Source organism: Hemitrygon akajei, chromosome 8 (assembly GCF_048418815.1).
Source record: "Hemitrygon akajei chromosome 8, sHemAka1.3, whole genome shotgun sequence".
Classification (NCBI taxonomy): Eukaryota; Metazoa; Chordata; class Chondrichthyes; order Myliobatiformes; family Dasyatidae; genus Hemitrygon; species Hemitrygon akajei.
Window position 1 is genome coordinate 107,583,712 of NC_133131.1, and position 576,716 is coordinate 108,160,427.

General features: G+C 41.0%; 1 protein-coding gene, 1 long non-coding RNA gene and 1 other non-coding gene across 4 annotated transcripts; all 3 read right to left on the reverse strand.

Moving 5' to 3' along the window:
• Positions 1–71,336: 71,336 nt before the first annotated feature.
• LOC140732146 (adenylate cyclase type 1-like) lies at positions 71,337–334,725 on the reverse strand. 2 transcript variants are annotated; one of them, XM_073054366.1, is made up of 22 exons: positions 334,333–334,725; positions 332,948–333,894; positions 331,526–331,675; positions 328,502–328,620; positions 316,351–316,462; positions 239,750–239,877; positions 212,254–212,346; positions 187,377–187,535; positions 174,896–175,037; positions 161,520–161,675; positions 158,037–158,231; positions 146,531–146,628; positions 145,637–145,721; positions 143,103–143,192; positions 139,234–139,490; positions 137,966–138,092; positions 124,153–124,269; positions 110,024–110,170; positions 109,820–109,918; positions 77,965–78,079; positions 75,554–75,678; positions 71,337–73,084 (listed from the first exon to the last, which is right to left on the reverse strand). In XM_073054366.1, the coding sequence occupies exons 2-22, from the start codon at positions 333,539–333,541 to the stop codon at positions 72,761–72,763; spliced, it is 3,432 nt and encodes a 1,143-aa protein (XP_072910467.1). In that variant the 5' UTR covers positions 333,542–333,894; positions 334,333–334,725; the 3' UTR covers positions 71,337–72,760. The 2 variants fall into 2 exon arrangements, with proteins under 2 accessions (XP_072910467.1, XP_072910468.1); XM_073054367.1 differs by lacking the exon at positions 212,254–212,346 and having other exon boundaries at positions 334,333–334,723.
• Positions 334,726–338,411: 3,686 nt separating this feature from the next.
• LOC140732147 (uncharacterized) lies at positions 338,412–384,874 on the reverse strand. Its single transcript, XR_012099999.1, has 5 exons — positions 384,798–384,874; positions 381,434–381,688; positions 379,117–379,226; positions 376,157–376,273; positions 338,412–338,506 (listed from the first exon to the last, which is right to left on the reverse strand). It is a non-coding gene; the product is annotated as an uncharacterized lncRNA (long non-coding RNA).
• Positions 384,875–484,185: 99,311 nt separating this feature from the next.
• LOC140732564 (U6 spliceosomal RNA) lies at positions 484,186–484,292 on the reverse strand. The gene has a single exon (XR_012100091.1). It is a non-coding gene; the product is annotated as a U6 spliceosomal RNA (small nuclear RNA).
• Between the last annotated feature and the right edge of the window lie 92,424 nt (positions 484,293–576,716).

Consider the following 576,716-nt stretch of genomic DNA (forward strand, 5'->3'; position numbering starts at 1 on the left):
CAGTTTGAGAGGGAGAAGCATAAGTCGCATAAATCAGTATCACAATGGAATTAGGGATTTACAGAGGCATGAGAGTGGAGATTGAAGGAGGACACTGGTGAAGGTGATGGCAGAGCAGAAATGGCTGATGTTTCTGGGAATAGTTCAGAAGGCACAGGATAGATACGTCCCATAGAAGAAGTTCACAAATAGCAGGGGTAGACAATGGTGGCTGACAAGGAAAATCCAAGGAAAGGGTAAAAAAGGTAGCAAAAGTGAGTGGAAAGTGAGATAATTAGGAAGCTTTTAAAATCCAACAAAAGGCAACTAAAAACCCATAAGAAAGGAAAAGATGAAACATGAGGGGAAACTAGCCAATAATATAAACCTGGTTACTCAACATATTTTCAGTTATATAAATCGTAAAAGGAGGTGAGAGATGATATGGCACCAGTGCAAAATGATGCTGGTGAGGTAGTAATGGGAGACCAAGAAATGGTGGATGAAGAAAATGGGTAGTTTGTAAACTGTCTTCACTGTGGAGGACACTAGTAGTGTGCCAGAAGTCCATAAGTGTCAGGGAGCAGGAATGAGTGCCATTGCTATTACAAAGGAAAAAGTTGTAGGCAAACTCAAAGGTCTTAAGGTGGCTAAGTCATGTGGACCTGATGGACTACATTCCAGAGTCCTGAGAGAGGTTGCCAAAGAGAGAACAGATGCATTGGTCACAATCTCTCAAGAATCACTTGATTCTGCATCGCCCCAGAGGACTGGAAGATTGCAAATGCAGAAGTCTATTATTAAGGATGAGGTTTTGGGGTACTTGAAGACTAATGATAAAGTAAGTCAAAGTCAGCATGGTTTCTGTAAAGGGAAATCTTGTCTGGCAAATCTATTAGAGTTCTTCAAGGAAGTAATAAGCAGGCTGGACAAGGGAGTGGCTGTGGATGCCACACATGAGGCTGCTTAATAGGGTAAAATCCTATGCATTGCAGGAAATATATTGACATGGATAGCAGAATGGCTGCCAGGCAGGAGGCAGAGAGTGGAAATTAAAGGTACCTTTTCTGGTTGGCTGTAAGTGACTAGTGGCATTCCACAGGGATCAGTATTGGCACTGCTACTTTTCACATTGTTTGTCAATGATTTGGATAATGGAACTGATGGCTTTGTGGTAAAGTTTGTGGATGATATGAAGAGATGGAAGGGTAAGTAGTGCTGAGGAAGCAATGCAATTACAGCAGGACTTGGATAAATTGGATGAATGGGCAAAGAATGGCAGATTGAATACAATATTGGGAAATGTACAATAATTCATTTTGGTAAAAGGAACAATAGTGTGGACTGTTATCTACATGGGGAGAAGGCTCAAAAATCAGAGGTACAGAGGGACTTGGGAGTCCTCGTGCAAGACTCCCAGAAGGTTGATTTGTAGTTTGAGTCTGTGGTAAAGAAGACAAATGCATGTTGGCATTTATTTCAAGGGGAATAGAATATAAAAGCAAGGTAACAATGCTTAGGTTTTATAAGACACTAGTCAGGTCACACTTGCAGGATTGTCAATGGTTTTGGGCCCCATACCTCAGAAAGGATGTGCTGTTGTTGGAGAGGGTCCAGGGGAGGTTCACGAGGATGATTCCAGGAATGAAGTGGTTAACATATGAGGAGTGTTTGGCAGCTTTGGGCCTGTACTCACTGAAATTTAGAAGAATCCATGAGGATCTCATTAAAACCTCCCGAAAGTTGAAAGGACCAGATAAGGTGGATGTGGAGAGGATATTTCCTATGGTTCAGGTATCCAGAACTAGAGGGCACAGCCTCAAAATTGAGGGGCAATATTTTAGAACAGAGATAAGGAGGAATTTTTTTTTCGTCAGAGAGTAGTGAATCTGTGGAATGTTCTGCTACAGACTGCAATGGTGGCCAAGTCCATGGGTATATTTAAGGCAGTATTTGACCATTTCCTGATCAGTCAAGGCATCAAAGGATGTGGAAACAAGGCAGGTGTATGGGATTGAGTGGGAGCCAGGATCAGCCATGATGGAATGGTGGAGCAGACTTGATGGGCTGAAAGGTCTAATTCTGCTCCTATGCCTTTTGGTCTTATGCACAGGCAGGAAGGCAGAGGGGCTGACATTGCTCTGTTAGTAAAAAAAAAAGAAATAAAATCATTAGAAAGGGGTGACATAGGGTTGGAAGATGTTGAATCATTGTGGATAAGAGCTAAGGAACTGCAAGGGTAAAAAGACACTGATCAGAGTGGCATACAGACCCCCAACCTGTAGTAAGAATGTGGCCTACAAATTACAATGGTAAGTAGAAAATGCATGCCAAAAGGGCAATGTAATGAAAGACATGGGGAATTCCAATATGGAAGTAGATTGGGGAAAATAGGGTTGGTGCTGGATTCCAGGAGGGTGAGTTTCTAGAGTGGCTGTGAGATGGCTTTTTAGAACAGCTTGTGGTTGAGTGCATGAGAGGATCAGCTATTGTGGATTAGGTGTTTTGCAATGAACCAGAATTAATTACAGAGCTTAAAGTTAAAGAACCCTTAGGGACAAGTGATCATAATATGATCAAATTCCCCCTGAGATTTGAGAAGGAGAAGCTTAAGTCAGATAGATCAGAATTACAGTGGAACTAAAGGGAACCACAGAGGTATGAGAGAAGAGTTTGCCAAAATTGATTGGAAAAGAACATTGGCAGGGTTGACAACAAAGCAGCAATGGCTGGAATTTTTGGAAGCAATTTGGAATGCAGATCCCAAAGAGGAAGCAGTATTCTAAAGGAAAGATAACACAACTGTGGCTAACAAGAAAAAAACAAAGCCAACATGAAAGCCAAAGAGAGGGTGAATAATAGAGCAAAAATTAGTGGGAAGTTTGAGGTTTGAGATGCTTTTAAAATCCAAAAGAAGACAACTAAAAAAGTCATTAAAAAGGTAAAGATGTAAATCAAAAGTAGGCTATTCAATAACATGAAAAAGGACACCAAAAGTTTCTTCAGATAATTAAAGTGTAAAAGAGAGGCAAGAATAAATATTGGATCACTGGAAAAGATGCTACAGAGGTAGTAATTGGGCATGATGAAATGGTGGATGGACTGAGTAAGTATTTTGCATCAGTCTTCTCAGTGGAAGACACTAGCAGTATGGTGGAATTTCCAGGTGTGAGGGGGCATGGAGTGTGTGAAGTTACCATAACCAGAAACAATATTCTTGGGAAACTGAAAGGTCTGAAGGTAGATAAGTCACCTGGACCAGATGGTGTACACCCCAGCTTTCTGAAAGAGGTGGCTGAAGAGATTGTTGAAGCATTAGTCATGATCTTTGAAGAATCACTAGATTCTGGAATGGTTCCAGGAGACTGGAAAATTGCAAATGTCATTCACTCTTCAAAAAGGCAGAGGCAGAAGAAAAGCAAAAGAAGGCCAGTTAGTCTGACTTCAGCAGCTGGGACGATGTTGGAGTTGATTATTAAGGATGTGGGTTCAGGGTACTTGGAGGCACATGATAAAGCAGGCCATAGTCAGCATGGTTTCCACAAGGGAAAGTCTTGCCTGACAAATCTGTTGGAATTTTTTGAAGAAACAATAAGCAGGATAAACAAAGGAGAATCACCTGATGTTGTGTGCTTGGGTTTTCAGAAAGCCTTTGAAAAGGTGCCACACATGGCTCTGCTTAACAAGCTGTAAGCCCATGGTGTTGGGAATTGTATGTTTATGCACTTTGGTAGAATAAGTGAAAGGGTTGACTGTTTTCTAAATGGAGAGAAAATACAAAAAAATGAGTAGTACAAAAAATGCAAAAAAAGGGACCTGGGAGTGCTTGTGCAGGATTACGTAAAGGTTATGTTGCAGGTTGAAAATGTGGTGAGGAAGGCAAATGCAATGTTAACATTGATTTCAAGAAAACTAGAATATAAAAGCATGGATGTAATGTTGAAACATGTTATAAAACTCTGGTCAGGCCGCACTGAAAGTATTTTGAGCATGCTTGGGCTCTTTATCTTAGAAGGATATGCTGAAAATGGAGAGGGTTCAAAGAAGGATAAAGAAAATGATTCTAGGATTGAATGGCTTGTCATATGACGAGATTTTGATGGCTCTGACCCTGTATACACTGGAATTTATAAGAATGAGGGGTGACATTATTGAAATCTATCAAATGGTGAAAACCCTTGATGGATTGGATGTGGAGAGGATATTTCCTATGGTGGGAGTGTCTAAAACCATAGGGGACAGCCTCGGAGTAGAGGGATATCCTTTTAGAATGGTGAAGAGGAGGAATTTCTTTAGCCTGTGAGTGGTGAATCTGTGGAATTCATTGCCACAGGCAACTGTGGAGGTCAAGTCTTCATGTATATTTAAGGCAGAGGTTGATAGATACTTGATTTGTCAGGACATGAAGGGATATGAGTAGATGGCAGAAGATTGAGGCCGAGAGGAAAGCTGAATCAGGCAAGATGAAATGGCAGTGGAAACCTGATAGGCTAAATGGCCTAATTTTACTCTTGTATTTTAAATTGTTCACTTTACCTGATGAAGAGGAAACATGTAAATGTCATAGTGCAGCAGATATTTATTACATTGGTTCCAAAGACAAGGGGAGAAACTAAATAGACTGGGGCTGAATTCTAATGCTCAGAAGAATGTGAGGACATTGGATTGAAAGTTAAAAAATATTTTTAAAGAGCTTGACAGAAATGCAGGCACGATATCTTCCTTAATGTAGGAGCATTAGAGAAGGAATAGCTTCTTCCCCTCTGCCATCAGATTTCTGAATGGTCCATGAACACAATATTGTGATTTCCCCTTTCTGCACTATTTGTTTATTTTTGTAATTTTATGTCTTTGCACCTCACCATTACAAGAAAACAACACATTTCACATCATTTAAGTCAGTGTAATAAACCAGATACTAATTCTGACATGGGACCATATGGAGCAGTTTGAAAATAAAGGGCAGGCTATTTTATAGTGAGATGAGGAATTTTGTTTTGACTCCAAGGGTGATGAATCTTGAAAATTCTAAGCTGGAGTGCTGTAGGTCACTGAGTTAATTCAAAATGGAGAATTATGAATATTAAAGGAATCAAGGGATACAGGGATAGTGCTGGAAAATAGCATGGAGGCCATTTGAACTTCATAAATGGTGGAGCAGGCACAAGGAGTTGGATTTCATTTCTTCTGCTGTTTCTTTGTTTCTGTCAGAGGCATTGATATGGGATTATCAAAATTTGTTTCTCTTTCAACAGATGCTGCCTGACCTGCCGAGTTTCTCCCTTTTCTCTGTTAGTATTTTAGCTTTCCAGTATCTGCAGTAGGATGCACATGAGTAATGGTGCTTAATGGCAGATGAGGGATTTGTGTGTTGGTAAGTCTAGTTCATAGGTTCTTAATTAGTCCAGGCATGAAGGGATGCAAGGAGAAGGCAGGAGATTGGGGCTGAGAGGGAAATGGATCAGCCATGATAAAATGGTGGATCAGATTCAGTGGGCCAAATGGTCTCATTCTGCTCCTATATCTCATGGTATTATAGCAATGTAGATGTACAGAGATGCTACTTGAAGCTGCAATTGCTGATTTTGGCAATGAGTTTTTTTGTGAGTTGATTTTTTTTGCAACTCTGCAGCTGTTCTCCTCTGACAGCCATTCCTGCGAGTACTTGGATAATTTCTTGCCCTCCTATAAATAGAGGACAACACACCTTCCCTTCACCATTGTTTTTCTTTTCAGAAATTAAGTGTGCCCCCTCTCATTCACATTCCAGGAACTTCCATGACACCTGGAGAGTCCTCAGCCATAATTCCTCTCCCTTGGCCTCATACCTTCCTGTGCAACTAGATCCTGGTTTTCCAAATTTGCAGACCCCAGTCTGTTCAAATTGGCAAAAACATCTCTGCAATCTTCATCAGCATAGGTGCACCACATGGCTGCGTGTTTAGCCCCTTGCTCTACTCACTTTATATTTATCATTTTGAAGCTAAGCAAAGATCCTCGGCCTTATTTAAGTTTGCTGATGCCACCACTGTTGTTGGCTGAATCAAAGGTGGTGATGAATCAGGATATAGGAGCAAGATTGAAAATCTAACTGAGTGGTGCCACTCCAATAATCTCTCACTCAATATCAGCAAGATAAAGGAATCGATTTGACTTCAGGACGAGGAAACGGGAGGTCCATGAACCAGTCTTCATTGGGGATCAGAGAGGGTCAGCAACTTGATGTACCTTGGTGTTACTATTTCAAAGGATCCGTCCTGTATCCAGTACAGAGAAAGCATGGCAGCACTTCTACTTTCTTAGTAGTTTGTGAAGCTTCAGCATGTAGGGGTCGCACAGTAGCATTGTATGTAGCACTACACCTTAGAGTAACAGCAACCTGGGTTCAATTCCTGCCATTGTTTGTAAGGAGTTTGTATGTTCTCCCTATGACCATGCAAGTTTCCTCTGAGTGCTCCATTTTCCTCCCATGGTTCAAAGATGTACCGGTTTGGTAGGTCAATTGCTTATTGTACATTGCCCTATGATTAAAGCTACGGTTAAATCGGAGATTGTTGGCTGGTGCAGCTCGAAGTGCCTGTTCTGCACAATACGTCAATAAATGAATAGATAGATGCCATCTAAAACTTTGACAAACTTCTATAGGTGTGCAGTGGAGACAATTTTGACTGGTGGCATCATGGCCCGGTATAGAAACACCAATGCCTATGAACGGAAATGCCTGCAGAATTGGGGGATACAGCCCAGTCTATCACGGGTAAAGCTCTCTACACCACCGAGCGTATCTACAGGGACGCTGTCATGGGAAAGCAGCATCCATTATCAAGAATCCCTTTCATCCAGGTCATCCTCTCTTTGCTGCTGCCATCTGAAAGAAAGTACGGGAGTTTCAGGCCCCATACCACCAGGTTCAGGAACAGTTCTAACTTCACTCAGTCTCACTCGCCCCATGTCTGAACTGTTCCACAACCTGTGGACTCACCTTCAAGGACTCTTCACCTCATGTTCTCAATAGTTATTGCTTATTTATTATTATTATTATTATTTTTTTTTCTCTGTATTTTAGTATATGCACAGTTTGTTGTCTTTTGCACATGGGTCATTTGCCTGTCCTGTTGGGTGCAGGCTTTCACTGATTCTATTGTGTTTTATGTATTTGACAATAGACAATAGACAATAGGTACAGAAGTAGACCATTCAGCCCTTCGAGCCTGCACCGCCATTCTGAGATCATGGCTGATCATCTACTATCAATACCCGGTTCCTGCCTTGTCCCCATATCCCTTGATTTCCCTATCCATAAGATACCTATCTAGCTCCTTCTTGAAAGCATCCAGAGAATTGGCCTCCACTACCTTCCGAGGCAGTGCATTCCAGACCCCCACAACTCTCTGGGAGAAGAAGTTTTTCCTTAACTCTGTCCTAAATGACCTACCCCTTATTCTCAAACCATGCCCTCTGGTACTGGACTCTCCCAGCATCTGGAACATATTTCCTGCCTCTATCTTGTCCAATCCCTTAATAATCTTATATGTTTCAATCAGATCCCCTCTCAATCTCCTTAATTCCAGCGTGTACAAGCCCAGTCTCTCTAACCTCTCTGCGTAAGACAGTCCGGACATCCCAGGAATTAACCTCGTGAATCTACGCTGCACTTCCGCTACAGCCAGGATGTCCTTCCTTAAACCTGGAGACCAAAACTGTACACAATACTCCAGGTGTTGGTCTCACCAGGGCTCTGTACAAATGCAAGAGGATTTCCTTGCTCTTGTACTCAATTCCCTTTGTAATAAAGGCCAACATTCCATTAGATTTCTTCACTGCCTGCTGCACTTGCTCATTCACCTTCAGTGACTGATGAACAAGGACTCTTAGATCTCTTTGTATTTCTCCCTTACCTAACTCTACACCGTTCAGATAATAATCTGCCTTCCTGTTCTTACTCCCAAAGTGGATAACCTCACACTTATTCACATTAAACGTCATCTGCCAAGTATCTGCCCACTCACCCAGCCTATCCAAGTCACCCTGAATTCTCCTAACATCCTCATCATATGTCACACTGCCACCCAGCTTAGTATCATCAGCAAATTTGCTGATGTTATTCTCAATGCCTTCATCTAAATCGTTGACGTAAATTGTAAACAGCTGTGGTCCCAATACTGAGCCCTGTGGCACCCCACTAGTCACCACCTGCCATTCCTAGAAACACCCATTCACCACTACCCTTTACTTTCTATCTGCCAACCAGTTTTCTATCCATGTCAATGTCATCCCCCCGATGCCCTGAGCTTTGATTTTACCCACCAATCTCCTATGTGGGACCTTATCAAATGCCTTTTGAAAATCAAGGTAGACTACATCCACTGGATCTCCCCCGTCTAACTTCCTGGTTACATCCTCCAAAAACTCCAATAGATTAGTCAAGCATGATTTACCCTTGGTAAATCCATGCTGGCTCAGCCCAATCCTATCACTGCTATCTAAATATGCCACTATTTCATCCTTAATAATGGACTCTAGCATCTTCCCCACCACCGATGTCAGGCAGACAGGTCGATAGTTCTCTGTTTTCTCCCTCCCTCCTTTCTTAAAAAGTGGGATAACATTAGCCATTCTCCAATCCTCAGGAACTGATCCTGAATCTAAGGAACATTGGAAAATGATTACCAATGTATCTGCAATTTCCAGGGCCACCTCCTTTAGTACCCCAGGATGCAGACCATCTGGACCTGGGGATTTGACAGCCTTCAGTCCCATCAGTCTACTCATCAGCGTTTCCTTCCTAATGTCAATCTGTTTCATTTCCTCTGTTACTCTATGTCCTTGGCCCATCCATACATCTGGGAGATTGCTTGTGCCTTCCTTAGTGAAAACAGATCTAAAGTACTCATTAAATTCTTCTGTCATTTCTCTGCTTCCCATAACAATTTCACCCAATTCATTCTTCAAGGGCCCAACATTGTTCTTAACTATCTTCTTTCTCTTCACATACCTAAAAAAGCTTTTGCTATCTTCCTTTATATTCCTGGCTAGCTTGCATTCGTACCTCATTTTTTCTCCCCGTATTGCCTTTTTAGTTAAGTTCTGTTGTTCCTTAAAAACTTCCCTATCATCTGTCCTCCCACTTACCTTAGCTTTGTCATACTTTTTTTTAATGCTATGCAATCGCTGACTTCCTTTGTCAACCACTGTGGCCCCTTTCCCCCCTTTGAATCCTTCCTTCTCCGGGGGATGAACTGATTTTGCACCTTGTGCATTATTCCCAAGAATACCTGCCATTGCTGTTCCACTGTCTTTTCTGCTAGGCTATCCGTCCAGTCAACTTTGGCCAGCTCCTCCCTCATGGCTCCATAGTTTCCCCTGTTCAACTGCAACACTGACACCTCCGAGCTGCCCTTATCCTTCTCAAATTGCAGATAAAAACATCATATTATGATCACTACCTCCTAATGGCTCCTTTACTTCAAGATCACTTATCAAATCCTGTTCATTACATAACACTAAATCCAGAATAGTCTTGTTCCTGGTCGGCTCTCGTTCAAGCTGTTCCAAGAATGCATCCTGTAGGCACTCTGCAAACTCCCTATCCTGTGGTCCAGTACCAACCTGATTCTCCCAGTTCACCTGCATGTTGAAATCCCCCATAACTACTGCGACATTACCTTTGCCACATGCCAATGTTAACTCCCTATTCAACTTGCACCCAATATCCATGCTACTGTTTGGTGGCCTGTAGACAACACCCATTTGGGTCCTTTTGCCCTTACTGTTCCTCAGTTCTATCCACACAGACTCTACTTCTCTTGACCCTATGTCCCCCCTTGCAAAGGACTGATTCTCATTCCTCACCAACAGGGCCACCCCACCCCCTCTGCCCACATTTCTGTCCCTACCATTGCTGTTAATGCTCACAATAAAATGTATCTCTGGATTGTATATGTGACATTAATGTACTTTAATAATAAATTCACTTTGAACTTTTGTACTTTGAGAATGTGCAGACAAGCTTTAACAGTAGAATTAGTTCTCAAGCTAGTTAATTTGAAGCCTATGGCAATGCAGTAAGGCAAGTAACAATGTACACATGATACTGAGCAGGCAGCACAGAATTCAAATCTATCCTGCACTGGGTCAAGTGTATGTGAGTTAATTGTGCAAAGCAATCATGATGCATATTTTTTGGCATTATGCAATTTAGACCCCTTCTCATTCTGAAGTATTAATACTACTCAAAATGATAATCACCTTCAAGGCCTTTTAAAAAAAAATAGTGTTTTTCTTCTGAATTGATTGTTCACTAGATGCGCTTGTCAATTTTTAACCTGTAATAAGCAAATATTATAATGACATTTTTTTCCCCATAGCAACACTCCCTGAAGCCATGATATAGTGAACCTAGTTAACACTTCTTATTCCTGATATCAATATCTACTTTTAAAAACTTCACAAGATGTAGTCTGGCACAGAGTTAATGATCTTGTAAATTGCTTTATATGGCAGTGAAGACTGACTTCAAAGTGAATTTGCCATATCCTTTTAACTACAAGCATAATAGAGGCTGAAATGCAGCCAAAACATGTTGAAGAGGTCTCTGGGAATTGTCGCAAATAGTTAACTCCACAAATGCTTATGTGTCAAAGAGCCAAAGAATTAAAGCTGATGTAAGGACACATGCCTTAAAAATTAGGCAAGTAACTTGCACTTGTACATGAAAACATCACATAAGGGAAAGTGTAGCACAAGAGTTCTGGCACAGACATGCACTACATTCAAGTTCAGAGGAAACCCAGTGACTAATGGAAGCATCTATGAGGTATTGGCCTCCAAGATCATGTGACAAACTCTGCTTCCTCTGCGTCTAGATTTTCATGCAGCAAAAACAAATATAACAACAAGGTAAACATATAAAGTCTGCAATTAAATGGGTGGCTATAAATATCTGTCAATTTATAACTAAATAGTCCAATGGTGCCAGTTTCAATTGTATATCTGGATTGAACTTGTTCTTTATTAGCGCAGGATGATTGCAGACAGTTTATGTTTAACATATGAACTGATTACCCTGAGGGACGCAAGTTATTTTAACTCTTCCTTCAGTGAATCTGAAACAAGCCTTTTAGTTTTATGGTCATCTGCTTGTTTTAATCTGAGCTCCTTTTGAAGTTTGAGAGACAGTTACAGATCACATATCCTACTTTGTTTCAAACCTTGTAGTGATTATGGTCAATTATCCTTTGTGAGCGGGTCATAAGAATATGAAACTTAAATAAAAAAAATCTTGAAATAAATTTGGAATAAAAGATAACTTGACTCAACAAACCAGTTCTTTTGAGAATCTTCTGCCCTTCACTCCCAGAGCTAAATGGAAATTCTAGAACATTCATGTAGCGTTACATCAATGTGATTAATCCCTGACATAAATTCTTTTGATGAGAGGCTCCTTGGTATTGTATGCTAAGGGTGCATTATTGTATATTCTACAGAACGTTGTTTAATCATCTCTGACTATTATTTTGTTACAATTCCAGTCATCTTCACAAACTGGACATTTATCAAGTTTTAGAAATATATTAGCTACCAGTTTGAGATTCCTTGTTCATTTTGCTTCAACAGTGAAGGCACCAAGTTCAAATTTCTGCAAGTTCAAAACACTTGTGGAAACATCAAATTAGTGGTAAACAAAACAGAAGTGAGAATACTAAAAAGATCTCTCTCTCTCTCTCTCCCCCACCCCCCTCTCTCCCCTCTCTCCAAAAGTTTCTTCCAATTAATACACAAACTCAACAAGTCAGCCAGCACCTATGGAAAGGAATAAACTGTCAATATTCTCAGCCCAATACCTGCTGAGTTCCTCCAGCATTTCCAACATCTTCAAATTCTCTTGTGTTTACTAATTCCAATTAAGGTTTTGTGCATTTGTGCTGATATTTGCTTGGCACTGTTTCCTTTGAGTGCCTTTGAATATTTTGCTGTAACGGTGATAGTTTACAAATATAAGGTGAAGTTGCTTTTGGAAAGGCTTCACTCTTAAACTTCAAAGTCCTTTAATGGGTTAGAACAAGAGGTTACTTTGCTCACTGACCTAACCAGAGTCAGTGATCCCAAGCGTTACATGAGCTCCAGATCTGCTCTGGTTCAGTTATTGATTCCCCTAAAGCAATTGCCCTCATTTGTATGCACAAAATGCTGGTGGAACACAGCAGGCCAGGCAGCATCTATAAGGAGAAGCACTGTCGACGTTTCGGGCCGAGACCCTTCGTCAGGACTAACTGAAAGGAAAGATAGTAAAAGATTTGAAAGTGGAGGGGAAATGCAAAATGATAGGAGAAGACCGGAGGGGGTGGAATGAAGCTAAGAGCTGGAAAGGTGATTGGCGAAAGTGATACAGAGCTGGAGAAGGGAAAGGATCATGGGACAGGAGGCCTCGGGAGAAAGAAAGGGGGAGGGGGGGAAGCACCAGAGGGAGATGGAGAACAGGCAAACAACTAAATATGTCAGGACGAGTGGACAAGGGTCCCACTACCAAGCACATCTTTCCCTCCCCCCCTTTCTGCTTTCCGCAGGGATCGCTCCCTACACGACTCCCTTGTCCACTCATCCCCCCCATCCCTTCCCACCGACCTCCCTCCTGGCACTTATCCTTGTAAACGGAACAAGTGCTGCTCCTGCCCTTACACTTCCTCCCTCACCACCACTCAGGGTCCCAGACAGTCCTTCCAGGTGAGGTGACACTTTACCTGTGAGTCGGCTGGTGTGGTATACTGTGTCCGGTGCTCCCGGTGTGGCCTTTTATATATTGGTGAGACTCGACGCAGACTGAGAGACCGTTTTGCTGAACACCTACGCTCGGTCTGCCTGAAAAAGCAGGATCTCCCAGTGGCCACACATTTTAATTCCACGTCCCATTCCCATTCTGATATGTCAGTGCTTCTCCTTATAGATGCTGCCTGGCCTGCTGTGTTCCACCAGCATTTTGTGTGTGTTGTTTGAAATTGAATTTCCAGCATCTGCAGATTTCCTCGTGTTTGCCCTCATTTGTGATAGTTTTTATGTATTCCTGATTCTACAATGGGTGTATGCATACATTTTCTTGCCAACAGTGAGCTTGCAATCTGATGCACTCAAAGTTAATATTAATAAAGCAAGAAGGTAATTTTATTCCAAGTACATTTCTATGAAGAAAACAATAGTGGCCCAAAATTCAGCCAGGGAACACATGTTTATTATGAGCCACGAGGTGAATTGCAGTGTAAAATTAATCACTAAGTATAGATGGTAATTCAGAGTAAGGAAAGAACTTAGTTTAAAAAATATAAGAAGTTTGAATTGTACACGTTCATCTATGTGATGTACAATCCCAGAGCAGCAGGGTGCCATGCAGAAATACGGAGAGCTGGTAATGCTTGGTCTGTCAGGCTGCATCTGTAGAGAAACAGGCTGATGATCCTTTGCACTTGGTGCAGCATTAAAATGCATTTAAGATTGTGACGGACGATCAAAATGCTTGCTGCCATTTTTGGGTATACATTTGACTACTATAATGCATCAGCACAAGGGTCCATTTTGTACAGGATAGCACTTCAGTTTAAGCTATGACTGACTAAGCTCCTAAATAGAGGTGCATGATGGCTTGGGCAAATGATTCAAGCCATTGTGACTTTCTGAAAATGTTTACATTCTTCTCTCATGTTCCACTGAAATCAGTGTGCTAAATGGAGCTTATAATCAAATAGCAATCAGACAGCTTGGAAACAAAGACCAACACTGTAGTTTTGAAGTATTGTAAAATATTTGTTTAGTGGGCAGATCTTTTGCAGAGTGTCTCAGAGTGACAGTGGTCCAGTCAGTTTCTGGGAAGGTGAACACAACCCTATTTGCATCCCTTCTATTAAACAAACACCTTGATCTCTTAAAATTATGAAGCTGTTATGTGCTTCATGGGACACAGCCTTGCATTATGAATGGGCCACCAGTCAAATTTGATCTTCTGACTTTGTTTGCACAGTGGACCACAGCAGTGGTTGGATGGTTAGTGGTTTAAAGGAGATTTCTGAGGTGGTTTTCTAAATCAGTGAGTATGCTGCCACAGGAGGTGGCAGAAACAGATGTGATTGCAATGTCTGAGTTGCATGAGTTGAATCAGAGAGATACAGACCATGTGTTAATAGATTAAACCATCATCAGTGCAGACATCATGGGTCATAAAGCCTATTCCTATGCTGTACTCTTCTATATTCTATGCAAAAAGTGCTCAAAGTATTCAAATGGCCAAGCAGCATCCATGGGGGGAGGAATATAGTTAGTATTCCAGTTTGATTACCTCGCATTGTGGTTCTGATAACTGTCTGTTAACTTAAAATGCTGACTCTGTTTCCCTTACCCAATCATTTTATCTTTTATTGAAGATTTCAAGTTACTTTTGTTATGTACCCCATAACTGGGTGTCTTACCAGCAAAGATAGAAGTATCCGTTGGAGTCTGGTACTATTTTCAAAACAGTGTTTATTAGTAAAGTATACAAATCAATATCAACAATGCAAATATACAGGTAATACACGTTAGCAATACTAAACCTAAAAGTGTGGGTATAATAATAATCAATAATAAGCAAGCTCTATTGTTGTCTAGTGGATAAGGAATTATCATGGGAAAGTATAAAGTTCAGTTCAGTTCATGTAGGCTGAGGTAGTTGTTGGTTCTTTTGTTGTAACGGTTGGAGGGGGAGAGAGAGAGAGAGAGAGAGAGAGAGAGAGAGAGAGAGAGAGAGAGAGAGAGAGAGAGCAAACAGTGACAGCTACAGTCATACAAACCTTCCTTTATTTTCTTGATCCGTTGATATGTTGTTGTGGCCATTCAGGTATGACCCCTCTGTCCTTTAGCTAGACCATTCTTCTATGGTGGACGCATCACCCAGGCAAGGGTGGACACACACACAAGCCCCCACCGGCCTCGCTATAAACACTGTGAGTTAAAATTGACCGATCCTTCGTTCGGTCTCCGATGCCCCACACTTTTCTCGTGGGTTCCAACACTTAAGCAGTGCTCACTAGTGTGTCTCTTGGTGCGACTGAGGGGTGTCTCCCCAGATCTCACTTTTATCCCTACTCACAGGGTCTCAGGTGTCAATCAGTTTTGAATGGCTTGGCCCATCAAACCAGCCCACTCCGGCTGTCCACTGAGGAATTTTAATGAACAGAATTGTACCAAGTAAACAGCCCTCTCCAAAAGACATAACAGTAAATCAATGGCTCCTCTCCTCCCTCTTATCAGCAGCAGATGTTCCAATTTGTTTTCCTCTTATCTGTGTCTCTCTCTCATTCTCTCTCATGAGCAACGTGGTAACAGTAACAGTTTGTGATTCTCCCAGGGGAGGGGGAACATGGGCAACTCTGTACCCTTCTGCCCATCAGAGTTGTTCATCCTTCGTAACACTTTAGACAAATGATTCAGTGATATTGGCTGAGCGATAAACCCCTGCTCCAGAGCACTGGAAAATCACGTCAACTCCTTCACATTAACAGGGAGAGCAGACAGGGCCTCAGCCTAATGTTCATTCCTTAAGCAGAGCAGCATTGAACTATCTCAGCACATGTTCTTGTGTGCATGTGTCTAGAAAGGGATATACTAGCAGCAGCCACAACTGGAGCCCCAAAACTGCCACAGGCTATCAAGGTCACTGGAGCCTATAAATGAACACCCCAGGATTGTCTAATAGATTCTTGTCTTCCGGCCTACTGCTCACTGGCAGTTGGAAGTGGCTGAGTCTCATTACTGCGGAAAGAAAACCTGTATCTCTCTGCTATTTGACTGGAAGAAGCAAAGAGGCACAGCATTCAGCTAAATACTGAGCTTTTCCACATTCTATGAGATCATAGGCTTGTCGTTCAAAGAGAAATGGGGGTTTATATGGGAGGGAAGAGTTAGATGGATCTTGGAGCAGGTTCTATGTATTGCCACAAATGTTTTCTCCCTGCCCCCCAGCAAGATCACAATCTGCAAAGGAACATGCTTTCTTTAATCAAATCCCTTTTGCTAATGAAATACACCCCCCTTACCAAAAATGTGTATATTCCCTTTAAAAAACATTTCCTCAAATAGTTAAGCAATTGAAAAAGTTTATAGTGCTTGTTGTATATTTTCTAATGAGTATTAATTCCCTGATTTTTGACATCTCCCTGGTTAGATCATACTAAACTTATACCTTGCTCTGTTCTATTTTCATAGATCCATACCAAGCCAGATTAGTACAACACTATTTAAAGAACAACATTGTCACTTTTCTCAGAAAATTAAATTATAAGTGCTAAAAATAGGATTTTGATCAGAATATAAATGCATTTTTAAAATTAGTTTTCAATGATATGCTGGATATATCTACGAATTATCCTTCTGCATCTGTTAATTCTTTCATTAAAGATTTTACTTCAAGGCTACATCCACTTTCAAAAGCCACAATCTGATGCAGTAATTTCATCCCAAGATTACTTGGATAGCTTTCAACAACATCTGTGCTTTCTGAGGCTGAGGGTATAAAGTTTACAAAGTTTAACATCGGTGTGTTGAAGTTCACTGAGAGCTGATCCAAAATAGTGTCTTACCTCACTCTTTACAATCTGTAGGGGATGGGGGGTGGTGTAGGGGAAGGGGTGTGTGATAATACTTAAGCAGATTTTGTTATAAATTGAACAGGCTGGATACAAAACAATCATTGTTTTAGGAAAGCTTTATTTTAAAATATAGTAACTTTTTCAAATTATGATCTCATTCCTTGACAATTAAATAAAAGTGTGATTACCATGCCTGCGGTTTCTTTCATCCATGTACCATCGTGCATTTAAAAAAATGTTAAGGCTTTGGGTGGTCTTCCACTTACTAGGCTATCTCAAGTATCCTTTCTGGCTGTGGATAGCTACCAGCATCAATCATTACAGAAAAAACATGAGTTGTCACTGGCAGATCAATGCATAAACACCTTAGTAACAATATAAACACTATAAATGTATATTTTTACAGCTTCATTTTGTTCTACACGTTAGCACAATGACTGCCCTTTCTTTACTCCATCAACAGTATGTAGCTTTACCTCAACAGCAAGTGCTTGTGAGGGTGGTGAATGAGAGCCTGCTGATGGAATCATCTCGGCAGTGCTGTACTGAAGAATGACAAGCCATTCGGAGTCTTGCATCTTTGAAGGATCTGCTTCTAACATACAGTATTTATGCATCAATGAGTACTACATCTTGAGCAGAAACTCTTTCCACCTAGCTTTGAAGATGATTATTGTTATATAGTGTCTGACAGGTGCATCTACACCTTGCGATCAATTAGTTCTGGGCTAACCTTCTGCAGGACAGCATATTAATTTTTGACCATTATGCCATGAATGTCCTGAACTGTGAAAAACTGTTGGGGGCTGGGATTCAGTGTACACAAGGACCTCCTCGTAGTCTCAGCCTGCCTCAGTCACAATAGGATCCAAAACAAAATATTATGCTTCACCTTCGGGATCTTTACTACTCCAATATGCAGATTACTGGGTTTTCTCTGATGGAAGTTGATTCTAATTCTTGCAATCTACCCTTCCAACCCTTCACCTCTTCTTCCACCACAACACTCTAAATTATTATTATAGGAGCATTAGAAACAGAATAGTGCTCAAGAGTACTGGCCAAAGAACAGTGGACTGATTTACTGACTTATTTATGTGCAATGAACAATTTGAATGCAATGCTTATTCAGCTCACATGATATCTAATTACTATAAAGTGTTTCAATAGACAATAGGTGCAGAAGTAGACCATTTGGCCCCTCGAGCCTGCACCGCCATTTTGAGATCATGGCTGATCAACTACTATCAATACCCGGTTCCTGCCTTGTCCCCATCTCCCTTGATTCCCCTATCCATAAGATACCTATCTAGCTCCTGGTTTCTGGATGTCTTAATATCTTGAAAAGCACTCTATAAGAGCAAGGATTTTCTTAACTTTTCTCTTCAACTTATGGGAACCAAACATGTCAACAGGAACCAGGCACAATATTTAAGTAGACCTGAATGGAGAAGTAATTTTGACATACTTTCCAGCTAAAGAAAATGACAGCCACCAAGCTGTTATAAATGTGAAAGAAAGAAATTTTTTTTGAAAAGTATATTTTAGGTTTTCTGATCGGTAAGTTTCAAAAGTAACTTCAGGTTATGCATACTCAGTAAAGCAATCTTTAACAGTAGGTTCTTTCTATGTAAAAAAAAAATGGATGATGGGCTCTGTTTTTACATAAAACTAATATGATGAGCCGAATAACTACTACCAGTATTGGTCACTTCCTCAAACTGACCTATTTTTATCAAACAGTCACACGTATACGTTGTATCTCTCTTTGCCTTTATTCATATTTGAATTGTGCTCTCAGTTTCTTTTACACTCAGTGGCCCCTTTTATTAGGTACACCTGTATTCCTTGTTAATACAAATTGCACCAACCTTAATCACTGGGCATTGCAGTGAGTTGTATGGACGGCCCAGCACATCTGTGGATGTGAACATCTCTCCATTGAGGACATTCACAGCAGTAGGTGCAGAAAGAAGGCCTAGAAGATCATCGGAGACACCAGTCACCCAACCACAAACTATTTCAGCTGCTTCTGTCTAGCAAACCATACCAACAGCATTGTCAGGACCAACTGGCTATGGACAGCTTCTTTCTACAAGCCGTTAGACTTATAAATTTGCATGTTTATACACTGCGACGGAGTCATAAGGCAAAGATTTTTACTCCCTCACGTTGTGGGATGGATGTAAGATTCAAATAAATTCAAATCTCTTATCAGCCAATCATGTGGAAGCAACTCAATGCATGAAAACATGCAGATATGGTTAAGAAGTTCAATTGTTCAAACCAAACACCAGAATGGTAAAGAAATATGATCTAAGGCTACGTCCACACTACACCGGATAAATCTGTAACCGAAGCTTCCTCTCTTCGTTTTTACCCTTCGTCCACACTAAAACGGCGTTTTCATCCCCCGAAACCAAAGCTTTTCGGAAATGCGCTCTAAAGTATGTATTTTTGAAAATGCCGGATTGGCCAGATCAGTGTGGACAGTGTAACTGGAGACTTCTGAAAATGCTGTCAGACGGCAGCGCGCTATTTCATTGTTTTCTTGAACGCAATCTAACAATTTCAGAACAGACGGCAAAGAGACTGACGCCAGAAGAGTTAGAAATGTACTCACCAAATATTTTGACCCATAACTTACTGAATAAATAAGTATACTCACTTTACCTTGTTTTCTGTCCTTGCTCGTATGAAGGTGGTTTACCTATTTATGCAAGTACTTCTCTGACAATAGATGTGTAACAGCCTAATGTAACATTGTATGGAAATACAAGATAACACTGATGCAAAAAAACATCACAAAGTGGAGCCCTCCCCCCACTACATTCAAATCTCTTACTATCTTTCCTTTCGGTTAGTCCTGACGAAGGGTCTCGGTCCAAAACGTTGACAGCGCTTCTCCCTATAGATGCTGCCTGGCCTGCTGTGTTCCACCAGCATTTTGTGTGTGTTGTTTGGATTTCCAGCATCTGCAGATTTCCTCATGTTTGCTCTTAAAATAATATTGATGCAGACATGTTTTATACATTTAACAAGGTGCTTTATTAATGCAACAGAGTTAGTCAGTTTTTCAATGCTTGTCGTCAGCAGGGTCAATCTGTCCGTGAGCTCCCTGCCGGTTGCCTCTGTACACTTCAGTATTTGTTTTCTTTTTACTTTTAAGTTCTCCTGTGTGAAAGCCAACAGCTGTCTGTCATTTTAAGTTTTTCTAGTTTGTAACTACACAAACGCGCACTTTTACAGCGAGATTCGACACCAAACATGTCACTTGTTTTTGGTAGATGTGTCCTGCGCATGCGCAGGAGGAGATTTGCTGAAATCTTCGTTTCAAAGTGGATAGAGATTTTTTAAAAACGCATAGTGTGGACTCCTATCGTTTTTATGCAAAACCGGCGTTTTTAAAATTATCCGGTCTAGTGTGGACGTAGCCTAAGTGACTTTGACTGTGGAATAATTGTTGATGCCAGATGGGGTGATTTGAGTAGACTATCGAGAATGGTATATATATAAAAAAAACACCCAGGGACCTTTGGCAAAAATGCCCTGTTAATGAGAGAGGTGAACGGAAAATGGGCAGACTGGTTCAAGCTGTTAGGAAGGTGACAGTAACTCAAACATCTATGCATTATAACAGTGGTGTGCAGAAGGGCATCTCTGAATGCACAACACATCAAACCTTGAAGTGAATAGGTTGCAGCAGCAGAAGACCGCAAACGTACACCCAGTGGCTACTTAATTAAGCACAAGAGGTATCTAATGAAGTGATCACTACGTGTATTTCCTACCAAAATGTAACAGTTCACAAGTCTTAGTTTCAGGTGGTATTTGCCATATTTGTGCCATTCTTCAGCCATGTAATACTTCCTGGAAGTCTATTGATATTCTTTGCCTCTAGGTTCAGTTGTGCAATTTGGAAATTGTGTACTATATAGCCACATGTAAATCATTACGATATCTTAAGAAAGGCAGTGGTTTTACAGTATATCAGCCCTTTAAGAAACTCAACTTTACATCCCCTCCTCTCCAAAAAAATAGCACTGTTTCCTGTTACTCTGTTAATTTTAAATCGTGCTGTGGCAGACCTTCTTATTCCAGGGATTTCAATTTTAATGACAAGGCCATTATGTGGCACCTTATTGAGTGTGTTTTGTAAGTCCATCCATACCACATCAGTGCACTTTGCTCAGCAATCTGTGTTAATTCATCTAAAATTTATTCAATATAATTGAACATTTAACTTGCCATTAACAAATCTACGCTAGCTTTCTTGAATCAAATCTCTCCCAGGGTGTTGTTTTTTGAACTTTCCCTAATGCTGAGTATAAACTGACTAGCCTCTTGTTCCAGGTTTATCCCTATTGCAAAAGGGATTTACAGTTTCCCAGTAGATACCAGTTATGAATGTATACTATAGGTATTTAGAAGATTATAGTTGACACCAGTGGTTTTCTTTTTTCATTCCTTATGCAAAGTAGGCTGCATCCTACCTGAATCAGGTGATTTGTTTTAAGTTCATCTAACCTCTATTGCCTTCTCTTGATCATTTTTTTAGCTGCATCTTCCTTTGCTAAAACTCTAGCAGCATTTTAATCCTTGAAGACTAACGTACTCATTTAGAGACTTAAATATAACCACTAAATTTGCTTTCTGTTCTTTGATCTCCTGTTAAAGCCCCTTCTCCGTTCATATTTCTACAAATATTTTTTCACCCAGTTTTATGCTGGCTGCCAAATCTTTTCTCAGATTCTTCCTTTCTCTCACTTCTTTAATTCCTCTCTGAAACCTCTGTAATCAGTCCTAAGTGTTTAGGTCTCTGGGTGCTGCAAAACTCTGATATTGTTGTGATATTGATACCATCGCAGCTGCAGCTAACATACAGTGGGGAAAGGAGATCTCTTTTGAGTTACATGAACCATTGGACTTTAAAACAATATTCATATCTTCATATGCTTGCAATAATTCACATCTCCTTGCTTTTATCAGTATGTAATTTGGGAGAATTGTGGGAAGTGTGTGGGATTTATTTGTATTCATTTAATGAAAACTGTAATAATGATTTCTTAAAAGCAGGATAAATCAATTTGGCAATTTTCTTCTGATGCTTCCCAATTTGACATAGGCATTATGTAGTACCTTCTAGAACACCGAAACTGGTTCAGATCCAATTTCAATGCATAACTCCGCTATTCCAATCCCACAATGTAATAATGTGTGTAATTAGCCTGTCCTGGGCTCCAAAAGAAATGGATTTTATGTGAATTTAATTAGAGGATAGTTGCTTGTTACTGGACAGTTTCTGTTCAAATTTGTGAGTGATGTCTGAAGTAAAAGAAAACAAAAAATTAAAGCATCATTAAACATGAGATATAAAATACGTCAGATGCTCCTAAAATTATTTTAGTCTCCTGTTAGAAATCTGATAACTTACCATATGCATGGATTAGGATAATTGTATGGTTTTCTGGGGAATGTACAAATTTAGACCAAAATAGCAGTTATAAATAACAGATGTTTACACATAACAGTTTTAAAAAAACACAAATGAAAACACAGTGACTTGTATTTGGATCGAGTCTTCGACTAAATTTTATTTCTGAATTTCCTGTCTAATCTGATAGGTCAACAGGCTGGCTAGCTGTCGGTGGGAAAGTCCAGAACAATTAACTGGAAAATGGGGGGAGGGGAAAGAGATTGTAAGATTGGGGGAAATGGTAGTTGGGGTTGCAATGATCTCTAGGTATATTGTTTTGGGTTAGCCAATGATTGAGATAATATCAAGGCAGTTTGAATGTGGTTGGGTAGGTGGTGGAGGGGCTAGGAGGTGTAGTGTGCAGATATTGTTGATGGTAGTGGAGAGGAGTGATCATGCACTTGGAGTAAGTAGATCTACGCCACTTTCTCCCAGGCAGTTTTCTAATGACTATTGCCTTATCAATCCAGCCAATCTCACCATATTTGCCTGTTATATTTCTCAAGGCTTGGGAAAGTTTTCTTTCTGGGGTGCTATATAAATACAAGTTGTTCTTATTAATGTGAATTTTCCTTCTGTTTTCTCTAACTTAAAACCAGTACAGGCCCTTCAGCCCACAATGTCATACCAACCTTTTAATCCATTCTAAGATCAACCTAACCCTTCCAACCCACATAGCCTACCATTTTTCAATCATCAATGTGCCTAACTCAGAGTTTCTTAAGTGTGCCTAATGTATCTGCCTCTACCATCACAAATCACAGTGAATTCCACATACCTACACATTCTCTGTGTATCAAAACCTCTGACATCCACTCCCATCCCCCCATAATTTCCTCCATTTATCTTAACATTTTGCCCTCTTGTATTATCCATTTCCATCTGGGGATAAAGTCTCTGGCTATCCTCTTTTCATCCAGTACACCTTTATCAAGTCACCTCTCATTTTCAATTGCTCCAGAGAGAAAAGCCCAATCTCACTTAAGCTATCCTTATAAGATATGCTCTCTAATCTAGAGAGCATCCTGGTCAATCTCCTCTAGACCGTCTCTAATGTTTCCACATTCCTCCTAACATTGGGGTGTTGTTGTAGTGGAGTGGGCTGACTTCCACCAAGCTGAAGCCAGGCCGTAACTCTCACAGCTCCTCTTATCTACCCTTGAAGAAAACCCCAGTCTGGACCATCAGAAAACTGTCTCTAACAAAATCACTGACCTCGTCAACTCCAGAGAATTCCTGTCCACTGCCACCAAACTCACAGTTCCCTTGCCCCACACTGCTTGCTTTTACCTCCAACCCAAGATCTAAAAACCAGACTGTTTGGGTAGGCACATTGTCTCTGTCTGCTCCTGCCTCACTTAACTCATGTCCTCATACACCGATAGCATTTTATTCCCCTTGGTTCAGTCCCTTTCCACCTACATCCTCTTGATCTCCTCACTGACTTTCAATTCCCTGGCCTTGACTGCCTCATTTTTCACCATGGATGTCTGGTCCTAATACACGTCTATCAATCACCTACAAGGCTTTAAAGTTCTTCACTTCTTTTGCAATAAAATAACCAACAAGCTCCCCCCCCCCCCCCCACCATCATCACCTTCCTCCATCTGGCAGAACTGGTCCTCGTCCTCAACAATTTCTCCTTGGACTTTTCCCACTTTCTCCTGCCTTGAGAGGTAGCTGTAGACACATACATGGGCTTCAGCTATGCCTGTCTTTTTGTTGGGTACATAGAATAGTCCATATTCTAAGCCTTCCCTGGTAATGCTCCCCAACTCTTCCTCCGCTACATTGATGTCTGCATTGGAGCTGCTTCATGCACCCACACTGAGCTCATCAATTTCATTAACTTTGCCTCCAACTTCCACCCTGCCTTTAAAATTATTTGATCCATTTCCGACACCTCTATCCACTTTCTCGATCTGTCTGTCTCCATCTTTAAAGATAAACTGTTGACTGACATCTTTTATAAACCTATTGATTCCCACAGCTACCTTCACTACACCTCTTCCCACACTGTCTCCTGTAAAAATGCTATTCCCTTTTTCTTAGTTCCTTCGTCTCCACCACATCTTCCCACTGCCTTAACAGCAACAGAGTTCCACTTACTCTTACCCACCACCCATGAACCTCTGCATCCAAATATCATTCTCTGCAATACTCACCACCTCCAAAGGGATCCTACACCAAACACATCTTTACTTCCCCTCACTCCTCAGTCTCTGCTTTCCACAGGGATCATTTCCTTCATGATTCCCTTCTCCATTCCTACCCTCCCACTAATCTACCTCCCAGCACTTATCCCTGTAAGCTGCCAAAGTGTAACTCCTACCAATTCACCTCCTCCTGCACCTTCATTCAAGGGCCAAAACAGTTTCCAGCTGAGGCAACATTTCACCTGTGAATCTGCTGAGATTGTCTATTGTATCCGGTGTTCCCAATGCAGTCTCTCTACATTGGTGGGACCCAACGTAAACTGGGAGACCACTTGATCGAGCACCTCCCCTCCATCTACCAAAATAGGAACTTCCGATGTCCTAACATTTAAATTCTGATTTCTGTTCCAGCATGTTGGTCCATAGCCTCCTCTTTGTGCCGTGATGCGGCCACCCTCAAAGTGGAGGAGCAGCATCTTGTATTTCATCTGGGTAGCCTCCAACCTGATGGCATGAATATCGATATTTCCTCCCTCTACCTTCCCTTCTTCTTCTATTCCCCACACTGACATCCTACCTCTTCTCACCCGCCTATCACCTCTGCCTGGTGCCCCTCCTCCTTCCGTTTCTCCTATATCCACTTTTCTCTCCTATCAAATTCCTTCACCTCCAACCCTCAACGTTTCCCACCACCTGGCTTCACCTATCACCTTCTAGCAAGTCTCCTCCTCCTCCCCTCCTCACCTTTTAACTCTTCTATTTTCTTCCTTCCTTTCTGGTCCTGAGAAAGGTCTCAGCCCAAAACATTGACTGTTCATTTCCATGGATGCTGCCTGACCTGCTGAATTCCTCCAGCATTCTGTGTATGAGACCTTCTTGATAGCCTATCAACTTGTGCAGCAAGTTTGTGGGAGCTATGGGCGTGAACTTCAAGATCTCTCTCTCTCTCTCTCTCTCTCTCTCTCTCTCTCTCTCTCTCTCTCTCTAGAGATACCAAGGAGAAACATCACAGTGGAGCAGCAAGCCATAAACACAAGAGATTCTGCAGATGCAGGAGATCTGGAGCTGTGTGAAAAAAGGAATGCATAACACTGGCATCTTGTCAGAGATTCCCTAGGTTCCTAAGAGGACTGTGGGGAGGAGGTGAGCCCAGGCAGAGCACTACCAGATCAGAGGGAGGAAGGCAAGGTGAACAATTACCTCTGAGGGTTCAATGCATTCATCCTTCTCTGGATCTTTTCCACCCAGACCTACTAGTTGCAATCTGAAAGCCTCTGAACCCTTGCCCTTGGCTTCTGAGGCATCCTGAAACACTGCTGTAACTCAGATTGTGTGCTCCGCACCTTCACTGGAGTGGATGAATGAAACCCGTAGAGTTATGCTTGAATGTTTAACCTGTTTTGACACCATTGGTGTGGTAAACTATGTATACCTGTCTGGACACGCCCCTCTGCTGACTGCTCCTGTGGCTCCTCCCACAGACCCCTGTATAAAGGCGATTGGGGTACTGCTCCTCCCTCAGTCTTCGAGATGTTGTGCTTTCTTTTTGCTGTTAATAAAAGCCTACTTCCAGTTTCCTAGAGTTGTTGATGGCGCATCAATTGGGCAAACTCAACTAATGCTAATTAAGGCCAATGTTGCATCTAAGATGAGAGTTTCAAATGTGCGCGTCTTATTGACACTGCAGTCACTTAGCACTTGTTTTCACTCTATCAGCAAAACAAACTATAAATGTCTCAAGCATGAATTCAAATCTATCTCCAATCTGCCCACACTTGGATTTTTCGGAAACAGTCCAGGAGGCAGTCAGCCAGCCTGGTGCAAGGAGTTTTGTTTTCAATTATACGTTGTAATGTGGTTGGCATCCTTTGATTTGGCAGATCTAACCTTGGCTATTTAGGTTTCTCAGGAATACTGAAGGGAGGCACAGCGACCTCAGATGGAAGGTTGGTTCTTTTATGATCAGCCTACGATCCATCCACCTACCTGACACCCACATTCATTCAACCTGGCCCCAAACATTATAAGTTCATAGCCCACCCTACCCCATCCTCCATACATACACACACACACACACACACACACACACACACACACACACACACACACACACACACACACACACACACACACACACACACACACACACACACACACACACTCACGTACACACACGCGTACAAATATACAGATACTCATCAGTTTGTGGACAGCACAAGTTCCTCCACTCTAGATTTGGACACCTAGAGGGCTAATCCATTCAGAAAGAAAGCCAATCCTATTGATCAGGTAAGCATTCAAGCAGAGATCCCAGCAACATAAGGTTGTATATGCTGTAAAATGAAAAGGAATTTTGTAATGTTGACGTTGAAAATTTAGTTCCTCTGGTGAAAATCAAGAGCAAGTTTCAAGCTAAATCATTCAGAATGTGTCAGGAAGAAATTTCTCACATACAGGGAAGTGGAAATCCAGAACTCTTTCTCTCAAAAAGCTGGGGATACATGAACTCTTAAGACTTTAATAGTTAGACTTCAATTGAAAACTCGCATCAAAAGTGGAAGGAACACAATCATTTGCACTGTCTCTTGGGTTTTATGTCATATATTAAACAAAAACAAATAAATAATGCTATAGCTATAATCAGAACATTCTTTATTGAGAGTGGCAATAAGTTTTTTGTTATAATTATTATCATACCATGTGAGATTATTGATTCTTGGAAGTATACCACCAAATCCTCATTCAATTAATTAAAGCACACATGTTAAATTGTACAATCAATTAACTACTTACATTAATATATTGTAAGTTCAACCAACAATGAATTGACAGCATCTTTTGAACTCGTTTTTCAATCAATTGTTCCTGAGAAGCTACACTAATCACAGAATGATGGTCATGGAGTAAAACAGTATGAGAGCAGGCCCTTCAGCCCAGTTGCTCCATGCTGACCACAACATCATCCCCGCTAGTCTCAGTCATTTGTGTTCAGCTCATAACCCTCCAAACTCCTCCGCTCCGTGTACTGTACCCATCCAAATGTCGCTTAAATGTTATACATATTACAATCACTTCCTCTGGCAGCTCATTCCAGGTATTCACTGCTCTCTGTGTAAATAAGTAATCTCTCATGTCTCTTTAAAATCACTCCCTGTAACCTTCCATCTGTGCCACCTAATTTTGGATTCTCAAACCCTGGGGAAAAGACTCATGATTTTATAAACTTCGTGTCCCATTCTCCTATACTCCAAGGAATAAAGATCCAGAGCGGGCAATCTATTCCTATTACCGAGCCCCTCTAGACCAGGCAGCATCCTCGTCATTCACTTAGGCACTCTCTCCAGCTTGACAGTCACTTTCCTGTCACCGGGTGTCAGAAACTGTACACAGTAGTCAAAGCACTGTCCTAACAATGATTTATAAAACTGTAATATTATGTCGCTACCCTGAAGCTTAATGAGTGAAGAAGGCCAGCATGCTAAGCACCTTCCACACCACCCTGTCTACATGCATGACTGCTTTCAAAGTTCAAAGCAAATTTATCATCAAAGTATGTAAATGCCACCATGAGATTCATTTTCTTTCAGGCATTCACAGGGAAACAAATAAATACAATAGATACAATGAAATAGGTAGGTCAAATATGATGGCAGATCTTGGCAGAGTGGAGGATAAGAGGGATCTTGTGGTCCAAGTCCATAGGACACTCAAAGCAGCTGTGCAGGTTGACTCTGTGGTTAAGAAGGCATACGGTGTATTGGCCTTCATCAACCATGGGATTGAGTTTAAGAGCCGAGAGATAATGTTACAGCTATATAGGACCCTGGTCAGACCCCACTTGGAGTTCTGTGCTCATTTCTGGTCACCTCACTACAGGAAGGATATGGAAACTTTAGAAAGGGTGCAGAGGAGATTTACAAGGATGTTGCCTGGATTGGGGAGCATGCCTTATGAAAATAGGTCGAGTGAACTTGGCCTTTTCTCCTTAGAGTGACGGAGGATGAGAGGTGACCTGATAGAGGTGTATAAGATGATGAGAGGCATTGATCATGTGGATAGTCAGAGGCTTTTTCCTAGGGCTGAAATGGGTAACATGAGAGGGCACAGATTTAAGGTGCTTGGAAGCAGGTACAGAGGAGATGTCAAGGGTAAGTTTCTTATGCAGAGAGTGGTGAGTGTGTGGAATGGGCTGTTGGCAACTATGGTGGAGGTGGATATGATAGGGTCTTTTAGGAGGCTCCTAGATAGGTACATGGAGCTTAGAAAAATAGAGGGCTATGGGTAACCTGAGGTAATGTCTAAAGTAAGTACATGTTCAGCACAGCATTGTGGACCAAGAGGCCTGTATTGTGCTGTAGGTTTTCCATGTTTCTCTGAAAAACTACACATAAAGACTGGATGATACTTCTACTAGATATGGCATGGAGATCAGTATAAAGGAAACAAAGCTAATAAGAAACAGTGAGGAGCCAATCACGACAAAAATCACAGTCAGTGGACAAGAACTAGAGGCTGTTAAACAGTTTGGATATCTTGGCGCCATCATCAACCAAGGAGGATCAATGCCTGAAGTCTTTGTAAGGACAGCACAAAGAACAGCAACACTGGCTAAACTAAAACCAATCTGGAGAGACAATAAGTTCGCTCTCAGATCCAAGTTGGAACTCCAGCATGCACTTGAGCTCTCCATCTTCTTATATGTATGCGAATCATGGACTTTGACAGCAGAACTGCAAAAGAAGATCCAGGCAGTAGAAATGAGATGTTTCAGGAGGATCCGCAGCATCTCCTATAGAGACTATGTCTCAAATGATGAAGTACGAAGAGCCATCATTCAGCACATGAGACATTAAGAAGATCTACTGTCTACAGTAAAGACGAGGAAACTGAAAAGATATGGCCACATAGCAAGATCAAGTGGACAGTGCAGGGGAAAAGATGCTCATCTGTACATCACCTCTACAACCTAGGTGGGTTGTGGGATCTGTAACCATAACCGTAAAGACTGGCAAGGAACCAATGTGCGAAAGAAGACAAACTATGTAAATACAAATAAAAACAAATAATAACAATAAATAATAAAAAAACAAACAAATAAGTAATAATCAGACACTGAAAACTTGACTTATAGAGTCCTTGAAAGTGAGTCCATAGGTTGTGTACACTGATTTGTTCAGCGTTGTGGTAAATTAAGTTATCCACACTGACTTCAAAGCCTGTTGGTTGTTGGGTAATAACTGTTCCTGAACCTGGTCACCTAAGCTTCCTGTACCTTCTACCTGATGATAGCAGTGAGAATAGAGCGTGCCCTGGATGGTGGGCATCCTTGATCATGGATGCTGCTTCCCTGTGGCAGCGTTCTTTGTAAATGTGTTCAATGGTGGGGAGGTCTTTACCTGTTATGGGCTTGGTTGCACCTACCATTTTTGGTATTTTTTCCATTCTTGGGCATTGGTGTTTCCATACTAGCCAGAGTGCAGATGGTCAGGTTACTCTACACTATGCATCGCTAGAAGTTTGTGAACGTTTGAGATGACATATTGAATCTGTACAAACATCCCAGAAAATACAGACTCTGCCAAGCCTTCTTTGAAATGGTACATTTCTGCTGGTCTGATCCTCTGATATGATAACGCCCTTTGATCCTCCAATGAGCTCTGGTTCATTGACCCCCTGATCTCTTCTTCCTGTAGTCAATAAATAGCTCTTCAGTTTTGCTGATGTTGAGTGAGAAGTTGTTGTTGTGGCACCACTTAAATCGATTTTCAATCTCCATCCAATGTGAGCTGAGGAGAGGCTGCTAATCGGGAAAGATTGCAGTCAACAGGATGAGTTGCAACATAAAAGGTGGATAAAATCGAAAAGGGTGAATACTGGACTGAAGGTGTTTTACTTGAATGCACACAGTATATGGAATAAGATAGACAAACTTACAGCATGGTTACCGATTGGCAGCAATGATATTGTAGGCATCACTGAATTGTGGCTGAAGATTTTAGCTGGGAGCTTAATGTCCAAGGATACAAATTGCGTTGAAAGGATAGGCAGGAATGCAGAGGGGACCTTGTGCTCTGTTGGTAAAAAATGTAATCAAGTCATTAAAAAGAGGAGACACAGGGCTGGAAGGTGTTGATTCATTGTGAACAGAGCTAAGGAACTGCAAGAGAAAAAAGACTCTGATGGGAAATACAGTAGACCATAGTCAGCATTGTTTCCTCAAAGGACAAAGCAGAATCAGTTGAAGTTGTGTACTTGGATATTGAAGTGGTCTTTGATAAGGTGTCACACATGAGGCTGCTTAACAGGCTACAAGCCCATGGTATTGCAAGAAAGATTCAAGCAAGGATAAAGCAGTAGCTGATTGGCAGGAGGCAAAGAGTGGGAATGAAGGGAACATTTTCTGGCTGGCTAATTGTTCCACAAGCGTCTATGTTCAGGGCGATTTTGTTTTACAGTATGTGTCAGTGACTTGGATGATGGAATTAATGGCTTTAATGAAAAGTTTGCAGACTATGTGAATATAGGTAGAGGTTCAGGTAGTTTTGAGGAAGTAGAGAGGCTACAGAAGGACAGACAGATTAGGAGAATGGGCAAAGAAATAGCAGATGGAATACAGTGTTAGGAAGTGCATGGTCATGTGCTTTGGTAGAAGAAATGAAAGGGTTGACTATTTTCCAATTGGAGAAAAAATACAGAAAACTGAGCAAAGGGAGTTGGGAGTCCTTACGCAGGATACCCTTAAGGTTAATTTGCAGTTTGAGTCTTTAGTGAGGAAGGCAAATGCAATGTTAGCGTAGCATTCATTTCAAGAAGACTAGCATATGAAAGCAAGGACATAATATTGAAACTTTATGAATCACTGGTGAGGCCTCACATTGTCATGGTCCGGTCCATGAAGTTTGCGTTCCAGTTCACGGTCCGGTCCATGGACTCCAGACTCCGGGTCTTCTGGCTGTCCCTTGTTTCATTTGGGCTTATTCATAGGTACCTGATTCTCATCTTGGGGCCGGGAATATAAGTGGCCCTGCGTTCGAGTGTAGGTGCTTGTTTATCTTGTTGGTATCATGTCCTTGCCTCTGTGGGGGTAAGTTAGGCTGTCCTTGCTGTTACCCTATGGTGGGATCTGTCCCTTCCTGTCCTTGCCTCTGTGGGGTAAGTCAGGCTGTCTTTGCTGTTACCCTGAGGCTGACCTGTTCCCTTCCTTCCCTCTGAAGCCTGGCCTGAGGCCCTGCCGGCAACCTTACCTGCATCGCTGTCAAGTTCAGCTGCTGGAGTGAGACGGGAGCCTTGCCACACCAACAGAAGGAACTATCTATTGTTGAGCTTGGAACTGTCTCTTTGTGTCCCTGTGTTTAGTGTCTGTGTATGAGTCCAGGCCCTATGTCCTGTCCCCAAGGAGGGGTCCTGACTCTGTGTTCCGTGTTCCTGTGCTCCAGTCCAAGGCTCGGTGTTCCAGTCTCTGAGGAGGTTCCAGTCTGTGTCCAAGGCTCCCAGGAGGTTCAGGTTCATGTCTGTGTCCAAGTCACAGCCTAGGCGTGGAGTCCTGGTCTCATCCAGGGCTAGTGTCCGTGTCCAGCTATGCCTCTCCCTGCTTCTGCTTTGCTCTCCCTCGACATAGGCTCTGCATTCTTGCTCTTCCTTGTCCAAGTCTGAGCTTTATTTCCTCACCCAGCCCTGGAGTCCTGTGTCCTGCCCCCACTTCCAGTCCTGGTCTGGATCCGGAGTCCGAGCCCGAGTCAAGACCCAGGTTCCAGGTCTCTGTCCAGTCTCTGGCTTGGAGTCCAGGTCCCACTTTCCTATTCTAGTCCAAGCCCATGCCCTGTCTCCTAGTCTTGTCCATGTTCAGTGTCATTTCTTCCCCACTTCCCTTGCTTTCTTGATACACCTAGTCCTCTCCCTAGTACTTCAGTGTCTGTGTCTTGCATTTGGGTACGTTCCCAATGCCCACCTTATGACACACTTGGAGTGTTCTGAGCTGGTTTGGGTTCCTTAGCTTGGAAAGGATATGCTGAAGCTGGAGAAGGTTCAAAGGAGGTTCACAAAAATGATTCCAGGATTGAATGGCTTGTCACATGAAGAGTATCTGAGCCTGGATTCACAAAAATTCGGGAAAATTTGGGGTGACATCATTGAAACCTATCGAATGGTGAAAGGCCTTGATAGAGTGAAGATGAGAGGATGTTTCCTATAGTGGGAGCATTTAAGACCAGAGGACACAGCCTCGGAATAGAGGACTGTCCTTTTAAAATGGCGATGAGGGGGAATTTCTTCAGCCAGAGACTGGTGAATCTGTGGAATTTGTTGCCACAGGCAGCTTTGGAGGTCAAGTCTTTAAGTGTATTTAACACAAAGGTAGGTTGATAGATTTTTCATTGGTCAGGACATGAAGGGATATAGGGAGAAGCCAGGAGATTGGGGCTGAGAGGAAAATTGGATCTACCATGATGAAATGGATAAGCAGACTCGATGGGCCAAATGGATCTAATCCTGCTCCTATATCCATAAGATATCAGTTATATCAGTTTTATGCTGATTTGTCACCACTTTTGATTTGGTCTACAACAGCGGTGTCTTCATCAAACTTAAATATGATGTTGGAGCTGTACTTAGCCTTACAGCCATAAGTATAAAGCAACTAGAATGGGGGTAAGCACATAGCCTTATGGTGATAGTGCAGATGATGTTGCTGTCAATCCAAACTGTATTATGCTTCTAGTGGTTATATACTTGTACTCCCAGATCCTTCTGCACCACAAACCTCTTCAGTGCCCTGCTAATCGCTGTATAGGTCCTACCCTGGACTTAATGTCCAAAATGCATCACATCACACTGTTCACCTCCTGCACTATTCAAGATCTCATTATCATTCATGTTAACCTGCTTCATTATTAACAAGGCCCTAACTTAGAATCAGAACCAGATCAGGTTTATTATCACCAGCATGTGACATTAGATTTGCTAACTTAGCAGCAGCAGTTCAATATAATACATAATCTAGCAGAGAGTGAGAAAAAATAATAAATAAAATATAATAATAAATAAACAACGTTTTTTTAGTGTGTTGCACCAGACAGTCAGCCATTCTTGTCTGGCGTTTGGTGGCGGGATTGCTGTCCTTTTGGATTAACCGGGTCACGATATGAATGTTCCTGACTCGACCTTTGTATAATAAACAAGTAAATCAATTACATATATTGAATAGATTTAAAAGAATGTGCAAAAACAGAAATAATGTATATTAAAAAAGTGAGGTGGTATCCTGATGCACCATCAATAACTCTCTCTGAGACGTGGTCGAGATATCGGCTTTTATTGACTGGAAGAAGGAACAAGCAGTGGTTGACCACCAGACTACATACTGGAGAATGAGGGCCGGGCTCAGACCTCAATCGCCTTTATACTGGGGTCTGTGGGAGGAGCCACAGGAGCAGTCAGCAGGGGGCGTGTCCAGACAGGTATATGTAGTTCACCACATTCATCCCCCCTTTGTTTTAAAAAGAGTCCCCATGGGGCGAAGTTCCTGACAAGTATATTTACAGGTTAAGTCTATCAGGTGGTCAAATCTGTCGCTGCGATCTACGTAGCACCGGCTGTGATTGCACAGGTGCCGGTGGTGGTGATTGCACAGGTGCCGGTGGTGATTGCACAGGTGCCGATGGTGGTAATTGCACAGATGCCGGTGGTGATTGCACAGATGCCGGTGGTGATTGCACAGGTGCCGATGGTGGTGATTGCACAGGTGCCGGTGGTGGTGATTGCACAGGTGCCGATGGTGATTGCACCGGTGCCGGTGGTGGTGATTGCACAGGTGCCGATGGTGATTGCACAGGTGCCGGTGGTGGTGATTGCACAGGTGCCGGTGGTGATTGCACAGATGCCGATGGTGATTGCACAGATGCCGGTGGTGGTGATTGCACAGGTGCCGGTGGTGATTCCACAGGTGCCGATGGTGATTGCACAGGTGCCGGTGGTGGTGATTGCACAGGTGCCGATGGTGATTGCACCGGAGACGGTGGTTGTGCTGGTTCCAGCCTAACTGGAGGTGTCAGCCCACTAGGCGTCAGTGATCCCTCACGCGTGTGCGAGGCGCCTGGAATATACGCGTACGAGACTCCCGGTATATGAGTGTCGTGAAGGGTCAGTGTAGGGCTTGGTGTGCGCGGTGTCACCTCGGGTACAGGGTTCTTAGTTACTGTGGAGTGTTCGGGGTAGTGGTCTGCTGCTCCTGTGGGCGCCAGGTCGTGGACGGAGACCGTGTCCTCCCGCCCATTAGGTAAGACCATGTAAGCATACTGGGGGTTTGCATGTAGAAGGTGAACCCTCTTGACCAGCGGGGAGTATTTATTGCTCCTCACATGTTTCCGGAGCAGCACTGGCCCTGGGGACGTCAGCCAAACCGGTAGGGTGGTCCCAGTGGCAGACTTCCTGGGAAAAGAAAAGAGTCGCTCATGAGGGGTGGCATTGGTGGACGTGCATAACAGGGAGCGGATAGAGTGGAGTGCCTCGGGGAGGACCTCCTGCCATCGAGAGACCGGCAACCCTTTTGACTTAAGGGCTAAAAGTGTGGCCTTCCACACTGTGGCATTCTCCCTCTCCACCTGTCCATTTCCCCGGGGATTATAACTCGTGGTCCGACTAGAAGCAACACCCCTACCCAGCAGGTACCAGCACAGCTCGTCACTCAGAAAGGAGGACCCTCTATCACTGTGGATATAGCAGGGATATCCGAACAGAGTGAAGAGCTGGTGCAGGGCTTTTATGACGGACGTGGTAGTGGTGTCGGGGCAGGGGATGGCAAAGGGGAACCGCGAGTACTCGTCAATAATATTGAGAAAGTAAACATTGCGATTGGTGGAGGGAAGGGGGCCCTTAAAGTCAACACTCAGTCGCTCAAAGGGGCGGGTGGCCTTGATAAGTTGCGCCTTTTCAGGACGGTAGAAGTGCGGTTTGCACTCAGCGCAGACTTGGCAGTCCCTGGTCATTGTCCTGATGTCCTCAAGGGAGTACGGCAGGTTCCGGGCTTTCACGAAATGATAAAATCGGGTGACCCCTGGATGGCAAAGATGTGCATGGAGGGCGTATAGCTGGTCGAGCTGTGCGCTGGGACACGCTCCCCGGGATAGGGCATCAGGGGGCTCATTGAGCCTTCCAGGCCGGTACAGGATATCATAGTTGTAGGTGGAGAGTTCTATTCCTCACCGCAAAATTTTATCATTTTTGATTTTGCCCCACTGTTGGTTGCTGAATATGAACGCAACCGAGCGCTGGTCGGTCAGCAAGGTGAACCTTTTGCCAGCGAGATAATGCCTCCAGTGCCTAATAGCTTCCACTATGGCCTGGGCTTCTTTCTCCACCGCGGAGTGCCGAATTTCAGGACCTTGAAGGGTACGAGAAAAGAATGCTACTGGCCTGCCTGCCTGACTGAGGGTAGCAGCCAGCGCAAAGTCAGAGGCGTCACTCTCTACTTGGAAGGGAATGGTCTCGTCCACCGCATGCATCGTTGCTTTGGCAATGTCCCCTTTAATGCAGCTGAAGGCCGTGCGGGCCTCGGCAGAGAGAGGAAAAGTGGTAGACTTGACCAGGGGGCGGGCCTTGTCTGCGTAATGGGGGACCCATTGGGCGTAATAGGAAAAGAAGCCCAGGCACCGTCTGAGGGCTTTGAGGGTGGTGGGAAGAGGGAGTTCTAACAGGGGGCGCATACGGTCGGGATCAGGGCCAATGACCCCGTTCTCCACAACATACCCAAGGATAGCGAGTCGGGTGTTTCCGAACACACATTTGTCCCTGTTATAAGTAAGGTTCAGGGCTTTGGCCACTTGGAAAAATCGTTGGAGGTTGGCGTTGTGATCCGGCCAGTCGTGACCACAGATGGTGATGTTATCCAGATAGGGAAATGTGGCCTTCAGTTGGCACTGGTCCACCATCCAGTCCATTTCCCTCTGGAAGACCGAGACACCATTTGTGACACCGAATGGGATGCGCAGGAAGTGATAGAGCCTGCCGCCTGCCTCGAAGGCGGTGTAGGGGCGGTCCTCCGGGTGGATGGGGAGCTGGTGGTAAGCGGATTTCAGATCTATTGTCGAGTACACCTTGTACTGAGCTATCTGGTTGACCATATCCGCGACGCGGGGTAGGGGGTACGCGTCAAGCTGCGTGAACCTATTGATGGTTTGACTATAGTCCACGACCATCCTATTTTTCTGCCTGGTCTGAACAACAACCACCTGGGCCCTCCAAGGGCTTGTGCTTGGCTCAATGATCCCCTCCCTGAGCAGCCGCTGCACCTCTGACTGAATGAAGGTTCTGTCCCCCGCGCTGTACCTCCTGCTTTTAGTTGCCACAGGTTTACAGTCGGGGGTCAGGTTGACGAACAGCAGTGGGGGAGGGATATTGAGGGTGGAGAGGCTGCAAGTGGTGTCAGTAGCGCAGCTGTCGGCATGGTGTTGGGTGGGATGTGCGGGTCGGTGTGTGTGTGTGGTCAGTAGCGGGGTATATGGCGAAGTCACACAAAACTGAGGATTCCTGACAGTGAGTGGTGGGAGGGGCCCGTCATATGCCATAGTCACACTTTCGAGGTGGCTCTGGAAGTCCAGCCCCAATAGCACAGGTGCTCACAGTTGAGGCATGACCAGTAGCGCAAAGTTCCGATATTCTGTGCCCTGCACCACCAATGTCGCTACAAAACCCACCCGGATGTCTGTGGAATGTGACCCAGAAGCCAATGTGACCCTCTGACTTACCGGCCGTGTCACGAGTCCAGAGCGTTGCACTGTGTCCGGGTCAATAAAACTTTCAGTGCTGCCCATGTCAAACAGGCAGCTAGTCCTGTGCCCCTCCACCAGGATGTCCATCATTGACCTTGCAAGCTGGTGTGGGGCGCTTTGGTCGAGGGTTACGGTGGCCAGAGTTGAACTGCCATCTTGGTGCCCAGTAAGCACCGGTGGGTAGGGGGCGGGGCATGTTGGTGCCGACAAAGATGGTCGCCCCCATCCAGGCATGCAAGATGGCGGCCCCCATGCCTCGCACAAGGCGGGCAGGCAAGTTGGCGGCCCCCATGCCTCGCACGAGGCGGGCAGGCAAGATTGCGGCCCCCATGCCTCGCACGAGGCGGGCAGGCAAGATGGCGGCCCCCATGCCTCACACGCAGCGCTGCCCGACCCCGCTCGTAGTTTAGACTTACAGACCTTGGCAAAATGGCCCTTCTTCCCGCAGCTGGAGGAGGTCGCTTCTCGGGCTGGGCAGCGTTTTCTGGGGTGCTTTTCGAGTCCACAGAAGTAACGCTGCACGGGCTTTCGACTGGCAGCAGCTGTGGTCGGGTTCGGGGAGTTCATGGAATCGTGACTGGCAGCGGCGTTGGCGAATTCGCTGGTGGGAACCGGCGGCGACGTGGTCTGAGGTGTCCACTGAACCAGCGGGGGATCGCGCGGCTGGACAGCATCAGCGTTGTGCAGAGCAGCCTCCAGCGTGTCGGCCGTCTCGATCGCCGAGCGTAAGGTAAGATCGGCATTTTCCAGCAGCCGCTGGCGTACGTACACTGACCTGATTCCTGTAACAAAGGCGTCTCGTACTAGCAGCTCCGCATGCTGTTCTACTGTGAGAGTTTTGCAGTCACAAGTTCGCACGAATGTCTGTAGAGCTCGGAGAAACTGGGTGCACAATTCTGCAGGCCGCTGTCGGCCCGTAGCTAAGCGATGTCTTGCGTAGACGGTGTTCACCGGCCGCAGGTACTGTCTTTTGAGGGCATCCAGTGCCCCTTCGTAGGTCGGCAGGCCTCAGATAAGTGAGTAAACTTTCGGGGTGACCCTCGAGAGGAGAATTCGGTGCATAACAGCGGGTTCAGTTGCACTAACCTCCTCCAAGTATGATTGGAAGCATGCAAGCCAGAGTTCAAAGGCAAGAGCTGCTTCAGGGTCTTGGGGGTCCAAATCCAATCTTTCCGGACGTAAAACACTTTCCATGTTTTAAAACATAAAATTGATGCACCATCAATAACTCTCTCTGAGACGTGAAGTCAAGATATCAGCTTTTATTGACTGGAAGAAAGAACAAGCAGTAGTTGACCACCATACTACATCCTGGAGAATGAGGTTCGGGCTCAGGCCTCAATCGCCTTTATACTGGGGTCTGTGGGAGGAGCCACAGGTGCAATCAGCAGGGGGCGTGTCCAGACAGGTATATGTAGTTCACCCCATATCCAAAGCTTAAACATCCATTTATGAATTGGATGGCAGAGGGGAAGAAGCTGTTCCTGAATCACTGAGTGTGTGTCTTCAGGCTTCTACCTGATGGTAACAGTGAGAAAAGGGCATGCCCTGGGTGCTCTAGGTCCTCAATAATGGACACTGCCTTTCTGAGACACTTCTCCCTATAGATGTCCTGGGTACTTTGTAGGCCACTACCCAAGATGGAGCTGACTGAATTTACGACTCTCTGCAGCTTCTTTCGGTCCTGTGCAGTAGCCCCTTCGTACCAGACAGTGATGCAGCCTGTCAGAATGCTCTCCATGGTACAACTATAGAAGTTTTTTAGTGTATTTGTTGACATGCCAAACCTCTTCAAACTCCTAATAAAGTATAGCCACTGTCTTGCCTTCTTTATGACTACATTGATATGTTGGGACCAGGCTAGATCCTCAGAGATCTTGACACCCAGGAATTTGAAGCAGCTCACTCTCTCCACTTCTGATCCCTCTATTAGGATTGGCATGTGTTCCTTCGTCTTACCTTCCCTGAAGTCTACAATCAGCTCTTAAATCTTACTGATGTTGAGTGCCAGGTTGTTGCTGCGGCATCATTCCACTGCTTGGCATATCTCACTCCTGTACACCCCCTCGTCACCACCTGAGATTCTACCAACAATGGTTGTATCGTCAGCAAATTTATAGATGGTATTTGAGCTATGCCTAGCCACACAGTCATGTGTATACAGAGAGAAGAGCAGTGGGCTAAGCACACACCCCTGAGGTGCACCAGTGTCGATTGTCAATGATGAGGATATGTTATCACCAATCCACACTGACTGTGATCTACCAGTTAGGAAGCTGAGGATCCAATTGCAGAGGGAGGTACAGAGGCCCAGGTTCTGCAACTTCTCAATCAGGATTGTGGGAATGATGGTATTAAATGCTGAGCTACAGTTGATGAACAGCATCCTGACACAAGTGTTTGTATTGTCCAGGTGGTCTAAAGCCATGTGGAGAGCCATTGAGATTGTGTCTGCCATTGACCTATTGTGCCAATAAGCAAATTGCAATGGGTCCAGGTCCTTGTAGAGGCAGGAATTCTGTCTACTCGTAACCAATCTCTCAAAGCATTTCAAACTTGCTAATTGTGCTATGTATATTTACACTTAACTAACCCAACACGGAGCAGATTTTGTTAGATGTGTCCAGGTAGGATTTCTAACACATTATATGAACTGGCCAACTAGGGGACAGACTATACTGGATCAAGTGCTAGGTTGCAAACCTGGTCATGTGACAGATCTCTCAATAAATAAACATTTTGGAAATAATGATCATAATTTCCTGTCCCTTAGCATAGACATGGAACAGGATTAGAGCAGATAGTGTGGGAGGGTATTTATTTGAAGAATGGTAAATGATGATGCCATAAGGCAGGAAATTGAATACAAATTGTGAGCAGATGTTCTCAGGGAAATGGGCAGGGGAGATATAGAGATTGTTTAGGGAGCATTTGCATGGGATTCTGTCCCACTGAGACAGGGAAAAGCTGGTAGGGTGAAGGAATCATGGTTGACAAACTTTTAGTCAAAAGCAAGAAGGATACATAGTTTAATACACAAAGATCAGGCAGTGATCTTGAGAGTTATAAAATAACTAGAAGAAACTTAAGAAGGGACTTAGTAAGGTCAGAGGGGGAGTTGAGAAGGGTGGCGATGAGGATTTGGGAAATTCTCGGTGTTCTACACAGTGAAGAATAGGTGGATAATTAGAGTAAGGATAGGACTGCATCAGTTGAGGGGGGAGCTTAAATACTTTGCTTCAGTGTGCACCTTTGAGAGGAATCTTGATGAATGTGAGGTCAGAGTAGAACAAACTAACATGGTGGAACTTTTGAAAGAACATGAGGATTGGTAAGCCTTTGGGGCTAGATAGGGCTGAGTCTGTATGTTTTGGAATCAGTTCAAGGTCGTGCTGAGTGAAGCTATCCATGCTGGTTCAGGAGCCTAATAATTGATGGCGCTGATTGTTCCTGAATCTGTTGGTGTGGGACTTAAGTGTCTCATGCCTCCTATTCAGTGGCACTTGCGAGAAGGGAGCATGGCCTGGATGGAGACCTTGATGATGTATGCTACTCTCTTATGGCATTGCTCCTTGTAAATGCACTTAATGGTGGAAAGGCCTTTGCTTGTGATGGACTGGGCTGTATCTATCACTTTCTGTAGACATTTTCATACCAGGACATGATGCAACCAATAAGGATACTCTCCATTGTGCATCTATAGAAGTTTGTCAAAATTTGGACCCTGTGTCTCCTATTACTGAACCAATTTTTGATCTAATTTATCAACTTTCCTTGGAACCTTTAGATCCTAATCTTTTGTGTTAGTCTTACATATGGAACCTTGTCAAAGGCTCACTGAAACTAATGCAGACTACATCAGTACATTTTGTTACTTCTCAAAAGATTCAACCAAATTGGTTAGACAGCATCTTGTTTTAAAAAGTCATGATTATCTTTGATCAATCCCTTAATTTCCAAATGTAAATTAATTTAATCCCTCATTATTTTTTATGAATCCCCTATCTGTGATATTAGACCCACTTGCCTGTATTTACCTGTTCTCCTGTGCTGCCTTTCTTGAACAAATGTGCCACATTTGCTGTCCTCCAGTCATCTGGCATCTTGCCTTTGGCCAGGAATGATTGAACAATCTTTGTCAGAACTCTGGCAATCTGCTCTCTTCCTTCCCATAGCAGCCTGGGACACATCTCATCTAACCCTGGGGTCTTACTCACCTTTAAGTCTTTTAAAGCATTGAATCCTTCCTTCTTTATAATGACAACTTGCTCCAGAACTTCCCTTCCTGAATTCTCCTATTACAATATCTTTCTGTTTAGTAAATACAAATGAGAAGCTTTAATTTAACACCTCACCTACATATTTAGGCTTAATGTACACAGAAAACTTTGTTTTTCAATAGGCTCTCCTCTTTCCCTGGCTAACATCGTGCCCTTGCATTATTTGTGGGTTTTGAACTAGAATAATGAGTCATGTTGTTAGTGAGTAATGTTTTAGTTTTGAGGTTGAATCGCCTTCTCTCTAGTTTTCATTTCTAGCTAACAGACAGCTGGAGCAGTGTTCTGCCTATGAATGTGGGATACTGGTCACTGCCTTGCATATTATACTAACCATGGTTGTATTTGCTAGATGCTAAGAGAATGCAATGCCTTTCCATTTCCTTGATTGTCCACGTAGACCAACAATGCAAAATAATTTTGTGCAGGCAGTAGCCTTCTGAAAATGCCTGACACCGAAGCAATCTTTCAGTCCATCTAGCTGCTTCTTTCTGACAAGGTAAGACAGTGATATTGGCTTTTCTTTGAAGAGAAATTCTCAGTGACCTCCTCTATGCAATAATTGATGACATTTATAAAATGTTCATATCTAATCCGGCCGGGAAAATAAATACAGACGAAACATTGTCATGACTTTGGTCCCTTTCACAGGCAATGGTAACATAGTCCTGGCTCATCTCTGAAATAGAGCCAAATCAATGAAGGTCTTCTTAGAAAAGAAGACATTTTAAATGCTGCAAAAATCAAAATAAAGCAGCAAATATCAGAAATCCAAAATGAAAACAGAAAATGTTGGAAAAAGTCAGCAGATCAAGCAAAGCTGTGGACAGAGAAATAGAAAAAGATTTCATGTTGAAGACACTAGTTTTCTGATGCAAGGTCATCAAACAGATATGGTCACATAACTAATTAAGTTTATCTTTGCTCAGATGCTGCTTGAACTGCTGAGTGTTTCTAACATTTACTGCTTTAAGTGAAATATTGTTTCGTGCCAAAAAATTATTCACTGAACAGACAGGATAGATATGACCTATTGAAGATAACATTTTTCTCCCTTACAGTTCACCATTGTTCCATGTCCTTTGTTCATGGTGAGTAATAAGAAAAAGGTGTTTTTTGTCTGTAAGCAAGCGACATGAGCACAAACATTCAGTCAAGAGCAATAACTTCCACATTTCCTGTCACCAAAAATATCTAGGATTGTCAAAGCAACATCTGACCAACTTGTATTTGATAATCTGTTTAAATGGACAGGTAAGAATAGATTTCAAACAACACACACAAAATGCTGGTGGAACACAGCAGGCCAGGCAGCATCTACAGGGAGAAGCGCTGTCGATGTTTCGGGCTGAGACCCTTCATCAGGACTAACTGAAGGGAGAGGTACTAAGAGATTTGAAAGTAGTGGGGGGAGGGGGAAATGCAAAATGATAGGAGAAGATCAGAAGGGGTGGGATAGAGCTAAGAGCTGGAAAAGTGATTGGCGAAAGTGATACAGAGCTGGAGAAGGGAAAGGATCATGGGACGGGAGGCCTCGGGAGAAAGAAAGGGGGAGGGGGGAGCACCAGAGGGAGATGGAGAACAGGCAGGGTGATGGGCAGAGAGAGAGAAAAAAACAAACAACTAAATATGTCAGGGATGGGGTAAGAAAGGGAGGAGGGGCATTAACGGAAGTTAGAGAAGTCAATGTTCATGCCATCAGGTTGGAGGCTACCCAGCCGGTATATAAGGTGTTGTTCCTCCAACCTGAGTTTGGATTCATTTTGACAGTAGAGGAGGCCATGGATAGACATATCAGAATGGGAATGGGATGTGGAATTAAAATGTGCGGCCACTGGGAGATCCTGCTTTCTCTGGCGGACTGAGCGTAGGTGTTCAGCGAAACGGTCGCCCAGACTGTGTTGGGTCTCACCAATATATAAAAGGCCACACCAGGAACACCGGACGCAGTATACCACACCAGCCGACTCACAGGTGAAGTGTCGCCTCACCTGGAAGGACTGTCTGGGGCCCTGAATGGTGGTGAAGGAGGAAGTGTAAGGGCAAGTGTAGCACTTGTTCCGCTTACAAGGATAAGTGCCAGGAGGGAGATCGGTGGGAAGGGATGGATGGGACGAGTAAACAAGGGAGTCGCGTAGGGAGCAATCCCTGCGGAAAGCAGAAAGTGGGGGGAGGGAAAGATGTGCTTGGTAGTGGGATCCCATTGGAAATTATAGGGAGAAGCACTGTCAATGTTTTGGGCCGAGACCCTTCGTCAGAATTGATTTCATGCTATTTTACCCGTATTCACCTGTAGCAAAGTTAAGGCAAGGTGTTAGCTAGAAAGCTAAGCAACCAGTAATAACAAAATGATGGTGTTCAATTTGAAATTTGATAGGGAGAAAGTAAAGCCTGATGTAGCAGTATTTCAGTGGAGTAAAGGAAATTACAGTGGCATGAGAGAGGAGTTGGTCAAAGTAAATTGGAAGGAGCTGTTGGCAGGGATGTCAGCAGAGCAGCGATGGTGTGTGCTTCTGGGAAGAATGAGGAAGGTGCAGGACATATGTGTATCCAAAAATAAAGAAATATTCAAATGGTAAAATAGTACAACTGTGGCTGTCAAGGGAAATCAAAGCTATTGCAAAAACAAAAGAAAGCATACAACAAAACAAAAATTAGTGGGAAGATAGAGGATAGTGGGAAGTAGGTTTTTAAAAACCTACAGAGAGAAACTAAAAAAAATCATTAGAAGGGAAAAGATGAAATATAAAAGCAAGTAGGCAAATAATATCAAAGTGGATAGTAAAAGTTTTTTCGAGTATGTTAAAAATAAAGGAGAAATAAAAGTGGATATAGTACCACTCGAGGCAGGAGAAATAATAACGGGGACAAAGAGACGGCTGTGGAAGACACTAGCAGTATGCTTGATGTTGTAGTGTGTGAAGGAAGAGAAGTGGGTGCAGTTACTGTTACAGGAGAGAAGATGCTCAAAAAGCTGAAAGACCTAAAGTTAGATAAGTCACCCAGACCAGAGGAATTGTACTCTAGGGTTCTGAAAGAGGTAGCATTAGAAATTGTGGTGGCATTAGAAATGATCTTTCAAAAAAAATCATTGGATTCTGGCATGGTGCCAGAAGACTGGAAAATTGCAAATAGAACCATAGAAACATAGAAAAACTACAGCACAATACAGGCCCTTCAGCTCACAATGCTGTGCCAAACATGTACATTTCAGAAATTACCTAGGGTCATGCATAGCCCTCTATTTTTCTAAGCTCCATGTACCTATACAGGAGTCTCTTAAAAGACCCTGTCGTATCTGCCTCCACCACCATTGCTGGCAGCCCATTCCAAGCACTCACCACTCTCTGCGTTAAAAAATTTACCCCTGACATCACCTCTGTACCTATTTCCAAGCACCTTAAAACTATGCCTTCTCATGTTAGCCATTTCAGCCCTGCAGAAAAGTCTCTGACTATCCACACAATCAATGCCTCTCATCATCTTATACACCTCTATCAGGTCACCTCTCATCCTCCGTCACTCCAAGGAAAAAAGGCCAGGTTCACTCAACCTATTCTCATAAGGCATGCTCCCCAATCCAAGCAACATCCTTGTAAATCTCTTTTGCACCCTTTCTGAAGTTTCCACATCCTTCCTGTAGTAAGGTAATCAGAACTGAGCACAGTACTCCAAGTGGGATCTGACCAGGGTCCTATATAGCTGTAACATTACCTCACAGCTCCTAAACTCAATCCCATGACTGATGAAGGCCAATACATCGTATGCCTTCTTAACCACAGAGTCAACCTGCGCAGCAGCTTCGAGTGTCCTATGGACTCAGACTCCAAGATCCCTCTGATCCTCCACTCTGCCAAGGGTCATACCTTTAATACTATATTCTGCCATCATATTTGGCCTACCAAATGAACCACCTCTCACTGATCTATGTTGAAATCTATCTGCCACTTCTCAACCCAGTTTTGCATCCTATCAATGTCCCGCTGTAACCTCTGACAGCCCTCCACACTATCCACAGCACCCCCAACCTTTGTGTCATCAGCATATTTACTAACCCATCCTTCCACTTCCTCATCCAGGTCATTTACAAAAATCACGAAGAGAAGGGGTCCCAGAGCAGATCCCTGAGGCACACCACTGGTCACCAACCTCCATGGAGAATATGACCCGTCTACAACCACTCTTTGCCTTCTGTGGGAAGCCAGTTCTGGATCCACAAAGCAATGTCCCCTTGGACCTATGCCTCTTTACTTTCTCAATAAGTCTTGCATGAGGTACCTTATCAAGTGCCTTGCTGAAATCCATATACACTACATCTGCTGCTCTTCCTTCATCAATGTGTTTAGACACATCCTCAAAAAATTCAATCAGGCTCATAAGGCATGACCTGCCTTTGACAAAGCCATGCTGACTATTCCGAAATGTATTATGCCTCTCCAAATGTTCATAAATCCTGCCTCTCAGGATCTTTTCCATCAGCTTACCAACCACTGAAGTAAGAATCACTAGTCTATAATTTCCTGGGCTATATCCACTCCCTTTCTTGAATAAGGGAACAATATCTGCAAGCCTCCAATCCTTCAGAACCTTTCCCATCCCCATTGATGTTGCAAAGATCATTGCCAGAGGCTTAGCAATCTCCTCCCTCACCTCCCACAGTAGCCTGGGGTACATCTCGTCTGGTCCCGGCGACTTATCCAACTCGATGCTTTCCAAAGGCTCCAGCACATCCTCTTGCTTAACGTCTATATGCTCATGCTTTTCAATCTGTTCTAAGTCATCCCTACAATTGCCAAGATCCCTTTCCATAGTGAATACTGAAGCAAAGTATTCATTAAGTACCTCTTCTATCTCCTCTGGTTCCATGTACACTTTTCCACTGTCACACTTGATTGGTCCTTTTCTCACTCGGCTTATCCACTTGCTTCACAACACCTCCGACCTTTGTGTCATCAGCAAATTTACTAACACATACCTCCACTTCCTCATCCAGATCATTTATAAAAATCACGAAGAGAAGGGGTCACAGAACAGATCCCTGAGGCACACCACTGGTCACCAACCTCCAAATGTTACTCCACTCTTTAAGAAAGGAGGAAGGCAGCAGAAAGGAAATTATAGACCATTTAGCTTGACCTTAGTGGTTGGGAAGGTGTTAGCGTCAATTGTTAAGGATGAGGTTATGGAGTACAGTACTTGGTGACACATGACAAGATAGTACAAAGTCAGCATGGTTTCCTTCAGGGAAAATCCTGCCTGATGAACCTGTTGGAATTCTTTGAAGACATTACAAGTAGGATAGATAGAGGGAATGCACTGGATGTTGTACACTTGGACTTTCAGAAGGCCTTTGACACGTGAGGCTGCTTACCAAGTTAACAGCCCATAGTATTACAGGAAAGTTACTAACATGGTTAGAGCTTTGGCTGATTGGTAGGAGGCAGCGAGCGGGAATAAAAGGATCCTTTTCTGGTTGGCTGCCAGTGACTAGTGGTGTTCCGCAGGGGTCAGTGTTGGGACCACTTCTTATTCTGTATATAAATGATTTAGATGATGGAATAGATGGCTTTGTTGCCATGTTTGCAGGTGATATGAAGGTTGGTGGAGGGGCAAGTAGTGTTGAGGAAACAGGTAGAATGCAGAAAGACTTAGGCAAGAAAGTGGCGAATGAAATACTATGTTGGAAAATGCATGGTCATGCACTTTGGTAGTAGAAATAAATGTGTGGACTATTTTCTAAATGGGGAGAAAATCCAGGAATCCGAGATGCAGAGGGACTTGGGAGTCCTTGTGCAGAACACCCTGAAGGTAAACTTGCAGGTGGAGTCAGTGGTGAGGAAGGCAAATGCTATGTTAGCATTCATTTCAAGAGGTCTAGAATACAAGAGCAGGGAGGTGATGTTGAGGCTTTATAAGGCACTGGTAAGGCTTCACCTTGTGTATTGTGAACAGTTTTGGGCCCCTCATCTTAGAAAAGATATGCTGGCATTGGAGAGGGTCCAGAGGAGATTCACAAGGGTGATTCCAGGAATGAAAGGGATATCATACGAGAAATGTTTGATGGCTCTGGGTCTGTATTCGCTGGAATTCAGAAGGATGAAGGGGGATCTCATTGAAACATTTCAAATATTGAAAGGCCTAAACAGAGTAGATGTGGTAAGGATGTTTCCCATGGTGGGAGACTCTAGGACAAGAGGGCACAGCCTCAGGATAGAGGAGTGCCCCTTCAAAACAGAGTTGCAGAGAAATCTTTTTAGCCAAAGGGTGGTGAATTTGTGGAATTTGTTGTCACATGCAGCTGTGGAGGTCAGGTCATTGAGTGTATTTAATGCAGAGATTTATAGGTTCTTGATTGGACATGGCATCAAAGGTTACGAGGAGAAGGCCGGGAACCAGGTTTAAGGAGGAGAAAAGAAAAGGGATCAGCCATGATTGAATGGCAGAGCAGACTTGATGGGCCAGATAGCCTAAATCTGCTCCTATGTCTTATGGTCTCATGGTCAACTATATGAGTGCTGATTGATATCATGATATGTCTCTGCTGCATGAATTCATTGGTGGATCTCCACTGTACATGTGCTGTTGGTGGCACCAAGATGGTGTTTACATCACTTTGCACATTTACCTCATTTTGTACAACAGTGCATTTATGATGCAGTTGCCACTTCAGGTTATTTGGAATGATAACATGTTTTAGCACAGATACCCATTGAGAGGCCAGAATGGAGGGCGACATGATAGCAGCTATTACAGCGAAAGTATTCACTGATCGGGGTCGAATTTCCACAGCGACCTGAAAGGAGTCCATATGTTCTGCATAACCACATGGGTTTACCCTGGATAGTCCTGTTTCCACTCACATTCCAGAGCTAGTAAGTTGTGGGCTTGCTACGTTAGCATCGGATGTATGGCAGCACCTGTGGGCTGTCCAGCAAAATCTTTGCTGATTTGATTTGACTCAAATATTGCATTTCATTGTATGTTTCAATGTTTTGATGCGTATATGACGAATAAAATGTACATCTGTAGATATGCTCATTCATGTAAATATCTCTTCAACCAATCATGTGGCAGCAACTCAACGCTTAAAAGCAAGTAGATGTTGTCAAGAGGTTCAACTGTTGTTTAGTACTTTCCCATTATTATGTGACATCATAATGGGGAAGAAATGTGATCTAAGTGACTTTGGCCATGGAATGAATGTTGGTGCCAGATGGGGTGGATTGGGTATCTCAGAAGCTGATGATCACCTGGATCGTAAAGAGCACCAAATTTCTTGGTGTTCACCTGATGGAGAATCTCACCTGGTCCCTCAACACCCAGCTCCATAGCAAAGAAAGCCCAGCAGCATCTCTACTTTTTGCAAAGGCTGAGGAAAGTCCATCTCCCACCCCCCATCCTCATCATATTCTACAGGGAATGTATTGAGAGCATCCTGTGCAGCTGCATCACTGCCTGGTTTGGAAATTGAACCATCTCAGATCGCAAGACCCTGCAGCAGATAGTGAGGTCAGCTGAGAAGATCATCGGGGTCTCTCTTCCTGCCATCACGGACATTTACACTACACGCTGCATCCACAAAAGAAACAGCATTATGAAGAACCCCATGCACCCTTTATACAATCTCTTCTCCCTCCTGCCATCTGGGAAAAGACTCCGAAGCATTCGGGGTCTCACGACCAGATTATGTAACAGTTTCTTCCCCAAAGCTATCAGACTCCTCAATACCCGAAGCCTGGACTGACACCTTGCTCTACTGTCCTGTTTATTATTTATTGTAATGCCTGCACTGCATTGGGCACTTTATGCAGTCCAGTGTAGGTCTGTAGTCTAGTGTAGCTTTCTCTGTGTTGTTTTTTTAATTATTACGTAGTTCAGTCTAGTTTTTTGTACTGTGTCATGTAACACCATGGTCATGAAAAACGTTGTCTCATTTTTACTATGCACTGTACACCAGCAGTTATGGTCGAAATGACAATAAAAGTTAAGTTGACTTGACCTGAGTTTCCCCACACAATAGTCTTTAAAGCTTTCAGAAAATGGCGTAAGAATCAAAAAACATGCAGTGAGTGGCAGTTCTGTGGGCAAAGTGCCATGTTAATGAGAGAGGTCAGAAAGGAATGACCAAACTGATTCACACTGGCAGAAAGGCAACAGTAACTCAAGCAACTGTGTTACAAAGGTGGTGTGCAGAAGAACATCTCTGGATGCACAACATATCAAAACTTGAAGTAGATGGTCTACAGTAGCAGAAAACCAGGAATACAAACCCTGTCACGAGGAAATCTGCAGATTCTGGAAATTCAAGCAACACACACAAAATGCTGGTGGAACGCAGCAGGCCAGGCAGCATCTATAGGAAGAATACAAACCCTGTAGCCACATGAGGTACGTAATAAAATGGCCACTGAGCGTATATGTCCCAAGATTTAGACGACTCTAACCTGGGGAAAAGACTGTTACCATCAATCATATCTGTGCCTCTCATAATGTTAAACTCTTCTTTCAGATTACCCCTCACAGAGGGTGTTGGACTGCACCCAAACAGTGAGTCAGAACAGAAGAAGAAGTCATGATTTCATTTAGATCCACAGCTGAAGATTGTGAACACTGAAGACAGCACTTCACGATAGTTCTTGGAGTTAGATTGCACCCAATCAATAAATGGGATTCATTAGAAAAGGAAATAAAAATAAGGCAGGGGCAAACAAAGTGGCCAATGTGTGAGTGGACTAGTATTAGAGTGGCTTTGGCTCATCCGGTTTGGATGAGGTGAGTATCTGGTATGTTACTTCTACCCTTTTATTCTTCATTCCTCATTTGTTAGAGCACAGTTAGTGCAGTGAGAATGGGTCCAGGAGCTCTGTTTTTTATGTATGTGAGATGTGAGAATTCAGGGAGACCTCCAGATTGAATTCACCCTGCAATTTGAGAAGGAGAAGCTAAGGTCAGATATATCAGTATTACAGTGGAGTAAAGGAAATTGCGGAGACATGAGAGAGCAGCTGGCCAAATTTGATTGGAAGGGAACACTAGCAGGGATGGCAGCAGAGCAGCAATGGCTGGAGTTTCTGCGAGCAATTTAGAAAGTGCAGGATAGATACATACCAAAGAAGAATAGTACTCTAAAGGCAGGCTGATGGAACCGTAGTTGACAAGAGAAGTCAAAACTAACACAAAAGCCAATGAGAGAGCATATAATAGAGTAAAAAGTAGTGGGAAGTTAAAGGATTGGGAAGCTTTTGAAAGCCAACAGAAGGCAAATAAAAAATCATAATGAAGGAAAAGATGAAATATGAAGTTAAGCAAGCCAATAATATCAAGGAGGATACCAAAAGTTTCTTCAGATATATAAAGTGTAAAAGAGAGACAAGGTTAGAAATCAGACCACTGGAAAATGATGCTGGAGAGGCAGTAATGGGGGATTAAGAAATGGCAGATGAACTGATTAAGTATTTTGCATCAGTCTTCACTGTGGAAGATACTAGTAGTATGCCGGAAGTTGAAGAGTGTCAGGGGGCTGAAGTGAGCGTAGTTGCTATTACTAGGGAGAAGATGCCTTGGAAACTGATAGGTCTGAAGTTAGGTAAGTCACCTGGACCAGATAGTCTACACTCCAGGATTCTGAAAGAGGTAGCTGAACAGATTGGGGAGACATTAGTAATGATCATTCAAGAATCAACGGATTCTGACATGGTTCTGGAGGACTGAATGTCACTCCATGCTTCAAGAAGGGAAAGAGGCAGAAGAATGGTAATTATAGGCCAGTTACTCTAACCTCAGTGGTAGAGGAGATTATGGAGTCGATTGTTAAGGATGTGATTTTGGGGAATATGGAGGCACATAATAAAATAGCCAAAGTAAATATGGTTTCCTTAAGGAAAAATCTGATGAAATTTGTCTACCTAATCAGAATAGACAAAGAAAAATGGGTGGATGTTGTGTACTTCCATTTTCCGAAGATCTTTGACAAAATACCACACATGAGAATGCTTAACAAGTTAAGTGCCCATGCTATTATAGGAAAAATACATAACATGATAGAGCATTGGCTGAATGGCAGGAGGCAAAGAGTGGGAATAAATGGAGCTATTTCTGGTTGGCTACCAGTGACTAGTGGTGTTCCACAGGGTCTGTGTTGGGACCAATTCTTTTGATATTATATGTTAATAATTTGGATGATGGAATTGATGACTTTGTGGTCAGGTTTGCAGATGATATGAAGATAGGTGAGTTCAGGTAGTTTTGGGGAAGCAGAAATGCTGCAGAAGGACTTACAGTAGAAAGATTAGGAACATGAGCAAAGAAATGGCAGACGGAATACAGTGTTGGGACATGCGCTTTGGTAGAAGAAATAAAGGTGACAACTATTTTTTAAATGGAGAGAAAATTCAATCATCTGAGCTGCAAAGGGACTTGGGAGTCCTCGTGAAGGATTGCCTAAAGGTTAATTTGCCAGCTGAGTCAGTGGTGAAGGAGGCAAATGCAGCATTAGCATTAATTTCATGAGGACTAGAATATAAAAGCAAGGATATAATGAGGCTTTATAAGGCACTGGTGAGACCTCACTTGGAGTATTGTGAACAGTTTTGGGCCCCTTATCTAAATAAGGATTTATTGACATTGGAGAGTGTTCAAAGGCTGCTTCTGAAAGTGATTCTGGGATTGAAAGGTTTATCATATTAGGAATGTTTAATGGCTCTGGGCCTGTATTCACTGGAATTCAGAAAAATGAGGGTGGGATCTCATTGAAACATCAAATGTTAAGAGAACTTAATAGAGCGGATATGGAGTGGATATTTCCTATTATGAATGGAGTCTAAGACCAGGGGACATACCCTCAGTATAGAGGGATATCCATTTAAAATGGAGACGAGGAGGAATTTGTTTAGCCAGAGAGTGGTGAATTGGTGGAATTTGTTTCCACAGGTGTTAAATCATTGGGTATAATTAGGGCAAATACTCATAGATTCTTGATTAGTCAGAGCACGAGGGATGCGGAGAAAAGTCAGAGATTGGGGGTGAGAGGGAAATGGATCTGCCATGATGAAATGGTGGAGTAGACTCAATGGCCAAATGCCCTAATTCTGCTCCCATATCTTATGGTCAAATGGTCATTCTCCTACATTCCAATGAATAAAGATCTAGCCTGGTCAACCTCTCCCTGTAACTCAGGCTCCCTAGCCCTTGCAACATCTTTGTAAAACTTCTCTGGACTCTTTCCAGTTCAGCCACATCTTTACTATAACAAGGTGACCAAAACTGTGCATGGTACTCCAAGTGTGACCTCACCAATAACTTATAGAACTGCAACATAATTTTGCAACTTCTATACTATGTACTTTAAAGATCTAGACCCCCTACAGCAGGCATCTCAAGGCACTGGATCAATATCAAAGAATTAAGCAAAGGACTGCCAGTGTCTGCTCCCATTCAACATCTCCTACACCAGGGCCCAAGTTAATTTGAATTGACTACATTGAGCTGGTCATATAATTCACACGCCTGACATCAGACTCTGATATTCTGTAGATAGTTTATTCCAAGACCTTTTGTGAAAGGGGATTATTAGGTAGAAAAACAAATAACTTGAGGATGTTCTCAAAATTCCCATGATGAAGTTCAACATCCCCCATTATTTCTGGGAATTTCTGACCCATGACTGCTCAAACTGAAAATGAAATATTTGTGATGGTACAGAGCTCGTCAAGGCCATACATCAGGAATACATTAAAGTCTTTCTAAGGAGTAGAAAAGTACAATGTCACTCTCAGCTCCTGCTGTGCCAACTGTTCATACAATAGCCTCATTAGCCATCCCAGAACCTACAAAATCAAAGTAGAAGCAGCTCCTCCTGAACCTCAATGTGTTGTCTCAGAAGAAAAAAAACTGTCAGCTGGATATTTTGGGCAATAACCAGAATTGCAAGTTTTGTCCTGCACGAGAACCATTCAGCTTATATCTCCAGTACCAAATAATTTGCAGAGTTTTCTCTCTTCACCTGAGCTATAAGCAATGATACAGATCCTGGTCAATTTTTTCCTGGTAAAGCTTTGACTTTGAACAAAAATATCATATGTCATAAGCAGCATAAATAATATGAACGACATGTGTATTTGATATGGTGGAACTCTGCTCTTCTTCTCAATAGTTGGTTTTCCTTTGTGAGTGCTCTAACTGGAAAAGTTTGGAGGTCTAGAAACCACTAGACTTCTGAATTGATTCATTAGCTGACAGTGAAAATGTTATTGGGCTGCTGATCTTTAAGCCTAACACTAACTTGGATGGCTTGCTATAGAAAAGTTGATTACACACTCAATAAATTTTAAGACAATAGTAAGTTCTTTTAATTTTTGAGCCAAAAGTAATTGTTGTTGATCAATGGACACTTTGTTGTGCCAGGCCACAAGGAATTGTTGATCACTGGGTGCTTTTGCTGAGCCAGGCCACAAGTAATTGATTCTGCTTTGTTATATGCCAGTATTGTATTTCTTCAGGGCAGAAACAGATAAGGAAACGAGCTGTTTCTGTTTGCGTGTTACATTCACACACTGGCAGTTTTTCAAGAACCTGACCTAAAAATACTAAATCCTTGCTTGTGGACATTTTCTTATAGTTATTCCCCCAATATCCATCTGTTGCTAGCAAACGTTTCATGGCAAGGTTTTGTGTTGCCCTATGTGAATGATGATTTGTCAGGCTGAGTATTAATCTTGATCAGAGTCATATACAAAAGGTTGCAATGAAATTCCATGTTACATAGAACATAGAACATAGAAATCTATAGCACATTACAGGGCCTTTGGCTCACAATGTTGTGCTGACCACGCAACCTACTCTAGAAACTGCCTAGAATTTCCCTACTGCATAGCCCTCTATTTTTCTAAACTCTATGTACCTATCTAAGATTCTCTTAAAATACCCTATTGTATCTGCTTCCACCACCCCTGCCAGCAGTGCATTCCACACACCTAACACTCTTTGTGTGAAAAACTTACCCCTGACATCCCCTCGGTACTTATTTCCAAGCACCTTTAAACTATGCCCCCTCATGTTAGCCATTTCAGCCCTGGGAAAAATGCCTTTGGCTAGCCACATGATCAATTCTTCTCATCATCTTAAATACCTCTATCAGGTCACTTCTCATCCTCTGTCGCTCCAAACAGAAAAGGCCAAGTTCACTCAACCTATTTTCATAAGACCATAAAACCGTAAGACATAGGAGCACAATAGGGCTCATTGGCCCATTGAGTCTGCTTCGCCATTCAATCATGGCCTATCCTTTTTTTACCCTCCTCAACCCCAGTTCCTGGCCTTCTCCCTGTAACCTTTGGTGCCATGTCCAATCAATAACCTATTAATCTCTGCCTTAAATACACCCAATGACCCGGCCTCCACAGCTGCATGTGGCAACAAATTCCACAAATTCACCACCCTCTGGCTAAAGAGATTTCACTGCATCTCTGTTTTGAAAGGGTGCCCCTCCATCCTGAGGCTCTGCCCTCTTGTCCGAGACTCTCCCACCATGGGAAACATCCTTCACCACATCTACTCTGTTTAGGCCTTTCAATATTTGAAATGTTTCAATGAGATCCCCCTTCATCCTTCTGAATTCCAGCGAATACAGACCTACAGCCATCAAATGTTCCTCGTATGATAACCCTTTCATTCCTGGAATCGTTATCCCAGGAATAATTCTGTTATTATTTCTCTTGCCTCATTTTCCAGCAGTCCTACATCCACTTTCATTTCTCTTTTATTTTGAACATACCTGAACAAAATTTTACTATCCACTTTGATATTATTTGCTAGCTTGCTTTCATATGTCATCTTTTCCCTTCTAATGATGTTTTTAGTTACTCTCTGTAGGTTTTTAAATTCTTCACAATCCTCTATCTTCCCATTAATTTTTGTTTTGTTGTATGCCCTTTCTTTTGCTTTTACAATGGCTTTGACTTCCCTTGTCTGCCACGGTTGTACTATTTTACCATTTGAGTATTTCTTCAGTATTGGAATACATACTGTATGTCCTGCACCTTCCTCATTTTTCCCAGAAATGCATGCAATTGCTGCTCTGCTGACATCCCAGCCAACAGCTCCTTCCAATTTACTTTGGCCAACTCCTCTCTTATACCACTGTAATTTCCATTACTCCACTGAAATATTGCAAAATCAGACTTTACTTTCTCCCTATCAAATTTCAAGTTTGTACGCTCTCCAATCCAGGCAACATCCTTGTAAATCTCCTCTGCACTCTCCCCATAGTATCCACTTCCTTCCTGTAGTAAGGTGACCAGAACTGAACACAGTACTCCAAGTGGGGTCTCACTAAGGTCTTATATAGCTGTAACATTACCTCATGGATCTTGAACTCAATCCCACAGTTGATGAATGCCAACACACCATACGCCTTCTTAACAACACTGTCAACCTGTGCAGCAGCTTTGAGGGTCCTGTGGATAAGGACCCCAAGATCTCTCAGAACCTCCACACTGCCAAGAGTCTTACCATTAATACTATATTCTGTCTTCAAATTTGACCTACCAAAATGAATTGCTTCATACTTATCTGGGTTGAAGTCCATCTGCCAATTCTCAGCCCAGTTCTGCATCCTATCCTACTGTAACCTCTGACAACCCCCAGACTATTCACAACACCCCCAACATTTGTGTCATCAGCAAACTTACTAACCCACCCTTCTACTTCTTCAGCCAGGTTATTTATAAAAATCACAAAGAGGAGGGATCCCATTCAGAACCCTGCAGAACACCACTGGTCATCGACCTCCATGCAGAATACAAACCATCTACAATCACCCTTTGCTTTCTGTGGGCAAACCAATTCTGGATCCACAAAGTAAGGTCTCCTTGGATCCAATGCCTCCTTACTTTCTGAATGGGGAATTTTATTAAATGCCTTACTGAAATCTATATACACTACAGCCACTGCTCTACCTTCATCAATGTGTTACATCCTGAAATATATCAATCAGGCTCATGAGGCATAACCTGCACTTGACAATGCCATGCTGACTGTCCTTAATCAGATTAACTCTTTCCAAGTGCTTATAAATCCTGCCTCTCAGGATCTTCTCCAACAACTTGCCCACCACTGAAGTTGGACTCACTGGTCTATAACTTCCTGGGTTATCTCTACTCCCTTACCTGAACAAGGGAACAAATTTGCAACCTTCCAATCCTCCGGTACTTCTCCTGGCATTATTTATGACACCAAGATCATCGCAAGAGGCTCAGCAATTTCCTCCCTTGCTTCCCGCAGTAGCCTGGGATATAGCTCATCCAGTCCTGGTGACTTATCCAACTTAAAGCTTTTCAAAAGCTCCAGCACATCCTCTTTCTTAAAGTCTATATGCTCAAGCATTTCAGTCCACTGTAAGTCATCCCCACAATTGCCAAGGTCTTTCGCCCTGGTGCATACTGAAGCAAAGTATTCATTAAGTTCCTCCGCTACCTCCTCCAACTCCACGTACATGTTTCCACTATCATTCGTGATTGGTCCTGTTCTTACACAGCTCATCCTCTTGCTCTTCACATACCTGCAGAGTGCCTTGGGGTTTTCCTTAATCCTGCTCGCCAAGGCCTTCTCATGGCCCCGTCTGGCTCTCCTAATTCCATTCTTAAGGTGCTTCCAAGCAATCTTGTAATTTTTTTAGAGCTCTAACAGTACCTAGTTTCTTGAGCCTTTCAAAAGCTTTTCTTTTCTTAACTAGCTTTTCTACATCCTTTGTACCCCCTTGGTCCTTAACCCTACCATCCTTTCCTTGCCTCAAAGGAACATACTTCTGCAGAACTCCATGCAAATTTTCCCTGAACGTTTGCCACATTTCTGCCGTGCATTTCCCTGAGAACATCTGCTCCCAATTTAAGCTCCCAAATTCCTGCCAAATAGCATCATATTTCCCTCACCCCAGTTTAATGTTTTCGCAAATTGTCTGTTCCTATTCCTCTCCAGCGCTATGGTGAAGAAGATAGAGTTGTGGTCACTACCTCCAAAATGCTCTCCCACCAAGAGATCTGACACCTGACCAGGTTCATTTCCTAATACCACATCAAGTACTGTCTCTTCTCTAGTTGGTTTATCTACATATTGTGTCAAGAAACCTTCCTGAACACACCTAACAAACTCCACTCCACCCTTGCACTAAGGTGATGCCAATCAATATTAGGAAATTTAAAATCTCTCATCACAACAACACTATTATTATTGCTCCGTTCCAGAATCTGCCTCCCTATCTGCTTCTTGATATCCCTGTTACTATTGGGGGGGGGGGGGGTTAAAAAACACCCAGTAGAGTGACTTACACCCATACTGTCTCAATAGACCTTCCCACCATGACTTCCTCCTATCTGCAGCTATGACACTATCCCGAATTCACAATGCCATGCCCCTACCTCAATTGCCTCTCTCTTTGTTCTTTTTGAAACATCTAAATCCTGGCACAATCAGCAGCCATTCCTGCTCCTGAGACATCCAAGTCTCTGTAATGGCTACAACGTCATAATTCCATGTATTGATCCATGCTCTAAGTTCATCCGCCTTTTTTATGGACTCCCTGCATTAAAATAGACACATCAGACTGAGTGCATCTTTGCACTAACATCTGCCTGTCCTCCCTCACAAACTCCCTACAAGCTGTCTCTACTTGTGCTCCAACCTTCCCATCTTCTGCCTCTTCACTTCAGTCCCCACACCCCTGCAAATCTAGTTTAAACCCTCCCCGACAGCAATCGTAAACCTCCTTGCCAGGATATTGTTCCCCCTCAGATTCAAGAGCAGCTCTTGCTTTTTGCACACACATGCCCCAGAAGAGGACCCAATGATCCACAAATCTGAATCCCCGCCCCTTGCTCCAATCCCTCAGCCACACATTTATCCTCCACCTCACTCCGTCCGTATGCTCACTGTTGTGTGGCACAGGCAGCAATCCTGAGATTACTACCATTGTGGTCCTGCTTCTCAGCTTCCTTCCTCACTCCTTGTATTCTGCTTTCAGGACCTCCTCCCTTTTCCCACCTATATCATTGGGTCAATATGTGCCATGACCTCTGGCTGCTCACCCTCCCATTTTAGGATATTGTGGACGCGCTTAGAAACAACATGAACCCTAGCACCTAGGAGGCAAACTACCATCCTTGTGTCTTTCTCACGCCCACAGAATCACCTACCGGTTCCCCTAATTATAGAGTCCCTATTACTGCTGCCATCCTCTTCTGTTCCCTACCCTTCTAAGCCATAGAGTCAGACTCAGTGCCAGAGGCACAGCCACTGTTTCTTCTCTCAGGTATGTCTCCCAAAAAGGACTCAAAAATGCAGTACAGTACTTTTTTGTTAAGGAGGACAGCCACATAGGTGCTGTCCACTACCTGATGCCTTATCTTCCTTTCTCTCTCCTGACAGTCACCCACTCACTTGTCTCCTGTGGCCCTGGGGTGACTATCTGCATGTAGCTCCTGTCTATCACTTCCTCACTCTCCCTAAAAAGCCGAAGGTCATCGAGCTGCAGCTACAGCTCCCTAACTCAGTCTCAATCTTGTTCTTATGAATTTCACAGGGTAACCAGTACACATAGTAATAATAAATACATTCAGTCCAGTTTTTGAGTGCAAATAACAAAATGACAGGACTGATTATTGGCCTTGCATTCACCTGTCTCTTTGGAATCAGTTGTTGAAGTGCTCCATTTTGCTTCATTACCCCGGCCGATGTAATAAGAAGCAGTTTTATTCTTGGTTTTTACTGAGTGACTTTTCATGGGAAAGATCTTTATATGCTTGTGAGAACTGGTTTGAGTGAGGATGTTTGCTCTGGTAAGAGTCTATTAAGATTTGGACATGAACAATGATAATCTGTGTGAGGTTCCAGAGCCTGCTCCCATAAAATGTTGGGAATAATCAGCAAGTTAGGCAACATCTAAAGAGAGAGAAACAGAATCAACAATCTTTTCTAATTTAGTATTGTCAATCAGAAATTCTAGTTCAATTTCTTTCTCCACAGAAAACAATTATTCTTCTTGTTGACCATGCAGAAGTCTTTTTAATCTGGATGAAACTCTTCTTCATTTTGATATATTCTCATTCTGCTCAAAATGAAAATTGTCACTGTTTATAACCACAGGAATGGTTTGTTCTACTTTGGAGACCATCAATTCTGTAATCTGGAACAAAAAAAATGCTTGAGGAACTCATCAGTTCGAACAGCACCTTGTTGACATTCTTGGTTAAAGGTTGTAATGTATGGATTTATCTCTTTTAGAACAATGACCCCTCCCTTTTAACACTAGGAATTGATCTGTTGTCTGCACATGTGGTATTGTCTATGCATGTGCATCATTCTCCCTCTCTCTCTGCAATGTGAATACACCAGTTAAAGCCATCTCCCACTTGCGTGCTTTTATTTAATCTACATAATTGTGCTCTGACCCAACAAATTGGCAACGAGTATGAACCTGAATTACCATGAACTGCACTGGAAGTTAAGGGACAAAACAGTGAGAGTTAAACAGCACGAGAAAGTCATCACAGACTCTAACAAACGCCTGCATACAGTACATAGTACTGTACAGTGAAAGACACACTGAATTTAAAGTGAAAATAACGTGGCAATGGCTTCAGTCAGGAAAGTTGACAAATTTGATAGTGTCCATTCAGAAATCGGATGGCAGAGAGAAAGAAACTGTCTCTGAATCACTGAGTGTGTGCCTTCAGGCTTCTGTACCTCCTTCCTGATGGTAACAATGAGAAGAGGTCATGTTCTGTGTGATCAGGATCCATAATGACGGACACCATCTTCCTAAGGCACCACTCCTTGACGATGTCTGGGATACCACAGATGCTAGTACCCATGCTGGAGCTGACGAATATTACAACTCTCTGCAGCTTACTTTGATACTGTGTAGTTGTGGCCCTCCTCCTCCCACCATGCCAGACAGTGATGCAGCCAGTTAAGTATGCTCTCACCCAAGGTGGCATATTACTGTTGGGTGAAAGGAAGTTGTAATTTTTTCTTTTAGTTTTTGAAAAGTTGCAGCTACTTCAAAGGCCAGAAAGTTCTCAGCTGGTGAAATGAGAAGCAGTTATAGGAATAAGTGTTTGGCAATAACCCAATGACAACTTCAATCTTTTGTGGCAAAGCAGTTGATAAAGATAAAAAAGGTAGATTGGAAGGGGAAGTGCTGTCTGGCTGCTTCCTTGAGGAGGCTAAAATTAAGAAACTATTTAGAAGATAAGGAATAGGCTATTTATTACAGAGTTGAGGTAAACTTTCTGTACTCAGGAGCACCGTGAATCTCTGGAATTCCCTGCTCATGATACTGAGAATACACCTCATATATTCAAAGCTGGTGAATTGATTTTTGGATACTAAAGGAATAAGAGCAGATGATAATTCATTTGGCAGATGGACAAAGTACAAAATTCAACTGTTATCTCATTAAATGGAAGAGCAGGTTTGAATGGTGCTGTGCACTACTCCCGCTATTATTCAATATGACCTCCTGAGTTAAGTCATATCACTAGTGTTTACATTAATCTCTTAATGACAGGTTTCTGCATCAAGCAGCAGATGACTATGTACCCTGGAATCCAACTTGTCAACTATAGAAGGCTTTCTCCAGAGCTGTCTAAGTTCCTGAAGATCTGTCTTAGCATGCCAGATTCCTGATCTAGCTCGTTTTCTGTGGTCTTACACATCGTTACTGATGTGCATCACTGGCGAATTAAAGTAATCAATCCTGCTCTCCGAGGGAAGCTCATCTTGCTGTTTCACCTTTAGGTATGCCATGGTGGCTCTGTCAGCATGGTGGATTGCTACAGAATAAAGGCCTCTATTCTAGCATGGACATTGAGGGAACCTGAACTGTATCTGATCAATTGTGAGAATGTGGCAAGTTCGGCGAATCGACGGGGCCTCCTGCACGCGCAAGACCCTCTTTTTTTTGCACACGTTTTCGAGTGCACACATTGTTAGCTTGGTGGGCTTGGTTTGGCACTTTGCACCGTCAGTTGCCCAGTGTGTACCATGGCCGACAAGACTCGGTAAAAACGTTTAATCCTACCACTCCACTGTCGTTCTTGCACAACATGCACGTAACAGAGCCTAATTCCTTTTGAGTCTCATACAAGGCAGAGCTATCAGGTGTGCATGCAGTTAATGGAGCAAAATCATGAAAAAAAAAACTACAGCTGCAGAAAGTGTAACACAAAAACTGCAGATACTGGAAATGCTTAGCAGGTCTGACTGAACCTGTGGGAAGAGAAACACAATTAACATGTCGGGTTGAAGATGCTTTGCCAGAACTGGGAAGGAGGCAAACTAAACTTAAGTTGTAGTGAGGGTGTGAGTGTGGAATGTCTATGGCTGGGTAAAACCAGGGTGACTAGGAAGAAAATCTGTAAATATAGCTATTTGGTCAGTGAGTTAGGAATAGACAAAAGAATAAAGTAGATATGAAATGCAGAGCAGAAAGACACACCTGGTAGTAATAAAAAGAGAAAAAGATGGAAATGAAAAATAACAAGTTGAGCTTATATCTAATGGCAAAATGATATAATCAGAGAAATTAAATCACCTGAAGTCAGAGAATTCAATAATGAATCCAGAAGACAGAATATGAGATACTGTTCCTCAGGATTGCTTTAAACCTGGTTGTGACAATACAGGAGGTCGAAGACTGATAAGTCAGAGTGAGAGTGGGATGGAGAAACTCAGGGCTGCCCCTGTGGGCTGGAGACAGCAGCTCTGCAAACCAGCCATCTAATCTGCATTTGGTTTATCCACTGTAGAAGAGCCCACACTTTGACCTGGAAAGATTGTTTGTGTCCTTGGATAGTGGGAAGAGATGAGGGGAAAGGACAAGTGTTGGATCAACTGCATTTGCAAGGGAAAGTACTGCAAGAAGGCAGTTGGTTGCTAGGAATGGTAGAGTGGACCTCTATAATGTCACCACTCAGCCTTCTTTGCTTTTGGGAAAACAGTCTCGAACTATCCGCGCTCTCCTTATATGTCCTATCTGATCCTATCTAGCTTAATCACATCTTCTTATAGCATGGTGGCTAGAACTGCACACAAACACACCAGTTGAGGCCCTCTGTGACCATGGATGTTGCATTCCAGCTGTCTATTTAACAGGCAAGCCAGTAATCAAGCCAGGGCAGTACAAGCTGTTGCCAATGTAGCAGGTTTGCCCTCTCAACATAGCTGACAAATCCAAAGAAACAGTAGAGATCAGTACAATTTGGCACTAGTTGCATCGTAGGAGTTGTCAGTCAGCGTTGAACTTAATATGGAATGCCTTAGGGACACCAGCTCCAGATATTTCCTCAGGGTTTACTCCTGAAGCCTTCCCCATGAGTGGGTGTAGCCACAAAAAGGGAGAGGTTTGAGATTAGTGTTTTCCTTATCCTGGATGAGCTCCAACTGCCTGAAGTGACTGGTTTTCAGGTGCCAGTAACCCACCTTTGGACCTTCTCCTCTCAGTAGAAACAGTTTCGCTGAGCTTAGAGCTAAGCTACACGTGAAAGCCAAGAGCTGGACTTGGTTGTCAGATGCTACTTGAAATGCACACCATTGGGAATATTTAATAGGTAGTGGAAGCTTATCTCCACTACCATCCCCGGATATAACAACCTTACGGAACCCCACAATTCACCAAGTGCAGTCTAACCAATGATTTGCATAACATTATCATGATATACCAACTCTTATATTTAAAGCCTTAGCTAATGATGACATTTATGCCATAAGCTTTCTTCACCACTCTTGTCTATCTGCGGCACCATCAATGGTTAAGTCGAGTCCAACTCTTTGTGACCTCATAGGCCATAGGGTTTTTATGGCAAGATATGAAGTAGATTCCCAGGCCTTTCTTCTGCGCAGATACCGCTGCTACCCAGGTTGGGATCGGGCTGGGTTTGAATTCAGAACCCTCTGCCTTGAAGTCCAGTGCTGATGCCACTACACCACCAGCCAGAAATATCTACTTGTACCTTGATGTCTCACTGTTCAACAGCACTCCCCAGGGACTTGGCATTCACTATGTATGTACTTGCCTCGTTTAAACTACCGAAATTGGGAGAATAAAATGGGTTAAAGTATGATTCAAAGAAAAATGGGAACTTCATGATCAGGGCAGATGGGATGGCCCAAATGACCTCTCTTTGTGTTGTATCCATCTATGATTTGATGGCTGTTTGTCTCTCAGGTGCCTGCTGTCAATGCAAGATGACATAGATGAAAATATTTACCCATGTCCCTGGCACATAAGAACAAACTTTGGAAAAATATGATTAAAAATCAAAACTTTAAACCTGACAGAAAGCTGATGGGATCCAGAGAAGTAATGATCCTTACTGTCGTCTGAAGCATGGATTACCAACAGCAGCCATATGAAAGTCCCAATGTTGTCTGTACACATCCCTTCAAATACTCCAATAAAGCAGAAAATGCTGGAAAAACTGAACAGGTCAATCAGCATCTATGGAATGAGAAAAAAAAAAACATTTCAAGTCAAAAACCTTCACCAGAAAATCTTCAGTAACCTTCAAGTTCAAACGAAGGACCATTAATCCTGTTTCTCTTTCCACAGATGTTGTCTGTCCTATTGAAATTTCTAGAACTTTCTGTTTTTATTTTAAATATTCAGCATTTATAATTTTGGAAGCACAATTAGACTATTGCAGCATGTTTCCCAGGGCAACTTCCCCAGCAGTAAGGAGCTATTGAAACTTGGATAGATCTGTTTGCAGACCTTGTTATTTGCACGTATGACAGCAGAGTCCTGAATTACAGCATCTTCTCATAGCTCTTTCATAGCAGAAAGTTACCACATGATTTGATATGTTCTCAAAGTCTTCCTGATAGTTTACTTTGATATTCCCACTGACTCCTGAGAATACTTGGACTATCACCACACAATACAAAAAGGTATAGTTGGGATGGTATTGAGCATCTTTTATCCTTGCAGAGAGAAACCTTCCATAAATTAGGGAGTGATTGCATTACCTCACAAACTTCCCACCTACATGTCCAATCAAGCACTTCCTGTGGGAAGTGGGAAAGTCTGTTGGTTCCATATTGGCTTCATCAGTCACCTCAGAATTTGCGCGGAATTAGAGAGAAAGCACATCATGCTCAATTCTGAAAAATGCCAAAGAACACATTGTTCCTGTCTGAGATATGGATAGAATTCATCCTTGCATAACTTGGTCAGATGTGGCCCATGCTGTGTGCCAGTTTTCTATCAACACCTGAAGCTTCTCCCTCCTGCCCATTTTCTTAAAGCTTGCCATGCTTTTGTGTGCTCAGTGAGGCAGTACTCCAAGAAGAATGTTTTCTAATGGCAGGAATTGGTTTAGGCAGAGTTTTAAAAGTCAGTTTAAATCCTTCAGCACTTGATTTACCATACCCTGGAATATTCTATAACTTTAAACAATGATATCACTGTTGAAAGGCAAGAGGGATCCACCAGCAAGTGTGCAGTTGATGAACCTTTTGAAAGGTCAGAGTATGCCTCTCTTGAAATATGCTTGACTTATTTGAAATTGACTTGTTATTGCTACAACTACCAATATACTGTAAAAACCTTTGTTTTCCATGCCATCCAGAGACCATTTCAAGATGTCAGCATGTCAAAGCAGTTCAGAGGAAATGGGATGAAACAGCGAGAGGAAAGAGTTAAACAGTACAGGAATGAGCATGGACGCTAACAAAGGGGGCATGAATAAGGCATAGTGCACAGTGACAGATGCACCACTAACAAAGGGGGAATGAATAAGGCATAGTGCACAGTGAAAGATGCACAACTAACAAAGTTAAAGTGAAAATAATGTGGTGATGGCTTCACTTGGGAAAGCTGATGAATTTAATAGTGCAAATGAAGGTGGGAGTTTCATCTCGAGAGAGTTGAACTGTATTGTAAGAAGAGAGATGTGGTTGAGCAAAAGAAAGCCCCCATGCGTCTTAACTTAATCGATGAAAGAACGTACATTCTCTTACGCAACTTATTAACCCCTGAAAATCCAGCAAGCAAGATGTTCGGTGAAATTGTTACAATTTTACAAAATCACTTGAGCTCCAAACTGATGGTGATAGCTGGGAGAGTTAGATTTTACAAAAGGAACCAGTCAAATAATGAATGCATTTCTGAATACATTGCACAACTGCACACGTTCCCAGTACTGTGAATTTAAAAATGGACTTTCTAATGCATCAAGGGACAAACTTGTATGTGGTATGCACAGTCATATGAGAAGATTGAAGCAGTGCTACAGACACCCAAACCAGAAAATGTGTCACAACTCAGGTCATACTTGGGTCTTGTAAACTGCTACCACTGGCTTCTCCCAAACAATGCTACAGTGCTGCATCCATTGAATGCCTGTGGAACCAATTATTCCAAGGATAACATCTCATATTCCACTAGGAAGCAAGCTGAATTTTCCAATTTCAGATAACCTATGTTCAATGGTCCTTTCCTCCATCTACCAGTTCCCTAAGGTTCCCTCTCCTGCTATCCACTTTTTCCATTCTACTCTCCCCCATCCTGGCTCACCTGGTTCCATCTGTGCATTACTCACATACCTATTCACCTGTATTTCTTCTCCCTTGGTTTATCTTTCCTATTCCTCCCTAATCTGGTTTCATCTGGCCATTATCAAACCTGTAACTGGTTCCTCTTATCACCTTCCAGCCTCTATCTCCTCCCCATCAGGCTCAATAATTTTTTCTTATCTCTTTTCTGTCATCATCCATCAGTCTCTGTCTCAAAACTCTCTCTTCACTCACCCCCACCTCCCTATTAACCACCAGCTCATCTGATTTCCCCTAACGCCTACCATTCCCCGTCTCATCCCTCACCTTCACCTCTTTAAATTGGCTAAATTCCCTTTACATTCTAATTCCTGGCGCAGCGTCTTGACCCATAAGGTTGAACATCCCTTTGCCTCTACAGATTTTGCACAAGCACCTGATCTCCTCCAGCAGTTGTTAATTTGTGTCACATTCCACATTTGCAGCTTATTTTGTCACCGATTACTTCAAGTGGCTGTAGTCTATGGTTCAAAAATTTCAAAAATTCAATTATTATCAAAGTAAACAACTCTGAAGTTCTTCTTCTGTGGGTAGCCATGAAACCAAAAAAGAAAAAGGTAGCATGATCATCAACCCCCAAATCCCTCTCCCCACACAAAAAATGAACAAAAACAGAACAGGCACATCAACCCCTAAATCCCTCCTCACGCACAAAACCCCCCAAACAATACTGAACTGGCACATCGACCCACAAATCCACTTCCCCGCAGAAAATAAACAAGAAAGATCAGGTGAAAAGCACAGAATATATTTTTAAAAACTATAAGATTGATGAAAAGTTTATAGTCCAAGTACATATCCAAAATGCAGAGAACCTGGGTAACATTCTCTGGGCAAAGCAGCAGTCTCTCCCCTCTCTAGTAGCATACCAAAGCGATCCTCAATGTTCAAAAGGCAAGCAGCCAGCGTTCATCTTCTGCATTTGCCTTGATGTTTCAGTCTTCCTCGTCATTTTAATTGGTGAACAATAGAAGCTTTAATCAGCGAAATAGAATCAAACATTGGCTCGTGCCCCATCCCACAGCCTGCCCACCATGAGGTTTGCGCATGCTGCCTTTGCCTCCCGGAATTCTGTCAGAGGTTGCTGAGTGCTGGAACACCTAAATGATCTCCAAACAGCAAATCACAGGCTCCAGCAGTTCCAGAATCACATCCAAGAAGAAAAAACAAATGTAAAAGATATAAAAAGAAGTGAAATATATGGTTTTGCGATCAATCCAGCGAATGTCAACTGAAGGAGCATTGCATGCAGGCGCCATCTTGACTGGAAGTCAAGTTTCAGTGGTTTGTGTCAGAATAGTGCATCTGCTAACCAAATAGATTAAAATCTCTATTGACACAGCTGCACCTGGAATTTTAATTGTGTATTTTTCAGAGTTTCACTATAAGAGAAGGCAAAGTCTCTAACACATCAAGAAGTAGAAATACTGTAGATTTACCACTGGTGCTCATCTTTTTATTGTTAATGGAGGTTATCTTCTCTATCTCTCTTGCCTAAAAGATATAAGATGAAGAGAGCCTCATGGAATTATTGATGTTGAATAGAGGAAATTATGGCCTGAATATGTACAAGACTGTAATATGCTGACCCACCCATCTACAAGAAGATATTGTCAGGTTGGCAAATTGCATTTGATAAAGTGAAACAGAATGATACAGAACTATAGAGTTACACAGAGACTCAGCATAATAGCAATAAAGTTCGTATTGTCCACCAAGGATCCATTGGTGCTAATCCTGCATTAATCCCATTTATTATTCTCTCCAAACTCTCAACAACCTTCCCTCTGCCACCTCCACTCACCCACACACTGGAGGCAACTTACAGTAGTGATTTAATCTACCAAATCATGTCTTTTGGGTGTATAAGGAAATGGAAGCACCCCAAGGAAACCTGCATGCTCACAGGGAGAAGGTGCAAACTTCACATGGACAGCACCTGAGATCAGGATTACACCTGGATTTTTGGCACTGTGAAGCAGCAGTTCTACTAGATGCACTCTTGTGTTGCTGTTATGTGGAAGAGTTACTGGAAATGAGGATCGCAGGAGGAGAAAGGAATGTGGCACAGAAGTAATTCACAATGAAGAAGTTAATGGAGATCTTTTAGTATGACCAGAGTGACAACCATCTTCAAAGACATCAATCTCATCATGAGCACAGTATTAGAAGTGGTTGTGTGACGGAAAATGCATTATCCAACGAAGAAGAAAAGTCTTGATCATCTGCCAACCAAGAAAAGAATATCATTCACATTCAATATTACAATCTTAGATTTATCGGTATTACCATCATCTAAACATTACTGAAAGCTCTGCCTTTCATCTTACCCCTCCCCTGTCACTACCTCAACATGCAAAGCAACCACAATTAGAGCAAGTGTAGACAGCTCCAATGGCCTAATACATGAATACATGTTGCGTTGGGCAAATGAACAAATGCAAGAGAACATGAACATTTCAAGTTTATTCTGGGCAGAGTCATCTGATTTATTATGGGGCCAACTCTGATCTCATTACTATTCAGCCTTTTACCTTTCATAATGATTATAGTTATTACTTGCTTTAAGTATGATTGTAAGGAAGAATTAAAGGTACAAAGGATGGAAGAGTCTGACTGCAATGGAACAAAAAAGAAATAGATTCTGTATGCAGAATAAGTTTGAACTGTGCTTTCAAGCATACACAAAAACCTACATAGTGTAGTAAAGAATACATTGCACAACTGCACAAATGTTCCCAGTTCTGTGAATTTAAAGATGGATTTTCTAATGCATTAAGGGACAGACATGTATATGGCATGCACAGCCATAAGAGAAGATTGAAGCAGTGCTACAGGCACCCGAACTGGAAAATGTGTCACAACTCAGGTCATACTTGGGCCTTGTAAACTGCTACCACTTGTTTTTCCCAAACATTGCGATAGTGCTGCATCCATTGAATGCACTGTTGCAGACAGGGACCAAGTGGAAATGGTCAGAAAGGTGTGAAAGAGCATTCAAGGAAACAAAGACACCTATAACATCCGATGGTAACATCTGATGGACTGCTCGCCCATTACGACCCATCGCTGCCCATCAGATTGGCATGTGTTGCGTGCCCTTATGGCATTGGAGACATTTTGTCACACTTTATGAAAGATGGATCTGAACGTTCGATTACATTTGCTTCGAGATTACTGACGAACGCAGAACACAACTATGCACAGATTGACCAGGAAGCATTTAGTGTCGTACGGGGAATAAAGAAGTTCCACCACTACCTCCACGAACAAAGGTTTATGCTAGTGACAGATCACCAGCCCGTTGTGTTCATTTTCAATCCCAGGAAGGAAATTCCAGTGATGACTGCTACCAACTTACAATGTTAGGCAGTATTCCCAAGAGCCCACACTTATGACATAGAGTTCAAGGGTACCAAACTACACAGCAATGCTGATGGCTTGTCACATTTTCCACTATTGGCAACTGAAGAAGCAAAGTCTTCATACTGTGGCCCAGCAGAAGTGTTCCACACTGCACTGGTGGACCGGTTGCCAGTAACAAATTCTGAAATACAAAGGGAAACAAGGAATAACCTGACATTGTCAAAGGTCCAAGAAATCATGATGGCCAGTTCATGGTAACTCTATGTTTCCAGAGTTCTCAGAAAGCTGATGTGTGGATCTTGTGTTGGACATGAAGGACACCTGGGTACAGTTAAGATGAAGAATCTTGCCCAAAGCTACGTGTGGTGGCTGGGAATAGATTAGCAGATTGAAGACTTGGCCAAAAGCTATTCGGGATGCAAAAAGTTCAGAATGCACCTCCATAGGCACTGTTACACCTGTGAAAGTGGCCGTCTTCAGCATGGCTAAGAGTGTATATTGACTTTGCTGGGCCATTCATAGTCTCCATGTTTCTGATTGCTGTGGACGCTCATTCGAAGCAGCCGGAAGTTATAGAATGAAGTCAACCACATCAGAAAAGTCCGTTTCCGCTCTGAGGATGACCTGGCTTATTCGAACAAATTATGAGTGGCAATGGACTGCAATACATGTCGGAAGAATTCTGAATGTTCATGAAGAAAAATGGCATCAGACATTTCAAGTCAGCTCCTCACCACTCAGCAACGAATAGATAAGCTGAAAGGTCCATTAAAGCGATGGACTAGGAAGATATTTCTCTACAATATACAACTTCCTTTTTGTGTATTGGAACTCTGTTCATGAAACACCTGCAATATTCTTCATCTGTGATCTCTGGTAGACCTCCTGAAACCAGACCTCCGGAGGGAAGTACAGAATAAACAGTTCAGTCAGATGCCAAGTGAATCAGCGAAGTCCTAGTACATGATTACTAAGGAAATAAGTAGATACCTGGTAGGATGACTACAAGAACCGGGTATCTATTGTGAAAGCATGTTTATTTGGAATATGGGTTTATGAAAGGGAAACTGTATATTTTGTACATATACAGTTTTATGTTGCATTAATGTAAAAGGGGATGGTATGGATCTTAGCACTACTATTGATCTGTTGTTTGTGCATATATATTGTTCTCTCTCTTTCACTCTCTCCCTCACTTGCTGCAATATGAATACACTAGTAAAGCCATCTCCCATGTGCGTGCTTTACGTTACTGCACAGGCACAATTTCAACTCATCAATTGGTAGGAGTGCTAGTAAAACTATGAACCTGATGTGGTCCTCTGGGCTGCTGGCATCATTGGTTCAAAGCTGTTACTTGAATGTATTGTATCTGCCTGCCATCAGGTTCCCACAGACCTAGTTGCCCCTGTGGCACAGTGGATAATAATTTCCGGATATAGATAAGCCAAGTAAAAACTGAAAATGATTTCACTTTGCTTTGTAATGCATATTTGATTTAATATCATTTTAATTATACAAGATGGAAGCTGGTCTGTAGGATTGAAATTTAACACAATGACACAGAACCTAAATTTGCCTGCAGTGTGGTTAGTGTTACAACTCACTCATTCAGCATATATGTAGCATTGTTGCGCACATGCATTGCTTCTGCCTCCAATGCGACACCCCATACAACGGATATTTGAACAAAAGGCACCTTTTTGATCTGAAATCAGTTCCCATAGTTTGTGCGGTAACAAGCCAGATTTCTCACTCCAAGATTTTAAATTATAGATTGTCACTTTTAAAACAATTGCTAGACTGGTTTAAAGATATTTGAAGTAATTGCTCAAAATTCTACAATAGTTTAACAAATATAGAAACATTTACAAAAGATATTTTCTCCATCTGCAGTGATGACACTTGCTGGAAATGATATAGCAGAAGATAACTTGTTGATTTTGCAAATATTTCAAATTTTGAACCTAAAATGAGAAATATTCTCTGATAGAGCATTATGCATTGCAAATTTGAAACAAAATACCATAATACATATTTACAAATGCTCTGAGACAAGGACGATTTTTTAAAACATTTTTTACTTTTTCATAAGACCCAAAAGAAATTATAATAGTGCAAACACTTAGTATAAAAAAGTTATAATTAGAAATTTACATTCACATTTAACATTTCCATGAATATTATCCACTTTTAACATTAAAGTTCAGACAAATATTGGATTCTTAAGTTAATTCTTGCAGTTCCAAAAGGGAGTGAAAGATATCTTACAATATTCAATATGCACATAAAAATAGACCCGTATTTAAATGTGGAAAATTAGCAAGCTTGTTGCAGTTCTTTTTTTAAATGGAACTCATAGCAATGTTTTTTTTTGTTGTGTGACACAGCATAAAATTAATGGTTGTAAAATATTGGACTTAAATACAGAGGCCACAATGCTTGAAAATATTTACAGTCCTCAATCTGCCTTTCCCACATGCAAAGTTGTTATCTTCATTATATGATATTCACACTGATTAGGTTTTGAAAATATCAGAATCAATAGTACAGAATGAATTTAATAGCATCCCTTTTCTCTGACAGAATGCACAATACATATTCTTATAGATGATGTTATTGCTACTGAGTAATAGTTATGAGGACAAAATGCAAGAGAAAGGCTTTCACCATTCAATAAATGCTGTAAAATTCTGTATCTTTTGACAAAGGTTATCTATAGTCAATGGGAGTTCTCTATCTTTGATATTTGATAGGTTTTAATACCAGTTGTGGAGGCCAACAAAAGAAGAGTACCAGTTTTTAAAATTGTGTCAACAGTCATGCGTACATAAATAAAACTTTGTTATAAAAATTAATTAAATAGTCACCTGACATGTGCTTTTATAAATATCATACCCAATCCATACTGTATAATCATTAATTATTTACAGAGAATATATACAGTACCATAAATTCTTGCAGAGAATGGTATGAGAAAGGCTGACATGGAAAGTATGAAACAAACAAAACAAAAAATAAATAAGGCAATATTTAATGGATATTTTAATAATGTGTGGACGTCTATTGGCAGCTGAAGTAAAAAGTACTTACTTTATAACTTAAAGTCATATGGTAGTATGTTTTCTGTACATTTAGAAAACAAACAGAAATGGTATAATGTAAAAATTCTAGTTATAAGTTATTCAGGCTTCTAAAATTCATCATTTTACTTAAAAAGATAATTTTCTATGCCAGAAATGTAGTTCTTTGCTGCTTCTAACAAATAGTTAGCCCTTAATGTGCCAATCCAAGCAATGTTTCTCACAAGACCCAAACCTTTAGCCTTTGGTTTCAATCGCAGCAATTCTGGTGGCTGATGGCCTTTATAATCCTGGTGACTGTTCTAGGAAGACGTTCCTCTCTTCTGTGCCGGACTTCCAAACGTCTGAATCTTCTTGAATGATCAGTGCATGCTGTCAATATTAACTGATCTTCTCCCATTGAACAGCTCAAAAGGCAGACTTCATTTTTGTGCCAACATTCATTATGCTTCTTCAACAACAGGTATGGGTGGAATACAATGCACAGGTTGATTTGTTTGCATTGTAGCAGCGTGAAGTGTCCCAAGTCCTGCCTTTACTGTGAAACTGGCCACTGATGACACTGAGGGACAGCTGGTCCCTAGTTTTGCTCTTCCATGTGAGAATGTTTTCCTCCCTAAATTTGTTGAGCTTGCTTGTGGATTAGTATTCACTTTTCCTTCAAGGAAATACGTCAGCATTTCTCCTTTTCCTTTAACACTGACTTTGCCACGACAAACAAACTCAAAGTTACACTTGTTGAGTATGCGATGCACATCTTCTGTTACCTGGAGATTGGTTGTTAAAAAGACTCTTAAGTCATATTCCCCTCTCTTCAAGAACTCAAAACATCTATAAGCAGTTAACATTTCGGATACACACATAGTGGATGCTGGTCAGAGGGTTATACCGGAGCTGAGGCTTGAACTGAAGCTGAATTCATTATCAGCAGTGTGTAAATGATTTAGGTATGAATATACATGGCTCACTTTGCTGATGATAGTAAATAAGAGGGTCTTGTTGATAATGAAGCAGGTTACAATGAATTGCAAAGAGATCTTGATGGTCCGAGAGATAGGCTGAGAAGTAGCAAGTGGATTTCAATTTAGAGAAGTGTGAGATGATGCATTTCAGACTGGGGTAGGACTGGCAGGTCATGGGCAAGTGTTGTGGAAAAGAAGGACGTTGGAGTACAAGTACACAGTTCACTGCAAACAGCTACACAAGTAGAAAGGGAGTTGAATAAGGTGATTTGCATGCTGGCCTTCATCAAACAGGGCATCAGGTTTCAGAGTAGGGGCATTATGTTGCAGACATACAAGTCGCTTGAAGTTTTGTGTATAGTTCTGGTCACCCTGTTATAGGAAAACCATTGTCAAGGTGGAGAGAGGGTGCAGAAGAGATTGACAAGGATGCTGCCTGCACCAGAAAGCCTGAGTTATCGGGAGAGGGTGGCCATGCTAAATTTTTTTTCACTGGAATGCAGGAGAATGACTGCTGGTATCATTGTAGTTCATCAAATTATGAGAATATGGATAAGGTGGGACAGTCATATATTTTTCCCTAGGGTTGGGTAGTTCAAAAGTAGAAGGCACAGATAGATACAAAACCTTACAAAGCACTACAGGCTCTTCAGCCCACAATTCTGTGCTGACCCTTTCACCTACGACAAGAACTATCTAACCCTTCTCTCCTACATAACCCTCCATTTTTCTATCATCCATGTGTCTATCTAAGAGTTTCTCCTAGATATCTGAACAAATACACCACAGTTGTCATTGACTTCATCACGACCTGTGAGGCTGAGTGTGTGCCTTTGAAAATGTTTTGGAGATACCCAAACTAAAAGCCATGGATGAACTAGATTTGTAGTCTGTTGTGTTGGCGCATGCCCCTAGTAGGCAAGGCATCAGACTAGTAACCTGAAGGTCACAGGTTCGAGCCTCAGCTGAGGCAGCGTGTTTGTGTCCTTGAGCAAGGCACTTAACAACACATTGCTCTGCGACGTCACCGGTGCCAAGCTGCATGGGTCCTAGTGCCCTTCCCTTGGACAACATCGGTGGCGTGGAGAGGGGAAGGCTTGCAGCATGGGCAACTGCCGGTCTCCCATACAACCCTGCCCAGGCCTGCGCCCTGGAAACTCCAGGCGCAGATCCATGGTCTCTCAAGACCGGTGGATGCCACCATCTGTCTGATCATTGCTGTATGTTGTTCCTGCACTTACCTTGTAATCCTTGATTCCTTTAACATCCAATAAATGATCAATCTCTGTCTTAAATAAACTCAGCAAATAATCATCTGGAAAGATTCTCTTCTCAGCAGGTTAAAAATAAGTTAATACAGGGAGGTAAAACATATGATGATTTGAATTCAGGGCAGCCAGCCTGCTGTGATGACTTGGTTAAGGAGAGTAATTTAGAACAATATAATGAACATCATTGCATTATGGAGTGAGTAAATAATTAGGAAGAAGAGATGGACTTGCCCTGGATTTTCATTTCTGGTCAGTGGAGGTTAATTTGTAATGTAATTGCAACTATGCCTTCCATGCCACCTCCAAGATTCAGTTCAGTTGAAGTCAATGATCTTGTTGTTTCCTAGCAACCAGCAATTAGCCTGCAGGTATAACTTTATATTCTTATGCTGTATGTACAATAACAAGTTACAGCAACCAAAGATACAAGAGAATATATAATGCAGTTATTTCAATAATTGTAATATACAGATAAGCAAACAAAATAAAAATATATTTCAGGATGAAGGGGTGGTCCTGTGAGGTTGGTTTAATAACCTTGGCTTGCAATTATTACTGTTTAGGTGAGGTGACCTTGTTGTCTGAAAGAAAACAACAGAATGATTCTAAGATTTCCTTATCCCATTCTGGATTCGAGAAGTAATGAGCATATTCTCAGGGAACTTTTCTCATTTATCTTGAGCATTGGACCTTTCTACCCTGGGGGACTACAGATGTTCTTTCATTGCATTTGTCTATGGCTGAGGTTGACAGGGTTTTGTGGTGCTTGAAGAAGTGAACAGGTCTGATGGGAAAGTGAATGAAGCCATAATCCTACTAAATGGCAAAGCAAACTTGAAGTGTCAGAGGGCTTATTTCTGTTACAATTTTTTATGTTTTTAGAGAACAATTAGTCAGATGAATAATAACTTGTTGAGTAAGAAATTAAAAATTGTATATCAATATATTCTAAGTTGTTGAGATCAGTATCTCCTGAAGTATTGTGAAAGAACAAATAACTAACTTGTATTTTGCCTTGAACGCCTGTGCTATCCATTCTGCTGGCAACATTTACAGTGTTTCCCCATATGTCGTACTGTGGTCTTCTTGCTCCAATCACACCCGCCACCACAGGTCCAACATTTATTCCTATATAAAGGAAATAAAATGTGGTGATTTCAAGATTGATCTAGGATCACAGTCTTACAAATAATGAAAAAAAATAAGTCAAAGGAAAGGAGCAAATGAAAATAGCTCATGCAAATTCAGATTACTCAACTAATTTCTTTTGCCATTTTATCCTCGACCAATATATTCACTGAAATGTATAGTAAAAAAAAATCTACAATTAGCAGCAATGCTCAAGAGCATCCTGCCTTGTTTGGGAGAAGATAAGCCCAGAGATCAGCTACTAAATCCCCACTCTAGTTATGACCTCCTGTGAATATCCTACCCTCTTCTCTCAGCTTCTCCTTTCCTATCTTTAATGCTTTTCCAGTAGCAGCAGAAACAAAGGAATGCCACGAAAGAAGAACAAGATAAACTATGATGCCCATTAGTCTCAATGAGTTCAGGGACAAAATCTGCAAGAGGTGGATGAGCACTTTAAAGAGCTTTTACATAAATAATCACTATTTACATACCTTTGGATCACACCATGGGTGGAAAACATAGAAACATATAAAGCATACAACACAATACAGGCCCTTTGGCCCACAATGCTCTGCCAAACATGTACTAACTTTAGAAATTACCTAGGGTTACCCATAGCCCTATATTTTTCTAATCTCCAATGTACCTATCCAGGAGTCTCCTATCATATCTGCCTCCACCACTGCTGCTGGCAGCCGATTCCATGCGCTTACCACTCTCTGAGTAAAAAAAAATTACCCCTGACATCTCCTCTGTAACTACTTCCAAGCAACTTAAAACTGTGCCCTCTTGTGTTAGCCATTTCAGCCCTGAGAAAGAGCCTCTGACTATCCACATGATCAATGCCTCTCATCAGCTTATACACCTCTATCAGCTCACCTCTCATCTTCCGTCACTCCGAGGAGAAAAAGCCGAGTTCACTCAACCTATTCTCATAAGGCACACTCCCCATCACAGGCAGCAATCTTGTAAATCCCCTCTGCACCCTTCCTATAGCATCCACATCCTTCCTGTAGTGAGGTGACCAGAACTGAGCACAGTACTCCAAGTGGGGTCTGACCAGGGTCCTATTTAGCTGTAACATTACCTCTCAACTCTTAAGCTCAATTCCATGGCTGATGAAGGCCAATGCACCATCTGCCTTCTTAACCACAGAGTCAATCTGCGCAGCAGCTTTGAGTGTCCTATGGACTCAGACCCCAAGATCCCTCTGATCCTCCACACTGCCAAGAGTCTTACCATTAATATTATATTCTACCCTCATATTTGACCTACCAAAATGAACCACTTCACACTTATCTGGGTTGAACTCCATCTGCCACTTCTCAGTCCAGTTTTGCATCCTATCAATGTCCCGCTGTAACCTCTGACAGGCCTCCACACTATCCACAACACCCCCAACCTTGGTGTCATCAGCAAATTTACTAACCCATCCCTCCACTTCCTCATCCAGGTCATTTATACAAATCACGAAGAGTAAGGGTCCTAGAACAGATCCCTGAGGCACATCACTGGTCACCGACCTCTATGCAGAATATGACTTGTCTACAACCACTCTTTGCCTTCTATGGGAAAATCAGTTCTGGATCCACAAAGCAATGTCCCCTTGGATCATGAATTTCTCAATAAGCCTTGCATGGGGCACCTTATCAAATACCTTGCTGAAATCCATATACACTACATCTACTGCTCTACCATTATCAATGTTTTGGAAGGATGTTTAAGGAAGACATCTACCGAATGAAGGAATGTTACATATTCAGCACAGGTTGATGCACAGATGATTGATAAGATGCTCCTTTTACACCCACAAAAGTCATCATGCCAGTGTTCCAGCCATTTTAATTGATCATCATGGGCACTGGGTGAACTTAACAGTCTCCACTCAGCATACATACACAGGCACATAGATGAACAGCCACATAAAAAAAAACATATGTTCCTTATGTCATTGCCGAGTAGTCTGTAGTAGGAATCCTGACGAAGCAACAACCCTCCACCACTTAAAGGGATGGATCCACAACTATAGATTCTTTGTGTTATATTTCAAGGGTATAGGTGGGCCACAAAAATTATATGAAATTTAATATTATGTTAAGGAGATGCATTTTCAAAGTGTTTTTGAAAATACTGTGTAATTGACAGCCAACATTTCAGATAAGCACATTTGAGTTTATATAAATATACCTTAGGCACAATGTATTTTAGAACTTAGAATACGTAAAATGATTAGCTTAATTAGAAAGTAAGATTACCAAATGTATTAATAAGTCAACTACTTACCAACTCTCAAGACAAAGTCATTGTATGACTGATAGTTGATTTCATCTAGAACATCAAACATTTCTATTGCAAATTCTGCCAGAGTACTCAAATGGGAATATATTGATCTTTTTGCCTGCAGTTCGAAAAAGAGATGAAGGAATATTATCAAAAATGGTTAACATCTGCTTGTTGGAATTGGAGTTGATGATATTGGATGCAGTACATGTTGAGTGTTTACATTCAAGTACATTCCATGTGGTATGAAGGGTTATCATAATATTTATGTTAATTTGCTTTGTGTGGTTACTGAGATTGGTAAAAGGGGATATTCATGCAACACAATCAGTGTAGTTCATTTTTTTGATTGCCATGTTGACTTATGGTCATAATAAGTTTGAGAGAAAGATTTTCTTAGGATCAGGACCCAGTAAGTACCGTATTAAGGATTCTGACCCAACTATCTTTTTAAATAGCTTGCCGTAGAAAGCCACACAAACATAATGCTGTTTTTGTTAGTCCATTTCAAATGGAAAATCAAATACTTCCCAGGTAGAATAAGATTCAGATGGCTCCTGGGTCAAATTTCATCACTCCAGAGATTTAATTCAATCACAGATTTCTTGCGTGCAAATGCAATGATTTCACTGTAAAATGTATATGGAATGATGTATTTTTGCAGTAAGTGGTCCAAATAAGTGTTGATTAAGATATTAAATTGTATTACTATGAGAGTATGTCTATCACTGGAAACTCACAGAACTACTAGATTTTAAATGTACTGCACTCAGGGGGAAGCCCTAACACAGAGACATGCTCTGACAAAGTTCACTCTTTTTCAGAACACTGCTCCATCACTTCCTCCAACCATTCTACTGAACCATGCCAATTGCTCATGCATATACTGCTCTTATGACCTAATTCTCTGATTTCTCCTCAGATCGCTGATCACCACTGTTTCCTTTATCTAATATCTGAGCTGAGCTGACCTACAGCTCTGATCCAATCCACATTTCCTTCATTAGTGCCATCTCCCTTCTTTGAATCTTGCCCAAAACATTGTTTCAAACCTGACACGCAATCCCAGTTCTGTTTTGAATCCAAACTCCAATCCTCTTTTCCTTTCTTATTCTCCAGGCTCAATCCAAGTCTTAAACATTCCTGGAGGCTTCTTTTAGGCACATCATCATACCTCAAAGAATGAAGGAAAATGTGGAAGTACAACCAGGAAGGCCTGGTATCTTGGTTAAATTAAATTTTCATGTGACCCATCACTAAAACTAATATTGGTGCTTAATGTGACAACCTTCCATTTCACTACACTTGGTGCTATAGGATTTCTAACCCTCCATATTTTAAGGCACAAGGTAAATAACTATTAGTTCTTAGCCATTGCATTAATCATTGACGAAGATGGAAATAATGGTTTGTTCATGTTCACAATTAACTTGTGTTCTGGTCAATTAACATTCTTCTCCTTTGCCTATCAGATAGGACAAAGAGGGCAGAGATTCATCACATCTGTCTGTGCCTCAGTGTAGTTTTTCCAGAAATTGATTGGTGTCAATCCCTGAATTGATTTTGAGTGCCTTTCAATGTGTGTTCCTGTGTTTGAATAAACATAAGACTTCTCACAATGGTCTGAACTTTCAAATATAGGTGGACTTAGGTTGTTCAGGTGTCCATTGCTTAGAATAGCTTTAAAAATGAGAGGAAAGAGGTAGGGTAATATAATTGTGATACTGCCAGATTAGTAGTCCAGAAGCCTGCACTATTTCTTCCACAATGTCTCCTAAACCTGCAGTCCATACCACTTTTAAACACAAGGACATGGGAACAACACCACCTGAAGTTTCCCCAAGGTCACTTATTATCTTCATAGTAGTCACATATTACCTTCATAAACAAGGCAGATGAACTTAGAACATGGATCAGTACATTGAACTATGACATCATGGCCATTACAAAAACCTGGATGTCTCAGGGGTAGGAGGGCTAAGTGTGCCAGGATTTAGATGTTTTAAAAAAGGGAGGGAAGTAGGCAAAAGAGGTGAGGGAGTGGTATTGTTAATCAGGGATAGTCCCATGGCTGCAGAAAAGGAGGAAGTCATGGAGGGATTATCTCCAAGTCATTATGCGTGGAAGTCAGAAACAGGAAGGAGTCAATAACTTTGCTGGGTGTTTTTCATAGTCCCCCAATAGTAACAGAGATATCGAGGAGCAAATAGGGAGGCAGAATCTGGAATGGTGCAATAATAAAAGGGTTGCTGTGATAGGTAATTTCTTCTTAGTGGAAGGGGTTTAGATGGGGTGGAGTTTGTTAGGTGTGTTCAGGAAGGCTTCCTGAAGCAATATGTGGATAAGCCAACTAAAGGAGAGGCTGTACTTGATCTCATACTGGGAAATGAACCTGGTCATGTCTCAGATCTCTCAGTGGGAGAGCATTTTGGAGATAGTGACCACAACTCTTATCTCCTTTACCGTAGCGCTGGAGAGCGATAGGAGATGACAATTTGGGAACACATTTAATTGGGATAGGGGGGAAATATCATACTACTAGGCAGGAATTTGGGAACGTAAATTGTTCTCAGAGAAATGCACGGCAGAAATGTGGTAAATGTTCAGGGAATTCTGCATAGGTATGTTCCATTGAGGCAGGGGAAGGATGGTAGGGTAAAAGAACCATGGTATACAAAAGATGTAGAAAATCTATTTAAGAAGAAAAGAAAACCTTATGAAACTAGGTACTGTTGGAGCTCTAGAAGGGGTGCCGGGAAGGAGCTCATGAATAAAATTAGGAGAGCTAGAAGGGGCCATGAGAAGGCCTTAACAAGTAGGATTAAGGAAAACACCAAGGCTTTGGACCAGTATGTGAAGAGCATATGAGAATAGGACCAATCAAGAGCCATAGTGGAAACATATGCATGGAGCCGGAGGAGGTAGTGGAGGTATTTAATGAACCCTTTGCTTCAGTATTCACCAGTGAAAAAGTCCTTGGCAATTGTGGGAATGACTTAGGGTTAGTCTGAAATGCTTAAGTGTATAGACTTTAAACAAGAGGATGTGCTGGAGCCTTTGAAAGGTACTAAGTTAGATAAGTCACCGGGACCAGATGAGATATACCCCAACCTACTGTGGGAAGTGAGGGAGGAGATTTCTGAGCCCGTGGCAATGACCTTCGCATCATCAATAATGCCAGAAGTACTGGAGGAATGGAAGGTTGCAAATGTTGTTCACTTGTTCAAGAAAGGGAGTAGAGATAACCCAGGAAACTATAGACCAGCGAGAATAACTCCAGTGATGGGCAAGTTGTTGGAGAAGATCCTCAGAGGCAGGATTTATGAGCATTTGGAGAGAAATAATCTGAACAGGGACAGTCAGCATGGCTTTGTCAGGGGCAGGTCATGCCTTAGAGCTTGATAAATTCATTCAGGATGTAACAAAACATATTCATGAAAGTAGAGCAGTGGATGCAGTGTATATGGATTTCAGCAAGGCATTTGATAAGGTCCCCCATGCAAGGCTCATTCAGAAAGTAAGGAGGCATAGGACCTAAGGAGACCTTGCATTGTGGATCCAGAATTGGCTTGACTGCAGAAGGCAAAGGGTAATTGTGGATGGTTCATATTCTGCATGGAGGTTGGTGACCAGTGGTGTTCTGCAGGGATCTATTCTGGAACTCCTCTTCTTTGTGATTTTTATAAATGACCTGAATGAGGAAGTAGAAGGGTGGGTTAGTAAGTCTGCTGATGACACAAAAGTTGGGAGTGTTTTGGATAGGCTGGAGGGTTTTCGGAGATTACAGTGCAAACATCAATAGGATGCAGAACTGGGCTGAGAAGTGGCAGATGGACTTCAACCCAGATAAGTTTGAAGTGGTTCATTATGGTAGGTCAAATTTGAAGACCGAATATAATATTAAAGGTAAGCCTCTTGGCAGTGTGCAGGACCAACAAAATTTTGTGGTCTGTGTTTATATGGCACTCAAAGCTGCTGTCCAGGTTGACAGTGTTGCTAAGAAGGCATATGGTGTGATAACATTCATCATGTGTGGGATTGAGTTCAAGAGCCTTGAGGTGATGTTACAGCTATATAAGACCTTAGTGAGACCCCATTTAGAGTACTGTGTTCAGTTCTGGTCACTTCACTACAGGAAAGATGTGGATACAATAGACGAGATTTACAGGAATGTTGCCTGGATTGGAGAATACGTCTTATGAAAATAGGTTGAGTGAATTTGGCCTTTTCTCCTTGGAGTGACAGAGGATGAGTGGTGACCTGATAGAGGTGTATCAGCTGATGGGAGGCATTGATTTTGTGGATAGCCAGAGGCTTTATCACAAGGTTGAAATGGCTATCACGAGGGGGCATAGTTTTAAGGTGATTGGAAGTAGGTACAAGGGGGATGTCAGAGCTAAGTTTTTTTTTACACAGAGTGGTGTGTGCATGGAATGCACTGCTAGTGATGGCAGTTACAATAGGGTTTTTTTAAGAGACTCTTAGATAGGTAAATGGAGCTTAGCAAAATAGAGGGCTATGTGGTAGGGAAATTCTAAGCAGTTTCTAGAGTGGGTTTAATGGTCTGCATAACATTGTGGGCCAAAGAGCCTGTATTATACTGTAGACTTCTAAAATCTAAAAAAACTATTGTGGCTCTAATAAAATCCTAGAACTTCTTTCAGCATTGAATGAGCACCTTCACCAAAAGATGGCAATGGTTAATGGGAATGGATAATTACTTCACAAAAGAAATTAGAAATGAAGAATAAACATCATCTGCCACAAATGAAAAGAAAACAAAGACTTCGATACATAAAGAGAAGATTGGTATGAAATATTTCTTTTGTTTATTAATAGGGAAGGAAACCTCCATTCCTCAATTTATGCTGTTTATGCATAATTTTGGTTTAGCACCATATGACTGATCCATAACAGCCCTCTGAAGTGGTTTTGAAACCACTCAGTTGAAGGTCAATGATGTGCCCACTCCCAACTTTACTTTCATGTCTTCATCTTGAAACACATCATCTTTCTTTATGACTATGTCAAATTATTGACTGTGTAAATTACTTTACCAGCAATAAAATAACTAGAGACACTGTTCCAAGTCTAGGCATAATTACTTTAACAAAATCCTCATTTCCATTATAGGATTGACCTCCTGTTAAGGTCCTTTTCAAGTGCGGCTATGGACTTAGGCTATAAAGAGAAAAAGATAATTAATGTTAATACATGATGATCTGGGGCTGCTCCTAGTGTCTGGAAGTTCAGGGGCCTTATTGAACCTCAGATACTTTGGCAGGGCTCTCAGCTGAAGAGACAGTTGGACCAAAATTAAATAACCAATCACTTTGAAGCCAAATGTTTCTTATTGCACTTATTTTGCTAGGGTGCTTCTTGTTAGTGTACAGTTCTATATATGTAAAAAAGGAAACATTTATGTAAGCATTGTACTTTATAGTTCAGAAATAGACAATGTTGCCTACAAGGCCCTAGTCTAATCTTATAATCTATACAACCTTCCTCCTAACTTACTTCTTGTCAAAAGTTTCATTTTCCCTCATGTATTTATCTAGGACCCTTCAATGTTTTGGTGATAATTACCTCAATTATTTTTTATGAACAAATTCCACATTCTCACCATCTATTTCTCCTGAATTACTCAGCGAAGTTAGTTTTGCCTCCTTTATTTTTCTGGCTGTTCCTCCAAATGGAAACATTTTCTCTACATTGGTCCTGTTCGACCCTTCGTATTTTTAGAGACTAATAGCAGATATCTTTATATCTTCAAGAAAAAGATGTCACATTTTATAGCACTGTTTGAGCTTTTCCAATAGTTACACACTCATAGTTCTGATAATATCCTAGAAGATAATTTTAAAAAATTTCTCCATTGCTTCCATCTCATTTTGTAATATGCAGATGAGAATAACGCATAAATCCTCTAAAAGTGCAGTCCAACCAACTTCTGTATACTATTTTGTCTTTGTGGGTGTCTCAACCAAAACTGAACCTGTCCTTTCCAAACAAGCATTGCTATTGAGTCAGGAGATCGAACCTTGGACAATGTTCCCTTATTGAACCAAATGGAGATGTATTGTTCTAAATCTACACAGTTCAGTTCCTCTTTTTCTAAACTTCCTAATAAATTTTAGTAGGTTAAGATAACATTCTCAAGGATTATGTTGAATGAACCAGCTTTAAGCAAATAAAGTATATAATGCTAACCAATTGTGCTCTATACCAGCAACATCTATCAGTTAGTTACAATGAACTAGACCCAACACTATGACTCTTATGATCTTTTTTATGCCAGTTTAGCAATCAGTGCATCTGGGTATGCAATCAATGCATGGCATGATCCCTAAAGGTAACACACATAACAGCCCTTCAAAGGGTCAAAACTTTCATCTGATATCCTGTTGTTCTTCAGATTTCCAATTATTTAATGTGCACATGGTTCCAGATTTTCAAATGAGAATCCCTTTTGTTTTGTTTCTTCCCAAACTGATCGCCATCTTTATCACATAGCTAAAGAACAGGCTGGTTGTTAAATATTCTGTATCTTGTTAGCAAATCTCTTTCATGATTCAGCACTCCATAGCTCAGAAATATTTATTGGCTTTATTGCCCTCTGAGAAACTATGCTCCTCAAGTTCTGACCTCTTGATTAACACTGGATTCCATCATTAGTTCTATGTTTTTAGTTGCTAATTCTCTAAATATTGGTATTGCAGCATTAAAGTTCAGCATGCTTACTTGTATAAATTGCTTTTTAAAATCAAACTATTTGATCACGCTTTTGGCAACTGCCTCAATGTCTCCTTATATCATTTATGGTTAATAATTCCCTTATAAAGTAACTACCAATAATTTTGTGCAAATGATGTTATGCATATGAATTGTAATTGCCCATAGCAACACAGAAAAAACTGGTGAGGAAAAGTACAATTGATTAGCCTTCTGCCATCCTAGTCACCAATTTAATCTGTTGTTGACAAATCATAGTAATCAGTCCCAAACAATTGGTATATGGTACATCAGACACATGCGAGGAATATAGGAGGGCTTTAGAAACTATTGTAAAAGCTAATATTTTCCTCATAATCACATTGCATTTGACCAATTCCATGTCTCTATTTACTAATATGCCATGTCCCAAACTATTACTTTCTGAAAGAAAATTGCATTTGAGTCAATTAACCCTATTTACTTCCATTTTCTTGTGAAGGAATCTGTTCACATATTCACTAATATATTGTTTGCATGGATTTATGTTGTATAATGTTCAATGTTCCTTCAAACACTGACTGCCAAGTTTGGCTCCATTGTTTAAACCTATATTGTCATAATTTATATTGCACTGTATGGATGCATGATGAAAAATATTTTCTGACTGGTTCTTGTACTGTAATACCGGTCATCTTCTCACACCTTTGCTGCTAGATCAATCAATTATCCTTGTCATTGTGAATTAGTAGTCCGATTTTACCTTAAATGCAAAGAAATCTCCAAGCTGTGGCCTTAAAATGAAATTCCACTTTGGCTCTTTTTGCTGCTGTCTGTAAGGAGTTTGTACATTCTTCCCATGACCATATGAGTTTCGTCTGGGTGCTCAGGTTTCCTCCCACAGTCCAAATACATACCGGTTGGTAGGTTAATTGGTCATTGTCAATCGTCCCACGATTCGGCTAGGGTTAAACTGAGGGTTGCTGGGTGGCATGGCTCGACGTGCCAGAAGGGTCTGTTCTGCGCTGTATCAATAAATAAATAAATGCATTGCATGTGTTGATAGAGGAATCCAAGATGAACTAGAAGAGGTCATCCAGAGGTTCTGAGTGCCAGTTATATTACCTATAACAGTTTATAAGGATGGGCAACTTTAACACTTGATAAGGTTAGTATGTATAATTTTATGGTTTGAAAGCTGCAATGCAGGTTGTTGTTGGTCATGGCTGAATGCCAGTTAAATTAACCACTGGTACTCATTATTAAGGCTGCAATTCAATGTTTTGCGATCACTTTAGCTAGTACTTTCTTTCAATAAGAAATTGGATCTAGCGTCAAAGCTCCTGGAGGAGGAGGAGGTCCATGAGAATAACAATTAAATAATTATTTGAAGAAAATTCTGAATCCCATTTGAATGCATTTCTTCCTTTGCCCTTCGCTTGCTGCTTTATATAGGAAGAAGACGTTTGAATCCATGAATGCTTCTCACTGCCTTTGTAAACCAGCCAATATAATTAAATTGGGAACAACATCTCTTCATTGCTAATAACCAATACAGCTACACCTCAAGGCTGTGTGAATGCTCCTGCTCTACTCTCTATACATACAGCACATGACTGTGTGGCTAAGCACAGCTCCAAGGCCATTTACAAATTCACCTATGACACCATTGTTATTAGGCAAATCACAGGTGGAGATGAATCAGTATACATACATTAGATAAGACATATGGCTGAGTGGTGCCTCTCAATCAGCTCAGTAAAACTAAAGAGCTGATTATTGACTTCAGGAAGGGAAAGGAGGGCCTATATGTGCTAGTCCACATTGGGAGATCAACATGGACCAGACTGAACAACTTTTAATTCCTGGACATTAACATATTGGACAACCTGTCCTGGGCTGAGAACTTCGATGCGATCACAAGGAAGGCACATCTGGACTTACTTTCTTAGATTAATGAGGTTCAGCATGTCAGTGATTACTCTGACAAACTTCTATAAACGTACTGTTGAAAGTATCCTGACTGATTGCATTATGGTCAGATATAACAAAGCAAATTCACAGGAGTGAAAGAAACTGCAGAGAGTAATAGACTCAGCCCAATACACAGCCACATCCTTCCTTCAGAAACCGGAAGTCACACAGCACCTGGTTCAAACACAGCTACTTCCCTTCAGTCATTTAGCTCTTGAACCAATCTACACAATCTGAATCCCTACCTCAGCATTGCAACGCCATGATCACTTTGAAATGCAATGGACTTTCCTTTTTTGTAAAAATGCTGTTCTTTCTTGTAGTGAATCCAGCAATAATTTTACACAACTTTAACCTGACGGTTCCCAACCTGTTTTATGCCATGGACCCTTACCACTAACCAAGGAGTCCGTGGACCCCAGGTTGGGAACTCTGTCCTAAACCATTCTGTTCTCTCCACAGTTTCATCAACTGGCCTGTCCAGATACTACCACTTATCTACACACTAAAGCAATTTACACTGACAATCAACCTAACAACCTACATATTTTTTAAGGATGTGGGAGGAAACGGGAGCAGCTGAAGGAACCCCACATGGTTATAGGAAGAATATGCAAACTCCATGCAGACGACGCCAAGAGTCAGATTTTTTTTTACCAAGACCACCCAAGCTATGATGCAGTTCTTTTTTTTAAACCAAGGCAACCTTGTTAACTACTCTGCTACTCTGTCAACTGAGAAAAAAAATAGACCAAGGTTATAGTAGCAATATACATACAAATACCTGTCACTTCAGGCAAAATAAAATGTTGAGTAGATGTAATCATGATAGGTGTCGAAATTAAAATTAAAGAAAGCTATTTTAAAGCAAGTGTTTGTTAGGTAACAAGATTAGTAGCAGTAGAACGCAACTGTTCAGCTGAGAATTTAAAATAAGAATCATAAGTTTCTCTTAATTAGATTGAGAGGAGACTCACACAGTAATTCTGAATGCCTTTTTATGATTATTTGCTCCCCTGATTATTTTTATATATTAGAGAATGCATAATGCCTAATCTTTCAGAAAGAATACACTTGAAGCTTGAAGCGACTTCTCTTGATTCACATTCTCTCTTATGCTTTTTGTTAAAAACCACATTTTGTCTTCCAACTGAAGGTGATTTTATTAATATTCAAGATAATATATAAAGAATCAGTTTCCCTTATTAAGCAATTATATATTAAACTGTTATAAAATATTAACAATAAATTTATAACTTATTCAAAAACATTTCTTTCAATTTGGCAGAAATCTAGAGAATTCCAATTTTTTTAATGCTTCAGAACAAAAGAGTATGAAAATGATTCTCAGTTGATCCTTGTAAATTTGGCAAAGTTAAGAAGTAATTTTCTGAAGTCTGAATTGAAGCAACTGGAAAAAAATTTGCTTTTGAGATGGTTTGCAGCCAATAAAAACAATACTGCTTTCCAGAAATAATTAGAACTCATTTCAAGAATTGATGATGAAGTCCCAAAGCAAAAGGTGAGGTAAGGATTTAAAAATTAAATAAAGTGTTGTCAGAATTTGTAGAGTGGGGAAAATCAAATTTAGTGTAAAGCAAATAAGACAATGAATGGGTGGTAATGAAATGAATGGCTCAGCCAGTCAGGAGCAGAGTAAGGTCAAAGAGAAAAACTAAAATTGATGCATTGATTAAAAGCAAACATATAAAGGCACTGAACAAACTACGCTATCAGACCTGTTAATTAAACTATGGCAATTATTGCATTTCCACAAAATAAGCTCTTCTTCCCAGTCAGTACTGTATCCTATTGAAATGTATCACATTCTTTGGTTGACAGAATCTGTGCATCACTCTTTGAATAAGAAACAAGAATGTGAAGATCTTGAGTGCAGATGGCTGTTTACTGTAACTGAACTTCAACTTGTCAAAGTGATAGCCAATATTGCTCAGTCATCTGGGCCCTAAACTAGAGATTAAGTCATGGAAAACAAGATATCACTGCTGAAGTGCTATAGTGTTTGTCATAAAAAAGCAAGTAGAAACAATGTACTGTTTGTTTGTGGATGCTCATTACAAAACAGATGCAATATATTTAGGTGAAATAAACATAGAACAGTACACCATAGGAACAGGCCATTCAACCTACAATGTTGTGTCAACCAATTAATTAAATTATCAAATAGCCCACTAAACTGATCTCTTCTACTTAAACAATATCCATGTCTTTCCATCTTCCTCACATTCATGTGCCTATCTAAATGGCTCTTAAAAGTCTCTAATGTATCTGCCTCTACTATCCCAAGCACTGCTTACCAGACATCGACCATTCCCTGTGTAAAAAAAAATGCCCTTCATGTTTCCTTTGAAACTATTCCTTCTCACCTTAAATGCATGCCTTCTGGTATTAGACATTGCAACCATGGGAATAAGATGCTGTCTGTCTACCTTATCAATGCCTCTTGTAATCCTATAGACCTCTATCAGATCTCCCCTCAGTCTCTGCTGCTCCAGAGAAAACAACCCAAGTTTGTCCAACCTCTCTTTATAGCACATACCCCCTAATCCAGGCAACACCCTGTTAAGTCTCTTCTGCACCCTCTCCAAAGCCACGGCATCCTTTCTATAATGGGGCAAGCAGAACTGTCTGCAATGCAATACTTCAGAAGTGGCCTAAATATAGTTTTATAAAGCTGCAACATAACTTCCTGACTTTGAACTCAATGCCTCAATTAAAAGAATAAACATGCCATATGCCTTCTTAACCACCCTGTCAACCTGTGTAGCAATTTTTAGGGAGCTATGAACTTGAACTTCAAGATAGCTCTGCTGATCAATACTGTTAAGGGTGTACTGTCCATTTGTATTTGACCTACCACAGAGGAACAGTTCGTATTTGCCTGGGTTAAACTCCATCTGACATTTCTCTGCCCATATCTGCAGATCCTTTGTCAGTCTTCTACACTATCCACAACACTACCAATCTTTGTATTATCTGCAAACGAACTAACCTACCCAGCTACATTTTCATCCATGCCATTTATATACATCACAAACAGCAGAGATCCCAGCACAGATTCCTGTGGAACTCGATTAAGCAGAGACCTCCAGCTAAAATAAGTTGCTTCGACCACTATCATACCCACTGCATGGCTAATTCACCTTGGATTCCATACATTTTAATCTTCTGGATGACGCTTTCATAAGGGACCTTGTCAAATGCCTTACTAAAATCCATATAGACAACATCTATAACTCTACCTTCATCAATCACCCTCATCACCTCACCAAAAAACCCAATCTAGTTAGAAAGAAATGGCTCGCCCCAAATAAAGCCAAGCTGGCTCTCCCTAATGTGGCCATAGTTTGTCAAATGATCATAAATCCTACCCCTAAGAAAGCTCAGTATCCAACACCAGGTCCAATACAGCCCTTCCTCTTGTTGGACTATCTACATATTGATTTAAAAAACCCTCCTGGATGCACAAAACAAAATCTGCCCCATCTAAACCTTTTGCACTAATAAGATCCCAGTTTGGTGGGTAACCACCAGGAGAGGTAAGGGGAGTGAGAAGAATTCCCACATGGCCACAAAGTCCCACAATGCAATAGTGGTTCAAGACTTGATTGTAGCAAGGATAGGAGTTTCTGTGGCCTAGAAAGAGACATGAGAATTGCCTGCAACCTCCCATGTGCTAGGGTCCAGGATGTCTCAGAGTGGCTGCAGAATATTCTCAGAGGAGTGGTTAAGTATCCAGAGGTCGTGGTGCACATTAGCTTCAATGACATCGATAGAAAGAGGAAGATGGTTTTGCACACGGTGTATAGAGAGTTAGGAAAGAGGTTGAACAGCAAGACCTCCAAGAAGGTAATCTCTGGATTACTCCTGGTACATGCTAGTCATAGGATGATAGTACAGATGAATGAGTGACAGGTGGCAGGGTTTCAGATTTTTATAACTTTGGAACCGCTTCTGGGGCAGGGGTGGCCTATACAAAATGCACCTAAACTGGAGGGGAACCAATATTCTGGCTAAGAGGTTTGTTAGTGCTCCTTGGGAGGGTTTGAGCTAGTTTGGTATGTAGAAATGTTGGCTGTACCTTTTTCCATAAATGCTGCCTGGCCTGCTGAGTTTCTCTGGAGAGTTACACTCCAGTCAGAAGGAAGAACAAGAATAGCAACGTAAGGGAACATTGGATGTCGAGAGAGGTGATGAGTTTAGTCAAGAAGAAAAAGAAAAAGTAGATAAAGCTTAGGAATCTAGAATCAAACAGAGCCCTTGAGGAGTGTAAAAAGGCCAGAAAATAACTCAAGGAGGAAATTAGGAAAGCTTGGATGGGCGATGAATAGTTCTTGGTAAGTAGGATTGAAGTGAATCCAAAGGCATTCTATACATTCATCAAGAAAAGAGGGTAAGTAGGGAGAGGGTAGGACTACTAAAAGATAAAGGGTGGGACATGTGCTTGGATGCGGATTATGTGGGTGAGGTCCTTCATGAGTACTTTACATCAGTATTTACCAAGGAGAAGGATGTGAAGGATGGGGGCATCAGAACTAATATGCTAAGACATTTCAAGATAAAGGAAGAGGTAGTGTTGGGTCTCCTAAAGAGCATTAAAGTGGTTAAGTCCCTAGGGCTTGATGGGATATACTCCAGGTTGTTGAGAGAGGCAAGAGAAGAGATTGCTAGGACTTTAATTAATATCTTCATGTCCACTCTAGCCACAAGCAAAGTCCCGGAGGACTGACTAGTAGCTAATATTGTTACATTAATCAAGAAGGGAACAATGGATAATCCTGGAAACTATAGATTAGTGAGTTTCATATCAATGGTAGGGAAGTTACTGGACAGAATTCTTGGGAGTAGGGTTTATGAGCATTTGGAAAACCATGCCCTAATTATGGAGAACAATCATGGCTTTTGTCCAGGGCAAGTCAGATCTTACTAACTTGATTGGGTTATTTGAGCAAGTGATGAAGGTAGAGCTCCGAATTTTGCCTATGTAGAGTTTAGGAAGATGTTTGACAAGGTCCCTCATGGGACGGTCATCCAGAAGTTTAAGATGCTTTTTGAAGGATAAGTTTAGTAATCAGTTGGAAAGGCAATAATGAATCAGAGACAGCCAACATGCTTCATGCAGAACAGATCTTGTCTGCCCAATATGCTTAAATTTTTTAAACTTACACAGAATGTATTGATGAAGGCAGGGCAGTAACAATGATTTACTTTGTCTTCGGTAAGGCATATGACAAGGACCTCACGGGACACTGGTTCTAAAACTAGGATGCTTGTGATCCAAGGCAAAATGACAAACTGGACCCAAAATTGGTCCGGCAAAATGGGGCTAAAGGGTTGTTTCTGAATTGGATGTCTGTGAATGGTGGTGTTCCATAAGGATCAGTACTGGGATACTTGCTGTTTATAATCTACAAGAATCAGCTGGATGTGGATGTGGGAGGCATGATTGGTAATTCTGCAGACGACACAGATATTGGTGATGTAATTGAAAGTAAGGAAGATGGTCTTAGGCTGCATGTGTTATCCATATGTTGGAGAAATGGGCTGAACAATGGCAAGACAAGTTTATTCGAGGCAAACGTGTGGTGATATATGTATTTGGGAACACTAGTGAATTTATGACATACAACATGCATGGTAGGGTCTTTAGGAGTATTGAGGAACAGAGAGTACAAGTCCACAGACCTGAATACAGATTGGTAAGATGGTTAGAAAGCATATGGGATATTGGCCTTCATTATTTAGGGCATCAGAGAAAGAAGCATAGACAATATGCTTCTACTTTTCAAACCTTCATTAGGCTTCAGCAGGATACTGTATCCAATTCTGGTTACCGTGAAATGGCAAAGATGTGATATTGCTGGAGATGCACCAGATTTTTGCCTAGAATGGGGAAGCTGAGTAATGAGAGGAGATTGCAGAAACTGTGTCTGTTCTCCATAGAGCAGAAGAGGTTAAAAAGGTATACAATTGATATATATTAAATTGACTGGTATAGGCAGAGCAGACATAGTTACCACAAATCAGTGGAAGACAAACCCAGAAGACACAGATTTAATATAATGGAGAAAAGATGCAGAGGGGAATCGTTGGAGTGCTTTTGTCACCAGGGAGTGCAAAGTAACTGGAAAGCACCAGCTGTGATAATGGTTCAAGCCAAGTTATTGTCACCATGAAGAAGAGTCTAGGTAAGCATTCAAATTGCTTAGGCAGACAGAGCTATGGACTAAGTGGTAATATGGATGGTCCCATGGATGGGCTGGGCCGTATGGCCTGTGGAACCAATTATTCCAAGGATAATGCCTCATATCCCACTAGCGAGCAAACTGAATTTTCCAATTTCAGATAACCTACATTCAATGGTCCTTTCCCACATCTACCAATTCCCTAAGGTTCCCTCTCCTATTATCCACCTTTTCCATTCTACTCTCTCCCACCTTTTAGCTAGATTCATCATCCTGGTTCCATCTGTGCATTACTCACACACCTATCCACCTGTATTTCTTCTCCCTTGGTTTATCTTTCCTATCCCTCCCTAATCTGCTTTCATCTGTCCATTATCAAACCCGTAACTGGTTCCTCCTATCACCTTCCAGCCTCTATCTCCTCCCCATCAGGCTCAATAATTTTTTCTTATCTCTTTTCTGTCATCATCCATCAGTCACTGTCTCAAAACTCTCTCCTCACCCTCTCCCACCTCATCTGGTTTCCCATATCCCACTTCTCATCTCATCCCTCATCTTCACCTCTTTAAATTGGCTAAATTCAAAGTAAACAACTCTGAAATTCTTCTTCTGTGGGTAGCCATGAAACCAAAAAAGAAAAAGGTAGCATGATCATCAACCCCCAAATCCCTCTCCCCACACAAAAAATGAACAAAAACAGAACAGGCACATCAACCCCTAAATCCCTCCTCACGCACAAAAAAAACCCAAACAATACTGAACTGGCACATCGACCCACAAATCCATCTACCTGCAGAAAATAAACAAGAAAGATCAGGTGAAAAGCACAGAATATATTTTTAAAAACTATAAGATTGATGAAAAGTTTATAGTCCAAGTACATATCCAAAATGCAGACAACCTGGGTAACATTCTCTGGGCAAAGCAGCAGTCTCTCCCCTCTCTAGTAGCATACCAAAGCGATCCTCAATGTTCAAAAGGCAAGCAGCCAGCGTTCATCTTCTGCATTTGCCTTGATGTTTCAGTCTTCCTCGTCATTTTAATTGGTGAACAATAGAAGCTTTAATCAGCGAAATAGAGTCAAACATTGGCTCGTGCCCCATCCCACAGCCTGCCCGCTATGAGGTTTGCGCATGCTGCCTTTGCCTCCCGGAATTCTGTCAGAGGTTGCTGAGTGCTGGAACACCTAAATGATCTCCAAACAGCAAATCACAGGCTCCAGCAGTTCCAGAATCACATCCAAGAAGAAAAAACAAACATAAAAGATATAAAAAGAAATGAAATATATGGTTTTGTAATCCATCCAGAAGATGTCAACTGAAGGAGCATTGCATGCAGGCACCATCTTGACTGGAATTCAAGTTTCAGTGGTTTGTGTCAGAATAGTGCATCTGCTAACCAAATAGATTAAAATCTCTATTGACACAGCTGCACCTGGAATTTTAATTGTGTATTTTTCAGAGCTTCACTATAAGAGAAGGCAAAGTCTCTAACACATCAAGAAGTAGAAATACTGTAGGTTTACCACTGGCGCTCATCTTTTTATTGTTAATGGATGTTATCTTCTCTATCCCTCTTGCCTAAAAGATATAAGATGAAGAGAGCCTCATGGAATTATTGATGTTGAATAGAGGACGTTATGGCCTGAATATGTACAAGACTGTAATATGCTGACCCACCCATCTACAAGAAGATATCGTCAGGTTGGCAAATTGCATTTGATAAAGTGAAACAGAATGATACAGAACTATAGAGTTACACAGAGACTCAGCATAATAGCAATAAAGTTCGTATTGTCCACCAAGCATCAATTGGTGCTAATCCTGCATTAATCCCATTTATTATTCACTGCACAACTTCATGCCGCCTCCTACACTCACCCACACACTGGGGGCAACTTACAGTAGTGATTTAATCTACCAAATCATGTCTTTTGGGTTTATAAGGAAATGGAAGCACCCCAAGGAAACCTGCATGCTCACAGGGAGAAGGTGCAAACTTCACATGGACAGCACCTGAGATCAGGATTACACCTGGATTTTTGGCACTGTGAAGCAGCAGTTCTACTAGATGCACTCTTGTGTTGCTGTTTTGTGGAAGAGTTACTGGAAATGGGAATCTGTTAGAACATAAGCAACAGAAGCTACAGGAGGAGAAAGAAATGTGGCACAGAAGTAATTCACAATGAAGAAGTTAATGGAGATCTTTTAGTATGACCAGAGTGACAACCATCTTCAAAGACATCAATCTCATCATGAGCACAGTATTAGAAGTGGTTGTGTGATGGAAAATGCATTATCCAACGAACAAGAAAAGTCTTGATCATCGGCCAACCAAGAAAAGAATATTATTCACATTCAATATTACAATCTCAGATTTATCGGTACTACCATAATCTAAACACTACTGAAAGCTCTGCCTTTCATCTTACCCCTCCCCTGTCACTACCTCAACATGCAAAGCAACCACAATTAGAGCAAGTGTAGACAGCTCCAATGGCCTAATACATGAATACATGTTGCGTTGTGCAAATGAACAAATGCAAGAGAACATGAACATTTCAAGTTTATTCTGGGCAGAGTCATCTGATTTATTATGGGGCCAACTCTGATCTCATTACTATCCAGCCTTTTACCTTTTAGAATGATTATAGTTATTATTTGCTGTAAGTATGATTGTAAGGAAGAATTAAAGGTACAAAGGATGGAAGGGACCGACTGCAATGGAACAAAAAAGAAATAAATTCTGTATGCAGATAAGTTTAAATTGTGCTTTCAAGTATACACAAAAACCTACAAAGTGTAGTCAAGATAGCTGCTGGCACTGTAGGGTATTGTAATTGGTGGGACCAATTACCAGCCATCGACATTGAGATGTGATTCACATTAAGAGGCTGTCTGATTTAATGACATAATTACATAAGGTACTTTTACCACACTTTTTGTTCAGTATTTGCAGTACAATAAATCAGTTGATGTGGCTTTTCTTAAACATAAAACACCTCATGCTATTTTATTCGCAAAAATCTACATTGGTGACCCCGATGCTCTAGGATGATTCCTGTTATTGATCAGGTTGGCCAATGCAGTCACTATGAAACTGCTAGAATTTTGGGAGCAAAATGCAATAACTTGGTTTAGTACTAGCCGAAGCCAAATTTGCACTGTGAGAAATCACCACAACACCAAATTTTACATTGTGGTAATGTCGCTTGGCAACTACATGGCTGCAAGAGTGTTGAGTCTATTAGAAAACCTGCCTGAACATGATAAATACCAATCGCTGACAACTCACCTTTTACAGACTTTTGGACTATCAGAGTCTGATCATGCGAAACAGTTGCTTTCCTTGCTCAGTCTCAGTGATGCAAAACCATTGGAGCTAATGGACCACATGCTCTCTCTCCTGGGAAATCACCATGCTTGTTTTATTTTTAAAGAACTCTTCATTCAGAAAATGCCTGATCAAGTTTGCATAGCCCTCACTAATTCCCATGAAGGACTATAGAGAGCTTGTTAAAATGGCTGACAGTTTGGACTCAGCTAGGCAGCAGTGTATCACTCCTCCTCCTTTCCCTACCTCAGTTAGCCTGGTCAGCAAGACCCCCTATATAACAATGCTGGGCCTATGCTTTTACCACATTTGGTTTGGTTTGAATGCTAGGAAGTGCCCAATCGCCTTGCAGCTTCGACAGTGCCAGCACATTGGGACATCATAGGTCTGTGAACAACGTGGGTTTCAACTGCCAGGGACATCTACTGTTCATTATGGACCCCTTTTAGGGCAACTCTTCCTGTCTGACATGCTGAAGTGAGTGTGCTGCCAGCATTGATGAGAATGCAACGAATGATAAAACTCACTGGAGGCCACCAACGGCAGTGGGATCCAGACTTACGGGACATGACGGGTGATGCTCTGCTTCAGTGGGTGACATCATACATGGGATTTCATTCTGGCTAAAGTGGCTCGACCTCTGCTTGGTGCAGATTTCCTGTGTCCCCAAGGACTATTAGTTGATCATAAGAACTACTGGCCTGTCAATGTCAAGGACCTGGGGTCCTTAACCAGCTCCCCAGTAAATTCCCCACAATGACTCAGTCAAGTGCAAGTACCACCATATGTGGATTTACTTGACTGCCAGCGGAGTTCCCAAACCTCACCAGGTGCACATTCTCCACTGCATTCATAAAACATAGGGTTGAGCCTGACATTTCTACAACTGGTTCGCCAGTGCAGGGGCCTGCGTGTGTAGACTGGATCTGGCAAAGTTGGCAACAGTGAAGGCTGAGTTTGTCAACATGGAAAGACTTGGCATTGTGTGCTGGTCAAATGTCCTCTGGGCTTTGCCCCTCCATATGGTCCCCGAGTTCAATGATGGTAACTGTTGCCTGATCGAGGCTACCAACCCCCAATTTTTAACCAGTCCCACACATCCAGCATGATTAGCTGGAAAGTTCATTTTTTTCCAAAGTCAGTCTAGATAGGGACTATGATTAGGTGCCTGTGTGCTAGGAGGACTTCCCCAAAATGCCTGTGATAACCACATTTGGCTTCTGAAGTATGTATCCTTTTGGGCTGAAAAAATGCAGCACAGACTTTCCAATGGCTGATGGACTCTGTATTGAAAGACTTAGGTCTTTTTTGTTTACCTGGATGCCATGCTTGTCACCAATGCATCCAAATATGAACATGTATCTCATCTCTACACACCTTTCAAGTGCTTAAGCCAAGGGCTGTCAACCATTGACTTCCTCGGCCGTCACACCTCTGCAGAAAGTGCAAAATCCCTCCCATTAGACGTAGCCACTATTTTGCACCGCCCCACACTACTGAAAATCTACAGGAGTTTATCGTCATTGTGAATCTGTATAACAGTTTCATTCCGTGAGCTGCTGAACTTATGGTCCCCCTGTATAGAGTGTTTAAAGGCAATACCCCTAATCATGTGCTCGATTGGTCAGCGGACATGACCAGGACATTTGTTGACACCGAACGAGCTCTTTCCAATGCGACCCTACTGGTGCACCCTCTCCCCAATGTGTTTGTAACCATAATTACTGACACTTCAGACTATGCTGAGGATGCTGTGCATGAACGTTTGGTCAGAGGCGTGTGGCAGCCACTCACCTTCTTCAGCTGGCAGCTCTGTCCCCCTGAAAGGAAGTACATCACATTGGACTGTGAGCTCAGTTTCTATCTGGTTGTCCGCCATTTTTTGCTTTCTTCTAGAGGGTTGCTATTTCACATCTCCATTGACCATAAACCTTTTGTGCATGCCATGGCCAAAATATCAGACCCTTGTTCTGCATGGCAGAAATGCCAACTGGCCTATACATCAGAGTTCACAATAGATATACGACGTATCAAGGTGAAAAATAATGCTGTGTCAATTGCCTCTCATTGCCAGCATTTGAGGGCATACACATAAGGGTTGACTATGCTGGCATGAGAGTTAACCAAGCTAGTCCAGGCTTACTGAACAGCAGTCACGGGCCTGTGATTGACTGACATTAAGTTCGGAAAAACTGGAGGCCCTTGAGCGATGGTTTGATCATGTCAATGTGTACCACGTTGGTCCTCTTCCCCCCTCCAGCGGTTTCAAGCACCTCCTTACCACCAGGTAGCCACAGGTTGTCCCTCTAGCATCGATGATAGCCACAGTCATGGCTCGTGCGTTAATCAGCACCTAGATTGTTTCATTTGGCACCCCATCTGATATTTCTTCTGACCGCAGTCCCCGATTCATTGCATACCACTGGGCTGTGATGGCCCAGAACCTCAGTGTTAGGCTACATCACACCACAGTGTATGACCCACAAACCATTGGCCTTTGTGAGTGGTTTCACCACTCCTTAAAGGCTGCTCTGAGGGCTTCCTGACAGTTGGCGTGATCATCTCTCATGGGTCCTGCTGAGGCTCAGAACAGCTCTAAAAGAGGACTGTAGTCATCCACAGTTGAGCGGGTATACGGGCAGCCATTATGAGTGCCAGGTGATTTTATTCCTGACACCACGACTGCCTGGTTGGCCTCTCAACAGTGTTCCACCCTCCTCAATAAATTCAATTCCTTTACACCTATTCCAACCTCCCATCACAGTGTACAGCACTCTTGGGTTCCTGTTGACCTACATTGTGCCTCATTTGTTTTTGTTTGCCATGATGCATACCAATGTCCCCTTAGACTGCCTTACAATGGCCTGTTCCACATTTTGGAATGGAGGGAAAAGACTTTTGTCATAAATAAGAGGAGTAAACCAGAATGTATTTTGGTAGATCACCCACCAAAATTTGGAAGATTCTGCTATCGTGGTCCTGCCATCACAACATGACCATGAGCGTGTCATCACACCTCTGGGCGAGCCAGAAGCCTTTGCTGTTTTTCCACCCATGGAAACAGGACCTGAGCCAGGTGGCTCACCCGAGCTCTGGACCGTCTCACAACACCAGTTTCAGTGAATTCTGGGGTGGGGTGAAGGGGTGGATAGAGGGTATTGTAATTGGTGGAAATGTACATATTTCACAAACACTGACATTGAGCTGGGGTTCGCTTTAAGAGGCTGTCTGATGTGATGATGTAATAATGTAAAATACTTGGTACTGTACTTTATGTTCAGTGTTTGGAGTACAACAAATGAGTTGTTATGGTTTTTTTCTAAACATAAAATGCCTTATGCTGATTTATTTGCAAAAACCTACAGCACAATTAACCATATAGAATTCCAATGTCACAGCAATAAGTGAGACCTAGATTAAAAAAAAAAGAATGAGAGCTAAGTATATTGCTGGAGATAGGATGGTCAAGAATGTTAGGGAAAAGAAGAAAGCAGGGGTGTATCATTGTTGATTAATTTGAATATCGCTGCTCTGGAGAGTAATGATGTGCTGACCAAATAGATGGATGTGTCTGTTTAGGATTAAAAAGCAATAAAGATGGAATTACGTTACAGGCTGCCAACTACACTGAGAGAGGACATTAAGGAGGAAGTTTTCAGAGAAGCTACAGATATGAAAACAAAAGCCCTACTGGCGTGACAACTGTACAAATATATCCTGGGGCAAAGAGAGGGAGGAGTTTCTACAATGTGTTCAGGAGAACTTCCTTGATCATTTGCTTCTACTTTAGCAAAGAAGAGAGCATTGTTGGACTTGGATCAAGAAAATGTAGCACAAGTGAAGCAAACATTACTTGGAGAAGCTAGAAGCAAACTGATCAAGAAATTTCTCCTGAACACATTGTAGAAACTCCTCCCTCTCTTTGCCCCAGGGTTTATTTGTATAGTTGTAGACATCACAATGATAGGGCTTTTATTTTCATATCTGTAGCTTCTCTGAAAACTTGCTCCTTAATGTCCTCCCTCAGCGCAGTTGGCAGCCTGTAACATAACTCCATCTTTATTGCTTTTTAATCCTAAACAGACACATCCATCTCTTTGGTCAGCACATCATTACTCTCCAGAGCAGCGATATTCAAATTAATCAACAATGATACATCCCTGCTTTCTTCTTTTCCCTAACATTCTTGACCATCCTATCTCCAGCAATATACTTAGATCTCATTCTTTTTTTTAAAGCTAGGTCTCACTTATTGCTGTCACATTGGAATTGTATATGGTTAATTATACTGTAGGTTTATGTAAATAAAGTAGCATGAAGCATCTTATGTTTAAGAACAACTGTAACAACTCATTTATTTTACTTCAACCACTGAATATAAAGCACAGTAAAAGTACTTCACGTAATTACATCATTAGAATAAGATCATTAGACACAGGAGCAGAATTTGTCCATTTGGCAATCAAGTCTGTTTCACCATTTCATAATGGCTGATCCTCTTTCTCTCTCAACCCTATTCTCTTGCCTTCCTCCCATAACCTTTCACCCCCAACTAATCAAGAATTTATCAACTTCCACCTTAAATATACCCAATGACCTGGCCTCCATAGCTGCCTGTGGCAATCCATTTCACAGATTTACCACCTTCCAGCTAAAGAAGTTCCTCCTCATCATGGACATTCCTCTATTCTGAGGTTGTGCCCTCTCGTCCTAGACTCCCCCACTATAGGACACATCCTCTCCACATCCACTCTATCTGGGCTTTTCCTCAACATACGATAAGTTTCAATGAGATTCCTCCCTCATTCTTCTAAATTCCAGTTACTATTTCCCAGAGCCATCAAGCATCCTCATATATTAAACCTTTCATTTCTGGGATCATTCTCATGAGCTCCCCCGAACCCTCTCCAATGCCAGCACACCTTTCTTAGATAAGGGGCCTGAAGTGGAGGAGAGTTTAGTTCCACTTAAATAAACAAGGAGACTGCTGGAAATACTCAGATCAGCTTGTAAAGCTGCCAGGAGGATGAGGGTGGAAGCAGCGGGTTGGTGAACAAAGTCTCTAATATGATAGTGAGGGTGAGCATGGAGATAAGCTGTAAACAAACTTAGCTGATCATTGGGTGAATGGGAACAGTAGGAGCATGAGAAAATTGACAAAGGAACTTGGACTAAAGAACACTGGAGACACATGAGAGTGCGGATGCTGAAATCTGATGCAATGCACAAAAAGCTGGAGGAACTCAGTGGGCACACGGAAATGGACAGTCAAGATTAAGGTCCTTCATCAGGATTGAAAGATAGTGGAGAGATAGCCAATATTAAAAGGTGTAGGGAAGGGGATTTGGGGTGAGAGCTGGCAGGTAACTGGTGGATCCAGGTGGAGGGGTGATTGGCAGGTGAGGGAATGGGGAGTGAGAAGAGCTCCTGAAGCTGGGAGGAGATAGCTGAAAGTGATAAAGGTGAAATGTTGACTGTACGCAGAGATGTTGCCTGACCTACTGAGTTCCTCCCCCAGTTATTTTTATCAGATTCCATCATCTTTAGGCCTTTATCACTTTCATCTAGCTGGGCTTGTCCCTGTGCCTTGCATTTCACAACTCCTACATTCTTTTGTCTATGTTCTTTTTGCCCATGTTCTCACTAACTGCTCCCACTCACAAATCGACCAGCTAATTTTGTTTACAGCTTATTTCCATGATTACTTTGGTTTTAACCTATCAGAGGCATCACTCCCTCCCTCCATCTACTTTATTACCTGCTTCTTTATTCTCCTTTTTAGTAATGATATTATATTATTGACTTGATACATCGACACTGTTTCTTGTCCGACAGATATAAGCTGAGTATGTCCAGTATTTTCTGCTTTATCGTGGTGCAGTGCAGGAACAGGCCTTTCGGTCAACTGCGTTACAGTACACTGATTAAGTGAATGACACCCAATGAAACTGATCAGCTCAGCTTGCATCTGGTATTGCAGCTCTTCTGCCCATGATGGCAAGGAACTGCAGGAAGTTGTGCTGAGCCACGTTCACATAATGAAAACCAGCTCCATGGACTGTGTCTACATTTCTCAATGCCTCACTTAGATAACCAATGTAATCAAAGGCTTCACCTTCCCCAGACATTATCTTTCATTTCTCCTACCATTGGACAGAATATACAAAAGCCCAAAAGCACGCATCACCATGTTTCTATCCCACTGCTAGAAGACCCCCAGGATGATCCCCCAGGATGGACTCTTGAACTCATAACCTACCACGTTATGGCCCTGCCTGCATTGGACTTTCACTGTAACTAACGCTTAATTCTGTATTCTTTTATTGTTTTCCCTGCATTATCTTAATACATGGTAAACTATGCTTTTCACTGTAGCTTGGTGCATGTGACACGAAAAAAATGATAATAATTATACATTCATTCTTTCCAAGTTCATGGGCCCAAGAGGCTCTTCAATGCCTTGATCATATCTGCTTCCACCACGGCCACCCCTGGCAGCACATCCCAGGCACCAAGCATTCTATGTAAAATAAAAACTTCAGATTTCTGGCATGTACTTTATTTTTTGGAAATTTGAGTGTCTCCACCTAAAGTGAATAAATCACTTGATCCAGTGGAAATGCATCCCAGTTTGCAGAAGGGAAGTAAAGAAGAAAATGGCAGAGTTCATAGCTATAAACTCCCAAATGTCTAGGTTCAGGAATGGTGCATGAGGACTGCAGAGCTGCAAATGTTACACCCCTGTTCAAAAAGCAGTACAGGGAAAGTTCTAGAAAAAATAATCAGGGACATAATTAGTAGTTACTTTGGCATAAATAAAGTTATTAAAAAACACCAGCATGGATTTGTTGAAGGCAGATTACATTTAAGAACTTCAGTAGAGTTTTTGATGAAGAAACAAAAAGTGTAATTCAGACATGGTTTTTTTACACACACACTTTTACAAAATGTCTTTGTTAAGATACTACATAACACACTTATGATCAGTAATAGGGACTGAAGAAGCACAGAGAGCAAATTGGCTAAGTATCGAAAACCAGGGTGTTCTAGTGAAAGTTTTTTTTATCAGATTGGCAGGAGCCCACAGCTGAGTTCCTCCGACTTTGGAACTATGTAGCTAGGATACCCAAGACTTTTGTACAGTACTGTGTTCCTCAACGTGGAGGAGAGAATAAGTTTGTAAATCTGACAGGAGCAAAGGATGTTTGAAGAGTGAGGGTGGAGTAGGGATGTGGGACAGGTGGCAGAAAAGAAGTGCCAGGAGTGGGGAGGTGCAGGTGCAGAAACACCCAGCCCTAAGGCAAGGTCATTTGATTCCAAACAATTAGTTTATTGATCATTTCAGAAAGTCTCTCTGGGGCTATCCACTCCCTCCCCTCTTCCATCCACTTTTCCCAACCATGATTCCCCTTTACCTTCCCCCTTCCAAGTCTCAGTCCACAATGTAGATCCATATCAGAATCTGGTTTATCATCATTCACATATAGAACATAGAATAGAACAGCACAGTACAGGCCCTTCAGCCCACAATGTTGTGCTGACCCTTAAACTCTGCCTCCCATATAACCCCACACCTTAAATTCCTCCATATACCTATCTAGTAGTCTCTTAAATTTCACTAGTGTATCTGCCTCCACCACAGACTCAGGCAGTGCATATGACATGAAATTTGTCTTTTTGCGTGGCAACAGTACAGTGCAATACATAAAATTACTATAGTACTGTGCAAAAGTCTCAGGCACCCCAGCTAAATATACAGTGCCTATAAAATGCATTCATCTCCCTTGGAAATTTTCATGTTTTATCATTTTACAACATTGAATCGCAGTGGATTTAATTTGGCTTTTTGACACTGATCAACAGAAAAAGACCCTTTCATGTTAAAGTGAAAGCAGATCTCTACAAAGTGATCTAAATTAATTACAAATATGAAACACAAAATAATTGATTACCCCTTTTAATATGACTCGCCAAATCATTCCTGGTGAAGTCAATTGAAGTCAATTTTAGAAGTCACAAAATTAGTTAAATGGAGATCACCTGTGTGTTGTCAAGGTGCTTCAATAGACTGTAGTAAAATTACACCCGTATCTGGAAGGTCCAACTGCTGGTGAGTCGGTATCCTGACAGAAACTACACCATAAAGACAAAAGAACACTCCAAACAACTCTGCGAAAAAGTTATTGAAAAGCACAAGTCAAGAGATCGATACAAGAAAATTTCCAAGTCACTGAATATCCCTTGGAGTACAGTTAAGTCAATCATCAAGAAATATAAAGAATATGGCACAGCTATAAATCTGCCTGGAGCAGACTGTCCTCAAAAACTGAATGGCCATACAAGAAGGGGACTAGTGAGGGAGGCCACCAAAAGACCGATGACCACTTTGGAGGAGCTACAAGCTTCAGTGTTTGAAATGGGAGAGACTGTGTATACAACAATCGTTCCCCGGGTGCTTCACCAGTCACAGCTTTATGGGAAAGTGGCAAAGAGAAAGCCACTGTTGAAAAAACTCACATGAACTCTTGGCTAGAGTTTGCCAGAAGGCATGTGGGAGACTCTGAAGTTAGCTGGAAGAAGGTTCTATGGTCTGTTGAAATCAAAATTGAGCTTTCTGGCCATCAGACTAAACACTACTGCACATCATCAAAAACACACTATCCCTACTGTACCATGAAGCATGGTGGTGGCTGCATCATCCTGTGGGGATGCTTCACTGCAGCAGGCCCTGGAAAGCTTGTGAAGGTAGAGGGTAAAATGTATGCAGCAAAATACGGAGACATCCTGGAGGAAAACCCGATGCAGTCTGCAATAGAACTGCAACTTGGGAGATTTATTTTCCAGCAAGACAATGACCACAAGCATAAAGCCAAAGCTACACAGGAATGGCTTAAAAACAACAAAGTTAATGTCATGCAGTGGGCAAGTCAGAGTCCAGACCTCAATCCAATTGAGAATTTGTGGCTGGACTTGAAAAGGGATGTTCACTCACGACCCCCATGCAATCTGACAGTGCTTGAGCAGTTTGTAAAGAAGAATGGGGAAAAATTGCCGTTTCCAGATGTGCAGAGCTGGAAGAGACCTATCCACACAGACTCAAGGCTGTAATTGCTGCCAAAGGTGCATCTACTAAATACAGACTTGAAGGGGGTGAAGACATATGCAATCAATTATTTTGTGTTTTATACTTGTAATTAATTTAGATCACTTTGTAGAGATCTGTTTTCCCTTTGACACAAAAGAGTCTTTTATGTAGATGAGTGTCAAAAAAGGCAAATTCAATGTGATTTTACACTGTGATTCAATGTTGTAAACAGTGAAAGATGAAAACTTCTTGAGGGGGTGCAGTGAAGACCTTTTATGGGCACTGTATGTACCTAATTTGCAAAGTACTATAAGACCATTAGCTTTCATGTAGTATATGAATGAATTGGAGCTAGCTTAATCCAAAACATATTCACAGGTGACACAAAGCTTGGATGTGTAATGAATTGTGAAGGATTGTTAAAAAAAAAATTCAAGAAGATACAGATGGGCTGGTGGAATGGATGGATATTTTTATACTGTTATTGGATAGGCTCATGAGTGGTGTGTCAGGTTGTAGCGGAGGTAAATTCATCTGTGGTGTTCAAAAGGAAGCTATGGAAAGGGCAGTGTTGTGGTATCTGCTGGATTTCTCTTACAGAGAGCAGATATAGACTTTGATGCTTTTCAAGCTGCAATCATTCTGTCACTGAGGTTTTATTAAAGCGTCATTTCAAGGTGTTTATCTTGGCATCATTTATACTGCAATACGATAAGTTACTTCTTTTGAGTTAACTAAAGACCCGATTCTATAGTAAGTGGAACAGTAAAATTATATATTGATTGAATAAATAGAATTCATAAACTCATAGAATTATACAGCATGGAAACACAGCATTCACACCAACCAGTGGGAACCCTTCGGTATTGATCTCTTCTCCCAGAACTTCAATACCAGGTGATTCAAGAACTCATCAAAATGATTCACTTGCTCATCCAGACACGTCATGAGTGTTGTCAAGTGACACAGCTTCTTTTACAAAGTGTAAAAGAGAGCCAAGAGTGGACAACAGAACGCTGAAAAATGATGCTGGAGAGGTAGAACAAAGAAATGGTCGACAAACTGAATAATTATTTTGCATCAGTCTTCATTGTGGAAGACACCAGAGAGTGTCAGGGGGAAGAAGCGGGTGTAGTCACTACTACTAAAGAAGAGGTGCTTGCAAAGATGAAAGGTCTGAAGTGAGCAGTTCCAATGGGACGGGTCCCACTTGAAATATGTTGGCACCAAGGTCACGGCCAGTCACATAACTAGGGCTCTGGGTATTGCTCTAAACTACATAGAAGGGGGTCGGTTCAACAGCTTGTAAAAGTATTGATAAATGGGAAGGAGAAAGCAGGAGAGGTTAGAAGACTCCGAACTAAAGAAGAGAAGTTTAGAAAGGGCTAAGAATTTAGCTTCAGGCAACATGGACTGAAGGTGATGTATTCATACACACAGTGATAGATGATTTTATAGCGCAGTAAGAAATTGGCAGTATGATCTTGTGGGCATCACAGAGTCAAGGCTAAAAGAAGATCACAGTCAGAAGTTTAATATCCAAGAATAAACCGTATCAAAAAGACAGACAGGTGGGTGGCTTTGTTGGTAAAAAATGAAACCATATCCTTAGAAAGATGTGATATAGGATCAGAAGTGTTAGTATTCTTGTGGGTAGAGTTGAGAGAGTACAAGGGTAAAAGACCCTCTGTGAAATTTATATGCAGGCCTCCGAACTAGCTAGGATGTGGGATATAAATAGCAAAGGACAATTGAAAAGCCATGTAGAAATGACATTTTTATGATGGTTATGGAGGAATTCAATATGTAGGTAGTTTGGAAAATCAAATTGGTGCTGAATCCCCAGGGAAGGAACTTTGAAATGCCTATGAGAGGTCTTTTAAGAGCAGATTGTGTTTGAGCTGTCTGGGGAAAAGGTAATTCTGGATTGTGTACTGTATAATGAACCAGATTTGATTAGTGAGTTTAACGTAAAGGAACTCTTAGGAGGCAGTGATCATAATTCACCCTGCAGTTTGAGAGGGAGAACCTAAAAATAGATTTATCGGTATTGCCATTGAGCAAAAGTTAAATAGAGTTTGAGAAGGGAGATGGCTAAATTTAATTTGAAGGGTAAACTAGCAAGGATGATGGTGGAGCAGGAAGGTTGGAGTTTCTGGGAGTAATTCATAAGATGCAGAATTGGTTCATCCCAAAGGAGAAGAAACATTCTAAAGGGAGGATGAGGTAACTGTGGCTAACAAGAGAAGTCAGAGACAACAAAAAAGGCAAAAAAGAGGGCATACAATATAGCAAAAATTAGTGGGAAGCTAGAGGATTGGGAATCTTTTAAAAACCAACAGTAGGCAACTAAAATAGAAATGAGAAAAAATGAAATATGAAGGTAAGCTGGCCAATAATATAAAACAGGTTGTTTCAGATATATAAGGAGTGAACGAGAGGTAAGAGAGCTGGAAAAATGACACTGGAGAGGTAAGGATACGGAAACAAGAAATGGTGGACAAACTGAATAAGTATTTTTGTGTAAGTTTTTCCTACGGAAGATTGGACAAGTCACTTGAACCAGATGGACTACACCCCAGGGCTCGGAATGAAGTTGATGAAGAGATTGTAGTAGAGGCATTAGTAATGATCTATCAAGATTCACTAGGTTCTGGAGGACTGAAAAATCACAAAAGTAACTCCACTCTTAAAAAAACAGAAGGAGACAAAAGGCAGGAAATTTCATGGCAATTAGCCTTACTTTAGCAGTTGGCAAGTTGTTAAGAGTCCATTATCAAGAATGAGGTTTTGGGCACTTGGAGGCACGCAATAAAATAGGCATAGATTCCTTCAGGGAAAATGTTGCCTGACAAATCTGTTGGTAATATTTGAGGAAATAACAGGCAGTGGGAATAAAGGGGGCCATTTCTGGCTGGCTGCTGGTGATTAGTGATGTCCCATGGGGCAGGGATCGGTATTGTGCCTGCTACTTTTCACATCATGTGTTAAAGATCTGCATTACAGAATTAACGGCTCTGTAGCCAGGTTTGTGGCTGATACAGATAGGTGGAGGGGTAGTGAGTGTTCAGGAGACAGGGAGTTGGCAGAAGCTGGTATTTTGTTGATTAGTAAAGGCATCAAAGGTTATGGAGAGAAGGCATGGGAGTGCAGTTGAGAGGGAAAATAAATCAGCTATGAATAGAAGGCAGAGTAGACTTGATGTGCTGAATGACCTAATTCTGCTCCTGTGTCCTATGGACTTATTCAAATGCCTGTCTAAGTCTCTTGCCAACGTAGATTCCACCACCTCCCCTGGCATCAAGTACTAAATATAAACCACACTACAAAAAAACTCTAAATCTTCTTCCACTCAGCTTAAACCTATGCCCTCTAGTTTTAAATACCCCCACCGCTGGAAAAAGATTCTGACTATCTACTCTGTCCTTCATATAATATTACATACGTCTTTCAAGCCTCTTTTGTTCCAGGGAAAACAAGTTCAACTTACCCAATCCACTTGCATAACAAATCATCCTTGTGAGTCACCTCTGCAACCTCTTCAGTGCAATCACATCCTTCCTAATGTGTTGACCAGAATAATCCAAGCACAAAATTTGATCTTCATTGTTACCAAGTGATTATGATCGTCTCTGTTCCACTTTTACTGTTCCTTTTTCAAATATTGTCGACTTATCATATTTTCCGGTCTTGAACAATGATTCCAAATGCATAAAGAACAGCTGTGGTTTCCTGATGAATGTCAGCTGAATGTTTCGACAAATTTATTTGTCTTCTTTTACAATTTTGTTCAAACATACTCGAGCAGTAGCTGGACGTGTTTGATGTTTTATGTTTTGAATAATATTCTGAACTTTGCATATTCCTTTTCAATTTGCACTAATAAACAAGGCTTTTTTTTTTGCATTGATGTGTGATTGTGGCCTGATATCTGCGAATCTGGCTGAGAGACTGGAGGCTGGAGGCCTGGAGGTATTGGGTTGGTGGGAGAGAGGAAAGGAGCTTACTTTGTTGTTGTTGGTTTGTTTTATTCTACTGAACATTGTGGACATGCTCTATTGACACCAGAATGTGTGGCGATATTCGCAGGCTGCCGCCAGCACAACTTGGGCGGTGTTGGTTGTTAACGCAAACAACACATTGCTTCGATGTTCAAATGTTAAATAAACAAATTCAAATGCAATCCTAAAAAGGAAACTAATGGTGTGATACTGAAGACTATGAAAACTTCAAGCACATTGTCTATTCTAAATGTCTGGCATTTGAAAGCTGAAACTGAAACTCAATAATAATATTTTATCATTGCAGTGGTTGAACATGGCTCAGTTGTTTCTGCCTGTACACATTCTACTTGGGATTTGCACCAAAGTTGTCCTGTAATTTAAAAGAGTCATCAATGTCATATTATAATATTGAAAAATTAGTTCTCTATTGCGACATATCATTTTTGTGTTTCCATGCTTTTATGGAACAAAAGGTGCAATTGTTTTATTAGTGAATTTTCCAGTGCCTCACAACTCATTCAATAACTTGTAGGCTAATTGCTCACCTTGGTTCCAGTTGTAGGTACAAGCCCAACTGCTCCCATGTAAGTGCTGCCAATTGTTTTGATTTTCTCTATGTCCTTGTAGCAATCTTTGTCCATTAGCTTCAGTAACAAAAGAAAGATGTAAACTAAATTTATGAGCAAATGCAGTGTTCAAACATTTTATAAAATGAATGCATATTATGACTAATAAGGAATTAAATGTACCTCATCGAAGTCAGCTATTATTTCATTCAAAAGGCGTAAACATTCAACTCCCATGTTATTACCGTCTAGTTCAATATAAAAGTCATTAAAATTGGGAATCGAGGCAAACATCACACCCACTTGTGAATATGACTGGTAGTAGAGATCCTGCAATGAACAACATGTAGAGGTTAAGTGTAACATCACAGAAAAATAGCTGAGGAGGGACTAACATATGTATCCCCTACTGATCAGATTAAGAGCACATTAAGATTGTCACAGATCTAATTTTATCTTTGAGTCTTTAATGGTCAATTAAGAACTGAGCTGTGTGCAATTCCTGCCTATTACTCTTTAGTCCTAAGGCAATTGACAACTAAATATATTTTGAACTGTTGATTCTTCCATGATTAATTGAGAAGTACCCTACATTAGCAACAGGATGCTATATTCCTTTGGGCCTGGTCTTATCTATCTACGACCTGCCACCTGCCTTGTGGTTAGGGCTGCAACATTCATCACTGGAGAAGCATCTTGCCAAATGTGGACAAGCTGCTGCAGGCCAACCAGTGGCATACATCATGCCACTCATAATCATTGGAATGTGACTTACCCTCATGTAACCCAAGTTAATTAAACCCAAAGATGTTATGTTAGAAAGCTTCACCTGTGGAGGGAAGCTTTAACCATTTTTTTCAAAAAGAGAACTTGGGGTAAAAAAAATCTATGTGAGAACAAAGTGTGGCAGACAGATGTGGTGAACAAGCGAGAAAAACACATTAAATAGAAAGTAAATATATAAACTGTTTAAAAAAGAGGAATTAGTAGTATCTCTATCCTACTTGAACACTGCAGGGTGACACCCCTGGAGGAGACGCGATATCAATAAAAGATCTATTGAAGTTACAGTTGTAACATGCAGCAGCTGTAATGAGACAATATTGGCAGAGACGAGTGTCCAAGATCTCTACTGTATAACCGGGAATTAGTTCTGTTAAATCATACCAAGGGATTTGGTGAGTTAAAATTTTTACTGTTCCGAGTGTTTAATATGTTCAATAGTGTTGTAGCAGAAATGTTTGGAAATAACAATATAATATTGAGTTATATTGAAATAGACAACATAATGTGTATAAAAACATATGAATTGTAATCCTGTTTTATACAGGTCAGGTTTTTTCTTTGTATAAGTTTGTGAATCAACTTTTCCTAGATGATCAACTATTTCATCCAATGAACCGAGAAGCAAGATAGTGAGCCACCCAAGATCGAAGAACCAGTGTGGGATGGAAATGTTCAATGACGTAGAGGATTTAATACGGTTGAATGTATAAGTTTATTTTCATTCAAAGGATCAAGTTACTGAATGCGATTTACTTTGTTTAAAAGTTGTGATGTTGGAGAATTGTTCTGAAAGGTGTTAAGCTCTATTTTTTTTGAATTTGTAGACATACTGACTGGAACTGAAACTGAAGTTAACCATAATACTTAAGAATAGGAATTCAATTAGTTTCTAACTAATTAGGAATAAATTTAAAGGAAAGGTTAGTCTGTAAAGCTTTAAATAGGGAACAAGACCAGATCTAATTAGTTAGACAAATTAGAGTCATGAAGGTTATGCTAATAAATCTCACTGATTCTAACTGAAAAGAAACACAGTTTTAGTTTGATATCTGCAATTTGGAACCTAAACAGAATGTTGGAATTTTTAACTGTTCTTACTCTTGTAAATATTTTGTATATATTGCTTTTTTATAAGCAAAACCTGCCTCCAGAAGTATGTGTTTTCTATTCACCGTCTCCTTCTGATACCGAGAGTTTCTGATGGCCTACTAGCACCTAGTGTAGTGCTATGTAATTTGATTCTTTTCTTGAAGAGTGCGGCACCCAGTCACCCAAGATAAGACCAGCACTACACAAGTGTTACGTTCAGCATTGCTGAAGATGTTCCATCCTTTGACTCACATGTGATTGACATGGAATCCTCAGGGACTTCTCTCAGCAATGTTTCCTTGGATTGGGACTGCTCTTAAATCCACGTGCACACTCCAAGAAAGGACTCAACAGAGAAACATCACTGGAGTTTCCATGTCAATCAACTGGAAGGAAGTGGATATCAGACAATTTATAAGCATATTTTTAAAAAGTTACTAGGGTTAAACCTTATTTTCATTTAACTGCTTACCAAAAATACCATTGCACTTCTGGTACAACCAACCATCCGAGTCCAGCCTAGCCTTAGCCAGTGACTGTGGAGATTGTCTGAGCATTAGAGGCCAGTGCAGAGGCCAGGAAATCCCAGCTTCTAGCGGTGTAGCAAGGAAGTGGCTTTGCCAGAGAACAGGTGTCTAGGCAGTACCTGGATCAACAGTTAGCAAGCCATTAACCTTTTAACTATAAGTTAAATCTGCTGGGATCCTTTGACACAGCCAAACGGCCAAGGCCTCTAACTGAATGGAATTTAGACCATCTGATTGAAGCCAGGACAAGGGATAAATGACAGGTTGGGCTTGGGTGTGGTTGGCTTGGCTGAAGAAAATGCAATAGCACGTTGAATAAATAGGTGAAAAATAAGACTTGTCTATAAGGTTTTAAGAGTATTCCAGTTGATTGACATAAAAACCCCAGTGACATTTATTTGTAAAGACTTCTACTGGGGTGGATAGGTAAATATGAAAACAGTATTTATGCCAGTAACAGTTGATTGTTGAGTCAGATTATCTGATACCTTGCCTTTAGTTCCCTCACCAGTTCTCCAAATAAGGAAGGTAGTGGGTTGGTGTAGTGCAGTTACAGCAATGATCCACGAGAGGGCCTCAAGGTTACAGCAATGCTTCAGATAACATCCAGAGGCTTTAATTGCTCAGTAGCGTTCCATTTATAAAATAAACTCCAGCAAACAGCTCAACAAGTGCTGCCTATTTTAAGCTCCACTGTTGACAATGTAACTGTACAGTGCTTTCAAAAAAAAAAGAGAAAAGGATAAACCAGGAATTATAGGCTGGTCACTGGTGGAGGTATAACAGCCTTGAAATACAATTCTGCCACACATCTATTCCAGGGCTTGGTGATTAAAAATGCATATTGAATACAGGAAGATGGAATAATAATTATTTCTGGTTGTTTTGGAAATTCAACATGAACACTACCTGATAGTGGCATAGTGGCATCAGCGCCGGACTTTGGAGCAAAGGCTCCTGAGTTCAAATCCAGCCAGCTCCCTTGCACGCTTTCCATCTGTGCTGGGTTGAGTGTCAAGCTAGTAACTCAGCCTTGTAAAACCAAGAAAGCCTGCTGAAAAAATGGCGTCACGACAGCGTCCCGATGACTCCACTCGGAGTTAAGGGCTTTCTTCTTCTTTTTCTTCGACCTGATGGGGAATATATTTTGCATTGTTCCCTATGCAATATTTCCCCACTCCACTCGCCTTACACCTATGACTGTGTAGCTAAGTACAGCACCAGCACCATATACAAGTTTGCTGACAACACCACTGTTATGGGCTGTATCAAAGGTGGTGATGAATCCGCATGCAGGAGGGAGAATGAAAACTTGGCTGAGCAGTGTTATAACAACAACCTCTCACTCAATGTCAATAAGACCAAGGAACTGATTGTAGACTTCAGGAGAGGGAAATCAGAAGTCCATGAGCCAGTATTCATCGGAGAATCAGAGGTGAAGAGAGTGATAATTTTAAATTCCTGGGGTGTCACTACCTCAGGGGACCAGTCCTGGACTCACAGTACAAGTATGATTGCAAAGGAAGCACAACAATGCCTCTCCTTCCTCAGGAGTCTGCAGAGAGTCGGCAAGTTATCAAAAAACTTGGCAAACTTTCATAGATTGGTGGTGGAAAGTGTGCTGACTGGCTGTATTACAGCCTGACATGGGAACACCAATGTCTCTGAGTGGAAAATCCTACAAAAGGTAGTGCATTCGGCCCAATACATCACAGGTAAAACCCTCCCAACCATTCAGCATATCTACATGAAACATTGCCGTAGAAAAGCACCATCCATCATCAAAGTTCCTCACCACCCAGGCCGTGATCTTTTCTTGCTGCTGCTATCTAGTGGGAGGCACCAGTGCCTCAGTACTTGCACCACCAGGTTCAAGAACAGTTACTACCCCTCAACCATCAGGCTCCTGAAAAAAAGGGGATAACTATGCTCATTCTATTTCTGGTGTTCCCACAACCAATGGCCTCACTTTAAGGACTTTTTATCTTGTTATTTATTGCTATTTATTTATCTTTGCATTTGTGCAGTTTATTGTCCACTGATCCTGCTTACAGTTACTGTTCTATAGATTTGTTAAGTATGCCCACAGGAAAAAAAATTTCAGGGTTGTGTGTGGTGACAAGTATGTACTATGATAATAAATGTTACTTTTATATTTCTTCTGGAGTGTAGCAGGAGAAACTAAATCACCTCATCCACAGAATGACCAGTGTTAATTACCAGAGCAACTACGACCTGGAAATTTTCCCCATTTCTACTTGAGAGGTTTAATGAGCAAATTCAAGGAACTGCAATGACTCTATGAGAAATGGCAGCAATTGTGAATATGGCTTGACTATATTCATGCTCCATTTGATTTTGCATGGAGAGAAAATGACAGCAGTGATGTGCACGGTTAATGATATCCTCATGTACCAATGATACAGGATTAACACTATGAATTTGGCTTTTTGGGTTCAAATTTCCACTTTCAAGAAAGTTCATTGTAGTTTAATACTAGTTCAGTGCAGTTTTATTTGTCCCTGAGCAACCACTTTCAGAAATCATGGTGGGCTGCTCACACACCACCTGAACCCTGAAGTACACAATCAGTGACCTTTCCTGTATCTGGTGGGTGAACTGGCTACCTTATCCTTTCCCTGGTGTAGGTGAGTGGCAGGAGAACTAAAGGTAATTGATAGGGATGTGGCTACAGGGAAGAGCCTATTGGGAAATAACTGGGGAAATGGGATGTATGGGATCCATCTGAGACTGGAGTAAAGTTGACAGGTCAAATGGCTTCATACTATGTTATTGACGAATGTAAACTATGTAACAGCACCATAGGTTAAACACCAATGAGAGGTGTACAAGATGTTAAAGGACATTGACATATGTTACGTACCCGTGACACGTGACGGTGGTACCCTTGTCACGTGACTGGGGTTGAAGTTATACTGGACATGAGGTAATGGTGGAGTGATGTCATTTTCCCGCCAGTAGAGGTCATGTGACAGGTTTTTTCTACAGGGTATAAAAGGAAGATCCACCCTATCAGGTGGGGCAGTTCGTGGCTGGATTTGCCAAGATGACTTCATGTCACTGCGTGATTTAAAGGGATGACGCAGTTTAGTTAAAAATGAAGTTTTGTTAATGCCAAAAGTTTAAAAGGTCAGAGCCAACGGTTTCTTTGCTAATGGAGAGTGAAGTTTGGAGATCAAGAAAAATCGATTTTCGATGGATTGACTTCGACCTTGTGTGATCCTCATTCGGAAGGATTTCGTTGACTATTCTCGCTGTTGACCCCTGGGATGACCAGAAAGGGTTTGAGAATAGTGTGGAAGAGAGGTCAGTCACTTTAAGTTGTTATATTTAATAAAATTCGACGTGGGAGTTCGACGCTGGGAATCGAAGGACATCGACGTGGAAGAGAATTTACATCGCTTTAAAAAGTCTCTCCTTTTAAAAGTACCGTGAGCTTTTGAACTGTCGGCATATCATTCTTTGAACTGTTTTCATTCGGAAATTCGCTTTGGAGAACTGTTTTTTTTCAATACTACTTTAAAGACTGTTTGAGACTGCAAAGCTATTAAGAACTGTCTGACCAGCTGCCAGCAGCTGAGCTCGGACCATTGTTTGGGTTTGTTTACATTTGAAGGGGGTTTGTTATCAGTGTTTAATAAACGTGTTATTTGTTATAAAAACCCTTCCTCTAACTCATCTATATTATTGTTGCCCGAATACGTAACACATAATGAATAGCCAGTATCTTAACTCCAGGGTAGAAATGACTATTTAACACTTAGACAAACACATGTCTGAACAAAAAAGTGAGAGCTATATGGAAGGGAAGCATTACATTGATCTTGGAGTAGGTTTAAAAGTCACAGAGCATCATGGGCTAAAGGACCTGAACTGTGCTGTAGTGTTCTATGTTTTAGGAGAGTTATTTATTATTGATGATGCTGATATGATCATGATTGAACTATTCACACAAAATTCTGGAGGAGCTCGGCAAGTCAGGCATTACCTATGGAGGGAAATAATCAGCTGACAAGACCCTATCCGAGTTGCTGCATTCTCCACCATTTTGTTTGTGTTGCTCAAGACTTCCAACATCTGCAAAATCTCCTGTCTATGATGGTAATAGGCTGCGTGATCTGGGTTGGGGATTTTTGTTCTAGGAGGTACTCTTATCTTCAAAGGAGAATCTATTCCAGAATGTCATCAGACCCCTAGGCAGAATGCCCAAAATGTCAATGTCTTCAGAGGCTCAGTTTTTCATCAGTAGTCAAGGTAGAAATGCATGACCCAGTGAGGGAAGACATGGCTATCATGCTCTCGTGCCTGGACAACCCTCCTCTTGAGGTCTCAGTCATCTGGAATATCAGACTCTTTAGTGCAGGATCATTCCAAGGGATCCCAGCAGATCTCTGCTGCATCTCTCAGTTGTTTTCCACCAATGTATCAAGGAATCACGTGGGAAGATTCCTCATAAAGGGATGAATATACCTTTTCAAAGTTCAAAGTAAATTTTATCATCAAAGTACACACATGTCGCCATATACAATCCTGAGATTCATTTTCTCCTGGGCATACTCAACAAATCTATAGAATAATAATACCAGAATCAACAAAATGCCACCCAAATAGGACATTCAACCAGAGTGCAGAAGACAACAAATTGTGCAAATCCAATAATAACAATAATAATAAATATGCAATAAATATCGAGAACATGAGATGAATAGATTTTGAAAGAGAGTCCATTGCTTGTGAGAACATTTCAATGATGGGGCAAGTGAAGGTGAGTGAAGGCATTCCTGAACCTGGTGGTATGAGTCCTGAGTCTCTTGCAGCTTCTTCCTGAAGGTGGCAGTGAGAAGAGTGTCTGTCTTGGACAGACAGACAGACAGACATACTTTATTGATCCCAAGGGAAATTGGGTTTCATTACAGCTGCACCAAGAATAGTGAAGAAATATAGCAATATAAAACCATAAATAATTAAATAATACTAAGTTAATCATGCCAAGTGTAAATAAGTCCAGGATCAGCCTATTGGCTCAGGGTGTCCGACACTCCAAGGAAGGAGTTGTAAAGTTTGATGGGCACAGGTAGGAATGACTTCCTATGACGCTCAGTGTTACATCTCGGTGGAATGAGTCTCTGGCTGAATGAACTCCTGTGCCTAACCAGTACATTATGGAGTGGATGGGAGTCATTGTCCAAGATGGCATGCAACTTGGACAGCATCCTCTTTTCAGACACCACCGTCAGAGAGTCCAGTTCCATCCCCACAACATCACTGGCCTTATGAATGAGTTTGTTGATTCTGTTGGTGTCTGCTACCCTCAGTCTGCTGCCCCAGCACACAACAGCAAACATGATAGCACTGGCCACCACAGACTCATAGAACATCCTCAGCATCGTTCAGCAGATGTTAAAGGACCTCAGTCTCCTCAGGAAATAGAGATGGCTCTGCCCCTTCTTGTAGACAGCCTCAGTGTTCTTTGACCAGTCCAGTTTATCGTGAACTCGTATCCCCAGGTATTTGTAATCCTCCACCATGTCCACACTGACCCCTTGGATGGAAACAGGGGTCACCGGTGCCTTAGCCCTCCTCAGGTCCACCACCAGCTCCTTAGTCTTTTTCACATTAAGCTACAGATGATTCTGCTCACACCATGTGACAAAGTTTCCCGCCGTAGCCCTGTGCTCAGCCTCATCTCCCTTGCTGAGGCATCCAACTATGGCAGAGTCATCAGAAAACTTCTGAAGATGGCAAGACTCTGTGTTGTAGTTGAATTCCGACGTGTAGATGGTGAAGAGAAAGGGAGACAAGATGGTCCCCTGTGGAGCCCCAGTGCTGCTGACTACTCTGTCTGACACACAGTGTTGCAAGCACACGTACTGTGGTCTGCCAGTCAGGTAATCAATAATCCATGACACCAGGGAAGCATCCACCTGCATCACTGTCAGCTTCTCACCCAGCAGAGCAGGGCGGATGGTGTTGAACGCACTGGAAAAGTCAAAAAACATGACCCTCACAGTGCTCGCCGGCTTGTCCAGGTTGGCGTAGACACAGTTCAGCAGGTAGACGATGACATCCTCAACTCCTGGTCGGGGCTGATAGGTGAATGGAAGGGGTCCCTGATGATGGACGCTTCTTTCCTGTGACAACACTCCATGTAGATGTGCTTAATTGTTGGGAGGGCTTTACCCATGATGACTGAGCCTACAACAGTAGTGTCATCAGCAAACCTGAATATGCCATTGGAGCTGTGCTTAGCCACAGAGTCATAAGTGTAAAGCGAGTAGAGCAGGGGGCTAAGCACACAGCCCTGTGGTGCACCTGTGCTAATGGAGATTGTGGAGGAGGTGTTGCTGCCAATCCAAATTGACTGGGGTCTGCAAGTGAGGAAATCCAGGATCCAATTGCACAAGGAGGTACTGAGGCCTAGGTCTTGGAGCTTATTGATTAGTTTTGAAGGGATGTTGGTATTGAACCAGAAGCCATGGATGGCCGCAGAGGTGTGTGCACTGCTGAGAACACGTGACTCCGCCTTCAGAGCAGGCGACAAGGTAGCCCTAACAACAGTGAGGGCCAAACTGTTGTGGGCCATCAGAAAGGCAAAGCGTGCACATGCCCAATGAATCCACAGTCACTTCCAGGACAGTGGCGATACACGGCACATGTAGAAGGGCATCCAGGACATTGCCAGTTACAGGACAACATTACCTGACTGTGCAGGTGATGCCTCCCTCCCAGATACGTTGAATAACTTCTATGCCCGTTTTGAGGCGGAAAATGATGTGGCGGCGAGGAAATCCACCCCCCATACAAATGACCTGATGCTGTGTCTCACCGTGGCCGATGTGAGAAGAACCCTGTGCAGGGTCAACCCACGGAAGGCTGCTGGACCAGACAACATTCCTGGTAGAGTGCTCAGAGGATGTGTAGACCAGCTAGCAGATGGTCTCACTGACATCTTCAACATCTCCCTGAGCAGCGCCATCATTCCAATGTGCTTCAAGGCCGCCACCATTGTCTCTGTGCCAAAGAAGTCTTCAGTGTCCTGCCTAAATGACTACCGTCCCGTTGCACTCACATCATGAAGTGTTTCGAGAGGCTCGTCATGAGGCATATCAAGACCCTGCTGCCCCCCTCACTGGACCCCCTGCCGTTTGTGTACCGTCCCAACCGCTCAACAGATGGCGCCATTGCCATCACCCTCCACCTGGCCCTAACCCACCTGGACAAAAAAGACACATACGTTCGGATGCTGTTCATAGACTTCAGTTCAGCATTCAACACAATCATCCCTCAGAAACTGATTGGAAAGCTGAGCCTACTGGGCCTGAACACCTCCCTCTCCAACTGGATACTGGACTTCCTGTCTGGGAGACCTCAGTCAGTCCGGATCGGAGGCAGCATCTCCAACACCATCACACTGAGCACGGGGGCCCCCCCAGGGCTGTGTGCTCAGTCCACTGCTGTACACTCTGCTAACCCATGACTGTGCTGCAACACACAGCTCGAACCATATCATCAAGTTCGCCGATGACACGACCGTGGTGGGTCTCATCAGCAAGAACGATGAGTCAGCTTACAGAGAGGAGGTGAAGCGGCTAATGGACTGGTGCAGAGCCAACAACCTGTCTCTGAATGTGAACAAAACAAAAGAGATGGTTGTTGACTTCAGGAGGGCACAGAGTGACCACTCCCCACTGAACGTCAACGGCTCCTCAGTAGAGATCGTAAAGAGCACCAAATTTCTTGGTGTTCACCCGGCAGAGAATCTCACCTAGTCCCTCAACACCAGCTCCATAGCAAAGAAAGCCCAGCAGCGTCTCTACTTTCTGCGAAGGCTGAGGAAAGTCCATCTCCCACCCCCCCCCCCCCTCCATCTTCATCACATTGTACAAAGGTTGTATTGAGAGCATCCTGAGCAGCTGCATCACTGCCTGGTTCGGAAATTGCACCATCTCGGATCGCAAGACCCTGCAGCGGATATTGAGGTCAGCTGAGAAGATCATCAGGGTCTCTCTTCCCCGCCATTACGGACATTTACACTACACGCAGCATCCGCAAACAAACAGCATTATGAAGGACCCCACGTACCCCTCATACAAATTCTTCTCCCTCCTGCCATCTGGAAAAAAGCACCAAAGCATTCGGGCTTTCACAACCAGACTATGCAACAGTTTCTTCCCCCAACCCATCAACTCCTCAATACCCAGAGCCTGGACTGACACCTTACTGCCCTATTGTCTGTTTATTATTTATTGTAATGTCTGCACTGTTTTGTGCACTTTATGCAGTCCTGGGTAGGTCTGTAGTCTAGTGTAGTTGTTGCTGTTGTTTTGTTTTTCTCTATGTTGTTTTTACGTAGTTCAGTCTAGTTTTTGTATTGTGTCATGTAACACCATGGTCCTGAAAAACATTGTCTCATTTTTACTATGTACTGTACATAGCAGTTATGGTCGAAATGACAATAAAAGTGACTTGACTTAACTTGACTTGAATGCTGAGCTGTAGTTGATAGAGAGCATCTCTGCTGTTGAGATGTTTTTGGGTTGAGCGAAGAGCCAATGAGATGGCATTTGCTGTGGACCTGTTGCTCCATTAGACAAACTGGAGTGGATCCAAGTCACTTTTCAGGCACAAGTTGACATGTTTCATACCAACTTCTCAAAACACTTCATCACTGTGGATGAAGGTATTACTGGACAATAGTCATTGAGGCAGACCTTGGGCACCGGTGTAATTGAAGCCCGCTTGAAGCAGATGGGTACATCAGACAGCCAAAGTGGGAGGTTGAAGATCTCAGTGAACCATTAGCCAGTTAATCAGCACAGGGCCTTAGTACTTGGCCAGATATCCTATCTGGGCTGGATGCTTTTCGTGGGTTTGCCCTCCTGAAAGCTACTCACACTTCAGCTTTAGAGATTGAGATCATGGAATCATCAGGGGATGTGGGAGCTCGTGATGGTTCCTCCATATTTTGACAGTCAGTGCTAGCATAGAAGGCATTGAGCTCTTCTGAAAGTGAAGCCCTGCCATGTCACTTGATTTAGCTTTGTAAGAGGTGAAAGTATTCAAGCCCTGCCATAACTGTCAAGCATCCTTCATTGATTGAAGTTTGGTCCAGAATTGTTACTTTGCCCATGGGTTGGCTTTAGTGCAGCAAACAGCCAGTTCCTCCTAATTTCTTCTGAATGTAGCCCAGCACACCAACCACCCTTACCCCTCACAGCATGGACATCTCTCCTTGTTTTTATGGCATTAAGTAGCATTCATAATTCAGTCTGGATACAGTCACACAAATATGAAAATCACTGTATTTAAAAAATGCCATTTTGCCCAGTTTCTCATGGAAACGCTATGGTTCTTAGCACTATATGCAGCAACTATTTAGTACACAAAGTCATCTGTTTTCATTTCACAGTAGCAGATAAGATGACCAGGGTAAGTCCCATATTTATGTTTAGTCCAGCCCCAAAAAGTACTGGCCATCCCTCCACCAAAATTTCTCAAACCTTAACTATAGGTTGGCCCAGAACCCAACATCATGAAAGCCTTCTCATTCTGAGATCCTAATTTTCTGATGCCCAAGCTGATCTACCCAGTGGCCTTGACTTCAGACCATTTGAACTCCAGATGTCTTGATGGTCTCAATTTCTTTAATGTTCACAGCTCCCAGTCCCCTTCATTCTGTGGCTCAGTGAGGATCCTGATCTCACCCACAGTCCATTTTCCTCTCCCTCATATTGCTGATTTGTCGAGGCCATTGATTACTCTTCCTCAGACCTGCCTTCCATCATTCAATGGCCAATGACAGTCACAATGACCTAATGACCAGACTCCGAATGAACTACTGCATATTTTCACCCTGCCTCTAATGCACAACCTCCTGGACTCAGACTCAAAGTTCAAAGCAAATTTATTTTTGAAGTACATAAATGTAACCACATTTTATGCTGAGATACATTTTCTTGCTGGCATTCACAATAGAATAAAAAATGCAATAGAATCAACGGAAAACAGCACACAAAGACTGACAAATAACCAATGTGCAACAGAAGACAAACTGTGCAAATACATAAAAAGTAAATAAATAATATTGAGAATATGAGTTGCAGAGTCATTGAAAGTGAGTCTGTAGGTTGTAGAATCATTTCAGGGCAGAGGTGAGTGAGGTTATCCATGCTGGTTCAGGTGCCTGACGGTTGAAAGGTAATAAGTGTTCTCGAATGGGTGGTGTGATACGTCAGGCTCCTGTACCTCCTTCCTGATGGCAAAGCGAGAGGAGAGCATGGCATGGATGGTGTGGGACCTTGATGATGGATGCTACTTTCTTTTGGCAGTACTCCTTGTAGATGTGCACAATGGTGGGGAGGGTTTTCCTTTTGTTGGACTAGGCTGTATCCACCACTTTTTGTAGGGCTTTCTGTTCTTGGGCATTGGTGTTTTCATACCAGCCCATCATTCCTGGATGTTTAATTTTACTTTATAGCCTTAACATGAAGAGTGAAGTCTTAACACTTACTCGGAAGTTCCAGAGACAATGAATGCATCTGAAGTTCACAGGGCAAAATCCTGGTTTGGAAAGGTCAGCAATGCACTGCATCATTACCAAGTTGCCTTCTGCCCATCCTACCCCAATACTCAAAACAAAACTGGGTTAATAAAATGGCAACCCACACAGATTTATTATGGACAAATCCTGCTTGAGTCTTCCCCCTTCCTTTCCAGTCCTGAAGAAGGGTCTCAGCCCAAAATATTAGCTGTTTATTCCTTTCCATAGATGCTGCCTGACCTGCCGAGTTCCTCCAACATTTTGTGAGTTTTGCTTCTGCTGGATTAATTTCACTGAAGTTTTTGATGATGTAGCAGAAAGTGTTGATGAAGGTAATGTGGTGACAGAGAACATGACTTTTCAAAAATAATCTGATAATTTGAATGTACAATCAGTGTGAGCAAAACTGAAAACTCCAAAATAAAAGTGAGGGAGGAGCCATGGATGCAAATTTGGTCAAGGGATAGAAAACAGAGAACATTTGGAATATAGTAGCAAAACAGAAGTGGTCAGGGTAGAGAGCCCGGTATGACAAGTAGACCCATGGAAGGTACACCTCAATCCAAAAGTGAGGGTGTACACTTTGATGGAAAAGTATGGAGAGAGGTAAAAGAATGGCTTGTATTTATATGGCACCTTTCACAACCTCAAATTATCTCAAAGGATCTTGTAACAAATATAAGTACAGTAAAACAGAACATGCCAGAAATATTCACCAGCTTTGATATATGTGGAGGGAGATGGAACTCTCTCTCGTTCTCTTTTCCACATATGCTGCTCAAACTGCTGAATATTTCCAGCATTTCCATTTAGTTTTGGATTTTCATCATCTGCGGTATTTTGCTATTGACATCGCTTTGAAGTCAAATTCATTACTGAAGTACGTATCTATTACCATATACTACCTTGCGATTCATTCTGAGTGCTGAAATAGAGGAAATAGAGTAGCATTTCAACAAGCTCTCCCAGCAATTCATAACACCCAGGTAATCTGCTGGTAATGATGTTGTTTAAGGGCTGAATATTGGCATGGCCACCTCTTTGTCCTTGAAATTGTGACAGGGGGAGCATTACTTTTTGCAATATTTGCTCCAAATTTACGACAGGGTCTCAGATGATACCTTTCTGCATTGCCAATTTATCATGCTTTCTAGTTGCACAGATGTTTGGATCTTATTACTTAAAATAATGTTCAAAATATTGTGATTCAGGTAAAGAGAACACTACGTGCTTGCAGGAAACATTTTATCACAGTTTTGTTCAGGGAAAAGAAATATTGCCTGCATTTTAAGGAACAATCATATTACTGAAGTGCCATTGAATTTATTCTGTAATAAGATTTTTCTCACCATATTCCGAGGATTGGACAACAGAAAATGTTGTGCGACATGTGCTGGCAGTAAATTAAAGAGAATCCGTTTGTTATCAAGCTTTACTCTTTCCATATCATCTCTCTCTTCTTCTGCCTGAAAGAGAAAATGCAGTGAAAAAGCTGGCAGCTCCATTAACTTTTAACAATGAGGTGAACAGTGAGACAATTATTGTGTAAAAGAAAGGAAGCTTTGTCTTTATTAGCTGACTTGTTTAATATTACATGAGCTCAGGGCTTCAGCTGGGTTCCAAAGCTCTTCTCACCTAATTTTGGGAGAAATTTGGAATTTTGTGGTACTGATGCTTGAATTACAGAGGCAGAAGAGGGGCTGGTGGGTGGGGATGGGCGGGGTTGGGGGGGGAACTACAAAAAAATTCTGATGCATTTGTAACTGAGTGGGGCTTTTTAACCTCTTCTTCGACTGGGTTTAATCAAAAAATTGGTGTACCAAGTATTTTCATAGTTCTTGTTTTCTCTATATAACTGTGATAAAAAAATTCTCAAATATCTGTCAAAAATGCACAGTAGCGTAGCAGCTAGCGTAAAGCTACCACAGTGACAGTGACCCAAGTTCAATTCCGTCACTGCCTGTAAGACATTTGTACATTCTCACCGAGATCGTGTGGTCTTCCTCCCAGTGCTCTGGTTTCCTCCCACGTACCAAAGACATGTGGGTTAATTGGCCACATGGGTATAATTGGGTGGCACAGACTCATTGGGCTAGAAGGGCCTGTTACCATGCTGTATTTATCAATCAATAAATCAATAAACAAATAAACAAATGAATAAAGAGTTACAAAATAAACAGAATTTAGAATTTTATGGTTACTATTGGGGAGATCACGAATCATAATTTTGCTAAACAATGTTTAAAATGAACAGTCACAACTTGGTAACATACCGTCATTATGATTCATACACCATAGATAAGAACGATTTGGTTCATGATACTAGCAAATGACCTTTATAGGAGATATTCATTTAGACTAGTCTCATTCTCCTTTCCCTGAACTTGTTAAAATACTTATCCAGTATGCTTCTGTAAATTTGTTGTCCAACTGGACTGAGGTTCAGTTGGTAATTATGCAGAGAACTAGCTGCAGTATTTTGGTCACTGGTTCCTATCTTCCAAGCCTTCTCATCTGCACAGTTGATCTCCTCTTTCACTGCACACAACACTAATTTTGGTAAGAGCACAAGCATACTGTGTTGAGGGAGTGGATATTTTTGTGTCCAGCCCCACAACTTGGCTAAAAAAAGAACTTTGTAAATAAACGGATTGCTTTGCATTCTGTTGCTATATCTTGATGGTTTACACAAGTTTTTAATCATAAGGGTGTTCTTAAGTGAATGTTTTTAAATAATTCTTTAAATAATTAAATCCACTTGAATGGGTTTTGATCGTTAGTGCCTTTTAAAAGCAGGTCAGGAAGCCATTGGCAGCAATGAATTGACCAAAGGTAATTGGCTCAGTCTGGGGCAGGTCATCAGGATCTGCTGTGGATTGACCAGAGTTCATGAATTGTTCCAACTTGCTGGAGGGACATTTGGACAGGTAGGGCGATTATCAATAAATAGAGAAGCTAAGTATTATGCTTGTCTTAAATTTCATTTATACACATATTCATATAAGGTGTCATGACAGAAGCTGGAAGTTAGGAGGTTAAAGGATCCAGTGCATCCAATAAGAGCCCCTGAGATGGCCATTGTAGGTGACCTTTCAATGCTCAGATTGGGCACCTGTGGGCTTCAGCCTTGGCTAGGACTGCCTGATCAGACTGACATTTCTGGCACCAACATTGGCACAGATCAGAGAGCTATCAAGAAGGCATTATGTCTGTGATGCCCTGAGGAATCCAAATGTAAGCCCCTCTGACTCCAACCAATATTGGTGAAAATAAATCCTGATGCAGGATTTCAACCTGAAATACTGACAATTCACTTCATGCCATGGATGCTGTAACTGAGTTATTCCAATCATCCAGCATCTGTGGTCTCTTGTGTTTCCATTGGTTATTTTTATGTGTGAATAAGATTTGGAAAATCATGATACTTTGCTTCCCTGCAGCTGGAATAAACTGGAGGATATATGAAGCCCATGACTACTGTAGCAGTGGCCAGAGGTTCTATTGAACTGACTACCAAGGGCCTGAAAGTGGCTTTGAAGTTGGGATGTGTGGTGGTTAGATACTGCATGGAGCATGCAGTGACTCAATGGCAAGAACAGGTCCTCAGTTTCCAACATTATGCGCTGGCCATAGCAAAACATCTACTCTTCTATAAGCTAGGTCACATAGGCCAGGATGCAATCTCTGGCCTGTCACACTTCCTATGTTGAACCTCCCATTGACCTTCAGTTCTTCAAGGTGGTTCGTGTCAGTGGTCAGCAGCATGTTAATCCTGATATTTAAGCAAAGCCTCGTGGACATTTGCATTGCTGGTGATATAATCATAATGCAGGAAGTTTCATGAGAATCTTTACCTTTGAAATTCAGGATGGTTAGTTTCACTTTACTGCAGCTTTAAACTGCAGAATGGAATATTGAGAGTCAAACATTTCAGTTCAGTACTGTCTTCTCTTTTATCTCCCAGCACCTTGCCTAACCAGTGCTATTTCTACATCTGTCAGCGTATACACTTACTATCTTTCCTGAAAATTATTCCCATAAGGTTCTCTTTAATCCTTACTAATACCACCAAAAGATTTTCCAGATGAGCTTTCTTGCTGAGGGTTACATTTAAGACTACAATCATTTCTCTATCATCTCTGCTGCAGTTTGATAAACCTTGGATCTGTAAGTTTATCTGCAGATCCGATATAAATCAGCCAAAGAATTGCATTATTGAGTAGCCATATTCTGTCTTTTCATAAAACATCAAATATATGTGGGTGTCTGTATCAACTAGTTTTTCCTCCACTGTACCAAATGATAGCCCTAAATTCACTTATAGGAAATGAAAAATGGCATTCATCTGGTACAAAATTGAACAAATCTAACAGTCCTGATTCACTAGTGACTCCTGAATTTAAAGTAGCACCATTGGCTAATAAAACATTTTTTAGTACCGTAGATTCCGGACTACAGAGCGCACCTGATTAAAAGCCGCTGGCTCTAATTTTAGAAATAAAATCAATTTTTTACTTGTAAAGGCCGCACCGGATTTTTGGCCGCAGGTGTCCCACGTTGTAATATGAGATATTTACACAGAAAGATATTACACGTGAGGATTTTTTAACTTTTAATTAAATCCATATGGTAACAAAAACAAATACATATTGCAAATGCTTTTTTTTCGAACCGTGCCCATAACGCGGCTACTTTTAAATATACGTTGCGTATACTTCTTTACTGAACAACATTCCAATATCTCCTAACGACTGGTAAAAAATATATATACTGCAGCCTACCAGGAAAAGTTATTGATCGCCTTTAACTTAAAAGCAGCGTTTTCGCTCCGCCGCTCAACCCCCGCCGTCCCGTTTATCGCAAACGGCATTTAAAAGCAGCGTTTCGCTCGGGTCTAATGCCCCCTCCTTCCCGTTTATCGCAAACCGGTATATTTCCCACAAGACGCGGCGAAACCGGGTGTGACGTCATAGCATCCCGCGATGTAGTACAGAAAACAAATATAGTTAAAACTCTTCTAACTTTAACTAGAAAATGAATTACTAAGCAAAAATATTATAAACTAAATAACTGCCATAAAGGCAACACAATGCTTTTCTTCGAGTGTTTTCCATGTTGATGAGGGTGAGTACAAATGACTGATTTACAATAATTTAATTGTGAAAGTGCGCTTGATTTATCGTACAATTTCATTGGACCTCTGTGAACTACTCATCAATTTTATTGGTCTACTGTTACGAGGCAAAATGTTTACGAGGCGGCATGAAAAAAAACCATGTATTAGCCGCTCTGTATTAAAGGCCGCAGAGTTCAAAGCTGCTCAAAATGTGGGAAAAAAGTAGCGGCTTAAAATCCGGAATCTACGGTATTTACAAATTAGGTATTTTTAAGTATTGATCACTCATGCAAGCAATGGATATGCACAGCTGTCTGATACAGCCCAACTAGCAATGCAGCAGAATTTTAGGAAAACATTTATGGAATTACGCCTTTGTTAAAAATGACTCAATTCAGACACTTTTAGTGGCACTTCTATTTTGTAAGTCACTGCTACAGAACAAAGTTAACTCGAAGTTAATGTGATTCAGCGCTTTTTACAATTAACACAGAGGTAATCTTCATCAGTTTATTATAGGATTTTATTGAATACAGGAATGCAAGGACAGCAATCACATGCATGTCATATTTGAGTTTCTATAAACAAACTATTATCAATACATGGGTATCAAAACAAGATGTTCTTAAATAGCTTGGAGTTTTCTTTATGGTCTTTCCAAATTACAAGCCAAAACAGTGATGAAAGTGCATTTTTTTTTCCCAAGGACTCTGCAGGCATCCCCTTCCACTGTCCCTGAAATTGTGAATTTTATTATCGAGGCAGATAATGAGTCCTTCACAAAAAGGTCAAGTCCATTTTTATTTAACTAACCAAGCTCTGAGGGAGAGGGAGAGGGAGAGGGAGAGGGAGAGGGAGAGGGAGAGGGAGAGGGAGAGGGAGAGGGAGAGGGAGAGGGAGAGGGAGAGGGAGAGGGAGAGGGAGACCTCTCGATTTGGGAGTTAAATGGTTGCTGGCTCACCCCATTTCTGAAATAGCTCTCAAGAGTTGCCACACTTCAGGCATCAACTTAGCATGTCCACAACTCACTAACCCTAACTGTATCTCTTTGGACATGGTTGAAAACCGGAGCACCTCACTGAAAGCCACGTGGACGCGAGCAGAATTGACAAACTCCTTACAGGCAGTGGCAAGAATTGAACCCTGGCTGACGATTACTGCTGCTGTAACAGCGTTCCACTAACTGTTACACTACTGTGCCACTCCAACTCATGCACTCTTTGCCCTGATCAGTGAAGGCACCCTAGCTACGTGTATCATCACTTTTAGGCAAATATATTTGTACCTTTAGCTCTTTATTCTACAAGGTTCTCCAGGTTATTTCCATTTACTCTAAGTCTTTCCCTTAACTTTCCAAAATGCAGCACGTCACACTTGGACCAATGCACATTCTCATCCAGACTATTTTACAGATGGCAAACAAAAGGGAAGCACTGTATCATTGCAGCTAGTATAGCACTATCACAGGGCCAGCAACCTGGGTGGTCACTTGGGTGTAATTGGCCAGTAGACACACTTTGGGTCACCGTGCTGTATCTCTAAATAAAAATACAAAATAAAAAGTGGACCCAGTACCGATCCCATGGCACACTACTAGTCACAGTCTACCAGTTGAAAAATAAATGGCCCTCCTCAATCATCCTTTGACGCTTTCCATCACACCAATTTTGTATCCAAATAACTGGCTCACTCTGGATCCCATGTGACTTGTGTGCAGATATCTAGGTAGGAACACCAATGTAGTATTGAGGGAACTCCACAGCACTGAGAGTGAGCTGCAGGTCCAAAAGCAGTTTGCAGTACTGATATTGTAGAGCATTACTCAGCAAACGTTGCTGTACTGAGGCAGTGACATTCATTGGGGAATGCTACCATACCTTTGTCCAGCTGAGTGAACCTGTCATGACCTACCCTTACTGGTGCACCTTTGCAATTACAAGAACATGTTCTTGCTCCCTTTCCATCCACCCATGTAGTTCCTCGTAACACCATTGAGAAAAGAATGCTGGGTCCCACAATCCTGTCTGACTACCACCACTCTTAGCTTCTTGCTCTGTACGTGATTCACCACAGCACACATCATTCAATCCACAGAAATGCCCTCCCATTAAGTATTGGGAACCTCAGACCCAAGTTATTGGCCCTACTTAAAGTTCCATTCACTAAACACGGTTTGATTTCCCTCACTGGTAGCTCTTTGTAGCTGGGACAGATCATTCACAAGCTTCCTATGGAGTTTGAGCTCAAGATTAACTGTTCCATCACTATGAGTGGTCCTATAAAATGTAGTGAATATGGTCCATTCCATCAGGGGTAAAGCCTTTCGCAGCATTGAGCACATCTACAAGAGTGCTGTTGCAGGAAAACAGCTTCCATCATCAAGGACCCCCACCACCCAGGCTATGCTCTCTTCTCACTGCCACCATCATGGACAAGGTATAGGAGGTTCAGGATCCACACCACCAGGTTCAGGAACAGTTATTACACCTCAACTATCAGGCTCTTGAACCAGGGGTATAACTTCACTCGCCCCATCACTAAACTGTTCCCTCAATCTATGGACTCACTTTCAAGGTCTAACAAATAAATTTGATTCAACATTACACAATGTTTGTAATTTTATGCAATAGGACGTGGAGCTGTGAACTCTTTTATTGATATCATTGAGAATCCCCATTGTTGAATCTTACACTGCAAGCTTATTACTGCCCTAGATTTTTGTTGCTCTTTAAACACTCTGTATTCAGTCGATGCAATTGATTTTTTTTATTCTATTCTTTGTGCTATCAGATGTAACATCTTACTTAAATTAACTCCCGTGAGCACCAGTGTAATTTCCACCACTTCAGCATCCTTCCTTATTCTTTCTCATTGAAACTTTTAAACAGTAATCAACTAGGGGCATTTTCCTTATTGAACTTATGCTTTTGAAACCAATCTAATTTGTCATTTTCACAACAAGCAGATATTGAATACGGTGTCATTGGTGTTGTCTTAATTTGCAGTCAGCTCCCGGCAATAATTTTAGGTAGATCTGAAACCACAGGTTCACACAATTCCATGTTTCCAGGCAATGTAAATTTGCACATGAGCTATACACATTTCATATGCAAATAACTTATTTGGTTAATGTTGGCAAGCCATTAATAACTATATTACAACTTCTGTTACTGAAGCAGTTCAAGCCTGAACATCCATAATTGTATTTACATTATAGCTGGGCCAGTAGGATAGGACTTCCTGTGACGACCCACTTCCCAGCGCACTCGAACCGGCTCACAAAGCGGCGCGCGCCGGCATTGAGGCCGGTCCCAAAGAGGGCGCCAAGCCTGCTTCACCAGCAAGGGGACAAGCCCGCGCGCGGGACGGGACTGTGAATACGCGCCCCCTACAGCATTCCCGCCCGGGGAGGGTGGGATCAAGAAGGCTTTAAAGCGAGGCCGCGAAGTTTGAATAAACCTCTTTTGTAACTGCAGCTCACCAACTCCGTGTTGTTATTGCAGCGCTGCGTGTAGTACTCCACTACAATTGGTGACCCAGATGAATGACGCCGCATCTGTTCATGCAGTTTCGTTAAAACTGCCAAGCTTCTGGACGCTGCGACCTCACCTATGGTTCCAGCAAGCAGAAGCCCAATTTCACATTTGGCAGATAATCTCGGATGCTACACGTTACTACTATGTGGTGAGCTCCCTCGACCAGGAGACAGCCTCCCAGGTTGAGGAGTTCATACAATCGCCCCCAGCGGATGGCAAATACAGAATTCAAAGCCTTGCTCCTAAGGACTTTCGGACTCTCACGGCGCGAGCAAGCTGCCCGCTTACTGCGCCTGGATGGTTTGGGAGACAGGCCACCGTCGGCTTTGATGAACGAGATGCTGTCCCTGGCTGGAGGTCACAAGCCCTGCCTCATGTTTGAGCAGGCATTCCTGGAGCAGCTGCCCGAGGACATACGCCTGCTGCTGTCCGACGCGGATTTCAGCGACCCCCGGAAGGTGGCGGCCCGGGCGGACGTGCTGTGGAAAGCCAAGAAGGAGAGTGGGGCGTCCGTTGCACAGATCACCAGGCCACGCTCCCAGCAGCAAACCAAACCAGGCCCGGCCGCAGAGCCCGCTAACCCCAGAGGCAGGGGTGAGGAGACCAACGAACAATGGTGCTTCTACCACCAGCGGTGGGGCGCAGAAGCCCGCCGTTGTAGCCCGCCCTGCAAGTTCCCGGGAAACGCCAGGGCCAGCCGCCGCTGATGGCTACGGCGGCTGGCCATCGGGATAGCCTCCTGTATATCTGGGACAAGTGGTCGGGACGCCGTTTTTTGGTCGACACCGGAGCCGAGATCAGCGTCTTACCACCGACGAGTTACGACACCCGCAACAGAGAACCGGGTCCCACCCTGACGGCCGCGAACGGCAGCACAGTAAGGACCTACGGCACCGGTACGGTGTGGCTACAGTTTGGCTCTAGCCGGTTCACGTGGGACTTCACACTGGCCTCCGTAGCCCAACCGCTCCTGGGAGCAGATTTTTTGTGAGCTCACAGCCTATTGGTCGACCTGCTCAAGAAGAGACTGGTCCACGCCGAAACCCTTCAAACGTTCTCCCTGGGTAAAGCCCAGTTGCCGGCCCCACACCTAGACTCCATCATGCTGTCCGACAACGACTTCACCAGAGTCCTGGCGGATTTCCCATCGGTTCTGGCACCGCAGTTCACGGCAGCCATGCCCAGACACGGCGTATAGTACCACATCCCGACACAAGGACCACCCCTCCACGCCCGTGCTCGAAGGCTTCCCCTGGACAAGCTCCGGCTGGCGAAGGACGAGTTCAAGAGGATGGAGGAATTGGGGATCATACGGCCATCCGACAGATGGACCTCCCCCCTGCACATGGTGCCCAAAGCAACAGGGGGCTGGAGACCATGTGGCGACTACCGCAGGCTGAACAAGGCTACAACACCGGACCGCTACCCTGTGCTGCACATTCAGGACTTTGCAGCAAACCTGCACGGCGCACGGATCTTCTCCAAGGTAGACCTCGTCCGGGGATACCATCAAATCCCGATGCATCCGGACGACGTCCCCAAAACGGCACTCATCACCCTTTTTGGCCTTTTCGAGTTCCTCCGCATGCCGTTCGGCCTAAAGAATGCCACACAGGCATTTCAGCGGTTAATGGACGCGGTGGGACACGACCTGGACTTCGCTTTCATCTATCATAGCCAGCAGCAGTCGTCAGGAGCATCTGTCCCACCTCCGTCAACTCTACGCCCGACTGAGTGAATACGGCCTGACAAGCAACCCGGCCAAATGCCAGTTCGGGCTCAACACCATCGACTTCCTGGGCCACAGAACTACTAAAGACAGGGCTGCCCCTCTGCCCACCAAGGTAGACGCCGTCCGCCATTTCCCCCGACCCAACACAATCAAAGGCCTTCAGGAATTCGTCGGTATGGTGAATTTCTACCACCGCTTCCTCCCTTCAGCTGCCCAAATCATGCGCCCCCTTTCGCCCTGATGTTGGGTAAGGGCAAGAACATTACCTGGGACGAGGAGTCCGCAAAGAAGCCTTGGCAAATGCCACGATGCTAGTGCACCCCAGAATGGACGTCCCTACCACCCTCACAGTGGACGCATCTAACACGGCAGTCGGTGGAGTGCTGGAACAACTCATCGAGGGTCGCTGGCAACCCCTGGTGTTTTTCAGCAGACACCTACGACCACCCGAATTCAAATACAGTGCTTTTGACCGGGAACTGTTGGTGCTATACCTGGCAATCCGGCATTTCAGGTACTTCTTAGAAGGTAGGCCCTTCACCATGTTCACGGACTAAAAAACCGCTTACCTTTGCGTTCACAAAAGCATCCAACCCCTCGTCGTCCCACCAGCAGCGACATCTGTCCTACATCTCCGAATACACGATGGATGTCCGGCATGTCTCGGGAAAGGACAATGTCGTGATTGACGCCCACTCCCGCCCTAACATCCAAGCCCTGTCCCGGGGGTAGACTATGAAGCACTGGCGGAGGCGCAGCAGGTAGATGAGGAGATCCCTAGTTACAGGACTGCAGTCTCTGGTTTGCAGCTCCAGGACCTCCCCGTAGGCCCAGGTGAGAGGACCCTACTCTGTGACGTCACCACCAGCCAACCTCACCCCGTCGTTCTGGCAACCTGGCAGCGGCGCGTTTTCAACTCCATTCACAACTTAGCACACCCCTCCATCAGGACAACCGTCCGGATGGTAGCCAACAGGTTCGTTTGGCACGGACTCCGCAAGCAGGTCAGTGAACGGGCCAGAATGTGCATGCACTGCCAAACAGCCAAGATGCAGCGGCACACCAAAGCTCTGCCGCAGCAGTTCCACCCCACCCACCGGCGTTTCGACCACATTCATGTGGATGTCGTGGGCCCCCTGCCAGTGTCATGAGGAGCGCAGCACCTCCTGACTATCGTGGACCGGTTCACAAGATGGCCAGAGGCAGTGCCGCTCACCGACACCACCTCCGAATCTTGCGCCCGGGCACTGATCACCACCTGGGTGTCCCGCTTTGGTGTACCGCCCACATTACCTCCGACAGAGGCGCCCAGTTCACCTCCAGCCTGTGGTCAGCTATGGCCAGCCTTTTGGGGACACAGCTGCACCACACAACTTCTTACCACCCACAGTCGAACGGATTGGTGGAGCGTTTCCACCATCACCTGAAGTCGGCTTTCATGGCCCGCCTCAAAGGGCCTAACTGGGTGGACGAGCTCCCCTGGGTCCTGCTTGGAATTTGTACAGTGCCCAAAGAGGATCTGCACACCTCGTCGGCCGAGTTGGTGTACGGCGCACCCCTGGTCGTCCCAGGAGAGTTCATACCAGCCCCAAGGGGGCAAGAGGAAGAACCCGCAGCAGTCCTGGGCAGACTACGCGAGAGGCTCGGTAACCTGGCCCCCAAACCCACTTAACAGCATGGGCAGAACCCGACCTGCGTACCCAAAGACCTGCAAAACTGTAAGTTCGTTTTTGTATGACTGGGCGGACATCGGGCACCACTACAGCGGCCCTACGAGGGGCCGTTTACGGTGATCAGAAACAACGGGTCCACATTCGTGCTGGACGTTGGGGGGAAAGAGGAGGTTTTCATGGTGGACCGACTCAAACCAGCCCATGTGGACTTGGCGCAGCCGGTTGAGATTCTGGCACCGCGGCGCAGAGGCAGACCTCCCAAACAGAGTCCGACCCAGATTGTGGACATTGGGGGGTGTATCGCCGGTTCTGGGGGGGGGGGGGTTATGTGGCGACCCACTTCCCAGCGCACTCGAACCGGCTCACAAAGCGGCGTGCGCCGGCATTGAGGCCGGTCCCAAAGAGGGCGCCAAGCCTGCTTCACCAGCAAGGGGAAAAGCCCGCACGCGGGACGGGACTGCGAATACGGGACTGGGAATACTACAGCATTCCCGCCCGGGGAGGGCGGGATCAGGAAGGCTTTAAAGCGAGGCCGCGAAGTTTGAATAAACCTCTTTTGTAACTGCAGCTCACCGACTCCGTGTCGTTATTGCAGCGCTGCGTGTAGCACACCGCTACATTCCCATCATTTATCATCTGCCATTGTGATATGGGGTCAGCTACTTCAAATGGTCACTGGTGTTAGCACAAGATTACTTTGCTGAAGGTTGATTGGGGCCAGAGGGTTTCTGAGGCTAGAAATATTGTATGTTAGGCAGGTGAGGAAAAATACAAGCAAAGAGGGAGAGCAGTGAAAAGACTGATAGTACATCACACAGCTTTTCGGGAATTTTATGGAAGTCCGTGGATCCAGTTTGCAAGAAGAAGAAATGATAAAGGCTCCCAAACAAGAGAGCGAGGCACGGCAACAAGGCAGAAAATAAACACAATGTTTATATCTGACAGCTAGACAGAGCAAGCATGAGAACAAGAGTGAGAGGGACATGCTCCGAAGATAAAATGATTGGTTATTTGGGGAAAGAAATAAATATATATACTAAAGTTATTATGAACTCCGTGGAGCATGTGGGGATCTTCCGATATCCAGGTATTCTTTCTTTCTTTTTTCTTCTTTTTCTTTTCTTCTATAGGGATGTTAGGGGGGAGGGGTTGAGGGGGGAAGGGAAGATAATTTTTTTTCTTTCTGTAATCATTTGAAAACTCAATAAAAAAAAAATTAAAGAGTGAGAGAGACAGAGAGAAGCATAGAGGCAGACAGAAAGACAGCATGGTATGAGATGGTTTGCAAGAGGAGCAAGAGTGGGAAATAGAAATAATAGTACAATAGCAGAAATCTCAAAGAACTACTTCATGCGTCATGTGCAGAAGTGCTGCTATTAAGATATCTGGAGCTACTCGAGTTAAAGGTGCTGATAGTGAAAAACCAGTGCTGGCAGAGACACGCACCCTAGTTTCCTTACCCGTAATCATTAACCACATGACCACATTGAGGACTTAAAAGTAAGGGTGCGTGTCTGTCTAATATGCCAGTTACTGGATGAAGAAATTGCTGGCAATCTCCATGGGTGGGATTTCGCAATTCCCCAGAAATTGCTTGAAATGAACAAATTACAAAAATGGAGGATTGTTTTTGCAGAGGATGATCCTGAGCAGATAACCCAGCACTGGCTGCCACAGGGTTTCTAGTTTATCATTTTCAAATCTTCAAAAATTATTTCAAAAATATGAAAATTTTGAACCTCTATTCATACAAGTTATGAGAAATATTACAGCAACTGGGGAAATGTTTGGTGCAATTTGTCACTTCTTGATGGAAATTTAGGGAGTGATTTTGCACAATTTGCCTTGCAAAAGAACTAGTGACCCTTTACTTCATTCTTCTTCGTTCTGGACAGTTTCTTCTGCTACACAAAGTAGGGAGGTCATTGTGATTTCAAAATTGCGTGGCTGAGGAAAGAAAGTATTTGAAAAGTACAAGACACCTTATAAAGAGTATTATTCAATCACTGGAAACTTTTTTTCTGTGTTGTAAGCTCTGTGTATTCTATTACACTGTAATGGGAGGGAGGGAGGGAACAAAGAAATGGCTATTTTCATGCTTGATATTCAGAACCTCTTAATAACTGCAGAAGCAAAGATATCGCTGTGATCAAAGAGAATTTCAAACCATCCTACACAAGTGAAGAAGGGACTAATTAGAGAAAAATAAAATGCTGCTAAATGCTGTTATCTACAATAATCAAGGTCAAATTTTCTTCAGTCTCCAGGTCCCAAAATAAAAATTCTGTCAGTCTCAGTCATTAGAAATAAAGATTCATCTCATTGATTCATTGCATTTTACACTAATGCATTATCACAAGTATAGAGAGGTAGCTAAACAAAACAATATTAAAATTACTTAATATGACAAAGTGCTTGAAATGTTTCTATTGTGTAAAACATGCTTCTAATTAATCATCACATTAATTCAGCAAACAACTATTTTCTATTTCAACTTATCAAATATTCATGAACATCATGTTTATATGACACTCTGCATTCCACTGAAAATTTTGAACCCCGTGGATATTTTACAGTGCTTTCAGAGCACTTTTTCAAATGGAAGACTTGAAAAGTATAATTAAAAATTCCAAACGTAAATTTAAATTCCAGATCTTACATCCACTTTATTTTCTAATCATCTCAACACGAAACTGGTTGTGTTTTTGTAATTTATCAATTTCACATATGCCCCAAATCAAAATTATGGTAATGAATGTGTATGGATTATTGCATCATTATGTTCTTAATCCCATTCACTTATCTCCAACAACAGAACACTTGACTGAATGATTATCTGAAAATGACAAAACGTGTATGTGTCTGTCTGTCTTATGAGAAAGCAAGAAAATATTAAGTACAATAAATTAATTACCATTAACTTGATTCACTATAAATCAAAATTATATAACCTACCCTAAAAATAATTGATTAGAGTTATTTATTTGAATCTGCTGTAGATCTTGTCTTCTTTCAACCAGATTTACAGCATTTTTCTCTTTATGATTCAGAAAAACATCTCACTCTCATTCTATGCTTTGAACACAAAGCCAGATCCCATCTTACCTGCATTGCCCAGAGGTAGTCTAATCGCAACTTTAGGTCTAATTGTCTAGAGTGAAGTCCAAGAGCACAAGCGAAAAGCAGGATTGCCAAAATAGATTCATATCCTCGGATGTAAAATGAGCTGCCTCTACAGAAATCATAGAACAAGGAACAACTTCTTGACATTTCAGTGTTAGTTCTTTGGGTGAAAAATATATTAATACAATTTTAATATATGTATGAAATTTTAAATAGAAATAATGAATTTAGAAAATAATTAAGTTTCCTTGATTAAAATAAATCAGAAGACACTGTCATACAGCTGAGTGATTGATGAAAAATAAACTCTTACTTTTGTTTTACAGATTTTCTACACATTACAGTCAATGATGTTATATTGTTATTCTCTTTTTAAATATGTAGCTAATTGGCTTACATTGAACAATTGAGAATTTTATTTAGGTTGTAAAGAAAATAGTACATTTCTTTGATGGTACTTCTAAGGATCGCTAGTTAAACGGTAAAAAATTATGTCCTTTTAACGACTATCCATAAAGAATTCTAATTACCACTGTTGCAAAGTTTGGGCTAGAAATTTCATGTGTAATATAACAATTCCATGCTCTATCTGACTGAATTAATTGAAAACCCAGCCACTAAATAGAACTGGTTACATCATCTCCTCGCAACACACTTCTGGACATTCAATGGCATTATTGCATGTCTTCACACACTGAAACCTTTGAGTGAGACTAATCAGTGTGGAGAGAACGACTGACATTACTCTTGTTGCCTTCTACTGCAAAAATACAGTGAATGAATGAATGTACGAGCAAGGTTTCAGATCTAGAGGCCTACCTCCAGATGGTTCACTTAAGGGACAAGTTCAGCAATGAAGGTGCTTTCAGGAAGGGCAGATCTTCATTAATATTGTGTCTTATTTTCTTCCTGGCATATGGGGCCACAGTTGGGTAGGCCCAGCTATCGTGATTCTCATCCCAGTGGCATTAGTTACAGGGACAAAGATGCACACATCCATACACAGCCAAATTTCCCTAACAGTTGTCTCAGTAGGGGAGTTTCTCTTTTAAGAATGTCCCTAAAGAAAATCACATTGGCAAGGTCATGCTTCATTAGTACAAGCCCCGGATGGCTGACAAGAAGCTTCAAATAAGTGGGTCCAGGGCTCCAAGCAGCATCATATCTAATCCCATGTTGAGGTATTTCTAGACAACTTAGTCAAGTGTTAAATATAATATGCATTTAATTTAAGATATATAATTACTTACCCCATCGCTCTTCTGTATCCACTAATTTCAAAAACTACTATGTATAAAATAGTGACGATGAGCAGGAGGATCATTTTTGGTAATGAAGATACACGAAGGAATATTGCAAGACTCAGTGTTCCGACAACACATGCAAGAAAAGCGTAATGAGCTGCATCACAGGGCAATTCATTCATTGTTTTATTGAATCCATCAGGAGCAACAATAACAATAGAGGTGCTGGAGTTGGTAGTCCATACCCAAGGCATACAGCCAACCTGTGTAAAACATAATAAGGTATCAAAAGCAAAGTAACAAGCATTGGTGTTTCTTCCTGAAACCTCCGGAGACAAATTAAAACTGCAATTCTGAAATAGTTACTGGGTTTCCTCTAATTAAATGCAACACAGTTTTGAGAGACAGCAGATGCTGGAGATCTGGATCAACACACACAAAGTACAAACCTTCAATAAGGCTGGAAGGGAAGGAGACAGAAGCCAGAATAAAAGGGTGGGGGAGGGAGAGGAGTAGGAACTGTCAGACCCAACCATTTCCTCTCTACTGCTCCCTTTGTGCCTTCTTTTCTAATCCTCATGAAGGATGTCAGCCTGAAACTTAATTTTCTTCCATAGATACTGCCTCCAGTATTTTGTGTGTGTAATCCATAATTTTAATACTTTGGACAACACATACAGTACAGTATGTTCTAATGGTGAGATTGCACTTTTGCTGTTAATTCTCAATAAATGATAAAATTAGTATTTAAAAATTCTTCCTGGTAATCAAAATCAAAGTGAAGTTGAATATCCCAGATTAACCTAACAGATCAAGTAATTCAAAAAGTCATATTCTCTTTTCCAAGATCTTCATCAATATATTAAGCAGTTTCATGATTGACATGTGGCTGTCTTAATCCATTGGTGAGGACCACAGCAGAACAAATGCTTCATGACAAGCTTCAATTTAAATGGGATGAATTTGATGAATTCAGCATGTGATGAGTGATCTCTTCTGCTATATTCTGCCCAATGTAAAGATGAAACATATGACCCTGATAACTATACGACTGACCATCAACCTGAAGTCACATTATCCTTCACTGACCATTTGAAGACAAGCATCAGTTTTTGTGCAAGGAGCTGTAGTAATTTTATTTGCACACAAACACTAATGCAGCTGTTAACCCACCCCTTTTCCTAGTTAAGGAAGGAATACTGATCATTTTGTATCTCTTTGAATTTATCTTTTCTTCAAATATTGCCATATAATTGAGTGATGCCTGAATGAATGGCTATCACCAGCAGTTTAAGCAATTTATCCTAAGTACACTGCTATTAAATTAATAATAACTTGTCCCTAATGTTACTCCTGTTTTCTCTGTATATTCTTCCTCACATGGAGAGCTTGACATTTGGACATAAAGAATTTCATGAATTAAATTTCACAGGTAAATAAGCAACAAACGAATTCAGGCTTGGGATGTGCAAACATGGTGAAAGAGGACAATTCTCAGACATGGAAATCAGTGATACATTAGTGCTGCTTTTCTGAGTAATGATGCAGCTTACCAAGTCTTAGTTGGTGAATATCATTCCATTCTATCCGGTGGTTGAACTACATCAACCAATTGGAAGAAAAGTCCTTGTATATTTCATGAATGAATTAGTCCTTTAGTCCTAAAAAAAGTCACTAAAGCAGGTAGACAGGTCATGCACAGAAGTGTACCCCATAGTAGAGTGTGAAATGGAGTTGGCAACTACTGTTTTCACAAAAACAGCTGGTTTGTACTGGTTGAAATTCTTAAGAAATTTTGATGGTGATATTCGTCTATAAGGCTTTGATTTACAAGTACGTTCAAAGATTAAATCTTATGTGTGCTATCTTGTCAAATGCCTTCTGAAAATCCAAGTACACAACATCAACCAATTCTCCTTTGTCTATTCTACTTGTTATTTCTTCAAAGAATTCCAACAGATTTGTTGAGCAAGATTTTCCCTTGAGGAAGCCATGCTGTTTACAGTCTATTTTATCAGGTGTCTCTGAGTGCTCCAAAATCACATCCTTAACAATTGACTCCAACATCTTCCAAACCACTGAGGTCAGACGAACTGGCCTATAATTTTCTTTTTCCTGCATCTCTCCCTTCTTGAAGAGTGGAGTGACATTGCAATTTCTCGGTCTTCCAGAACTATTCCAGATTCTGGAAAAACCATTACAAATGCCTCCTAAATCTCTTCAGCCACTTCTTTCAGAATCCTGGGGTGTACACCATCTGGTCCAGGTGACTTATCTACCTTAGATCTTCTGTTTCTCTAGAACCCTTTCCCTAGTTATGGTAGCTTCACACACTTCATGACCCTGACACCTAGAACTTCAACCATACTACTGGTGTGCTGGTGTCTTCCACTGTGAAGACTGATGAAAAATACTTATTCAGTTTGTCTGCCATTTCCTTGTCCCCCATTACTACCTTTCCAGCATAATGTTCCAGCAGTCCAATATTCACTCTTGCTTCTCTTTTACACTTTATGTATCTGAAGAAACTTTTAGTAACCTCTTTAATATTATTGGTTAGCTTACTTTCATATTCCATCTTTACCTTCTTAATGACTTTTTAGTCACCTTCTGTTGGTATTTAAAAGCTTCCTAATCCTCTAACTTCCCACTAATTTTTGCTTTATTATATGCCCTCTCTTTGGCTTTGACTTCTCTTGTGAGCCACGGTTGTGTCATCCTGCCTTTAGAATACTACTTCTTCTTTGGGATGAATATATCCTGTGCCTTCTGAATTGCTTCCAGAAATTCCAGCCATTGTTGCTCTGCTGTCATCCCTGCCAGCATTCTTTTCCAGTCAATTCTGGCCAACTCCTCTCTCATGCCTCTGTAATTCCCTTTACTCCACTGTAATACTGATACACTCTCAAAATTCAGGGTGAATTCAATCATATCACAATCAATTGCTCCTAAGGGTTCATTTACATTAAGCTCTCCAATCAATTCTGCTTCATTGCAGAACAACCAATTCAGAAAAACTGTCCCCTAGTGGGCTCAACCATGAGTTGCTCTAAAAAGCCATCTTGTAGGCATTCTAGAAATTCTCTCACTTGGAATCCAGCCCCAACCTGATTTTCCCACACTACCTGCATATTGAAATCCCCCATGACTATTGTAACATTGCCCTTTTGACATGCATTTTCTATCTCCCATTGTGTTTTTATAGACCACATCCTTACTACTGTTGGGAAGTCTGTATACAACTCCCATCAAAGTCCTTTTACTCTTGCAATTCCTTAGCTCTATCGACAATGATTCAACATTTTCTGATCCTATGTCACCTCCTTCTAATCATTTTTTCTCATCTTTCAGTGGAAAGATCCTAGTTAAAGTAAAATGCACAAAGTGCAGGCAGAGAAACATGGAGGGCTCTAGAAAGTGGGTCTGGTTTATTCAAGATTATTTTCAGCCTATGTAAACAGACACAATGGTATATTTTGAGTGAAGTGCTGAACAATGGACTTTTGTGGTCTCTATGAAGCATTGAACAACCAGATTCATCTGGATTTCTATGGACTTCTATCTATAGGCAGATAATAACAATTTGAACAATGACAATTGAATGACAATTCAAGTCAGAATAGTAACATAGCTGTCAAATTCAATGAATCTACCCCCCACCCCCCCACTTTTATAGGGCAAATTTCAAAACTCAAAATTATTCATGTGGATCCAAAATGTGAGCTGACCAATACAAAATTAAACATAGAAAGTTAAAATTACTCAGATTGTAGGACTTGTATTCATTGCCAAAAGCTATACTATATTGATGTAATTTCTACTGAATTTATGTATTTGATGTAGTTAAAAGGTTAAATAAAATGACGTTTGCTTACCACACATCCCTGGGCCACAGCATAAGTCAAGACAGCTATGAAGATGCAGATAATAGTTCGAATTTGTATTGTCAGGCATCCTGGAATACACTGAAGAGATAATGAATTAGATTTCTGTAAACTATACTTTGCATATTTTACCTCTCTAATACTGTAATGTATAGCTTATGATTTGGTTGATATCAATGCAAACATTTCAGTAACCATTTAAATAGTAATTCTGTGCTTCTCAACTGCACAATACATTGGTGGGGAACAGCACATAACATAATACTGTTTGTCGAATATCACAGAATCACTCCTGAAGGTAATACAAGCTATTTATTTCAATCCAGAGATCAACTTATACAGATTAAGAAAGTCTCACTGTAATTGGTCTCAGAAATCAAAATTTTCCAAAGAGAAATTAACCACTAATGTATCTTGGGATGCTACAGATGTGAACGAAGAGACTGGTTATGCTAACTGTTGTAACCATGACTGATTAATATATTGCACATCACCTGATGTAATACTTCTAAATTGAAAACAAAATAAACAATATCCCTTGGCTCTTTATAACTGATAGACAGTAGACATATTGTTATTTATTTGAGGGAATTTCATACACAGGCCATTAAATGGGTTGCACTCTTAGGAAAACCCATAGCAGAGCAAACTATTAGTTTCTAAACAATATACTCAAGTCAAATAATTTGATCATGTTTTAGATGATCACCAATTTAGAATCTGAATTGGTTTTAATGTCATTGGCATATGTCATGAAATAGTTGTTTTGAGGCTGCAGTACAGTACAGTACCTAGTAAGATATATATGTAGTTAAATAATTAGTGCAAAAAGAGAGTAAAATAGTGAGGTTGAGTTCATAGGTTGGTCAATTTCCCTCGGGATCAATAAAGTATGTCTGTCTGTCTGTATTTTTCATTCATGAATCTGATGGTGCAGGGGAAGACACTGTTCCTAACTTTGTGTGTGTGTCTTCAGGCTCCTGTACCCCCTCCCTGATGGCAACAAGGGATGGAAGGCATGTGAGGGGTGATGGGGGACCTTGATGATGGTTGCCACCTTTTTGAGGCAGGTGTGGTCGATGCAGGGGAGACGAATGCCTCTGAAGGAGATGGCTGAGTTTTCAAATTTCTGCAACTCATTCTGATCCTGTGCAGTGACCCCTCCATAACAAACATTGATGCAACCAGCTAGAATGCTCTCCATGGTACATCTTTAGAAATTTGCTACAGTCTTTGGTGACATACCAAAATCTCCTCATACTCCTAATGAAATAAAGCCACTGTTGTGCCTGCTTTGCAATTGCATCAATATGTATTCAGAGATGTTGACACCCAGGACTTGACTCTGCTCACCCATTCCACTGCTGATCCCTTGATGAGGACAAGTGTGTATTCTCTTGACTTCTCCTTCCTGAAGTTCATTATCAATTCTTTGGTCTTTCTGATGTTGAGTGCAAGGTTGTTGTGACACCACTCAACCAATGATCTATCTCACTCCTGTGTGCCTCCTTGTCACCATCTGAGATTCTGCCAACAACAGTTGTCTCATCATCAAATTTATAGATGCCATTTGAACTATGCCTAGCTGCATGGTCATTGGTGTAGAGAGAATAGAGCAGTGGGCTAAGCATGCATCCTGAGGTGTGCTGATATCGAATGTCAGCAAGATGTTATTTCCATCCTGCACTAACTATGATCAATCAATGAGGAATTCAATTTCCAACATCATGAAAGGGTTTATCCTCCCTTTCAAAGACCCTTCTATACCTTTCACTTTATGTACATAACCAGGATTCTTTTAATTTACCTGAATCCATCAGCTTTCATATGCATTCTCAATTCTAACAACTAGATTATTGTAACTGTATATTGTGATGCAAAATTTTATTAGAAATTAATTAATTCTTATCAACTGTCTAATTTTGGAGGCATCATCATCCTTAAACTGATTTGGCAAAACATAGGAAAAGCACCTGCACAAGGAGAAAAGTCCGGGAGATAACAAACTTTGCATCAGGCAGCATTTGGGAATTGGAATTGGAATTGCTAAGGTTGTGCTACCAGAAGCACTCTCCGTAATTGTGCTGTGGGTGAGCAGGCACTTACAATAAAATTCCACTTCCAATTAGATTGGAAATATGTAATTGGACCACAAGCTCAATTAACCTATTAGCTGCTGGCAAATGAATAATGAGTGTGCTAAGGAATGTTCCCTTTGCAACGACAATGATTTTTACTTCAGTAAGTGCATAAGCTTATCAAAAATTAAAAAATTGAAAACCAAGTTCTACTTAGGCAAAATTAATGACCTGTAAGTTTACCTGATACTATTAACATAGGATCTTGAGAAACAAAAAGACCTGGTTGTTCAACTGCAAATATCTTAATGTTCTTTCAGGCCAAACGTGGTCTCTACCAAATGCTGCAGGCTAAGGTTATGTATTAATTCTGTCGACTATAACAAAATATTTTACTTGTACTCTGACCAACTTAAATCAAAAAGTGAAAAACAAAATTCATTTCACCTGCACTCGTGTGACATGGAGATACATGATACAAGCAACCAGGAAACAAATGCAGAACACCAGGAGGACAAGGACCACGGTGCTCCTGAAAAAGCAATAATACAAGAGATATATAAGAACATAGAAAACATAAACAGAATTAGACCTGGACCTGCTGCACAATTCAATAAGGTTGTAATGACTGATCCACTCCTCACCCATCACTTTCCTGCTTTCTCCCCCTGGACTCTTTTATAGTTCAAATATATGTCAAGCTCTGCCTTCAATATAGATTAAATTTCACCACATCCACTGCTCTCTGGGGAAGAGAACTACCGGTACAAAGATTCATGTCCATCTGAGACAAGATTCTTGTTTCTTATTTTTTTGTCTGAGGTGAGTGACCTTCATTCTAAATCCAAGCCCCAAAATTCCTGATACCTCCACCAGGAAAAAACATTCTTCCCAATCACTTTATTAACCCTGTTTGTTACATCCTGAAAAGAACTCTAGCAATTTTTTTTTCGACAATTTCCTTTTCATAAAGACATACTGACTCGGCATTATTGTCTCATGATTTAATTATCCTGCTATTACCTCCTTAATATTGGATTCCAGCTATTTTTCCCCAAATGACAAATAAGAGGCTAAGTATTCTACAGTTCCTCCTTTCTTGAAACAAAGTGGTGCATTTATGGTTTTCCGATCTCTGGGACCTCTCCAAAATCTAATCAGATTTTGGTAGATTACTACCAAATGCATCCATTCTACGGAGTTCATGAGGCAAGTCATAAGTTCCAGGGGATCTTACCATTTCTAATACTTTTTCTGTGCCTACATAAGCAGTGTATGGTAACTTACATACAATCATGTTCATTTTAGATTAGCGAGATGAAAAGTATAAACAATACTTACTGTGGTATTATGAGAAGGTACAGAAGGCCAAATAAGGCAGCGAGTACCAACGAGAGGATGACTGCACTCGTAAAATATTCATCATGAAGCTGATGATACTGTGGGTGGAAGAGCTAAAGTGAATCTTTTCTGTGAACATGAGATAAACCACGATGCACTGCCTTAGGATCAAAATTTATTGAACACTGATTTAGAAATTGGCTGCATTTTAGCAAAAATTATTTCAAAGCAAGACACTAGCATAGGACTCCTTTTGATAGGGTTAAAAGTAATGTCAACATTTTGGTCTTGATGTGTTCATTTATTATAACTGTAACATATGCCAGGATTTCGTTCATCGACCTTTGCTCAGAGTTTAACATAATCATCCCTCAAAGGCTGGTAGGTAAACTGTCCTCACTGCAACTCAACACCCTCTCCCCTCTCTGTAATTGGATCTTGACAGAAAGACCCCAGTCAGTCCAATTTGGTAGCAATGTCTCAAGCTCCATCACACTGAGCACTGGTGCCCCTTGGGTAGAGTGCTCAGCCCACTGCAGTTCACACTGTTGACTCATGACCACACTGCCTGATCCAGCTCAGCCACATCATCATGTTCGCTAATTGGTGGCTGGCCTCATCAGCAACAGTGATGAATCGGCATACAGACAGGAGGTAGAAAGGCTCATCAAATGCTGTGAGAACAGCAAACTGAGTCTCAGTGTGGACCAGACAAAGGAGAGGATTGTGGACTTCTGGCAGGCACAGGTCAACCACTCTCTATTGCACATCAATGGCTCTGGCACGGGAAGAGTGAAGAACACAAAGTTCCTTTGTGTGACATGATGGACAATCTAACCTGGACCCACAACACCTCTTCAACAGTCAAGAAGGCACAGCAGTGCCTATACTTTCAGAGGAGACTGAAGCATGCAAGGCTCCCCATCCTCATTCTAATAACTTTTTACAGGAGCATCATTGGAAGTGTCCTGTCTGCCAGCATCATTGTGAGGTACGGGAGCTACAAGATCCTACAGAGGATAGTAAAAACTGCCAAGAGGATTACCAGGGTCTCCCTTCACTCTATTTGTAACATTTACTGGGAACATAGTAGACAAAGGGCCCGAAGCATTGCTGAGGATCCCTACCACCCAAACCATAACTCTTTGACCTACCAACAGGAAGAAGGCACAGGAACATCATGGAAGAGGTACAGGAGCATCAGGTTTAGGAATGCCTATCTGAATAACAGCTTCCTCCCTCCAGCTGTAGGTTAATACCCTGCCACCACTGAGTTCTCGTCACTAGGACAGCGACTGTTACTGTTTATTGTATTGTTTACATGTGCTGTACACCACATGCATTTTAAATTATATATTTTTTATTTATGGCAATATTTTGTTTTATGTGCTGTGTATGATATATATTTTGTGGCTGCACTGTGGTCTGGAGGAATGTTTCATTTGGTTGTATATATGTTGTCAGATGAACTTGATCTATGATAAATGGATTTTATCATGTATTGCCCTCAGTTTTCCTGTAAACATTGAAGTGATTTGCAATAATTAGAGAGCTAAAACAGAATGGTGTCCTCTGTAAGTGATCCGAGACCTAAGTGACACAGCAAGCATTAACATATCACATATTCATACATCAAGACCTCTCTGAGACATGATGCAAAGTTGCGCCCAGAAAGTGCTTAAGTAAGAACGTTAAGTTCAGAGCAAAGCTATGGAAATAAAGCACAAAAGGGGGAAAAAAGATGACATTAGGGAGAGTTAAAAAAATTGAACTAAAGATCTGAAACAACATATAGATATTTTAAACTTTTAAAAAATTCTAATAACTATTGTAATATTGCAGTGTAAAATTAATGGACAAGCAAGGCTCACACTTTGTATAACACCACATGTTTTGCTCTCCTTATTGGGCAACCAATGAGTAAATGTTGCAACTTCATGCTGTTACATGTATGTGAACGCTGTTTACCTCAGTGAAGAACCCATGTGCTGCAGTGGAGCGATTTGGAAACCATGGATAGCAGCTGTTGATTTCTGTGTGTAATTGTGTATGTGCAGATGTCAGAACTTGCAGTTTGATTTACTGCTTAATAATGTTGAGTGCCGGTAGCTTCAACATTATTGCAATTATAACTCGAGGCAATTATACGGAGAACAATGAATTATGTATCTGCAGTCCAACGAAATGCCATGTCAGGCAGCACAATCTGAAATTAACTAGACACCGTTAATGTAATCTAAAATCTATTAAATACCAGATTTCTTTCAATTATACAGAAAACAATACAAAATTCAAACTCAATATGAAATTCAATGCTTTTAGTAGATGGTTATTACACTTAAATAGTAGGAAGATAGACACTAATCTCACATAATTGTCAACAGCTATCAGTAATCAAAGAGCAAACAGCTTCAGCCATGTTAAGATAATATATGACACATATCAATAAGCTCTTCAACATAAAAGAAATAGCACCATTGCACAGCAATAATAGATTTAACTGGTGCAGGGTCATGCAACATGGAGAGGTAAATCACTGGGATAAATTGCCTGCACTTCAACAAGCTGCTTTATTAGTCATTAAGGGAAACATTGTTTATCAAACTGCAGTATTCAAGAAGAAAATTAATTCCATCAATGAGCCATTTGTTGTCTAAATAATGGGAAATCTCTCAGACGAAGAGCAATAGGGAAATCAATAGCACATATAGTGTCTCTTCAATGCCTCTTCTTTCCGACTGAAAGGACTGGACAACAAAGATTTTGCTTCCTGAATGTTGTTGAGTGTGTCTATGGATTTTGGGCTGCTGATCATGATAATCACCATGAAATTTCGATATAACACACCAATTTTTTTGGAATCACCTATAATGATTATTTCAATTAATAATTCAAGTCAGAATAACTGATGCCAAGACTAAGGAAGGTATTTTTGTTGTTCGACAAATCAAGCAGGTCATCAATGAAAGGCAATCCGAAGAAACTTCTAGTGGGACTGGAGAAAAGCACATGCAAGGCATTCAAGGATGTTGTTGAAAATTTTCTTGGCTATAACAAAGCACTAAATTACATGCAGCTCATTGACAACATGTCACTGAAGATTCATTTTCTGCATTCCCATTTAGACTTCTTCCCTGCAAATCTTGGCGCTGTCAATGATGAGCATGGTGAAAGGTTTCACCTGGACATTGCGGTCATAGAGAAATGTTATCAGGGCAATTGACATCCATCAATGCTGGATGATTATTGTTGGACACTTAAATGAGAAGCCTCAGATACTGAGTACAAATGAAAATCATCAACAAAATGTTTTTAGCTTTGAACTATTGCAAAGCATCATCACCATTGTGCGATTAAACACATTATATTCAATAAAAGTTAATTTCTTGTTTCTCCAAACTCCTATATGATATAAGAGGTCTGGAATTATATTTGTGTTTAGCTTCAAGTGGTCTATCATAAACAAAAAAAAAACTGAGGTAGCAGCACTTTCAAAAAAATTTGTTGTCCAGTAATAACTGCCTTGTAACATACTAATATCACTCCATGTCCACAGTTGGCTATCACAGCAGTACACCACTTCATAAATCAGCCTTATGCTACAGCAGGAAGGCATTAATCCAAGACCATTAATTCCAGTCTATATATATATATATATATATATATATATATATATATATAGTTCTTTGTGTGGTTTTACTTTACTGATATTTTATATGTACCTGCTATCTTGTATGGGTGAGGACAAGGCCACAAGCTGTGGTGTAGCTTGTTTACAGCTGCCAGAAGAGAGGTGTTGGAGCCGGTGCGCTGCAGAGGGGCCATTGTAATGTAGTTTGCAGGCTGGAGTTGGTGCTGCTCTCTAATGCTTGCTCGACAGAAGGCCAGCTGCAATGTGGTCGAATGCAGAGTTTTGCAGCATTCATTGCTTGGGTCTGGGCTTTTTTCTTGGCGTTGTGTGTGCGTGTGTCTGCGTGTGTCTGCGTGTGTCTGCGTGTGTCTGCGTGTTTTGCACCTTGGCCCAGGAGTAATGCTGTCTCATTTGGCTGTATTCATGTATGGTTGAATGACAATTAAACTTGAATTGAATTTAATTGGAAGAGGGTTACTGAATAGCACATGGCTTATTGTCCTACATAAAGTTGCTCTTTAAATACACACAAACTGTGATAGACTTTCTGCCGATCTGTAATGATTTTGGTGCAGCAACACTTCCCTCCTCATCTTTCTATCAATTACTAAAAACCTATGTCCTCTGATTTTTGATTGCACTGCAAGGGGAAATTAGGTCATCTATCTTTACTTTAAGCACCTCAAATCTTATAACAGCTCTGGCTCCTTTGTTCCTAAAACAAATCAACTCTGAATTATCCAATCTTTTCAGCTGTAAATCTACTCTGCACCATACCCAGTGGAATGCAATTTCTCTGGTGATATGCCAAATACAGGGTATGCACAATTGGAGCTGTGGACTGACTGACATTTTCACTACCTCAGTGAATGTCACAATGAATGATTCTAGCTTCCTTTCAAGGATCTGTGGACCTGCATTCCAAGGTAACTTCGTTGCTTTGTATTATTTACTTTTAGAAACATAGAAAATAGGTGCAGGAGTAGGCCATTCGACCCTTCGAGCCTGCACCGCCATTCAGTATCATCATGGATGATCATCCAACTCAGAACCCTGTGGATGCTGCATTTAATTCCCTCGTCTAAATCATTAATATATATTGTAAACAACTGGGGTCCCAGCACTGAGCCTTGCGGTACCCCACTAGTCACTGCCTGCCATTCTGAAAAGGTCCCGTTTACTCCCACTCTTTGCTTCCTGTCTGCCAACCAATTCTCTGTCCACATCAATACCATACCCCCAATACTGTGTGCTTTAAGTTTGCACACTAATCTCCTGTGTGGGACCTTGTCAAAAGCCTTTTGAAAATCTAAATATACCACATCCACTGGCTCTCCCCTATCCACTCTACTACTAACATCTTCAAAAAATTCTATAAGATTCGTCAGACATAATTTTCCTTTCACAAATCCATGCTGACTTTGTCCGATGATTTCACCTCTTTCCAAATGTGCTGTTATCAAATCTTTGATAACCGACTCTAGCATTTTCCCCACCACCAATGTCAGACTAACAGGTCTATCATTCCCCGGTTTCTCTCTCTCTCCTTTTTTAAAAAGTGGGGTTACATTAACCACCCTCCAATCCTCAGGAACTAATCCAGAATCTAAAGAGTTTTGAAAAATTATCACTAATGCATCCACTATTTCTTGGGCTACTTCCTTAAGCACTCTGGGATGCAGACCATCTGGCCCTGGGGATTTATCTGCCTTTAATCCCTTCAATTTACCTAACACCACTTCCCTACTAACATGTATTTCCCTCAGTTCCTCCATCTCACTAGACCCTCGGTCCCTTACTATTTCCGAAAGATTATTTATGTCCGCCTTAGTGAAGACAGAACCAAAGTAGTTATTCAATTGGTCTGCCATGTCTATGATCAATTCACCTGTTTCTGACTGTAAAGGACCTACATTTGCCTTGACCAATCTTTTTCTTTTTACGTATCTATAAAAGCTTTTACAGTCAGTTTTTATGTTCCCTGCCAGCTTTCTCTCAATCTTTTTTCCCTTTCCTAATTATGTCCTTTGTCCTCCTCTGCTGGTCTCTGAATTTCTCCCAGTCCTCAGGTGTGCTGCTTTTTTTTTGCTAATTTATATGTTTCTTCTTTGGACTTGATACTATCCCTAATTTCCCTTGTCAGCCACGGGTGCACTACCTTCCCTGGTTTATTCTTTTGCCAAACTGGGATGAACAATTGTTGTAGTTCATCCATGCCATTGCATATCCACCATCAACCCTTTAAGTATCATTTGCCAGTCTATCTTAGCTAATTCACATCTCATACCTTCAAAGTTACCCTTCTTTAAGTTCAGAACCTTTGTTTCTGAATTAACTATGTCACTCTCCATCTTAATGAAGAATTCCACCATATTATGGTCACTCTTACCTAAGGGGCCTCGCATGACAAGATTGCTAACTAACCCTTCCTCATTGCTCAATACCCAATCTAGAATGGCCTGCTCTCTAGTTGGTTCCTCGACATGTTGGTTCAGAAAACCAACCCGCATACATTCCAAGAAATCCTCTTCCTCTATATGTAGATTGAAGTCACCCATTATAACTACTGTTCCTTTATTGCATGCATTTCTAATTTCCTGTTTAATGCCATCCCCAACCTCACTACTACAGTTAGGTGGCCTGTACACAACTCCCACCAGCATTTTCTGCCCTTTAGTGTTATGCAGCTCTACCCATATCGATTCCACATCCTCCAGGCTAATGTCCTTCCTTTTTATTGTGTTAATCTCCTCTCTAACCAGCAGTGCTACCCCACCTCCTTTTCTTTCCTGTCTATCCCTCCTGAATATTGAATATCCCTGGATGTTGAGCTCCCATCCTTGGAGCCATGTCTCTGTGATCCCAACTATATCATATTCATTAATAACTACCTGCACATTCAATTCATCCACCTTGTTACGAATGCTCCTCGCATTAACACACAAAGCCTTCAAGCTTGTTTTTACAACACTCTTGGCCCTTATACAATTATGTTGAAAAGTGGCTCTTTTTGCTTTTTGCCCTGGATTTGCCTGCCTGCCACTTTTACTTTTCACCTTACTACTTTTTGCTTCTACCCTCATTTTACACCCCTCTGTCTCTCTGCACTTGTTCCCATCCCCCTGCCACATTAGTTTAAAGCCTCCTGAACAGCAGTAGCAAAAGCTCCCCCTAGGACATTGGTTCCAATCCAGCCCAGGTGCAGACTGTCCTGTTTGTACTGGTCCCACCTCCCCCAGAACTGGTTCCAATGCCCCAAAAATTTGAATCCCCCCCCCTGCACCATTTTTCAAGCCACGTATTCAACTGAAATATCCTCCTATTTCTACTCTGACTAGCACGTGGCACTGGTAGTAATCCAGAGATTATTACCTTTGTGGTCCTACTTTTTAGTTTATCTCCTAACTCCCTAAATTCACCTTGTAGGACCTCATCCCGTTTTTTACCTATATCGTTGGTACCTATGTGCACCACGACCACTGGCTGTTCACCCTCCCATTCCAGAATGTCCTGCAGCCGCTCAGAGACATCCTTGACCCTTGCACCAGGGAGGCAACATACCATCCTGGAGTCTCGTTTGCAGCCGCAGAAACGCCTATCTATTCCCCTTACAATCGAATCCCCTATCACCATAGCTCTCCGACTCCTTTTCCTTCCCTCCTGTGCCGCAGAGCCACCCATGGTGCAATAAACTCGGCTGCTGCTGCCTTCCCCTGATGAGACATCTCCCCTAACAGTATCCAAAACAGTATATTTCTTTAGGAGGGAGATGACCCCAGGGGACTCCTGCACTACCTGCCTACTGCTACACTGTCTAGTGGCCACCCCTTCCCTTTCTGCCTGTGTAGCCTTTACCTGAGGTGTGGCCAACTCACTGAACATGCGATTCACGACTTTCTCAGCATCGCGGATGCTCCAGTATTAATCCAATCGCAGCTCCAGACGCTCAATGCGGTCTGCCAGAAGCTGCAGTTGGACACACTTCCTGCACACATAGTCGTCAGGGACACTGGAAGTATCCCTGATTTCCCACATGCTGCACGATGAACAAACCACGGAGCCGATCTCAGCTGCCATGACCTACCCAATACTTGCCTCAACTTTTGAAACTTTCTCCTTTGAAAGGAACTTACCTGGCCTTACCTCACTTGGAGTGAAGCTCGTCCTCAGCCTCTTCTCGTCAAAGCCTCAAATCTCCACTCCTTCACTGGCCCACCAACTTGCTGGTCACTTTCCACAGGCTGCTCCACGAGCTACCCCTCTATTTATTTGTTTTAGTTTTTCAAACTGCTTGGTCACCTGACCTCAATTGCCCAATCAGCTACTTTCTGCTGAGTCTGAGCTTTTCAAATCTTGATTGACTTGATTGCACAGTCCAAATGCCAAAACAGCCAGAATCTCTCGAGTCAAAGCCTCAAATCTCCACTCCTTCACTGGCCCACTCACTCACTGGCTGCTTTCCAAGCTTCTGACAAGCTTTATGTCTTCATTACCATGTTGCATCTTCCAGATCAATTGCTGCACATTTCTTGCAATACTTTCAGTTTGATGGACCAGACCCATGTGTAATATTCTTATAAATGACTAATACCTTCATAGGAGTATTACTGTTAATCCTCAATTAAGGAAGCATGCTGAATTGCTGATGAGTCTCGGCCCAAAACATCAACAGTACTCTTTTCCATAGATGCTGCCTGGCCTGCTGAATTCCTCCAGCATTTTGTATGTGTTCATTAGTTTAGTTATGTTATGCTTTTTATGTTAGTTTAGTTATATTTTTTTTAGATCTCAAAGTCCGTTTAACATGCAATGAGGCATTTTTTGATGTACAGTCAAAATTCAAAGTTTAAAGTAAATTTATTATCAAATACACATATACTACCATGAGATTCATTTTCTTGTGGACATACTCAATAAGTCTATAATAGAATAATAACCATAAAGAACTAATGCAAAACCACATGGACCTGAGCGTTCAACCAGTCCGTAAAAGACAACAAACTGTGCAAATAAATAAATAAACAAACAAATAGATAGATAGATAGATAAATAAATCAGCAATGATTATCAAGAATATTGAGATGAAGAGTCCTTGAAAGCGAGTCCATAGGTTGTGAGGACATTTCAATGATGGGGCAAGTGAAGTTGAGTGAAGAGATCTCCTTTGGTCCAAGAGCCTGTTTACTGAGGTGTAATAACTATTTCTGAACAAAGTGGTGCAAGTCCTGAGTCTTCTGTACCTTCTTGGCAGCAGTGAGAAGAAAGCATGTCCAGGTGATGGGGATTCCTGACGATGGAAGCTGCTTTCCTGCGACAACATTTCATGTAGATCTGCTCAATGGTGGGGAAGGTTCAATCCGTGATGGACTGGGCCATATCCACTATTTTCATGTGATTTTCCATTCAAGTGCATTGGTGTTTCCATAACAGGCTGTCGTGCAATCAGACAATATAGTCTCCACCACACATCTATAGAAGCTTGTCAAAGTTTTAGTTTTTATGCCAAATCTTTGCAAACTTCTAAAGAAGTGGTGCTGACATGATTTCTTCATTACCACACTTGCGTGTTGTACTCCACCTCTAATCTTTGATGAGGACTGGCTCAGGGACCTCTGTTTTCCTTCTTATGTCAATAACCAGCTTCTTAATCTCGCTGACATTGAGTAAGAAGTTGCTGTCACAGCACACTCAGCCATTTTTAATCTCCCTCCAAAATGCCGATTCGTCACTGCCTTTGATTGGGCGTACGACAGTGGTGTCATCAGCAAACTTGAATATAGCATTGGAACTGTGCATAGCCAGTCATAAGAGCAAAGTGAGTGGTGCACCTGTATTGATGTCATGTGGGAAATGTGATAGCCAATTTATGGACTCTAAGCTTCTGCAAACCACAATCCAGCCAAAGCAGATAGTTGTTTTTAGGATACTGATTGCCTGAAAATTATTAGCCAGAACATTGGAGATAATTCTTAGAGCATAAGACCATAAGACAACGGAGCAAAATTAGGCCACTCATTCCATCAAGTCCACTCCACCATTTCATCATGGCTAATCCCGGAGCCCACTCAACCCGACACACCTGCCCTCTCACCATATCTCCTGATGCTGCAACCAATCAGGAATCCATCAACTTCTGTTTTAAATATACGCACCGACTTGCCTCCACCACAGTCTGAGAATGAGCATTCCACAGATTCACTATTCCCCAGCTAAAAAAATTCCTCCTTACTTCTGTTCTAAAAGGTCGCCGCTGAATTCTGAGGCTGTGCTCTCTAGTTCTGGATACCCCCACCATAGGAAGCATCCTCTCAACTTTATCTAATCCTTTCAGCAGTCAATAGGTTTCAATGAGACCCCCACGCATTGCAAGTTCCAGTTAGTACAAGGCAAAAGCTGCCAAACGCGCCTCATATGTTAACCCCTTCATTCCCAGAATCATCCCCGTGATGTTCCTCTGAACTCTCCCCAATGATAATACATCAAGTGCAGCCTGACTAGAGTTTTATAAAGCTTCAGCATTATCTCCTGTTTTTATATTCTATTCCCCTTGAAATAAATGCCAACTTTGCATTTCAAGTCAAGTCGTCAAATCAAGTCAAATCACTTTTATTGTCATTTCGACCATAAATGCTGGTACAGTACATAGTAAAAATGAGACAACGTTTTTCAGGACCATGGTGTTACATGACACAGTACAAAAACTAGACTCAACTATGTAAAAAAAAAAACCACAGAGAAAGCTACACTAGACTTCAGACCTACACAGGACTGTGTAAAGTGCACAAAAACAGTGCAGGTATTACAATAAATAATAAACAGGACATTAGGGCAAGGTGTCAGTCCAGGCTCTGGGTATTGAGGAGTCTGATAGCTTAGGGGAAGAAACTGTTACATAGTCTGGTCATGAGAGCCCAAATGCTTCGGAGCCTTTTCCCAGATGGCAGGAGGGAGAAGAGATTGTATGAGGGGTGCATGGGATCCTTCATAATGCTGTTTCCTTTGCGGGTGCAGCGTGTAGTGTAAATGTCCGTGATGACAGGAAGAGAGACCCCAATGATCTTCTCAGCTGACCTCACTATCCGCTGCAGGGTCTTGCGATCCGAGATGGTGCAATTTCCAAACCAGGCAGTGATGCAGCTGCTCAGGATGCCCTCAGTGCAACCCCTGTAGAATGTGATGAGGATGGGGGTTGGGAGATGGACTTTCCTCAGCCTTCGCAGAAAGTAGAGACGCTGCTGGGCTTTCTTTACTATGGAGCTGGTGTTGAGGGACCAGGTGAGATTCTCTGCCAGGTGAACACCAAGAAATTTGGTGCTCTTAATGATCTCTACTGAGGAGCCGTTGATGTTCAGCGGGGAGTGGTCACTCCGTGCCCTCCTGAAGTCAACAACCATCTCTTTTGTTTTGTTCACACTAAGAGACAGGTTGTTGGCTCTGCACCAGTCCGTTAGCCACTGCACCTCCTCTCTGTAAGCTGACTCATCGTTCTTGCTGATGAGACCATTCTTTACCACAGACTATTCCTGTGAATTAATCTTCTGGATTTTCTTTGAAAACTCCATACAAGACCCTAGGCAACGTATATTGGGAACAAGATATATATACACAAAATAAATCTTGTCTCACGCAGGCAAACTAGGGCTGATTCCTGAATGGCAGTCAGCTTTGGGACTGCTGGATGATTATTCCTATTCAGTCCCCGGGAGATATTGAGACAAACTGTAGATCAAAATGGATGTTTATAATGCAATCTTCCTAACTTTACCAAATGTGCAGCACCTAAGCAACTGAATAAAAACACAGAAGACTTTGGGCACTATCCAAACCTTTAAAACAAAATTTAAATGGTTATTTGACTTTATAAACATAACTTACTTTTTTCTCCCTTTCACTTTGTTTGTATGTTAAAGTAACAAAATGTAAATCTGCCATTTCAGACTCTGTTTGCCGAGCTTCAATTAAGCGACTGATGTATCGATTCACTCGAGTTCCTGGAGTGTTATGTATAACATTTGTGGAAAATGATGATCGATTCCTGACTTTTTCAGATGCTGTCCTCAGTGCTCTTCTCTGTGAATAAAACAAGATATTTAAATTAATCATGGGCTGAGAATGAATTGTTCTGCTACAATTCTAACTCGGTTTGTGATTCCTCTGCAGAGTACCAAAGTCATACATTCAGAACATTATTACCACATGAAGATTAATACACCAGGTCCCAAAAGATGCCATTGTTGTACTTCAGGGAAAGTTCGAAGTAAATTTGTTATCAAACTACATTTATATCACCATTTACGGTGTATTAATTTTCTTGCAAATATTCACAGCAAATAGAAAGAAACCCAATAAAATCAATGAAAACTGCACACAATATCAGACAAACAACCAATGTGGAAAAGCAACAAACTGTGCAAATTCAAATAAGAAAAATAATAAATAACTAAATTATATTAAGAATGTGAGTTAAAAAGAGTCCTTGAAAGTGAGTCCATATGATGTGAATCAGTTCAATGTTGGGGTTGATGAAGTTATCCCCACTAGTTCAAGAGCCTGATGGATGAAGGGCAATAACTGTTCCTGAAACTGGTGGTGTGGGACCTGAGGCTCCTGCACCTTCTTCCTGACGACAGCAGTCAGAGAGACCATGGCCTGGATGGTGGGGATCCTCGACGATGGATGCTGCAATGACGATGTGCTCATTGGTGAGGAAGGTTTTACATGTGATGGAATGGGCTATATCCACTACATTTTGTAGGCTTTTCCATTCAAGGGCATTGGTGTTTCCATACCAGGCTGCAATACAACCAGTTAGTATACAGTCCATGCTGATTCTTCACAAATTTCAAAGAAAGTAGAGGCCCTGCTGTGTCCTCCTCATGATGGCACTTATGTGCTGGATGCAGGACAGATCCTCTGAAATGATGATGCTAAGGAATTGCCGACCCTTCCCACTTCTGATGTCCCTGAAGAGGTCAGACTCATGGGCCTCCAATTTCCCCCTCCTGAAGTCAATAATGACATTGAGTGATAGTTTTTAATGGCACCACTCAGCCAGATTTTCAATCTGCTTCCTATATGCTGATTCGTCACCACGTTTGATTCAGCCGACAACAGTGGTATCAATAGCAAACTTAAGTATGACAGTGGAATAGGACAGGCGGAGCTAAGTAGTTATGGCGCCCAACGGCAACTCCTTTGCTTGCATCTTTGAAAACAGTTCTATTTCCATCTTTAATATCTCTATTTTTCCCTTTCAGGGTTCCTTTGAAGAGCCTGACCTGGAGTTACACGCTGACTACGGTTCTTTGTGGGAATGGGACCTGCTCTCGGGGTTCCACAATTGGCCACTATTCGGCATGCCAAAGCCTCGGCCTAAGATTTTGGCATGGATTCAGAAGCCTGGGATCTCGAGGAACTGGAGACGGGTGGATCAAGGGTCGGTGTCGCCACAGGAGACCCATGTGTCGTTGAGGGAGTCGGAACATCTGCTGTGTGCCTGGGGACCCGGGATCTCTGTGATCTTCTGGCACCGAGCTCAAAAAAAGCGACGTAACGGGCTTTTAACATCATAAACCAGTGAGTTGTTTATTGTGTCTCCCTGCTCGTTGGAAAATGGAGTAATCTCTTTCTCCCTTATTAGAAGGGGGAGAAGGGGGGAGAGAGGGGGGGAGAGAGGGGGGGAGAGAGGGGGGGAGAGAGGGGGGAGAGAGGGGGGGAGAGAGGGGGGGAGAGAGGGGGGGAGAGAGGGGGGGAGAGAGGGGGGGAGAGAAGGGGGGGAGAGAAGGGGGGAGAGAAGGGGGGGAGAGAAGGGGGGGAGAGAAGGGGGGGAGAGAAGGGGGGGAGAGAAGGGGGGGAGAGAAGGGGGGGAGGGGGAGAGGGAGAGGGAGAGACTGCAGCATGTCAAATTATTGGGTGAACAATGTAACTGCAAGTCTGTATCTTTGCTATTGCTTTGCACACGCTTGATTGCTGGTAGCGGGTGCCCTTTATTTTTGCTGGTGAGGGAGAGGGATTGTTGCTGACTGCCGCTTATGCGCAGGAGGGAGGGGAGGCTGGGGGGGGGGGGACTTTGGGGTTCCAGCATTTAACAGTCATTCATTCTTGGGGCACTTCTCTGTTTTTGTGGATTTTTGCAAAGAAAAAGCATTTCAGGATGTATGTTGTATACATTTCTCTGACATTAAATTTTACCTTCGAAACCTTTGAGGGGATAAATAAGGGGAGCAATGAAAAGATCAGGAGGCATGGACAGTTTTAGGTGTCTTGAAAAGTAATGCACCTTTAAGAGTATAACATTGGAAAAGAAAGAATATTCATGGTGGAGCACTTGCAAATGCAAGATTTTCTACTGAAGATTATCTTTGAAGAATAATAACAAGAAATATTCTGCATGTGCAATATATAGAAATACCATTTGACAGCGAGGATTCCAAACACAAGCAAATTTACTTCACAAGCACTAAAGATCGAAGATTAGCTTTATTCGTCACATGTACACTCAAACATTGAAACCTACAGTGAAGTGCATTCACTGAGCACGCAGCATTCTGAAGATACCTGGGAGCAGTAAGGTGTTTCCTCTAGAGGGGCATTCCAGAACTAGATGACAATCTCATGAAGAGGGGTCAGCCGCTCATGACTCAATAGATTGTGTATCTTAGGAGTTTTCTTTCAGGTTAATTTTGGATGCAGAGCCATTTATATTCAAAACCAAAACAAGCAGATATTCAGACTACTAGCTAATCAAGGGTTATGGAGATTTGGAAGAAAACAGACAAGATCACCACAGCTACAATGCCTTTGCATGGTAGATTATCTCATCATTTGTTCCTTGTCTACTTCTATTTCTTATGTTTATTTTTTCTTAACACAAATTCTATCACTTATTTAACTTCTTTAATTATTTTATTCTCATATCCTCAGAAAGGATGAGATTGTTGAAACCTTTTCTGTTGCTATGATTTAAATACAAACAAGCCATTTTGATCATGCCAATAGATATTTAAATATCCTAATTTGCTGCACGAGCCTATATTTAGATTCGAATTAGTGTCTTCCTTTTGTTGATGTTCATCCACATCTGTGCAACGGCCATTTAGGAAACATATAACAAAACCTCTTCCACTTCATGCCAGCTGGGTAGGGTGATGAGGGCAAAAATAAATAGCAGCTTTTTAATCAGCACAATGGCATGCTGAGAGACTGCTTCACAAGGACCTATAGAAAGCAATGACTTTCAAAAGGATAAGTATGAAAAGGGGAAATAACATTTCCTTCTCAACACAGGATTTCATTAGCTTAAAGCCATTAAACACATCAACAAAAATTAGAATAAAAGTATTCAGATGCATTGTTTACCTTGTCATCATCTTCACATGTCATCACATTGGAAAAGGGGATTTCGGCTTTGAACATCTTTCGACAGTGCATGAGTTGGACTAGTAAGTAGCACACCGTTTTAAATTTCATCCTCTTTGCTGGCTTTATGTCTGAAAGGATCAAGCCTGGAAAAATCTGCCAGAAAGTAAAACAAAAATCAATACATATTTGCCACAGCTCTAACAGTGCCATTTTAAGTCAAAGTTACGTTTCATAAGGTTTCCTTTCACCTCACACCTGGACTCAAGCACAATTCAATAATATAGCAAGGGATCTGTGAACTTAAATGTAAATGGGATTCAGATCAGGAGACATCAGAATTATCTTCACGTAGGTGTTCTGAATCTACATAATTTGCCAGTAAGTGGCCAAGGTACAAACTTTTTGTATTGATAATAGATGGATTAGGTGAATGAAGTAAACAGATTTGAAGCATGATGGGAACAGAATGAGTTATTGAGATTGAAATGGCTTGTTAGATGGAGATAGTTTCTATCTGTGTTGTACCAACAATTTATTTCCAGGTGTAGTACAGCTTGAGAGGATGGAATTTCACTCTGGCTCACTAATGGAGTAGAAAAGGTTTTTTGGGGATTCTGACCAGCGAGCAATTGGCATTTGCGATTGATTAGCAGGAACAAATTAAAGGAAGTCAGGGGCAAGTGCAGCAGCAGTCATATGAGTGGACAGAATTAGAATGATGAATTTGAGGATTCAGCGAAGAGAAGCTTCGGTTAAAAAAAGCAAACAAGAAAAGCTGTAGGTAGAGCTTTCCCCCTTCCTTCTTTACATTTGCTCAGTTAGAACTGTAGAGATGGCAGGTATGATAATTGAATGCTCCTATTGCAGGATGTGGGAAGGCAGGGAGACCCCCAGTGTCCCTGAGGACTACAACTATGAGAAGTGCATCCCACTGCAGCTTCTAACCAACCATGTTAAGGAATTGGAGCTGAAACTGGATGAACTCAGGATCATTCGGGAGGCTGAAGAGGTGACAGATAGGACATATAGAAAGGTAGTTACATCCAAGGTGCAGGACACAGGAAATTGGATGACAGTCAGGAAGGGGAAAGGGGTTAAAGAGTCAATGCAGAGTCTCCTGTGGCCACCCCCTCAACAACAGGTATATTACTTTGGATATCACTAAGTCATGACCTAATCGGGGAAAGTCACAGTGACTGGGCCTCTGGCACTGAGTCGGCCTCTGTGACTCAGAAGGGAAGGGAGGAGAAGAGGCACGCTGTTGTGATAGAGGATTTATTTGTCAGGGGAATAGAGAGGAGGTTCCCTGACCAACATGGGAGGTTCATGGGCAAGAATGAGATTCCCAGTTAGTATATTGCCTCTCAGGTACCAGTGGCCCAGGATATCTTGGATCGAGTTATCAGCATTCTCAAGTGGAAGGGTGGATAGCCAGAAGTCGTGGTCCATGTACCAATGATATTGGTAGGATGAGTGATGAGGTTCTGCATAGGGAGTTTAGGAGCTGGGTGCTAAGTTGAACGGCAGGACCTCTAAGGTTGTGATCTCAGGATTGTTACCCCTGCCACATGCTAGTGAGGCCAGAACGAGATTATACAGTTTAATACATGGCTAAGGATTTGGTGTTGGAGGGAAGGACTTTTAGATTATTGGGCTCTCTTCAAGGAAAAGTGGGACCTGTACAGAAAGAGCAAACACGAGGAAATCTGCAGATGCTGGAAATTCAAACAACACACACAAAATGCTGGTGGAACACAGCAGGCCAGGCAGCATATATAAGGAGAAGCACTGTTGACATTTCGGGATGAGTCCTGATGAAGGTTCTCGGCCCGAAACATCGACAGTGCTTCTCCTTATAGATGCTGCCTGGCCTGTTGTGTTCCACCAGCATTTTGTGTGTGTTGCCTGTACAGAAAGGACAGTTTGCACCTGAACTGGAAGGGGACTAATATTCTAGTGGGAAGATTTGCTAATGCTGCACGGTGGGGTTTAAACTAGAGCTGCAGGGGATGGGAATCAGAGTGCCAGAACAGTTAATGGAAAGGTTGTGGAGACAGATGTTGGTAAGACCACAGACAAAGTCAAGAATCAAAAGGTTGAGCATGGTGCGACTAATGTTCTGAGCTGCATATATTTCAATGCAAGGAGTATTGTAGGAAAGGCAGATGAGCTCAGGGAATGGACCAACACCTGGAATTATGATATTGTAGCCATTACTGAGACTTGGTTGCAGGAGGGGCAGGACTGGCAGCTTAATGTTCCGGAGTTCTGTTGTTTTAGATGTGACAGAGCAGATGCGATTAAAGGAGGGGGGTACATTAATGGTCAGAGAAAATGTCACACCATTGATCCATCTGGAGAGACTGGGGGATTCGTCTAGTGAGAAAGTGTTATGGATGGATCTGAGAAATAAGAAAGGTACGACCATGTGAATGGGACTGTATTACAGACCACCAACAATCTTAGGGATTTCGAGGAACAAATTTGTAAAGAGTTCACAGACTGTTGCAAGTTTGTTATAGTAGGTGAATTTAGTGTTTCAAATATTGACTGGGATTCCCATGTTGTAAAAGGACTAGATGGGATAGAGTTTGTGAAATGTGTTTAGAAAAATATACTTAATCAGTACATAGAAGTCCCAATGAGAGAGCGTGCAATACTGGATCCGCTGTTAGGGAATGGGCAGGTGACTGAAGTATATATTGGGGAACATTTTGCATCTTGTGACCACAATGCCATTAGTTTCAAAGTAAATATGCAAAAATATAGGTCTGGCACATGGCTTGAGATTCTGAATTGGAGTAAGGCTAATTTTGATGGTATCAGAAAAGATCTGGCAAGTGTGGATTGGGACAGGCTGTTTTCTGGCAAAGGTGTACTTGGTCAGTGGGAAGCCTTCAAAAGTGAAATTTTGAGAGTACAAAGTTTGTTAAAGCCTATCTGAATAAAAGGAAATGATAACAATTGTAGGAAACCTTGGTTTTCAAACGATATTGAGACCCTGGTTAAGAGAAAAAAGGAGGTACATAGCAGGTAGGAACAAATGAGGTGCTTATGGATTATAAGGAATACAACAGAATACTTAAGAAAGAAATCAAGAGGACTAAAAGGCAGCATGAAGTTGCTCTTGCTTTCAAGGTGAAAGAATATCCTAAGGGATTCTGCAGATACAGTAATGTTAAGAGCAAAAGAATTACAAGGGACAAAATTGGTCCTCTGGAAGACCAGCATGATAATCCATGCGTGGAATCAAAACAGATGGGGGAGATCTTAAATAATTTTTTTTGCATCTGTATTTCCATAGACACAGAATCTATAGAAGTGAGGCAAATTGGCATTAATTCATGGACCCTGTACAGATTACAGAGGAGGAGGTGTTTGTGATCCTGAGGCAACTCAGGATGGATAAATCCCCAGGGCCTGACAAGTCCTCAGACCCTACAGAGGCAAGTACAGAAATTGCCGGGTCCCTAGCAGAGATATTTAAATTATCTTTAGCGACAGGAGAAGGACCAGAGGATTAGAGGATAACCAATGTTCCGATGTTTAAAAGAGGCTCTAAACATAAACCAGGAAGTTATAGACAAGAGAAAATCTGCAAATGCTGGAAATCCAAGCAATACACACAAAATGCTGGAGGAACTCAGCAGACCAGGCAGCATCTAGGAAAAGAGTACAGTCATCCTACCAAACGGTTTCTGTCCAAAACGTTGACTGTACTCTTTTCCAAGACGTTACCTAGCCTGCTGAGTTCTTCCAGTATTTTGTGTGTGTTTCCAAGAAATTTTAGGTCGGTGAGCCTGACATCAGTTGTGGAAAAGTTATTGGCAGGTATTCTAAGGGACCAGATAAATATATACTTGAATAGACAGAGACTGATTAAAGATAGTCAGCATGACTTCATGCATGGCAGGTTTTGTCTAACCAGCTTTAGAGAGTTTTTCAAGGATGTTGCCAGGAAAGGGGATGAAGGCGAGGCAGCAGATGTTGCCTACATGGACTTTAGCAAGGCATTTGACAAGGTCCAGTAGGGAGGTTGGTCAAAAAGTTCAGTCACTCAGCATTCAATACGAGGTAGTAAATTGGATTAGACATTGGCTTTGTGGGAGAAGCCAGAGAGTGATAATAGATGGTTGCCTCTCTGACTGGAGGCCTGTGACTAGTGATGTGCTGCACGGATCAGTGCTGGGTCCTTTGTTGACTGTCATTTATATCAATGATCTGAATGATAACGTAGTCAACTGCATCAGCAAATCTGTAGATGATACCAAGATTGGAGGTGTAGTGGACAGCAAGGAAGGCAATAATGGTTTGCAGAGGGACCTGCATCAGCTGAGAAAATGAGCTGAAAAATGGTAGATAGAATTTAATGTTAGACAAGTTCAAGGCTTGCACTTCAGTAGGGCCAACCAAGGTAGGTCTTACACAGTGAAAGGTAGGGCACTGAGCAGTGTGGTAGGACAAAGGGATCTCGGAATCCAGGTCTACAGTTCATTGAAAGTAGTTGCAAAGAAAGCTTTTGGCACATTGGCCTTCATAAATCAAAGTACTGTGTATATGAGATGGGGTATTATGTTGAAGCTGTATAAGACATTAGTGAGACATAATTTGGAGTATCATGTGCAGTTTTGATCACCTACCCACAGGAAGGATGTAAACAAGGTTGAAAGAGTACAGAGAAAATTTACAAGGATGTTTCCGGGTCTGAAGGAATTGAGTTATAAGGAAAGATTGAATAGGTTAGGAATGTATTCTTTAGAACATAAAAGATTGAGAGGAGATTTGATAGAGGTATATAAAATTATGAGGGTATAGATAGTATTAATGTAACCAGACTTTTTCCACTGAGGTTGTGTGGGACCATAACCAGAGGCCATGGGTTAAGGATAAAATGTGAAAAGTTTAATGGCGAGATGAGGGGAAACTTCTTCACGCAGAGGATCGTGAGTGTGTGGAATGAGTTGCCAGTACAAGCTGTGCATGCGAGCACAATTGCAACATTGAAGAGAAGTTTGGATAGATACATGGATGGTAGGAGTATGGAGGGCTAAGGACCCGGTGAAGGTCAATAGAAGTAGGCCGTTTCAATGGTTTCAGCATGGACTCGATGGGCCAAAGTGGATATATTGTCCAGTAGCCTACTCCTGTCCCAAAAATAATGTCACTGGACTCTGTATTTGAGTTTTGGATGTTCACATACTGATTTTTAAGAAAAAGAACTTCCAAAACTCAAATACAGAGTCCAGTGACATTATTTTTGGGACAGGAGTAGGCTACTGGACAATATATCCACTTTTCCAAACTTTTGATTGATTAATTTGGTCCATAAAGAAATGATCTAAAAACTATTCCAAAAATGAATTCAAGCTCTGATTAAAATATATTATGCCCATCAATATTATATTCTACAATTATCTTACTGAAAATAAAAGTAACCTAAGTATTCTAACTTATTTTAAAATTTGTAACTTTGAATTGAATTCTGCAGCTATCAGATAATTCTGAATTCAGGTTTGTCATCTTCTTAAAAATCTAAACACATCGATCCCATTCTCCTCTCCCTTCTCAAGAGAATAAATTATTTTACTGAGTAAGAAGCATGTAAATTTAAAATCAACATTACATTTCTCTCTTTGATACTCCATTAGTTCTATATTACCCAACACTGAGGTGTCAACTGATTTTACAACTTATGGGCTCACTTTCAAGGACTCTACAACACCTGTTCTCAATATTATTTATTACTCATCTATTATTATTATTTTGTTTTTCTTTTTATACTTGCACAATTTATTGTCTTTTGCACCTTGGTTGTTTATTGACCTTTGTTTGTGTGTAGTTTTAGCTTAATTGATTCTACTGTGCTTCTTTGTGTTTATTGTGAATGACTGCAAGAAAATAAATCTCAGGGTTGAACATGGTGACCTATAAGTACTTTGATAATAAATTTACTTTGAACTTATTTCAGCACCAGATACAAGTTCAACATTTTTCCCTATGGTAAAGCCAATTAGTTTTCAGCTATATTGATGAAACGATTTAAAAAGAATTAACTACCCTCAGATCTATTTTGCATAATTCAATAAAATTCAAATACTGCAGGTTTTCCTTATTTTTTTATTGAGAACTGTGAACATATGTGAAACCTTACTCTCTCTGTATACAGGAGTGGAATTTGGAGATCATTTATCAAAGAAGTGTCTGAAGTTTATCAATGATATTCTGTGCAGAGTTATTGAAATAATAAAAAAAACCCACTGCTCTAATTACATCCTTGAACATTTATAAACTCATTGATTTCCAAATTGTTTGTCTTATTGGAAACTTGTCAATTTACTTAACTCTCGATATAGTATCTGAATATTTAAGTGGCAATCAACTTTTCACTTCAGAAAATAATAGCAGTAACAGTAGGTGATGGTGCTCCAATCAGTGGTGTCTTAACATTAAGGAAGCCACATATTTGGGAAAAGAAACAGATGAACAGTTTGCATTTGTACAGTGCCTTTAATTTGGTAAAAATCCCAAGGCACGGATAAAAGCTTTCTAAATCAGAGAATTATACTGAGTCTTGTGAAACAGATCTCTATGACACATTGGTCAAGGGTGTATGCTTGAAGGGGAATTTTATTTTTAAGTGATGCAGAGAGAAAGCCAGAGATGTTTAAGAAAGATTTCCAGAGATTAGAGCCGAGTTGAAGGTGCTTTTCCAATTATTAGCACTACTGAATAGTAGTTCCATTATCTACTGTATGTAATGTATATACATATATACAGAACTATGCAAAAAAACCTTAGGTACTCTAATTTTTTTATAAGGTTTGTTTTAGATGTTTATTTTTTGTCTTCTGTATTAGTGTGTCAGTAGAACACAGAGAATTTTAGATTTCCGAACACTGATTTTCCAAAATATTGAATGTTAGAGAATTTTTTTGTATTTCTTTAAAGAAAGTAACATATTAAGTGATAGACCACTTTTCAAATAAAAAGTTGATTGCTTTGTACTAGGTATCTAGTCAAGTCAAGTCAAATCAATTTTATTGTTATTTAACTATATACATGTAAATAACCATATGATGTATATAGAAATGAGATGTTTCTCCGAGTCAGGGTGTAAAGCACAGTAGTACACATAACGCACACCAGTAGTACACATAACACACATTACACATGATAACTTATGAAGGTAACAATAAAATCTAGAGGTGACTTACAGATAAATAACTAAGTGTGTTAATGTTAAATATTGTAAGGTACAGAACAATCTGCTGGTGATACTTCAAATATGATGCCACAGGGTTTCAAGAAGCCTGATGGATTGAAGGAAGAAACTGTTTCCCATCCTGACCAGTCCTGTTTTTATACGTCGTAGCCTCCTGCTTGATGGTTGGAAGTCAAAGAGGATGCTGGATGGATGGATGGGATCCATAATAATTCCAAGGGCCCTGCGACAACAATGCTCTTGATAATTGTCCCCGATGGATGTTAGGGGGACCCCTATAATCCTGTCAAATGTTCTCACAGTCCTTTGACGGGCCTTCTGGTCTGATGTTTGGTTGCTCCCATAACAGATGGAAATGCAACGTCAGGATGCTCAATTGTGCTCCTGTAAAACACAGTTACAAAGTGAGGGAGGCTTGCTTGTCTCAAATGTCTTGTTCAGGGAGGTGATATTAAGGGACCTGGTGAGGCCATCTGTGACTTGAACTCTCAGGAACTTGGTGCACATAACTCTCTCTACAGAGATGGTGATGGTTTGTCTGCACCTTCCTGAAGTCCAGAATGATTTCCTTTGTCTTCTCCATGTTCAGGCTTAGGTTGTTCATCTCCCACTAATCCACCAGCTGTTCAACTTCTTCTCTACACTCCATCTTGTCATTGTCCTCGATGAGGCCAACCTCTGTTGTGTCATCCACAAACTTGATGACACAGTTTGAGCTGGGTTCTGCAAGACAGCCATATGTCAGCAGTCTAAGCACATAGCCTTGCAGAGTACCAATGCTCAGCGTAACGGGCCGAGAGACATTCCTGTCCACACGAGCTTAGTGTAGCCTTACTGTTAAGGAGACCATATCCAATTGCAGAGGGAGGTGTTGAGACCCAGTGAGGACAGTTTCCCCACCAGGTTCTGGTGTATTATGGTGTTGAATGCTGAACTGAAGTCTATCAGTAGTCTGAGAACCCATTTTTCAGGTAGGGCAGGACAGAGTGGAAAGCAAAGGCTATTGCATGATCTGTTGATTTATCTGAGCAATAAGTGAACTGGAACATACCCAACACAGCCAGGGGTAAGGCTTTAATATGCTCTATGACCAGCCACTCAAATCATTTCATAATGGTTGATGTTAATGCCACTGGACAACAGGCATTTAGGCAGGTTACTGTCACCTTCTTTGGCACTGGAATGGGCTTCACAGTCTTTCAGATTCAGTTTATTGTCATTTAGAAACCACAAATGCGATGCAGTTAAAAAATGAGACAACGTTCCTCCAGAATGATATCATAAAAACACATGACAAAACAGACTTCACCAGAAAATCCACATAACGTTTGGCAATCCCCGATCCAGAGTCCGGAGAGGCTGCTGCGTATTAATATCACGCTACCATCTTAGCGCGTTCCCCGGAAAGGAGCTCCAATCCCACCAGACAAACAAGACCAAAAACTAAAGCTACAAGACCTGCACAAAACCACATAGTTACAACATATAGTTACAAAATGCAAACAATAGCATAATTGATAAAAACAGACCATGGGCACAGTAAAAATAGTCCAAAAATGTTAAAAGACTAAGTTCGAAAGAAACCACCACACAGTTTCCACAAGTCCTCAGGGTCCTGACTGACTCGTCATCCCACGCAGGCGGCAGAAGGGAATCCCCCGCTATGGACTTCCAAGGTGCCGCCCGATTCAGCCTCGCAGACACAGCACACAATGAAAGCGACCTGGCCGCAGCAGACTCCGAGTCCGTCAAACCTCCGAGCCTCCAACCATCCCCTCCGGCACAGCTTCTCCGAGTACAATCCTCTGCTGAGTGTATTAAGACGGCCCCGCCAACAGCAATCGGCAATGCAACCCCGAGGACTGGGGGCCTGTTCTTCCCAGCAGAGACCTGGACTTCACAGCAGCAGCAGCAATGAAGAAGGTCTTCCTGGAGATTTTCAGATGTTCCTCCATGCTCCCACGTTTGTTTTTCATCTGAGTATGATTGTGCACGGCACCCCACTTCACAAACAACAGATAATCAGCTCTGGAGTGACTGCTGCAAGCTGCATCGCGCCGCCATCTTGGATCATTTTTAGAGCTCAACTTGGCATATTATCAGGCCCCACAGCTTTGCTTGGGTTGATTCTGGCCAGGGTCTTTCTCACCTCAGCTTCAGCCAGATGGAGTGTCTACTCCCCGGGGAGGGGTACATTCCTGACCAGCGCTTTGTTCTGAGCATCAAACCAGGTGCAGAAGACATTCAGCCTCTCAGGGAGTGAAGCATCCTGGTCACTGACGCGCAGAGTAGACTTGTCTGTAATCCTCCAAATCTCCTGCCGCGTGTGCCTCTTGTCCCTGGTATCATAGAAGTGGCTGCACATTCTCTGAGAATTCTCCCATTTTGCCTTCCTGATGGAGCGGGGAAGTTCTTGCTTCACTGAGAGCTGTTGCGTCCCCCAATCTAAAGACAGCATCACAATCCCTCAGTCATCACGGGCCTCTGCAGTGAGCCATGGCTTCTGATTTACCTTCACTCAGATGTGTTTCATGATGGTAACATCCTCAGTACACTTCTCCATGTAGCTGGTCACAGAATCCACATATTCCTCAATGGTTCCCATAGGTAGCAGCCTCCCCGAATATTCTCCAGGTCATATTATCAAAGCAGTCCTGCAGTGCAGAGATTGCACCCTCAGGCCAGGATTTCACCATCTGATTTGGCCCATTTGCTCATTGGTTTGTATGCTTGAATTAACATTACAGATAAGTGTTCTGAGAGTCCAATGTGGGGTCAAGGGACTGCATTATAAACACCTAGTATGTTCGTATAACTAGGCCCAGTGTATTTTCATGTCTGAAAGCAAAATTAACATGTTGGTGGAATTTTTTAGGTAGGACTGATTTTAGGTTTGCATTGTTAAAATCGCCTGCAATAATGAAGATACCATGGGGGTGTTTGGCATGAAAGTCACCTATGGCGCTGTAGAGCTCACACATCACGACTGGCATTTGGAGGGTGGGGGGTATATGCAACCCAGTGCATGATAACAAACAAGATGATAATGAGTTGAATGAACTAAACTGATTAACTGAAACAGAAACAGGTGCAGAAGGGATCAAACTGGGTGAAGGACAACCAAACTAAAACTAAAACCAACCAAACTAAAACCTTCAAATCATCAATTCTTACCCCATGGCAAGAGTGAGCATAGCAACAAGACACAAGGTGGTCATCCTACATCAGCAAGGTCTCTCCCAAGCAGAAAGTTTGTGGCAGGCAGAAGTTTCAAAATGTGCTGTCCAAGCTCTTCTGAAGAAGCACTAAGAAATGGGCACGACTGAGGACCAGAAACAGAGTGGTTGGCTACAGAAGCAGAGTGCAGCAGAACGAAAGATACATCAAACAGACGTCCCTTCTAAATCGGAAGTCCAGCACTGCTATAAGCTCGGAACTCACATAAACCATTGAAACACAAGTACATCCCTCTATAGTCCAGAGAGGAGGTTCCCTGCAAGTTTGGGACTGAATTTCTGCAAATGGAGTTGGTGATCTGGTCAGAATTATCAGAATCCTCAATGCTGAGAAGTACAAGCAGATTCTCATCCATCACACAATACCATTGGGGAGGTGTCTGACCGGTCCAAGTTTCTTTCTGCGACAGGACAGTGACCCCAAACACACCATCATGATCACAAAGAACTACCTTCAGTGAAAAGAAGAATAAGGAGTTCTGTAACAGATGCTATGGCCTCCACGGAGCCCTGACCTCAACATCACTGAGGCTGTCTGGGATTACCTGGAGAGACAGAAGCAAGCGAGACAGCCAGAGTCTGCAGAACTATGGCAAGTTCTCCAAGATGTTTGAAACAACATACCAGCTAGTGTACTTAAAGACAAAAAAATGACACACCAAATATTGATTTGATTTAGTTTTTTACTGTTTACTGTTCCTTATAGTAAATTTGTTATTTAGAAACTTTTCATTTCATTAGTTTTGAAAGACTGCTTTACAGAATTTTTTTTACATGTGCCTAAGACTTTTTCACCTTCCTGTATGTACCGTATATATATATATATAATGCATTCTATATGGATTTGGAGTTTATAGGTAAACTGGGAGGAGTGTTGTGTCTTTAATATTTCAGTAACATTTTGAGTAATATTGTAAATATATTGTTTGATTAAGGTTTCCTTGTTGTTTACATAATGCATTATGGGTTATATCTAAAAGTACATGAATGACATATGTCTTCACACCACCATGTTAATTGTATGTATCTCGCTAAACTAGACACGAGTTACCCCGGCATTCTCTGGCATTCCTCTTGATTTAATTCCTGGAGTTACAAAATATAACATAAAGGTGAGCTGTATGCCAGCTTTATGAGCTGCATCTCCAGAATTCAAAGAAAATTATCAAAGTACATACATTTGGAAATTTTACATGTTGCCCGCAGAATGTCACCGGTTACCATGGTTTACCAGCGCCATATTGCATTCAACATATAACAACATATTCGGTCTCAGAAATACATTCCACTATAGTAGTGGCATGAATTTTTAAAACTGAATGCACTGATGAGCAACTTTTGAAAACAATCTATAGCAGGAAAATTGATACCGGTAAGCTGTATGGTTTCTTATGAAAAACCACCAAGATTACATTTTGATTTAGGAGTCCCCACAGATGTTACTTCTTGTGTACAGTAAGGACAACCCTGTGCATTGTTTTCTGAAGTCTAGATGAATGGCATTTCCCACTTACCCAAATCTTACAGGCTTGGGGTGGTTAATTGAAACTATTAAGAAATTTTCATCCAAATTATTCAGCATTAACAAACCTATGCTGCAGATATTTCTAAAAAAGATTCCCCTTTTTACAATATTACCTAAAATTTAGTCAGTGGCATTGAACATTTCACACATTCAGCCTCAAAAATTAATTCCACTATTGTTGTGGCTTGATTTTTTTAAAAACCTGAGTGCAATGCACAGATGTGAAATGTACTCTTCCATATTGTGCAATTAATGAACATTTATTGCTACCCTCCTTTACCTCATTGTCAAATTTTAAATTGGAAACTTAAAAATTTCAGAATAAATTGAATCCTGAGTTATATTAATAAATGATCTATGAGCAGCTGGAAAACAAAAATATAATTGCCGAACGGAGCTATCAAGTAACGATACAGTAAATCCACAAACAATGAATGCTAATATGTGAAATTGCTGCATAGAGTCACATCAATACTAGGTCTGATGCACACACCAAATTTATGTCTCAAGTGAAAAATATTCCAATTGAACACTCTTTCCAAGAACATTAAAAACTGCATAAAAATACATGATGCAAATTTAATACTAATTCTTCCTGAAAGAAGCATTTCACATCTTTACCAATAAATAAAAGCCATTTTAATGTAATCTGAATTGTAAAAATATAACAGCATTGTATTCCTACAACAATAGTCTCTCAGAGGCAGTTTTCTGCATTTTATATTATCTCATTTACTGTGTTTTATATTAATTTAGTTTACAGACCTTAATGTTCTTTCTTTTGCCCTTATATTAAATACATTTCCAACAGGAGGATTAATTAAGTTGAACAGAATCATGTTTTAATCTTGCTTTTAAAACTCACCAAAGAGGGCCTTTAGAGGAAATATATCGCTGTTCAAAAACTGCTCCCGGAAACTTCATATTTTGCTGCACCCTGAATAAGTAGAAGTGTTGTTTCTAGGTCTTCAAAAACAAAACACTAGTTTGCTTCCAGCTCATTCAAATTTCCCACAATGCATCGTTGAGGATTACTTCCCACAGTCCTCTGCTGCACAACTCCCCCATCAACCCAAAACTGGGGATTTGGAGTAGACCACCTGTTCGATGCCTGAAACTTATTGCTAAGCTCTGGTCTCATGAGACCTTGGCTCTCTCCTAGATACCAAGAGGGAAGTGTGTTTGTGCTCTCTGGCTTTGAATCTGTTTTGTGCCAAAAGTCACAGAATGGGCCCATAAAGGAATCAAGCTTTAAAGTTCAGAAACATAATACTTAAATTCTTGTAATTTTGCATAATTCAGAGGCTAGAATCTCAGTTGCATTTTGACATTTCAATGTACTATTTCTGGAGGTAAATATTAATGAAACCAGAGATTTATTTTGACTCACTTTCCTTCGATGAGAGGGCACAATGAAGAAGGTTTCAATGTTATGCTTTTTAAGGAAACTGTTTCTCTCATGCCCATATCCTGCTTCAACTTCATAATCTCCATTCAGGCACTCCAAGGTGGTCTTTGTTATATGAACCTTTCTACAACCAAAGTGAAGACATAAACAAAGGTAACACTGCAGCCAAACTGTTTATGAACACAAATTATGAAGGCCACTATTTATTGCTCTTAAATCATCTGAGACTCACAGACCCTGTTGACATTTAACCCAAGCCAATGCAAATAGCTAAAAATGGCATCAAACCCCTTTTAAGGTTCTCCTTTTTTGCCAGAAATATTGAAAATGTCTTGACGTCAAAATAGCAGTGTTCCAGAAAAGTTATGGTAATGTAGGTATTTATGTGAAATGTTGATAAAAGCAGTTTTGCTAACAGCTAGAAGCTTCATAGTCAGAATGATCAAGGGTGATGAATATCATTCACTTTTGTGTATTACTCATGACTACTTTAGTTCAGGAATATTCTTTGAATTAATATTAAGTAAATATATATCACAGTCATATATATAATCAGTAAATAAATTGCACAGAAAAATAAATGGCTTTTCCAGCTAAGTACCCACTTTGAAGTTGCTTTAAAAATCTTTTGATAGGGGGCAGATTTATCTTACTTTCATTAACAAAACAATAATCCTAATCTGGTATTGTATTAAGTTTCTGATAGTCTGTATCTTGCTTCATGAAGCAGTTGGTAATTATCTGCAGGAGAACACAGGGAAATGGAAGAATCCAACTGCACAACATTAAACAAATTAACTATTGGGATTTACATAAGATGAACTGGTTCAGAAAAGAAATCAAGTAGGACTCTTATTTCAGCACCACCTGATTGAAAATGTACTTACCCCAGACCAAGGCATAATTACCATCATTTCCGGGCCATTTCACATTTTAAAATTCAGCTGGCCATATTCCTGAGTGAGTCATGCTTACATATCTGGCATGATGTGGGTGAAATTAGATTGGGTTATCCCCAGAACAACCATCATTGTGCAGCATCTGATTGGGGAACTTCCCTACAATTCATTCCCTTACCTGCCTTTATTTTGACATACCCATTCTGCACCTCCAGTACCTGATAGGTCCGACTGAAGCCACTGATCCTCTCATTGGTCCAGGTACTGAACTCCCACACTCACCAGGTTGTGTCCCCTACCTCAGTGACTGGCAGGGCATCTGACAAGCTCTCACACACACTGTTTCTAAACCTAATTTCCTAAATCCTGATCCAGTGACTTTCAAGGCATACGATGAATTCACCGTTCCCTGTACTCCATTTCCCTACATTACTTCCCAAACCACTGACCCACAGGCCACCTGTCCATGATTCCTCTTCCTCCATCAAGGCAAGCATCATATTCACTGGCCTGTAGTCCCACCTTGGTTACTGAGTTGGTTGCTGTACACCAATTAGGCAAGTTCCCTAAACCCCATCCCTACCTTGACTGGAGACAGCAGTTTCAACAGGAGAGAGACAGAACTGGATGTGGAGGATGAGATGTGGAAGGCAGGTGAAGGAGACTGGGGCAGGGGAAACAAAGACTGCATAAATGAAGCAACAAATTCAGCAAGTCCAAGAAGTCTAAGATAGTGACTGAAGACACAGACGAACTTTGGGCTGTGATAATGGATCCACGTGTTCTGGACCTACAGCAGCCAGAACTTTTTATTCACTGCCCACAATTACACAGATCTTTCATGACAATTTGTGGAACTACAAGGCTTTTTCACTTCTCTAAGTGATGATCAGAAGTATTCAGAAACAATAAAATACAGTACAAACACAAGAAAGTCTCCAGATACTGGAAATCCAAAGCAACATACACAAAATGTTGGAGGAACTCAGCAGGTCAGGCAGCATCTATGGAGCGAATAAAAAGTCAACATTGTGGGCCAAGACCCTTCTTTAGGACTGATAAGAAAGGGAGAAGATGCCTGAATAGGAAGGTGAGGGGAGGGAAAACAGGATTGCTGGAAGGTTACAGGTGAAGCCAGGTGGGTGGGAAAGGTCAAGGGCTGGAGAAGAAAGAATCTGATAGGAGAGGAGAGTGGACAATTGGAGAAATAGAAGGAGAAGGGGAGTCGGGTGAAGTAATAGGCAGGTGAGAAGACTTGAAAGGTCAGAGTGGGGAATAGAGGAAGGGTGTGGGGGGGGGCATGGTTTTGTTAACCAGAAGGAGAAGTTGATATTCATGCCGTTAGGTTGCAGCATACCCAGACGGAATATAAGGGATTGCTCCTCGACCCTGAGGGTGGCCTCATCTTGGCACAAGAGGAAGCCATGGACCGACAAATCAGAACAGGAGTGGGAATCAGAATTAAAATGTTTGGCCACCGGGAAGTCACACTTTTGGTGGATAATGCAGAGGTGTTCAACAGAACAGTCACCCAAATAACGAAGGGTCTCACCAATGTAGTGGAGGCCACATCGGGAGCACCAGACACAATAGACTACCCAAGTTGGAAGGACCATTTGGGGCCCTGAATGGAGGTGAGGGAGGCAGTGTATGGGCAGGTGTAGCACTTAGGCCACCTGCAGAGATAAGTGCTTGGAGGGAGATTAGTGGGGAGGGACTAATGGACAAGGGGATCACAGAGGGAGTGATCGCTGTTGAGCGGGGAGGGGGGAAGGAAAAGATATGTTTAGTGGTAGAATCCCTTTGGAGATGTGGAAATTGTGGAGGATAATATGTTGGATACAGAGGCTGCTGGGTTGGCAGGTAAGGACAAGGTTGACTTTATCCCTATCAGGCGGCGGGAAGATGGGGCAAGCGTGGGTGTACGGAAAATCGAGGAGATGCTGGTGAGGACAGCATCAATAGTGGAGGGATGGAAACTCTGTTCTTGGAAGAAGGTGGACATCTCTGGTGTTTTGGAATGGAAAGCCACATCCTGTTAACAGATGCAGCAAAAGCAAAGAAACTGAGAAAAAGGAATAGCATTTTTACAGGAGAAAAGGTGGGACGAGGTATAGTCGAGATAGTTATGGGAATCAGTAGATTTATAAAAGATGCTGGTTGACAGTTTCTCTCCAGAGGCAGTGATAAAGAGATTGATAAAGGGGCAGGAGGTTTCAGAGATACAGTATGCTGTAAATAATATGATTTTTTTTTAAAATTAGAAAATACTAAAATATTATTTTAAAACACATTCTACTTAAAAGAATAGTAACATTAATTTTCATTAAATTTATGTTTTAAAATGTTTGCTTTTTAATGATCTTCAGCAACCCCCATGAATAGCTGGTGAAAAACGGATGCACTTTCTATCTGGCCCCTCAGCTCAGCAAGATTAGGAGCTACCCCGTGGATTCTGTGCTGACCTCCAGTGTCCTTCATCTTTCAGTGCTACAGTATAAAGGTGCAGACATCCAGATGTATGGAATGAAGCAATGCACGTTCTGAGCAAATAATGCACAATAAATGGTAAGATACTGAATGTAGAGAAAGGACACAATTGGTAAAGAAATACATGGGTAGTGGACCTTACTGTCTAAAGCACAAAATATAAAATGAGAGGTTAAGCAGAAAATATTTAAACATTAATTCACTGCTAGATTACAATGAGCATTCTGAATACCTTCTACAGGAACTAGAAAAGGCACAGACAAGATTGATAAGGACATTGTCTGAGATGAAAGCTTATGGGGAATTCCATAGGGAACCAATGGCTAAATATCCCTAGCCAAATCATGTGCCTCTGACTTCTGCACCTGCACACAGAAACACACAAATCAGAAATGGGATAGAATTCAGCAAATCCCCTCTCCCTGTTAGCTGTTGGATTGATGCTGGAGCCCAGGGGCAGAGCAGTGACACACAAAAGCGAGGGACCAGATGCACTACATCTAAATTTCATCCAGTCCAAAACAGCACTGTCCTTCTTGAAGGTGAGTGTCAACCTTAAACACAAGTGCAAATGAAGATAGGCAGCTTACTTATTTTCTTCCTTATTTACTTATTCTGCACTGTACCTCTAAATAAATAAAACCACATGGAGATTGATTCAATATTCCATTAGCTTGCTCTGCCATTATTTAGTCAGCTTCTTCTAGTTAGGTTATGTCAAATCGTGTGCAAGTATGTCACAGAGATGACTACATGGAAAGAGGCATATCTAAAGTGGTAGCTATCCGCAGGTGTTGGTCTCTGCATTATACTTTGACATATGGCCATCGTAAAACTTCACATTTAAATTCTTCCCTCCATTTACATTCATCACTTTTCTGCATGCAACCAACACATACACAGTTACAAGCCATTGGCTGTCCCTTCTGTCCAGGTAATCATTAAATGTGCAAAAAAGAGAAATAAAAAAAAAACTGGGAGACAATGGTGGATGAGATCAAATTAACACTTGGGGATAAGGCATCTTTACATAAACCGTCCATAATCATATCCATTTCAGACATAGGAGACTCCATGTTTTTTCTCCCTGAAGGATGTGTGGGTGGACAGATTATATGGTTGTTGTTTTTTCTTGTGATGAAAATTTGTCAAATATTCCACCAATTAGCATAATGTATTCAATCTTGTCGTTATTACTTACTATTTAATAGCATACTCCATAATCAACCATAAAATTCACTTGTAAATCACTCAAATTTTTTTCACATGAATTATTAGTTTGTCTGCTGAAGTAATGAACTCTGGGTTTCGTATAATTGTATAGATGTAAGAAACAGGCTGATCTTTCCTTATCTGTATGTTTGTATTGTAATTCTATGAAGTCGAGCAGGGTTTATAGAGAACCACACATACTCCATATCTGCAGCAGGTCAAAAGCTGCCTTTCAGTTTTTGCCCCATCCATTGCTTAGACCATAACAACAGAAGATATAGGAGCAAAATTAGGCCATTTGGCCCATTAAGTCTACGCCACCATTTCATCATGACTGATCCATTTTTCCTTCACCCCCAATTTCCTGACTTCCCCCCATATCCCTTCATGCTCTGACCAATCAAGAATACATCAACCCCTGCCTTAAATATACATAAACACTTGGCTTAAAAGTTCCACAGAATCACAACACTCTGGCTAAAGAAATTCCTTCTCATCTTCATCCTAAAAGGACATCCCTCTATTCTGAGTTGTGTCTCTTGGTTTTAAACACTAACACCACAGGAAACTTGCTCTCCACATCCACTCTATCAAGGATAGGTTTCAATTAGGTTACCTGTCATTCTTGTGAATTCCAGTGAATACAGGCCCAGAGTTATCAAATGCTCTTCGTATGACAAGCCATTTAATCCTAGAACCATTTTTGCAAGCCTCCTTTAAACTCTCTCCAGTTTCAGTACATCCTTTCGAAGATAAGGTACTTCAGATTTTTGTATTTTCTCTCCATTTAGAAAATAGTCAGCCTTGTCATTTCTTCTGCCAATGCACATGACCTATTGTCTGACAATAGGTCATATAATTGTATGACAATTCCTGATGCTGTATTCCATCAGTCATTTCTTTGCCCATTCTCCTAATGTGTCTGTTCTGCTGTAGCCTCTCTACTTCCTCACAACTACCTGCCCCTCCTCCTCTCTTCATATCATCTGCAAACTTTGCAACAAAGTCACCAATTCCTGATGCACCATCAATAACTCACTCTGAGACGTAAAGGCGAGGTATCAGCTTTTATTGACTGGAAGAAGGAACAAGCAGTGATTGACTACCATACTACATCCTGGAGACTGAGAGGCCGGGCTCAGACCTCCATCACCTTTATACAGGGGTCTGTGGGAGGAGCCACAGGAGCAGTCAGCAGGGGGCGTGTCCAGACAGGTATATGTAGTTCACCACATTTCCATTATCCAAATCGTTGACATATAACATAAAAGGAATCAGTCCCAATACAGATCCTTGTGGAACTCCACTAGTTACTGGCAGCCAACCAGAAAAGGCTCCCTTTATTCCCATTCTTTGCCTTCTGCCAATCAGCTACTGCATTATCCATGCTATAATCTTTCCTATAATACCATCAGCAGCTTCATGGTGGCAACTTGTCAAAGTCCTTCTGAAAATCCAAGTACACAACATAAACCAATTCTCCTTTATCTATTCTGCTTGTTATTTCTTCAAAGAATTCCAAAAGATTTCTCAGGCAAGACTTTCCCTTGAGGAAATTTTTCAGACTACTGCCTAATTTATCAGGTGCCTCCAAGTACCCCAAAACCACATACTTAACAATCGACGCCAGCATCTTCCCAACCACTGAGATCAGACTAACTGGCCTATAATTTCCTTTCTTCGGCCTCTCTCCCTTCTTGATAAGTGGAGTGACAATTCTAATTTTGCAGTCTTCAGAACCATTCCAGAATCTAGTGATTCTTGAAAGATCATTCCTAATGTCACCACAATCTTTTCAGCTACCTGTTTCAGAACTCTGGGGTGTACACTAGCTGGTCCAAATAACATATCCAGATGACCTTTCAGTTTCCCAAGAACCTTCTCCCTAGTAATGCTAACTTCATACACTTTATGACCCCTGACTATTTCCACTATCTGTGAATCTACCTTGTATCAGACTTCACTTTGTTGGTGACAAAATATTTCATATGTATTCTAACCTGGATCTCCAAACATTTATCACATTTATTTAAAATCTGTAATGAATCCCATCCTATGTCTAACTCCCTGCTATGGATGACAGATAGAGACTTTTTCTTTCCCTTTTATATTAACTACATTCCATGTTGAATTTTGAAGGTTCTCTCTTGCATAATTCACCTGACATGTGTCATATAGTATCTTCTCATTTTGAATAAAATCTTCTTGGGCTCCAGCCAGGTACAGATATCGATTATAATTGACACTTTGATGAAAAGATCTGCCATCTTCTTCCCATCGGTTATAACCAATGCTTGTACCAGACTGGAAACCGGAGGAGAGCTTATTTGTCATATATACTGGGAAAGCACTAGATCCTTCTTCATCTTTTTAATTGTTTCATTATATTCTTGATCTCTCTCATCATCCAAGGAATCCTGGCTGTGAGAAGTACATTCCCATGCCTGTGTACAGGAAAAACATTTTCTCCTAAAAGAATATTTATCACTTCATTAAATTTGCCTGAATTAAGACTGAGGATAGAGGAAGGACAACCAGGATGAAAAGTTAAGAGGGAGGGGTGAGGTATGAGCTAGGAGGAGGGAAATGATGGACAGATGGACTCAGGTTGTGGAAGGGAAAAGGCAGAGTTGAGAGATAGTGATTTTGGGTGAGAGGTTCATACCTAAAAGAGGGGAAAAAAGGGATTGATGCAGATGGGTGGAGGAGGGCAGGGTGACAGGAGAGACAGCCTGCAAAGTGATATGTAAAGACACAAAAGAATACAGCTGTTGAAATCTGATATGCAAGGAAGTGGATGTGGGATACATGGTGTGCAGATAGAACCAGGTAGGGGAGGCTTCTTAACACTTCTTAATCAAATACCATCTTTTCTTGCCAATTGCAAACCCCTCCTCCCACACATAGAATGGATGCCCTTTTTTTCCCAATATTGTAATGTCTAACATAATCTGTGTTGCCACCCCAGTTGGAGGAGCAACACCTTATATTCCATCTGGGTAACCTCCAACCTGATGGCATGAACATTGGTTTCTCAGACTTTTAGTAATGGCCCCACTCTCCTTCACCATCTCCCATTTCCTTTTCCCTCTCTCACCTTATCTCCTTGCCTGCCCATCACCTCCCTCTGGTGCTCCTCCCTGTTACCTTTCTTCCATGGCCTTCTGTCCTATCCTATCAGATTTCCCCTTCTACAGCACTTTATCAATTTCATCAATTGACTTCCCAACTCTTTATTTCACCTCCTTCCCCTCACCAGTTTCACCTATCACCTACTACCCTGTATTTCTTTCTCCCCTCCCCCTACCTTCTTACTCTGACTTCTCATCTATCTCTCCAGTCCTGATGAAGGGTCTCGGCCTGAATTGTTGACTGTTTACTCTTTTCCATAGATGCCGCCTGACCTGCTGAGCTCCTCCAGCATTTTGAGTGTGTTGCTTGGATTTCCAGCATCTGCAAATTTTCTCTTGTTTGAAATCTCATTGTTTTCCTATTTTATCTGAATGTTCTGCATCTTTAACTATTAAGTACCCATTCCTCATCATTCTTAAACTCTAATGCCACTGCATTCAAATTCCCACATGGCTCATTGTGTCTGACTGCAAGATGTCACTAATGATATCTGACCTTGTCTTTGTATTCTTGAGGGGACAATTCTGGGTAGTTTCCTATCTAATGTGGCATGACTTCTTTGTCTAGTAATATCAAAACTCTGTGCTTTATTTATCTCTTTTTTTCAATTGTATGGTGGTCCTCATTCTCTGCCAGTTAAGACACCCAACTATCTCAGGGAAACTCTATTGAGGAAAATAAGTTTAATCAAGTCTGTTGTAATGAATTGTTTCTCCATCTAGTGGTAGAACATAGATGCTTCATCCCAATTACATGGTTAAAGCAATTTTGGTGTTGCAATTGAATATACAGGTACATTAAATGGTGGCATTTAATAATACAGCACAGATTTGTTCAGGATTCATCTCAATAAGTTTATCCTTTGAGTCACAAAACTGAGCAGACACTTCCTGTGGACTGTTTGCATGAATTGTACCCAATGCTATATTGGTGACTGTTCATAAATAAATGCCTATGACACATAGACATAATGAAATCAATTAGCATGCAAAAATAACTTGTTACCATTATTTCCATTAAGCTACATAAATGTTTATCATTTTTCATTATTCATTATCTAAATGTGGACAGCCAAACACAGATTATGACTTGGAAGGGTACTTCCTGGTGGCAGTGTTCCTCTGCATGTGCTGGCCTCGTTCTTTTAAACGTTAGAGGATGGTTGATAACTGTGCTTGAAACAATTTGGATGAATAACTCCTGTGCTTTTTGTTGATTGTACATACTGTAACCTCAGTGGTGTAGGAAGTGACTGATGGGTGGGATGCTGATTTGTTGAATTAGAGGAATTGATGGGGAACTTCTTCACTCAATGGGTGGTGCAAGTGAGGAACAAGCTACCAGCAGAAGTTATGGTTTCAATTTCAACATTTAATAGAAAGTATATAGATAGGAGGTGTATGGAGGGCTATAACCTAAGTGCAGGTCAATGGGACTAGGCAGAATAATGATCTGGCATGGTCTAGATGGGACGAAGGGCCAGTTTTGGTTCTGTAGTGCTCTAGGGCTCTAAGTGTGCTGCTGTGTCCTGGAAGGCTGAGCTCTGCTGTGGTAAGTGTCGCTAACTGACAGCAACTGAAAGTCAGTGCTACTCCCCATAGTACACAGAGTCTGATATTTAAGGTTATCAAATGCATACAATCCCTAAGGATTATATTTCTATTACTGATCTCTATGACTAACTTTTATTGTAAGGATATAATTGGAGGATTCATAAACCTCTCTGAATATAGAGGATTCATCCATCTTGTCCCAACACTCTCATATCCCAGGTTACCGTCCCTTATTGAAAGCCTTTGAGCATGTGCGCTCATAACTAGATCTGAGCTATCTAGGTTTAGCAGCACAGGTTAAATTAAACTGAAACTAGCTCTCTTCCAACTGGCATTCAACAATGTTATTCATTGGCTGTCTGCTACAATATTAGCAGACAGCATGAAATTGAACAATTATCTAAATTACACTCAGTGGCCACCTATTTAGTACACTGGTACACCAGCTTGTTAATGCAAATGTATAATCAGCCAAACATGTCACAGCAACTCAATGCATAAAAGCATGTAGACAAGGGCAACATACATTGTCTATATTGCAAGAGGTTGAGTAGTTGTTCAGATGAAATATCAGAATAGGGAAGAGCTGAGATCTAAGTGACTTTGTGTGTGGAATGATTGTTGGTGACAGACGGGATGGTCTGAGTATCTCAGAAACTGCTAATCTCCTCAATTTTCACGCATGACAGTCTGTAGAGTTTATAAAGAATAGTGCAAATATTTTTTAAAAAATGTAATGAGTGGTAGTTCTGTGGGCGAAATGCCTTGTTAATGAGAGGGCTCAAAAGAGAATGGCCCAACTGAAGGTGACAGTAACTCAAATAACCACACATTGCAACAGTGATGTGCATAAGATCATTTCTGAAAACATAACATGTCAAATTTTGCAGTGGTTGGGCTACAGCAGCAGAAGGCCATAGACATACACTCATTGGCCATTTTATTAGGTACAGGAGGTACTTGACAAAGTGGCCACTGAGTGGATACTAAATAAGCAAAGGTTAACCACACATCACTATCCTTACACTACTTTTGGAAATTATTCACCTTCATTAACTCCAAAACTATTTAAATCAATTAATAAGTTTATTGGTAAGCCAAGGGGATGGTACAATTTATTTACATGCACTGCAACTATCAGTGTTTAGTTCAATGATCAGCATGTTTATTTTATATTTACAAGATGTAATAATATGAAAGGTGCATACGGGACATTAACATTATCCCTTTGTTCACACTTATGTTCAGGAATTATGCATCTGGATGGCAAAATTTTATTCAATGCTTCAAGAAAGAAGGGATAAACTAGTTAATCATAGACATCAGATGAACAAAGAAGAGAAAATCTGCAGACGATGGAAATCCAAGAAATACACACAAAATGCTGGAGGAACTCAGCAGGCCAGGCAGCATCTATGGATCAGAGTACAGTCAACGATTCGGGCCGAGGCCCTTCATCAGGACTGGAGAGAAAAGAACCAGGGTAAGAAAGTGAGGGAAGAAGAGGAGGAAATACAAAGAGTAGGTGATAAGTGACACTGGGAGGGGGGAGGGGTGAAGTAAATAGCTGGGAAGTCGATTGGCAAAAGAGATAAAGGACTGGAGAAGAGGGAATCTGATAGGAGAAATCTTCCATGGCTTTCTGTCCTCTTCTATCAGATTCCCCCTTCTCCAGTCCTTTATCTCTTTTGCCAATCGACTTCCCAGCTCTTTACTTCACCCCAAACCCCCTCCCGGTTTCACCTATCACGTCCTACCTTGTACTTCTTCCTTCCCTTCCATCACCTTCTTAGTCTGACTTCTCATCTTTTTTCTCCAGTCCTGATGAACAGACTCGGCCCGAAACATTGAGTGTTTACTCTTTTCCATAGATGCTCCCTGGCCTGTGAAGTTCCTCCAGCATTTTGTGTATGTTGCATCAGCTGAACATCTATTTTAGTGACACTCTTTGAATATTACCAGGAGCCAGCAGGCTGAACATTTTGACAAATATTACAAGTTGATGAAAAAGAGTCAATAGGAATTTGTGAAAACAAGGGCACATTTCAGGCACAATGTAACTTCTAGAGAGGCTCTTAAGCAGACGGATAACAAAGTGTGTATGACTGTTGTCTATATGCAGATCTAGTAGCTACATGGACTTCCAGAAGCAACTTAATATGGTGGGGATTTGTTTTTGGATAAACACAAGTAACTACTTCCTCTTTTGTGCTGGAAACACAATTGTAAAATTAGTTCTCCAAGTTAATTTATTCTCGAAATGGATAAACGACTCTGACTTACTTACCACCATTGATCTAATGGATAATGCAACATGATTTGCTGAATATTCATAAAAATCTCAGAGTTTTTAAAATATTCCATTAATAATAAGAAAATTGGAGTAAAAATCCAAAATATCCTCAAAGAAATCATTTTTAAACCTATTCATATGTTGAATTGTGGTTCTGGAGCACTCCAACACCATAGAAGTCCTACAGTTCAACAATGGAACTTGTATCTGGACTTTACTGGCATCCCTGAGGAGAGGGAAGGGAAAATATGATTTCTTCCTCACACTTTTTATAAAGGGAATTTATTGTTTCAAAAATTCACCTCTGGTCAGAGACAGAGTAAAATTTGCTGGCATTACTCTCCAACATCTTTGCATCTATGTGCTGAGCCCAAACCAAGTCATCCCATATGTTAATACATAGAAATGTAAAGCTGCTGATCCCTTTCACCACTGCTCCACCAATTAAACTTGCAAATGTTACCAGATACAGTGTTAACATATGCAGTGTGGATGAACTTCTATGCATTTAAATCATGCTAGCAACTTTACTGAAAGAAGGAAGCCTCTGCATTCTGATTTTAATTTGCTGTAGCATTAATTAAAAGCAATTAATAAAACAGAAAACTAAGAGTGATGCAAAGGGAATAAGGACAAGGATGCAGAAGGCAGCTGGATGGAATGACAGGAAAGAAACTGCTTTTCCCAATATCATTGGAATGAATAAAAATTGTCTCCTAACAGCCATCACACACTACCTTTATTACTGTAAGCAACAAGAAAACACTTAAAGGATTTCACTAACCATTTATCCTAATGATTTAGCTTTACACCTACCAGCCTGACTTACCCTAAATGGATTTATGACTTTAAGCTGTACGTTTTAAATAAAAAATATCCCTTACCCAGGTAAACCACCGGTTTCCATTACATTAGCCAGGGTTACATCATTGGACCACACATCATACTGCCACTTGCGGAGACCAAGGACCCCACACAACACTCTTCCTGTGTGTAGGCCCACACGCATGTTAAGATCAACTTCGGTGGCTTCAGCCACAGACCTGAAATAGACCCAAGACTGTTAGTCACTTGGTGACAATATGTTATTCACAAATCTGCATATTCAGCACAGATGAAAAATGCATACAATCCTGGTATTAAGCAACGTTTACGAACTCACCAGGTCTAGAACCCAATGGGAGAGAAATTTGTTTTCACTTACTTGTGTTAGCCATGTGTGATCTTATCGACTACCAGCTGTACTCATCTCTGCTCATTGTTCCCAGATGTGCAGAGATTGCATAATTGCTGATCAACAACACTTGCAATAATAGAAAAAAAATCCTCGTCTTCATTACCGTTCACTATATGAGAATATGAATCCATAGGTATGTATCAGCAGAAACCAAAGCAAATGGCTTGTCAAGAGAGGTAACCAAGAAAGGGGCTGAAGGCAAGTGGGTCAAAATTAAATCAGGTAAAGAAAAAGAAGTAGCATGCCAGTGTACAGAGATTTTCATATAGAAACTGACCGTGCATCTGCCAGATTATTTCACTTAGTCTATGTAAGGGAACATGCAGGAGTAATGGGCTGCATGAAATTAGGCTTGGTTTGGTCCTTTCTGGGCCATTTTATATATACCTTCATTGACAAAATAAATGTGCATCTTCACAGAAAAGTACACTCTATATATATTCACATCTAAAGTTTATTTCTGCCATTGATTGTGATATTTTATAACTTCATTTCACTCAGTCATTTCCATCATAAGGGATTCCAGAGCATTACAATAGAAGGAAAAATTTCTTACATTGAATGCAAAACAAACTTGACATTTAAGATGATTTCCTATTTATTTATTAAGACACAGTGTAAAATAGGCCCTTCTGGCCCTTCAAGCTGTGCTGTACAGCAGCTGTCAGTTTAACCCTAGCCTAATCATTGGACAATTTACAATGAACCAGTGTGGATAACTTCACTCACATCACACTAAACTGATTCCACAACCTTTGGACTTACCTTCAAGGACTTGGAACTCATGTTCAAAGTATTATTTATTTATCTATCTATCTATCTATCTCAACTCAGTCTTGGAAAACCCAAGGTATGGGCACAGCCAAGTACTAGGAACTTTCATACTATTCTAGTAGTGTTTAGTATTGTGGCTTTCTAGAGATTGATATAAATATTGCTGTGTAAGATTCATTGTTTAACTCTACTGTGTAGTGACTTTGGGATACCAGTTGTAGATATTACCACTGGAACAACATTTACCCATTTTATGTCCCATAGTCTTTCAATTTCCTCTTTTGGTTCAGCATATTTCTGGTGTTTTTTACTTATTGATTTCTGTATATTAATGTGTGCTTGGAATGACTATGTCTATTAAGTAAGTTCTTCTTGTTTGCTTATCCAGTATTATTATATCTGGATGATTAGTATGGGTCATCATATCGGTATAATGGATTTGTCATAGTATAATTTGTAAGAGTGAGTTTGAATCTAAAAGTGGATCAGGCTCATATTTATAGGAAGGTACGGTGTCTTATATAAGTTTGTATTTTAAATCTAGATTTTGATGAATGATGTTTGATTGTGCCTGTGTAAGTAATCAGATTGAGTTAAACTGCTGCAGGATCCTGTAATGTTTTGGACTGTTTCTGGTTTTTCTAGGCAGTCTGCATCTTAAATTTGATGCTTTTATTATGTATTTTTGATAAATTTTGGTCCTGTATTGCCACACTGAACCCCTCTGTTTCTGAGTTATTTATTATTTTCATTATCATTTGTATTTATATAGATTGTCTTCCTGTGCTCATTAGCTAAATCTTTGTATTTAGCTTTTCATTGATTCCATTGTAATCCTTTGCTCTACTGTGAATGCCCACAAGAAAATGATTCTCAGGGTGGTACGGTATATGGTGACACATAGCATACACACTTTGATAATCAATTTACTCTGAACTTTCAATAATGTAGCTGTATCACCTGTTAGCACAGCCTACACAGTGGCAGAGGTTTAAATGTATTCATGCATTAATGTAGTATTTTCAGTGCCTGTGTTGATAATAAAAGACTTACAATGATGATGAAATTAATAATACTACAATTATATTGGCACTGCTGCAGATTCACTATTATGCAATTGAATGTTATTTTAGGGTTAGCGCTTGATATTAGAGTAAATATTGATAGAATTACTGATCACCACCTGAAATAAGGGGATTAGGTTCAGGGAAGGTTTGCTTTAGTGAGATAAGAGCAAGGTGTTAGAGTTGGGCTGTTAGCCTTTTGAAAAACAGCAATTGACTCAAGACTCTGCTCATTTCTGGGTGGGAAAATGTAATGAATATCCTTTTCCAATAACATTTTACCTTTGTATATAAGAGTAACCGTAGAATTTAGGTAGATGTCTTATTCAGTTTAGGATTACATAGGGATGATTATTAACAGGGCACAGCATGGGCATGTTTCAGACTATACTTCCAATTTATTGAAAACGACCCAGAAGATAAATGAAACGGATAATGAAATTAGTTCATTCTCAAGGATGAAATGAATGTCTATTTTAATGGAATTATAAAATGATACTAATGCACATACTAGTTATTTTGCTGTAAAGTCCCTGTTCTTTTCTTATATAGATTTAATCAGTCAACAATAAAATATTTTATAAATAATGCAATTATAGTCTTGTTGAAATCAGGTGCAGTTATGACTCACACCACAACCTATTTTTGTGCTTAATAACTAGCAAAGTAATAGTCTGAGAAGTCCACTGAGTTTCTGCTTGTTCAATATGGAGGATATATTGTTACTACAATATGACACACAGCAATTCCCAAGCCCAGAATCTCTAAACACAGATTGAAAATTGACAAAGTGTAAGTGATGCTTATTTACTCACTGCCCATTATGCAGCTGGTGCTTAGAGCAGCAATAAAGGTCTTCCATCCCTGTCTGTTCTTGGCCTATACTATCGCACACAGATAGAGAAGGATTCTTCATTGCTGTTTCTGTAACAAGTTTTTTTGACCAGTCAGGGTTGTTAACCCTGAGTTAAACCCCTGAATGTTGGGGGACTGGTGGTCCACTCTTAGTCGTTGATCGTGTGGATAGTCAGAGGCTTTTTCCCAGGGCTGAAATGGCTAACACGAGAGGGCACAGTTTTAAGGTGCTTCGACGTAGGTACAGAGGGGATGTCAGGGTTAAGTTTTTTTTACTCAGAGAGTGGTGAGTGCTTGGAATGGGCTGCCAGCGACTGTGGTGGAGGCAGATACAGTAGGGTTTTTTAAGAGGCTCCTGGATAGGTACATGGAGCTTAGAAAAATAGAGGGCTATGGGTAACCCTAGTTAATTTCTAAAGTAAGTACATGTTCGGCACAGCATCGTGGGCCGAAGGGCCTGTATTGTGCTGTAGGTTTTCTATGTTTCTATGTTTAGTGTGTCCTCTACCCTTTGACCTGCTTGGCATGGGTGAACCTACCAAGAGCCAAAGCACAAGACCCTGACTCCAGGCAATGTAGCTCTCTGGGGCATTGAGTCATGCAAGTCTCCAAACCCTGTGACAAGTTTGTGGTCCTCTTGGAGGTAAGTGCTACTAAAACAGTAAAAATTGTAGGCACTAGGGCTCCCCTTGCTTGTCCAGTTTATTAGGGAATAGATGCAGAGAACAGTGTTATCTGGGATGGAGGGACAAGGAACCAAAATAGATTCATTAACTAATTAGGTGACATTCTGGATTTTTTGGAAAAAAAAAACATTAAGTATTTCTTAGATGAACATTTTATTCCTTTTAAATTTCTATTACTTAGTCCAACTCACTTTCACTTCACACTTCCTGTCATGTATAACTTTTTATACATTTTCTTATATTTTGTAGGTTGTCAACAAACTAACACTATATAGGAAACTGTTTTTTTTTGGAAAGCTGGAATATTGTTTTGCATTAACTGCGACCTCAGTCTTAATATTAACAAGTAGTGAAATAAAACACATCATCTGTGAGTGTTCTATTTGAAGGTAAACAAAATTAACCCTTCACATTTCAATTGGTGGTACTATTTTCTAAGTTTAAGTCTAGGCTTTAAGAAGTGTTTTAATATCTGTTGAGCAGGCCAATCCTAAGTTATAGCCAAAAGCATGAAATATATTCCAAATTAATTGCACAATATACTTTCAGGCCACATTTAGCACAACTTCTGTATTTCACTCTTTTAAAAAAAAAGTCCTGAAGTAACTTATCGAATATCATTCCTCACAAACCTTATTGATTTATTTCAATCTTTTACAGTATGTTCTATTCTAGCTCTGACGACATTCTTATAGAACTATTCAATTTTTTTTCTTGCTCATCGATCTTGATGTTCTTGATCTTTCCTTTCCAAATAATTAATCAATTTTTTTTTCTGACAGCTACAAATGGCATCTGCTTCCTTCAGTATTTCAGATGATTTATTCTAGAATATAACAGCTACATGCATAGAATGATCTTTCTGATTCTTTTGCCAATCATCTTAAATTTTTATCCTCTGGTTGCCAACCTTATGGGGTGGAAATAATTTCTCAGTACTTGCGCTAAAATAAAAAGCATCATAATTGTTATGTTTGTTCTCATGAAGACAAGTTTTCCATGGGTAAATGCTGGAAAATTTTATTTACAGAATGGCTTCAGCTGACACTGAGCGTGTGACTAGCTCACCAACATCATTTCCAGTTCAACCTCCCACATTGCCCTCTGAGAACTGGTTCTTTATTATATACACACATAATAACACATCTTCCACCTTTAAAGAAAAACAAATATGATAATATGTCCTCATAAACCTGCAAGGAACAATAATCCTTCACAACAAAGTTATCTACATTAACTCAATTGTCATGAGCAAACACAGTCCCATATTCACTCAGCAACTTTCAATTAACATCTGAGGTGGTTTGGTGATCCTTTTTGGTCTGCTAGCTGTTTCCATAGATGGATTGCTTTAATTAATATTAGAGTCTTTTTGAGAAGTCTGATCAACATTTTCATTTCTTTCACATTCTTCTGCCAAGATCCAATCTATTTGTCTCTGTTCTTACTCTTGGAGTATGATCACAATATGCTCTATAATGGAGCCCTGGACTGCGTCTGTGTGATTAGTGAGTCTTTTCATGTTTAAACTGATTCTGTCTCATTTCACAGTGCTCCCTCTGATGTCTGTGTAACATAGATAGCAATTCCTCCTGTTGGTTTGTGTTGAACCATTGCTGTTGTTCTGACCGTGGTGTGGTCTCCCCATCTTCCCTTTTTACTTTTTCTCTTCAGCTTCAGACAGGAAGGTGGAAATATATTTGATTTCCAGTCTTTAACTAGAAGTCAATGAGAGGCAGATTTTGAACCAGAACTGGATGGTGTGAAAGCAAGACGAGTGACTTCTTTATCATGATCAGTCTGTCCAGCACTGGCATCCTGATGCTCATGCTGGTGTAGCTGGTACAGATGTCTATGCAAGGGGAGTTCTTGTGCTTCTCTTGCATTAGTATTGGGTGGTCATCTTTGATCTGTGAGGCCACTATGAAACCCTTTCTGCTTTTCACATGCACTCAGGCCTAATATTGGCTGTACTCTCTTATCTATAAAGAGTAGCTGACTCTTTAGCTGCTACCGCTTGTGCTTCAAGGTCACTATACAGCCCCCTTTTACCGGAATGTTCTCTCCGGTATAACTGTCATTTTGAATTTCACTGGGTAAATCTTGCTCCTTACTTCTGAGAATCTTGTACTGTCATCATTCATGGATAACAGATTCACCTGGGCTCCGGTGCCAAGCTTGAATGGGAATCCTGTCTCATTCACAGTCACTGGAACAATCCGTTCTGCTTTGCCAGCACCAGCAGTCTGTAATCCACAAACACTTCCTCCATTTCTTCAGCACCTTTGTCTTAGCCCCAGCTTTGCAGCAGTTTGCAAAATGATTCCTCTTCCCACAATTATTGCAGAACTTTCCATAAGCAGGACACATCTTCCTTCACATTTGCTGCATTTTCTGTTTGAGCCTAACTCTTTACGTTGTTGTAGCTTTGGAAAATGCTTTGTGTGCTGTCCCTCTGCTTTCATTGCATGCACTGTTGTGCTTCCTTGTGCAGCTCCTTAGTTTGTGCTTGTATGCTCTCTGCTGCTCTACACATATTCACAGCTTTTTCCAGCGTCTAATCTTTTCCATGGAGCAATCTTTCTCTGAGCCCATTGTCTGGGATTCCGCAAACTATTTTGTCTCTAACTAGTGAGTCTCTTAAATCTCAAATCTCACTCAGAGTGTGAAGCTCAGCTACGTATTGGTCAGAGCTGTGCAGATGCAACAAGAGCGTACCCGCTCAGGTGCGAAAATGCGCTTGAAAAAGCACCAAGCTTTTTGAAGGGAGTCATTGATTGGAGTGCGGCACAGACGCAACAGGAGCATTCCCATGCAGGTCCACCAAAGAGCTTGAAAAAGCAGCAAGTTTTTGATGGGAGCGGTTAGTTGCAGTATTGTGCAGATACAACAGGTGTGTTCCGCGCAGGTCTGACAAAGTTTTTCACCGGGAAACCCAGTCTGTATGAAAGCGTGGAGCAATTATTGTGGGAGCAGTCACCATCACAGTAGTCTAAAGCAGAGTAGCAAGGCTTTGGCTCAACAGGGCTTTAGCAAGAACAACCAGACGCAAGGTAAGTAGGTAAGTTCATTTTTTATTTCTTACTTAAATCTTGAGGAAATGGGGGGATGTCTACAGAAACAGTGTTCTGGTCTGGGAATCAGATGTGGGATTTCCAGGAGACTCCCAGCCTCCCCGATGGCCACACCTGCACCAGGGGCATTGAGATGTGGCTCCATAGAGACCGTGTTAGGGAACTGGAGCTGCAGCTCAATGACATTTGGCTTGTTAGGGAAAATGCAGTGATAGACAGGAGTTACAAGGAGGTAGACACCCCAAGGCTACAGGAGACAAATAAATGGGTGACTGTTAGGAGAGGGACAGGGACCATCAGATAGTGGAGAGCACCGCTCTGGCTGTTCCCCTCAATAATATGTACTCCATTTGGAGTATTGCTAGGGTGGTGGGGGGTGACTGACCTACCTGGGGGAAGCAACAGTGGCCATGCCTCTGGCACTGAGTCTGGCCCTGTGGCTCATAAGAGAAGGAAATTGAAGAGGATGGCAACAGTAATAGGGGACTCTATAGTCAGGGAACAGATACGCAGATCTGTGAACATGAAAAGGAAACATGGATGGTAGATTGCTTCCCAGGTGCCAGGGTCCAAGATGTTTCTAAACACAGCCACACTTCTTGAAAAGGGAGGGTGAGCAGCCAGAAGTTGTGGTACATATCGGTACCAACGACATAGGAAGAAAAAAGGAGGAGCTCCTGAGAAAAGAATATTGGGAGTTAGGAAGGAAGCTGAGAAGCAGGACCTCGAGGGTAGTAATCTCAGGATTGCTGCCTGTGCCATGCAACAGTGAAGATAGAAATAGAATGAGGTGGCAGATAAATGCATCGCTGAAGAATTGGAGCAAGGGGCAGGGATTCAGATTTCTGGATTTCTGGGACCTCTTCTGGGGAAGGTAGGACCTGTAGAAAAGGTACTGGGTTCACTTGAATCCAAGGAGGACCAATATTCTTGCAGGCAGATTTACTAGAGGTGTTGGGCGTGGTTTAAACTAATACGGCAGGGGGATGGGAACCAGTATGACAGAGCTGAGGATGAGTCAGCAGGTTTACAAGTAAATGATAGATGTAACATGAATGTAAGGAAGGACAAACCAATGACTGGGTAGAAATGCAGGCAGTGCAAAGAGTTAAGGTGTACCACAGAGGCAAAATTCAAAAAGGAGAACAATACAGCACTGAAGCTGCTATAATTAAATCTGCATAGAATTCAGAATAAAGTGGATGAACTTGTGGCTCAATTAGAGATTGGTCGGTATGATGTTGTGGACATCACTGAGTCGTGGCTGAAAGAAGGCAATAGCTGACAGCTTAACATCAAAGAATATACTTTGTATCGAAAGCACAGGCAGGAAGGCAGAGGCTGTGGTATGGCTCTGTTGGAAAGAGATGGAATTACAGCTTTAGAAAGAGGTGACATCGAGTTAGAGAATGTTGTATATTTGTGGGCACAGTTAAGACATTGCAAGGGTAAAAAAACATAACGGGAATCATATATGGGCCTCCAAATAGGAGCCAAGATGTGGGGTTGAGATTGCAAAGGGAGCTGGAAAAGGCATGTAACAAGAGTAATGACACAATTGTAATGGGGGACTTCAATATGCAAGGGGATTGGGAAAATCAGGTTGGTGTTGGATTGTAAGAGACAGAATTTGCTGAATGCTTACAAGATAGTTTTTTTAGAGCAGCTTGTGCTTGAGCCCACTCGAGGAAAGACTTAGATTGGGTGTTGTGTAATAAGCCACATCTTATTAGGGAGCTTAATGTAAAGGCACCCTTGAGAGGCAGGAATCATAACATGATTGAACTTATACTGCAATTGCATGAGTCAGATGTATCAGTATCACAATGGAATAAAGGGAATTACAGAGGCATGAGAGAGTAGTTTGCCCAGGTGGATTGGAGGAGGACACTGGCCGGGATGATGGCAGAGCAGAGATGGCTGAAGTTTCAGGAAGTAGTTCACCAGGTGCAGGATAGATACGTCCCACAGAGGAAGAAGCTCTCAAATGGCAAGCGTAGGCAACTGGGGCTGATAAAGTAAGTTATGGTTTCTGTAAATGAGAATTACGCCTGACAAATCTGTTTGAGTTCTCCAAGGAAGTAACAAGTAAGATGGACAAAAGTGAGGCAGTGGATGCCATTTATTTGGATCTTCAGAAGGTGTTTGCTAACGTGCTACACACGAGGCTGCTTACAAGATATGGTGTTACAGGAAAGATACTGGCATGGATAGACGAATGGCTGACAGGCAGGAGGCAGCAGGTGTGAATAAAGAATGCCTTTTCTGGTTGGCTGGCGGTGACTGGTGCTGTTCCTCACAGATCAGTATTGGGACTGCTATTTTTCACATCGTTTGTCAATGATTTGGATAATGGAATTGATGAGTTTGTGTCAAAGTTTGTGGATGATGAGAAGATAGGTGGAGGGGGACTTGCAGCAGGACTTAGACATATTGGAAGAACGGGCAAAAACTGGCAGATGGCATACAGTGTTGGCAAATGTATGATAATGCATTTTGGTGTAAGGAACATTAGTGCAGATCATTATGTAAATGGCAAGAAGGTTCAAACATCAGAGGTCCAGAGGGTCTTAGGAGTCCTCGTGCAAGACTTTCCAAAGTTTGGTTGACAGGTTGAGTCTGTGGTAAAGAAGGAACATGCAATGTTGGAATTTATTTCAAGGAGAACAGAATACAAAAGCAGGGAGATAATTCTGAGCCTTTATAAGACACTAATCAGGTTGCATTTGGAGCATTGTCAACAGTTTTGGTCCCCATATCTCAGAAAGGACAAGTGGTCATTGGGAAGAGTCCAGAGGAAGCTCACGAGGATAATTCCCCGAACAAAGGGGTTAACATATGAGGAGCGTTTGGCAGCTTTGGCCCTGTACTCACTGGAATTCAGAAGAATGCAGGGGAATCTCATTGAAATCTACTGAATATTGAAAGGACTAGATAGGGTGGATATGGAGAGGATGTTTCCTGTGGTGGGGTATCCAGATTTAGAGGGCACAGCCTCAAAATTAAGGGGTGATCTTGTAGAATAGAGAAAAAGAGGAATTTTTTTAGCCAGTGAGTAGTGAATCTGTGGAATGTCCTGCCACAGACCGCAGTGGAGGTAAAGTCCCTGAGCATATTTAAGGTGTAAGTTGATCATTTCCTGATTAGCCAGGGCATCAAAGGATACTGCAAGAAGGCAGATGTATGGAATTGAGTGGATCCGGTATCAGCTGTGATTGAATGGCGGAGGAGACCCAATGGGCTGAATAGCCTAATTCTGCTCCTATGTCTTACGGTCTTATGATCTACAGCTAACACTTTGTTTCTGGTCACAGGAAAATAACTTACATCTCCCAAGTGTCATGTTTTTACTTGGGACAAAGTATTCCTCAAATTTTGTCATCAGATTGTCCAATTTAAAGTCTGGCTCAACAATTTGAAAAAGCTGTTATAGGTGTCCAAAGCATCTTTACCAATTACATGTAGAAAAACAGGCGTTTTCAATATTTCATCAGCCCTCTCCTGCTCCACTAGCCACTAAATATACATTGAATCACTGTTTGAAGCATTTCCATTTATCAGTTCAATTGCTGGAAAACTGTATAGGTGTTGGAGGATTTAGCTTATCCGTGACAGGAACTCTCACTCTCACCTGAATCTCTCTTGGTGAATTCTGGAACAACGTGGTCTCTTACCTCATTGGCCAGCTTTTCTCCATCACTTGCATCTCTTTCTTAGCCATGTACGGTATTCATTTACCCTCCATGCCTAATCCTCATGCTGACTTCTGACACCATGTTATGTTTGTTCTTAGTAAAGACAAACTTTGCATGGGTAAACGCTAGAACATTTAATTTACAGAATGGCTTCAGCTCAACACTGAGCATGTGGCACCAGCTCACCAATGTCATTTCCAGTTATAGGTGAACCGCCTGCATTGCCCACTGGTAAATTAAGTTCTATATTGTGTACACACATATAATACAATAATTATGACTACCTGCATTAAATCTCTGGTCCAAGATAATTAATGCAAGCTCTTCTCATTTCTCCACATTACTGGTGTTTCATCGTTGTTTGAACTGATAATTTTGCTCTGCATCCTTTTCTTACTTGGACAATTCCAAAATTTGATCCAAAGGCTCCAATAATTCATTATATAAGCTCTGAATTCAGCTCCTCTCTAAATTTACTCCATTTCCACTAGACCCCTCTTCCCCCACAAGCCAAAATATCCCAAGGTCACTCCTATGCTGTCTGCTTCAAAGATAAAACAAGCAGCCTAGTGACTAACAGTAAATATGTATGCAAACACATTTAAAACAGGGTAAGTGAAGATCTTCCAATGTTTCTTTCAGATATTTGTTAATTACAAAAATAAACAACTTTGTTTAAGTATCATGTTTTCATTGTTAGATCTAAAATAATTTTATTAGGCCATGCTTAAAAAGACTACTATTGTATGTAAAATAGAAAGGATAATTACTTTAATAAGGCAAAATGTGCAGAAATGATTATAATTAGCTGCCTGATTCATTCATAACCTCTTGTTTATTTATCATGTGAGAATGCAAAGATAAGCAATTTTTGTAGGAAACGATTCAAGCGTTTCAAAAGAAGTGTATCTGTTTTTGTTTTGTACAAGCTCTGCCAGATCAAGGTTATTAGCTGTTTCACATAATGTATTAAGTTGAAACTTTCCAAATTGGTCTTTGTGTTGTTAATGCTATCAGGCACATGGAAGTTGCTGTTATTAAGTAGAGTTATAGGAGGGGAAAAGGTCAAGACTGAACTATAGAGCTATAATATAAAAGTAGTGAAGTAAGCAATGTTGTTGTCTCTTGAATTATTTTGCTTACAGAAATTTAACTCATTTATAAATAGCTTAAAATAATGGTGAGGAAAATAGCCAATTAAAATTATTAGGTTGAAAATAAAATAATAAAAAATGGTAAAGTAAAATAACACTACTGCAAATGGTAAGCATCTTGGATCAGATCTGACAGGAGTCAAATTATGAAAAAGAAAATTCTAAAGTATTACTGCTGTGTTGGAAGTGAATGTTGGAGCATACAGAGGCACACACACACCAGTTATGAAAGAGCATGATAATCAGATTCATTGATTTTAAAATGGAACTTAGGAGAATGACCGTTAATAGAGAAAATTAACTGGCTCAATAACTCTGTCAGGTATTATGCGAGGCAGCAGGACAAGTAAAGTACAAATCTTGCAGAATAAATCAGATTAGTTTGTGTAAGACACTACACCATCTGGTCAAAAAGGATCAGCAGAACCTACAGATTAATCATAATGCAATTTCAACATGAATGAAGACCACCACTGCCTTCTACTTCTATGCTGCAATGACCATCCATGTTTTCACTGGGACTTCTCAAGGGTTAGCTGCCTTATCATGTTTTCCTCCTTAAGGAAACGACTGAAGTTAATATTTATTATCACATAAATATATTACTTCAATGAGTATCAGGAGTAAAATTATTTCAATTTTTTCTCTCTCTGAGGTATTAAGACAATAAAATATAGGAGCAGTATTAGTCTATTTGGCCCATCAAGTCTGCTCATCTATTCAATCATGGCTGATTTTCTCAAACACATTCCTCTGCCTTCTCCCAATAATGCTTAACTGCCTTAACAATCAAAAACCTATCAATCTCTGCCTTAGTTACTCTCTGGGACAACAAATTCCACACATTCACTACTTTCTGGCTGAAGGAGGTCCTTCTCATCCCTTTATTCTGGGGCTGTAACCTTGGATCCTAGATTCTTCAGTTAATGGAAACATCCTCTCCATTTCTACTCTATACAGACCTTTTATTTTTAGATAATATTGACAGAAACATTTCCATTCTCAAGAAGCTAGGAGCATAAGTAGGCCACCCAGCCACTCAAGCACATCCACAACGAAGTATGATCATAGCTGACGGGCTGCAGGCTTCAACTCTTCCTCTTTACCAGTCCAACATGGTGTTTAATTCTTTTTGTCTTTAACTAAGTACCTAAGGTCATTGATTTATCAATATGTAAATCTGTATTCTTTAATAATAATCTCATGGTTATGGTCCTCTGGAAATCACTGATCATAATATGCTTCAATTTTATATTACATCTGATAGCGATGTGACCAAATGTGAATCTATGTTCTTGAATTTGAACTATGGCAATTACAATGACATGAAGAGTAGCCAGTTTAAATAAATTTGAAACTGTAACAGTATTTAAAGATGGCAAAAAATTTGTTCCTGGACATGAACGAAGTGCAGACATTAAGTAGTAAGGCATAGGGAAAAGATCTTTGGCCCAACTTGTCCAAGCTGACCATGGTGCCCACCAAGCTAGTCCCACTTGCTCACATTTGACCCACATCTTTCTAAACCTCATCTATATATTTATTTAAATGGCTTTTACATGTTGTTCCTGAACCTGCCTCAACAACTTTTTCTGTCAGTTCATTCCATATATGCATCAGCCTCTGAGTGAAGAAGTTCCAAATTCCCCTTTAGATCCTTCACCTCTCATCTTAAACCATGTCCTCTAGTTTTTAAATACCCTTCCTGGGGAATATAAACAAATACATGTGTTCACCCTTTTATATACACCTCATGATTTCATACACTTCAATAAGGTCGCCCCTTAGGACAATAAGGTTACCTCTCATTCTTCTGAATTATAGTGAATACAGGCACAGAGCCATCAAATGCTCTTCATACAAAAAGTTGTTCAATCCTGGACATCATTTTTATGAACCTGCTTTGAGTCCTCTCCAGTTTCAGCATATCTTTTCCAGTTAAGGGTAATAAAAACTGCTGACAATCTTCTATGTGTTGTCTCAACAGTGCTTTATAACTTCTCAACATTACAACTTCGCTTTACATTCTAGTCCTCTTGAATTGAATGCTAATATCACATTTACCTTCCTCACCACAGTACAAACCAGCAAACTACCTTTAGAGAATTTTGCTCAAGGACTCCCAAGTCCCTTTGCACCTCAGTATTTTCTCTCCATTTAGAAAATAGTCAACCCTTTCATTTCTTCTACTTAAGTGCATAACCACACACTTCCTGGCATAGAACGTAGAACATAGAAAACCTACAGCACAATGCAGGCTCTTTGGCCCACAATGCTGTGCTGAACATGTACTTACTTTAGAAATTACCCAGGGTTACCCATAGCCCTCTATTTTGCTAAGCTCCAAGTACCTATCTATGAGTCTCTTAAAAGAAAGTATGTTATTCCATCCGGCATATCTTTGCCCATTCTCCTAATCTGTCTAAGTCCTTGTGAAGCCTCTCTATTTCCTCAAAACCACCTATCTCTCCATCAATCTTCATATTCTCTGCAAATTTTGCAACAAAGCCATCAATTCATCCTAATCATTAACATATAGCATAAAAAGAATTGGTTCCAAAACAGATCCCTGTGGAACACCACTAATCTCCAGCAGCAAACCAGAAAAGGTATCTTTTATTCCCACTCTTTTGCTGTCTGCCAATCAGCCATTGCTTTATCCATACTAGAAAATTTCCTGTAATACCATGAGCTTGTAGTTTGTTACCTGTGTGGTACATTTTTAAAGGCCTTCTGAAAATCCAAGTTCACAACATCAACTGATTCTCCCTTGTCTATCCTGCTTCTTAATTTCTTCAAAGAATTCCAACAGATTTCTCAGGCATGATTTTTGTTTGAGGAAATGATGCAGTCTATGGCCTATTTTATGATGTGCCTCTAAGTACCTTGAGATCTCCTCCTTACTAATTGACGTCAACATCTTCCCAACCACTGAGGTCTGACTAACTGGCCTATAGTTCCCCTTCTTTTGCCTCTCTTCCTTCTTGAAGAGTTGAGTGACATTTGAATTTTCCAGTCTTCCAGATCCTTTCCAGAATCTAGTGAGTTTTGAAAGATGATTACTAAATGATCATGATCTCTTTAACCACCTCTTTCAGAACCCTGGGGACTATACCATCAGGTCCAGGTGACTCATCTACCTTCAGACCTTTCATTTTCCCAAGAACCTTCTCTCTATTAATGGTAACTTCCCACACTTCATGATCCCTGACACCTGGAACTTCCACCATATTGCTAGTGTCTTCCACAGTGAAAACTGATGCAAAATATGTATTGAGTTCATCCTTTTTTCCTTGTCCCCCATTACTACCTTTCCAGCATAATTTTCCAATGGTGCCATATCCACTCTCACTTCTCTTTTACACTTTATGCATCTAAAGAAACTGGTGGCATCCTCTTTATTATTATTGGCTAGCTTACTTTCATATTCCATCTTTACCATCTTAATAAGTTTTTTAGTTCTCTGACTTTAGCTTCTCCTTCTTAAACTTCAGGGTGAATTCCATCATATTATGATCACTTGCCACAAAGGGTTCTTTTACTCTTTCTCTGATCAATTCTGGTTCATTGCATAACACCCAACACAAAATAGTTGACCCTCTAGTGGGGTCAACCATGAGCTGCTCCAGAAAGCCATCTCATCGGCATTCCAGAAATTCTCCTTCCTGGAATCCAGCACCGACCTAATTTTCCCAATCTACTTGTATATTGGGATCCCCCATGACCATTGTAACATTGCCCATTGGCATGCATTTTCTATCTCCTGTTGTAATTTGTAGCCGCATCCTTACTACTGTTTGGGTGTGTGTATACAACTCCCATCAGGGTCTTTTTACCCTTGCATTTCCTTAGATCTATCCACAATGATTCAATATCCTCTGATCCTATGTTACCTCCTTCTAATGATTTGATTTCATTTTTTACCAACAGAGCAATATTGCCCCCTCTGCCTTTCTGCCTGTCCTTTTAATACAATGTGTATCCTTGGACATTAAGCTCCCAGCTATAATCTTCTTTCACCCATGATTCAGTGAATGCCTACAACATTGTATCTGCAAATCTGCAACTGTAGTACAAGTTCATCTATCTTGTTCTACATACTGTATGCTTCAAATACAACACCTTCAGTCCTGTATTCACCCTGATCAATTTTGTCTGCCTTTTATGTTGCAACTCATCCTGTTGACTGCAATTTTTTCCCATCAGCAGTCTTTCCTCACTGCACATTGTCTCTGTTTGTTTTACCAACATCTGCCTCCACAACCTCTCCACTATATTTTCTGGCACTCTGGTTTCCAGCCCCCTGCAACTCTAGTTGAAACCCTACTGTGCAGCATTAACAAACTTTCCCACTAGAATATAGTCCCCCTCCAATTCAGGTGTAAACCTTCCCTTCAGTATAGATCCCACCTTCCCTGAAAGAGAGTACAATGATCCAAGAACCCTATCCCCTCCCTCCTACACCAACTCCTTAGCCACATATTAAACTGTATAATCTTCCTAATTCTGGCCTCACTAGCATGTGGCAGGGGTAACAATCCTGAGATCACAACCCTGGAGGCCCTGCCCTTTAACTTAGCACCTAACTCTCTGAACTCCTTTTGCAGAACCTCGTCACTCATCCTACCAATGTCATTGGTATCTACATGGACCACAGCCACTGGCTGTTCACCTTCTCACTTCAGAATGCTGAGGACTTGATCCAAGATGTCCCCGGTTCTGGCACCCAGGAGGTAACATACCATTTGGAAATCTCATTCTCGCCCCACAGAACCTCCTGTCCATCTCCTAACTAATCAATCCCCTATCATGCAACACACACAAAATGCTGGTGGTATGCAGCAGGCCAGGCAGCATCTATAGGAAGAAGTACAGTCGACGTTTCGGGCCAAGACCCTTCGTCAAGACTAACTGAAAGAAAAGATAGTAAGAGATTTGAAAGTAGGAGGGGGAAGAGGAAATGCGAAATGATAGGAGAAGACAGGAGGGGATGGGGTGAAGCTGAGAGCTGGAAAGGTGATTGGCAAAAGGGATACAGAGCTGGAGAAGGGAAAGGATCATGGGACGGGAGGCCTAGGGAGAAAGAAAGAGGGAGGAGGAGCACCAGAGCGAGATGGAGAACAGGCAAAGAGTGATTGTGAGAGGGGCAGAGAGAGAAAAAAAAGGAGGGGGGGAAAGAAATAAATAAATAAGGGATGGGTAAAAAGGGAAGGAGGGGCATTAACGGAAGTTAGAGAAATCAATGTTCATGCCATCAGGTTGGAGGCTACCCAGGTGGAATATACGATGTTGTTCCTCCAACCTGAGTGTGGCTTCATCTTGATAGTAGTGGAGGCCATGGATAGACATATCAGAATGGGAATGGGACATGGAATTAAAACGTGTGGCCACTGGGAGATCCTGCTTTGTCTGGCAGACAGAGCGTAGGTGTTCAGTGAAATGCTCTCCCAGTCTGCGTCAGGTCTCACTAATATATAAAAGGCTGCACCGGGAGCACTGGACGCAGTATAGCACACCAGCCTACTCACAGGTGAAGTGTCGCCTCACCTGGAAGGACTGTCTGGGGCTCTGAATGGTGGTGTGGGCAGAAGTGTACGGGCAGGTGTAGCACTTGTTCCGCTTACAAGTTACGCTTACAAGGGAGATTGGTGGGAAGGGATGGGGGGATGAATGGACAAGGGAGTCGCGTAGGGAGCGATCCCTGCGGAAAGCAGAAAGTGAGGGGGAGGGAAAGATGTGCTTGGTAGTGGGATCCCGTTGGATGTGGCGGAAGTTACGGAGAATTATATGTTGGACCCAGAGGCTGGTGAGGTGGTAGGTGAGGACAAGGGGAACCCTATCCCAAGTGGGGTGGTGGGCGGATGGGGTGAGAGCAGATGTGTCATCACATCTATCATCACAGTATGCCTCTTCTCTCCCTTCCCTTCTGAGTCACAGAGGCAGACTCAGTGCCGGAGACCCAACCACTGTAACTTTCCTCTGTTAGATCATCCGCCGACTCACCCCGACAGTATCGAAAGTAATATACTTCTGATGGGGGGGGGGGGGGGGGGTGGCCACATGGGGTATTCTGCACTGGCTCCTTAACTCTTTTTCCCTTGTTGACCATCACCCAGTGTCCTGTGTCCTCCTACCTTGTTTATTTTATCCCTTGTATACATTCTTTGTTTTGTGAGAATCTAGCTGCATTTCACACTCGTTTTTGTTGCTTAAAGCATTCACACCTCTTAGAGAAGGTGTATTAAAACTTCAGCAGGTGTGATATGGTTATTGATTATAGCTTGCTAAATATTGCCACATCCAAAATGCAACCTTTTCAACATACAGTTTCTTTTATATACAGTATGAACTTTCTCCCCACCTACTAGTGTTTTCTTATTTTTTACCAGCTTCACCTCTGTGTTTGCAAAAATATTCTATGATATATCCACTATTTACCCCTTTCCTTGTAGTTATGATCAAAACTACATGTCCAGTGCAGGTCAAGCAAAAACTCAACACTTGGATGTACCATCTTTCATATGAAGTAGCTTTTTCCTCAAGTGTATGTAAAGGATTAGCTACTTTGATGAAAAGATAGTGAATCTCTGGTGACCTAACCAACAAGTATCTACACTAGCTAGTCATTGTACAGGGCAACTGATAATTATTACATTGCTGTTTGTGGAAACTAGTTACTGCTTCATCTATATTTCAACACTGAATACAAGTCAAAACATAATTAATTGGATATGAGACACTTTATAATAAACTGAGGCTGAGAAAATGTGACATACAAACAAGTTTCCTTTCTACTAGCTGGCTGTTTCATTTTTTCCACAATGTGTGAACTGTTTGAGTTATGGAGGTTTCTTGAATACAATGGGTAGAAAATCAATGCCAAACACACTGCTAGTGTATCTGCAGTCTTTGTGACTTTCAATTGCTGTTTAATTCACTGCCACTTCTCTTCTAGGAATATTCACACTGAAGAAATTCTGTCCCTTTCTCCAACAGGACTTCTGACTTCCACTCTAATTTTGATACTAACTCTGTTTCTCTTTCCTTACCTGCTGATTGTTGCTGCACCTGTTGTTCCATTTCATACTTCACTTTGCAAAGGAGAAAGTAACTATTAGAAAACCTCATTCTTTCTATTTCTTTCAAGTATTTTCTGAAAATTGTAACTATTTCAAAACATTCATATTTTTACTTAATTTATGAGAGTGGTGCAGTTGGTAGTCATGAATAGAAGCAATGATTACAGAGTCTGTTACTAGTATTAACCCCACCCCCCCCCACCCCGGAAGCTTTCATGTTTTATTGTTTTACAATATTGAATCACTATAGATTTAATCTGGCTTTTTTGACACTGATCAACAGAAAAAGACTCTTTCATGTCAAACTGAAAACAGATCTCTACAAAGTTATCTCATTGAATTACAAATATAGAAAATAAAACAATTGAATGCATAAGTATTCACACCCTTTAATATGACACACCAAATCACCACTGGTGTAGCCAATTGGTTTTAGATGTCACATAATTAGTTAAATAGAGATCTGTTTTTGGAGACCTCTCCAAGACAGTCAAGTTGTTTCAATAGATTGTAGTACAAATATACCTGTATCTGGAAGGGCCAACTGCTGGTGATTCAGTATCCTGGCAAAAATTACACTATGAAGACAAAATAACACTCCAAGCAACTCCACAAAAAGTTTACTGAAAAGCACAAGTCAGGAAGTGCATACAAGAAAATTTCCAAGTCACTGGATATCCCTTGGAGTACAGTTATGTCACTCATCAAGAAATTGAAAGAATATTGAAAGCGTAGAGCAGGCCATCCTCAAAAACTGAGAGACTATTCAAGAAGGGAATTAGTAAGGGAGCACCAAGGGTCCTATGACAACTCTAGAGGAGTTACAAGCTTCAGTGGCTGAGATGGAGAGACTGCACATACAACTGTTGCCAGTCACAGTGAGTGTAGCAAAGAGAAAGCCACTCTTGAAACACATCTCACATGACATATTGGCTAGAGTTTGCCAGAGACATGTGAGAGTCTCCAAATCAGCTGGAAAAAGGTTTTGTCATCTGTTGAAAACAAAATTGAGCTTTTTGGCCATCAGTCTAATTCCTGTGTTTGGCATAAGCCAAACACTGCACATCATCAAAATAAAACCCTGTGACTTGGGAGATTTGTTTTCTAGCAAGACTATGACCGCAAGCATAAAGTCAAAGCTACACAGGAATGGCTTAAAAACAACAAGTTAATGTCTGGAGTGCAAATTAGAGTCCAGACCTCAATCTAATTGATAATTTGTGGCTGGACTTGAAAAAGTGTTGTTTATTCATGATCCTCATGCAATCTGACAGAGCTTGAGCAGCTTTGTAAAGAAGAATGGGGAAAAATGCAGTGTCCAGATGTGCAAACCTGACAGAGACCTATCCACACAGACTCAAGGCTGTAATTGCTGCCAAAGGTGCATCTACTAAATACTGACTCGAAGGGGGTGAATACTTATGCAATCAATTATTTTCTGTTTTATATTTGTAATTAATTTGGATCACTTTGTAGACATCTGTTTTCACTTTGACATGAAAGAGCTTTTTTCTGTTGATCAGTGTCAAAAATCCAAATTAACTCCACTGCGATCCAATGACTTCATAAATACTGTTGTACATGAGTATGTCCCCACAATATCGTTCAAGGTCCTCCCGACCAGAAGCTCCGAATGAACCATTAGATCTAGAATCTGCTGAGGGCCGTCTCAGTGCCATTGAGGTCTGGAACCAAGTAAAACTCAAGAAGCCCAGGTACAATCTCTGGAAAGGCATCTCAAATGTGAAGTAGCAATTCTGACCCAAACTGAAATTACTAAAGGACACTTGACAGCTGCAGCAGGGCTTGAATGCCATCAACTCCTGCAAAGTGAAACCAAGCACCATAGGTGACAACTAAGCTGCCTTCCCAAAATGCTGAATGCTGAAAACATGGAAACACCTCCAGGAACACACTTAGTCCTCAGTGACCCTGTGAATTCAGTCTCTGAGGCAGATATGAGAGCATCCTTCAAGAGAGTGAATGCACAGAAAGCATACAGCCCAGGCAAGGTACCAGGCTGAGTACTAAATACCTGTGCTGAACAACTGGCTGGAGTGTTCACTAACATCTTTAAACTCCCACTTCAGCAGTCTGAGGTACTCACCTGCTTCAGGCAGGCTTCAATTATACCGGTGCCTAAGAAGAATGTGCTAACCTACCTCAATGACTATTGTCCAGTAGCACCTACATCCACTGTGATGAAGTTCTTTAAGAGGGTGGTGATGAAACATATCAAGTCCTGCCTGAGAAGTGACTTGGATCCACTTCAGTTTGCCTACCATCACAACAGGTCAACAGGAGATGCCATTTTCTTGGCTGTTCACTCAACCACAGAACATCTGAACCACAAAGCTGCATACATCAGGATTCTCTTCATTTATTACAGCTCAGAACTCAATACTTGCACCCCCTCAAAACTAATCAATACACTTTAAGACCTTAGCTTCAATACTTTTTTACAACCAGATCCTCAATTTCCTCACTTGCAAAACCCAGCCAGTTTGGCTCGGCAACAACATCTCCTCTACAACCTCCGTCAACACAGGTGCACCGCAAGGCTGTGTACTTAGTACCCTTCTCCATTTACTTTACACTTATAACTGTGAGATTAAGCACAGCTCCAGTGACATCTAAAATTGCTGATGGCACCACTGTTATTGGTCAAATCAAAGGTAGTAACAATATAGCATATAGGAGGGAGATTGAAAATCAGGCTGAGTGCTGCCCCAACAACATCCTCTCACTCAATATCAGCAAATCCAAGGAGCTGATTATTGAGTTCAGAAGGAAGAAACCGGAGGTCCGTGAGCCAGTCCTCATCGGGCCAACAGAGGTGGAAAGGGTGAACAACTTTAACTTTGTTGGTGTTATAACTTCAGAAGCTGAGAAGTGGCAGATGGAGTTCAACTCAGATAAGTGTGAAGTGGTTCATTTTGGTGGGTCAAATATGATGGCAGAATATAGTATTAATGGTAAGACTCTTGGTAGTGTGGAGGGTCAGAGGGATCTTGGAGTCCGAGTCCATAGGACACTCAAAGTAGCTGCACAGGTTGACTCTGTGGTTAAGAAGGCATACAATGTATTGGCCTTCATCAATCGTGGGATTGAATTTAGGAGCCGAGAGGTAATGTTGCAGCTATATCGGACCCTGGTCAGACCCCATCTGGAGTACTGTGCTTAGTTTTGGTCGCCTCACTACAGGAAGGATGTGGAAGCTATAGAAAGGGTGCAAGAGGAGATTTACAAGGATGTTGCCTGGATTGGGGTTTATGCCTTATATGGATAGGTTGAGTGAACTCGTCCTTTTCTCCTTGAAGCGACGGAGGATGAGAGGTGACCTAATAGAGGTGTGCAAGATGATGAGAGGCATTGATTGTGTGGATAAGTCAGAGGCATTTTCCCAAGGCTGAAATGGTTGCCACAAGAGGACACAGGTTTAAGGTGCTGGGGAGTAGGTACAGAGGAGATGTCAGGGGTAGGTTTTTTACTCAGAGAGTGGTGAGTGTGTGGAATGGGCTGCCGGCAACGGTGGTAGAGGCGGATACGTTAGGGTCTTTTAAGTGGCTTTTAGATAGGTACATGGAGTTTAGAAAAATAGTGGGCTAAGGGTAAACCTAGTAATTTCTAGGGTACAGACATGCTCGGCACAACCTTGTGGGCTGAAGGGCCTGTATTGTGCTGTAGGTTTTCTATGTTTCTATTATCTGTCCTGGGTCCAGCACTTAAGTGTGATATGAAGAAAGCACACCAGCTCCACTACTAACTTAGAAGTTTGCCACGATTCAGCCTGTCACATAAAACTTTGACCAACTTGTATAAATTGTGGAGAGTATATTGACTGGTTGCATCATGATCTGGTATAGAAACACCAATAACTTAGAATGGAAAATCCACCAAAAAGTAACCCAGTCCATCCTAGGTAAAGCCAACCCCACCATTCAGCATATCTATATGGAGCACTGTCGCAGGAAAGAAGCATTCATCATCAAGGGCCCTCACCATTGAGGACATGCTCTCTTCTTGCTGCTGCCATCCGGAAGAAAGTAGAGTGACCTTAGGACTCACAGTACGAGGTTCAAGAACAGTCGTTACTCCTCAACCTTCGGGCTCTTCACTTAACTTCACTCGCCCCGTCACTGAACTGTTCCCACAACCTATGGACTCACTTTCGAGGACCCTTCACCTCATGCTTTTGATATTTTTTTTACACCGTTTGTTGACTTTTTCACATTGATGGTTTGTCTGTCCTGTTGGGGGTGGTCTTTCATTTATTCTATTGTATTTCTTATATTTACTGTGAATACCCACAAGAAAATGAATCTCAGAGTTGTTTCTGATGACATACATGTACATTGATAATAAATTTGCTTTGAACTTTGATCTTTGTAAATAAGTTTAGACTAGAAAGAAGGTCTCTTCAATCATTAGGATACTTTATTTTAGAAGAGCAAAATACTTCTGAAAAATGATGACCAAGAACAGAACAGGTGCATGCATAGCCAGATTTATCTTTAAAAAGATTTTAGTTTTTAAAATTAACCATAATTCTAATGAGAGGTTGTCAAGTGATTAAGTTGAAATTTGATATACTTTTAATGATTGATGTCTCCTAGTATTTAACATTTTTCTTCATTAAGAGATATATCTGATTTTTTGTAACAAAGTAGTAGAAGGTAATGAATAACCCAAAAGGAATATAAATTTACGTGAATGATGACTTTGAAATTATAAGGGGCTATAGTTTATGATCATTGAATCTCAGAGAAATCAATTATAATTTGGTAATTCACTAAATACTGCTACTACGATCACCATTATGACAATCATCACAATGGGCTAGACACAATTCCATTTCATCACTACAGTGCTATTCTTGTATCTAACACTTATCCTACATTTTTCCCGCTAGAATACATTGCATTTCTGTCTTATTGTAACAATTACCTAATTGAAAACTGCACATTATAAAATGACTCATTACAGGTGTGACCCACTTTACAAATGTTCGCTTTACGTCACTTCACTTTTACAAAAGACCTACATTAGTAACCTGTTTTTGCATTACTAAGAGGATTTTCACTTCTACGAAAATTTTTCCTATATAAATGAATGGTTCTTCGCTTTACACCATTTCGGCTTAAGAAATGTTTCATAGGAACGCTCTACCTTTGTACAGGCAGGGGGACACCTCTATTACACACAAATTGCAAAAAGGGATGGTTATTCTAACCACCAGCTTTTCTATTCAACATTTACTTTGCTTTCTGCATTCCATGATTTGGTTTTATGTCTTCACTGGTGTCCAATACAGAGAGAGGAAGAAAGAGGGAAACAGAGACAGAGACAGAAACAGAGATATACAGAGACAGAGTGAGACAGAGAGAGTGAGAGTGAGAGCGAAAGAGCGAAAAAGAGAAAGAGAGAAAGAGAAAAATCTGAGGATGAAATGGGAAGTGCTAATATAAATGCTAAAATGCAGGACCAAACTGATGCTGCTGAAGTACAAGAGTTTCTGCTGTGTAATTGACCAAATCAACAATTATTTCCAGGATAAAATCACAAAAAAGAACTTAAAAGGAAGGCAAAAACAATATATATTGTTGAAATTGATGCAGAAGTCCTTCTATAAATTTGCTGCAAAGAGTTGATAAAACAATATTGTAAGACACAATCTGACATGGATAATGACTTTCCCAGAACATGAAACTATTTCAGTTGTTTACAAAATGAAGTTCAAGTTCTTTCAAGATTTTTGCAGGACATTTTTTGAGAGAAAATCTATTGATCAATCCAGTTCCTGGTAATTTAGTCCAAGTTTGTGTAATACTGTCCAAGAGACTGAAGCAGCGTGGATTTTACATTCTGCACTACTCACCATCTATCTCCAGCAAGAGAAATTGAAAAAAAAACATCAGAGCTTGCAGAAGAGCAGAAAGATTGAACAATAAATGCAGTTTTGAAGAGCTTCCTTTTGCAAAGCTATATCTGTCTTCTAAATACTTTTCCCACCACTAAAGGGGAACTACCAAGGATACCTTCAATAGGTCACAACACTGGGAATTGGATTTGAAAAAAATAGCCCACTGGGAAAAGGATTGATGTTTCTAATTGATTGAATGGGACAACAGAAATGATCTTACCGTTGTTCCATGAGGCAATTGGAAGTAGAGAATCGTTGCTTCTGAGGACTCTTCTTAGGACCCACAAACTGCTTAACGGATTGCTCCCTGGATCTGGAGGAGGAGGAGTAAGGAGCTGCTAGCAAGACCAATGACTGACCTGATTCCAAGCTCTTGTGCTCAACTCATATATACTATGGAAGTCAAATGGTTATTATTCCCAAGTAATGAAGATAAGGCAATTCAGAACTATGAGCAGTCTCATGAAAATTATATCTTAGGTAGATCCTTATAAGAGCTAAATCAAGTATGTGTTCATCGAATTTCACGTACCACTCTTCATTAAACTGTCAAAGTAAGAGTGGAGCTCTTCCTGTGATTAGGACAATGTTATGTTTGCTCAAGAGTCATTATGCAACCAGAGTGATCGAAGCTTGTTGAATATTATTCACTACAATAAAATATCCATTAAGCTTCATATCTGTTCATTTTCTGATGGGACTTTGTAATATAAAATTTAAGGTAAAATACTGGTGGGCCATTTTACATTGATAGGACATGGAACCTTGTGTCATCTATAGGGAAGTTGAGCTGAATTTTCAAGAGTCCAAACCCCGAAAATTGCACATATAAATGCAGCATTTTAGCTGCAAATAGCTCCCTCCTGAGAGGCTGGTTGTCAACTTCAGTATGCTAATAGATCAATTACAGCAATATTCACATAGTTGTTGTAAGTTAACCATGGACCCCAGGGTGTTCCAGGCTTCCTGTAATCAAAGCAAGAATACAGCAGTAGTTGAGGGGGATGAAGACATGCCAGGGAACTATTGCCAACAAGTACCGGCACATTATGGCTGCTTCTTGCTTGCATATCTGTGATGGTTGGTTTGCAGCTCTAGCGTTGGACAATTGCTTTTAACAATTTGAGATTATTGTGACATTTCAACAGGAGGTCTGCCTATGGGATGTATATTGGAGATTTTACCTATCAAACACCACTGAAGTGGTACTACAAAACTCTGCAGAGGGGATAAAGGTGGTCAGCACCAGTGAAATCAGCAGGACTGGAGGGCAAGATAGCAGCTCCAGTAACACAAGCACCAGCTGGAACATCAACAGCCTTCCACTCCACTGATGAGAGAGTATTGGTGGAGAGAAGCATCCTATAGCACATGGTTCAGCCTCCTCATATCATCAGGTCATTAGTGTCAAAGGAAGTTCAAGGTGCATTATCAGGTGGAGCCTTCCTGACAGTGATTGGTCCTGGACACTTTACCAGAGGATTTCTGACACTACTTCAATCCATGGCTCTCTTGGAATCATTTACAGGAATTTATAGCCACAAGCACAGAAGTGTAAAAGGTAAGCTCGAATTGTTTTGATTTTTATTCCCAAGCTAGTAATGGTGTTCACTTTGCCCAGAATGTTCCCAATTGCAATGAGTTAATGTATGGCTTGTGCTTCTCTCTAGCTCTCACAAACAGAGAGGGGCAATCCTGGTATGCACAGGATTAATACCTCTTGACTACCCACAACCCCACCCAAAAAGAATTATCAGCTTCTTGGCTCTGCAGCCTATAGTCATTCAACTTCTGCATGAAGACAGAATGTTCTTCCAACAAGTTTGCACAATATTCCTGGGCAGATGCTATGGTATCTGCATGTTGCGCCATTTCAAAAAGCTCCAAGCACTTCAGAGCAGACCTAACAGTTTCTGGCTCAGAATCAAGGGATAGTGACTCGAATGAAACATGGTTGATGAGACTCATGAGAAGTGTAAACACTGACACTCAAAAGCAGTGTGATGTAAACCCTATGAAAAACAGATGTCTCACTGAGCAAGTTGTAAGCATGCCGAAGATGAACTTGCAGTTGACATCAGCCAAGGTTTCCTGGAAGGTATTAGTGTGTTGTGTACCATACAGTACTGTACAACAGTGAAGTGTGGATTTGCAGTGTTGAAAAATTGCAGAAAACAGAGTTTCTTCTGATAATTCAAAAAGGAAGAGAAGCAGGCAGAATGTGATGGAACCAAAGCAACAAGCAGGGGATATCAATGAATGCAGTTGTCGTGGAGCGCATTGCTTACATGGATGCCCAGAATTCTTTACTGGGAGGCTCTCCTAAGTAAAATTAGTACATACGTCTGTCAAACATGTGAAAAAAACTTCTTACTCCCCCACTAAGACAAATAACTAAACAAACATCAAAGCTTAATTGTCAATAGGAATTGTGTTGTATGGAACTGATATGGTCAACTGATCTCTCAGTTGGATGGCCCCCAACATCCTACCTCATCCAGTAAGGCCACACAGATATTTATTATCCCCATGTTTTGAAGTTACCAGACTGGAGGGGGATTTCCGGTGCTCTGCATTTTTTTTGAGGCTCAGTCTTCCAAGGAATTAAAAGAAAGTCAATGAGTGTTAGTGGTTGTAGGGGCTGAGCAGTGGCTGGAGAGTTTTCAGTGATGATGACGAAAACAGAATGGTAGATTCATAGATAGGAACACACATTCATAAACCAGGAGGAATGGATTAGGCCATTAAATCACACTCAGCAAGGATTCATGATCTTGCTATTGACTTTCTGTCTGGTCAAACTCCATCCATGTCTTCTTGGCTTTAGCAAAAGGCTTCCTCCTCCTACAGTGAGGACAGTAGATTCTGAAGGGACCTTTCAGCTCCAGCGGCTGAACTTGGGCCTAGTTGTAGACTTGAATCTTTATATCCCAAGTATGCTCAAGTAGAAGCTGCCCTAAAATGCCATCTTGTTGGCATTCAACAAATTCCCTCTCTTGCGATCCAACGCAAACCTGTTTTTCTGAATCCTCTTACATATTGACGTCCCCCATTGCAATTGTGACATTATCCTTGTTACATGCCTTTTCCAGCTCCCTCTGCAATCTCAACCCCACATCTTGGCTACTATTTGGAGGCCTAAATATGATTTGCATAACAGATTTTTTTTTACACTTGCAGTTTCTTAACTCCACCCACAAAGATTCAACATTCTCTGACCCTAGTCACCTCTTTCTAAAGATGTACTTCCATCTTTTACCAACAGAGCCAAACCACCACCTATGCCTTCCTGCCTGTCCTTTCAATACAAAGTATTGAAACTTTGATATTAAGCTCCCAACTATGGTCTTATATCAGCCACAACTCAGTGATGTCCACAATGTCATACCGAGCAATCTCTGATTGCATCACAAGTTTGTCCACCTTATTCCAAATGCTACATGTATTTAAATACAGCACCATCAGTCCTGCATTTTTTGCCCTTTTGAATTTTGTCTCTGTGGTACAATTTATCTCTTTGCACTGTCTGTATTTGTAGCCAACCATTGGCTTATCCCTCCTTACATTCAATTACACCTATCTTCTACTTGTAAACCCTGCTGAATCATCCTCATCTCTATCATACTGGTTCCCATACCCCTGCCATATTAGCTTTAATCATTTCCAACAGCTCTGGTAAACCTGCCAACAAGAATAATGGTCCCACTCAGAATCAAATGCAACCTGTCCCCCTTGTACAGGCTACACCTGCCCCAGAAGAGGTCCTAATTATCCAGAATCCCTGCCCCCTGCTCCAATTCTACAGCACACATTTATCTGCCACCTCATTCTATTCCTATAATTAATGTTGCATGGCACAGACAGCAATCCTGAGATTACTACCCTTGAAGTCTACTTCTCAGCTTCCTTCCTAATTCCCTGTATTCTGATTCCAGGACCTCCTCCCTTCTTCAATTTATGTCATTGGTACTGATATGTACCACGCCCTCTGGCTGCTCATCCTCCCTTTTCAAGAAATTGTGGACACATTCAGAAGCATCTTGGACCCTGGCACTTACCATCCACGTTTCCTTTTCACATCCACAGAATTGCCTACCTGTCCCCCTAACTACAGAGTCCTCCATTTCTGCTGCCATCCTCCTCTGTTGTGTTTCTAACACCAATATCAATCAAAATACAAATCCAAAATGATCCTTAAGGTACTGGAACCAAAGCCCTCTTGTGGTTTCAATTGACTATAAAACCCATAATTATATGGTAATGCAGTGACTGGGTGAAATATCACTTATGTATATATTGCAATTACTTCTGGAGTTCCATCAATTTGAACAGCTCTCCCCAAACACCTGTTCCTAGTGTGCCAAATATTTAAAATTTACATTTGCCTCCAAAAAACGTCACTGGGATTTCAAAAGAATCATGAGATGCCGATGAGATTACTTGTCAGTATTACTTGTCATGTACTTTTACACATGACTACCAAAGACCATTGGACACCTGACAGCTGATTCAAGGGAAAATATAATGAAAACAGTATAAGATGTTTCCAAGTTAATCAAGCTTGGTGATGTGGGTTTGAAATGAGACATTATATTCATACAATTTGGACAAAATTACTCTTTACTCAGAGCATTCTTTGAGCAAACTCAGGAGTATAACTAATAATGGAGGAACTCAAAGGGACAAACAACATCGGAGGGGAAAGGCAGTGCCAATGTTTCAGGTTAAGCCCTTGCATCAGGATAGAGTGGACAGGGAAAGTAGCCTGTAGAAAGATGAATGGGGAAGGAGTGAGTCAGGCCAATTGGTGTTAAGTGGTTTGACCAGGGGTGAGGGATGATGGACAGAAAAAGCCAGATGCAGGAGAGGGGATAGAGTTGGGAGACTGAGGAAGGTGAAAACAGACAAGGAAAAGTAAAGTCAGATGGAGCCACGTGAGCGGATGGAAGGGAAGGATAAAGGTGGAGACAGATGCTGGATGGTAATAATCAGGGACAAAAAGGTGTCAAGTGCTAGCATCTTAAGTAAAGGAGAATATAATGAGAACCATTAATTGAGAGATGATGGGCAGAAAGAACTAAATGGGGTGTAGAACTGGTGGGTGAAGTAAGTGGGTAGTAGGTGGATAGAACCAGGTGGAGAATCAAAATGGTTGAAGGTTTGCACGAGGGGTATGGGAAAGGGTGCAAAAATGGAAGGACCAGAGATGGATTAGAAGGAGAGAGAGGAAGGAACATGGGAAATGAGAGTTATTTGAAATTGAATATTCAATGTTCATACCATTGGGCTGTATCAAATGGAATATGAGGTGTTGGTCCTCAGGTTTGCATTGGGCCTCAGCCTGGCTGTGGAAAAGGCTAGGGACAAATAGGTCAAGGTAGAAATGGGAATGTGATTTGAAATGCCACGCAGCTGGGGACTTGGGATGGCCGCTACAGATAAAGTGCCAAAGGTTCTGCAAACTGCTTTGAACTGGCCTTGCCATCATAGAAGAAGCCACATTGGGAGCACCAAATGCAGGTGGGTGGACATGTATATGAACTTTTGCCTCACCTGGAAGGGCTACTTATGTCCCTGGAGGATGGTGAAGAAGGTGCTGAAGGGGAAAGTGCAGGGGTATGGGAGGGCTGGGTGGGGAAGGCTGAGTGGGCTAGCAAATCATGGGGAGAGTTGGGAGGGGAACAACTGTCTGGTAGTGGGGTCCCACTGTAGCTGGCCAAAATGGCAAAGGATGATGTGCTGAATGCGACCCACATGGGTAAAAGGTCAGGAGTAGGGGAGTTCTATCTCTGTTCTGTTTGGAGGGAGGAGAGGGCAAAAATAAGTCTGGAAAGCAGAAGAAATGTGAGGGACAGCTTCTTCAATAACAGTAAACAACATTATTGATGGAGTTCCACATTTCATCTCTTTCAAATAACTTGAATAGAAAGACTCATTTTCAGTGTAGTTAAATTGAAGATGGAGAAACTGTGACAAAGGGATAACAGCTTTATAAGAGACAGGGTGGGAAGAAGTATACTTTAGGTTGTCAGTGGGTATTTTTTCTCCTGTGATAGGCACAGAGGGATCCAAATAACATAGAGAAATGTCAGAAATGGTCCGAGTGAATCTGAGTGGGATCAAAGTTAATAGTGGGGGTGATAATATTGATGACATACACACAGGTGCACAGAGGCACACCAATGCAGTTGTCAGTGTTATGGAGAAAGAGTTGGGGAGTGGTACCAGAAAAAGTTTGGAGCAAGGGCTGTTCCACTTTGTCAATGTAAAGATAGATGTATCTGGGGACCACAAGAATGCACAGGGCTGCACCTTTGATTTTTAAGAAATTAGATGAACGAGATGAGAAATTATTCAGAATGAGAACAACTTTTGTCAGGCAGAAGATGTGTTGGTAGAAGGGCACTGATTGGACCTTAGTGGCAGAAAGAAATTTAAGACCTTCTGATGGGGAAGGAAGTGTATTGAAGATGAGGTAGTAGGTTCCAGCGAATAAGAAGCCATCAAAATAGAACAGCACATGCAAGATGTCACTGATGTAGCTGATGTGTTATCAAATTAACAAATTATGTGTTTCCTATGTAATTAACTGTTGTTTTAGCCAAAAATCAGAGTCAATCCTTCATTTCCATCCTCTCATCTATCACAGTGATGTTAATCAATACTCTTTGGAAGATTTCTTGTTACCAGACCATGCTTGAATAATATGTGCAGTAGATAAATCTTCATTGCTGAACATGAGATGATGAATGTCTATGAAAATTAAATTTGTAGATGTACAATCATATAGATTAACGTTCTACTCATTAAGAAAGAAAAAAAAGTCTTTATTGATTTCATTGTATTCTACTGCTGTTTCTGTAAATAAATTCTGGTTTGTTTTGAGATTTGTCCTGACTAAATCATTCTGACTCCCTTGGCTGATCATTCAATAACTGATCTAATGTCCAGAAACAATTGTTAATACAACCATAATCTTAAACAGTGTAACGCACACACAAAAAATAAAATTAAAATTGATTTTCCTCAGATTATAAATTGCAAAAATATTACAAGGTAAACCTACCTGTTTAATGATATAGCTGAAACAAGAAAAGTCAATTAAACCCGCCATATCCTGAACTTTAAGTTAAAACCCTGAATGGGAAATACATTTTTTTCAAACACTTCACCTCAGGCTAATATTTAAAGACCCAGTATCCACACACACCTGAAATAGCTCTTCTTAAATCATGTTTTTATGTAAACCAAACACCTTCATGTGTATTCATCCCTAGTTAATAGCTCAACAGTTCAGCTTTGTTTCCTGTGCCTTTTCTGTCCACTATAAGAAACGGACATGTTATTTAATGAGAATTTTGACTGCAGCTCAATCAAAAACTTGATCTTTCAGGCTGCCTATTGTTTCTCTCACATTACGCTGAATAAAAGATTCTGTTTCTATTTTCTTGTCTGCATCATTAGGCAAATAGGGCACTCAGTTAAAGCCAAAACATGCCATTGAATAAACTACTTCATGCTTCATCAGACAGTTTCAATTACTGTTTTAAAAAGTGCCATATGTATATTTTAACCTAATTCTACAGTTATCCATTAAAATCATATACTTTCTACACTGTGTTTTATAATATTTTACAGAACACTACTTGCTGTTCAGTTAAGCATTTACCAGCAATAAATACACTTTATGATAAGGACAATAAAGTGAGTGGTTCCTTAGTTTTTAGTTTAATTTATTACTACTATCAAGCTACATTCCTAGAATTTTGCTTTATTTCCTAGAATTTAAACTTTTTTTTTGTTCTGAAAACACTCTTCTGACATCAAACATCAACCCTGTCCAATGCCATACCCAGGTTGCTGTACATGTGGAGACTTATGAAGTTATGCTGGAAAGCTTTACCAATCAATGAGTGGTGAAGCCACGGTGTCAACTGGAGTGAAAATGTTCACTTCTCCTTGTTTGCCTTTGCTTCCTCAACTATTCTGACAAACATGTGAGGGAAGATCATGAGCAGAGATGTATATGTTAGGGTAAAGACTGTGGTTTCATCAGACATGCAAGCATTATCCCATAATCATTAAGTAAGTATGTGCACAATACATGATTAATATTTTCTTTCCAAAGTGGTCAAGTTTAAGTACACACACATTACTCACCCTGTCCAGAGCATGAGGTTATACTTCACAGTGATAAACACACAGACTATTTCCTAAATGGGCAGAAAATTTAAAAAAAAAATCAGAGGTACAGAGGTCCTTGTGCAGGATTCCCTAAAGGTTAACTCTCAGGTTGAGTGGTGGTGAAGAAGGCAAATGCAACATTATCATGCATTTAGTGAGAACTAGAGTATAAAAGCAACAATGTAATGCTGAGACACACACGAGGAAATCTGCAGATGCTGGAAATTCAAACAACAACACACACAAAATGCTGGTGGAATACAGCAGGCCAGGCAGCATCTATAGGGAGAAGCGCTGTCGACGTTTCGGGGCGAGACCCTTCGTCCTGATTTAGATTTTTGATCAGTCATGGAGTGAAAGGTTATGGGGAGAATGCAGGAGAATGGGGTAGAGAGGGAAAACGGATCAGCCATAATGAAATAGCCAAGCAGACTCAGTGGGCGAATGGTTTAATTCTGCTCCTATCTTTTATGGTCTTATTATGGTCTTATAAACCATGGCATCTATAAAAATGAATTGTAACTATTTGAAAGGAACACGAGAAAGAAAGATACTAATGACAATGGAATATACAGAAAGCAGCTTAGTCTACACCTAATTTACTTTCCAATTTTTATTTGTGCCATAACATTAAACAATGTAAAGATCTAATTCAGGGCTCTTCAAACTGTAGACGCCAATCCCAAGATGGTCAGAACTTCAGCCAAAAGCACTGTAGTTCATGGGTTATATTTGGCCAGTATTATTGCCTGGGATGCTGGACATCTTCCTCAGAAAACTCTTGTTCTACCCACCACCGCCATTACTCTCACTGTCAACATATACCCCCTGCATTTCTACTGCTTCCGTGGCTCTGTATTGATCTTAAGGCATGGGAGATAGGCTTACCTGCCCATTCTGTCAACATTCAGAAACTGGAGGTCATGATGCTCACCCTGCATTTTCAAGCATTGCCATCTGCTGAGCAGGCACAGTGTCCTGTGATAGGGCCAGTGGGGAGAGAAGGAGCAAGTGAGACGGCGAAGAATAAAGCAGCAAAGGGCTTCCCAAGTGTTCGACTGAGTAACAAGAGTCATTGAAATAATGAGACTAGTGTACTTGCACTCCTTTCACCTCATGCCCACAGCAAGGAGACCAGGTCTTATGGCAAGAAGGAACGTACATTACTGGGAAATATGGGGCTCTGCAAATCTATATGCATGTAGGTAATTAAGTTAGTAACTCAACCATTACAAAGTATCCCATTCCAGAGATTTCAGCTCAGAAGTCTAGACTGAGGAAGTTCTGCACTACCAGAGATCCGGTCCCTCCCTTACACTGATATAAAAGATCTCAAAGCACTACTGTGCAGTTATCTATTAGAGCTATAAAGTTGCGCAGCACAGAAAATAGCCCTTTGACCCATCTACGTCTGAGCCAATCAATAAATATATATTAAAGCTAATCTAACTTCCCAATATTTGGCCCATATCCCGCTAAATTATTGTCATCCATACACCTCTAAACTTAAAACTACTGTGGGAAATCTAATTTTGGACTCCCAAACCCTGGAAAAAATGCCACTGACATTTATGTCCATCATGATTTTATACAGCTTTCTGAAATCACCCCTTGGTCTCTCATGCTCCAAGGAACAAAGGCCCAAACTGTCTAGTCTCACCCTATAACTCAGTCGTTTGAGGCTTGATAATCCTTGTTAGGGGAACAGATAGCAGATTCTGTGGCAGCAGAAGAGACTCCAGGATGGTGTGTTACTTCCCGGGTGCTATGGTCTAGGCCATCTCTGAGTGGTTGCAGAATATTCCTGAAGGGGAGGGTCAGCAGCCAGGATCATGGTACATGTTGGTACCAATGACATAGGCAGGAGAGACGTAGAGGTCCTGCACAGTAAGTTTAGGAAGGTAGGAAGGAGGCTGAAGAGCAGGACCTCCAAGGTGGTAACCCTGGGATTACTCTTAGTGCCACAAGCTAGTGAAGGTCAGAACAGGAGGATAGCACAGATAAATGAGTGGCTGAGTTTCAAGTTCTTGTATCACTGGAACCAATTCTGGGGAAGGGGTTACCTGTACAAGTGGGATGGGTAGCACCTGAACTCGAAGGGAACCAATAACCTGGGAGAGAGGTTTGCTAATTATATTAGGGAGGGTTTAAACTAGATTAGCTAATTAGGGATAGTATCAGGGCTTCAGAAGAGGAAATCATGGAGACGTTGTCTACTGAGTCATTGTGGGTGGAAGTAGGAAACAGGAAGGGGGCAAAAACTCTATTGGCCCTTTTTTATACATCCCCCAATGGTAACAGAGACATCGAGGAGCAGATAGGGAAGCAGATTCTGGAACAGTGCAATAATATTAGGGTTGTTGTGATGGGTGATTTTAACTTTCCTAATATTGACTGGCATCTCCTTAGAGCAAGGGGCTTAGATAGGGTGGAGTTTATTAGGTGTGTTCAGGAAGGTTTTCTGATGCAATATGTAGATCAGCCAACTAGAGGAGAAGCTGCACTTGATCTGGTATTGGGAAATGAACCTGGTCAGGTATCAGATCTCTCAGTGGTAAAACATTTTGGAGTAGTAATAACAACTAAATCTCTTTCCCAATCTCAATTTGCGAAAACATTTAATTGGGATAGGGAGAAATATGATGCTAATAGGCAGGAACTTGGGAACATAAATTGGGAGCAGATGTTCTTAGGGAAATGCATGGCAGAAATGTGGCAAATGTTCAGGGAACATTTGGATGGCGTTCTGCAGAGGTATATTCCATTGAGATAGGGAAAGGATGATAGGGTAAAAGAACCATGGTGCACAAAGAATGTAGAAAATCTAGTTAAGAAGAAAGGAAAAGCTTACGAAAGTTTCAAGAAACTAGATACTGTTGGAGCTCTAGAAGGGGTGCTGGGAAGAAGCTCAAGAATGAAATTAGGAGAGCTAGAAGAGGCCATGAGAAGGCCTTGGTGAGCAGGATTAACTGATTGGAAAGCTGAGCCTACTGGGCCTGAACACCTCCCTCTGCAACTGTATCCTAGACTTCCTGACTGGGAGACCTCAGTCAGTCCGGATTGGGAGCAGCATCTCCATCACCATCACGCTGAGCACAGGGACGCCCCAGGGCTGTGTGCTCAGTCCACTGCTGTTCACTCTGCTGACCCACGACTGAGCTGCAACACCGTCATCAAGTTCACCGATGACACGACTGTGGTGGGTCTCATCAGCAAGAACGACGAGTCAGCTTACAGAGAGGAGGTGCAGCGGCTAACGGACTGGTGCAGAGCCAACAACCTGTCTCTTAATGTGAACAAAACAAAAGAGATGGTTGTTGACTTCAGGAGGGCACAGAACGACCACTCCCCACTGAACGTCAATGGCTCCTCAGTAGAGATCGTAAAGAGCACCAAATTTCTTGGTGTTCACCTGACAGAGAATCTCACCTGGTCCCTCAACACCAACTCCATAGCAAAGAAAGCCCAGCAGTATCTCTACTTTCTGCAAAGGCTGAGGAAAGTCCATCTCCCAACCCCCCATCCTCATCACATTCTACAGGGGTTATATTGAGAGCATCCTGAGCAGCTGCATCACTGCCTGGTTTGGAAATTGCACCATCTCGGATCGCAAGACCCTGCAGCGGATAGTGAGGTCAGCTGAGAAGATCATCGGGGTTTCTCTTCCCGCCATCACGGACATTTACACTACACGCTGCATCAACAAAGGAAACAGCATTATGAAGGACCCCATGCACCCCTCATAAAATCTCTTCTCCCTCCTGCTGTCTGGGAAAAGGCTCTGAAGTATTCGGGCTCTCACAGCCAAACTATGTAACAGTTTCTTCCCCCAAACTATCAGACTTCTCAATACCTGAAGCCTGGACTGACACCTTGCCCTATTGTCCTGTTTATTATTTATTGTAATGCCTGCACTGTTTTTGTGCACTTTATGCAGTCCTGTGTAGGTCTGTAGTCAAGTATAGCTTTCTCTGTGTCGTTTTTTTTTATGTAGTTCAGTCTAGTTTTTGTACTGTGTCATGTAACACCATGATCCTGAAAAACGTTGTCTCATTTTTACTATGCACTGTACCAGCAGTTATGGTCAGAATGACAATAAAAGTGACTTGTCTTGACTTGACTAAGGAAAACCCAGGGCATCCTACAAGTATGTGAAGAGCAAGAGGATGAGCCCTGTGAGAATAGGACCAGTCAGGTGCCATTGTGGAAAAATGTGCATAGAGCCAAAGGAGATAACAGAGGTACTGAATGAATACTCTGCTTTGGTATTCACCAGTGAAAAGGACCTTGTCAATTGTGGGATGACTTACAGTGGACTAAAGTGCTTGAGCGTACAAACATTAAGAAAGAAGATGTGCTGCAGCTTTTGAAAGGTATTAAGTTAGATAAGTCACCGGGACCAGACAAGACATACCCCAGGCTACTGTGGAAAGCGAGCAAAGAGATTGCTGAGCCTCTGGCGATGATCTTTGCATCATCAATATGGATGGGAGAAATACCAGAGGACTGGATGGCTGCAAACATCATTCCCTTGATCAAGAAAAGGAGTAGAGGTAATCCAGGAAATTATAGACCAGGGAGTCTTACTTCAGTGGTGGTTAAGTTGTTGGAGATGATCCTGAGAAGCAGGATTTATGAGCATTTGGAGAGGCATACTCTGATTAGAAATAGTCAACATAGCTTTGTCAAGGGCAGGACATGCCTTATGAGCCTGATTAAATTCTTTGAGGATGTAACAAAACGCATTGATGAAGGTAGAAGAGTGGATGTAGTGTATATAGATTTCAGTAAGGCATTTCATAAGGTTCCCCATGTGAGGCTCCTTCGGAAAGTAATGAGGCAGGAGATCCAAGGAGATATTGCTTTGTTGATCCAGAATTGCCTTGCCCTCAGAAGACAAAGGGTAGCTGTAGATGTTTCATATTCTGCATGGAGGTTGTGACCAGTGATGTTCTGCAGGGATCTGTTCTGGGACCCCTCTTCTTTGTGGTTTTTATAAATGACCTGGATGAAGAAGTTGAAGGGTGGGCTAGTAAGTTTGCTGATGACCCAAAAGTTAGGGATGTTGTGGATAGCTGGAGGGTTGTCAGGGGTTACAGCATGAAATCAATTGGATGCAGATCTGGGCTGGGATGTGGCAGATAGAGTTCAACCCAGATACATGTGAAGTGGTGCATCGGCATTCATCAACCATGGGATTGAGTTCAAGACCAGTGAGGTAATGCAATGTTGTCTGGATTGGAGGGTGTGCCTTAGGAATAGGTTGTGTGAACTTGACCTTTTCTCCTTGGAGCAATGGAGGATGAGAGTCGATTTGATAGAGGTGTATAAGATGATGTGAGGTATTGATCATGTGGATAGCCAGAGCCTTTTTCTCCGGGTTTAAAATAGCTAATATGAGGGGGCATAGTTTTACAGTGCTTGGAAGTAGGTACTGAGGGGATGTCCGAGCTAAGTTATTCACACAGAGAATCGTGGGTGCATGGAATGCACTGCCAGCAAAGTTCTTTTAAAAGACTCTAATAGAATCTTTTAAGTGACTCTTAGATAGGTTAATGGAGCTTAGAAAAATAGAGAACTATGCAGTAGGGAAATTTAGGCAATGTCAAGAGTAGGTTACACGGTCAGCACAACATTGTGGGCCAAAGGACCTGTAATGTGCTGTAGATTTCTATGTTCTATGTAAATCTTTTTTTGAACTCTATCCACTTTCATCACAACAGGGTGACCAACATTGAACACAATACTCCAAATGGGGTCATGCAAGTGCCTTGTATAACTGCAATATAACCTCCTAATATTTACGTTCACTGCCCTGACTAATGAAGGCCAGCACTCCATAAGCCTTCTTCACTGCTCTGTCTATCTGTGACTTCACTTGTACCTCTACTCCAAGGCCCATCTGTTCTACAACAGTAACCCCTATACCAATCTCAGGCTATAGGAAGGGAAAGACTGTCTCAAGGTATTGCTTAATTCATTTTCCTCTGCCTCCTGTGGAAATGTCACTTAACTTTTCTTTTTTTTTTCCTCTCTGTAGCATCATGCACCCTCAAGAATACTGCTCGATATATTCTCTAAAACATCTGTTGATAATTTTGCACTTGGAGCAGTATAAGTTTAAGCCATGTTATTTGATCAATTGATTTTCAGATGTTCCCCAGAAAGTAATTTGTAAGAGAATGGTTGCATTTCATTCAGTACTTACCAACAACATTTCAGATAAAACAAAAGATCTTGTGGGAGGAACCAATGCCTTTGAACTATGGCCTGTTATCTAATGGTCTGAGGAGCCACATAAATAACATTGCTCTTCAGACTGGAGTAGATGTATCATCTCATGTTCCAATGGTCATTAATAATGCTAGGAATACAAACCACTCAATACCACTTCTTTCATTACTTGAGGATCTTATCACACTTGTTCCTGCCCACACAAATATGAACATTTGTGCTTTATAATTTAGATGTCAATATAAATAAAAACATAATCCTTCTGACCAGTCAATGAATATAATTTCAATTTCAAGACTGAAGCTCAAGGTCACCAATGATTTGTAAACATACTGTATCACTTGACTCTGAAAGGAGCACTTTATAATACACCAACATGTTATGTAGATAAAGCCTTTTTGATTCAGATGATGAAATGATAAGTGACAGTTACAACTCGCATATTTCAAAAGAAATCTTACTTGTTAAAAGGCACCCAGGTATTAACATCGTGCTGAGATCTGCTGCTTTCTTTATTGACTATAAATGACCTGGAGGGTTACTATTCTCATTCACTGTCTTTTTTGTAAGACAGATATGTTTTGTCATTTTTTTGTGTTTCATGTATTGTTTGACAAAAAAAAAAGCCTCTTTGGACTTAAACTTTAATAGAATAAAATCAAGTCTGGTAGATTCTGTTACTACATCAAAGGGTGCTTTTTCTTCCAGTGTCAATTCTATAACTGCACATAAATCCTCCAAATGTTCAAACGTCAAACAACAGGGCAAGCATCCAATTCTTAATACCAGTCACACTCACAGTTTCCAAACACTTGTAAGTTGGTGCTGACATGCAGTCATCAGTACTGATAATAAACACAACAAACACAGATATGACCTCTATTTACAAGGTGGTTCCTCAAATGCAACCATTCTCTTACAAATCACTTTCTGGGGAGCATCTGAAAATCAAATAATTATCCAGTTAAATGCTCATTCTGCAGTTAATTATAACATGTGGAAATTGCCTTAATTCTAAGTGGGATCTTAACAACTTACACACACTATGCAGCTCTGGTAAAGATTTGGCCAACCAATTCCATCAGCTTGACATATTCCAACACTCAACTATTAGTGCTACTTTTCAAAAATATTCTGTCCCTTTCACCTAACACCCTTGGGCTTGCTGACTGTTATTGCCTCCCAATTAAACAATATCACTATTCCAAAATTAACAGCCATCATTTCAAATCTCTCCATGAACCGACTCCACTTTGGCTCTCATCTCTCCCAATCTTACAATTCTATCAGAATCAATTCATATTCTTCCAATGGGTATTTTACTCATTAAATACATATAAATGGAACTATTACAGGATTGGCATGGTAGTGTAGTGGTTAGCATAACATTTTACAATGCCAGTGTTTGGGGTTCAACTCTTGCCATTGTCTGTAGTCTGAGGAGTTTGTACGTTCTTCCTCTGATCACATAGGTTTCCTATGGGTGTTTTGGTTTTCTCCTACAATCCTAAGATATATTGTTTAGGGTTATTGCATTGTGGGCTTGCTACATTGGCACCGGAACTGTGGTGAGACTTGCGGGCTGGACCCAGCACATATTTGGACAATGTTAGTCGTTGATGCAAAAGACATATTTCACACTGTCTTTGATGTGCATGTGACATATAAAGCATTTTAAAAAAATTAAAAACACTTTAAAAACATTTTTAAAACATTTTTATAAAGTGCAGAGTAATGCTGTAATAGACTGATTATTGAAATGAGTAGGTTAGCTCAGTTTTCCAAATAAACATAAGAATGCACATGGAGAAAGCGGCTGTAGTTAGGAAGCTACAATACTGGTGTTCAACAAGTATTGGGATGCAATACATATTTCATTTGGTTTGGGGTTCTTTGCTTTGCCTGGTAGTGTACAATAGATAGGAAAGTAGTGCATCTGGAACATCTGGAATGCAAACATTAGAAGTGTTAATCCTCTGCAAACCAATGTCTATCTTGTTTACCTATAGAAGTTATATTTACAAAAATGTAAAACATAATATGATAAAAAATTGCTATATAAACAGCAATAATAATCTCACAAAGACGTTCTGTTTTATTTAAAAAGACGAATACAGAGATACAAAATCAGAGCAAGTCTTGACTTTGTGAAAGAGACTGCAAAAGGAAAAGATGATGTGGGAGCTAGACTTCATACTCTCCTCTCTGTTGCTTCTTTGCTGCTTGGTCTGCCTGACCCTATATCATCTTTTCATTTTATCTATAATACCCTCTACTCTTATCTCCCTAATTACCTCTTCAACTGATTTGTTAAAAGATCTTATGGTAGACATAGATTTGTTGATTCTTCTGAGTGTGATGTCCAGCACCAAGTATTGTAATTCCAAAATAAGGAACTGGCCACTCAGAATAGTAATGTAAAGAAATATCCTCAAAGATCCTTTATCCAGTGAGGGTATGGAAGTACAGTATATTCAAGATGGAAACTGACAGAAGTTCTGACTTAAAGGAAATTTAGGGATTAGGGGTTGAGGAGAGGAAAGTGGTACCAATGCCATTTTTTCATGATCCTCTGTTCTTATTCACAGGATTCAACTGTGTTAATTCAAATAACGTAAGAGCGTAGAATGTAGAATAGTACAGTTCAGGCCCTGCAGCCCACAATGTTATGCTGACCCTTTAGCCTTTTCCAAGATCCACCTAACCCTTCCCTCCTGCATAGTCCTCCATCTTTCTTTCATCCATGTGCCTATCTTAAATATCCCTAATGTATCTATTCTACCACCACACTTATCAACACATTCCACACACTGACCACACTATGTAAAAACCAGCCCCTCTGTGCTTCCCCCCAACACTTTAAATTGATGGCATCTTATTTTTTCCATTTGTATTATTTTTGCACTGTGTAAAAATCTTTAGCTAGGGACTCAATCTATGCCTTTTACCAATCAAGTCATCTCCCATCCTCCTCACCAAAGAGAAAAGCCATAGCACATTCAGCCTTTCTTCATAAGACATGCTTTCCAATCCAAATAGAATCCTGGTAAATTGCCTCTGCACCCTTGCTAAAGCTTCCATATCTTTCCTATAAAGAGGTGACCAGAACTGAACACAATGATCCAGATGTGGTCTAGCTATAGTTTTACAGAGCTGCAAATTACCTCGTGGCTCCTGAACTCAATCAACCAATTAATAAAGGCCAACACACCATATGACTCCTTAACTGCCATATCAATTTGCTCTACAACCTTGAGTGATCAATTGACATGAAACCAAAAATCCCCCTGTTCCTCCATACTGCTCAGAATCCCACACGAACCTCAACTTCTTCCTTCCAGTTTGACCTTCCAAAGTGTATCACTTCACACTTTTCCAGACTAAGCTCTGTCTGCCTCTTCTTGTCCCAGCTCTGCATCCTACCAACGTAATGTAATCTATGTCAACCTTCTACACTATCCACAACTCCACCAACCTTAATGTCATCTGCAAACTTACTAACCAACTCTTCCACTTCCTCATTCAAGTCCTTTATAACAGTAACTAAGAGCATCACAATTGTGAGACTTCACTCTGTCACTCTCCAAGATCTACTGCAGAGTCCGTCAAAAGCATGCAGACTCACAGCAGGTTCCTGATTCTTTGCAAGACTTTCAGTATCTGATATAACTAAACTTATGAAGCATGGCTCCTGATTGTCCAAAACAACAAATTTCATGACAAATTTCAGTGATAATAAACACAATTTGATTCTAAATATTTTTTCTGATTCTTTTAACTGCTAGGACCCTAAGGCTTTCCTTTCTAAAGGTGAGGGAGGACTCGATAGCAAGCTGTCTTCTGGACATAACCTTTATTCTTGTCCACACAACTGGATGTATTACCATATGCTGAAGCCCCTAACTCACTCAACTCTGTGGAGTAATAAGTTGTGTTAGAAAGTGTAACAGTGCTTCCTACAGAACAGCAATTTCCTTAAAGAAAGTTCCTACTGATTCAAAAAGTTCCCTAAAGGAAAAACAAAAAGTCCTTAAGATGACATTAAGATTTGCAGGATCTCTTAATCTTAAGATGACTTGCAAGACTTCATATCACAGAAGATATGCATCATATTCCAAAATGATATTGTAGTCTGTATATTTTTTGCTTTTTTGAATTTATTGAAGATATATTTGTCACTGCCCAATAACCTGTTCAGAGGAGCTCTCAACATTTATATCAAAAGAGAACACAAGTAGTAAAACCAAGAGTAGACCATTTGCCCCTCATTCTTGCTGTCATTCAATATGACTTGGGCTGATCTTTTACCTCAATGCCATTTTCCTGTTTTAACCCAACATTTCTTAATATTTTCCTGCATAAACATTGATTTCTGTATTTAACCCCTTTAACCTTCTTGGGTGGAGAATTCTTATAGATTCACTACCTTGAACAATCACAAAATCTTCTCATCTCAGCTCTGAATGGCCAATTCTTTATTTAGAGTCTGTGACCCGCTATGACAGCCTAGCCAGGAGAAACATTATTCCTGATCTTCTCTGTCAATACTGGCCCAGTTTACTTAATTTCTCCTCAAAGGATGAGATCCAATAACTCCAGGGATCAATCTGATGTACCTTTGTGTAACATTCTTTATCACATGTCTATTATCCATTTGGCAGGGAGATCAGAGCTGAGCATAATACTCAAAGCTTGGTCTTACTGAGGTCATGTATAATTTCATTAGGAATTTATTCTGATTGAACAGCCGCTTCAATCCACTATCTGCTTCCATCATTACCCTTTGAAGTCTATTACAGGCACCTAGCACTCTCTGTGAAAAAAGACACTTGTCCTGCACTTCTCTTTTAAATTCTCGCCCCTCTCACTTTAAATGGACGTTCCTTAGCACTTGACATTTCTACCCGAGCAATATGTTTCTGACTGTTTACCCCATCAATGACTCTCATAATTTTAATTTCACCTCAGCCTTTGACACTTTAAACAAAACAACCTAATTTTGTCCAACCTCCCCCCACGGCTCACATCTTATAACTCAGGCAGCATATTGGGAAATCTCTTCCGCACATTTTTCAAAGCTTCCACACCCTTCCAGTGATATGGTGACGAGATTGCACATAACTGACTCCCCAACGTCCTTATTGCCATCTGCAAATCACAAACCAGGAATGCGATTAGAAATCCTCTACATGTTCATGCTTAGATGAACGTGGGTTCAACAGCACTCATAAAGCTGGCTATCATCCAGTTTAAAATGCCACTGCCTCCACCAGTGCACACTGTAGCTGAAGTATGTACCATTTTCAGAGTTCCCTGCAGCAGTTTGCTAAATCATCTTTCAAAGCTCGTCCCAAGCCTGAAACCATTATTGCCTGGAAAATTAAGAGTAGTAGAAAGATGGACAGAAATGTGGCTTACTGTTTGGAGGCAGTGGGTGGTAGTGGACATTTTTTTTCAGTTAGAAGGCATCTGACCACTGGTGTGCTGCTGGGATTGGTGCTTGGCCTTCCATCATATTAACAAATTGGATAGGAATATCGGCAATATGATTATTAAGTCTAAAGATATTTCCAAAGTTAGGGTGTGGTGGACTGAAGTATGTTGACTGAGGTTACAACAGGATATTGGTCAACTGTGGAACTAGGCAAGAGAATGGAAGATGGAATTTAACTCAGGAGAGTGATGCAATTTTTGAAGTTAAACCATGATAAAACATACTCAGTAAACAGAAAGCCTACAGGGATTGTTGTTGAACAGAGAACTTAGAATACACATATTAGGGCTCCCTGAAAATGGAACACAAGTAGACAGGTGAGACAGACATATGGTATACTTGCTTTCATTGACTGAGGCACTGAACGTAGGAATGTGGACACTGAGCTACAATCGTACAAAAAGTTGGATAGGCTGCATTTAGAGTATTGTGTGCAGTTCAGAAGGAACATGGTTAACCAGAAGGACATGGTTAAGCTAATGAAAATGCAGAAATGATTCACAAGGATGTTACCTGGATTTGGAGGGCTTGGGTTATCAGAGGTTCAATATACTGGATCCATTTTCAAAGAGACTATGAGGTAACATGATAGATGTTAATATTATATAGTGTAGTTAGCCAGTGAAGGTTTTCCACAGTAGGGGTACGGTATCTGAAACTGGAGGGCATGGTGATAGGGAGAAGGTTTAAAGGAGATATGAAGGGTAAATTTTGCATACAAAGGGTAGTTGGTAGCAACACACACAAAATGATGGGGAACTCAGAGGCCAAGCAGCTTCTATAGAAAAGAGTAAACAGCCAATGTTTTCGGCCGAAACCTTTCATGTGTACTTGAGCTACCACGGAATGTAGAAACAGGAATAACATTAAAGAGTCAGCTAGACAGGTACTTGAATGAGCGGGTTTACAGGGAGATGGAATTAATGAAGGCAAATTATTAGAGATGGTCATGATGATAGGCATTATTCTGATGGCCATAGGGCCTGCTTCTATGGCTGTATACTCAAACATGTGTACTCGAACACAGCCACTTGCAAATTCTTGCTGAAGTCACACACCAACTCAACCTAGGAATATATTCATGATACTTTATTGCCACCGATTTTAAATATCAGAACTCACTACCTAATTGCTCTGTGAGAAGTCTTGCACCAGAAGGGCCAAATAAGTTAAGTTGTGAAAAAATGCATGCTTTGTACCCACATTCTGTAATTTAATTTGTGGGATTTTTTTTCCAGTTCATTGCATAAAAGCAATAAATGAACTTGAGAAATAAGAGTGGGACTACAACTACATTGAGCCTTCTATAGCATTCACAAGTGAGCGTTTACATCTCATTTTCCAATTTATCAATATTTTTCTTGGTACCTTGCTACCCGAGAAACCACTTAAATAGGGCAAGATCCTGCTGGGTACAGAATTCCAAAGGTTTACATTACTTGGTTGAAGATTCTTTATCAGTCTTGAAGTGTCAAACCACAAACCACATTGTAGATGATGTGTTGTATTTCTAAAGGGCATATTCAGTGTTTCAGTCCTAGATATTGCTAGTATATGTGTTTAACTCCTAACAAGATCTGACAAACACAGAAAAAACTGTCCACTTTAATAAAGTTCATGAAGAGATAACAATTCCAAGACTGAAAGAAGGAAGGTAACAAAATTAAAAGATGCAGAAACATAAACTGCTGGATTGGAAAATCTAATCTCAATTATTATAATCCATAACTGCCAATGCTGTAATCCATTTAAGCAGAACTAAGGTGAGCACAGACTGACAGATGAATCATATAGGTATAATTTGCTATTTAGTGGCACAGCTTGCCTCCTTTGCAAAACAATTAAAGGCATTTACAAACACTGTATTCATCTGTCAAGAGCAAGCAATATCATAAATCCAGCACATTATTACCTGCTAAAATTCACATTCACCTGGCCATAAAAAGAAGACAACTAAGGCTAAAGATATATTTGTTTTCACACTTAGAGGCAATTTATTTTCTATCATTTTGCTGAAACGTATCTAAATTATTTAGTTGACACAAATTTACCTTTGAATAATTGCACTGAAATGAATGACAATACTTCACAAATATAAAACTCCAGTTCATAAAATAATTCCTTGGATCTTTTTGCCCAGATGGGGTTTTCCCAAGATAACTCAACTCTGAACAGACTTGAATCAAACATCATTCAAAGATAATTTCAAAATCAAGTGAGAATGACCTACCCAAACCAGCATTTCACCATGTGAGCACCATGAAGCCAAGGTAACATTGAACTCCATGGACAGTAAGAGCAAAACTGTCCGCTGAATCAAATAACATCCTCAAATTGTGGACATCCTTCTAGTCGATGTTTTGCTGTCTCCTCCTGCTTCATTATCCATTACAAACTCAAATGCAGAAATGATGGCTGATAATTAAGTCATGTTTACTTTCAGAAGTTTTGAACAATGAAATACCTCATGCATAAATACATGAAAACCTGGGCAACTTCCAGGCATTGATTCTTAGGTAAAAGGTTATATTCAAGCACCACAATTTAGACATGGGAAATAACCTTGGCTTTTCTAATGACACCCACATCTAATACAAGTATTAAAATAATTTTTTTATAATCCTTGTTATCTCAAACAAGGATGAGTCAAAATACAAGATAGAGAGCGTAGTTACATGGTGACATAATAATCTTTCGCTGAATGTCAATGAAACAAAACAATTAGTCATTGACTTCAGGAAGGGGGTCAATGCACATGCTCCTGTTTACATCAGTAGAGCTCATGGCTGTGAGGTTCAAATTCCTAGGAAGCACCACTGTCCTGGTCTAGCCACATTGGCAACAAGGCCAAGGTAGTTCACCTGTGCCTTTACTTCCTTAGGATGCTAAAGAAATTAGGTATTCCCATTTGACATCATCAATTTGTATTGATGCACCTTAGGAAGTATCCTGTGTAGATGCATCACACAGGTTGGTAAGGAAATTGCTCTGCACATAGCTTCAAGGAAATGCAGAGTCGTGGACCCAGCTCAGCACATCATGGACACCAGCCCCTTTAGTAAAGCAGCATAATCAAAGACTCCACCCACACCAGACATTCTGTTTTCTCCACCTCCCATCAGTTAGAAATTAGAAAATAGAAAAGCCTGAAAGCATGTACCATCAGGCTGAAAGACATCTTCTAAATTACTGTTATAGGACTATTGAAAGTTCCCTTTTACAATAAGATGGACTCAACCTCACAATCTTGCACCTTTTTGTTTGCCTGCATTGCGCTTTCTCAATTACTATGACACTTTATTCTGCACTCTGTTATTGTTTTACTTTATACTATCTCAATGCATGCACCGCACAATGATTTGATCTGAATGAATGTTATGCAGTAGTTTTTCACTGTATCCCAGTATGTGTGATGATAATAAACCTATTTACCATTTTACCAGTTTACTGATGCTATCTAGCAAATCTAGTCTCCAGCTCTTTCCTAAATCATTCATTCTATTACTGGACAACAGTATCTTTTAAAAACTATTACTTATTTTACCCTTTGGATTTCTCTCCCAAATTATTCCTGTCATGTTTCCACACCTGTTTGACATTGAAAAGCCTGATCTGCACAGAGCAATATCTTTCAGAGACAAATTCTATCTCATTTTCCAGCTGCCTCTGCATCCCACTCTTGAAAGAAAATAAAAGCCATCATTTCTCCAATAATTGTTGCTAAATAGACATGTATGCAATAGTTTGGCTGAGCCAATCTACTGGCTGAGTATGTGCATGATTAGGAATTGGATACATTCACACAGGCAAAGCATTCTTATTTTTGGAACCATCTCTGTCAAAAGTCAAGTCGCACCTGAATTCTTTTATTTATTTAATTTTTCAATATCTGAAAATGTACTGCCCAGTTAATTGCCTTGAAGGCCATGCGTTGCCTCCTTGAACCAACTGTCATTCTTGTGCAATGCTTTCGGATACAGAGTTTCAGGATTTAGATTAGTGATATAATTCCAAAATCAGGATGATGTGTGACTTGAGGATCTGCTGATAGTGATGTTTTCATACACCCGAAGCCCTTATCCTCCCATATTCTTATTATTGGTGAAGGTCGTGGATTTGAGAGGCATTGACAGAGTAGTGATTAGCTGCAGTGAATTTTGTAAAATTTACACACTGCGTATTAAAGGTGGAAAGACACAATATTTAAAGTGGTGGATGGGTTATCATTCAGATTGGTTCCTTTGTTCTGGACAGTGTCAAGCTTCTTGAATGCTGTTGACATCCTCCTCAATGTCACCTTCCAACAACTGCAGATGAGTGACAGAAGACATTAGGTGGCAATTAGATGGAGTAGATTTGTTTGTCTTTTGCAATTGGATGCACCTAACTAGATGGATGGTAGTGTTATAACTGTACTGCAATAGCTTGACTAAAACCACAGCTCGTACTGGAGTGGAAGTCACCAGTACCATGTCAGGATGTCATCTGATCCCACAGCCTTTTCTGTATCCAGTGCTCTCATATGCTTCCTGATAACATGTGGTGTGAATCGAGTCAATTGATGAATGCTTTCTGTGATGGAGGAGAATGCAGAAGAAAGTTGAAGTGGATCAGGCAGCTGTCAGCTCTGCCTGAACATAGTGTTGGACTTCCACTTTGTCTTTCGTATTCACATTCTGAGCCTCACCATTGCTGAAAACAGGAATATTCCTGGAGCCTCCGCCTCCAGTTAGCTGTTTAATTTTCCACCACAATCCATGACTCAATGTAACATAACTGCAGAAATTTCATCAGGTCCATCGGTTGTAAGATCACTTACCTCTATAAAATGCACATTGTCTCATGGTATTGTGTTACAGCTACAAATCGATACTTCATTATTTAGATATGAAAGTTTAAATAGTTATTATTATCAAAGTACACATACATATTATACAACCTTGAAATTCATCGCCTTACAGGCAGCCACAAAACAAGAAACCCATATTTTTTAAAAAACTGACAAATGTCCAATGTGCAGAGTGAGAAAAAAAAAACAGATCATGCAAACAAAAGTAAGGAAATAGCATTTAGAATGGAAGTGAGTCCTTGGACACAAAATCTGGAGCAGCTTCATGTCTGAAGACTCACTTTCGTTCTAAATGCTATTTGCTATTAGATATGCCTGATGTTGTTCTTTTCTTCATTATTTACTAATCTATGTCTGATTATGTAGTCCTGATTTATATTAGCATGAAGGATATGCCAGACCAAAGTTAGAGACTCCGTTAGTGAACAGTTCTGCTGCACAATGACAATGTGAGGATGGGAACTATGCCCCTTCACCACCCGTATCAATTGTTTAAATAGAAATATCAAGGGAATAATTTTTAAACTAACTCATTATATACATGTAAGACTAAAATAATAGTTGGTAGCCTGAAGTGATTATATTGTGGAAATCACTAGGTGTAATTCAATGAATAAATATTCTGGGAATGCTTGATGCTGTGAAAATTTTAAGCATTAAGTATTAATGTTACCCACTTAATTCCATAGAAGAAGGGGCAGATAATTATTGTTCAGTTAAAGCCAAAAATCAACATCACAGGGGCATTTGGCTATCTCATTTATATATGTGATGAGAAATGTATTCCTTCGGTCACTATCCAGTGACTATAGCGTAGAAAATCAATGTTTTATGACATACTTAACCTCAGTATTATCATGCTACTCCATGGTCATGAGTATATCAGGAATACTACATTCAGTTTTGATTCTATCATATAATGATAGATGATAGAAGGCATGCATCCAGGCTAATATCAAGTTCTGGAGAACTATATTATCATGATTGGGTGAGCAGGTTGATACACTAAGTGTGGATTTCAAAGCAGATTTCCAGTTTATGAATTGAAAAGAGCTGGTTGAAACATCAGCTAAAATTTGAAATAATGGAGCTCAAGTTAAACAGTCCCCATCTGGTAATATTGTAGGCAAAAGAGAGAGCCTCCTTACGTAGTGGAACTCTCTTTAAATTTGGACTATCAGGCCATAATGCCAGATAGGAGCTAGGAGTAGAGGCAGCTTCCCTATAAGGCTAGCTTTGTTTAGATTGTCCTTCTGTTTTCATGTGGGCCACAGAGGAGCAGAGACCGACCTATTTCATCACATTGTTTATCTGATTGCTCGAGAATGTTCTGTTGCTCTCTTAACGGGCACCTGCTTTTCAGACATTCCGTCATAGATCATTCTGCCTTTAATACAGTGCTTGCAAAAGACACTCTCTATACTTGCATCACAACTCCCACAGAGCAGTCGGGAGCTTGATCTAAATTTCACTAATGCCATCTATGGTTGTTTGGAGTTGGAAAATCCTGCAGTAAAAGGCAGGCATATCTTGCCACCCTCAGAGGAAAGATGCTGTAGCCAACAGCTCGCAGGAGCCAAAAATGTTAGACATTCTCTTTGACCCATAACACTCCAGATTACTGAAGAATGCCCATCCATGACTTTTTACTACTGGTTGTTAACAGAAAAAAATACATTAACAAGTTCTGGCTTTTATCAAACTGTGACACTTCAGTTACATGGCAACAAAGAAGAGAAAGTTAATAGAAACGTTCACATGTTCGAAGGGTTTCGACGGAACAAACAGGGACAAATGGTTTCCTCTGCCAATAGAATAAGTAATCAAGTGATAAGTTTAAAAAAAATTGACAGAAAAGAATCAGTGGAGATGAGCAGAACATTTTTAAATAGCAAGTTCTTTAGGTCTGAAATGTTCTGCCTGAAGCTGTATTGGAATTAAATTCAATAATAACCTGTGGAAGGGAATTGTATATCAATTGGTAAAGGAAAAAAAATGCATGTCTTTAGTGAGAATGGGACAAGTAGGAATGCTCTTTTGAAAGGCCAGCAGAGGTATGAGGAATTGAAATACCTTCTTCTGATGATTCTGTTTTCACAGGGAATTATGAATACATAGAAGATATCAGAAGAAAACAGATCAAAGAAAGGCCAGAATAATCCATTTAGGGTGGTGGGACAAGAAGAAATTACACATGGAAGCTTAAACAAGAAAAAAACTCATTGACTTATGAGACTTACAATTACTGCTGTGACTCATAAGCCTATGCCAGTAATCACCTCTCAGTAGATTCAACTAACATCAGTTTTAAATTCCCTATATTTCATCATTGCATGGCCCTCCATCTTCACTCTATGAATTCATCTAATTGAATTCAACCCCTCAACTTCTGAATTTCAGGAGCTGGACAGATTCAACATGGCTGAGCTACTGATGACAACTTGATGATAAAAGGTGTGCTGTAGTGAAGAGTCAGTGATTTCTGCATCAGTATTTTACCTATTTCATATCAAGATAATGCCATAAATTTGAATGGCGCTTCACCTTAACAATAAAATGATAAATTGCATTATAATCTGTTTTCCTTTTTTAAAAAAAATCTCCAATCTGCTACATAAAGTTTGTCCAATTTTCTAACAGTTACACCTTAAAAACCACAAAAAAAACCTGACGTGAAATTAATTCCAGTTTATGCACATGTTCAGAAACACCTTCTTTACATACAGTGGATACCTAAAGGATTGTTTCCATTATAAGGTTAGTGAGTGTTAAGGTTGAGCTTGTCTCCCACAGGGAGCAGTTATATCACAGTCAGCATCTGGGAAATGCTAATAACCATAACTTGTAGTTCTGAGTCAGGGCTAAACTATTTCCGTAGTTTTTAAAATTTGAAAATTGTGAATAAAACTGAGATGAGAAACCATTCTCATTCTCCTTTGAAGAACAATTACTTACGTGATTGTATCAATCATATCTAATCCCATTTCAACACAGCAATGAGCGTGGTCTGTTTTCGGCTGAGTTAGACCTGATACACAATAATAGCAATCTCCAAGGATTTTAATTCTTCGACAGTGATTCTCCTGGCACAAAGAGAAAGAAAAATAAAATTAATTTGAGTAACAAAATAGTTACTTTCTGAGATTCTTTTGTCTAGTGACTTCAGAAAAAAATATTTGCAAAATTTACTGATAAAATTACAGTTAGCAAGAATTAGTGTTTTTGAATCCAACAATAATTAAACTCTTTAACCTGCATGTCACGTAAGATATGACATTAAATTGCATTTTTTAAATAATTCACTGTTCCTTTCTGTAACCCAGGTTAATTAAACCCAAAGATGTAATATTAGAAAGCTCCACCTGTGGAGGGAAGAAAACGAGGTTTACTGGAAAAAAGAGAACTTGAAGAAAAACAGCTGTGCAAGAACAAGGCATGGCTGACGCAGCTGTGGATAACTGAGAAAAATACAGCAAACTATTAGAAACTAAAGATATAACCTGTTAAAAATGGAATTAGTAGTGAGTATGTTGAGGATGATGCTGAGGATGTTCCATGAGTCTGTGGTGGCCAGTGCTATCATGCTTGCTGTTGTGTGCTGGGGCAGCAGGCTGAGGGTAGCAGACACCAACAGAATCAATAAACTCATTCGTAAGGCCAGTGATGTAGTGGGGGCGGAACTGGACTCTCTGACGGTGGTGTCTGAAAACAGGATGCTGTCCAAGTTGCATGCCATCTCGGACAATGTCTCCCATCCACTCCATAATGTACTGGTTAGGCACAGGAGTATGTTCAGCCAGAGACTCATTCCACCGAGATGCAACACTGAGCATCATAGGAAGTCATTCCTGCCTGTGGCCATCAAACTCTACAATTCCTCCCTCGGAGTGTCAGACACCCTAAGCCAATAGGCTGGTCCTGGACTTACTTCCACTTGGCATAATTTACTTATTATTATTTAATTATTTATGGTTTTATATTGCTATATTTCTACACTATTCTTGGTTGGTGCAAGTGTAACAAAACCCACTTTTCCTCGGGATCAATAAAGTATGTCTGTCTGTCTGTATCTCTGCCCTACTTACTTGAAAGGCTCAGGGTGAAACCTCTGTAGGAGAGACGATGTCAATAGAAGGTGTTTTGAAGCTACAGCTTTAACAAGCAGCAGCTATAGAAAGACAATATCAACAGAGGCTGAGATCCAAGATCTGTACCACGTAACTAGGAATTCATCATGTTAAATCATACTAGGCGATTTGGTCAGGTATTTTTTTGTGTAAGGATTTTAAATTGACTTTCTGTAGATGACCCATTATTTCATCCAACAAACCAAAAAGCAAGATGGCGAGCCCCCCCTCCCCACAAGGTAGAAGAACTAGTGCGGAAATGAAATGTTTCAAGGCGTAGAGGATTTAATATGGCTTTATGTATAAACTTATTTCTCATTTGAAGGATCTAAATTTGATTTTCTGGAAGAAAGGATTATTCTTACAAGGACTTTGATAAGGTACTGAATGAGATTGACTTTGTTTAAAAGTTCTGATGTAGGAGAATTATTGTGAAAGGAGTTAAGCTGTATATTATATATAAAAATAAAATGGGTTGAATTTGAATTTGTAGACTACTGACCTGAACTGAATCTGAAGCTAACCATAACACTTATGAAAAGGAATTCAATTAGTTTCCTAACTAACTAGGGATAAATAGAAAGACAATTGTTAGTCTGTAAACCCTTAATAGGGAATAGCACTAGATCTAATTAGTTAGAGAAAGTGGAGTAATAAAAGTTATTCTAATGAATCTCACCAATTCTAACTAAACAGGATTTTGGTTTTCATTTGACATCTGAGATTTGGAACCTAAGACTGAATGCTCGAATTTTGAATTGTTCGTACTCATATAAATATTTTGTATATATTGCTATTTTTTTTATAAACATACTTAATCCAGAAGTGTGTGTTTTCTATTCACTGCCTCCATCCGATACCTAGAGTTTCTGATGGCTTGCTAGCACCTTGTGTAGTACTATGTAATTTGTTTTTCTCATAAAGAAAGCCACAACCAGTCACATGAGACAAGACAAGCATTACACAGGTATTACATTTTTCATATCAACTATTTGGTTATCAAAACCAAGGTGCCCACCTTGGTGACATTGAGAGATTTTCAAATCAGACCATTAGCATTATTTAGTTTGGCAGCCAGGTTGCTAAGGGTCTGAGAAAGAATCTTGTGTGGGATATAGAATGGCCATTGAAGGCCTTGGCCTCTGCTGCAGTGCAGGTTTGTCTGAAGTCAGCAAGGAAATGTTGACAATGTATTGTTAAATACTTTCTTAGCATGTGTAGAACTAATATTAAATCCATTAAGCAATCCTATGCCTTGCAGCTCCAGTGCACAAACATGTTCCAAACTCACATGGTAGTGTTGTGTATTCAATATTTCAGTAATATTTGAATAATATTGAAAATATTTTGTTTGACAAAGCATTCTTGCTCTGCTGAATAAATCACCATGTAGAAGTGTGTGAATGGCACACGTCATCATGCCACCACATCATGCACGCACACCTCACTTAGAGTAAAAACAAAGCTAAAATACACATTCCAGACTCTCCACAATTTTCTTCCAGTTAGTTCAGTGTTTTGGAGTTACGAAACATAACAGGTAGCCCATAGCCCATGAGATGTCTTAGGCATTTACGACTGCAAATATAGTGTGCACTATAGTTTATCCAATTTTGATTCTATTGCAAAGACTCAAAAGTGCAATTGCAAAAGGGTGACAGCAAGACTAATCATGAAGAGCTTCCTGATCTAATCTTCTGGAAATGCGGTGGGAACATTGCAAAAAATGAAAATTTACTACTGCAAAGAGCTAAGGACATCCTTGTGTACAACACATATAATGCTGCAGTTGTGTTTTGAGTATCTTTATGAAAACCATGGTTTGGAGCATCTCCTTTACTAACAACTCAAACACTATATTCAAAAATTGAACCTACTTTCACTAACGTCCAATTACTTTCCAATATACGTAGAATACTTTATGTAGGAATACCCTAAACATGGAGGGACAAGTAAAGTGTAAAGCCTATACTGTTTATTGCAAAAATGTAAGGTGCAACTAATTTAACTTTATTCATGGCCATCTAGCTTGGTGTATTTAGTGTGAATACTACTCAGTTTTTAGCATGATGTGCATAAGCCAGAGCAAGGCATTAGAAGAGAAAGAAAATGGAGAATTCATCATAATGACCCTTAAAGCAGGCTAGCAAATTCTGGATCAGTGATTCTCAGTGGGGCAGTTCAATGTCCTAAGGGGGTGTAGAGGAAATAAACATCATTGGGGGGTGTTCAAAATTCATGGGGTGGGGCAATATGTGGCACCTTAACTTGAAGCAAGAATCCTGACTGACTGTGTCAACCTGTTGTCGTTGTCAACATCCAATAGACATTCCCAGTTTGCATTAATTTTTTATTTTAATTTAACCCCATTAATGATGGATAAATATGTACACCACAATCCCTGTGAGTCTGAAGAGAGTGATGCCTTGAATTCTAATCCTGCTAAGAAATAGAAACTACAGAAAGTACATCAATATAATATTGCATACAGGGAGTATGGTTTTATTCCATTCCCATCAGATCAGCAATGCCCCATGAGTCTTATTTGTAATACTGTACTGTTTAATGAAGCCATGAAACCATCAAGTTTGCAGGAACACTTCAGTAAAAGACATACCGAAAAGGCTATTTATGGTATTACTCAGTCCCAGAAGATGAAAGCAGCACTTGAAAAGCATTGCACACTCAAGTCATTTGCCAAGAAAGTTAAAAATGACCTTGATAGTTGTCTTGTTGCTTCTTATAACATTTCCAAAATGATAGCAAAGGTGGAAAATCTCATACTATTGGTGAAAGTTTAATAATGCCTGCTGTATCAGAAGAGTTCGCCACAGTTCTCAAAATGAATACCAGTATTTTAAAAACAGTTCCTCTGAGTAATAACATGGTAGCTCGTCATATTGATGAAATGAGGGAAGAGATTGCGTATCAACTATGCACAAAGCTACAGAAAAAAAAGAGAATTTGGGATACAACTGGATGAGACAACTGTGAGAGATAATGAGGCATTGTTAATGACACATGTATGGTTTATCAAAAATGGAAAAGCTTATCAAGAGATTCTCTTTTGTAAAAAGAGAAAAACAAATATCAACAGAGAATCCATCTACAAGCTGAAATCTATACTGAGGATAAAAGTATTCCAATTATGAACATGATTTTTGTGCAACAGATGGAGCACCGCATATGACAGATCGCCATAATAATTAAGTGGCAGATATGGAAAAAAAGAAATTCCAAGTCTGTTTGCAATGCATTGTGTAATTCATCAACATCTTGCAGCCAAAAACCTCAGCCAGCGACTCTTGTAATATATGCTATCAACAAAATTAAAGCTCATCCATTAAATAGCTAGAATATTTCACCAGTTATGCCAAGATAATGATGAAGAGTTTGAACACTTGCTCTTCATGTTGAAGTGTATAGGCTGTTAAAATGCTGCTGCTAGACCTTTCTTTGATCGTTTTGACTTTGTGGTTGAATTCTTGCTCAAAGTTAACAACAGCTTGGAGAATAAGACTGAACTCTTACATGGAGATGTGGCACACCTAGCCAATCTGTATGATAAAATGAGCATACTAAACATGAAACTGTAAAGTGAGAATTTCAATTTAATCCAGGCAAAAGTGCAGTGTCTACTTTCATCAGAAAATTGGAAATGTATCAGCAAAACATTGGGCGAAGAATGTTCTCAGTTACTCTGCATGGAAAGTAAGGTACTCTCTTTCACTGCCGGTGATTTTCAAGAGTACTGCATACATCTGCAGTCACTGAAGGAGGATTTTCAGAATTGATTCAAGGATTTGAATGATCTGGAAATTCCGGACTGCGTAATTAACCCATTTCTAGGCAAGGTAGAAGAACAGGAAGAGAGTTTGCAAGAAGAGATCATCAAAATTCAGAACGATGAAGAAGCAAAAGTGTTTTTCAAAATGTTGGCTTTTGTGATATGTGGCTACATTGTCATACAAAGTTTATTGGTCTTTGGAGAAGAGCCAAACTGCTGTTCATTGCATTTCCATCTTCCTTCCTCTTTGAAAGAGGCTTCAGTGTAGTGAACATAAAAAGCAGAAACTTCCTGGACATTGTTACACGGGGGGGGGGGGGGGGGGGGACATAAGGCTTTTGCTTTTACAACTTGAACCAGATATTTCAATTCTTGCTAAAAACCATCAGACTCAAGGATCACATTGATATCGAAGATGTACAGTGCACAGGTACTGTATAAGCTAGGTTTAAAGACAAATAAAAATTTAAAGCAGAATCATTTTTTCTCATGATAGCATAAGGTAGACGTGTTTTTACACTATGGTGGCACCGGAAAGTAAATGATAAACCCTCCTTCCCTGGAGGCACTGCCTGACTAGCTAGTCATGGAAGAGCTACATGCATTGCCATCTATGGAGGAATTCAACAAAGCCATCAACTGTTTCTTCAGTGGGAAAGCCCCTGGGAAAGATGGAATTTCCCCTGAAGTTTTTAAGAGTGGGAAGCCTGCCTTGCTGCATTATCTACATGAGCTTTTGTGTCTTTGCTGAGAGAAAAGCCACATCCCCCAAGACATGTGAGATTCCAACTTTGTCACATTGTCACACTGTACAAAACAAGGACAACTGTAGTGACTGTAACAACTTCTGTGGCTTCTCTCCTTTGTATTGTGGAGAAAATGTTTGCCCGCATTGTCTTGGCCTGGCTTCAGAGTTTGCATCCAGAGTCTACCCAGAGTCCCAGTGCAGGTTCAGAGCAGGTCTACAGTGGACATGATCTTCTCACTGTGCCAGTGGCAGGATAAGTGTCTAAAGCAGCAGAAGTCACTGTGCACAGCCTTCATTGATCTGACCAAGGTGTTTGACCTCGTCAGCAGAAGCAGACTCTTTAAACTCCTGCTAAAGATAGGCTGCCCCCCCCCAAGAATGCACAGCATTATATCCTCCTTCCATTAGGACATGCACAGCACTGTCTGCTTCAATGAAGCAACTTCTGATGCCTTTCCAGTGAGCAGTGTAGTGAAACAAGGTTGTATCCTGGCACTGACTCTCTTTGAAATCTTCTTCTCCATGCTCCTTCAATATGCTGGAGTTGGAGCTGACCACGAAGCATAGCCGTCTTGCCTTGGCCATTGTGGCATCAGCAAGGTGAACGAGAATGGGCAGAGAGGGCTAGAGCTGACTGCACTGAAGGCATCCACCTTTGCACAAGAGCTGGTAGCAAGCTGTTCAACATAGCTTGCTTGTGCTCCAAGGCCAAACGTAGGACAGCTCTCACCCACAAAATGTGGTTTGCAGATGATGCAGCATTCATATCACACACTGAAGGCAGACTCCAACAACTGATTGACTATTTTGCCCTTGTCTGAAGACAAGCGTCATTGTCCATCACTGGCTCCCTGTCCCTCAAAGCAGAGGTGAACAGCAGGATTTCTAAAGCTGCAGCTGTCATGGACAGACTGAACAAGAGAGTGTGGAGCAACACTCCTCTATGCCAGTGAGGCTTGGACACCGGACATCAGCCAAGAGAAGATGCTAAACTCGTTCCACCTACGCTGCCTCAGACTCATCTTGCACATCTCCTGGCAGGATAAAATCACTAACACAGAGGTTCTGCAGTGGGCTGATACCTCCTACATCTACACACTATTCAGCCACAGACACCCCGGATGGTTGGGCCATGTCAAATGGAAGGACCAGGGATGCAATCTCTAGGACACACTGCATGGCGAGCTGAGAGAGGGTTATTGCCCACGAGGAAGATCATGTCTCCGCTACAGGGCCGTCTGCAAGTGTGACATGAAGCTGGCAGACAGACATCGACCTCAACACATGGGAGGAAACAGCTGAAGACCGGACAGTCAAAAGCGGTGTACAATATGGTGAGATAGCAAGGATCAACATGCTTTTCAACAAGAGAACCAGAAGCAAAGCCAGAGCTGCATCACCCAGAGCACCTTCCTCCTTCACCTGCAGCTGCTGTGAAAGAGACTGTCACTTTAGAGTGAGACTGTACAAACACTCAAGAAAGTGCAAATAGTCCCGATTTTACAAGCCTAAAAATTATCAGACTAAAGTGTCACACCATCATCTTGCAAGATGTATGGACAGCGACAATTAAGTGATGGTGTGATCTTGATAAGCCGATGGCCTTTTTCTTGCTCATATGTTCCTATGCTTGTACATTCAATATGTTCAGACGTTGTCTGAGGTCTAACATCTCTTCTGAGTAAGTTGTGCATTTCTTTTTAATGGAATCAGGAATTCTCTCTACATTGAAGGTAGTGTTTTGTTATAATGAAGCTCTTGATATAAGTAAATATAAACACAGTAGAAAATTTAATCTACTCTTGTATAATTGAACAATAATTCAATTTAATCAGAGAATATAAAAACCTATTGAGGTAGTCTGCAGTTTCTTAAGTTCCACTTTATGATTTTTCAATGCAAGCAATCAGGAAAAAAATATTCATTGATTTCTCTTTATATTAAACCCTTGCCTCACAGAGCACACAGGAAATCTTTTCACATGATGATTATTTTAGATTGATTTACAAGGAGCACTATAGCAACAATTACAATCTCTGAAATATTTAATATTTGAAAATCTTGATTCTCTAGTGAACTGTGTTTCATCATGTGGCCAAAGCATCAATGGATGGATCAGATTAGTTTCTTTGCACGTCTGGTCTGAGTCATTGCTTATATCCACTCTACTTGTATTAGCAGAGCTTCGAATCAGTATTGTAGTGTAGAATGAGGATACCAGCCAGGAAATGAGTGCACATCAGAAGTGCACTCCTTTGGAAATACAATGTACACAAGCAGAGAATAGTTAAGTCCTGTGACGGGGAATCACATATTTGCTTATTGAGTTTAAAACACTTCCGAAGATTTACTACATGCTTGATTTAGTATTCAGTCCCTCTAGCATCAGCTGAAGATGCTAAATTCCAAATATGCACTCTTCACCACTGGAAAGGTAAAAGCAATAGGAGAATAAGAAAAATGTCAGCTGCTGGTTCAAGCCACATGCCCTATTGAATGGAAAATAGCCTGTCATCAGTATCATGTCAAAATCTTCACCATTTGGGCTAGAGATGTTCAAGAAGGGGGCTCTCTAATATCTTCTCAAAGTCATCTGGTAGCATTATATAAGTTCATGATGGGAATAAATAGGGTGAATTCACTCAGTCTTTTTTCCAGGAGAATAAAGAATAGAAGGCAAAGATTTAAGGTGAAAATTTTAGGGAAAAGATTTAATAGGAACTTGAGGAAAAACTTTTTTTTCTACACAAAGGTTATTTGGTATGCATTTGGAATGAGCAGCCAGAGGAAGTGGGTGAGGCAGGTACAACACATGTGATAAGTAAAGGCCAGCATGCAGATGAACATGCATTTTATAATGTTATATCAATCTTATGGCCATTCCACCCGTCAGTCTTTCCACTGAAATTACCTTTTGTTCTTTTGAATAATGTCTTTTTTAGTGACACTAAAGCATTTTTAATGTTCAGATTGTATGGAATCACAAGTTGTGAAGTACACACAAAACTGCACAAAATTGGCCTTTACCTATTTTTACCCAACAATGCAAATCTGAGAGACTACAAGCTGGCAAAGGGATAGGAAGAATACAGTAACAGTTTGGTACATGGAAGGTACAGTACATTTCAGAGACACAGATTAGGTGGAACTGTTACACTGTATCAGAGTATTTGAGAATGGCAGCACTCCCTGAAGAAACTTTATTGGAAGGAGTACAATGCAGATTTTCCAGTCTGGTACAAGAATTGATACAGTGATATTGTAAGAACAAATCTAACTAACTTCACTTCGGTTTTAAAACCGATGGCAAGTGAATCAGCTATAATGGTGACCAAGTCTTTATGTATACAAGGTGGAGGATGATTGATTTTTGATAGGTCAGGGCATGAAGGGATATGGGGCAGGGGGAGGCAGGAAATTGGGGCTGAGAGGAAAAGTAGATCAGCCATGATGAAATGGTGGAAAAAACTCGATGGGCCAAATGACCTAATTCTGCTCCCATGTCTTATGGTTTTAAAATTCAAAAAAGCTTCAGTTGCATAAAAGCAGAGAATTCACTTTTTGACGGAGAAGTCAGGAAAGATATCTTCATATTAGGGTTGGAAATCTAATTATGAGAAACCATCCTTTTATACAAAAGTTATTATAGCAGGAGTTTAAAATACTTTCCCCATACAAGTCTGTGGGAGTTAGGACAGTTAGAAACTGCAGCTCATATTAATTTTTATTTTACATGAAACACCCCGATTTCCTCGGCTACATGAGTCTCGGAAAGACAACCTCAGGCCCCGACAAATGTTCGAGATTGAGCCGCACTGGATCCCACCCCAAACCTCGATTTGTCTGAATGCTGTGTCATTTGCTACGCTGTTACAAATTTATACCACAAAATAACAGACAGTACACTGCATATGATTAAAGGAATTACATTTATGAACCTTAATAAAAATATTTATGAGGGTTAATAAAGAATAACAAAATGAGAAGGGCCTATTCTAACTTAACAGTCAAATGTGCACAAGTTGGAGCTCATCCTGAGCTTCTCTGTCACTCACGCACTGGGCCCTCCGTCAACGTGAATGCACAAACCACCTTCCAAATGCCACTCACAATCCTTCAACTTCCGCAGATGCTGCCGAAGACCTTTACTGCTTTCTCTGAACGGGATGTCCTCTTCACCATTTTCTCTATCAATCTCTTCTCCCAACCTCCAGGTATCAGGGAGTCCCCAAAGTTGAATGACTCGGCAGTCATCTTTCCTCTTTTCAGAGAGAGTTTCTCCCTGGCTTGTCTCACAAGGACGCAAGACATCACCATCACCAGGAAGAGGTGCTCCATTGGCATCCCCCGCCTGAGGGTGATCTCTCGCTCCGAAGTGTTCTGACACTCACAGGCATCCTGTTCGCCTGTACAACCGAAGGCTTCTGCAGTTCCAGCCTCACCAGTATCCCAGTAGGTAAGCCTGACTCCTCTTCGTGGTCTTCCGGAGCATCCACTGAGAGGGGCCCGGCCTCGGGCATTCCTGGAAATTTGGGGTTTCCCATCACTCTCGCTACTTCCCCAGGCTGTAACACCACCGGTTTTGACTGGGTAAACCACACAGTCCCTCGTTTATGCTCCTCATCCAGCCCAGTGTGGCTACGTACTTCCTCTAAAGCAGCTCGGAACACAGGATGAATGGACACTGTTCTCAGAAAGCTCTCTCCGACTTTCTCCTTGCAGGTTCCCACTAGCCTCCTCACAATAGGAGCGTTCGTCCCCACGAGAATTGAAACTTCGTCCCTCTCGACCGGGTCCGGACAAACCAGCACTAATGTATCAAGAACCTCTGCTACTCCCACATCGGCCTCTGAAAACTCCAGCTTCAATGACAAGTAACCATAGTATGGATAGTAATCCGTACTAAGGTTACATCCACGCTAGACCGGATAATTTTGAAAACGTCGGTTTCGCATCAAAACGATAGGCGTCCACGCCAAGTGTTTTTGAAAATACCTCTGTCCACATTAAAAATGGGTATTTGGGCAAATCTCCTCCTACTGGGCATGCGCAGGACACATCTACAGAAAACAAGCAACATGTTTGGGGTCAAATCTCACTGTGAAAGTCCGCGTTTGTGCAGTTACAGATGAGAAAAATTTAAAAGGAAATTGCGAAACGACGTACAGCTGTTGGCTCTCGCTCAGGAGGACTTAAAACTAAAAAAATACAAATACTGGAGCGTATGGAGGCAATCGACAGGGAGTTCACAGACAGTGTGACCCGGCTGATGATGAACATTGAAAAACTGACTAACTCTGTTGCATTAATAAAGCACCTTGTTAAATGTATAAAACACGTCTGCATCAGTGTTATCTTGTCTTTCCATACAATGTTGCGTTAGGCTGTTACACATCTATTGTCAGAGAAGTACTTGCATAAATAGCTAAACCACCTTCATATGAGCAAGGACAGAAAACAGGGCAAAGTGAGTATACTTATTTATTCAGTAAGTTATGGATCAAAATATTAGGTGAGTACATTTCTAACTCCTCTGGCTTCAGTCTCGTTGCCGTCTGTTCTGAAATTGTTAGGTTGTGTGGGGGTTGCGTTCAGGAAAACATTGAAATGCCACCATCTGTCCCGGCACGTCATGACAGCATTTTTTAGAAATCTCCGGTTACCCCGTCCACACTACTCTGCCCAATCAGCATTTTCAAATTTACACACTCTGGAGGGCATTTTAGAAAAGCTCCGTTTTCGGGGGAGGAAAATGCCATTTCAGTGTGGACGGGAGGTCAAAACAAAGAGAAAAAGCTTCGGTTACGGATTTATCCGGTCTAGTGTGGACGTAGCCTAAGACCCCAGACCTCTAGTGCACTGAGTGGCTTCAATGGTAAATGCATCAAATACCAGTTGTAAAACAAAAGGTACAGCAGAGTAACCTGAGAGCCGGTGCCAAGTATGGCTCCAGCATAAATACCCTCAATCTGTGGCGATACACTGGAGCTTGGCCCTACTAAGCTTTCAGGAATAGGGTTTTTTGCTTTAGAGGGTTCCTTGATATATTGCTGGGAACATGTTCCCCCCCCCCCCCCCCCGAGATGCCAGGCCATTCCTTCACTGGGTCTCTCCGCTGGGGGCTCACTCTCTGAGGGGTTTCCCATTGTTCACTCTCCCACATGAAGTGTCCCCCTTCACCACAGTTGTAACAGATGTTACGTACCCGTGACACGTGACAGTGGTACCCTTGTCACATGACTGGGGTTGAAGTTATACTGGACATGAGGTGATGGTGGAGTGATGTCATTTTCCCGCCAGTAGAGGTCATGTGACAGGTTTTTTTCTACAGGGTATAAAAGGGAGACCCACCCTGTCAGGTGGGGCAGTTCGTGGCTGGATTTGCCAAGATGACTTCATATCACTGTGTGATTTAATGTGATGACGCAGTTTAGTTAAAAATGAAGTTTTATATAATGCCTAAAGTTTAAAAGGTCAGAGCCAACGGTTTCTTTGCTAAGGGAGAGTGAAGTTTGGAAAATGGAGATCGAGGAAAATCGATTTTCGATGGATTGACTTCGACCTTGTGTGATCCTCATTCGGAAGGATTTCGTTTACTATTCTCATGATAGTCTCTGCTGGAAAAAGCGGGAGATTGAGAATATTGTGGAAGGAAGGTCAGTCACTTTAAGTTGTTATATTTAATAAAATTCGACGTGGGAGTTCGACGCTGGGAATCGAAGGACATCGACGTGGAAGAGAATTTACATCGTTTTAAAAAGTCTCTCCTTTTAAAAGTACCGTGAGCTTTTGAACTGTCGGCATATCGCTTTAAAGAACTGAGTTCTTTTCAATACTGCTTTAAAGACTGTTTGGGACTGCAACGCTATTAAGGACTGTTTGAGCAGCTGAGCTCGAATCATTGTTTGGGTTTGTTTACATTTGAAGGGGGTTTGTTATCAGTGTTTAATAAACGTGTTATTTGTTATAAAACCCTTCGTCTAACTCATCTATAATTATTGTTGCCTGAATACGTAACACAGACAATACGGGCCGCTCCCCTTCTCGCGGGACTCTGGCCACTAGCAGCCCTCTGCATAGACCTACCCTCAGGAGATCTGCCTCCCTATCTGCTCTATCGTATGGGGGGCAGGCGTACCTGCTGATAACAACCATGAAATTTCAGTCCTAAACTCTGCCACAAGCTCCTTCAGCACTCCCCGGGATGGGTTATCTGTGGTCACCTCAGCCAAGGGGACCACTACCGAGGACTGTACCCTGTGGACAGAAGCCTCCCATGCCTCCAATGCATTCTCCTCCTCTCTTACTTCTCTGATCAGCACAACAAATGAGGGAGGGGGATGTGTCTTACGAGACATTCGGAGACCCCAAGCGATCAGGTCCGGCGAATGGGTTCCTTTCGCCACTTGGTCCCTTCTTAACTGATTCACTTCAGCCATTTGAATGGCCCCTCTATGCTGCAAGCAATTTATCTGTCTCTCTAGCCAAAAAAATGTGGGCAGAAAGCTTCTCCCCTTCTCCTGAAACCCTGTCATGAGCTCCAATTGCTTCCCATTGTGCCAAACACCTTTTCTAGAGCTGCATGTAGGCCACAAAGAGGTAGCAAAGGGTTCTGTGTCTTTAAGGATCTCATTACATTGCTGCAAAGTCCTCTTACTCGGTGTACGGTCCAGGTCAGGCTCTAGGTCAACCCACATCTCTTGTCCCAGAGGTAGAAAGTGGTTCTGACAGAGAATCTTGACAGGCCCATTCCCTTTCTCTGGTTTCACACAGAAAGTATGGACAGCCCATGGGCCACCATCTCCCGAAGCCCTAATAGTACCAAACATTTCTATTGCTGTTTCATCAGCACTCATCTGAACTAGAACAAAGTCTTTGCCCGTCATTTTAATCAGACCTCCGCCCCATTCTTGCAGCATCCATAACTACGTACTGTAATCAATTTACCAAACAACAGTTTAACACAGACTTAAACACACAACCCACTGGATCAATGCTCAGGATCCAACTAAATCAATCCCGGACGATACCCCCACAATGAAACATCCCGGTTTCCTTGGCTGCGCAATTCTAGGAAAGGCAGTCCCCAGCCCTGCCAAACATTCGAGACTGAGGCGCACTGGATCCTATCCCAAATCTCGGTTTGTTTGGATGCTGTGTCATTTGCTACCCTGTTACAAATTAATGGCACTAAATAACAGACAGTACACTGCCTATGATTAAAGGAATCACATTTATGAAATCTTAACTGAAGGGCTAATAAAGAATAACAAAAAGAAAAAGGTCCATTCAAATTGAACAGTCAAATGTGCACAAGTTGGAGCTGATCTTGAACCCACTCGCTGGATCTTCAGTCAACGTGAAAGTGTATACCACCTTCTGAACGTCACTTGCAATCAATCTCGAACAAACGAGACTCCCACCGGATCGTATGCTACGACCTGTTCTCCCCAGCATCTTCTCTCTTCATCTTCTCTCGAACAAAAAAGACCCCAAGCCCAACCTTAGTGTCCCTCACCGGGGAAAGCTCCCCTTCAATTCGATGGCAGACATGTCTCCTTATCTCTTATCTTCACAATAACCCAAACAGAAGTGGAAAACAAGCAGCTCGTACAGAACAGCACAAAATGAAATACATACAGCATAACAGTAAAAAAAATATGAACCAGGGCATTACATACAGCACAAGACATAGGAGTGGAATTAGGCCATTTGGCCCATCACACTTTCTCTGCTATTTCATCATGGCTGATCCATTTTCCTCTCAGTCCCAATTTCCTGCCTTCTCCCTGTATCCCTTCAAACAGGTATCTATCAACCTCTGCCTTAAATATACATACAGATTTGGCCTCCAAAGCTGCCAGTGGCAAAGAATTCCATAGATTCACCACTCTCTCACTAAAGAAATTCCTCCTTATCTCTGTTCTAAAAGGGCACCACTGTATTCTGAGGCTGTGTCCTCTGGTCCTCAACTCTCACACCATATGAAACATTCTCTCCATCTCACACTATCAAGGCCTTTCACCATTCAATAGGTTTCCATGAGGTCACCCCTTACTCTTCTGAATTTCAGTGAATACAGACCCAGAGTCAACAAACCTGGAATCATTTTCATGAACCTCCTTTGAACCCTCTCCAGTTTCAACACATCATTTCTAAGATAATGGCTTAAACCTGCTTACAATATTCTAAGTGAGGCCTTATCAGTGCTGTATAAAGTCTCAACATTACATCCTTGCTTTCATATTCTAGTCTTCTCGAAATGAATGCTAGCATTGCATTTGCCTTCCTCACCACAGACTCAACCTGCAACATAACCTTTAAGGAATCCTGCACAAGCACTCCCAAGTCCCTTGACACCTCTGAGTTTTGTATTTTTTCTCCTTTTAGAAAATAGTAAAGCCTTTCAATTCTTCTAACAAAGTGCATGACCATATACTTCCTGATACTATATTCTATCTGCCACTTCATTGTCTATTCACTTCTCTACTTTGTCAAAACTACCAGCTATCTTCTTATCATCTGGAAAGTTTGCAACAAAGCCATCAATTCCATCATCAAAACTATTAACATATAACATAAAAAGAATCAGTCCCAGCACAGACCCCTGTGAAACGTCACTAGTCACTGGCAACCAACCAAAAAAGGCTCCCTTTCTTCCCACTCCTTGCCTCCCTCCAATCAAGAACTACTTTAACCACGCTATAATCTACCCTGTGATTCTATGGGCTCATAGCTTCTTAAGCAGCCTCATGCATGGCACCCTGTCAAAGGCCTTCAGAAAATCCAAATACACAACATTTACTGATTCTCCTTTGCCAAACTTTCTTGTTTATTTCTTCAAATAATTCCAACAGATTTTTCAGGCAAGATTTTCCCTTGAGGAAACCATGCTGACTATGGCCTACTTCATAATGTGCTTCCAAGTAGCCTGTATCCACATTCTTAATGATTGATTCCAACATCTTCACAATCACTGAGGCTAAGTGAGGCTAAGATTAAATGGCTTATAATTTGGGTTCTGGGTTTTAGGTATTTGATCCTCCAGAATATTCCGTGTAGGGATTTAAACTGGAAGTGGCAGTGTTTTTTTTACAAGGTCGAGTTGCGAGCTCGACATCAACCCAGCAAGGATGGGGGGCACGCTCAGGGGCGGTCTGTCACTGGATCGAACTCGGGAATCTCCGTTCTCGAGCCTGGCGCTGATCTCACTGCACCACCAGCCGACCATCTTCTTCTACCTCCTTTCTTGAAGAGTGGCGTGACATTTGCAATTTTCCAGTCTTCCAGAACCATTCCAGAATCTAGTGATTCTTGAACAATCATTCCTAATGCCTCCACAATACCTTCAGCCACCTCTTTCAGAACCCTGGGGTGTACACCATCTGGACCAGGTGACTTATCTACCTTCAGACCTTTCAGTTTCCCAAGTACCTTCCCTCTAGTTATGGTAACTTCACACACTTCATGCCCCGCTGACACCTGGAACTTTGACCTTACAGTTAATGTATTCCAATGTGAAGTCTGATGCACAATACTTACTCAGTTCATCTACTATTTTGTTGTCCCCCATTACTACCTTCGCTGCATCATTTTCCAGCAGTCAATATCCACTCTTGCCCCTCTTATACACTTTATATATCTGAGGAACCATTGGTATTCTCTTTATTATTATTTGCTAACTTACTTTCATATTCCATACTTACCTTCTTAATGATTTTCAGTTGCTTTTTGTTGGTTTTTAAAAGCTTCACAATAATCTTTGCTCTATTATATGCCTACTCTTTGGCTTTTATGTTGGCTTTGACTTCTCTTGTTAGCCATGATTGTGTCATCTTCCCTTTAGAATATTACTTCCTCTTTGAGATGCATTTATCCTGTGCCTTCCAAATTGCTTCCAAAAATTCCAGCCATTGCTGCTTGGCCATCACCCCTGCCAGTCGATTCAGGCCAACTCCCCTCTCATGCTTCTAAAATTCCCTTTACTCCACTGTAATCTTTTCACTCATGTGCGTGTTTCAGAACTCTCAAGCTAATACAGAATGGCCTCACTATGGCTGCAGCCAGGAGAATGGAAAGCCAAGCTATTTCCATGTGGCAAACATCAGCTGACCATGTTGGATACCCACAAGTATCTCTTTCCCTGCAAGGGCTGGCTTTAAACAACTCAGTCTCCCGGAGACTGGGTACAGTCCAGGAATGCTCACTAGGAAATAGATACGTGGACATAAAGTGATACACAGAGCGGTAGATGCCTAGAATGCACTGGCAGGGGAAGTGCTGGAAACAGATATGATCACAACATTCCTCAGACATTTAGCCAGGCAGGGAATGGAAGGAGACCTACCATGTGCAAGCAAAGGGGTTAAGTTAAATTGGTATCATGTTCTCCACATTGGCTAAAGGGCCTGTCTTGTACTCTGCTGTTTTATAGTCTATGTTCTACAATGTAACGAGAATGAGATCTGTGTGAGAGAGGGAACCATTAGAAACAGCATGTCTCATTTCTGGTTATGGTAACTTCATACACTCCATGCCCCCTCACACCTGGAACTTCTATCATAATGTCTTCCACAGTGATACCAAGTGATACAAGTTTAAGATGACAAAACAAAATGAGTTGAAGTTTAATTAAGAAGCAGAGTGAGTTGAGGGACTCAGTAACTTTCTCCTGCTCTTGCAACTCTGGGGTCCTCAGCCAAGTCAACCAACTTTATCATGTCTTATTTAAAAAGATGCCAGCTAATACTCCTTTAATACTGATAAAAACCTTAAGGAATAAACTCTCTTAACTGTTTATGGATGAAAATGGAATGAATGTTTGGCTCCAGAAAGATGCAAGAGGAAATACACAGAGAAGTGTAGTAATTCAGACTCAACTTTATACAGATGCCCCACCTGAAGATGTTATTACCGATTTGCACTGACTGTTGTAATGCAGGAGCTGTATTGTTAAAGCAAGATATGCTCACAGCTGTAGAATTTTAATCAGAGGAATACGTTTATGATAACAGATCTGCCAAACAAATATGTAATGCCTCATCTAAATAAATATCACAGATGGACAACAGATAAAAAACAGAAATGAAGTTACCTAAATCAAATTACTGTCTCTGTCAATCTTCCAGCAGTTATATTGGCTCAGCTCATTATTAATTTAACCCTTTCTCTCTCTAGAAGTGGAAGATATGCCCACACATGATTTCCTGCTCTGCATTTTGCAACTCCTCCGTTTATCCTTTTTATTTTGTCTGCCCACTGTCTTTCCAGCTATTTCCATTCATTTCCTAGCTTATTCTCATATCACCCTGGTTTTACCACATCAGAGATATCCCCATCTCCCACCCCCTTCCCTGCAACTTTACAAACTTCTTTTATCTCCTTACCAGTTATGACAACTACATCAGAGATCTAAAAGCACATTGTACACATTGTATCACATGTACATGGAGTGTGCGAGGCTGCAGCCTCTTTTTGCGTATTTGCGTGGGCTGCTTCTCGCCTTCTGGCTGCATTTTAGCCCCACCCTATTTGTATATGGTCATCCAGTAAAGAAGGAGGCATGGAGGGATGAGGATGTCCTAGTCAACTTGCTCCTGGGGCTGGCGAAATCCGCCATCCGAGGGTCTTGGAAACGGGTGGTGGGAGGATCTCCCCGGGCAGACTGCCTGGCAATGTTTAGGGGGAATGTTCATGCCCGGGTAAATATTGAAAAAGAACACGCGCAGTCCACGGCGACCTTAGAGGAGTTTCAAGACCGTTGGGCTCCGCGGGGTGTAAATGCCATCGTGGATAGAGATGGCAACATTTTGGTGTAATGTCTATTGTCTATTTGTAGTTTAGTAATTGTGTTTGCCACTGTTTTGTATATATTGTATAGCACCGATATTTGTAAAAAAAAGGCACATTGTATCTCCAATATACTTTAAACAGTATGAAAACAGGATAATTTGTTCATTTAAATATTTAACATAAAACCAGTGCATAGCAAAAGTTTCATAGAATATAGAATAGCACAGCACAGGAACAGGCACTTCAGCCCCCAATGTTGCACTGCATCTATTAAATTAGTAAGCAAATGGACAACTAAACTAATCTCCTCTGCTGACACAATGTCCACATCCTTCCATTTTCATCACATTCATGTGCCTATCTAAATATCTCTAATTTAGCTGCCTCTACCGCTACCCCAAACAGTGCATTCCAGCCATCCACCACTCTGTGTAAAAAAATTGCCTCTCCCCCTCTCACCTTGAATGCACACTCTCTGGTACTAGATATTTCAACCCTGAGAAAAAGGTACTGTTTACTCCATCTATGCCTCTCATAATCATCTAAACTTCTATCTGATCTCCCCTCTGCCTGTTTCACTCTAGAGAAAACAAACCACGTTTGTCCAGCCTCTCACTGTAGCTCTCTAATCCAGGCAGTATCTGGGATTAAACCTCTTCTGTACCCTCGGCAAAGCCTCACCATTCTTCCTTTATGGGGTGACCAGAACTGTTTCCAATGCTCCAGATGCAGCCTAACTAGAGTTTTATAAATCTGCAACATATTCTCCTGACATCTGAACTCAATGCCTCGACTAAAAAGGCAAAGTTCAAAGTAAATAGATTATCAAAGTACAGATATGTCACCACATACAACCGTCATTCATTTTTCTATAGGCATACTCAGCAAATCTATAGAATAGTAACTGTAACAGAATCAATGAGAGCTCAGCCAAAGTGCTGAAGACAACAAACTATGTAAATGCAAATACAGGTAGCCCCCGTTTTTCGAACGCTTGCTTTATGACAGCTCGCTGTTACAAAAGACTTGCATTAGTACCTGTTTTCGCTAACCAATGAGGATTTTCGCTTTTACGTAAAAAGACGCTCGGTTTATACGTGTGTTACCCCGAGAAAGACTACCAGCCTTGTGTGGGCAGTTGTGTGCGCATGCGTGTACGTGCGCTTGTATGTACGTGCCGATTTTTTTTCTCCACATCGATTTTGGCTCGCAGTCTTCCCGATTTTGATAAGTGAAACTACACCGTACATACAATATTTCCACTATATATAGGCTGTATATTTATCATATCATTCCTGCTTTTACTATATGTTCATGTTATTTTAGGTTTTATGTGTTACTTTGTTTGATTTGGTAGGTTATTTTTTGGGTCTGGGAACGCTCAAAAATTTTTCCACATATAAATTAGCGGCAATTGCTTCTTCGCTTTACGACATTTCAGCTTACAAATGGTTTTATAGGAATGCTCTACCTACGGGTAGCAGGGGAAACCTGTACAAGTAAATATCAATAAACAAAGAGAACATGATGTAATGTGATAAAGAGTCCTTAAAGTGGGAACATTTTAATGATGGGCTAAGGGAGTGCAGTTAACCCCTTTTTTTACAAGAGCCTGATGGTTGAGGGGCAGAAACCGTTCTTGAACCTGGTGGTGTGAGTTCTGAGGCTCTTGTACCTTCTATCCAATGGCAGCAGTGAGAAGAGATCATGGTCTGAGTGTTGGGGATCTCTGAGGATGTTGCTGTCCTATGATGTTTCATGTAGATGTGCATGATGGTTGGGAGGGCTTTACCTGTGATGTACTGGGCGGAATCCATTACCTTCGGTGGATTTTCCATTCAAAGGGATTGATGTTTCCATACTGGGCTGTAATGCAGCCAATTAGTACACTTTCCACTACACATCTATAGAAGTTTATCGAAGTTTAAGATGTCATGTCGAATCTTTGCAGACTCCTGAAGAAGTAGAAGCCCTGCCATGGTTTCTTTGCAATTGCACTTACGTGCTTGTTCCAGGATAGGTCCTCTGAAATAGTAAAACCCAGGAATTTAAAGTTGCTAACTCTCTCCATCTCCAATGCCCCGATGAGAACTGGCTCATGGACCACTGATCTCCTTTTCCTGAAGTCTACAATCAGTTCCTTGGTCTTGCTGATCAAGTGGGTGGTTGTTGTGCCATTCGCCTTCAAAATCACCCTATCAATCTGTGTAACTACTTTCAGGGAGCTTTGAACTTGGACCACAAGATCCCTCTGCTCATCACTTTTAAGGATCATGCCCTAAACAGTGTACAGTCTCATTACATTTAACTTACCAAGGTGTAACACTTCACATTTAGCCAGGTTAAACTCCATTTACCATTTCTCTGCCTATAGCTGCAACTGATCTATATCCCCCAGTAACCTTTGCCAGTCGACCAACTATCCACAACACCACCAATTTTCATATCAACTGCAAACTTACTAACCAATCAAATTTCCATCCAGATCATTCATATACATCACTGATAGCAGAGGTCCCAGTACAGACCCTGGTGGAACACCACTAATCACAGAACTCCAGTTAGAATAGGTCCCTTCGACCACTACTCTCTGACTTCACTAGGCAAGCCAGCTGTGAATTCAAATGGCCAATTCACCATTGATCCCATGAATCTTAATTTTCTCATGGGAGTCTCAAATGCCTGACAGAAATCCACGTAGACAACATCTACAGCTCTACTTTCATCATTCACCCTTATTACCTCATCAAAAAATTATTTCAAGTTAGTAACACACAACTTGCCCCACACAAAGCCAAGCTGGCTGTCCCTAATTAGACCATGGTTTTCCAAATGCTCATAAATCCTATCTCTAAGAATTATCTCCAGTAACGTCCCTACCACTTGCCAGTCTATAGTTTCCAGGATTATCCCTGGTTCCCTTCTTGAATAATGGAATAACACTAGCCTCTCACCCCTGGCTAAAGAGGACATGAAGATATTGGTCAAGGCCCCAACAATGTCTTCACTTGCCTCTCTCAATAAGTTGGGGTACGTTCCACCAGGCCCTGAGGACTTATCCACCTTAATGCTCTTTAAGAGACCTAACACTACCTCCTCCTTTACCTTGAAATGCCTTAGTATATCAACATGCTCAGCACTGATGTACATATCCTCCACATCCTTCTCCTTGGAAAATATAGATAAAAAGTATTCATTAAGTACTTCACTCACATCCTCTGCATCCAAGCAAATACCTCCCTCCCCTTTATCCCTCCCCCTTATCCGCTCCCTAGTTATCCTCTTGCTCGTCATGTATGTATAGAATGCCTCTTTAATTCTACTTTCCAAGTACTTTTCAGTGCCTCACTTGGTTTTCTTAATTCCTTTCTTGAGTTCTTTTATGGTATCTTTATAATTCTCAGGGGCTAGCTTCCTAAGATTTACATACTTTGCCTTTTTCTAAATTCATCATCTCCCTCACCACCTAAGGTTCTGTTACCTTGCCATTTTTGTCCTTCCTTATGACTGGCATACTTCTATCCTATACTACTCCTATTGCTTTTTATTGGTGGTTGGCAGACCAACTACAAAAAAAGGTGCACTGCCACCACCTACGGAGCAGGAGTTTAAGGAGGATTCAGTAGAGAAATCCTATTACTTATCACCACCACCTCCAACAAGAAATAATATGTAATAATAAGGATAATAAAAATAACTAAATAGGTATATAATTTAAGGCAATAGCATTGAGTGTTTGTATAAAATAACCCATCAATTTTCAAGAATTTAAACAGTTGCTTATGCTTCTCTTGTGCGTCTTGACCATACACCACTAACCTATCCAAAGCAACAGTATTGCTTCCCAGGGTTTGTTTTCTCTCCACTCACATGCCCTACAATCCAATAACACATGTGAAACTGTCTCTGAAGTTGATACATTCACCTGAAGTACAGTATATTTACCAAGTCTAAACAGTGCGGCATTTAACCCAGCCTGACCAAGTCTAAGCCAAGAAATTCTAACTTCCTTCTTTCTGAGCTCTCCCCTCTTCCAAGGTGAAGTAATCTTTTTCTGAATTCCATATAACACCTCCCCTTCAATTGTGTGTCCCAGAATCCCCACCAGATTGAGAAAACATGCTCCTTAATTTAAACTTTTGCCCCACCTTGCTTAGTGGAATATCAATAGCAATAGCACTGACATTCATTGATTAGCTAGCCTATTGAGTAGATAGATAGATAGATAGATAGATACTTTATTCATCCCCATGGGGAAATTCAACTTTTTTCCAATGTCCCATACACTTGTTGTAGCAAAACTAATTACATACAATACTTAACTCAGTAAAAAAAATATGATATGCATCTAAATCACCATCTCAAAAAGCATTAATAATAGCTTTAAAAAGTTCTTAAGTCCTGGCGGTAGAATTGTAAAGCCTAATGGCATTGGGGAGTATTGACCTCTTCATCCTGTCTGAGGAGCATTGCATCGATAGTAACCTGTCGCTGAAACTGCTTCTCTGTCTCTGGATGGTGCTATGTAGAGGATGTTCAGAGTTATCCATAATTGACCGTAGCCTACTCAGCACCCTTCGCTCAGCTACCAATGTTAAACTCTCCAGTACTTTGCCCACGACAGAGCCCGCCTTCCTTACCAGCTTATTAAGACGTGAGGTGTCCCTCTTCTTAATGCTTCCTCCCCAACACGCCACCACAAAGAAGAGGGCGCTCTCCACAACTGACCTATAGAACATCTTCAGCATCTCACTACAGACATTGAATGACGCCAACCTTCTTAGGAAGTACATTCAACTCTGTGCCTTCCTGCACAAGGCATCTGTGTTGGCAGTCCAGTCTAGCTTCTCGTCTAACTGTACTCCCAGATACTTGTAGGTCTTAACCTGCTCCACACATTCTCCATTAATGATCACTGGCTCCATATGAGGCCTAGATCTCCTAAAGTCCACCACCATCTCCTTGGTCTTGGTGATATTGAGACGCAGGTAGTTTGAGTTGCACCATATCATAAAGTCCTGTATCAGTTTCCTATACTCCTCCTCCTGTCCATTCCTGACACACCCCACTATGGCCGTGTCATCAGCGAACTTCTGCACATGGCAGGACTCTGAGTTATATTGGAAGTCTGATGTGTACAGGGTGAACAGGACCGGAGAGAGTACGGTTCCCTGCGGCGCCCCTGTGCTGCTGACCACCGTGTCAGACCTACAGTCTCCCAACCGCACATACTGAGGTCTATCTGTCAAGTAGTCCACTATCCAATCCACCATGTGAGAGTCTACTCCCATCTCCGTTAGTTTGTGCCTTAAGATCTTGGGCTGGATGGTGTTAAAGGCACTAGAGAAGTCAAGGAATGTAATCCTCACAGCACAACTGACCCCCTCTAGGTGAGAGAGGGATTTGTGCAGCAAATACGTGATAGCATCCTCCACTCCCACCTTCTCCTTATACGCAAACTGAAGAGGATCCTGGGCGTGCCTGGTTTGTGGCCTCAGATTCTGTATTATCAGCCGCTACTTCATTTCCTTCTACCCTTGCATGAGCTGGGATCCACAAAATGTAGACATACACTTGTAAATACTGCAGCCATAATAATGTTTGTCTAATTTCCAACAAAGTGTCTGGATGACTACTGGACATGCCCACCTTAAGACAATTCAATACTGAGACGGAATCAGAACAGACAACAAACCAGTTAGGCTGTACATCCTGTATCCACTGTAATACAAGGATTGCTACTATTTCAATAATATTATTTGAAAGTTTATTAGATAACTTTTATCCAATTGTCACCTAGAATTCTGGGATATAGACTGATGCACCAGTGTTATGAGACAATGGATCTTTAGAGCCATCTGTAAACACTGGAACCCTTCCACATTGATGATATAGAGTTATCACTACCTCTTCAGATACACACCAGGCACCTTCTGACAGCCTCTCCTGAAGAGTCAAATCTATCCTAGGCAAATGTTCTGGCAGCCTCTGCTCAAGAATCAAATCTACCCTTGGTAAAGGAAATATCCAGGGAAAAATAATGGATAAAGCCACACAAGGAGCTTAGGTCATATGAGACAGAACCATGTTCTCTGTCTGAACATTTCCTTCTCAACCAAACCTGAAAATCTTGTGATCTTGAAGTTCCCAACAATCATTCAATATATTTTTAGTTGGATGATCATCCTCATGACCACTAAGGTGTATCCAACAATTCACAGCCATCTGCAATATTCACAAACACAATGAAATCTGACCCATTTACACCTGTAGGGCAGAGAGAGGAAGAAGACCTAACAGTGCCACAAGCACTGGGCTTGAACATAAACCCTGGGCTTAAATGGCCTCCAACAATTTCAAAAGTGAGGGCCAGCAGACCTACAGTGCCTATAAAAAGTATTCACCCCAGTTGGAAGTTTTCATGTTTTATTGTTTCACAACATTGAATCACAGTGGACTTAATTTGGCTTTTTTTGAGACTGATCAACAGAAAAAGACTCATTTGTGTCAAAGTGAAAACAGATCTCTACAAAGTCATTTAAATTAATCACAAATACAAAACACAAAATAATTGATTGCATAAATATTCACCTTCTTTAATATGACACACCAAATCATCACTGGTGCAGCCAATTGGTTTTAGAAGTTACTTAACTAGTTAAATGGAGATATGGAGATCATCTTTGTACAGTCAAGGTGTTTCAATTGATTGTAGTAAAAATGTGCAGGTATCTGGAAAGTTCAACCGCTGGTTAGTCTGTATCCTGCAAAAACTACACCACGAAGACAAAAGAACACTCCAGGCAACTCTGCAAAAAGGTTATCGAAAGCACAAGTCAGGAGATGGATACAAGAAAATTTCCAAGTCGCTGAATATCCCTTGGAGTACAGTTAAGTCAATCATCAAGAAATGGAAAGAATATAGCACAGATGTAAATCTTCCTAGAGCAGGCTGTTCTCAAAAACTGAGTAACCAGGCAAGAATGGGACTAGTGAGGCCAACAAGAGACCAATGACAACTCTGGAGAAGTTACAAGCTTCAGTGGCTGAGATGGGAGGAACTGCGCATACAACAACTGTTGCACGGGTGCTTCACCAGTCACAGTTTATGGGAGAGTGGCAAAGAGAAAGCCACTGTGGAAAATAAACTCACATGAAATCTCAGTTTGAGTTTGCCAGAAGGCATGTGGGAGACTCTGAAGTCAGCTGGAAGGTTCTATGGTCTGATGAAACCAAAATTAAGCTTTTTGGCCATCAGACTATACACTATGTTTGGCATAAGCCAAACATCGCACATCATCACAAGCATACCATTCCTACCTTGAAGCATGGTGGTGGCAGCAATATGCTGGGGGGATGCTTCACTGCAGCAGGCCCTGGAAGGCTTGCGAAGGTAAAGGGTAAAATGAATGCAGCAAGATACAGGGAGGAAAATCTGATGCAGTCTGCAAGAGAACTGTGACTTGGGAGATTTGTTTTCCAGCAAGACAATGACCCCAAGCATAAAGCCTAAGCTACACAGTCAATATCCTGGAATGGCCAAGTCAGAGTCCAGACCTCAAACCAACTGAGAATTTGTGACTGGAAAATTTGTGACTGAAAAAAACTGTTCACTCATGATCCCCACAAAATATGACAGAGCTTGAGCAGTTTTGTAAAGAATAATGTTGAAAAATTTCAGTGTCCAGATGTGCAAAGCTGATAGAGACCTATTCACACAGATGCAAGGCTGTAATTGCTGCCAAAGGCGCAATTACTAAATACTAAATACTACTAAATACTGACATGAAGAGGGTAAATACTTATGCTATCAATTATGTTGTGCTTAATAATTGTAATATATTTAGATCAATTCGTAGAAATTTGTTTTCACTTTCACACAAAAGAGTCTTTTCTGTTGATGAGTGTCTAAAAAGCCGAATTAAATCTGCTGTGATTCAAGAGGGGGAAATGCTTTTTATAGACAGTCTATATGCCACACAGCCATAATCTAACATCACTGTAATCAATGCATAATACAAAATAATCATAGATACCCTATTAGCCCCTTAATGATATTCCAAACGTCAAAGCACATTAAGGACAGCTGTATTTATTTTATTGATATAATGCTTCCATGTAAGTTTCACATGCATCCACATACCAAGGAACCTAATCACTGATACCTGTTCCAACATCTGACAATACAGTCTAAGGACAACAATGGGCTGACTGATCTGTTTACTAAAACAAATAATCTGAGTTTTTGCTGCTAAAACTCAAACCCCCACTGCTCATCCCATTTCTCCACTTCCTGTACAGCAGACCGTACCTTATCAATTATCAAATTTAGATTCCTGCCCCTTTTCCATACAGCCCTATCATCAGCATACAAGGACTTAGAAATGTCAGGATCAACTTTAGAAAAAAATATCATTTATCATAATATTGAACAGGACAGGACTACAAATGCTCCCTCCTGGAGCTCCATTATCTACAGGATAAACTTTAGAATTCTCCTTACCAACCTGACCTGCATGGTCCTCTGAAACAAAATATCTTTCACCCAATTATACATTCATAAACCAATCCCAAGACTTTCCAGTTTTATCAAAAGTCGCTTCTTCCAAAGCATATAATCCTTCCCAATATCAAGGAAGGCTGTCACTACAACCTTCTTATTAACCTGTGCCTTTCTAATATCGGATTCAAGACACAACACAGAGTCCAGAGTCATTTAACTTTACAAAAGCCACATTGATATGTTGAAAATAATCTTCTGTTTTCCAAATAAAATACTAACCTATCAGTCACCACCCTCTCCATAAGTTTACAATATTCAAAGTCAAAAAATTAGCTTGTAATTAGCAGGATCTGACTGCTCTTTGCCTGGTTTCACAACTGGAATTACCACTACTAACTTCCACACTGATGAAGGCACCCAGCAGTCCTACAACTAGTTGAGGTTTCCTATCTGACATACGGAAAAACATACAATAACAAAGCCCATCATTTTGTGGTGGCATAGGTTTGATCCTAGAAAGTATTGTTTGAGTTCAGATAATTAAAATTCCACATCAAGCACTGAATCTAAGCTCTGTCCATCCTCAGTAACCCCAGGATTATTGTTAAGAAATCTCTTCCTATTTTGCTTAGCCTCTTCTCTCAGTTTTTCAGAACTGCACACTTTCACAAAAACCTCATCCAAAAATTCTGCCTTTTCCAAATTTGTAACAGCTCTTTTCTCTCCAGAACATAAGACTGGAAGGACTCTGCTCGGCCTCACACCTCCCATCTTCCAAATCATATCCCATACATCACTTACTGGCATCTCCCTACCAATACTGCTATAGCATTTCCTCCAGAACTCTCTTTTCGGACATTTAACAATTTTTCTAACCATTGCTTGTGCCCTTTTATACAAAACCAGATGTTCCATAGAATAAAACATGCCTGAGCGCAGATCTGTATACCAAGGCACGACATTTCTCCAGCTGTTACCAGCTACTTTAGGAATTGTGTCTGTAGCTATTTGATTACAGGACATTACTAAAAAGTTCAAAAATATTTTCATAATTCCCATCTAAAAGACTATACTGCAACTTGTCCTCACACAATTTGTCAAATTTATGCCATTCTGTACACCTAAAGTGTATGCGGTTGAGTGAGATCTGCGATCAGCCATGATGGAATGGTGGAGCAGACTTGTGGGCTGAGTGGCGTAATTCTGCTCCTATGTCTTATGGTCTAAAGTTCCAACTAGGAACAGAAGAGCTCACAGTTCTATACCATTCCACTCCTACCGTACACTTGATCAAGAAATTATCACACCCTAACAAATTCTTCTCATAAATATCCCACTTTGCAATACCTGAAATAGTATCCAATACCAATGGAAGATCAAGAGCAGATACTGAATTTTGCCAAATGTCAAATCTAGTTCTTCTACCATCATTAAGACACACCAAACAATGACAATCAAAGTTTCATTAGTGATAAATGAGTGAGCCAGATAAACAATTTCTTGTCAGACAGGGATTCTGGATACAAACCTCTCACCGTTGACAACTTCCTTGACCTTCTTTAGGGCTTCAGCAATACTACATGCCAGATTTCAGTCTCACCTGGTGAAGCTCAACTGCTTTGTTATGGACTACACATCCTCCATATGCAGCATTATGTTCCCCAGTTCCCCAGCACAATGACAGCATTCCAAATTAACACCATCACAACAGGCTCCATAGTCATGCTCACCAGCACACCTCCTGCAGCAATTCTTCCCATGGCACAAAGCAGCTATGTGTCCTTTCTAATATCACACTGTTCATCACCATCAGTTTGCCCCCCAACCTTGTACAATGTGCGGTTGGTCTTTAAACAGCCTCCACATGATGGATGTGGACTTGCCCAAAAACAGCTGTTCCCAATTAATACTCTTTAGTTCCCACCTAAAAGTCTTGTGATTTGCCCTGCTCCAATTTAGTACCCTCCTACAAGATTCATATTTCTCCTTGTCGATAGCTGCCTTAAAGCTAAGGATATGTGCTCAATGTTCTTTAACTGCTCACTCACTGAAAGGGCAGGCTCGTTACCCAACACCAGATCCAGTGTAGCCCCTCCTTTTGTTGGACTACTTACATATTAAATTTCAAAACCCTCCTGATGTACCTAACAATTTTTCTCTCATCTAAACCTTTTGCATGAGGAAGATCCTGGATTTTATGAGGGAAATTGAAGTACTCCATGACAATGGCCCTATTGTTTCTACCCTTTACCTTAATCTGCCTGTATGTCTGATCCTCAACATCAGGCTCACTCACAATGGTAGTACAACTCCGTCAGTGTGATTGCACCTATCCTGTATTTAACATAGAAACTTAGATAACCTACAGCACAATACAGGCCCTTCGGCCCACAATGCTATGCCGAACATGTCCCTACCTTAGAAATTACCTAGGGTTACCCATAGCCTTCTATTTTTCTAAGCTCCATTACCTATCCAGGTGTGTCTTAATAGACTCTACCATATCTGTCTCCACCACTGTCGTCGGCAGCTCATTCCACGCACTCACAACGCTCTGTGTAAAAAACTTAGCCCTGACATCTCTTCTGTACCTACTTCCAAGCACCTTAGAACTGTGTCCTCTCATGTTCGTCATTTTAGCCCTGGGAAAAAAAAACACACAATCAAAGCCTCTCATGATCTTATACACCTCTATCAGGTCACCTCTCATCCTCCATCAATCCAAGGAAAAAGGCCAAGTTCACATAACCTATTCTCGTAAGGCATGCTCCCCAATCCAGGCAACATCCTTGTAAATCTCTGCACCCTTTCTATAGTTTCCACATCCTTCCTGTAATGAGGTGACCAGAACTGAGCACAGTGTTCCACGTGGGGTTCAACTAGGGTCCTATACAGCTATAACATTACTTCTTGGCTCTTGAACTCAATCCCACGATTGATGAAAGCCAATGCACTGTATACCTTTTTAACCAATCAACCTGCGCAGCAGCTTTGAGTGTTCCACAGACACGGACCCCAAGATCCCTCTGATCCTCCACACTAACAAAAATCTTACCATTAATACTATATTCTGTCATCATATTTGACCTACCAAAATGAACTACCTCACACTTATCTGGGTGGAACTTCATCTGTCACTTCTCAGCCCCGTTTTGCATCCTATCAATGTCCCGCTGTAACCTCTGACAGCCCTCCACACTATCCACAACACCCCCAAACTTTCTGTCATCAGCAAATTTACTAACCCACCCCTCTACTTCCTCATCTAGGTCATTTATAAAAATCGTGAAGTGTCAGGGTCCCAGAACAGATCCCTGAGGCACACCACTGGTCACTGACCTCCATGCGGGATATGACCTGTCTACAACCACTCTTTGCCTTCTGTGGGCAAGCCAGTTCTGGATCCACAAAGCAAGGTGCCCTTGGATCCCATGTCTCCTTACTTTCTCAATAAGCCTTGCTTGGGCTACCTTATCAAATGCCTTGGTGAAATTCATATACACTACATCTACTGCTCTACCATCATCAATATGTTTAGTCATATCCTCATAAAATTCAGTCAGGCATGTAAGGCACAACCTGCCTTTGTCTATTCCTAATCATAGTATGCGTCTCCAAATGTTCATAAATCCTGCCTCTCAGGATCTTTTCCATCAACTTACCAACCACTGAGGTAAGACTCACTGGTCTATAATTTCCTGGGCTATCTCTACTCCCTTTCTTGAACAACATCTGCAACCCTCCAACCCTCCAGAACCTCTCCCATCCCCATTGATGATGCAAAGATCATTGCCAGAGGCTCAACAATCTCCTCCCTCGCCTCCCATAGTAGCCTAGCATATATCTCGTCCTGTCCCGGTGACTTTTCCAAATTAGTGCTTTCCAAAAGCTCCAGCACATCCTCCTTCTTAATGTCAATATGCTCAAGCTTTTCAGTCTGCTGCAAGTCATCACTACAATCGCCAATGTCCTTTTCCATAGTGAATACTGAAGCAAAGTATTCATTAAGTACCTCTGCTATCTCCTCTGGTTCCATTTCTCCACTGTCACATGTAATTGATCCTATTCTCTCACGCCTTATCCTTTTGCTCTTCACATACTTGTAGAACGCCTTGGGGTTTTCCTTAATCCTGCTCGCCAAAGCCTTCTCATGGCCCCTTCTGGCTCTCCTAATTTCATTCATAAGCTCCTTCCTGCTAGCCTGTAATCTTCTAGATCTCTATCATTACCTAGTCTTTTCAACCTTTTTATACATTTTATAATTGACTCTCAACTTCCAAGAGGTAACACAAAACAGATGCCTTATTTTACTGTCTGAACGTGTATTTAAAATCCTTTCCAAATTACCTTCCCATTGACCAGATATTATCAAATAGGATGGTTATTATTGTTTATACAGTAATAGGAATATAATTCAATATAGATTGTTCTGATTTATAAGTATGCTAAATGAGTATTTATTACCAATTTCTTTTCTGACTTCTTCTGCCAAGCATGAATAACATATTTCGAGAAATATTAATGATCATGTTATATCTCAAATGGATGAGGACAGGAAAGTGAACTGTACAAATTAATAGTTGCATTATCCATCAAAGCAGAGGCAGAAAGAACTGCAGAAAGATGGGATGTGACACTCCCTTTCACATGGCAAACCCCACTGTTCACACTCTCTTAGTTACTAGATTGTTTCTGACAGAGTGAGACAGAGAAGATTGGCTGTAACAGTTACTAGGAGTAAATAAAAACATGGCTGAGAAAGGCACCTACCAACTAAGCATTGTTAAATACTTAAATTAAGAAACATTTGAATCTAAAGTAAGATACAAAATGACCAACAAAATAAAGAGAATACAGTGGTTTCCACTACATCTGTGTATGCTAAAATATCAACGGCTTTTTGACTACTTTAGTCACTGCCAGAGAGAATCACGTTCACCACACAATTTGAACAAACAGCATTAGGCTCAAAATCTGACAGATAATCTCAAGTGACATTGGTTTAGGACAAATATACGCCAGCTCTCTGAGAAGGAAATTCCCAATTCTCCTTATTCAGGGCCACTTTTTATATCAAACTGACTGAGCAGACAAAAGTTTATTTTAACAATTTACCATATAAGTAATAGCTTAAAAAGTGTGGATTAAAGATAGGAAAAGTTTAAGAGGATCTCAGATTGACACATGACACACGTGCAGGCAGAAAAGTTTGATTTAAATAGGTGTTACTAGTTTAATTCAGCACAGGCTTGCTCCTGTGCTTGAATTATTCTATGCTCTAGCATTCTGAAGCAACATGTACATATCAATGAAATAAATAAGAACAGCTGGAACCAGAGCTGGAACTGTCCATACTGTATCTAAACCCTGAATATGATCAATGATAAAACTCCCACAGCTTCCTTGGGAAGAAAATCCCAAAGGTTCCACAATGCTGTGAAAAGAAATTCTTCCTCATCTTCACCTTACATCTGTTCAACGTCTAAAACTATTCTTATTGGAATATCTCTGGCTCCCAGAAATCAGCCCACTGAAACATCCCCGAGATAGCTCCAAGTATATCCCTCTGTAAGTAAGCAGACCAAAAGTTTACACAATGCTCTATGTATGACCTCCCAAAGCCCTGCACAGTGCAGTAAGAATTCCTTCCTCTTCTGCTCCATTTCAATGCAATAAAATTATATTCTAGAATAAACCTCTGTAGCAATTATTGGAATGGATATCAAGATTCTTGAAAATCTGCTGTACGTGCTTGACATTGCCACCATAAGGATTTAATCTTTCCTGACCTCCACAGGAATCAGCAAAAGCCAAAGGAGGAGAAGAGGAACAATACCAGACAGGTTCAAAAATACTCATTTGACAGTGATACCAATAAATATAGCTTCAATTCCCCATTCATCAGTCCTCTGGTACTTTAACTCCTGCCAAATACTAATTATCAGGGTGTTCTCTTTGCAAAAATAGAAGCCAACAGAATAAAACATTCCAAAACAGATCTATAAATGTCTGAGTTTATGCCTAAATTCTAGGCAGCCTTTGCTTGTACTCCAACAGGCACCAGGATATCATCTATTAAATACTACATCATAGTAACAACCAATTGGCCATTACTGCATTCAGAAATAATATAACCAAGTTACATGGTGCATGATGCATGACCTATCCTGATGAAGGGTCTTGGCCCAAAACATCAACTATTTACTCTTTTCCATAGATGCTGCCTGGCCTGCGGAGATCCCCCAGTATTTTGTATGTGTTGGTGCATGTATGGAAAAGCCTGGGTTAATTTCACATCCTATTTTGGGAGCAAAACAACCTAATTCCCTTTGGTTCTGCATTTATTCTCAGTCTCAATTTCTCTGGACATTGACATGGGCAATATTTTATTTTCCATGGCCTGAAATTGCTTTATCTTTCAAATACGTAGGAAGTTCATAGTGAGCTCGGAACTCTAGTGAACCAGTCGTGAGTTGGAGAGCTATGAGAGAGGCAGCAGCGCACAGGTCCAGGGGCTAAGTTTAAATGCGGGAACTCGGCTATAACTGGAGCAGCAATCCTGTGTTGGAGATCAGGGAAGGTCAGGCATAAAAGGAAGACACTGCCTAGCGGAGTGGTCATCAAAGGAGCGATTTGCATCAAAGTGGTAGGGCTTTGGTTCATTCAGGCTTCGGCAAGCTAAGTGGGTAAGTGGACTTCATTTTTCCCTTGCATTTTTTGAAAAGTAGAGATCATGTCTATAGGGTTAATACTTAGTTCTGGGTGTCAGATGTGCAAGTCCTGGGAATCTTTCAGTCTCCTGGATGGCTACATCTGTGCCAGGTTCATTAAGATGTAGCTCCTGAGAGACTGTGTTAGGGAACTGGAGTTGTGGCTTGATGACCTACAGCTTATTAGTGAAAGTGAGCAGGAGGTAGGTAGGAGCTACAGGGAAGGGAAGAACTTAGATAGTAGAGAGCGCCCCTGTGGCCATCCCCCTCAGTAATGGTTATCTCGTTTTGGATGCTGTTGAGGGAGGTGACCTGACAGAGGATGGCCATGGTGATCGGGTCTCTGGTGCAGAGACTGGATCCGTGGGGCAGAGGGTGAGAAGAAGATGAGGAATGCGGTAGTCATAGGGGATTCCATAGTGTAGAGAACAGACAGGAGCTTCTATCAGCCTGATAGAGATACCCGCATGGTGTGTTGCCTCCCAGGTGCCAGGGTATGGAATGTGTCAGATTGGGTGCAGAGTATTCTGAAGGGAGAGGGTGTATAGCCAGAAGTCTTGGTACATGTTGGAACCGATGACATAGGTAGAAAAAGAGAGGTGGTCCTGAAGAGAGAATTTGGGGAGTTGGGTAGGAAGCCGAAAAGCAGGACCTCCAGGGTAGTAATCTCAGAATTGCTGCCTGTATAATGTGCTAATGAGTGCAAGAGTAGAATGATCAGACATATTCATGCGTGGTTGAGAAACTGGTGTAGGGGGGAGAGCTTCGGGTTCCTGGATCACTGGGGCCTCTTCTGGGGGAGGGCCAACCTGTACAAAAAGGACGGGTTACACCTGAACCCAAAGGGGTCCAATATCCTAGCAGGCAGGTTTAATAGGGAGGGTTTAAACTAGTTTGGCAGGGGGATGGGAACCAGATGGATAGGGCTGATGAAGGGGTAACAAATAAATCAAAGATAGCGTGCAACAGAGATGATAGAAAGGACAGGCAGGAGATAAGGCATAATCACAGCCAGTGGGATGATTTACAGGGCAACAGTGGTGGGAAACAGTTAAAACAGAAAGCAACAAACACTAGACTGAAAAGAGTTATATTTGAATGCATACAGAATAAGAATTAAAATGGGCAATCTTGATATTCAGCTACATATTGGCAAGTATGATGTGGCCATCTCTGAAACTTGGCTAAAGGATGGCTGCCATTGGGAGCTGAATGTTCAAGGATGTATGGTGTATTGGAAAGATAGGTTAGTAGGCAGTGGGGGTAGTGTGGCCCTGTGTAAAAGAATAATATTAAATAATTAGAAAGGGATGACATAGGATCAGAAGGTATAGAGTCTCTTTGGGCTGAGTTAAGAAATGGCAAGAATAAAAGGACCCTAATGGCAGCTGTAAACAGGCCTCCAAACAGCAGCTGGGATGTGGATTACAAATTATAGCAGGAGATAGAAAAGGCTTGTCAGAAAGGCAATGTCATGATAACCATTGGGGATATTAACATGAAAGTGGATGGGGAAAACCAGGCCAGTAATAGACCTCAGGAGAGAATTTGTATAATGTCTAAGGGATAGCTTTTTAGAACAGCTTGTATTTGAGCCCAGTAGGTGATCAGCTGTGCTGGATTAGGTGTTGTGCAATGACCTGGAGATGATAAAAGAATTTAAGGTGAATTATGAGAGGAAGCTGGCGACTAATCAAAGAAGATACTAAAAGCTTTTTAAGTATATAAAGGGTAAAAAGGAGTTGAGGGTAGCTATAGGACCAATACAAAATGACACTGGAGATATTGTAATGAGAGATGCAGAGATGGCAGAGGAACTGAATGCGTATTTTGTATCAGTCTTCACGGTGGAAGACATCTGCGGTATACCAGACATTCAAGAGTGTCAGGGAAGTGAAGTATGTGCAGTGAAAATTATGACTGAGAAGGTACTCAGGAAGCTTAATGGTCTGAGGGTGGATAAATCTCCTGGGCCTGATGGAATGCACCATTGGGTTCTGAAGGAAGTAGCTGGAGAGATCGTGGAGGCATTAACAATTATCTTTCAAGAATCAATAGATTCTGGCATTGTACCAGATGACTAGAAAATTGCAAATGTTACTCTGCTATTTAAGAAGGGTGGGAGACAGCAGAAAGGAAACTATAGAATTGTTAGCCTGATATCAGTGATTGGAAAGTTGTTGGAATCGATTGTTAAGGATGAGATTACGGGGTACCTGGAGGCACATGACAAGATAGGCCAAAGCCAGCATGGTTTCCTGAAAGGGAAATCCTGCCTGACTAACCTACTGCAATTTTTTGAGGAAATTATAAGTAGGGTAGACAATGGAAATGCAGTATATGTGGTGTACTTGGATTTTCAGAAGGCCTTTGATAAAGTGCCACACATGAGGCTGCTTAGCAAGATAAGAGGCCATGGAATTCCAGGGAAGTTACTAGCATGGGTGGAGCATTGGCTGCTCAGCAGAAAACAGAGAGTGGGAATAAAGGGATCCTACTCTGGCTGGCTGCCGGTTACCAACAGAGTCCCACAGGGATTAGTGTTGGGACCATTGCTTTTTATGATGCATGTCAATAATTTGGACTATGGGATTAATAGACTTGTGGCTAAATTTGCTAATGATACAAAGATAGGTGGAGGAGTGGGTAGTGTTGAGGAAACAGAGAGATTTAGATAGTTTAGGGCAATGGGCAAAGAAGTGGCAAATGAAATATAATGTTGGAAAGTGCATGGTCATGCACTTTGATGGAAGAATTAACCGGGCAGACTATTATTTAGATGGGGAGAGAATACAAAATGCAGAGATGCAAAGGGACTTAGGAGTCCTTGTGCAGGATACCCTAAAGGTTAACCTCCAGGTTGAGTCAGTGGTGAAGAAGGTGAATGCAATGTTGGCATTCATTTCTTGAGGTATAGAATGTGACATTGAGTCTCTGTAAGGCGCTCACGAGACCACACTTAGAGTATGGTGTGCAGTTTTTGGTTCCTTATTTTAGAAAGGATATACTGGCATTGGACAGGGTTCAGAGAAGATTTGCAAGAATGATTCCAGGAATGAAAGGATTACTGTAAGAGGAATGCTTGGCAGCTCTTGGGTTGCATTCCCTGGAGTTTGGGAGAATAATCTCATAGAAACTTCTGAATGTTAAAAGGCCAGAACAGAACAGAATTTATTTCCCATGGTAGAGGAGTCTAGGGCAGGAGGGCATGACTTCAGGATTGAAGGATGTTCACTTAGAACAGAGACGTGGAGAAATTACTTTAGTCAGAGGGTGGTAAATCTGTGGAATTTGTTTCCACGAGCAGCTGTGGAGGCCAAGTCATTGGGTGTATTTAAGGCAGAGATAGATAGGTTCTTGATTAGCCAGAGCATCAAAGGGTATGTGGAGAAGGCAGGGGAGTGGGGATGACTGGAAGAATTGGATCAGCCCATGATTGAATAGCGGAGCAGACTCGATGGGCCTATATCTTATGGTCTTATGTATTTCTGTTTTCTGGCTGCATCACTTGTTCCCGTGTAATCTTCTTTGGCCAGCAGCAAAAAAAAAAAAAAAAAAATCCGTCACCAGATTGATGCTTAAGCTACAAGCTGTCAAACAGATAAGTAAAACAGGAACTGGCCAAGTGCAGATAACAAGGCTGTAGCACAGAATTGTAGCAGTTACAATTATAATGACATCCCTCAAGAGATAATGCATAAAGCATAACCATTCACTCCTTTTATGAACTTCACTTTTAACAGCATCTAACTGGCAGACTGGTATTTTGTTCAACAGATACATGGGCAAAATACCATGAAGACACTCTGGCCTTATTAACTCTAGTTAATGTTGCACCATAATTTGACAAAGGGCACTGGGGATAAACAAGGGAACTACAGGGCAATAAGCCTTACAGCCGTGGTGGGAAATTTATTGGAAAGGATTCTGAGAGACAGAGTACTGTATATGTAAAGCCAAGGCTTATTAAGGAGTGCCAGCATGGATTTGTGTGGGTGAAATCATGTTGCACAAACTTGACTTTTCTGAACAGGCAATGGAAAATATTGATGAAGGCAGAGTGGCTCTGGTCCCTCTATTGTTCAATACATATGGTATGTTAATGATTTAAATGAATATATAGGTGGCATGATTACTTATTTGCAGATGACACCAAAGTTTATGAAAGAATACAGTGAAGAAAGCTCTCTAAAGTTGCAACAAAGACCAAAGTTATTATCAAAGTACATATATATCACCATGTAAAAACAGATACATTTTCTTGTGTTAAATCCAAGAAACACAATATAATTAAGACCACACCCAACAGGATGTCCATACAACCAATTTGCAAAGAACAACTAACTGCAAATACAAAACAGGAAGAAATAACAATAATAATAAATAAATAAGCAGTAGATATCGAGGATATGAGATGAAGAATCCTTGAAATTGAGTCTATAGGTCATGGAAAATGATCAACGATGGGGTGAGTGAAGTTATCCCCTCTGGTTCAAGTGCCTGGCAGTCAGGGAGTAAAACCCTGGTGGTCTTGAGGCTCCTGAATGTTTTCCTGATGGCAGCAGCAAGAAAAAAACATGGCCTGGGTGGGGTGGTGGGGGGGGGGGGGTGGAATCATTGATGCTGCTTTCCTGTGAAAATGTTCCGTGCAGATAGCTTAATGGAGGGGAAGGCTTTACCCATAATGGACTAATCCATCATGGGTAAAACTCTCTGTTGTCATTTGTAGGATTTTTCATTCAAGGGCATTGGTGTTCCCATACCAGCCCATGATGCAGCCAGTCAATTACGCTCCACCACATACCTATGGAAGTTTGTCAATATTTTAGATGCCATGCTGAATCTTCACAAACCCTTAAGGATGTAGAGGCACTGTCATGCTTTCTTCATAATTGCACATGAGTGCTGGCCTCAGGACATATCCTCTGGAATAATAAAACTGACAAATTTAACATTGCTGACCCTCTCTGCCTCTGATCCGCTCCACCTCTGACATTCTGAAGAGGACTGGCTCACAGACCTATGGTTTCTTTCTCCTGGAAGTCAATAATCATCTCCTTGGTCTTGCTGATAGACTTTGTGAGAGACTGTTGATGTGGCACCACATTTTCATCTCCCTCCTATATTCTGATTTGACACCAACTGTGATTTGGCCAACAACAGTGGTGTTGTCAGCAAACTTCAATAAGGCATTGCAACTGTACTTAGCCTCACAGTCAAAAGTACAAACAGAGTAGAGCAGGGGTAAAGCACGCAGCACAGATGCACCTGTGCTGATGGAGATTGTGGAGGAGATGTTGATGCCAATCTGAACTAATTGGGATATGCAAATGAGGAAATCCAGGAACCATTTGCACAAGGAAGAATTGAAGCCTAGGTCTTAAAGCTTATTGAATAGTTTTTAGGGAATGATAGCTGTGTCAATAAAGAACATCCAGTTGAATGCTTCTTTACTGTTCAGATGTTCCAGGGTTGAGTGAAGAGCAAATGAAATGGCTTCTGCTGTGAACCTGTTGTGCCGGTAAGCAAATTGGAGCGGATCAAGTCGTTTCTCAGGCAAGCTTCGATGTCCTTCATCACCAACCTCTCAAAACACTTCATCACTATAGATGTAAGAGCTACTGGATGATAGCCATTGAAACAGGTTACCAGATTCTTCTTAGGCACAGGTAAAATTGAGCCTGCTAGAAGGTTGGTACCTCAGTCTGCCGAAGTGAGCAGTTAAAGATATCGGTGAACACTCCAGTAGTTGTTCAGCTCAAATCTTTAGAACTCAACCAGGTACCCCGCCTGGATGACATGCTTTCTGCTGATTCACCCTCCTGAAGGATGCTCTCACATCACCCTCAGAAACTGAAATCACAAGATCATCAGAGGCTGAGAGAGTTTGTGAAGGTTCCTCCAAAACAAGCATAGAAGAAATGGAGCTTATGTGGGAATGAAGCCTTGGTGTCACCTATGTCGCTTGGTTTCACTTGTAAGAGGTGACAGCATTCAGCCTCAACAGCCATTGAACATCTCCCAGTGGCACATTTGTCCAGAATTACCACTTTGCACATGAGATATTTTCCAGAGATCGGTCCTGGACTCTTGTAACTTACTATGTCAGCAGACCTGAATGTCACTGATCTAGCCCTCAGCAGATTGTCGATCTCATGGTTCATCTGGTTGGGGAAGTGTGATGAGAGACCTAGGCAAAGATGGTTAGAACCCAAGTGCTTATCTACCCAATACTCAAATTGAGACACGACATGAGACTGAAACAAAGAGAAGGTTCTAAACTAGACATTAGATGAGAATCCAAAGTTGAGCTGACAATTGAGCACCAAACCTCAGTTCAGGTGTTCTTTAAATATTAAAATCATGGTGCCAAAACAAAAGTTCAAAGGTTTGTTCATTATCAACTCTAACATTCTTAAATACTGCAGTTAGCCATGAAACCAAGAAAGAAAAGAAAGGCAGCACGATCATCCACCCCTAAATACCCCCTCCCACACAAATAACAAACAAAAATGTAACAATCACAGCGACCCCCATATCCTTCTTCCCGTACAAAAATGATGAACAAATTGGATCAGGCATATTAACCTCCAAATCCCTCCTCCCACATGAAGGAAAAACCAGAATATTGTGCGAGAAAACACAAAATATAAAAATTATAAGACTGTCTATAGTCCAAAGTCCACATCCAAAATTGCAGAAAAAACCTGGGCAACAGTCTTTGGGTGGGGCAGCATCCTCTCCCCCTTTGCATTCACTTTGACACTTTGATCTCCCTCGATGCTTTAATCAGCAATCAATGGAAGCTTCTGTCGGAAAAATTGAGCCAAATATCAGCTCTCGCACCATGCATCAACCCTCTTGCCTTAAGGTTTGTCTCTGCCTCCTGCAATCCTCTGAGAGAATGCAGAGCACTGAAACACCCAAACAATCTCCAAACAGTAAAACACAGGCTTTGACGGTTCCAGAATCACATTCAAGATGAGAAACAAAAGACATCAAAGAAATGAAAAAGATGGCTTCATGAACTATCCAGAAGATGTCAACCAATGGAATGTTGTACACAGGTGCCATCTTGACTAGAAGAAACATGGCTGTCAATTTAAACACTGAAACTTTAAAGGGGCCACACCAGCTATTCATATCCAGAGAGTTAGAGTATCTGAACTTCAGACGCTGCTACGGTTGGGTGCACATCATTAAAGGACCCCTCCCCTACGGCTGACTCCTGATGGCCCTGGCTGCTCGGAGAGGCCGTGATGGTAGTCATGGATAAGAGCCTGACCCAAAATTCCCTTTCAGAAACCCAGCATCATTCCTTGGTTCTAAATCCTTCACAGTCTACAAGGAACTGATAAACACCATGATCAGATCATGAATCCTGAATCACGAATTGACATACCTGGGTGGCGGTGGGAATGATGGTGCTGGGGTTAAAGGGCTGGTGTTTACAGGTTTTAAATTGGAAATGTCTGAGGTGAGGGTCTTGGGGAGATACAAGATGTCAGCCACCAAGATTATTTTGTTGAGAACCTTGCAATATCCAATGAACTTGCGCACCAATTTCCTAGACTCCATCCAGAGAGGCAAATCCTCAGTAGACAAATGAGACAAGTTGCCCAATCTACAAAGCTGGTTCCTGCCTTCTCTTGAGGTTAGCTTTTACTTCAGCCTTCCGGGTAGAGGCCAACAAAATCTCCCTTAACCTGGTCTATTTTCCTTGCAGCATTGGACACCATCTTTGACCGCCTCGATCCCAACCTTGGACACCTGCTCAAGGAAGAGTGGCAGAGAATACCCAAATTGGCATTTGAATGGAGACAATGCATGTACAGAATGCTCCAAAGTGTTGTGGATGACTTCTGCCCACATCAAACAGTCACACCGCTTGTCTGTTTTTTTCTGAGGCCAGGCATCCTAGGGGTCATTCCATATCCTGGTTCACCCACTCCATCTGGCTGTTGGACTGCAGGTGAAACCCAGAGGAAAGACTCGCTCTGGGTATTGAGGAGTCTGATGGCTTGGGGGAAGAAACTGTTACATAGTCTGATCGTGAGAGCCCGAATGCTTCAGTGCCTTTTCCCGGATGGCAGGAGGGAGAAGAGTTTGTGTGAGGGGTGTGTGGAGTCCTTGATAATGCTGTTTGCTTTGTGGATGCAGCATGTAGTGTAAATGTCTGTAATGGCGGGAAGGGAGACCCCGATGATCTTCTCAGCTGACCTCACTATCCGCTGCAGGGTCTTGCGATCTGAGATGGTGCAATTTCTGAACCAGGCAGTGATGCAGCTGCTCAGGATGCTCTCAATACAACCCCTGTAGAATGTGATGAGAGTGGAGGGTGGGAGATGGACCTTCCTCAGCATTCACAGAAAGTAGAGACGGTGCTTGGCTTTCTTTGCTATAGAGCTGGTGTTGAGGGACCAGGTGAGATTCTCCGCCAGGTGAACAACAAGAAATTTGGTGCTCTTAATGATCTCTACCGAGGAGCAGTTGATGTTCAGCGGAGAGTGGTTGCTCCGTGCCCTCCTGAAGTCAACAACCAGCTTTTTTGTTTTGTTCACATTCAGAGACAGGTTGTTGGCTCTGCACCAGTCCATTAGCCACTGCACCTCCTCTCTGTATGCTGACTCGTCGTTCTTGCTGATGAGACCTACCACGGTCGTGTCATCGGCGAACTTGATGATGTGGTTTGAGCTGTGTGTTGCAGCACAGTCATGGGTCAGCAGAGTGAACAGCAGTGGACTGAGCATACAGCCCTGGAGGGCCCCCGTGCTCAGTGTGATGGTGTTGGAGATGCTGCTCCCGATCCGGACTGACTGAGGTCTCCCAGTCAGGAAGTCTAGTATCCAGTTGCAGAGGGAGGTGCAGATAGTAGTTTGTCCAGGGCAATGAAATTGCAGGGGTTCAAAAATGATCTACATTTCCTATGATGATGGTCTTCCCCTTGGAAGGTGAAAGGCCCATGACAATGCCCATTGAGATATATGCCCATGGTCTATTCAGAACAGGTAGAGGGTGAAGGAGCCCATGAGTTTGGGTGTGAGGTTCCTTGTTCCAGCCTTGAATGTCAGCACATATTGACGGACCTCCCTCACCATTCCAGGCTACCATTCTCTTAATGAGAAAGTGCCCCCATTGACATACCTAAGACGTGATGGTACTTGGGACGAACAGACAACCTGGAGGATTGTTCTTGGGAATCTCCCCTTGTACCTGCGTCTTGTGAACAAGTGCATTGATTCCCCAATGAACTGGTATTATCACCTTAGCTTGGGGCAAAATGGTGGTTGGTTGCTCCTTTGTTTTGAGTTCATCGAACTGACGAGACAAGGCATCTGGTTTCTGATTCTTTGATCCCAGTCGATAGGTCAAGATGGAATTGAAGTCGTTAAAGAAAAGAAACCAGCTGGCCTGCTTGTAATTCAGTCTTTTGGCCTCTTGCATATAAGCCATGTTCTTGTGGTCTGTCCACACATTAAAAGGGTTCTTGGTTCCCTCAAGTCAGTGACCCCAGTCCTCCAAAGCGAATTTGACTGTGAGCAGCTCTATTTCCAACGTCGTAGTCCTCTGCCGGGGATAGTCACCTGGAGAAGAATGCACACAGGTGCAGATTATTGTCCAAAGGTGTCCATTTAAAAACCTTGCACCTACCTCCACAATGAAAGGAAGGTTTGGGTTAGGTGAAACTAAAATGGGAGCTGTCATGAACCACTGTTTTAGCTCTAGAAATGCAGCCTCCGTTTCGGTAGTCCAAACAAAAGGGCCAGTGGATCTCCTAGTTGGTGCTGACACTAGAGCCACCACTGACTGAAATTCCTGATGAACTTTCTCAGGAATCTCCAGAATCAATGGACTGGTTTCATATTTGATATTTGTGGCCTACCTCTGACTGCTTGTGTCTTAGTACTGAGATTGAGATTGCCATTAGAGATGATAAAACCCAAAACTTATACAGTGATTCCGTGAGATTCAGATTTCTTCAGCTTGAGATAAAGTTCATGATCTAGAAGCCTCTTTAAGATATCTCTGATGTGAGTGATGTCCCCCTCCTTGGACATTGAGAAGATTAGGATATCATCCAAGTCGACGAAAGAGTGCTAATGGAAGGCATCCTCGATCACTTTGTTTATAAAGGCCTGGAAAACTGCTGGCGCATTTGCGAGGCTGAAGGGCATGACCAGGTATCCATACTGCCCTGTCTGTGTGTTGAATGCCATCTTCCACTTATCACCCTCCCTTATGCAGACCATATCATATGCACTCCTAATGTCTAGCTTTGAGAATACTCTTTCCCCTTGGGGAATCTCTAAGGCAGAGTTCATGAGTGGAAAGGGGTAACAATTTTTGGCCGTTATGCAATTCAGCCATGCATAATCAATGCATTGCCAAAGGCTTCTATCCATTTTCAGTACAAAGAAGAATCCTGTGCCAGCTGGTGGGGTGGAGGGCTGAACGAATCCCATGACAAGAGCTTCCTTTATGTACTCCTCCATGGCACTTCTCTACAGGCCTGAGAGCACATATCATCAACCTTGCAGAGTACAAGTACCAGGCAGATAGATCTATAGCACAGCCATAGAGTCGGTGAGGTGGGAGATTCAAGGCCTTTTACTTGCTAAAGACCACTTCCAAATCCTTGTAGACAGAAGGGGTTTTGGCCAGCTTGGGTGTTGAAACTACCCCTGAACCTCCCTCTGAGGACAGCTCTTGAGGTTACACAGGTAGTGGACGAGATTCGGCAGATCTCAGAGTCTCCTCCATAGGTTCACTGGAGTCTTAAGTAGAAAGAGGGACCAAATCAGAGTCCAAATCCTCATTCCCATCCTCAGACAATGACAACGGAGCGCTACAAATGGTCTTTGTGCTCCTGGGACTAGGCTCCAAGGGTCTATAGTTAGGAGCCTTTCCCATAGATGGGACCTGGCGACTGGATCCCTTGCCTTGGCTGCTAAAGCTCCAGACTGCTTGGGCACCTCTTTGGCTTTCTCTTGTACTAGAGATCCTCTCTCTCTAGTTCCAGTATACTCCGACTAGGCAGAGTTGGGATTCGCACAGTACTGTTTGCCGGAGCTGGCTTGTCTGCCCTTGGAGGCAGTACTGGGTCTCCTGAAGGCTCCAGGTAACCCCGAACAAAAGTCTGCCTCCTCGACGGCCACCGTTCTTGGGAGAGTCTGAGGTTCGGAACATCAAGCCGAAAACATACCCTCTTGCAACTACTGGACAATGCAATGATCCTCCCTTCCTTCCAGTTCATGGAAGGATAATGCTGGGACAGCCAAGGGTCTGCTGCAGGATGTGTTTAAACCCATGAGGACTGTCCACTGTCCAGGGCAGTTGCAGGCAAAGGTTGACTCAACTCCTGCAGAGGTATGTTGAACCAAAGGGCGGTCCCCGAGTCCAGAAATAACCAGCTGCCCCAGGTCCACCAAAGGCATTCACTACTCATTTGTTCTTACTCCAGGAGATCTCCACATTCAGCGTGACACCAGAATCAGTTGGAAGAAGTGGCTGCTACCTTCACAGTCTTCCCAACACTGATGCCTTATCAGTTTCTGATGGCTGCAGCTTCGAGCATTCGGCCCGCAGTTGACCTGCTTCCCTGCTGTAATAGCAGCAACTTCATCTACAATGCCAGGACCTCTCATCAGCAGAGGGTCTTATACAGTTGATTTGCACATGCTTGACAGGATCTTGAGCAGGAGACAAATAGGTCAAGAAGTGGGTCTGTGATGCATTGAGGATAGGCTTGGGTTAGCCCTCTTTGACCTCTTGAGGTAGTCCTACTCTTGTTCTGCCAGGTGATTATTCAGGGAGATGGATGATCGAGCAGAGCCTCCAAGTCCTTTACTGGCTCTCCCAAGGCAAGGTCATCCTTTCACAAATGAGAAAATCTGTAGATGCTGGAAATCCAAGCAACACACACAAAATGCTGGAGGAACTCAGCAGGCAAGGCAGCATCAAAGGAAAAGAGTACAGTCGATGTTTTGGGCCGAGACCCTTCCGCAGGATGTATCCTTTACTTCATTTCACAGTCTGTAGCGGTACAGTGGTTAAGGCCTCCCCGTTCCAGCCACTCCCTTCAGCCAAAATCCAAAACTCAATATATAGTCAACTGCTGACCGACTACCCAGACACACATTCATCAGTCTGATATGACAAGATAATGGAACATCCTCTTCATGGCAGCCATGAATTCCTCTGAGTCCAAGCAAATTCACTCCCAATTGCACAGTGGTCCAGGCCAGGGCTCTCCAGGTCAGGAGAGAGATAATGAGGGCCACCTTTTTATACTCCGTAGGGAACCAGAATGGTTGCAGTTCAAGTACTAATGAACATTGAGTGAATAAGCTGTGGTAAAAGCCCAGATCACTGCTGAATCTCACTGGGGTCAGAAGATGGATTGGCTCTGCAGAACAACGGACAGCCTCACCTGAGCTGTGATAGTTGACACACGGCGACCTGGAGGTCGTGCGTCTCCAGGCTCTGTCTAGAAATCCTCTCACCCAGCTGGCCACAGTTGACAAGAGTCTCTGATACCCCACTGGTCCATGTTAGGCTCTGTAATGAGAGACCTAGGCGAGCATGGTCGGGACCCAAGTGGAAGAGTATCTGAGACTAGAGTCACGATATGAGACTGAAACCAGGACAGAGTTCTAAACTAGATGCCAGACGAGATTTCAAAATTGAGCTGGTGATTGAGCAGCAAACCTCAGTTCAAGTGCTCCTGAAATATTAAAATCCTGGTGCCAAAGCAGGGCTGCAAATTAGCAGGATGGTCCTGAACCCTGAAAGGGGACATACCAGCACTCCATGTTCTGGACAATATCTAAAGCCTGGAGGTGCTTGTTGTAACATGAAGACTCTGAATGACTTTGTGGGTTCACACTCACCTATGACTGTTTTAATAAAGTCCATGATAACCATTGGTACAGGCTCAAGATAAGAGAGAGGAGTTTTAAAGTTCATCTAAGGGGTAAATTTCTCAGTAGCTAGTATCTAGACTGGGTGGCCAGAGGAGGTTATTGAGGTGGGAACAGTAATAACATTTAAAAGACACTTTGGCAGTTACTTGAATGAGTAAGATGTAAATAGATATAGAATTAATGCAGCTACTGCAATTAATATAGCTTGTCAAAATGGTTGGCATAAACATTGTGGGCCAAATAGCTTGTTTCTTTGCTTAAAACTCTTTGTCTCTATATAAATAATAAACACAAGATTCTGCAGATGCTGGAAATCCAGAGCAACGCACACAAAATCCAGGTCAGGCAGTATTTATTGAGGAGAATAAACTATCGTGTTTTTGGCCACGTCTCCTCATCAGTACTGGAAAGGAAGGGGGAAGAAGCCAGAATAAGAAGGTGAGGAGAAAAAAAAGGAGAAAGTTGAAGTGCTGAAATTAATGGAAGTCAGAGAAATTAATGTTAATGCCATCAGGTTGAAGGCTACACAGATGGAATGTGAGGTGTTGAACCTCCAGTCAGAGAATGGCTTAATCGTGACAATAGAGGAGGTCATGGACTGACATGTCAGAATGGGAATGGGAAGTATAGTTAACACAGAAGCCCATCGGGAAATCCCACCTGTTGTGGTGGATGGAATTGCTCGAAGAAGCGATTCCCCTATCTACATATGTTAGGTCATAGCAATGTAGAGGAGGTCACACCGGGAGCACTGGTATTGTAGGCGATGCCGACGGACTCACAGGTGAGGTCTTTCCTCACCTGGAAGAACAGCTTGGAACCCTGAATGATGCTGAAGGAGATGAAGGGACAGGTGTAGCTTTAGTCCCCCTTACAGGGGTAAGTACCAGCAAGGAAATTGGCGAGGAGGGATGAATTTACAAGGGAGTCACGGAGAGAGTCATCCTTGTGGAAAGTGGAGAATGGGGAGGAAGGGAAAGATGTATTTAGTGGTAGCATCCTGTTGAAGATGGCAGAAGTTGCAGAGAGTGACATGCTAGATGTGGAGGCTTGTGGAGTGATAGGTAAGGACAAGGGGAACTCTATCCCTGTTTTGGAAATGGTAAAATGGGGTGAGGACGGATGTCTTGGAATGGAGGAAATGTAAATAAGGGCAGTAGCGTTGGTAGAAAAGGGGAAACCCCATTTTTTAAAAGAAGGACAAAATCTCGGGATGAGACTTTCTATTCCAGAATATCTGAGATGTCTTCCTCCTTAACAGGGTTTCCCTTGCACCACTATTAATGCTGCCTTCACCTGCATCTCCTCTACTTCACCTGTGACTCCATTAGAGCCATCTACTTTATAATATCCGGTGCCTCTACTGACGCCTCCTCTACATTGATGAGATCCATCATCAATTGGGTGACTGCTTTGTCAAAACCCCACCGCTCCATCCACCGAAAGTGGAATTTCCCAGTGGCCAACCACTTTAATTCCTATTCCCATTCCCATCCCAACATGTTGGTCCATGGCCTCCTCTTGTGCCAGAATGAGCCTACCCTCAGGATGGAAGAGCAATACAATATATTCCATCTGTGTAGCCTCCAACCTGATGGCATGAACATCAATGTCTCCTTTCAATAAAAATTTTTCCTTCCTTCTTTCCTCTTCTTTTGTTCCAACTGCGGTGTCTTCCGCTTTCCTTTCCAGCCCTGAAGAAAGGTCCTGGCCCAAAACATTCATTTCCATAGCTGGTAGCTGATCTGCTGAGTTCTTCCAGCATTTTGTATGTGTTGCATTGATAACAGCTTCTGCCTGCATTGACACCAGCGCCATAGACTATGCAGTTTAAATAATCTGCTCCCCAGTTATACATTGCAACTTGTATGATTTTAATTCTACCATTGCAAAATACACCTGATATAATCCTGCATGTGATTTTTCTTTCATGGATTTTCCTCTGGATCCGATACAGGGAAAAATGTTAGTGGAAAATCCTAGTGGAAATGCGACATGTGCTCCTCGTATAGCAGCTGAGGCAGCACAGTTACCATCCCTCCTGTTCTGCTTAAGCGGCTGAATCTTTCTGCCTTGACAAAAGCCTGCATCCTTTCAGCAGCTGCTGCTGTATATAATTACACTGAATCTCATTATGCCTTCGGAGTAGCACATGACAATGGACAATTAAGGATACTACATGGGTTCTGCACCTCTTTGCAACTCCGGTAAAATACAGTGAACTAACTATGAACTGTTTCCTGCTTTTCAATTACTGCAATTGCTTTTATAAAGTATGCAGCTCAGACTAATGGGAAGCATGAAATAAATACGGGGAACAAATGAGCTGACTCCTTTGCTAAGGCAGCAACAGCAGATGTTTATGGCCACGTTGCACTCCAGTGTGATCAGGCTGCCAGTACTTTTCAAATTCTTGAATTAACTAATACGTATAAATACAGTGTGATGCATCAGAGGCTGAAAGGACTTTATGGACTAAAGCATAATACCGAAAAACGATAAAAGATGATGGATAATTGAAAATGAGAGATTCTCAACCATAGCAAGAAAAGAAACATCAACTCTATGATTTGCCAGAGACAATCATGAAAGACACTGCAAGTATTTGCCGTAGATAGGCCCTCCCTCAGGAGTTATTTGTACATCTCCAAATGGAATTTATGAAGTTACCTAAATGTAAGGATTGTGATTACGCACTTGTTATTTCGTTTGTTATTACTATGGATAAAAGCTGAGCAAACTCAAGAGAAAGTATGCCTTAACAGTTAATAGTTTTTATTATGAGAAGTTATTCCTAGGTTTGGGATCCTTGTAAGTGATAACAATCCTCACTTTAGAGGTAAAGTTACATGAGCTGAGAAAAAGCCTTGTAGTGTAAGCATCATTTCACTTGCCCTTACCACCCTCAATCTTACAGTGTAGCTAAAAGACAGACTGGTGATGATAATACCATTGAACAGTCAACTTAACAACATCCTGAATGAGAACAATATTCTAGAAAAGTTTTGGTCATGTTTTAAAGCAAACCACAGCAGAGAGAAATTGTCAGTGATCCTAGGCTGAGCACTAATGCCAACACAGTCTCAGTTCTAATTCTTCTAAATCTAAGTGCTGCTTTCAACACAGTTGACCACACCATTCTCCTAGTTTGCCTTGAGAACTGGGTTGGCCTCTGATAGTTGAACTGACAGTGCCCTTAATTGGTTTTGTTGATTTCATGGAAAGAATATCTTTTGTCTAACCTGGAGACCAATTCTCTAAGAAATACATTGTACCTTTTGGTATTGCTCAGGGAAGCGGTCTTGATCCCCTACTCTTATCCTTATACACGCTCCCCTTAGGAGACATCATTAGAATGCATAAACTTGACAGTTATGCAGATGACCCAACTGCATATCTCGGTTGAGCCTGACGATGATAACACCCTATCTTCTCTGATTTCTGGTATGGCTACAATAAAAAAAATGGATGAGCAATAGTTTCCTGAAGATAAAATTGAATTAATTTGGGTTGATGCCAAAGCCAAGATAGCAAAAAATTTTAGATAAGCTTGGGAACTTGTTATCTTGGGAACTAGGTGTTATCCATGATTCAGGTTTGAATTTTAAATCAGGTAAAGAATGCGACCAGAGCAGCATTTCTACATTAAGAAATATTGCAAAGGTACATCCATTTGTATTACATAATGATGCTGAAAAACTAATTCAGGCCCTTGTATTGAATAGACTACATTACTGCAGTGCACTTTTTACTGGCCTTCCAAATAATCTGTAGACAAACTCCAGCTCACTCAGAATGCTGTCTGTAGACTTTTAACTAAAACCAGGATGAGGGAACACATCACACTCATTCTGCAATGACTTTTAGAAATGTTTCAAAAATTCTTACTTGTTTTTAAAGCTCTCAGTGGTCTGGGATTGGAGAACATCACAGCATCATTTTCATTTTATAATCCTGCTCGAGCTCTCTTGTCTTCTGCCATTCTCTTTAGTTTAAACAAAATTCCTCAAAAGATCATTGGCAGGTCAGTTTCTTTGAACTGATGCAGACTCAGTTGCCACTTTTATACGCTAGCTCAAAATCTATTTATTTAACCTTGCATTTAGCCTGTATCTTTTTATCTTTCATTTTCATGTTGATTTTTATTTTTTTATTTTCATTTTTGTACTTTTATCCCATCATAAAACACTTAGAATTACACCATCTGTATGAAAAGTGCCCTATAAATAAAGTTATTATTATTGTTAGTCTGACCAATCAAAACCTTTATGATTCCAGATTGTAGCTTTAAAATCTGGTACTAATGTAACAATAATGCTTCACTGACACATTGCTAAATGATATGAGGTGAAAAGAAAATTGGGACATAGTTTTCACACTCTTCTCCCACTTGTATAGTGGGAGACAGATCACAACGGCTGATGAAATATGATCAATGTAATGCACATAATTCATCAAGACAGTTCCAAAAGTCCATGGCTTTAATGATATGCAAGCTCTTTCACAGTTAATCTTGGCACACAAACTCCTGCAAAATTTTTTTCATATTGCTGAGATCTTAGATTAGTACCTTAGTGCAAAAGGATAGAAGATTAACAGGCCAAAGGTTAAAGATATCTTACAGTTTCATGCTCCAGTCCCAGGACTGTACCCCTTGAGACAAATAGAAATTGATTCATCTGGGATTGAATGACCTAAAATTCTTCCCAATGGGGCTCACCTACACACATGCACTAGATGTGCACAGGCTCCCAAGGGCGTACACTTTGCCAGACATAAAAGGAACACATCTGGTGAAAGATCCAGTTCTATCCAGGGATCTTATTCCAAAAATGTAGTGAAGTGAAAGATGCTGACAACTTCCATTAAGTGCTTGAGGCATAGAAGCAGAATTCTTAAGCCTGTTTTGCCATTCAGTAGTAGCAGCGGAGGATGAGGAGTATTCGTTTCGGACTTCTGCATTTGTCTAAATTGTGAAGTATTATTAGTTCTTCAAGCTTTTTTTTAAATAAGCTTGCAATGATTGTGAACAATACAGAATTTTCTCCTTTGTTAATAAAATTCATAATGATTCTAAACCATTAATTAGATTATAAATAATGGAGGACCCAGCACTGATGTCAATGGCATCATAATAGTTATTAGTTGCCAACCTGAAAGTAACCCATTTCCCTCAATTTCTATTGTCTTTTAGTTAGCCAATTCTCTGTCCATGTTAACACATTCCTCCCAATTCCAAGATCTCTTACTTCTGCAGTAATTTCTAACAAGGCATGTTATTGAATGTCCCTTGAAATCCTCCAATTTCCTCTTTATGGTTGTTACACTCACAAGGAATTCTAGTAAACTATGAAACACTATTTTCCCCTCAAAGCACCACATTGACTCTGACTGTACTGGCATTTTCCACATTTCTTGCTAAATAACAGATCACGAGAATTTACCAGTGACAGAAGTTAAACCAATCATCATCAACTGAACAAAGCAGTGAATTGATTGAGAGTGTCAAGTAATATTTTATCCCAAGCCCTAATATAATGCCACAGGACAAATAACATATCTTCCCACTTTAAACTGAACCACAATATGTTTAGGAACAGAATAAACAAACTTCCATTAATTTTCAAATAAATTTGTATTTATTTATTTATTGAGATACAATGCAGAGAAGATCCTTCCAGCCCTTTGAGCCCTGCTGCCCTGCAATCTCCCAATTTAATCCCAACCTAATCACAGGATATTTTATTAACCAGTACATCTTTGGACTTGGGGAGGAAACTGGAGCACCCAGAGGAAACCCATGGGGACACTGGGAGAGCATACAAACTCCTGACAAGCAGCTGTGGGAATTGAACCTGGGTTGCAGGTACTGTAAATCACTGTGCTAACTACTACACTACCGTGCCACCCTAAATTGTGAAAGAACAGAACAACATTCATCTGTCCAACAACCTTCATTATTCAGAACACCCAGAGGAACTTCAAAAACAATGCAAAATTATGGAATGCAATAAATTTTAATGTAAAGAGACAGCATGCAAAAATAAAGACAGTATGCATAAAGATTTGTATAAAATGATATAATATTGATGAGAAAATCTATTCAGAAGAAACTACTTTAAAGCAGATTAACCTCAGTTCAGCTTTTGCCATTCTATGTTGGACTTAAATCTTTAAAGGAAAGAAGCTTGAAGCTTTTATTTCACAAAAGATGATTTTAGTACTGCACACATTGATGAATGCTTTTCTAGGTCCCTATGCCACTGCCATTGAAGTTGTTGGCAAATAATACATAATTATCCAATTAAGAAATCTGGTTTTAGATTTATAGTTTTAAGTATTTCAGTCATTCTCCTTTCTTATCTTCATTTTCACATATTATACGAGGTCTAGGCAGTTCTTCAACATTTTGCACTTCAGTGAAGAGCTTGAAGACCATTTAATTCCATCACACGAAACAGCCTTGGTACAACAAACCTTGTTACCATTGGCACCAAAGGCTTTGGAGGAGAAATTGGACCCAGATGGTCAACTGACTTTTGAATGCTGACTGGTCTACACGTTGGTCAATAGAGGAGTCAAAAGTCAGAGGCCTGATGCAAACCTTTGTTGTAGAAGGGTAGAGGGATGAAGATGGTACAGATGGGTGAGTGGACTGGCAATCATGTTTTGATCCTGGCAACACATCTGCATCTCTTGTTTTCTCTTGAATACCAGTGAAAGATATAAAACCTAGATCCTGATCAACTTAGCCTAATAAAATTTCAGGGCACATAGAGGTACACCCACCACCTTCAGCATAAAAAACTTCCCCCTCAAGTCCTCTTTAAAGATTTCTCCTTTCATCTCAAAACTATACCCTCTAGTTGACCACCTTATCTTGGAAAAAATACTCTACCAATCTACCTTCTTTATACCCTGCCTGATATTATGAACAAGGTCACCCCTCAGCCCCCCCCCCATATTCTAGGGAAAACAGTCCTAGCCTATACATCCCTTCTTATACCCAACTCAAACCTTTTAGTCCCAATATCACTTTATGTTCTTTCTAGCATAGTCACATCTTTCTCATAGCCTGTTGAACAAAACTGTACACAATAATTCAAGTGCAGAATCACCAGTGTCTTTTATACCTGTAACTTGAAATTCCAACTCTTTTACTCGATAACCTAACTGACGAAGTCAAGCCTGCCAAACTCCTTCTTCACTGTCCTATCTAACTGTGTCACAACATTCAGGGAAGTATGTACGTACTTGTACCACTAGGTTGCTCCATTGAACAACACTCCCCAGGTCCCTCCCATTCACTGTGAATGTCCGGTACTGATTTACCTTCACAAAATGCAAAACTTCATTCTTGTTTAATTCCATCAGCCAGTCCTTTACTCACTTTATAAGTTGATCTAAAGTCTTTAGCCTTGGACAGCCTTCTTCACTGTCCCTGTCATCTAGACTGCCACCTACATTCTGATCCAAATCATTAACACAGAAAAAGGATCTAGGGCTTTCCCAGCATATATAATGACTAAACACTTCTCAGGCTTCCATCCAGGTAGCAAACAGCAGGGGAACCAGTAATGGTCCATCCAAATACAACATTAGTCACAAGCCTCCAAAAACCTCCACTACTAGCCTCTGACTGCTACTTCCAAGCCAATCTTGTAAGCAACTGGCCAGGTCACCATGGATAACATGTGATCTAACTTCCAGACTAATCTACCTTGAAGAATCTTGTCTAAATCCTTGCTGTATTCCACGTAGAAAATGCCTACCACTTTGCCCAATCCAAAAATTCAATGAAATTTGTGAGACATGATTTCCCACACATAAAGCCATGGTATCTCCAATCATTCCTTTGCAGATAAGTCCAGTGCCTTAGAATTCCCTCATATATCTGTCCCACTATTCAGTTAGCTTGCTATCCAGTAGTTGCCTGCCTGTCCTTGCAGGCCTTTTTAAATAAAAGCACAACATTAGCCATCCACCAATATTCTGGTTCCTGACTGTGCCAAACAATTTTTCTCCCCAGTGTCCCTACCCCTTGTTTCTCACAACATGCTTGGATACATTTGGTCAGACCTTGGAGATTTACACATCTCTATGTGCTTCATGACCACTAACACCATCTCTTTTTTAATGTAGATATGTCACAGGACATCTGTGTTGTCTTCTCTAACGTCCTAAACATTCTCTAAGGTAAATACAGATGAGAAGAATTAATTTAGGATCTTAGCTATCTCCCATGAATTCACACATTGATTACAGTGTCAATCCTTAACGGGATCTGCTCTCACCCTAGTTTATACTCTTACTATCCTTATAGAATCTATTAGGATTCTCCTTTCCTTATCTATCAAGGATGATAATGAACATCTGGAAACAGATATAACATCTATTTTATCCTATGCAAGGGGTCTAATGCTGATTTCAATGCCTGCATGCTCATCCAATCAGCATTGTGCATATTTTAGACACCAGAGAGCAACAGGAAATAGTGAAAAATTAATATTTTTACTGTGCCTATTCTACGCCCATTCAAGAATCAAATTTGTTCTATTATTTCTTTATTTTTCAGAGCATTACGTGAAGGGATTTATTTCAAATATCATTTATTTGTAAGTGCAAGAAAGTAACTTTTAAATAAGCTCTCTATCCATATCTGCAGAATTCCCAACTTTGTGCAAGAGATTAGAATTGAGTTATCAAAAGAAAATATAGATTGAAACTCTCCAGTCTGGCACCCTTGGAACCTGACTGATTCTGGACCACAGAAAATCTGGACCAACAAAGTTGCTCCTGATTTTTGTCTTCTGAGTGGGAGAATTCTTCTTTCTATCTCTAGACTCTCTCAAGTCATGTCAGGATTCGGTGAAACATCAATAACCTAAAACTTTTGTAAGCAAGAAATACTGTTGGCAGAGATTGCTATTGGCTGAGATAGCAAAAGTTGCACTATTGGGTTAATTAGCTACAAATCAGTTAATTGCAGGTATTATTTGGAATTAATTACTTTCTATCATCTGTAATACAGATTCAATCATTGTTGAAACAGAGTAGTTACCAGACTACCAAACATCAAGCTAGAGTTTCAATCTGCAGTACATAAACAGATATTATGTAATACTACCACTCTTCCTGCTAATTCCACATCTGTTCTAAGTGGAAAGCAATCTCTAACCTTACGCAATACATTTTTATTCTCATTGGACGCTGTCCATTTTTCTGAGAGCAATTAAAGCAAATTACCGCTTATTGCAGCTCCTCTCACTGGACTGCTCTTCTTTCATTGACTTTAATCCATCAACATTTAAAAATAATGGAAAACAGCACAAATCACTAAATGTGTTGGCAGAAACACATTTAAAAATTATTAAAATGTTAAAAAAAGATTAAAAACACAGGTAAGCAATCAACAACTTTGCAAATGTTACCAAAACATGAACTTTACTTTCCTATTTCTGCTCAGCCTCCCAAGCCACATTGAAATCAATGTACCTGTATTCATAATTGCTGGGGAAATTCAGTGAGATTGAGATTCCATTGACTTTACACAGACTCCTTGGCGACTCCATGGGGAATACAACATCAAAGCATAAAGAACAGTATGGTACCGGCAAACAAAGTATTAGTCTCATTTGTCTAAGATGGGAAGCCTTATTACTTCTTTGAGATTTTAAAAATAAATTAGTAATTATTGTGAACAATACACAATTTTCTCCTTTGTTAAAAATATTCATAGTATTTTTTGCACATTTAAATTGAAGAAATCACACCCTATGATAAAGGAACAGCACAATTTAATGCAGAATAAAATCTCGCTCTATTCTGCTCTAACACCTACAACTTAATTTTAATAATTCTGTTCTTTAATGTTGTGTCTCTAGGTGGCTTTTTTTTTACTGTATGCAGTTCAAAATCGGATTGCTTAGGATTAAAAATATTTAAAAATAGAAAGTGCAGTCCTATTTGAACCCATTATTCAAGACATTTTTATGCTGAAAATTAACAAGAAATTTGCAGCTCTGAGTGGACAAAAAAAATCTCCCAGGGCTCTGAAGCTTGCATTGTCGGCAGTTAAAAGTGTTTTCTTTCACACCTGGTGGGTTAATTATGCTTCTCAATGCAAACATAAGCTGTGCTTCTTCTGCTTGTAGTCAGAGAGACCAAAGCATATAGCATCATTATATACTCATTATATTACATTCATATAAATATGCAATTTTATTTTTAGAAATGGTAAGTACTATTAGGTTCAGCCAAACCATGCCTCCAGCTAGACGTATCTCATTCACACAGAATGTGATTAAAGGAGCTGATCTTTGAAAAAAGCAAGGCAGCCTTTCTTTCAGGTAAGAAAAAATGTTCTCAATCATGTTTATTCCAGTTAAAAAATCTTCTCTTCATCACTTTTATAAACTACTTGCATGAATGTTGTTCTCTCATATCTAGTCAATAAACCACATTAAAGCATATTGTATGATTTAATGCCTGTAAATTTGAATTCTCCCTGGAATTCAGAGTGTTCACCACTGTGAACAGCTACCTGAATCACTCATGTTAATACCTTTAATCACATTGAAAGTTCATTCAGCCCAACTCTATTTGTCTTCTTTTCAAACAATTGGTTTGGCCCTTTCAATATACGTGAGTAAAATTGGCGCTGAATTTTTATCTTTGCAGCCATGTTTTGTGCCCTAGTAATAAGAGCACAGAGGTCAGAGAGACCGATCTACACAAATCCCATTTGCCTGCATTAAGTCAGTATCTTTCTATGCCTTGCCTACACAAGTGCCCATTTAACTATCTCTTAAATGATATGACTGTATCTGGCTCCATCACCTCTGCTGGCAGCACATTCCAGGTATGAATCACTCTTTGTATTAGAAAACTTGTCCCTCAAATTCCATTCAAAATTTCTTCCTCTCTGATGCACCATCAATAACTCACTCTGAGACGTAAAGGCGAGGTATCGGCTTTTATTGACTGGAAGAAGGAACAAACAGTGAGTGACCACCATACTACATCCTGGAGACAGAGAGGCCGGGCTCAGACCTCAATCACCTTTATACAGGGGTCTGTGGGAGGAGCCACAGGAGCAGTCAGCAGGGGGCATGTCCAGACAGGTATATGTAGTTCACCACACTCTCACCTTAAACTATGCCTTCACACTAATATATTTTTGATACCCCTAACATGGGGAAAAGATTCTGAAACATATATTCCCTTTATAACTGTAAATACATCGATCATGTCAGCCCTCAGTCTCGCTGTGAAACAAGCCGTTTCATATTCCATTCTCTCACCAGAACTGAAGTCCACCAATCCAGACAACATACTTCCACAGGATTTTGTCTCAAAACATGAATTTTTTTCTCCCTCACAGATGCTGATCAACCTGTCAAGTTCCATTGCTATATTTTTTCACTATTCTTGGTTGGTGCGGCTGTAACGAAACCCAATTTCCCTCGGGATCAATAAAGTATGTCTGTTTGTCTGTCTGTCTGTTCCTCCAACAGTCTGTTTGTTATTCAACATCCTGGTGAATCTCCTCTGCACTCCCTCCGGCACAAACACATACTTCATAGAGTGTGGGAACCAGCACTGCACATAATACCCTAAATGCGGTTTAACAAGCGTGTTGTAATGTTGCAGCGTAATTTCCAACTTCTGTATTCTGTGCCCTGACCTAAGGAGGTAAGCATTCTATATGGATTCTTTACCACTCCATTTACCTGTGCAGTCTGTCTTGAATTCGAAGATCCCTCAGTTGACCTTACCACCCATATACTATATGTTCTGCCCCTCTTTGGCTTCCCAAAAGGCAACAGATCACACTTGTCAGGATTAATTTCCATCTGGAGATATTCCATCCAACTTTCCATCTGACCTATTTCCTATTGTAGTCTTAGATAACCACCCTCCCTAGCAAGAACAAAAACTATTTCTGTGTCATTCAAGGCACTACCTAAGCTAGGTGTTGCAAGCTAGCTTGGATATCACAATCTCTCTCATCACTTTGTGTTAAATATGATGGACGTTGCTAGCCCCTTATCTTCGCTCGGCTACACAACTCAGCTCAACCAAGTAACGCGTTTAAGGGCCAGTTTGTTACTAGGGAACAATTTCTGATCTGTGGAGAGCTGTGTGGTTATGTTCTCAGCATAAAGTGCACAACAACAGGGAGGGCAATGGTTTGACTGAGGTTCCCAGCCTAATAGAGTGCCACATGGGCAGATCCAATCTTTAATATTCAGAGGCTGATGTACTTCTGAGTGTTTGGAGTCCATGAACAAGTATGTTATTATGGATCAGGGCAATGTAAGGCCATGCTAAATGAGGTACCAGTGTATTTGGATCCTGTACCCTAATACAGAAGTATAAAAATGGGAAAATTAGAAAAGAAATGGACTGTAACCTTCTGAACTTGTTCCTTCATTCAGTGAGACCATGGCTGCTGACCCAACTCCAGCCCATAGATTTTACTATTTCTGGTTCACTAAAAAAATACAGAATTAAAATAGACAACTAATGTAGTATCAAGAGTTCACCACCTTTTGTGTCTGGAAGTGTCCCTTCAAACGACCACTGAAAGCCCTGGCTCTAGTTTTCAGGCTATGTTCCCTATTCTGAGATCTTCAACTAGCAGAAACAGTTTCAGTATGGTTATACTATCAGTTCCTTTCTGAGGATGTTGAACAAATCAATCCTTAATTGTCTAATTTCCAGGGAATACAGATAGCTCCTGTAAACTGTCTCAAAGAGGTCTTGATACAACTTTATTAAACAGCAGTCAGGCCACAGCTGGAATATTATGTGCACTTCTGTCACCACATTATAGGAAAGGTGTGATAGCATTGGAGAAGATACAGGCGAGAGTCACCAGGATGTTTCCTGGAATGGAATGCTTTAGTTATGAGAGGCTGGACAGGTTGTTTTTTTCTTTCCCTTCTGGCAGGGTTGATTGAGGAGCAGTCTTGATAAAGATATTCAAAATCCATAGCGTTAAGTTACTAGGTTTGATAAGGTAGATAGTTCACTGTTATTTTTTGTATTTTATTTTAAGGTAATGATGCCTAACACACTAACCCCTACACATGGTACACATCTCTCCATACTCTGCACATTTATGTGCTTATCTAAAAACCTCTTAAGGTTTTCTATTTATCTGCATTCACCACCACTCCTGGCCGCACATTGCAGGCATCCACCGCTCACCATGTTAAAAGATTGCACCTCACATCTCCTTTGACCTTCCCCCTGTCTCACCTTAATGCCTGCCTCTAGTATCAGACATTTTGATCCTGAGAAAGATATCAATTGTCATGGTAAGTCTTCTCATAATTTTATAAATATCAGGTCTCCCCTCAGTCTCCATTGAAGCAGAGTAAACAATCATAGGCTATCCAGCCTTGATTTATACCACGTGCCTTCTAATCCAGACAGTATCCTGATAAACTTCTTCTGCACCCCTGTTCAAAGCTCTACATCCTTCCTTTTATGGGACAACCAACACTGAATACAATAGTCCAAATGCACACTGGCCATAGTTTTATAAAGCTGCAGCATAACTTCCTGACTCTTGAACTCAGTAACTCAATGCCTCATCTATTAAAGACAAACATGCCACAAGCTTTCTTTTACATATATATAAAATATATGTATGCTTTATTATTGCTTAACACTCAATGGTAATGTTTCTATTATTTATTTTGATATACAGTATGGGATATGGAATATGTATTTATATGGGAATATTATGCATTTAAATCAAAATCAAAGATTAGGAAAAAAATCAAAGTCAATGATGAAAAGTTGCATAACGTTTGTCATGATACAGATTCAGATTAGCAATACAATCATCCACCTTGTCTTTCCTAATCTTTCACAATGAAGCCATCTATCAGCACTCTTGTTGCAGATAATGCTACAATTATAATTTTGGCAAGCTCTGCTATAGATCTGCCAAGGAGCTCAATAGATACTGTCATACCTCTGACATAGTTCATTGATAATTTCAAAGGAGCAGGATACTTAACCTTTAGTAAAAGCTATATGTTATTCCTTCTCAATCACTACTTTTGGTACAATCATCATACAATCAACATTCAATATAATTGATCTAAAATGAGGTTACAGATTCTTTCTTTTATATAATTATTTTAACTATTCATTTAAATAGTGTATTATAATTGCACCTGTATATAACAAAATGTAATTTGTTTTCTAGATTTGGAGTTGTTCCCTGGATGCATCATATTCTTTTAGCTTAATTCATTAAAGATCAACTGAACAAGTGCAAAACATAAACTCTCTAGAATGATTCTGAATCTTACTTGGGATTTCAGAAGGCTGTTGACAAGATAGGGGCTCATGATATTACAAACAAAAAAACTCTTGAGGGAATTGGGAAAGCAAGAGGAGCCATTAGTCAGGCAACAGTTGGAGTATTGTCAGCAGACTTGGGCCCATATCTAAGAAAGGATGTGCTGGCATTGAGGAGGGTCTAGAAGAGGTTTACAAGAATGATCCTGGGAATGAGAGGGTTAATGTATGAGTGCTTGATGGCACTAGGGCTGTATTTGCTAGAGTTCAGAAGAATTAGTGGGGAGGGGATTTCATTGAAACCTACTGAATATTGAAAGGCCTGGACAGAGTGAACATCTGGAGGATGTTTCCAATAGTGGGAGAGTCTAAGATCTGCAGGCACAGCTTCAACATAGAGAGATGTCTCTTCAGAACAGAGATGAGGAAGAATTTCTTTAACCAGAGGGTGGTGCACCTGTAGATTCATTGCCGCAGACGGCTGTGGCAGCCTAATTATTTGGTATATTTAAAGTGGAGGTGCATAGGTTCTTGATTAGTAAGGGCATCAAAGGTTGTGGGGAGAATGGATTTGAAAGGCAAAATACATCACCCATGCTTGAATAGAAGAGCAGATTTTCAAGTGCCAAATGGTCTAACTCTACTCCTATGTCTTATGACCTTACCATTTCACATTGCATGCTGGGTATACTATCATTTCTAGGTTAGTCATACACAAGGAGACATCAGTCCTCACACAACCGTCTCCTGAAGAATTGCATGACCAGTAGAACAAAATGATCCTAGGAGATCCTATTATTGGTCATGGAATACATGAAGTGTCGTGCCTCAAAATTACGATTATCCATTTCCCTGCATAGATTATGCCTCACCCACTGAGTTCCTCCAGTGCATTTTGTGTATTGTAAGTCACTCCTGGAGTAGATGAAATAGATACTTTATTGACTTCAAAGGAAATCACAGTATTACAGTGGAATAATATGTGTGCAAATACACAAATATTTGAAGAGAAGAAAGAATATAAAGAAGTTACCTCAAATAGTCTAACAGCAGGGGGGTCTTCTCTTCCCCAGTTATAGGTTAACTCATTATAAAGCTTAATGGCCGAGATTAAGAATGGCCATATATTGTGCTCTTTGGAGCAGCACTGTTGTCTTAGTCTTTCACTAAAAGTACTCCTCTGTTCAACCAAGGTGGTATGCAGAGGGTGAGAAACATCGTCCAGAATTACCAGAACTTTCCGTAGGGTCCCTTGTTCTATCACAGCCTCCAGTATGTCCAGTTTGACTCCTATAACAGAGCCAGCCCATCTAATCAATTTATTCAGCCTGTTGGCATCACCCATGTAGGTGACATTGCCCCAGCACACCACCACATAGCAAATTGTACTGGCAACAACAGACTGGTGGAAAATGTGAAGAAGAAGCCTGCATACTCCAAAGGACCTCAGTCTATTTCCTCCAGAAATAGAGGTGACTCTGGCCCTTCTTGTACACAGCCTCTGTGTTGGTGTTCCACTCAAGTCTGTCACCCAGATGCACCTCCAGGTATTTGTAGGTCCACACCACATCCACATCCTCACCATCAATAGTACCAGGGAGCAGTGCAGGCTTAGTCTTCCTAAAGTCCATCACCATCTCCTTTGTCTTACTGATGTTGAGTTGCATATGATATTTTGATAATGAAGCACTGGATTGGAACCCCACCAGTGGGAGGCGATAGGGAGGAGGAGAGGTAAGAAGGGAGCAACAGTGGGAAATGCAAAGATGTAAAGATAAGGTAAAGATGATTGTAGAAAACACATCTTTACCTCCCTGTACTCATACTCTCTACTTTCAGTAGGGATTGTTCCCTCCGTGATTCACTTGTCCATTCATCTCACCCCACAAATCTCCTGCCTGGCACTTATAATGCAAGTGGAAGAAGTGCCCATTCACCACCTCCCTCACCTCCATTCAGAACTACAAGCAGTCCTCCCAAGTGAGGTCACACATCACCTGCAAATTCCTTCGGGCTGCCTACTCTATCTGGTGCTCCCGATGCGGCCTCCTCTACATTGGGGAAACCCAACTTTGAATGGGGGCACTTTATCAAGCACCTTTGCTCTATCTGCAAAAATCATGATTTTCAATATAGAGTTGTATTTTAAGCAGAAACTGACAGGATGAATCAGAAGTGAAGATGTCTAAATATTTGTGTGGGAAATTATAGCATCTAGGACCAAAAGGCTGAAGACATGACAACAATGATGGAGCAGTTTGAATGACAGGAATGATTTTGGGGAGCAGAGGACAATGAGTGATTATAAAGTTATAGGAAAAAATTGTTAGTGCAAAATTTTATAACTGTAAGATTATAGCAGAGAAGGAGATCACGGGATTGCTATTATTATTATTAAATTAATTTCTGCCACACTCTCAAACATTGCCTGAAAATATAAACAACTACTAATGGCCGAAATCTGAAGTGAAAACAAAACAAGCTGGAAGCACTAGCAGGTCAGGCAGTGAAACACAAACCAGGCTAGCCTTTCAAGTGAAAGACCCTTTTACAGAACTGGGAAAAATGAAAAGAAGTTATTTTTTGGTAGTTGAAGGGTCATGCTGATCCCTGCCTAGTGTTTTCAGCATTTTTATTTCAGACATTGTATTCAAGATCCTTGCTACAGAGGATACAGCAACTCATTTAGGTATTAGTGAGATGTTGTTTTAGAATTTAGTTTTCTTTTACGAAGACTATAAAGTGAAGACCCTGCAAAATTTGCGGGCCAGAAACCATTGGGTCAGGTTGTTGTGTAATTGGGGCAGTACTTGGAGCTGAATGTTATTTCTGCAGACATACAGCTTTTCTCCCACCACGCGATAGCAATTGCAGGCTTTGGAGGTGAGTTTTGGTAATTTCCCTCACTATACAATGTTCACTGCAAAGGTAGCATTTTATGTATAATACTTGGGAGGGGGACGGGTGGCATACTGATCGAGAAATGGATAATTGAGACTGGGTGACCTCTGTAATCTCAAGGGTTGAATGAGTTCCATTCAACTGGAATATCGAAATCACCAAAAGGAGGTCCTACAATCATATAGGATTCAAGAAAAGCTTCTTTTCTTCAGCCACTCAGTTCTTGAATCAATCTGCATAACCCTAATTACTACTTCATTACAGCAACACCATGACTACCTTGCAGTAGAATGGATTGCTGTTTTTTGTTCACATTGTGCTCTTTCATGTATTTTTATATATGTTTAATTTAGATTTTTTGTGAGTGTTGTGTATCTGACACTATGTGCCTGTGATTCTCCTGCAAGTAAGTTTTTCATTGCATGCACTAAGACCATAAGATATACAGTATGTGCAGATTTAGGCCATTTGGCCCATTGAGTCTGTTCTACCATTTCATCATGGCTGATCCATTTCTCTCTTAGCCCTAATCTCCTGCCTTCTCCCCATAATCCTTCATGTCCTGGTTAATCAAGAATCTATCAACCTCTGCCATTAAATATACCCAATGTCTTGATCTCTACAACTATCTATGGCAATGAATTTCACAGATAAATTATTCTCTGGCTAAATAAATTCCTCCTCATCTCTGTTCTAAATGGACATCCCTCTATTCTGAGGTTATGCCCTCTAGTACTAGACTCCCCAACATAGAAAACGTCTCTCCATATCCATTCTATTGAGGCTTTCACCATTTGATAGGTTTCAGTGAGATATCCTCTCATTCTTCCGAATTCCAGTAATTAAAGGGCCAGAGCCATCAATTGGTCCTCATATGTTAATCCTTTCATTCCCAGAATCATTCTCATGAACTTCCTCTGAACCATCTCAGATATTAGCACATCCTTTCTTCGAAAATGGGCCCAAAACTGCTTACAATACTCCAAGTGAGGTCTTGCTGGTTCATACACTTGTGCATAAAACAATAAACTTGCCTTTAACTTTGAACAAGCTTTGGGGAGTTATTAGTTATAAATGACTTCAGCTTGCTCAGCAATGATAACCTTCACGTCATTAGTTCTGAAGGATTTGAGGATGGTAATTTCATTGAATGAAGAGGATCAGATTAAACACTCTATTCTTGGAGATTGTCATTACCTGAACATGTGTGCATAACTGATACTTCCTCTTTCAGTCCGTGCCTGCCGTGTTGTCCTGCCTTCTCCTTTCCTGAGAAAACTGCCTTACATTCTTTTTTCTTTCCTTTTGTTCTGGTGTCCTTCCGGTAACATTTTGTACCATATCCATTATTAATCTTTTTTCAAAATATAAGTCACTATGAAATGCTGTTTTGTATTTATCACAGTTTAAACATTTTTTTGTTTAAAAAGGATTATGAACCTACAAAGAATATTTAGAATTGGTATCTCTTCCTTTCAATCACATTACACCCACTCCCCATGCTTCCACACTAATTTCACAGTTGCCATGCTTCCCCTTTCTAAGCCAAAACTATTTTTATAAATGGTGAACAAAATATTCCTGACACTAGTCAAGGCTCAAGAAGGTGTAAGATGAAGGATCAACTTTATTCATCATATACATTCACGTGTATTAGGAATTCGCAGTGGTGTGTTGGTGCGACATGCAACAAAACAGAAGAACATTTAACAATTATAAAGAAGTATATAAACTATAAAATTAGAGATTAAAGTATGGATTTTAAATAAAATGTGCATAAATACCAGCATGTATTTAAAATGTAAACAGAATTATAACAAGTTTTAAAATGTTTTCAGTGCAGGGCAGTGACCCCTGGGGGTAATAGATTGCAGATGGTTCATGTGGAACTCTCTTGAACACTACTCTCTGTTTTCTGCTTTGATAATAACTCCAAAAAAGTATTTAAAGAACATCTTGATTATTTTGACTGACTTTAATCTTGGGTTCATGGTCTGATATTTATTAAATTGATTTTGGAAATTGAAGCATGTTATGACTGCCACGTTATCCTCATCATCCTGTTCTGTGACTTTTCCTATTAAGGTAGGTTGGCATGAGATTCCCATTGAAATCCATGCTGATTATTCTTTATTATATTTTTAATTAAATCTTCAAAGAAGGAAACCATGTCAATTTCTATGCATAGAATTAGCTTATTCTATTGTTTTCTGGATATGTCATTTTTTTCAAGCAAAAATTGATTACCAGCTGTCTGCCAATCTCTTACAGACTTACTTCAACAGATGAAGAAGCAATTCTAGTTCATTACAGCTCCAGCTATCCAAGTCACCATCTCTATTTCCCTGTCGGCCTTCAATATTCTCCCTCACACACCAATCAACTACCCTTTGATTTTATTAGCCTTTTCTCCTAAAGAAAGAGGGAATGCTTTTTCTAGATATAGAATAAAATCAGAGTATCTGGCAGAAACCCACACAATCATGTACAGTTTACACAGACACACCATATTTAAAATCAAGCCTGGGTCTCTGTCACAGGGAGGCAGCAACACTAACTACTGTGCCACTATTGTCACCCTTCTAATTACATAATACATTAACACACATAAATAAGACTTCCACTATTATCTTCTCTAATTTCTTTTGATTTAGTTTGTCAACTATGGAGTTTGTTAACAGTAGCTACATATGCCAGATGGAATAGTAGTTGCATTAAATGCTGGAAGCAGCAGAAAAGCATTGCTAGTCAAACCAATGCAGACTTCCAAGCTAATTGCACCATAAAGCTTCAAAGCCAAAAACTATAAGAAGTATTTATTTTTACAGTGAAAAAGCAATCTAGAAAACACAAATCAAAGCATAAAAACATAAAAGCATCAGCACACATTTTGGATGTACAGTTTAATGGAATTAGTCAAATAAATTGCATAATTAAATGACAGAGTGGGTGGGTGGAGATTCGTCTTTACCAAAGGAGGTGTAAGGTGTTCCTTCCCTCCGCTAACCTGCAGGTCAACCTTGGGAAAGGAGTAGCATTTGCTTAGCTCCCCAATCAGGGTCATTAGAAGTCACAGGAGCAGGTGGCCTTATGAGCAGCTGGTGCATATCACAAGTCCTGGTTATGTGACCAGTGACACCAGGCAGACAATCTCTGAAAAGTATTGATAATGGTTGGGGGTCACCTGTCTTGTAAAGACACTGCCCAGCGAAACACAATGGCAAACCAAGATTTTGCCAAGAACGATCATGGTCATGGGACCATGGTTGCTTATGCCATATGATACGACACATAATGATGATAGTTATGAATTAAATGGCACAAGGGCTTAAGTTCAAATTCAGGTATAATTGCAGGTAAAAAGTGGGCGTAACAGGAAATGCCTGCATCAACTCGGGTGTTTGAGCCACTGTTACATTGGTCAGTTTTTTTTTATTAATGGCTTTGGTTATTGGCTAAAATATTTAATTTCAAAATGAAGCTCTTGTGTGCCTTTGGGGTAGATTTCCAAACTTAACTGAAGCTTCCAACATCCTTTCCAGAGGATACAAGAAGTCTGAAAAGGTTCATAAAAGACAGAGAACATCACTAAATCTTGGTTTGCAAGGGAGTCACTGACATAGACCTGCGAAAATGATCTGCTGTAAGGCCTGCGACCTGTAATTTCACCAGGCATGGCACTAGCAAAAAACATCTCATGTTTTGCGCAATCAACAAGATTTAAAATTGAATAATTACAAATTTGTTGAAAGAGATCCCTGTTCTAAATAGGTAATCTTTTACATACATATTTAAGACGAAAGATACGATTACCTATTTTTGTGGGATCTTACCTAAACGAAAGACAAAACAACTTTAAACAAGTGCCTGCACATTCAAACGACATTACAAGCAATCCACAGACAGCAATCAACTATCCACATGGACAAAGAAGATGGCTATTTGGTGGTCAACAGTTGTGAATATCACAGCATGGTGGAAAGGTGCCAGAGAATCTGAAAATCAGGAAACTTCCCAGCTATATATGGGCATGTGATCAGAGCAAAGACATGATGCATGGATCAGCAAACACGAGGAAATCTGCAAATGCTGGAAATTCAAGCAACACACACAAAATGCTGGTAGAACGCAGCAGGACAGGCAGCATCTATAGGGAGAAGTACTGTCGATGTTTCAGGCCAAGACGTTGACAATACTTCTCTCTATAAATGCTGCCTGGCCTGCTGCATTCCAAAAACTGGATCAGTATTGGTTTCCTGTAATCCATGCCAGCCACTTGAATATTTTCCGCAGCTGCAAAACTCACAATCAATTGCCTTTCATTTGTGATTTTCCAATCTATATTTTGTATTTTCAATAATATTTTCTGCCGTTAAATGTGATGTTGAAATTGAATTGAGCAATCTGCTCAGTTAAGCCTTACATGGGAGTTTTAGTGTAGTCAGATAGATATGAATAACTTGGGCAAAGATTCACTTCATTCCATAAGTATAGAGCGTGGCCCACAGGTACTTCTCCCCTCCTGTTTCACCATAATCACAGCCAATGATCTCGGGTTCATTGTTAGACCTGATTAAATTTAAGGAAGTTAATTCAGATCTGTGACTGCTGTGAAATACTGAAATCATGTCAAGTTTGAGGTTGAACAGTATTAGGTCCCACTCATTTCCCAAAGCTTTTGCTTGTGATTCAAAGGCACTAGCATTTTTTAAAATATTTCTTTTAGAAGTGCTTAGTATCAGCCACAACATATTTGAGAAAAACATAAAACAGTTACTTGAATATTAGTGTACACTACACTAATAGATTTTTTTTTACAAGGCTGAGGATTTCCATCCATCTACTCCTTAGGCGCATGCTGTCCAGCAAATGCACTGATGAATGCTGGATCATTTGCACTATTTGCACTCAATGCGACAACATTTTTGCATGAGTCTTGAAGACAAAATGATTGAAGCAAGCCCTACCCACAAAACCACTCATATTCTTAGGGGAAATAAATCACCATTTTGGCTCTTGGCCAATTGCATTTATTTGTGAGCCTTCGGGAAGCTTAAGCTTTTAGGGATCATCAATTACCTTCAAATTAGGCGTAGAGAAAAACAACAACCATTACATTCACACTGGAAATTCCATCTCACTTTCTTTTCTTTCTTTTTATATCTTTTTATTAATCTTAAACAAACATAAGAGAAACATAGATACAGAGAGTTTGAGAATACATAATTAATAGGTTAAAGTATAAATACAAATAGATGATAATCCATATATAATAACCTCCCAAACTCATAGTGATTACGAAAAAAGGTGTAAATAAGAAAAAAAAACCTCAAAAAAAAACCTAAGCAACATGGGCCATTGCATTATGTCAAATATACACAGCAGCATCAATAACTCCGTACCTCCATCCAAATAATTAAGGATAATAAAAGTAAGGTTTAGGAAAAGTCAGTTTAGCTCATATGAAAATGTTGAATAAATGGTCTCCAAGTTTCTTCAAATTTAATTGAAGGGTCAAAAACAACACTTCTAATTTTTTCTAAACTCAAATAAGAAATAGTTTGAGAAAACCACTGAAATATGGTTGGAGGATTAATTTATTTCCAATTCAATAGGATAGATCTTCTAGCCATTAACGTAACAAATGCAATCATCCGCCGAGCTAAGGGGGATAAACAACTATTATCCACCATTGGTAAACCAAAAATTGCAGTAATAGGATGCGGATGCAATTTAATATTCAGAACTTTTGAAATAATACCGAAAATATCTTTCCAATAATTTTGCAAGCAGGGACAAGACCAAAACATGTGGGTCAATGAAGCAACTTCAGAATGACATCTGTCACAGGTTGGATTAACATAAGAATAAAATCGAGCAAGTTTATCCTTAGACATATGAGCCCTATGTACAACCTTAAATTGTATTAAGGCATGTTTAGCACAAATAGAAGAAGAATTGACTAATTGTAAAATTTTCTCCCACTGGTCAGTGGGTATAAGACAATGAAGTTCTTTTTCCCATTCCTTCTTAATTTTCCCTGATACTTCTGGCTGTATTTTCATGATCATATTATAAATGATGACTACTAAACCCTTCTGGCAAGGATTCAAAGCTAAAATTTTTCCATAATGTCCATTGGACATAATTTCGGAAAAAACTGTAACATGTTATTCAAGAAATTTCTAACTTGCAAGTATCTAAAAAAATTAGTTTTAGGCAAATTATATTTATTAGATAGCTGTTCAAAGGACATAAAACTATTGTCTAAAAAAAATCACGAAAACATGTTATACCTTTTGTTTTCCATAATACAAAGGCGTGATCCATAAAAGAAGGCCGAAAAAAAAAGTTAGATATAATAGGGCTTGATAAGATAAACTTATTCAAGCCAAAAAATTTATGAAATTGAAACCATATTCATAATGTATGTTTAACTATAGGATTGGTTATTTGTTTATTCAATTTAGATAAAGCAAAAGGAAGCGAAGATCCTAAAATAGAAAACAATGAGAAGTCTTGTACAGATTTACATTCCAAATTTACCCATTGTGGGCAAGATACTATAATCGATTCTTGTGTCCAAAATATTAAATATCGAATATTAACTGCCCAATAGTAAAATCTCAGGTTTGGCAAAGCCAAACCACCCTCCTTCTTAGGCTTCTGTAAAAATATTTTACTTAATCTAGGAGTTTTATTCTGCCACACATATGAGGACATTTTGAAGTCAATAATATCAAAAAAAGATTTAGGAATAAAAATTGGTAATGCTTGGAATAAATATAAAAATTTGGGTAATACTATCATCTTAATAGCATTAATTCGACCAACCTATGACAAAGATGATGGGGACCACCTGGTAACAAGTTGCTTGATTTGGTCAATTAAAGGTAAAAAATTAACTTTAAATTAATCCTTATGTTTCTTGGTAATTTTAATACCCAAATAAGTAAAATGATCTGTAACAAGTTTAAATGGTAAGTGTTTATAAATTGGAACTTGCATATTTAATGGAACTAATTCACTCTTATTAAAATTCAGTTTGTAACCAGAAAAGCTACTAAACTGGGTAAGCAAGGATGAAATAGTAGGAATAGATCTCTTAGGGTCAGATATGTTTAGTAACAAATCATCAGCATATAATGATAACTTATAAGTCCCTTCCCCACAAGTAATACCAAAAATATTAGGTGATTCACGAATGGCAATGGCTAAAGGTTCCAAAACAATGTCAAATAATAAAGGACTTAAAGGACAGCCTTGCCTCGTACCACGGGATAACTGAAAAAAAGGAGATCTCTGATTATTGGTAAGAACCGAAGCCAAAGGTTTATAATATATTAATTTAATCCATGATATAAATTTTAAACTAAAATTAAAATTCTGCAACGTATTAAATAAATATGGCCATTCAACTCTCTCGAGCACTTTTTCAGCATCTAAGGGAATAACACATTCTGGTATTTTAGATTAATATAAATTATATTAATTAATTTTCTGATGTTAAAAGATGAATAACGGTTTTTAATAAATCTGCTCTGATCTTCAGAAATAATTTTAGGTAATATATTTTCTAATCTAGTGGCCAAAATTTTGGTAAAAATCTTAGAATCCGTATTCAGCAAGGATATAGGCTGATAGGATGCACATTCAGTGGGGTCTTTATCTTTTTTAAGAATTAGAGAAATGAAGGCATCATAAAAAGATTGTGGTAATTTACCTACAGTTAACGCATCTTTAAAAATTTTACAAAGCCAAGGAGAGAGTATAGAAGAAAAGGATTTTAAAAATTCCGCAGTATAACCATCCGGACCAGGGGCTTTACCTGAATTCATTGAAAAAATAGCCTCTTTTATTTCGGTTTCCGTAATAGGTGTGTCTCGAAATATCCACCTCACTTTCAGTTTTTAGTTAATAGTTCTCTAATATTCATATCAAATAATTGTTGTCAAATTGGTATTGCAAGGGTATACTTTAGTGTACAAGGTATATGTAGGGGAATCCCATCAGAACGAGAAGTTACATTACATTGTGGCTACAATATCCACTTAATATATACCTCCACCAATATCAGAAATCAGCTTAAGGGAAGTCTATGCTACTTCCATTTATACTCATGAGTAAGGCAACTTCAGTGAAAGCAATACTGCAGTCATGTCACTTGCAATGGAATCATAACAGGTCATGCTGCCTTGAGGCACACAGAACCATTTTCAGCCAAACATTCCTCACCACTATTTTCTAACACCATGAATGTATGTAGGCCTCTGTTAGTCTCGATAGACTATGAATTTGCACCTTGGAAAGTTTCCAGGGTGCAAGCCTGGGCAAGGTGTTTTTTTTAATGGAAGACCGGCAGTTGCCCAAGCTGCAAGTCTCCCCTCCCCATGCCACCAATGTTGTCCAAGGGAAGGGCATTAGGACCCATACAGCTTGGCACCGGTGTCATTGCAGAGCAATGTGTGGTTAAGTGCCTTGCTCAAGGACACACACGCAGCCTCAGCCATCATGAATATATATACTTCATTCAACCAATACTATCAAGCTCTGAAATTAATCTTAAATCATTATGAGTGCAAAAAAGAATGTTGGATCAGAACCAGTAAACCTAACCATGATCTATCAATTTGGTGCAGTTATATATGTACGCCAGACAGCAAGAACAGAGTAAACTCAGCAATCGCACGACCTATGGGTCCGATTATAACTTTACAGTCCTGCTATACTGACCTGTGAACAGCTTTACGTAAGCACACAACTAATGGGAGGTGGAGGCACCAAAAACAAACATCCCCCTCTGCAACAATGACACAGTTCACCATTTGAGTGCTCAAGATAAGACTGAAGTATGTTTGAAGCCCAATCCAAACATGTCAAATAGATTATCTTTCCGAGCTTCCTCCTGAGATACCTACAGACTACTAAAGCCAGTCCCCAGTCACTCTAAATGGTACCAAGAGATGGCTGAGAGTAATGGATACCTAAAAGTTATGGAACCTGAAAATATCCAATCTAGAGCACTGAAGATCTGCACTCCATAACTAGTTGCACCTCCAACCAAGCTATTCAAGTAGTTATAACACTATATCTACATATATGACAATGTGCAAAAATTGCCTTGAATAGTTCTTACTTACAAAGAAACAGGACAAATCCAATCTGACTAATCACTATTCAATCAATCTACCCTTACTCCACTCCGGTGATGAGAGAGCTTAAGGTTAAGGAACCCTTAGGGAACAGTGATCATAATATGATCAAGTTCACTTTGAAATCTGAGAGGGAAAAAGTAAGATCCAATGTGTTGGTATTTCAGAGGAATATAGGAAATTTCAATGGCATGAGAGGGGAAATGGCCAAAGATGACTGGAAAGGGACATTTGCAGGAAGGACAGCAGAGAAATAATGGCTGGAATTTCTATGAAAAATAAGGGAAGTTCAAGACAAATGGATTCCAAATAAGAAGAAAATTTCAAGGGGAAGAAGGACACTACCGTAGCTGACAATTGAAGTCAGAGCCAAAGTAAAAGCAAAAGAGAGGGTATACAAGGAAGCCAGATTTAGTGGGAAGATAGAGGATTGCGGAGCTTTTAAAAACTTGCAGAAGGAAACTAAGAAGGTCATTAGAAATGAAAAGGTGAATCATGAGAGGAAGCTGGTGACTAATATCAAAGAAGATACAAAAAGCTTTTTTAAGTTTATAAAGGGTAAAAGGAAGTTGAGGGTAGATATAGGACTAATACAAAATGATGCTGGAGATATTGTAATGAGAGATACAGAGATGGCAGTGGAACTGAATGCATATTTTGCATCAGTCTTCACAATGGAAGACATCTGCAGTATACCGGACATTCAAGAGTGTCAGGGAAGTGAAGTTTGTGCAGTGAAAATTAAAACTGAGAAGGTGCACAGGAATCTTAATGGTCTGAGGGTGGATAAATGTCCTGGTCCTGATGGAAAGCACAATGGGATTCTGAAGGAAGTAGCTGGAGAGATTGTGGAGGCATTAATGGTGATCTTTCAATAATCGATAGATTCTGGTATTGTACCAGGAGACTGGAAAATTGCAAATGTTACTCCATTATTTAAGATGGATGGGAGGCAGCAGAAAGGAAACTATAGACCTGTTAGCCTGACTTCAGTGGTTGGAAAGTTGCTGGAATCGATTGTTAGGGATGAGATTACGGAATACCTGGAGGCACATGACAAGAAAGGCCAAAGCCAGCATGGTTTCCTGAAAGGAAAATCCTGCCTGACAAACCTACTGCAATTTTTTGAGGAAATTACAAGCAGGGTAGACAAAGGAGATGTAGTAGATGTGGTGTACTTGGATTTTCAGAAGGCCTTTGACAAGGTGCCGCACATGCGGCTGCTTAGCAAGATAAGAGCTCACGGAATTACAGGAAAATTACTAGCATAGGTGGAGCATTGGCTGGTCGGCAGAGAACAGAGAGTGGGAATAAAGGGATCCTATTCTGGCTGGCTGCCGGTTACCAGCGGAGTTCTATGGGGGTCGGTGTTGGGACCACTGCTTTTTACAATTTATGTCAATGATTTGGACTATGGTATTAATGGATTTGTGGCTAAATTTGCTGATGATGCAAGGATAGATGGAGGAGCGCATAGTGTTGTGGAAACAGACAGCCTGCAGAGAGACGGCCAGACTATTATTTGAATGGGGAGAGAATTCAAAATGCAGAGATGCAAAGGGACTTGGGAGTCCTTGTGCAAGATACCCTAAAGGTTAACCTCCAGGTTGGGTCGGTTGTGAAGAATTTAGATCAATATACTTGATTTGCCATCTTACGTTGTTGACTTGTCACTGAGCTAAAGGATTATTCAATATTACTAGTTTAGTCATGCTGGTTTTAGATCTCAGCTGTACTTCAATGGACACAGTATAACTAATATGATTTACTGAATTGATGTACTGATGTACTGAATTTCTATCACAAGTGTTGGACCTAACTTTGTAAATAAATCTGTTAATTCCTGTTGATAATCTATGTTGCTGACTGTGTAAGGTTCTATCTGTTTACCGTTTGTGATTCAATTTTTTAAGTTGTGATCTAGTCGGTGAGTGAGAAGTCTCATTTACCCCTTCAAGATTTGGTGACAGTTAGTTCATTCAGCTAAAGTATGGGTACAGCAAATGATTGCTGAAATAAATGGTATTTCATCTGAACACAGTGGTGTAAGGAAATCCGATGAACTGAACCTTCTAGACTTAAAATTGATCCATTTGCATTCTGACCTAAAATTGGACTGTAAAAATCATCTGGTCCCTTGCAATAATGTATTTGGATAACCAAAATCCAGTGCTATTAAACCTGGTAGACAGAAGTAGTGGGATGCATACACTTTCCAAATTTTGCACCAGCTTAAAATCTCAAAACAAAATAGTGAGCCAATACACCTGTTTTCAAGTCTTACTGTGGCTCACAGACAGCTTAAATCCAAGCTTAACATAAACAATGAGTGCACTTTAAAAAATAAATCTTTTCAATCTTGGAGTGTATGTTTAGTCCATTGCAGGTTTTCCCAATGGATTGCACTCAGTTTCACATGTGCCAAGCAGCAGTCAAACTTGATTTTTGTTAATGATTATGATCATACCTCAATAAAAGGAAACACGGAATAAAGTCAGGGATGTAGGTGAACTAAGTAGAACACCCTCAGAGGATTAATGTTTTAATTATCTGCCATTATTAAAAGAAGGCCTTACATTTGCTTTGCACCTTTTATTGCCTTAGAATAAAAGCCAAAAGTGTATTGTCTTTATTGCAACGTAGGACACACAAGCAATTTGTGCAGTGGAAATTCCTCTATATGAAGACTTTATAAGAACTAGTGAGCTTGATGTGTGTTAAATAATGATGAGATCACTGGAATAACTCCATAACTCTTCTTGAAATTACTGCCATAAGATCTTATATGTCAGTCCAAGAGAGATTAGACAGCCTTGTTTAGAATCACCTTCCATGGTATCAACGTAGACATACTACACATGCATAAGTCTTCCACGCCACAATTATTGGACTCAATACTAAGTGTGTTGTCTCATAAATTATGATAGTTCCTAAAATGTCTTTCAGCCTTTCATTTTTCAGAATGTGTACACTATTCAGCTTAGATTGCCATGTCACTCTAACTGTTTCTGAGCAGTGGACAAGGAGAAGGCAAAGCACAATTGCAACCTAAATATTTTAAATTATACGGTGGGCAAAGACACTAAAGCAGCCACAGCAATTCATTACTTTTTCAGTCACTGATCTCCCTCAGCCAGTTGCAAGTTTATTTAACAGCATAAGGAAACTTTCATTGTTCAATTTTCACTGATGAGCTATTGAAATACATTGAAAATTAAAGAATTGCCTTAATATTTATCTTCAAAGCATCACTGATTAGGGTGTTGTTAAAATACACTAACCTTCATTGATTTGCACTAAATTGGGAATCCAGCTGTACCTTTTTTCAAGATGTAATTTTAAATCAAATTGATGGTCTCTTAATGGTCAGTTGAAGTTTAAATTATTGACAATCAATGGGAATCTTTATTAAAAGGATACAACACATGCACACACTTTTTCATTTTACTAGTTTTTAACAATGAGAATCCTTGCCAAGAAGAATTGAAATACAAAACTATTAAGTTTTAACTCTTCATGAATGATCAATCAAGATATAAAGTAAATAGATGCCAAAGATAAATAATAGAAAATATTAATAAAAATACTTACCGTGGCCAGCTCATCAAACTTGCCAAAAAGTTCATTTAAAAGTTTTACTAGTTCCTGTGCGGTGCACTGTGATGCCAAACTGGTGAAGCCTACTATATCAGCAAACAGAATGCTGGGGAAAAGAGAGAGAAAAACATGTAAGTCCCACTTTATCAATTAAATAGCAACTAAATACTAGATATGAAAGTGAAGATATTATGCAGTCTGCCTACGGTATTGGAATCAAATAAATTCTTCATACTATACTATAACGGTCATATTTTATATAATTTGTATCTGTGTTATGATTTATACATATTTATATAATTAATGCTATATAACACCAGGGTCTAAGATAGTGTCCTGTGTACCTGTGGTGAACTACATATACCTGTCTGGACACGCCCCTCTGCTGACTGCTCCTGTGAACAGGAGTTGATGCTCATTACTTCTGTTTTCTCCAGCGGACCACTTGACGGTGGTTTCCTTCATCCATAAGTTACTCACTGACAGAAGTCAACGGCTAACAAGTAAATGGGAGTTGATGAGGTTCCAAAAGGTTGTAAGTGGCAAAGCTATAGGCAAATACAAAGGGATAATACTCATAGGATTTCTTTGCTAGTAGATGGCAACAATTTGATGAGCCACATGAGCTCCCCCGGCACATTAATTAAGTGAAAGATAAGGAAGTGTTGAAATGCACGTTAAATTGGTACTGCACAGGTGTCCTTATAATGTCATGTAAGATTCAAAAGTGTCTATATTCCAATTTGTACAAAACCCAATACACTGTGTACTGTATAATTGCAAATCCTGGACTTCCTGCATGCGTTATGCATAAGCTCTACGCTGGCAGAAATGCTGTGAATTTCTGTTGGAATGGGAGCTTTGTGGGTGACAGTCCCAAAGGAGAGGGCAGTTACAATTTTGCACAGTGGAATGGACACAGTGCATCTCAGCCCTTAGCCTAGGTCATTACAGAATGTTTTTATGTTCAATGGTGAGACCAAGGATAGAGCAGGAGTTTAGTTGTCCGGATCTGGCCTTCCAAGGACTGTATTATACTGATGTATTGTATGTAGGTGTTGAAATCTAAAACATATCAGTATATACATAGTCCTTCTGTATAAATCTACTAGTAAGCTGTCAGTTTTATCCAGCCCAATGCATATTCTGTATAATGTTCACCAGTTCAAGGCTATTACAAGAATTTTGGTAGGTTAACCTCCAGCCATTATAATTTAACTGCTAGACCTATGTATGTTAGTTGAGAGGAGATGACTGTAAGTCTAAACTATCCAATAATCTTATTTTCCATTCTAGGTCAAGGATATTTTGAGTCACAGTTATTACCAATTATAGAACAAGCCTGTATAGTATCAGGACAAACAAAGACATATATTTGATATAGCCTATTGACTCTCTGTAAAGGTACTTGTAAACTGAAGCAAAATGTTGTTCAGTTCCTTTAATTGAGTTTCATCTTTAACAAAGAGAGAATTCAATTTGAGTTAGTTTCTCAACAGTAACTTGAAAGGCTCATTAAGTGCTAATCATTTGCTTAGAAAATGTTGCAAAAAACAATGACTGATCCTGGAACAAGCTGCATGTGCAAGAACATGTTATAATGGGATATAAATTATTTACAAATGGAAACCTGTAAAATGTTACTAATACTCTCCAGTTACATACCATAACTAAGTGGCTAGGAGCCCATCTTAAAGTTGTCCTTGGGTAATAGTAAGTCAGTCATGCTGAGGCATATGGGGTTCACAACAGTCTACAGTTGTTTCCTATAGGTGACTGCAATACTAATGCATCTCCAAACTCCACAAAAAGTGCTTTTCAGAATATTTGGACATTTTATGTGACGGATCTGTTCAAACATGTGGATGGGAATTGGAATGAGGCATGTGCCTATTTCTTGATGACACAGAAAAGAGACTTTGTAATGATTTGTTAGTTGTCTAAATACCATGTGAAGATAATTAAACTTAGACCCAAATGTGTCTATTCACATTATTGATCTCACTCATATATTAAGCATCCAGTCTTCCATTGTGTACATCTGAAATGTTTTGTCACTGAGACAAAAATCAAGAATACAATAACCTGTAAAATGATGTGTGCAACTCCAAGGTTAACAAAAATTCTAAGTCATTAATTTGTATTTTTATTCTGATCAACACGCAGTGAATTTAGTATTAAGCCAAACAGAATAAGATGAATCCACAATACACTTCTGTGCATCAGAAGCCATTGGTTTACCAACAGTTGATTACAAAATTTCATTAATTAAATGAAATCTCAGTTGCTTCTGTTTGTTTAATTGGAACCAACTTCAAAAGCAAATTGAAATTACAGCTATATAACAAGGATATTAACTGCAGGATATGCTGTGTGACACTTCAAGGAGAGTTTTAATATTCCCTTGAACACATTCATGCTGCTTCCACATCTGGATAAATCCGTGAAGCTCAGAACTGAGCTGTCCAGTCCCCCAGATACATTCCTAGCTGAATTACTGCCACATTGTACATCAGAACACCTTGATGAGATGCAAGAAACACACACAAAATGCTGGAGGAACTCAGCAGGCCCGACAGCATCTATGGAGAAAGAGTACAGTCGATGTTTCGGAGCGAGACCCTTCATCAGGACTGGAGAAAAAAACGATGAGGAGTCAACGTAAGAAGGAGGGCGGAGGGGAGGGAGAAACACAAGGTGATGGGGAAACCGGGAGACAGGGAGGGGTAAAGTAACGAGTGATTGGTGAAAGAGATACAGGGCTGGAGAAAGTGGAATCTGATAGGTGAGGACAGAAGGCCATGGAAGAAAGAAAAGGGGAGGAGCATCAGAGGGAGGCAATAGGGTAGTTGAAGAGATAAGGTTAAGAGAGAGAAAAGGGAATGGGGAATGGTGAAGAAGGATGTTCACCATTGCAGTGAGTTCTGCACCCATAACGATGTGGAGCTCTCTTCTTCTGCCACCTCCTTCTTTAGTAAGGACTCTCCACCCCGCACCGATGATCCCTTCTCCTGACTTCCCGGATCTCCTCTTCCCGGACATCCCGCTCTCTCCATTTCCAATTTTGTTCCTTCTGAATGCTCTGCTCTCCACTCTCTCTGCACTAATCCTAACCTCACCATCAAGCCTGCTGATAAGAGAAGTGCTGGAGTAGTCTGGCATACTGACTTCTACCTTGCTGAGGCCCAGCAACAACTGTCAGACACCTCCTTTTGCACACCTTGAACAGGATCCCACTGAGGAGCACCATGCTATTGCCTCCCACACCATCACTGACATTATTAGTTCTGAGGATCTCCCATCCACTGCCACCAACTTCATAGTTCCCTCACCCTGCACCTCCTACCCAAGATCCACAAAGCTGCCGGTTTAGGTAGACCCGTTGTTTCTGCTTGATCCTGCATCACCAAATTTATATCTGCATACCTCGACTCTGTTTTATCCTCCCGGCTCTGTCCCTTCCTTTCCTTCATCCGTGACACTTCACATGCTCTGGATATTTTCAATGGCTTCAAGCTCCCTGGCCCTGATCATCTCATTTTCACCATGGACGTCCAGTCCCTATACACATTCATCCCCCACTAGGATGGCCTTAATGCCCTCTGCTTCTTTCTAGACAACTGACCCAACCTATTCCCCTCCACTATTTCCTCTCTATGGCGGAAATTGTCCTCGCTCTCAATAATTTCTCCTTTGGCTCCTCCCACGTCATTCAAATAAAAGATGCAGCCATGGATCCCAGCTATAACTGCAGTTTTGTCAGCTACGTGGAATAATCTATGTTCCAAGCCTACACTGGTGTCACTTCCCAATTTTTCCTATGCTATGTCGATGACTGCATTGGTGCTGCTTCCTGCACCCATGCTGAGCTTGTCAACGTCATCAACTTTGCCTCCAACTTCCACCCAGCCCTCAAATTTACCTGGTCCTTTTCCAACACCTCCTTCCCCTTTCTCAATCTCTCTGTCTCTGTCTCTGAAGATAGCTTATCTACTGATGTCTACTATAAAACCACTGACTCTCACAGTTACCTGTAAAAATGCCATCCCCTTTTCTCAGTTCCTCCGTCTCCACTGCATCTGCTTTCAGGATGAGGCTTTTCATTCCACAACAAAAGAGATGCCTTCCTTCCCTCCACCATCAACACTGCCCTCAACCGCATCACCTCCATTTCACGTATGTGTGCTCTCACCCGATCTTCTTGTCACCCTACCAAGGAAAGGGTTCCTCTTGTCCTCAGCTACCACCCCACCAGCCTTTGTGACCAGCAGATAAATCTCCAGAACTTCCGCCATCTCCAACCACCAAGCACATCTTTCCCTCCCCTTCATTTCCTGCTTTCCACAGGGGTCACTCCTTACACAATCCCCTTGTCCATTTGTCCCTCCCCACTGACCTCCCTCCTGGCACTTATCCTTGTAAGCAGAACAATTATTACACCTGCCCCTACACCTCCTCCCTCACTACCATTCGGGGTCCCAAACAGTCCTTCCAGCTGAGGCGACACTTCACCTGTGAGCCTGTTGGGGTCATCTACTGTATCCGGTGCTCCCAGTATGGTCTCCTCTATATTGGTGAGACCCGACGTATATTAGGAGACTACTTCGCCGAGCAGCTATGCTCCGTCTGCTAGAAAAAGCAGGATCTCCCAAAGTCCACTCATTTTAATTCCAGTTCCCATTCCCATTGCAAAATGTCAGTCTGTGGCCTCCTCTACTGTCGAGTTGAGGCCACACTCAGGTTGGAGGAGGAACACCTTATATACTGTCTGTGTAGCCTTCACCTGGCGGCATGAACATCGATTTCTCGACACTCCTCTCCTCCACCATTCCCCTTCCCCTTTCCTCTCTCTCTCCCCTTATCCCCTTACCTGCCCATCAGCTCCCTTTGATACTCCTCCCCCTTTTCTTTCTTCCATGGCCTTCTGTGCTTTCCTATCAGGTCCCCCATTCTCCAGTCCCATATCTCTTTCACTAATCAGCTTCACAGCTCTTTACTTCACCCCTCCCATTCCCCCCCCCATTTCACCTGTCAGCTTGTGTTTCTTCCTCCCTTCTCCCCACCTTCTAACTCCAGCTCCTCATCTTTCTTTTCTCTAGTTCTGATAAAGGGTCTCGGCCCAAAATGTCGACTATGTGCTTATCAAGTTGTGAGGGGAGTGCAAAGCAGACTCCAAATGGATTCCAAATGGATATAAATCCATTACAGGAGCAGAAAATATGTTGGGAAAGTGGGAAAGTGCAAGGTTATTCATATTAGAATTAAAAATGTGACATCATTTAAAAGGAGTGAGCTTCAAGCTGTTGCAGTATGAAGGTATACTGCATACTGCATGGCTTAATACATGAAAAGTTAGTATTCAGGTACAACAGGGAATTGGAAAGACCAATTATATATTGCTTTTTGTTGCCATGGGCTGCAGTATAAAAGGAGAAAAGCTTTGCTGCAAATTTACAAACTGCTGGTGAAGCCATGCCTGGAATGTGGTGTCACTTTTGGTTTCCATAATTATGGAAGGATGTGCTTGCATTGAGGCAATACAGAAAAATTTCAGCAGGTTGATTCCTGTGATGAAGTGGTTGATATATAATGGAAAACTGAGTAGTAGGATTGTATTAGACTACAGTAGTCTAAATTTTATGTTCAATAAGTTAGCTCCATTGTTTCCTAGTGGATGATCCTCAAGAGAAAAAGTTGCTCCTCATTTTTGCCTGAAATAAGTCCCCATGTATAGGTATCAAACTTGGGTAAGCATTCTCTCAGCATGCTTCCTATTTATCCTTCTTAGAATTTTATATTTATTCAAAGATGATCACTTGATGATTTTCTTTTACCTTGATGAGATGGTTAGCTTCTGAAATTAACTCAGATTTGTTTCATTTAAACTTTCAGATTAAATCTCTTCTTTGTATGTAGATAATATATTCTGAATAAATATATTTCCAATAAGAACAGAAAATGCTAAAAACACTTGTTACAAATGTGCCACAGCTCTGAGGGGCCGAAGGGTGCGGGGTAGCCCCCTTCTTTTGTGAGAATCGCAAGATCACTATTAAGTCAGTTCAGGGGACACAGGAAATGAGAGAAAGACATGCAGAATCCACAAAAGGGTTGGAATGTGTCCTGGCCTCCGAAAGGCGGACCCATTGATACCGGCTATTGTCTCTTGGAGACGGACTTGTGTATTGCATCCTGCACGATGCATCGAAGCCCCCCCCCCCCACCAGGCAATGAACCAAGGGGGAGGTTGGTGGAGGGATTGCATCATCCCAACCTGATCAACATCTGCGACCCTGTAAGTCAGGATAAAAAGAGGGTCTGGGGGAACAGCCCCTCAGACGCACCAGAAGAAACGCTAGCGATCCCGTAATAGCGAAAGTCGGTGGAAGGCCACGTGCATCCGCTTCCATTTGCCCCGGAATCGGTGGCCTTTGCCACGGAAAAACGTTTTTTTTAGCTAACAACGGGGAACTCAACTCCCAACGACTCTCGCAGGATTGACATCATAAAAGGAATTGGCAAGTTTTTCTCTAAATCTCTCTCTCTCCAACAATTGCCACACAGCGGTCCCCAACGGCTACAGCCTGTATGAACGGAACAAACTATATATTTCCATCGGACAATTCATTATCCCCTAGACAACGATACAGCTTATTTCTTATTGATTATTATTATACCCGCGCTTTTAGATTTAGTATTGATGACGTATATTATCTGTGTGTTTGCATTGATATTGTTTTTGTGTATTTCTATCAATAAATACTGTTAAAAATAGTACCATCAGACTTCAACGGACCTCTCTATCTTTGCTGGTAAGTGACCCAGTTACGGGGTACGTAACACACTCAACAAGTGAAGTAACATCTCTGGAAAGAGCTGGGAAAGGGAAAACATAAATTAGCTTTATGATACAGAGAGGGCATGGGGTGCTGATGTTGGACAGGACAGTATTCTCACAGGGTGAGACCAATGGTGTAGTGGGGATAAGTTATTGACGAGACTGTTAAGAATCCACTAACAATATAAAATGAAGGCTATAGTTTTACAGGAACAGAGAGAGAGCGAGAGAGAGAAATAATGAGAAAACAAATATAAAGGAACATGAATACTGCAAAGTACAGAACAGAAGGAAATGCCCAGTCGGTCATGACAAGTTAGTGGAGAGAACAACTGAGCTTAACACTATAAGTATAGGAGCAGAATTAGACCACTGTGCTCATTGAGACTGCTCCTGTATTTAATCATGGTTGATTTAATTTTGAACTCTATTCTCCTGTCTTCTCCCCACAAACCTTAACCCCCCCCCCACCTGTCAAGAACATATTAATCTCTGCTTTAAATTCACCCAATAACCTGCCCTGCACTGCTCTCTGTGGCAACACATTCCACAGATTCATAAGCTTCTGTTTGAAGAAATTCCTTCTCATCTCAATTTTAAAAAGACGTCTTTTTTATTCTGAAGTCTGTGTTCTCAGGTCCTAAACTCTCTTACTAATGTAAATATCCTCTCCACATCTATTCTATCCAGGTCTTAAAATATCCATTTAATTTCAATGAAATCTCCCTCTGCCCTCACCCTCTGGAGAGTACAGGCCTATAAACAGAAACTGTTCCATATATGCTAAACTGTTATTTCCTGGGATTATTTTTCTCTACATCCTCTGTGTCCTCTCTAAGCCAGAACAACCTTTTATAGATATGGAGCCCCAAAATTGCTCACAATATTCCCAAATGCAGTCTTACCAATGCTTTATAAAACCTCAGAAGTACGTCCCTGCTTTTGTCTAGTCCTCTTGAAATTATTGCTTATGTTGTATTTGTCTTCTTTCCTACTGACTCAATCTGCAAAGTAACCTTAAGGGAATCTTAAACTAGGTTCCCAAGTCCCTTTGTACCACTGATTTCAGAATTCTCTTCCCTTTTGGAAGATAGCCTACACCTTTTTTTCTCCAAGCAAAGTGCATAACTCCACACTTCCCTGTACTGTTTCCCACATGCCACTCCTTTGCCCACTAGCTCAACCTATCCAAGTCTTTCTGCAGACTTTCACTATTTTAAATTATTCCCTCAGTGTCAAAAACACATTTTATTTTGTATATGTTAGAATGATAGTGCTTATTGTGGGCTTACTGAACATCTGACCAACAGTTATCACATTCCCACTCCCCGAATAAATGTTTGCAAACTTATCATTAATTCTGACCTGTGAAGAAATTGTATGCATCACTGTGTTAATCACTTCATTATCTTGCTAATTTATAATAGATACATTGCTGCCTCCTCTACACCAAATTGCTTACTAAAAATGTCTAATACTGATGAATTTTCGAACACAGAATTTACAAATTACATTTCAAATGATTAAAGATATTTTGTGTTTAATTCTAAGTTCTGATGTTTCTAAAAACACTTAACATTGAATAAGTGGTTGCAATTTTTCCCTTAGAAAGTTATATTATCGTTGTTCTCAAAAGGTATGCCTATTAATTAATGATCTCCCTATGTTCCTTTCTCTCTCCCACCAGTCCACCCACTCTCTCTCCTGCTGCTTACCTTCACTATCCCTTCCCCCAGTTACTAAGAATCATTACCCATCTCCACTGCCTGGTTTTTATTTGTCCATGACACCTTTACCTCTCCCATCTGGATCCACCTGCATTGATTTTTTCTTCTTATCCATTTCCAGCTATTACCTACCAGCCTGTGTCTGAACACTCCAACACCTGGGTGAATCTGCCCAGCATCACCATCCCACAATCTGGATCTACCTTTCAGACGTTGCTCTTGCCTCTTTATACTGGTCAACTTTCCTCAACAGTCTTCGGCCTGATGCAGGGTGTCGACCCAAAATGTTGACAGTCTCTTTGCATCCACAGATATTGCTTCACCTGCTGAGTTCTTGTAGTAGATATTTTTGCTCCAGTTTCTTTCTAATTCCCTGTTGTACCTGCATACTAACTTTTTATGTATTAAGCCCCTCATAAACCTTCATACTGCAACAGCTTGTAGAAGAAGAAGAGTGATGCCACATTTTAAATTCCAATATGAATAACCTTGCACTTTCCCGCTTTATGTTTCATCTATCAATGTATCTTTCACGCAATCAACAGATCTACAAACGTATATCCATTTAGAGGCTGTTTTGCACCCCATCACAACTTGATAACCTACTTATCATTATAGCACCAGCAAATTTCACTATTATAGTCCCAGTCCTTTCATCAACATAAAGTATAAATTGATGATGTCCCAGCACTTATCTCTATGACATTCCGCTAGGTACTGATAGCCAATCTGAAACTGAAGAATTTACGCTCACTTTCAATTTTTTTTTGTCAGTTATCTATTCCCGTATTCTTGCTCACATAATACCCCTGACCCCATGCTCTTACTGAATGCCTTCTGGAAGACCAAATACATATCTACTGGTTCCTCTTCAATCACCCTGTTTGTTACATTGCTAAAGGATTCTAGAAAATTTGTCACCTTTGCCATCAAAGTACCACCAACGTCTGTAATATCACCCATCATTATCCCAGCCATAGCAAATCTGCTGCTAATGATCTACACCTTTGTCATTTCCAGATCGAACAATCCAAATGCTCCTCTCCTACCTTCCCTGTCAATCTTATCTAAAGGTCCGCTTCCAATTTGCTATCTGAATCAATCGTTTATCACTTTCTCCACAGTCTTTAACTTAAGACTTTTTGTCTTAGTCTCAAATCCCCATATGGACTTAACTCTTCTCATCCATCGAATCCATTCCAACTACATAACCTTGCAAAGCTTTGTGCTCCTCCATATGCAGCTACCCGTGAATCAATTCATACCTTTGGCCACCTGGGCCCCAGAATTCCCTCCTACTACCTCACCACCTTTTCAAGTCTCTCCTCTTTCAGGACCCCAAACTATTTCATGAAACAATATTTAAGTCATAGCTTAAAGTTTAAAGGCATTAAATGAATGCAAAATATGTTGTACTAATTATGCCAAATTAGAACTTCCCTGACTACAATTGTCAAATAAACAGGAATATTATACAATTTTATTAAAGGTGCACATGTGAAATTGATGCTTCTCTTTCCACAGTTGCTGCCTGACCTGTTGAGTTTTTCCAACATTTTCTGTTTTAGTTTCAGGTATCTAGTATTTGCAGTTTATTTTGATTTTCACAATTATACAATGATATATTTATTGTTTCTATAAAATGATTTTACCCATTATGCAGGCTTAAATATTTCTAAATTTAGCTATGATATTAGAATTAATATCACCAATTCAATATCATTTACTGGAAAGAATCATGGCTAACATATTGCAAGACAGCTTCATTGCCAAGAGTGATCTAGCTGCCTTCTCTCAAACAGAATAGCTTTTAAAAAAGTACTTAGGTCCAAACTTTCAGCTTCTTAAACTTAATTCATGAAAAATACATTGATAGATCATCATCATACACAAATGTGTGTCAACGTGAAGTTTTGCAAGTAATCAATTACACTGTAGTCACTGACTGCACAGTGGAGGGTGGTGGGGGGGGGGGGTAAGATTATAAACCACTTCTCAAGGAACAAGATAACAAGATGCAAAATAAAATTTGCTGTAATAGGCAAAGTAAAATATCCACAAAGCACTCTAAATTTAGCAGATAAAACCTAACAATATTTGTCTTAGTTTCATTTAATCTTGGTATTCATTCGTGGGTCCATTAATATATTTTTATTGTTGGAAATATGCCTTGGACAAACAATGATTCTTTCTTCATACAGGAGAGGTCACTGATATACTGTAATCCCATGTTGTACCTAGATCCTTGAGGAGCTACGTTTGTTGACTAATACCCTAGCATTCTGCATAGACATGAGTTAGGAACTTCTTGCACTAGTATTACTGATGGATATTACCATTAACAATGGAACCAATAATAATACTTAGAAATGGGTTAGTTCTGATTCATTTAGGAAGAATACTTCTTTCCTTCAATAGGTGCTAAATTGCACTTTATAAAATGAATACTTTGAATTTTCTCTGCACGCGTCTTTGCTTTTCTAACTCTCATCCTCATTTCAGCAGCTCTTCAAAACCAAACTCATTTCCTGAAATATTCATCAAGGAGTTTGATAGGACTCCTATTTAAACATAGGATATCTTGCTGTGTTAAAACATAACGTAATTCTGTGTCAGTTCTATGTTGAATCAAATGATCATGACTGTCAAGATGGCTGTGCAGACATGAGATTTGAAAATTGAACTGTTCCATTAAATATTCGCTTGAAGACATCAGTTAGAAATCTATATAATTTTAATTCTACTTTGGACTTTATTTTCCTCAACCTGCATTAATGTCATTATGTTTATTTTTGTTTATTTTGTCAAAGAAACTAGGTACAATTTATGTTTATGTTAATATTGTTTGTTATGTTTAGAATGTATTTTGCTGCAAAAAAAAAGTTTCAATGGTAAGTATGCCTATGAAAATTAACATGCATTTGAACTTGATTGTGGTAGTCTTGAGTAACTTTGATATATACTGTTCATTACAGTAATCATAAACACAAGAAAGTCTGCAGATGTTGGAAATCCAAAGCAACACACACAAAATGCTGGGGGAACACAGCAGATTAGGCAGCACCTATGGAAATGAATAAACAGTTGACGTTTCGGGCCAAGAATTTTCCTCAGGGCCTGAAGGTTTTTGGACTGAAATGTTGACTTTTTTTCATTTCCATAGATACTGCCTGACCTGCAGAGTTGTCCCAGCATGCTGTGTGTGTCACTATGGTAATTGATATTTTTTGAATGAATTGTTAATACTAAACTAATAAAATGATCATGAGCAATATTTAGATTACACATAAATATAGCCCAGGCTGGAATATCAAACTAAGTGAATCTTACGCCACAAAATACAATTAGATACAATAGTTATTATTATTTAGCATGGTAACCCTCTCATTCATTCCAATGTTTTTTGCATTATAGATTTATAGTATGTTGTTCTATCATTATGATAATATGGATTGCTTTAGACATTCTTCTGCAAGATATTTAGACTATTAAAATATCATTCATAACTAATCAATTATAAACATAACCATATATAAAGAATGATTAGCTAGCACATTTGAATAAAAAAAGTCTGGCTTACCTGACATTGTCATGTCTTTGGATGTATATTTTATGAAATATCCTTTCTGGAGGTTTGAGGAAATCTTCTTTCATTTCCATAGCTACATTTCTGGGTAATAGGCTCATTAGAAGTCTTTCCTGAGGAAAATTGCAGAACTATAAATATAGAGACAAAATCCATGTATCTGAGTACTTTGTACAGTTGATAGATTATTAACAAATAATTGGAGCAAGTACATATTGACCCTGTTAATATACAAAGTATAGTAAAATCATTAAAATGTGAAATTTAATAGCAATGATTTATTAAAGTGGATTATTTATCTATTCAACATACAAGCATAATAAGACAAAATGGATGTGCCTCTTAATATATTTAATATATTAATTCCATGGAGTAATTAAGAAATTGAGCTAGTAACTATGTGGACATTTCATGATGAGTATAAATTTCAGATGAAATGCTTACAATGCAGCAAACTTCATTCTTTTATATGTCAAACAATATCAATATGAAGTATTATTCCACATTTAAAGTTGATTGTTCTGTGAAGCACTACTCTACAAAAGCTACTTAACTGGCATTTTGTTGAAAGCAATGAACTCAACACAGGCAGCAAGCAGACTAACTCCAATAAAACGTGTTTAGAAATTACTTCAGTTATTCAATTTACTATTACACACAGAGTTAACTGTTTTTAGAAACCTGACTCTGAGCAAGCCAATTACAGTGATGTTGATGAACTGGGGGATTAAACAGAAATGCTCGATAATGGTTCTTTATTGACTGAAATTAGCAGAAAACCACTACCCTTATCAAGCATCAGTCAACTGGACTACACAAACATACTCATTATATTGAGAAACCATTAAAGGATATGCTGGTTGATACAAAGTAGATCACAAGTACAACTAATTTTGTTTTCAATTTTTGAGACTCCTATATGAGATAACTGAATTTGAAGAGAAAGCTACATCATTCTTGGGTTTGGAGTTCAACACCTTCTTGAGGTTAGGCATTGTTGTGCCAGATTGTTCTGATTAATCGTGTGCATATATTCAGTGATGATGTGGCGCTGCGTTGTCACACCTCAGTGGGAAAAAAAAACGTATGATTGACTGTATTTTAAGCAGCATTTACAGTGAGGACAGTCGAGAGCAGTGGAGCTCCAAAAATCAAAAGCAGATGAAGGGTGTATGTTTGAAGGTACTGTACATATTAACATGCACTTCAAAAAGGATCAAACACCAAGCTCCTGTACATGCTCCCTTTCTCTTATTATGCTACTTATTGAGAACTGGAATACTTTTCAAATGATAACTGTATTAATACACTCATGTACATACCTTGAGATTATTTTATGTGCTAACTATAGCAATTATCCAAAATGGCAAACACCACATAATAATTGCATTTTATCTAACCAAATAACTTTATATTTGCCAAGGTGTTCTAATAAGTAAATATAACACTTAAAAGACATAAGATCAACTACGGACTTGATTATGGTGCCAAAGTGACTACCTAGGAAAGCCTCACATTTGTCACATTATGGACTGATTCTTCAATATTAATACTTTTCATCAATTATTTCTGATTACACAGATGCTTTGGAAGGGAAAATTGAAAAAAAATTACCTGCTTTATTGAATTAACCTTATTTCCTGCTTTAGGACTCTAGTGACTCTATTTATTTGGAAACAAATTACCTTCTTGAAATGTAACATTATATCTTAAAATCAAATGCAGTAATTTTATAATGCTTGATCTAATGGCATAGAGTCACAGAAACTGATAATTTGAGAGTCAGCTACTTGGTTTATTGTGGCTGTACTGGCACACATCTGAAGCAACATGAAAAGTCCCACTGTTCCATATGCCTATTTTCTCACCTGTTTTGGAATATTTAATCTAATTCTATTCAATGGAGAAATGGTCCATTTTATGTGTTGGAAATTACAACTCTTTGCATAAAGATTCATTTTAACTATTCTTCCTTTAGTAGATATTCTCATTGACAAACCTGCATCACTTCCTCATTAAGTGTTTTATTCCCATATTTTCATTAACAATTAATAACATTTCATTCCGTTCAACAGTTCATGAATATCAATTACACCTCCCATGACATTAAAAAGCCCATATTTCAACTCTTCTTAGCTCAGAATAAAACTCAATTGTTGGCTGAGAAAACACGATGAGACCCAGCCATGTAACTTCAAATACATAATAATAAAACAGAATGTGCTGACAACATTTAGATATTAGATGCCAAGAGGAAATCAGATAAATTAATACTTGCCTTGCAGCTTTTATTGAATATGTTTACACCTGTGAAAATTATTATACTTCCTTATAAACAGTGGCATATAGACCACAAAATTCATTGCTTAACTGGCATGTTCTGTACATTGGCGCTTGGTGTATAGTTTATTGAGAGCTCGCATAGTTTCTTCCATTTTAATGTATATCTTTTAATAGTTTTTCTTTAGTGAACATGAAAAACTGTACAGATATTTTGGTATGTTATTATTATTTGTCAAAAAGTATACTTGGCTTGATATCCAAAGCATCCGTGGAAGGGTGATGTGTCTAGGCATCTGGAAAATTGGACGATATGTGTGTTATATTTTATATAACAAGAGGCTTAGATTAAGCTTAATCACGACAATTAAAACAATTGATTTAGTCAGTGGTAGAGTAATGAATTTTAATGAAGGGTACCTGCCACTTCCGAAGTCCAACATTATTGATTCAATCAATCTGGAGCAACTTTAGAGACGTCATGCATTCTTTCTCAATTTTACGCAATTGAATGGCTTTCATTTTTATTTAATACGTTTGATTATTTAATCTAATTTTATAGTTCTACTATACAGAGACATTCAATATTAAGCGGATATATTTTCGTTAAATATATTGAAACCTTCCAATTTTCTTCGTTTTGTTATTCATTTTGTTACAGAACATCTAATTCTCCGTTTTCCCACTGCGCGATCTTTGGCATTTCTTTCCTATGTACCTGGAGCCAAACTTACTGACCTGTTTTTCATTTTCATCCTCCAGGCGGAGGCGCTCCTCGATGCAGTTCCTCGCCTGAAGAAAGGCTTTCCTCTGGGCTCTCTCTGTCAGGATCCTCACAAACACCCCAGACATGTTCACGCTGGCAAACAGAACAGCATTGGCCACAAGCTACAAGAGGGGACACAAAACACCCCATTCAATCCAGTCTCTCGAATCTAGTTACCACTACACGAGAGACACAAGTCAACAAACAGTATTTATTTTTACAATGAGCTGTTGCATTATTGGGTACAACAGGTGTTCTTTTTCTCTTTCTCTGATTTATACACGCCCGCCCAACATTGTAACTGATCAGTAGGCGCGAAGGTTAACATGGACTAATGTCAATTTTATATAACTTACTTAGCCCTCCATTTACGTGAACACACACACATACACACACTGTTTAAGCCATGTTCTCTATTTTCTGGCGAGCCCGATTCAATTACATCGCCGGATTCACCTTATCCTAAACCGCCGCTGGAGTCCAAGTATCTCTGACCTTTAGACCAAACTAGAGTCGCAAGCCTTCCTATCTGCACTCCCTCTTCCCTGACATTATTTTCAGGGTTCATCCTAAGATAAAATGCTGGCAAATATTTTGCAAGTTGATTTTAAGGTCACGGTAAATCATCAATAAGCAATAGATGTGGCCAAACGCTGCCCGGATCATGTGTATTTACAAGACTGGATAGATGGAATGGTTGCCTTAATCAGTGTAATGCCCTTGGTTAACAAAATCCCAACAGCTCGGCCATTTAGTAATATCATAATACCACCGGAATTTTGGAGACAAAAGCTAACACTTAGCCTTTAAACTACATTTTACAATTTAATCTTCTGACTGCGTAAGTGGTTCTAAAAGGGCTGTGGGGTTAATAGATGCTAAACTCTTTGGCCTCTGGTGTGCAGAGTTGGTGCCAGTCCGCACGGACCTAAGAATCAACCAATTGCTTCCCGTCTGTGGACAAAGCCTTTGCCATGCATAATGTGATGGGGTGAATGTGTCAAACGACCGGATGGAATAAATTTGTCGCCTCTATTCAGAATTAGGAACTTTAATCAGAAATAACAGGTATGAAGGTTAAAGTTGATCCGTCTCTCCACGGAGTTTGCAATCTTAAACGTTACTTTCAACAGAACATTTCTCCCCTCTCGCTCTCCATCTCCCTGTCCCACTCGGAGTCTATCTCTGTCTCACTGAAACGGCAGAGCTGGAACAGTTGCCAATATCCTTACAACAGCTTTCAGAACTGGGGAGATCGTTCAACATCCCTCCCCTTCCATCCCTAAACAAAAGTTGGCACTGTCTTTTGGAGTTGATCTAAGGACGCGAGGACTTTGTTCCGAAGTCCCACCTCAAAGCAGTAAATGGAGATTGCTTCTGGAGAGGGGACTTACCGTGCGCCAGAGCCTCTGCCTCCTGGAGGTGACCGAGGTGGCAGTAACGATGATGTGGGAGACGGCCACCATCAGGCCGAAGATGATAGCCAGCAAGGTCCGCACCGGCACCAGCGAGTAGGCGACGAAAGTGACCAGCATGAGCTGCCACATGCCGTGCTCGGGAGAGGTCGGCGGCTCCAAGCCGTAGGATCCCAGCGAAAAGGGGCAGCACAGGAAGGAGAAAGTGAAGGCGAAGAGCAGCGTGAGTTTGACGATCTGCTGTAGCTGGGTGACCTGTAGGTACTTTACGTTGGTCACGATGAAGAGCGACATGAAAATGATGCAGTGAACCGGGTGCGAGCCCTTGGAGATGGTCAGACTGGGGCCGGACATTAACTCCACGATGGCTAGCGTGGCCGTCATGATGATGAGTACGGCCAACGCCTTGAGAGTGGCAGTCTGTTCCAGCTTGAGGTTGTAATTCTGAAAGAGAGACTCCAGCTCCTTGCAGTCGAACTTGTCCTCGCAGCCTCCCGTGTCCAGAGGCAGCCCCGGGACGCACGGGCACTTCTTCCGTCTTGTTTTGACTTTGCGGAGCGGTGCATCCTCCATGGCATTGCCATCCAAGTTGAAGAATGGAACCAAAAGAAGGAAAAGAAAACGAGAACACAACCCTTGCTTCCCCCGCCGCTTGGCACCGGCCCTGCCGATCTGCCCAGTTCCTCGGGCCGTTCAGAATGGCTTCGGCATTTTGTTTTGCACCCACGTCCCCCCACCCAGCCCCCTCCTGGTAACAGCAGAGGAGGCGAAGGCTCCGAGAGAGAGAGGGGACGGAGAGCAGAGAGCAGGATGAGGAAGGGAAGAAGGGCAGATGAGACAGGTCAAAGAAACAAACAAGTTGGCACTTTCAGCAGCAAACGGCAGAGGCTGTGGAAACTGGTGAAGTGGCTCCTCTCTTCCCCCTGCTAACACAACATAGAAAGAAAGAGATGAGAGCAGAGAATGATCCCATCCTAACCCAGAGCCCTGTCACCCAGGACAGATTAATGACGCCTGCGCACTGCCCTCACACCCCCTCCCTCCGCGACAACTCACGTCTTGGCTCTAAAGTAGCTGAGGATCGGCGAACCCCGCGCCGTCCTCTCGGAACAGCAACAATCTGATGTGCAACAGATCCGAAACATCCGCCAGCGTCCAGAATGGACCGCCGCAAATGAAAGAGCCGGGAAAAAGTGTGAAAAAAAACACACGGAATAAAACCAAACACGGGTTTGCAAGGGGACTAAAAATACTCCGCTCAGAACGTGCACGCACGGAGACATCGCTTCAAATTCAAATATTTCAACTCTCGCTTCCCTGCGGTGTGAAGCAAAGGCAGTAAATTCTATTTAAATATAGCAAACCTCCGTCCGCTGCTCTTTCAACTACGTGATGTGTGTTTCAAACAAATCCTAAGTACATCTAATCTGGCAGAGGATGGTGCGCCGTTCCCTTTTGTAGGTCATATCCATAGATGCAGCCGTGTTGAATTCTATCTTTAACTCAAAGCCGCAGGATGGAGCTGTCTTCTCAACACTGTTGCTTCACCGCCACAAGCCAGCCAAGTGTTTGGGATGTTGTCTGTGTCCATTTCTTCCCCTCCGTGTGTGGTGTGTGTATGTGTGTGCCACTCAGTAAATATTTGCATTCCATCTCAAAACCTAGTTCTCGGGAAACAGATCTTTTTCGCATCAGTCGCTCTTAATTGCTACTGGCCGTGTGACCAACGGCAACTAAAAATAAACGTTTTGTTTTCTTAGCAAAGCAGCCCCGTTTATCCTCTGAGTTAAAAACAAACCACTACCTCTTCTTATTACTAATTTCACAGAGAACATTCGAAAGAAAACTATTTAATTATATTACATTTCATGAATGAAATGACAACAGTGAAGGCGCGACCTGGTTCAGATAGCTCGCCGTATGGGGTTACACCATTTAGAATGCGCTCGTACTGCAGGCAAAAGGTAATTAAGTAAACCGATCAAGCACAATCGGCATCTGGACTCGGGGCAGTCTGGTATCCTCCCGGAAAAAAAAGGTTACGGTTTACAGGTAAAAGTGGAGAGAAGGCAGCACTATGATTAGCAGAGGGCAGAGGAAACCTGTTTGGCTCCCCTAATCTCATCCCATGCGATGCCTAATCTGGGTTTGAGAGACAAATCCAGTCATGCGAAGAGACTGTCGGTCACTTGCTCAGTAAGCAACACTATCAAATGGCGTATGCCAAATTAGTTCGGACGTTTTGTTGACTCACGAGAGGAGGTGTTTACAATGACAGTGGCGCACCGCTGGATAATATTAACATTTGAGCCTAATTAATTTCCGGAGTATGAAGACGTTATTTTAGACAGCTAAAATACAAAATACAAAGTATGACACCACCTTGCAAGTTAGCCTAGTTCAATTTAACACTTAGCATCTTAACACAGAGAACTCCGCCACTATTACTACAATGATTAAGAGTACCGCTGCCAGAAATGCACTTCCGCTGAGAAAGGCGTGCACTAGTAGAGCCTGTTCTGATCCCCAGAACATTGCAAAAAGCTGCCCGGCCAGTGGAGCACGTTTGGAGTATCGACGCTGTCGCAGGGAAAGCGGCAGGCAATTTATGCACAGCACTTCGCCGCAAACAGTAAGCTGACAACGACAATGTTTTTTTTTAATTGTATGGGGAAAGATATTGAATTGGATTCGTGTCTTCGGAAATGACTTTAAGTCGTTTTGAAGCAAGTTGCACCAAATGAACCACAACTATCTGACAGCGTTGCAATTTCCATAAAGCAGAGCAGTCTGGAAAGGGAAACTGATGCAGAAAACTTGAGCTGTGTGGAGATGAATCTTGAGTGAGTCAAGAACGGGAGCTAATTTAAACCACTGTTTTATGAGCAGCACACTGCTTCTTGAATACTGGCACTGAATTATTAATCATCTCATTTTCTCCTGTATTCCATGGCACCTCAGTCATGTAGATTAAGTATGATTATAATGCTAGGGTTATGTGATGAAGGTTTTTGCATCTACCTCCCTTTCAAGGCAGCAGAGTTCAAATCTACCAAACTCCTGTTGGAAACATTCTTTACTCAATTCCTGACAAATCTTTCTATCAATTACTTTTACCTTGTGAACCCTGTTATCATTTCATCATTTTGCTAAAGGAAATATGTGCTAAATAATTACTCTGCCAAGGCCTCCTCATAATTTCAAACACCTCAATTAAAGCACCTCTCATCTGTTTGACATGAGCTTGTTCAATTTTTTCTGGTAGTTAGAATTTCTCAGTTCTGGCAATAATCTCATTGGTGCAGGATACCTTAATGCACATGTGATAATGCAGCTGTACTGTGACTGCAGGCTACAGCATCTGAGGTCTGTTTTGGAGGGAACACCAAAGAAACAGGGATTATCATAGAGAGGGACAGTCAGATCAGCATACAATGGGATCATGTCCCTTCTTGCCTCAGTAATGCAGTTTTCAGGCCAGTGCTGAACTAGAGGCTAAACAGATAGTTGGGGAGTAGACCTGATGTTTGTGAAAGTGGTGCTTTCACTTAAGAAGAAAGCTCAAGGGGGGAATGTGACTGAGAGACAGGGGAAAGGGTTAGAGGGGAGATGTGAGAGCTTGGAGTGCAGGAATGGGAATGAAGTGGAAGATGGTAGGGCATCAACAGGGCTAGGAGAAGGAAAGACCTGAACTGAAGTGAGGAAAATTTAGAGTGGAATAGAGTGTAGTCAAGAACATGTGTATTTATGACTCCTCATGAGTGTGGATAGTGTGTATCTGCATGTAGGTTGAATATGTGTAGAGGTGTCAACATGTGTATTTAAGATCTTGCTCCATCAAGACTGAATGTCACCTACTTGTGCAATGACAACTTGGGACACAAGGGATTACCTGGGGGATGAAATGGTTCAGTATTGCAGAAGTCAATAAGTACTCATGCAGAAGCAAAAATGACCCAAATGATCTGTAGGCATGACTCCCTTAAACAGAGTTCCATAAACCAGGAGAAAATTGTTTCGAAGTTGATAAAGTAGATATATGATTAGCTAACAACAACACACACAAAATGCTGGTGGAACACAGCAGGCCAGGCAGCATCTATAGGGAGAAGCGCTGTCAACGTTTTGGGCCGAGCCCCTTCGTCAGGACTAACCGAAAGGTAAGATAGTAAGAGATTTGAAAGTAGTGGGGGGGGGGGGGGGGAATGCGAAATGATAGGAGAAGACCGGAGGGGATGGGGTGAAGCTGAGCTGGAAAGGTGATTGGTGAAAGTAATACAGAGCTGGAGAAGGGAAAGGATCATGGGAGGCCTCAGGAGAAAGAAAGGAGAGGAGGGGGGAGCACCAGAGGGAGATGGAGAACAGGCAAACAACTAAATATGTCAGGGATGGGGTAAGAAGGGGAGGAGGGGCATTAACAGAAGTTAGAGAAGTCAATGTTCATGCCATCAGGTTGGAGGCTACCCAGCTGATTGGTTGGCATATTATGTCATGGGCTCCTGATTTGAATCCAGGATGATGGAAGAAGAATATCTAATTAATTGAAGAGAGGAGGACTGTCTTAGCAAGGTTTATATGCAGCATTAAAGAATAACAAATTGGTGCCAGTAAGCATTGAATTGGCAATGTTAGAAAAGCCATGAAGGTGGTTGTGTGGGAAGTGAAAAGATATCACATCACTGTGGAGTAGGAGGTGTTTCTCCAAATATGTGATGAAGTAGTGAAAGCATGACTGTACACCTGACCAAAGAAAGTTCAATGTTGAAGCTAGAAGGCAACATACATGCCTTTACTATTTCACATTTTACACAAGTGAATTGATGTGGGGCAATGTTGTAGAAAGCTAATATTCTCATGAAATATTTATCTTTTTCTTGTGGTGATTTATGCACATCAGTGCATTTAGAAAGAGTAACTGTGAGAATGGAAATCAGATTATTTCTTCAGATAAATTACCAAAGATAATCAGGGTTTTTCAGTTAGTCAGGTAGTATCTGTGAAGAATGTAACAGGTTTAGTGTTTAGGGTCAATAGCCTTTCATCATGTCTGGTGTCAGCAGCAGCAACAATCACTCTTGAAAATAAGATTCCAGCCTGAAGAAATGTCACTGATGGATTACATAGATGCTAAACAGCAAAAGCATACAATCAACAGAGTTAAGTGTTTCCCCAGTTAGTAGATCAGAGCCAAGCTTTTACAGGATTGTCAGATTCTTTTGCGATGGGTAATCATGATTAAACAGCTGATAGGAGGCAGAGCTTCAAGCATATTCCCATTCTCAGTGATGGTGGAGCCCAGGATTCAAATACATGGACAAAACTGAATTATTTGCAATCTGCATGGATAAAGTCACCTTAACACTGGACTGATTCCTCAAACTATGGACTCATTTTGAAGGACTCTACAACTTAAGTTGTCAACATTATTTGTTTATTGTATTTCCACAGCTTATCTTCTTTTGCACATTAGTTGCTTGCAGGTCTTTGTGTGTGGTTTTTCATTGCTTCTATTGTATTTCTTTGTTCTACTGCAAATGCCTGCAAGGAAATGAATATCAGGGTAGTAAATAGTGACACACAATATATGTACTTGGATAATAAATTTACTTCGAACAGTTGAATTTTGAATTTCGCATGCTATCAATGAAGGACCCGGGACTTTGGGTGCAGCAAGGACAAGGGGAAAATAGGAAAAGTTAATGCAGATGTCTTATGGATAATCTACATTACAGTAGAGAATGTGCTGGAAAACTTAAGATTTATGAAGATAGACAAATTTCCTGAGCGTGGCTAGGTATATCCAAGAACATTGTGTAAGCTAGAGAAGGAATTGTGCAAGATGACTGAGATGTTTGCATCCTTGTTAGCCTTGGGTGAAGTGTGGGATGACTGGAGGATGAATGATTCTATCAGGAAAAGTTAAAGAACAGCAGGACAAAATCACTTCATTGATTGGGTCCTGCCTTGCACTATAGATTACGTTTGCGCTAAAGAATTCCTCAGGTCAGTGTCCAAACATCTTCAACTGCTTCATCAGTACTGTGCCTTTTCTTTTAAGGTCAGAAGCAAGGGTGTTCACTAATTAATGACAGACTGACACAATGGGCAAATCATTGACAAACAAGGTTAATCTGGGAAAAATGACAGGAGGAATGAGGACAGTCTATATCTCATATTGGATACTGTTCTAAAAGAGGTTCAGGAGCAGAAGGACCTCGGGGTATTTTAAGAGGCATTCAGACAAGCACATAAACAGGCTGGAAGGAAATGTGCAGGGAGATAGGATAGTTTAAATTGGCACCATGGTCTGCATAGACATAGCGGGCTGAGGGACTTGCTCCTGTGCTGGACCGTTCCATGTTCTAGGTACTATGTTTTATTTATTATTTTCTGTGCGCTATGATCTATGTATGGGTGCACAAAGAAGAAAGGCAAATTGAGAAAGTAGTGAATAAAACATTCATAATTACAGGCTTTTCCCATAGAGGGACAGGGCATAAAATCCTAGAAGTCATGCTGAGCTTCCACAAACCAGTAATCTAGAATTATCTGAAGTATCTTATTCTATTCTATGTGCTTCATTATAGGAATGATGTGGAGGCAGTGAAGAGGTTCCAGAAGAGATTCACAGGAATAGCTCCTGGGATGATGAACCACAGTTATGTGGTAGATTGGAGAGGGAGGAACTGTTTTTGTTGGAGAGGAGAAGGATGAAAGAAGATTTGATGGAAGTACCTAATGTGTTGAGGCATATAGACAGAGTGGTAGTGGCAGGCTGATCCCACTGCAGGAGTCAAGAACTCAAGGTCACAGGTAAAGAAGTGGAAGAGAAATAAGAGCAACAGGAAGAAATTCTTTGTACAGCAAGTGGTTGGAATCTGGAACAAAATTCCCTTAAGTGCTGGGGTAGAATTTGTTATGTCCTTCAGGGGAAATGAGATAAAAATATGATGACAAAAAATTTGTAAGGATATGCAGAAGGGTCCAGAGGGTGGAATGAGTGAATCGCTGCTATACTAGAGTTTGAGCATGGACATTATGGCCCTTCGCTGTTGTGAGTGATTCTGTGAAAATACAGTCTATTAGGTAGATGTTGTAGTAGGATTAGTGCTGTGAATGAAGGGTAGGTAGCAACCTATACCGTTCTTGATGGAATTTGAAGATGTTTCTTCAGAAGAGGAATATGAAGCTTTGGCTTAAGAAGAAGCTAATCAGATCAACATGCCACCTCCCTGGAAGGAGGTAAACTGCAAATGAAATCAGTAAATGATCAGATCATTTCCAACCAATGGATGTGGTGAAAGCACCTAACCTAGCACAATTAGCAAGCAATATTAACAAAAACATACCTGTTGTGGTGCGAGATGAATATTAAAAGCATTTCACTAGAGTAACAGATTTGCAGTGCTCTCTGTTTGGGAGTCTGCTGGGAAGAGCCCGGCAAGTGTCTATTTCACTGCTGGTTAGCAAGTGAACAAATAATGCATTATGAAAGCTGTGAGAAAGTGTCAATTACGAAGCACCCAGGGAGTCCGCCATGTTTTTGAGAAGCAACCCTGTAAAGCAAAGTAATATGCTGACAAAAATTCAACCAGCACCATCTCTTTCAGAACGGACGGGCAGTCCAGTGTGAATAGCTGAGTCCAAAATATAATTTAGCAGTTTGAGAGCAAAAGGATTTTGCATGAATGTTAACAGCAAGTAATAACAGAGGTTTATTTTAATCTGTTTGGACTTCTGCAGAAAACTGGTTGATTGGAGGGTCAGGACAACATTTGCATTTATAAAAATACATAGATAAGGTGAAGGGCAACGGCTTTGTATGAGATGTTTAAGAAAGTAATTCCGATTTAACCTACCACATGAAAAGGCAATATTGCAAAGTTCTGGGCATCACTAATGAGGGCAGCATATAGTGCCCATCCCTAAATGCCCATGAGAAGCTGGTGGTGAGCTGCAGTTTAGAAAAACAGCTCCTCAAACTATTCCCTAACTGCTGGAGAGGGAGTTCCACAATTTGAACATTGCAATGATGGATTCCCAATGACATTTACAAGCTTGGGTTTTGTGCAACTGGGAGGGTAAGCTAAGGTGCTGGATAGTCTTCTTCTTGGTAGAATTTGAGTAGTTGGGAAGCAGATGTATTGACGTTTATTTTTTTTAGCTGCCTAGGCCTGACAACTAAGAACAATTCCCAGGTTATGTCCATTCAGGATTTGAAAATTTGCCCTAACAGAATTCACAAATCATTATCCAAAAATAGGAGATACGGAATAAAATTCAATCTTATGTTAGAAGAACTACATCGATCAATACAAGATTTGTAATTTGTTTTTCACCTAGCATTAGTTGAAACTTATACAGGTGACATGGCTTTCAAAATCAGAATCTGGTTTAATATCACTGGCATATGTTGTGAAATTCGTTGCTGTGTAGCAGCAGTACATTGCAATACATGATCATAAAAATTGTAAATTACAGTATATATATAATATAATATATATAATAGAAAAGGGAAAAAAAGTAGTGACCATAAGATATAGGATCAGAATTAGGCCATTCGGTCCATTGAGTCTGCTCTGATCCAATTTTACTCTCAGCCCCAATCTTCTGCCTTCTCCCTTTATCCCTTCGTGGCCTGACCAATCAAGAATCTATCAAACTGTATTCTAAAAGGACGCCGCTCTATTCTGAGTCTGTGTCCTCTGGTCTTAGACTCTCTCACCATAGAAAACAATCTTAGGAAAAAGTAGTGACATAGAATTTATGGGCTGAACATCCATTCAGAAATCTGATGGCAGGGGGGAAGAAAATGTTCCTGAATCATTGAGTGTGTGCCTTCAGGCTCCTGTACCTCCTCCCTGATGGTAGCAATGGGAAGAACGCACATCCTGGATGGATGCTGCCTTTTTGAGACATCACTCCTTGAAGATGTCCTGGATATTGGGAAGGCTCATGCCCATGATGGAGCTGACTGAAGTTGACAACTTTCTGCAGCTTATTTCAATCCTGAACAGTGCAACACCAACCCCTCAATAGCAAATGGCGATGCAGCCAGTTAGAATGCTCTTAATGGTACATCTGAAGAAAGTTCCAAGTTTCTTTGGCAACATACCAAATCTCCTCAAACTCCTAAAATATAGCCGCTGTGTAACTACATTAATATGTTGGGCCCGGATAGTTCCTCATAGACGTTGACACCCAGGATCCTTTTTCACTTCTCATCCCTCGATGAGGACTGGTCTGTGAAGACCTCTCTTACTCTTTCTTTTCTCTGACTGACATTGCGTGCAAGGTTCTTGCTGCGACACCACTCAACCAGCAGATCTATATGTCAGGAACGGGGGCCGGATGGACCCAAACGCAGGACGCAGACACTGAAGTACGAGGGGGAGGACAGGATGGGGATGCCATGGCATTTAAGGGTTAATGCAGGCAAGCAGGAGGATCCCAGAGTTCAGACGAGGCAGGCCGGCAGGAGGATCCCAGAGTTCAGACGAGGCAGGCCGGCAGGAGGATCCCAGAGTTCAGACGAGGCAGGCCGGGCAGAAGGATCCCAGAGTTCAGACGAGGCAGGCAGGGCAGAAGGATCCCAGAGTTCCAACGAGGCAGGCCGGCAGGAGGATCCCAGAGTTCCAACGAGGCAGGCCAGGCAGAAGGATCCCAGAGTTCAGACGAGGCAGGCTGGCAGGAGGATCCCAGAGTTCAGACGAGGCAGGCAGGGCAGAAGGATCCCAGAGTTCAGACGAGGCAGGCAGGGCAGAAGGATCCCAGAGTTCAGACGAGGCAGGCAGGGCAGAAGGATCCCAGAGTTCCAACGAGTCAGGGCAGAAGGATCTCAGAGTTCAGACAAGGCAGGCAGGCAGGCAGATCCCACAATTCGGGGCAGGCAGGCAGGCAGATTCCTCATGGTGGGCCCAGGTGGAAAACACGGAGGCCTGGGCCAATTGCGGACACCTGGGCAGGTGCAGGGCACAACCCTTAGGGAGCAATAGATGGAAGGGGCAGAACCCCCACCGGGCAGCGGCAGTCCGGCCGGATCTGCCCGACAGAGGCAACGGGGTAGGAAGCTGGGTCCAGGGTAAGCAGCAAAACTACTGTGATCCACCAGGTACATTGGTAAATTGGGAAAGGCAACCGACAGCATGGCAGCGCAAGCAAGGAGAATAAGACGGAACAGCAGGGCCAGCACACAGGAGAGAAGCAGGGGAACATGACCAACCTGGATAGAGCATATACAGAACAGTCCAGCAACCAGGGCAGAGCAGGATTCCAAGCAGGGTAGGACAGGATACAGAACAAAACGACCACCCGCCGGGTCTCCATCCCACGGCCCCTTATAAACACCTGCCTCCTTGATCCAGGATGATCTTAACAGGCTCAAAGGGGCCGGGAGGGACAGCTGTAAGACCCGGAGTCCGGAGCACTCAGACCGGATCGAGACCCGGAACGCGGATTACGGACCAGACCCTGACACTATATCACTCGTATATGTTTCTCATCACCATCTGAAATTCTGCTAAACATAGTTGTGTCATCAGCAAACTTATAGATGGCATTTGAGCTGTACCTAGCCACATAATCGTGGATGTAGACAGAATAGAGCAGTGGACTAAATATATATCCTTGACGTGTGCCAGTGTCGATTATCAGCAAGGTGGTGATTCTCTTTCTGACCTACACAAACTGAGAAAGTGAAGGATCCAGTTGCAGAGGGAGGCAGAGACCTAGGTTTTGGAGGTTCAGAACTGTACGAATTATTGTGTTAAACGCTAAGATGTAGTCAATAAACAGCAGCCTGACATAAGTATTAATATTGTCTAGGTGATCCAAGGCTGCAAGAAGAACCAATGAAATTGCCTCCACTGTAGACCAATGTGGTGATAGGCAAACTGCAGTGGGTCTAGGTCCTTGCACAGGCAAGAGGTACACAAATGGGCTTGTCGCCTTGCAAGGATTCACCCTCTTCAAAGACATTCTGATGTCAGCCTCTCAGACAGAGAACCCATTGTCACCAGATGCTGCAGGGATTCTCATAGCTGTAGTTTTATTCTTCCTTTCAAAGTGAGTGTAAAATAAATTGAGGTCATCTGGGAGTGAAGCATTACTGCCATTCATGATGTTAGTTTCACTTTGTAGGTAGTAATGGACTGCAAACCCTGGCAGAGTTGATGTGCATCCGATTCTGCCTGTAATCTCAATCAGACTAATTGTTTTGCTCTTGAGATAGTCCTCCATAAACTGTACCTGGCCTTTTTGTATATTCCTGGATCACCAGACTAGAGTGCCACAGATCTAGCCCTCAACGGACTACAGGCCCTCAGCTTTGTCTCACAAGCAATTACAATACAGTCTTCTTTCTAGGTACACAAAGATCCATCCATTCTTGAAATATGAGGGTCATCTGCACCAGTCTGGTAATTATTTTTCATTTTTCAATCTTTTTTATTGAATTCCAAATAAAAAAAATAAAATACAATAAAATAAAATAAAAAATAAAAATACAAATCGGAAGAGGAGTTTTACAAGTAGATAATATAAAAGAAATAAACAGCAACAGTAAAAACAAAAAGTATATAATATCAAAATCAAATAAGTAAAATATTATGCTGTTATATATACAATGGTCAAAAAAAAACTACAACTCCTCATAACAATCATAAAAAAAAGGATTGGAAATTTTTATTGATAAGGAAAAAAACCCACTAACTAAACTGAAACAAAAAACAAAAAAAAGAAAGAGAAAAAAAAGGAAAGAAAAAAAAAGAAAGATTGGGCAGTCCAATTGAGGATAAAATTAGAAGAAACAGAGAGAGAAAAAAACACATCCTTCCAGTCATCTCCGAACCTTCATGGATAAGGATTTTCCCCAAAGAGAATAAAGAAAAATAAATAAATAAAAATAAATTAAATCATGTGAAAATATTGAATAAACGGTCGCCAGATTTGTTCAAAATTAAAGGATGTATCAAATATCCGGCTTCTAATTTTCTCCAAGCTTAGACATGACATAATGGAGGAGAGCCAATAGAAGACAGTAGGTGGGTTAGATTCTTTCCAATGTACCAAAATAGTTCTCCAAGCCAGTAAGATTGATAAATCTATCACATGTTGGGCGGAAGCAGACACTTTGCTTGCTTCCTCTGGAATAATCCCAAGAATTGCTGTAAGTGGATTAGGTTGAACATCTATATCTATAACTTTAGATAATATTCCAAACACATCCCTCCAAAAATTATCTAAACTTACACATGACCAAAACATATGAGTTAGAGTAGCCACTGCTGCACTACATCTTCACAAATAGGGCTTATATTCGGAAAAATATGTGCCAATTTATCTTTGGACGTATGGGCCCTATGTACTATCTTAAACTGAATTAAGATATGGCGTGCGTAGAATGATGAATTATTGACTAAATAATAAATTTTACTCCGTTGATTATCTGAAAGTAAATGTTGAAGTTCTACTTCCCAGGTACATTGAACCCTATCATTAGGTGACATGCAAGCATTCATTAACTGTTTATAAATGATAGCTATTAATCCTTTTTGAAAAGATTTAAACTGAAAAATAACATAAGCCAAATTTGAAGCGCAGGCCAAGGGGTAATTCGGTAAAAAATCACGTAAGAAATTCCTAACCTGTAAATACCTGAAAAAAATGTGTATTAGAGATATCATATTTATCCATTAACTGTGAAAAAGACATTAAACAGTCTTGTAAAAACAAATCTAAGAAAGTTTTTCTTCCCTTAATTTTCCATGTTAAAAAAGCCTTATCCAAAGTTGATGGTTTAAAAAAGAAATTAGAATAAATATTACTAGAAAGTAAAAAATCATTTAATTCAAAAAATCTATGAAATTGAAACCAAATTTTTAAAGTATGTTTAACAATAGGGTTAAGAGCTTGTCTACCTATTCTGGAAAGCGAAAACGGAAGAGGAGCTCCTAATAAAGAAGCTAACGAAAACCCCATTACTGAATTTTCCTCCAACTGTAACCATGAAGGGCGATCTTGGTCATCTATATCATAAATCCAAAAAAGTAATATAACGAATATTAATTGCTCAATAATAAAATCTAAAGTTTGGTAAAGCCAGTCCTCCGGTCTGGTAATTAAATGGCTACACTAAACCATGTGGATCGTTCATGATTTGTATGGGTTTATTAGTATTTTAAAGGAGAAACAGTTTCAAAGAAGTATAAGGGTATCTTTAAGAACTAAGCATGCAATATGGTATGATTTTTGACACTGCTGTTATTTGAAAATTGATTGACTTCAATAAAGGATGTGTTGCTGGACAATTTGCCTCTGTTATTTGTCATGGTAAACAGCAAGCCTAGATCCTTACAAGAGCTCTAAGTCTAGAAGTAGAGAAATAGTGTCATTGGAAACCATCAGAATACCAAAATATTCTCAAGTTTAACTTAAAAACATAGACACACAGAAAACACACAGCACAATACAGGCCCTTCGGCCCACAAAACTGTGCCAAACATGTCCCTACCTTAGAACTATCTAGACTTTACCCATAACCCTCTATTTTTCTAAGCTCCCTGTAGCCATCCAGGAGCCTCTTAAAAGACCCTATCGTCCCCACATCCACTACCAGCGCCGGCAGCCCATTCCACGCACTCACCAATCTCTGCGTAAAAAACTTCCAAGTTATGCTTCCAAGTTCCGCTGACATCAATTAAACATTTCCATAACTTGTCTGTTCCTATCCCTCTCCAATGCAATGCTAAAAGAGATAGAATTGTGATCACTATCTCCAAAATACTCTCCCACTAAGAGACCTGATACATGACCAGGTTCATTTCTTGTAGGCTTATCTACATATTGTGTCAAGAAACCGTCCTGAACACACCTAACAAACTCTTGCCCTATCTAAATGGCTCTAGGGAGATGCGAATCAATATTTGAGAAATTAAAATCTCCCACCACAACAACCCTGTTATTATTACTCCTTTCCAGAATCTCCCTATCTGCTCCTTAATGTCCCTGTTACTATTGGGTGGTCTATAAAAAACACTCAGTAGAGTTATTGACCCCTTCCTATTCATAGCTTCCACCCACAGAGACTCCATAGACAACCCCCTCCATAACTTTCTCCTTTTCTGCAGCCGTGACACTATCTCTGATCAACAGTGCCATGCCCCCACCTCTTTTGCCTCCCTCCTTATCCTTTCTGAAACATCTAAAGCCTGGCACTTGAAGTAGCCATTCCTGCCCCTGCACCATCCAAGTCTGTAATGGCCACAACATCATAGCTCCAAGTGCTGATCTCTAAACTCATCTGCTTTATTCAAGATACTCCTCTCATTAAAATAGACACATCTCAAAACATTGGACTGAGCGTGTCTCTTCTCTATCACCTGCTTATCCTCCCTTTTGCACTGTCTCCAAGCTTTCTCTATTTGTGAGTCAACCTCCCTTTCCTCCATCAATTCTGTTTGGTTCCCACCCCCCCAGCAATTCTAGTTCAAACTCTCCCCAATAGCCTTAGCAAACCTTCCCGCCAGGATATTGGTCCCCCTGGGATTCAAGTGCAACCTGTCCTTTTTGTACAGGTCACACCTGCCCCAGAAGAGGTCCCAATGATCCAGAAATCTGAATCCCTGCTCCAATCCCTCAGCCACACATTTATTCTCCACCTTATTCTATTCCTATACTCACTGTCACATGGCACAGGCAGTAATCCCAAGATTACTACCTTGAGGTCCTGCTTCTCAATTTCTTTCCTAACTCCCTGTAGTCTGTTTTCAAAACCTCCTCCCTTTTCTTACCTATGTCGTTGGTACCAATATGTACCACGACCTCTGGCTGTTCTCCTTCTCACTGCAGGATACATTGGAAATGATCAGAAACATCCCAGACCCTGGCATCTGGGAGGCAAACTAGCATCCGAGTTTCTTTCCTGTGTCCACAGGATCGCCTATCTGACCCCTAACTATAGAGTCCCCTATCACTGCTGCCTTCCTTGTCCTTCTCTACCCTTCTGAGCTACAGGACCAGACTCTGTGCCAGAGGCCGGCCACTGTTGCTTGCCCCAGGTAGGCTGTTCCCCCCGCCCCCCCCCAACAGTACTCAACCAGCAATACTTACTGTTAAGGGGGACAGCCACTGGGGTACTCTCTAGTACCTGCTTCTCACCCTTCCGTCTCCTGACTGTTACCCACTTCTCTGTCTCTTGTAGTCCCAGGGTGACTACCGGCCTGCAGCTCCTCTCTATCATCTCCTCACTCTCCCTGACCAGACGAAGGTCATCGAGCTGTAGCTCCAGTTCCCTATCGTGGTCCCTAAAGAGCTGCAACTCGACCCACCTGATGTAGATGTGGCTGTCTGGGAGGCCAGGAGTCTCTAGGACTTCACACATCTGACAACGAGCACAGAAAACCGGCCTCACACACATACTGTGTCTTCATTTTAAACAGATAACCTACCTGGCCTCGACCCTTTATTGCCGAAGCCCATTGAACAAAGCCTTCCTACTCTGTCTCCCACTACCTCGATGCCCACTGTATAAATATGTCTTCTTTTTAAACTCTTCTCACTAATCTCACTGGCTGACTCCACACACTTGCGCAGTCGTGTCCCGTTCAAACCGCTGAAGAAATAACCATCACCGTCAAAACTCTGCTCGCTTTTAAACTCTTCCCGCTGTTCTCACTGACCGACGTCCACACGCTTGCAGAGTTTATCATCAGGATAAGCTTTTTTCTTTTGTGATAATGCACTGAGGCAAAATAAACCTGATAATTCCACTAAACTATCATTACACTTAAGAAAATATAAACATAGTTACTTAAAAAATAGCAGAAGAAATAAATGCATCACCAGAATTTCTTTTGTCATTGTTGGATGCAGCTTCACCATTCATGTTCTTTTAGGGCTGAGTCAGTTACAGTTCTTTTTCCACACTTTCCTTCATCCATGTACTTGCTGAGCTTTAGCCATTTTAATCATTGTCACTGTATACTGCAAGCTTGTTATAAGCACTGAACTGGTCAGAACAGTCTTTTCATATTAACATCTTCTGAATTTAAACTCTGGAGTAATCATGACAGGGATTTCCATAGATCTTGAAAACTCAACTACATGTTACTCAAATCTGCTTAATATTTTCAAAGGGCATGAAATTTAAATTAAGATGTATTCCTCAAAACTGGCCACCTTCAAATGCATGCCAGACATTAACATTTTACACATCAGACCACATAAAATTTATGTATTCTAGTATAGTCCTTTCATAATAACACAAGGCAGCTTTGTGGCCCATTGGTTAGATGCTGGCTCCCAACAAAGAAATATAATTTATTTACTTTTATATATTAACTTCTTTGAGATCTAGATGTTTAATTGCCTATCTTTAAATTCCTTTAAGAAGGTGCTAAGATCCTGCCACAGTGCTGTTGGGTAGGGAACTCATCAATTTAAGACTCAGAGACAATAAATCAATATCAAAATATTGTGCAGTCATCTGCAAACACGTTCATTTCTAAACTGACGATGAAAGAAAAGTCATTGATGAAACAGCTAAAGGAGATTGGACCTAGGACTAGTAATGACAACTTCTGCCTTAATTTAATTGTAACAATGGATTGTCTGGTGTGAATTTAAATGTGTTTTACAGAGACTATTGAAGAGTGTGCAGCACGCTTCCACAGGCATTTGTTCATAGTTTAAGTCATTCCAAAGTATGGTTTGTCACAAAACGTAGATGAGGCTTGACCCTAAAGCAGAGCAGCAGAGATGATTTAGCAGTAAATGATATTTTACTAAATAAACTGCAAAATACCAAGCCACAAGTGGTCATAAAACAAGAGAGAGAATAAATACTTAACACGAAAGAGGCAACAAGGCAACCAGGGACTAGGAGCAACTGGCAGGTTCAATGGATCAGCAAAGAACTGTGGATGAAAGCTGGGTTTATACAGGTTGCAAGTGATTCCAGTTTGCTGGGTGTTTCTGCCTCCAGCAGCCAGCGCCTGATAGATCCAGTGGAACTCTTTGATGAGCAATGGATCCAAACTGGAAAACTGTGCATCTGTGTTCCGGATCTGAAATGGGCATTTGGAGAAATTACTCACTGGGGACAGTTGAATTGAGAATTTGAAATTAACGAATTTGGAAAGATTGGAATATTTTTGGGTGCAATCTAAAAGTTGCTTTTCTAACAAGACTGCTTTCTTTTAAAGAACATAAAGGCATTTTCTCAAGACTTTTGATATATGCTGATTTAGAATTTGAGATTCCTTGGAAAATAGATTTGAAGCAATCAGCTTTTTGTCATGTAAATTGAAAATAGAAGAAGGTAAGGAGTTTTCCAGGGGCTCTACTCTAATGCAGTACATGGTTGGCCTCCTGTTGACATTACCAAGCAAGGAAGCTTTTGAGCAGGACTCCCTCTACCTTTTTCAATAAACTAGCTAAGAAAGCTTATAACGTATCAAAGCAGAAACTACAAGCAGAAGATACATGTCTAGGAAAAACCTTATCCCAGGATACAAGGTCATTGATTAAGACTCGTATTGAAGCAACATTTAAAGCCCCACAGCCAACAACTCAAAGGGAAATGAAGCATTTCCTGGGGATGATTGGGTATTGTAGACAGTGAGTTTTAGATTATGCAGCTATTCTTACACCCCTCCAGAATATATCTCTTCCCAGTCAACCACATCTGTTATGCCGGACATGAGAAGCTGAGGATGACTCTTAATTGTCTTACTTGTGTCCATGTCCCACACTTAATGGAAACATTACTAACTCACTGTCCTGCACAATACTTTCCACACTGCTGTGAAGCTTTTACACAAGAAGTGATGAAACCCAGTGCGGAACCTATGGATATTCCTATTACTAATGCCAATTTAATTTTTGTTGTTGACTGCTCATAAACAACTGAGCAGGACATGGATGAGGTCTCTCAGGGTAATGAAGCGGCAGAATATACTGAAAAAAGGCAACAATTAGGTCCATCCTTGTTGTGCCAAAAGCAAGCATCCCATGCAGTTGACCCTGATTAAACCTTCCACTTTGAAGGCTGTAAGAGCATACCAGCCCTCTGTTCCGTCAGCCAAAAAGTTAACATCAGAAATGCTGGTGGGTAAGTTGTTGGAGAAGATCCTGAAAGGTAGGATTTATATGCCTTTGGAGAGACATACTCTGATTAGGGATAGTCAGCATGGCCTTATCAAGGGCAGGTTGTGCCATACAAACCTGATTGAATTATTTGTGGATGTAACAGAACACATTGATGAAGGTAGAGCAGTGGATGTAGTGTATATGGATTTTGGTAAGGCATTTGATAAGGTAACCCATGCAAGCCTAATTCAGAAAGTAAAGAAGCATGGGATCCAAGCAGACCTCACTTTGTGGATCAAGAGTTGGCTTGCCACAGAAGGCCAAGGTGGCTGTAGATGGTTTGTATTCTGCATGGAGGTCAGCGACCAGTGGTGTTCCACAGGGAAATGTTCTTGGGGCCCGTCTTCTTTGTGATATTTATAAATGACTTGGATGAAGAAGTAGAAGGGTAGGTTAGTAAGTTTGTTGATGACACAAAGGTTGGGGGTGTTGTGAATAGTGTTGTCAGAGGTTACAGTAGGACATCAATAAGATGAAGAACTGGGCTGAGAAGTGGCAGATGGAGTTCAATGCAGCTAAGTGTGAAGTGTTTCATTTTGGCAGGTCAAATTTGAAGACAGAATATAATATTAATGGTAAGACTCTTGGCAGTGTGGAGGATCAGTGAGATCTTGGGGTCCGTGTCCATAGGACACTCAAAGCTGTTGCTCAGGTTGACAGTACTGTTAAGAAGGTGTATGGAGTGTTGGCATTCATCAACCATGGGATTGAGTTCAAGAGATGTGAGGTAATGTTACAGCTCTATAAGACCTTGAGTCAGACCCCACTTGGAGTACTGTGTTCAGTTCAGGTCACCTCACTACAGGAAGGATGTGGATACTATAGAGAGAGTGCAGAGGAGACTTACAAGGATATTGCCTGGATTGGAGAGTGTGGCTTATGAGAATAGGTTGAGTGAACTTGGCCTTTTCTCCTTGGATTTACAGAGGATGAGAGGTGATCTGATAGAGGTGTATAAGATGATGAGAGGCATTGACAGTGTGGATATCCAGAGGCTTTTCCCCAGGGCTGAAATGGCTAACACGAGGGGGCATTGTTTTAAGGTGCTTGGAAGTAGGTACTGAGGGGATGTCAGGGGTAAGTTTTTCACACAGAGATTGGTGGGTGCTTGGAATGCACTGCCAGCGACAGTGGTGAGACAGACACAATAGGGTCTTTTAAGAGACTCCTGGATGGCTACATGGAGCTTAGTAAAATGAAGGGCTATGCGGTAGGGTAATTTTAGGCAGTTTCTAGAGTAGGTTACATGGTCTACACAACATTGTGGGCCAAAGAGCCTCTAATGTGCTGTAGATTTCTATGTTCTATGTAAGCAGCATGATAGTATGTGATTTCACCCCAATGGACACATTGTGGCCCTCGGTAAACAGGTACTATGGATTGTCCGGTGTGTTCACAAGTTCACACATGCAGGCAAGAGGAGAATGATTGATCAAATAAATGAAAGTTAGTATGCCCCTTGAGCACCTCAAGTTAGAGAATACATCTGTAGTCAATGTATGATGTGTCTTACAGAACCTGTGGAAATTGGTATGAGCAACAGGGCTCTTACCAGCCATTAGATGGGCCCTTTATACATTTACAGATGGACTTTATTGAATTCCCTCCATGTGAAGGATATAAATATGTATTAGTCATTATTGATGTGTTCTCATGATGGGCTGAAGCATTTCCTTGTAGGAAAATATTTGTTAAAGGAAATAATCTTGCGATTTGGGATCCTTTGGAAACTGCCTGGCGACAACGGTACCCATTTTATTGGTAAAACAACTAAAGAAATAGGAAAAGCCTTATAGTTGGATCAAATTTCCATTGTAGCTACCTTCCTCAGTCAGTGAGCCTAGCAGAAAGGATGAATGGAACAATTAAGAATAAACTTAGCAAAATGCATGACAAACTGGATTAAAGTGGAAACAGGTGCTGCCTTTGGTTCAACAAAGGAAACAAATGGGCTTCCCTTCTTCTAACATCAACTCTGCTCTCAAACACATCTCTCCCATTTCCCGCACATCTGCCCTCACCCCATCCACCCGCCACCCCACTTGGGATAGGGTTCCCCTTGTCCTCACCTACCACCCCACCAGCCTTTGGGTCCAACGTATAATTCTCCGTAACTTCCGCCACCTCCAACGGGATCCCACTACCAAGCACATCTTTCTCACAACCCCCCCCCCCCCCCCGTTTTGCTTTCTGCAGGGATCGCTCCCTACGCAACTCCCTTGTCCATTCGTCCCCCCACCCCCCCCATCCCTTCCCACCGATCTCCCTCCTGGCACTTATCCTTGTAAGCAGAACAAGTGCTACACCTTCCCTTACACTTCCTCCCTCACCACCATTCAGGGCCCCAGACAGTCCTTCCAGGTGAGGCGACACTTCACCTGTGAGTTGGCTGGTGTGGTATAGTGCTCCTGGTGTGGCCTTTTATATATTGGTGAGACCCGACGCAGACTGGGAGACCGTTTCGCTGAACACCTACGCTCTGTCCGCCAGAGAAAGCAGGATCTCCCAGTGGCCACACATTTTAATTCCATGTCTCATTCCCATTCTGATATGTCTATCCATGGCCTCCTCTACTGTCAAGATGAAGCCACACTCAGGTTGGAGGAACAACACCTTATATTCCGTCTGGGTAGCCTCCAACCTGATGGCATGAACATTGACTTCTCTAACTTCCGTTAATGCCCCTCCTCCCCTTCTTACCCCATCCGTGATATATTTAGTTTGTCCCCCCTCCCCTTTATTTTCTTTCTCTCTCTGCCCATCACTCTGCCTGTTCTCCATCTCCCTCTGGTGCTCCCCTGCCCCTTTCTTTCTCCCTAGGCCTCCCGTCCCATGATCCTTTCCCTTCTCCAGCTCTGTATCCCTTTTGCCAATCACCTTTCCAGCTCTCAGCTTCACCCCACCCCCTCCGGTCTTCTCCTATCATTTCGCATTTCCCACTCCCCCCACTACTTTCAAATCTCTTACTATCTTTCCTTTCAGTTAGTCCTGACGAAGGGTCTCGGCCCGAAACGTCAACAGTGCTTCTTCCTATAGCAGCTGCCCGGCCTGCTGCATTCCACCAGCATTTTGTGTGTGTTGCTTAAATTTCCAGCATCTGCAGATTTCCTCGTGTCTGCCTTTGGTTCTGATGACTATTCGAGCCACTGCTGATTGAACTATTGGCCTGTCCTCACGTGAAATCATTACAGAACAGCCTCTGTGCCTGCCATCTGATGTGCCACTGGGAATTAAACAAGGGGAAGTACATGACCTGGATGAGAGCATGTTGAATTATTGTACAGCCTTGACAAAAACATTACTAAATATCATCAACAGGGAAAAGAAACCCAGCAACCAGTCGAGCACCTTCAATGCCACAACATTGAACCCAAAGACTATGTGGTGATGCAGACATTTAGAAGAAAGAACTGTTTGGAATTTTGATTTGAAGTACCACTTCTGTTATTGCTGGTCACTAATACAGCCATCAAGGTAAGAGAAAAGCAGTGGCAGATTCATGCCTCCCATTGTAAGAATGTGCATAATAATGCAGAACAAGACAACTGAGAGTCCTAATGAAGGCGGTTGGATTAGCTCATGTCCTTTTCCTGATAGCTGTGACTGCCACAAACACTCAAGCTGCTGGGTCTGAATGGAGATAGGAGTGCCCCTTTTATACATGCCCTTCAATGAAGCAAAAATGAACTGTTACTGTAACTGGTCCAAGCCCTCAGCCCAGCATATGTCTGGTTTCTGGTGCAAAGGTGATGGGACTCAGAAACAAAATCCCTAAAGGCAGAAGGGGGAAGATGAGGATATGCAGTTAGAAACAACAACTTTCAGGGGATGGTATATCCCTATATGACAAGGCTAATCCCAGAGTAAAGGAATTTAATGTTGTTCGCAGGAAAGGTAACACTTGCATAGGGAACTGGTAAAACAACTTGCGAACGGATTAACACACATTAGCATTGCAAAAGTTAGCGAATGAAACTGCGTGTTCTCTTGATCAAACCCGAAAAGCAATATCTAAATTTTCGGCAGATTAGTTGTATTCTTATAGTTGGAAACCCTTTAAGATGACTTGATTGTTTCAAATGATCTATTTATTATTTATACTGAGTTTTGACCAAGTATAGTTGTCACATTAATACATTGAAAGGTATGCTTCTTCCCTATTTAAAGAATCAAAAATTATATTTAGACCATAATACCATTAGAATTAGGAGCAGAATTAGGCCACTCAGCCTGTCGTTACTCTTCCACTACTCCATCATGGCTAATTTATTATCCGTCTCAATCCCATTCTGCTGCTTTCTCCCTGTAACCTTTAACACTCTGACTAACCAAGAACCTATCAACCTCTCTTTAAATGTACTCAATGACCTTGCTTCCACAGACATCCATGACAAAGAAGTCCACCCATTAACACACTGAAATTCCTTCTCATCGCTATTCTAAATAGACGTTCCTCTATTCTGAGGCTGTGCCCTCTGGTCCTAAACTCACCCACTATTGGAGACATCCTCTCCACATCCACTCTATCTAGGCCTTTTGATATTTGTTAGGTTTCAGTGAGATCTCCACTTGTTCATCTAACTCCAGTATGTACAGGCTATGCTCCTCATAAGTTAACCTTCTCATACCCAGAATCATTCTCCTGAAACTCCTCTGTACCCTCTCCAATGCCAGCACACCTTTTCATGGATAAAGGGCCCAAAACTGCAGTCTGACCAATGGCTTATAAAGCCTCAATATCACATCCTTGTTCTTACATTCCAGTCCTCTCAAACTGAAAACTAACATGGCAATTGTCTTCCTTAACACTGACTCAACCTGCAAGTTAACCTTTAGGGAATCCTGCTCAAGGACTCCCAAGTCCCTTTCACCTCTGATTGTTGAATTTTCTCCCCATTTAGAAAATAGTATATGCCTTTATTCCTTCTACTAAAGTGCATGCCCATACACTTCCCTGCACTATATTCCATCTATTACTTCCTCACCCATTCTCCCAATCTGTCCAAATCCTTCTGCAGAATCCTGTCTTCCTCAACAGTACCTGCCCCTCCACCTATCTTCCTATTATCAGCAAACTTGACCACAAAGCCATCAGTTCCGTTGTCCAAATTATTGACATATAACGTGAAAGAAACAGTCCCAATACCAAACCCAACGGAACTCCAGTTGGCAGCCAACCAAAATAGGCTTCCTTTATTCCCACTGTTTGTCTCCAGGTAACCAGCCTCCTTGTATCCATGCTCGTATCTTTCCTGTAGTATCATGGGTTTCTTATCTTGTTAAGCAGCCTCATATACGGCACCTCAACAAAGTCTTTTTGAAAATCTAAGTAAAGAACATCCACTGACTCTTCATTGTCTAACCTACCTGTTATTTCCTCAAAGAATTCCAACAGATTTGTCACACAAGATTTCCTCTTTGTCATGCGCTTCTAAGTACATTAAAACTGCATCCTTAATAATGGGCTCCAGCATCTTCCAACCCACTGAGTCAGAATAACTAGCCTATAATTTCCTTTTTTCTGCCTCCCTCCCTTCTTAAAGAGTGGAGTGATACTTGCAATTTTCTCGTCCTTCAGTACCATTCCAGAATTTAGTGATTCTTGAAAGATTACCACAAATGCTTCCACATACCCTTCAGCTACCACTTTCAGAGCCCTGGGTTGTACTGCATCAGGTGACTTATCTATCTTTAGACCTTTCAGCTCCCAAGCACTTTCTCCTTACTATTAGCAACTACAATCACTTTTGCCCCCGGCACTCTCAAATTTCTGGCATACTGCTCATCTTCCACAATAAAGACAGATGTGAAATATTTGTTAATTTTGTCCACCATTACATTTTCCTCTATTACTACCTTTCTATGTCATTTTTCTGAGATCTGATATCCACTCTTACCTCTCACATCCTCAGCCACTCATTCATCTGTACCATCATCCTATTCCTGCCCTGACTAGCACAAGGCACTAGGAGTAATCCAGGAATTACTATCTTTTAGGTCCTGTACCTAACCTTTCCCCTAACTCCCTGCGCAAGGCTTCATTCCCCTTTCTATCTGTATTTGTGCCAATGTGCACCACGACCTCTGGCTGTTCACCCTCTCTCTTGAGAATCTTCTGCAGCCACTCTGAGACATCTTGGACCCTAGCACCTGGGAGGCAACACGGCATTCTGGCTCCTCTTTCACGGCCACTGAATTTCTTTTTTGTCTCCCTAACCTTCATGCCTCCTATCACTACTGCTCTTCCTGACATTACCCTTCCTTGCTAAGCCTCAGAGCTGGCCATAGTGCTACTGGCTGCTGCTATTGTGCCCTGATAGACCATACCTCCACCCCCAGCAGTATTGAAAGGGGTATACATTTTGTTGAGGGGAATGGCCACAGGGGAACCGTTATCTGTTTGCTTACTCTCCTTACTTCTCTTGGTAGTCACCTATCTACTATGTGAAGCCTGCACCCTGGGTGTGACCACCTCATTAAAGGACTCATCTATGAAGTTCTCAACCTCTTAGTTGGTCTGGAGAGCATCCAGCTCCAGTTCCTTGACATTGTCAGCCAGTAGTTGAAGTTGGGTGCACTTCCAGTGGATATAGTCATCAACGAGATCATTAGATATCCTGGATCCCACATCTCACGGGAGCAGCAATCTTCTGACTATACCTGTGAAGTCAGTAAATTTCTTATGCATTATATCAGTCTCCTTGGAACTGGATTCCTGACGCTGACTGTGTTTGCCAGGTGCTTCTATTGTTGCTGGACAACCCAATGGGAGAAATTTCCATAACCCACAGGAAGAATGATCTGTCTCCTTTCCAACTCCACTCTGTGTTAGGGAGTAGCAAATTCTCATCACTCTTTTTGTAAGGTATCAGGCAATGGCCATCTTCAACTTGAGGCAGTTGAAGTAACTACATGAAAGCCTTGGCTATAAGAGCAGGTAAGAGGTACGACATCCTCCAGCAAGAGACTCCCAGACCCATCTATAATGATGGAACACTCTTCACTCCTCCAGATGAATTCAGTGCCAACAACTCTCAAGAAGCTCAACAGCACTTAGCCACAGCAGTCTGATTGACTGATATCCTTTCAACCACCCTAAACATTAATTCTCTCTTGTCACCAGTACATGGTGGTTGCAGTTTGTGCCTTCTACAAACTATACTGTGGTTCCTTGCATTTGCAGTTACTTTGATACCAACCCTGATCCCATTACTTCTAACAAGGACACACATCAATATCACAATCTTTGTGTTCCTCTCTAAGTCACATGCTATCATACTTGAAAATACATTGCTTATCTGTCATTGTGAATGTGTCTCAGTGCTAGAAATCAATGCCCATAAGTACTGTGGGGGTACCTTCATCAGAAATATTGATGTGATCAAGAACTTGGTCACTCTCACTTTCTCAAGATCAATTAAGGGTTGGTATTAAAGGCATTCCCCATGATGCCCAGATCACCAAAACAAATGAAAAAATCAATCTATAGAATTCACATTAATTTGCTAGTGACATGCTCATAGTATATTGCAAATGTTTTTGAACTTGTTTAATGAAGCGGGCATTTTTTTCAGAAAGATTCAGCTTTTTTTTTACCTAGTGTGCATTGATGTAAGGAACTTATTTGAAAGTAATGTTACAGGTACATAAGAATTAGAAACAAGTGTAAGATATGAGTACTGGTGTCAGTAACACATTCATTAAAATAACAAATAGTGGGTATTGTAGAAGGTATTGCTATAATTGCTATTGTAATGCAGAAAATTTTAGTAAAAATAATATTGCATTGTGTAACTTTAAGATTATACTCATTTCCCTCAGTATAACAGGAACAATGTAAAATCATAATTGTTATTATTTTAGGGTCACTGTATTTTTTGATAAGCTACTATGACACTTCAAGTATGTCAGTTTATTTCACTTTATAAGCAGGAGAAAGTCTGCAGATGCTGGAAATCCAAAGCAAGCACACAAAATGCTGGAGAAACTCAGCAGCTCAGGCAGCATCTAGGGAAATGAGTAAACAGTCAACATTTCAGGCTGAGACCCTTCTGCAAGACTGATAAGGAAGGGGGAAGATGCCAGAGTAAAAATGGTGATGGGGGGGGAGGAAGATAGTTATGAGGTGAAATGTGAAGCCAGGTGGGTTGGAAAGATAAAGGGCTGAAGAAGAAGGAATCTGATAGGAGAGAAGAGTAGACAATAGGAGAAAGGGCAGGCAGAGGGGACCCAGTGGGAGGCACTAGGCAGTTGAGAAGAGGTAAGAGGCCAGAGTGGGGAATAGAGGAAGAGGGGATGGGAGGGATTTTTTTTACTGGAAGGAGAGATCAATATTCATGCCATCAGGTTTGAGGTTACCCTGAAGGAATACAAATTGTTGCTCCTCCACCCTGGGGGCGGTCTCATCTTGGCACGAAAGGAGGCTATAGACTGACAAGTCAGAACGGCAATAGGAATCGAAAATTAAAATGTTTGGTTACTGGGAATTTCAAGTTTAGATGGATGGAACGGAGGTGCTCGACAAAGCAGTTCTCTAATTTAGAATGAGTCTCACCAAGGACGCGGCCTTGTGAGCACAAAGTGACCCCAGCAGATCCTCAGGTGAAGTGTTGCCTCACCTGGAGCCCTGAATGGAGGTGAGGGAGGAGGTGAAGGGGCAGGTGTAGCATTTAGGCTGCTTGCATGGAGAAATACCAGGGGAGAGGCTTGTGGGGAGGGATGAATGGACAAGGGAACCATGGAGGCAGCGATCCATGTGGAAAGCAGAGAGAGGGAGGGTGGTACTGATATCTGTAATGGTAGGATCCCTTTGGAGATGGCAGAAGATGTGTTGGATGTGAAGGCTCATGGGGTGGTAGGTAAGGACAAGAGGAACTCCATCACTGTTCAGGTTGCGAGAAGATGGGGTGAGCGTGGATGTTCAAGAAATGAAGATGACCATGTCCAGGTGATGAGTTGGGAACAATTGGCAGGTGACTAGTTGGAAACCGGGAAGTGCCTCCATGTGCAGGCTTCATCATCTTCCATCAGAATCATAAGTTATTTATTGGTTGGCCAAGGCTACTTTTAAGTACTCCATTAATGATATCTCAGAACTATTTCTAGTCCCAATTCTATGAATAACTATCCCCAAGAATGAATATTACTGAAATAGAAGTTCTATTGTGAACTTGCACCTTTCGCTTGTTCTTTCTTTCCTCTCTTTTCTATAAGTGTATACCTCAGATAAATATTATGTGGAGATTTGTGGCAAATATGACCATATGATATATATGTACATTATCTGAAATACATCTTATGGAAATGTTTGATGATGAAATTCAGTAAAAAATAAATTACAAAAAAAGAAATTTTGAATGAAATATTTATTTAGGCTGTTTTTGATTTGAACAGGGGTAAAATAACGAAAACCTTCTTCAAAAGTCTGAAATAACCAAAATGCACAAATATAAAGCCAGAATATTCAAGATTTTTAAAGAGGTGAAAAGTTCAAAAACCTATTTGAGTGCAATAAAATAAAAGGCTGCACCACCATTCTCCAACCCTGAGTCTCTCAGGCTCCACCATCACCTCTTGGGTCTATGGAGCCTCCATCTTCCTCCCACTCCACCTTCCCTGAACAACCCAACCTTCTTCTCTCCTCTGGCACCACCATCTCTCTCACCCCTCTGATCCCAGATCTAATCCTTGCTGTGTCTTCACCATTCCCTTTGAACTTCCCCTCTCCCAGGCAGAATGTTCTCTCCTCAGCAAGGGTCTTGCCTTTGTCTCCTTTCGCCCGCACCTCAGTGAGTTCTGCACTGACCTCTTCTTTCATCGCCTCTGTCTCCGAGCCCACTTCTTCTGCAAGAGGTCCACACCCTGCACTGAATGCCTGTTCTCCCATCTCCAACGCTCTTCCTTTTCCACCTCTGGAGACAAACTGTCAAACAACATATTTTCTATTTCCAAAGTTAGCTTGACTATGCCTCTTCCACCCTATCTCCTGTAAAAATCCCCTCTTCTCAGTTCTTTAGTCTCCGCCACATCTGTTCCCAGGATGTGGCTTTTCAGGACATCAGAGACATGACCTGCTGAATAGTTCAAACATGTTCTGTTTTATTAACTAACATTTCACTCAAGTAAATATCTGAAAGTTGTTATGGAGTCATATTTATAGAACACAATAGCACAGAAACAGGACCTTCAGCTCATCTGCTCCATGCCAAACTGTTATTCTGCCTTGTCCTATCCAATCACACCTAGACCATAGGCCTCTATATCTCTCCCATTCATGTACTTATCCAAACTTTGCTTAAATGTTGCAATCAAACTCCAATCCACCACTACTGCTGGCAACTCACTCCATGCACACACCACCATCTAAGTGAAGAAGTGCCCTCTTATGTTCTCCTTAAATATGTCATCTTTTTTCCTTAACCACTGGCTTTGAGTTCTAGTCTCATTTAACCTCAGTGGGAAAAAAAACGCCTGCTTGCATGTACCCTATCTATGCCACTCATAATTTTGTATCCCTCTATCAGATCTCAGTTCATTCTCCCATGCTCCAGGGAACAAAGGCCTAACCTATTCAACCTGATTGCATCATCATCTGGTATGGAGGAGCCACTGCACAGGACCGGAAAAAGCTGCAGAAATTCGTAAACTCAGCCAGCTCCATCATGGACAGTAGCCTCCCCAGCATCAAGGACACCTCCAAAAGGCAATGCCTGAAAAAGGCAGCATCCATTACTAAGGACCTCGGTCACCCTGGACATGCCCTCTGCTCATTGTTGCCATCAACGATGAAGTACAGGAGCCTGAAGACACACCCACAGCATCTTCCCCTCTGCTAACATATTTGTGAATGGACAATGAATCTATAATCTCTATCTCCTTATGTTTTCCTCTCTTTTTGCACTACTTATTTAGTGTATATTTATATATATATTTATTATTATAACTTATGATATATTATTATGTATCACAATATATTGCTGCCACAAAGCAACAAATTTCATAGCATATGCCAGTGATATTAAACCTGATTCTGATTCTGAACCTTTCCCAATAACTCAGGTGCTCAAGATCTGGCAACATCCTTGTAAATTTTCTCCATCCTCTTTCAATCTTATTGATATCTTCCCTACAGATAGGCAACTAGAACTGCACGCATTACTCCAGATTTGACCTCACCAACATCTTAAGCAATGTCTTATAACATCCCGGTTCTTGCTCTCAATACTCTGATTAATGAAAGCCAACATACTAAAAAAAATTTTTTTCTTATGCATTGGTAAAATGTACAGCTTCTGTACATGACAGTATTTTATCACCACTGATAAAAACATTGAAATGGAGAAATACAAGTACGTTGTGGTGGCAAGAAAGACCTTCAGTGATGTACAGCAGGTAATATATTCTCTCATGTAGAAAAATTCAACATGAAGTCAGCCACTGAGGATTTATGCATTTCATCTGCAAGAATTGATAGAGTTCAGGAAAGACTGCCAATATAAGAGCTGAGTAAGTTTGAAGGATATTTATTTTGTGAATATAACTGGAATTAGTCAGTGATAGATCAAATTTAGCTTTGATTAGCTTATTGTCATTTACATCAGATTGCAATGAAATTCTTGAAATTAAATGAAACATATGTAAGAGCAATATCAAGATCCTGGAGAAAGGTATGCTGTTATGCAAGTTTTCTAAATTTCATGTGCGAAAGGGAAAATAATGGAAAGTAATTCCAAATCCAAATTTCAATGTAATTACTAGCAGTAATGATATCAAGGCACCATAATCTGGGTGATGATAATGATCATATTTCAGCTGTTTTGGTACACTGTCTAAGCAAGTAACTTATTGTTAGTACTAGATTTCAGGACACTTTAATTATTATATATAAGACACTATATAAGTTTACACAGTATGTTGAGATGCACATTTGATACTGAAGGCAATATGTTATATGGTCACTAAGATAATTAATCAGCAGAAATAAATAATATTGTAGTTAGTAGTAGCTGTTAGTACTAATGTAAAATAGGAGTATCCAGTGAGCATTTTCCTTATAAACATTGCTTATTTTTCCTCAGTGTTGATCCTGCTCTTCTGTCATACCTTTCACTTAAGAAACATTCTAAGCTAAAAATTTCCACCTCTACATTACTTCTCATGAACAGCCACATTTCTTTAGTGCCTGAATAGATCACTTTTTGCCATAATTGTTCACTTTGATCTGATTTTCGAATGTGTCCCCAGAATTAGAATCAGAATCAGATTTAATATCACTGGAATATACTGTGAAATGTGTTGTTTTGCAAGATTAATACATTGCAATGCATAATACTAAAAAACTATTAATTACAATAAGAAATATATTTTTAAAAAGATTAAATTAAGTAAGTGTTGCTAAACTAGAGCAAAAAAAAAGAAAAAAAGTGAGATATTATTGTCTTTGCCCTTTCAGAAATCTGACATTGGTTGGGAAGAAGCTGTTCCTAAAACATTGTGTGTGTGTCTTCATGTCACCTCTTCCTTGATGGTAGCAATAAGAAGAGGATGATGGGAGTTCATAATGATGAATGCTGCCCATTTGAGGCATTGTCTTTTGAAAATGTCTTTGATGCTGGGGAGGCTAGTGCTCATGGAGGCACTGGCTGAGTTTATAACTTACTGCAGCTTTTTTCTGATCCTGTGCATTGGCCCCTCCATACTGGACGGTGATGTATCCAGTTAGATTGGTCTCCATGGCACATCTGTAGAAATTTACAAGGTTCTTTGGTGACAAACCAATTCTCCTCAAACTCCAATTAAATTATAGCTGTTGTCATGTCTTCATTGTGATTGCATCAATATTTTGGGCCCACTTCTGATTCCTCGATGAGGCATGGTGAGTGTTCCTTCGACTTCCCCTTCCTGAAGTCCACAGTCAGTTCCTTGATCTTAAAGATGCTGAGTACAAGGTTGTTGCTGCAACACCACTCAACCAGCTGATCTTTCTCACTCCCTTGTCACCATCTGAAATTCTGCCAACAATTGTTATGTTATCATCAAATTTACAGATGGTGTTTGAGCTGTGCCTAGCCACACAGTCATGGGTGTAGAGGGTAGAGCAGTGGGCACGAGCTGCGCCGATGTTGATTGTTAGTGAGGAGGAGATGCTATTTCTGATCCACACTGGCTGTGGTTTCCTGATGAGGAAGTCCAGGATTTTGTTGCAGAGGGAGGCACAGAGGTCCAGGCTTTGAAGCTTGTTGATTAGTACTAGAGGTATGATTGTGTTGAATGCTGAGCTGTAATCAATAAACAACAGCCTGATGTAGCAATTACTATTGTCCAGGTGATCCAAGGCATAGTGGAGAGTCAGTGAAATTGCATCCACTTTAGACCTATTGTAGCAATAGTCAAATTACAGTGAGCCCAGATTCTTGCTTAGGTAGAAGCTGATTCAGGCCTTGATAAACTCCTCAAATCATTTCATCACAGTAGATATGAGTGCAACTGGGCAATAGTCATTAAAGCAGCTCACCCTGATCTTCTTGGGCACTGGTATGATGGTTACCCTTTTCAAGCAGGTGGGAATGTTCAATTGCAGCAGTGACAGGTTGAAGATGTCCTTGAACACTCCTGCCAGTTGGTTGGCACAGGGTTTTCAGTGCCCTACCAAGGACATCATTAGGGCCTGATGCATTGCGAGGGTTTACCATCTTGAAAGATGTTCTCACGTCTGCCTTTTTGATAGAGATCATGATCACCAGAAGCTGCAGGGATTCACACAGGTGTAGTTTTATTCTCCCTTTCAAAGTGTGCATAAAAAATGTTGAGTGCTTTTTGGAGTGTAGCATCACAGCCATTCATGATGTTAGGTTTCACTTTGTAGGAAGTATAGACCTGTAAACCCTGACAGAGCTGACATGCATCTGTCTCTAGCTTCAAACATAATTGTTTTCTCAGACTTAAAATAGCCTTCCACAGGTCATACCTGGACTTTGTGCACAGTTCTGGAATGCCACAGATCTAGCCCTCAGTGGACTACAAATCTCTTGGTTCATCCAAGGCTTTTGGTTTGGCTATGTCCGCTTCTCCGACTTCCTTTTGATATCTAATAATTTATGATATAACTTTGTATTTAATATCTACTTCATTTAAAGTTCTAGATTTTGTCATTAATGTCTTATATCTTTGTTCTTTGCATTCAATAAAACTTATTTCTTGTATAAAAAACAGCATATTTGTGCAGAATGGTCTTTTCCTTCAATACCTCCAAAATATAGTAATTGAGTTATTAGATTTGCTTAATAATCTACTCCTTAGAAATCTCCCACAATAGTTGTATACTTAACCACCCCCCCAACTTTGTGTAAAAGAAGAAATCAAAACTCATCATGCAATTTTTTTAACAGACTCCTTAATCCTTGGCTTGGTCTCACAGCTAAATACTAAATCAAGATTGGTCACAGTTAGTAGAGCAGTAGAGCTACTAGGACTTGATGTTTCAATCCCAGTGATAAAGTTGGCACTCTCGATGTTGGCAGTGGCTTGGAGTTGTGACAAGGAGGGTAGCTACATCATTGGGGTCATCAGGTGGGCACCTTCCTTCTTTGACGTTTCATTGATAAGCCCACGATGTCTCCAGAGGGCTCAATGGTGCTACCTGGCGTCTAAATACTAAATTTAGAGTCTTACTCCTCTTACTTAAACGATGTTATAAGAATTCATCAATTCACTTTCCCACTGAATTTTCAGACTTCATTTCATTCCATTCAGGGAAATTAATGTTTCCCATTATTTTTTATTCCTTTCTTCCAGTGCTCTCTGGTAGCAGAAATAAATATGTATCTCTAGAAACCATTTTCAGATTGCTATTCTTTTTCTTCCTAGGAGTGAAATTACTTTTACTTGGAAAAAAAACTTGTTATTATTTAGCTTTTTAAAATATGTGCTATAAGAAGTAACTTTTGGAATAATGTAATATGATTAATATTAAAGAAAATGTGTTCTGTTAACGACCAAGTATAAAATAACTTGTGATAATATTGCTGAACCACCGTTAAGCATGATATAGCTATGGATTCTGTAATATACATTTAAAAAACACAGAGGGCATATGAGGATGCAGTAGAGGATGTAATATATTAAGTGATGAAATATCCCTTTATGACACAATATCACTCTCTAAGGATAAGTTAGATACAAAGACCAAATAGAAAGACTGTGCTGTGCATTATTAACCAGAAAGGATAAAACTTAATAGATCATTCCATCATAAATTAATACAGGATACATGGCCATTATGTTTATGCAAGGTAAACAATTATTAAGTTTATGGCATATTGAGAAATTGCAGGAGGCAAATATAAGACCATAAGGCGTAGGAGCAGAATTAGGTCATTCAGTCCATCGAGCTCGCTCCACCGTTTCATCATGGTTGATCCTGGATCCCATTCAACCCCATATACTTGGCCTGTCACCATATCCCTTGATGCCCCGACCAATCAAGCATCTATCAACTTCCACATTGAATATACCCATGTACTTGACCTCCACCACAGTCTGTGACAGGGCGTTTCACAAATTCATCACTCTTTGACTAAAAATAATTCCTCAGTACTTCTGTTCTAAAAGGTTGCCTCTCATTTTTGAGCCTGTGACCTCTAATTCTGGATACCCCCGGCAGAGGAAACATCCTCTCCACATCCACCTTATCTAGTCCTTTCAACATTTGGTAGATTTCAATGAGATCCCATACACTTTTCTAAATTCCACTGAGTACAGGCCCAAAGCTACCAAGTGTTCCTCATATATTAACCTCTTCATTCCCAGAATTATTCTCATGAACCTCCTCTGGACTCTCTCCAATGACAATACACCCTTTCTGAGATAAGGGGCCCAAAACTGTTGACAATACTCTAAGTGCGGCCTGACTAGTGTCTAATAAAGCTTCAGCATTATCTCCATGTTTTTATATTCTATTCCTCTTAAAATAAATCCCAACATTACATTTGCCTTCCTTACCACAGACTCAACCTGTGAATTAACGTTCTGAGAGTCTTGCACAAGGACTCCTAAGACCTTTTGCACCTCTGATGTTTGAATTTTCTTCCCATTTAGATAACAGTTTGCAATATTGTTCTTTTTACCCAAATGCATTATCATACGTTTCCCAACACTGTATTCCATCTGCCACTTTTTGCCCATTCTTCCAATTTGTCTAATTCCTGCTGCAATTGCATTGCTTCCTCAGCACGACCTGCCCAATCCACCTATCTCTGTAACATCCGAAAACTTTGCCACAAGGCCATTAATTCCACTGTCTGAATCATTGACAAACAATGTGAAAAGTGGCAGTCCCAATACTGAGCCCCTTAGAAACACCACTGATTACTGGCAGACAACTAGAAAAGGTGCCTTTTATTCCCAATTGCTGCCTCTTGCCTGTGAGCCATTCCTCTATCCATGCTAGTATATTTCCTGTAACACTATAAGATTTTATCTTGTTAAGCAGCCTCAGGTGAAGCACCTCACCAAGTTCTTTCTGAATATCTAAGTAAATGACATCCACTGCCTCTCCTTTGTCCACCCTAATCTAACAGATTTGTCAGGCAAAATTTCCCTTTACAGAAACCATGCTAACTTTGACTTATTTTATCATTAGTCTCCAAGTACCCCAAAACCTCATGCTTAATAATGGACTTCAACACTTTCCCAACCACTGCGGTTAGGCTAACTGGCTTAAAATTTCCTCTCTTTTGTCATTCTCCCTTCTTGAAAAGTGGAGTGACATTTTCAATTGTCCATTCCTCCGGAACCATGCTAGAATCAAGTGATTCTCGAAAGATCATGACCATTGCATCCGTTATCTCTTCAGCAACCTCTCTCAGGCCTCTGGGTTGTAGTCCATCTGGAGCAGTGACTTATCCACCTTAACACTTTTCAATTTGCCTAGCACTTTTATTCCTTTGTAATATAGAACGTAGAAATCTACAGCATATTACAGGCCTTTCAGCCCACATTGTTGGGCTAGCCTACTCTAGAAACTGCCCAGAATCTCCCCAGCGCATAGCCTTCTATTTTTCTAAGCTCCATGTATCTAAATATCACTCAAGTTGTTAACAGGCTAAAATTTTACAGTATAAATATGACCACTGTCACTTTGAAATGCCATTAGCTGGGCTACGAAAATATACATTTTGCCATCTGTGTTGCAGAACAGTTTGCTTATATTGGTAGTGCAGAGTTATTTCTCAAGGATAGCTAGGGATCGCTTTTGCAGGAGAAAATGGATTGCAGAGTTATCTGACAGGACAGAGACATTTGAGGAAGTAGTTATGGAATTCATTATGAAGGAAACCTTTGAGATCATAAGGGAAAGAATACTGGAGATTATAGAGCTATTAATAATCAACTAGCTTCATGTATCAGTAATAGAGGAAGCATTCTGAAAAGTAATTTCCGATGGTGCAACTTTCCAATGAGAAACCCTCGGCCTAAATTTTTAATGATATTGGAGAGCCATTTTCCTCTTGGCACTAACTAATGGGGAAATTACAAGATAAATTCAAAGATCCAACAGTACAACATTGAACGAATTCTTATGGTTCAAAGATATATGCCTGTAGCTCAATATTCTTTAAATTATGGACCACAGAAACTGCTGTGAGATCAGTAGACATATCACCCAAAGGAATTTACAGAGGAATTTATAAATTTACACTGGTGATTAATACCTGAAAAAGTACAGAGCAATAATGCAGAGGATCACAGTGAAAATACATTTTCTATAGTACAACAAGGACTAAATAAATGAAGTTCATGTTCTTCATTAAATAAGATGAAGCCTTCTGATTACACACAGTCAGGTTTTGTTTGTTTACAGAATCATCATCATCTATCACTCCGCACTCCACCTACTTATTTTTGATTTAGTACTTCCGATCTTACCTGCATCTTGCTTCTCCCCCATGATGTTTATGTCTGCTTTTCTATAAAATCATGGAAAACAGTTTTTTTTTACCATTTTTATCTTTTCCCATTAACTTTCAGTATAGGGCCAGCTTGTTCATACTGTTTCCATTTTCTCTCTAAACAGAGTATATCCATTAAAAAAAAGAAAACTAAATCTGTACAGTGTTCCCTCAGTATTTTAATTTTTTTTTGGCCATGATGATCTTTGGCAAGGCCCACATTTATTAACCTTTCTTAATTCACCTTGAGAAGATGGCAGCAAGCTACCTACTTGTGAATAATTTAGGCCCAGCTCGATGAAGATCAGCCAATGTATTTTAATAGCGTAATAAAACTGAAGCTACTCAGTGCGTCAAGCAGCAGCTCTGGAGGCTAAGGAGTGGTTGGCATTTCAGGTCGAGACTGACGCAGGGACTCCATCTCTTTGACTCCACCAATGCTGCCTGACCTGCTGAGTTCCTCCAGCACTTTGTTTTTTGCAGCAACATGCAAAGAGTTGAAGTTACTTGGAACATCAGGCCACCTCTATGAAGAGTAATGGACAGTCGGCATTTCAGCTCAAGTCTCTTCGAGACTTAGTGTTCTGCTCCTTTTTCCAGCATCTGCAGTCTCTCATGTTATCAATATAATTCCACATCAGGGTGGTTTGAAACTTGAAGGGGAACCTGCATATGATGGTGGTGCTCCCTTGTGCCTCGTGCTCTCATCCTTCTTGATAGTAGAGGATGCAGGTTTGAGAGCTGTTGGGGCACAGGAAAGTAGCTGCAACTATTGTGTGCAAATGGATATTCTGAGTAATGGATGTGATGTGAATAAAGCAAGCTACTCTGCTTGGGACGATTTTGAGTTCATTAGGAATTGTTGACACAGCGTTCATGCTGGTGAAGAGTATTTCACAGTGCTCCTGATTTGTGTTTTATAGGTGGTGGAAATGCTTTGGAAGAAAGGAGGTGAATTATATTCCACAGAATACTTAGCCTTGGAATTGCTCAAGTGATGTTAGATTTCAAGTGATTAGATTTGATTATTGTCGCATACACCTAGGTACAATGAAATTTTTTGTTTGCATGAAGCTCACAGAGTAAGAAATGCATATGGAAATAAGAAATACAACAGCCAGCACAAAGCAGCACAACAATGCCAGGATTATAATGCAAAAGTTGTGCAAAAAGCAAACTAAAGTGACAGTAGCAAAATAACCTGGAGAGGTAACGTTAAGAGTATGAGAATATGGCAGCACATCAGGAAGAGGTTGTGAAAGTCGTAATTAGGTTAGAAATTTGATAACAATGTTGTTCTTAACTCTGGCATCCAAACTTTCAAGCTCATGCCAGGAGACCGAAGAGAGCAAATGGAATGGCCAAGAGATGGGGAGACACTTCTGTTTTGTTTCTGCTCTCTTGTATTTCCCCAAGAGGTTGATGGTGGTTTCTCAATGATGATGATACCAGAGGTAGGTAGTTAGAGTCCCACTTGTTATTCATGGCCAATCACTTCCATGTCATAAATGCGACTTGCCAATTATCAGCCCTTGTATGAATATTGTTTAAGTGCTGAAACATTCAGACAGCAACTATTTCTTTTGTTGAGAAGTTCCAAGTGTAATTCAACACAGTGTGATTATTAGCAAAAGTTTCTACTTCTGATCTTATGCTGCAAGAAAGGTCATTGATGAAGCAGCTGTAAGTGTTTGTGTTTAGCATAAAGCTCTGAGGAAATCAAGGTTTGGATTCCACTGATGTGCCTGGCAGACTGATAACCAAAACCATCTTCCTTTGTTTGAAAAAAGAACGGTGTAAAATAGCAAACAGTGAAGAAAGAGCTGGACAATGATAGCCCTCTGTAACTGAGCTGCCCAGCATTGAGTGAATGGTAATTTCGCTGGTCCAGTAAAAGAGAGTCAGCCTCTCTCCAGCTGCAACAGAGATCCTGTTGTACAGACAGTGGGCGCTAAATTGTGTCATCAGGGCTAAAGTGAATGCCTGTTTGTTTTCCTTTTGTCTGTTTGAGAAAACAAGAATTAGCTTCACAAATTGCTTTTCCAAAAATTGGTTTGGGAATTTAACTAATTTTCCACCACTCCAATAAATGTCATGGCTTTGAGTGGGATGCAAAATGAATAGAATGCATTGGGATTGTATGATATGGACTGGGAAAGCTAGTCCATCATTAAGTGTGTTTGTATGTTCCTTTATTAAATCCAGATGGGAGGAATTTGATAGGCTATAATAACAGGAACATAGTGGGAATTTGTAACATAGCTTAGGCATTCACCAAAATCTACTCTAGTCTGGGAAGTAAGAAGGATACTAGATAGACATAATATTTTTGTGATCACAGAGAATGGTAAAACTCCAGAATTCTCTACACCAGAGGGTTGTAGTGGCAGAATCATTAGCAGTATTTAAAGAGGAATACATTTTTGAACGATCAAGGAATCGAGGTCCATCAGGAGCTGGCACAGAAGAAATAAGTCTAGGGCAGGCTTGATAGATTGAGAGGCCTACTCCTATTCCTATCTTTTAAATGTTTTTATGATTTTATATTATTTTACTTATTCTACCACTCAATACAATCGTAACAAAATTTTCACCATTATACCATTGGGCAGAAGATACAAAAACCTGAAAATGTACCACCTAGCTCAAAGACAGCTTCTATCCCACAGTTATAATATTAAATGGTGCAAGATGGACTCTTAAACTCAGAACCCTCTTCAAAATGACATTGCATCTTACTGCCTACCCACAGAGCACTTTCTCTGTAACTCTTTATTCTACATTTTGTTATTGCTTTACCCTGGTACCAACTTAACACACTGATGTAAGGCAGTGATCTATATGGATGGCATGTAAAACTAAGTTTTTCACATGTGAGAATTACAAATCAATTTACCACTTCCCTGCACCAACCCCCACATATACACTCTCTGTTATGAATCCCTGCTGTAATTTAGGACAAATCAGCAACTCTATTGCCCTCCTGGGATGAGAAATCCAAAGTTTCTTTAAGCTCTGTTTGTACAAAACTTTAAGTCAACTCAGTCCTGAATGACTGACCCTGTACTTTGAGACTGTGCCCCTTACTTCTAGACACACAACCAGAGGCCTATGATCTATTAAACCCCACAAGATTCTTACATATTTCACTAAAATCACCTTTATTCATTTAACTTTTAGATTACATAAGCCCAGTTCACTGAACATAATTAAAGCAGGAATCAACCTGGAGAACATTTGTTGCATTCCTTCAATTGTAAGTACAGTATATCCTTCCAAAACAAGGGAGATCAGACCTGGACATAATATGCCAAGTGTGGTTTCAAATATGCTTGCAGTGATATCTGTACTCTTGTACTTACATATTTTTCAATAAAGGCTACTAATTTTTTGCACTAACTGCATGTTAACATTCAGTGAATTGTGTACAAAAATAGTTGAGTTCCTTTAAATTCTGCACTTTTCAATATCTCTCCATTCAGTGTCTCACCCTACAGCCAGGTAGGGAAACACCAATTCTCTTGAACAAAAAGTCATACAAAAAAAGTAGTGAACACAGCCCAGTACATCATCACCATTGAGCAATTTTACTCAGAGCATTATTGTAGGAAAGCAGCATTCCTCATCAGGGACCCTCACAACCCAGGCCCATGCTCTCTTCTCACTGCTACCGTCAGTAAGAAGGTACAGGACTCACACTAGCAAGTTCAGAAACAGTAATTACTCCTCAACCATCAGGCTCTTGAACCAAAGGGTGTAACTTCACTCAACTTCACTTTCTCCATCACTGAAATGTTCCCAAAACCTATGTAACACACATAAAATGCCGGTGGAACACAGTGGGCCAGGCATAGATGCTGCCTGGCCTGCTGTGTTCCACCAGCATTTTGTATGCGTTGCTTGAATTTCCAGAATCTGCAGATTCCCTCGTGTTTGCTTCCCAAAACCTATGTACTCACTGCTGGTGTCTCTTCATCTCATGTTCTCAATACAGTGTTTATTTATTATTATTATTATTATTATTATTATTAGTATTATTATTATTATTATTATTATTATTATTATCATCATCATCATTATTATTATTTCTTTATTTTTGTATTTGCACAGTTTGTTGTCTTTTGCACACTGGTTGAATTCCCAAGTTGGTGTGGTCCACCATTGATTCTATTATGGTTATAATTCTATTATTGATTTATTGAGTATACCCACAAGAAAATGAATCTGAGTGAAAATGGTGACATATATATACTTTGATAACAAATTTACTTTAAACTTTTAGCCTTAAGAAAGTATTTATTCAAAGTGAATGACTTCACATTGTTCTACATTATAGTTCAATCATTGCCTCATTGCCCATTCAATTAGTATGGTTATATTCCCCTGGAGTCCTTTGTCAGCCTACTCAAAATCTACCCTGTCCTTATATGGCTGCAGTAATATATCTTCAGCTTGATTCATCAGCAAATTTGGTCTCTTGATTTATTCATCTGAAGCATGCCTATTACTATGACACCCATAAGGCACATCTTCCCAATCAAATACCATATGTTTATCCCCACTAATTGTTTTCTATCCATTATTGAATCATCAGTTCTATACCAGTATAACAGTTTTCTGATTTGGTTTGAAAAACTATTGACTAACACCTTATTCAAGGTCTCCACATTGTCTCCATCTTCCTCCTCTTCTCTTCCCCTTCTCTTTCTCCCCCTCCTCTTTCCATTTTTCTTTCACCTACTTTTCCTCAACTTTCTGCTCCTTCTCCTCTTCATCTCTTTCTTCTAAAATATTATGCTGTGATCTCAGGTCACCTGAGGGATTTGCCTTTATGGACATTAAGTCCATCCTCTACATAAGCATCAATCAACAAATCTACTCCAACTTGCATTTGTAAACACATTACTGTCTTCTCTATAATCTGCCATTCCATTGTCCACTTTCCAGGTTGATCGAAATTGTCGAAGGTCTTACTAAATTTCATGTATATAACACCTACTGGCATGCCTCATCAATCATTTAAAAAAAAAATTCAGTCAAATTTATGAGATATGATTTGTCATGCACAAAGCTGTGCTATCAGAATCAGTTTTTACTTTGCCAAATGCAGGTAAATCCTACCTCTCAGAGTACCCACCAGTAACACTCCTACAACTGATGTTAGGCTCACAGGCATATAGTTCCTTGGCTTGTCCCTGCAGCTCTTTTTAAATAAATCCACAACATTAGCCAACCTTCAGTCTTCTGGTATCTCACACCTGACTGGAGCCCTGGCAAATATTTCTGTCAGGGCTCCAGCAATTCTTTCCCCTACTTCCCAGAACGTCCTCGCATACACTTGGTCAGGCCCTTGCGATTTCTTAAATTTATGCACCTCTTTGGTAATGTCCATATGTTTCAGGATATCACTGCTCTCTTCATTGAAATCTGCAGCTTATGAGCTTCTCCACAATGAATAGAGATAGAAAGTGTTTATTTAAGAGCTCACCCATCCCCCTTGGCTCCATACATGGATGACCAAACTGATCATCAAGGAAACCTAGTTTCCCAATTATCCTTTTGTCCTTAATATATTTATAGAATCTCTTAAGATCCTCCTCTACATACCTCATGTCCCTTATTGCCTTGCTAATTTCCTTCTTAAGTGTATTCCTTTATTGCATATACTCCTGATGCGACTCACTTGATTTTAGCTTATAAGATCACCATTCCAAATAGTAATGTATATAACACTTACTGAGCCAACTTTTAATCTTTGGGGACTATTTAATGATCACAGCTGTGGGTTTGGACCATCAAATGGTATGAACACTTCACTGGATGAACCTCTCTTCCCGCATTTCAGTGCCAAAGTGAAGATTTACTTACTAATTAAAGATTTGTTGGACCACTACCGATGCTGAAGATAGTTTACGATCTGACCACTGCTGAACTAATCGCTAGATTATGGGACTGCTTTGTCACCAACTGAGCTTTGCTAACAGCCCTTCTTCTGCTCCAGTTCATCTCTGCAACTTGAAGCAATGGGAGTTGAAGTTTCTGACTGAATGGGCTAATTAAAATTACTATAATTAGATTCTATCCTTGACTTGCATTACCCGACATCTCTTTGTTTTTCATTGTACCTTAGTGCATGTGCCAATAGAATATAGAACAGTACAGGGCCTTCAGACAACAATATTGCACTGACCCTTTAACCTACACTAAGATCTAACACTTACCTCCCACATAGCCCTCCATTTCTCTTTTTATCCATGTGCCTATCTTAGAGTCTCTTAAGTGTCCATAATGTATTTGCCTCTAACACCTGAGCTCACTCACTCAACCCATTTTCAGAATCAGAATCGGAATCAGGTTTATTATCACCGGCATGTGACATGAAATTTGTTAACTTAGCAGCAGCAGTTCAATACAATACATAATCCATCAGAGAGAAAAAATATAATAAATAAAATAAAAATAATAATAATAAATAAACAAGTAAATCAATTATGTATGTTGAACAGATTTTTAAAATGTGCAAAAATAGAAATACTGTATATTAAATAAAAAATGAGGTAGTGTCCAAAGATTCAATGTCCATTTAGGAATCGGATGGCAGAGGGGAAGAAGCTGTTCCTGAATCACTGAGTGTGTGCCTTCAGGCTACTGGATCTCCTACCTGATGGTAACAGTGAGAAAAGGGCAAGCCCTGGGTGCTTAATAATGAACACTGCCTTTCTGAGACACCGCTTCCTAAAGATGTCCTGGGTACTTTGTAGGCTAGTGCCCAAGATGGAGCTGACAAGATTTACAACCTTCCGCAGCTTCTTTTGGTCCTGTGCAGTAGCCCCTCCATACCAGACAGTGCTGCAACCTGTCAGAATGCTCTCCACGGTACAACTATAGAAGTTTTTGAGTGTATCTGTTGGCATGCCAAATCTCTTCAAACTCTTAATAAAGTATAGCCGCTGTCTTGCCTTCTTTATGACTACATTGATATGTTGGGACCAGGTTAGATCCTCAGAGATCTTGACACACAGGAGCTTGAAGCTGCTCACTCTCTCCACTTCTGACCCCTCTATGAGGATTGGTATATGTTCCTACGTCTTACCCGTCCTGAAGTCCACAATCAGCTCATCTGTCCTCCTGAGGTTGAGTGCCAGGTTGTTGCTGCGACACCACTCCACTAGTTGGCATATCTCACTCCTGTATGCCCTCTGGTCACCACCTGAGATTCAACCAACAATGGTTGTATCGTCAGCATGTTTATAGATGGTATTTGAGCTATGCCTAGCCACACAGTCATATGTATATACAGAGTAGAGCAGTGGGCTAAGCACACACCCCTGAGGTGTGCCAGAGTTGATCATCAGCAAGGAGGATATATTATCAGCAACTGGCACAGATTGTGGTCTTAGAACCATAGAACCATAAAACATTACAGCACAGAAGCCTTTTGGCCTTCTTGCCTGTGCCAAACCATTTTTCCTCCTAGTCCCACTGACCTGCACCTAGACCATATCCCCCCCATACACCTCTCATCCATGTACCTGTCCAAGACTTTCTAAAATGTTAAAAGTGACCCTGCATTCACCACTTCAACTGGCATCTCATTCCACACTCCCACTACTCTCTGTGTGAAGAAGCTCCCCTAATGTTCCCTTTAAACTTTTCCCTTTTCACCCTTAACCCATGTCCTCTGTTTTTTTTCTCCCCTAGCCTCAGTGGAAAAAGTCTGCTTGCATTCACTCTATCTATACCCATCATTATTTTATACACCACTATCAAATCTCCCCTCATTTTTCTACGCTCCAGGGAATAAAATCCTAACCTATTCAACCTTTCTCTGTTACTCAGTTTCTCAAGTCCTGACAACATCCTTGTAAACCTTCTCTGCACTTTTTCAATCTTATTAATATCCTTCCTGTAATTAGGTGACCAAAACTGCACACAATACTCCAAATTCGGCCTCACCAATGTCTTATACAACCTCACCATAACATTACAACTCTCATGCTCAATACTTTGACTTGGCCAGTGTGCCAAAAGCTCTCTTTTTACGACCCTATCTACCTGTGACGCCACTCTTAGGGAATTATGTATCTGTATTCCCAGATCCCTCTGTTCTACTGCACTCCTCAGTGTCCTACCATTTACCTCATGTATTCTACCTTGGTTACCTTCTGGTTAGGAAGTCGAGGATCCGATTGCAGAGAGAGGTACAGAGGCCCAAGCTCTGCAACTTCTCAATCAGGAGTGTGGAATGATGGCATTAAATGCTGAGCTATAGTCGACGAACAGCATCCTGACATAGGTGTTTGTGTTGTCCAGGTGGTCTAAAGCTGTGTGGAGAGCCATTGAGATTGCAAATAAGTAAATTGCAATAGGTCTAGATCCTCGCTGAAGCAGGAGTTCAGTCTAGTCATGACCAACCTCTCAAAGCATTTCATCACCATTGATGTGAGTGCTACTGGGCAATAGTCATTAAGGCAGCCCACATCATTCTTCTTAGGCACCGGTATAATTGTTGCCTTTTTGAAGCAAGTGGGAACTTCCACCCGTAGCAGTGAAAAGTTGACAATGTCCTTGAATACTCTTGCCAGTTGATTGGCACAGGTTTTCAGAGCCTTACCAGGTACTCCATCGGGACCTTCCGTCTTGCAAGAGCTCACTCTCTTTAAAGACAGCCTAACATCGGCCTCTGAGACAGAGATCACAGGGTCATCAGGTGCAGCAGGAATCTTCACAGCTGTAGTTGTGTTCTTCCTTTCAAAGCGTGCATAGAAGACATTGAGTTCACCTGGTAGTGAAGTATCGCTGCCATTCATGCTATTGGGTTTCGCTTTGTAGTAAGTAATGTCTTGCAAACCCTGCCAGAGTTGTCGTGCATCTGATAGCGCCTCCAAACTCATTCAAAATTGTCCCTTCGCCCTTGAAATAGCCCTTCACAAATCATACCTGGTTTTCTGGTACAGGCCTGGGTTGGCGGACTTGAATGCCACAGATCTAGCCTTCAGCAGATGACATACCTCCTGGTTCATCCACGGTTTTTGGTTTGGGAATGTACAGTAAGTCTTTGTGGGCACACTCTCATCCACACAGGTTTTAATGAAGTCATTAACAACTGCAGCATACCCATCCAGGTTTGAAGATGAATCCCTGTTCAATTCAAAGCAGTCCTGTGGGTGCTCCTGTGCTTCCCTTGTCCATAACTTATTCGTTTTCACTGCTGGTGCTGCAGTCTTCGTCTCTGCCTGTACTCAAGAAGTAGAAGTACAGCTAGGTGATCAGACTTCCCGAAGTGAGGGTGTGGAATAGCACAGTAGGTATTTTTGATGTTGGTGTTGCAATGGTCCAGTGTGTTGTTTCCTCTGGTATTGTAAGTGATCTGTTGATGGTAGTTGCTTAGTGATTTTTTCAGATTGGCCTGGTTAAAATCTCCCAAAATGATCGTGAAGGCATTAGTGTATGTTTCTTCGTGCATGTTGATCCCATTACTCAGATCATCTAAAGTCTGCTTGACATTGGCCTGAGGTGGAATGTAAACTACTACCAAAATGACCCCAGAGAACTCCTGTGGTAGGTAAAAAGGATGGCATTTTCATAAGACATATTTTCTAATCTAGGCAGCATCCTGGTAAATCTCTTCTGCACTCTCTCTAAAGCTTCCGTATCCTTCATTCAGTATAGTGGGGTGACCAGAACTGAACACAATACTCGAAGTGAGGTTTTACCAGAGTTTTAAAGAGCTGCAACATTACCTAATAGCTCTTGAACTCAATCCCCTGACTAATGAAAGCCAACGCACCATATATCTTCTTAATCACCCTCCACATTGTTAAGAATCCAACAATTAATGCTGAATTCTCCCATTAATAATCCAATGATAATAAACCAATTTAGCAATTTAATTTGCCTACTCATGCTCTCATATGATTCGTATGTTCTATTGTGCATTTGTGCTTAAATGCCAATACTGGTAACTTTTAACATCAGGCCTCGGCATTCTCTTCTTTGAACAGGTTCCACCATTTTATTAGGTTAGGTCTGATCTTAACCTCCGTCACTAACCTGACTTTGTTATTTGCTTGTGTTGTCTTTTAGCAGAGATGGAGGGTGATGAACTGTGACCTGCACTCCTTTTACTAAGGCAGCTTCAGCCTTCTCCTTTGCAGTTGTATCTGTCGATGATAACAGAAAATGGTTACAATGTCTGTTACGTTTTGTTACTCCAAAACATAAAACTACTTGAAAGAAAACTTGGAGCTGGGAATAACGCATCTAGATTCATTTTTACTTTTTAGCGAGGAGTGCTCTTACACATAGTGGCGTGATGACGTATTCAATTCACGTGCTTCTACATATGACTCATAATGAATCAAACAAAAATGCTTAATCAAACAATATATTTACAATATTACTTAAATATTACTGTAATATTAAATACACAACAATGGCTTGGAGGAATTGTACATCAGGATGAAGAAATAACAAAGTCATCAAAATGTGTGCAATGTAGTGAAAATGTATGCAGGCAGTGATTAATGATGTAGAATATTAGATCCTGCGGCTGGTACATCACTGTCAGAACAATTCAGGGACTTCAAATATTTGGAAGTTTCATTTTCCTCGGCAGTGGAAGGGTGGCACAAGAAGAGCAGCATCCATTGATAAATTTCCACTGAACTGTGTGCTCATAGTTACCAACAATGTGTGGCCAAGTGGTTAAGGCATTCGTCTAGTGATCTGAAGGTTGCCAGTTCAAGCCTTAGCCGAGGCAGCGTGTTGTGTCCTTGAGCAAGGCACTTAAACACACATTGCTCTGCGACAACACCGGTGCCAAGCTGTATGGGTCCTAATGCCCTTCCCTTGGACAACATCTGTGGCATGGAGAGGGGAGACTTGCAGCTTGGGCAACTGCCGGTCTTCCATAAAAAAAAACCCTGCCCAAGCTTGCGCCCTGGAAACTTTCCAAGGCGCAAATCCATGGTCTATCGAGAATAATGGAGGCCTACCTACTACAGTTACCAAAAGAACATTGTGGCTAATATAATCCAAAAAAAACATAACATTCTGTGCAACCTGCAACCTAAATATTAATACAGTAAGTTCAGGTATGTCTACCAGCTGATTCGATCTCACTTGGTGGGAAGAGTAGGTAGGAAATTAAGGACCATTTGACTAAAAATATTCTTACTGGAAAAAGCAGCAATGATTAATGTGGTCTGTAATTTGAATCTACTGAAGAGCTGGATGAAAATGTAGATGGGTGAGTTAGTAAATTTGCTGCTGATACAAAGATTGGCGGGGTTGTGGATAATGTAGAAGTTTGGAAAAGAATACAGCACAATATAGATCAGCTGCAGATGTGGGCTGAGAAACGGCAGATGGAGTTTAATGTAGATAAATGTGAAGTGTTGCACTTCGGTAGAGCAAATGCAGGGAGACAGTACGCTGTGATGGGTAAGGTCCGTAACAGAGGTGCTGAGCAGAGAAATCTTGGAATTCAAGTTTATAGCTCCTTGAAAGTGGCAACACAGGTTGATAAGGAGGTTAAGAAGGCTTCTGGAAAGCTTGCCTTTAGTAGTTGAGGCACTGAGTTCAAATATCAGGAGGTTATGTTGCAACTTTATAAAAATCTGCGTAACCCAGGGTAATCAAACCTGAAGATGTAATGTTAGCAAGCTCCACCTGTGGATGGATGAAAATGAGGTTTACCGAATTTTAAAAAAAAAAAGAGAACTTGGGGGGGAGAAAAGCTATGCGAGAACGTGGCGTGGCTGACGCAAGTGGGAAAGTGAGAGAAACGTAGAAAGCTATTAGAAACTAAAGATATAAACTGTTGAAAGTGGAATTAGTAATGTGTATCTCTACCCTACTTATTTGAAAACCTCGGGATGAAACACCAAGAGGAGAGATGATATCGATAAAAGATCTATTGAAGCTGCGGCTGTAACAAGCAGGAGCCTTAGTGAGACAATATTGGCAGAGACATGTGTCTAAGATCTCTACCGTGTAACCGGGAATTAGTTCTGTTAAATCACACCAATAATATTTGAATCTGAATATGTAGACATACTGACTGGAACAGAAACGGAAGTTAACCCTAATACTTCAGAATACAAATTCAATTAGTTTTCTAACCAGCTAGAGATAAATAAAAAGGAAAGGTTAGTCTGTAAACCATTAAATAGGGAATCACACAAGATCTAATTAGAGAAACCAGAGTAGCAAATGTTATTCTAATGAATATCACTGATTCTACCTAAACATGAGATGGGTTTTTGTTGATATCTGTGATTAGGAAGCTGACAGAATGTTGGAATCTTGAATTGTTCTTATTCATATAAATATTTTGTATATTGTAGTTTTTATAAACAAAACTTACCTCTAGTAGCGAGTGTTTTCTATTCACTGCCTCCTTCTGATACCTAGAGCTTCTGATGGCCTACGAGCACCTAGTGCAGCACTGTGTAATTTGATTTTCTCATAAAGAGTGCCATGACCAGTCACACGAGATAAGACCAGCGCTGAACAAGTGTTATCCAGTCAGGCCACATCTGCAGTATCTTGTACAGTTCTGGCCGCCCCACGATATTGCGATTTTGGTGAGGGTGCAGAAGAGGCAATTCCAGGGTGCAGCCTGGTTTAGAGAGAATGTGCTATCATGAGAGACTGGTAAACTTGTTTTTCTCCCCCCCCCCCCCCCCCCCCCCCGGAGCATCAGAGGTTTAGGAGAGATCTGACAGAGATTTGCAAGATTATGAAAAGCATAGTGGACAGAGAGTATCTGTTTCCCAAGGTTGAAATGTCTCATACAAGAGGGCATGCATTGAAAGTAAGAGGGTTGGGTTCCAGGGGGATGTGAGGGGTAAGTTTTTTTACTCAAAGTGGTAGATGCCTGGAATGCACTGCCTGGAATGGTGGTAGAGGGAAATACATTTGAGGCATTTAAGAGACGTCTTGATAGGCACATGGATGCAAGGGAGATGGAGGAATCTGAACATGGTTTAGGTAGGATGGATTGGTGCTAGCTTGGCTTTGATTTGCTTTTTAGCTGGTTTGGCACAACATTGTGGGCCGAATAGCCTGTTCCTAGGCTGTACTCCTCTGTGTTCCGTGTTCTATCAAGATCATATTAACCACATTTAAAAGGTACATGGATAGGAAAGTTTGAGGGAAATTTGGGCCAAATGCAGGTAAATTGGACTAGCTTGGCTGGCATGGATTAGCTGCGCTGAATGCCCCCATGACTTCAGCATTTCACAATGTATATTTGTCAGCATGATCCAGATCAAGATAAATTTTATTTTGTGTTTGAAAACAATTTACTTCTGGAAACAATCAATGACTAGAGTGACATATTCTTGGCAATATATAACTGTGGATTTCCATATTCATTATATGCATCAAATATGGATGACTGGAGGTTTGCCTGCCAATTTTATATCAACCCCACAAGTTTGAAACATTGGCTGAACCATCAGCAGAGTTACCAAGTAAAACAAAGATCCTTCTTCTGATTGTTTCATATCAAAGATTAAATCTGATAGGCTGGAACTAACTGAGGAGCTGCTCTGCCCAATAATAAGTATACCGCTTTGGATACTATTGGGGGAAGATGACCTACTGGGGGAGAGCCACAGCAACTGAGTCTTAGTGAGAGGTTAAAGGATTGGGAAACTTTTAAAAACCAAAAAATTCCAAAAGGAGGGAAAAAATGAAATACAAAGATAACCTAGCTAATAATACCAAAAAGCATACCAAAAGTTTTCTCACATATATGAAGAGTAAAAGATAGGTGAGAATGGATATCGGACCACTGGAAGTTGACGCTGGAGAGGCAGTAATGGGGGATAAGAAAATAGCGGAGAAACTGAATAAGGTATTTTGCATCAGTCTTCATTGAGAAAGACACTAGCAGTATGCTGGAAGTTTGAGACTGTCAGAGGGTAGAAGTGAATGTAGTTGCTATTACTAGGGAGAAGGTGTTTGGGAAGCTGAAAGGCCTGAAGGAAGATAAGTCACCTGGACAAGGTGGACACACTTAAGGATTTGGAAAGAGATAGTTGAAGAAATTGTGGAGGGATTAGTAAATGATCTTTCAAGAATCACTAGATTCTGGCATGATCCTCGAGGACTGGAAAATTGCAAATGTCACTCCATTTTTCTAGAAGTGAAGAAGGCAGAAGAAAGGAAATTACAGGCCAATTAGTCTGGGGTCAGTGGTTGGGAAGATATTGGAGTCGATTGTTAGGGATGTGCCTTCGAGGTACTTGGAGGCACTTGATAAAATTGGCCAAAGTTTCCTTAAGGGAAAATCTTGACTGATAAATCTGTTGGAATTTTTTGTGGAACATCAGGATAGATATAGGAGAATCGGTGGATATTATGTAATTCAATTTCAGAAGGCCTTTGACAAGATGCCACACATAAGGTTGCTTAACAAGATAAGAGCCCATGGTATTCAGGAAAAATACTAGCATGGATAGATACTAGCATTGGCTGATGGCAGGAGACACAGTGATGGAATAAAGAGAGCCTCTTTCTGATTGGATGCTAGTGTTTAGTGGTGTTCCACAGGGGTTGGTGTTCAGACCACTTTTTTTTAAATTGTATATCAATAATTTGGATGATGGAATTGATCAATTTATGGCCAAGTTTTCAGGCAATACAAAGATAGGTGGAGTATCAGGTAATTTTGAGGAAGCAGGGAGGCTGCAGAAGGGGTTAGACAGATTAGGAGAATGGGCAAAGAAATGACAGATGGAATATAGTGTCAGGAAGTGTATGGTCACACATTTTGATAGAAGGAATGAAGGTGTAGACTATTTTCTAAATGGAAAAATATCAAGAATCTGATGTGTAAAGGGTCTTGGGAGTCCTTGTGCAGGATTCCCTAAAGGTTAACTTGTAGGTTGAATCAGTGGTGAGGAAGGCAAATGCAATGTTAGCCTTCGTTTTGCAAGGACTAGTATATGAAAATAAGGATGTTATGCTGAGGCTTTATAAGGCACTGTCAAGGGCCTCACTTGGAGTATTGAGAGTAGTTTTGGACCCCTTATCTAAGAAAGGACATGCTGTCATTGGAAAGGGTTCAAATGAGGTTCATGAAAATCATTCTGCCAATGGAAGGCTTTTCATATATTGAGTGTTTGATGGCTCTGGTCTGTACTCACTGGAATTTAGAAGAATGAGGGGGATCTCATTGAAACCTTACAAATAGTGAAAGGCCTTGATAGAGTAGATGTGAAGAGGATAATTCCTGTTGTGGGGTTGTCTAGGATCAGAGGGCACATCCGTTGAATAGAGGGTTGTCTATTTATAAAGTAAATGAGGAGGAATTTCTTTAGCCAGAGGATGGTGAATCTGAGGAATTCATTGCCACTGGCAGCTGTGGAAGCCAGGTCCTTGGGTATACTTAAGACAGAGGTTGATAGATTATTGATAAGTCAGAGCATGAAAGTTTACAGGCAGAAATCGTGAGAATGGGATTGAGAGGGAAATCGATCAGCCATGGTCAAATTTTGGAGGAGACCCAATTGGCTGAATGGCCTAATCTGCTTCTATGTCTTATGGTCTTATAGAGATAAAAGGAGAATTGAGGGGGCATCATGAGCAGTAAAAGCTATTTTTACCTATTGAAATTGACAACTACATCATTATTTTCTATAATTGACTTGGGAAATGTTCAAGGTTCACCTGAAAGAGTTCACTACAATTCAGTTCTACAAAGCACACCTGTAACTTACAGCATAAATGAAAAGTCTGACAAAAAAAGTTATCATTGAACTAGTTGTATTTTCGGATTGGGCCGCACCAGTCCTTCCTGTAATTAGAAGTGAGGGCACTATTAGGATCAGTATAAATTACTAGATAATAATCTACAATGATGCAAAAGTTTGAGAACACCATTTTTGCAGCCATGTTTTTCCCTTTTTAGTATAGTCTGGCCTACTCATACAGGCTGCATCATAATAGTAATGTATTCCACACTGATCTCTTTGCTGCTTCCTGGTATGCATAGCCTCACAAAGTTTGCCACACAGTATAGATAATGGAGAAGAGTAATTGTTTATATACATATACTTCTGTTCTCCAATGTAATTGAAATTCATTCACAACTAGACAAAGACAGTTTGAATATCATTTATGAAATGAAGAAATCTCATAGGCACCTGTAAGACATGGACCACAAACCCCATGCCAAATATTTTTGGAGAATCTAATGGGCTGTTTTGAGTGATCTCACCCTGATAGTAGAGCTGGGCAATTATATTGGCTGCACATGTGGTTGCCATGCTGGGGTTGAAGTTTTATTTCTTCAGCTAGTGCACTACCAGGAGAGGCTTAGAACCTGGTTGTCCCAAGTGCAACATAGACCAGAGAGAAGAATGGAGCTGAACATATCATCTTTACATGTGAATTGGTTTGTAGAGCACACAGGCTGAGACTCGAATCACTGCACACACACAGAGAGTAGGAGCCTGTAGGACTCCGCAGTCACCAGGTGGTCAGACTGAGGCATGAAGGACCCCCAGCCCACCCACCCCCATGACCGTCTGGCGCCTGATGTCCTAGGGAGATTCATATGGTAACAGTGGAAGTCTCTGATCAGGTCCAGGTCCAGAACGTCATGGGAGGGAACACATGCTGTCTCCCCTACTCTGCAACCCTCCCAATGCACTAAGTACTGGAAATGGCCAAGAACTAGATGGAAGTGCAAAAACTGATGGACCATGTACACCAGCTGACCATCAATGATGTGAAGAGCCCGAGGAGGTGGGGGCAATCTGGGGAGTAGTGCTGGGGGCTGCCCAGAAGGGTCTTTAGTTGGGAGACATGGAAGGTGGGGTTGATTTGCATGGCACGTGGCACCTGGTGATCGTAAGTGCCTGGGTTGATCCAGTGGAGAATGTTGTAGTGTCCAATGTAGCTAGGCAGCAGTTTCTGAGACCCAACCCACAGAGGAAGGTTTCTGATGGAGAGCCAGACACTTTGATAAGGATGGAACAAAGCCCCCAGCCACCTTCAATGGATGGTTTGGTGCTGCTGTTGCAGAAAGGCCTTCAGCAGGGTTGTCTGATCTTTCCTTAATTTCTGTCGGCAACAATGAACCAGCTCTTCAGCAGACAGGACTCCCACCTTGGAAAAAGAGGTGGTGGATAACCAAAGTGACACTCAGAGGGTGGCATACTCTACATGTAGAAGAGTGGCACAGTGTTATGAGCAAACTCTGTCTAGAGAAGTTGATCACTTCAGGTGGTTAAATGCCTGATACAAGGCACCTCAGGGTCTTCTCCAGGTCCTGGTTAGTCCTCTCCATCTGTCCATTGGACCGGGGGTGAAATCCTGATGAGAATTTAACTGCTTCAACTCTTTAATAGGTTCTTGTGCTCAGTCCAGACCACAAATGGATGTTTACACCCATCCAGACAATGCTCTGCAACTCCAGAACTAATTTGACCACCAACACCTCTCTATTCTCTATGTCATAGTTCTTCTCCACAGAAGAGAGCTGCTGGGAGAAGAAAGCACAGGGGTAGAGTTTCTGTTCAGATAGGGTGGGGGAGAAGTGGTCATTGTCTGAGGAACCTACCTCAATCATGAATGGCAGCTTTGGGTCAGGGAGATCAAGGTGGGAGCAGGTAGGAAGCGACACATTAATTCCTGAAAAGCCACCAAAGTCCAGCAAAATGGTCTTTTAGTCAGAGCAGTTAGGAGTGGTGCGATGGACCTGAAGTTGCAGACGAACCTCCAGTAGAAAATTGCAAACTTCAGAAACCCTGGAGCTCCTAAATTGTGGTGGGTTGTGGCTCATCCTTGGTGACCTTGGTCTTGCTAGGGTCCATCTGCAGATTTCCCTTTCAGATAATAACTCCAACGAAGGAGACTGTAGAGATGTGGAACTCTTCCTTCTCCAGCTTGATAAATAGTTGGTGCTGGAGCAAACAGTGAAGGACCTGTCAAATGCGTGGTAGGTCTTGGAGAACATGAGTATATCATCCAGGTGCACAAAGATAAAGTGATGTAGCATCTCTGAGAGAATGTCATCAATAAGGATGTTGCCTGAAATGAACGGTGTCATTAAAAGTGATCTATCATACATCACCCTCCCGGATGCAGACCAGGTCCAGTTTGGAGGTCCAGTTTAAAGGTTTCCCCCTTGCAGCAACTCTAAAACCATGGTCAATGGTCACCATCCTTTATCGCCACAAAGAGGAAACCTGCACCAGCGGGGGATGTGGAGGGGCAGATGAAGCCGATCACTAGGGCATCGTGGATGTACTCCTCCTTAGCCACCCTACCTGGAGCTAAAAGGGAGTACAGTCCTCCTCAGAGTGGAAAGGCTGTAAGTGGCAATTCAACTGTGCAGTCATAGGTTAGATGAGGTGGAAATGTTGTGGCCCTCTACTTACTGAAAACCTCCAGCAAGTCTGCATACTCGGAAGGAACTCAGAAAACAGTCTGGGAGAGGCAGGGAGAAAACCATCCAGGGAGTTTACCAGTGGATCAGTCAATTTGAGGGTTGTGGACGACTAACCAGGACTGTCTAAAGATCAACAAGAACTCAGAAGAATCAGGTGAAACTGAATAGTCTCAATATGCAATTCTATTTGTAGATAGAAGGAAGCAGTGAGGTGAGAGATCCACCCTGGGCTCAGACATCTTCCCTCCGGAGCTGTGGCTGTAGCAGACATGGGAGGAATGGTAGAACCTGTCACAGACCTCCCTTTCTTGGACGTGTCTATTTGTTTTCCTGACAACTCAGGACAGGCGGAACAGAAATGGCCCAGCCCACCACAGTAGGGGCAGCACTTTTCCTTCATTCTCCGGTCTGGTTCAGCAGTCGAAGGTCAGGTTTTGACCAGCTGCATTAACTCCTCTGGAGAAAGTTGAGGGGAGATGGAAGTGTGCTTACTGCACTGAGGATGATAATGCTGGTGAGACTCAGGGACTGGCCACCGTAGAGAATGCACTATTGCACTCTCTTCTCCTTTCCAGGAGATAATTGACAATGCAGATGGAGGTATTGAGGAGAGTCTCAAGATCTTTAACGACATCTCTTGTTGCCAATTCATCTTTAATTTACCTGATAACCCACAATGGAACATGGCTATAAGGACTTCATTGTTCCAACCACTGTCTAACGCAAGGATGGTAAAATCAATTATGTAGTCAGCCATGTTACGGGTACCCTGAGGAATCTGGAAGAGGCAGTTGGCCACCCCTCGTCCATTAACTGGGTGGTCAAACACACTCTTCATCTTCCTGGTGAAGAGGGATACATCTGAACAACTTGGATAATTCTTATCCCAGAGCACCGTAGCCAGGTGAGAGCTTTGACAGAGAGGAGAGAGATTATATAAGCCATTTTGCAGCAGTTGGAGGGGTACGGTGGGTTATTGCTCAAAAGCCAAAGAACACTGAGTAAGAAATGTTCTACTTGTCCCTGAGTTGCTTAAGATCACTCAGTCACCCGCAGGTTCAGAGCACCACCATGGGGAACTGGAACAGTCAGTTTTGATTGGCAGTATCTTCTCCACAACTTCTATCATAACTTGTGTGCTTAGCCCCTGCTATACTCATTTTAAACTCATGAGTGTGTGGTGAAGCACAGCTCCAAGGTCATATAGAAGTTTGCTGATGACACCACTGTTGGGACTGAATCAAAGATGGTGACAAGACAGCATATTGGAGGGAGATGGACTATTTCAATGACAGCAAAGCTGATTATTGACTTCAGGAGGAGGAAACCGGAGCTCCACAAGCCAGCCCTCATTGGTGGATCGGAGGTGGAGAGGGTCAGCAACTTTAAATTCCTTGGTATTATCATTTCAGAGGACCTCTCCTGGGCCAAGCATGTAAGTACAATTATGAAGAAAGCATGGCAGTGCCTCTGCTTCCTTTGGAGTTTGTGAAGATTCAGCATAACATCTAAAACTTTGACAAAGTTCTATAGATGTGTGGCAGAGAGTATACTGACTGGCTGCATCACAGCCTGGTATGGAAACACCAATGCCCTTGAACAGAAAATGCTACAGAAAGTAATGGATATAGCCCAGTCCATCACGGGTAAAGCTATCCTTAGCATTGAGCACATCTACATGGAGCGTTGTCACAGGAAAGCAGCATCCATCATCAGGGACCCTCACAACCCAGGTCATGCTCTCTTCTTGTTGCTACAATCATGAAGTAGAAAGAGGAGCCTCAGGACTCACAGTACCAGGTTCAGGACTCTTGAACTCTTGAACCTGTGGGGATAACTTCACTTGCCCCATCACTAAACTCTTCCCATAAACTATGGACACACATTCAAGGACTCCTCATCTCATGTTCTTGATATTTATTGTTTGTTAGTTTGTTTGTTTATTTATTTATTTATGTATTTTTGTATTTACACAGTTGCATCTCATTGATTGTTTGTCTACCTTGTTGGATGCAGTCTTTCTTTGATTCTACTATGGTATGGTTCTTGGATTTACTGAGTACTCACTCGAGAAAAACAAATCTCAGAGTTGTATATGGTGACATATATGTACTTAGATAATAAATTTACTTTGAACTTTGCATTTTAAACAAGCAAGTGATTCCTCTATGTTGGCTGGAGGTCCAGGATAGGCGTGGTAGCAAGAGTCTGATGGCTCAGCCGCTTGACCTTGGTGAATGTCTGCAGGGTGGTTCAGATCTGTAGGAGCATCTGCTCATGTCCACCCTCCATGACTTCCAGGCTGGCCAGCACTGATCGGAGACACTCATACTCTGCTGGGTCCATGAATAGCAAAGTCTTGCTTTGGGGGAGGGTGGGGGTTGTTGGTTGCCAGGCTGAGTTTGATCCGGGGTTGTTGACCATCTACGGCCCAATAAATCAATAGTTACTCCCATGAAAACAGCAGAAGGTTAAACACTTCTGAAGAATCAGAATACCATTCTGCTGAGGTGGGCCGAGAATTTTAACACACTGCTTAATCAGGATTCTGACGCAGACCCCACCATTCTGGACGAACTGCCTGAACTTCCTCCTATCCATGACCTCAGTTTACCACCAACCTTCCAGGAGGTTCTATCAGCTGTCCCCTGGCACTGACAATATCCCTGCTGAGTTACTGAAGAACAGAGGGTACATGTGTAATTGCTCCCTCTACCAGTACATCACCAAGGCCTGGACTGATGAGAACATTCCACAGCAATGGAGAAATGCAAACATCGTTGTCAATTATAAGAACAAGGGTGACAAGGCCATCTGCGGCAATAGTAGGGGCATATCACTCCTTTCTGTTGCTGGAAAGGTCCTGGCTAAGATGATGCTTCAGAGGCTCATCAGCAACATCACTGAGTCAATGCTGCCTGAATCGCAGCGTGGACTTAGGAAGAACAGGAGCACGATTGACATGATCTTCACAGCCTGGCAGCTTCAGGAAAAGTGCTGGGAGCAACATCAGGACCTGTTTATGGCCTTTGTCAAACCCTCCAAAGCATTCGACACTGTGCAGAGAGAGTTCTTATGGGATGTCCTCCTCAGATTTGGCTGTCCCAATAAATTTGTTAATATCCTCCGCCAGTTCCATGATGGGATGACGGCGCGGGTGACCATAGGAGGACAAGAGTCCGAGCCCTTCCTTGTATGCACAGGGGTGAGGCAGGGGTGTGTGCTAGTGCCAGTTCTCTTTAACATCTTCCTCTTGTGTGTTACCAAGCTTCTCCACAACGAGATTGAGGATAGCAGCAGTGTGGCAGTGGACATCAGATTAGATGGCAACCTCTTTAACATCAGGAGGCTGCATGCAACCACCAAACTCCATAGAGAGTGGGTCCTGGAGCTGCAGTATGCAGATGACTGTGCTCTTGTGGCCCACACTCCGGAGGATCTTCAGACTGTCCTTGCTGTGGCGGTGAGAGCGTACAGCAGGATGGGGCTGACCGTCAATACCACCAAGACAAAGTGGTTTGCCAATGGAGTACCAGTGTCCCACCCACTCTACCTGCCTTCACAGTTGGTGATGAAAAGCTGTCAGTAGTGCCATCTTTCAAATATCTGGGGAGCATTCTCTTGAGGATAGCGGCATTGACAACGACATTCAAAGCTGCATTAAACAGGCATCAGCTGCCTTTGGGAGACTTCAGCATAGAGTCTTTCGGAACAGGAGCCTTCGTCCCTCCACAAAGGTCACCATATACCAAGCGGTCTGTGTTACCACCTTCCTTTATGCCTGTGAAGCTCGAGTAACCTACAGCCGTCACATCAAGTCCTTGGAGCGCTTCCACATCAGCTGCCTTCAGTGCATCCTGGGAATTACCTGGTGTGAGCGGGTGCCTCACACTGAAATACTAGTGAAGACCAACAGCAAAAGTATCGAGGCCATGGTCCCCCAGCAGCAGTTGCAGTGGCTGGGGCACGTGATAAGGATGCCCCCATGTCAGCTACCCCGCAGAGTGTTATACGGCCAGCTACTTAATGGTCGACGCTCAGCTGGAGGGCTGAAGAAGTGCTATAAGGATCAGATGAAGAATGCTTTAAGGAAGTGCAAGATCAGACCCGAGGACCGGGAGGATGTTGCAGCTGACCGTAACTCTTGGCGACAGCTGTGTAGGGACAGGGTTCGTATTCTGGACATGGAAAGAACAACCAGAAGACAGCAGAAGAGAGCCCGGAGAAACGTAGCCATGGCTGCCATCACTACCACCACCACCATCACCACTACCACATATACATGTCCCACCTGCAATAGAACTTGTGGGTCCAGGATAGGACCGTATAGTCATCAAAGATCTCACCGTTAAAGGAGTGGATGTCGTCATCGGATTCTGATGGACAACCAAAGAAGAAGAAGACAGGTGAGTTCCATTTCTTCAACCAGTAGATTACCACAATAGGCTTAGACCAGGTGCCCAAGTGCAGAGGAAACCAGAGATGAGGATGGAGTTGAACAAATAATCATTTCACGTGGATTGGTTTGTAGAGATCACTGACTAGAACTTGAGAATCTCTACACACAGGGTAGGTAAGATCAAGACTGAGCAAACAACAAAACAGGGGGAACTTAAATAGACAAACAAAACAAGGAACAAGTGCACTGATGACTAAAAGAAGACACAAATGAAAATAATCAACGAATAGCCAAAGGAGGCAGAGCATTGGAGCCTGGGGGACTCTGGTGCCTCCAGGTGGTCAGACCAAGACATGGCAATATGACTACATTCTGAAATACTCAAATGGATACTATTAACAGAATGTGATGACTTTAAGTCAATTGTTAATTGATCCACCAGTGGTGGATGAGGTAGTGTCAGGGCTGGAATACATAGTCTATACTCCAGCTACAAATTTACAGCCTGTTACCTTGAGGAGACATGATGCTACCTTCTTGTGGGTATACAAAAACAGCCAAGTAATACAAAGAGAGCTATGATCTAAGCACTCAGAATACAATGTCTCTTTACAGAGTTCCACAACCTGAAAAACTACTTATTTTAAAGCAGTTGCATAGAGGACACCAGCAATATCTTGCATCAAGACATCAAGTCAGTTATCAGAGATTTTGTCTCACGTTTGGTAATAGACAAGATGTTGGAGGGTACTGTGAAGAAACACGAGTAAAAGCAACACAAAATCCTCACAACTCCTGGGTCTGGCTACTCATATTTTGACTGAAGATATCTGTAGATTTTGCAGGACCTTTCACATGGCAGAAAACCATCATGAACAATCAGAAATCCCACCTGCTCCAAAAGGGCAACAATTATATCAGTACCAAAGAAGAGCAGGGTGAGCTGCCTTTACGACAATCTTCCAGTAGTACTTACGTCTAGAGTGATGAAGTGCTTTGAGAGGGTGGTTGTGACTACAATTAACTCCTGTCTCAGCAAAGACCTGGACCCACTTCAGTTTGCCTATTGCAACAATACGTCTACAGCAGATACAAACTCATTGGCCCTCGTGCAGCCTTGGATCACCTGGACAATACAAATATTTATGTCAGGATGCTGTTTATTAACTACAGCTCAGCATTTAATGCAATCATTCCTACAGTTCTGATCGAAAAGCTCCAGTACCTCTGTAGCTCTGGGCCTCTGTACCTCCCTCTGCAACTAGATCTTTGATTCCCAAACTAGAAGAATACAATCTGGACAGATCAGAAATAACATCTCCACCTTGCTGACAATCAACGCTGACGCATCCCAGGGATGTGTGCTTAGCCCACTGCTCTATTCTCTCTACACCCACCACTGTGTGGCTAGGCTCAGCTCAAGCATCATTTATAAATTTGCTGATTTGCTGATGATACAACCATTACAGGCAGAATTTTAGATGGTAATAAGAGGGCGTATAAGAGCAAGATATATCAGCTAGTTGAGTGGTGTCACAGCCACAACCTTGCATTCAATGTCAGTAAGACTAAAGAACTGATTCAGGAAAGGTAAGACAAGGAAAGACACACTAGTCCTCATAGTGGGATCAGAAATGGAAAGAGTGAGCAATTTCATGTTCCTGGGTGTGAACATCTCTGAGGATCTAACCTGGACCCAACAAATCAATACAGCTACAAAGAAGGTACAGCAGTGGCTATATTTCATTAGGAGTTTGTGGAGATTTAGTATGTCACCAATATGCTCGCAAATTCCTACAGATGTACCATGGAGTGCATTCTTACTGGCAGCATCACCATCTAGTATGGGGGGGGGGGGCTACTGCACAGGATTGAAGCAAGCTGCAGAGAGTTATAAACTTAGTCAGCTCCATCATGGGCACTGGTCTCCATAATATCCAGGACATTTTCAAGGAGCAATGCCTCAAAAAGGCAGCGTCCATCATTATGCACCCCCATCACACAGGACATGCCCTCTTCTCATTGCTACCATCAGGGAGGTACAGAAGCCTGAAAGCACACACTCAATGACTCAGGAACAGCTTCTTCCCCTCTGCCATCTGATCCTAAAATGGATATTGGACCCATGAGCACTACCTCACTGCTATTTCTATTTCTATTTTTGCACTACTTATATACTTATGTAACTTATATATACATGTATGCATGTATATATATAGATATATATAGATACATATATATATCTATATATATATATACACACACACAACCGTTTGTATATACAGACTTACTGTAATTCATAGTTTTTTCTATTATTGTAATGCTGGAGCAGATTATGAATTTTACAACATACGTCACTGATATTAAACCTGATTCTGATTGTGGTAGGTGCATAATCAGTGGATGTAAACTGTTCCTGAGAATGTCTCAACACTTCATGCAGTAAATTCAAAATTGATAAAGCTCATTAAAAAAAACAAAATTATCCAGAGCTACTTGTGACAGACAATGCAGCAAATTTAGTAGTGCTGAATTTGTTGAATTAGTAGAAATAGCATATTCTGCACTCCACCCAGCCTTAAGCAGGCTGGCAGATTAGCAAATTCAGACTGTGGAAGGCGGATTGAACAAGATGAAAGAAGGTGAAATCCACATTTCTTATTTAATCATATTCTTATTAAACATACAGCTACAGGACAGGACTATGCAGTATAGCAGACAAAAGTGCATTTTGGACATCAATGAAAGGGATGAGGATTTACTGAAACAAAAAGTTTTATGACCAGCAGCTGAAACTGATGGGATTAAAGAGGGCACACCTATAGAGGAAATGTTGCCATCTGCTGGTAATATTGCAGTGCAAATGTCATCATTTGTAATGAGTGATTGAATGTTTAATCATGGGTTAATTTACAGCTTTATTTCAACCTTATATGATTTTATGCATTTGTATTTTCATCCACATTAAAGAAAAAATGTGGTTTAAAATAAGACTGCTTTAAGAGGAGTGATTGCATTGTTATCTTCCCCTCCTATTGGTTACTGATGATGAAAAAGTGAAAAGGCTTCACACACAAGGGGACAAGATATCTTAACTGCTCAACTGTAAGTGTTTTTCCTTGGTGTTTGCACAGATTGATGATCTTATTATATATTGATGCGGAGCTTGAATTGAATTTGAAGAAATTTATCTGTAATCAACTCAGCAGTAACTGACAACCTCTCACCAGATGTATTCTGTTTGCATTGCTTCAGGGAGGGAAATGGTGCATTACTTTACATAGCAAAAGAGATTCATAAAGAAAGAAGAATTCTAGTCCCAGAAGCAGATGGGCCTAAATCTCATCCTTAATATTAGAAGACAGTGGTGAGGGTAGGTCAGAATGTTACAGAATCTCCAGACATTTAAGAGGGTGGTAAATAGGTGTTAGTAGGGTTTTGTGTTGAATAAATAAGGTTATTCTCAAGATTTATTCAAAGTTAAATATATTTCAGGCTCATAGAATTATAGAATTGTAGGGCACAGAAAAAGCCCTTTCAGATAAGCATGTCCATACCGACTGTAATATCTAGGTATGCTAGTCTTATAGGCCTGCATTATGCCAATATGCCTCTGTGTCTTTCCTATTTAAGCCCAGATGGAGATTCATCTGAATCAGGACTTAAAATTCCTGGGTATGGAGAATGATGAGTATTATTTCCTTCAGAAAGGGGATGGAGCACCTGTTTGGGCAAAAGTTATCTCAAAGGATTTTGCTTTATTTAGACCAAACAAACTATTTAAAAGAGCCAATATTTATTCAGTGATATTAAGGTGATTGACAGCTATATGGAAGCAACACTGAAATATTTTGTAAGCTCTGAACATTCAGTGCAGATTTATTTCCCTGCGAAAAGATGTAGAAATTCAAAGGGTAGACATCAGAAAATGCTCTGAATGAAACACAGAAACAAATAAGATCAGTGATGTTAAAGATCACCCTTGCTACAATATGATAATGATGAGAACGATTTTGATGTTCAAATCACTCAGAAATATAAATGGTCATAACTCTGTGTCAGGAATGCAGCACGTGTTGGAAATCTGCTGGATATTACAGATGTATATCAAAGGGCAGAAAAGCTTTAAGCACTATCGGAAAGTCATAGCTCAGAAACTATGTTTTCAAATAAAACAAAAAATAAAGCAATGTGCTTATTAAAATACTAGCGGAGCTGTCCTTGGATAAATTAATCTAGAAGGAAAGAGATGAATATTAAATGCCAAGATTTTGATGGTCACTTTGTGATGGTTTGATTAACAATGACAACCCAAAGGAAAAGAGAACATATTTTACTGCCAAAAATTAAGTCAATTTTATAAAAGCATAAATAAAAACCATAGTCCTGACGAAGGGTCTCGGCCCAAAACGTCAACAGCGCTTCTCCATATAGATGCTGCCTGGCCTGCTGTGTTCACCAGCATTTTGTGTGTGTTGTTCGAATTTCCAGCATCTGCAGATTTCCTCGTGTTTGCTCTAAAAAACATAGTGTTTCTTTTATATATCTGAAGGTGAAAAATGGAGTTTGCCATTGTAAAGGAAGCCAGTGATGAAACATCATTAAGTGGTGTCATTATAAGGTATTATCAAATTAGGATGGCAAAGCCGTAGGCAAAGCACCTCATACCTTTCCAGCATGGCACCTCAATCTCAAAAAGCTGCAATGATTTCCAAATTTCTTTGGTAATTTTGAAGTCTGGAGTGTAAAACCTTTTTTTTTACTAAGTATTGAACTGCATAGAGCACGAAGTGTCTCTAAGGTGCCAAAAGTGTGTGATTGCCAATTACATAAAAATCTCACTTTCCAACTAGGATTTTTTTTCAATAATTGTTACTATATCACACCAAAGTATCTTTTTCCATATTTCAGCAGCAATCTATTTGGCCACTTTAGAATCAATTTATAATGTAGGTCTACAACCAATTGCAATTGGGCTAGAACTGTTGAAATTAAATGCTCACAGTTCCTTACAGCCCGCAGAAAGAGTGTTGTGTCATGTGTGTTGTTCCTCTCCATATCTTGTGGTGAATCAGGTGGCAACCTTGCCATTTCTTTAGCACTTGTCTGATTTTAATGAGAGCAAGGTGCTGGCTCAACACTCAGATGAAAAGCATGCTGAATTCGAACCTTGGGCCACTTGCCTCGAAGTCCAGTGTGGATGCCATTTTTCCACCGGCTGGCTGTGTCTCATATAAAATAGGTTATATCCTGGTATTTAAGAAATGGCAGTGTGGTAGTTTACTATACCTTGAGCTATAAGCTGTTCCCATAAAAAAGGAAAGGGGACTAATTCACTTGAGTATTCTGTTAGATGTAGTACTACCGAGAATTTCTGCTCACTGGTGATCTATCTGCTCAACACAAAACCCTGTGTAATGGCTGAAGTCCTGCTCAAAAATCCAATACTTACAGTACTCAGGACAAGCCACATCCACAAAACTGCTGATAAACTGGTGATCTTCTGCCATATACAGCTTTGTAAGTCTGTCAAAAAAGATGAATCTTCCTGACATTCAGAAACACTCAAAAATCCATAAATTTAGAAAAATCAAGCTAGTAATCAATTTAAAATATTATAAACATATGAAAAACATTGAAAATATTAAATAAATCCAGACTATTAATATAATCAAAAAGTAATGACACCTCCCTCAGTCCCTTTCTAAACCAGAGGAGTCAATACTTGACTCTTATTACACCACCATCAATAATGCTTAGTGTGCCACCTCACACCCACATTTCGTCAAGTCCTATCCCCTAACTCTACCTCCACTCCCAGTATATCGGCAGAGACGGAGAACCAATAATGAGGTCCATGAAGATATGTTCAAGAGAGATTGGAAGAGTATTTGGAGTACTGTTTTGAAACACTGGATTGCACCATATTCTGGGATTCACCTTTAGACCTGAATGAATATGCTACAGCCATCAAGATCTATGTGGGTGAATATGTACTTCCAACAACATACCAAATTATCTGAAAATCAGAAGCCCTGGATGAACCAGGAGGTTCACACTCTGATGAGGGCTGGATCTGTTGTGTACAAGACTAGCGATTCAGAATACTACAAGAACTCCAGGTACAGTTGTTGTAAGAGCAAGAACCATGTGAGGCTAGAAACAGCAATGTCTGCATGGCAAAATCTAACACCGTAAACGGCAGTGGTGCTTCACTGATGAGCTCAACGCCACTCGCGAAAGGGAGAATAGCACTATCTATCTGAACAAGTCCCCACAGCATCTGGCAACCCTGTGATCTCTGTCTTAGAGGCCAATGTCAGAACATCCTTCAAGAAGGTGAATCCTCACAAAGCAACAGGCCCCGATTGTGTACCCGGTAGAGGACTGAAAACCTGTCCCAACTAACTGGCTGGATTGTCAAGGACACCATCAAACTGTCACTACTGTTTTCAGAGGTTCCCTCCTGTTTCGGAAGGATAGCAGTCATACTGGTGCTCAAGAACAGCAGGGTGAACTGCCTCAATGTCTATTGCCTGGTAGCACTCACACCTACCATAACAAAGTGCTGTGAGGAGTTGTTTGTGGCTGGAATTAACTCCTGAGCAAGGACTGGATCCACTGCAATTCACCTACCATTGAAATGGATGCAGTCACTGGCCCTCTGCTCTGTTTGGGTGCAACTATACAACAGCAAAACATATGTCACACTGCTGTTTATTGATCACAGCTCAGTGTTCAATACATTATCCCAACAGTATTTGTCGTTAAGCTTCTAAGTCTGGGCCTCTGTATCTACTGGATCATTGAGCTCCTTGTCAGGAGTCCACAGTTAGTATCAGTCAGTAATAATACCACCTCCTAACTGACAATCAACCCAAGGGCACCTCAAGGATATATGCTTAACCACTGCTCTGTCGACACTGATAACTGTGTGGCTAAACATAGGCTGACTTTAAAGAGGGTGAACCCTCACAAGGCAGAAGGTCCTGATGGAGTACCTGGTGAGTCTCTGAGAACTTGTGCCAACCAACTGGCAGGAGTATTCAAGGACATTTTCAACCTCTCACTGCTACAGGTGATGTTCCCACTTGCTTCAAAAAGACAACAATTATACCAGTGCCTAAGAAGAATAATGTGAGCTGCCTTAATGACTATCACCCGGTAGCACTCACATCTACAGTGATGAAATGCTTTGAGAGGTTGGTCATGACTAGACTGAATTCCTGCCTCAGCAAGGACCTGGATCCACTGCAATTTGCCTATCGCCACAATAAGTCAACGGCAGATGTAATCTCAATGACTCTTCACGTGGCCTTAGACCACCTGGACAATATAAACACCTCTGTCATCAACTATAGCTCAGCATTTAACACCATCATTCCCACAATCTTGATTGAGAAGTTATAGAACTTGGGCCTCTGTACCTCCCTCTGCAACTGGATCCTTGACTTCCTAACTGCAAGACCACAATCTGTGTGGATTGGTGATAATATCTCCTACTCACTGACAATCAACTCTCATGCACCTCAGGGGTGTGTGCTTAGCCCATTGCCCTACTCTCTCTATACCCATGACTCTGTGTCTAGGCATAGCTCAAATACCATCCATAAATTTGCTGATGATACAACTATTGGTAGAAATTCAGATGGAGAGGAGAGGGCATACAGGAGTGAGATATGCCAGCTAGTGGAGTGGTGTCGCAGGAACAACCTGGCACTCAACGTCAGTAAGACGAAAGAGCTGATTGTGTACTTCAGGAAGGCTAAGACAAAGGAACACATACCAATCCTCATAGAAGGATCATAAGTGGAGAGAGTGAGCAGTTTCAAGTTCCTGGGAGCATTCTGACAGGCTGCATCACTGTCTGGTATGGGGGCAGGTGCTACTGAACAGGACCGAAAGAAGCTGCTGAGGGTTGTGAATTTAGTCGGCTCCATCTTGGATACTAGTCTACAAAGTACCCAGGACATCTTCAAGGAGTGGTGTCTCAGAAAGGCAGCGTCCATTATTAAGGACCTCCAGAACCCAGGGCATGCCCTTTTCTCACTGTTACCATCAGGTAGGAGGTACAGAAGCCTGAAGACACACACTCAGCAATTCAGGAACAGTTGCTTCCACTCTGCCATCAAAATCATAATTGGACATTGATCCTGTGAACACTACCTCACATTTAAATATGTTATTTGTTTTTTAAACAATTTTTAATCTATTAATTATACGTGTACTGTAATTAATTAATTAATTATTATTATTGTTATTTATTTTTTCTTCTATGTTATGTATTGCATTGAATTGCTGCTGCTAAGTTAACAAATTTCATGACACATGCCAGTGAAAATAAACCTGATTCTGATTCTGATTCAAATGCCATTGAAAATTTGCTGATGTTATTGGCAAAACCTCAGACGCCGACAAGAAGGCATACAGGAGTGGGATAGATTGGTTTCTTGATTGGTGTTACAACAAGAAGTTTGCAATCAACGTCAGCAGGCTCACGTAATTGATTGTGATCTTCAGGAAGGGGATATCAGGTAGAACACACACCAGTCCTCATTCAGGGGACAGGAGTGGGAAGACTGCATAGGATATATCCCGAGCGAAGTACATTGACCAATTTGCTACTTTATTAGGACTTTGAGGAGATTTAGTATGTCACCAAAAGTTCTTATATATTTCGAGAGAAGGATAGATAGATAGATAGATAGATAGATACTTTATTCATCCCCATGGGGAAATTCAACTTTTTTTCCAATGTCCCATACACTTGTTGTAGCAAAACTAATAACATACAATACTTAACTCAGTAAAAAAATATGATATGCATCTAAATCACTATCTCAAACAGCATTAATAATAGCTTTTAAAAAGTTCTTAAGTCCTGGCGGTTGAATTGTAAAGCCTAATGGCATTGGGGAGTATTGACCTCTTCATCCTGTCTGAGGAGCATTGCATCGACAGTAACCTGTCGCTGAAACTGCTTCTCTGTCTCTGGATGGTGCTATGTAGAGGATGTTCAGAGTTTTCCATAATTGACCGTAGCCTACTCAGCGCCCTTCGCTCAGCTACCGATGTTAAACTCTCCAGTACTTTGCCCACGACAGAGCCCGCCTTCCTTACCAGCTTATTAAGACGTGAGGCGTCCCTCTTCTTAATGCTTCCTCCCAACACGCCACCACAAAGAAGAGGGCACTCTCCACAACTGACCTATAGAACATCTTCAGCATCTCACTACAGACATTGAATGACGCCAACCTTCTAAGGGAGTACAGTCGACTCTGTGCCTTCCTGCACAAGGCATCTGTGTTGGCAGTCCAGTCTAGCTTCTCGTCTAACTGTACTCCCAGATACTTGTAGGTCTTAACCTGCTCCACACATTCTCCATTAATGATCACTGGCTCCATATGAGGCCTAGATCTCCTAAAGTCCACCACCATCTCCTTGGTCTTGGTGATATTGAGACACAGGTAGTTTGAGTTGCACCATATCACAAAGTCCTGTATCAGTTTCCTATACTCCTCCTCCTGTCCATTCCTGACACACCCCACTATGGCCATGTCATCAGCGAACTTCTGCACATGGCAGGACTCCGAGTTATATTGCAGAGCATTTCTACTGGTTGCCTCACAGCCTGGTGTAGAGTCTCCATTGTGCAGGGTCAAAAGAAGCTGTAGAAGTTTCTAGAATCAGCCAGCTCCTTCATGGACATAATCATCCCCACCACTGCGAAGATCTCAAAGAGACAGCGTTCATGAAGATGACAGAACCCTTACCATCTGGGACATGCCCTTCTTACTACCCACAGGGAAGAGGTATATACTTAATGTGTGGGAAAATCCACACTTAATGATTTAGGAACAGCTTCTTCTCCTCTGCTATCAGATTTATGGATGGTCCATGCACCCATGAAAAATACCTTATCATTCCTAATTTTTACACTATTTATTTATTTTGTAACTTATAATAATTTTATTACTTGCACTATACTGCTGCCACATAACAACAAATTTCACATCACATGAGACAGCAATAATATACATTATTCTGATTCAGATTTGGAGACTAATTCTGCAACTGTTCTTTGTGGAAATTAATGGAGGATGTTAGCCTGTCCAGGTCTAAGCTGGCAAAGGTTATTCAAGTGGCTTCATTAGAGTAAGTACTGAACAATTACCAGCACTTAACAAACCTAGAGCCAGAAGGGAATTTACCTGCAAAAAGCTGTCAAGATGTTTTGAAACAATCCCTGCAAAGCCCGGCTCAATTTCAAGAGTAAGCCGTGATAAACATGAAGGGCGTACTTATTTTATGAAGTGCATAAACCCATATCACCAGTCACCTAAGGATGCAATCACTCATGAAACTATTTGACTTTTATAAGTACATTAGTTTAGAAAAATCATAACTATGGCAGGTTTTAAAGTCTATGCATTTTCCAGCACATGTAATTTTTAGATAAAATAAAAATAATTATGTAAATTGAAACTGTCATGCTTTGGTCTGATCAGCAGGGAGTGTTAGACTCCTCCCGGCTTTGACAATCCACCTCCCCTCATTATTATTTGATTATTTTTACCTGTGTCTTGTTTTAGTTGTCAGTGCATCTGTGCTTTGTTTTGTTTCTGTGTCTAATTTCCCTCTGTTTTGTTTGTCTTTTCTCAGTCTGGAATTTACCCACCTTGTGTGTGGTGATAGTTAAATTCTCTACAGGCCAATCCTCAAAAAAGGATTCTTTGTTCAACTTGATCCTCACCTGTAGTCTCTTCTGCATTTGGGTCCACATGGTTTACATCTCTCCTGGGTTCAAGATACTGAACTTTGCCATAACAACACTGGTTCAACCCGGAAAGTCAGCCACTCCTTGTTATAGCAACACTGAGCCACTGCGTACTGAGATTATCCAGTTCTACATTATTCATTCTCCTGAGATCCCATTGATCTTGGGCATTTCTGGTTAGCCCTCCACAGCTTAAAATTAACTAGTCCACCGATGCACTCTATGGATGTTCTTCTCACTGCCGGGTCGCCTGCCCTGAGTTCCTCCTGAGAATGCAGACCTATTAGAGATCTTCACTAATTGGAGGGCAACAGTCCTGTCTCATCAAACCTATGACTGTGCAATTGAATTGTTGCTTGGAACCTGCCTGCCCTGAGGAAGACAATACTTCCTGTCAGCTCCAGAGAGGCCATGGAGAAATACGTCTATGATGCGCTAGAGACCAGTTTCATCTGCCCCTCCACATTCCCTGCTGGTGCAGGCTTCTTCTTTGTGACAAAAAAGGAGAGTGGATTTTGAGTATATATAGATTATCAAAGCTCCATGAAGATCCCAGAGCAAAAATGACACTGCTTGCCACTAATGACCACAGTTATTGAGTTCTTGAGGTGGGGGGGGGGGGGGCGACACCTTTAAACCTGAACCTGAACCTCCGAAATGCATACAATCTGATCCACATTTTGGAGGGTGATGGATGGAAGACCTTTTTATGACCCCCATTGATCACTATAAATAACTGGTGAAGCTGTTCAGTTTAGTTAACGCCCCAGAGATTTTCCAGGCCTTTATCAACAATGTTCTTTAATTGCTGCAACATCATTTTGTCTTTATGTACCAGTGTATAAGCTTACAAGTCCATCCTACTTCCTCAGAAGGAGAACAATCTCAGACGTAGACCTGAAGAATGTCTTGCTTGACCCTTGCTTTGTCACCTTGAGCTCTACTTTGTGGACCCTTCTGTGGATGTGCATCCTTGATAAACCACCTGTCCATCATTATGGCATATTAGCAATGTGGAGACATGATACTTGTAAAGAATGTGGCAGCTTTTCAGCAATAGGACTGATGCCGCAGGCAGTGTCTTAATAAGCTGAGACAGGCAGATAACAATCTTCCTTTGCAGAAAGCAGCTCCATTAATAGATCCCTAAGTTCTCTTAACTTTAAGTTACCTGTATTTGAAATCTTTGGAAAGCTGTTCAGGTTCTTGAAAGTGTGCTTTCTATTACCTCTGGCATACTGTAATTTTCAGCAAGCCTATCTCAGGTCATTCTTAAAGCTGAGCTGAGTTGCTTATATAAACTGCTCAAAAGCACCTAGGTTCCTTAAAGTTGTTGTAGCTGGGGGTAGTAATGGGGACAAGCTCTCACTACCTCTGACAAAGAAGTCCACCTCCTGTTCTTAGATACGAAGCCTGGCAGAACCGTTTCTACTTACAGAAGAAGGGGCAAAGCTGGGTTATTGGTGCCTTAAAACCAGTTGCTTCGGGCAGTTGTGGCTTGTCAGCCGTGGCTGGTAGCACATCTAGGAGAAAGAAAACTCTAATCTCAAACCTCCACTGCTTTGCGGCTATACTCACTCATGGGGATGGCTTTGGGAGTAAACCCTGAGAAAAACTTTGAAGCTGGAGGCCCTAAGGCAGTCCAATATTGAGTTCAATGCTGACTGGTGAAGTCACTGTGATGTCACTGGTGCTGAACTCTATTGGTCACTGCCATTCCTTTGGATTCACCAGCTGCATAGAGAGGGGAAGCCTACTACATGGGCAACAGCTCGCTCTCAATGTGATATTTCCCTGGCTTCTGTATCATGTCAGCAGCTGTTTGGCAAACACCACGGTCGACCCTGACTTACGAAGGGTCTGGAGATGAAATGGCTGACATAGTCTAAGGATTCCTTTCCAGGACATTTTCATAGCAAGTCAAATTCATCATTGGCAAGGTCCAGCTCTCTGATTGTATTATTAAAAGGTGACTTCCATGTTATCTAATTTAAAGTGTAATAGGCCAGTGTTCACAAGCTCTTTGCATTCCAGATACTTTGCTATGTTCATCATGACTGAAGACTCTGGCTGGCTTACTGGTAAACTACCTTCTGTACTAAGGCATGCTAAACCTTGGTTGTTGATGTGGGTCATTACTGACAAACCTTGGCATTGTCTGCTCCGTTTTAACTGCAGGGGAATTCCTTGTTTGGTGCTGGACAGCTGAGTCAGAGCTGCATAACATATGTGAAAGATGAACTATTCCTGTGTTTTGCTCTAAGCATCATACTGGGGGGTGACCATTGGCTATGGAGTGTTGATTGGTCTCCTTTTCCAAACAGTTAGGTGGAGTGTCTGAGGTAATTAAAACAGAGTGTTGTGATTTTTGATCCTGTGTTGTGTTACAGACAATCTCCGATGTTTGGCTTGGCCCCTGATATAAATGCTCACACCCTCATGTGTGCCCTATGTTATTGCTGGGTGACTTTTCTTAACTGTAAAGCTCCTCACACCCTTGCTCTGCTCCTGTGTCCAACACCTCTGCCTGGGCGATAGCAGCTGCAGCCTCTTTTTCAAGATGCAGGGCTTCCAAATTAGCCTCTAGCTGAGCGTTGTCCCTTTTACTGGCAATCGCCCTCTCTGCAAACACAACACGTGCTCATGCAGACTCTGCCTTTGCTCTGGCTTGTGCTGCTGCAGCACCAACTGACTATCTGCACGATCGCAATGAGAACTATTGCCAGTCATTCTGTCTGGTGAGCTTTGCCTTTCCTGTGGTGTTGTGTGTACCTCTCAACCATAATGCTTGTTATTCAGTGCCATTGCTGTTTGGCCAACTGTGTTCCCATCATTTTACCGTACGGCTCTCCTTGTGTATGAAATAGCAAGTACACCATTCAGCAGTGAGCTAAACTCCATTCAGTTTAACATGGGAGTCAGGATTGGGCATCCAAGCTCTGGTTTCTGTATTTGGGCAGCACATACAAATGAATAAGAGTAAAACTGAGTAGCTAATGCAGCAAGTGTAAGACGATTAAGTCACGCATTCATAAGAAATTACGAACGTATGAAGCTAGACTTCCATGTAAAACTATCCAAAGATTATACACAACATGAGTAAGCAAAGTTTTAAAGTATGTGAGGAAATTAATATCATGTAAGCAACCACTAAATTACCAATCATCAACTCTGCCAGAAACAAAATGGCTGCCCTCCTTACATGATCCAATTGCATTTGAAATTTAAAGTAGGCAGATTATCAGAATTACAGTTGGCAGCAACATCAGAATAAAAGTAAGCAGGGCTATATTTCAGAACAAAAGCTTGAACACCTGCTCCTGGTCCCTGTTCAAAGTAGGTCATTTTCTTCCATAAATATATCGAAAAATATGGAGGTACAACAAAGCAATGGCATTATGGAAGTCATTAATAAATGTGATTTCAATCCCTGTTAGTTCACATTGGAACACTTCTGGATTCACATTGGAAGGCAAAAGTCTGAAATTGCCTCTGTGGGGAATTGTCCTTTCATTGACATTGCAATGACCTGCCTGGCCAACTCTGTCTGTCCAGGCTTTCTTCATTTTGTTGAAGTAACTACATCACAGACCCAAAATAAGGAAAAATAATTCACCACTGCTTCATGGAATTGAAAACTAGACCACATAGTTTTAAGGTAATCAGGAAGGATCAAGGATTAGAAGAATAAATGTTAAGGTTAGGAGAATCGTTTTATGTGTATCACTTTTTGTTAGATCACAGAATAACCCATCAGAAATGAAGAAAAATAGTTTATAAAATGGAATTGAAAGAGCATTTGAACAATAAAAAGAAAATTATCCAGAAGGACAGGAGAGTGAGAATAAGTGGATTGTTTTTTTTAATGCCACATTGAGAAAGAGTATTCTTTACTTCTGTAAGATTTTAAAGTGCTGGCAGTAATTTCATGAGGGTCCTTAAAAGAAGATGTCCACTCAAGCATGTTGGTGGAAGTTGAAATATAAGGAAATCAAACCAGGAACAACTGAAAACAAAACCTCACAGCTTACTAGAAAGAATAAACACAACTGAGAAAAAAGGACAACCCCCTCAGTTTCAAAGCAAGTTAATACACTTAAATAGAAATACACTTTCCAGAAACTGGGAAGTGAATCTGAAATGCTTCTCTAGAGCAACGTTGTGTTTCCCTGAGGAAAACACCATCCAGAGAATGATGGGAAAGCCTCATTTTTACTGAGCCTTCAAAAGTGCCTGTTTGATGTCACATTTTCCAAGCTCCATTGATACTATGTAAATTTTCTATCAGTTACGCTGAACAGGCAGATGAGTAGCACTGGGTAATTTTATTATGCAATTTTATCAAGCATAACTAGCCTGTTCTCAAAGTTCAATGTAAATTTATTATCAAAGTATATATACTGTAAGCAACCTTGAGATTCATTTTCTTGCAGGCAGCCACAGAACAAAGAAACACAATAGAACCCATTAAAAAAAACTCACTCAACAGAGATCGTCAAATACCCAATGTGTGAAAAGCGAACAATTCGTGTGAGCAACAACAAAAGTAAACAAGTTTCACACAGAACAGCAACAGCAGAGTCCCCAAAAGTGTGTCCACGACTATAGAGCCAGTTCAGTACTGAGGCAAGTGCCAATAATTCAAAGGCAGAGTCAGTTCAGCACTGAAGCCAGTAAACTTTACATTCTTGTCCTCGACGATTTTAATCTTGCTCGGCACCTTAACTGATGCAGAGTAATGGAGCCGACCTTGCCTCAGTGCAGCTTCCAGTGCCAGTGGACATGTTTTGATTGCCACTTTTGTGATTGGGTCCTGTCTTATGCAAAATACTGTGAACCATTATTGCATCAACCATTCATTCACTCCATAGCTGCTGCTTGACCTGATGAGTTGTTCCAGCATTTTAAGCCATGAGACAGGAGTGTAATTAGGCCATTTGGCCTGTCGAGTTGTTAGCCAGAAGGAAGTACAGTCTACAAATTGGTGGATTCAGATGAATCAAGGGTAAGGGAAGCAGACAAACCAATTGTTTTTGTTTCCCTCCATTTTGTGAACTCTTGCTCTCGGATAATCTAATTAGAGCAATTGAATGTGAACACAAGGAGCTTCAGGGTAAAGGCCTGCTGACCCTGAGACCATTCTCCGATGAGTGGCTATTTGTTATGCAAAGTGCCAGAGCTACTGCAGAAGCAATCTGTAATATCGTTAGTGTCTGGGTTACCTAGTTTAAATGGTTTGGACCAGTCAGAGTTGGAAGACACAAGGCTAGGGGGCAGAACCTTGAAACAATTGTGGTTGTAGCCCAGGACTAGAACCGGTAAGAATGTGACCCAAGTAGGTCAGGTGACCTTAATCCAATGGAATGATGATCCACCAGATCAACTGACGAGGAACACTATAAGAGTCAGAAGCTCCAAATACATAGCAACGATATCTCACCAAAAACCAGAGACCAACCATTGTTGATTAGGAAGATCCCAAAGACAAGTGGAGATCAGGACCATGAGGAATGCCTGGCCAGCACAGACTCCTTTCCAGGTAATATATTTTCTCTTCATCAACTTTTCATGGAGGTTCTAGGAACTCTAGTGGGTCTGCACACAGGTAATTAGTTTGGGAACCCATGCACTTTTTTAGTTGAGACAATAAAGGTTACTTGTCGGTAAATACAGATTCTCTCTGTGCCTCTCTGATTATTATTACAAGGGGGATTCTTATAACAGACTGTCTCCAGCATTCCACCATGCCTGATTTACTATCCGTCTCAATCTCATTCTCATGCCTTCTCCCCATAACCTTTGATGCCCTGAATAATCAAGAATCCACCAACCTCTGTTTTAAATATACTCAATGACTTGGCCTCTATACCCATCTGTGGCAATGAATTCCATAGATTCACTACCCTCTGGCTAACAAAATCCCTCCTTATCCCTGTATTCTGAGGATGAGTCCTCTGATCCTAGACTCACCTGCTCCTCCACATTCACTTCATCAAGGCCTTTCAATATTCAATAAGTTTCTTTGAGATCCCTTTCATTCTTCTAATATCCAGCGAGTACAGACCCAGAGCCATCAAACACTCCTCTATGTTAGCAGCTTAATTCCCAGAATTATTTTCATGAACATCCTCTGGACCTGCTCCAATGTCAGGGGTCAGCACATCCTTTCTTCGACAAGAGGCCCAAAACTGCTCACAATACTCCAAATGAGGCCTCACCAGTGTTTTATGAAGTTTCAGAATTGCATCATTGCTGTTTTCTTATAGTCCTCTCGAAATTAATGCTAAGGTTACATTTGTCTTCCTTACCACCAACTCAACTAGGAAGTTACCCTTCTGAGAATCATAAATCTTAAGACATTCTGCAGATGATAGAAATCTTGAGCAACACACACACACATACATGATTATTCACAGCTATTTTCTGAAGTTCCCTCTGGGAAGTTTTTTATAAGAAGCTTTAAATTTACTTCTGAATTTGGACCTAGTCATTGTGTTTCTTCAAGACTCCAAATAATGGTGTAACTTAATTAGGAAGAGCTTGGAGTTTGAGATTTATAGATTAGGTGCCTGGATCAGTGAACTTATATAGGGACATAAGGTGTCTCAACCATGAGTGTCTCGTTTACTACTGGCTCCTAATCTTCATCAAGGTTGTCAGAATATTGCTACTCATGTTATAACTTGCAACATATCAATTCATAATCCACCCAACATCCTGTGCTTGCCAACCTGCATCAGATCTGAGCACATCCAATTATCAATTTTAGAATTCTTATGGTGATTTCAAATCATTCCATGACTTTGCCATTCTCTTTCACTGGAAACTCTTTCAAATCCCCAAGATATTCAGTTCTGATATTTTGATCATCCCCAGATCTAATTGTTCACCATTTTGGGCTATGCCCTCATTTGCTACAGCTTGGAACTCTGCAATTCTTTTGCTGAACCTTAACTGATTTACCTCACATTCCTCTAACTTTCATCCTTTGTAACAAAAGTCCTAATCATCTGCTCTAATATGAGAGTGACAAGGATCCAAAGGAGCACCTTGAGAAAATTTGCCACATTAAAGGCAATTTGTAAATTGAATTTGCTGCTGTCAGTGTTTTCCTCTCACTGGCTTCTGGTGTACGGTGTTATTGAGAATTCATGTGGTGAAGCTCTGAACAGCTCTGGGTCACCACAGATTCCATTATAACCGATTGTTTCAACAATCAGATTTAAGTGGCATATTTTCTTTTCTATCTTCTTTATCATTTCAAACTACCTTCACAAAAGACTAGAATATTGGCAAATTTGAGAATCTTAGAGCCATTCATGAGAATATCATTTTCCTAACATATGCCTTAAAATTGAGCTCTTGAACATTAGCATTTGAATGCTTTACACTTTAATGTGTACATTCGCACTTTGCTACTGCAATGGATTGCTGATTAGAAAATATTTTCTGCAAGGACACTAGAAGCATATTAAACATCAACTTTCAAAAGAGAATTGGATATATTCTTGGAAAGATTTCCTGTCCAATAGGAAAGGGCCAGCGAGTAGATTTAATTGATCGCTCTATCAAAGAAGTGGTTGAAATGTTGGATTCCATGTTCTAATATTCTGTGATTCCACAAATTCATTATTGCATCCAATTTAAAACATATGTAAAAGCTTGGTTATAATATCAAAGGAATTTTATACAGTGTACAAATGTCAAAGTGCTTGAAATAATATTTACAAATGTAAATATTATGTTTTAATTATTCAATAAAACTTCATGTCATGAGAAATTTGAATTGAGAGTTTTGAATATTTTTCCATTAAATGAAAATTATTTTAAGTTTGCTATCATGATGAGTTTGATAAATAATGAATATTTTCTGTGCAAGTTAGATTTGGATATTGTATACTACATATAATTTGAAGTGTAGAGCAACTGAGTGTAGTTGCTGTACAAAAAAGATTCGAGATGCAAAATTGTTTAATTGTATTTCCTGTACACAATTGTAGAGTATGAAATAATTGTTACCGCGGATGGAATGCAACACAAAACAACACAGAAGTCAAGAATACAATAACAATAATAGTTATAATAATAAAAACACACACAATAAATATAAATACATAATAGTTTGATATACATATATAAATTGATTGTAAATGTCCATAAAGTGACCCTAAGCTGTACATAAAATGATTGGCAGGAAATAATAAATTAGTAGTGGAGCTAGTAGCTGGAGGTGTTGGTCAGTTTTACTGCTTGGGGAAGTAACTGTTTTGGAGTCTGGTGGTTCTGGCGAGGATGTTATGTAGCCTCTTCCCTGATGAAGTCTGTGAGCAGGATATGTGGGATCCTTCATGATGCTATTGGCCCTTTTCTGGCACTTTTCTGTTTGTATATGTCCTTGATGGCAGGTATGCTGGTGCCAGTGATGTACTGGGCAATTTTGACTACCTGTTATAGGGCCTACCTGCCCATCACAATACTATCTCTATACTAGCTAAGATGCTTCTTACTGAACATTTGTAGAATGATGTGAGTATGGATGTGCAAAGCCCAACTCTCTTCAGCCTCCTCAGAAAGAAGATAAAAACAATATTGAAAACAGATAAAAGCATCAAATGATGAAAATAGGAACTTAAAATAAAATGCTGAATAAATGCTGAGTATCAATCAAGATTTGAAAGCAGCTGCACAATCAAAATGTCATACCTTGTCAGAAGTATTGTAAACTGCTACAAATTTTCACAATGATTGTTTGTATATCAGAAAACAAAATTGGATATATTTTAGGAAGTTAAATCATACGTTTTAGTTTCCACATTTTCCTTTATTCCTAGTAAGCTATTGTACTGAGAATAAACAAATTGAATCCTCTATTGTTGCTTAATGTTTTGACAGAAAAATTTTCAAGCATCATATCTCAAATAGCCAATACTAACAAAGCCCACAAAGAAAAATAGTTCTCTGAGACATAGAGCTCACTGGTGAACTCTAGCTCATTGTTGAAATCTGCCAAAATTAGATTTCAGACAACATATAAGTTGTAAACACCCAACAAACTCCCAGAGCACTCAGTCCCGATGAAGGCCTTGGCTGGGAATATCAACCGTTTATTTTTTCTTCTCCATAAATGCTGCCTGATCTGCTGGGTTCTTCCAACATTTTGTGTGGCACTGGTCCCTTTTCTGGACAGGCTTTAAAAAAATGAAAGAAGTCCCTGGAATGGTAGCCATATAGGCTGCTGAAGAATTCCAACATTTCCTGCCTTATCAAGAAGATATTTACTGAGGGGTTTAATGGGTGTTATGATCCCAAACATATATTCAAGATATGGTAATCTCACCACCATTGCCCTCTTGAACATCTTTGAAGTTTTTTTTACAAAATAGAATATCACTCTCTAGCTCTAAATGCCTCTGTTAACTTATTGAATAGGACCTTTTCACATGGTTCATTTATTGATCTTTTAAATCTCAATTGTGAACTTTTATCTCTTTTATATGCTACTCTGATCTTTTTTAAGGGCTTGTTCAATGTCCCTCCTGTTTTTGTCATTTACATACTGTCTTTCAATACATGATTCAAAGTCTATCAAGTTTTATTTAAATGGTGAGGGAACCAGCTATGCTCACCACTACCTCTCTTTATCTATTCACCAACTCTAAATTGTTAGGTTGAAGGCTTGACATCCATAACTGAGTAAAGAGAAGAGCTATCCCCTAAATATTTTGAAGTGAAATCATTGTTTTTGGCTTCTTCTCTATCAACCAGATCCATGCATCTCCTTGTCAATTGCCTAAAACTAAACCACACTGTGAGCAATCTTACATTAATTTTTGATTCTGTAATATGCTTTAGCACTTATCCATACCATCACTAACACTGTGTATTTTCACTACCATTACAACCCTCTATTCCTTAATTCTTCTGTATTCCTTTGTTAGCTCAAGGCAAGATTATTCCATTTCATCAGCACAGGTGCATTATGAGGCTGTGTGCTTAGCCCCCTGTTCGACTCACCTTATACTATGACTCTGTGGCTAAGCACAGCTTCAGTGCCATGTTCAAGCTTGCTGGTGACTCCAGTGTCATTGGCCAAATCAAGGGTGGTGAGGAATGAGCACATAGGAGGGAGATTGAAAAACTGGCAGAGTGGTGCCATAACACCAATCTCTTACTCGATGTCAGCAAGATCAAGGAGCTGATTATTGACTTTAGGAGGAGCAAATTAGAAGTCCATAAGCCAATTCTCATTGGGGATCAGAGGCGGAGAGAGTTAGCAACCTTAAATGGCTTAATGTTATTACTTTGGAGGACCTGGGCTCAGCACGTAAGTGTAATTATGAAGGAATCATGGCCGTGCCTCTAGTTCCTTAGGAGTTTGTGAAGGTTTGGCATGACATCTAAAAATTTTTAAAATTTCTATAGATGTGTGGTGAAGAGTAGATTGACTGGCTTCATGACAGCCTGGAATGGAATTACTAATCCCTTGAATGGAAAATCCTACCAAAAGTAGTGGATACAGTCTAGTCCATCACAGGTAAAGCCCTCTCCACAGTTGAACACATCTACATGAAGGCTTATTGCAGGAAAGCAATATCCATCATCAGAGACCCCCACCACCAGGACATGCTCTCTTGTTGCTGTTGCCATTGGGAATGAGGTACAGAAGCCTCAGGACTCACACCACCAGGTTCAGACACAGTTATTACCTTTCAGCCATCAGGCCCTGAACCAAAAGGGATAACTTCACTCGCCGCATCATTGAAATGTTTCCATAACCTATGGACTCACATTCAAGGACCTTTCAATAGGTTTCAATAGGTACATTTAATGTCAGAGAAATGTATACAATATACATCCTGAAATTCTTTTTTTTCGCAAACATCCACGAAAGCAGAGAAGTGCCCCAAAGAACGAATGACAGTTAAATGTTATGTCACGCAGGTGGGAAACTGCTAGAAAATTCAGCAGTCTAATGAACAAGGAGGCAATTAAAAGAGAGAGAGGACTCTGACTTGGTTTTGATAACACTTTTAATTGTAACCTTGAGAGAGAGAGTACGGTGCCAGCTGAGACATGAGATGGGAAGTCGCCATGGTAACAGCTCAGAGCGGTTGAGCTAACCGGATGGTTGGAATTTCGAATGGAATATAAAAAGTTGAGGCTGTTGGTCTGATAACGGCAGAGGAGACATGGCAGGGGAGAAGTGCGGAAGCTACCCGAGAAACCACTGGTGGAGTTTAAGACCACCACGAGGGTGGAGGCCATGGACCGATTAATTTCAACCCATGATTACACTGTGGGTAAGAGCTTGCCTGTGGGGGTCTGCTGGTGGTGAACCCGTGCCGTGGGTTAGCAGACCGTTCCCTAGAAGGGGCTCTGCCCATCTGTGTCTGTGTGGGGTTCACACAAAGTGACTCTAAAGACTTCGGAAGCAAGAACAACTAAAGCTGCCAATGTAAACATCAACTCAATTAACTCTCTCTCCATCAATTCAACTCAACGCAACACAAAGTGAACTGAACTGCTTAAACTTACCTGACACCGTAAGACTGATACCCGCCTCCGGGACTATTATCTTTGTATCCACACACACACATTTACAGAGATAAATATATATATATAATAGTTTATAACGTATCGTATTATCCAGTTTTAATGATATTAATTCATCGTAGTACTAAATATAGTCTTAATTTATAGTAAACCTGACTCCAGGTGTGTTCCATTTCTGCTGGTCCTTTTCAACTTGTCACGGGATTCGTGACAGTTAGAATTCCAAAGCCCCCCCCCCCCAGCTCTCCCCTCCCATGCATAAGCAGCAGCAAAGCAATGATCCCCTCCCCCACCAGCAAAAAAAGCATCGGCACCCCCCAGTGAGAACTCAAGTGTGAAGCAAAGCATTAATAAAGACACGGACTTGCAGTACCCCAATGACTACTCGTTCACCCAGTATTCAGCATACCACAGGCTCTCTCTCTCTCTCTCTCTCCCCCCCCAATAAGGGCAAAAAGGGGTGTCCCCACTTCACTGCGAGAGGGAAGACAAAACAACTTGCTGATATATGGTGTTAAAAGTCTGTTGCGTCACTTTATCCAAGCTCTGTGCCCAAAGAACTCGGGTCTCTGGACACACAGCCAGAAGCCATCTCATTGCTTTCAATCTTCTGAGTACTCTCACGACACATCGAGGAGCAGCACTGGCCTGGAATCAGCATGTCTCCAGAGCCAGAAAAAATCTGGCACCCTGAAGGCATGCTAGTCTTCCAGGCCGTGTCCTTGGGATATCGAACAGCAGAGAGTTGTGAGGCCCTGAGAGCGGGTCCCATTTCTGCAAAGAAGCAAAGTCAGTGGGTAACTCCAGGTCAGGGTCTTCAAAAGAATCTTGAAATGGAAAAAAAGAGATACCAAAGATAGAAATAAAGCTGTTTCTGAAGATGCAAGCAAGGTAGTCACTGTTGGGCGCAATCATCCTCCTAAGCTCCCTTTCATGTTCTGGATATTTATTACTTAGCTCTTTATTATTATTATTATTTCTTTCTTTTTGTATTTGCACAGTTTGTTGTCTTTTGCACACTGGTTGAACACCCAAGTTGATGCAGTCTTTCATTGATTCTATTATGGCTATTATTCTTTAATGGATTTATTGAGTATGCCTGAATTTCAGGGTTCTATATGGTGACATACAGTATATGTACTTTGTTAATAAATTTACTTTGAATTTTGAACTTCTTCATTCCTCTTTGTAAACTTGAGGTCATGGAAAAATTTGCTATCTATGTCCTTACACACATCACATTCTGTTTTCTGATATTAACACTGGTCAAGAAGTGCCACATTTTTAAGTTGCTAGCAACAATGCATTAGTCACCAAGACACAAAGCTCTGGAATTCCTTCCTTCTACTCTTCTATGTCTCCACCTTCTTTAATCTGTTGCTTTCCATGTTGTAATAATTCAAGTGCTTATGTCTATACTACCTAAATGAATTGAGACCACTTGTCTCTACCAGCAACACTGGCATACCTTTGCAAAATATCTTGTGACTTAATATATGCACAACTTGTGGTTTATATTTTAGATATTCCTACAGGATATAAGAAAGATTTAAGAGTAAAATCAGTCCCTGTTCTAATTGGACTCATCTATTCCTTTGTTATGTTAGTCTGAACTGCACACCTAGTTAATACATAAATATAGGATTAAATTCATCATCATTCAAATGCTCTAAATTTGCATTATCTGGCTACATTTCCAAATTTTCTACTAAGTGTTCATAGAACTGAAATTTGGAACTGGACAGCAAGATATAGCCAAACTCATGTCTGAGTCAGGCTTAAGTGATTAACAACAAATTTCTTTTGGGTTCTAGAATAAAATTAACAATCTCTTCAAACTCCTGCCCATAGCAAAGTTTTTTTTAAAATTTTCCTCCAATGTTTGATGCTATGCATGTAACTGTACTTAACAGTAATCGGTAAAGTCCATCAGATTTGGAACTAAGTCACGGAAATAGCAGAATAAGTCAGCCAAACCTCATGGAATGTTTTTTTTTTCACTCCACTGACCCCTCTATGCTAACAGCCATCTATGTATATATTCCCTCCCCACTTCTCAAACCAAGGATTTTGTGGATTTATTACCCCTGAATTCTTGGTAGAACAGGTGGCTAGTCTCCCAACAGTAGAAAGATCCTGAGCATATCAATGATGGTGAGTGCTGAAGATGACGCGGCTGCTTATAATGAAGCTGCCTGAATTTTATAACCATATAACTATATAACAATTACAGCACGGAAATGGGCCATCTCAGCCCTTCTAGTCTGTGCCGAACGCTTACACTCACCTAGTCCCACTGGCCCGTACTCAGCCCAGAACCCTCCATTCTTTTCCTGTCCATATACCTATCCAATTTTACTTTAAATGACAATACCAAACCTGCCTCTACCACTTCTACTGGAAGCTCATTCCACACAATTTCTCTGAGTAAAGAAATTCCCCCTTGTGTTACCCATAAGCTTTTGCCTCCTAACTCTCAACTCATGTCCTCTTGTTTGAATCTCCCCTACTCTCAATGGAAAAAGCCTATCCATGTCAACTCTATCTATCCCCCTCATAATTTTAAATACCTCTATCAAGTCCCCCCTCAACCTTCTACCCTCCAAAGATTGAAGACCTAACTTGTTCAACTTTTCACTGTAACCTAGGTGCTGAAACCCAGGTAACATTCTAGTAAATCTCCTCTGTACTCTCTCTATTTTGTTGACATCTTTCCTATAATTCGGTGACCAGAACTGTACACAATACTCCAAATTCAGCCTCACCAATGCCTTGTACAATTTTAACATTACATCCCAACTCCTATACTCAATGCTCTGATTTATAAAGGCCAGCATACCAAAAGCTTTCTTCACCACCCTATCCACATGAGATTCCACCTTCAGGGAACTATGCACCATTATTCCTAGATCACTCCGTTCTACTGCATGCTTCAATGCCCTACCATTTACCATGTATGTCCTAATTTTGGTAGAAATGCTTGGGTTGATGGATGGTGAGCACCTTTGTTCCATTAATTCTAGAAAAAAAAAACAACTTTAAAAGATGGGCAGTTTCCAAAAGTTGTTAGATCAGCTAAATTGTAATCCAACATTTAAATTTTTATTGGGCTCTAATTATTTTAACAGCATGTTAAGACAGTGAATAGAAATGTGGCTATTTAGTGGCATCATCCAAATGTCTTAGATTTTACATCTGTGTCCAAACTTGGTGATGCTGGGAAGTGAGGTGAAGTTGGTTGTAATCAGTGCAAATGATGCTTGTACATTAAGGTAAGAATTCATCTTGCTCATGAAAGTGAAAATTGCATTGATTGAATAATGGCTGAATATTCTGGAGACTTTGACTTCATAGAGTATACTGGCTGGAGTTTACATTAACCCACTTAATTTAAATGGGTTATCTTTGGTGTTACTGCAGAAGAATCTAGGACATGTTGTACAGTCTGCAGAAGAAGCGAGTCTGATGAACTGAAGGTTTTTTTTATATATATTGTGGACTCTCATGCTTTCAGATAGGAAATTGAGTACTTGGTTGCTTCATTTAAACTGAAATTCAGACCTCCCAAAGGGATCATGCCAGTCATAATTCAGGTCAGAACAATAATAGAACCTGTAATAAAGTAAGTGAAAGGAAAGAAGTTAAATCAAGATCGAAGGGCATTTTAACATAAAAAGTCATGGGAGCAGAATTAGGCCTTTTAGTTCACCGTTCCATCATGGCTGATCCCGGATCCCACTCAACCCCAAACACCTGCTGTATGTACCAAAACTCTTTTGCTATCAGTAATATAAATCTATAATATAGAAAAATTATCAGCAAATGTACAGACAGTCATACTCCCAATACAGCATTGAAATACTGGTCAGATAACCTATTTTAAGAAAAATTAATTGATAAGTAAATACTGGCTGTAACACCAATATTACTACACCATTGTTCTATGAAATAATGGTACAAGTTTTTGTGTCTGCAAAAGAGGACATGCTTCTCAAAGATTGGAGCTCTTCTTGAGACTGCACTGCAATGTTAGCTTACACATATATGCTAAATTCTCCAGTGTTAAAGAAGTAAAGCAAAATGACTTGTAATTATATAGGTGCTTTCACAGCCTTATTAATATTGAAGACTAGGTTCTTCAAGTCATTTAAGAAGAGGGGTACAAAGGGATATGAAAACAGAATGAGATTTGTGTGTTGTGGAGGAGACGCATCAACACGTATTGATTAAATGTTTGCTGCAATTTTGTTTTATTTTCTATTCATCCCTTTGCAACTACAGTAACAACTCTCCAAAGGTATTTCATTCAACGATGGCATTTTTCTCATGTTATGGTATGAGAAAGCAATGAAGTAAATGATAGAAATGCATTGTCAAAGGTAACTTCAATGGATCTTGTGGACTGAAACATCTTGTCCTAATTCAAATTGAGATCTTCCTTTATAAGTGTTTAGAATTGAGTAAGAGGGCTCACTATAAGGTTTGCCCTCTTCTTGAGTGGCACTGGGATACATTGTGATGAAGAGAATGTGAGGTTTGAATATCAAGTCTTTAATATGTAATATCAACAGATTTTAAGAACCTACACATTATGTTAGAGAACATCAGGAGATTATTGTTTGAGCTAGGTTTTGGATAGAGAATGACCATAAAATAATTGAAGGCTTTTGTTATGGATAGTTGTTGTGATACTTTGAATTGAAGTGTTTTAACTGCATGCTGAACTAAATCTAATGCAAACTGAAGAATTTTTAAACACCTTTTGGCAAGTGTACTCTTTTCATAAAAATGAATAATCTGAAATTTTTGTAAGAATAATAGTGGAATCAAGTAATTAATGATTTTATAGGAATTAGACTTCTAATTTCTAATAACTAACATATTTTGGCCATAGCTATGTGATAGCTATAATGAATTTTATTATTCATTACTTATGGCTTCAAATTTTTATTGCCCATGGCAGAAGACATTTGGCAAGGGCAAGATATATACAATAATTTATTTTCAGGACAGAAAAGTAAGTGCTTAATTCATGAATGAATATTTTAAAAAATAAATCAGATTAATTAACGGGCTTCAAACTTTTTTTGTAATGTGCTTCTTTATAAAATATTCATAACTTTATATAATTTGTGAAGGGAAGTGTGGAATTGAGGGTGATATTTCTGTTACCAGAAGAATGCATTTTGTTCAGCTTGGAATAATCTGAATAGAATTTAAAAATTCAACTACTAAGATAGTAGTTATTAATACGTAGTTATTTGACTAAGGAAGACAGAGATTGTCACTGATCCTAATGTTCATGTTTATTGATCTTTGGGACAATTTCTCACATAGTGGAGCATAAACTAGATTTGATGGCCGTGTTTGATTTCCACCTAATTTGTATGTGATACACGTCTCCAACAGAGATGGAATCGAATGATGATAGCATAAAATTTTATGTTAATATTTTTATGATCAGGAAGCCATTTTGAACATCTTCCACTTTATGATTTTTCCAGCAAAAGAGCATGTTTAAAAAGAAATAGCTCTTGAGTCTTACTCAACTGTGCCTTCAGTAGAAATGCACAGTACCTACAGGCATTCAGTCTTCAACATGCAAAAACATGCTGATTATTTTTTGTTATTCTGGTCAGTCTTTCAAAAGGTTCCTGCAAGAACAACCGGTGATTAAAACAGCAGTGCTTATAGTGTACTCATCTTGAAAAGAGCATTTCTGTATTGAACATGGTTGTTCCTGGACAAAATTCTTTTTGTCTGTTGCATCGTCAATGATCAATGGAAAAGAGAAAAATATAAGAGAGCCTGCATGTCAATGATAGAGGCAATTGTGCTCTTGTCTATTGACAACATGGGCATGGTTATCTTATAGAAAATTCAGTGAACTGTGCCATACACTCATCAGCATTGAAGCTTCAATGTGGCCAGTCAAATTCCCCTCAGGTGCAATTTCCTTTTCACCTCGTATTCAGCAAATATCAGTTAATCTACCTTCCTTTCGTATATTCAGCATGTGACATGTAAAATATACTAGGGTAAGCTGCTCTTTCAGAGTGGTCCACACTGGTAACACAGTCAAAAATTCATAACTCAAGAAATAATTTGTAGCTTTAACAAATATAATCCTGAGTCCAGAGTGTCAGTACCCATCTCCACATGTCACTGGCAATACTGCCTGCCAGTATTCAGTTCATTTGCTTCTGCATGCAAGCATCATGCCAGTGAGTTCCTGCCTTCCCAAAGTTATTTTAAACTAGAGTTATGTATATGCAATTGCATGCATATCTTAAAAAATATCATGGTATGCATCACTGAATATGGTGGATGAATGAATCTGGTACCTTCATGACACTGAGAATCTCCTACATTACATTTGCTGTATGTTCCATTAACTTTGCTCCACCACAATATGTCTCTAGAATTAGAATGTTATAGCACAGAAAAACATACAATCCAGAGCCCAGAGCATGCTGAAAAAAAGTTATTCAACCCAGCCTCTATTGGATAAGTTTCCATTTTACTTGTTAATGGTGCCTGAATAGCATCCAGCATATGGTACTCAAGGTGGGCCCTTAAAATGCAGGCATTTAACTGAACAATATTTGCTTATTTACTAATATTACAGTTGAATGCCTTTGAACAAGAAATGAATGACAAAACCAATACTATTTTCTCTGTTTGATGCCTTATGGTCCCATGTAGCAGCCAAGAAATAACAGTTTTCTGATTCATTATTGTACAAAGTATTTGTAGCTACCAAGCTGTTGGTGGATATTTTGACCACATCAGTCTATTAACTTAATTGTGTCTTCTGTTTTGCTTTATTTTTCACATGTATATCATTTACTCTGACTGCTATTCCTATTTTATACAAAATGATTCATTCTCACTTCAGTTGTCGTCAACCTTTTCATGCATTCATTCCTTTGAAGATTTCCCCTCAAAAAAGGCAAACATATGTCAAATGCATTCCTTTTATGCTTGCCATACCCTCTCCTAGTTTTGAACAGATTGCAGGATGCATTTTCAAAAGAGAAGTGATACAGTTCAACACATGGGAAGCAATTTGCATTTTAAGGAGACCAAATCGCGTCACAGCATTAGAATCACAGAATAGAAGAGCATAAAATGAAGTCCTTCATTTAAATCTGTGGTAGCTCTTAGCAATAGCAGTGAAGGTAGTCCCTTTCTCTGTCACAATTCTTTTCCTTTCAAATACTGATTGCTTTTGAAAGCCACGATTAAATTTGCCTCCAACAAGCCATCAGACTGTGAATTCAGGATGCAAACTATTCACTAGATAAAAAAAAGATTTTCCTCATGTCCCTTATTCTGTTACAAGAGGCCAAGACAAAATAAACCAGAAAAGGCCAATTTCTCTTCACAGGGAGATCAGTATCAGAAGGACATGGTCTTAAGTTAATTGAAGGAGTGTTGTCAAAAAAGAATTATTTCACTCAATGAGTGGGAAGGGTCAGAAACTCACTACTTGAAAGGTTGATGGATGCAGCAATTATCACCACATTTAAAGTAACTGAATGACCTCTTGAGGAGCCTTAAACTGCAGGGCTGTGGATCAAGAGCTGTAAAGTAGGATTCAACAAGCCCATTTTTGGACCATGAGGACACAAGGCCAGAAGGTCTCCTTCTGTGCCATACACTTCTATGACTATTAAAGTGAGCCTTGTATACCCCAAAGTAGGTCAACTGGCATCTGCATTATTATCATGAATGGCTCAGTCCAACTCCTGCCTCAATCCAGCTGAGAGAGGTGCTAGACTAGAAAGCTGTTAGCCTGGAAAAACATGAGCTAAAAAGATATTGCATGGGAGGCTGTTGTTTGTCCAGGTCTGTAATGTGTGATTTGCATTGTGCATGCTGTGGAAGCACTTGTGCTCTCAGAAAACAACATTCCATTAGTATGGTTTAAAAGCAAGTCATTTCAAGGGTCCTGTCTGTCCATCGTATCTGGTTACCATTGCCCAATTCTGCTGAAAGGAGTCAATCATGGAAACTATAGACAAGGGAGTCTCATGTCACTGGCAGTGAAGCTATTGAAGAAGATTCTTAAGGATAGGATTTACAAGTATTTGAAAACCCAGGCCTTTTTGTGGAGAGTCAGCATGGCTTTATGTGAGGCAAAGTATGTTTCACTAACTTAATTTGGCTTTTTGAGAAGGTGACACAGGTGATTGATGAAAGTAGTGCTATGAGTGCGTCTACTTGGCAAGGTCCCAGACGATGGGCTCGTTCAGAGAATGAATATGCAAAGGATCCATGGTGACTTGCCTGTTTGGATTCAGAATTGTCTTGCTTACAGAAGACAGAGTGAGTGGCTGATGGGACTCATTTTGGTTGAAGGTGCATGCCTTGTAGTGTTTCACAGGGATCCATACTGGGTTCACTGATTTATGATATATATAAAGGATATGGGTGAAGATGTGGATTGGCATGTTAGTAACTTCAAAGCTGAGAGTAAGATTGGTGGTGTTGTGAATCCTGTGAAAGATTACTGAAAGGCACAGTGGGATACAGATCGGTTGTAGATAGGGGGCAGAAGGAGTTTAAACCAGTCACTTGGAGGTGTCACACTATGGGACATCAAGTGTATTGGGACAGTACACTGCTAATCACAAGACCCTTATCAGTGCTGATATACAGAGTGATCTTGGAGTCCAAGCCCATAGCTCTGTGAAAGTAGTAAAGAAGGTATATGGCATGTTTGTCGATGTTAATCAAGACATTGAGTTCAAGAGTGTGGAAGTTATGTCGCAGCTTTATAAAATTTTGGTTAGGCTGCCTATGGAGAATTGCATTGAATTCCAGTCACTCCATCATTAAAGGAAGGTTGTGGAAATTCCAGAGAGGGTGCAGATGACATTTACCAGGATGCTAGCTAGATTATGGGGTATGTACTATAAGTAGAGGTAGGACACATTTTGTTGGTTTTCTCTGAATCAGTAGAGGCTGACAAGAGACCTGATAGGTTTATAGGTTTATGAGAGGCATACAGGAAGTATAGTTGACAGCTGGATTAATTTTCCGAGGTTGAAATGTCTAATACTAAAGGACCTGCATTTAAGGTGAGAGAGAGTAAGTTCGAAGGATATATATGGGCAAGTGTTTTTGTACTGATTAGTGGGTACCTAGAGTGTACTGCCAGGCTAATAGTGGAGGAAAATATGATAGAGATACTTAAGAGGGTCTTAGGTGCAGAAAAGGGAGGGTATGAACATTATGTAAGGGTTTGTTTGGTTAGGCATTTAATTACTAATTTAATTAGATTAGCATAACATTGTGAAGGAGGCGACGTGACAGAACAGTGCCAGATGTGATGTTCTAAGGTCTTATGCCAAGTGTTGCAGGAGGCTTAATGACCGTGCATTTCAACTTCAGTGGAAACAGCAGGATATCTTTTGAACTGTCACAGACACCCATACACAACTTCTGAACACATACATCGCTGAGCTCTTAAACAAGTGAAACTACCCTCTGTCTTCACGCTTGTCCGTAATAACCTCTGCATTACAGCATCTGTGCTGCCTAACCCAAATGATTATGCTTTTCCAGATATGTGGAAGTACCATCTCTAAAAATCATTGCCGATAACTTCCCTAACAGTTACAGTATGTAAGGCTCACTGGCCAATATTTTCCTGGCTTTAGGTGATAGTTCCATAAGAACCTTAACCATTCCCATTGTCTAATGGCTTACTCCTGTCTTTGATGAGCATAGAACCTGCAGGGATGATGTGTAAATCATCTGTAACACCATGACACATGGAGCCATTCATGTGGAGGGGGGTGGGAAGAAATATACTTGTCATAGTGGAAAAAAAATAGTTTTTCTGCAACAAAGGAAGAGAATTCTGATGGCTTTATTGCTGTTTGATTCTACATCTCTTTAGTTAAGGATATGGATAAGTAAGGAGGTTCTGATGAAAGATTATGGGTAGCTTGGGGCAAAAATGTAAAACAGATCCCCAAGAATAATGGTCTACTAGATTATTAGATGAATCATGCGTGAATTGGCAAATGGTAACTAGGATTAGAGAGGTAAATGCATGTCTCAGATCTTAGTGTGGGGTAAACGGGCTCTGATCCTAGCGACACTGGTACCAGTTCTGGGGAGCGTGAGAGCTGTTCCATTGGTATAGGCTCCATACTGGGACAAGGTGTCCTAGGAAATGCAAATTGTTGATCGGTTTACTAAGTCAGGAGGAACTGAAACAATGGTGACAACAGATAGTAAGGGGGAATCCGAAAGTCGTAGTTCGATAGGCCTGTGCAGAAAATGTAAATGAAAACATGCAGAACAGAACAAATCCAGAGTTATACTAAACTGTTAAAAATAAAGCTTTATATTCTTCATTTGAATAGAGTAACCTTGGCAAAAATATAGATGAAGTGATAGCCCAGATAGCAACAAATGAATACAATGTAATAGTTGCGGCAGAACATTGTTACAGGGTACTCAACATAACAGGTTGCGCAGTATTCTAAAATATCAGGGCAAAGAGGGGTGGCTTTGTTAATCAAGGAAGGTACCAGAGTAGTGTTGAGTTGTGATATAAAGGCAGTGGACAGAGATATGGAATTGGCTTGGAGTGCAATCATAAATAGCAGGAGGAGGAAAACGTGTAGAAGTAGTCTAGATCACCAAAGGGTGATCTGTTGTTAGGCCAGAGGATGAATGGGGAAATATCAAGGACGTGTTTGAAGGGAACTACAATTATCATGGGACATTTTAATCTCTATGTTGATTGGATTAGAAAGGGTATTGCAAAAGAAGTATTTAAGGAATGTATTAGTGATTGTTTTTTCAAGCAGTACATTGCCAAGCCTACCCAGAACAGGCTGCTTTAGATTTGGTCATATGTAATGGGGAGGGATTAATAATGGAACTTGAAGGTAAATATCATCTCAGGATAATGACCACATCTGATGGAATTCCAAATGCTGCTCAAAGATGAATACCATGATTCCATAATCAGTAACTTGAATTTAAGTAAGTGCAATTATAATGGTATGAGGGAGGAGTTTTTAAAATAAACTTGGCAATCAAGAAACACAACAAAATGCCGGAGGAAATCAGCAGGCCAGTAATCAAGAGGCAGGTCAGTATTGGAACAGTGGCAAATATTCAAGCAACAGTCTATAATACTCAGTAATATTTTAATCTAATTAAAAAGAGAATTCCCATGAGAAAGAGGCATATCTGTGATTGACAAACAAAGTAAATGAATATGTTAAATTGAGTAGTAGGGTATAAAAAGTTACAAGACTAGTGGTAGATCAGAGGACTGGGAAGTTTACATGATCTAGAAGCAAAAGATTAGGAAGATCATAAAAAGGGAAGAAGGCATTTGGAGAGAAAGTTTGCATGTGGTATGAAAACAAAAAGTAAATGTTTATATGCGTATATAAAAAGGAAGATGGTACCTAAGGTAAATGTTGGGCCTTACTGGATTGAGGTTGATGAATTAATGATAGCAAATAAAGAAATGGCAGATATGTTTTTTTTTGCTTCTTCACTGTTGTTGACATTATTAATATTCCAGGATATCAGATTGGTTTATTTCTTACAACATGGTGAAAGGTATAATATTCCCAATAATTGTAGGTGATAAAGTGCTACAGAAATTCAGTGGGCTAAAGTGAACAAAGTGCCTGGGGTTTTAAAAGAAGTCACCGCAAAGACGATGGACCTATTAGATGAAATTTTTGTCTCGAACTTGCTAAACTCCAAGAGGTTATCAGAATATTGAAAAATAGCAATTCTGACTCCCTTGTTCAGATAAATGAGAAAGGCAGAAGGCAGGGAACTGCAGGTTAGTTGGTTCCATAGCTAAATTTGTAAGATGTTAGAGTCAGTAATGAAAGAGTAAATAGCTAATTATCTAGAAAAGCTGAATAAAACTAAAAATTAAAAGTCAACATAGTTTTATGAAAGGGAAATCATGTTTGACAAATGTTATCAAATTCTTTAAGGATATAGCAGGTAGGGTTGGTAGAGGGGAACTTGGAAATGTAGTGTAGATGAGGTATTTGACAAGGTTCTACAAAAGAAGCTGATGAATAAATTAAATGCTCATGGTGTTGGAGAAAATGTGTTAGAATGTGGTGAAAACTGGCTTCCTTATATGAAGCAGGGAGTTGAAATAAATGTCCATTTTCTGAAAGGAAGATGATAACTATTGAGGCACCGCAGGCATAAGTGCTTGGCCCACAACAGTTCACTATTTACACTAATAACCTGAAGGGAACTACAATTATCATGGGACATTTTAATCTCTATGAGCTCCTATAAGCTGATTCCTCATCACCTTTGATTCAGTTGTTATCAGCAAGCTTAAATTATTAAACTTGGAGCAGTAGTTGGCCACACAGTATAAAGGGGGTAGAGCAGGGGACTAAGCAAACAGTCCTGTAGTGCACCTGTGCTGAAGTTAATTGTGAATGAGGTCTGTAAGTGAGAAAAATCAAGGAGCCAGTTGCACAAGGAAGTATTGAGTCTAGGTGTTGGAACCTAGTGATTGGTTTTGAGGGGATGATAGTGTTGAATGCTGAGCAGTAACCATTGAAGAGCATTTTTGATGTACCGGTATGTATCTTCATTGTCCAGCTAGTCCAGAGCTGAATGAAGAGCCAATGAAATGGCACCTGCTGTTGACCTGTTATGGCAGAAGATAAATGGAAGTGGATCAAAGTATCTTGTGAGAAGGATATTGTAATCATACAACAGGATGTAGAAAGATTGAGTGAGTGGGTAAAAGATGGTGTTTACTGCAGGAAGTGGGAGTTAAAGCTCTTCAATAAGCAAAATCAAAGGGCTGGTTGTTAACTAAATGAAGAGACACTGCAAGTGTGTGAAACACACAGTGATGATACGCAAAAAAAAAATTCTAACTCATCAATCCACCAGTAGTTAAGAAGGCAATGGCTTTTGGGCATTTACTGTAAAGGGATTGGTGTTTAATAATAAGCAGTTTTTGCTGCAATTGTACAGAGCATGTGTGAGACCACACCTGGAATACTGCATTCAGTTTTGGTACTTCTATCTAAAATGATATAAGACCATAATAAATAGGAGCAAAATTAAGCCATTTGGCCCATCGACTCTGCTCTACCATTACATTCTTGGCTGACTTATTATACCTCTCAACCCCATTCTTCTCCCTTCTCCCCATATCCTTTGATACTTTGAATAATTCAGAACCTATCACCCTCTGCTTTAAATATATCCAATGTCTTGGCCTCCACAGTATCTGTGGCTATGAATTCCACAGATTCACCTCCCCCTGGCAAAATAAATTCCTCATCTTTATTCTAAATGGATGTCCTTCTATTTTGAGGCGGTGTTCCCTAGTACTAGACACCTCCAGATAGGAGACATCCTCTCCACATCCACTCCATCTGGGCCTTTCAACATTCAATAAGTTTTATTGAGATTCCCCCTCATTCTTCTATTAACATAAGAAGCGGTACAAAGATGGCTACCTTCTGAAATGAAAGTGTTATTTTATCAAGGAGGGAGAACAAATAGTTTGGGAATGTACTTGAAGTTTAGGAGACTAAGGGTTGCCATTATTCAAACAGGTAATATTCGAAGTGGGTGTGACAGTATGGACATTCTCACTAGTGGGAAAGTTGTGAACAAGATAAGCATTTGATCATTTAAAACTGACCAACATCAAAAATAATTCTTCTCACAGAGCTTGATGAACTCTGCAATTCCCTGCACTGGCAGGTGCTGGAAGCTGGGTTATTATAAGTATTTAAATTGGTGGTGGATAAATCTTTCATAGTTTAATGAATAGAGGGATATAGAAAAAGGGCACCGAAGAGGAAAGGAAATGAAGACAGCATAGATTACACACGGTCATATAAAATGGTGAAGCTGTCTTGAAGGGCCTGATGCCCTTCTCCAACTCATATTTTCTTGTGTTGTGCTCCTTGCTTGCTGATCTTTCAACAATGGATTTCACTTTCCTACATTTATTCCATAAAACCCCACACGATTTTTAGCAGATTTTTAGCATGATTAGAATGCAACGTGATCCATGAAACAACCTACAAGATTTGGTGGTAATATTTTCTCCTTTGTTATTTGCATTTTAAAATTTGGGCACTGAATTTCAATGTCTTGTTTACAGATTCCTTACCATCAAACAGCATGTACTCTAATACATAACGGGAAGAGTGCTGCATTACAGCTTATAGATCTTAATTTAAGATATGAATATCAAGATTTAGTTCCAGTGATAGTATTTTAAAAACTGGAATGTTTTGTAGTATCCTAGGCAACGGACACTATCAAGTTACCAGGTCATTCATGTGACTGCTGTTTGTGGAATTCAGTAGCATACAGAGTAGCTAAATACATTTGCCACATGTCTTTCTCAGTGATTCAGTTGAAGTGAAATGTTTCAGATACCCCTGAGAAATCCGACGAGCCTCAAATTGATGTTTTTCTTCCGCTTTGCTCCTTCGTCAGGCTTTGTCTGACCTCCAAGCACTTACTTAATAACCTTTTCTGAAGGTTCAGAATTGTTTTGAGATTAACAGGCTCTGGTGTGAGAGGGTAAATGATTAGGGGCAGAGTGTGTGGATCTTAACCTCTATTGAGTTCTTGACTTCTGTCAATTCATGGTAGAATGAAGCCATTGTGTTTTTTCCCCATCGGACCTAATCAACAGGGCTATGGGGATCTGGCACAGTGAAGCTGCTCAGGTCTATGTTAGGCTATGGCTTGAAGAAACAAGAAGCCAATGGCTGCTAATACTTTTCTGTGTTCCTGTGGTTTTCTATGTCACAAGCCAATATGACATTAAAAGAAGCAGATAATGTCAGGTGGTCTGTTTGAATTCAGGCACCCACCTAGCTGACCCTCAGGTAAAAGTCAGGAATAGGATTTCTTGTAGAGGTGGTTCACAGCAGGAACCAGCCAGGAGAAGCTGAGGGAATTTTAATACTAGACCGAGGAAAGCCCAAGACAACCATCATGTCAGTCCTCAACCAAATGAGAAAAAAGTTATCATGAGCTAAACTTTCCATATTCCCTTCGTTTAGCTTCTCTTCGTGGGAAAGCTAATATAAATTAACTGCTCAAGCTGGAATTAATCTTGCAGTTGGAGCCTTTATAGAGTAATTGAAATGATACTATTCAACCATATTTGGTGTCTGTGAATGTGGTGAACTATGTATACTGTCTGGACACGCCCCTCTGCTGACTGCTCCTGTGGCTCCTCCCACAGACCCCTGTATAAAGGCGATTGGGGCACTGCTCCTCCCTCAGTCTTCGAGATGTCGTGCTCCCTTTTGCTGTTAATAAAAGCCTATTGTTCACTTCCAGTCTCCGAGAGTTATTGATGGTGCATCAGTGTCATCAGAAACAGAACTTTTTATGCTTATTCCATTCCCGCACGTGCTCTCTCTCTCTATTGATCTATAAGTTACAGCTTTTCAAATGCTCTTTCAAGTACATTATATATGTGTTAAAGGATTTTGCCTTTCAGGAAATGAATTCCTGTTTCACCCCCTCTTTGAGTAAAAATACTTTCCACAATCTTACTATAATTCCTTACCAAATACCTTACAAATATCCCCTAATTACGTTCCACTGTGCTACGAAAACGCATCTTTCCTATTCAACTCATTAGGACACTCTTAATTTTCTATATTTTGATGACATTACCCTTTAATCTTTTTTTAAACACAGCTGTGTTTTAGCTTAATTAAAATCTGGAAATGCTCAACATAGCAAGGAGCAAAGAGAACCAGGGTCTGCAGTCCTGTGTCAGTCAGCACAGAGAATGGGAGAAAACAAGTTAATTTTTAGTAGTAGAGAAAGTGACGGAGGGATGAGAAGAATAAGTGGAACATCTTTGATAAAATGAGACCAAATGTCTTAATGTTAAACACAAGAGATTCTGCAGATGCTGGAAATCCAGAGCAAACGCACACAAAATACTGGAGGAACTCAGCAGGTCAGGCAGCGTCTACGGAAATGAATGAAGAGTCAATGCTTTGGGCTGAGATCCTTCTTTAGGATGGGGGAGGAAAGGAGAAGATGCCAGAAGTAAAAGGTGGAGGGGGAAGAAGAAGGAGGACTAGCTAGAAAGTAATAGGTGAACCCAGGTGGGTGGGAATAGTAAAGGGCTGGAGAAGGAAAAATCTGATAAGAGAGTGGACCATGAGAGATATGGAGAAAGGGAAGAAAGAGGGGTACCAGGTGATGGGTGGCAAGTGAGGAGAAGAAGTAAGAGATCAGAATAGGGAATAGAAGCAGTGGGAAGGGGAGGGAGAAATTGTGCAGAAGTTCGCTGATGACACGGCCATAGTGGGGTGTGTCAGGAATGGACAGGAGGAGGAGTATAGGAAACTGATACAGGACTTTGTGTTATGGTGCAACTCAAACTACCTGCGTCTCAATATCACCAAGACCAAGGAGATGGTGGTGGACTTTAGGAGATCTAGGCCTCATATGGAGCCAGTGATCATTAATGGAGAATGTGTGGAGCAGGTTAAGACCTACAAGTATCTGGGAGTACAGTTAGACGAGAAGCTAGACTGGACTGCCAACACAGATGCCTTGTGCAGGAAGGCACAGAGTCGACTGTACTTCCTAAGAAGGTTGGCGTCATTCAATGTCTGTAGTGAGATGCTGAAGATGTTCTATAGGTCAGTTGTGGAGAGCGCCCTCTTCTTTGTGGTGGCGTGTTGGGGAGGAAGCATTAAGAAGAGGGACGCCTCACGTCTTAATAAGCTGGTAAGGAAGGCGGGCTCTGTCATGGGCAAAGTACTGGAGGGTTTAACATCGGTAGCTAAGCGAAGGGCGCTGAGTAGGCTATGGTCAATTATGGATAACTCTGAACATCCTCTACATAGCACCATCCAGAGACAGAGAAGCAGTTTCAGCGACAGGTTACTATCGATGCAATGCTCCTCAGACAGGATGAAGAGGTCAATACTCCCCAATGCCATTAGGCTTTACAATTCTACCGCCAGGACTTAAGAACTTTTTAAAAGCTATTATTAATGTTTTTTGAGATAGTGATTTAGATGCATATCATATTTTTTTTTTTACTGAGTTAAGTATTGTATGTAATTAGTTTTGCTACAACAAGTGTATGGGACATTGGAAAAAAAGTTGAATTTCCCCATGGGGATGAATAAAGTATCTATCTATCTATATTTATATTATCAGGTTGGGGGCTACCTAGATGGATTGTGAAGTGTTGTTCCTCCAGTCTGAGGGTGGCCTCATCTTGGCAAAAGAGGAAGCTGTGGACCAACATGAAGGAATAGGACTGAGGGTAGTAATTAAGATGGTTGACCACTGGGAAATTCCACTTTTGACAGATGGATCAGAATCAGAATTAATATCACTGGCATATATTATGAAATTGGTTAACTTTGCATCAGAACAATAGAATAGAACATAGAAATTTACAACACTTTACAGGCCCTTCATCCCACAATGTTGTGCTGACTATGTAACCTACTCTAGAGACTGCCTAGAATTTCCCTAGTGCATAGCCCTCTATTTTTCTTAGCTCCATGTACCTGCCTAAGAGACTCTTGAAACACCCACTGTTTCTGTTTCCATCACAACCAGTAGTGCATTCAACACACCCACCACTCTCTGTGTGAAAAACCTATCCCTGACATCCCCTTTGTACCTATTTCCAAGCACCGTAAAACTATGGCCCTTTGTATTAGCTATTCCAGCCCTGGGAAAAAGCCCCTCGGTATCCACACGATCAATGGCCCTCATCAACTCTTATCAGGTTACTTCTCATCCTCTGTCACTCCAAGGAGAAAAGGGCCAAGTACATTCAACCTATTCTCATAAGGTATGCCCTCCAAATCAGACAACATCCTTGTAAATATTTTCTGCACTCTCTCTATAGTATCCACATCCTTCCTGTAGTGAGGTGATCAGAGCTGAACAAGTGGGGTCTGACTAAGGTCTTATACAGCTGTAACTTTACAACACCACTCTTGAACTCAGTCCCATGGTTGATGAATGCCAACACACTATGCACCTTCCTAACAACACTGTCAACCTGTGCAGCAGCTTTGAGTGTCCTATCAACAACGACCCCAAGATCTTTTAGATCCTCCACACTGCCAAGAATCTTACACTTTATATTATATTCTGTCTTCATATTGGACCTACTAAATGAACCACTTCACACTTCTCTGTGTTGAACGCCATCTGCCACTTCTCAGCCCAGTTCTGCATCCTATTGATGTCCTGCTGTAACCTCTGACGACTCTCCAGATTATCCACAACACCACCAACCGTTGTGTCAACAGCAAACTTACTAACCCACTTTTCTACTTCTTCATCTAGGTCATTTATAAAAATCACAAAGAGGAAGGGTCCCAGAACAGATCCCTGCAGAACACAACTGGTCACTGACCTCCATGCAGAATATGAACCATTTACAACCACCCTTTGCATTCCGCTGGTGAGACAATTCTGGATCCACAAAGCAAGGTCTCCTTGGATCCCATGCCTCCTTCCTTCCTTCCTTTCTGAAGGAACCTTGCATGGGGAAGCTTATCAATTGTCTTATTGAAATCTAAATACACTACAATCTCTACACATACCTTCATCAATGTGTTTTGTTACATCCTCAAAGAATTCAATCAGGCTCGTAAGGCACAACCTGGCCTTAAAGCCATGCTGACCATCCCGAATCAGATTATATCTCTCCAAATACTCATAAATCTTGTCTCTCAGGATCTTCTCCAACAACTTGCCGAGCACTGAAGTCAGACTTACTAGTCCATAATTTCCTGGGTTATCTCCACTCCCTTTCTTGAATAAGGGAACAACATTTGCAGCCCCCCAATCCTCTGTTACTTCTCCAATCCCTATTGATGATGCAAAGATCATTACAAGAGGCTCAGCAATCTCCTCCCTCAGTTCTCACAGTAGCCTGGGGTATATCTCATTCAGTCCCAGTGACTTATCTAACTTAGTGCTTTTCAAAAGCTCCAACACATCCTCTTCCTTAAAGTCTGTATGATGAAGCAGTTCAGTCCACTGTAAATCATCCCTACAATTGCCAAGGTCATTTTCCCTGGTGAATACTGAAGCAAAGTATTCGTTAAGTACCTCCGCTACCTCTTCCAACTCCATGCACAAGTTTCCACTCTCATACCTGATTGGTCCTATTCTCACATTCTCTTGCTCTTCACATACCTGTAGAATGCCTTGGTGTTTTCCTTAATCCTGGCCCCTTAGGGCTCTCCTAATTCCATTCTTATGCTCCTTCCTAGCAAACTTGTAATTTTCTAGATCTTTAGCAGTACTTAGTTTCTTGAACCTTTCGTAAGCTTTTCTTTTCTTCTTAACTAGATTTTTACATACTTTATATACCATGGTTCTTTAACTCTACCATCCTTTCCCTGCCTTAATGGAACATACCTACACAGAGCTCCATGCAAATGTTCCCTGAACATTTGCCACATCTCTGCCGTTCATTTCCTTGAGAACATCTGCTCCCAATTTATACTCCCAAGTTCCTGCCTATTAGCATCATATTTCCCCCATCCCAATTAAATGTTTTCCCAAATTGTCTGCTCCTATCCCTCTCCAGTACTATGGTGGTGAAGGAGATAGAGTTGTGGTCACTACCTCCAAAATGCTCTCCCACCAAGAGATCTGACATCTGACCAGGCTCATTTTCCAATACCAGATCAAGTGCAGCCTCTCCTCTAGTTGACTTATCTACATATTGCATCAGGAAACCTTCCTGAACATACCTAACAAACTTCACCCCATCTAAACCCCTGGTGCTATGGAGACACCAATCAATATTAGGAAAGTTAAAATCTCCCATCACAACAACCCTATTATTATTGCACTGTTCCAGAATCTGCCTCCCCTGTTACTATTGGGGGGTCTATAAAAAACACCCAGTAGAGTTACTGCCCCTTTTCCTGTATCTGGCTTCCACCCACACTGACTCAGTAGACTATCCCTCCATGACTTCCGCCTTTTCTGCAGCTGTGACACGATCACTAAATAGCAATGCCACACCCCGACCTCTTTTGCCTCCCTTTCTGTTCTTTTTGAAACATCTAAAGTCTGGCACACTCAGCAGCCATTCCTTCAAATAAATAAACAAAAAACTGAATTACAATAAGTGAATATATATAATATTTAAATTAAGATAAGTAGTGCAAAAAGAGAAATTTTAAAAGATAGTGAGGTAGTGTTCATGGGTCCAATGTTCTTTTAGAAATTGGATGGAAGAGGGGAAGAAACTGTTCCTGAGTCACTGAGTGTGTGCTTTCAGGCTTCTGTAACTCCTTCCTGATGGGAACAATGAGAAGAGGGCATGTCCTGGGTGGTGGGGGTGATGTCTGCTTCTCATTAGTGGTGTTCGACAAAGCAGTCCCCCAATTTATGTTGGGAGAGACCCAGACAGATTTGCAGGTGAAGTGTTACCTCACCTAGAAGGACTGTTTGTGATCCAGAATTAAGGTAAATGAGGAGCTGAATGGGTAGGTGTAGCATTTCTGTTGCTTGTTGCGATATATGCCAGGAGAGGGATGGGGGGGGGGGGAGGAACAAATGGACAAGGGAATTACAGAGTGTGTGATCCCTATGGGAAGTTGAGTCTGAGAGGTGGGGTGGTGGAAGGAGGGAAAGATATGTTTGGTGGTAGGATCCTGTTGAAGATGATGGAAGTTGCAGAGTTAATGTTATAGTTAAAAGAATATTGTGCTTCCTTATTTCTACTCTGTGTTGTTACCTGCAAGGCTGTGAGATGCAAGTAGTAGATGTATGCTATACTAATGGAGAGAAAAAATCTGAGACAAAATTACAGGTGTATAGTTGGTTGGCATGCCTAACTCTGATACAGCTGAAATGGAACAATGCATTATCTAAAGTTCGAGAATTTGATATAGAATATGGAAAGCTACAGAACTCCCAAATGGAAGAGGAGGAGTTGTTTATTAAGCTTGAGTTGGGTCTTTAGTCTGGTAGGGGTGACATCTTACACAAAATGTAATACAACTGTATTTCTATGTTATACTGACTGTCCTGTTGTACAAACTATTTATTACAAATTACTACAAATTGCATATTTAGATGGAGATGTAATGTAAAGATTTTTACTCATGTATGTGAAGGTGGTAAGTAATAAAGTCAATTCAACTCAAAACATTTTAAATGCTGGACAGATGGAAAATTGAGTGGTTTTAATATCAATGAATTAGAGGGAAGAAGAGACGTCTGTGATGGAGGTTGGTGCAAAGTATATTGGAGGTCAAACTCTGGAGATTCATAGCCATCAAAAGTGAACTGAAAGAAAACCATTTAAGTACTGCCACCAATTAGTCTTCTGGAGAACTGAGATAAAGTCTAATGATTAAGATTAAAGATGTTACACTTTGAAGAAGGAAGAAAGAACTTGCATTTAAGGCTACATCCACACTACGCCAGATAAATCCGTAACCGAAGCTTTTTATGACATGAACATTGACTTCTCTAACTTCCGTTAATGCCACTCCTCCTCTTCTTACCCCTCCTCCCCTTCTTACCCCATCCCTGACATATTTAGTTGTTTGTTTTTTTTCTCCCTCTCTGCCCATCTCCCTCTGGTGCTCTCCCCCCCACTTTCCTTCTCCCGAGGCCTCCCGTCCCATGATCCTTTCCCTTCTCCAGCTCTGTATCACTTTCGCCAATCACCTTTCCAGCTCTTAGCTTCATCTCAACCCCTCCGGTCTTCGCCTATCATTTCGCATTTCCCCCTCCCCAACACTACTTTCAAATCTCTTAGTATCTCTCCTTTCGGTTAGTCCTGACGAAGGGTCTCGGCCCAAAACGTCGACAGCGCTTCTTCATGTAGATGCTGCCTGGCCTGCTGTGTTCCACCAACATTTTGTGTTTGTTGTCCGAAGCTTTTTCTCTTCGTTTTTACCCTCCATCCACACTAAAATGGCATTTTTGTCGTCCCCAAAATGGAGCTTTTCAGAAATGCTTTCCAGGGTGAGTTATTTTTGAAAACGCTGCTCGGGCAGATCAGTGTGGACAGTGTAACCGGAGACTTCTGAAAATGCTATCAGATGGCAGAGCACTATTTCATTGTTTTCTTGAACGCAACCAAACAATTTCAGAACAGACGGCAAAGAGACTGAAGCCAGAAGAGTTAGAAATGTACTCACCAAATACTTTGACCCATAACTTACTGAATAAATAAGTATACTGTACTCACTTTGCCCTGTTTTCTGTCCTTGCTCGTATGAAGGTAGTTTACCTATTTATGCAAGTACTTCTCTGACAATAGATGTGTAACAGCCTAATGTAACATTGTATGGAAATACAAGATAACACTGACGCAGACATGTTTTATACATTTAACAAGGTGCTTTATTAATGCAACAGAGTTAGTCAGTTTTTCAATGTTCGTCATCAGCCGGGTCAATCTGTCATTGAACTCTGTCGGTTGCTGCCATACACTCCAGTATTTGTTTTTTTTTAGTTTTAAGTTCTCCTGCGTGAGAGCCAACAGCTGTCCGTTGTTTTAAGTTTTTCTAGTCTGTAACTACACCAACACGCACTTTTACGGCGAGATTCAACACCAAACATGTCGCTTGTTTTCGGTAGATGTGTCCTGCGCATGCCCAGTAGGAGGAGATTCACCGAAATCTCTGTTTCAGTGTGGATAGAGATATTTCCAAAAATGCCTGGTGTGGATGCCTATCGTTTTTACACGAAACTGGCGTTTTCAAAATTATCCGGTCTAGTGTGGATGTAGCCTAAGAATGATCTTCATGAGTTCAGAATGTGTTATGTTTTGGGGAAATAGAGCAGCAATTCTGAGTTCAGAGAAATGCCAGGCCTAGCAGTAAGGTAATGGAGAGACTTTCTGTTTAAATGATGCTGATCAGAGGAGCTATGGACACCCACCTCCCCCCAAATGTCCCTTCAAATAATGTAATGAGATTTAATTTTCAGCCATCTAATTGGACAGACAGCTATTAAATTAACATCTTATTCAGTACAACGTTATCCAGGAAATGTATTTTACGTTTTCTGGAATGCTAAAAAAGGTAGGTGTTAATATCAGTATTAAATCAAATGTCACCAAAGAGTAATCAGAACCTTGGAATTCCATTGCTTCAAGTAATTAAGATGTTAACTTATTTGGCTACCTTTTTTTTAAATCTGTGGAACATTTCCCATTTGCTTTTACATTACTATATAGATTTGACTTATAAACCATTTGTTCCTTCTGGACTTTTTCAAATATTGACACTATAAAATTATTTTCTATCTTGTTTCTAATATATGAGGCATGCAAACTGTGATTTTAATCAATATGTCCAAGACAGAGTCAATCTCAGCAAAAACTGCTATCAGGTAAGTCCATTTTATTGCTCCCAAAGTATTTACAGTCTTTCTTCCTGCAATGTTACAAATCACTTACAATGAACTTCACACAAGAGTGAAGCTAATCTACAGGACAAATTGGAAAGCCATCAATCGTGGTGTCTCTATTCCTCAGTGGACAGAAGAAATAACCTGAGAAATTTTTCAAAGGTTCAATGAAAAGAATATGGGATATCCCAAGCCAATAAACAGTCAAAATGGAGAAGAAGCATTTAGTGTGGTACAGAGAACCTTGAGTCTATTTGTCAAGAGCACACAAAAGATCAGCATAAATGGTAGAAGAAGTGCACTTCCTCCCTAGCTAACAATACACCTGCCCTATCCACTATCTCTCCCCGAACTGCATTTCCCATTTTGTCTTCATCAGTCACTTAGAATCTAAAACAATGAGGTGGAGCACTAACATATATATAGTGCAGCACTCCCTCAGTCCAACATTATACTTGGAAAACACTTATGCAATAAGACATGCCTCAATTGACTTTTTGAATGTCATTGGATTAATTTCATCACAATTCCCTTTCATTAAAATCGATATTTTGTCATATTCCTCATTCTCTTGCACCAACCTTTCCATCCTTTCTTTGTTCTACTTAGTCATAGCAGTTTTCTGTTTACTCAGGGCTCCCCTTGCCCTGTTGATCAAATTTTTAACACAAATCTATTTGTATTTCTCCCAGTGAACCCCTTCTATCATCTAATTACTGGTTTGTGTAAAGTATTCTTCCTCTTTATTTCACTCTCCGTTTGTTAGTTAATTAAGTCAGTCACTCAATTGCTCATGGTATGTACTTATCCCACAGGCTGTTCCTTTAAATACTTTCCACTCTTGGCCCCTGAAGTGTTGTTGAACAACCTTCCTCAAATCAATTGCTTTAGTCACTGTTATAAATATAGCGGTAGTCATGCCCCATGAAGCAATTCCTTTATAGAGTTTAAGTACTACTCATATTAGAAGAAAGGATATATTGTAACAATTTGTAAAATAAAACACTACACAGCTGGCTGGAGTGTGATTTCAAACCACGTCAACTTGGGGATACAAATTTCTTATTAAGAAGTCACAAATAGAAGATTTACACAAAATTACAACAATGATGGTGCAGGATTCACCTTGTGTCACACCTGAGGTGCAAGCAGTTTAAGTGTCAGACAACAGGACTTTAAGGTTACAATTTCCCATGGGGGGTGGTTAGAGGTGTCCAAAATAAGAAGGCACACATTTAAAGTGGAATGGAAGAGATTTAGCAGGAGTCTGATGGGACAGTTTTTCACACACAGAGTGGTTGATTTCAGAGGATGCTGTGAAGTCAGATACAATTGCAACATTTCAGTGACATTAGGGTAGACTCTTGAGCAGGCAATGCTTAGAAATAAAGGGACAAATATTATAACTATAGCTAGGTACAACCATTGTCAGGGACAAGGTGAGCTGAAGCCCATTTCTCTGCTATATGGCTCCATGACTCTAATGCTTTGTAACAACCCTGATTGCCTGAATGTCATTGTAGTTGCAAAGGCAGTTTATTTATTTTACAGGGAAAGATTTGCATGGTAAGTTTGGCATTGAAAATTGCCCATGTGATAAACAAGATTTTGAGAGAGAGGATATGTGCTTTGGAGGAAGCAGTGAAGCTACTTCGCTATCACAACATGAAATTGAAACAGTTCATACAGGCCCTCACATTACCAGATTTCTGAATGTCAAGGATTCAGAGACATCTCAAAGCTTCTTTCTTTTTTGGAGTGTAATTATTCAATATCAATCCAAATTCACACCTAATTAATCCATGATGTTAACACCAAAATTTCAACATAATTAGAACAAGAAATAGAATGGATCTATGCAGAAAGCTTGATTAATGTAAAGGCCAATATGATGATTTATGTGAACATCAGCAATGAGCTGGAGGAAATACAATGTGCCAGCAAGGTAGAGTACTACCATCTAAGAGGTCATTATGACCATCTTCCAATAAGTCAATGTTGATTTTTGTCAAAAAGGGAATGATCATCTTCTGCTGATTAATACATACTGAAGGAAAGAAAAAATATCCCTAATATTAACTGAAATCATCTGACGTGATGGGGAAGCTACTACTGAATTGTTAAGAAAGATTTTTGAAATACCAGCATAATTTTTTTGTCTGATTATGAAATTTGGTCACTTTATATTTACTTGAGAGTTTACATTATGTAACAACATCAAATATCAATTGATTTCTCTGTATTGTCCTATTTCCAATAGCAAAATAGTAAGGACTGTATTTTGCAACTCAAACTACCTGCGTCTCAATATCACCAAGACCAAGGAGATGGTGGTGGACTTTAGGAGATCTAGGCCTCATATGGAGCCTGTGATCATTAATGGAGAATGTGTGGAGCAGGTTAAGACCTACAAGTATCTGGGAGTACAGTTAGACGAGAAGCTAGACTGGACTGCCAACACAGATGCCTTGTGCAGGAAGGCACAGAGTCGACTGTACTTCCTTAGAAGGTTGGCGTCATTCAATGTCTGTAGTGAGATGCTGAAGATGTTCTATAGGTCAGTTGTGGAGAGCGCCCTCTTCTTTGTGGTGGCGTGTTGGGGAGGAAGCATTAAGAAGAGGGACGCCTCACGTCTTAATAAGCTGGTAAGGAAGGCAGGCTCTGACGTGGGCAAAGTACTGGAGAGTTTAACATCGGTAGCTGAGCGAAGGGCGCTGAGTAGGCTACGGTCAATTATGGATAACTCTGAACATCCTCTACATAGCACCATCCAGAGACAGAGAAGCAGTTTCAGCGACAGGTTACTATCGATGCAATGCTCCTCAGACAGGATGAAGAGGTCAATACTCCCCAATGCCATTAGGCTTTACAATTCTACCGCCAGGACTTAAGAACTTTTTAAAAGCTATTATTAATGCTTCTTGAGATAGTGATTTAGATGCATATCATATTTTTTACTGAGTTAAGTATTGTATGTAATTAGTTTTGCTACAACAAGTGTATGGGACATTGGAAAAAAGTTGACTTTCCCCATGGGGATGAATAAAGTATCTATCTATCTATCTATCTATTTGTGTTAAATAAAGCCTTGAAAAGGCAGTATTTTTAACAGTTTTGCTCAAACAAAATTATTGATACATCAGGATATCAGGATCTTCATACATGATTGTGCCAAGAAAAGCCAAACTCAGAGGGGCACAAAGTTGGGCAATGATTAATGCAGAGGACACAAGAAAGGAGTAGAGAAAAACAAAGCTTCCACTGAATGAGAAGAGTCATCAGATCAGTGAGCAAGAGATAAACCTAGAAATGGGACTTGGATGAAATAGTTAAAATCTGTGGTCTAGAAGGAAATTTAAATCATATTGGAATTCATGAGAGAAATGTCCTTATGGAAATAGAAAGCAAAGAAAAGAAATATATTTGACAGAAAATAAAAGTGGGAATAAATAGATCTTTCCTCGATTGGCATTTCAGGGATCAGCAGTTGCCATGGATGTGGTGGGCTAAAGGACAATTTCTCTGCTGCATGACAACACTTGGGCTACAACTGTTTAAACTAGTTATCGAATGATTTGGCTGAAATAACCAAATGTGGTATTCCAGGTCTGTTGATGATACAAATATATTGGGATTAAGAGTATGGCCAAGATCGTAAAGAAGTTTCGAGTGGATATAGACATGCTGAGTGAATGAGTAAGAACATGGCCGATGGAAACTAATGTGGAAGATGTGAAGTCATCACTTTGGTGTACAGAACAGCAAAGCAGAACATTTTTAAAAATTGTAACAGATTGGCAATTTTTGATATTTAAAAGGACTTAGTCATTATATGTCATTGTACACAAGTCATTGTATATTAGCATGCAGGTCTAGAAATAAATTAGGAAGGCAAATAGTAAGTTTAGCTTTATAACAAGGTTTGAGTATAAGAATAAAGATTGGATCCATATTCTCTACAACTTAGCAGAAAGAGAAAACACAGAATACTAGGGTCATAGTTGTAGATGATTTCAACACCCCCAATATCAACAGGGACCACCTTGACTTCAAGAGGATGCAATTTCTAAAGTGTATCTGATGAACCTTTGAAGATATGGCATTAAAATATTTCAATGAATGAGCTGACAATGTCTTGATAAATGGGGAGCTGTTTCTTTAGGTTGTGTTGGGCATCTTTGGAACAGCAGAGAGCCTAAGAAAGAAAAGAGGTCAGAGTAGGAATCTGCTATATAATTAAAGTGATGAATGATTAGAGACCCAGAGGCACACTTCTGGGCTGAGAGGAGGTAACATGCAAAGCTGTTATCTAATCTTACTGGAAGATACACAAGCAAATCACTGGTTCGCCTTGAAAGGATATTGTGTGATGGGAGAAAGTACTTGTATGTATGTCTGGGTATCTGAATGCATGCCCACATATTGACCGTTTCTGTCACAGAGTAGTCCCTCTGCATTTCATGAGTACTGAGAGCTGTTTTTTTTTCCCACTACCATTTAAGTTAAATCTAGAGCTTTTCTTTTATCTTTGCTTCCATATAGTTACTTATGTTGTAGGAGCATTTCAGCCCACCTAGTCTATGCTGTCTCACAGAGGAAAACCATTCCCTCAACAATTTTCCATGTAACTTATTCTTTTCACATTTGCATCAACTCCCTCAATATTCTACCACTCAACTGCATACAAAGAATAATGTACTATACATGGCCAATTAACTAACAGCCCATATCTTTTCAATGCAACAGGAGACATGGGGGAAACCCTGATGTTTACAGGGAGAACACCAACTCCACATGGACAGCACCAGCCGACAGAATGAAACCCAGAACTCTGCAGCTGCAAGGGAGCAAAACTACCTGCTGCACCATTGTGCCACGCATTATTTCTCAGTTAGAACCATATCCCAGACCAATAAGATAGCACCTTGTTTAGTTGTAACATGATTCACAGTTAGGTACACAAGAAAATCTGTAGATGCTGGAAATCCAAAGCAACACATACACAAAATGCTGGAGGAACACCGCAGGCCAGGCAGCATCTATGGAAAAAGTGTCAACAGTAGACATTTTGGGCCGAGACCTTTCATCAAGACTCACAGTTGTTTATGAGTTGTTCATTGATAATTGTTGCATAGTGAAAAGTGGGGCAGAGAGAGCTGGGAATACAGCTCCATAATTTCTTCAAAATTATGGGACAGATTGATAGGTTCATAAAAGAGAGATTTTGCCAAATTGGCACATTTCATAAATCAAAAGTATTTGGTACTGGAGATGGAATATTATGTTGAAGCTGTATAAGATATGGGTGCAGCCTAATTTGGAGTATTGTGCAGTTTTGATCACCTACCTGATAACTTTTGTAAGTCCAGAGACTAATCAAAAGAAAAGCACCTGGGCTAGGATAATGTGTCTACCAGGTTTTTTATTGGGGAGACTCTCACTTATGACATGCTGGTGTAATGACATATGCTATTCACATACTTCTCCATATAGCATACTATGTAATAGAACTATTATATAGACATCCACAGCATAGAAAATTTTAACTTATCCCATCCCATTCATGCTTAAAGATTTAATCACTGTGGCAGATCTCTTACTCTTGTGGGATTACTGTTTCCCTGGGGTCTATCTCCTTGGCAGATGAGACTTGTGGCTGTGAAGCAATCTCAAATTCTGGGGCCTCCTCTGTGGCAATTGTATTTTCTGACAATGGTACTGCAGGAAGTGGTTCTGACAGCTCTGGCCACGCTTGTTTTACTCTCCTCAACTGATTGAAGTGTCATCTCCCGATGACCTATTCGCTGTGTAAGAGAGTGGTCCATTTCTGTCCTGAGTCTTTCCAAGTACGACAAATGTCTTTCTCCAGGACTGCTAATCCAGGAGTGAAATGTCAAACCTCCTTGTTTAAGGAGCACTCAATTTGTCTCAGCTGTTTGTCTTGCATACTCCTCCTGAGATAGGGATTGATGTGATCCAAGTGTGATCACAAGGGGTGACGCAGGAACAGCATAGTAGGTGATTTGTTGGTTGCGGATTGTGCTGCATCGTGATATGCAAGGAGGAAATTGGCGAGCTTCTGATTCAGTGTTAGTGTAGAGAATTCTGCTGACTCTGCTTGCAATATGCTCTTTAGACTCTGGACAAATCAGACGTAATACTTCTTATTCCATTCATTTTCAGGAGTGACTGAGCATCCTGCAATAAACTGTGGTGCATTGTCACTGACAAAGTGTTCTGGGACACCAGTCAATGAGAAGAGGCTTCTTAACACATTAACAATATGGCAAGCTGTAATAGAGGCCACTGGGAACACTTCTAGAGGCTTTGTAACTGCATGAACTACTACTGATAAATTTGTGCCCATGAAAGGTTTGGCAAATTCCACATGAATGCTCTACCAGAGCAATGCTGGCTATTCCCAGGGATAGAGAGGCACTGATCTTGGTACCTTCTGGAGGTGTTAGCATCCTGAACAGTGCATGGCAAGCTGATTGATCTGCTAACCTATCGCAGGCTACCAGACAAAGCTTTGAGCCAATTCTTTCATTGTAACCATGCTTAGATGACAGGCATGTAGCTCCTCCAACACTTTAGCTCTCAGCATAGATGGTACAAGAACCCCACATAAGACAGATCCCATCAAGGTCCAGGTCATCCCAGCACTGGTAAAAAATGGTGGAAATGGAATTTCTGTTGCACATTCAACCATTTTGGGTGGCCCTGTAGGCCAGAGACAGTGTGGGGTCTTTTCTGGTTTCCCTTTTGATCATCTTTGCTGTAATAGTGAGACTTCTGATTTGCATTAGGGAGATTTGTATGAGGCGTGCGTTCTTTTGTAAATGTTTCAGTTATTTCCTTTTCCAAGGGTAAATGGGACAATACACCAGCATTTCTATGATTAGTTGTCCTCTTGAATTTGATATTGATCAAGAAACAGAACCCATCTCTGCACTTGTACGGTTGCTGTTAGTGGAACACCCTTCTGTAGATTGAAAATGGACACTAGTGGCTGATGATCAGTCTCTCTCCAATACAGGTACCAGTTGTAACATTTTACATCCTCTATCCTGGGCCGAGGATATTGATCTACTTGCAGTACTGGATTGATTGTGACATTAAAATCACCACAGATCCTCACAAGCTCATTTTCTCTTGGCTACTGGGACCACAGGCATTGCCCATGGACCCCACTCAACCTTGGAAAGAATTTCTTCAGCCCCCATGTGATCTAGCTCACTAGCTGCTTTATCATGGGCGGTATAAGGAACCATGTGGCCTTGCATGGCATTTTCATTTAACACCATTTTACCTTTGATATATTTTAGTTTTTCAATCCCGTCCTTGAACACTGCTATGGCATTGTCCAGTACCTTTCTTAATTCGGTTTCAGTGTTGACGCAATACCTTCCAAATCACTTCCAAAAATTTCAGCCATTGCTGCTTTGCTGTCATTCCTGCCAGTGTTCTTTTCCAATCAATTCTGGCCAATTCTTCTCTCATGCCATTAAAATTCCCTTTACTCCACTGTAATCCTGATACATCTGACTTTAGCTTCTCCTTCTCATATTTCAGGCTGAATTCTATCAACTTATAGTCACTTGCCCCTACAGATTTTTTTTTTACCTTCAGCTCTGTAATCAATTGTGGTTCATTGCACAACACCCAATCCAGAATAACTGATCCTCTAGCAGTATCAACCAACAGCTGCTCTGAAGAAAAGCCAACTCGTAGGCACTCTAGAAATTCCCCTTCCTTGAATCCAGCACCAACCTGATTTTCCCAATCTACCTGCATATTGATGACCCCATGACTTTGTAATATTACCTTTTTGGCATTTTCTGTCACAAATTGAAATTTTTTGGTCACTTCCTTACTATTATTTGGGGGTCTGTATACAACTCTCACCATGGTCTTTTTACCCTTTCAGTTCCTTAGCTCTATCCATAATGATTCAACACCTTCTGATCCTTTGTCACAACTTTCTAATGATTTGATTTCAGTTTTTACTAACAGAGCAACACCACCCTCGTATTCCTGCCTATCCTTTCAATACAATGTGTATCCTTGGACATTAATCTCCCAGCTATAATCTTCTTTCAGATATGATTCAGTGATGCCGACATCATACCTGCTAATCTGCAACTGTACAACAAGTTCATCTACCTTATTCCATATACTATACTGCGCACAACACCTTCAGTCCTGATCTTTTCGATCTTTTCAATCTTGTCCGCCTTTTACATTGCAAGTCATCCTGTTGAATGCAGTTTTTCCCCTATCTACAGCCTCTCCTCACTACATATTGCCTCTGCCTCTGTGGCAAACCAGTTACCTTATCTTCAGCACTATTACCCACCTTTCCTATGATACATCTTGCATTTATATATGGGCAACTCAGGTCACAAATCATACCATGCTCAGCCTCTGATTCTTAACTTTCTCTGAGGTCTTTCCACCATCTGCCTCCATGACTCTCCTCTAACTGTTCTGGCACTCAGGTTCCCATACCCCTGCAACTCTAGTTTAACCCCCACTGTCTAGCATTAACAAACCTTCCCACTAAGATATTAGTCCCCTTTCAGTTCATGTGCAAACTGTCCCTTCTGTACAGGTCCCACCTTCCCTGGAAAAGAGCCCAATGATCCAACAATCTTATTCCCTCCATCCTACACCAACTCCTTAGCCACATATTAAGCTGTATAACATTCCTAGTTCCGGCCTCACTAGCAGGTGGCATGGGTAACAATCATAAGATCACAAACCTGGAGGTCCTGGCCTTTAACTTAGCACCTAATTCCCTATGCAGAACCTTGTCACTCGTCCTGCCCAAGTCATTGGTACCTACATGGACCATGACTTCTAGCTGTTCACCCTCCCACTTGAGAATGCTGAGGATCTGATATATCCCAGACCCTGGCACCCAGGGGGAAACATACCATCATATTTGCCCACAGAACCTCCTAACTAACAAAACCTCTATCACGATAGCATGCCTCTACATCCCTTCTGAGTCACAGAGGCAGACTCAATGCCAGAGACCCGACCACTGTGACTTGTCATACCACTCGACAGTATCCAAAGTGATATACCTGTTGTTGAGGGGTCTGGTCACAGGAGTACTCTGCACTGGCTCCTTAACCCCTTTTTCCTTCCTGACCATCAGCCAGTTTCCCAGGTCCTGCAGCTTGGGTGTAACTACCTCTCACTCCTTCAGCCTCCTGAATGATGGGAAGTTCATCCACTTCCAGCTCCAACTCCTTAACACAGTTTGTTGGAAACTGCAGCTGGATGCACTTCTCACAATTGTAGTTGTCAGGGACATTGGAGGTCTCCCTGTCTTTGCACATCCCACAAGATGAGCATTTCACTATCCTGCCTGTCATCCCTACTGTCCTAGCTGAGCAGATATTAAAAGAGGAAAAAACTTTAGCTTTTCTTTGCTTTCTCTGAGTGAAGACTCTTCTTGCAGAAATCTTGAAGAGCTAAAGCCTTAAGATCACCACTCTATGTCCACTATGATGATAGTTATTGCACCTGCCCCTGCCTTCCTTTACTTTGCTCTTACTAATCAATCTCAAAAGACAAATGGCCACTGGACAGAGCTCTGTTCTGCTGCTATGACTGCTCCTGCCTCTTATCCTCGGGCAGTGGACCTGATTGAATTCCCCTCCTCTTCAAACTTCCAATTTACAGAATGGCCACTGGTCAAAGCTCCCACTTCTGCCTTTTATCCTCAGGCTGTGGACCTGAATAAAGCCTCTCCTCTCCAAATTTCCAACACCCAGATTGGCCGCTGGTCAAAGCTCTATTTGGCCCATATCTCATTAAAGATATAATTATTAAAGTGGTTCTTAGTGTATATTGTTGTACCTGCTTCAAATAATTCTTCTGGTATCTTGTTCCATATATTCATTACCGCCTGCATGAAATGGTCACCTCTTTTATATCTTTCCCTTCTCACCTTAAATCAATATCCCCTAGTTTTGGGGCTCCCTTAAAACAGCGTCACCCTGCTTATCACAGATTTGATCCAAAGTTAAGGTGAGAGTAACTACCCTTGAAGTGAGGCTTGCTGACGTTTGTACAATATCCCATTCCGTTTTGAAGCTCCATTGTAAATGAAGCAGTACATGCCTCCATACAAAAAGACCCAGACAATTTGAGCTGATATATGTCAAGTAACAGTGGAGCTCTAAAGGTGTCTGGTAATGATAATTTCCAACAAGAAAAGGCTCTAATCACCCATTCCTGATGATCAATACTGTTGCCATCACCAAAGTACTGTATCACCAATGACCAGAAACCTTTTGACCAGTCACAAAAATACTATAGCTACCAGAGCAGGTTGGAAGCTGGTCTTGCTGCAGTGAATGACTGCTCCTGACACCACAAGACTTTTCCAACATCGACCAGGCACAAGTCAGGAACATGATGTTATCACTCCACGTGCCTGGAGTGTATCTTCAAGAGCTCTTCTTAATAAGCAATCTGGGAAAAAGCAGCCTACTTGATGGGCATCTCATTCCCATTCAAGCTATTCTGAAATATCTTCAAAACTTCAAGCTATACCAGAGGCAATACAGAAATATCACTGCCTGCAGATCCCCCTTCATTGTGGGTCCTTTATCAGTGCTGGTTGTAAATCAGCTACCCAACCAGCAGAACTGCAGGTGTATCTTCACCAGAGGAACTGTAGCGGTTTGAAAAGGAAACTTAAGAATTATCTTCTCAATGACATTTAGGTTGGTGATATACATCAAGATCCCAGAAAATAAAAGTGTATGTTGTAGAAGATCAGGGTAATATGAGTTTATCAGTTCTGAAGAGAGTTTGATGAAAAATGTTGATCATTTATTCATTTCCATAGATGCGGCCTGATATGCTGAGTTCCTCCAGCATTTTGTGCATGTTGCTTCAGGTAATATGGGAGTTCAGATTCACAATTTCTTGAACTGAGTACTTCAAATGTAGAATTCAAAATTCAAAATAAATATATTATCAAAGTACATATGTGTTACCCTAATACAACCTTCAGTTTCATTTTCTTGTGGGCATCCACAGTAAATGCAAAAACACAATAGAATCAAAGAAAGGCTGCCCCCTACAGGATGGACAAACAATCAATGTGCAAGAGGCAAAAAACTATATGTACACAGAAAGAAAAAAGTAAAAATATAGTAATAATAAAAAGGGTTCCTTGTGGCAATACATGATCAGGTGGTTAACACAAAAATTATCAAAATATATGAAATAAAAGAACTAAAAATTCAAGATAATAAATGCAGAAACTGCCAAGAGATACCAGAAATAATCCAACAGATTTCAGGATCCTGCAGCAGTTTAACTCAATCTGATTGCTTACACAGGCATGATCAAGTGGAAAACATCAGTCAGCAGAATCTTGCTTTAAAATACAAACTCATAAAAGACACTATACCTCACTATAAATATGAGCCTGATCCAGTTTTAGAGTCAGAGACCCACAGATTATATTATGACTGATCGATTACTACAGATAGGATGATTCATAATAACCATCTGGATATAATAATACAGGGTAAACAAGCAAGAACAACTCACTTAATAGATATAGCCATTCCAAGCATACAAAACTTACAGAAAACGAAGTGGAAAACATCACAAATTTGCTAAATTAAAAGAGGAAATTAAAAGACTGGAACATTAACAGGGTATACATTGTCCCAATAGTAATATCTACAACTGTTATCTTCCCAAAGTCATTATACAATAGCATTAAACAATTAAGCATACACAGCAATATTTATCCAATTCCCAAGAAAGCCATAGTACTAAACACCATTAGATTAGTCTAAAAGTTCCTAGCAGCTGAGAAATGAGTGTGCTTGACTATTCACATACCTCAGGTTTTATCAGCTTGAGCTAAGAGAACATAAAAAATACAACAGTAATAATAAAGCATAAATATTCCATCCTGCTATATTGACTATCAAAAAACATTTGATTCTGTTCCACACTCATGGTTAATAGGTCTTAATATATATAAACTATGCCCAATACCTATGAAACTCCTACAGCAACTGATGAAGCACTGAGGTATTATAATTATTCTATCTATTAACAACCAGAAAAGAACAACCACTCTTATCAAAATAAACCAGGACATCTTCCAGGGCGATTCTCTATGGCCACTATAGTTTTTTCTAGCTTTAAACCCACTCTCTAATTTACTGAGTTGGGTGAAAATAGGGTATCAAATCAGAAATAACCAGAAGAATTATAACTTGATACACCTATATATGGACAATTTGAAATTATATGCTCGCTCATCAGTAAAGCTAAAGCAATTAATTCAAATAGTAGAACTATTTTCTAAAGATATGAACATGAACATTGGATTAAATAAGTGCAGAATATTAAACATAAATGCAGGTGCAATACAGCTAATAGAATATAAAACAGAGCAGTAGAATACAACACAACCAGTGGATGAATTTGAAACATGTAAATATCTATGATATCATCATGCAAAGAGAATAGATCCTTGTGTAATAAAGGGAGAACTTTTGACTGAATTTTCTTAAAGTCTTAACAAAATCTGTCAAGCAGAGCACAATAGTAAAAATACAGTATAACATGGCAATAAAAGTTTTTGGTATAGCTATATTAACATATTCTTTTGGAATAATATCACAGTCCAAAACTGATCTGGGAAATTTACAAAGAAAAATAAGAACTGAAATGACAGTGCTTTGGATTTCCAGCATCTGCAGATTTTCTCATGTGTGTAATTTTAGAAAACACTATGTACACTTGAATGCGCTTAGATTAACACTACCAAATGCAGAAAGGGGAAGAGGAATAATAGATATAAAAAATTTACACAACAGTCAGATAAACTTCAAAGGACATACTTTCATCAACAAAATCAAAATTTAGCACTCCACACAAGCATATGCAATTCTGCTAAGTGCATACCACTAAACCTAAATGTGAAAGCACAACCTAGAAAAATTAAGAATTTATCACCACAGAAGAAAGCATTAACCAATGGAAGACATCCCCACAATCTGAGCAGACTAGATCATGACAAAGAAGCATTGTACGCCTGGCTCAGAGTTGGAGACCTCTTCAACATAACATTTATTATCAGATTAAATACGGTACATGTCACCACTTACAACCCTGAGATTCTTCTTCCTGTGGGCATAATCAGCAAACCTGTAGAATAGTAATTGTAAACAGGATCAATAAAAGAATGAATGTACAGGTATCAACAAACTGTTCAAATGCAAATATAAATTAATAGCAATACATAATGAGAACATGAAATATCCAGATAAAGAGTCCTTAAAGTGAGACAATTGGTTGTGGAAACATCTCAATAGGGGAGTGTAGCTATTCTCTTTTGTTCAAGAGCCTGATGGTTCAGGGGTAGTGACTGCTCTTGAATCTGATGGTGTGAGTCCTGTGGCACTTGTCCCTTCAATTTGATGGCAGCAGCGAGAAAAGAGTGGAACACAGGGGTTCATTGTGGCGATACTGAACCAGATGGTTAACACAAAAAAATTATCAAAAATACATAATAAAAGACCTACAAATTTGAAATGATAAATGCAGAAAATGTCAAGAGATACTAGAAACAATCCAACCCATTACAGGATCCTGCAGCAGTTTAACTCAATCTGACTATTTATACAGGCATAATCATGTGGCAAAGTCATTCACCAGAATCTTGCCTAAAAATACAAACTCATAAAAGACACCATACCTTACTATAAATGTGAGTGTGATCCAATTTTAGAGTCAGAATCCTTCAAATTATATTTTGATCAATCCATTAATACAGATGGGACAATCCATAATAGCTGTCCAGATACAAGATTACAGGATAATCAAACAAGAACAACCTACTTAACAGATGCAGCCATTCCAAATATACATAGCAAATAGAAACCAATAAGAGAAAAACACTAGGAATAAACTGAATTCTTTTGAAGACCCTGACCTGGAGTTACACGCTGACTTCAGTGCTTTGCGGGAATGGGACACGTACTCGGGTTTCAGTACTGGCCGTTGTTTGGCAGAGTATGGCTCGAATTCGGAAGCCTAAGATCTCGGGCTCTGGAGACGAGTGGATCAAGGGTCGGTGTCACGACAGAGAATCGTGTGTCGGCAGGGGAGTCAGGATATCTGCTGTGGGCCCGAAGACCCGGCATCTTTGCGATCTTTGGGCGCAGAGCTTGAAAAAAGTGATATAACAGACTTTTTAACATTGTAAACCAGCAAGTTGTTCGCTGGGAAAGTGGAGACACATTTTTCTCCCCTGTTAGGGAGAGAGAGAGAGAATCTGCGGTATGTCACATGCCAGGTGTAATGCAAAGTCTTTGGGGTAACTGCAAGTCTGTGTCTTTGCTATTGCTTTGCTTATGCTTGAGTGCTTGGTGATGGTGCCAATGCTTGTTTTTTTCTCACTGGTGGTGGCGGGGGTGGGGGGGGGGAAGGATTGTTGCTCGCTGCCGCCTATGCGGGGGGAGGGAGTGGAGTTGGGGGGGGGACTTTAGAGTTCTTACATTTGTTCATTCTTTGGGGCACTTCTCTGTTTTCATGGATAGTTGCAATGAAAAAGCATTTCAGGATGTATATTGTATACATATCTTTGATATTAAATTGGACTTTTAAACCTTTGAATCTTTGAATTAAAAAAGGAAATCGAAAGACTATAGAACATGAACAGGATATCCAATGCCCCAATAGTAATAGCTACACTAGTATCATCCCAAGGTCACTGCACAATAGCATTAAAAAAGTTATGCATACACAACAATATTTATGAAAATCTTCAGAAAACCACAATACTAAACACCATTAGAATAGTCTGAAAGTTCCTAGCAATTGAGAAATTAGTGTGCTTGTCTGTGTACATAACTCAGGTGTTACCAGATTGAGCTGAGAGAAAATAAAAATTCAATAATTGATGCACCATCAATAACTCACTCTGAGACATAAGAAGCGAGGTATCGGCTATTATTGACTGGAAGAATGAACAACACTACATCCTGTAGAATGAGGCCAGGCATCAGGCCTCAATCGCCTTTATACAGGGGTCTGTGGGAGGAGCCACAGGAGCAGTCCAGACAGGTATATGTAGTTCACCACAATAATAATAATATATAAGCAATAAATATCAAGAACATGAGATGAAGAGTCCTGGAAAGTGAGTCTGTAGGTTGCTGGAACAGTTTAGTGATGGGGCAGTTGAAGTTGAGTGAAGTTATACCCCTCTGATTCAAAATCCTGATGGTTGAGGGGTAATAACTGTTCCTGAATCTGGTGGTGGGGGTCCTGAGGCTCCTGTACCTTCTTCCTGATAGCAGCAGCAAAAAGAGTGCATGCCCTAAATGGTGGGGTCCTTGATGATCAATGCTGCTTTCCTACAACAGTGTTCCTTGTAGATTTGCTCATTACCACTACTCATAGGATTTGCTATTCAAAGGCATTGGTGTTTCCATACCTGGCCATGATGCAATCAGTCAATATTTTTTAAAAAAAGCAAATTATGGGTTAATGGCACAAGCTAGAGAATATGAAACAGAATAATGTGATGATTAACCTTTGTGAGGTTGTAGATGAAATACTGTGTGCTGCTTCAAGGACTACAATAAAGAAAAGGCTTGGGAAGGAGAAGGTAGAATTTGACATCTGCAGCGAACTCAGTAACTCCCGAGTGCTTTACAATCACTTATGTACTTTTGAAGTGCAGCCAGTGTTAAAGCATAGGGTCTGTTGTAAAAGACAAGTAAGGTTCAGATTCACAGCATGGAAAGAAATATAAATTTTATGAAAATTGGGACCCTTTAAGTAGATGATTCCATTAATGCATTTAAATTTATGATGGAATAGAAGATAGATTGATATTAGGCCTCCATTTTTGCATACTTGAGCATATTTCTTTTGGGGTGGAATATGATTCAACACTAGGCAAACTGACAGTGTTTAGAAGGTAATTGTAGTTCAAAGGCTTATGGATTTCCTTAAAGTGGATTGGACATCAGGAAGAACTTGGCTGCCAGTGGTAACAGGAAAAACACTCCATTCAATTAAGTTTGACATTGATTTATAGGACTATGTTTCCTGAAACTCACTAGGGATAGCAGAGCAAGAATAGAGCAACAGTGGGCTGAAGGGTCTGTGTGATGCTGCACTGTGGTGCTCTATGTTCTAAAAATGGGTATTCGGTGGGGTTAAGCAGAGGTTTAATCGAGGCCAAAAAGATGTTCAAGGTTCAAGATCGTTTAATGTCATTTCCAGTACACAAGAGTAAAGGAGAACAAAATAATTGTTACTCCAGATCTGATGCAATACAAAATAAAAATTAATAAGATAAAAAGATAATAATAAAACAAAACACAATAAATATAAATACCTAAGATAGTTTACAGACACAGGTTGATTGCATGCCCATAAAGTGATACTAGGCCCAAGAGGATCTGTTCATGGGGAGACTCTGACAGGAAATGATAAAGTAGCGGTGATGGGGTTGGGGGTGTGGAGGGGTTGGGTAGTGGGTGGAGATGTTGAACAGCCTTAATGCTTGGGGAAAGTAATTGTTTTTGAGTCTGGTGGTCCTGGCATGGATGCAAAGTAGCTCCTCTCTGATGGGAATGCAGCAAACAGTCCACAAACAGGGTGGGTGAGATTCTTCATTATGTTACTGCCCCTTTTCCAGCTCCTTTTTATGCACATGTCCTTGATGGTGGGGAGGCTGGTGCTGTTGATGCTTTGAATAATTTTGACAACTCTATGTACATCCTTCCTGTCCACCCCAGTGCTGTTTCCATACTGTTAAGTGATGCAGCATGTTAGGATGCTCTCTACTTCGCATCTGTAGAAGGAAATGAGTAAGGGTGTCACAGTCCAGGTCTTTTCAACCTCTTCAGTAAGTAAAGGCTTTCCTGATTGTGTAAGATGTGTTCTGAAACTATGAATGGATTGTGGACTCCCAAGAGTTTGAAGCTGCTTGCAGTTTCCACTTCTGTGCTGTGATGTAAAAAAAGGGATGTGAATGATGTGAGTTGTGAAGTTAATAACCACCTTCTTTGTCTTGTTCTCATTGAGGATGAGACTATTTGCCTACCACCAGACCTTGAACCCTTCCATCTCCTCTCTGAAGGCCACCTCATCGTTGTTTGTGATTAACTCCACCACTGTTGTGCCATTGGCGAATTTGACAACGTGATTACTCAGGTGTTTGGTCATGCAGTCACAGAGAGTACTGCAATGGGCTCAGCACACAACCCTAGAAGCCACCTGTCTTGTGGATCCTGACTATCTGAGGTCTGTGGGTTAGGAACTCATAGACAGAGGAATAGAAGTTTGTTCACCAAGATCTGTGGGACTCTAGTGTAGAACGCCAAGCTGAAATCCACAAACAGCAATCTGACATGTGTCCTTGTTTTCTAGGTGTGTTAGGGCCAAGTGCATGACAGTGATTCTATTGGTAAGCATATTGGTGAGTGCACAGTGTAGCAGGAATGGAGTCTCTGATATGTGTCATTAGCAGCCCTTCAAAGCACTTAACAATGACTGGCATCAGTGACACCGGGTGGTAGTTGTTTAGTTCTGAAGCTGTAGAGACGATGATGGCTGATTTGGGACAACAGCCTTGATGAGCAGAGGATTCCCTGTTATTTTCTTAACTGCTGGTGGAAAAGGGCTTTGTTCTGATTCTAAACTTCAGGTAACGTTGCAGAGAATTAAAATTTTAGTCAATTTAGTTTTCCTTTAACACTTCATCTTGTTTTTATGTTTTGGTTTTCTATGATGGTACTGGTAAATCCTGCACCCAATAAAAAGCAAGGCTGAAATGTTTTAAGTAATTGTAAATTCCATTAGCAGTCTGTGAGAGATTGCAGTTTCCTGTGTATTTGTGCCAAGAGACATACATAAATAAATGCAACTCAACTGTTCAAGTTAAAAGAACACAACAATTTAGTTTTGAGGATACTCAATTAAACTATATCCACATTCCTTTGATGTTTTAAGTAGCCGCTACTCAAATACATCATAAAGTCACCATTGCAGCTAAAAGTACAAATGATTCAATTTTTCAGGCAAAAAAATGGAGAGGAAATATAATCTGAATAGATTAGTGTTGAAGAGATCTCAGGAACAGAGAAACTGGTAATTTAAAAAAGAAAAAGAATAGTTATTATGGGCTGTATTAATAATGACATGAAGTTAAAATAAAATGCCTCTAATATATGCACAATCTGTATACCGGTTAGACACCAAAAAGGGCACTGTGGCCAAGCAGTACACTTAAGAACTGTGTCAAGAATTTTCTGCAGATACGGAGGATGTCACTGAAATGGCACCCGGTTGAAGATACTCAATTATGTAGAAAAACAATAGAAACTAGAGTAGCAGAGCTGGCAGAGGGAAAAGGGGCCAATAGGCTACTTCCACTATTTCTTATGTACTTACATTCTTAACATAAATCACAATCTGGAGACACAAACTTACGCAGATACTGTAATCAGGATCAAAAAGCAAACTGCTGGAGAAAAGTCAGCTTCTATGGAGGCAGAGGCATGGTCAGTATGCTAGGTTGCAACCCAGCATCAGAACCCCACTTCCACTGTAACAGTAACACTATATTCTGCTATTGCTTTCCCCTTGAGCTACTGTGATGTACTGATGAGGTGAAATTATTTGTATGAATGACATGCAAAACAAAGTTTTTCCATTGTATCTCAGTAAATGACACATTAATAAACAGATTAGTAATCATCTATTGACCTTCCTGCAATAATTAGTGAAAATACTGCGATAATATTGGTTTTGTTGACAGCAAAGTTTTAAACTCAAACAAAGACCTTAAGCCACATCTAAAATACTATGAGTACCCTTCATAAATGTGAGGTGTACTGTAAGTACACAATCTTCTAAGACTAGTGAGCTTAGCAGCCAATACCCACCATTTGGCAGTGGGTCTTGCATCCCTCCCAAGGAGATACTTCCAACTAACGTAGTTGAAGAACATTGTTCATTTATTTTTAGTGATGCATCTTTAACTCCAAACAACTTTCTTAAAAAACGTATTTAAATTTCACAGAGTGTTTCTATCTCATAAGAGACTTCCAAGTTACAAACCATTTTTAAAGCACAAAGAATTTTCAAAACACAGGGACAATTCCTACAAGCTAAAAAGACATAATTATCATCAGTGATTACTAGTAGTTGAGTATGATTCTTCTCCAGGTGGTTGATCTGGTCACTTAAAGGTCTTGAGATGACTGACGAGGCCGATCTGTGATCCACAAGTCCTATTGCAGTGTTGGCAGGTGTAGTTCATTGCAGGGTCAGTGGATGTAGCTGTCTGGGCTTACGCTGAAGCCGCTTAGTCTCAGCGGCATGGTGGAGACACTCTTCGAGCTGTGCAGTACCCTCAGACAGTTCTCCAGCTGTCCTGTGCCAGCTTCTCCCATCCATTCCAGTTGATGTGGTACTTCCTCAGGTGGGACTTGAATTGTCTTTGAATTGCATTTCTGCCATTCGGGAGGGCACTTTGCATCCTTTAGTTGGCTGAACAGGAGTTGCTTACGGAGGCGGGTGTCAGGCATACAGATGATGTGGCTGACCCATCGCAATTGGTGTTGAGTCATGATAGTGGCTGTGGCACAATCATTGTGGTGATGAAGTTAATGTTAGCTTCCTCCAGGATGCTGGAGCTAGTACGCCCGTTCCTCCAACCAACTCTCAGAATCTTTCAGAGGCATCTTTGATGGTAAGTTTCTAAGGATTTTATCTGCCTGCTGTAGGTTGTCCATGACTCCAGTCCATATAGTAAGGACAGAAGGACTATAGCTTTATAAACCAGAAGCTTAGTGTTGGTGTTGATAGACCGATCTTCAAAAACCCCCTTTCTCAGCCTGTCAAAAACTCCACTTGCACAGCCTGTTCTGCGGTGTACTTCCAGGTCAATGAAGTCTCCTGAAAAAAGGAAGCTGCCAAGATATGGGAAATGATCAGTGTTCTCCAGAGGGATGTTGTCAACTTGAACGGTTGGAGGTTGAGGAGCTTGATCTGGAGCAATGGTGTAGGACTTGGGTTTTCTTGACATTTAGATCAAGTCCCAGGAGCTTGTATGCTCTGGGAAAAGCATCCATTATGCACTGCCGATCCACTTCAGAGTGAGCTGCCATGGTGTTGTTGTTTGTATACTGGAGCTCCATGGTGGGAGTAGTTAATACCTACTCTTTGCCTTAAACCTGTAAAGGTTAAAGAGACACCCTCCCCATCTGTCCTATGGAGAATATGGACCCTTTGTGGGAAGTCTTGGCCTGTGAGCTGAAGAATGGTTGCAATGAAAATGGCAAACAGAGTTGGAGTAATGATGCACCCCTGTTTGACCTCATTCTCAACTTTAAAAGTGCTGTTTCAGAGCTGCTGTCGCTGATGACTGTGGATTCATATCATTGTGTAAGAGCTGCAGGGGATCTTAAGGTATTTCTCCGGGCACCCGATTTTGGAAAGTACCTGCCAAAAGGCAGGACGATTTACAGAGGTCAAATGCTTTTGTAAGGTATATGAAGGCCATATAAAGTGGGAGATTTTGTTCCCAGGTTTTCTCCTGCAATTGATGTGTTGTAGAGTGGAGGGAGATGCTTCAATAGTTTCTGCAGTCAACTTTGTTCACCCTTTTGAAGAGTGTGAGAATCAGGGCATCCCTGAGTTCAGCTGGAATCTTCTCCTGGTCCCAGATCCTGACAAACACGTCATGAATATGAGTTAGAAGTTCTGTGCCATCTTCCTTGAGGATTTCCTAACATTGTCTGGTGAGTCTAGGGTTGGAGCGTAGGTACACAGTTGTAGCCATTTAGTTCTTAGTGAGCGCAGGGTGCACGATCATGAGGCATTCATTGATGCTAACTGGCAATTCGGAGATGTGACTGATGATGGCGAATCCAGCTCTGAGGATACTGGGTTTATCTGCTGATTTCCACTTCCAAAAAAAGGTGTATCCACCCTTCTCCTCCTCCAATTGTCCTTCCTCGGCCAATTGCATTTCAGAGAGGGCAGCAAGGTCAATTTGGAGTCTTCTTAGCTTGAGATGATGGCAGTATGTGGTTCAGGATGATCACTGGCTTCGCTGTCCATAAGTGTCCGCACATTCCAGACTCCAAAATTGTCAGGTCTAGGATATCTCTTTCTGGAATGCAACACCATTTGTTGGGTTCAACCCTACCCGTCAATGAGGATCTGCTGAAATCCTCGAACAGTTTGTGAATCCAGAAGTTTATTTACAATGAAGATCTGTTTCCCATCAACAAATATGGGTGGTGGTGGGGCTAAAGGATTGGTAGGATTAATCTTAAGGGTCTTGGGGATCTGGAAAGTATAAGCTATCAGCTTCACTTTAAGGACCTTGAAAGGCCCAATTAACTTGGTCACCAGATTCCTTGACTCTACCCAGAGAGGCAAACCTTGAGTAGAAAGTCAGACTTTTTGCACAGGCTGCAAAGCTTGTCCTTGTCTTTTCTTAACGTTGGCCTTCAGTTTGGCCTTATGTATAGAGGACAACAAAATCTCCCTCATCCTAGTCCATTTTGCTTGCAGTGCCAGCCGAGAACTTTGGCACCTGGAACCCACACATCAGTACAAGAATGCGGTAGTGCAATGTTTGGTGACCTCTGCCCACATCAACTGATTGCAGCTCTTTTTTGGTCTTTCTGAGATGAAGCATCTCAGGATTCGCTCCATATCCCAGTTCAGTCACTCCATCTGACTCCATCTGTGGGTGAAGTCCAGAGGAAAGTTTCACTGTAGCACCAACTGGAGTACAGAAAGCTTTCCAAAAATGTGAAGTGAAATGTAATTCACCAGAATGTCCACCAGACGTCCATGGACCATGAAGAACTAATGAAGGACAGATCTCGGCTGTGTCCATTGCCAATGTATTGTCGTCCAATGCTATGAATCTACAGGCTTTTGAGAAGCGATCCACGATCACCATGGTCTTCACCTTGGACAGCAGAAGACCCATGACAAGGTCCATGGAGATGTGCACCCATGGTTTGTCCAGAAGAGGTAGAGAGTGAAGTAGCCCTTGAGGTTGGGTGTGTGGCTCCTTTTTGTAATGTTGAACCAGGTGTGCAGATCTGGTAAATGAGACACAAAACACTGATCGAATAAGTATATTAATAATTTACTTACAAGTAAAAATTTTAACAAACATTCATGTTTCCCAAGCTACAGAAATCAGTGACTATGAAAGCACTCACAGAGCATACATTCCCAAAGCCTATGTACATCACTTGCCTTAAACAAAGGAAGAGAGAAAGAACCTCACACACGTGCTCTCTATATATCCAGGATATTTGAAACTGGACACCAGGCAGCTAACCAATGGGAAAAACAGCTGCAGTTTCTAAACTAACTAATCACGACGGAAACCAGTTTCAATAATCAGAATGAGCCATACCCTCCCACATGACACTCAAACCCTCAAAAGCTGTGAGTGTGATGATCCAACCCTCAAACTAGTGTGACTCTGGTGCACTCACCAAGTTGCATATAAAACATAAAAGTACAATACCCAATACTGTACACCCAATAGTCACCACTGGATACTTAGAAAACACAAAAACAACAGAAATACCAGAATTGTTCCCCAAATGCTCAATTCCTCTGAAATATGGGCATTTCATATCCAGAATAAAGTTCCCCAAATTCCTACCCTATCAACTCAAATTTCATATGGCCGGTATGAAATGAGTCATCCCCAAAACCAATAACAAAGTAACAGATTAAGACACAATAAACACATAACAGATTTAAAATACAAAAAACAAAGTAACAGATTAGACCACAAAACACAAAGGACAGGCTGTACTCCTCTTCTTAAAAACTTCCTATGGAACTGCAAAAACTTAAAACAGACAGTTAATTTCTTAGAGAAATAGCGCACTTATCAGAGAGCAACTGAGAAGTAAAAAACAACTGGGTAGGGTCCAACATATAAATACAGTGAAGTCTCCATTAACTCATTAAAGGACACACACACACACACACACACACACACACACACACACACACACACACACACACACACACACACACACACACACACACACACACACACACACACACACACACTTTATTTACAGAAACGGGATGCAGGTCAAAAGAACCTCTCCCTACAATGAGGCACAAGTGTGCTAGCCACCACCCCCACCCCAACTTACTCATCATTTCCACTGCTGGCGAACGGTAGCCAATATCCTCTGCAGTGAACCCAAATGGAATATAAGGAATCTGACAAAGGACCCTTATCTGCAGAGGGCTTGAAAAATGACCCTTCCCCCTCAACAGTCTCTATTTCTTGGTTCTCCAGACAGTAATACCTCCACATTGTGTAGATGGTGGGGGTGGGAACCCCATCTACCTGCACCGCTAGGACCCCAGCTTTGAGCAATGCTGAAAACATTTCTTTACAGGACATGCAGGATTTCCTCATTCGCTGTCTGCTCCCAACTTCTTTACCTCGTTGCGCACACCCTCGGCTGCATACTCAAAACCTTGTAATAATTGAATCACTGTACGTATAGGATGACCAACACACTAAAAACAGCACCACACTTTTATCGGAAAAACTGCAGCTATAACCATGTGTCCTATCGTTCCAGAAGTTAATTAATATCCTCTGGTAGGATAAAGGTATTGTGATATAATTCAGTGATAAGCACCCACTGGCAGAAGACTCTCCTCTACTGTGCTCCTTCTACTTGTGGTTTTAAATTCCATTCAGTAAGAGAATTATACTTAAATTTAGCTGCTGCTGTTACCCAAGGGGTAACGTTGCCTCAGGGGATGAAAGCAGTGCCCTCAGTGCGCTATGGGATGATAGGCTCCCTGGAACACCCATCTTTCTGTTAGATAGGATCAATCTGGTTAAACCCCTCCCCCATCCCATATCCTCAATAACCACAATGGTCAAAGACTCCCCAGCCTTTTGCCTTTGCCTACCCCCTAACCTCGCGATTCCTTCATGGAGAATTCTCTGGCTTCTGTTCTCTCAAAGGTGCCCATTGTACCATTCCCCACAAATTACTGATCCTCCTCCCCCTCTTGAAGGGAAGAAGCTGCAAGCTGATGCTCCCAGCATGTGTGTGGGAATGTGTGATCATTATCCTGGCCCATACTGTTTCAGACACGCAAGGGGGAGGGCAATCATCGAGCATTAAACCGAGGGGTTCACTCTACCCTCTCTCGCTCCCTTTTATTATCCAGCCAGAAATCCCCATACCACAGCCTCACAGTAGGATTATCTCTTCACCTCATTATGGCTCGAACCTTAACAGAGTCAGGCTGCAAACCAGCTCGACACGCAGCATCCAAGTGCTGTAGCTTCATTAGCTGACAGGTGATCTCTATACAGTATTTTATCCTCCAACTTTGCAGCTCGAATTTGAGCCATCAATCGTGATTCTCTCAGAATAATTCTTTGCTGACTGAGATCTTCCAATTCATTCTAAAACACTACTGCATTGTACTGATGTCTTAAAATCGCTGCGAACAGCTGGAAAGTATCCCACCAGCTATGCTTTTGATTTAAGTATGGAAAAATGTGGTGTCCCATTTCAAGCCCAGATGATGTGAGCGATGTGCTCCTCCATGGAATTTGAGAAAATTGGAATGTTGTCCAAATTGACGTACTTACGGAAAGCATCCTGGAGCACGTCATATTTGAAGGTCTGGAAAATTGCTGGCACATTAGCAAGGCCGAACGACACAACCAGGTATTCAGTACCCTGATGGTGTGTTGATTGCAATCTTGCATTTGTCACCTTCCTTCATGCAGATCAGATGGTGTGTACTCCACAAGTCTGGCTTGGAGAACACTCCTGCCACGTGGAACATCTCAAAGGCAGCGTTCATGAGTGCAATGGAGTAACGATTCTTAGATAGATAGATAGATACTTTATTCATCCCCATGGGGAAATTCAACTTTTTTCCAATGTCCCATACACTTGTTGTAGCAAAACTAATTACATACAATACTTAACTCAGTAAAAAAAATATGATATGCATCTAAATCACTATCTCAAAAAGCATTAATAATAGCTTTTAAAAAGTTCTTAAGTCCTGGCGGTAGAATTGTAAAGCCTAATGGCATTGGGGAGTATTGACCTCTTCATCCTGTCTTGGCCATTATGCAATTCTATAATCAATGCATTGTGTTGGCGCATTGCCTAATGGATAAGGCATGGGTCTAGCGATCTGAAGGTCACTAGTTCGAGCCTTAGCTGAGGCAACGTGTTTGTGTCCTTGAGCAAGGCACTTAACAACACATTGCTCTGCGACAACACAGGTGCCAAGCTGCTTGGGTCCCAGTGCCCAACCCTTGGACAACATTGGTGGCGTGGAGAGGGGAGATTTGCAGCATGCACAACTGCCAGTCTCGCATACAACCCTGCCCAGGCCTGCACCCTGGAAACTTTCCAAGGTGCAAATCCACGGTGTCACGAGACCAACGGATGCTTATTATTAATAATCAATGCATGGCCACAGGCTTCTGTCCTTTTTCTGTACAAAGAAGCTTGCACTGGCTGGTGAGGTGAGGTGCTGATTGAATCCCATGACATGTATGCCTTCAGTATACTCCTCCATAGTGTGTCTTTCCAGGCCAAAGAGCACATACAATCGAACCCATGGAGGACAAGTACCAGGCAGTAGGTCAATTGCACCATCATAGGGTCGGCGAAGTGGAAGAGTCAAAGTCTTTCCTTTACTGAAGGCCTCTTCAAAATCCTTGTGCATGGAGAAATTTTGACCAGCTCAAGTTCAATTACCTCTGAACATCCCTCTGAGGATGACTCCTGAGACTCCTTAGGTATCAGGAACAATTTTCCAGATATCAGAGTCTCCTCCATAGGTTCACTAGAGTTCTTTGTTGAAACAGTCTCCAAATCAGAGTTCTCATCCAACTGTAGAGACTTGACCAAATCAGAGAGCAAACCTTCACTCTGACAGCAATGAGGTGCTACAAATGGTCTTTGTCCTCCTAGGACTAGGCTTGAGATCTACATTTGGGAACCTTTCTTTTAGATGGGACTTAGTGATTGGTTCCCTTAGGCTTGATTACTAGGGCTCCAAAATTCTTGGGCACCTCCTTGTCTTGTTCCTGAACTAGAGACCCTTTCTTTCCAGTTCCAGCACACCTTTGACTAGACTGGGTCAAGACCGACACGATCCTGTTGACTGCAGCCGACTTGTCCATCCTTAGAGGTATGACTGGGTCACCCGGAGGCTTCAGGTTACAGCGAGCCAAAGATTGCCTTTTTGTTAGCCACTGGTCCGAGAGAGTCTGGGGGTCAGAACGCCAAACCGAAAACATTCCTTCTTGCAAAGAGTTGACCATGCGATGATTCTCTCTTCCTCTCAGTTCACGGATGGGTTATGCTTGAACAGCCAAGGATGCCCAAGGCTCAGAGAATCTATGATTTGTAAACAAATGTCCTCCAAGTTTTCCCCTATCCTCATTTGTAAAACCGATGTCTGCTGCATGATCTGCTTAGACCCAAGGGCTGACCGTCCAGGGCAGTTGTGGTTATATGCTGGCTTAACTCCTGCAGAGATATGTTGAGCCAACCGGCTATTCACAAGTCTAGAATGATCACCAGCTATCCCAGAGCTCACAGAGGTATTCACCTTTCACTAGTAGATCTCAGTCTTCAGCATGACACTGGAATTTGTAGGATTAAGCGTAATGGCTGCTACCATCACAGTCCTCCCAACACTAGATTGTCTTACAGATTCCCAACAGTTGTAGCTTTGGACATTTGGCCTACAGGCGACCTGATTCCCCACAGTAGTAGCAGCAACTTTGGACCTCTCATTGGCGCAGAGTCTAATGCAGACAATTTACATATATTGGCTTGACAGGCATGAGACACTGTCCAAAGTTGTGCAGTGGAACTATGGCTAGGTTTGGGCTAGCCTTCTTTGACCTCTTGAGATGGTCCCACTTACGCTCTTCCAGATGACTACCGAGGCAGATGGACTGATCAATCGGAGCCTCTAAGTCCTCTGTCAGCTCTCCCAAAACAAGGGAATCCTTTAAGTTACCTCGGAGTCCGTGGTGGTACAGAGTGGTCAAGGCCTCCCAGTTCCAGCCACGCTCCTCAGCCGAAGTCTGAAACTTGGTTGCGTAGTTGGCGGCTAACTGACTACCTTGACGCGCCTTCATCAGGTGGTCTGAGGATTTGTTTGCTTTGGCAGGATGGTGGAACACCTCATGGTGTGGATAAACCTTTCCAAGTCAGAGGAGATCTGCAACCTGCATTCTCAATCTGCAGTGACTCAGGCCAGAGCTCACCCAGTCAGAAGAGAAATCATGAAGGCCACCTTTCTGCTCTCCGTAGAAAACTGGGACAGTTGGGAGTTAAAACAACCAATGAGCACTCTGTGAAGAAGCCATGGAAAGAACCCAGGTCACTGCCAAACCTGTCGGATGGACTGATCCTGCAGCGTGAATGACAGCCTCACCCGAGCGTTTCTGCCCTCTTCCTAGCGATAGTCGGCACATGGCGACCTGGACATCGTGCAACTCCAGGCCCAGTCTTGAGGTCTTCTCGCTGTGACTGGTCATAGTGAATGTGAGTCTCCAATACACCACTGGGTCCATGTTGGCTCAATCGTACTGTGATGAGAGTCCTAGGCAAGGATGATAAGGACCCAAGTGCTGGAGTATTCAAGATGAGAATCGAGACATGATTCGAGACTGAAATGAGAACAAAATTCTTAATTTGATGCGGGACAATAACCTGGACTGGACGAGAATCCAAACAAAAGAGAAATCCTAAACGCAATCATAGATGGAACAAAAGTCGAGCTGAAGAATGAGCACTGAACCTCTTTCAATATCCAAATCTTGGTGTCAAAACATGGGTGCCAAATAGCAGAGCGGGCCTGAATTTTTAAAGGGACCATACCAGCAAACCAAAGAATTCAAGTGTCTAAACCCCAGAGCCTGACGAGGTCAGGTACATACTGTAACACGTTGCAACTATTAATAGATCAGCTATTTGATATGCTAAGTGATATTATCAACCTGGACTGCAAGCTTCCTTGAACTAAGCAACTTAGCCTGTGTTGTCCAGTATGATTCAGGCCCAATTATCAAACACCAATGTCTTACACTGCATACTAGGCAATAAGCCTAGGTGCTGTGGGGCCAGCAAGTGTGTTTTATAGACAGGACATGTAAAGCTGGCCAAGAAGCTAAACAAAGAATATTGGCTGCAAGCTTAACTTACTCAGAAACAACACTTTAATCTTTAGTGGTGTCAGCTGCTATGTCTGCAATGCAATACAGATCTAGAAACATCTAGTCTGGTGAGTTTGTGCACTTAAGTTGGTTCCCTTCCTGTCTGGTCAGCTTCCTGCCATTACTGGCAGTTCTGCCTCATTAGAGAAACTAACTAACCCTTCTTATCATACATTTACACACTTGATCTAATTATGGAGGGGGGTGTGTGTGTGTGTGTGTGCGCTTGTATGTGTATTTCCAACATATTTTCCTTCTTCTGTCCATCTTAGTCATAATATGTGTTACTACTGATGAGCTGTTATGGTGAGTGTACCTTTAAGACCTTGTGTGCTTCTCTGTTTGGTGCACTACGAAATGGAAGCATGCAAAATCAGTTGATACAGCCCTAACAGAAGTTTCAATTTTGGACATTTTTAGGTGGACTCCATGCTAACGCTGTTATGCATATATTTGTGGCCAATCTGAAAATTCTAAAATAGGTTAGTACTATAGGCATATATAATGTATTGCACAATGACATATGTACAAGAATAATATTCGAGAAGCCGTTATTCTTTGCTCATGTTTCTCTATCCACAGGTGCTCTCTGACCTATTGATTATTTTTTAACTACTACTTATTTAGTTGGCAATAAACTTTAATTTTGTTATTGAAAGTAATATAAATTGTAAGGACTATGGTTAACTCAAGTCTCATTTCTTTTCATGTTGGCATAATCTCCTGAGATTGGCAGGAAATTTTAGGATTTGACAGGGCATTCAGAAATGTTGTAACTAAGTCCTTCTTCAAGAAAGGATTACAGAGGAGTCATGCTGCTCTTGGCCACAAAGAAAGAGATTGGCAGTGTTCTTCTCAACTGCCTTCCCTCCCAACAAAAGGCTTGTTCTCAGAATCACAGTGCAAGTACTGTCCATCCAGTGGCATGCTGGATTTAATTGTCAGAGTTACTACTCCAAGGAAAATTCTGGCAACCACCCAAGCCACTATACATGGCATTTGGGTTGCTTTCAATGATGTTGGGGAGGCTGCGGAAAATGAAATTATAAATGGCCTTAACAACAGGAACCAAGTTGGATCTAACTCCCTGAGCTGAGGGATCAAAACCCAGTGAGCATAGATTTACAATAATAGCTAGAAGGATTAGAGGAGTAATTGGGATCTGGAAGTCCCCGACTAAACTTGATAGTTGCAGAAATTTTTCTATAAACATGATTATAATGTTTAAAGACACAAGCAGAAAGTGATGCATTTTGGGAAATTAAACCAGACTAGTACAATGCAGTGAACGACAGGACCCTGGGGATTGTTATTGAACAGAGAGACTTAGGGATATAAGTACATAGCTTATTGAAAATTCTGACACGGGTGAAGAAGGGCATTGATATGCTTGCCTTCATCAGCAGTGGATTTGGATACAAGAGATTGATGAGACTACAGTTGGAATATTGATTGTAGTTTTGGTTGCCATGCTACAAGAGAGATGAGGTTAAGCTGAAGAGGATACTGGAAAGATTCTCAATGAAATCTTCCTGTACTGAAAGGCTCAGTTTATAAGGAGAGATTGGAAAGGCTGGAGTGAAGGAAGTTGAGGAATAACTTTATAGAGATTCATAAAATTAAGAGGGATATAGGGAGAGTAGCTATTAACACTCTCTTTTTCCCAGGGTAGGGAAGTCTAAAACTAGAGGATGTACAATAGATTGAAGGATTAAAATGGATCTGATTGGAAAGCTTTTCAGAGGGTGTGGGTGATTGAAATGGCTCCCAATAGAGATGGTAGAAGCATACAAAATTGCATTATTTAAAGGACATTTGGAAAAGGTATATATGGTGCCTATAGAAAGTTTCCATTCCCCCTTGGAAATTTTCATGTTTTATTGTTTTGCAACAGTGTATCACAGTGGATTTATTTCTTCCTTTTCAGACACTGATCAACGGAAAAGACTCTTTCGCATCAAAGTGAAAACAAATTTCTACAGATTGGTCTAAATTTATTACAATTATTAAACACAAAATAATTGATTACATAATTACTCACCACCTTCAAGTCAGTATTAAGTAGCTGCACCTTTGGCAGCAATTACAGCCTTGAGTTTGTGTGGATAGGTCTCTGTCAGATTTCCACATTTGGACACTGCAGTTCTTCCCCATTCTTCTTTATTTGCTCAAGCTCTGTCAGATTGCATGGGGATCATGAGTGAACGGCACTTTTCAAATCGAGCCACAAATTCTCGATAGGATTGAGTTCTGGATTCTGACTTGGACATCGGGGATGTTAACTTTGTTGTTTTTAAGCTGCTCCTGTGCAGCTTTGGCTTTATGCTTGGGGTCATTGTCTTGCTGAAAAACAAATCTTTTCTGAAGTTGCAGTTCTCTTGCAGACTGCATCAGGTTTTCCCTGTATTTTGCTACATTAATTTTACCCTCTACCTTCACAAGCCTTCCAAGGCCTGCTGCAGTGACGCACCCCCACAGCATGATGCAGCCACCACCATGCTTCACAGTAGGGATGATGTGCTTTTGATAATGTATGGGGTTTGGCTTACACCAAACTAGTGTTTAGTCTGATGGCCACAAATCTCAATTTTGGTTTCATCAGACCATAGAACCCTCTTCCAGCTGACTTCAGAGTCTCCCACATGCCTTCTGGCAAACTCTGAGATTTCATGTAATTTTTTTTCCAACAGTCTCCCATAAAGCTGTGACTGGTGAAGCACCTGGGCAATAGTTGTATGTACAGTCTATCCCATTTCAGCCACTGAAGTTTGTAACTCCTCCAAAGTCGTCATAGGTCTCTTAGTGGCCTCCCTCACTAGTCCCTTTCTTGCACTGTACTCAGTTTTTGAAAGTGACCTTCTCTAGGCAGATTTACAGCTGTACCATATTCTTTCTATTTCCTGATGATTGACTTGACTGTACTCCAGGGGATATTCAGTAACTTGAAAATATTTTTGTATCCATCTCCTGACTTGTGCTTTTCAATAACCTTTTTGCAGAGTTGCTTGGAGTGTTTGTCTTTATGGTATAGTTTTTTACCAGCAGTTCAACCTTCCAGATACAGGTGTTATTTTACTACAATCAATTGAAACACCGTGACTGCACACAGGTGATCTCCATTTAACTAATTATGAGACTGCTAAAACTATTTGGCTGCACCAGTGATGATTTGCTGTGTCATATTAAAGGGGGTGAGTACTTATGCTATCAACTATTTTGTGTTTTATATTTGTAATTAATTTAGATCACTTTATAGAGATCTGTTTTCATTTCAAGGTTTTAAAGTTTCAAAGGTACATTGAATGTCAGAGAAACGTATACAATATACATCCTGAAATACTGTTTCTTCACAAACATCCACAAAAACCAAGGAGTGCCCCAAAGAATGAATTACAGTTAAATGCTAGAACCCCAAAGTCCCCCCCAGCTCCCTGCGCGTAAATGGCAGCAAGCAACAATCCCCCCTCCCCAACCGGCATAAAAAAAGCATCAAGTATTCAACTGTGAGCAAAGCAACAGCAAAGACACAGATTTGCAGTTACCCCAAAGACTACTTGTTCACCTGGTATTCGACATACCACAGGCTCTCTCTTTCCCTAATAAGGGAAAAAAAAGTGTCTCCGTTTCACAGCGAGAGGGGAGACATAACAAACAACTCGCTGGTTTACGATGTTACATGTCCATTGAGTCACTTTTTCTGAGCTCTGTGACAAAAATCTCAGGTCTCTGGGCACACACAAGAGATCTTCCATCTCCAACGACACACTGATCTCCTATCCCCTTGTCTCCAGAGCCGAGTAATCTCAGTCCTCTGAAGGTGAGTGAAGATCTTAGGCCGAGCTCTTGGTGTGCCAAACAATGGCCATTCGTGAAACCCCGAGAGCAGGTCCCATTCCCTCAAAGAACTGTAGTCAGCATGTACCTCCATGTCAAAAGAACCCTGAAAGGGAAAAGTTGAGCTGTTTCTAAAGATGCAAGCAAAGGAGTCACTATTAGGTGCCATTAATCCTCCTAAGCTCTTTTGACACAAAAGAGTCTTTTCTATTGATCAAAAAAGCCAAATTAAATCCATTCAGATTCAATGCTGCAATACAATAAAACATGAAAACTTCCAAGAGTGTGGGGGGGGGGGGTGTGAATTCTTTTTATAGGCACTGTAGGTACTTAAAGGGATATGGACCAGACACAAATTAGTGTAGATCGGCATTTTGGTTGGTGTGGATGATTTGGGCCAAAGTGCCTGGTTCCAAGATAAATGTATAGACCTATTACAAAAGGATATGTATATACTTTATGAGATGTGATCTGTAGAACTATTGTCTTGAGTGTTTTTATGATTGCTAACATCATTAGGGGTGTCTGGCTGGAAGAACACTTCACCACTCAACATAACCGAGGAAGCAAAATTACCATCAATAAAGATATGAGTGATTTTTGTGTGGTATTCCTAATTCCTGATGAATGTATCACAATTTGTCTCTACTACTGCCATTCACTATTCCCACACAAATCCAATTTAACCAATCTAACTGCTTATGTAATCTATAGTTCATCTTAATTATGTCTAAGTTGTGACATTGACCCATTGAAGCCAAGTTCTAAGACAGTCTCATCCTTCTTTGTATTTTCTCTTTTCCTTGTCCAACACATTGATAAACTTTTCAAAAGCAAATATGGTGCAGAGAGATTTCCTATATGAACTAGAGTTAGGGGGAAAAGTTATAACCTTTAATTGGAATTAATTATTTTATTGTTTTGGTCAAAAGGAGGAAATCACTCTTCAGAGCCTCAAATCTATTTCACGAGATGTGATTGCAATATCATAATTGATAATCCTTGTGATATCTGCTACAGCTTCATTGGAATTTCTAGTCATTACTTTACTATAAACTCTCAGAATAAATTTTGTTTCTTTCCTTCACTTGCTGCTATGTTGACTGCACCTCCTCAATCCACCCCAAATCTATTATGCAAACACGATGAAATCTGCAGATGCTGGAAATTCAAGCAACACACACAAAATGCTGGTGGAATGCAGCAGGCCAGGCAGCATCTATAGGGAGAAGCACTGTTGACGTTTCGGGCCGAGACCCTTAGTCCTGACGAAGGGTCTCGGCCCGAAACGTTGACAGTGCTTCTCCCTATAGATGCTGTCTGGACTGCTGCGTTCCACCAGCATTTTGTGTGTGTTGCCCAAATCAATTATGCATATTTTTCAAGTTTGCACTTCCAATATGTACTTATGTAACAATTAATTAATTGCATTCTCATTATTTCTTGCTCATTTGTCCATTTTGCCAGATTTCTTTGGTGGCTACCATTTATGTCAAGATTCATCACGTTCCTGTAAAGCTTCCTTTCATAATATTTAGCTCAGAGAAGCTAAATACAATAAGCTTGGAAGAGAAAGGATGCCCTGACTGAATCTTAGGGTCGAACATCATGCCATATTCTAATAAGCAGTCACTTTTCTATGAATATTTCAATTAAATACATTAAAGGAGACATTTCATCATTTGTGTTACGATGAGACTTTTTTTGAGAAATGGAAAATTCACAGGAGCTGCATTTTCTGAGTTTGGGACTGAGGTGTGAACCAATGGCATGCAATAGATGACTTCTATTTACACTGAGTGAAATTGATGCTCTATTCTCATTTACCATTCTCTTGAACCAGAATCAATTATCTGAGTGATTCTAAAACTGGAGAAAAAAAAATCTTTCTTGAAGTAAAGGGCCTCTATGCTATCTTCACAGAATTAGTGTCTGCCAAAGCTTCATTGTTGAGCAATACGACATGCTTGTCATTTTTGTCACAACCAGGTCACGCAGAAGCAACCTGATTCTATATTTCATTATGATTGATACAATGTAATTTTATTTCTGTTCAGAATCAAATGAATTAAGTTTACTAAATGCTGCATTACAAAAGCAGTGGCTCTTTTCAATACGGACTAATAACATTGGAAGACCCTGCCTAATATCTTTCCATTTTTCCTTGTATCAAGGAGAAGGTTATACATCTGTATAAACCAGAATCAGATGAAAAATGGTTTCTGTATTTTTATTGCTTTAACAATGGCAATGCTGAGATTGTTTCTATTCACTCTGGGAACTGGAAAGAGTGCTTCTGGGCACAAGTTACTGCTGTGCCCTTGGCATGACTTCTGTGTCAGGGCTGCACAAAAAGGATCTCCTTTTTCTAATAAGATCTCCTTTTTGAGCATAGAAGGGTATCCTAAAACGTATTGCTGGTCATTCCCAGAGCAACTAGGTTTTAATACTACATCCTTCACTGTGTTGGGACACTTGCTGTGTATTTACTTTGCATTCTTCATCGCTCTACCCTCACAATACACTGAGCACTCTTCCATCCATTCCTGTAATTGCCCGGGTATACTTCTTCAATCTGCTGCTACCCAGCCACCGATCTCCTGATTGTGCAATTTAAAAACAACCTGTAGCTAAGATAAAGTTTGAATCAGTGCCAGTAGTATTTTGCTTATGGCTTCTGAAAATATATATATATTACTGCAGCCAATCAAAAATTATCAAAGAGAATTAAAATCCCAAATTAGACTGTGCAAAATGGTCTGCGCATCTTTGTAATGTTTTCAAATCAGAAAAATAAACCATAAATTTTAAGATTTTCATACCACCATTGTATCTTACTCTACATCAGCATAGGCAGTAAGAATTCAAACCATCTTTGTTCTTTTAACTTCACTAACTCCAATGAATTCAGCCAGAAAACTCATGGTCCATTGAATGGAACTGGTAAAGAGTCATATTTTTTCTTTGTTGCTCAGTTTAACTGCATGGTCAAATGAAGTTGCATGAATTTTATGTCGGGAACTGAGAAGTATTGTTGAAAAGATTTTTTTTTGAATGGTTGGAGTTTTAAGCAATAGAAGATGTCTTCTACAGCAGACAATAATAAAACATTTAAAACAAATAAACCCTTGTGATAATTGGAAAAATTCTTTAAAGTTAATTTGAGCTTTAACTTTAGGACTAATTATAACTAATGTGCAATTTCCTTTATTCTTATGTGTATTTTTTGTTTAATTTGCACATCAATATTGTAATGTCATTGAAACACTGCTGGTTTTGTCTTTGGGAATTAATTTACAAAGTAGAAACTGCAATATCTGAATGTGCAGAGTTTGCCTTGCAGATTGCCCTAACTTTCAGAGCACTGCAGTACAGTGGTGATGTTACTGAATTAATAATTATTATCCCCAGACTTTAATCTGGAGTTATGAATTCAAGTGCCACAGGGTAGATTTGGACTATAAAGTGGAATGAAACCTTTTCTCTTTGACTATGAAATTGCTGAATTGTTACAAAAGCAAAATTTGGCAGATGCTAGAAGTCTAAATTAAAAACAGAGAATAATGGAAATATTCTGCAGCTCATTGCCACTTTGTTGTTTGTATATGCTTCCTGTACCTGATTTGGCAGCCAGAGTTCAGTGTTTATCAGTAACCACACTCACTAAACTCATGACGGTAAAATACTTAGGGCATCACATGGTCCTGTATCAGATTGTGAAAATGCAACCCTTTTTCTTCTTTGGAAACTGTGCTTGTTTAGTATTCCCTGGATAATAAGCAAAAAGGGTGAATAAATAAGCCAAAGAACGCATTCCAATCCTTCAATATCAAATATTTAGCTCTTCATAAGTTACATAAGGAATAGGAGCAGGAGTCGGCCATCTGACCTGTTGAACCTGCTCCACCATTCAATAAGATCATGGCTGGTCTGCCCATGGACTCTTCTCCACCTACCTACCTTTTCCCCATAACCCTTAATTCCTCTACTATGTGAAAATCTATCCAACCTGGTCTTAAATATACTTACTAAGGTAGCCTCCACTGCTTTGTTGGGCAGAGAATTCCACAGATTCACCTCTCTCTGGGAAAAGCAGTTCCTCATCATCTCCGTCCTAAATCTACTCCCCCGAATCTCAGGTTATGTTCCCTAGTTCTAGTCTCACCTACCAGTGGAAACAACTTTCCTGCCTCTTACTTATCAATCCCTTTCATAATTTTATAAGTTTCTGTAAGGTCTCCTCTCATTCTTCTGAATTCCAGCAAGTACAATCCAATCTCTCCTCATAATCTAATACCCTGATCTCTGGAATCAACCTGGTGAACCGCCTCCAAAGCCAGTATACCCTTCCTCAAGTAAGGAGACCAGTACTGTACACAGAAATCCAGGTGCCCCACCAGTACCTCCCTGCTCTTCAATTCAGTCCCTCTAGCAATGAGGGTCAATATTCCATTTACCCTCTTGTTAGCCTGCTGCACCTGCAAACCCACCTTTTGCGATCCATGCACAAACACTCCCAAGTCCCTCTGCACAGCAGCATGCTGCAATTTTTACCATTTAAACAATAATCTGCTCTTTATTTTTTTTCTTCCAAAGTGGATGACCTCACATTTACCAACATTGTATTCCATCTGCCAGACCCTTGCCCACTCACTTAACCTGTCTATGTCTCTTTGCAGACTCTCCGTAACTTCTGTACAATTTGTTTTTCCACTCAGGTTGGCTTCATTTGCTGAATGTAGAAAGCTGGTATCATTAAAAAGTAATCATAAAACTGCTCAACTGCGATAGAGATTGCTCCATCTCAGCAACCTTCTTTCTGAGGGTTAGCATCATTGTTATGCCTGTTGGTGACCAAACTGGCTGACATCCCCCACATTGCCATCTCAAATGTCACCTGAAGCCATTCAGTTGTTTCACCTCATCAACAGATGCAAGAAGAGGGAAACAAATGCCAGCCTGGCTTGAAAAAATGTTGACATCCCTCAGAATAAAACTAAAGATGATCCAGAGATAAATATGGGACTGGAATTTAATCTTATGGCATTGTATTTTATCACATTGTATCACAGGGGTGTAATGTTATGACATTAAAAGTGCAGGTGAGGATTCAATAGTATTGTGAGCAGTTTTGGGCCCTTATCTTAGAAAGGGTTGAAAATGGAGAGGGTTCAAAGGACTTTTACAACAATGAGTCCAGGATTAAATGGCTTGTCATATGAAGAGTGTTTGATAGCACTGGGTCTGAATTCACTAGAATTCAAGAAAACGAGGGATGACCTCATTGAAACCTATCGAATAGTGACAGATCTTGATAGAGTAGATGTGAAGATGATGTTTCCTATGTCAAGTCAACTTTTATTGTCATTTCGACCATAACTGCTGGTACAGTGCATAGTAAAAATGAGACAATGTTTTTCAGGACCATGGTGTTACATGACACAGTACAAAAAACTAGACTGAACTATATAATTAAAAAAAAAACAGGGAAAGCTACACTAGACTACAGACCTGCACTGGACCGCATAAAGTGCACAAAAACAGTACCGGCATTACAATAAATAATAAACAGGACAGTAGGGCAAGGTGTCAGTCCAGGCTTCGGGTATTGAGGAGCCTGATAGCTTGGGGGAAGAAACTGTTATATAGTCTGGTTGTAAGAGCCCGAATGCTTCGGATGGCAGGAGGGAGAAGAGATTGTATGAGGGGTGCATGGGGTCCTTCATAATGCTGTTTCCTTTGTGGATGCAGCGTGTAGTGTAAATGTCCGTGATGGCGGGAAGAGAGACCCTGATGATCTTCTCAGCTGACCTCACTTTCCGCTGCAGGGTCTTGCGATCCGAGATGGTGCAATTTCCGAACCAGGCAGTGATGCAGTTGCTCAGGACGCTCTCAATACAACCCCTGTAGAATGTGATGAGGATGGGGAGTGGGAGATGGACTTTCCTCAGCCTTCGCAAAAAGTAGAGACACTGCTGGACTTTCTTTGCTATGGAGTTGGTGTTGAGGGACCAGGTGAGATTCTCCGTCAGGTGAACACCAAGAAATTTGGTGCTCTTTACAATCTCTACCGAGGAGCCGTCGATGTTCAGTGGGGAGTGGTCGCTCCGTGCCCTCCTGAAGGCAACAACCATCTCTTTTGTTTTGTTCACATTAAGAGATAGGTTGTTGGCTCTGCACCAGTCCGTTAGCTGCTGCACCTCCTCTCTGTAAGCTGACTCGTCGTTTTTGCTGATGAGACCCACCACGGTGGTGTCATTGGTGAACTTGATAATGTGGTTCAAGCTGTGTGTTGCAGCACAGTCGTGGGTCAGCAGAGTGAACAGCAGTGGACTGAGCACACAACCCTGGGGAGCCCCTGTGCTCAGTGTGATGGTGTTGGAGATGCTGCTCCCTATGGTGGGAGAGTTTAAGACCAGAGGACACAGCCTCAGAATAGAGGGACATAGTTTTAGAATGGAGATGAAGGGGAATTTCTTTAGCCAGAGAGTATTGTATCTGTGGAATTTGTTACCAAAGGCAGCTGTGGAGGCCAAGTCTTTATGTATTTTTAAGGAATAGATTGATAGATTTTTGACTGGTCAGGGCATGAAGGAATATGATGTTGGGGGGAGAGGGGGAGGCAGGAGATGTTTGGGGCTGAGAGGAAAAATGGATTAGCCATGATAAAATGGCAGAGCTGACTCAATGGATCAAATGGCCTAATTCTACTCCTGTATCTTATGGTCTTATATAGTTCCAGTTCATTACATTTGAAAATTTGTTTAGCCCAGAGTTAATTGTCTTTACAACATTTTTTCAAGATAAAGCCATCAATCAGAAAACTCAATCAGGCACTTCTAATGATGGGTTAACCTTGCAATTCTGCTGCTAAATTTGCACCAAGACCACATGTGCTCATTTCATTCCTGGTAGAGGATGAAAAGGAATAGCTTGCCCTGGGCCATCCATAGGCATTTCCCAGAGTACAAAATCTTAAACTTGTAATAATGATGTGTGACTCTTATTCCCATGTGAGAAGTTTACCGAAGATTGTTCTCCATTTTGATAACGAATGGTCCCCACACATCTTCAGTCTCCTGCCTGCCTGCTTAGCTGTGACCTCTTGTGGTAGGTACAATAGTGCTGAAATAGGTATGATGGGATCATCTAGGAAGCACTTGGACATGTCCATGGAGAGGTGAGGCTTAGCGGGTTATAGGCCAAATATAGGAAATTGACTGGTTAGGCACCCTGTTTGGCATGGACTATTTGGGATGAAAGTCTGTTTCCATGCTCTATATCTCTAATACTCTTTGTGATGCTTTTCAACCCTGCTGCTGATTGCTCCACCCTGAAACATATGATACCTAAATTTACCATTTTCAATTACGATACCAGCTTCCCTAATTGCTTATCTATATAGTTTGTACACCAACTGATGAATGCTCATAGTCTCTTCAACATCCACAACTGGCAATGCCAGACTCTCCAATCTCCATGACCAATCAACTTCAATGTCTCTGATCTTTAAGGATGTTTTACTTTGGCCCTACAGTCTCCATCGCTCTCCTTCTTTGAAGTAATTTAAAAAAAAATTAATTCTCGTTGATTCTCCAATCTGAGTTATTGACCTTCCTCAAACTATTGATTTTAATCGTTCACCCTTCCTTGAGTGACCCCAGTCATCCTCCAACCTTCTTGGCCAATCTGCCTCCATTCTGTGTCTTTGCCTGGCCTTCTTCAACCAATATCCATGTCAAGTTGCAGTAAACCCTTCAATAATGATATTCAGTTTGGCTTGTCCCTCTTCTCCCATATCCGGTACCCCTCAACCTACTAACTTCTTTATTCTTCTGCATTTAAACTGGGTAACACCATGGCTGTGCTACACTCACCTTCCAGTCTCCATTTCTAACACCATTTGGCCTTGTTCCAAGGTGGTCTCTTTTGGAAGTCCAGTCTCTTAATGGTGATCTCTCTGGGCTTCTGGTCCCCTTGGATATTCTCACGCACACAGGGCCTTTGACCTCCAGTTCTTGGGGTCCATCTCGCTCTGCACTTAGCATGGTATGGTCTACACTCCCCCCCCCCCCCCAACCCTTTAATCTCACAGTTAGTTCCTCTCGACTTACCAGCATTTATGGTAGGTATCAGTGGGCTCCCCCTCCCTACTTGTCCCTTGCTTCTTTTGCCCTTACGATCTATGTATAGTATTTGACCATTGACTATAACATTGCTCTTGACCTTTGCCCTGACTGCAGGACTGTCAAGAGCTTGTGACTAATGTCTTCAAGCATGGCCTTGAGAAGAGAGGAGTGGTGGTGCATTTAAGGTGCACTGGGATTTCTAGGCCAGTGCATTGCTACTTTGGCAACCTGCGGCATTTCATACCAAACTGAATCACATTCAGCTGGATGAATAAGGGAGAGCATCCTTGTATAACAAAACTAATTTTGAGAATGCTAAGCGCACATGTGCATTCTGCAGTCTTAATTGGTATTTCACTGAAATGATTATGATCAATATTAGATTGAAATAAACAACTTTGAAATTTTGAAGTTTATTCTACATCTAGCTCAGACTCTCACACAATAAAGCATAAAAACAAATAAAAACTATGTGTTATATTTGTCAACATGGTATGTGTCATTCTCAGAGTTAGAAGTGCTTTCCCTGCTTTTTGAGTCAAGCCACAATCTTTGTCGAAATAAGATATGTTAAATGTCTCTATATTTATTTGTGCAAGGCCATACAGTCGCCTTCAACACATTTATTGGGAAAAACTTGAATGATAATTTTTTCCACTCATCTAAACACTTGACTGACTGTCAGCACAAATAAGCCAGGGACTCTAACATGTCACACATATCTCAGCTGTAGCAAGTAATATTGATAAGGTGGATGGCTTCAGCCCATACTAGGCATCTACGGTTATTGCTCTGACAGAAGGCTTAAATGACAGGTAAGGAATATATATCTGAATATTATTCACAGACTTAGTTAGACGTAAGGGATTAAAACAAACTATCATTAATTTCAATTTAAGAATTGTGCATTTTAATTGCCATGAGCCGGGGAGAGGAAGATTGAGAAAGGCTATTAAATTTGCAGTGATGGAGTGGGAGAAAGTGATAGAGTTGATGATGGAAGTTGGCCAAGGAATTTGGCGATGGTCAAGTAGACTGAAGTTGACCAGGGATATTGGACATGGCTATAAAAATCGGAGCTGGCCAGAAATATTGAAGGTAGCCAGGAGATTGGAGGCGGCCAAAAGTATTGGAGGGTTAGGGAGGAACACACACCAGACCTCGGTGATACACCAGCAGTGAAAATGGTGACATCAATGTCTCCACTTCATTAGGAGTCTGCGGAGATTTGGTATGTCAGCATAGATTCATGCACATTTCAACAGATGTACTTGGAGAGACTTCTTTCCGGTTGTATCACAGCCTAATACAGAACCTGCAATGCAGAGTAGCAAGAATCTGAAGTTACATCATGTGCACAAACCTCCCTGCTGTCAAGTCATGAATGTGGCATCCACAATTAAGGATACTCACCATCCAGAACATGCCCTCTTCCCATTACAATGATCAGGGAACCTGAAGATCCACACTCAATGGCTTTCAAACCAGCTCTTCGCCTCCAACAATATATATTCGTGATAATAAATCTGATTTTGTTTCTGCTCTCCATGTCAAGGGAGTCCAGGCACTGAGATCAGAGGGATAAAGGAGACTGGCCATGAACCAAGGTGCCATTCTCCTTTTTCATTCTTTAATATGTTGCCAGCAAGTTCAAAACGACCACTGTTATTAATCTTATAAATACGCTCTTTTTCTTCGGCTGTCCATCGGTTTCGATGTTGACTGAGGCCTGGGCAAGGTTGTATGGAAGACCGGCAGTTGCCCATGCTGCAAGTCTACCCTCTCCATGCCACCGATGTTGTCCAAGGGAAGGGCCTAGGCTGATACAGCTTGGCACCGGTGTCATCACAGAGCAATGTGGGGTTAAGTGCCTTGCTCAAGGACGCAACATGCTGCCGCAGCTGAGGTTCAAACGAGTGACCTTCACATCACTAGACCAATGCCTTAGCCACTTGGCCACATGCCAACACGTGTGCAGATGACAGCTGAATGAAGTGCTGTGCAGTCCATCTGAAATCATCTCTAATTCAGGGCAGGCAATACTGATAGACTTTCTTTGGATGTTGGTGAACTAGATGGGATTTGATGATAATCCAGTATTTTCATGGTCACTATTACAAAACTAGTGTTCATCCAGATTTATGAAATTGACTAAAATTAAAATTTCTTGCTGATGTGATGGGATTGGAACTAAGAATTGGATTATTGACACCATGGTTTGCATATCAAGTGAATTAAATCTGAATATATCAATAATCACTTTAATGCAAGGAAAATACTTAAAATTCCATCTAAAATAGGCAGAAATGTTGGCATGGCAAAAACACAAGAGATTCTGCAGATCTTGGAAAGCTTAAGGAACACACACAAAATCCTGGAGGATTTCAACAAGACAGCCATCATCCATGGAGGGGAATAAACCTTCCATGTTTTTGGCTGAGATACTCTATCAGAACTGGAAAGGAAGGGAGTAGAAGCCATATTAACAAGTGGGGGGGAGGGCTAGGACAAGCTGGCAGGAGATATCAAGTGAGGGGGAAGGTGGATGGGTGGGTAGGGGGGCAGTGAAGTAAGAAGCTAGGGAGTGGTAGATGGAAGAGCTAAAGGACTGAACAAGGAGGTATCTAATAGGAAATGACAGGAAACAATGGAAGTAAGGGAAGTAGAAGGAAAACCAAAGGGAGTTGATGGGCAGTTGAGAAAAAGCGAAAGGGTGAGAGGGTAACTAAAATGGTGAATGGAAAAAGAGAGAAGGGGGAGTAATAACCAGAAGTTTGAGAAGCGATCAGTTCGAGGCTACCCAAATGGAATATGAGGTGTTCTTCCTCCAACCTGAGTTTGGCCTCACAAGGGGAATGGACAAGATAGACTAAGGAGCCCAGTTCAGAGCTGTGCAGCTCTATGATTTTATCATAGCTCCGTGAATCAAAACACAAATCACAATATCACATAAGCATTCAAAGTGGAAATTCCAAAGCAATTCCAAAATATCTAGGCAGGTAGAAGTACAGAAGAAATGAGAACTGAAACTTTAAGCACATTCCACATTATCCAATTAAAATGGAATTTTAATCCCCGTTGGAGAGATGATTTCCCTGTATGGCCTCACTATCAAAGTCCCATAATCTTCTTGACATTATATTCAGTATCACTGCATCCTACATTAATTTGCAGCTGAAAGAGCATGGATTAAGCATAATTTTTCATCATATTCTACTTGCCAGCTCCACCTTCTCCAATTATGTGATTGGCTAATAGCACCTGACTTAAACATTCAGACTTCGACACAATATCCACCATTGATGCAGTGTAGCAGGACAAAGCAAAACCACAAGATACAAGAGCGGAATTAGTCCATTTGGCCCACTGAGTCTGCTCCGCCATTTCATCATGACTGATCCAATTTTCCTCTCAGCCCCAATCTCCTGCTTTCTCCCTGTATTCCTTCATGCCCTGACTGAATCTATCACTGTCTGCCTTAAATATGCATCAAGACTTGGCCTCTACAGCTGCCTGTGGCAAAGAATTCCACAGATTCACCACTCTCTCGCTAAAGAAATTACAACACATCTCTATTCTAAAAGGATACCACTCTAGTCTGAAGCTTTGTCCTCTAGTCTTACACTCTTCCACCATAGGAATCATCCTCTCCAAATCCACTCTATCAAGGCCTTTCACCATTCAATAAGTTTAGACCATAAGACACCAGAGCAAAATTAGGCTGTTCAGCCGATCAAGTCTGCTCCACTGTTCCATCATGGCTGATCCCGGACCCCACACTCCTGCCTTGTTGCCATATCCTTTGATGCCCTGTCCAATCAGGAAACAATCAACTTCCACCTTAAACATACACATGGACTTGGCCTCCACTGCAGACTGTGGCAGAGCATTCCACAGATTTAGCACTCTCTGGCTAAAAAACTTCATCCTTACCTCTGTTTTGAAGGGTCCTCCCCCCCAATTTTAAGGCTATGCCCTTTAGTTCTGGATACCCCCACCATAGGAAATATTCTCTCCACTTCCACCCTAACTAGTCCTTTCAGCATTTGGTGGGTTTCAATGAGATCCTGCTTTCTTCTAAATTCCAGTGAGTACAGGCCCAAAGCTGCCAAACTCTCATCATACGTTAACCCCTTCATTACCAAAATAATTCCCGGAGTCATTCAATGAGGTCACCCGTCATTCTTCTGACTTCCAGTCAATGCAGGCTCAAAGCCATCAAATGCTCTTCACGTGACAAGCTATTCAATCCTGGAATCATTTTCGTGATCCTCCTTTCAACCTTCTCCAGTTTCAGCACATACTTTCCGATAAGGGGCCCAAGAATGCTCACAATATTTCAAGTGAGGCCTCAGCAGTGCTTTATAAAATCTCAACATTACATCCTTGCTTTATATTCTCGTCCTCTTGAAATGAATGCTAACATTGCATTTGCCTTCCTCACCACAGATTCAACCCGCAAATTAACCTTCAGGAAATCCTGCACATGGACTCCCAAGTCTCTTTGTACCTCAGTGTTTTGTATTTTCTCTCCATTTAGAAGATAGTCAACCCTTTCATTTCTTCTATCAAAGTGCATGACCATGCACTTCCTAACACTGTATTTCATCTGCCATTTCTTTGCTTGTTCTCCCAAACTGTGTAAGTCTTTCTGCAGCCTCTCTACTTCCTGAAAACCACCTGTCCCTCCATCTATATTCATATCATCTGCAAACTTTGCAATTCCATCATCCAAATCATTGACATATAATGAAAAAAAATCAGTACCAACACAGACCTCTGTGGAATACCACTAGTCACCAGCAGCCAACCAGAAAAGGCTCCCTATATTCTCACTCTTTGTTTCCTGCCAATCAGTCACTGCTTTATCAACGCGAGAATCTTTCCTGTAATACGACGGGCTCATAGCTTGTTAAGCAGCCCCTTGAATGGTATCTTGTAAAAAGCCTTCTGAAAATCCATGTACAGAACATCAACAAATTCTCCTTTGTCTATCCTGCTTGTTATATCTTCAAAAAATTCCAACAGATTAGTCAGCCAAGATTTGACAAGCAAGAAACCATGGTGAGTATGGCCTATTTTAACATGTGCCTCTAGGTACCCTAAGAACTCATCCTTAATAATCAACTCTGACATCTCCTGTCCATTGAGTCCAGTCTAACTGGCTTATAGATTTCTTTCTTCTGCCTCTCCCCCTTCTTGAAGACTGGAGTGACATTTGCTATTTTTCAGTCTTTCAGAACCATTCTAGAATCTAGTAATTCTTGAAAGATCATTACTAATACCTCCACAATCTCTTCAGTCACCTCTTTCAGATCTCTGAGGGGTACAGCTTCTGGTGCAGCTGACGTAACAGGTGATGACTTTTTTTTTGCATGTGTTAGGAACAGTTAATACCTTTTCATGCTTTTGTCTGCTGAATATCATTAATGGTGGACATTCACTATTTTAGTCAATGCAGCTTATGGTTGTCAGGGACAGTGTAAAAGCAAAAGAGAAGGTATAGAATATGCCAGGGCTTAATGAAAGCCAGAGGGTTGAGAGGATTGGGAAGCTTTTAAAACTCAGCAAAGGCCAATTGAAAAATAAATTGGGGGGATGGAATGAAATATGATGATAAACTAGTCAATAATATGAAAAGATTGCAAATATAATTTTTAGATACTTCAAAAGGTAAGAGAAAAGCAGGAGTGGACTTTGGACCACTGAAAAATAAAGCTGGAGAAGTAGTGATAGGAAACAAAAAAAAAGTGGAAGAATTCAATAGGTACATTGCATCGGTCTTCACAGTAGAAGACATAAGTAACATACCAGAAGTTAAGATGGTTAAGGGGCAGATGTGAATATGAAGGTGCTCCAGGATGCTCTTCATTGACTACAGCTCTGCATTCAGCACTATCATCCCTTAAAAACTTATTTATGGACCACTTTTACTACAGACAATACGGTTCAAATGCTACATTTTGTGGAAGAGATGTTGTTACTAATCTGAATTGATGGGTTCGTAAGTGAGGAGATTGAGAACTCAGCTGCAAAATGCCTAGGTCATGGAGTTTATTGATTAGTTTTGAGGGGATTACAGTGTGGAATGCAGAGCTGTAATCAATGAAAAACATTCTTGAGCACCAGTTACTGAAAGTAAACATGCGGGTGCAGCAGCTGGTTAAGAAACCAGATGGTTCACCAGATGTAGGAATAGAGTTTTGGTCAATTAGTTTATATTCACTTGAATTTATATGATTGCCAGGGGATCTCATAGAAACCTACAAAATTCCAACAATGTTTTTTTTTAAAAATATGGAACGCTTCACGAATTTGCGTGTCATCCTTGCGCAGGGGCCATGCTAATCTTCTCTGTATCGTTCCAATTTTAGTATATGTGCTGCCGAAGCGAGCACAAAAATTCCAACAATGTTGACAGATTCGCTGCAGGAAGGACCAAGAAGTTCAGGATCCTATAATAAGGAGGCTTGTTGAAATATCTAAGTGACCTGCTTCTGCTCTGAAAAAATCTGATTTCAATGTTACTTTGTCAGGAATTATAGCCCCTCCAGAACTATATCCCAGTAATGAGCACTTCAATTGCCCTTTTAGAATACCTGAGTGCCATCTCTCTCTCCTTCCCTCTGTGACACCACCATGGTATATTTTGTTGCCATGGGGACTGCACCTTTAAGTGCTACCAGTCTTCATTGACTGCTGCAAGGTAAAGTGTCAGCCACTGCACTAACATTAACCTCACAGATCCCACTTCAACCATTCTTTCAGGGCATCAAATATCTTAAAGCTGTTGTAGAAATTTCTGAACAATTCCATGATTTCTTGACGATCTGAGTTGATGCCAAAACTGCACAAAGATATGTAATCCAATTTCTGTTGTAACATTTTAATAAATAGGGCAGAAGCATTTAGGCCTATTTTTACAAATTTGAAATGAGTTCCTTTTCTGTCCAGTTTTACTGGAGCAAATCTCCATCAATAAAGAGCACAGAGTAATGGAGTTAAAAATATACCATTATTCCAGTAGCACTGTATTGAAGATCTCTCAGTAAGTAAAAATAAGGTGATCTCACCCTGACTAAGGTGCCTGAAAACAAAAAGCTGAGAGATTATTGAATGTATACTTCCCTTGTCTAGAGTGTCTCTTGTGATTACCAAACAAATTAACTGCTATATATGAGATTCAGTAATTCTTCCTCCACACTTTTCCGCCTTCAATGATCCACAGAAAGACTGATTGCACTTGGCAATGTTCCAAGATGTTTAATTGTATTTGCAGGGACTACAGACCCATTAAGAGATAGTTAAAAAAAACAATCAGTAACACAATATTTATTCAGATATATGCACTGTACCTCCCCCCTCTCTTTGTTTGAATAAACTGAATGATAAAATTCTACCCCAGTGACCCACAGACTTTCATATACCGGTAAGTGTCTTTATTTACCATAAGCTGTTATGTGTATCCTGTTGGTTACTTGTTACTTTAAAACCTACACACATTAACTAAGTTTTCTATTCTAAAACTGACTTTAAATCATTTGTAAACTTGAAGTCTTGTCATTTGGGACGTACAGAAAAGGAGTGGAAACAAATCATTCTTGACCCTAAGGGAGTGCCTGGGTAGAGAAGGAATTGCTCTACAGCAATATGTTTGGTATCCACACTATAGCAGTTAACATAGATAATTACCAGTTTGGTACATTTGATCATGATGAATAATAAATCATCCAAGCTGAAACAAATACAATAATGAGACTGTTAAGAAATCAGTTTTTTTTTTCTTTCTAGTGCAATTAGTAGCTGTACACTCACTGCCAAACGAGCATTCAAAAGCAGGAAGGTTCAGTTTTCTAATGAGGTGCAGGCAAAGTAGATGAAATTCTTCTGATTCCCATTTCCGAGTCGATGTGCGATTAGTCATGGGTATGATTTAATTACTGCAAGGTCCTTTCCGTAAAATTGTAAAACTATGAAGGCAATTTGCAAAGAAAGAATAAAAAAAATGAAGAAATTTGTTGGTGAACCTTGAAAGTATCCAAGATGAAACTATTGGCTGTTAATGTCCATACATGCTCCAATTAGGACCACCAATAAAGTGCTTACACTTAGTTCACTAAAAGCTAGAAAACTAAACAAGTTTGAACCCTTGACTAACATGATGTGTGTAAATTACACAGGCAAATACAGTAAAATAATTCAGAGGTAAATTGATAAATAGGTTTGTTATCATCACATGCACTGAAGTACAGTTTAAAAAAAAACTTTGTTTTGCCTGTCACATTCCAGGTCATCACAGGCAAAGCCCACACCACCATTGAGCACATCTACACTCAGTGGCCATTTTATGAGGTACACCTGTACACCTGCACCTTAATCCAAATATCTAATCCGCCAATCATGTGTGCGGCAACTCAATGCATAGAAGCATGCAGACACGATCAAGAGGTTCAATTGTTGTTCAGACCAAACATCAGCATGGGGGAAGAAATGTGATCTATGTGACTTTGACTGTGGGATGACTGTTGGTGCCAGATGGGGTGATTTGAGTATATCAGAATCTGTAGATCTCCGGGATTTTCATGCGCAACTGTCTCTAGCGTTTATGAAGAATGGTGCTTTTGCAGTAGGTGCCAATCTTATATGCTCATCGAAAGCAGCCCCCCCCCATGATAACTATGGAGTGACCCATTTAAGGAGTATTGCAGCCCTTCCACTGGCTGCCAATTGCTGCCACAGTGCCAGCTGGTGACATCATAGCTCCAATATAAATCTAGTGTGGTGAAAGCACACAGTCATGACCAGTGCCTTAGAAATAGTGGAAGAGCTCTGTAGCAAGAAAGGGCCTGAGTGCATACTTTAGACAAGTATTTGTAATTGGGTATAACCTGAATGGTTTACTGAGTATTTGTCTGTCTTGTCCTGTAAATAAATAATTAACTTACTACCGGTAGTGAGTGTCTTCTGTCTCCACTCACTGAGCTCGTGAGCCTGACTCCACACAACAATTGGTGCTGCGAGCAGAGTTCGGTGATTGAACAGAAGATTAATATGTTTAAAAAGCAAAAGTGAGAGAGAGAACTACTTGTGTGAGGAGAGCCAAATACTGGGGCAGACCAACAACACGGCAGGATTTGGGAATCTCACCAACGTACTGTTGGGCCATGATATGCCAGTAGACTGGTTAAACAAGCTGGACTCCTGCTGGGTGAAAATGGGACACCATATCAAGTCTGTAATTAATGAGGTAGGGTGTCCTGAGATGAAGGAGAGGCAGAGGGATTTTTCCTGGCTGCTGGCAGCCAGATTAATGCAGCATTACAAGACAATCTCACTGAAGGAGAAAGAGGTGGATAACTTGGAGAAACAAAGTGGAAGTTCTAAGCCTGCGAAGTGTTACCACAGAAGCGGCCCGATCAGCACAGGCTCATGCTAAAGACTAAGAGTACAGAGATGGCCTGTCAGCTAGTAAAGGTGCAGCAGTTAGAGGCTTCCCACAAGGATAACTGGCGAGCGTACTCCGTTAAGGTCCGAGCCCTGATGCTGTGGGGAGGTAACTCCAACACATGGGGACATTTGGTTAGATAGTGAGGATACGGCAGAGAGCTTCGGGATTCCCCATCTAAGTGACTGCCCCCTTACCCCTGTGCAGCCATGCCAGTTTAGGCCAGACCAATGGCCATGCAATTATAGACCTGGCAAGAAGGCTGACGGCCTATGCCCCTCCCCTGACTTCATGGAAAAGGGTGAGTCACCTAGATGACTACCATCAAAGAGCTCTCCACTAAGGAATGGGCAGAGTTGGGAGACAGGTATAGACAGAAGTAAGGAGAACCTCCACATGGTTGCTTAGGATCTGGGATGTGGGGACTGCTATAGCGAGTTTGTCTGACAGGGAGATGGGTGTTCTGTGGAGGCTGTTGACCTACCCTGTGATTAACAGTTCTCTGAGTGTGCCACCCATTCCCCACAGGAGTGATGAATCACTATGGGGCAGAGTAATAGCAGTGTTTAAGATCAGGTATTTCTTACTCTTTATGTGGGATTTGTAGTCCTGGGAGAAATGGAACACAGTGGAGGGAGCGACTAGAGCCTTTTGCCAATGGGCTCTGATAATAGGGATCTATCACAACTGTAACAACCCAACAGAGGTTCATGGATTAACCTTGACAATGGGTGGGGTAATTAGTTAAAGAAACAGCTCTCCATTTAAATGGAAGAGTGCTGCCTTCATTGGGACCACAGATAGGGGGTATCACAGATGCCGCCATCATATTATTGGAGATATTAGAGTACATGGGGATCGGACCCCTTAGTCAGTTGTGCAAGTTAGAAAACCATGTGACCATCGACTATAGACAGTTGAATAAGTACACACTGGTCATCAGAGTGACTACCCCGGATGTAGTGACCCTTATTGAGGACAAAGGGGGTAGGGAGGGGAAACATTGGTATGCAGTAGTGGACTGGCCAATTCCTTTTTCTCTTTCTCCTGAGTCTGGAGTCAGAGGACCAGTTCACTTTTACCTGGGAAGGTAGGCAGTACACCTTTTACCACCTCCCCCAGGTGTATGTTCACAGTCCCATCTTGTGCCATGGCATGACAGCCCGAGACTTGAAGAAGATACAGTTAAATGTCACTGTCTTTATCTCTCTACATAGATGATTTGCTGTGACAGGGTAGTGGTGAAGCAGGCCCTAGGTAAGATGGTTATTTTTCTGCATGAATAGGTTTAGTCCATCAACCTTGATAAGATACATGTTCCCTAGCCAGAATGTCATATTCCTGTGCATACAATAGTATTCTGGGCAGTGGCAGATACCAGTGAGCCCAGGTTGGTCCCCAATGTCCCAACATTTGGCAGTGTTGAATTCTCCAAAGGTGGAAGAGGTGGAGTAAACAGGGATGGTTTGGGTGCCACACCTACAGGGGTCACCAGAGCATGGATTGTGGCACCTGGACCAGGGAATACATGATCAGTGGCGTTACCGGGTGTCAGGCAATAGTCCATTTAAATATCCAGCAACTAACCAGGACAGAGTGTACGTGTGTCCCCCTACATTATAGAATGTTAAAGTTGTAGATGCTGACAGCAGTGGCGGTGATGATGATTGGTGTGAGATCCTACAACACATTCCTACAGATGGCAAATGAGTGTGTGAGCCACACTAACGCTTCTGCATGAGGGCACCACCCCACACTGGCGATGCACCTGCATCTCAGTAACCCTCGGGATGGAATAAGTGATTTAAGGGCCGGTACTTCCCTACATAAGTTTTGTCTAATCCAAAAGCCACAGTTCAGAGAGAATCCCTCTGTCAATGGGGAAGGGAAGCAGTGTTGGTGCAGGCAATTGGTTAAGCATGGACTCAATCGGTCAGTGAGTGTGGACGGGAGCAGTGTCCTGGGATGACTATGTCAGCACTGAATGGTGCTGTGAAGGTGGGCACTACCCGGATGCTAAATGGTTTGCACTGGATGTGCAGCCCCTGATCCTACCTGTCACTCCCCATGGAAAGGTACAGCTGCTGCTACCTGGGGTACATGATACCATGCATACAGCACCTTAATAGCCTGCATGAGTACCCTGCCCATGAGGGTCAGCACAGTAAGAGGCACATCACAGAAGCAGAAAGATTCTGGATGATATTCTTTCCCCTTTATGGTGTGGCCAGGCAGTCCTGGATGCTTTCTGCATGGCTGTTGTGATGGAGATGCAGCATTCAAGCACATAGAAGATGCACTGACCAGCTGAAATAATGGTTGGTCGGACAGCAGCCTTGCAAAATCAGATGGCCTTGAACTTCCTGCCTGCGGTGCAATGTGCTGGGATTGGTCAGGGATCCTGCACCCAAGTCCCTGATGAGTCTGGGAACATTACTCACCTGGCTAAGCAGTCAGTAAGTAAGATCAGGAACGTTGGGGAGAGGGGGCACGTCCGTGACTACTATATCCTGCGGGGAGGGTATGCTGGTGACCTTTTGGGGCATTAGAACTACTATAGTACATTGGGTAGCAGCTAGTGGGCTGATAATCCTGGGTATCATAGTGACACGTTTTCTGTGAAGTATAGTGGGACATTTGCAGGGGTTATACTAACCTGCAGGCCAAAAGTCCTGGTGTTGCAGCTTTTGGGTGGAATTTTACAGTAAGTGTCAATCTTACATGTCCATTAAAAGCCACTCCTCCATGCTAGTTAGGGATTGGCCCATTTAAGTAGCATTGCAGCCTTTCCACTGGCTGCCGTGTGGCAACAAGGCTATGTCATATTGCTGGTAAAGTGTAAATCTGGCACGCTGAAAGTACTCTGTCTTCTTGCCTTGGGTACTCATCGATGGATCAAGTTGCGACTATCAGTATATTGAGGACCTACAAGTTAAAAGCAATAACAGAATACAGAATAATCTGTTACAGTTACAGGGTGCAGTAAAATGCTGGGGCATGATGTGGTAGATTGTGACACCAAGAGACCATCTTCTTGTACAGGAGGTCTGGTCAGAAATCTTATGCAGTAGAGCAGAAAGTGTCTTCGAGTCTCTTAGTACAAATGTTCAGGCACTGGTAGCGTGCGTGATGAAATCTGCCACCTGATCAATATCCATCACTATAGAAAGGGCATGGACTGTTACCCAATAACTGTAAGTATTAATGGAGTTTAAAATGTCAGTACATATGGTTATAAATTTGGTACATTTGTACACATTTGGATGCTCCTCACAGCAGCACAGAAAGCCAGGTGCAAACAAGGGTAGGTGGAGTTGTGAGGTAACATTTCTACCTGCTCTTTCACTAAGAACACCTATTACAGGCACACCTATCACCTACCGTACATAGAGTACTAAATTCTATATATGGAATCAGAATCAGGTTTAATATCATTGGCATATGTCAGGAAATTAACTTTGCAGCAAAAGTACAATGCAATACATGATAAATATAGAAAAAAACTGTATTTCAGTGAGTATATATATATCAAACGGTTAAATTATTGTAAGTAATGTCAAAAAAGAATTTTTTTTAAAAAAAGTAGTGAGATGTTGTTCATGGGTTCCATGTCCATTTAGAAATCAGATGGCAGAGGGGAAGCAACTGTTCCTGGATCATTGAGTGTGTGCCTTCAGGCTTCTGTACCTCCCTCCTGATGGTAACAATGAGAAGAGGGCATGTCCTGGGTGATGGGGGTCCTTTAATGATGGAGCCGCTTTTCTGAGGCATGGCTCCCTGAAGTTGTCTTGGATGCTACAGACACTAGTACCCATGATGAAGGTGACTAACTTTTTTAACTCTGCAGCTAACCTCGATCCTGTGTAGTAGCACCGCAACACCCCCCCCCCCCCCGCATACCAGATGGTGATGCCCGTCAGAATGCTCTCCATGATACATCTGTAGAAGTTTGTGAGTTTTAGGTAACAAATCAAATCTCCTCAAACTTCTAATGAAATATAGCCGCTGTCTTGCCTTCTTCATAGCTGCATTGATATGTTGGGACCAAGTCAGATCCTCAGAGATATTGACACCCAGGAACTTGAAGCTGCTAACTCTCTCCACTTCCGATCCCTCTATGAGAATCAGTTCATGTTCCCTCAACTTACCCTTCCTGAAGTCCACAATCAGCCCTTTGGTCTTACTGAGGTTAAGTGCAAGGTTGTTGCTGTGTCACCACTTAACTAGCTGGTATACTTCGCTCCTGTATGCCCTCTCGTCCCCATCTGAGATTCTGCCAACAATGGTTGTATCATAAGAAAATTTATAAATGGTATTTGAGCTATGCCTAGCCACACAGTCATGGGTATAGAGAGAGTAGAGCAGTGAGCTAAGCACACATCCCTGAGGTGTGCCAGTGTTGATTACCAGTGAGGTGGAGATGTTCCCGATCCACACATATTCCATTCTTCCTATTTGGAAGTCGGTGAGTCTGTTACAGAGAGAGGTACAGCAGCCCAGGTTCTGGAGCTTTCTGATCAGGATGACAGGAGTGATGGTGTTAAACACATTATGAGTTATAGTTAATGAACACATTATAAGTTTCATATCTGAAAATGCACCATCCCCCAACCATGATTCACAAACCAACATCTTCCAACAAAAAATTTGGTATTTATTGCATGTTTTAACAAGTATTATGGGATGATGTTCGAAAAATGCTGGAAGAAATATTAATTGCTGCAAAAAAAAACAAATTTTTGATTAAAAATTTGACTAGAGTGAAATTCAGTCTTCATTTTCAGAAAAAAATCTGGAGAAGAAGCAGAAGTTGTTTAACAGGATGCTTCCTGGTTTAGAGGGTATGTGCTATCATTAAAGGCTGAACAAACTTAGGTTGTTTTCTTTGGAGCGGCATAGGCTGAGGGGAGATCTGATAGAGGTTTATAAGAATTGAGAGGTGTAGATAGAGTGGACAAAGCATATCTGTTTCCCAAGGTAGAAATATCTAATACCAGAGGACATGCACTGAAGGTGAGAAAGGGTTGGTTCAAAGGGGGGTGTGAGCGGTAAGTTTTTTTTTTACTCAGGGAGTGGTGAATGCCTAGAAATGGCATGGTGGTAGAGGCAAATACATTAGAGGCTTTAAAGAGACATTTGATAGACATGAATGCGAGGAAGGTGGAGGGATATGGACATTGTTTAAGTTGATGGAATTAGTTTTTGGGTGTTTTTGAAGTACTTTTAGCTGGTTCAGCACAACATTGTGGGCCGAAGGGCCTGTTCTTATGCAGTACTGCTCTATGTTCTATGTCCTATGTAACAAAGAAGGCATGCAGTTTTATGAAAACACATTCTTGCAGACAGCAGTCTGACTTGGTTTTAGTCAATTGAATGAACCACAGCATATCCTGTGCAGGATACCAAGAAAATATATATCACATGCTTCCCGTGGTCAGATATTCTTCATTTTATTATGTTGCATCTCCTGCAACTTATATGGAGAGAAAATAAATCTTCAAAAACTACCAGGTGAGGGAAAGAAAATGAATTCTTCTTTTCCTGACCTCTGCTCACACAGTTCAGTGCTTTCATTGCCATCAATTTTTAGGCTAGCATCTGCAATTTATGACAAGGCATGTGACAGGCTGAGGTGACATTATAAACTTGGATGACATTAATTCTATCTCTATTTCATGATAAATTCCTGCCTTGGAACACGTCCCAGAGCATGTTACTCTGCTTGAAATATGAACACTGCTATTTCAGACTAAAGCATAATTTCAAGGTACTTTTTAAGCAAAATAAGTCTCTCAAATAATCGGCTTCTCTAATTAATTCACAAGTTTGATATGCAGTGAGCAGTTGCTGCATTTTCTGGTCCAAGATGGCCATTTGACATCCTTCTTTGCAAATGGGGAGCATCAATGGATGAATGACGGTAACGTTTGACTTTATATTCATAGTCAGGGATAACAGAGGTTTTGAATACCCTAACCATAAAACCTCCAAATTCACCAAGCTCATTGAAATATTTATTATTCTGTTATGTAAAAGTAATAAGATGATCCAATCGTTTGCTTGTCCAGCATTACCAAAATCCTGAGGTTGCTAGATAGTTGGAGATTTCCCATGTAAAACTTCGTAACTGACAAGGCATTACCAAGTGTTGACTAAAGCAGACACATGTGCATGAAATAGTAGTTTTAGAACCTTTCTGACAAAATGATTATGCAGTTTACTCAGTAATGAACTTACTTGGCCCAAATGGGATCATTTGATGGTCGCTGCAGAGGCACGAAGGGTGTAGCAAAGGCTTTAGGAGAGTATTCTGGTCAACCACTTAACTTGATAATATGTAGTAAAATAAAATTTTAAAATAGTTAATCACGATGTTGCTATCTTTGGAATGTTGCTCTGTATATTTTGCTGATGTGTTTTGATGATGCCTGCTTTGAGGTGCAAATGTAGAAATTTGGGTGAGGGCAGCCGACCTGTTAGTTAATTCACTGTAATGATGCTGTCTTTTCATCTTAGATTCTGAACAGAATGGAAGAACAATTTTCCTGTTGCCCTGTTGGCCATCCAAACACTACCTTGCCATTGGGAGTTTTAGATGCAATTGAACTAAATTTCAAGAGGCTTTTGCCTGAGTGAAACATTAAGTAATTTATGCGGTTATTTTTGGGTGACTTTGAATTGAGGCGGCTTGCAGGTAATGAACACTGAGCTGAACTGATTGTGGACTATTTTAATATTGTGTTTTATATTCTGTGTTTTTGCCCATTCTTTCTTCTTGCCATTTGTGTGTGAATAGGAATTGATGTTTTTGTTGTTGTATACGCAAATTGTTTTTTGTGCATAGTTGATGTTTTCGTTTAAACGAGTTCCATTTTTTTTGTTTTGTGGATGTCTGTGGGGGGAAGACGAATCTCAAGATTGTATACTGCATACGTAATTTGATGATAAATGCACTTTGTGTCTCTCGAATTCTTTATTGACTCTTAAGTGCACTCTGAGACTTGGGAAAGGTGTTGAGTAGGGCTAGAGATGGGGGTAGGGGAAATTTTGTGAACATTGTGTACACATTCAGCTGGTTGCCTCTATTGTCAGGCAGTGATGCAGACTTACTTACAGCTATCAAAGTCAGTGTGTTAAGGATTGCTATGCAGAGCAAAATCTGCCATATTGTCATTCTGCTGAGCTAAGCTGATGATCATCAGACAGACCATGTTATGGCCACAGTTTAACAATGAGTGGCTGGCACACACAAATCAAACAATGTGACCTATATATCACTCCTAGATATCCTTGTACAAATTCAGATCCTCCTAGTCTTTAGGTACTGTACAACTGAGTGACTTTATAATCCATTTGAAAGGGCAATCAACAGTCAAATTCAGTAGATCAAAATTTCTGACTTAAAAGATACCTCATACTTGTTCCAAAAGTCTTATCCTGCTTTGATGTGATTTTAGATCTCCTTTTCAAGGTTACTTCGTATTTGCTTAAACTGGATTGTCATGCTAATAGCATAACCATTGCATTTCAAGATATGTAAGTTATTATCATTCTGGTTCGAGTTTGCTCATCTGAGCTCTCAGATTACCTGCATTAGCAAGGTTTTGTTAAAGTCTATTTACCTTTTCAATAAATGGGTAAATGTTGAAAAATTCACAACCCATAAGCACAACACAAGATTTCAAATATCTCCCAATATCCAACATACTTCAGAACTGCATTCCTCTTGAATCATTCCTGAAATATTAGGTTAGAGTAAATATTTCTTCTATTTTGACTATTTAATCTATTTCATTGAGATTTTGCTTTTTAGTTGAGGTATCGGCCATGGATTACCCATTGCTCTTTTCAACCTCTAAATCTTGCCCTGCTATTTGCCTGGAGAATTTGCTAACTGAAAACATTTTACTGATTAACTTGGTCACAAACTTTTACTTTACAAGGATCATCCTCATCTTTGTAATATGATGGAATATCAACAAGGTCTTTAACAAAACAAATCTATCAAGTTGCAGCATCACTTATGACAATCATGAACTCCCAAATAAATTAATGTAAAATTTAATTTTTTGTTATGTGACACAATAAAATGTCATTTTCATTTTTTAAAAATTCTAGAATTTTATATTTCTGAAGTTTCATACAAATTATTTATTTATAGTCTGTCATCTGTACATGGGAGGAATATTTTGAGCCAGGCTTCTTCATATACAGTAGTAAATAGTGATTGAATGGTGGCATCCGTCGGTCTCGAGAGACCATGGATCTGCGCCTGGAGTTTCCAGGGCGCAGGCCTGGGCAGGGTTGTATGGGAGACCGGCAGTTGCCCAAGCTGCAGGCCTTCCCCTCTCCACGCCACCGATGTTGTCCAAGGGAAGGGCACTAGGACCCATGCAGCTTGGCACCGGTGACGTCGCAGAGCAATGTGTTGTTAAGTGCCTTGCTCAAGGACTCAAACACGTTGCCTCAGCTGAGACTCGAACCAGTGACCTTCAGGTTACTAGGCTGATGCCTTGCCCACTAGGCCATGCGCCAACACAAATAGTGATTAAAAGAAGAAAAAGAAATAGAAAATTAAATCAGTCTAAAACAAGAAATGACTTTCTTGAGTCATAACTAAAAGTTCAAAGTGAAATTTATTATCAGGGTACATACATGTATTAGTTTTTTTTATTGTTCATGTAGCACCATGGTCCTGAAAAACATTGTCTCGTTTTTACTGTGTACTGTATCAGCAGTTATGGTCGAAATGACAATAAAAAGCAACTTGAACTTCAACCACATACAACCCTGAGATTAGTTTTCTGTGGGCATAGTTAGCAAATTTACAGAACAGTAACTGTAACCAGGATCAATGGACAACAAGCTGTGCAAATGCAGCTATAAGTAGCAATAAATAATGAGCATGAAGTAACAAGATAAAAGAGTCCTTAAATGAGTGTAGTTATCCTCTTTTGTTCAAGAGCCTGACAGTTGAGGTGTGGTAACTGTCCTTGAAACTGCTGATGCACGTCTTAAAGCATTTATACCTTCTGCCTGATGACAGCAGCGAGTAAAGAGCATGGCCTGGGTGGTGAGGATCTTTGATAATGGATGCTGCTTTCCTACAGCAATGTTTCATGCCCTACTACCATTAAGGAGGAGTTAGAGTAGCCAGAAGACTTGTACTCAATGACTTAGGAACACCTTTTTATCATCAGATTTTTGAACCATTTATGCACCCATGAACACTACCTCATTATTGCTTTTCTTAATTATTTATTTTTGTAACTTAGAGTAATCTTATGCCTATGCACTGTCCTACTGGCAAAAAGCAACACATTTCTCACCATATGTCAGTGATAATAAATCTGATTCAGAGTCTGATTCTGATTCCCTACTCTATATTCCATCTGCCACTTCTTTGCCCATTCCCCAATCTGTCCAAGTTCCTCTGCAGTCTCCCTGCTTCCTCAACACTATCTGCCTCTCCACATATTTTTGTATTGTGTTCTAACTTGGCCACAAAGCAATCAATTCAATCATTAAAATCATTGACATATAATGTGAAAAGAAGCAGTCCCAATACTGCCCCCTGCTGATCACCACTCATCACCAGCACCCAAGCAGAATAGGCCCTTTATTCTGACCCTTTGCATCCTGCCAGTCAGGCAATATATATCCTATAATACCTTTGGCACCTTGTCAAAATCCTTCTGAAAATTCAAGAAAACAACATCCACTGACTCTCCTTTGTCTATCCTAACTATTAATTCCTCAAGGACTCCAAACAGGTTTGTCAAGCAAGTTTTCCCCTGAAGGAAACCATGCTGACTTTATCCTACTTTATCATGAGCTGCTGAATACCCCAAAACCTCACTTTTGATAATGTGACTCTAATGTGTTCATTTGGATAGTGCTTCCAAATCACATGAAAGCATAAATTAGGCCACATTCAGCTGCAATGGAATTCTATTCAATTAGCACAATCACATGAGGAAAACTTAATATTACAGCAAACCAACCTACTATGGATGTGGAGCATCCACCCAACAGATTGCATTTCAGGAAGCGTGTGTGCAGTCCAGGTGAGATCTTTGGTGATGTGTGCACCAAGGAACATGAAACTACTCGCCCTCTCAACTGTATTCCCATTGATGGTGATCGGGCTGAGCCTCTCTCTGTTCCTCCTGTAATCCACGATCAGCTCTTTTATTGTATGGACTCCTCTGTAGGCCATTCTGTCACTGCTAGAAATGAAGCTGATCAATGTTGTGTCATATGAAAACTTGACTATGTTCACCATTTGATGAAAATGGCAATCAGGTTGTATAATTTTACAACCAAGTTTCTAAATGATGTTCAAAGAAGAGATCCATACTTAGAGGCAAAATATCTGTGGAGCTTTTCCAGGTAACTGCAATTGAAGTTTGTTGGAAATCCTACAGATGGTGGCTATTGTATTCCTTGTTTTTTTTTATGCTGATCTACCAAAGCCACTAGGAAATTAATTCTGGATTATCTAAGTATAAGCATCTCTGTTCAAATATACATCCTTGATCATGAATGAAAGACAAGTATAACAAACCATGGAGTAGGCATGTCTCAGGAAAATATAGTATTTTCCATCATGGTAGATCCATTCTGAAACTAAGATGATAAATGGAAGTTGTTTTCATTTTTGGATGGGCTTCATCCAGGATGACATTTGTTATTTACTTTAGCATGTCAAGTTTGAATTGATTATCTCTAGTGCGCAGCATTGAAAAGCATCAACAAGATGCTCCAAACTCAACAAAATTTAATAAATGCCCAGCATACATACTTGTGACAAAGATCTATTCAGAGAAGAAATTAATGGATAATTAAGTATACCTTGAGTCTTTGTTTTCCAGCCTTACAATAATTCAACGTCTCATTTGTATCTGAATGATTAATTTCAAATTATAAATCTACAGTCGTGCCTACATATGCACATGTCTTTCTCCATTTCTGTAGTTGTCAACAATTTATTCACCTCAGAAAATTAACAATCAATCTGACATCAGTTTTTTTATTTACCAATAGGAAAAGCACTGCACTTGATTTCTTTTTACAGCAACCAATTTAATGCACTGTTCACATGATCATATTTTCAAAATCCAATGTTATTGCTTTATTTTCATTTATTAAGCTTTGGATACACTTGCATGTATGATTAATGTTATCATGCTGCTTCTCTGCTGTTGTAATATTAATAAGTTAATATTTCTGAAATTAATAAACACCTTTTTAGCATTTTATAAAATTAAATGATACACTATCCCAATAGCAGTTCAATCTGCTTAAAACCAATGCCTACATGCATTAAGGTAGGAGACAAAAAATTCTGTATGTAAAAACCTTCAGCAGGTCATGCAAAACCTGTGGAACAAGAAACTGTGTCACTGTTTCCTATCAAGAATGCTGTCAAAGTTAGGAAAGAGAAAATAAGTTAAAGATTACAAAGCATATGGAAAGGAATGGACACTGAAGCCAGTCTGAAAATTCTCTATTAATGTTGATTGTTTATGTTTTAAAGATCCTCTGAATTATTTCAGCCTGTATCAGGAATTTTCTGATACTTACTATATAGTACTGCTTTTCCCTTATGAATCTCGATTGATTAGTTGCTTTGTTCGTATCCATTAAAATATAAACATATTTCCTCAACAACTGAAAGAATTCCATTAACATTAATGGCAATATATGCACAAAATTACAGAAGAAATTGTTTTGGCTGAATCATAAAGAGTCAAAATGGTTTATTTCAATTTACTTCATAAATGTATTATAAAATGACATTGAATTAAAAATACAAGAACTAATATGATCTAATTCTATGTAGACTAATAAAATGAAGATAATGAGAAATGAAATAACAGGTAAGCTAATAGTATTAAAATGACTTAAATGTTATATTTTTATGAAAAGTCAAGCTTTATCTCTGTTAAATGTAATAAATTCAACTTAAAATATCTCATTTCTTTAAAAATATACTTAAGTCAAAAATCATTTTTGTTTTGTAATAGAGTGAAGATTTAAAATTATTACAACATAGCATGTTATATTTGAATAATGACTTGATTTCAATGCTTCTGCTGGTATTTTGTTTTCTTTTAATTAGATTTCAACAATAACTTCTGTTCTCCTTGATACCTCCACATATTAAAATTTACAAAGCTACAGATTGTCAAATCGATACCTCTAAATTTATATCATCATCTTTTTGTGCTTTTCATAGTGATGCCCATTGTTATTTCAAATGAACTAAGAATTTCACAGTATATGCATGTATTAGTTGAAATTTAGGCTAATTTTGAACAAGCAATTATCTTAATTTTATCTTAGATTAAATTTGTGACCATTCAAGAGGTGCTTCAATGCATCATTATATCTTGGCTTAAATATATGGCTCATCAGAAAAGAAGCACTTTTTTTTTTTATGTTTGTGTGGTCCTGTGTGCAAACCTCTATGGCCTGACTGTAGCTTCTGAAAAATGACCTCATGTCTTTCTGCTACATCAACACAAGAAACCTGTCAAATGTCAGGACATGAGAAATCTTTCACTTTCTTCCTACCTTATAAAGTCACAAAGCATGGAAACAAGCACTTCATCCCATCGATCCAGCCCAATGATCAAATACCACTTACAATACACCAAACTATTTTTTTTACTCTTCCCTCCTTCCCATCAACACTCTGCAGAATTCACCACTCATCTACACACCAGGGCCAATTTACAATGACCAGCTAACCTATCAACCTCTGGGAAGAGGGAGGAAACAGAAGCACTTAGTGCAAACCTCTGAAATGACAGGCAGAACATATAGGCTCGACACAGACTGCACAAGAATCAGGATTTTATTGATTTCATTTAGAGATACAGCACATTTTAGCAGGTCCTGTTGGTCCAACAAGCCTGCACTGCACCACCCAATTACACTCATGTGACCAATTAACATATTAATCCATATGTCATTGGAATATTGGACAAAATTGGAGCACCCAGAAGAAAGCCATTTGGTCATGAGGAGAACAGATGTACTCATTGCAGACTGCAGCAGAATAAAAGATAGGCCACCAGCTCTGTAACAGAGCTATAGTAGACACAATGCTACTGTATCACTTTACTGTTCACTGGAATGGTGCAGCAGCACTAACACTCCATTTCACTGCCCTCAACATACTGAACATCTTCTCATGCTGTTTCTCTGGGGTTATTTATTTCTCCTGTTCATCTTGATTACTGTTGTGGCCCTTTATTAAGTTTTTATGCCTCTATCCTATAACTCCTAAATAAAACCTGAGTCTTTGACAATGCCTTTTCTCCCACGTACTCTCTACAATTTTTCTTATTCTCAGTGATCATAATCTCGACAATTTCAAAGGTAACAAAGATAAAACTACCAGCAAAACACACTGGTCAACATCTCACTATGGTAAGTGGCTGATAATTATTTTAAAAAGTATGAAAAGTCTTAATACATGATACACTCAGTTCTTCAAAGTATACTCACACACAGCTCCTTCCTGCTCCATTTTACCTTGTCACAATGAAATTTCCTGAATTTTTGCATATAGAAACACATGTAACTGCAGCGTAAAGTAAACAAGTAATCTCTGTAAATCCCTATGAATTTGCTTCAAATTGAGAAGTTATATTTAGGTGGAATAACATTTTTCATACTGTCTATTAAATCAATGCTTTACTAATCAGTGATAACCTTTTGGTATCATCAAAATATTAAGACTAAATTAAATCAATAAAAAATAAAGTTTAATAACATTGTGTTTTTCCATGTAAACGTTAGGCTATAGTGGCTTTATGATGGTTTCATGCATGCTTGGGTTCTTATAGTGTAGAAGGGGGACATTGAGTCTAAGTGCAAATATTCAGGAAACCTCATTGTGAAAAGGACAAAATAGAGTAAGGTGCTCTATCTGAATATACTTTCAAGAACTGAGTGCATCACGTATTAAGACTTCATATTCTAAATGTGGTCTGACCAGCACCTTATGAAACTTCAGCAATACACCTTTGTGTAACCCCCAGGTTTGTTGGGCTGCGTAAATCTAGGGGAGGATAGTTGCCACCCCCGCTAAACCAATATAATCTTGTTTGTGTGGATGCTGCGTGATGCGTTTCCCTGTTACAACTCAGTGCCATGAAAGATCAGACGGTACACCATATGCAACTAAACAACTGAGCTTTAAAATTCTTAAGTTGGCTATAGGGTTAGTACAGAAAACAAAAAGAATAAGGGCCCATTTTAATGAAACAGTCTATTGCGCACGTTGGAGCTCACGGTTTTCCGTCCTTGAACTCCCCATCGATTTCCCCCAAGCATCATCGACTCCCAGACCCTCACTCCAAGTCCACTCCGCCCTGTTGTCTACCAGCTCGCTCCTCTCACATCTTCTTTCTTCATCTCTCACTGACAAAAGAACACGAATACCTTCTCTCAGACACACAAGAAACAACCCACCTTTCATTGGATTGCATACATTCCAAAGCCACCAGTATCTCTAGACATAACCCATATACTGCTGCTGCAGAGAAGCCATTACATTAGCAGTGAAACCTTACAGAGCGTTACACTTGCTTTTATATTCTAGTCTTCTTGAAATGAATGCTAACCTTGTATTTGCTTTCCTTACTGCAAGATAATCTTTAGAAAATCCTGCAATAGGACTCGCAATTACCTCTGCACCTCCAATTACTGAATTCGCTCCCCATTTAGAAATGCTCTGTGCTTTTTATCCTTCTCGCTAAGTGCATGACCATACACTCCCCTAAACGGTATTCCATCTGCTTTTACAAACTCCTTGTTTCCTCAAAACAACTTGCTCATCCCCCTTTCTTTGTATCATCTGCCACAATGTCATCAATTCCATCATCCAGATCATTATGAAAGAGAATACCAAAAGTTTTTTTCCCTGATATTTAGAAGGGAATAAAGAGGCAAGGGTTATCATGATGATCTAAAATGCTGAAGAACTAGTAAGGAGGAAGAAAGAAGTTGCAGGGAATTGAATAAGTATTTTACATTAGTCCATGGAAGATACAAACAACATGCCAGAATATGAGAGAGTTTAGGCCAGAGGTGAGTGTAGTGTAGTAATAGCATTCTTGGAACTATTGGGAAGCTACAGAAGAAATCGTGAATACCTTTGCAGAGATTTTTGCTTCATCTCTGCTCGCAGGGGACATTCTCGAGGACTGGAGACTAATATAGTGACTAATATAGTACGATTGTTTTAAAGGATTAGCAAAAACAAGCTAGGAAACTACAGGCTAATGAGTCTGACACTGGTGCTGGGTAAATTGCTGGAAGGGTCTTTGAGGGAAAGGACCTACCAACACTTAGGGAGATAGGGTCTGAGTTGGGACAGTCAGCATAGCTTTCTGTGTGGGAATATATATTTGACTATTCTTTTGGACTTTTTTTTAAGGAAGTAACAGAGTGTAGAAGAGGGTGGAGCAGTGCATGTTGTCTATATGGACTTTAATAAGGTCTTTGAAAAGATCCTTCATGACAGGCTGGTCTGGAAGGCTCGTCCACTGGGACCCAAAGGCGAGATAGCTGACTGGATTCATTATTTGCTCAGAGGTAGGAAACAGATGGCAATGATCAAGGGTTGTTCCTCAGATTAGAGGACTGCATCTGTGTCAGTGCTGAGACCCTCGTTATTTGTAATTTATATAAATGATATGGATGTGGATGTATAAGATATGGTTAGTAAGTTTGCAGATAATACTAAAATAGGTGGTGCTGTAGATAGTGTAAATGACAGGTTGGTTTTGATCAGGTAGGCATGTAGGCTGACAATTTAATCCCGATAAATGGAAGTTATTGTTTTTAGGAGATCATACCAGGGTAGGATTCATGCAGTGAATGGTAGTGCCCTGGGGCAAGTTATGGGACAGAGGGGCTTGGGAAAGCCAGTTCATAGAACACTGAAAGGAGTGCCATGGATAGATAGGCTGGTGAAGAAGGCATTTGGCATGCTGGTCTTAATCAGACAAGGTACTGAGGATAGGAGTTGGAAAGTTATGTTGTATAAGATGATGGTGAAGTTGCATTTGGAGTACTGTGTACAGTTTTGTTCACCCCATTATAGAAAAGATGTTACTACACTACAAGGAATGCAGAAAAGATTTACCAGGATGCTGAGGCTTGAGAGCACGAGTTACAAGGGCAGGTTTTGTAGGCTAGGATTCCATTTCTTGGAACAAATGTGAATGAAAGATGACCTGCCACAGGTACTTAAAATCATGAAGGGCATGGACCGAATGAGAGCACATTGTGTTTCTCCCCAGGGACAGGGTAAGGGTACTAAAAGCAGGTCTTAAATTCAGAGGTGAGAAGGGCCAATAATTGCAGCTTCTTCACATAAAGGTGATGTGCTTTTAGAATGATCTACTGGAAATTAAAGTTTTAAGGAACTGGAGCTGCAGCTCAATGACCTTTGACTTAGACTACGTCCACACTAGACCGGATCATTTTGAAAACGCCGGTTTCACATAAAAATGATAGGCATCCGCACTAGGCTTTTTTAAAAATATTAAAATGGATATTTTGGCAAATCCCCTCTTACTGCGCATATGCAGGACACATCTACTGAAAACAAGCGACATGTTTGGTGTCGAATCTCGCTGTGAAAGATGATGCGCATTTATTCAGTTACAGACTAGAAAAACTTAAAACGGCGGACTGCTGTTGGCTCTCGAGCAGGAGAACTTAAAAGTAAAAAAAACAAATACTGGAGCGTATGGAGGCAACCGACAGGGAGTTCACGGACAGATTGACCCAGCTGACGACAAACATTGAAAAACTGACTAACTCTGTTGCATTAATAAAGCACCTTGTTAAATGTATAAAACATGTCTGCATCAGTGTTATCTTGTATTTCCATACAATGTTACATTAAGCTGTTACACATCTATTTGTCAGAGGAGTACTTGCTTAAATAGGTAAACCACCTTCATACGAGCAAGGACAGAAAACAGGGCAAAGTGAGTATACTTATTTATTCAGTAAGTTATGTGTTAAAGTATTTGGTGAGTACATTTTTAACTCTTCTGGCTTCAGTCTCGTTGCCGTCTGTGCTGAAATTGTTAGGCTGCATTCAAGAAAACAATGAAATGGCGTGCTGCCATCACCATCTATTCCGGCACGTCATGACAGCAATTTTAGATTTCTCCGGTTACCCTAGTCCACACTGCTCCAGCCAAGCGGCATTTTTAAAATTACACACTCTGGAGAGCGTTTCTGAAAAGCTCTGGTTTCGGGGGATGAAAACACCATTTTACTGTGGATGGAGGGTAAAAACGAAGAGAAAATCTTCGGTTACAAATTTATCTGGGGTGTAGTGTGGACGTAGCCTCATATGAGGGAATGAGGTGGTGATAGACAGGAGCTGCAGGAAGGCAGTCATCCCTAGGTTGCAGGAGACAGGTAAATTGGTTACTGTCAGGAGACGGAGGGGAAAAGCACAGCCAGTGCAGAGAACACGCGTGGCCGTTCCCCTCAATAAGTGTACAATGTTAGATACTATTGAGGCAGACAACCTACCGGGGGAAGCCAAGGTGACCAGGTCTCTGGCATTGAGTCTGGTGTTGTGGCTCAGAAGAACAGAGAGCTGAAGAGGATTGTAACAAGATTCCTTAGTCAAAGGAATAGAGATGAGGTTCTGAGGGCATGATAGAGACACCTGGATGGTATGTTTCCTCCCTGGTACCAGGATCATGGACGTCTTGAATCATGTCCATGGGATTCTCAAGGGCAAGGGTGAGCAGCCAGAAGTCTTGATACATATTGGCAAAAATGACATAGGTAGACAAGGTGAGGAGGTCCTGAAGAGAGATTTTAGGGGCAAGGTAGAAAGCTGAGTAACAGGACCTCCAGGGTCATGACCTGTGGTTGATATTGTGTGTTTGGATTTTCAGAAGGCCATTAACAAAGTGCCATACATGAGGCTGCATAACAAGCTATGACTCCATTGTATTGTAGGAAAAATTCTCGCATGGAAAAAGCAGTGGCAGGAAGCAAAGAGTGAGAATAAAAGGAGCCTTTTCTGGTTGGCTGCTGGTAACTAGTGGTGTTTCACAGAGTCTGTGTTGGCATAATTTCTTTTTGCATTATATACCAATGATTTGGTTGATGGAATTGATGGCTTTGTTGCAAATTTGCAGACGATATGAAGATAGGTGGAGGGGGAAGGGAGCTTTGAGGAAGTAGAGAGGCTACAGAAGGACTTAGACAATATAGGAGAATGAGCAAAGAAATGACAGATGGAATACAGTGTCAAAAAGTCTTTCATAGAGGATTCCCTCAAGTTTAATTTGCAGGATGAGTCCATCGTGAGGAAGGCAAATGCAATGTTAGCATTCACTTCAAGAGAATTAAAATATAAAAGCAAGGACGTAATTTTGAGACTTTATAAAGCACAGGTTCCAATTAATGGGAAGTATTCTTAGAGATGGTATATATAATTATCTGGATAGACAGGGTCTGATTAGTAACAGTCAACATGAATTTGTGTGTGGAAGGTCATGTTTGACAAATCTTATTGAATTTTTTGAAGAGGTTACTAGGAAAATTGACGAGGGTAAAGCAGTGGATGTTGTCTATATGGACATCAGTAAGGCCTTTGACAAGGTTCCACACGAAAGGTTAGTTAGGAGTTAATACTGAATTGTAAAATGGATTCAACAGTGGCTGGATGGGAGATGCCAGAGAGTAGTGGTGGATAACTGTTTGTCAGGTTGGAGGCTGGTGACTAATGGTGTGCCTCAGGGATCTGTACTGGGTCCAATGCTGTTTGTCATATACATTAATGATTTGGATGATGGGGTGGTAAATTGAATTAGTAAGTATGCAGATGATACTAAGATAGGTGGCGTTGTGGATAATGAAGTAGGTTTTCAAAGCTTGCAGAGAGATTTAGGCCATTTAGAAGAGTGGGCTGAAAGATGGCAGATGGAGTTTAACGCTGATAAGTGTGAGGTGCTATATTTTGGTAGGACTAATCAAAATAGGACATACATGGTAAATGGTAGGGCTTTGAGGAATGTAGTAGAACCGAGTGATCTAGGAATAATGGTGCATAGTTCCCTGAAGGTGGAATGTCATGTGGATAGGGTGGTGAAGAAAGCTTTTGGTATGCTGGCCTTTATAAATCAGAGCATTGAGTATAGGAGTTGGGATGTAATTTTAAAATTGTTCAAGCAATTGGTGAGGCCAAATTTGGAGTATTGTTTACAGTTCTGGTCACCGAATTATAGGAAAGATGTCAACAAAATAGAGAGAGTACAGAGGAGATTTACTAGAATGTTACCTGGGTTTCAGCACCTAAGTTACAGAGAAAGGTCGAACAAGTTAGGTCTTTATTCTTTGGAGCGTAGAAGGTTGAGGGGGGACTTGATAGAGGTATTTAAAATTATGAGGGGGATAGATAGAGTTGATGTGGATAGGCTTTTTCCATTGAGAGTAGGGGAGATTCAAACAAGAGGACATGAGTTGAGAGTTAAGGGGCAAAAGTTTATGGGTAACACGAGGGGGAATTTCTTTACTCAGAGAGTGGTAGCTGTGTGGAACGAGCTTCCTGTAGAAGTGATAGAGGCAGGTTCGATTTTGTCATTTTAAAAAAATTGAATAGGTATATGGACAGGAAAGAAATGGAAGGTTATGGGCTGAGTGCAGGCTGGTAGGAGTAGGTGAGAGTAAGTGTTCGGCACAGACTAGAAAGGCCGAGATGGCCTGTTTCCCTGCTGTAATTGTTATATGGTAATAGGTGAGGTCTCACTTGGAGTATTGTCAACAGTTTTGGCCCCTTATCTTAGAAAGGATATGCTGAAACTGGAGAGAGTTCAAAGGAGGTTCATGAAAATGATTCCAGGATTGAACAGCTTGTCATATGAAGAGTGTTTGATGGCTCTGGGCCTGTATTCACAGGAATGCAGAAGAAAAAAGGGTGACCTTATTGAAACCTATCGAATGGTGAAAGGTGTTGATAGATTGGATGCGGAGAGGATACTTCCTATGGTGGGACTGCCTAAGACCAGAGGACATAGCCTCAGAATAGAGGGGCATCCTTTTCAAACAGAGATGAGGGGGAATTTCTTTAGCCAGAGAGTGATGAATCTGTGGAATTCATTACCACATGCAGCTATGGAAGTCGTCTTTATGTATATTTAAAAGAGAAGTTGATAGATTCTTTATTGGCCAAGGCATGAAGGGATATGGGGTGAAGGCAGGAGTTTGGAGCAGCAAGAGAAAAATAGATCAGCCATGATGAAATGGCAGAGAAGGCTCAATGGGTCAAATGGCCTAATTCCACTTCTCTATCTTTTAGTCTTGGGGTCTAAATAGTTGTTGGGGCAAGAGCATTAGCAACATTTAAAAACCATCTAGATAAAACCGTGGGTAGAGAGCTATTGGCTGAGCATGGGCAGATGGAACTCAGTCACTGGCAACTCAGTTCGGATGAGTTGAGCAAAAGGGCCAGTTTCCATGCTCCAATTCTATATCTCTGTTACTCTTACCTCTGCTGGTCCTAGTCTTCGACACAAGTAGAACTATTTAGGGACATTAAGAACAGAAAAGGGACACGAGCCAGAAAACAGACTGGAGCAGGGAGGGCAACATACTTCATCTTCACAAATGGTTTGAGATGTCTTTTGAATTGTGCCAGATATCCAAATTAGCAGCAGCGTATTCTGGGATGGTTAACCAAGAATAGAGAAGCCCAGTTTGCTGTCCATGTCTTGCAAATTGTCAGGTAAATTGAGGACTTTGTCTCATTCAAAGGTCTTCTGTTCAACAATAAAATGAGCACAGTGCAGACTCAGTCAGCGCAGAGGAGATTGAGAAAGCTCTTCAGGGTGGATCAATGAGAGCCAGTAGGTTTAACAGCCCAGTCAGTTCAGAAGGTAGTGAACAATGTGCTGTTAATCAAGAAATAACTACTGAATGCAAAGTGGGCAAAAATATTGTTTGCAACTGGTCCTTTTTATGTTTGCAACCGTTAAACTACTTAAATGCCAAGTGATTATTGCTTCTCAGCACATTACATAATCTGTGATTCTTTCAGGATCAGGAATCTTAGAGTACATAATTCTTCCAACTATATTTATTTGTTGATGAGTAAACTTCATTCATAACCCAGGAATTTTAATTTGGCTGAGTGATCATCCTTTCTTGTGCAGGGGGATCTCACTGAAATCTACTGAATGCTGAAAGGACTAGATGAGGTGGATGTGGAGAGCTTGCTTCCTTTGGTGGGGGTAGACAGGACTAGAGCACACAGCCTCAAAACGGAGGGGTGACCTTTCAGAACAGAGGTAAGGAGGATTTTTTTTTGCCAGAGAATAGTGAATCTGTGGAATGCTCTGCCAAAGACTGAGGTGGAGGCCAAGTCTGTGTGTATATTTAAAGTGGAAGTTGATAGACAGGTGTATGGGGTAGAGTGGGATCTAGGATCAGCCATTATGGAATGGTGGAGCAGACTCGATGGGCTGAATGGCTTAATTCTGCTCCTATGTCTTATGATAATTAGAATGGTCTACAAACCCGATTTTTTTTGCAGTCTTGAAATTTGTAATTTTAAAAATCTTCGATTTTCAATTTTAAAGAAAATCCACGAATTTTTGGAGGAAATTAACTTGAAAAATATATAACTATTGGGGTCAGAGATAATTCATTCATTTAGAGCCTGCATGCACCAGGTTGGCCAATTATTATTATTCCAAAATTTATATGATCTTATATTTAAAATATTCTCCAGGCTAAGGTTTTGCTAGGGTAAAGTAAATGACTGGTACAGAGGCGATTGTCCATACTAAACATGTGTTAAACCTTTAGATCACTGAATGCTCAGATGTTCACTATGTCACCACTTAAATTCCAATCAGCCTGAGATAAGACCAATAATTACTGAATATTTTAATGTGATTTTACAGATGTGCACTAGCTTTTTATTTTGTGTACAGTAACAACCAAATCTTTTGAGACAATTGGAGATCCTAGTCTCTCACTTTTCAGGAATATTCTGTTATTTCAAAATAATCTGTAATTTCATTTCCCCATGATAAACACTAAGAGCATTGTGCAAAAACTGAAGTGATAACCAATTAGAATTTAATAAGCTTATTAATTTTTTAATAAATTTAATAATAAAGCTTATTTAATAAGCACACTACACTATAAAGACAAAAGATTAATTTAAATTTTCATTATCTACAGTAAACTGAAACACGCACTTTCAGATGAAGCTTAGTTGTATTTTACATCTTCCCAAAAATGTATCAATCTTAACGTTGATATTATTTTAATCCATGATCATTTAAACCAATAGTATGATGTATTCATTGCATTACTCTTTTCCAGATGAAACAAATGTCTATATTTCTCAATCATTGCAAAAAAATAGCAAAAAAAAAAATCAGATCAGCCTGGACTAGTGAGTCTGTTGAGCTGAAACTCTTCTAGTTTGCATTCATCCAAAACAGCGAAAGGCCAGGCTTCACATTTTGTTGAATTAGTAGCCATAAATGCAGAGTTTACATTCACCTCAAACTTAAAAGAAAAATATTTAATTTTTTTGTCATTTCTAAATGACCTCTTTCTGAAAACTATATTTGAAATATATTCACTATCTTACCACAGAAGAACAGGATCCAACATATTCCAGGCTTATCAGCTTGGTAACATCAACAGCAAACTTGTCATAGCAACAGATCTGTTAAATGTAAAGTCTAATGTCCATCCAGTTCACTTCTATCACTTTGGTAGCCAACTAATATAGTGATAATGGAGTTGTTCACTGATTGTAGCAATCAGTCTCAATCAATTACTCTGCTAAACCTTGTACACATTGAATTGCAGCTCTCAGATCACAAGCACAATTAATCCTGGAATCTATTATTGTCATTCTTATTGTTTGTAAAGTTCTCACATATGCACTGACAGTAACTTCTAAAATGATCAATTATCAGTCATTTTTCTCATTCTGTATTATTTCAATCTTTTAAAATACCCAGTGCAGCCTCCACTGTTAATATTGTGGTGAATACAACCCTGAAATACCTTGCACCTACTAATACTGCACCATGAATCTGTGGTTGCTATACATATAGCCCGGTGTTAAAAAAGATTATCACAACAGTCCTTGTTACAAAAGCAATTGTTTTTTTGTCATACAGCAAGGTAAAAAGATTGATCTCAAAAGTTTATATAGAAATGGATTGTGTGTGCGTGCACACACACACACACACACGTATGTGTTTAGGTGTGTGTTTAAGAGAGAAAAAAATCTTGCATAGTATTTGTATACACTTGCTCTTAACCATATACATTTTGTGGAAGTTATATTGCACAGCAGATTCTCCAGATTTGTTATGGCCTGTCATGGTGGTAAAGTTGCCATGGTTATTAATGGTAATGCATAGGCCTGCAGGTGTTTGATATATTTATAAACTTCTTGCTGCTTTAGGGAAAATTGTTCTGGTTCAATTAACACCTCTCATTCCCAGAGAGAAAAAAAATCTTAGTTTTACATACACAAGCTGAAAAGCCCTGTGTATTTTTTCAGACTACATGCAGTAAATAATTATATTTAAATCTATTTAATAAGGTTCTTGCATAGTTGTTTCATGTTATTCTGTTCTGTCCATTTAATTATGCTCACTGGCAGATAAGAAGATATACTTGAGCCGAGATAAATATGCTCGACTTCAGACACTATGTTTTTACAGACAGAGGAAACCTTAATAATCATAGAGTTACACTAGGTATGCTTGAATTGAAAATATAAATGCAGTTTATAATCCTTAATTTTTATGACATTGAAATTAATTGGGATTTTTTTTATCCTTTTGATTGAGGTTGACTTACTTAGCACAGGATTTAAATTAAATGCATAATTTAAATATGCTATTAAAGAAAAACACAAAACCTGCTCTTAGAGTAAGGAACTATCCTGAAACATCCTTAGTTGGTATAATATCCAAACTAATATCCTGACAAGACGTTATTGACTGTCAACTAGAGTTAAGAAAACATATGAACAGGCTCACTGCATGACTTTTTGTTTAATTCAACCACCTGGCCATAAGTACTATGGTACATATAAGTTAGAAGTGCCTCTTCTGATGCCCCATAGCATTTGCACAAGGCACCTATTAGAAGTGTGAGAGAATACACTCCACTTGCCCAGATAAGTACAGCTCCAACGACTCTCAAGAAGTGGGACAAATCTTGAGTGAGATCCCTCCATGTCCTGAACACAGTGACTGGAATATCCATCATATGCAAAATGCAAATGCAAATGTTTTTCTTAAAGCCTACTCCCATGGCATCTCTCAGAACAGTAAACTCTATTGACAGGTACGATGGTAACAGGCAAATAGGAACACCCCTACCTGCAGGACCTCTTCTAATTCATGAACCATTCTGCTTCAGAAATTATTGCCTCATCCTCATAATCTCTGAGCCTAAATCCTGAAAGTCTCTATCCAAAAAGATTGTTGGGCATATGCACCTGATATTGATCAATGATTCACTAAGATAGCTTATCACCATCTTCTCAAGGGCAATTAAGAATAAGCATATCCTTTTGCATATCACATAACTCAATAAATAAAGAAAAGGAAATTGACTAGTTATTCAATGAATCCTGCTAAACTCCACATATGTACATTGGCATGAATCAAGTGGCTATAGTTAAAATAAGGCCAGCTGCCTGTTGATTCAAATGATAGAGCAGAAATTATTTAGAATTGCCGGTCAAGTTACTTAGATTGGTAGCATTTCAAGCATGTGGACCACTTCTAATTATAATTTAAGGTGTCCAAATGTTGAAAATAACCAGTGCAATAGGGCAGGGCCCCAACTAAGTAGATTTGATATTGTGGCCTGTCTAGATGGTGTGGAAAAAATTTTCTGGTTTCCATAAAAGTAACCTGAGTTATTTTCAGATCCCATCTTTTCTATGAAGTTTGCAGAAGACATATGGGCTGTGAGACTTCATTAGCTATGGCATAGAATGCTAAAACTTGAACATGTTCTCTTTAAGGGAGTGACAATAGAACAAAAGGAAGAATATAAAATGCCCCGCACAGAGTGAGCAATCATATTAGGAATTAGAAACATGTTGAAAAAATGTATTAAAGGAAATCTAAACTGATTTATCCAAGTTGTATTGTTAATTTGTCTATACTCAGTGGTTTCCAGACACTTCTCAGCTCACTGCAGATTATTTGGATACTTGTACAGTTTGGCTTCAATCTTGTCAGAATTTTAAAATGTAGTCAATTACTTTTACAATAGAATCTTGTTTGTCACGATCTTTTCATTTAATCTGAAATTGATTGACGAGTAACGCACAAAATGCTGGAGGAACTCAGCAGGCCAGGCAGCATCTATGGAAAAAGTACAGTCGACAATTCAGGCCTAAACCCTTCGGCAGGGCCCGAAACATCGACTGTACTTTTTACCATAGATGTCTGGCCTGCTGAGTTCCTCCAGCATTTTGTGTGTGTTGTTTGGATTTTTAGCATATGCAGATTGTCTCTTGTTTGTTGATTGATGAGTGGTGAGTGAAATGTGTGAAAGACTGAGATGGCGGGAGAGGGACGGGGAGAGTGGGAATAATGTAAGGGTTGATAGGGCTGGTGGGATAAGGGAAAAACAAAGGGAGAACAATGGGGAGCGGTTACTGGAAGTTAGAAAAAGCATGACCACCTTCCTCCCTCACTTGGATTCACCTATCACCTGCCAGACTTTGCTCCACGCTTTACCCCTCCCCTTTACACTGGCTTCCCCCTCTGCACTCCATTTTAACTCATTCGTTTCACGCTACACTGTTTTATCACTCTTAACATTTTGCTGCGCTTCAACAAGTAGGTAGTCATTTTGGGTTCATTTAAATGTACTTTGTTGCCACTATAATGTTTTGCATTTGTCTCAGCAAATCACACCCCACAATGCTGGCCCTTCTGTTTATTGATTTTTTTTGATTCAAGATCCATCCAAGTTCCCAGCAAAAGAGTCAACAGGAAGCAAATTAAGAAAGCTACCTAATAATGCCACAAGCAGTGTTCAAGGATGGCACTAGAAAAACAAACAGAAATAGTAGTAAATGAAAATGTTTTGCAAAGCCTGGTTCCTTATGCCATCCATGATAAGGTAGCCAGTGAGCTAGATTGCATGGAGGCTGAAGGAATTCTTTCCAAAGTTGAGTGGCACACTTGGGCAATGCCATTGCTCCCAGTATCCAAGAAGAATGGGGTCTGTCATGATCGGTGGTGATTTTAAGGTCACCATTAACCCAGTACTGAAAGTAGATTAATACCCTCTGCCTAGAGTAGAGGATATCTTCACAAACCTTTCGGGAAGGAAACATTTTAGAAAAGTAGACTTAGTTGAGGCCCCATTTCAGACGACGTATTTAAACTGGGGGAGGGTGCTAAAGTGATTCACAAGAATGTTGCTGGTGCTGGAGGACTTGATAGACTGAAACAGTTTTCCCTAGAATGATGTGATGGCGGCCAAGGGTTACTTTATACAAGTTTATAAAACCTTGGTAACCAGAGACAAAGTGGATGGTCAGTGTCTTTTTTCCAGGGTCAGTGAGTCTAAAAACTAAAGGACACAGGTTTAAGGTGACAGGGAAAGATGTATAGAGACCTGGGAAGCAGCTTTTTCATGCAGAGGTAGTTGGCATAGGTAAAAAGCTGCTGGAGGAAGTGACAGAGGCAAGTTCAATTATAATGTTTAGAAGATGATTGGACAGGCACATGGACAAGAACAGTTTAGAAGAATACAGGCCAAAACAGCTAAACTGGATTAGCACAGGAATGTACTTCGGTCAGCATGGATGAGTTGGACCAAGAGATCTGTTACTGTGACTTTATGACTCCAGGATATAAGTCAGTTGGAAATTTTGGTGGCAAAATAATAATGGGCTTTAATACAAATGTGAGGTGATGACTTTTGGGAGGACAATTACAAGAAAAAAGTATATGGTCAAGGCAGGATATTTAGCAGCATTGCTGTACAAGGTGATCTTGGGGTCATAGATTCCTGAAGGAGCAACACAAGTAGCAGCTAGGGTGGCAACATGTTTGTCTTAATTGGTCAGAGCATTGAATATTTACAGTTGATTGGTCGTGTTGCTTCTGTATGAACCTTTTGTTAGGCACTATTTGGAGTATTGTACTCAGTTCAAGCTCAACATACCACAAAAAGAAGCCTGAAGAGATTTTAGAGGAGGTGCAGAAGAGACACGCCTTGATACTACCCAGATTAATACATATTAGCTATAAAGAAAGGTTGGACTCCATCTCTGTAGGTGCAGCTGAGAGGGGGTGATTTGCTGATTGTGGCAGAGAAGGTTAGAATCTATTTTATGTATTTTGCTGAGTGCAACTGCTTCATGAACTACTATGTTGAGCTACTGGGACCTGTGTTGTTTCCTCTGTTTGATTACATACCTGTATGATGCCACTGGCATTAAGATTTTGACATAATTTTACAGTCCTGGAATTGTCAATTTCCTCAGGAAATATGCCTTGCTCCACCAAACGCCAAGTTTTTAAATTAGAGTAAATTGTCCCCAAAGAAAGAGGAAAATTTACAATATGTTTGTATTAAAACACAGCTTCTGAACTCAGAGTCGCTCTGGGATAAGAACCAATTTTGAAAGAGTGAACTAAAAATAAAACTCAATCTCAGACTGTGAAAGTGAAACTGAAGTTTTAGGTCACGGGCTGACAAGTAGTATTCGGAGTCTGAAGACCAACAGATTGCAGAATAGCAGCAGCAGTCAATATACCGTAGTAGCTTGCTGGAAAGAGTGTAAAAAGCCTACATCAAGTTATTCAGCACAGTTGCACACTAACTCAATCTTCAGCCACCCAAAGAGGACAGCAGAAAAGGAGATACAAAGGACTAAATAACTAAAGTGATTACATTTCAAATTCTTTAGAGTGGGTCATTACTGGGGAGGCTAGCACATTTGTTGGGAAGAAATCATTTGATATCTGCCTTGAGATTGCAGCAGTGGTTTGTGTTAGAGCAAAAGAGAAGGATTCGAATGGGATTGCGAGGAATTTAATAGAAAAATGAACATGAACAAAGAATTGTAAGTAACCCATATGTTTGCCAAGCAATACAATAAGAACATAAAAACATAAGAGTAATAGCTTGCACTGTCATTCAATAAGGTCGTGGTTAATCTTTTTACCTTTTTCATTTTCCTGCCCTATGCCTGTATCCCTTCATTATTTTAATATCCAGACATTGACCATTCTTAGTCTGAATGCTAAAAAAGAACCTCTACACAAATTTCAAGGATTCTCCACACCCTCCCAAACCTCACTCTGAGTGAAGAAGTTCTCATTTTAGATTTAAATTACCTGCTCTCTATTTTTAGACTGTATTCCCTAGTGTGGGACTCATTAACTAGGGGGAAACAGGCTTTCTACATCTATTCTGTTGAACTCTTTCAGAATTATGTATAACTATTTTAAAGATTTGTTTTCCTTTAGCGGATTTATTGGAGGTCAAAGCTGAGAGACAAAAGGCTCAGCTCCATGTAATGTTTCTGCAATTTTAATTGCTGTTTAGTGGAATGGGTGACAACCCAGGAATACCAACACTAGCTACAAGTCAGTTTAATTTATTTGAGGCTCTAGTGAGGATAGAGGAGTTAAAAATAACCCGGCATTGAAATTACATTGTGGATAATGCCAAACATTCATTGGAAATCCAACTGCTTACAGAAGTATTAAACTATTCATTTCAACTAGGGTAACAGATCTGCTTCGATCTAGTGGAACAAAAAAAAATCAAGTTAAAGTATTAACTATCAATATGCTGCATTGCATTAAATTAATTCCAAGATCCTTTTTTTGATGAAATGTCATAATGCTGAAAAATTAAGTCTCAGCACAAATGCCATCTGACCTGCTGAGTTTGTGTATAGTTTTCTGCTTTTCCTTCTGTTTTACGCATTAGTGATAAACTACTTCACTTCTAAGTTCTTTTAATAGTATGTAAGTAATATAGCCTGGGAGAAGTAATCCATCAAACTCTGGAGGTGCTGCCGAGCGTGGGTTGCGACTGCTGCATCGTCAGCAACAGCATGTCTCTGATCATAGCTTTGCGCACTTTGGTTTTGGCGCTTAGGCAGGTGAGGTAAAAAAGCCTGCCATCTGACCTAGTGTGGAGGTAGATCCCCTCTGTTGCAGTGCCTAATGCATGCCTTAGGAGAAGAGCAGAGCAGATCCCGAAGCGCGCTGGGCTGAGAACACAGCCTTGCTCAATCCCACTGCTTATGTCAAAGGCTCCAAGGAGCTGTGTTGTACTGCACAATCTCCTTCATGTTGTTTTGGAAGGATTCAAACATCTCTGAAGTCCTGGTGGGCAGTGTACTTTAGAGAGGATCTGAAAGAGCCCGTCTCTGCTGACCAAGTCAAATGCCTTGGTGAGATCTACTGTATAAAAACTTTTAGTCCGATATAAAATAAACATGTTTCATTTCAAACCAATATCAAGCCAGAGGAATTCATCGTAAGAACATATTTTCATAATATTAAACAAATTGGCGTTAAATTTTCAGTCTAATGTGGAGAAGCCATTAGCATATTTTACTTCGGTCATAGAAATGTCATCTTTTCACAGTATGAAGTTTCCTCTTGACGTTCAGGAAAATCATAATATTAGAATATTATTTTATCCTAAATCCAATCTTGCTTTGCTTAGCAGAGACTACTTCATAGATATAAGCTGAGTATGCGATTGATTCTATATTATACAGACCATTACTTTTAAATTCTCTTCTTAATTCTTCCAAGATGAAAAGTTACTTGAAGGAACAGTTAAAAACGAGGTGCAGTGTGTGATGAATTTTGCAGTTAACACTTGGGTTGAATCCTGGCTTCTGGTGTTGTCTGTGTGGAATCAGCACCTTGTGGTTGTATGGATTTAACTAGTGTCTGCCCTCATCCCAAAGACTCGTGTAAAGGTAAGTTAATTGGAAGATATAAATTGTCCCTTGTATATTCATGCATGGTGCTGCATTTAAGTGAGTGATCCATTCTAGAGGAAGTTGATTAGAATGTAGGGAGAATAATGTAGGTTCAGTGAAAATGGGCACTTGATATTCAGTGCAAATTTGGTGACCTGAAGGGTCCGTTTATATAATTTATGAGTCTATGACACTACTAGCATATTCAATTATTTGAGTCAAATCATCCTTGGTCTACTATCGTGCAGTGCAAAATGCTCTTCGTGATTACTTCTTGTTTTGCATTTCTTGAATCAAAGATAACTTGTTTCTGTTCCACTTCTGTGGGATCCGATGGGATTCCTACAAGCAAGTGAGATGAGTCTTGCATCCTGAGTGGATGGTAGCTTATGTGGCAGTGTGCTTCTTCCACTACATACAGAGTCATAGAGTCAGGAAGAAGTACAGCACAGAAACAGGCCCTTCAGCCCATCTAGTCCATGCCAAAACCATTTGAACTGCCTACTCCCATTGACCTGCACTGGGACCATAGCCCTTCATATCCCTACTATTCATGTACCAATCCAAACTTCTCTTAATTGTTGAAATCGAGCTTGCTGCACCACCTGTGCTGGCAGTTCATTCCAGACTCACATCACCTCTGAGTATTCCTCTTAAACTTTTAACCTTTCCTCCTTAACACATGACCTATGGTTGTACTCCCACCCAGCCTCAGTGGAAAATGCCTGCTTGCACTTACCCTATAAATACCTCTCATAATTTTGTATACTTCTATCAAATCTCCTCTCAATCTTCTATGTTCTAAGGAATATCCTATTCAATATTTTCTTATAACTCAGGTCCTCCAAACCTGACAACATCCTTGTAAATTTTCTCTGTTATCTTTCAACCTTATTTACATCTTTTCTGTAGGTAGGTGACCAAAACTGCATGCAATACTCCAAATTATACCTCACCAATGCCTTATACAACTTGAACATAACATCCCATCTCCTGTGCTCACTACATTGATTTATGAAGGCTAATGTGGCAAAAGCTTCCTTTACGACCCTATCTACCTGTGACGCCACCTTCAGTGAATTATGGATCTGTAGTCCCAGATCCCTTTGTTCTAACACACTCCTCAGAGCCCTACCATTCACTGTATAAGACCTACCCTGGTTGGTCATACTGAAGTGCAATAACTCACATTTGTCTGCATTAAATTCTATCTGTCATTTTCAACCCAATTTTCCAGATGGGGCAGATCCCTCTACAAGCCGTGATAGCCTTCCTTGCTGTCCACTCTGCCCGTTATCTTGGTGTCATCTGCAAATTTGCTGATCCAGTTGACCACATTATCAACCAGATCATTGATATAGATGAGAAACAATAAATGGGCCCAGCACTGATCACTGTGGCACACACTAGTTACAGGCCTCTGGTCGGAGAGGCAACCATCTATTACCACTCTCTGGCTTCTCCCATAAAGCCAAAGTCTAATTCAATTTACCTCATCTTGAATGCCAAGTGACTGAACCTTCTTGACCAGCCTCGCATGCAGGACATTGTCAAATGCCTTACTAAAGTCCATGTAGACAACATCCAATCCTTCATGCCTTCATCCACTTTCCTAGTAACTTTCTCAAAAAGCTCTATAAGATTGGTCAGACATGACCTACCATGCACAAAGCCATGCTGACTATCCTTAATCAGTCGATGTCTATCCAAATATTTATATATCCAGTTCCTTAGCCTGTCCAGCCTGTCCAAATCCACACTTGCCAGACCATTTCTAATACCATCAAAATTGGCCTTTCTCCAATTTAGAATCTCAACATGTGGACCAGACCCATCTTTTTTTTCATATTTACTTTGAAACTAATGGCACTGTGGTCACGGTGCAAAGTGTTCCCCTACACAAACTTCTGTCACCTGCTCTTCCTCATTCTCTAATAGCAGATCCAGTATTGCATGCTCTCTCATTAAGACTTTTTCGTACTGATGAATGAAACTTTCCTGAAAACATTTGACAAACTCTATCTCATCTAGTCCTTTTACTGCATGGGTTTCTCAGTCAATATGTGGAAAGTTAAAATCTCCTACTATAACAACTTTATGTTTCTTGCAGCAGTCTATGATCTCTTTACAAGTTTGTTCCTCTAAATCCCTAAACTTATTGTGTGGTCTCTATTATAGCTCCATTAGCATGGTCACACCTTTCTTATTTCTCAGTTCCACCCTTAACACCTCATTAGATGCGTTCTCTGGTTTATCCTGATGAAGCACTGTCGTGCCATTTTCCCTAGGTAGTAATGCCACTCCTCCTCACTATAGGAAGGAGGTGGAAGCATTGGAAAGGGTACAGAGGAGATTTACCAGGATGCTGCCTGGTTTAGAGAGTATGGATTATGATCAGAGATTAAGGGAGCTAGGGCTTTACTCTTTGGAGAGAAGGAGGATGAGAGGAGACATGATAGAGGTGTACAAGATATTAAGAGGAATAGACAGAGTGGACAGCCAGCGCCTGTTCCCCAGGGCACCACTGCTCAGTACAAGAGGACATGGCTTTAAGGTAAGGGGAGGGAAGTTCAAGGGGGATATTAGAGGAAGGTTTTTCACTCAGAGAGTGGTTGGTGCGTGGAATGCACTGCCTGAGTCAGTGGTGGAGGCAGATACACTAGTGAAGTTTAAGAGACTACTAGACAGGTATATGGAGGAATTTAAGGTGGGGGGTTATATCGGAGGCAGGGTTTGAGGGTCAGCACAACATTGTGGGCCGAAGGGCCTGTAATGTGCTGTACTATTCTATGTTCTATGTTCTAATTCCACCCACTCTGTCACATCTAAAGCAACAGAACCCTGGAATATTGATCTGCCGGTTCTGCCTCTCCTGCATCCATGCCTCACGAATGGCTACAATGTCATAATTTCAGGTGTTGATCTATACCCTGAGCTCATCCATTCTTTATGGGGCTTCTGCATTCTTTGTTTTGAATTGTTTATGAACCAGAGATTCACAGAATCTGAGAAAAGACTATACTTTGGGAGCCTGGTGTATACTTTAATTTATTTTCGCTGAATGATGACCATAAGATAGAGAGATAGATGCTTTATTGATCCCAAAGGAAATTACAGTGTCACAGTAGCATTACAAGTGCACAGGTATACATATAATAGAAGAGAAGTAAGAAAGAATAAAAATAGGTTACTTTAAATATAAGATGTACAATATTTACAAGACAACGATTACAAGACCATTTCCCTGGCTATAGGTTGACACATGTTATAGAGCCTAATGGCTGAGAGTAAGAATGACCTCATATAATACTCTTTGGAGCAACACAGTTGTCTTAGTCTATTACTAAAAGTGCTCCTCTGTTCAGCCAAGGTGGCATGCAGAGGGTGAGAAACATTTCCATAATTACCAGGATTTTCCAGCAGGTCCTTTGTTCTATCACAGCCTCCAGTATGTCCAGTTTGACTCCTATAATAGAGCTAGCCCATCTAATCAATTTATTGAGCCTGTTAGCATCACCCATGTAGATGCCATTGTCACAGCACACCACCACATAGCAGATTGTACTGGCAACAACAGACTGGTGGAAAATGTGAAGAAGAAGCCTGCATACTCCAAAGGACCTCAGTCTCCTCCGGAAATAGAGGCAACTCTGGCCCTTCTTGTACACAGCCTCTGTGTTGGTGTTCCACTCAAGTCTGTCATCCAGGTGCACCTCCAGGTACTTGTATGTCCTCAGCACATTCACTTCCTTACCATCAGTAATAACAGGGAGCAAAGCAGGCTTGGTCTGCCCAAAGTCCATCACTGTCTCCTTTGTCTTACTGATGTTGAGCTGCAGATGATTCAGCTTGTATAAAATCCTCCACCAGGGCCCTGTATTCATCCTCATGCCCTCCCTTTATACACCCAACTATTGCTGAGTCATCAGAGAATTTCTGCAGATGACATTACTCAGCATCGTATCTAAAGTCCGAGGTATACAAGGTAAATGGAGGGAGCCAATACAATCCCCTGTGGGGCCCCAGTGCTGCTTATAGCCATGTCTGGCACACAGCTCTGAAGCCGCACAAACTGTGGTCTGCTGGTCAGGTAGTCCATTGTCCAGGATACAATGGAAGTGCCAACCTGCATTGAATGGAGCTTTTCCCCAGCAATGAGGGCTGTGTGGTATTGAAGGCACTGGAAAAAAACCCCAAAAAACATGATCCTCACAGTGCTGCCCTGCTTATCCATATGGGGGTAGGCTCTGTTCAGCAGGTAATGATAGCATCATCAGTATGCTCCCGGTAAGCAAACTGCAGGTGATCAAGGGCTGATCTGACCAAGGATTCGAGGTGAGCGATGACCAGCCTCTTCAGGGTCTTCATGATGTGTGAGGTCAGAGCCACCTGACAGTAGTCATTTCGGACAGTCCTTCTTGGGTACAAAGTAGTTGGGACCCTTTCCAGGCTGAGAAATGTGCTGGAGAGCTCCTCACAGCTGCTCAGCACACTCCTTCAGGACCGTGGGGCTCACACCATCTGGTCCCAATGTGTTGCAGTGCCTGAGTTTCCCCAGAGCCCTTCTCACCTGCTCAGTAGTGAAGACCCTAAGACATAGGAGTTGAATTAGGCCACTGGGCCCATCGAGTCTGCTCCACCATAGCATTATGGCTAATTTATTCTTCGCCTCAACCCTGTTTTCCTGCCTTCTTCCCTTAATCTTTGACTAACCAAAAACCTATCAACCTCCATTTTAAATGTGCTCAATCACTTGGCCTCCAAAAACATCTATGACAATGACTTCCACAGATGCTCCCCCCTCTGACTAAATGAATATTTCCTCATTTCCTTTCTAAATTGATGTCCTACAATTCTGAGGATGTGCCCCCTCATCCTAGACTCACCCACTATAGAAAACATCATCCACTTCGTCTAGGCTTTTCAATAGTCGATAGTTTCAATGAGATACCCCTCATTCTTCTAAACTCCAGTGAGTACACACCCTCAGACATCAAACACTCCTCAAACATTAACCCTTTCATTCACAGAATCATTTTTGTGAACATTCTCTGAACCTTCTCGAATGCCAGCTTATCCTTTCTTAGATAAAGGGCCCAAAACAGCTCATAGTACTCCAAGAGCAGTCTGAGAAGTGCTTTATAAAACCTCAGCATCACATCCCTGCTCTTATATTCTAGTACTCTTGAAATTAATGCTAACATTGCATTTGCCTTTCTTACCCTTGACTCAACCATTGGAGAATCCTGCACAAGGATCCCACATCTCTTTACACCTCTGTTTTTTGAATTTTCCCCCGTTTAGTAAATAATTTACATTTTTTATTCCTTCTACTGAAGTGTATGATCATACATTTCCCAACACTATCTGTCACTTCTTTGCCCACTTCCCCAATCTGTCCAAGTTCTTCTGCAGATCTGCTTCCTCAACACTACCTGCTCCTCCACCTATCTTGGTATCATCTCCAAACTTGACCACTGTGCCATCATCTTCTTTATCCAAAAGGTATATGGAGGAATTTAAGGTGGAGGGTTATATGGGAGGCAGGGTTTAAGGGTCGGCACAACATTGTGGGCTGAATGGCCTGAACTGTGCTGTATTGTTCTTTGTTCTTTGTTCAAATCATTGACATGTAACATGTAAAGAAGTGGTCCCAACACTGACCTCTGTGGCACACCATTAGTCACATGTAGCCAACCAGAGTCAGCCCCCTTTATTCTGACTCAGCATCTTGGCAGTCAGCTAATCTATCTACACTAGTATCTTTCCTGCAAAACCATGGGGTCTTATCTTGTTAAGTAGCCTCATGTGCAGCACCTTGTCAGACACCTTCTAAAAATCTAAATAAGCAAAATCCACTGACTCTCCTTTTTCTACCCTGCCTATTCTTTCCTCAAAGAGTTGCAATGGATTTTGTCAGGCAAGGTTTCCCCTTAATGAAACCATGCTGGCTTTGGCCTACTCCAAGTATCCAGAAACTTATCCTTAATAATGAACTCCAACATCTTCCCAACCACTGAAGTCAGGCTAACTGGCCCATAATTTCCTTACTTCTGCCTACTTCCCTCTTAAAGAGTGGAGTAGCATTTGAAATTTTTCAGTCCTTGAAAGGACTGAAAAGAAAATTACTGATGCCTCCAGAATCAATTCTGCTACTCATTCAGAACCCTGGGGTATAGTCCATCTGCTCCAGGTGACTCCTCTACCTTCAGACTTTTCATCTTCCCAAACATCTTTTCCTTAGTTATACCAACTACATTCACTTCTTCCCCTTGATGCTCTCAGATTTCTGGCATACTGCTGGTGATTTCCACAGTGAAGACTGAAGCAAAATATTTATTAAACTAGTCTGCCATTACTTGTCCCCCATTTCTACTTCTCCTTAGTTTCATTAGAATTAAGGCTTGATTTTTTTTTCTGATAAGGTTTGAAGCCAATCTGGAAAGGGCAATGATTTGAAAATAACCCAGAATGCTAGAGGCTGGAGAGGATTTACTCCAGGCATGGGCAAACTACGGCCCGCGGGCCATATGCGGCCCGTTAAGCTTTTTAATCTGGCCCGCAGAACTTGATGAAATTATATTAATAAACCTTGTTAACACCTCAGATCCATCCTGAGAATCGCCACAACAAAACTAAATCCAGACTTTGGTGCGCTGGCTAAAAAGGGAGACCAACAACACTGTTCCCACTGAAATTAAAAATAAGTTTCTTCGTTGTGTTATGTAAAAAAATGCATTTGAAAATATTTTTTTCCAATAAGCCTTACATGTTACATGTCATTTCTGTTAAGTGATGGACATGAGTAGTGCGCAGGTGCACGTACGTTCTCAAAATAAAAAATACGCTCCAGATCAAATAACGCGCTCCGCATACTGGCGCGCTGTCACTGTTCTGTCAGTGACACTGGTCGTTGTTGAGTTTTGGCACAGGGGACAATTGAATAAGAAGGAGCAGGACAAGTAGACCTGCATCTCCTACCGTTTTTGAAATAAAGACAGTCAGGAGGAGAGTGATGATGATAATATCTTGAAGGATAACAGAATTTTCAGTGCTTTAAAATACTAACTGTTACTATTAAAAAAATGTATTTTATTCATTTAATTTTCAGTGTTTTCAAAGTCATTTCAATAAATAGCTAAATACCATGGGACTTCAAAGACAGATATTTTGTTGTAATGCATTTGTTCATTTTCAATTGAAATTAAAGCACATGTTTTCTACATATCCCATGATATTTTATTTTCTCTTATGAGGTGTATTACCAAAACACTCCGTCCATCTGCTCCTGGTCCGGCCCCCCTGTCAAATTTTAGAACCCTTTGTGGCCCACAAGTCAAAAAGTTTGCCCACCCCTGATTTACTCATTTACCAGTGTCCTTTGTTATCCCTTTTTACTACATCTAATCACTCTACCTATGCCTTGTGTATAAAATACTTCTCGGATGACAATCTAACCGCTTATTCCTCTATATGATGCGAGTTGGTTTCCTGAGGTTTTGAATTACACAACTGAGACTACGTATGTGTCTTTAACGGTTGAAATGGTCGATCTCATATAAATCCACCTCCTATGCTGGACTGTGAAGAGATTAAGTCAAATGATCACTATCACATACGCAATCATTCATGTGTTGTGGCAAAGGTTGGGTCTGCTATTTAATCTACACTAGCTATCCTTCCAGATCACAATAACACAATGAATGGTATAAAATGTGCTACGATTTAAAAAAATCAGTTACAGTCTAACAGAATAAACTAATTGTTATAAAATCTACTCATGCTCATGCGTTTACAAATTCCAAATTTAAAGGATGTGAAATAAGAAACAGAGAGTGCAAAAATGAAAACTCTAGTATTTAGTCAGCAGCACAAACAAAATCAGACAAATGGTTACCTGTAAAATCTATGATTGTATAGTTCAAACATATTGCATGCAAGGCCATTGAGGCAACCAAATAAGGCCATTACCTTAGGCCAGGATTTGAACTATGTTTTCGAAGATGCAAGATGAGGATATTCACTTTTCAAATTCCATGATTATGTAAATCAAAATTTGTTATGTCTTCTCATGAACATGATCAGAAATCTAAACATTGAAAATAAACTAATTGCTACAAACTAACTTAAAGGGAAAGAGTGTAATTTTGTCAGTATCGCTCAAATGTAATATATTGAACATGGTGTGGCCAAGCCATAATTTTCTGTATGATATCTAACAAAATGGAAGTATGTTTTTGTGAAGATAATTCATTGCTCATTAGCCTATTTGAATATTGTTCAACAGAGATTATTAATTACTGGGCTTATTTTTCTTCTCAAAAATATAGATTGTTCTATATGTAAAAAATACAATTTGAACATTACAGACATGAAAACCAGTGTTCCTTGGATAGGTAGTAGAATATAAAAATTGCAGCACAGAGAGGTCTTCCTCAGCTGTGGCTCAGTAGCTATTTCCATTATCCTGCTGTCGAAAGGTTGTGGGTTCAGGTCCCACTCTTGTGAGTTGAACACACAATCTTAGACAGTTAATGCAGTGGAGTACTCAGTCAGAGAGACTGTCTTCAGATGAAATGTAAAGGTGAGTCTCTGACTGCTCATAGAAGGTGAACATAAAGGTTCCCAAGGGAAATAAGAGCAGAAAAATAAAGTTGGAAATACTCAGCAGGTCATGCTGCATCCATGGAAAACTAAAAGAATAACAGAATTAACTTCATCATCGAAGATGAGTAAAGGATTACTTGACCAATTGACAAACACTAAAGCAGATTATTTAGTTATTTTCATATTGCTAGATATGAGAACTAATGTATGCAAGTTGAATATTGTATTCCCAAACAATATTATAAGATTATGTTATAAGGTATAAGGTGCTTTGGGGAGTCCTGTGGCCTTGAAAGTTACTATAGAAATATAAGTCTAAATAAAGTTTTCTCTGCTGGAGTTTCAGTATCATGTGATGCAACTGCGTAAACACTCAACCCATTTTATAATGGACACGAGCTGATAGCACAAAGCTATTTATATGTCAAAACTAATTGGGACAATTTAGAAAATTCACCACCCACAGTTTAGCAGCCCTAGGCTGCAGCGCAATTAGTTAGTTTCACATATGAAGGGCATCTAAAATAATGTCCTACATTTAATATATGAAAAATTAGAACAGATATTAAGTTCAAAAATAATTTCTTAATTTAGGATACTTGACCTTTATTAAGTTAGAAGATTTATATTGAACACATCCTGTTCACAGCAAGGATTTTATAGGTCTCTTGAAGTGAATTCCAACGATGATTTAACATATTTTGGAATAGAAAAGTTGACAAATGTTTCCAAATAATAGTCTTTAATCTGTCACTTCCATGTTTGCTAGTCTGAAATCATGGCAGGCAAGTGGGAAATACTGAAGTCAAAGATCACACGGATAACTCAGCTTGCCCAGAGTACGTCTTACACTGCTATGCTATCAGCATACCATAAATCTCACCTTCTCTGATCTCCTGACTGCAACCTCTCTTCTACAGTAGCTTCCTATTCCTTGTAACAACCAATGCTCCATCCACCTCTATTCCCCCTATCTGCTAGACCCATCCCTCACCCCAACCACGATTATCACTCACAACCTTTGAGATCCATCGGGATCAGTTTCCCATCAGACAGTTTTACTTGTGATACTAGAATGTATTTAAACTTAGATTAGCAAGGGTGTGGATTTCAATTTGGAATATTGTGTGTAGTTTTGATCACTCTATCATAAGAAGGACATTGCCAAGCTGAAGGACCTGTTTTCAAGCTGTATTACTCTATGACACTATGACTCTAGGTAAGGTGGGTGAACCTAGAACTTAGATAGGTATCTGGGACTAGGATACCATAGACATCACAGAAACATGGTGAAGAGAGAGCCAGGACTGGAAGCTTAATGTTCCAGGATGCAGGTGTTTTAGGCATGATAGAGGGGGAGGAAAGAGAGGAAGGGAAGTTGCATTTTTGATTAAGAGGAATGTCACAGCAGTAGTCAGAGATAAAATTACTGAAGGATAATTCGCTGAGGCTTTATGGTTAGAGCTGAGAAAAAGGAGGGAATGTTCACACTACTGGGATTGCACTATTGGTCCCCAAGTAGACAACAGGAATTGAAAGAACAAATGAGTAGAGTGATTGTGGAAAGATTAAAGACCAGTGGGTCATATATCAGTGGTGGACAGACTAATAGAGAGTGTTGTAATTTGGGTATTATTAACAGTAAGTTAATACTAATCGGAAGCTGTTGGTAACAAGAGGCGGGTTCCGGGGTTTTATTCCCAGTATGCATTGTATGTAGTTCCACCACCCAGGCCGCACAAGTTACCTGAAAGCCTCTGTATTGTAAATATCATTTGCCGTCCCAGATAAAGATGTTCTTTTGGCCATGAAATTGTCGAGTGGTCCTTTTTTAAAGTAGAAGTTACCACAGGGAGGATTCTTAGAGACAGGATTTATGATCATTTGGAGTGGCATAGTCTTATTAGGGATGGTCAAGGTGTTTTTTTGAAAGCCAGCTTGTGCCTTACGGGACCAATTGATCTTTTTCTAGTAAGCAGCAAAATTAATTGATGTGGTTGATAATGGTGTGTATGGATTTTAGTAAGGTGCTTGACCAGGTACCTGTGGAAGGCTGATCCCGAAAGTCATTAGGCATAGGAAACAAGGCAGCATGGATTCGGAATTGGCTAGCCATGGAAGGCAAGGGGCGGCAGTAGATGGAGTGCATTCTGCCTGGAAGTCAGTGCCTAGAGGTGTCCTGCAGAGATCTGTTCTGGGACTCCTGTCCTTTGTGACTGTTATAAATTACTTGAATGAGGAAGTGGGAGGGTGGGTTAATAATTTTGCAGATGATGCAAAGTTTGGTGATGTTTTCAAAAGTATAGAGTGTTTCCATAGTTTGTCATGGATAATGTAGAAGATCATCAATAGATACAGAGCTGGGCTGAGAAGTGACAGGTGGAATTCAATCCAGAAAAGTGTGAAGTGATACACTTTAGAAATTTGAACTTGAAAGCAGAGTACAAGGTTAGCAGTAAGATTCTTAGCAGTGAGGAGGAACAGAGGAATCTTGGGATCCAAGACCACAGGTCTCGCTAAATTATGACGCAAGTTGATATGGTGGTTAAAAGGGCATATGGTGTGTTGGTCTTCATTAGTTGGAAGATTGAGTTGATAAACCACAAGGTAATATAGCAGCCATTTAACACTGTGCTTAAACCTCAGTTGCAGTATTATGTTTAGTTCTGGTCATCTCATTATAGGAAGAATATGGATGCATTAGAGAGGGTGCAAAGGAGATTTACAAGGATGTTGCCTGGATTAGAGAAAATGCCTTATTAAGAACGGTTGACAGAGGTAGGGCTTTTCTCTTTGGAGCAAAGGAAGAAGAGAAGAGATTTGATAATGGCATATAAAAAGTTAAGAGGCATTCATAGAGTGGACAGCTGGAGATAAGGGCAGAAATAGCTAATACAAGACGGCATATTTTAAGATATTTGCAGCAGGGAAGTATAGGAAGATGTCAGCGGTAGGTTCACTTACACAGGGAGTGGAGGGTGCTTGGAACGTGCTACCATGGATGGTGGTTGATGCAGGTACATTATGGATATTTAAGAGACTTCTAGATAGGCACATAGATGAAAGAAAAATGCAGGGCTATGGCCCATGTGGAGGAAAGAGTTGGATTGATCGTGGAATAGGTTAAAAGGTCGGTACGTGCAATGTTTAAAATAAATTGATTATCAAAGTATGTACTGTATTTGGCACCATATGCCACCTTGAGATACATTTTCTTCCAGGGATTCACAGAAGAACAAAGAAATGCAATAGAATCAATGAATTTGTGAAGTGCATTCAGGAAAGTTTCCTTAGGCAATGTATAGAGGCAGAGGGCAAAGCTCGACATACACTTGGGTAACAAGACAGGGCAGGCAAATGAGGAAACAGTGAGAGAGCACATTGGGACCAGTTACCATAGTTCTATTAATTTTACAATAGTTGTGTTAAGGCATAGGATGAGTCCACAGGTTCTAGTTCTAAACTGGGACAAGGCAAATGTTGATAGTATGAGACAGAAGCTTGTAAAGGTTAATTCGACTAGACTGCTTGCAGATAAGGGCATCACAGGTAAGAAGGAGGCTTATAAAAGTGAACTAAAGAAAGGTGCAAGATCTACATATTCCTGCTGGAGTGAAGAACAATGATGGCAGGAGTAGGAAACCTGAGTATGAGGAGATATTGAAGCTCAGGAATGCAGCAGTGTACTCAAGAATGAAATCAGGATGAAGTGGTAGTTTGAGAGGCAAAAGATAGCTTTTGCAGAGACCATCATCAAAAATTACAAATAAATTTTTAAAAATACATTAAAGGAAAAAGAGTAACTAGGGACAGAATAGGGCTCCTCAATGAAAAAAGGGGACACCTGTAATGTGGAAGCAGGGTCACACGTTTAGTGAGTGAGACAGAAAACACTGACTGCAAATACACATATTAATCACATTTATAAACAGTAAAAAAAATCAACCAAACATTTAAGTCCCCACAAGTTATACAAACTGCAGAACTAAATATTCAACAAACATGTTTAGTGAAGAATACATGCAGAGCATACCTTCCCAGTGGTTCTGTGCGGTATTCCCCTGGGACAAGGGAAAAGAGAGAGAGAGAGCCTCCTGCACAAGCTGTTCTCTCTACCCAGTGTGTTTGAAATCTGACACGAGAGCTGTGGCACACAAGGCAACCAATGAGGAGGAGCGGTGTCAGTTTTCAAATGCACAAAATCAACAGTCGACACGAGGGAAGTGGCTTCCGACTGATAAATACGCCATACCCCCACACTACAACACCTCTGTGCGGAACTGCAGGAGATGCACAGTGTCTATATTTAATATTTCTCCTCTAGATTTAGAAAGACACAAAGACTTCAGAAATTAGGAAAGTAAATAGAGAAGTCTTGGAGATAGTCCACAGTCCAGCAGAGGAGATATTGGATGTCTTAAAAGATAGAAAGTTAAAAAAGCCTCCAGGGCCTCATCAGGTATGTGCAAGGACACTGTAGGAGGTTAGAGAAGTAAATGTAAGAGCCCTGGCTGAGAAACTTGCATCATCATTGGCCATGGGTGAGGTGCTGGTCAACTAGAGGGTAAAAAAAATATGCCTTTATTTAAGAAAGGTGGCAAACAAAAGCCTGAGAGCTATGAACCAATAAGTCTAACGTATGTGGTAAGTAAATTACTGGGGAGGATTCTGAGGGATAAGATATATGTATATCTGGAAAGATAGGTTTGATTAGAAATAGTCAGTGTGGTTTAGTGCATGGGAGATCGTGCCTTATGAACCTGATTGAGCTTTCCAATAGTGTGATAAAGAAAGCTGATGAGAGCAGGGTGATAGATGTGATTTAGATAGACTTCAATAAGGCCTTTGATCAGGTTTTACATAGAAGGCTCCTCTGGAAGTTTAGATTACATGGAATTCAGGGAGAACTGGCTAATTGAATACATAATTGGCTTGAAGCTAGAAAGCAGAGCAAAATGGTGGAAAGTTGTTTCTCAGACTGGAAGCTTTGTGACTAGTGCTGTGTCTCCAGAGTCAATGCTGAGCCTATTTTTTTTGTCATTTATAACAATGATTTGTATAAGAATGTACAGTACATGGTTGGTAAGTTGTAGATGACACTAAAACAGATTATACAATGAAGAAAGTTATCAAAAATTACAGGAGGATCTTGATCAGCTGAGTAAATGAGCCAAAGAATTACCAATGGAGTTTAATTCAGATAAGTGTAAGAAGTTGTAATTTTAAAGTCAAATCTAGGTCGGACTTCAACAGTGAATAGCAGGGCTCTAGGGAGGGTTGTAGTACAGAGGGACTTTAGGAAAAAAAGTGAAAGTGGATTTACTTGTAGATAGGGTAGTGAAGAAGACCTTTAGGATGATGGCCTTCATTAGTTAACGCATTGAATATAAAATTTGGGAGGTCACGATGCATTTGTTTAGGACACTGTGGAGGTGTTCCTTTTTGATTGGCCTGCTATAGGAAAGATGTTACTAAATTGGAAATAGTACAGAAAGGATTGACAAGAATGTTGTTAGGAATTGAAAGGCTAAGTTATTAGAAGAGGTTAGACAGGCTAGGTAGGACTATATTCCTTAGAAAGTAGGAAACTAAGAGGTCATCTTATAGAGATGTATAAAATTATGAAGGGCATAGATCATGTAAGTGCAGTCAGTCTTTTCCCAAAGTTGAAGAATCAAGAACTAGAGGGCAAACCAGAAATAAAGAGAGCACATTTATTTCTTTACCTTTTTATCTATCCACCTATTTATTTACTTGGCGGAGCTGTTCTCACTGACTGGAGTGGGGCAAAGATGTACCACTAGCACCTTAAAACCAATTCTCCAGTCAGATGGGGCTCATTAACCATGGATGGTAGCTCAAATAGGAGCGGGAAAACACCGATTTCAAACCTCCGCTGCCTTGTGGCTAGACCCGCTCACAGGAAAGGCTTTGGGAGTAAACCCCGAGGAAAAATCCGGAGTCGGAGTCCCGAAGGTGGCTGACTGCTGTACCCAGCACCAGCACGGCAACTCCTACGATGCTGCTGGCACCAAACTGTATCGACTTTTGTCATTGCTTTGGACCTGTCATCAGCATGGAGAGGGAGGTCCCACTGCATGGGCAACAGATGGATCTCCATATCAACTCTGCCCTGGCTTGCACCCTGGAGAGGCTATTCCAGCTTCGCTTTATAGCACCAGACAAACACGGGAAGCAGAAGTTACCGGTTATGTCATAATGCTTGATTGGTGTAGATCATGGCACCAGGGGTTGCTTCCGACAGTGGGAGAGACCATCGCGTTTCACTAGACAGCTACCGCCCACCTCAAGCTGGGCAGCTCCCAGCCAATAAGGTGCTGTCCCACCACAGTCAGTCTTCCTCATTGGGTGCGTGGGGATAATGGATTATTCCATGAAGAGCTGACTGTAACTACTGCACCGGACAAGAAAGAAAACAAATCAAATAAGACAACACCCCTCAAGTTGGGATGTTGGAATGTCCACACGATGATGACTGGACTTGACCAAAACCTCAAGGATATCGAAGATGCACAAAAAACACCAGTCATTAACAATGAGCTACTAAAGCTCAAGGTAGGTATAGCTACCCTACAAGAGACACGTTTGACGGATTCAGGTACACTGAAGGAAAGGGATTACACATTTTTCTGGCAGGGTAAGAACCACGACGAGCCCCTCGAGCATGGAGTGGGTTTTGCCATTAGAAACTCCTTGTTGAAATGGTGGAGCCACCAGAAACTGGATCAGAACGACTTATGACCCTCTGCCTACACACCAGTCATGGCCCAGTAGCTCTCGTCAGTGTGTATGCCCCTACCTTGAACTCCACCTCTGAGGCAAAAGACATGTTCTATGACAAATTAGAAGCTGTTGTCAGGAATATTCCCAGTGATGAGCACCTAGTTCTCCTTGGTGACTTCAGCCCAGAGTGGGAGCCAATAATGAATCCTGGCCGTCTTGTCTTGGCCACTTTGGAACTGGCAAAATAAATGACAATGGACAACGTCTCCTGGAGTTCTGCTCCTATCACGGCCTGTGTGTAACTAACTCCTACTTTCAGACGAAGTCACAGTACAAGGTCTCATGGTGACATCCACGGTCTAAGCACTGGCACCAACTAGACATGATCATCACCAGGCATTCTTTCATCAACTCTGTACTAATCACCCGCTCATACCACAGTGCAGACTGCGATACGGATCATGCTTTAGCATATGCTGCAAGATCAAGCTATGTCCGAAGAAAATCCACCACTCCAAACAAACTGGAAAACCTGGCATCAACACAACAGAGATGAAACTGTCAGAAAAGGTTGACCAGTTTGTCAAGTCAGTACAGGGTACTATGACTACCTCCTCACAAGGAGACACTGCAACAGAACAATGGTCATACCTTTGCGACACCAACCACGAATCAGCACTCTCTATCTTTGGAAGAAAGACCACAAAGAGCAGTGACTGGTTTGAGGCAAAGTCCAGCATGTCTTCTGTCATCGAAGCCAAGTGCGCAGCTCTCGCAGAGTACAAGCGCTCAACATCCGACCAAACTCTCCAGGCACTTCGAGCTGCTAGAAGTAAAGTGCAACAGACCACAAGGCAGTGCACCAATGAGTACTGGCTCCAGCTCAGTGAGGACATTCAGACAGCAGCTGTGACGGACAACATCAGATTGACGTATGATGGTATCAAGAAGGCCCTTGACCCATCGCAGAGCAAGACAGTACCCCTGAAGTCATCCAGCAGTAAAATAATCATCGATAAAAGCAAACAGACAGAACGTTGGGTAGAACACTACTCTGAGCTCTACTCGCAGGAAACTGTTGCAGTTAGCTCAGCCATTGATGTCATTGATTGTCTACCAGTCATGGATGAACTTGACTCCGAACCTACCATTGAGGACCTCAGCAAGGCAATCGATAGTCTGGCCCTAGGGAAAGCTCCTGGCAATGATGGGATTCCTCCAGACCTGATTGAACACTGCAAGAGCTCACTTCTCCAACCTTTACATGAGGTCCTCTGTCAGTGCTGGAAGGAAGGAGCTGTACCACAGGATATGCACAACTCCAAAATTGTCACTTTGTACAAGAACAAGGGTGATAGGAGCGACTGCAACAACTACAGGGGTATCTCCCTCATGAGTATTGTCGGCAAAGTCTTTGCTCGTGTAACTGGCACATCTACAAATTCTGGCAGAACGTTGAGACCCTGAGTCCCAGTGTGGTTTTTGTGCAAGGAGGTCAACTGTCGACATGATTTTCTCACTCTGTCAACTCCAGGAGAAGTGCAGGGAACAACAGAAACCCCTCTATGCTGCTTTCATCAACTTGACCAGGGCTTTCAACCTTGTCTGCAGGGATGGGCTCTTTCAGATTCTCCTCAAGATCAGCTGTCCCCTGAAACTCCAAAGTATCATCAAGTCATTTCATGATGACATGAGGGCTACTGTTCAGTACAATGGCTGTTCATCAGAACCCTTCGCTATTCGTAGTGGAGTCAAACAAGGATGCGTGTTGGCCCCAACATTATTCGGCATCTTCTTCTCTCTGCTATTGAAGCATGTGTTTGGGACGACGACAGAAGGCATCTACATGCACACCAGGTCTGATGGGCAGCTGTTCAACCCTGCGCGCCTGAGAGCAAAAACAAAGGTGCAAAAGATCTTAATATGTGACATGCTCTTTGCCAATGATGCTGCTATAACCTCGCACACCAAACAGCAACTACAAACTCTCATGGACCGCTTCTCTAAGGCATGCAAGGACTTCAGGCTTACCATCAGCCTAAAGAAAACAAATGTCCTTGCCCAGAACGTAGTGGCGACACCAGTCATTACCATCAACAATTACGATCTAGAAGTAGTTTACGATTTCACATACTTGGGGTCGACCATTAGCGATATTCTTTCCCTCGATGCTGAAATCAATAGGCATATCAGCAAAGCAGCATCGATCATTGCTTGACTCTCTTCGCGGGTCTGGGTGAATCCGAAACTCGCTACAAAGACCAAGACTGCTGTGTACAATGCATGTGTTATTAGCACCCTTCTGTATGGTAGCGAGACTTGGACCATCTACTCCAAAACAGGAGAGGAATCTCAATAGTTTTCACCTGCGTAGCCTTTGCTGCATCCTGGAGAGACAAATTCCCAAACTCTGAGATCCTCTCCCACGCTGGACTTCCCACAATGTTCACGTTTTTAAGACAATGCAGACTGCACTGGCTGGGCCACGTACATCGTATGAAGGATGGTAGACTGCCAAAGGACATCCTCTATGGAGAACTAGCAACAGGCAAGAGGAATGTTGGTAGGCCCCAGCTTTGCTTCAAGGACCTCTGCAAGCATGACATGAAAGCCTTAAAAATCAACAGAGTGCTGGGAGGATACAGCAGATTACCACAACAAATGGTGAGGTACTCTTTAGCAACACCTAGAGTGAGGCGAATGAGTGATCCTGAGTCAGTCTGAGGAGTGGAGAGCTAAATCGAGAGCACAATGGACAGTGGACAACAATTCCATGATGCCCTACACATGCAGTAACTGTGGCAGAGCCTGCTGTTCCAGGATCGGCCTCAATAGCCACAGTTGACGCTGCTCAACAAACCAGTGACTACCAGAGGTGCAGTACTCATGGTTGACCACAATTGGTGGAGGCCACACACACACACACACACACACACACACTTATTTATTTATCTATTTGTTATTTATTCATTTATTTGTGTATGTACTTATTTGTTTCTCTTGAGATACTTCAAAGTAACAGGCCCTTCAACCCAAAGAGCCTGCTCCACCCAATAAACCCATGTGACTAATTAATCTAATAAGAATCAAGACTTTTGAGTCACCATGTCCTCACCAACAGACAAACAACTTTCTACACTACTTCTATTTAACAAGATTTGATCTGTTGCCTTCGGCACCTTGGCCTTTCATGTGCTGTTATCATGAATGTTATCATCTTCTGGCTTGAAAGGCTTATTCCACGTATCTGACTAAATAAGTAGACTCGTGCTGCAAAATACACCCTTAAGATGTTTTTGGCAGGGCAAATTTCACAAATGTCTGAGGAGCATTTACACGGGTATATTCTCTATAGGGAATGCATTAGAGTTGGAATTGAAATTGGTTTATTATTATCATATGTACCTAGGTAAAATGAAAAGCTGGTCTTGTGTATTATTGATACAGATCAGCTAATTACCCTGTACATTAAGGTAGAACAATTTTTTAAAAAGTAATAGCGTGCAGAATTAGGTGTGATATTAACACAAAAGTGCAATACAGGAAAATAATAATGTGCAAGGTCATAGCAAGTTAGATTGTGAGGTCAAGAATGCATGTTATCATATGAGGTAAGCATTCAATTTGCCTTATAACAGCAGGGTAGAAGCTGACCCTGAGCCTTAAGGTATTTGATTTCAGGTATTTGTATCTTCTGCCCAAGCCTGTGGTTGGCTGCTTTCCAAAGACAGCAAGAAGTATAGACAGAGTGCATGGAGAAGAAACTGGTTTCTGTGATGTTTGGAAAAACTCTCAGCAGCTTCTTGCAGTCATGTGCAGAGCAGTTGCCATACCAAGCTGTTATGCACCCAGATAGGTTGGTTTCCATGGTGCAATAATAAACCAAAAATGATAAGCACTCACAGATACATGCCAAATTTCTTTAGCCTCCTGAGGAAGTAGAGGCATTTGTGAGTTTTCTTGGCCATGGCATCTACGTGGTTGGACCAAGTTTACTCCTAGGAACTTGAAGCTCTCAACCCTCTCAATCTCAGTACTATGGATGTAGACAGGAGCATATGCACACCTTGCTTCCTGAAATCAATGATTAACTCTTCTGTTTGGCTGGCATTGAAGGAAAGGTTGTTATCATGTCACCATGTCACTGAACTCTCTGTCTCTTCCTGTACTCTGACTCAACGTCATTTGAGGTGTGGCCCACTGCGGTGGTATCATCTGCAAACTTGTAGATGGAGGTTGAGCAGAATCTGGTCATGCGGTCATGTGTGTACAGGGAGGAGAGTAGGGGGCTGAGGATGCAACCTGGTAGAGCATCGATGTTTAGAATAATCAATAGGAAGTGTTGTTGCCTATCCTTACAGATTGTGCTGTTAATCAGGAAGTCAAAGATCCAATGGAGAGGGAGGTGTTGACTCCCAGGGTCTGAAGTTCACTGAAGAGTTTGCTTGGAATTATAGTCCTGATGGCAAAGCTGTATTCAATAAGTAATAGTCTGATGTAGATTCTAGAAGCTCCGAAGATGAGGGTTGGGGCAGGGAGATGGCATCCTCTGTAGACCAGTTTTGGCAGTAGGAAAATTATATTAGGTCCAGGTTGTTTGGAAGGCTGGAGTTAATCCATGCCATGATCATTCTCTCAGAGTTCTTTGTGACAGCAGACATTAGATCTGCTTACTGGTAGTCATTAAGGCCCATCAAGATAGAGTGAAATACTGTTTATGTATTCAAAAAACAACAATTTTCAAAAAATATGATGTCTATTGGGTCATATACAAGTTTAATCTGTTTTTATGGAAATTATTACAGATAGACTTGACTTAGTTCCATGTCAATGTGATCGTACAGTATGAATTACAAATAAATTGACACTGGCATGAAGTTGATGGACTAAAAAAATTGTTAGGTGGCATTAATAGAAAGCAGTTACAATTATGAGAAATATTGTTCTAACCTTGGTTCTGTTATGATGGAGCCTGTTATGTGAGAATCAGAATCAGTTTTATTATCACTGGCATGTGTCGTGAAGTTTGTTAATTTAGCAGCAGTTTAATGCAATACATAATATAGAAGACAAAAAAATAAGTCAGTAAATCAATTACAGTATACGTATATTGAATAAATAAAAATAGTGCAAAAAACAGAAATAATATATATTAAAAAAGTGAGAGTGTTCAAGGGTTCCATGTCTATTTAGGAATCAGATGGCAGAGGGGAAGAAGCTGTTCCTGAATCACTGAGTGTGTGCCTTCAGGCTTCTGTACCTCCTACCTGATGGTAACAGTGAGAAAAGGACATGCCCTGGGTTCTGGAGGTCCTTAATAATGGGCGCTGCCTTTCTGAGACACTGCTCCTTGAAGATGTCCTGAGTACTTTGTAGGCTAGTACCCAAGATGGAGCTGACTAAATTTACAACCCTCTGCAAGTCTTCAGGTCCTGTGAAGTAGCTCCCCATACCAGACAGTGATGCAACCTGTCAGAATGTTCTCCATGTTTTCTGACTCCAGAAACTAATCAAAAGAAGAACACCAGAGCTGGGATGAACGTGTCTAATATGATTTACTTTAGTAAGCCGCACATAATGGTGTAATGACATGTGTCATTCCTGTATTTATATATTGAATTATATAAACAAACAAGGAATGCTTAATCAACTATATATTTACAATATTGCTGAAATATTAAATATACTGCACTCCTCCCTGCCTAGCTATAAACTCTGTTACGTATCCCGTAACTGGATCACTTACCAGCAAAGATAGAGAGGTCCGCTGAAGTCTGATGGTACCCTTTTCAAACGTTTTTATTTATAAAGGGGCACAAAAGTAAGGTTAATACAAACATTCAGATAACATACGTCATCAATACTCAATCTAAAGCGCAGGTATAGTAATAATCAATAAGAAATAAGCTCTATTGTTGTCTAGGGGTTAAACGATTGTCCGATGGAAATATAACAGTCATTCAAAAGTCTGCAGGCTTCAGCCTTTTGGGAACCGCTGGGTTTCCCGTGTTGGAGAGAGAGAGATTGGTGAGAAAAGGAACACTTGCCCAGGTCCTTACGAAGCAAAGCTGTGGAATCAGGGGAGCAGGCTTCCCTGGTGTTAGTTAAAAGCGATTTTCCGTGATTCCAGCCACAGACTCCCGATTCGGAATCTAATGCACGTGGCTTCCTTCAAAATGGCTTCCTGCTATGACGGGATCGCTATCGTATCTCCTTGGTGCGTCTAAAGGGGTCGTCCCCCCCCCCAGACCCTCCTTTATACTTCCTCATGGGATCGCAGGTGTCAATCTCTCTCTCAACCAGCCCACTTTGCCCGAGGGCTTTACATGTGGTCTTCATGAGACAATAGTCAAGGTCGCCTTATTCTGCATCCCGGTGGAACGCGGTATTCAGCACGTCTCTCTCTCTCCCATTTCCTGTGTCTATTCAGCATGTCTCTCTCTTCTCTTGGGTCATTGACCCCCCCCCCCCCCCCCTTCACTAGGGCTCTTGCGATTCTCACAAAGGAGGGGGCTGGTATCATAACAACTCCAACTCAATATAGAAGATTTTCCTGAAGAAGATGGCACCAGTGAACAAGGCTAACAATGATGACATCCTCAAGATGGATCACAAAGCAACTACTTCCACTTCCTTTATGTCTTCTTTTTATTTCAGACGTGTTTCTGCTGCAGTTGGAGCCCATTGTCAGCATTCTGGCAGTGTGTTTTCAGGCCAATTGCGCGATCTAGCACTTTGCTGTCTCCATGAGGATGTGAGCAAATTGTTCAGTATGGAGGCCAGGAAGCCAGTGAGCCCATGATTGACTCCATCTCTTGCCAATTAAACTGCAGGCATAAGATGGTGCTGGGAGCCACTAGTCACAGACCGGCATTCAGGTGGCCAAGGTAGCATGGGCACTCTTCTCACGAGGCAAGGGCAGTGTTTGGCAGCCACCTTGGCGATGAAGCAGCCCTCTTCAGTGACTGCACTGTTCCCCCTCACAGGAAAGGGTCTGGAAAAGGTGACCTAAAGAAAGTTTGCCTCACCCTATCCTGTCTGCATACTGCAGCTGACTGGACATCTTTTTTGTAGTCGAACTACCTCAAAAACCACGAAAGAAAGAAGAACCACCAGAAAGCTGAGCAAGCTCTGTGTTGGGGCCTGAAATGTCAGGATCCTCATGGACAACAAGACCAGTAACAGACCAGAGAAGTGACCTGTACTTGTAGGACACATGCTTCAGAAGTACAATGTCGACACTGCAGAGCTCAGTGAGACACACCTGGCTGAGTCTAGTGAAATCACTGAAGTAGGGGCTGGCTACATGTTTTTCTGGAGTGGCACGGGAAAGCATGAGGCTACAGAAGCCGGAGCTGGCATTGCCACTTGGACCACAATCGTTGGGAACCTGGAATGCCTCCTCAGAGGCATCAACGATCCTCTCATGGTAATGAGGCAGACTCTGGAAGCCAAGACTTTGTTCTACCACAAACTCACCCAGCGACTACGCTCGGTCCCCAGAGACAACAAGATCCAGCTACTTGGTGACTTTAATGCCCGAATAGGCAGTGACCATCAGTCTCGGCTGGAAGTCATTGATAAGCATTGCTTGGGAATGGAGAATTCAAATGGACAGCTACTACTCAGCTTCTGTGCAGAAAATGGGCTGACATTCACCAATATCCTCTTTCAGCTTCCAGACATCCACAAGGCTACCTGGATGCACCTGCACTCATAGAACGGGCACCTGATTGATTACGTGATCACAAGGCACCGGGACATCGGGGATGTGATCGTCACCAGAGCGATGAGGGTTGCAGACTGCTGAACGGACCACATCCTGCTGAGAAGCAAGCTGTCATTTCAGATCACCAGGGCACACAGGCACCAGCACGCTGACACTAAGCAGAAGCTGAACATTCAACAGCTCGCTGACCCCAGCATCAAAGAAGAGATGAACAACTTGAGCAACTGCCTGAGGAAGCAGACCCAGTAACAGGGTGAGCTGTCCTCAGAGAAATCCGTAGAGCGCTGCAAGTGCCGTTCTCGGGCACTCCAAGAGGAAGCATCAGGATTGGTTTGATGAGAACAACTCTGATATCAACACCCTTCTCAAGCAGAAGCAGGAACCTTTGCAAGCTGGCTCAGTGACAAGCAGTCAATCTCCAAACATGACCGCTTGAAGCACCTCTACATTAATGTCCAGGCTGAGCTGCTGAAGATGAAAGATCAGTGGTGGGAGGACAAAGTGGCAGAGCTTTAGCACTATGCTAACCAGAACAACAGAAAGAGATTTTTTGATGTTTTAAAGGTAGTGTATGGGCCTTCCTCCAACATCATGCGGTACCAGGCAATAGAAGACTTGCCCCAGCACCCAGTCTTGGAGGCCCTTGATGATACCCCCCCACACTGGTAGAAGCTAGAAAGGCAGTTAACCAGCTGCAGCAAGGTAAGGCCCCTGGCCCAGATGGGATCCCACCAGACATCTTCAGGGAGCGTGTTGAAACCCTTCTTCAATGGCTGACAGAGCTCATGCAGCAGTTCTGGCAGAAAGCCTGTGTACCACAGGACTTTAGGGATGCAAACATCACCCACCTGTACAAGAACAAGGGAGACAGGACATCCTGTGACAACCACAGAGGCATATCTCTCCTGAGCATAGCTGGGAAGATCATGGCCGTTTCATACTGAACAGGTTTCCCTGTCACCTCCTTGATGACCTTGTCTCAGAGAGCCAGTGTGATTTCATGATCTAACAGAGGGACAGTGAACATGATCTTTGCTGTTAGACAGATCCAGGAGAACTGACAGGAACAGAAGCGGAATCTCTACATCCTCTTTGTGGACCTCAGAAAAGTCTCACAGGGCTTTGTCGCATCCTTACCAAGCTAGACTGCCCCACCCCCCCCCGCCCCCCCCAAGGATGGTCAGCCTTGTCAGGTCATTCCACTATAGCATAATGGCCAGGGACATCAAAAATAGCTACACCCCTGACCCCTTCCTCGTAAGTAACGGTGTCAAGCAGGGCTGTGTCCTCGTGCCTGCCTTGTTCAGTCTGCTGTTTGCCACGATGCTGCTCTTTGCTCTCTCACAGACTGATGTGGGAATAACAATTCGCTACAGGACTGGTGGACGTTTCTTTGATCTACGATGCCTCAAGACCATGTCCAAAGTGCTGGAAGCAATAGTATGAGACTTGCTCTTTGCAGATGACCGTGCTCTTGCAGCACACAGTGAAAAGGACCTGCAGGAGCTCGCTGACAGCCTCACTGTGGCAGCAAGAAAATTCGGCCTAACCACCAACCTGCACAAGACAGAAACTTTACTTCAGCCCACACCCCATACCAGCCCTGCAGAACCAGGAACTGAGCTAGAACGTACATTACTCAATAATGTCGATGCCTTCAGTTACTGGGGAAGCTGCCTCACCTCCGCCTGCAATCTAGATCAAGAGGTCTCAAACAGACTTCCAAAAGCTGGGGCATCCTTTGGCAGGCTATGGACATGAGTGTGTGGAGAACGTGGCATCTGGCTGAAGATCAAGATGACAGTCTACAGAGCAGTCGTCCTGACTTCTCTGGTGTATGGCTGTGAAACATGGACCCCATACCGCAAGCAATCAAAATGCTTGACCAGTTCCACCTGTGATGCTTCTACAAGATCATGGGCATCCTGTGGCAAGACAGTCCCACCACAGAAGTGATACAAAGGGCTGAGAGTTCTGGCAAAGAGACGCTGATCATGAAGGCTCAACTTCAATGGGTTGGACATGTGGTCTGGATGGAAGACAACCACCTTCCAAAGATGGCACATGGCACCGGAAAGCACGGAGGCCCCTCAAAGTGCTAGAAAGACTGCACGAAAGTGTCCTTGAAGGCATGTAATATCTCCGTGACTGGTTGGGCGGCCTTGGCCAAAGTCCACGATGCCTGGCACCTGACAGTCTACAATGGCACCTTCACATTGAAAGAGCAGCAGCTGAAGGACCTCGATCAAAAGTGCCAGGACTGCAAGGAGAGACAACCTGACCCTTTAATGGCCACGTGTGCTTTCCAGTTCGGGTTTTGCTGTCATCAGAGGCATCACTGACATTATTGTCATTCCAAATGGACTTCCAAGAAGGTGGGTTAGATGTATGAATACATGAACCCATTTTGTCATTACACTACCAGGTGACACACATATGTCTTGCTTAAAGTAAAGCACAAAGTTCATGAAAATATCCTTTTTACTTCTTTTATGCCTGTTTTTCACCTTAAAAGTGTTTCTTTCACTATTAGATCCTGCGATTTACAGTTTGGAGATCATTTGAGTGATCCAGTACTTTGCTGAAGCCGAGAAGATTCCAGGAAGCAAGAGCATACTCAGACAGCTTTGATGTGAAGAAACTTCAATACGGGGTGTGAGCCGATGTTCAACTCCACTTCACCATTTAAAGCATCCATTAATTGTTGATTAAAGTATTGAGGCATATTGAGAGATTGAGGCAATGTGTAAATGAATGAAAGTTCCAACGTTGACTGCCTGCCTTTTGATTGCTGCCAGAAAAGGAATCCGTGAGCAGCCTATCACTGTGGCAGGTGGTTAGGCCTCTCTGCCTCATTTGGTGTCCCTCTCTTTCGATGAATGTCGGTCAAATCGTAGTTCTGCATTTCTGAGACACAGCTGAGTTGTAGTCAGGAATCAAAGTGAATGCAAAAAAATTGCAATGTCTAAACAGAAACTAGCCTGGCCAAACAAATTGTGTTTACATACACCAGACCAATGCAGATTTAAAGAAGAAACTTGTCGAATTTGCAACAAAGTAGGATAAATACAAAGCGCATGTCAGGCAGACAAAAGAAAATGGACTGCACAGAGAACAAAAAAACAAAAAAGTCATTTTTCAGTTTGAACAAGAGCACTAATCTGCATGCTGTTGATGAAAATTCTGTTATTGATGAGTGACACAGGTGTGTGTAGCCTTGAGATCTACAATGTGAAAACCAGTAATAGACAAGCAACATGCCATACTCAAGAAGTGAATGGCAAAGTAATTAAAATGGAATGGGACACTGATTTGGCTGTTTCATTCTTCCCACAAAGTGAGTTTGAATGTCATTTCAAAGATACCAAACTGAGGTCTGCAGATATCCAACAAAGAACCTATACTGGAGGTAAGATAGCTTTTGTGGGAATGACGTTCATAACAGTGAGATATGACAACCAACAAGCCGCATTGGGATCGTACATGGTAAAACAAGAGGACCAGCACTGTGAAGGCATGACTGGCTGAGACAACTGTAACTTGATTGGAGGCTCATCCACACTTCGCATGTCACATCCTCTGCAAGGAAGCCCAACTGAAAGTGAATTAAGAAGGGTACTGGATGATACCACAACTGTCTCTATGCTGTACACCAAAAACTATTGCCCAACAGCAGAAAAACCAGTGTTGGTGTCGACCTCTGTGCCTCTGGTTTAAACCACATTAGACCTAGGAAGGACCGTACTGCTCAGGGGAATCATGAAAGTGACGAAAGCAGTGGTCCAACTACAACAGTTTTTGTAGACAACATATCTGAGAAAGCTTCTGATAGGCCAGTAAGGCAGTTCATGTGAAATGAGGCTCAGTTTTAAGCTGCAAGAGAGTTCAAGGAGCTTCACGAATGTTGCAAGCATTTGGCTTTTGTGAGTATAAAAAACCAGAATTACTCTGTATGATTTAAGGTTATTGCATGAAATTCAGGTGGGAGACAAAAAGCTGCTTGTAAAAGTAGCTACAAAGATCAAAGCCAAGCTGGATGAATGGAAGGACAAAAATAAAGGAGTCAATGGGGATATGAAAACAGAGGATTTATCAGATGATGCTGTGAATGAGAAAATCAAGAGAAGAGGTCAGATCATAAAGGGACAAATAGAAAGATTAATAAGAATATTCCAGTGAACTAAATGGACTTTCCCAAGATTAAGATGCATAAACTAGAAGAAGAAGGAGGAAAGAGATGAAGAACGAGAGTATGAACAAGAAAGAGAAAGGTGTGAAAGAGAGAAGAAACATAAGAAAGGGATTGAATTGGATTGGATTGGCTTTATTACTTACATCCTTCATATAAATGAGCAGTAAAAATCTTTACATTACTTCTCCGTCTAAATATGCAATGTGCAATTATAGTAATTTATAATAAATATTATGTGTAACAGGATAGTCAATATAACAAAGAAATACAGTTGTGTTAGCATGAATAAAGAAGTCCGATGGCCTGGTGGAAGAAGCTGTCCCGGAGCCCGTTGGTCCTGGCTTTGATGCTGAGGTACCGTTTCCCGGATGGTAGCAGATGGAAGAATTTGTGGTTGGGGTGACTTTTGTGTTGTGCCTTTTTCACCCACAGCTGGTGTATGTACAGATCACGTGAGATCCTTGGTGATGTTTATGTCAAGGAACTTAAAGCTGTACACCCTTTCAACCCCATATCCATTGATGCCAATAGGGGCTAGCCTGTCTCCATTCCTTCTGTAGTCCACAACCAGCTCCTTTGTTTTTGTGTCATTGTGGGAGAGGTTGTTCTCTTGACACCACTGTGTCATGGTGATGACATCTTCTCTGTAGACTGCCTCATTATTAGTTAAGATTAGGCCAATCAATGTAGTGTCATCAGCAAATTTAATTAGCAGATTGGAGCTGTGGGTGGGGACACAGTCATGGGTATACAGAGGGTAAAGGAGGGGGCTTAGTGCACAACCCTGAGGGGCACCTGTGTGGAGGGTCAGAAGTGAGGGAGCCCACTCTTACCACCTGCCAGCAATCTGACAGGAAGTCCAGGATCCAGCTGCACAAGGCAGGGTGAAGGCCAAGGTCTCTGAATTTCCTGTCGAGTCTGGAGGAGATTATGGTGCTGAATGCTGAACTGTAGTCCAAGAACAGCATTCTCACATAAGCATTCCTCTTCTCCAGGTGTGTAAGGACGGTCTGAAGAGCTGTGGCTATTTCATTATCTGTCGATCTGTTATGTCGGTAACTTAATACACAGTCCTGAGGGGCACATGTGTTGAGTGTCAGAGGGGCAGAGGTGAGGATGCCCACTCTTACCATCTGCTGGTGATCGGACAGGAAGTCCAGGATCCAGGTACTCAAGGCAGGATAGAAGTAGATCAGAGAGAGTAAATGAGAACAATGGTGTCCAGAGCTATGGAATTACTTCCTGCAGTCTCTGAGTCAACTCCTACAACCACCGTGGAAGAGGTCTCAGAGCCTGAGATTGTTTTTACATCTATATTTCTCAGCTGCCAAGCAGAGTGATCTGCTTAGGAGGTGTGACGTTTCAAATGTACTATGCTGTGGATGTCTGTATATAGTAGTTGTATTATATAATACACTGTGTATACACTTGAGGCATTTTCTGTTGAGTTGGAGTTTATAGCTAATCAGGGAGGAGTGTTGTTTATTTGTTATTTCAGTAAAGTTTGAGTAATCTTGTCAATATATTGTTTGATTAAACATTCTTGTTGATTTTAATAGTTCATTACAGGTTAGATATATGAATAAGAGAAATGCATTTGAGAAGGTCATCACGCTATCGGGTGATAAGCACGTACCTGCTTAAAGTAAAACACACATTTAGACTCACATTTAGGACTCCCATTTCTTCCTTTGAATTACATTAATGTTTTGAAGTTACAAACATAACAGCATCTTTCCTGACGGGGTGGGGAGCGGGGATTAGTCGGGTCTGTCTGGTTCTGAGACTTGTGGCTGCGAAACAATCTCAGGTTCTGAGGCCTCCACCATGGTGGTTGTAGGAGTTGACTCAGGGACTGCAAGAGTGTTTCTGACAGTTCAAGGTGCTTTTCTTCTCTAACAATTGACTATTTTTTTCAACTGATCAGTATGTCATCTCCTGATGACATCAGATGCAATATCAACAGTGTAGGAGAGTGGTCCAGTTGTGTCCTTAATCTTTCCCAATAACTACTTTTGATCACCTCTGTAGTCCCTCAGCAGGACTACTTTTCCAGGAGTGAAACTTCAAACCTCCTTGTTTGAGGAGCCCTCAATTTTCCTGAGTTGTTTGTCCAGCAATCTCCTTCTGAGATTGGGTTTGAGGAGATGCAAGTGTGAGCACAAGGGATGACCGAGAAACAGGCAAGCTTCAATGGATGATGTGGATCATCATGTGTGAGTAAAGTGTCTGACATCACTGCTTCCTTTGCCTTACACTGTTTTTTCCATTGCCATTTCTTCCCTCTGTAGTAATGACTTCAAGTGGTGGAGCGAAGAAGCCAGGTTTGGCAGGAACCTGTTATAGTAATTGAGAAATCCTAGAAAGGATCACAACTGTGAGATGTCCTTTGGCCTTGGGCATATTCCACTCCTTGAACTTTCTCAGTACATTTTTGTATTATCTTGTATGTCAATGGTGCGACTACAATTCTTACAGAAATATCTGCATGATGCTAAGCTAGGGCACATCATCATTGATGTTACCATGGGTCGTCAGGTGTTTTGGGTCTTTCAACGTCATACACCCTCGCCCAGGCAACCCGACCAGGGTCGATCAGACCCCGGCCTGTGCCCTAGCAGCAACCCATGGATCTGCCCTCCTTATCCAGAGCCATCCTGACGCTTTCTCTGCTGCATCTATGGTGGTAGAAATGACTCTCCTTCTTCTCTCTCCCGTGATTCCAAGTGCAGTGTATACTTTGCAGAGCGACTGGCCTGCAAAGCCTGGACACCCGATGTCCACGGGCCAACACTTTGCTCTCCAGCCTCTTCTTTGGCAGTTGTTCTTCAGATCTTCATACTTGGCTCTTTTCCATCCGTAGGCCACCTCCACGCGTTCTTCCCACGGCACGGTAGGCTCAGGTATAAGAACGTGCTTCGATAAGTCTGACCACAACACAATGTCGGGCTGCAATGTAGTCTCTGTGATGTGGGGAGGGAACTGCAGCTGTTTTCCCAGGTCTGCTTTTAGCTTCCAGTCCTGTGCTGTGAAGAGCAACCTCGTTGCTTTCTGGAATTCTGTTGGTCTTTCCCCCTCTTTGACAAAGCAGATGGTATTCTTGACTTGTTTTCTGGCAGATGATAAGGGTGCTGTAAGTAATGCATGGTTTAAAGATATCACATTTTGTTGCTTTATGCTCTGAGCCCATAAGTCTTTTTAACACTGTCTTGAAATTTTGGAGATGTTTCTTGTCAACCTCACAGTAACAATGATGTCATCCAGGTAACACTGAGTGCCTGGGCAGTCTTGCAGCACCTGGTCAGTAGCTTTCTGCCATAGTAGATGAAGATGTTACTCCAAAAATAAGCCTATTATAGTGATAAAGCCTTTTGAGTTTATGGTGAAAAACACTTTGGACTCTTCACCCATCTCCATCTGTAGATTGTCTTCAGCTGAGTACACTTCACTGAAGTGTTTCCTTCCAGAAAGGTTTACAGAGATATCCTCTATCGTGAGCAGAAAGTATTGATCTACTTTCAGTACAGGATAGATGGGTGACTTTAAAATCAACACAGATCCTGACAGACCCATTCTTCTTGGCTACTGGGGCCACTGACAGTGTCCACGGGTCCCATTTAACCTTGTAAAGAATTTGTTCACCATTATGCAAATTAACTCACTGGCTACTTTATCACAGGTAGTATAAGGAATTGAGCAGGTTTTGTAAAACCTGTGCGTGGCACTTTCATTTAACACCATTTTACCCTTGATATGTTTGAGTTTTCTTAATTCACTTTCATTTGACTCCATTGCAGGGGATATGGCATGCAAGTAGTGAATAGATCTCCAATCAACTTGTAGTTATCTCAGCCAATTATGGCTCCACAATGCTGGACCTTTGTTTTACCACATATAAGGCCAGTTCAATTTGTAAGTTGTTGTATTTCACTGTTCCAAATATATTCCCACAGGAATGATCTTTTCTCAAAGATAAGTTCATAGTTTGATATCTATAGGCTTTAGCTCAGTATCTTTGAAATGTTATACAAACTCATGTTGTGGAATAACTGAAACAGCTGAGGCAGTGTCCAATTCCATTTCAATTAATTTGCTGTTCAATTCTGGTGTAAGCTATATTAATTGCCTCTTGTTCATTTTCACAATGTAAACTTAAGGCTACTCAGTCCTGCATCACTTTCATCACTATCAGTTTATTCATCAACAGCATGCTCTTTTTGAAAGTGCAAATTGACCTTTTATCTTGTTCTCTTCCTTATACAGTCCATTCATTTGTGGATGCCTGACATGCGCATTGTATATGTCCTACTTTATGGCATGTTCTTCAAGTTTCGTTCTTAAACCTATATTGGTCTGGTGTATGTGAGACTCTGTCACAACAGTATAACACAGTCAGGCATACTCTTCAGATGTCACAATTTTGTTCATGCTCACTTTCATTCCTGACAGCAACTCAATTAAGATGTCCCTGGCTGCCATTTCCATTGATACATCTATTGTAACTGCTCTTATAAATGTGAGTTGTGCTTTATTTAGGAGTCATTTTTGAATGCTTTCTTGTCAGGTTCCCAAGATGAAACCTAAAGTGATCTGCAATTAACAATTTTGATTCTAAATGTTCCTGCATTATGTTCATGATATCAGCAAAGCTCACTCTGGCTGGTTTGGGGAGCAGCTAAACTCCTAAAACTGTATGCATTTGTTACACCGGTACTCGCTTTCATAGGTTATTTCATTTGCTTCAAAATACTGCTCAATTCTTTCTGAAAGCATCAATTAGTTATCTATTGTGCAATCAAGCTCTTCTATCTTTCTGAAATCGACAGCTATTTCTATATATTTACTTGTAATTATTATTAACATCCAGTATTCACTTTTTAATAATGTGAACTTAGACAATTTTAAGCCTTTTTTTTATCTTGAACATCACTCCCCCATTGCAAAGAAACATGTGCTGTACTTTTTTTCAAGTCAAACATCTCTCTCTCTCTCTCTCTCTCTCTCTCTCTCTCTCTCTCTCACTGTGAAAAAAGGTGTGCTGTGCTTTAACAGGTACACTTGGGTTCATTTTAAATTTTCCTAATCAAAATTGTTACATCTTGTAACTACAGAAAATGATTGAAAGAAAGACATGGGAACTGGAATGAACATACCTACTTCATTTTACTGTAGTGAGGTACTTATGCTATGGTGGCATAATAATGCAAGCTATTTACATGCTCCTTGCATATAACCCATAATGAATTATGTAAGCAAACAAGGAATACTTAATGAAAACATGTTTTACATTATTGCTGAATTATTACTGAAATATTAAGTACACTACAGAGCTACCCTTAACTTTTCGAGGACTGATATTGGGAAATAACATTGAGAAAAATATCAAACTGCTCAACACGTTTAAAATACACTCAATATTAGATTAACATTTCAATAATAGTGCTTAAACAATTTTCTTTAAATGAAATTGTAAATTAGTTTATTGTGGCAAATATGATGTATATTGCTTTGACCTGCTGTGTGCAAATCTGCCAAAGAAAGTTTTGAGATTCTTTACTGATCTGACAATGTTCCTTCTAGTAAAGCATTGTTTTTGTTTGTATAATCCTGCCAGCTGATAAACTATACAAGTCAAAATATTGCGTTTTATTTTGGTCATGGTGATCTATACATCCCTGCATAAATGCAAGATATTAACAAATTCAGAACCAAGTCAAACTGTGACAACAAATTTCTGAAAGATTACACTGAAATCTGTACATCCTAGCTGCAAGATCACATGGCTTGACAGTAGGGATCTTTGTTAGAATGCTTGGTGACAAGCTGATCCTCCTTAATCTTAGAAGAAAGTAAAGACTTTCTACGTGCTGGCTCACCCAGTGTGTTAACACCTGTCAATTTAAAGCTGCTGACTCTCTTTACCACTGATGCCAAAGGTAGACTTCTTTATGTACTTTCTTCTTCCTTTCTCTTCCTGTAGGAAATAATCACCTCTGTAGTTTTGCTGATATTGAGTGAGAGGTTGTTGTTGTGGCACCACTCACCCAGATGTTTTATTGGGCTCTCCTAAGCTAGCTCTTCACCACCTTTAGCTGTCTAGCAACAAAGGTCCCAAGAGCAAATTTGAAGATGGCATTAGAGCTGTGCTTAGCTGTACAATCGTGTGAAAAAAGAACAGAACAGAGGGCAATGCACAGATCTATGAGATGCACCAGTGTTGATCAGTGAGCAGATGATATTGTTGCCAATCCTGACAGACTGAGGTCATCAAATGAGAAAGTTGTGTGTCCAATTTCAAAGGGAAATACAGAAGCTTGATAAATAGTTTGTACAGGGTGATTGTTTTGTACACTGAGCTGTTGTCAATGAACAGCTGCCTGATATCTAGGTGGTTCACAACAGAGTGAAAAGCCAGAGAAATTGCATATGTTGTTGACCTGTTGTGCCAGTGGGTACATTTTATTTTATTTGGAGATACAGCATGGAACAGGCCCTTCTAACCCACAAGCCATGTCACCCAGCAACCTATTTAACAACAGCCTAGTCACATGACAATTTACAAAGACCAAATAATCCGCTAACCGGTTACATCTTTGGACTATGGAAGGAAACTAGAGCACCCAGATAAAACCCATATGGTCATGGGAAAAACATGCAAACTTCCTGCTTACGGAGACAGAACTGAACTCCGAACTCTGACACCCTGAGCTGTAAAAGTGTCGTACTAACAGCTTCACTACTGTGGCACCTCATGGAGCATATCCAGGTCATCTCTAAGGTAGGAGATGACTTGAATTTTGAATTAAATTGACCTTACATTTTACATCGTTCATATTCATGAGGAGTAAAACTCTTTGTGCTATGTCTCCATCTAAATGTGCAATGTGCAATTTATAGTAATTTATAAAAAGTAGTATGTACAACAGGACAGTCAATATAACATAGAAATACAATTGTATCATTGTGAATTAATCAGTCTGATGGCCTGGTGGAAGAAGCTGTCCTGGAGCCTGTTGATCCTGGCTTTGATGCTGTCGTACCATTTCCTGGATGGTAGAAGCTGGAACAGTTTGTGGTTGGGGCGACTCGGGTCCCCAATGATCCTTTGGGCCCTTTTTACACACCTGTCTTTGTAAATGTCCTGAATAGTGGGAAGTTTGCATCCACAGATGCGGTGGGCTGTCCGCACCACTCTCTGCAGAGTTCTATGATTGAGGGAAGTACAGTTCCCATACCAGGTGGTGATGCAGCCAGTTACGATGCTCTCAATTGTGCCCCTGTAGAAATTTCTTAGAATTTGGGTGCCCATACCAAACTTCTTCAATCATCTGAGGTGAAAGAGGTGCTGTTGTGCCTTTTTTTTTACCACAGAGCCGGTAAGTACAGACCACGTGAGATCCTCAGTGATGTTTATGTCAAGAAACCTAAAGCTGTACACCCTTTCAATCCCAGATCCATTGATGTCAATAGGGGTTAGCCTGTCTCCATTCCTCCTGTAGTCCACAACCATCTCTTTTGTTTTTGTTACATTGAGGGAGAGGTTGTTTTCTTGACACCACTGTGTCAGGTTGATGACATCTTCTCCGTAGGCTGCCCCATTATTATTTGAGATTAGGCCAATCAGTGTAGTGTCCTTGGCAAATTTAATTAGCAGATTGGAGCTATGGGTGGGGACACAGTCATGGGTATACAGAGAGTAAAGGAGGGGGCTTAGTACACACCCCTGGTAGGGGCATCTGTGTTGAGAGTCAGAGGGACAGAGGTGAGGGAGCCCACCTTTATCACCTGCCAGCGATCTGACAGGAGGTCCAGGGTCCAGCTACACAAGGCAGGGTGAAGGCTGAAGTCGCTGAGTTTCCTGTCGAGAGTGGAGGGAATTATGATGTTGAAAGCTGATCTGTAGTCCAAGAACAGCATTCTCACATAAGCATCCGTCTTCTCCAGATGTGTAAGGACAGTGTGAAGAGCTGTGGCTATTGCATCATCAGTCGATCTGTTATGTCGGTAGGTGAACTGTAAGGGGCCAGTGTGGGTGGTAGCAAGCTGCAGGTGTAGACCTTGACCAGGCTCTCAAAGCATTTGCTTATTATTGAGGTGAGTGTGACAGGAGGCCAGTCGTTCAGACATGTGCAATAAATAAGCAATTGAATGAAGCGCTTTTTTGCAGTTGATATCTTTGCTACAAGACTCTAGCCATTGTGGCAGGTCAACGGGACCTTCTCAAGCACTGGATTTTGTGAATAAAACATGTGGGATTCATTTTATGTACCTACCAAAAGCTGCTGCCCTTTACTTCCATTACTACCAAACCAAAACCAGTCCGCCTTACACTGATATCATTACATCATACACGGTCTATTAAAGGGAACACAACTTGATGCTAATGCTTATGAATTATGTAGAACAATTTTGATTATGAACCACATGTGTCATCTGTCACTCATTACATTACCCTAAACAGGACCCTCAGAATTGATCAGAACTGGGATTGTGAATCTGTCTGGAGCTCGTATGAGCTGCCCGGCTCCGATCCTATGTGCCTTGGTTGGAGCAACAGGAGGTGCCTCTGGCTCATCCTGGGGTATGCTGACACACATATGGTCCTATCATGGTGCAGGGAGAATGGGAGTGGAACCAGCCAGGTCTTGGTGGGCTGGTTTAAGGCAACCTATAGAAATACTTTCAGGATTACCCTTCCTATGCATAATAAAAGTCTGTTTTCCCATTCCAAAATGCAGAACAGGCCAGAACAGGGCTTAAGGGGGTGTTAATGTGCATCATGGTGGACAAAAATAAACAAGGTAGCACACAAGGCAACTGGAACCCAAGAGTGCTGTATGTCATGACGGGAGGCAGGAATAGGTGTAAAAGAATTGAGTTTACTGAGGAGGGCAGAACGCTGTTGAGACACCATGTGGCTGCCACATCAGGAATAAAATCAGCCAGCACTCATAGCAGCTGTCCATACACCATCTCAGCTGTGGAGACAGCAGGCCATCTTTTGGAGCCATTCTGAGCCCCAGTAAATTGCACCACCACTGGTCCATCAGGGAGGCTCTCAGAGCAGCCTGTAAGGAATGGTGAAACCACTCACACATCGGCCTGTTGGTGACACATCAAGTTCCTGGACCTTTGCAGCACAGAGCTCTGTTGTGAATTGGAGACCAAAGTTGGAAGAAACATCTGATGGGGTGCTGAACCAAGACACCCAGCTGTTGATGAACACTCGAGCCAAGAGCTCAGCCATCGTCAATGCTGGAGGGACAACATCTGGCCACCCAGTGCTGTGGTCCACTATGGTAAGGGGATGTGTGAAACAGTGAGAGGGAGGGAGAGGCCCAACCAGGTCCACACTGACATGGTCAAACCATCATTCAAGGACCTAAAAAAGTGCTGATGCTGCCCAACTGCGACGGTTAATTTTCACCACTGACACACAACACAGGCTGCACTCCCATCTCATACATCAGTCCTAAGGCCATGCCACACAAACCATGAAGCAATCTATTTCTGTGAAGCCTTCCTAGCTAGATGCGAGAGGCTATGAATGGAGTTACAAACAGTATGCCTCCAGTTTGCAGGCAATAAGCGATGAGGGCAAATGTTGAAACATCGCACAGGAGGGAAACTCCTGCGTTCTGGAACTTGATGTCAGGCAACCATAGGCCTGTGATTACTGTCCTGTAAGCCTGGATCTCTACGTTGGCAGCTTGGTCAGCTGCCAATCTGCCATAGTCAACCCCTATGTGTATGGCATCGAAGTGGGCCACAGCATTATGTTTCCCTTTAATGTGTTGTATGTCAATTGTGAATTCTGAAACATAGGCCTCGTGACACTGCTACAGTGCAGACCAGGGGTCTGACACTTGGACTATCACATGCATGAGGAGTGTGTGGTCAATGAATGCTGTGAAAGACTGACCCTCCAGTAGAAAACAGAAATGGTGGATGGCGAAACAGAGACCAGGAAGCTCACGGTTTAAACGTGCTGTACTTCCTTTCATCGGGGTTGGGGGGGTGGCGAGGACGTGGAGCTGCCAGCTGAAGAGAGTGAGCTGCTGCCACACTCCTCCAACTAATTGATCATGCATAGCACCCACAGCATAGTCTGAGGCATCAGTAGTGATGGTTAAAGGTGCATTGGGGAGCCGCTGTGCCAGTAGGGTCACATTCGAAAGATCGTTTGGTGTCGTCAAATACTCTGTTCATGCCCGCTGACCACTCAAGTGTGCAATTAGGGCACTGCCTTTAAGGGCACTATACAAGAGGAGCATAGGTTCACCAGCTCACAGAATGAAATGGTGATAGAAATTCACTCTACCTGGAGATTCTTGCAGTGCTTTGGTAGTGTGGGTCAGTAGAAAGTACATAACAGTGGCCATCTGGGGTGTTGCACCTTTTGCAGTGATTCGGTGGTTAATGGCATTGAATTATGTCAATGATCAGTCCCTGCTGGTTTGACCACTTGAAAAGTGTGTGGAGATGTGATATGTATTCTGTTTTGGTTGTGCTGATGTTAAGTATATCATCCAGGTTAACCAAAAGAGAATCTAAGTCTTAGAGTCCAAAAGTCTGTGCTGCATTTTTCAGCCAAATAGCACGTCCAGAAACTCAAATAGGCCAAATGGGGTAATAGCACCAGTTTTGCGAATGTCCTCCGTGCACACAGGCACCTGGAGGTAGCTCCTGACTACGTCCACTTTAGAAATTATTATCTTTCCAGCTAAACATGCCAAAACATCTCAAATATGAGGGACTGGGTAACTATTGGGGGTGGTGTCAGCAATCACAGCATCGATGGCAACCACTATTCAGCTTAGAGACTGTGTGGAGGGTGAACCCCAAGGACCATTTCCATGTTAGCAAACTCAGCCTTCACACTGGCCAGTTTTTCTGAGTCCAGTTCTGAGTCATTTGTGCAAATGTGGTGTTAGACCACATGCTTTCTGACTGTAGTGAAAACTGTGGGCTTGGTAAGATTTGGGAATTCACATATAGTGGTGCATGTGCTAGACAGTGTCATCCTGGGGGTCTTACTAGGGTATCGACCCAAGGTACTTTGCATCCACAAGCCGGTAGTTCTTAAGATCTGCTAACAGTCCTTTGGTTCACAGGAAATCTGCACCGTGCGACTTTAGCTGAAACAAGGTTCCATACGTAGCATGGTCTACTGAAGCAAAGCATCATGTGTTGTCCCATAAATCCAGATCTTGCTGCCAATGGCAGCCTCCAGTGAAAGTCTGTCACTTCCTGCCTTATAATCAATGGGTGATGCTGGCAGTACACTCACTTGGCCACCCGTGTCACAGAGGAAGTGTCGCCCTGAAAGGGTGTCAACAAACAGACGACCCCAGCAGCTGGAACCCATGGTGTTCACAGACCTCTGATGTCCTTATGCGTTGGCACTGTTGAAGCTGCGTGGCAGTCGGCACTTTTTGGCGTTCATGCCAAAGCGTATATGGTAAAAACATTGGCCCAGAGTTGCCTGGTTCAGAATCGCAGGCATGACGCTACTGGCAGCTCTGCTCTCAGGGCTCATTGAGACAGGGAACCTGTGGTCTTTAGTGAGGGCTATGTGAATTTGATCAAGCATTTATTTTATATGCAGGTCTTTGAAAATAAAATAAGGACGGTGATTTCCCAGGAATGATAGCATGTGGTCCAATAGTTCTGAAGGCCTAGTACCACACAGGCTGGGCAAGGAGAGCAACTGTTCCATTCCCTCAGCCTCAGGCAGTCAAAAAGACTGTAACAGATGAGGTTTCAATGTGACATACTTATCAGGTAAGGCAGATCTTCTAGTAAACTAGCCATTCTGGTTGCCGTGGAACTACTTAGCGATGTTACGACATAGTAAAATTTGGTATTTTCGCAGCATGATTTTATTTCTCCTAATTTCTCAAACGGTAATATCTCACAGCACAAGCTGGGCTTCCGCCTGGACAAATCACATGGTAGAGTGCTGCTCCCAAAACTCTGGCAGCTTCAAAGTGACTGTGTTGGTCGACAATGTCGTTGTGTAACTCTGGAATCATCCGAGAATATCGGGATCAGCAAAGTAGGAATTTGGGTGGAGGGATTGTCTACCAGGTCAGTGTGGATGGAAATCAGAAACAGAAAGGAGGCAATAACTCTACTGGATGTTTTTGTGAATGTCATTTTACATGCTAAACAAAAGATGCAACCCTTTACTTCCATTACAAACAAAGCAAAACCAGTTGCCTTATACTGATGTCATTACATCAGACAGCATCTCTTAAAATGAACACAACTCGCCAGCAGTGTTTGTTAATTATGTAGAACAGCTTCTATTATGAACAATATGTGTCATCTGTCACCCATTACATTACCCTAATAGATGCTACTTTGAAGCAGTTCTCCACAAATTATACAATATACCTTACTGAACCGAAGAAAAAACAGAGGATAGGGTGGTTAGTGCACAAGTCAAGACAGCTTAGAGGGATTTTGTGAGGAAAAGTAGACAGATAAGTAGTAGATAGATGCACTCAGCCTGATGGTTTGAGATGCATCTATTTTAATGCAAGGATTATCATAAATAAGGTGGATGAACTTAGAGGGTGGATCAATATGTGAAACTATGACATTGTGGTCATTACAGAGACTTGGACGTCTCAGGGGCAGGAATGACTGCTGAGTGTGCCGGGTTTTAGGTGATTCAAAAAGGACAGAAAGGAAAGCAAAAGAGATGGGGGTGTGACATTGCTAATCAGTGATAGTATTGGGTTGCAGAAAAGGAGAAAGTCGTGGAGGGATTGTCTACCAGGTCAGTGTGGATGGAAATCAGAAACAGAAAGGAGGCAATAACTCTACTGGATGTTTTTTTATAGAGCCTCCCCAATAGTAAAAGGGACGTCAAGGAGCAGAGAGGGAGGCAGACGGAATGGTGAAATAATAATAGGGTTGTTGTGATGGGTGATTTTAACTTTCCTAATATTGACCAGCATCCCCTTAGAGCAAGAGGTTTAGATAGGGTGGAGTTTATTGGCTGATGCAATATGTAGATAAGCCAACTAGAGAAGAGGCTGTATTTGATCTGGCATTGGGAAATGAACCAGGTCAGATGTCAGATCTCTCAGTGGGAGAGCATTTTGGAGGTAGTAATCCCAACTTAGTCTCTTTTACCATAGCACTGGAGAGGAATAGGAGCAGAAAATTTCAGAAAACATTTAATTGGGGTAGAGGGAAATATGAAGCTATTAGGCAGAAACTTGGGACCATAAATTGGGAGCAGATTTTCTTGGGGAAATGCACAGCAGAAATGTGGCAACTGTTCAGGGAACATTTGCATGATGTTCTGCATTGGTACGTTCTATTGAGTCAGGGAATGTATGTTAGGGTAAAAGAACCATGGTCTACAAAGGATATAGAAAATCTAGTTAAGATGAAAAGAAAACCTTATGAAAAGTTCAAGAAACTACAAGGTTGCCAGGAAGGAGCTTAAGAATTATATCAGGGGAATCGGAAGGAGTCATGAGAAGGCTTTGGCCAGCAGGATTAAGGAAAACCTCAAAGCATTCATCAAGTATGTGAAAAGCAAGAGAGAGAGCCATATGAGAATAGAAAGAACCAATCAGGTGCAATAGTGGAAACATGTGCATAGAATCGAAGGAGGTAGCCGAGGTACTTAATGAACACTTTGTTTCAGTATTCACCAGGAAAAAAATACCTTGGTAATTGTGGGATGACTTACAGTGGATTGAAATGCTTAAGCATATAGATATTAAGAAAAAGCATGTGCTGGAGCTTTTGAAAAGCATTAAGTTAAATAAGTCACCGGGTCCAGATGAGATATACCCCAGGTTACTGTGGGATGCAAGGGAGGAGATTGTTGAGCCTCTGGCAATGATCTTTACATCATCAATAGGGATGGGAAAAGCACCAGAGGATTGGAAGATTGCAAATGTTGTTTCCTTGTTCAAGTAAGGGAGTAGAGATAACTGAGGAAATTATAGACCAGTGAGTCTTACTTCAGTGGTTGTCAAGTTTTTGGAGAAGATCCTGAAAAGCAGGATTTATGAGCATTTGGAGAGACATAATCTGATTAGGGATGGTCAGCATGGCTTTGTCAAGGGCAGATCATGCCTTACAAGCCTGATTGAATTCTCTGAGGATGTAACAAAATACATTGATGAAGGTAGAGCAGTAGCTGTAGTGTATTTGGATTTCAGTAAGGCATTTAGTAAAGTTCCCCATGTGAGGCTCCTACAGAAAGTAAGGAGGCATTGGATCCAAGGAGATCCTGCTTTATGGATCCAGAATTGGCTTGTCCACAGGAGGCAAAGAGTAGTTGTAGATGGTTCATATTCTGCATGGAGGTCGGTGACCAGTGGTGTTCCACAGGGATCTGTTCTGGGACCCCTCCTCTTTGTGATTTTTATAAATGACCTGGAAGAGGAAGTAGAAGGGTGGGTTAGTAAGTTTGCTATGACACAGAAGTTGTGTGTGTTGTGGATAGTCTGGAGGGTGGTGAGAGGTTACCATGGGACATCGATAGGATGCAGAACTGGGCTGAGAAATGGCAGATGGAGTTCAATCCAGATAACCGTGAAGTAGTTCCTTTTGATAGGTCAAATTTGAAGAAAGAATATAACATTAATGGTAAGACTCTTGGTAGTGTGGAGAATCAGAGAGATCTTGGGGTCCATGTCCGTAGGAGACTCAAAGCTGTTATGCAGGTTGACAGTGTTATTAAGAAGATGGTTGGTGTGATGGCCTTCACCAACTGTGGGATTGAGTTCAAGAGCTGTGAGGTAATGTTACAGCTATAGTTAGACCCCACTTAGAGTACTGTGTTCAGTTCAGGTCACCTCACTACAGGAGGATGTGGATACTATAGAGAGAGTGCAGAGGAGATCTACAAGGATGTTGCCTGGATTGGAGGGTGTACCTTATGAGAATAAGTTGAATGAACTTGGCCTTTTCTCCTTGGAGTGACAGAGGATGGGAGGTGACCTGATAGAGGTGTATAAAATGATGAGAGGCATTGATCGGGTGGATAGTCAGAAGCTTTTCCCCAGCCGGAAATGGCTAACTTGAGGGGGCATAGTTTTAAGGTACTTGGAAGTAGTTAGAAAGGGGATGTCTGGGGTAAGTTTTTCACACAGAGAGTGGTGGGTGTGTGGAATGTTCTGCCAGCGAAGGTGGTAGAGACAGATACAATAGGGTGTTTAAGCGACTCTTTGATAGGTACATGAGCTTAAAAAAATAGAGGGCCATGCAATAGGGAAATTCTAGGCAGTTTCTAGAGTAGCTTACATGGTTGGCACAATATTGTGGGCCAAAGGGCCTGTAATGTGCTGTAGATTTTTATGTTCTATGAATACAGAATGAAATAGAGAGGGAGGAACAAAGAAGATAGATGCATCATCACAGCTCTGTAAATTCCTCAATGATTCAGTCGATACGTGATGCTAGTTGCCATTGCAATAAGGGTAACACATAGAGCACAACACTCTAATAATAATATGGCAACCAGTTTATTTTTTTAAGATACTTAACTATCATTTCATGGGGCTGCTGAATTCTACTGTCAGAACCTAAACCTCCCATTCTGTTACAGTTGTTTATTTTCCTCCTTGTTCAACTCTACACATATGTGTTTGTTTTATGTGTTCCTGTTTGTTCTTTTTAAAAAAAACTGTGCAGGTTGATCTTGCAGTACAAGAAATCATTGGAATGTATAGTGTGCGGTTAAATGAGGACAACATCAGATCACTGCAAACTGTAGGCGAAAGTGAAGGACTTTTTTAGTGAATACATTGATACAAATGATGGCTGTGCTATGCATTTGGCACTTTAACCTACCAATGAGACCAGGTAATGTGTTCAATTTTACTGAAGATTTCTTGGCATACCAGTAATGTGTTTATACAATGGCAGCACAGGAGCTGCTTTCAAAAATTACCAGCAAAGCTCATTAAGGAGAAACAAAATTCCTTAATTAACTTCCTTTTGGTGGACCACATGCTCAGTGTGCATGGAAATCAGCAGGCAATTTGATAATGACAATTAAACTTCCCTGTTTCAATAGGCATATCACTTTCTGTTCTGCTTATTGAAATGCAAAGCTTTACCAAATTACCATGTGTTCAAGTGTTGCACCTTTGCACCTTAAATGGAGCTTCTTCTTGACCTGATATGATTACAAGTATCAGACTGGCATTTAGGGACATTAAGAGAAGTTAAATTAAATAACCCCAAGAAGCAGATGGCAGGATTGCAATGTGGAATTAACTTGCTCCCATTGCTCCTGCCAATGTTGAGCTGCATATTATTATGAACAGATGCAGTCAGCAGCCAGCTCCAACAATATTTCTGAAAGTCTGCACTTTACCAAGCTAATATTGTGTCTGCCCACCACAACTTCAAATGAGTTTGCAGCTCTTTGAGGAGCAATCTAAGGAATCTGTAGCATGTCCGTGCAGGCAATCTGATGTTAAGGGATTGAATATTGACACAATATGGCCAAGAAAGGATTACATTTTCTAACACTGAATTGGAAATGTTAGTGATGGAATGGCAGGGATGAGAGGGAATCATGTGGCTGTACAGGAAATTCATGGAAACTGCAATTTACTAAGCTCACATCAGGAATTGAATATGAAAGACCGGGATGCTTTAATATATTGTGGTCCTGACAAAGGATAATGAATGCTACCTCAAATCTAGGCAGTGTATCATTAACTATGGAACTGCATATTGCAGTGCACTCTGATGCAGCAGCCACTCCAGACCTAATTAAAGGTAGTTTTGTCTTTTTAAACATCTTTTTATGATTGCAGCACACTGCTGGACATTAAGAGCATCAAACACCATAGGTTTACCCATCAGAGAGCTGGACTTGGTGCAGACTGTGATGCTGCCTGCTACAGAAAGGCTTCAGAGTCCGTGCGCACAAGTGTTGTGCAGCCAAACAGTGAGTGATTGCCTTGGACGTTTTTCTTGTGAATGCTGCATTGGTAATGTGAAATACTGCAAGTCCGGCTCACTGGTTTAGTATCAAGATCGATGACAGGGGAGCTGTGTCGCTCAGTTTTAACAAGGACCAGGCCTTATGCCGAGGGCTTGCCTATTGCAGTACACCAGGAGGGGACACCAGAGGCGGTATGGTGCGGCGTCCATGCTGGATTTGGGGGCTGGCCACCAGTGTTCACTCGGTGAAAGACAAGCTACAAAGAAAACCTATAGCACAATACAGGCCCATTGGCCCACAAAGCTGTGCTGAACATATCCCTACCTTAGAAATTAGCTGGGATTACCCATAGCTCTCTATTTTTATAAGCTCTATGGAGGCTCTTAAAAGACCTTGTCATATCCATCTCCACCACCGTCGCCTGCAGCCCATTCCACGCACTCACCACTTTCTGCGTAAAAAAAAACTTACCCCTGACACCTCCTCTGTACCTACTTCCAAGCACCTTAAAACTGTACCCTCTCATGCTAGCCATTTCAGCCCTGGGAAAAAGCCTCTGACTATCCACACGATCAATGCCTCTCATCATTTTGTACACCTCTTTCAGGTCACCTCTCATCCTCTGTTGATCCAGGGGGAAATGGCCTAGTTCACTCCACCTATTCTCATAAGGCATGCTCCCCAAACCAGGCAACATCCCTGTAAATTTCCTCTGCACCCTTTCTATAGTTTCCACATCCTTCCTGTAGAGAGGTGACCAGAACTGAGCACAGTACTCCAAGTGGGGTCTGACCAGGGTCCTATATAGATGCAACATTACCTCTTGGCTCTTAAACTCAATCCCATGTTTGATGAAGGCCAATGCACTGTACACCTTCTTAACTACAGAGTCAACCTGCGCAGCAGCTTTGAGTGTCCTATGAACTCGGACCCCAAGATTCCTCTGACCCTCCACACTGCCAAGAGTCCTACCATTAATACTATATTCTGCCATCTGTTTGGTTGTGGACTGTTGAGAATTGCTTGTTCTTACTAACAACACCATCAATTTACAGGTCATGTCTCTAAGGGAGATGGGCTGTGTGTGAATGTATGTTTAATGCTACCTGATAAGTGCTGTATGTGTTGTGTATGATGGTTGGTACTGTGTTCTGTACCTTGGCCCTGGAGGAATGATGTTTCATTTGGCTGTATTCATGTTCTAATATGATTGAACAATCAATCACTGCTTAAAACTGATAGAAATAATGCCAATTGTGGCTGTACCATCCTCGAAAGGAGGCCTCCTCAGTGGAACCAAGGCTGACGCTATGGGCTACTAGTGCATTTTTTTAAAAATGAGGTTTACAATTCCTAATACTGACTATCTTGCTGGCAAACGTACAGTCTCTGGAAAATAAAATTGAAGATCACAGAGCTAGGGAGCTGTACAGAGCGACATTAGGACCACTTGTGTCCTTTGTTTCATAGAGTCTTGCTTAACCCCTTCCATGCCAAATGCAGCAATTCAGATTGACGGGTTCACTATATACCACCAGGATCAGACTGTAGAGTCTCTTAGAAGCAGAGGTGGATGGGTATGCCTCCTGATCAACTCCGCTTGGTGCACAAATGTATCAGTGTTGTCTCAATTCTGCTCACCAGACATGGAATATCTTGCAATGAAGTGTCGGCCATTTTACCTGCCATGGGAGATTTCAGCGATCATTTTGGTAGTAGTGTACATTCCACCTCAGGCCAACATCAAACGAGCTCTAGATGATGTGAGCAATGGAATCAACATGCACGAAACAGCACACCCTGACGCCTTCACCATCATTTTGGGATACTTTAACTAGGCCTGCCTGAAAAAATCACTAAATAATTATCAACAGATCTCTTCCAATGTTAGAGGAAGCAACAGACTGGACCAATGTTACAGCACCATCAAGAATGCTTGCTGTGCTATTCTATGCCTACATTTAGGAAAGACTAGAATCAACTCCTGCCTCAGCAAGGATGGGTACCCACTGTAATCTGCCTATCTCCACAATATGTCTATGGCAGACACAATCTCAATGGTTCTTCATGCGGCCTTGGATCACCTGGACAACATAAACACTTACTTCAGGATGCTGTTCATTGACTATAGCTCCATTATTTAACACCATTATTCCCACAGTCCTGACCGAAAAGCTTCAGAACCTGGGCTTCTCCAGCTCCCCCTGCAATTGGATCCTCAACTTCCTAACCAGAAGACCACAATTTGTGTGGATTGGTAACGGAATCTCCACCTCTCTGACGTTTAACAGTGTCGCACCGCAGGGATGCGTGCTGAGCCCACTGCTCTACTCTCTCTATACCCATGACTGTGTGGCTAGGCATAGCTCAACTGCCATCTATAAATTTGCTGATGATACGACCATTGTTGGTAGAATCTCAGGTGGAGAAAAAGTGGTGTACAGGAGTGAGATATACCAGCTAGTTGAGTGATGTCACAGCAATAACCTTACACTCAGCATCAGTAAGGATCTAAACTGGTCCCAACATATTGGTGCAGCTATAAAGAAGGCAAGACAGCGGCTATATTTTATTCAGAGTTTAAGGAGATTTGATTTTTCACCTATCACCCTTGAAAACTTCTACAAATGTACTGTGGACAGCATTCTGAAAGGCTGCATCACTGTCTGATATGGGGGTAGCTACTGCATAGAATCGAAAGAATCTACGGAGAGTTATAAAATAAGTCACTTCCATCATGGGAACCGGCTTCCATAGCATCCAAGACATTTTCAAGGAGCAGTGCCTCAGAAAGGCAGCATCTATTAGTGAGGACCAATCAGTACATGCCCTCTTCTCATTGTTATCATCAGGAAGAAGCCTGAAGGCACACACTCAATGGTTCAGAAACAGCATCTCCCCCACCGCCGTACGATTTAAAATGGACGTTGAACCCGTGAACACTAACTCCCTTTTTTTATTATTTCTGGTTTTGCACTATTTTTAATTTAATGTGTGTGTGTGTACATATATATGTACTGCACTTGATTTATTTATTTATTTTTCTATATTATCATGTATTGCGCTGTACTGCTAGTGTTAAGTCAACAAATTTCACGATATATGCTGGTGATATCAAATGTGATTCTGAGATCTCTTTGAAATATACACAGTTCCCTAAGGGGTTGATACAAGAAAAATGTTTCAATTGGCCAAGGAGTCTGGGGTCACTGGGCACAGTTTTAGCAGAAGGGTGTAATGTTTATGGGTTTAGTTTCAGAATAAGGGATTATTGAGAGGACTTGGAATTTTTTCATGTCAACAATAGTGTACCCTTGTAATTCTCTGTCCCAGAGGGCTGTGAAGTCTCACTTATTCTATTCGTCAGAACAGATAGCAAGGAAATCAAGGGATATAGGATCGTGCTGGATTATGTTATCTTCTCACAGAGACTGTACTTGAAAGTTTTCATCATTGGGCCTAAAGAAGTTTAACCCATTCTGAGGATGCAGGTTCTCATGGTTCTTACACCAGTTTAACAGAATTCTGGCCGTATTACCACGTTACATCAGGAAAATCGTACACTGGAATGACAATTTAGTTCACTCAAACTTTATGATTTATTCTCTGTAATATACAAATAGTTATAATTGCTATCTAAAATTTAGCTCCAATCATGTTCATTATTTGCCATGAGAAATAGCTTCTATGAGCACAGATAATCAGTCTCACCTTATGGTTCATTTGCAAGTTATAATGTTATAATCTGATTGAGTAAGTTAAATACCACTAATGTTGCCCCATCTCCTGATAAACACTTTATTTAGTACAGTTACATAAGACCAAAGGCTGTAAGTAACCGGATCCTTTGGATGTCATATCATTTATGTTATGGTATTGAACTGGCATATGGCCTTTTGCTGTGTTTGAGCATCTTTAATATTTATCTTTGGTTCCTGAAGAAAACAAAGTGCTAAGTCTTATGTCCTTGCAATGTATATATCTGTGATACCTGTGAGGAGCTGCTGTTCTGTAATAATTCATTAAAATAGTGTATTAAGATGCTGGCTCTGTTTCCATATCTTACATTTTAAATGCTGAGATGAATTCAGAAAGAATCCCCTATTCTTTTGCTGGAAAGCCTACGCATTTAGATGATGAATTCTAAATTCATTCAAGTGGATTAATATGTCTTTCAAATCTCAAGAAGTATGTGGACGTATTTCCCATCAAACCTAAGTGACAGTGGAGCCTAAAGCTATTTTCAGAGAATGTTCTTTGAAGTGAAAAAGAGACTGGAATTGCAATAGCAATGAAAATCTAACTATCTGATTAATAACCATATAACCATATAACAATCACAGCACGGAAACAGGCCATTCCGGCCCTCCTAGTCCGTGCCGAACTCTTAATCTCACCTAGTCCCACCTACCCGCACTCAGCCCATAACCCTCCACTCCTTTCCTATCCATATACCTATCCAATTTTACCTTAAATGACACAACTGATCTGGCCTCTACTACTTCTACAGGAAGCTCATTCCACACAGCTATCACTCTCTGAGTAAAGAAATACCCCCTCGTGTTTCCCTTAAACTTTTGCCCCCTAACTCTCAAATCATGTCCTCTCGTTTGAATCTCCCCTACTCTCAATGGAAACAGCCTATTCACGTCAACTCTATCTATCCCTCTCAACATTTTAAATACCTCGATCAAATCCCCCCTCAACCTTCTACGCTCCAATGAATAGAGACCTAACTTGTTCAACCTTTCTCTGTAACTTAAGTGCTGAAACCCTGGTAACATCCTAGTAAATCGTCTCTGCACTCTCTCTAATTTATTGATATCTTTCCTATAATTCGGTGACCAGAACTGTACACAATATTCCAAATTTGGCCTTACCAATGCCTTGTACAATTTTAACATTACATCCCAACTTCTGTACTCAATGCTCTGATTTATAAAGGCCAGCGTTCCAAAAGCCTTCTTCACCACCCTATCTACATGAGACTCCACCTTCAGGGAACTATGCACTGTTATTCCTAGATCTCTCTGTTCCACTGCATTCCTCAATGCCCTACCATTTACCCTGTATGTTCTATTTGGATTATTCCTGCCAAAATGTAGAACCTCACACTTCTCAGCATTAAACTCCATCTGCCAACGTTCAGCCCATTCTTCTAACCGGCATAAATCTCCCTGCAAGCTTTGAAAACCCACCTCATTATCCACAACACCTCCTACCTTAGTATCATCAGCATACTTACTAATCCAATTTACCACCCCATCATCCAGATCATTTATGTATATTACAAACAACATTGGGCCCAAAACAGATCCCTGAGGCACCCCGCTAGTCACCGGCCTCCATCCCGATAAACAATTATCCACCACTACTCTCTGGCATCTCCCATCTAGCCACTGTTGAATCCATTTTATTACTCCAGCACTAATACCTAACGACTGAACCTTCTTAACTAACCTTCCATGTGGAACTTTGTCAAAGGCCTTGCTGAAGTCCATATAGACTACATCCACTGCCTTACCCTCGTCAACATTCCTCGTAACTACTTCAAAAAATTCAATAAGGTTTGTCAAACATGACCTTCCACGCACAAATCCATGCTGGCTACTCCTAATCAGATCCTGTCTATCCAGATAATTATAAATACTATTGCATAGGAAATTGGCTTTGTTTGAAAAAATTACATGCATTTTATTCTAATGTAAAGTGTGGCACTAGTAAAGTACCTGCCTCACAATGTCACACACCTGAGTTTGAATCTGACCTCGGGTGCTGTTCAGTGCCCTTTGCACGTTTTCCTTCTGACTATGCGTATGTCTTTCAGGTGCTCTGATTTCCTCCCCCATTCCAAAGACGTGTAGGTTAATAGCTTAATTGTCCACTGTAAATTGTGCCTGGTGGATAGTTGAATAGTAGAATCTAGGGGAAAATTAGTGGGAATGCAGGGAAATAAGAAAAGTGCAGATCTCCAGTGACTGCATTCATTCACTTGTGAGAGCTCAATGTGGACCTTTTTAGGAATAGGTCGGAGTTCCACTCTCTCAATTTCCATAAGACAATTCCTGATGATGACTGTCATATTTCCCAGAACCATACATAATTCCTCATGAAGTCCACTGCCTTGTAAGAAGGATTCTGGGACAAGTAGTATTGCAGGATTTTGTGAATAAAGCATGCGAGAGTCATTTTATGTGCTTAACAAAAGCTGCAGCCCTTTACCTTCATTATGAACAAACCACAAGCAGTCACCGTCGCCTTACCCTGACATCATGATGTCAGACATTGTCTCCTAAAGTAAACACAATAACTCAATGATGATGTTTGTGAATTATGTAGAACCTGGTGATTTGATTCGTTAACCAATTAATGGAAAGGAGAAGGTACAGACAAAGAAGATTATTCCAAAGAGACTGTCCGTATGAGTATCCTCCATCCTCTCCTATTCTCTGGGCAGGTAACCCTCCCCAACCACCACCAATCCCAACCTCTGAGCAGCCTATACAAATAGGCCTGATCAGGCTCTCTTGAGCTGAAAGAGAGAGGTACCACATTTACTGTGAAGAGGCCGGTCATAGTTGGACCTCCTTTCCTAAGCTGTTGGGAAATTCTTGGAACTGTCCAACGTAGGAAGGACTGTGATAGTTACCAGCCTCATTCCTTATTCAGCTCCCTCTGGAATGGTGTTCCCAATGTCATTTACATGGGGAGAACAAAAGCATTTCCTAGATACCTTTGTTGACACTGGTGCAGCAGGGAATGTTTTGGAACTCAGACAGGCCAGAAGATTGAAAATCCTTTTTTCACATCTCAACCAGTGACTCATTGCCATGGCCCTGGATGAGAGACATCTGGTGCCAGGGCAGATTAACCACCAAACATCTCCACTCAAGCTCAATATTGGCCAGTATGTGGAATCAATCCAGCTCCATCTCATTTGCTCCCCAGAAATGCCACTCATTCTGAGTATTTCTACAACCCAAGAGATAATTAGATTATTAGCATTATTCTGAGCGGGCCAAACTAATGCAAAAATAAATACCTTCAAAAGGGGCCTCAAACACCTTCTGATTTACCTCCCAAAATATCTTGAGTTTCCTTCCAAGACTACCTCTGAGACGATCTCTAAGGCTACTTTTAAGAGTATATCAGAGACTACTTCTGACATGCCTCCCAAATTACCTGTTAAATCTTTCACCTCTAACCCCAGTGCATCTGAATTTTCTAGATTACCTCCAGAATATTCAGACCTGCTGGAAATCTCCAGCAAGAAAAAACCCACCACTTCACCACCTCACCAGGACCATGACTGTGCCAACAATCTGCTATCGGGTACTTGTCCTCCTCAGGGATGTCCTCATTTCTATTAGCCCCAGAGACAAAAGCCATGCAGGATTATGTCCAAGAAGCTCTGTTATCTAGATTTATACAACTGTTCATATCTCCTGCTGCAGCTGAATTTTTCTTTGTCACCAAGAAGGATGGCAGAATAGGCTGTGCATAGACTATAGGGGACTAGATAAGATAACTATTAAAATTGGTAAGCTCTCCCTTTCATGAACACAGCCTTTGAAATTTGGTATACAATATATACCAAATTGGACCTCCATAGCACCTACAACCTAATTCACATTCATGATGTGAAGAGGCTGAGTTTCAGGCAGGCATGTTGGTCCCTGTTCTTTAATAGGTTCAACTTCCTTATTACTTACCGCCCAAGATCAAAAAAATCAATGTCAGATGACCTCGTTCGACAGTTCAAAGCACATAACAGGGAACGCAACCCTTTAACTATAATTCCCAGCTCTAGAATAGTGACACCCATCTGCTGGAACATAGACTTGTTAGTGCGCTGAGCCCAAAAACTGTATGGGACACACCTGGGTAATGGTCTTCATGGATGTATCATTGTTCCCAAACCTGTTCACTCAGAGGTGCTCAACTGGGGACGTGCTTTGAACCTGGCTGGGCATCCAGGGGTGGCTCGCACCACAGAGTTCATCAAGAGACATTACTGGTGGCCAGACATAAGTAAAGATGATCAGGAATATGGAGTTTCAGGTGCAGCATGTTACTGCGTGGTTTATACAAGTAGAAGCTCAGATCGTGCTGTGAGAAATCACCACAGACAATACCAAATTTTACTACATCGTAGCATTACGAAGTAGTTCCACTGCAGCCAGAGGAATAAAGGTGCTAAAAAGTCCTGAATATGTGGGACTGGGTAATAATCGGGGTGGTGGCCTCATTAAGGCATTGTGTCCCTTGAGTCCAGATCCTGCTGCCGTTGGCGGCCTCAAGCAAGCGTCCATTGCTCTTCGTCTTATAATCAATGGCCGATACATGCTCCCTTGAGTCCTTGCATCACACAAGATGTGTCGTCCTGAAAGTACATCCATAATGAACAACAGACAACCCTGACAGATGAAACCCACAACTGTATGATGTCCCGATGTGATGGAACTGTCAAAGCTGCATGACGGTCGGCACTTCCTGGTGACCATGCTGAAGCACGGATGGTAAAAATATAACCTGGCTTTGTCTGATTTGTAGCCGTGAGCATGAGTCTGCTGACAGAGCTTATCAAGACTTAGAAAGGAGGAGGAATGAAGTACCAAAATACACAAAATGCTGGAGGAACTCAGCAGGCCAGGAGCATCAATGGAAAAAAGTACAGTCACATTTCAGGCTGAGACCTTTCAGCAGGACAGGGGCAGGACAGAGGAATGATGCACCTCTGTCTGGCTGAGTGTAGACTATCGGCTCCCTAAAGTCCTTCAAGGTGTATTTGTGAGGGCTGGATGAAGTTGATCAGGCATTTGTTGCATAAAGAGCTCTTAAAAAATAAAACAAGGATGGTAATTTCCCAGGAGATATAGTATGTAGTTCTGAAGACATAAAGTCACTGAGGCCAGGCAAGGAGAGCAATGCTGCGAAGTAGTAAAATTTGGTATTGTTCATGATGATTAACTGCCTGTGCAAACTATGCTGCTTCCAAAACTCCGACAGCTTCAAAGCGATTGCTTTGGTCAATGTGCCGTTGGGTAATTCTGGAATCATCTAGAAGCATAGGGGTCACCAATGTAGGATTTTGTGAATAAATTATGCAAGACTTATTTTATGCGCTTACTAGACACTGCATCCCTTTACTTTCATTACGAACAATCCAAAAGCAGTCGCCTTACAGTGATGTCATTACATCCAACACTGTCTCTTAAAGCACATCTCAATTATGGTGTTTGTGAATTATGTAGAACAGTTTCTAATATGAACAATATGTGGCACCTGTCACCCATTGCAATACCCTACAGTTTCATCTCCTTTCATGGCTGCACACCCTAGTGTGTTCAATTAACTATAGCAACTGAAAAACTGAGCACCTTACAATTACTATAATAACTTTACTATATTGCAATTAAATAAAAGCACGCATGCAGGAGATGGCTTTAACTGGTGTATTCACATTGCAGTGAGAGAGGGAGAGAGAGAGAGATCAAGAGAGTGGGAGAACAATGTGCATGTGTAGACAACAGTCTACACATAGTCTAAGGTGAGTCATTACTTTAAAAGAAATAGTTCCATACATTACACTTCCTCTCCCTTTAGATTAATGTAAAGTAAAACTGTATATGTACATTCAATTTCCCTTTTACAAGCCATATTCAGATAAAAGTGCTTTCACAAAAACAGTCCATAACTAATTTCACTATACTAAAAACTTTTGGATAGCGCTCTGTTTCTTTCAGGACAACACTTCTGGACCTGTGGAATCGCATCAGGTTTGGCAGACATCTGGTCAAAGATAACTTTCTTGGTTGCCAGTGCCTTGCTGCTGTCAGTGACATGATCATCACTGAGAGATAAATTCAGTGCTGTAAAGCATCCGAATCATTGAATGCAGTCAGCTTAAGTGTGTTCTTCAGTTGTGCATCCAGTATCTGATCCACATTTCTTGAAGGTTTGGATAAACCTTCAGCTAACCCATTCATTGCTGGGTGGTAAGAAGCTGACTTGAAATGTCTGATGCCATTTTACTTCATAAATAGTCTGAATTATTCTGACATGTATTGTGATCCATTGTCATTCACAATTTGTTCTGGTAAGATGTTTTTGGCGAAGATAATCCTCAAAGGAGAGAAAAAAATTTTCTGAGGTGATATAACCTCTGGCCACCTTGAATGAGCATCCACAACAATAGGAAACATGGAGTCAATATCTACTATTTGCCATGGTGACGATAGCTACTCCCATGGGTGTAACAGTGCCTGTGGGGGTGCATTTTGAACTTTTTGGTATTCTGATCAGCTTTTGGTCAAATCTTTGATCTGTTTATCTTTTCCTGGCCACCACACTTAACTCCAGGCAAAAGTCTTCATCTTGACTGTACCCTGATGTACTTCATGCAGATTTTCTAACACTCTGGTGCACAGGTTAGAGAGAACCTTAATACGAGACCTATGCATCAGCATTCTGACATACTGACAACTGGTCTCATTTCACCGAGAACTCTGGAAGCATAGATTACTGTGAGCTGATCATCCTTGCATGGTGACATCATAGACTTTGACAATGTCGGGTCATTCCTTCTTTCTCTTTGTATTTCAGAATTTGTTTCCACCAATGTTGTATGGAACATATCTGCTGGGACACAGTATGAAGACTTTTCTTCTTCAGTTGTCAGTATTAGAAGATGTGACAAGCCATTAGCATTGCTGTGTTGTTTGGTACCCTTGAACACTGTGTTATAAGAGTGGCCTCCACGAACAGTGCTCAATATTGTAACTGAATAGCAGTCCTCACGGGAATTCCCTTCCTGGGATCGAAAATGGACACGAGGTGCTGGTGATCAGTCACTAGCATAAACCTTTGTCCGCAGAGGTAGTGTTGGAACTTCTCCATTCCTGATACAGAGCCTCTCTGTCGATCTGTGCATAGTTGTATTCTGCACTCATCAGTGATCTTGAAGCAAACACAATCAGGTGTTCAGATCCATCTTTCATAGTGTGTGACAAAATGGCTTGAATGCCATAAGGGAACACATCACACACCAGTCTTAAAGGCAGAGATGGGTCATAATGGGTGAGCAGTTCATTGGATGTTATTAGTCATTTAGTTTCATTGAATGCTTTTTCACATCTTTCTATTTCCACTTTGTCCCACTTTGCATCTGGGTGCAGCATTGTAGCTAAGTTTGGGAGAAACCAGTGATAGTTTACAAGGCCCATGACCTGAGTTGTGACACATTTTCTGGTTTGGGTGCCTGCAGCATTGCTTCAGTCTTCTCTTGTGAATTATATAAGCCATGCTTGTCAATGTCATGTCCACAACATGAGATTTCATTCTTGAAGCAACTCATATTTCTCTCTCTTTGCACACAGACCATACTCACTCAGCCTGGTAAACACTTTACCAAGGTTCTGGAGGTTCTGTTCATCAGTTTTGCCAGTCACGATGATGCCATCAAGGTAGCATTGTGTTCCTGGGATATCTTGGAGCACTTGGTCCCTTGCTCTTTGCCAAATTGCGACACAAAGATGAGATGATTATATTGAAACAGTCTCTTGTGAGTGTTGATTGTGAGGAACTCCCTGAATGACTCCTCAATCTCTATTTGCAGTTAGGCTTGTGACAAGTCAATCTTTGAAAACTTCTGTCCGCCTGCCAAAAATGTAAAAATGTCTTCTATTTGTGGCAGGCGATACTGCACAGTATGCATCACAGGGCTGATGCTCACTTTGAAATCCCCACACATGACAACAGCTCCAGTCTTCCCCTTCTCGATCACCAGGACAATGGATATAGCTCCATCACCCAACTCCACCTTGGGGAGAATTCCAGATGCTCCAAGCTCTGAAACTTAACTTCCACTTTAGGATGTAGTGCGTAAGACACTGGACGTATTTTATGGAATCTTGGTGTTGCTGCTTTGTTTAATGCAATTCTGGCCTTCATGTCTTTGAGTTTACCAGTATCCTTCTCAAACACCTTCTTATTAGCATTAAGCTGCTGTAACAGTCTCTGGTTAGTGCTACAATTTGAGCTGCAGTTGTCTGTTGATGACACATTGAGAACTTTGATTGTGTACTAGTCTAGTTGGATTTTTCCAAACCATTCTCATCCAAAACATGCTGGCCCTACACTTTTCAACACATAAATCTCTAAGTATTTGGCCTCCATATGCACTTTCAATTTGTCTTTGCGAGACACTGTTTTGCCTGTGTAAGTCTTTAGCATCGCTGAGGTCTATTCCAGTGGTAGCTTAGAAAACTGTCTGCTGTAGTCAGCCTCTAAGATTATAGACAAAGCTGACCCTGTATCCAGCTCCATTTATACCAGATGTTGTATTGTGATCCAGATGATTTTGTGATCTGCTTCGGTAATACTATGCAGACCTAGGCATGACAGCTCACATTTGGCAGACGTCGTGTTTCACATTTGATCACTTTATGCAGTTGTTTGGTTTCATGTTTGAAACTTTTCACTCTGTGGTTACTCTTTCTGTCTGCCTTGCACAATCTCTCTGTTTGGCCTTGTCTGTGACACTTCCTGCAAACTTTTTCTTTGAACCAACAGTTATTTGCATCATAGGAGGATTTGTTACATCGATAATATTTTTGTCTTTTTGCATCATTTAAGGTCACCTCGTGCATTTCATATTCCAAACACTATTTCTGCAGTTCTGCATCCTTTGCTGCAGCCTCTAATGATATTGCAATGGTCAATGCCCATTCTACGGTTATGTCTCTTTCTGACAGTAGCCTCTTCTGGGTGCTTTGACTATACATGCCACATATATGCCTTTCCTTTAATACATCAGAAAGTCCATCTCTAAATTCACAGTACTGGGAAAGTTTGCACAGTTCTGCAATGTATTCAGAAATGCATTTATCCTTTGACTGGTTCCTTTTGTAAAATCTAAATCTCCCAGCAATTACCAGCAGTTTAGGGTTCAACTGATTTTGTAAAACTTTAACAATTTCATTGAACATCTTGCTTGCTGGCTTATTAGGGGTTACTAAGTTGCATAAGAGACTGTGAGTTCTAGCATCTATTAAGCTAAGAAGTGCAGGGGCTTTCTTTCGTTCATCCTCATCTTACAATGCAGTCCAACCCTCTCGATATACAGCCTTCATTAGCATTATTGAATTCATCAACTTTCCTGACTGAAGCCATCACCATGTTATCTTCACTTTAAATTTGCTAGTTACGTCTTTCACCGTGTACTATGCACTTCCACTCACATGTCCCTTTGTTAGCATCTGGGACAGATTTCTCTGAACTGTTTAACTCTTTCCTCTCACTCTCTTGTCCCGTAATCATCCCATAACTGTCGGCGTAGTTCATGATATTTTCTGACATTCAAGTTTATACTCATTGCCAATTTCTTGTGTCTTTTCAGCTACATATGAATCAAGTAAAATCATGCCTGTGTGAGAGGGCTTTACCTGGTGTGCTCGCATTGCAGTGAGAGAGAGTGAGAGAAAACAATGCACATGTGTAGACAGCAGCACAATACACATGCATAGACAACATATGTAGTACCAAGGGGAGTCATTGCTCTAAAATAAATAGATCCATACTTTGCAATATTGATTTCCTAAAGATGGGATTCTGTTGCCTCTATCAAAATGGATGTGCTTTGCAGTGTGGATTAGATCGCCTTGATTTATGAAACCATAGAATTTTGTTGCCAACCTTTATATTATTTGGGAATTCTCAGTTCTGAGAGAAACTGCTATAATCATTTGTTACCAGGTCTTTCTTATTGTGATCCTGACATTTTCCCTGATCCTTGTTGCTAAAGATATTTTGCATATCATGAATAAACTAAGCTGAATTTACATGTCTTTTTTGAGGAAATGTGGAAGCTTCTCATGCCTCTCACACTCTCTGTCTCCTCTAGCGGCAGCTAAATTGTATGCTTTGCTGAGTATCTGCCATAGAGATTTTTCAGTTAGTAGTTGATGCCCTCATTTGAATACTGCTCTGCAAAATGCTGTACCCAGAATGATGGTTGATGGCCTATACAGACTCGATGGTCCTGTTTCCATGTTGCATATCTCAAACACTCTGACACCTGCTTCCGGGTGTAAATCCTCCTAATGTCATCTCAGTTTGTATTTCGATAAATGTTCCATTTTTTGCAGGCGTCAATACACTAAAACAGTGCAATTTGCAATTTATTTTCTGTGTATTATAGTTTTGATAGCTTTTCCAATATTATTTTTGATATGTTTGATTTAAATTCTCATTATGTCTGCCAAAGTTGTCTGAGACCATGATTACTTTATTACTATCTAGTAGCATGAATGACCTGGTAGGTTTGCTGTTTCCTGTTATGGGTTGTATTTGTCTACTGCAGATTGTTAAAATTTATAATACATTTACCTTTTATGTTGTTACGGATTCAGGCAACAATAAATATATGAGTTAGGCAGGGGTTTTTATAACAAATAACACGTTTATTAAACACTGAAAACAAACCCCCCAAAAGTAAACAAATTATTAACGTAACCGGAAATCAGCTGCTGTGTGGCAGCCTAAACAGTTCTTAAAGCAATGAAGCTTAAACAGTTCTTAAAGCGATATTGCAAAAACAGTTCTTCAAAATAGTATTGCCAAAAGTTCAAAATGCTCACAGTCCATTTAAGGGAGAGACTTTTTTAAGATGATTTAAATTCTCTTTTCCGTCGTGTTGTTTCGGTTCCCAAGATCAAACTTTTTCCCACGAAGAATTTACGAAACGAAACAGCTTAAAGGCACTGACCTTTCCTTTACAGAACTATTCGCAATCCTTTCTGATATTTCACAGGGATTAACACGAGAACAGTCAACGAATTCCTTCCGAATAAGGATCAAACAAGGTCGAACCTGTTTCACCGTCGAAATCAATTCTCCTCGATCTTTAACTCCCGAACTCCGATCTTCACTCTCCACTGATTCTCAACTAGCAGTATTGTAAAGAAACTGCTGGCAATGACCTTTTAAACTTTAGGCATTAGATAAAACTTCATCTTTCAACTAAACTGCGTCATAACATTAAATCACGCAGTGGCATGAAGTCAACATGGCAAATCCAACCACGAACTGCCCCTCCTCACAGGGAGAGGTCCTCCTTTTATACCCTGTAAAAAA

Bases quoted from the DNA above. Each gene is read 5' to 3' on its own strand.
- LOC140732146 (XM_073054366.1), bottom strand. From the start codon at position 333,541: ATGGAGGATGCACCGCTCCGCAAAGTCAAAACAAGACGGAAGAAGTGC. The intron at 143,193-145,636 runs GTGAAATGAATT...TTATCTCTTCAG, and splicing joins TCCATGTCACACGAGTGCAG to TGTATTCCAGGATGCCTGAC. The intron at 73,085-75,553 runs GTTAGTTATTTG...ACCAATCTCCAG, and splicing joins GCGTTCAAGGCAAAATACAA to GTAACAGAAGATGTGCATCG.